Consider the following 469,435-nt stretch of genomic DNA (forward strand, 5'->3'; position numbering starts at 1 on the left):
CTTTCCAATGAAATATTATTAAACTCTAGCCTTTTGTTTATTCTGGACGACATTAAGTAAATTAGTAAACCGACAACACAAATTTAACATTATATACGCAAACGCCACACCCGAATTAAATAAGTAAAAAAGTATTTATGTAAAGTAGTACAATTCACACTTATTAGGTATATTGAAATATTTCTCAAATAAATGACATAACTATACGAAATTCTTGAATATAATATGAAGACCAAAATAAGAATCATAATTGTAACTGCCAACCATATTGAAATGCCTCCTAAATATCCAATATTTACTCCTTCTTCTCTATATAATTGCAATTCTAAGAAACAAATAAAATGAAATTTACTTGCCAGCGCAAATTTCTTGCCTTCTCTAACACTCGTGAAAATCTATCACTTTCTCTATTATTCTTGCAGGAATGAATTTTATATTGAATAGAGTCGAATATAGAAAATTAGATATTAAAATATTAAAAATGTGTAATGCAATTATAAATAACATTTCTTTTAGGTTTAGATTTATAATAGGTAGTTAAATGTACTGAACGTTAATTAATATGAATAATAATTAATAATTGGATTAGTTTATTATTATCTATGTTATAATATATTATAATGTATTATAATATATTATAATATATTTAACATATGTAAGAGACCCCTTCAATTATTTTTCTTAGATATTATTTAGTTTTAAAGAAAATCAAAAAATAAGACCAAGCGTATTTGAATAACTCTTGTTGTTGGTTGTTATACTTGATAAGTAGTTTAGATTATTAAATTATTTTTTTTATTTATTTTAATGACATAAATAGCAAGATTTTAAGTAAGAAATTGTAGTAAATAATGAACAATTTATTTAGTTTATCGTAATAAATATTAATGGATATATCATATACCTGTATATTACTTATATATTTTTTTATTGATAATCAATATTTTATGGAATTTTTACATTTTTTATACTTGAATTTTCTATATTATTAGTAATTTAAAAACGATTAATCAATTTCTAATACAATATTTGGTTTTCATTTATCAGTTCAGTTTAATAAATATCTAAAAATCCTATTAATAATTTAAAAACGACCCTGTAATACTAATTTTATTTACTTGTTGAAACTAATTTTTTTATAAATTTTGATAGTTTTGCCTTGAATTTAAACATTAGATGCATATTTACGGTAACTCTAAAATAAAGAATTAAGAAAATAATTCAATATTGATTGAGTAACCGAAACAACGTAGACATGGTGTGTCAGACAAATAACTTTTTTATAATTGTAACCGACAGAGAAACACCAAGTACTTCTACCGTACTGTTAAACAGACTGACCGGTCTTCTCACCCTTAATGATTACTTTTCATTAAAATATTTTACATTACCGTGGTGTTTCTAAAAACCATGTATTATTCTTATTCTTCTGTTAAATACATTCTTAATATATTTTACTTTATAGTTTATTTGGTTGCTGAATTTCTAAAACATTACATTTTCATTATTACCATTATTATTGTGTTGTGTTTTTTAGTATAAAATTTTTAAATAATTTTTTTAATGTATGTTATATTAATATACTATTTTAATTTACTTATTCGACTTATATTATTTATCTAATTATTAAATATTAACAAGGAAATGTAGAGTAAATGAAAAATTAATTAATAAAGTAGGATTAGCCAAATTTTCTCTTTTCTAGAATTCAGCCACCTAAATGACATGAAAAACAAAATAAATTACATATAGATTTTCTAAAATCATTTTTCTTTCTAAACTGAAATCTGGCAACTACGCGTATAAAATCTCCTAAACAGATGATTTCAAATCAAGTTGACGCATGCGTTAAAAATATTTCTCTTCGTAGTGTATTCTGCAATATTACCGTTATTTGTTTATTATTATTTACTTTCAATTGAAATGAATATATTGTTTATAAATGATCACTTATAAAATTAACTTAACTTTAACAATATGTTATAACAAGATTTAAACAATTATTGATTATAAAACAATAGGTGATATTTGTTTAGAACTCAAATATTGTATAGAAAAAATTTAAATTCGGTTGAGAATGTTCTCGAAACGCATGATTTAACAAAAATTCGATGTCGACCAATCAGAAGTAAGGGATGAGTCGCCGCCATTCGACGCCGCGTCAGTCAAGCCGGTCAGTCTGTTATCGACTCTTGTATCGATTGGATGGGTGGTGGTGCGCGCACCCACCTCTCCAGAAATGAGTGGTGTGGTTCGGTTGTTTTGTGCAGTGATTCTTATAGTTAATCGTGTTGTGTTTAATGCCCTAATGGATATACTACATACAAATTTCGAAGGTAGTGTTACTTTCATTAAAAATCAATTGTTTACGTAATTTTTAGATCATCAAAGTCTGTACTATTTTAATTTTCAACATTTTTACATAATTTTTAAAATTATTTAAACTTATTGTTGAAATATTTTATTCACTCTTTTTGTTTTATTTTAAAAGAAGTCAAAATTATTTTATTTTTCCACATGTTTTAAATTTAATTATTTTATTTAAACTTATTGATGAAATATTTTATTCACTGTTTTTGTATATTTAATTAGTAATTAAGTTTTATTTAAAAATAAATCTAAATTACTTTAATTTCCGACATCTTTAATTAGCATTTAAATTACTTTATTTAAACTTAATTTTTAAATATTTAATTCACTGTTTTTGTTTATTTATATAAATTTTATTTTAAAATAAGTCTAAATTATTTTAATTTTCTTATCTACTTTACTTAATTTTTAAATTACTTTATTTAAAATTATTGTTGAAATATTTTATTTAAGTTTTATATTAAAAAGTTAAAAAGAATGGTTAAAAATTATTTTGTTAGTCTTGGACCTGGATTGTAACGACACACATTGGAGAGAGAAAATTGTCCAAAATCTTTAAACATTATTCGGATTCTTTCGAGGGACAGGTGAGTTTTTGGTTGCTTGTTTTGTTTGTTCTTTATGATGGCTACACCCCCGTAACTTTCTTATTTGTGGCTCGGTTTTGATGAGTTGGTGATCAAGAATAAAGTCGAATGTTAATTCAACTTGATTAGGCTATTTTTTAAAGATAAAACGTTTGTAAAAAATATATTATCAATCATCATTCTTATCAATTAGTGACTTAACACATTAGTTCTCAACAAACTATTAAATTATAATCAAGACCACAAATTCAGTTTTGTATACACTCTTTAAGAGATTTTAACAGGAACTTTCTCAGATATTTTTGACACTTTATTCTATAGTTTATAATTGAATTAGAAGGATGATATTTTCAATTTAAACAATTTTTTTATTGAATTCAACAATCTTGAAAATTGGTACACACCAATTTTCATAAAGTAATATTTGATATTATTTGAATTAGAGTTGAAAATCTCATTATTCTTCTAAATTTATTTTTTCTGTGTAACCAATGTATGTAATAAGGTATCAAAATTAACTGAGAATATCAATTAGTGATTGAACATATCAGTTTTCTTCACAAACAGCTTAATTTTTAGAACCAACATGACCACAAATACAATTTTATCTGATATGTTAATTTACTATTGATACCACTCATTTATACACTCTTAAAGAGATTTTAACAGGAACATTCTCAGATATTTTTGACACTTTATTCTATAGTTTAGTTGAATTAGAAGGATGTTATTTTCAATTAAAACAAAAGCAAGCTTTTTATTGAATTCAACTACCTTGAAAATTGGTACACACCAATTTTCATAAAGAAATATTTGATATTATGTGAACCAGAATTGAAAATCTCATTATTCTACTAAATTTGTTTTTTCTATGTATCCAATGTATGTAATAAGGTATCAAAATTAACTGAGAATATCAATTAGTGATTTAACATATCAGTTTTCTTCACAAACAGCTTAATTTTTAGAACCAACATGACCACAAATCCAATTTTATCTGATATGTTAATTTACTATTGATACCACTCATTTATACACTCTTAAAGAGATTTTAACAGGAACATTCTCAGATATTTTTGACACTTTATTCTATAGTTTAGTTGAATTAGAAGGATGTTATTTTCAATTAAAACAAAAACAAGCTTTTTATTGAATTCAACTACCTTGAAAATTGGTACACACCAATTTTCATAAAGAAATATTTGATATTATGTGAACCAGAATTGAAAATCTCATTATTCTACTAAATTTGTTTTTTCTATGTATCCAATGTATGTAATAAGGTATCAAAATTAACTGAGAATATCAATTAGTGATTTAACATATCAGTTTTCTTCACAAACAGCTTAATTTTTAGAACCAACATGACCACAAATCCAATTTTATCTGATATGTTAATTTACTATTGATACCACTCATTTATACACTCTTAAAGAGATTTTAACAGGAACATTCTCAGATATTTTTGACACTTTATTCTATAGTTTAGTTGAATTAGAAGGATGTTATTTTCAATTAAAACAAAAACAAGCTTTTTATTGAATTCAACTACCTTGAAAATTGGTACACACCAATTTTCATAAAGAAATATTTGATATTATGTGAACCAGAATTGAAAATCTCATTATTCTACTAAATTTGTTTTTTTTTATGTATCCAATGTATGTAATAAGGTATCAAAATTAACTGAGAATATCAATTAGTGATTTAACATATCAGTTTTTCTTCACAAACACCTTAATTTTTATAATCAACATGACCACAAATCCAATTTTATCTGATATGTTAATTTACTATTGATACCACTCATTTATACACTCTTAAAGAGATTTTAACAGGAACATTCTCAGATATATTTGACACTTTATTCTATAGTTTAGTTGAATTAGAAGGATGTTATTTTCAATTTAAACAAATACAAGTTTTTTATTGACTTCAACAATCTTGAAAATTGGTACACACCAATTTTCATAAAGTAATATTTGATATTATTTGAATTAGAGTTGAAAATCTCATTATTCTTCTAAATTTATTTTTTCTGTGTAACCAATGTATGTAATAAGGTATCAAAATTAACTGAGAATATCAATTAGTGATTTAACATATCAGTTTTCTTCAAACAATCCAATTTTGTCTGATAAGTTAATTTACTAATGATACCATTCAGTTCTACATTTTTGATGATATTTTAATAGGAACATTCTCAGATATCTTTGACACTTTATTCTATAGTTTATAGTTAAATTAGAAGCATGTTATTTTCAATTTAAACAAAAACAAGTTTTTTATTGAATTCAACAATCTTGAAAATTGGTACACACCAATTTTCATAAAGTAATATTTGATATTATTTGAATTAGAGTTGAAAATCTCATTATTCTTCTAAATTTATTTTTTCTGTGTCACCAATGTATGTAATAAGGTATCAAAATTAACTGAGAATATCAATTAGTGATTTAACATATCAGTTTTCTTCAAACAATCCAATTTTGTCTGATAAGTTAATTTACTAATGATACCATTCTGTTCTACATTTTTGATGATATTTTAATAGGAACATTCTCAGATATTTTTGACACTTTATTCTATAGTTTATAGTTAAATTAGAAGCATGTTATTTTCAATTTAAACAAAAACAAGTTTTTTATTGAATTCAACAATCTTGAAAATTGGTACACACCAATTTTCATAAAGTAATATTTGATATTATTTGAATTAGAGTTGAAAATCTCATTATTCTTCTAAATTTATTTTTTCTGTGTAACCAATGTATGTAATAAGGTATCAAAATTAACTGAGAATATCAATTAGTGATTTAACATATCAGTTTTCTTCACAAACAGCCTAATTTTTAGAACCAACATGACCACAAATACAATTTTATCTGATATGTTAATTTACTATTGATACCATTCTTTTATACACTCTTAAAGAGATTTTAACAGGAACATTCTCAGATATTTTTGACACTTTATTCTATAGTTTAGTTGAATTAGAAGGATGTTATTTTCAATTTAAACAAAAACAAGCTTTTTATTGAATTCAACTACCTTGAAAATTGGTACACACCAATTTTCATAAAGAAATATTTGATATTATGTGAACCAGAATTGAAAATCTCATTATTCTACTAAATTTGTTTTTTCTATGTATCCAATGTATGTAATAAGGTATCAAAATTAACTGAGAATATCAATTAGTGATTTAACATATCAGTTTTCTTCACAAACAGCTTAATTTTTAGAACCAACATGACCACAAATACAATTTTATCTGATATGTTAATTTACTATTGATACCACTCATTTATACACTCTTAAAGAGATTTTAACAGGAACATTCTCAGATATTTTTGACACTTTATTCTATAATTTAGTTGAATTAGAAGGATGTTATTTTCAATTAAAACAAAAACAAGCTTTTTATTGAATTCAACTACCTTGAAAATTGGTACACACCAATTTTCATAAAGAAATATTTGATATTATGTGAACCAGAATTGAAAATTTCATTATTCTACTAAATTTGTTTTTTCTATGTATCCAATGTATGTAATAAGGTATCAAAATTAACTGAGAATATCAATTAGTGATTTAACATATCAGTTTTTCTTCACAAACACCTTAATTTTTATAATCAACATGACCACAAATCCAATTTTATCTGATGTGTTAATTTACTATTGATACCACTCATTTATACACTCTTAAAGAGATTTTAACAGGAACATTCTCAGATATATTTGACACTTTATTCTATAGTTTAGTTGAATTAGAAGGATGTTATTTTCAATTTAAACAAATACAAGTTTTTTATTGAATTCAACAATCTTGAAAATTGGTACACACCAATTTTCATAAAGTAATATTTGATATTATTTGAATTAGAGTTGAAAATCTCATTATTCTTCTAAATTTATTTTTTCTGTGTAACCAATGTATGTAATAAGGTATCAAAATTAACTGAGAATATCAATTAGTGATTTAACATATCAGTTTTCTTCACAAACAGCCTAATTTTTAGAACCAACATGACCACAAATACAATTTTATCTGATATGTTAATTTACTATTGATACCATTCTTTTATACACTCTTAAAGAGATTTTAACAGGAACATTCTCAGATATTTTTGACACTTTATTCTATAGTTTAGTTGAATTAGAAGGATGTTATTTTCAATTTAAACAAAAACAAGCTTTTTATTGAATTCAACTACCTTGAAAATTGGTACACACCAATTTTCATAAAGAAATATTTGATATTATGTGAACCAGAATTGAAAATCTCATTATTCTACTAAATTTGTTTTTTCTATGTATCCAATGTATGTAATAAGGTATCAAAATTAACTGAGAATATCAATTAGTGATTTAACATATCAGTTTTCTTCACAAACAGCTTAATTTTTAGAACCAACATGACCACAAATACAATTTTATCTGATATGTTAATTTACTATTGATACCACTCATTTATACACTCTTAAAGAGATTTTAACAGGAACATTCTCAGATATTTTTGACACTTTATTCTATAGTTTAGTTGAATTAGAAGGATGTTATTTTCAATTAAAACAAAAACAAGCTTTTTATTGAATTCAACTACCTTGAAAATTGGTACACACCAATTTTCATAAAGAAATATTTGATATTATGTGAACCAGAATTGAAAATCTCATTATTCTACTAAATTTGTTTTTTCTGTGTAACCAATGTATGTAATAAGGTATCAAAATTAACTGAGAATATCAATTAGTGATTTAACATATCAGTTTTCTTCACAAACAGCTTAATTTTTATAACCAACATGACCACAAATCCAATTTTATCTGATATGTTAGTTTACTATTAATACTATTTATTTATACACCCTTAAAGGAATTGTAAGAGGAACATTCTCAGATATTTTTGACACTTTATTCTATAGTTTAGTTGAATTAGAAGGATGTTATTTTCAATTCAAACAATAAGTTTTTTATTGAATTCAACTATCTTGAAAATTGGTACACACCAATTTTCATAAAAAAATATTTGATATTATTTGAACCAGAGTTGAAAATTTCATTATTCTGCAAAATTTATTTTTTCTGTGTAACCAATACATGAAAAAGATATCAAAATTAATTGAGAATATCAATTAATGATTTAACATATCAGTTTTCTTCACAAACAGCTTAATTTTTATAATCAACATGACCACAAATCCAATTTTATCTGATATGTTAATTTATTATTAATACTACTTATTTATACACCCTTAAAGAAATTTTAAGAGGAACATTCTCAGATATTTTTAACACTTTATTCTATAGTTTAGTTGAATTAGAAGGATGTTATTTTCAATTCAAACAATAAGTTTTTATTGAATTCAACGATCTTGAAAATTGGTACATACCAATTTTCATAAAGAAATATTTGATATTATTTGAACCAGAGTTGAAAATCTCATTATAGTTCTAAATTTATTTTTTCTGTGTAACATATACATGGAATGAAGTAACAAAATTACCTGAGAATGAATATCAATTAGTGATTAAACATATCAGTTTTCCTCACAAACAGTATGATTTTTAGATCTAACAAGACCACCAATCCAATTTTGTCTGAAATGTTTATTTACTAATAATATCAATCTGTTATACACATTTAAAGAGAATTTAACAAGAATCATTTCAGATAATTTTGATACTTTTTTCCATTGTTTAGTTGAATAGGAAGGATGTAATTTTCAATTTAAACAAACACAAGTTTTCCATTGAATTTTACAACCTTCAATATTGGTACATACCAATTTTTATAAAGAAATATTGGTTATTATTTCGACTAGAATTAACAATCTGATTATTCTTATGATTTTATTTCTTTAGTTACAGTGTCAAAATTACCTAAGAATATCATTTAATTACTTAACATATTAGTTCTCCTCACAGACAGTTAAATTATTAGTACCAACTAGACCATAAGTCTTATTGTTGACACTATTTTATATATCATCTGAATTAGAAGAATGTAATGTTTTACTTAAACAAAAACAAGTTGTCCATTAAATTTAAAAACTTTCAGAATTGGTACATACCAATTCTCATAAAGAAATATTGCTGCTACATAGACTAGAGTTGAAAATCGCATTACTTAATGAAAATGTTTCAGTGGAATAAAGTTTCAAAGATATCTGAGAATATCAATTAGTAACAACACACAAACAATTTAATTGTAGTACCAACAAAACCACAAGTCCAATTTTATATTATATGTATATATTCACTAATGACACCTCATTTATACACTATTAAAACAATTAACAAGCATTAACCTGAAAAGTAATACATTAAGTGATAGTGATATTCTTACTTACAACACTTACATGTATTTTGACAGTTTATTCCACGGTTCAATTAAACAAAAAAATAAAAACTAGACATAACTTAAAGTATTATCTTGTATCTTTCAAACTATTACTCATTAAAAACGAGTTATAAATACAAAAGTTATGGGGGTGTTACAGTCTAAGATGAGTCACACTATATTCGGTAAAAATCAAAATATATAAATCACGAAATTCACAGTCATTGATATTTTTGTTATTAAAAATAATTTTATAATGTAAATAATTTATAATTAATCGGGCCTATTTTCAAACTCTGAATGAATTATTTGAATTGTTCTTAATAAAAATGTTTTAAGAAACTAATTTCTATAAAACATTTGTTAATTTACGTATATTACATAGATTTAAAGCTATTAAAGAAAAGGAGAAATTATTCAAAGTAGTTTATAACTAATAATATAAAATACAAGTAAAATAAAACAAAATAGTACTTTTCATCTCAGTTTTCCATATGGGAAAATTCATACTCGTTATTAATTGATCGAATATTTTAATTAATGAGCAGTAATCATTAAAGAAGAAAAAACAAAAAAAAAAATATTTTAACAATAATTCAGTCATAAAGTATAAAACTTTTACAAAGAACAATTCGAATATTCTCACCACACCACAATGTGGCAACACTGAACTGTGACCTGTGCAGTACCTCACGACGCATGCGCTGAATGCGTTGTATTTTCTTTCCTTATTATTATTTACTTTCGATTGAAATAAATCTATTGTTTATAAATTATCAATTATAAAATTACTTTTACTTAACAATATGTTATATTAATTATAATGGTAATGTTGTATAAGTATGAACTTATGCAGAACGTACGTCGTTATCTGCCCGCTTTACTTCTAATTTGCGGGCGGTGTAGTCAATTTGTGTTATAAGTCGTATTTGGAGAAATTATAATTTATTTTTATTTGACATTATATCATGCCTTTGTTGTGGCAAATATTACGAAAGAAATGAAACGAAACAATAAATACGGAATTAAAATTTATTGTAAGAAAGGATATTGTTGTCTAATGCACTTAAGTATGGCATTGAAATGGTCCCCGTTTCGGAATTTATTTCTACAAATAAATTCATGCATATATGAGAGAAATAAATCTTCTGTAGTTCCAAATTGGTGACGAAGTTTTCTTTTGCATCGCATCCACATGTTCTCAACATTTTGAGTGTGAACCATATTATTTTCAAGATGAACGAAATTTTGCTGGTGAATATTTTCAAAAAAAAAAAAAAAGAAATGGAAACCTAATGTAACCTAACCTGACCTATTTTTCATCAGTTTCAGTTCATCAAAAATAGAATATAAAAAAATTGTCAATAATGTAATTTGTCAATTTTTGTTGAATTTTTGAAAATTTTCTAATTTTTTTTGATGAACTTTCTGAAAAAAATATAGGTCAGGTTAGGTTATATTAGGTTTTTATTCATTTTTTTTTTTTTTTTTTTTGAATATATTCTATTTCTGTTGAACTTATTGAGAAAAATAGGAACACAATATAAAAAAAATTGTTCATAAAAATTTCAATGAAAAATCTCATTAGTCAATATTTTTCAACTAAATCTTAAGATACTCTTCGGCGCGAGTACAATATTTTGAAAAAAATAATAGGAAGAATGTCTTTCTGTCTATTTTTTACAGCCAAAATTTGGTACTTCATTTGAGACTCCAATTACCTCAAAAAATAACTTGTTTAAAATTTAAGAACGAAATAACAATGCTGAAAATAAACAAATAATAATAAGTACATTTTAATAGAATAGACATATAAAAATACCATTAACAAATAAAACTATGTAAAAATACAATTACACAAAACGAGGCACAAGACACAAAAGCGCAAAGACTAATAAGAAAATAATGAAATGAAATGTGAATGGCAACACAGCGTATGAAGCTCACGCCGGTTGTCGGTGACGTACGTTGGGGATATACCCATACTTATCAACCGCAAACACAACATTACCATTATAATTATTATAATACCCTATAAACAATTTTTGATTATAAAACAAGAGGTGACCAATCAGATGCAAGGGATGAGTTGCCGCCATTCGACGCCATTAGACGCCGCGTGAGTCGAACCGGTCAGTGACTGACCGACGTAGAAGTTCTACAAACACTTTTTATCGAGTACACTTTTTATATAAAAAACACAAAAAAACTCGACCGTGTTATTTGCAACTTTTCAGAATGTTAGGTTTAATTTTATAAATGCTTCCAATTATAAATTTAAACAAAATAATTCCATGTTAAAAAGTAAAAATAATGAAATTTGCGCCTATTAATATTTAGTTAGTTAAATTTATATTTAAATAGCATTTTAAAATTAAATATAACTTTTGGTTTGAAATCAAATTAGTTTTTTCAACATATTTTGTATGTTATGTAATTTAAATCATTTGCACAATTTCAAATTCACAATTTTCCTAGGTAGACAGGTCTATAATTTTTTTTTTTATATTTACAGAAAAACAAATCCATTAGAAATATAAATAAATGATCGACTTTCATTGTTTTAATTATTGAACAACAATTGTTTGCACTAATTATTTAAAATATAATAGTTGAAAATATTTAATATTTAATTATTTGAATAAATAAAATCGCTATTGCTCAAAAATATTTAATGCTTTACTTGAATAAGTAAAGTAGTGAGAGCTTTTTACAATAACATTAGTATATACTACTGTATATAAATTAAATAAAAATATTCCAAAATTAATTCCTGTAAAATTTGCATTTATCCTCTTATTTCAGGTTCGTGGTCAATTTTTGAATTCGCCAAAAGAAAACAATTCGTGAAGCTTTTTGAATCTTCTCTATGTCTTAAAATATATAAATTGTCACTAACGTAAAAACTGGGATTCCCATCTAAGTGATATTTAATATCGATATCTGTGACACTCTCACTGACCGTCATTATACTCATCGTTTTCCCGTTGATCATTAGTATTATTGTCCTGCCATTTTTTAAGATTTAAGCCTACAGCAACTGCTTTTTTTAAGTGTACTTAAGGCAAAAATCACATTAAATCACTACAATTTATTATTTGTTTAATCTCGATCCATTTATAACATTTAATTCCATTTAATCATTGAAGCATTAGCATTAAGAGCAATTAATCAAAGACGATTCCCCGGGAATGAAACAAGCAACAACGCTCCCGAATTGAAGGGTTCTAATTGTTTGGAGTGGAAAATAGAAGGCATTTATCATTTTCGCTTCTAATTAAACCACCAAACGGTCGCTGCAGCATCTGAGTGGCGGGACATTCTCCCATCAATCGGAGCTACGGTCTAAACACTACTACATACGTTTCACATTGTTGTTTGACCTCTTGTGTTTTGTCTGTGGACGATGATGATGGAATTTGCTTTAAAGTTTGTGACTGGATAAATTACACTAGTTTTCAACTTTTGAAATATGGATTAGAAAAAGAGTTGAGAAAATTAAGGTAAAAATTTTCGGTCACTTTCGCCATTTTATTGTTTTAGTAGTAAGAAATATACAGTGGTGGCCATAATTACAGTAAATTATTAAAATATATTAATGGTTAAACTAGAGTAATTTACAAATTTCAACTTCTGAAATATGAATTAAAAGAAAAATAATTGAAAAAATCACTTGAATATATTTTTCTATACAGTAGTAGTGGTGATAACTATAGCAAATTATTAAAATTCACACAACGTCAACACTCTTGGACCCCCTCATAAAATAGAAACAAAAACTATGTTAACAATATGTTTTTATAGAAACGGACTCATACAAATTGATTGATTTTATCATTGTGCAAAAATGTTCAATAATAGCTTCTTCTACTTTTAATATAACATTGTTTACTATTTTTCAGTCTGATGTAAATAGCGACCAAAATAATTCGTATCTAATTGTCGACAGATGCTTGGAAATCTAATGTATGAGTTTAGTAGAGCAAGTATCCTAACATCAACAGGGTTGGTTGAATCATCGGATCTCAACGACACTTGCCATACCTAAATCATCTGTGATCAGAATAGTGCAATTATTCCAAGAGTGCAAATGTGTATAGATGACATCCAAGAGTAACAAATGAAAGGGAGAATCGTTAAATAGCCATTTTTTTTTCATCGCAACCGTAACGTCACTGTGGCAGCTGCAAGAACACAGTTTAGAAGAACCTACGGTAGACTGATTTCTGCACTTACAATGCGACGTCGACTTACTGATGCTACTTTAAGATCTAAACGGCCATTAAGAGTGCCTAGACTTACTAGGCAACATATAGCTACCCGTCTATGACTTTTACCACACTCGAGAAACCACCACTCTGTGAGACAATGTCCGATAATTTGATTTGGCCAAAGAACTCGCCAGACAACTCCTCAGGAGCTAATTGTAGCAAATCAGGACGAATGGGCCAACATATCGCAAGAAGATATCAATAATTTAATTCTTTCAATGCCACGGTAGATGAGTTAATTGCTTCAAAAAATCAAATGAATCAAAATGATTAAATGTACATTGTAGTTTATTGTCAATATAAATAGGTTTTTCTAAATTGTTAATCTAGTAAATAAGATTACCTACTACATTATTATTTATGTGTGTGCCCTTCCTGTGTAAAAAGAATTTTATATTAATAAAAATTTTCTGAAAACTGTGTTAAATCTGGAGAATATATCAACAGATTTGATAAAATGATACTGTGGTTGGTTAAGTAAATTTTTCGTGATTATTTTGAATAAAAAAACCCATTGAAATGTGCCAAATAAAAACTCTGTATACTCTTCCTGGGTTTACAATGCGACAGCATGTTGTAGTTAAACATTTTCCAACCTCCATAGCCTGTTTAGCATATAACTTTCAGGCTCAATTCTCGTCTCCTTTGGCAAAAAACGGGAGGATGGTAGGAAAGGTAGTGCATTTCAGGCGGACTCACGCATAAAATATGCAGATGTTGAGTATGTGACCGCTGAAAAGTAACCTTTTACGTTGCAAACGAATGCCTCAGACTGTTTAGGTAGGTCTGAAATATCCAACGGCGGCTTGTAACAAGCTTCTTTCACAAAAGCGACGTCTCCGAATGTTACACATGTGCATAAAATTTTAATCAGGCGAATAATTGAATCACTTTTACCCGTTGATTTTGTATCGGTTCGTGTGTGTGTGTGTGTGTGTGTGTATGGTTAATTGAAGAAACACGCAAAATTATGCCTGCACACATTCAACGGAAATTCCACAACTGTGTTCACAACCGTCCGGCGAACAAATAGTTTATTTCGCAAATTATTGTTTGTTTAATTGTCGCACGCCCGTTACGTGTGTGTACACTCGGGTTATTTAAATTGTTAACGTACACCTCAAAGGCAAATAAATTGTTTTTCGCCCGCGTTTGTACTGTTATTTTTTTGTCGACGTTAATTTATGAATCCGTTCAATTTATCCGACAAAACTAGACAAATTCGATCAGTCACCGCACTGATGGTTATGCGTTGAACAATATATCCCCAATTTTCGCGACACATCGAGAAAATTAACGAAATCTAAAGCCAGACGATGAAAAAACGCAAACACAATAAACTCGAAGGGGGGCGGGCGTTGTGCCGTTTTCGAGAGGGCGCACATAAAGAAACTGTTCACGAGGAAATCCGCTTTGATCATACGGTGAAAAATACGCCGTTGTTAGGAGTTGGGAATCCTCTAAGGCGTGTTGGAGTAATTTTATTTAAAAACGAGGAGCAAGCCCTTCACGGTCGCTTTATGTGCACGTGACGTGAGAATGGGTTTTCTACATTTTGCTATTTTTTAGGAGGCTCAAATGCAAAACGCATTCAGTAATTAAGTGCTCACGATGACTTTTATTTTATGAAGGTTGGTTTGCTTTGTTTTTATAAGCAATAACTGCTTTGAAGCATAAAATTCTTCATTATATGTTTAATGGCTGAATTATTTAAATTGCACATAAAGGTTTTACAAAAATAATAAAAAGTTACGTAAAACTATTGTATGTGAATTTAAACAGCAGTTCCCCATTTATTATTTTAATTCAATAAAATATAAAATTGTGTGTATAATTTCTATATTTTTTTATAAAATAAATTATATATAGTAACATAAAATTTTAGAATAAAGTTCTGTAAAAATGTAGCTGATTTTTAAAATTAGATTTTGTAGATTTGTAAAAATTCAACAACTACTTTAGATAAACCATTCATAAGATTTTTGATAAATTCTTATTTCAATAAATATATGTTGAAGTGAAGAATAATGTTATGAATGATAGCTCTATAAAAATGTTTTTAAAATCTTAATTTTTAACCTCAACAAATAACCTTTTACATAAACTTGCGCATCCACCAGTTTTTATATATGCTAGTTTTTAAAATCAGAATTTGTAGATTTGTAGCAACCATTCAACAACCACTTTAAAGAAGCGATTTCTAAGATTTTTGATAAATTTTATTTCAATAAATATACGTTGTGAAGTGAAGAGCTTTGTTACGAATGGCAGTTTTATAAGAAATGCCTCTATTTTTAGCTCCAATAAATAACCTTTTAAATAAGCCTTCGTAACATTTAACAACCACTTTAAATGAGCCATTCCTAAATTTTTTGATGAATTTTTATTTCAATGAACATATTTTGAATGCATTCTTACGAATGGCAGTTCTATAAAGTTTTTAAAATCTCTGTTTTTAACTTCAACAAATAACTTTTTAAATAAACCTGCACGTCCAAAATATTTATACATTTTCAACAATTCCTCAAATAATTATAAACAATCAATTTAAGCTACGTTCCCCTATTCGTAATTTTAATTCGACACAAAATTATGTTTATTAACACATAACAATAGAAATTGTAAGACAAATTGTTGTTTTTTAAAATCAGAATTTGTAGATTTGTAACACGTATCAAATAATCTCTTTAAATAAGCCATTCATAAGAATTTTAATGAATTAATATTTCCATAACTAAACGTTAAAGTAAAAAATATTGTTAAAAATGGAAATACTGCAAAAAATGCAGATATTTTAATAATCACTATTTTTACGTACAGGAAATAATCTTTTAAATAAAAACTTGCGCATTCACCGACTTTTTAACAAATTATTATTAATTGTCAATTTAAATTTTGTTAAGTAGTTTAATTACACACACAATAGGACTAATTTCTTGATTTTTATTTCTTTAGGTAAAAATAAATTTTATAACACCAACAATACAAATTATAAGAAAAACTAATGTTTTAAAATCTGCATTTAATAGATTGCAGCAAATATTTTATTCACCACTTTCTAAGATTTTTCTTGAATATTTCAATGAACTTCAATATGTGGAAATAATTGGTATTATTAAAAATGGTGAAAATTTATTTAAACTTATATTTATAATTTAAATCTATATTTTTAAATAAAACGCGCATTCACCAATTTTTGTATTGTTTAATACTGTGTCAACTGATTATAACATATTTGTTAAAATTCCATTCCAGTATTAAGATCTATAAATTCATGTTTAAATAAAAATTTGAATATTTTTAAATAGAATATTTCAAAAATTTAAATTTTAAAACGGCGCATCCACCATATAAAAATTTAATTATTAAACAATAGTGTCTATGACATATTACACTATTTATTTTATTGAAAAATAATATTGTAAATAAATACTGTCGTATGCAAATATCTCTAATAATAACAATGGAAACTGTTATTTTAAGGTAAATAATTGTTTATCCACAAAACAAACAGTGTACCAAAACTAATTAGTAGTATCACTCACCTGTAGGATTATGATTCAATCACCACCAACACCAACAACAATTAAGGCAGCCAACCCTAATGTCCAGTTACCATAGTTACCGTCCCGAATGTTTTTCCTCGTTCCGTGTACACAGAAAAGTGGTGGGTACCAGTCGAACGATAATAGTAAAGTGAGGTTACCTATTCTGTTTACTTCGCACACGTTTTCCGTTTTCCACCGTCGATTCGTAAATTTGTGTATGTATGTGAACGAACGGAGGCCGGGTCAGTATCGGAGAGCTGTCAAAACGGGCGACGGTGGCGAGTTCAACCCCCTCGTAAAGCAGCAAGGCATGACATAACTGGTCTATATACTTTTCCGAAACGCCGACACGAGACCGATTCCGACGCGAAATCGACGTACCGGACGAAAACACTGGGACGAACGGGCCACCGGCACTATTTCGGCGTCGGTGCGCCTAATTTCGACATCATCGCGGCACAGTTTTCATTCAGGGGCAACGGACAACAAACGGCGCGCCGTGTAAAATTATTAGATGAATCGTAGTGAGTTGTGTGTGTGTAGTGGTAGTAGGATTCTCGTGTCAGTCAGACTGTTATATCGATTAGAGTTGGTTCGGGGTGGCGCAACGGTCGCTAGGGTGCCGTGTTGAAAGCGTCGGCGGGCGTCGAGACTGCTCTCCGACACAGACACAGACGGTCGCGGCCGCCCTTAGCCTCTGGGACCCATTCCGGGTTGTTAACTTTCCGGCCTTCGACGTTGCCCGTTCCCGTCGTCGGGCCGCCCTTCACGATATTCATGTGTGTTTCATCTCTCGTTGTATGGTTGTTAATTAACTACAATTTGTTAATTCTCAGTTGGGGTGTTAATAAATTATACGTTTTGATGTGTCTTTAAGACATTAATTAGTTTCATTAATGTTGTTGTAGTATAGAATATTTTTCGTTTAAATAAAAATAAAAAAATATTTGTTTAATAAATTTATTATTTTTTCTTTAAAAATAATCCTAATGAGAATTTAAATTCCTAAATCTAATTTCTATAAGTACATTTTAATTTTAACAAGACCTCTTAACATTCAAAATATTGTTAAGAAAATTAATAATATCATAATCTAAAATTTTAACAATTACATGTTTAGGAAATAACAATGATCAATTCAAATCATCTAGTGTATTTCATTTTCACTATTAGAAATTGGCATGTCACATCCATTGTAAATTACAGATTTCTACTTACCTGGCAATATTAACGATTGAAATTAACAAGAGATGATGCTGCCTCTAGTTCCGAATAACAGACTTCTTTATACAGTGTGACCCATTTAAAAGTAGGACACCCCTGTAAAATTTGTCCGATTTTAACAATTTTTTTTTAATTGTAAAGAATAAAAATGTACTATAATGTATTCCAATATTGTTGAAAATTAAGACAATTTTTGACAGTTTATTCAATAGACGATTAATAGAAGAAGAATATGATTTTTAACTTTTCCACAAAATTATGAAGGTGGTTTTTTATGATATTTGATGTATACTTATTTCGGGGTGTAGTAAATTTAAATAAAAGAATTTATATAAAAATCTTTAACTGTATAACTACATATTTTCGTACTTATTTGTTAAAATCAGTCGACAAATTTTATGAGGGTGTCTTTCAAATAGGCCACACTGTATTTTATCAAATTTAATAAATAAATTATTTGTCTTGTCTATTTTTATTTTAGAATTGTGAATATTTTTAGTAAATATTGATTATAGAATTAATTTAAACATTTTATTGTCAAGTATGAGAAAAGCAATATGTATATTATTATTGGAAATCTAGGAATTTGAAAATTCTTTATAAAAATTTTAAAATTTGTTGATTATATGATTTCAGTAATTTAATTTAATTCAAAAATTAATGTAAAGCTGGAACAAATTAATTAAATAAAAACATTGAATTATTGAGTCAAAGTACGCTTCAAAATCTTGAATATTTAATTCTACTTTATCCACCAGTCCAGATATTTCCCTATATGTTTATTATTTATTTCTGACATTGTTCAATGTTTCACGTTCTAAATTCTGAAAAAAGGGGGTCAAAACTGAACTTGAACTTTCCTTTCGTTCCAAAATTCCAGATTTTTTTTATTGTGAGATGTATTTGATTTTGGTAAAAATTGATAATAATGGTGATAATTTCCTTGAACTTTATGAAGTTGTCATGTTATTTTAAAATTAGTAGTAACAGTCATATGTTTTAAATTTTATTGATAATTGATTAAAATTGATTCTTATAATCATGAATGTCAACATAATTCTGCGCCAAGCCTACCTTGAAAGCATATCCTGAATTTGAAAATAAATTATTTAATAATGTTATCAATATTACACATAAAACACATTTTCTATGTGACAAATTCTCACACAAACCTTGTGATTACTTAATGCTTAACCGCTGTTTAAAGGAAATCTGAAATAAATAAACACGTGTTTGTAATTATAGGAAAATATGGAGTGTCCATAAATATCATAATCAAATATTTAATTTGAATATCTCTTGGGCAGTGCAATTCAGTATAATAGACTCATGTACAAAAATACTGCATTAAAGTCTTTGATTTACATCGAAACTGAATTAAAACTGATAATTACATAACAAGTTACAATTGAAACAAAAATACGACAGAAAATTTTCAAATATAAGCAAAAATCTAAATTCACTTATGTGGAATGTATTTTTCTATTTAATTAACTAAATTAGTTCATGTGTTTTCGCTGTCAAAATTTCACCTTTTTCGTCTCTGCATTGTAAAATTTACTCTTCAGCTGAAATGACTTTGATATGGTAATTTGTAAATGAATTATTAAAACAGCTAATAATTGTTTTTATAATTAAGTGTATTATGACTACAGACTCTAGAAGGCTTAAGAGACAATCAAATTCTTGTCAATTGCACTCAATTGCAAAAATAAATTAAATTTCATGAATTCTAGTAATTATACATATTAAACAAATCCAGTCGACGTTCAAATTGTTTTCTAGTTAGTCCGTTACTTATATTCATTGAAAGGGAAGTATAATCAGATATACAATGTTTTGTTCAAGAATGTATGTATACATCGCGCAATCTCTATAAACGGGGAGAAAGATATCTGGGCCTAGCACTGACACATTTATTTCTAGTGTAGCTGCGGTCCAGGTAAATTAAAGGTTAAAAATTCATTAACACTCTGAAACAGATTTTATTAAATAAGTTATTTTATGTAAAAAAAGTTTTGAAAAGTGTGTTTAGTGCGTCACCCTCTTAAAATTAATCATTATTTATTTAAAGTATAAGTTGAAACTGTCTCAGTGGTGTTCAGTTAAATTTCTCGTAAAAGGCTTATTTATTGATAAATCTAATTATTTAATATTTTAGTTAACCGCAGCGTAGTATTATGAGTGCCAATAATGAAATCTTAATTTTACAATATAGCCAAGTCTTAATGAGAAGCAGATTTATTTGGCCACCAAATGGAGAAGAAGATAATCCGAGTAAACGATATTACCTTACGATAATGTTAATCATAGCATTTTCTTGTTCTATAGTTAATGGAAATTTGATTCATCTTGTACAACATGTCATAATCAGTAAGTGAAAATATTTAGTCTATTATTTTTCGACAAACTTCTTCTAGATGGTGAAATGGAGAATATTGGCATGGATATAACCAGCATTTTAGGCTTTACTGGATGTCTTTTTTTTACATGCAATATTATAAAGTCTATTGCAAAATTTATCAAAGTATTACGAATCTTATCCGATTTGAAAACTCATGGTATACCAAATGGTTTTGATGAACAAAACAAAAAATTAAATTTCTATTCAAAAATGTTTGCTATGTATATGTATATCGCCATGACGATTATTACTTTTTCTTCCACCGTTAACATGGGTTACTGTTTTGATAAACCGGCATGTGGAATGTTGATACCACCAGTTATGCCATTTGATATTGACCATTATCCAGGTATTCAAAATTATCTAAGATTTAATTTTGAATTCATTAATTTAACTATGATTTAGGCAAACTGTTTTATTTTATTTTGAAACTGGTAGCACTCATTCTGATTTACCATACTGGTGGTATTTTATCGTTTGCTGTAATGGAAGTTTTGGAGCACATAATCTTTAGATTGGATGATGTAAAGAATAAGTTCGTACAAGCTTTGAATCCGGAAAATCCAAATCGTGACAAAGACTTAAAAGAGGCTATAGAATACCACAATTTCGTTATCAAGTATGTGTATACATGTCTTGTTAAACGATAAATCGAATTTTAAACTTTTTAGTGTTTCACAAGAATACAATGAAGTAATAAAACCTTGCATGCTCGTACACGTAATACTGACTGGTGTAATGTTGGGTGCAACATTTTGGTTTACATTTGTGGTTTGTATTTTTCTAACAAATTTAATTTTTTATATACACAAGTTTTTTTAGAAATTTACCCTGGACTCTCTAGTCATATGTTTGGGGTATTTCACCGCAATGGGATGCGTCAGTATTGGGGGCCAACGTCTCATGGAAGCGGTAATGTGTCTCATAGTGAATTATGAATTACACTATTTCATTATAAAAAAATAAAATTTGAGTGTTTTACAGAGTGAATCGGTAGCGGATGTTGTATGTACCACATGTTGGTATGGTGTGGAACTAAAATTACAAAAGGCTTTGATTTTGGTAATAGCCAGATCAAGGAGGCCGTTGTATATTTTAGCTGGCACCTTAGGAATCGTCAACTTTACGTTAATTATAGGAGTAGGTTACCTATGAAAGTCATTTATTAATATTTCACACTTTCTAATATTTTAGACACTCAAAACTGCGTATTCTTGGATGACACTTCTAACAAATTATTAATTTTCATATTAATTTACAATTGAATTTTATTTAGAAACAGTACTCACATGTATATCTACTCACAACAATTATGTCAAGAATATTCAAATAAAGATGCATAGTATAATGAAGACCATTAATTTAATAACATGATAATTGATGTTACTGTAATAATTTGAAGTAAACATTTATTAATTTTGTAGAAAAATTAGTTATGATAGAAGACTACGATCTGTGTAATTAATCAAGTTTTCTTTCATTTTATTTGATAAACTTAATAAAATTAAATAAGTAATTATTACTAAATGTGTTTCCCTTTTAATTTATTTAATTTTATGAATTTATAATTTCGATTAAGCGATATAATAGTCATATTAGATATTGAATAAATTAATTATTAAAATTATTTGTTGTGCATCCTAGAGTAGCGCCCTCTTGTTTCAGGAGACATTGACATTAACCAGTAGCGTCCTCTGACTTCATAACATTAAGTTTATCAAACTCGCCACCCGAAAAGTTTTCAACATTCTCCAATTCTACCACAGTTCGCGTTAGTTCCCAAATTTTGGGAACATTTTACGAATTATTACGGTTCCATTAAAATTAGAAAATCTTTAATTATTTTAAATTTAATAAAACAAAAATTCAGATAATACATATTTATTATACATTTAAGTTAACAGAGTAGATGTGTCTATACAGAAGCTAAATTAATAAAATGCACTAAGTCTTAATACGTTAATAGTATTTTCGTAAATAATGTATAGAACGGATAAAATAAATCTCATTAGATATGCATCACATAGGTGTAAAATAGTAACATTTAAAACAGTGCACATTCATAAACATCTTAATAAACAGGTTGTATTTTATGCGGTGCATTAAATACAACTTAAACATTTAAGAAACCATCTAAAAAATCTGTATAACATAATTAAACAAAAAGTGAGTGAATCACACATTTTTCTTAAGATTTTAGATTTATGGCAATATTAAATATTTATTAAAAATATTTATTGAACGTACATATGAGAAATGTAAAAAGTTCAAAGATGATCTTTTCTCTAACTGTCAATTTTTATTTTATTGTCACATATCATAAAAATTATAGTTTCATCATCTTAAAAAAGTATAATATATACAATACGTCATGCAGAATTGGATAGTCGCTTTGTCAAAAATGCTTACTTTATCGCAAAATCAACAAGAGTTTAGAATATATTTAACAAGTCGTTAATTACTAGTTTAACAGACATTTATCAACGAGTTTATTTCAATATATGCATCACAATTTATCACAAGATAGTTATCAACTATTTATAGACATTTTTGTATAAGTTAAACATTTTTGACTTTGCAAAATATACAGCACATAAACGAACTTAAAATCAAAGTCCACAGTGTCTCTTTGTCGTTTAACTGATTGTTTTTATATGCTGAATCACATTATTTCTTTAGGGCAATGTTAATTTTTTCAAAACCACATGGAAAATACTCACCTTATCTTACAACTGGACGGCCTTAACTACAAACGTTTTGAACAACAATTTGAAAACATTCTCAATCGACAACCGAAATTTATCTCTCAGCCTGTCGGAGAGGCGGTCGTGATCCGAGCCAATAATACATAGATATGTAATAATCACAATTAGTAGATATTCCAGGATATGTACAAAAATTATAGCTACAGTTGTACCCTTGATATTTTTCTTTTTGTATAATATGTACACTAGGATGGCATACTGTTGAACATTTGATTCGCAGTATATACGGATCGTATTGGATGCTGTCGGCCGCGGCTTCAGTGGAACAACAATGATGACTGACCCATTGGGTTCGTGTTGGGCGGGACGCCGCCCATCGTCGGAATTTGAGCCATCATTGGGTTCGCCGCCATCGGACGCAAAGCCTGAAACAAATCTTCAGTTAAACCGCTCCCGAAACTGTGCCGTTGACATTACCATCATCGGCTGCATTTGCGGGTACATCTGGGGTTGAATGGACGTCACTCCGAATGGAGAATTGCTAATTTGTTGGTTCATCGGTTTGTATCCGGCTCCGGTGGTCGCAGACATGGGTTGCGGTGTCCAATTGTTGCCCTGTTTGGAGCCGTTCTTTGGCGAATTCCATTGCACACCCCTGTGACAAACACAAATTCGTAAACTAACGTAAACACGTGACGTAAACAGGTTTCCTACTTTGGTGCCGTTCTGTTGTTGATGGTGAGGTTTTCGGCCAGGGAGGCGAGACTGGACTCGAGATCTCCGGTCAAGAGGCCGTTGGTGGTCTGTTGGTTGTTATTGTTATTTAAACCGTTGCCGTTGAGGTTTTGCGTGCCATTGTTGGTCTTTTCGCCGTTGCTGTTTGTCGGCTGTAATACGCCACCTAAAGCGTCGAATCCGCCGGCATCTAAAATTGTTTAATACGTTAATGACGAGCGCATAAATAATGTGAATCATGCGAAGATTAAAAGGGGTAATAACAGATAAAACAATAATAAACAATAAAGTTGGATGTAAACATACTTATGTTTCATCATTATGACACAAACATGATATTACTGTAATTATTAATTTTAAATTTATTTGTTTACATCCACATAAGCAGGGAACATATTTAAGAAACATTTTTAAAATATTATATTTTTTTATTATGACTGTAAATATAATTTGGTATCATACATATTAAATAAATAAATACCTTATACAAACAGTCGTGTTTATAAATAAAATACAACGCAAAAAATTAATATTTTGAAAATGCTCCTTTTAAATACGACACATATACAGAAAGCATGAAATGAAAAAATGGAACTGAACAAACACTTAAAATTGCTCAAAATCACCTGAATATCATTAAGAATGAACACCAGCTAAACCGTGTAAAGTACTGTACAAAGAAATATGATGTTAAAACATATTGTCAAGGGAGAGGAGGGAAATTTTCCATCAAACAATGTATTATTGTCAATTTTAATAAACGCAATGTAAACGTGCACGGCTGTTTCTGAAACATGACAACAAAATTTTGTTCAACGTTGTCGAAAAATATAAAATGTCTTACATAAACACTAGTATTTAACATACGTTCCTCTTTTACATGTGTCTAATGAAATCGTTAAGACAGTTATTTATAAACCAGTTTCACCAGGAAGTCGAAACCGTTTTGTATAATTTACAGCATTCACATATACATACAAATAATCAAATATCCTATTGATATAAATTTTGTAATCGTCACTCGTGAAACAGCCGTGCAGATACAAAATTATCTGATAGCTACGATAAAATCAGTCTCATTGTTGCGTGTCAGAGGCCCCGCAATTCGCGGTGTTCCGCTGGAAAAAGTCGAGCACGTTGCTGATGGGTTTCGGAGCAGTTTTCGTGGGCGAGTCAATGTCAATTAGTAAGGGCGGTGTCTTGTCCTCGACAAGGAACGGATTAAAGTTAGTGAGGCTAGTCTCTTCGGCAGCTTGCGAGAGAGAAAAAAAAACAAAAAGCCATGTTAGTTATTTGGGTACAAAACTTTTTTGTTTGAATTTTGACGTACTCAAAACTCCAACAAGCATATTTACACATAAATGTGTGAACCAGCACTAGCCAAATTAAATTCAACACATCTCGTGTGATGATGTCAAATGAGGTGCATGTGCACACAACAAACTGTGCGACAGATCATGCCCTAGTTGTATATAAGTGAGGCAACCGATTGTAAATCAGACGAAATTTTGTAAACTTACTGTTGGCCTCCGTCGCGCCGAAAACGGTGGCGAAACTGTTCTCGGACACAAACGAACCGTTTGTCGTTGACGAGGCGACGCTCAATGGAGGTGATGTGGTGAAACCTGCACACGACATTTACACACGTTATTGTTTAATTAAAAAAAGTATTGTGTTAATCGCACCGTTTCCGTTTGCCATCCAGATGTTGGTATAGTTCTGTTGGGGAACCTGCGGTTTGGCGGGCTGTTGGGCGAACGCGTCCGCAAACGGATTGGCCAGCTGCAGCAGATCGTCGGATGCACGCGGCGAAGCTGAGGCAGCTTGTTCTGTCGAGAACAAATCGACGGCGGGTGCGGATTGCGAAGACACGGTCGTCGACGACGAGGAATTGCTCAGGAAGGGGTTGTTTACGGTTGATGGTGAACTAACTTTTGCCTAAATTGATGGATAATTAGTAAGATTTTTATATGGGATTTCTGCGAAGTCGGACTTACTCTGAATTGGTTCATGGCCGCTTCCTCCTCTGCCAACAATTGCAGCTTTAGGTTTTCGTCGATACCGTTTGTGGGTGTGTCGAAACGTCCGTTGGCGACGACATTACCAAATGCATTACTTGTTGATGATAAGGCTGTCACTCCTGACTTTACGTTCTTTTTATTGCTACTAAAATTGATATAAAATTGGTCATTTTTACACATGGTTTCTTCTAAATTAAATATCTTATCAAAAAACCTTCATTCAAAATCAGACATCTACACTTGGGATTTCATTCCATTTAAAGATATATTAAATACCGATAATTTACAGAATTAGATATATCCAGAATGAAAATTTGGATGATTCGGTTAAAACAAGACATATCCAATCATATTAGATACTCTATTTACGAGTAATCGAACAAAACAAGTCATATCCATGCTACAGATTCGATATTATATTATCGAGTGATCTTGCTCAGCATCGTAAATAATTACTATTATTATGTAATGTTAAAATATCCGGTCCGCGTTAGCGGTTATAAGTGAGCTTTTTATATTAGCAGCAATATCCTGAATTAATTTTATACAACTTGGAGAAATGGGTAATTTATAAAATCATATTGTTTTATTAAAAATTTAATTAATTAAATTTTAATCGTTTACTCCTGGACATAACATATATGTTTTACTAAAACAATATTAAATTTGAACACAAAACCACATATCAGATAAGAGACTCAAAGAAAGGTATAAGACCTTAGATAAGATGTTCTACCTCATCCTGCATAATCCAGATATTTCTTTATGTCACTTTTACGTAATAAACCCTTTGAAATTCTAAAGGAGGTCAAAATTGACATTGATATTTTCTTCAGGCCTATGAACCCAGAATTAAGTGTTATAGGTTAAAAACGTAAATTACTTTTTCTGATATTAATATGTGTTCTTAATTGTTTTTTGGGTTGACCTTGAAAATATTTTATGTGAAGACATCTGATACTGAATGAATATTCTTCAGTGATAATTAAATCATCAATAAAAATTACCTACTAAAATTTTAACACGTATCACTCATGTTGTTCAATGAAAATTTAACACGTGTTAATGATCAGAAAGTTTATTATCTAAAGTCATTGAACATTATCGTCAAAATATTCCAATGCTAAGGTTAACATTTAAAATATTCAAATAAGTTGCACTTTTTAACAGCGGCAATCGGATGTGATATTTGTTTATTAAAATCTCGGTGCCGAAGTGCAAAAATTGGAGTTACAAGCAACTTGAACTTGACTGACGTAAATATTTATGTTGCGATAACGTGCGTAAATTTATTATCAATGAATCGCACACAGTGCTAGTTGGTCAGTGCGATAACCCTCACCTTGACGACGATTGGGTACCGCTCGTGGACGATGAGGTCTTTTTGCCTTCCATGTAGTTCAAATGTTGTTCCAGGGCGTCCAACAGACTGCTCGGTGCCTTCGTCAAGTCCGGAATGTCTCCTTTGTCTATTCCCACGTTCTACAATACAGTTAGGTTAACTAGACGTACGGTGTTGGTATAGTTTTGTGTTACCTCAGCCACTTTTAGCAGTTCTCCTACGCGGTCCATCCTGATCAAGAACTTTTTGTATATGTCTAGGGCTTCTTTACACTGTTTTTTATTCATGTCGAAAAATTTCTCTGTAACCGAATGTTTGTGTAATTAATTGTGTTGTAGGTGGTAAAGAGTAGTATTACCTAATAAATTTATGATTCCGTCGTTATAACAGGCGAATAATCTGATTAGGTCCTTAAACAACAACATGAAGCACATGTTGATTACGCCGTTTGTTAGGTCGTTTGCCGAACAGTCAAACTCTAAAAGGGCGTCCAATTGGTTTTGCAACACCGGCAAGGTTTTCAACAACTTGTCTGCGTTCATGGTCCTCAACATGCCATCCTCTTTCCTGCAACAACGACATTAAAACAACTCTATTTATTTCAAGTACAGTTCCACTTACCCCCTGCGCACTTTGCAGAAATCGAAAGCTACAGTTCTGTACGAAAGAGCTTTTTCGTTCAAATATCTGGAGTACCGTCTTATAAACGGCGACATGTCGTACCCTATAAATTAAAACAGTTTGTACGTTTGTTTGACGACATTTTTGGGTGCTGTAAAAAAGCCATAAACTAGACGTGCCTTTTTTTTAGTACAAGTTTGCCCCTCACCACCAAAACCAACAGTGAACGACTAGCTACTAGTTAATAATACCTTACATGCAAACTAAACTCAGCATGTATAAAGACTTACCCGTCCTTATTGCTAGAATCCCTTATAAAAAAAGAAAAAATATAACAATTAGTGAAGCACAGATTATATCAAGGGGTTAGTTTAAAAATGTTTCGCCAGATCGAAGAATCATTTAAGTGGAAAAAAATGAAATTGGAAGGGTTCTAAATGTTTGTAACATGCAACATCGTTCGTTTCCAGAGAAATATTGTTATGAATTTTATTATATACAGGGAATCTCAACATTTAGGTCAGTTTTTCTCTGTCTGTCAAAACCAAGTCTGAATTTATAAATATATTTTTATCAATACATGTTAGCAAACATTTACAAAAATTAAACTGATTATTTTTTTTTTTCATCACATGTACATGTATATTTTCAAATTAATCTCCATAAAACTGACAGTTTTAACGATGCCAGATCTAAACATTCCCATGTATCTTTCTCAAGTCAGTATAAAATAGCCAAGAAAACGATTTAAGTTAATGATATAGACAACATATTGCATAAATGTTACTTTCGTATGTAGGATTTGTAAACAAGTTTGATATTTAATAACAACAAATGGATGCACACTGCCATAATAACAAATTAGGCGTCCGAAACTGGGTCAGCAAGTGCCATTTAAAAGGCGCACACAAACTGAATTATGTTAAATTGTTAATTCGCAACTGAACTGATTTTCAAGCCACAAGTCGAATTACTTATAGTGCGGTGAAACTTGTTTATAAATCCATATTTATTATACCACCAAACATAATTAATTAATGAGTTTTATGCGGCAAACAAACCATTAATTTTTTAAATTGAGTACCGTTAATGTGTTATTAGTAATTAGCATGGTTATGGCAAAAAAAAACAAACGTTGTTAAAAAGCGAGGTCGGTTACAGTTATAGAAAAAAAAATAATGTACATATGTACTTACATACATAACGAAAATGGCGTTAATTAATTTAAAGAACGGTATACAGTTAGTGTAAATTGTGACGGGATGCATTGACAAACGGATTTATAATTAACGAAATTGTACACGGGGGGAAACCAACCGTGTTTGGGAATTGGGTTGTGGTAAATCTAATAAAAATAAACAACATACCTTGTACACCGCTTTTGTCTAGGAAATTGCTTAATTGAAACGTGCTATTGCTGGACGCCAGGTATTGTGTGAACCTCTAAAACATAAACGAAATTAAAAATTTTGCGAAACAATTATGCAAATTGTGCTTGTGCTGATGCAAATTTTTATTTTATGTTTGTTTAAAAATTAAATTAATAAGGTTTATAAATTTTAAAAAACTTAATAAAAATATATATAATTTACTTAATTAAATTAATATTATGAAATTTATATTGTGTGCTTTTTAATTAGTTATATGAAATTAGATATTGTTGTTTTGATTAATATTAATGAGACAAATAATGCAGGTTTAATTGGAAAACAATTTGATGCAACTCAAATTTCAAAATAATAACTGCCTGATTAATAAACTTGTTTACCACCAAAAACATTTTAATTTTATAGATTATTGTTATTTTTACAGCACTGTAAAAACAAAATTAAATCGAGCAGCATATGTCAATCAAATTAAAGCATTTTTAATCGAGTGTTCTTTGATTTGTTGTGTAAATTTGAAAATGTTAATGTTTTTTTAAGTATGCTCTTGTTTATTAAATACCCGAATTTATATACAGTAGATGCTATAATTATAACTTAATATAATGTATTAATATTACTATGAGCTTTACTATTTGAACTAGATTCTAGCATATATAATATTTATTTTTTTTTTTTTTGTTAATATTCCGTCCACTACTCAGTTGGCCAATTTAATTTTATTCTCCTTATTATAATTATTTAGGAATGGTTCGGAAACAAACTACACTATCACTCACATGTTGAGCAACAAATTAAAAAACATAATCATTTTATTAAAAGAACGATTCTCATATACTTTTTATATAACCATATATTCAACACAGTTGATTTTATATTTTATTTCAGTGTCGGACATCGTTTCTTAAAGTTAAAAACGCCTAGAGTGTCCACTTTTCAGACAAGTGTTTAAGCTGGACCTTCCAGCACTATAAGGATCCGTAACACACAGTTAAAGAATGAGTACATGTAATGTTTTAACCAGCACAAAGCCTAGACTTCAATCCAATTGAAAATTGATTGGAAAATCCATGCAAAAACACTATCAAATGTGAATGAAGTCTATGAAGAAGTTCAAAATCAGTGGAAAGAAATATCGAACGGTTATATTCAAAAGCTACTGAAATCAATGAAGAAAAGGTATTTAGAAGGTATAAAAAATTATGGATATGTTACTAGATACAAAATAAAAGGAAGGCAAAATTTATTTTATAGTTGCTCCTCTTTCATTTTCTTTTTTTCCAAATATTAATAAATACATAACTAAACTCACTAATAAACAATTATACTGCCGTATTGTTGTTATCAAACATATTGCATAACTGACAGTAATGCATATTATATATTATATAGATATATAATAAGTTTGTCTACATATGAGCGATAGTGTATATCATCGAGGGTAATAAAATTTATAATTCAGTCTTCCCAAGACCAAAAGGCACAAGACGTTGCTATGAGTTTACATAAAATAAGTGAGTTATTTCATATATAAAAAAATTACATAAACGGGTCATGTGGTAACTACCAAAAACAAGAGAAACAACAAGAGATGGCTAAGAGTTTACTGCTAAATAAGTCGATAGTTTCTCTTTTATTAAAAAAATTTAGGTGAGAAAATCTGCACCCCGCACATCGCCAAAATGACATAACATATACATGGGAATTTCGGGCTCTTTTTGGGCTAATTTCAGCCCAAAAGTAAAAATTTTGGGCTCGAAAAATAACCGTTTTTTTATTTTTAAAGTGCGGTGTGTAGCTTTACCGTAAAGCTACAGTCAAGGGCTGGGGCTAGCAAATCAAAAAATTTTACATGCTGGAATTTCAGTCTCTTTATGGGCTCACGAATGGTCAAAAGAAAAAAAATGTAGCTCACAAAATAATATAATAAATTGGGCCAAAATTAACCCAAAATGAGCCCGAAGTGCAGCTTTTGTCACCTAAAAAATTTAGAAGAACTGAGCAAGTGGTAGCAACGAAAAAAGTTCGAAAATCTTGAAAGAAAATCGATAACTGGAAAATTAAAAGCAATCTAGAGGAAATAGAACTTACTGAAATTAGTTCAAGAATTGTAATAAGAACATCATGTGGTCCATTTGAACTCAGGCATACAAGAAAAACTTTAGTATCACCAAATTCAATATAAAAATTATACAAATTTAAAGCAATTTTTCACAGCAATTCAAGAAGTTTGGAAGAATGTAGGGATGTCATATAATCATAAATTGGTCGAATTTTATCTCGGAGATGTGCAGAAATTATAAAGCAAAAAAGGATATTATACAAAGTATTAATGTTAAATTCTTTTCAATAATAAAGTTGTTATATTTATATTCAGAAAAATATATGTGATATTTTATAGAATAAAAAAATATTAGTTTTTAAAATAGAGTTCAAAACAACATTAGTAAATTATTATTATTTTAACAGATTAATGTGTAATTGAACTTTTTGATGTCTTTAAAACCTTAAGGTAAAATTGATACAAATAATATCAATTTTTTATTTAATTTACATATAAAGCAAGATAAGAAAAAAAAATTTTTAGTCAATTTGATGACAAATATCATACAGTTACCATAGCTATGAAGTCACACAATATACTACAAAATATTTTTAAAATAGTCCTCTATACAATGAAGTAAAGGCAGAATATTTTTGTCCATTTTTTAATTTTTTCGACTTGAATATTAAAAAATGTGGAAAGACTTAGTGTCTTTTGGATTGTTTCACATTCACTCAGTCGCATAATAGTTCAAAGTCATCCTTCTTTATACCTTAAATGAAAAATTATCAATTTAAATTAAAAATACAGTTTTTACAGTCTAATGTACACCAATTTTCATAAATACGACATTTTGGTAGATAATTCAAGAACTGAAGCAAAAAAATTCCACATTTTATCTAATCTAATCATCTTAAATTTCTCGATAACAACAATTACTAACTTCGTTTCCGTAACACATCATGTGGTGGACGGTGACGAGGGCCTTGTAGACCACCACCCAATTGGCGTTCTGCGACCTTTCTATCAGCAGATTGGCCAGCTGCGGTATGGAAACGTTCGGCTCGTTCGTACAGTGAACCAAATCTGAAACAAAGGCAAATGGCAAATTAATCTCGCCGCTTTATCTGTACCAAATTCGAAAGATACGTCTTTTTCACGTTGCCGAGTTTGTTGAACCCGGCCTAGCACTTAGTGTGGATTTTGGTGTTTAGGTATTTAACAACAACAAAAAAATGGTTTTAAGTGAAAGTAATTAAATGGGAAATATGTTTGTGTCGATAATCGTATTAATTGCTTGAACGGTGCGACTTAATTAATATGCGCGAGGCGATTACGGACTGTTTAGGTAATCTTTTTAATGGATGCGGAAGGAAATGCGGAACTTAATGTCGGAAATTAACCGGAGCAACAGCAAAATGATTTTTGAAATGGAGCCTAACACAAAAACCCAGAGTGTACCTCTTGAACCGTCCATTATTTCTAAACGATCTATTAATAGATAAACCGATAGTTGCAAACGAAAACTCAATTATTGGCGTTCCGTCGTGCTGTCGTTGTAATGGAACGTTTCGTGGACGCAATACATTATAATGGACGGATAACTTGGCTGACTGACGTCAGTAATAACAAATATTTATGTAGCTGCACCCAGTCGACGACCGTTTTCCATTTTCTGCGACAATTTCAGATTTTTTCCGCGCCAGACAAACAACGGCGGTGACTAACCAAACAGCCGATCCGGTTTCTGGAACGGGAAAGAGAATGGTGGTCACGTCTCGACCGTAGAGTAATTCTGATACATACGGCTCTCAGGAATGCGCGAAAGATCGGTCCAATGAGTCACACGGTCCTTTTGCCCCGTTTGTGTGACTCAACGCCTCTTTGTGTCCACCTGCCGCACGTTGTTTATTATATTTAATACGTACGTGACGGCGATTCGATAGTGTTTGCGTTGAAATTCGCTAATTTGTTTATTTTTCGACGTTTTGTCAATTGATGGGCAAACAAGTGCCGGTGTGCGAACGTCGAAAATGTATTTTTATTTGTTGCCGACGATTTGACCTGCTGTCCTGTCGGTCACTCGCATAATTTCGCGGACTAGGAGGTCCAGAAAGTCAATGAACCCACACACATCTACGGCTAGGTTTTTTTTTTGGTCAGACGCTGGTGATGGTTGGACTAAGAGTTGGAAGTAGATATAAAATAAAAATAGAAATTGTTTTCTACAGTCAACAGTTGATAAAAATTATTTAAAACAAGAAAATGTACTGCATAAAAAATTAATGTTGGACAATTTTAAGAAAATTAGTATCTATTTTTTATTTTGAAAGAAGCTAAAAAATATTTTTTTTTTCACAATAAATAGTTTCACCATTTGTTCCCATGTTTTAACTAAAAAAAATGTAATAATTAACTTTTTTATTAAAAAATGTCTCTCTCAATTTTTATTATTTTTTATCTTATTTTTTCATTAAAAAGTGCAACCTAAGTATATTTTTTTAATAATAAAAATATAGTATTAAAGTTATTTTATTTATTTTTTTCTTTTTTTTTTCATGAAAAATGACAATTGTTTTTATTTTTTGACTGCAAAAAATTTAATGATAAAAATTGTTTTCTATCTTGACTGTAAAAAATGTAGCAATATACTTAATAATAATAAAAACATGCCCCAATCAAATTTTTCATATTTTTTGACTACAAAAAAATTAATAATAAACTTATTTTTTTCATAAAAAATGCCCTAATCCATATTTTTGACAATGAAAAATGTAATAGTATATCTATTTATTTCAAAAAAATCTATAAATTTTCTCTATTTTGACAGTAAAAAATAACAGTAACATACTTATTTTTAAATAACTTATACCAAAATCAAATTTTTCTTATTTTTATACTATAAAACATTAAACAGCAAACTTATTTTTTCATAAAATATATGCTAACAATCTTTTTTCATTTTTGACCATTTTTTATCTGTAAAAAATTTAATATTAAACTTATTTTTTCCATAAAAATATCCTAATCAATTCTTTTCATTTTTGACAATGAAAAATGTAATGGTAAACTTATTTTTTATTTTATATTAAAATAAAAAATTCATAGATATTTCTGTCTTAAAACCACATTGTTTCAAGTAGTTCTAGACATAGACGATAAATTTATGCCAGCACATCCCGGAGGTGGAGATTAAATAACATAAACATCACATTTTGGTAATCAACAAACAAAAATCAAAACATAAAACAAGCTGCTGTCCACGATAAAATGTTGATAAGAGGCTGATGTGGAACGGAATCTATCCAACGCCTAGTATATCTGTTTTGAGGGGGCGTTTGATAATATATTGTATTATATTTGGCCTCTATGAGTAATCAAAAATTAATTTTTGCTTTTTATTGAATGTGAGAGAATATTGCTTGGAAACAAGACAATCGTGTTAATTTTATTGTCCATACGTGTCCACCAAGAATTTTGAAGCAATTTTAACTTGGATTGGGCAAAAGTGTTGCAATTCTTTTATTAATTTTATGACCACTTGCACACATCCACTAATTTGGATAATTCTTTAATTGAGTACCGTCTGTTAAGCTCATAAGTAACATTGGCTCAATCGTTTATATTGCTTTGTAATAAGAAAGGAAAAACCCAACTCAAAGTAAAGGGAAACTAATTCAATCAATATACAGTGGTGGAAAAAAGTACGGAATATTTTTAAAAATTGGATTTTTAACCCCGGGGATTTTTCATATTTTATTGTAATGGTGTTAATCAAATTCGTTAATTACCGTCCAGTATACCAGTATCATCGGTTTTTGTTTAGGTCTTTTTTTTTGAGTACGTTTTTTGACTTGGAGTATGGAAAATTATTTTATTGGCGGTCACTTGTACTTAAATTCTTAATAATTTCGGTCAGTTCCAACATAGTAATTCCTAAACACGTTTACTTTTCACTTCAATTTAGGAAAAGAGTAGTTGATCTTTGGCCAAACGCAATGTGACGTGGCAAAAACATTAAATATTACTCAGAGTGCTGTTTCGAAGATTTCGTGTAAATTCCGTCATCAAGGTGGTGTTGAAAATCGAAGAAAGCCAAGACGTTCACTCCCAAGATAGATAAAATTATAAAAATGCTCTTCCTCAAAGATCCTCGCAAAACAAAAAGACGTGGAGGAATTTTCGACATTTTCAAAAAAAAATGGAACATTGTACACTAGAGTGACGACAACAACTTACCACGATTAAACATGGTGGCGAAAGCATAATGGTTTAAGAATGCTCTTCTCGATCCGAAGTTGGACCCTTGATTCAAGTGGAAGGTGAAATGGATCGTTTTCAATAGAGGAACATTCTGGAAAACACAATGTTTCCATTTGCCAAGAAAGATGCCACTTCATTTAACAAGACAACGATCCCAAACACACGTCTAAAATTATTAAAGAATGGTTTTTAATAAAAAACTTAACTATGCTTGAATGGCCGTCTCAGTCCCCCGATCTAAATCCTATTGACTCGCAACAAATTTCTATCGACACATTGCAGAGATTGGTAGATTCTAGGCCTAAAATATGCCAAGCAATGATAGAAGTCAAAGGTTGCGCCACTAAATATTGAAATATTAATAAAGTATACCATAATTTTTTCCAGACCAAATTGATTTTTTATTTAAAAAAAATAAAAGATTGCGAATATAATATAATCATTATAATTAATGGACTTATCTTGCAGCAAATTAGATTTGTTCAGATTTGCAATAAATATTCTACTTTTTTTCAACCACAGTATGTACGTGGATAATGTTTTCAATAATTGAAAATTCTCTACATTTTCCCATTTTCCAAATGTGTAAACGCTGACGCTGCTGGCATGTGAGCAAATTTAAGCACGAAATGACCTCGTCAACTTGCAAATTGGATTCCCTCTTGTTTCTGTTGAACCTTCCGAGTGATTAGCACGAACATTCGGACGTGCAGTCGTTTTAATAATTAAAAACGATAATTTAATTCAAAGCTCTGGGATTTCGTCGAAATTGTTTTTGTATCCGACCAAATTGCTTGCAGAGAGTTTTCTGCACATTTTGCTTCAATGTTCAATTTATATTCAATTTAAATTCGAATCTGCTTTGTATTTTTTCCGATGAAACTTGTAAATAATTACGTGGCTTTAAGTAAATCTCTTTCATTTAGTTTTTGCCCCGTTTCCCTCCGGATCGATAACGTTGTTTTAAATATTAAAACTGTCGCAAAAATGTCCTGTGATTTTTTTTTTCATAGCTGTTCGCAAGCCACACATACGGGTTGGAAGGTATTTGAACTTTCAAGGCTTCCTGTTTACACATTATGTAAGCTCTTCCACACATAACGACTAAATAATTCATATTTTGCGACAGCAACGGGTTTACTTTTCCCAGTTTGAAATTACACAAAGCAGATTTGTAACAAATATTAAACGTTGACGTTTTATAAATACGCATGCACTCGTCCTTGATTGTATTAAGCAATACGGCTTCGTGTATTTAATTTCAATAATATCAGACCAACGGATTGTGCAATTGTCGTTTAATTGATATTATAATTAAAGTCGACTAAGGCTCGAAGTCGATATATTTATTCGACACGTTTTTGCTTTCTTTAGAAACGGGCAAAAATCCGCTTGCATTTTATGTTTGTTTACAGTGTCTCTTAAAGCGTTTACTTTCTCGATTGATTTATTATGCGCGTTTGAAACTTCTACTGTTACACATTAAAGCGAAGAGGTTTTCTGTTTCGATGTTTACGCGATAAAGATTTAATTTCGTAAACAATTGTTCGACTTAGCAATAATAATCCAGTAAGAATTGAGAATTAAGATGAAACACTAATAATTATCAAGATTATTAGATATTAGATTTTGTACTATCCCAAAAATATCGTTTAAAAACCTCCAGAATGTTTAATTTTTGACATTTATATTAACAAATAGAATTTTCTGGTAATTAGTATTGATAAATTACGATAATTATAATTATGATTGATAAAAAAAATTTATTTTACTCCAAAATCGCATAAAAACCATCAAGTCTCAAATTATCCAAAAAGCCCACACTAAATAATATACATTTACAAAATAATTAATAATTATTGTCATATTTATAGCTTCATCATTATCAACTGATAATTATCAAAAAAACTAAAAATAAAAAAGTAAATATGTTGTTAAAACTCTCAAAAATTAAACATTAAAAATTATAAAATGTTAAAATTTTAAATTACCAATTTACAAAAAAATGAAAATTTAGTAGAATTTCCTGATCACGATTGATCACGAAATTTTTTATTACCGTAAACCAAATAAAACATATTTGTTGTTAGCAAAAACCAAAATTTAAACAAAAAATTAAGATTTTTAAAATTACTAATTTTAATGGGATTTCCTGATAATTATCACCAATATAAAATTTAATAATTATTGGAATATGTATAACCACATAATTAACAATTGATAAATATATCAAAATAAATCAAGAAATTTTATAAAATCCAAAATATAAAAATTCCAAAAAAATATGATTTTATCAAATAAACTAAAAATCTCAAAAATTAAACATTAAAAATTTGAAAACTTTTTAAATTAAGGCTTTATAAAAAAATTAGATTTCTTGACAATTATCATTAATAAATTATTTGATAATTATCATGATATTTATGCTTAGATAATAATCTATTGATAAATATATATTACTCCAAAATCGCCTAAAATTCACCAAAAATATCTGTTTATCCAAAAAACCTAAATCAAAATACTTTGTTATTAAAAAAAAAACAAAAATTAAAAAAGTGAGATTTTAAAAATTACCAAATTATAAAATAATTGGAATTTTAGTGGGATTTCCTAATAATTATCACTAATCCCCAAATTCATTTAAAAGCCGGAAGTATCAGTTTGTTCAAATAACCTAAATCAAAAAAATATAATAGATTAAAAAATATATAAAAACTAACATAAAAATAAAAGAATTGAGAGGATTTTCTGATAATGATCACCGATAAATAACTTTATAATTATTATGATATTTATTTTATACCTTGATAATTATTAACAATTAATAACTATATCAAGATTATATCAACCCTCAAGAATAACAGTTTGTCCAAAAATTCCAAATCAAAAACAATTGTTTAAAAATTAAACAAGAAAAATAAAAGATTTTTGAAATTACTGATTTCTAATAGAATTGGGAATTGTCACTAACAAATAACTTGATAATTGCCGTGATAGTTGTGCCTTGATAATTATTAATTGATAATTATATCAAGATTAACTATATCATATAACGTAAATCTAAGATTTAGATTAAAAAGTTTTTTATGCAATTTTGAGTTTTTATATTTATAATTGTAGATTTTTTTTAATTCTTACAAGTACTGAAGATAGGTCTCGATTTATTCCTGATAATTATTACTGTTAAATAATATTGAAGAACGACCAAGAATTTTTTAAATTCCCAAAAAATTCGTCTAAAATCCGCCATCCGTTTGTTCAAAAAGATACAAATTAAATAAAATAAAAATTACCAATTCCTGTAAAAACCTTCATAAATGGCCGTTTGTCCAAAAAAGATACAAATAAAATAAAACACGTTTGTATTTAAAAAATTCATAAATTATTATTGTTCGACTCCCATATTATTTTCTTTTCTTAATTATTTAATTTTATTATATAATTTTATAGAATAATAGTTTTTTATTAATGAGACTGTTTATAATTTAAGTAACATTAAATTACATTCCATTCATTAAAACATTCTACAATTATTTCTCCAGAATGTTTTAATTTGAATGTAAAATTTGAAAATACATAATTATAATTATTATATATAAAACAACGATTTTTTTAGAGTTGAGAAATTTAACAACGTTATATATGTAGTTTATAGTACCATAATAGTTTTCGGTTCGTTGAATTACGTTTCCGAATGTTTCAGGCACCGTAAATTTGTCGTTTTTGCGCACGTTCAACGTAATTTCCGCATGCAAGCTACATGAACATAAGATTTATGCACATCCGCCAACTCCCTTGCCAATGAATGTTTATGTTACAGAGTTTAACAACATCCGAACCTGCCTCCTCAATGGAATCACTAACACGATACGTGTGCCAATTTTTTTTATGAGCAAAAATATTCACATCTAAATTTAGAGGCGAAAAATCTGATGCATTTTTTTGAAATCTCAATGTCAGATAAACATGTGTAGTGCGTCGGTTACCTAAATAAAACTCTATTTTTGTGTTACGTTCCAAATCCAAAACATTCCCCGCCGTTCGAAAAAACAAAAGACACGAAAACATCGTTGGTTACACGAAGTGATAATTGGCCGTCCGCTGCCCGTTCACCTTCATTGTCGGATGCACAATTATCTCCAAAATTAATTTATAATGACCGTGATGATTGATAAATCCTATTTTTACCAGTGGAGGTTGTTTCCGTAGTTGAATCACGCTGTTTACAAACGGAAATAATTGTTGTACAAATACGAACATGAAATCCAGTTTTCGTTTTGATTTACACTGTGCCAACTTTATGTCGATTGTACGAATTGCATTCCTCCTCTTTTGGTTTCACAAGTACGCCAATTTGCAGGCATGACTTGATATCTGTGCGAAAATATTCGAAATTTAATTATTTCGCCTCTCGCAATCGGTCATCTCACGAGTCGACGAGTTGCACCAGCGCAATTTTAGAAAACAATAAAAATGTACGGGAACAATGCACTTTATCAGCACGTCACCCGTTTTCTGGACACCGTGTGTAACACCGCAATTAGAATTAGTTTTAATCATTTATCCGTGGCCTAGTTTAACGCGATCGACCTGTGTCAGTGTTGCGTTATCGTGCTGTGGGAATTATTGGGTGTTGCATTGACGAAATGAATTTTTTACGGGGACAAAATGAAAGATATATCGTGACGCAAACGTGCATGTGTCAAGTTTGCTCAACCGCTGACGAATACGTTGGATAATTATTTTGTAAAATATCTTGAGGTATGAAATTCAATAATGAGACGTCAAAAACAAATTGTGGCTGTTGTGTAACGATGGCTCCTTTTGTGGGTGGTTTTCGCTTTGATATGGCCGCAAATTATACGGTACTTTGATGTATTGCAGCTTATAACATTGTGTATGTCTCTTTTTAGATTATAACAGCACCATTGTGTAAAAACGCAGATGTTTTATTCGTTACTTTATTTGAGGTATGATAAACTTTGGGTTGGATGTACAGAATAAATTTTTCTCCAGTGTCTTATTTATTTCATATAATAATACAGAATTATTGATCATATGACACCTACACTATCGCTCACATGTAGAACAACAAATTAAACAACAATCTAAACATTTCGTCTCCCTTTATATACAAATGTCTTTATTAACATAGTTCTTATATAACTTTCAATTTCGAGCAGGGTTCATAAGTTAAGCCACCAAATCGTATATTCAATATAGTTGATTTTATAATTTATTTCAGTGTTCACCATCGTTCCTTAAAGCTAAAAATGTCTAGAGGTGTCTATTTATAGATATAAATTAAACAACAAACTATAGAAAAGTTCAGAAATAGTAAAAAGAAATTGATCATTTCGAGAACGATTTCCAATTTTAAGGTATTCACTGGAAGGAGTTTCAAAATGAGATAGTAAATGCAAAACTAACAGAGCCGTGGACATAAAAATAAAAATGGCTGCTGTTCGCCACCCTTTTATCAGTTCATCCCACATAAGTCAAGAAATAAACGAAGTCAATGTGTCGGTGACTACCATAAAACGAAAAATAAAAGAAACTGGTCTCTATCAAAGAAAATCTTCATTTCTGGAAGAATAAATCAACCAGACTAATTTTTTTCAACGAAACGCATTTTATAGGTGAGCAGACCCAAGTATACTAGACCTACTGTAAAGCATAATGGAGAAGGCGTTATAGTTTGGGGATGTTTTTCTGGGTTTGTCATAGGCCTGCTGGTTAAGATAACCGGAATAATGGATGGTTTCGTTTATCGTGACATTGGAGAATCCTATACTTCCATTTGCAGAAGATAACATGAGTTTAAGGTACAGTCGGCTGCAGAATGGCATTACCACTATGTACCACTGCAAACAAAATCCTATGTGACCCGCTATGGATAAGCTCTGCCCAATACTAAGAGGTACACTACGGACAGGAATAGTAAATAAGGGATGAATGCTAATTGCGATAAGTTATAAAATTTAAATGAGGGGTCATCGAAGTTAAATATGTTTAAAATTAGATTTGTCGAACGAAATATTTACTACTAAGTACTAGAGAGTAATCGTTATTTTTAATAACTATATTTAAATAAAATTAATGGAAAATTTACACACTTAAATGGTCGTCGTAATCTTCAAACCAATCTAGTTATAATGTGATGAGATTGAAACATAGGTTGGAACTGATAAAATTTTAAATTTTCCAATGAAACCTCATTGATTGGATTTATAAAATATAGAATATTGATACAGATACCTATCTAGAATTTAAAAATATTTGGGATTAAATAGTATATACAATAATATACTAATTTAAAAAATATGAAATATTGATTGTATTGATGTAATCCAATTATAACATAACACTTATTTGACAAACGGTTTAAAAAATGTTTTTTTTTTAATTTATTATATATTATATTTTGTTTTGTTACTATAAAAATATGTATTTAATGATAAAAATTTTACATATTTCAAGTTTGCCTTAATTAAATCACAAATAATAAAATAATTTGAATTTATTTTTACTCAACGATTTGTAGAACATAGTATTAAGTTTGAATTTGAGATTTAACTTTTTTTATTAACTAAAACAGTGACTGACTAGTAGTTTAGTAGAATTGAGATAAAATCAATAATATATTATTAGAAATTTGAAATAAATAAAATTTATTTTTTCGTGACAAATATGTATATATTTTTAAAACAAAATACTAATTCTGATTTAGAAATGTTACAAGCGTTCTACAAATTATTGGGTTACTTTACCTTACTTATAAAAATATGTAAATTCATTGATTTGGGGTTAATTTATGGTACAGCACATTATTGCTGTATTGCTCTCTCACAGCTGAACTCTCATATTCAGACCGCAAGCGAAACTGGATCTTAGGGTCATCATGCCATTCTACAGCCAACTGTACATTAGTTAAAGATTTGCTTCACAAGAAGTACGTGTGATGTCTTGGCCAGTACATAGTCCAGACTTCTATCCAATTGAAAACCTTTTGAATGAAATTGGTTGGAAAATACAAAAAGAATTAACTCTATGAAGAATAAGTGGAAAGAAACATCGAACTATTATATTAAAAAGCTACTGATATCAGTGAAAAAAAGGTGTTTAGAAGTTATTTATTTAATTAAAAATAATGCATATGCTACTACACACTAAATAAAAGAAGACTAAATGAAGGTTGTTTTATTTATACCAGAACAACAATTATTATAGTTATGACCCTTGATTTTTTTCAAATATTAATAAATCACTAATTACACACACTAATATACAACTATATTGCCGTATTGTATATCAAATATACTGCATAACTGGATATTTAAACGTAAACTTTTATCAAGACAAGTGAAAATTAGTGTATATTATGATTATTTTAATTGTATTCTTTAAAGAACTGTTTACTTTTTTATTTTTATTTGATCGAAATTATAATAAAAAATTACATTTAGCGTTACCAAGGCTGTGAGAAACAAGTAGAGATATCCAAGAGTTTACGACTAATTAAGTCACTCGTTTCTCATATTATTAAAAAATTTAGAAAAACTGGTCAAGTGGTGGCTACGAAAAATTTTGTCGGGAGTTCAAAAAGCTTGAAAAGAAACCGACAACTGGATATTCCGAATGTCAAAAAACAATCCAATTTTATCCTAAACTGAACTGGAGGAAATAGAAAATTGGTTTAAAGACTATAAAAAGATGGTTAGTGGATGGAGGTTCATTTGACCTCAGATCTACAAGAAAAACCCTGGTTTCTACTAGAAATGTAAAAGTTCATTTCTGACTTGCTCAGGATCACACTCACTGGACAAAAGAACAGTGGGGGCGAGTAGTATTTAGTGACGAGTCTATCAAATATTCGGTTAACCGGATATGCTGACACTACATGGACTATCTATAATGATTTACGATATCGACCATGATCAATTGATATATAAAATCAAAACAGTGTAGTCGTTATGTCTTGTTTAGTTTTATCTTAATATCCAAATATGATTGTTTTGTCTTGTTTTAAACCAACATTAAATCTGGTTCTGATTCTGACTGGAGTTACCAGGTTCATGTGTAGATTTAACGGAATTTTAAAGAGTCAGACAATGAAGCTTGTTAGATTTCATCCAAAATGAATGACTTCCAAGAAGTCTTGCTAATCTTGATTAGAGACGGACGCACGTGAAATAATGAGCATAAACATGGAAAGGAACTGCCATGAAGGAAACGAGCAAAGGTCTCGCCACCTAGAAATACCCGTTCCAAACAACATATCCTTCGTCGGCGAGGGGAACCGTTGGTCAGAATCGGTCCGGTTGGCTGCAGTGCCGGATACTCCCGTGTTCAATTTTAGGTCGGCCGCGCGCATGACGTCACGCGTAGAGTAACTTGCATTACGGAGATATGAATTTTATACGAATATTCTCAGAAATGTGTTTATTTTCATAGTTTACAAAAAAATCTAATATAAAAAATGCTTGTTATGCCATATTTTATAAATTAAAGATAAAAAAATTTAGCGTAACTGTGCTATAAGATGCATTACTGTTGCCGTAAAAAAATTTTTACTTAAAAGTTTATTACAATAAAGTTTATTAAAGTTTATAAGGATAACCAACCATGGTTTTAAATATAAATTTTTATTAATACATTTTGACAGGTAAACATAGAACAAAAAACATAAAAACCTAACACTTGAATCTACGAAACAATTTTTTTCCATTTTCTTTTGCCGATTGATTTGTCTCTTAAAGCCCTGTTGAGTTCCTTAATTCTGAAGAACATTCTAGTTCTAAAAAAAAGCTGTTTTGCTTGTATAGGACAATCAATTTTACTACTTTTCATTAAAAGATCATGGATAAAATTTTGTTTTTCGGTTACTATGAGTTCACCATTAACTTCGAGAAACACTTTGTTTAATTCTTCAACTTGAGACATAAAACTTAACGACGGTTTTGATAAACCACCCTCAGTGAGGTGATCAATCCATGACCATGATTGACTTGGACTTTGTAAGGTGGAATCTTTTAGCTTGTAACAAACAAACCCTGCCAAATTTTGTAAAGCGTCATTTTCACTAAAAACCCGTTTAATTGCAGCAAGTTGTTTTTTAAGTTGTTCATTTTCAAGTGCGAGGTCATCTAAGTTTTTCCATGTTTCGTTTGTTTGAACACTAAAATTTTTAACACATAAGCAAATGATATGATAAATGATTTATAGAAAAACCATTACCCTTTTCCAAAGTAATATTTGATTCCACTACCATATTATTATCTAAATTTTCCTCCACCTTACAATCATTACTAACTACAGGCTGAGCTGCCCTTTCCCCAACCCTGTTAAGCAAAAAGATAAGCTAGTCTCATACAATCAAATCAACACACCACCACAATTTGATATTTCAAAAACTTACGTGTTTTCAGCCTCAAGCATGTTCTTTATAAAACGTGCTGTTTCTCTTTTTTTGTACGCAACTTTTCTTCTTTTTCCAGCTCCAGAAGTTGAAGGTGATTGTACAACTGATTGGGGTAAATTTTGCGTAGGAACAGCATCATCTTTCAGTGCGGGAAAATTTTTAGGAGTGTAACCCAGAAGGATATGTTTTAAGATAACTTTGTAATCAGTTTCACAGAAATGTTTGGAACACATTACAGCGTTTTTTGTGTTTACTTTGTCTTTTCTCTTTGTGAGATGTAACCACGTTTTGCATAGATTATTGTCTTTAGGAAATCTAAAAAATCTAACGTTTCCGATAGGACTACGTTTAGACTGGTTGTCAGAATTACATCCTACAACAGCACACCGCATTTTTATCACTTTAATACACAAATTTAATCCAGAAATTATGTAAAAAACAATACACACAGAAACAAAACGCCGAAAAGAATACCGTACATATGTTAAATAAGTATATGTATGATAGATTAGCGACTGTTAATCTGTCTTTTTAGTTTGATTAAAACACTAAATTCACAATAATACGCTTTATTACAACAAACGTACTTTAACCCTCTACATCTAAAGCTTGACTGCCTGGTTCTTTTTTAAGAACTGCCCCGATTATTAAATGTAAACAAATACTTCAGATTTGTTTATAAAACAAAACTAGTCTAAATAGATGTGAGCACGTCGCATTGGTCCATCGGTGAAGGTGAAGACGTAAGCTAATATGTATATTCAACTATTTACTTTTAATAATGCTTATTGAAACAAAATTGCCAAAGGGCATAGTAATTCGCAGATTATAGGTCAAAATCATATTGTTCAGTTCAAAACCTACTCTACGCGTGACGTATTCGCGCTAAAGTAAGCACCGCCCACCATGCGCAATATCCTACCTTATATTCAGTGTATCATGGGTTGGCTGTACAGTGGATAACCTTGCGTCAAATGCAGTCACTTTCTCGAAGTTCACTTGTGTCTGCTGGGTTCGTTTTCGCGTATGCACATACTTCTACGTGTGAGTGTGTGTGTGTTGTATGTCTGTACACTTTGATGAATAATTGTGACTCATGTGCGCGCGAGAGAGACAAGCTACGCCCACATGACAACGCTGTGTATTAGATATATTGTAACAATTGACGATGGACTAACTTGAAACAATTCTGGGTACCTAATTACGCAATGGAACAATGCGTTTTGGCGATGGGATTTGAATTTTAATGGGCCAGGGGAAGGTTTTCCGTATAATTTTACTCGTGACTCATTTTGTTCGTTGGAACCGAGTTTGATAATACCTAGAACATCAATGATATTGCGGTTTTTATTTATAAATTTAACGAAGTTTCCCTGCTCTTATTTTATCTTATTGCTTGGGATCGTTACCCTGTTAACACAACAATATTAGTGACATATTATACTCCGCGAAACGAAGTATATGGTCCTTTAATATGTTTCCATAAGCAAATCGATCAATTTTTTCGTCAATATGGATGAATGGGCCAAGGCCATATCAATTGAAACAGCCCTATACCATAAATATTGCCCCCTCCGTGTTTAACTGTAAATAATTACTATTTTTTATGGAACCGTTTCTCTGCTGGTTGTCTTACAAACCCCTTGCCATCCTTTCCAAATAAACTAAACTTACTTTCATTGCTAAATAACACCAATCCCCACATTTCGTTGTACTACCAAAGATGCTCTCTTGCAAAACTAAGTCTATTCTTTCTATTTTTCTTTGAAATAAGGAGTTGAGGCTTTCCTGACCATTATTTCCATATCTATAGTTGTTCGGGTTTATTGTAAAAAGTACAAAAATACATGCACAACTTAAAGACAAGCCCTTTATCATTAAAAATTAAGATATTTTAAGTTTTCTATTGAATTTAGCACCCTTCTAAATTGATATATCATATATAAAAATTCAAAATTAATGAGTGTAGAAGAGATAAAAATCATATTTATTTCATTTTTCTAATTTTTTAACTACACAACATTATTAAAACTTTGATTTGACCAACAATTGAATTTAGCATCTTTCAAACTAGAATAAATAGTACATATTGTAAGTATCAGACGTAAAACACTATTTTCCAAAAAAACAAAGTTAATTCACAAATATTTTTGACACTTTATTCCATGGTTTAGTTCATATATTCATTAGAATATATTTTTTAATATTTATTAGTGTCATATTTATATGTGTACAATTGTGATTACTTTAAGATAAATGGTTTTAGTTATTTCCCGCTTTGAGTTTAGGTGACACAATTGCTTTCTGACATTTGTGACTAGGCATTATAATTCCTTTCTAATGTTGGAATCTGAGAATTGTGATTCTTTTCTGATATTTGACCCAGAGAAATGTAATTACATCTGATAGTTGAATCTCAGCGTTGCAATTACATTCTGACAGTTCAGTGGGCTTTATAAGTTCTTTCTGACATTTGAGGCTGGACACCACCGATGATGGGTCTGGAAATTGTAGTTGTTTTCTAACTCTTGAGACTGGGGATTGTACTTGCTTTCTGAGAGTTGAGTGTGGACATTATAATTACTTTCTGACGATGGCGACTGAGTTGAGGCTTTCCTGACCATTATTTCCATATCTATAGTTGTCCGGGTTTATTGTAAAAAGTACAAAAGTACATGCACAACTTAAAGACAAGCCCTATTTTTCTTTAGTTTCGGAAGCTTTTGCTCGTCTGTTTAATATGTAATGTAATTGATTGAATGGCGATAAAAATATAAAAACCTGTAATACATATACGTTCTGGTTGTTAATTTTATGACAGATAATTTAATTTTTTCTCTTCGTTATAAAATAACAAACACATTTCGACTTGTCTGTTGTGGTAAAATACAAATACAATAAACAAGACGTAGTCAAATATAATGATAAAAGATCTTACTTCCGAGGTATTTGGATTTTGCTCAGAAATGCTTTACACAGAAATGTCTGGTACAAAGTAGTTTAGATGCCCCCCGGATGCCCTCATGGAAGTTTAGAAAGGAAGATCTCTCGTCTTTAGTGACGTCGCACTCTTTCTAGATGGGTTGTTCTCTAATTGTAAGCTTTCACCTTCGCATCATTGTCATACGAAATATCTTCCTCCCCAAACCAAAGAAACGAATCGTTTCCATTTGTGGGCGTCCAACACTGCCATCGAAGGAATTCCAATCGAAACCGTTTCTCGTCGATCGATCGTGCACACACGGACCACTCGGCCACGTCAAACAACAATTTAACCTACTTGCAGGCTGCCGCGCTCATGCAACGAGGAAGATGAAATGCGTGCATAATTAGTTACGTAACGTAAAAGTGCTGGTTCGGTTGTGGCGGCCGCCATACACGACTACAACAACAACAACAACAAGACAGCAACAGTGTGTCTCGTGTGAACGTTCACGTCGCTCTTACTTTTACCTCGGCTTCGGGTCGCATTGTTTTTTCGGAGCGACATGTGACTTTTCGAGCAGCGCGAGAACCGGACGGTTAGATAACATCGAAAGTCTTCCGAAAACGGACGTTGCAGATGACATAATGTTTTGTTTTTTCGCATCGCACACAGGTTTCGGTTTGGAGACATGAGATGCGACATCACATCACATGAGATCACCAACGAGCCGCGCCGGGAATATTAAATAAAACAACTCGACGGTATCACTATCTGGACGTCTATTGTAACAATACCAGTTCCCTAACTGTATCTTTTCACATTCGGCTCTACACGTCGTGATACCGTGAGAGAGAGGAGATGGAGAAAAAAACCCGTGGGACAGGTCAGGATCCGTTATTCGTTTCGGTCGTTTTGCATTCGGTTCCAGCTTGACGGCACGTCGTCCTTCTGTGTCCCCCTTCTTCTTCGACGGACCTTGAATCCGCTTTTGAAGACGGAACGGTCGTTTTCTGTGCGTCAACTTTGAACTATGTATACGCGGGGGAAATACTTAAAACATTTTATAATGTAATTACATTACACACAATTAATGCTTTAATTTTAATGAGTAGACAATAAAAACTCTACTGTCCACAATACATAAGTATACTATATCATTTTTTATATTCAAAAATTGATTTTTTAAGTATGTTTTCTGTTGGAATTCTTAAAATGGGTGTACAAAAGTACAAAAAATTACATATACAATAATACCATAAATATATAAACAGATCTGATTTTCTAATCCTCCTAATATTTTTTTTTTTAATATTAAAAATTGATTGAAGAAGAGGTGAAAATCGTATTTTTCTCTGTATAAAAATTATTAAAAATTAGGATATTTTTATGAAAGTTTTCTATTGATTTTCGCATCCTTCTAAATTGATATATCTGTATAAAAAAATTCAAAATTAATGAGTCTGTAGAAAAGATATAAATCATATTTGATAAAATTGATTGAAGAAGAGATGAAAATCATATTTTTCTCTTAATATTTAGCTATATAAAAATTATTAAAAGTTAGGATATTTATAATGAAAGTTTTCTTCTAATATTTTTTTTTAATATTAAAAATTGAAAAAAAATGAAAATCGTATTTTTTCTATTAATACTTAGCTATATAAAAACTATTAAAAATTAGGATATTTTTATGAAAGTTTTCTATTGAATTTAGCATCCTTCTAAATTGATATATCTATATAAAAAAATTCAAAATTAATGAGTCTGTTGAAGATATAAAAATCATATTTGATAAAATTGATTGAAGAAGAGATGAAGATCGTATTTCTCTTTTAATATTTAGCTATATAAATATTATTAAAAATTAGGATGTTTTTATGAAAGTTTTCTCCTAATATTTTTCTTTTTTTAATATTAAAAATTGACTGAAAAAGAGATGAAAATCGTATTTTTCTCTTAATATTTAGCTGTATAAAAATTATTAAAAATTAGGATATTTTTATGAAAGTTTTCTATTGAATTTAGCATCCTTCTAAATTTATCTATCTTTACATGAAAATTCAAAATTAGTATATTTTTATGAAAGTTTCCTATTGAATTTGGCATCCTTCTAAATTGATATATCTATATAAAAAAATTCAAAATTAATGAGTCTGTTGAAGATATAAAAATCATATTTGATAAAATTGATTGAAGAAGAGATGAAGATCGTATTTCTCTTTTAATATTTAGCTATATAAATATTATTAAAAATTAGGATGTTTTTATGAAAGTTTTCTCCTAATATTTTTCTTTTTTTAATATTAAAAATTGACTGAAAAAGAGATGAAAATCGTATTTTTCTCTTAATATTTAGCTGTATAAAAATTATTAAAAATTAGGATATTTTTATGAAAGTTTTCTATTGAATTTAGCATCCTTCTAAATTTATCTATCTTTACATGAAAATTCAAAATTAGTATATTTTTATGAAAGTTTCCTATTGAATTTGGCATCCTTCTAAATTGATATATCTATATAAAAAAATTCAAAATTAATGAGTCTGTTGAAGATATAAAAATCATATTTGATAAAATTGATTGAAGAAGAGATGAAGATCGTATTTCTCTTTTAATATTTAGCTATATAAATATTATTAAAAATTAGGATGTTTTTATGAAAGTTTTCTCCTAATATTTTTCTATTTTTAATATTAAAAATTGATTAAAGAAAAGATGAAAATCGTATTTTTCTCTTAATATTTAGCTATTTAAAAATTAGGATATTTTTATGAAAGTTTTCTATTGAATTTGGCATCCTTCTAAATTGTTATATCTATATAAAAAATTCAAGATTAATGAGTCAGTAGAAGAGATAAAAATCATATTTGATAACATTGATTGAAGAAGAGATAAAAATCAGATTTTTCTCGTTTTTCTAATTTCTTAACCAAACAACATTATTAAAACTTTGATTTGTCAAACAATTGAATTTAGCATCCTTCAAACTAGAATAAATATTACATATTGCAAGTATCAGACGTAAAACACTATTTTCCAAGAAAACAAAGTTAATTCACAAATATTTTTAACATTTTATTCCATGGTTTAGTTCATATACTCATTAGAAGAATATATTTTTTAATATTTATTACTGTCATATTCATATGTGTTCAATTGTGATTACTTTAAGATAAATGGTTTTAGTTATTTCCCTTTTTGAGTTTAGATGACACAATTGCTTTCTGACATTTGTGACTAGGCACAATAATTCCTTTCTAACGATGGAATCTGAGAATTGTGATTCTTTTCTGATATTTGAGCCAGAGAATTGTAATTGCTTTCTGACTGTTGAGTCTAGAGATTGTACTTGCTTTCTGACACTTGAGTGTGGACATTTCTGACGATGGAGATTGAGAATAGTAATTTCTTTCAAATAGTTCATTCTAAGTATTACAATTGTTTTCTGACAGTTCAGTGGATGATTCAAGTTCTTACTGACATTTGAGGCTAGGCACTACTGATGACGTACTCTGGAAATTGTAGTTGTTTTCTGATTATTGAGTCTGGGATTGTAATGGCTTTCTGACAGTTATAATTCCTTTCTGAAGGTGGAGCCTGAGTGTTGTAATTCCTTTCTAATATTTGAGTCAGGGAATTGTAATTGTTTTCTGACAGTTGAGTTTGGGAAAGACAATTGTTACAAATGCATATTAACTTATTTTTTCATGAAAAATGAATTTTTTTTCTCAATTTTTATGATACCTGGAGTTTATATTTGAAGTATTACTCATTAAAATTACAATATGACATATTCCAAAGCATAATTAAATTATAAAATTCAATAATATCTATATTTTACACTTATAACGTAACAAATAAAATCCCGATTTTCAAAAGAACACATTACAATTTTAGAATCTTAATTAATATTAATATCTTCACATTCAATACCCTACTGTGTGTGAGAACTTAAATAATAAATTCAGCTTCGATAAAAGAAGTCTGTACAATTTACAATGTGAAAAACCACCGACTTCTTTTATACGTCGTACTTCAACCATTAAATTCCCAAAGACGAAACAAATTACACATATACACTTTTAATTTATGCACACGCAGACGAGCCGTGCGTGTAAAATCTCCCCTTTGTTCGATCGCATAGATTTTATTTTGTTTTAGCCGTCTTGGGGTATCCGCGTCCGTTTTCCACACGGTGTCATCGTACCGCGAGTGCGTGCCACACAAACGCCGGGTGGGTGCACGTGTCTCTCCACTATCCGAAACCGATGCATATGCATCGGATCGTCCGAACGTCATTGCACACCGCTCACGATCCGATACGTGTTGCAAAGTTGATAGTGAAAGAGAAAACGCTGCTGGCATTCCAAGAATGACTCGGGGCCGTTGAGAAGTTCAAATTGTTGTTGTGATCCGTTAGTTGGCTTTTGTCGTTGTTGTTTTATTGATCAGAAATTATGGGAGTAGATAAGCAAATGGTTTAAAGAAATTGTAAAGTACCCTGCTGATGTGTGTAATCGGGAAAAAGCCTTATGTAAATAAATTTCGTAATCGGGTTTATTAAGAAACTTAATAATGGTTTATTATACAGTAAACAGTTCCATTATTCATGCTGATCTGTCCAAGACCTCATATTGTTAATTAAGAAACGCGCTTGATTAAACCAATAAATTTTATCATTCAGATAAGAAATTTCGAATGGGTTTAAACTGTGAATATTATGGAAATGCTCTTAGCTGGTAAAACTATGCACACAACTGGGCGAGGTAAAGTTCATCTTAGCATTTAACTATGGTTCGTTCATGCATTTGTGAACAGCACCTTGAAAGTTGTTTATCTTTTAGAATTTCGCCAACTGGACTGTGATTGTTTGTTGACGAAATTGTCGATTTTGCAACTAATGTAGGTAATCTTATTTACTGGATCAACAATTTAGAATAACCTATTTATATGACAATAAACCAAATTGTACATTTTATCATCGTATATACCAGGGGGGGGGCAACCTGGGTCTCGCGAGCCATATGCGGCTCTTCGAAGTTTATTTGTGGCTCTCGATAAATGTACCAGAGTTCCCTTTTCACTCAATAATTATCAAGAGAAGTGAAATAAAAATGTATAATTTTTAATATTTAAATTCGATGCACATATTTTGTAATTTTATTTATGTTTTCAATAAATATAATTTCTGTAAAAAAAAATTTTTAATACCTTTTTGCATACCTTTTAAATACGTATTTAATTGTGCAAAACATTTCAAATTTTGAAAAAATGGCTTAGACTATCAAGAAGCTTGGTAACCCCTGGTATATACAGAAGCGGTCAATATTAAGCAAATTTTTAAAAAGTTGAATATGTTAGCCATAACTCTTTTATTTTATGCGAACTATTAAAATAATATTAATTTACCATTGTTGTTTTATACAGTATTATAAGGACTACGGTATTCTTCTTCTATAAAATGTTGCATTTTCATTTTGAAAGGGGCTTTTAATAATTAAATCTCTGTTATTTAATTTAACATTAACACTTTAAATAATATTCTTTTTCCAATAATATAAATCTTATGTGGTCAGTCCAAAGTCCCGATCTAAACCCCATAGAAAATCCATAGGATATGATAAATCTTAAAATAAGGAAAGCTCACTCAGGCAAATTTCAAAACTCAGATGAATTGTTTGAAGCTATTAATATTATTTGGAATTCTGTTTCTAAACAGACATAAAATAATAAAAAAATAATGGATATGATACTAAATATTAAAATCTTAGGTATTTTATTTTGTTACTTTACTTTTTGACTGTTTGCTTTATTTTATAATACTACAGTTCTTATCCTTTCCTTTATATATAGCTGATAAAAGCTAAAAAAATGTTTTTCATTTCATATTCATTTAGAATTTTTACTTAAAAATAAATTTATAGTACTTGCGACTAGTACTGTATATAAATGAATTAAATAGTTAATTTATTAATTTAGAATTGGTTAACTTAATACTCAAAAAATGGCTGAATATCATTAAAAACAACTTCTTCCACAGACTAGTCTAGTCTCTTATCTGAATAATGTATTTTTTAATGCATAAATATCAGTAAGTAAATAATAGAAAAAATTAATTAATTTTTAAAGAAAAAATGATTGGGCTATTATTATAATAAAATTATATTCTAATCGTTAATTTTACCACAAATAAATTTGAGATTTTATTTTTATCGTTGTAAAATTACTACGTATAGTAGTGGTCATAATTATACCAATTTATTTTCAATATATTAGTCAGAACGCTTTTATTTAATACCAACTGTTAAAATAATATTAATTTACTATTATTGATTTATACACTATTATAAAAACTACCATATTCTTATTCTATAAAATATTACATATATAATTCTGAATACAGCTGAATATGAATATGAAAACTTTAATTTTTGTAAGAAATTTTTAATTATTAAATCTCTGTTATTTAATTTCACATTAACACTTTTTGTTTTATAATTTTAGCCTTTAGACTTGACCATTTTCTGATGACTTCATTTAAATTTGTAAATGTCGAATTTGATTGTAAATGTGTTCCTCAGTGTTTTCTATAGGGTTGATGTCTGAAGACTGGGACGGGAAAGATCTTTTAACCAGTTCATCATAAGATTGGATTTGTCTTTGGAATCGTTTACATGTTGAAACACAAAGAGCATCATTTCTACATTATATGAAAGCAAATTGTTGTTTAACATATCTATAAAAATCAGTATAAGTGGCTCTACGCAAGGAGAATTGAATTGAATTGTATATCCACATTGAAGGATCTTAAATTCAATGAAAAATCAATCAATCAATTTTTACAGTCAAAAAATTAAAATAATATGTATCATAAAATTATAATAAGGGTAAAAATGTTACATTAGTCATTGTTTGGACAACATAAAACCAGTTTTATGGCATGAATTAAAATTAAAACTAAGATAAAAATAAAAAAGTTACAGAAAGTTGAATTTAGTTAAAAAAATAAATCTCCTACTTTCAGATTCAATAAATAAAACCATTAATTTTATTAGTAAATACATGAAATAAATATTTATTATCGTTTATACGAACTTTCGAGGTAATCTTAAAGGGGAAATACATTATTCTAAGTAATTCTTATAAATACACTAATCAGTAACATACAAACATCCCAAAAAATTAAATATAATTCAGACTAATTAATAGTTTCAAGAAAGATGAGTAATAAAGTGACAAACAAACGTGTAAACGTTTGGATTTAACGGGACTGTTTTAATGGATTTAAATAAATTATAAAGAATACAAACGTTTCAGTCGGGATAAATTATGTTTGTTCGACGAACATAACGGGTTTCGACTAATAAATATCGAACAAATCAATTTATGTAATGTATTATGGAAATCGGGCCGCGGACAAGTTTCAAACCTCGCCGTTGAGATTGGCAAATTGAGGTCCGTCTGACCTTAAAAACACGTTAAAAATTTTATAGTGAATAATTGCACGTGTCTCTGTGTGCGTCCGTATCGTTGTCTCCCTTGGAAACGCAGGAGCACTCTTAAAAAATCCAACACAACACAACTGGGTCAATGAAACTACAACGTTCGGCTGCGTAAACACGTTCGAAAATACCCAACATCAAAATAATATCTAAATCCAATTAGAATTGTTAACTGCACACGTCCCAGTGAACTTTGCAAAGGTTTCCCACGGAAAACTACGTCGTTGTCCTGGATATAGAAAGGAAACGGTACGGAATGAACTTAAAACAGTCGAGGATTTTCACGTGCGTCTATTTTGCGACGTGTAAAAATAGCCGTTCCTTGCGTAGTAGCCATCACCTTCATTTTAACACAACAAACAGTTGTCGGTTTCGTTTTATATTTGCTCCGGTATATTTAGAGGGTTTCACTTCCTACTACGTTTCCGGACACGATGCATGCGGTTTAAATTGACGACAAATTATATCAAAACCGCTTCTACGCAATTTGCACGTTATTTTTGTTTCGTGGCGGTTGTTACAGTTTTTACGAAACATTGATGTAGTTATAATTATATTTAATACAATGCCATATTAACAATAAATAATCTTACGTTAAATAATATCAACTCTTACACATTGTCTAGTTTAAATACATAAATAGAGTTATGCTTTTAATGATATGTATTCACGTGGTTAATGTTTAAATAATTATTTGTGATGTACAAAAATTATTCCTACATATAAGATGAAATATACGGGGAAATCCAACTGCAAATTATCAACTTCTTACTGATGACCTAGTAATAAAATATCAGAATAAACAGTAATTCTGACTCAAAAAGTCAATATTTCAACCACATAATTTTGTTAAATATACACAGTCAGTGTCTAGGAAAAAATCAATCTCGTGTTCGAGAACAAGGTCTATTTCAGAGACTACCTTTAAGGGTACTCCGATATTTTCACATTAGTTTTTTCGGTTTTATTGGAATAATTTAAAAATATTTGGGTGTTCCCTATACACTTTGACTATATTTATATAAAAATGAATTAAATAATTGATTTATTAATATATAATTGGTTAACTGAACTAACTAACACTGAAAAATTATTGCATATCATTAAAAACTAGTTCTTCCATTGTTTCAGTTTAGTCTTTTATCTGAATAAAGTGAATATTTTTTGATACATGAATACCAGAGTAAGTAAATAATTGAAAAAATATAATTAGTTTTTAAGAAATAAACGATTTGGTTATTAAGATAATAAAAGTATACTCTAAATGTTAATTTTAACATAAAGTTACTTTAATCGTTGTAAAATTACGTATAACGCCATAACGCTTTTATCTAATATCAATTGTTAAAATAATATTAATTTACTATTATTGTTTTATACACTATTATAAAAACTACCATATTCTTATTCCATAAAACGATACATGTATTTTTCTGAATTCAGCTGGTCATAACTTTAAATTTCAAAGGGATTTTTAATTATTAAATATCTGTTATTTAATTTCACATTAACACTTTGTATAATATCCTTTCTGTTTTATAATTTTGACCCATCTCCGTGGCATAGACTCGACCATTTTCCTAATTTACGACAAGCCAATTCAAGTTTCTTGAATTACTGTGACGTGTTCATTTAAATTTGTAAAATTTTATTTCGAATTTGTTTACAAACGTGATCCCCGTGTTTTCTATCGGGCTGATGACTGGAGATTGGGACGGGCAAGACAAAACATGTCTTTTAACAACCCGTCACAATTTTGGATTTGTTTTTGGTATCGTTTTCATGTTGAAACACATTTATTATAGCATCATTTCTTCAATATGTGGAAGCAAAATGTTGTTTAATATAGCTCTGTACTTAAATCAGTTTAAGGGGACCTAAGTCAGAAGAATCAAAGCATCACAATAACATAATTGAACCTCCACCATGTTTCACTTAACAAACAATAATAAACTTTCTGTGTAGTTTTACCCTGTAGAACGTTTAGATTCGTCACTAAAAACTCTATACTCTCCACTGTTCTGTGGTCCAGTGAATGTGATCCTTAGAAAAATTGGACATTTTTAGTAGAAACCACGATTTTTCTTGTAGATGTGAGAAAAAAATGACCATCCACTAATCATCTTCTAACAGTCTTTGAACTAATTTCAGAAACTTTCATTTATTTCAGATTGGCTTTAATTTCAGTTGACGATAACGTTGGATTGTTGTTTGACATTCCAATTATCCAGATAACGATTTTCTTTCAAGTTTTTCGACCAGTTTTTTTAACTACTTAGCCAGTTTCTCCAAATATTTTAATAATGCCGGAAACGATAGACTTATCGTTGTTCTTGTTAGTCTTAGTCTCTTGTTCCTCTTAGTCTTGGTAATGCTGAATTGTAATTTTTCACAGTTTCACGCCGACCAATGATTATAATAAGTAAAAGATCGCTAGTAAATAATCGATTTAAATTCACTGATAGTAATGAAAGACCATAAAGTAAAAAGTTGCTATAATTTTGTCCATTAAAAAATAAAAAATACAATTTTTTAAAGAATAAAATTGGATTGACCATTTGCATAGTAGATACAACAATAATAGAAAAACAATAAATAGTATAGGTACTGATATCCAATTCAAGTAGAACAGCTCTTATTTTTAACATATTTTAATATGTAGTAATGTAATAACAGAAAAACAATAAATGTTATAGGTACTGGTAGCCAATTCAAGTAGAACAGCTCATATTTTTAACATATTTTAATATGTAGCTATAATTATGGGCTTTACTGTATATATTACAAAAAGAAAATTTTGACTATTTTTGCAAATATTAAAAACAAGCCCTATTTTTCTTTGGTTTAGAGAGATTTTGACAGTCTCTTTACATTGATTTTAAGTGAAATTTTCTATAGAAATATATTCTAATCATTGTTTTTATCACAGATTAATTTGTGATTTTAGCTTATCATGATAAAATACACTCATATTTGTAAAAAATACGATAGTACATACATAACTTAAAGACAAACCCCATATTTCTTTAGTTTTGAGAACTTTTGCTCATCTGTTTAATATGTAATTATTGAATGGTGATAAAAATATAAAAACCTGTTATAAAAATATGTTCTGGTCGTTAATTTTATGACAGATAATTTAATTTGTAATTTGTATGGTGATAGAACTGCGTATACACATTTAGAAGAAGCAAAACCTGATTATTGGTAGAATACTTAGGACAAGACGAGGCCTATTTTACAATGGTTCAAAATGATTATGGCAGTAACTTGCTCATTTAATAGCATAATTATTGAATGGCGATAAAAGCATAAAAACACGTTGATTGGAAAAGAACTTCTTCGTGTGTTGATTCAAGCACAAGACCCGTGCGTATCGAATTACCGTCGTCTCCGGTGGTGACCCAACAGACGAACACCGCATTCCACCGAACAGGTAAATAATCCCCCCACCACAAAACCAAATAAACCAATTAACGCCAACAAAAAAAAATCGCCCGGACCTCGTTATCTTATCAGATCGCTGGCGAATCGTGCGGCAGCAGAAGGCCGAAGAGGCGGCGAGCAAAGAAAAAGAAAACGCAAAACTTACAGTCCAAGTGTTTCTTCTTCGGGCCGATCATCTCCTCGGTGGTCGCCTTGCAAACGGACTTGGCCAGACCCTGTCCGGCCAGGCTGTGCCTGGCGGCCAACAACCTGTCGTTTATGGTCTGGCCCTGCATCCTGCCCGTCATGATGTTGCGCCGGTTTCCTGGTACCCGGTCCACCGCTGCTGGTTAACACGCACCCCCACACACACTCGACACCCTTCGGTTAAACTGACGCACAACAGAGCCGGTTCGGTGTCTCGGTTAACGCGCCGCCGACAACAACAACACTGATGTATGGTGTCCCTTTATACGACGGAACTGTGGGCCCCTTGCGTACGGCCGACTTGCACTCCGCGAACTGCGCTCCTCCGTCTGCTCGAAAAATGATTGCGTCAAATTGAAACACGGTACTCGCGTTGAGGGGGACACTGTTGTCAGATTGTGCTTTGGTACTTCTACACGGATTAATTACAATAGTATGATTTACGAGTTAATAACTAACAAATTTTAATTTAATTGAATAAATTAGTATTAAACTGGAGTGAATTTGATGCAAGTAGTTGTACTTTACGACAGCCTTTGATAACTTCCAAATGTCATTAAAATCAAGTTCAACGTCATAAAACAAGGCATTGATTACATATACTAATTAAATTCATTAAAATAAAGGAGCGAAGAGAAGATTAATTTTTGTAATTAATTGACACAAACTAAACAAATAAACAAAATATTTAAGAAAATCAACACAAAACAGTTTTATTTTTAATATTGTCACATGTTTCTTATTTTTTATTTTACGTCACAAACGTTAAATAAATAAATAAATTAATGAATTGGATTATCTAATTGGACCACAGAATATAAGTTAAATCTAATCGGAAAGATGGCTACGTTGCAAATACTTCAAATTTAATTAAATATATGTTAATCTCGATAATAATTTACGATTTATTCACCGCTAAACCATCCCAATCATCTAATTAACATCCACAATCTGCACTTTATTATTATTATTAAAATAACAATTTAAAAATTGTTCAACAGATGTTTCCAGATGGCATGTGTCAAATGTTCATACATAACCTCATCATTTCTTGTTTTTATATTCATTATGTAACGTTTAAAATTAATGTTATGTAAGTAAATCGTACAATATCATATTTTTGTTGGTGATGTCCTCGAAATTAAAGTTATACGTTGGCCGGAAGGTAACAATTAGAGGAAAATTTTGGTCTTTTGTGTAGTCTGCTGTTTTAGGTTATAGAAACGTTAAAAAAGCCGGTTCAAAACTTTCCCTTGAGTTTTTTCCAATTGGACAACTCCAAAAACCTAAGTAATATCAGTATAAAATTACCATTGATAGCGTTGGAAACCCACCTGGGTGTAACAGATACAAATGAGGTTTTAAAAATTCAACCGGATGATATAATTAAAAGCGTAAAAATTGCCAAAGATCCGACGAATAGAAGCATATCTTTTGAAATTAATAAAGAATTGTTCATTAAAGATGTAATTGAAAATTGTGTCAAACCAGATTTAAATTTATCCTCGGAAAATGTTGTGGTGGAATACAGTTCACCCAATGTGGCTAAACCATTTCATTTTGGTCACTTGAGGTCAACAATAATAGGCAACTTCATTAGCAACATTAATCAGTATTTAAATAATAAAGTTACGAGAATTAATTATTTAGGGGACTGGGGTACACAATTTGGTTTTATTAAAGTTGGAATAGAAGATTTGAAATACACCCAGAAACAAGTACAAGAAAATCCCATTAAAATCCTATATAAATGTTATGTACATGCTAATTCATTAGCTGAAAAGGATGAGAATGTTTTAAACAGGGCCAAAACGGAATTTGCCAAACTGGAGAAAGGTGTAGAGAGTGACATTAATGATTGGAAGACTATTATAAGGTATACTGAAAATGAACTGACAAATACTTATGAAAGATTGGGAGTTAAATTTGATGTATATAATTGCGAGTCAATGTATGGAGTTAAGGAAATACAGGGAGTGATAGATAGTCTCAAAATCAAAAATCTCCTTGTTACACAAAAGGATGGTAAACAAACAATTCCAGTAAATGATAAACAAATAACAGTAATTAAAAGTGATGGGACCACCCTCTATTTAACAAGGGACATTGCTGCTGCTATTGATAGACACCAAAAATACAACTTTGATAAAATGTTTTATATTGTGGAGAATGGGCAACATGATCACTTTGTAGCTTTATTCAGTATACTAAAAAGTATGGGTTATAAATGGGCGGATTATTTAAAACATGTAAAATTCGGAAGAATAAGAGGTTTAAGTACCAGGAAAGGTACTGCGGTATTTTTGAACGATATTCTAGATGAATCAAGGGAATTAATGATGCAAAAACAAATTATGTCTCCAAGTAAGTCAAAGATTAGGATGTACGATGATTTGTAAAACTTTGTCTTTAAGATACAAAGGTTCCTATTACTGATGACAGAGTGTCTGATATTCTGGGTGTATCCTGTGTAATTGTCAACGACTTGAAACAAAGGCGACAGAAAGATTATCAGTTTGACTGGGATAAAGTTCTTCAGGTAGAACAAATTAAACAATATATTACGCATAAATGTTTGAACATTTTTTAGGTTCAAGGAGATACAGGGGTAAAATTTCAATACACACATTGCAGACTGTGTAGTTTAGAAAAAAATTCAGGAGCAATAGCGGCAAATGTATGCGTTCCAGACGCTATACAAGAGCCGGAAGCGATTCTTCTACTCAGGGAAGTCGCCCGGTTTCAAGAAGTATTATACGCATCTCATAGTCAGTTAGAGGCTTGCATTTTAGTAAATTATTTATTCCATTTGTGGTAAATTGTGGGATGCAACTTTATTTTTTTACGATTAAATTACTATGTTTTTAGCAATCATATAAATAAGGCTTTGAAAGTACTGCAAGTAAAAGGAACTAATCCGGACATTGCGTCACAAAGACTGTTACTTTTTAACACGGCGAGGGAAGTTCTAAGAACTGGCATGACTATTTTAGGCCTACAGCCATTACAACAAATGTGATTCATACAAAATTCTTTATATTCATCCCTATTTGATCGCAAAATTGTATAAATTAAATAAAAACTTATTACAAATATTACAGTTTATTTTATATATACTTATATATTCATTAAATTTTTTAACGCTTCTTCCAAGTGAACTTCCTTCTGGCTCCTTGTTGGCCAGGCTTCTTCCTTTCTCTTGTGCGGTAGTCACGTGTGAGCAGACCAGCTAGAATTTAATCGATTGTAAAACAATTAGAACTTTTATTCAAAACTAATACCTATTCTCATTTTTTCTATGGTTTCCTGATCAACAAAACTCCTTAATCCCCATGAAATGCCCCATCTAATTGCTCCAGCCTGTCCGGACGGTCCACCACCTTCCACAAAAGCTTCAATGTCTACTTTGTTTTGTAAATTTGTGAATAAAAGTGGAAACAGGACCTGAAAATATATTGAATAGAAACATGTTTCAACTGTTCATACCAAGTCTTCCAGCATGAATAAAAGTAGTTTTTGTTATGTATAAATAAAACTAAATTCTGTTGTAAGCGCTTTTATTTAACATGGGATATATAAATCACTAATACTAAAGTTAAAATATCTCTATCTCACAACCACTAATTGACTAATATCACACTTTCAAATGGCATTTTGTAAATATATATTATTATATAAATATATTTTTATAAATAAGAGTTGTACAGAGGGAAAATGGTTTAACAAACTCCTTTTGTGCAACCTTCATTTATAAATGCACCATTCACTTATAAATAAAATCTATATACTTTAACATTTACATAAAAATATACATATTTATTAATATATGTATTTCCAAAAAGTAACAATGTAAAATCACAGTATAAAAATATTCAATATTTCTAATTGTACATACATGATTGTAGATTAGTTTAAATATTTTATGAACCCACCAAGAACTTAAATATTAAAATTGTAAGGTGGGCCTGAACATTAAATAACTGATTAACATTTCGAGCTTGCACAATTTTGATTATTTTCAAATAATTTATACATGTCAAGAAGAAGGGCTTTCATTTCTCGTATTTCTTTGCTCAAATGCTCGATCTGCTCACTGTTGTTCTCCAATTTGCTCTGTAAAAGAGGCAATGCGTTGGAGTATTCGAAAATCTCACTGGTTTGATCCGTATTGTTGTTTGTCACTTTTCTGTTGTACGTCGGAACTTGACTGCCCTGAGACGAAATTGTGTGGCCGTAATGTTTTCTTTTCTTGGCAATTTCATGTGCGGCTTTCAAAATATCTCTTGGCAAGCGTTTCTCGCGAGGGTTCAAAGGTTTGACGTTCAAAACCACCCGGTATGCTTTCGGCGACACCAAAGCAGTCCAATGTAACAAATTCAGAAGGTACCTCGGTAGATACCCATTGAACAAGGCAAGTTCCATGTAAGAGATCAATTTGGTTTGTCGTACCAGTTTGGAGAGTCCCGCAGTTTTTTGCAGCCCCTGTATGTCGTGAACGGCTATGCCGACCAGCAGGTTCATCAGGATCACCGTTACGAACAGCAAAAACAAAATATAAGTTACTTGGGCGCTGATTTCTAGCAAAAATGGTGGATCCTCCGGATCGTCGTCGACCAGCAAATCGAGATTTAACTCCCCGGTCATCATAACCAGAACGGTGATCAAACCAATGAAGGGATTTGCGAATGTGGATGAATCGGGAAAGATCACGCAGAAACTTATTGTGAAACCGATCAATAGACATGAATAAGCCAAAAGTAACTTTGCGAATTCTCCCTGAACCCTCGTGTACATGGCTACGTACGAGCCGAAGATTGGTAATTGACCTATCATTAACATCAAATTGGTCCAGCCAAATAAAACTGCAAACGCCCCGATATGATTCTGCCAAGTGTAGGTTCTTCCAGTGTAAATAAAGGAAATGACAAACACGCTGACTATTACCGTCCATTCGATAATATTTTCCGGATGTGACAAGTACTGCTTAACGCTAGGATATCCAGCGATTCCATACACTTTTCTAAGTATCTCGCAACAGGTTATGCCCACAAGCACGAACCATTGCATCTCGATTACAAAGGGATTGTTTCTCAGCATGTGTCCCATCATCGACTTCTTCTCGCACAGTTCTATGACGTTCTGTGGCTGCGTATCGTTCATGTTCTTACCATGGTTGTAGCAGTTGTGAGCCAGGGCAGTCAAAACATACAAGGACAAACTTAAAACGAAAATAAAGCAGAATAACATGCGAGCGATGTAATACTTTCTGATTTTCTCCCATTTTAAATAAAGGAAAGCCGAACACAAGGGGTGAAGAAGGATCTCTTTCTGTCCTTCGTCCACAAACGTGTTAAGGAAGCTTATTTCCCTGGGATGACAATGCTGCAGAATGCTGCGAAAATCCAAACGTAATTCAACTTCTCTGTTGGATGATTCGGGGTGGTGGTGTAAGGTTATAGCAGAATCCAGCTTCTGAGTTACCATGGCCAAAGAGGCAGGTGTTTTGCGTGTAATAGTGCCAAGGGCTGTTATTCCCAACTTGGACTTGGCAGTAACATCTGCACCGTGATATATAAGAATCTCCACACATTGTGACAGTTCGTTTAAAGCTGCGATATGAAGGGGAGTGTATCCGTACTGATCTTTGGTGTTGACGTCGGAGCCGTAGCTCACGAGTATCTCGATTATATCGTAAGAACGAGCGGCCTTGCACACGGCTGCGTGCAAAGGTGTTCTTTTGTCGCAGTCTCCAATATTGGGGTCGGCGTTACCTTTACGCAGTAGAAGCTCTACGCAGTCGTAGGCTTGTGATTTTGCTGCCAAATGCAAAGCTGTTTGTCCCCTGTGATTTCTTCTATTTGCATCTGCGCCTTTCTCCAAGAGAATGTCTACGCATTCCACATAGCCGCTCTCAGCTGCCAAATGTATTGGTGTTAGTTCTTTTTCCTTTGTTTTGGCATTCACATTGTTGCCTTTAGCTTCAAGCATAATTTTTAAACACTGTGAATGTCCCAAATCACTGGCCAAGTGAACAGGGGACATTCCAGAGTACTCCACCTGCCCTACATCAGCACCTTCCTTGGTAAATAACCTCACGCATGCTACAGCGTTTGCTCTGACGGCACAGTGCAAAACACTTTCGTGACAATTGTGAGGACTGTTGGTCAAAGCCTGCACCTTCGCCCCATGAGTCAAAAGTATCATGGCTGTCTCAGCGTTGTCCCCAAAGGCTGCACAGTGCAAAGGGGTGTAGCACTTAAAAATGGCGTTCACGTCGCACCCTTGCGCAATGAGGTACTGAGTACCAGGTATGCAACCACTGAACGAAGTCAAGTGCAAGGCACTTAGTCCCTGACTGGGTTCGTAGTACTTAAGCTGCGCGCCTAGCTGTAAAAGTCCATCAAGTAAGTCCCATCTTTTCATAAAACCGGCCCACAAGAAGGCTATGTTTATCTCCAACTTTGACGCGCCGGCGAACGCCACGGCCAAGTTGTCCTGAGTAGTTTTCTTGCTCTCGATGTCGTCGAGCAGCTGGTGCCTGCCGGACGACAGCTTCATGTGCTCGAGCAGGTTCATTTTGATCGTGTCGTGGCATATTTGCACCGTGAGCTCGCTGCTCGTCGAGAACTCCTCGAAACTCTCGTAGATGTTGGGCGTGTGGTCGGCGGGGGGCGAGGGGCCGCACTCCATGTATTCGAAATCGTCAGACGGGAATTCCTCCTCCAACATGACCTCGGGATTGTCGCGGTTGCGTCGCCATCTCAGCAGCGTGGCCGACGTGTGCGTCTTGTACAGGGGAAAACTCTCTACTTCCGCGTTCACGCTGACCGAACGACCCAGCTTCCTGGAATTGGTCGAGTCCTGGAAGCCCAGGTTGTCCATTCCGAAGGAACGGTTGTTTTCCGATGCCGCAACCATTTATCTGAAACATTGTCTGGTTGATACAGAAGTTTCGGATGGAGCTTTTTACTCTAAGTAGACCTGTGTAACATTGTTGAACACTTGTGTGACGAAAAATAAAATTAAATTGACGAAACCAGATCGTTTTAAAGATGCGCTTCCGCTAGTGTTCGAAAGTTTCCATTATTTAATTTACTTTGTGTTTAATACTTGTTGCGTTGGAGGTCAAACATTCAGACAATTAAACACGGAAGATTTATCTTCCGTAGATAGTGGAAATAACAATTATATAAAAGAATGCATGGTTTCGCCGTAAGTAACCTTCTGCAAATAGATATGTATCATTTAATAAAATAAATTATTTACAATTAACAGGATACATTATTAAATAAAAGACGTCGTGTTGAACGAAGCAAGTACTGTTATCTGAATGTTAAAAATGTAATCTTTTCACAAATAAATCATGTACGTGTTCACAACAAATCTCAGATAAGTTAACAGTTTCATCACTTAACATTTACATTAATTGAGAGATTGTTAAACTTTATGAATGGATTAAAATACTAACACAAATAGTTAATTGTGGTTAAATATCACCGAACGAAATAAAAGCCACAAACTGCCCCATTTTAATTTTAAATTTGTCATTAGGAAATTCTTTCCAGTTTGGAAAGCAAATAAATATGAAATATTGTAGATTATAAACTTTCTCCGCTTGTTAGTTTATAAATAAGATTGTTTTGCATACATGCACATGAGTGCATTAAGTTATTTTTATTAGAAAGGAGTAATTACTTTAATTTATTACTATATGCTGTGGTGGCCATAATTATGACAAATTAAAAATATTAACTGTTCTACTTGAATTAAATGCCAATACCAAAATGTTTATTGTTGTGTGTATACACAACTGGTCAGTCCAATTTCATTCCCTAAAAAATTACGTTATTTTATATATTTCAATGTACAAAATTACATTACTTCATAGTCTTTCACTGCTCTCAATGAATTTAAATTGATTGTTTACGGCCCTTTGCTTGTTATAACTATTTAATCATTGGTCGAAATAAAACTGTAAGAAAAATTATAATTCAGCGGTACCAAGAACAAGAAAAACAAGAAGAGATGGCTAAAAGTTTACGGCTAAATATCCATGTTTCCTGTATTATTAAAAAATTTAGATAACCTGGCCAAGTGGTAGCTACAAAAAAATTTATCTGAGTACGAAAAACTTAAAAGAAAATCTGAAACTGGATAATTCGAATGTCAAAATATAATCTTATTATCAACTAAAATTAAAGCCAACCTGGAAGATATGAGACTTGTTGGTTAGTAGATGGAGTTTCATTTGACCCCATATCTACTAGAAAAACCCTGACTTCTGCTAAAAATGTGTGTCCAATTTTGATTTGAATAGGATATCATATTCACAGGACTAGAGAACAGTGGGAACGAGAACTTTTTAGTGAAGAGTCTAAATTTAATGTAATAAAACAAAGATGATTCCCCCTAAGTTAAACATCCTACAGGATATCTATAGCTAATCGGGTTTATTGGTCGACGTTTGTTGGAATTATTTTCGCTAACACGAGTGGCTAGCATCTTCAGAAGTCTAATTTGGTTCGTGTCACTTAGATATCTGATTGACAATCGTCGACCAATAAACCCAAACAACTATAGATATGGAAACAATGGTCACGGAAGCCTTAATCTTTACATTTTATAGGTAACTATACCTACAAAGAAACATGGTGGCGGTTCTTATGCTTTGGATATACATCATACTAAAGCATCAATATTTGGTTGTTCTCGTCTCAATCTCCAGACATCACTCTTAAGGAAAACATGGGAGAACACAGATGGGTCAAAGTTATAAAACAAAAGTATTAATGTTAAATTAAATAACACATCTATCTAATCATTAAAAATTCCTTTGAAAATTAAAATTATTATATTTATGTCCAACTCAATTCAGAAAAATATGTGTAACATTTTATAGAATAAGAATATAGTAGTTTTAATAATACTGTATAGAGCAAAAATAGTAAATTAATAATATTTTAGCTACTCACATTAAATAAAATAGTTATGATTAAAATATTTAAGTTGTTGCTATAAAAATGATAACTACTGTATGTTTTATTGTTGTATATTAATTACTGAACTGATTGGTACACATTTTCAACCTTTTAATAGAAATAATTGTTGGCCTTCGACATACTAATATATCATAAAAAACATTTATTACCTGATTTGTTACATCATGTTTAATAAGCTAATTACTAAATCAAATAATAAATTAAAATATAGCTAGTCAAAACACTTTCGTGCTATTCATTTTTATTGCCTCGATGTGTTAAAAACAAAATTTCCCAGAACAGTCTTTAACAAAAAGATAAACATTATAAAAGGATTACGATGTGCGACATTTAATACACAAGAATGCCAAAAACTTTACAACTTTTTAAACCATTTACAATTTCAAACGCCTACCACTCGCAAACTGTTTCTGATGATGTCATTGTCGTAAAGATTCAAATTATTCATTTGTTTGTTTAGTTCAGTTCAGATTTCTTCTCTTCGAAAATTACATAATGACACTATAGTTTAATTTGTTCTGAAAATGTCCGTTCTAATTAGAGCATTGTGCTTCGTTTAAATAAAAATATTTTCTCTTTGAAAACAAGTTCAAGGTTTTGTCCGAAGCATGACTATAATTCTTAAAATAAGCCATTTAATTTAATAATAAATTATAATAATTAATGCGACTGTGGTTTCATTTTAACAGGAAGCTGATTTTTTTTATTGTATTACACATCTACTAAGCGGAAATCGAAATTAAATTGTCGTTCCCACAATTCAATGCAAATAGTTTTTAATTGTCGAAATTTTCTGCAGCAAATTTTGTTTACATTTTCGCTTCCCGAGATACTATAAATAGTTCAATTCGAAAATTAACATTTTTCCGTAATTTTTCTGTAATTACCGCAATAACAGTCGCAGACACGATTCCCATTTTACTCAATTTATTTTTCTATAATTTTATTTGCCTCGAACAACCGAATAATCCTTTAATTAGGTAATTAGAAAATTGTTCTAATTTGGGCCGATCCGTCCACGCATATCAACGGTGCGCAACTTTCGAATTACTCTTTGTTCTAAAACAAAACTGCACTTTCGGTTAGGATTTTCCAGTTTTCAGGTCACTGATTTATGACAGCTCTATGTTAAATATAATTATTGTACGATTAAAGTAATATTATATGAAACAGGATGCAAACTCAATAAAAATAAACAATAATTAAATTTATTTATTCATATTTGCAGCAGAAGAGTCGGTAACAGACGAGTAATTAATGAATGGAACATTTTTAATCGGTTGAATCTTGTAATCATCGAGGTAATCAAACGAATTAGAGACCTTAATTTTCCAATATAAGGATGCAAACACGTGTAAACAAGTTTATGGAATTTGTACCACATTTCATGAAGAAATAATTCAATTTTCCCCATACGTCATGTTACTTATTGGTCTTAATTTATGGCAAATACGTTCAATAGTATTTAGTGCGTGAACGTGTTTATTCTTTAAACTGAAATATGCCATAAGTTTCGAAATACAACCTTGTTTTGAGATATTCGTTTTAACGTTCTTAATTTAAATAAGCCTAATTCAGATACCATCAGCGATGTTTTATTACACAGTGATTCAAGGTAATAATGTGTTCAGGTTAAAATAATTATGTCACACAATGATGTTAAACAAAACGGAAATTGGTTTTTGTCTCGTTCAAAGTTCATTTTTAATTTTATAATCCACAATAGTAAAATAAACTAGATTAAGTTGAGATCAAAAATATTTAATGATTTAAACAAGCATAGAAATAAGAAATAAAAATACAGGTAAAATTGCAAATTTCGTCAGAAATTATGATTATAAGTTCCAAGTTGCATGTTATTGTTTTACAAATTTGTTTAAATTTTATTTGTATATTTTTATTGTTCAATTTTACAGTAGTGGCCATAATTATAGAAACTAGCAAATTTTTACATATGGTCATTCATTACTCTCTGTGAATTTAAATCGATTAATTACTACCGATTTTTTGCTTATAATAACTATTTAGTTATTGGTCAAAGTGAAACTAAAGTCATTAATCAGCTAAAGAAGTCCGTATTATTAAAACCTTTAAACAAACTAGCCAAGTGGTAGATACGAAAAAGTTTGTCAGAATTCAAGAAAATTGGAAGAAAATCGATAACTAGATAATTAGACAACAACACAATCTTATTGTCAACTGAAATTCCGAAAAATATATGTAATATTTTTAAGAATAAGAATATAACTTAGTTATAGTTTTTATATTACTGTATAAAATAACAATAGTAACAGTTAAATAAAAGAGTTATAGTGCATATACGTCCGATTTTTGTATTTTCCCATATTTATTATCGGATTATTTTGAGGACACAACTGTTAACCAATGATATTCAAATTTAATGGAAATATATTTTGTCTACAGAAATTTGCATATTAATATAAAATTCATGTATAATATTACTATAAAAACATAATCGCCATAAAACAAATGTATAATTAAAAAGTTCTCATACTTATTTTCCTGTCACATTAGTTAAGAAATTGTAAAAAATACATTCTCAACTAGTGAAGAACCACAAGAGTAACAGATAACAAAATTGCTATGACATTTATACGAAACCAGTTCTTAATATGGGAGCACATTCTTTCAGATTACAGAAATAGAAGTGTTCTAACTATATCTATTATAATAATTTTTATATTTACAAATACAAGCATAGGAATTTGGAATCCTTTTATAATGGATAATCTTATTTACTTTTGTGTATTAAATTTGGTGCCTGACGCATTCGCCTTATATCAATTTTTATTGGACTATTGTTAAGTCAGAACTGCATTACTCTTATTTGTAAAAGTCTAAAATAAAACTGTAATGATACATTATTTTATTATTTCAACATATTTTTTGTTATAAATTGTCAGAATAATATAATGACAGTGTTATACAAAGGTCTACTTAAAGTTTACATATTTTATTGGCGATTTAAATTTGTAATACCTTGAAGGGAAACATTTTAAGCATTTTTTTATTAATCACCATGGTTGATGAAGGTCAATACAAAACAACGCACAACACATCCATGTGCACGCAACAAATAAACAGAAAAATATTTAAATTATAGTTTATTCGAAGATTAAAAAATTGAGGAAAAAACAAAACAATAATAAACTCTTTACCTAAATGTTTCCCTTTTATTCAAAATGTGAACTTACCATGAGTATGTATTGGCAGCCACCACCTCCTCGGAAACCGGCCCGATAAAAGCAAAATTATCGCTTCCAGGACGAAAGAGAAAAAAGGAGAGCGCCTCACATAACACACATACAACCGAACGGTGAAACGTCAACGGGTTTCATTGCCGCTATAATTGCAACAATCCCCGAATTCGCACACACATTTGAATGGGACACAATCGACCATCGAATCGGAACACAATCGCGATGAAATCACCGCGTTACGAGGCCCACCATCCCAACCGTGTCACACACGATCGGACCGTCCGTATGTACTTTAAAGCAAATTTTCGCACCGGTTTCGGAAATGTGTCGCGTCGCGGATTGTACGGTACAAACTGCGAATATGCCGCGGACAAATTGGTAAATTGTTCGTTCTCTTTTAGATATTATCTCGTTGGACGAGAGGTGGAGGGAGATTAGCACGGGGGGGAACGGGCGGACGGTTCTTAAGTCGACCACGTGAACGTGATCATATCCGCCGTCGTATCTTCATGGAACAGGTAGTTGAAGATGGGTGACGCTAAGAACGAGGTTCGACCGCAACTGGTTATTGCGGTGTTTTCGATTAATCTTTTATTAAGTCTATTGCAACTTGCGCTAGACACAAAAATCACTGAACATTTTTTATTATAGAATAAATAATTTAAATTCGAATTAAATGCTGCACAGACTTGGAATGTGTTATATTTATTAAAGTCAATAAGGTACTTACCTGTTCCCTGTTCTGTAGATGCTCAAAATAAGTAATGTCTTGACCATTAATGTCGATTTTACCAGTTCCTGGTGACCTGATTGTAACATGACCCCTAGCAGTTTTCCTCAAGCATTCTAAAAAAAGATAACATTGTTTACAACAGACCAATATTTAAGACATTATGGACATACCATAAGTGGTGACAAATGCCCTGCCATCAGCATCATATTGTGGTTTAGGGGCATCATATGTTTTGGTTTGACTCATTAAGGATGTTCTATACTGCATAATGAAATCCTTAACTTTGTAGGAATATGGGGAGTCACACAGTCTTTCCATGGCATTGATAAAATTCTGGTAATCTCTATCACCTATAGTTTCAACAATTCTTCTTTCCAATGCGCCCTTATCAACCCACTGATAGCCAGTCAAGTTCCTACAACCCAAAATTAGTTTATTAACTCCTTAAAAGAATTAACTCACTCACAGCATTTGATCTTTGTCTGGCTTCAAACCCTTCTTGATCATCGAGTCCTCAAATCTATTCAGATCAGCAATATGCTGTACTGTGTCCTAAAATTAAAATAGTTAAACAAAATAACGCAATTGGATAAAAAAAGTACATAAAGTATTTGATAAAAGTTGGGCTTTCCTGTGTAAAACAGGAAATGGTGTGGTCTTCCAGTTTCATCAAATTCAGCTGCTTTCCTTTGTGGAAACACCTCCTCTGGTGGTTTCATCAAAGGTCTGGCTCTTTTCTCATACAAACCAGAGGGAAACAAATACTCTATAGCATTCTAAAACATAACAGCATACAAACATCTTACATAAGCATTTCAGGTGCATTATTACATTAACATCCTCCTGGGTGAACGTTTCTGGATTTTCGCCCATCATATTAGCCAAATGACGCTTGCCGATTTGGTATTCCTGCGTCTGTTCCTTCATGAATTCATCATGTTCTTGGGCTCTTTGCAAATAAGCCCTCATGGCTTTGCTTACGTTTTTTTTCTGATCGACATTGTCGACTTCAACGGTGCGTAGATTGGGCGTCGTATTAAATTTTCGGTTCTGTGTAATGGGACACTTGTTATTATTTTCTTTGCGATTTTATTGTTGCATTTACCTGAATGGGTAGTAGTGCCAGCCATTGTAGGCTTCCGTTCGGCTGGATATTCGGTGGTTTAATTGAGTTGAATACCGTTTTCAACATTTTCTCCGACGATTTTGAAACTAATAAGAGTCTTAATATTTATTAGCAGCTTATCATTGAAACAGTAAGGTTATGTTAGGAAAAGTTGGGTTAGTTTTCTTTTTGAAATAGGTGCGGTAGACACTATTATCTGAAAATGTGTTTAACAAACTGTATTTGTTTTCAGTTTCTAATACAATTCTAAATATTGTACAATATTGAATTTGAATATATTATAGTTTTATATATTTAACGTATTATAGTAAGTATTATAAATTGTTGGAGCTTTTGACACATAGAATATCTATAAATTTTGAAAAATCTTTATTCTCATAATATTAATAAATTTGTGGACAATTATTATTCAACTAGTCTTTTTTCGGATCTGTATAGTCAATAATATTTGTAACTATAGTTTATATAGCAAATACTATACTACAAATAAAATTCAGTAAGAATAGATTAACTTTTATGATAACTAGGGAACTATAGTAAAAGATCTCTTAAAATTGATAGAAAAAAATGAGAGTAGTGATATTTTATAAATAGTGTCATTACTTGAATGGTAATTAATCTTTTTTAATTAGTGACATGATAGATAATTAATTATATTTCACTGGTATATTAAGACACAATTTAATTTGCTAGTGCTGTTTTATTATCGTCAATATTTACAACATCGTTACATCTTTTACAAAGTGCGTCTGCTGACAAGGCTTGTACTTTTCTACACCTAGGACAAGCATGATATTTACTATCATTAACATTCACTTCTATTTCATTGACGTCAGTGGCTTCTAGTTTAACAGCAGCCACTTGGAAAATGTCAACGAATTCTCTTTCGCAATCCTCAAATGAAACAGTTTCCTAAAATTGTATAATTCAGCAGAAATAAGATAAGTGTTGTCCATTCTGTACCTTAATAGTCTCAAGTAAAGACAAGGGCAGTTTAATATTTACTTCACTGCTGATCGTATTCAAGGGCAACTTTCGGTTTATTTCCTTCTTGATTTTCAGTACAACATCCATGGTTTTTCCAATTTTTTCATTTTTCCAATATTCCTGAGGTTGACTATGAGATGTTTTAAAATAACTGTCTGTCTGCTGAGGTAAAGTCATGAACATTTCTTCGGCTAGATGAGGCACAATTGGAGCAATAGATTGCGAAATTATCTCGAATATTTGGAAAAGGACATACTGTGCGGATCGTCTAGTTATGCTATTGGAAAAGTCACAATACAATCGATCTTTTATCGAAGTATAATAAAGCGCCGATACAGGAGTTGTAAGGAGATTTAAAACGGAAAAACAAATTTTGTGAAATTGATAATCGTTCGAATATTCTTTGACCTAAAAATTGGAATTATAAAAATTTTATTCCATATTATTAAAAACGTACTTGTGAATGAAACTGATGCAACAAATGCAGCATATATTTATCCACCAATAATAAATTATTATAGTCAACAGGAATATAGTCGTAATCATTCAAAGCGCCTAACGCGAAGCGCAAGACACTTCTAACTTTATGAATTTCTTCTTGACAAGATTTTAAAATATTACTGGAAACGTGGGCCATTGAGTCTTGATTTCCATGACATGCCACCCACCACCTACAATTAACATTTCAATGTTGGCTCATTAATTTATTATTTTAGTACCTTAGAACATCAACGCCATAGGGTTTAATCTTTTTACCTCCTTTGACTATTTCAGTAGGGTCTACAACGTTTCCCAATGATTTCGACATTTTGTTACCATTTTCGTCGACCACAAATCCGTGCACGTATAAATTCTTGTATGGTGCCTTATTTCTTATTGCAACTGATGTCAAAAGAGATGACTGGAACCAGCCTGTTAATTGATCCACTCCTTCCAAGTACATATCTGCCACTTTGTAATCCTCCACTACTTTGGACCATGTTATTCCACTATCAAACCATATATCTAAAATATCCTGTAGTGCAAGTGTAGATTACCATATCATAATTTTTTTTTAACTCAATTAAAAATTATTTTTACCTCTCCTTTTTCCACTTTCTCAGAATTTATTTTGTTGTTTTCTGGCAATAATTCTTCTGTATTAAGTTGCCACCAGAAATCAGTCCCATGTTTGTCTATAAGACTGCAGTAATGGTTTATTGTATCCCTAGGGAATAACTACAATTTACTATAATTGCATAATATCATAATTAATACTAACTCATTTATTATAACATTCTTTGTACCCTTCTCATAGAAAACTGGAATAGGAACGCCCCATTTTCTTTGCCTTGAAATACACCAATAAGGACGTCTTTTTATTTGATTCACTAAATTGCTTTTATACATTTCAGATTTTGTTTTTGGAATTATATTGACATCATTCAACACTTCCTATCAACATACACCTCAGTTATTTAATAATAACAAGAATATAACTTTATAACTTACAATAGCTTTATCCTTTAAATTATCAGTATTTATAAACCACTGTTGACTAGCTCTTATTATCACAGGTTTTTTAGTTCTCCAATCATAAGGATAACTATGAACAAAACCTTCAGATTTCAAAATATTTTCCTTAATAGTTTCCAGAACTGCATCTAATCCAGTATCAAATATACTTTTTCCAGCATACTGATCTCCAGCTTCTTGCTTATATACTCCATTTTCATCCACCAAGTCTAACTAAAAATATATCTTGTAATTTCTAAAGTTTGTTGTTTTAATACACCTACAATAGGAATTTTGTGTTTGAGAGCAACCAAAAAATCATCATGTCCATGAGCTGGTGCTGTGTGCACCAAACCAGTGCCTTTACTAGCGCTAACGTGATCCGCGTGTACAAACGTGCCCTCTTTTGATTTGTAGACTGGGTGAACGTATGTGGCGCCAGCCAAAACATTGCCTGGATGCACACCAAGAACTTGGCATTTGCAATTCATGATTGCTAGGAATGAATTCAATAAATCATTTGCTACAATGTATATATTTGGGTCACTGTAGTCTGATCTTTTAACGAAAGCGTAACGTAATTTTTCGTTGTAACTGATTGCTTGATTTGATGGTAGGGTCCAGGGTGTTGTTGTCCAGATCACTGCAAATATCCTGAAGATGTGTGGTTTAGCTTTTTTTATTGTAAATGTTGGAATATTACTTTTTGTCATCAAGGAAATTGAAATTGGGAATGCTTTTCACTTCCACTTGGACATATACAGATTTACTTGTATGCTGTTCATTGTACTCCAGTTCAGCTTCTGCTAGAGCAGTCCTACAAATAGTATGTTAAAAAAATTTATTTGAATTAAAGATGTTATTATTACCCTGAAGAGGGAGACCAATATATAGGTTTAACATCTCTGTATATTAAACCTTTATCATACATGTTGTAAAACATTCTCAGTTCATTTTTAACATATTCTGGACTCAAAGTTCTATAATGATTTGTCCAATCTCCCAATATACCCCATGATTTAAAAGTATTCATTTGTTTCTCCACAGTTTTTACAGCAAATTCTTGAGCTGTTGGTTTTATTATTATTATTATTATAATTATTTTGTTAATACAATTACAATTTTATTTACCTTTCTTTCTAATTTGAATAGGGTCCAATTTTTTTGAGTTTGATAAAGCTTTTAGTTCTATAGGTAACCCATGGCAGTCCCAACCAGGTATGTAATGGATTTTGTTCCCTTTTAATATATTGTATCTTAGAATTGTGTCTTTTAATATCTACAAAGTTAATATATATGAAAATTTATAATAATATTAAATGACTATACTTACTTTATTCAAGGCATGTCCCATGTGTAAATCACCATTTGCATAAGGGGGACCATCATGTAGTATATATTCTTTATTTGATAAATTGTCCATTTGCCATTTATAGAAATCCTCAGAGTTTGTCACCTATGAAGTTTAATTTTATAACTCAAAATTAAAGACAATGATTGACTTACCTTGTTCAGTTTTTCATCTCTTTCAAGTAATTTATTATTTTCCAATCTCAACGGAAAACTGGTTTTTGGTAATAACACGGTGTTTGAGTATAGTTTCTTTTTGGACGTATTTGTACAGTAATGTACTTTTTGAATGTAACCCTTTCTAATTAGTTTTAAAATCATTTTATATTTATTTACCAATTTCACAATAAATCTCAGGTTATGTTGTTTTTCATAGGTTATTCTTCTTCTTCACATATTAAATAATCGAAAACATTTGTTACGTAAAAAATTGAATTACTATTTTTACTTCGATTATTGATTTAATCTTAATTTAATCTCGTACATAAATAACAGTTTTAAATATGCAAAAATAAAACAATATATAGCACATAGTTAATTTATTTATAACATAACTTATATACATTGATATATTTAATGCTGAAGTTTAAAAAAAAAATGGATGTTACTACATTTAAACTATGAATAACTAGAGCACAGCAGTTTAAATATTGCCGGGGAATGTACCTTCCTCCCTCTGGCCATCCCACTTTTCAATCCAAGCGTTGGGGCAGACAGAGTGGAAGACCTTGCTGAAGTATTCACATGGCTTGTAGTTTTCACCCCTGACCTTCTGGCAGCGATAATAGTCGACGTAGCTCTGGTAACAGTAGCGGGTCTGGTTTGTGTTAGGAAAACGAGGGTCGAACGGAGCGGTCTTAATCTCTTCGGCTCTAATTGCGGCAGGCATGGTGACTAAATAGAACAGAAATAATATTATTAATCAGTGCTCTTAACCGTTTATATTAAATTAATCACCTTAAAATGTTGATAATTGCGAAACGTGACTTTTTTAATCAATCTCTATAAAGTAATTTTCCGCATTGATGTTTAAATTGTTACCAAAACAACTTAGAAAAACAAATGGTATTATAAACGGCAGCATTTGTTTCGCGATATTGTGGGGGTAAAAAATCACGCAGGCTAAATTTGTTACATGACAGTCACAGATTTACTGACACAAAGTCCGATATCAAAAATTTATTATCAATAGTTAAATAAGACAATGAAATTGGTTGAAGCGTATTTTTACATTTCGAAACAATGTATACTTATTGCGGTTTTCTTTTGAAGTAAACACACCTAGTTTGTAAATCTAAATAATCATTAAAAAGAAACTTATTGTAGTAAAATTTAAAACTTCACAAAATAGGTCTCCTAATGTGTATCACAATGTAAAACTTAAAATTAGAAAATTGAAATGATAAACCTCAACAATAACCTGGCAATCTAACTATTTTAAACTTATATATTTATCAAACATTATGTTTGTACAACGTATTTGACTATTTGACCAAAGGCCTGGTTTTGGAATCATCATCACAGCAGGCCTCTTTGTACTTCCTGACTTCCTTCATGTATACCGACCAAGCATCCTGTGCATTTGATGCATCTTCACTTTTCACCTTAGTCTTTTGTACCATGCCAGTTTTCAGGACCTTGCCTCCGCGCCGTTTACCGAACGAGGGCATCAGTTTCTGTTTGTTAGTCTCTGTGCTCTCTTGCGTCTGTTTTTGTTCCTGCTCCTCCTGCATTTTTTTAAACATTTCCAAAAATGTTCCATCGTTTTTAAATGCGTTCTCCTTAATTGGTTCTTGCTCGTCCTCCTCCTCCTCCTCTTCAACTTTTGTGTCCTCATTTTCTTCTACAGGTGGTCGTTCCTCAGACAGTGATTTTAGTCTAGACTTCGTTCTGCTTCGCGAACGTCTAGATCTTTCACGTCGGGATTTGTGTGACCTGTGAGACCTTGATTTACTTCTAGATCTGGACCTCGAATATCTTGAGCTTCTGTGTCTCCTATCGCGACTGCGATGTCTGTGCCTCTCTCGGCTATAACTTCTAGACCTGGATCTGCTCATACTCCTATACCTTCTCTTTCTGTGCGAGTGTGAGCTACGGTGGTGGTCCCTAGATCGACTGCGAGATCTCCTCCTCTTATGTCGACCGCGAGATCGACTTCTCGTTCTATTTCTGGACCTTTCGTACTCTATGTACTCAGGATTTTTTAAAAATGGATCGATTTTATCTATAATTCTGCCAGTGCTTGTTGTTGAGCCATCCATTTTACTAGAACTGTTGGATAACTCGCCGGCCGATTCTTCATATTCAGTTCCGGGCGGAGGCGGGTTGCTCCACAAACTCGAAGACGGATTCATCTGCGAGAATTGTTGTCTGACCTACAAGAGAACTTGCAGGTATAGTTAAATGCAACAACGTGCGCTATTCAAACTTTAAAACTGCCAGGAGGAATTATGTAAAATCGCAACGAACTTGCTACTAACATAATTGCGATTCGGGGTATTTTGGGTATCCGAAAAATCGTTCGCACGACAATGGTGTGTTAGGTAATCAATGAGTGTAAATGACGTTGTTGACAAAACCGCAATAAGCATACATAACGGGAAATGCACATATGTAAAACATATCGGCCCCGTTTCGCGCTACTAAATCTAACTTAAAATTAATAAAACCTAGGATATAATACCTGACTCAGGTCCTCTTTGATCCCAGGAAAATACTCGGAATAATGGCTTCCACAAATACGATCTACGAATGCGATGCTGCCAATCTAGCGGGCCGGAATGACACTGCTATTCGACCGATCGATTGAGGTATTGCAGATTCCTGCATAACGAACTGTTCTGGTATTTTTTGTATATTTTTGACTTGTACACGTGACTTTTCCCACGATTTTTGATTTTGTAACATGCGTGGTGTTTACGTAATATTTAGCGTTGTTCATTTTTATCGGGTGTCATATAATATATTGTTCATATATCTTATTACGGTATTATGACAATCGCTTTTTTTATCAATAAAAATTGATTTTCTGTGTTTTGATCAACACATTGTGATTACGTAACCGTTCTAATGTGAAAATAATTACGTAAAATGCTCAAAATATTAATGACATTTGAATTTTTTAAATTCACCTTAGAAGTAATTTATAATATTATCAGAGTTGATTATTTACCTTTCTGTTCAGTAGTTTCAGTACTTGTAGGATCTTCAGCTAAGACATTTTTAGATTCTCCAACCACATTACTTTTTTCTAAAACTTTATTTTCTTGTACAATTTCCGTTGAAGTAGTCATGTTAACGATATATTTAACACTATTTCTTACAGTTAATTCCTCTGTCAGATTGATAATTTAATCTTTGACCTTCCCCTAATCAGTTTTGACCAAACAAATACATGAAAACACATTTCTTATTCTATCCTTGTGTATTTTCAATTTAAAATCACTTCCCTATTTATTATACCTTAATATGTTAGTAAATAAAACAAATAATACTATGTAACCCTTGTTTATTATGTAAAATTTACTATCTATTTAGGATTAACCCCTTTACATTATCATCAAATGCAACAGAAACAGGACAACACCCATCATTATCAACCACCTTAACATCAGCATTATTCTTCAGCAATACTTTAATGCAATCCACATGTCCACAACTTGATGCATAATGTAAAGCTGTCTGTCCATCATTGTCTTTCAGATTTACATCCACACCAGTGGACAATAACAGTTCCAAAACTGTTGCATTGCCACTGTCTGCTGACCAATGAAGAAGTGACAAACCTTCTTCATCCAACTTGCTAATGTGCTCAATGCTGAGCGTCTCAAGATGTGCTCTTATCTGGTCAATGTTGCCTTCTTTAATGTGGTCCGTGACGTTTTTCTCTGTGTCATCTTCAAAGGTCTTTTGTAAAGTGGACACCCTCACCCAGGTTTCCTTGCTTTTAACTACAGTTGTGTCCTCAAATGTCGGATCCAGTTCCTTGATTTTTTTAATGTACAATTTTTTAGCTTCATCTGTTGGCATGTCTCCCAAGCTATTCCAGGCTTCCCATTTTGATTTTGCTCTGAGGTCATACCAACTAGGTTTTGGTGTGTTGCATTTGCCCTCCGAGCCTTGCTTATAATAACCATAAAGTGTTAATAAAGTGGCATTGTCCAAGTTTGAAACAAGAGATTTAAGATGATCAGCAGCATTGTTGAATGTAATGCTGAGAGTATCCTCTTCATCATTTGAAGATAATCCCAGTTCATCCAAATCTGAATCTGTTGACATGTTTATCTATATCTACTACAAAGCAACAAGCAAACTCTTAATCAGAAGCTGGAGAACTTGCTTCCACTTTTAAAGTGTTACCCTCTAATTTGTGGCTTGAAAAGTTGGTAGCACCAGTGAAACCCTCCTTATTACCAAACACAACAAATCCGTAATTCCTTGAAAGTCCAGTATTTTTGTCAAAAACTACTTGTGCAGAATGAACATGACCAAACTTGCTGAAGTACTTTTTCAGTTCATTGCTGCTCACTGTCCATGGAATATTTCCCACATACAATTTGAGAGCTTGACGAACAGCATTACTTGCCATATCCTATAATTTTCTGGAGATTTCCAGTAAGTGTATACTATGATTACCAATTAAGTCGTGTATATCAATACCACCACTTGATCCCAGGTTGTTTATATTGTGCACTTGACAGTCTAAATTCCACTTGGCCAGCAAATGTTCTATAGACCAGTCAGAACTTCTCTCTTGATAAGTACAAATAAACTTAGCATTAGAATTAGCTTCCAACAAGTAAGCAACTGTTACTAATATGTCCTCAAAAACAGCGGGTTCATAAAAACAATCAGAGCCAAGAATTAAATCAATTGGGTCAATAGAATCTAAATTACTCAAAAACAAGCCCCAGGTTAAACCAATGACTTTTATATGTTGATTAACAATCAGATTGTTCAGTTGACAACTTCTTCTGGTGTGACACAATGATTTTGGCAGAGTAGCTGACTCACTTAATGTAACATGAGCTCCACACTTAGCTGCTACTATTCCAGGTAAGGCTGTGCCAGAACCAAGTTCTAATACTCGTTTGCCGGGTAATTCACACCTTCTTTCCCACAAGAACCAAGCCAAAACAGGTGCCGAAGGCCAAGTATAAAATGAGTAGGTCCCTTGTGGAAGCTGTAATAACAATAATAATGATAATGTGGGTTGTAAATGGAATACTGTGAGTTTATAAAATATGCAGATGAAGTGATGAATTGTCAAAAGTACCTCAGGAATGATAACTTCAAGTTTCTCCTCCTGAGATTCCCCCCTAATGTTATACTTGGAGGAAAACACAAACTTCTTCAACTGTTCCGTCAGTCCATCAGACATTTGGACGAAAAACACACACACATAAACGAAACGAATGAGTTAATACTCATTACAAGCAGAAATATTTACCTGAAAATTCCTCGTGTCTTCGAAAAGCTATTAATACGATTATGTTGGCGACACTGAAATGGGTTCATGTATTTTTAACTTTTGCTGGTTTATTAAATGTTTACTTCTGACTTAAAAATTTTTAATGTAGCAAAATTTATGATCGGGTATAATTTTTTTGGTAATTACATAAGAGATTGTGACACTTTAAGATTTTAAAGACAGATTGTCATTGCCGTTGGTAGACCTTGAGGCACAGAATAGCAACGTTTCTTTTATGTGCTTTTGAATCTAATAACAGTGTTTATGAAATTTGTTGTTATCGATGCAAATATAGGAAAATAATGACTTCGAAATTATATTTTAAGTCTGAAATTTTCAAGTTGGCCACACTTTTTTATTGTTTGTTGATCATGTTGGTGATTGTTGGTGTAAAAGTTGGCATTACATTCGATTCAAATGCTCTCCATCAAAAACATACGAGTGACCGTTGACAAATAGCCGTGTTATCATTTTACGTTTATGATTTGTTGTAAAAATAATGGACTCGACTATAAAATGCTCGCACGTGGTGTCGTTCCTTCAGGCCAGAGATCCAAGTTTGCTAGCGTGGAACGTTCACGATTTGGATAGAGTGAGAGCGGATTTAAAGAACCGTTTGTTCGAAGACACTGTCGTCTCAGAGCCCGAGAGCGAGCTCGAAAAGGCACGTAAAGCTTTCAAGTGAAATTTATTCAGTTTGATCATGTGTTTTGTCATTTTTTAGGATGACTGTTTGAAAGTATTTCTACGGATCAAATCACACGTAAAATTTGATAAATTGTATACAGTTGATGGAGACACATTGATATCAAAAATACCAGAAGACAGTCATGTGATGAGAAATGCTAAAGTTGGCGAAACCATCACCAAAAAATTCACTTTTTCAAAAATTTTAGGACCAGAATGTACGCAATCGGAAATGTTTAACAAAATTGTCAAACCGAAGCTTTTACAATTCATTAATGGCAAGAACAGTACAGTCATGTCTTATGGAGCTTCTGGATCTGGTAATATTTTGTAATATTGAAATACTGTGATTTATTTTAAGTGTATGTTTACAGGTAAAACTTATACAATTGTTGGTACAGAGAACCAACCAGGTTTGATACCAAGATCCTTGGAGTATGTGTTCAGGTCACTTCCCCAAATATCTGACATAAAAGTTAAACCAAATGCAAATGGGAGTCTCACAGTATTAGACAGGACTACACTAAAAGATGAAAGGAGAAAATTACATCATTTATTGTCCTCCTCACATGTTATGTCAGATAAAGATGTGCACACAAAAATTTACAAAAGGATGCAGGAACGGCTCAGCAGCGAGATGGTCGCTACAGTCAATTCCTCGGATGTGTCAGTCAGCGTTTGGGTATCGTTCGCCGAGATCTACAATGAAAAAGTGTATGACTTATTGGTGCCGCCGCCACCCCGCGGCAAGACGCGCCCCCAGCTTCGTTTGGCCTCTTCGCACGGTCACACGTACATTAAGGATCTGGCCGTCATCAGCGTCACTTCAGGCCTCGAAGCCTATCAGATATTGCAGTACGGCCTGAACAACTTGAACTACGCCGCCACTTCAGTCAATTCGAATTCAAGTCGGTCGCACGCGATTTTTACGATCAAAATAGCCCAAGTTGTCGGCGACATGATGCAAGTTTCGTATTTTAATTTTTGCGATCTGGCCGGTGCGGAACGGCTGAAGAAAACGAGAAACGTGGGTGAAAGACTCAAGGAGTCGAACAACATCAACACGTCATTGATGGTGTTGTCAAAGTGCATAAACATGATCAGACAGTCGCAGAAACAGGCCAACGACAAGTTGGTGGTACCGTTTCGCGAATCCAAGCTCACGCAGCTGTTCCAGAAAGCTCTGGGCGGACACGAGAACATTTGCATGATAGTGAATATCAACCCGTCTTTGGAGATGTTTGACGAAACGCATCACGTTCTTAATTTCTCGGCGGTGGTGAAGGAAATCATCGTTGACGAGAAACCGACGAACCCGATAGTGATGAAGAAACTCAATCGCTTCTCCGCCTTTATCCAAGGCAGATCCACCTCTATACAACCCATGCCCGAAATCGAGGAACACGACGAGGGCGAAGAACCACTGGAGATCGAAACAGTGGAAGGTTTAAGACGGGTCATGAACGATATGTATGAACAATTTATGGCCGAAAAGGCCCAATGGGAGGCGTCCTATTTAGAGGAGAAGCAACAAATTAAAGAGAGGTACAACAAAGTTATTAACGAGATCGAGACCAACTACAACAAAAGACTGCGGGAGGCTGACGCGGAATGTAAACGAAAAGTGCTCGAGGAGGTAACATTAAAAACGTTATGATTGTGACATGATTTACGTGGTTTTTGTTTTGTTTGCAGAGGGAGTTTTGGCAGAACATTGCGGAGCAGGACGGGGAACCTAGGGCCAAAAGATTGAAGCAAGACGATTGTATCGTGCTGAGTGACGAGGAAGATGACGGCGCCGATGATGGCAAAGATTTTGCGAGGTACCAGCTGGAGCTGATGGAACTGCGCAAGCAAGTCGAAGACCAGAAGAAGGAAATTGAAGAATTGAAGCTGACGTTGTACGATGCGGAGAAGGAATACACGAAGCTGTTGGCTACCTCAACCAGCCAAAAAAAACTTATTATTGAACAACAAGAAGCGCTACATCAACACGAAGCGGCGCTATTTAACAAACTTAGGGACACTCCAGAAGAGCACGATTCTAGCGAGGAAAACGTCTCGGAGGAAGTGGACACTGAAGAGAAAGTTGAGCACCTTGTGGAAAAACAATGTAGTACATCGCCGGACAAGAAATCATTGGAATTGGAATCTGTAATAGACGATAATAAGGAGAATCTATCGGAGTGTTTGAACGTGTCCCCGAGGACGTTATTGAAAAACAAAGTGCAGGCACAAGAAAAGTCTTTGTTTGAGAGCAGCAATATTGATTTAAAGGATGCGGCCGAAACAAGTCCTGTCTAATTAGAATTTTATTTTGTACATTGTTTTATATTTATATTTGTATTATTTATGATTTTATATTATTATTAATTAATGCATAAATGACTTTTTATTTCTTTTATGATTCCAATAATTACTTTTATACAGAATATTTAAATAATTAAGAACATGATGAGTTGGTTCTTCTATGAAATCTACTCACAATATTAAAACAATTATATTAATGTAAAAATTATTGTTCATATTTTGTAATGGAATGTACCAAGTAAGTCGACATGGAATGATTATAACAGAAAACCTATGTGCGATTGTGTCGCCACCTAATTATTACTCCGCATAAGAAGAAGATTAACCTTAAAAATTTTCAATTTTCCACACAATTTTATTGAAATTAAAATGATTACATATGAGTTATGTTTATTATTACGAGTTATGCCAAAGGTTTGTTTTAAATACGCAAGAAAATCTTCTTTATTAATTATTTATTTTAGAGTGAACTAGTCACAACTTTAAAGAGAACAGCTGAAACAATATTCAGTAAAGGAGGAATAATTAGGAAATTAGAAAATCTGGGAACAAGGGAGATGCCATTTAAAACTAGTGTACATGGTGTGGTGTACAATAAAGCTAGGTAAAATTTTATGTAAAAAAATGTGTTATATTTTATTAATTATTGTTGTAGTTATTTTCTATATGAATTCAATGCACCCCCCAGTTCATTGGATAGCTTGTTAGATGAGTATGGAAGGGATGTAGATGTTATCAGAAGAACCATTTACAAGAAGAAACAATTGGACCCATTTGAATGTACTTTACATGAAGAAATTCTACCCCCACCCTACAGAAAAGATGTACAAAAAATGATTGAACTGACCAAAAAAGAAGATAAGTTTAAATTTAAATACAATTCTGGTTTAGACTATTATCCCTTCCAAAAATAGAGTTTTGTACAGTGTAAGTAGTAAAATAATAACAGTTTGTTTCAACATCAGTGTTTTATTAAAATACCAGTTTTAAAATAAGTAGGGTAAATGTTTTCACATCTGATTTTTACAAAAGTGGTTAATTCTAAATGTTTTTAACATATATATAATTATTACATTATAATTACTATATGTTAATAAAAATTCGTTAAAAAGTTATTGCTCAGTTTCTACCGAAAACTATCAAAAACTGTTTTTGTAGTTTCTGTTTTTATTAATATTCTAGGATTCTGTGTTTTCGATCAATTTTTTATTCACATCAATTGATAAAACAGAATGTTTTAAAACTATTTTGATTACGTAATCGATTTTAATATGAAAAATTACATTACAACAAATTACAATGAAATTACATATAGTTTAATTCCAATGCACCCTCTATTTCTTTCAAAATCTAATTAAAAGAGTATAGAAGAAACGTTCATATCTAACAGAAGAAAATATGACAATTTGAGTAATATACAAAATATAATTAAAGGGTCCAAAGTAGGAGATAACTTTCAATTCAAATGAATTAAATTTGTATCACATCAGTATATTATTAAACCACCAAAAATGTTTGTTAATTTTAAATGTTTTCAATATGTAAAATAATAAAAACTAGATAAAAAAGATGGACTTTATTTAAAAAAGAAATCACGCAAATAATAAGGTACATAAAAAAATACAGTCAAAACAGAACCATTAAAAAAATAATTTAATACTGTTGTCTCAAACGGATCTTCTCTTGTACCGCTGCTTGTATTTTTTGTAGCCCTTCCCAAACCAACCCGCTTGAATTTTATTTTTCAATTGTTCCTTCTCTATGGAGTTCACATCCTTGTCGCTGGAAACGTCTTCATCCTCTTCTTCCGTAGTGTAATCGCAACAAACGCAAACATTCGGTTTATCTTTGGACTCGATTTTGCTGTACCTGAACTGTTGGTTAACAAATACCGGATCTGTCTTGGGATAAAATAAACATACCACAGATTCATAATGAACGTTACAGAACATGCAGGCGGGTTTTACATCGCTCTCTTGTTTTATTGGCTTGGTATCTATTTCTTCCTCCTTAAAAAAAGTTGGTGGATTAATGATGCTGTGAAGACCAGAGTAAAGAAAACTAGTTTGGTAAGGGTACAAGAGAAAATCGGTGTATTGACCGAGAATCTGCCGTCGAAACAAATCGTAACTTAAGAGAGACAATTCCGCGTTAAATCTGTTATTCAGTGGCTCTTGAGGTATATGTCGTTCATGAACACCGTTGGATTGCAATATACTGTCTATCGTAAACGAACTAGTGTGGACACTAACATTATTCGGAAGACACTGGTTTGAAGGTTTACCGGCTTTGGAACTATTGCTACTAGTATCACAGTTTTGTGAAAAAGAATTAGTTAAGGGATGATTGAGATCATTATTACCACTAAGACAGTCTTTAATACTAAAGTTTTGTACTTGTCCATTGGAATCCGTGTGATGTTTCTGGTCTAATTTTTTTTCGTCCGCACTTTGTTTCAACATCGGTTGAGTGGTGGTGTGAAGTTCCAGCTCCTGCAAAGTGGACGCGTGGGCGTAGATTGGATCTTTACTCTCATCATAGGTGGGCACACTTATACCCAACATTTCCATGACTATCCTCATCACCCTATCGCATTTACCGTGAATCTTCACGTTGGCGCAATCATCCTTTGGCGTCCACTGAAGATTGACGATGTAGAGGTTCGGACGCCGTTTTGCCGGCTTATCCATTTGCCATAACCAAGGGTACTTTTTCAAAACCTGTAATTGTTCATCATACACACACGAATTTGATAATAAATTATTTGTTCTGACCTTAAGACTTGATCCAAGACAAAGTATAGTGGTGGCACTCTTGGCGTTCTTACAGGCGCCCTGCCAATTGAGTGGCCACTGCAAGCTGCCTCTCTCGCCGAAATGCACGATTGTGTCCTCCAGGGCAGCGTTACATAAGTAACATTTCCGACTGGTCTTGTGTGAGTATCTTGCAGTGTTCTCCGTCACATCAAATAGTCTCCAATAGACCTTATGAGGCTTACAGGACTTGCACACCTCCACGTACATGTTGCCGTGCACCTCCGACAGAGCGGTTCTCGGCAGCCCTGAACGCAGATGGAGACCATCACAGTTTTGGGACACGACGTATTTAAGAATTTTTCGTCGGTACAGTTCCGACAACGCCATGTGAGTGTAAGTCGGTTTCGCCAGCGTTAAATCATGATCACTGATAAAATTACAAAGATATCAATTGTAATATGAGATACACTTAACAATACATGGAAGACTAGTAAAGTAATGATATGTTTCAACAAATAAACCAATTTATTAAATCAATGATTAAGAAAAGTTGAAATAATAAAGCAAAATTAACATTTTTCCATTTATCAAAATAATTCAGGCACTTACCCAATTTCTTCTCCTTTTTGTAGTCTTGTCCAAATGCCATTTGGGCCTCTGTAATCTGGAATTTTTGCGGCAGTACTGATGCCTGCCCCAGTGTAAATGACCAGGTGTTGTGACTGAGCAATGGCCTGAGCTAAAGTTTGACATTTCTCCCTTAACACATCTTCTGGGTCCTCAAATTCTTCCAGCCTACGTTTGGCTTCATCTCTCTTCCTCCATCTCTCTTGGACTTCGTTGATCACGTCTTTGGACTCGCGAAGGACTTCCAAGTCCTCGCCACTGCGTTCTTCTTGAGGTTTTTGCAGGATTAGGGATACCTTAAAGATAAACAAAGCAGGTGTTTTTTGTGTCTGTTTGTAAACAATTGAAAACGAGAATATGAATGCGAGGTGATGTAAGAGACGTGAAAACAGATCCAAATTGTTTATTTACCTTTTTTATAGACGCATTTCTTTCCTCTTTGGCACACAGTTTTTTCGATTGAACGGCCTGCCTACGAGCCAATCTGCAACGTTTTGCCGTGAACTCATCGGGTTCAAGACATTCAATGTCCTCTATGTTATTAATTTCAGTTCCATATTCCATTGTTAGATACTAGGAGTATTTAAAAAAATAATTTATATGCAGCAGCCATCGTTTACCGTGCATCTACGTTGATAGGTGGCGAACTCTTCATTTCTTTCGCGTCATGTTTAAATTTACGATTTACAGTTAAAAATAAGACACGGAAAAACACTCACTTAACGAGCACAACTGTGCACGCTACTTGTCCTCATTATCCATTTATTTATTTATAAATCGTGTTTATTTTCATAAGTGGTAACATTGACTAAAGGTAGTTCTAATATATTTACGCATCATCGGTAAATATACGTTAAACAATTGTAATCAGTGCGCACTAAAACATTTACATTCAGATAAATGGTGTTAACATAAATAATTCATTAGTTTAAACAATCAGCTTACAATAAAAAATACAAATAACCATAATCTGTGGATTAGTTCAAATGTCTCAAAACGTCATTTGTTGTCGCCCAAATGTCAAAATAATTAAGATAAACTTTTAATTGGAAATTGAGCTAAAATGAACGTAATTTCGGCTGTTAAAGCCTACGTCCTAAAAATGACGGAGGAAAGTGAGCCGGGAATGAAAGTTCTGTTAATGGACAAGGAAACGACCAGCGTGATAAGCATGGTTTACGGGCAGTCAGAAATACAACAGAAGGAGGTGTTTTTACTTGAACGGATAGACTCACCGAATTACACAAACTCCACGGGCCTCAGATACCTGAAGTGTTTGGTATTTTTGAGGCCGACGCCGCAAAATATCGAGGCTTTGTGCAACGAACTCAGAAGGCCCAAGTATGGGGCATATTACATTTACTTCAGTAACATTATTGCTAAGGCAGATATAAAAACGTTAGCGGAACACGATGAACAAGAGGTTGTTAAGGAAGTGCAGGAGTTTTACATGGATTATTTGGCTGTGAATCCCCATTTGTTTTCAGTGGGGATACCTGTTTGTATCAGTGATTTGACTTGGATTCCCACTGCACTTCAGCGATCTGTACAGGCTATTGTGTCTGTTTTGTTATCATTGAAAAAAGCTCCAGCCATAAGGTATCAGGCTAATTCAAATTTGTGCAAAGAATTGGGCACTAGAGTGGAGGATGTGATGAATAAGGAATCATCATTATTTGCTTTTGGCCAAAGCAGCCAACCCTTACTGTTAATTTTAGACAGAAGGGATGACCCTATTACACCATTGTTGAACCAATGGACATACCAAGCAATGGTTCATGAGTTGTTAACAATTAACAATAACAGAGTGAACTTGTCTAATGTGTCTGGTGTGTCCAAGGATTTATCTGAAGTGGTCTTATCAGCAGAACAGGATGTGTTTTATGCTAAAAACATATTTATGAACTATGGGGAAATTGGACAGAATATTAAACAGCTCATGGACCAGTTTCAAGCGAAGGCTAAAAGTCACCAAAAAATAGAAAGTATAGCTGACATGAAAAACTTTGTTGAAGCCTATCCACAGTTTAAAAAGTTGTCTGGCAATGTTACAAAACATGTTACTGTTGTTGGTGAGTTGAGTTCTATGGTTAACAAGTACAATTTGTTGGATGTTTCTGAAATAGAACAGGAAATATCATCACAAAATGATCACTCATCACATTTGCAAAGCATTAAAAAGTTACTTCACAATGACAAAATCAGAAACACAGATGCAGCCAAACTTGTTATGTTGTATGCATTGAGGTACCAAAATCACAGCAGCAATGACCTGACTGGTTTAATAGAGTTATTAAAGAAGAAACATGTATCTGAAAAGTTGATAAGGAACATAATCAGTTTGGTGGAATATGCAGGTTCACATGCTAGGCAAAGTGATTTGTTCAATGTTGAAAATGCTGTAAAAATAACAAAGAGGTTCTTTAAAGGTTTAAGTGGAGTGGACAATGTTTATACACAACACAAGCCTTTGTTACATGATACTTTAGAGGAACTAGTCAAAGGGAGGCTAAGGGAAAACCTGTTTCCTTATGTGGGAAGTCAATCCAGTGCTAAACCACAAGACATAATAGTATTTATTATTGGGGGCACAACCTATGAAGAATCCTTAACAGTACATTCCTTTAATAAGAGTTATCCAAGCTTCAATATTATTTTGGGCGGCACAACAATCCACAATTCCACGAGTTTTCTGGAAGAGGTTGAACATGCCATGCGAAATAAGCCTAGGCGATACACACGGAACATTCATAACGTTCGGTTAGAATAAATGTGATCATTCCTGTATTTTAATTAAGCTTAAAAATCTATTTATCTATTTATTTATGTGTAATATAATTAATAAGTGTAATATACTTGAGAATATTCCAAGTGGGTTTTTATTTCATTTACTGTTTATATTTATTAAAAAGCAGAGTAGAATTACATAGACAAATAAGTTTTTTGATGCGGTTGATCTGGCGGGAAATTTTTCAAAATGCCAAAAATCAGTGCTGCCAACACATGCAAGTTGGCGTACACCATATTCGGCGTCATTTTGTAAGTTTGTAGTGGCGTCGTTTTTATTTACAAAGTGCCGGAGCCGCAAATAAAAAAATGAAACGGAAAGGAAGGCAATCGACGACAAAATCCGAGGCGGAAAATGGCGTGTCCGTGGCGGAGGAGGATACTAACGTGAACGAAGAGCAGCCAGAAGAGAGAAAAAGAAAGTCCGCGAAAAGGAATAGCAAAAATGTCAAAAACGGCGAAGAGGCAGAAGAATCAAATAATGAGGCGACAGATAAGAGAAAATCCTCCAAAGGCAAGGGTAAAAACAAGAATGCCAAAAAAGCACTAATTGAAGATGAGTCTGATCAAGAATCAACAGACAGGGATGAAGAAATTAATGATAAAAAAAAGTCTGCCATATCCAAGGGAAGAAACACCAAACCCAACTCTGACTCACAATCAGATGTATCAGATTCTGGAGAATATGAGGTACTTTTAATTTCTAGTTGGAAAATTTTTATTAATTGCATTCCAGGTAGAAAAAGTATTAGATGAGAAAATGATTAAAGGAGTTAAACACTTCTTGATAAGATGGAAGGGCTATGAGCCTGAAAGTGACACATGGGAACCTGAGTCTACATTAGACTGTTCAGAATTAATTGCTGAATTCAAATCCAATTCAAAAAAGAAAGATAAGACAAAATCAAAGGGTAGGGCCAAAAAGAGAACAGCTTCTGATGCTCCAGAAGATACATGGAATGAAGATGATGATTTTGAGGTAATTTATGGCTACAACAGTTATTGTTTAATGCTTTGCCATTTTAATTATAGGTGGACAGAATCCTCGATGTGTATTTCAGAAAAGATGGTACAAGAGAATTCCTAGTGTCTTGGAAAGGATATTCATCATCTCAGAACTCATGGGAACCTGAATCTAATATGGATTGCAAAGATCTAATCACAAAATTCATGAACAAAGTGGAGAAGGCAAAACAAGCTGACTCCAAAGAGCTGAGAGTGAATAGGAAGCACACAGAGAGATTTACACTTTCTCCACAGTCTAAACAGAGGCGCCTCAGTAAAAGGCAAGAGGGGAAACAAAGGTAAAGTTTTATTTTCAATATTACTTACAAATTGATATAATTTTCTAAATTTTAGGGTTACCTATCATGATGCTGAATAAATAGTACAAGTAACTGAAACATATTAATAATAAATTTTTAAATTTAGATAATAACATAAATACTAATTTGAATTTCTATTTAGTGGTTTAAGTTGTTACTTGAATAGCAATAGCATTTATTTAAATGCTTAAACTGGTTTTTATGTTATATGAATGAGCACAACTTTTTAACCTTCTTTTTGATTTGTTTAATTTTCTAAATTTAAACTTTGTTATATTTATTATTTTTTATACAAAAATGTTCTATATGTATTTATTAGAGACAAGAATTAGACTATATTTATGTTATGACTTTAGATGTGTATTTATTTCAAGTTCTGATGCAAATTGTATTCATTTTATTGTGCAAAATGATGCAAATGTATTATTTAAGAGAATACATTGTAATCAATTTATTGAATGTGTGAACGAATAAATTTTTCTTAATTATATAGTGTGTAATTATTTAAGGCTTTTTTAATAAATTAATAGGGACTCAGAGATTGTATTAAAAATAAAGGAGGGGGCAATCTCTAACAAGAAATTAAATTTAATTCAGTAGGAAAGGAGGACAATTTCAAAAAATACATTGTAGGTAAGAATATTTAAAAAACAAGATTAGATTAGATTAGTATGCATTACGGATAGAAAGAAATTAGAGTTAAAAATTTATAATGAAAACCATTTTAGATGTCATTTTAAGATTAATCCCTCAAAAATGATGAAGTCGCAGCTAAACCTGAAGCAAAGTCGATTTGGACAATGTTTACATTCGTTCCTTGTGATCAAAATGAACCAAGATCATTAAATTTACCATTGAAAACAGTTCAGTTAACAGTTATATTTTAATAGATGGTTATAAACAATATAATTATTTATTATAAAAAATAAATTTTGAATTTGAAGATGTTGGAAAGCAGTTTCAGCCAGAGTTAAAATTCAAACAATGTAGTGAATTGTACTAGAACTGTTTTACTTTCAATTGATACGCTATAGCATATTAAAAGTTCCTTTAAATAGATCGTTGTATGTCGCGAATAAAATACAAAAAGGAATAATTATGTTGTATCCCATGTTCATGTACGAATGCTAAGAATAAATCTCCAAAATAATGGAAAATGTGTGAAAAAATTTCTAAAAAAATTTTTTCACTTTTCGCGCATGCATTGCCAACCTGCGCTACGTACCAACATCAGAATACCGAAAAATTGGTAATGCATTGACAGTAGCCCGACATCAAAAATTTTCGCAAAAATAATGCCCTAAGACCATACGTCGCGAATATGTGTGAGCTGCAGTGGGACGCTCTGGCCGAAATTTATCTGAAGAAGCAAAATCAGTGTGTCGAAATCACCTGTCTGTGCAGCAGGGTTTTTATTCGGTGAGTAGTCTGTCATCTGTCAAAAACGAACGTGTTTCATGTTTTTGTATTTTAAATTGTAAAACGGCTTTTTAAACATTTGAATTATTGCCTAACACAAAACCGACTTTTAACAACGGTAACAATGTGCATTGTTTTAAATCAGTGATTATTTAACTGGAATAGCGTTATTAAACTTGGAATAATGACTAGCACAGAAGTTAAAGCTGGTAAAGAAAATGTATCAACTCATAGCACAAAGGCGCCTGAAATTCACGACTTTTGCATTATAAAACCGATAAGTCGAGGCGCTTTCGGTAAAGTCTTCCTTGGTTGCAAGAAAAGTAACATGGATGTGATGTATGCAATAAAAGTTATGAAAAAGACTGAAATGATCAACAAAAACATGGTCACACAAGTGGTGAATGAAAGAAACGCGCTGGCTCTCACCAAAAGCCCCTTCTGTGTCCAGTTGTACTACTCCTTGCAAACCTCATCATCTGTTTACCTAGTGATGGAGTACATGGTTGGAGGTGATTTAAAATCCCTGCTAAGTGTTTATGGGTTCTTTGATGAATCTATGGCCAGTTTCTACATTGCAGAAGTTTCTTTAGCCCTGGAATATCTCCATCAGCACAGCATAATACACAGAGATATTAAACCTGACAACATGCTTTTATCCAAAGAGGGGCATGTTAAACTAACTGACTTTGGTCTGTCCAAAATCCACATACACAGAGACTTGGAGATATCAGATTTTGAGAATTGTACACCAAATCTGTGTGCCAGGACACCTGGACAACTGCTCAGTTTGACTTCCCATTTAAGTTTTGGGTCTGGTAATTCAAAATTTGTTAAGTCCAACAACAGCGATTTCATATCTGATTCCAACTCTGATAGTAAACAAGATTCATGCAATGTATCAGTGTTGAGGGATCACAACTCAACACTGGGAAAAAGTGATTTGAACAATCTCAGTTGCTCTAGAGGTTTTAATGGGACGGGACTTTCAGGTATAACATTTATGTCCGCTGATAACACACCACTGAAGAGTATTGAATTAACTGAATACAGTTCATATCACACATGTGTTAGTAGTGGGAGTGGTGAAGACACTCATAACAATCCCAATAATTCTTGTGCATCACCAGTGAGCAGAAAGATTTCCAGCAGGTGTGGCTTAATGCGGGGCGACAGGAAACGCAAATGCAGATCTCCATCACCTGAAGGTTCCAGAAAGGCTTACATTAAAACTGGCCTGACTGGCGAAATTGAAATTCTGAGGGTGGATTCAGCCAGTCCACCGAAAGGCGTGACCTTCTCAACCCCAGTCTCAGCCCAAAAGCCCATTAAAATAAAAACTACTAGATTTCAAATACCTCAAAGTGAGGAGTCTGTTGAGCAGGAGGTGATTAAGTCAACGCCCAGTGTGGTCAGCCCAATTCAAAGTGACACCACACCAAAAACACCAAGAACCCCATATAGGACCCCAAAATCAGTTAGGAGGGGTCAGTGGAGCTCAGACCAAAGGATTTTGGGCACACCTGATTATCTTGCACCTGAATTACTCTTGAGAAAGGGTCATAATCATGCTGTGGATTGGTGGGCTCTGGGAGTATGTTATTATGAGTTTGTGACTGGCATTACACCTTTTAATGATTCAACTCCCCAAGATGTGTTTAAAAATATCTTAGAGCACAATATTGAATGGCCCACTGAAGAAGAAGCTTTGTCAGATAAAACGGTGAAGGCCATTGAGTCACTGTTGGTTCTAGATCCAGAGAAGAGGGCAACTGCCCAAGATTTAAAAAATATGGAGGTGTTCAAGGATACTGATTGGGAGAACTTATTATCTAAGACCCCACCATTTGTTCCTGATCCATATGATTTGACAGATACTGGATATTTCCAAGCCAGGAATGAATTGCTCAATTTCAACATATCCAATTTTGATTTGTGAATAAAATTTATCATCATTGTTTATTTGTTATTGTATAGTTATCATAATTGTATTAATATCTATAGTCAATTCAGCTGTGTTATTTTAACTTATTAACAAACAGTAAGAATAAAATATTAATATGATTTTGTTTTTCATTGACCAACCCCATTTTTAAATATACTCCACTTAAGTAGTAGAATAGTTAGAGACAATATATTTTTATTTATAGCAGTAAAGATAATGGCAAAGTAAATCCATTCCAAAGTGAGTTCAGCGCTTCGGAAGAGGATTATCAAAACGAAGAGGAACCGTTGAGCGAATGTAACTCTTTGCCCAACATACAAAGAACTCCAAGCAAGCCGGAGGTAAAATCAACAAATATCCAAATTTATAAACTCCATTACCACCATGTATATTTCAGAATGAGATTGAGACGTTGAGCTGTTACTGCAGCGCATCGCACACCGATAATTTTTCCACAGACGAACACGACAGTCTGCGCGACGTACACGACAGCAGCGTCTCGTTAATCCGAGGTTTACAGTCGAGCGACAGCGGGGCCGACTTAACCGATTTCCTGCGTCATGACTTGGACACCGACTGGCAACAGTTCTGGTCACTGAACGGCGAGAAACTGATCTGGGAATCCTGGATTGCAAAGTACAGCGCCTATATCAATCCTGAGTACTTGCAGAACCTCGACGAGGATGGGATACCGGTCGGCGTGAAGCAGAGCGGGGATCAAACAAAGGATAAATTCAAGTTTAACGACAAAGACATCACGAATTACGGGGCCGAGCTGCAAATCAAAAGTGGCGAGATAGCCGCCAAAAGTGATCAAAAACCACGCGCTGTTCTGAACCGCGATCTGAGCGGTAGCGACGAAAAATTGGGCAACGACGTTTCCGAGGGTTGGAATCCCCTTTCGCCTGCCAGTGTTGACTGCGAGACCGAAGTTGAGAGGTTGCTTAGCTCTAGGTAGATATTACACTGATATCTATGCGTTAGTCAAACACTGTATTAATGTATTTTTAAGGTGTGGATCGCATGCAAGCAGTTCACTGCGAACTGTAGATTCTATGACCAATGTCACACGTATGACAGTGTCTTCGATTGAGCTGAGCCCGAGCTCGGACAGTTTTTCGTCAGTTAGTTCGGTACAGAGTTCCTTAAGCAGTGAGGACTCTGAAGAAGAGTACCAGCACCAGTGGAATGTGCTGTGGAAGAAGCACTACGAAGAAGAGTACACTGAGCAATACAACAAATTTATATCGTCACGAATCGATGGTAACTTTTAAATTTCTTATTGCCACACCGTGTTGATATTCGCACTTATTTAGTTATGCTTCTGGGTTTATTGAAGCACACAGTTTACTTTTTATTTTCTTTCAGTTATTATTTCGCCCACATTTCTGGTTAAAGCTGGCATACGAGTCGAAACCAGATGTTCGTACATCGTACCCAAAATTTCCTTCATTTTTTTATTTTCTTTGTATTTCAGAGAGACCTGACTTGCCGCAAAGCAACACCAACACCTTTCTGAAGAGCCAGACCAGCGATTTCGTCCTACCTAAACGCAACATTTTAAAAAGTCTCTCGGCCAAAGACACGTCCACACCGCTTTCGGATACAGTGACCACATCACTGGGTCACTTGTTGAACACGCTTCACGTAAGTTGCGACGCCAACATGTCGGATCGTGGCAGCAGCGAGGAACCCGAACAGGCGATGCTGGCAATGGGGTTGCCACTAGCTTTCGGCGGCAGCAAGAGACAAGCTGGTCAAACTAAAGAGAAAAAACATCACGATACCGGAAGATCGGAAGATTTTGAAGCATCCCGAAACCGAATGAAGGCGGCCTTCAATCTCATGGGTATTGAATATCAGGAGGACGGAGGTGATAGATTCGAAGGCCGTGTCGTTTACAAGGTGAAGCATATCAGGTTGAGGAATAGGAGATTGAAGCTGAAGCCGCAAGCTAAAAAGGCCAAACACACGTTGTTTGACGACGACGGAAACGCCATAGAAGAAGTCGGTTCGGAGACCGAAATGAGTTTCGAGGGGATTTTAGACGATGACGACAGTTCGGACAACGAATTGATTTCCTACGAGGACGAGTTTGTCTCCACCGAAACAATAATACCGAAAACCGAAGAGAAGGAGGAAGAGATTACGGTGAAAGTGCCGAAGAAAAAGAAGAGGAAAAAGAGAATAAGTTATCCGCCGGAAATAAGGGACAATCCCAGACTGAGAAAGTACTGGCATCGCAGGTTCTCTCTATTCAGCAAGTTCGATCAGGGCATTAAGCTGGACGAAGAGAGCTGGTATTCTGTCACACCTGAAACTTTGGCCAAACACACTGCATCTAGGTTGGAATGTGATGTTATTGTTGATGCGTTTTGTGGCGCAGGAGGTAACACCATTCAGTTTGCCAAAACTTGTAATAGAGGTAAGTTGACTATAAGTGTGAGAAGATGGTTATTGTTGAAATTTTTCTAGTAATCGCCATTGATATTGATCCCAAGAAGATAGAAATGGCCAAAAACAATGCCGAAGTGTATGGCGTTGCTGACAAGATTGATTTTATTATCGGAGATTTTTTCCAATTATCGAAGACCTTAAAAGCAGACACGGTATTTTTAAGTCCACCTTGGGGCGGTCCATCATATTTACAGATGCCCGTTTACGATTTGGAAACGATGTTACAACCAGTTCCTTTTAGTAAAATGTTTGAGTGTGCGAAGGAGGTGTCAAAAAATGTTGCTATGTTTTTGCCCAGGAATAGTAATACTCATTTTGTAAGTAAGTCTGATTGAGGTTTTTATTTAATAATTACAATTTTGTTGTTTCAGTTGATCAATGCGGCTGGACCAGGTGGAAAAGTTGAGATTGAACAAAACTTCATTAATCAGAAACTTATCGCAATTACTGCTTACTATAATGATCTCATTAAGGAAAAATGATTTTACTTTGGAATTTTTCAGTATGTTTCGTGGTAAAAATTAATTTCCTGTATCAGAAGCAGAACAATTAAGTTTATCTAATTATGAGATTAATTTTTATCATAAGACCAACTATGAATTCTCTGATTTTAGTTGTATAAGTTTATACTGTTTTAAAAAATATAACTCTGATAATTAAAAACGTGTTTTTGATACCTCTATACCTAATTATGCCAACTAATTGTATAAATTAAAAATTACCACTACGGTGCTCTTTGTTTGGAGTATTGGCAACGTCGCAACGTTGGGGACTTTTGTTTTTCGGTCCGCTTGGATTGTCTGAAAGTGAGTTCTGTCATTCTCTGATCGAAAAACCAAACAAGCCAAAAAAATTTGGTTGGATTTTAGTAAACTACAACAAAATGGACCAGGTAAGTTTTTTTAAATCTAATACCATCTATTTAGAATACTTTCCTAGGCACAGTAAAAACTTCCTTAAATTCCGTGTAGGTGTTTTAGATCTTGTGTAGATTGCACTCATTTCTTCAATAATTATCTGAAAAACGTAAATTGGTCCATTGTAAATGATTTAGAACTTGCCGTGTGGTGTTGTCAAGGCAATTAAAATATTTGTTTCATTGTTCTTGTGTTAATTACATTTTGTACAACTAAAAACGTTAAAGTTTTATTTAGTGTTCCTCCACATGCCCTTAATTTTTATTGCCCATAAAATTCGTATTCAATTTATAATTAAAACAGCAATTCTAGGACAAAACGTTTGCGGTGCTTTTAATTAATTATTTTCTGCAGAGATAAGAAAAATTGTAAATAACGTTTTCATGAAATACATTGCAATGTTTGCATTGCATAATCACAAACAGATAACAATTGTATTCTAATAAGATGCAAACAGATAATAGGAAATGAGCCAACACAAATATTTAATCCCAATTCAATTCAATTCAGTCTCTGTTGCAATAATATTTATTTAATTTCTGCTTGTTTTTTCTTCAGTTATTTTAACCTACACTGGAATTAGAATTTTCTCTGTAACAATTATTTCTATTTTATTATCAGTAGCATGATGAATTAAAATTATACTTACTTGTTTCGTAGTAACTTTGACCATTACATTGCATTTACTAATTTAATGGTATGTTATTTCTTATGTTCTTTGTTAGATTTTGTTGGTTGAGGTATTTAATGGTTTAGGTATTTAATAAGTTACACGTTTTACTTAAATTACATCTCTTGTTACCATTTGTTTCATTTCTTAAATGATGTATTACATTGTTATAGATACAATTTTATTGTATTTCAGTTTTGTGCATCATTTTAAACTTTCAATATACATTTTTTCACTGAATATTTACTAAACAATTAATGGTTGGTTAAAAACTATTCACTTATAAAAATTTTTCGTATGAACATTTATCATTCATTATGTTTTGAATACGTTTTACGTATATTTGGTTCGTATTGGACTTTTTGCTTCTATATTTACAATTGCCTGGCTGACTGATGAATCCAAAATGTATTTAAATGTTAATTGATCTTTCCAAGTCAATTGTAGCAATGTTTTTAATTATTATGTGGTTTAAAATAAGTGAAAATTTCCTTACTTCGATGATAATTTAAGTATTTATGTATTCAACTATTTTAAACCAAAAAAATAAAATGTTTAAAAATATTTTATCTCAAAAATCCTACTTCTATATATTTTGTTCTGAATATTTTTAGATATTTTGTCAAAAAGTAAATAAATGAAAGTATGAGTTTTTATTTTTATTGTTCTAGTCGGGGCCAGAGAAATAGCACACATTACTATTTATTTTAATTAGGAACTGTTCTAGTTAAATGTAACCAAAATATTTCAAATTTTATTTAAAATGATTACGTTATATATTTTTTACAATTATTCAATTTGTACCTATAATGAAATAATTTCTACCTAAATATTGTTAAAATGTTAAACAAAAATGTGGCTACTCTCAGAAATATCATATATTTAAAAATATATACAGTGTTCACCATAATCAAAGTTATTAAAATATATTAAAATTATGAACAGTAAGTACTATTTGAATTGGATGCCAGTAATATTTATTATTTCTTCTGTAATTGTTGTATCTACTATTCAACTGGTCAATCTAATTTGATTGAGTTAAAAAATAATCCAATCTTATTGTCAATTGAAAACCATCCTGGAGAAAATGTGACTTGCTGAGGGTTCGTATGACCACAGAAAGAAAAGAAAAACCCTAGTTTCTACTAAATATGTGAAAGTTCAATCTTGATTACCTTAGGATCACTTTCACTGGGCCACAGAATAGTAGATTTTAACGAGTTTAATTTTAATTTATAAAAAATGTATGGCTCTGCTTATGTTGGCATCCTACGGGTACAAAACTACACAAAAAGTTTATTATACCCACAGTGAAACGTGCGTTATTCATTGCAGAGCTTACTTAGACTACTTTATGTACAAGAATATATTAAACAACAATTTGCTTTCTATATTGAATAAATGATGTTCTTAATAAATATCTTTCAACATGAATACGAGCCCAACACAAATCCAGAATTCTGACGAATTGGTTAAAAGACCAACGCATCGATATTTTGACTTGTTCAACCTATCTACAGAAGCCAACTGTTTACAAATTTAAATGAACTTGACACTGCAATTCGAGAAGCTTGAAGAAATATAAAGTGTTGGTCATATTCGTACTAATTTTTGAAAAAAATATTTGTAGAATATTAAAATTGTTAATAATTTTAGTAGTACAATTATTTTTTTTGTATTATTTAAAAAAAATATAGCTGAACAAAATATTTGTAATATTTTATTATTCTTTTTTAACAAAAAATCTTATTTTATTGTTGTATCATATTAATATTTTGTATGGAATCCATTGGCTTTTATAACTGCTTCACATCTTTTGGATTCAGTCAATTTATCAAGTCGCCTCTGTTCTATTGAATATCAACCCTCATACAATTTTTCAAATAGATCGGTCTTGATTCGTATATTAGTATCCCAGATTTAGCGTTCAAAATTTTCCTATAGGTTATCAATAGGGTTAAGACCACTTCAATACTTTAACCTATTCCGTAAAAAAACAATCATTAACCAAATTTGAGGACTGTTTTGGACCGTTTCACAAACAAATACGACTCCACTAAGTATGTCTCCATAAACGAACCGATCCATTATGCCTTCTATACGCCATATGAAGAAAAATACCTCCATATAATTACTGATTATCCTCTATGTTTAACTTTATGGTTTTATATATTTTTTATTCAATATTCAAATTCAGTATTATAATGACCACCACTGTATCTTTGAATGTTCTTTAGTCAACCAAATCAGATTAATATGTTTGTTTTAAAAAAGAATTCATGAAAAATACCTTACAAAAATGTTTAATTTTCAATTTTGTGCTATTTCCCTGGGAAAATTTCTACAGTGAAATTCATTGTCAATTTCATCAGAATTTTTTGTGTTTAATACTCCAACATAATCTAACATTGAGGTCATTAATTAACTAATCCACCAGAAGGAAAAAAACGAATTAAAATGCAGTGTGATCGTGGTCGTTCTCATAAATGGTGTAATCACTGTAGAATGGGTTATGGTATCTAGTAATTCTTGCAGGTGAGGTGACGGTGAAGTCTGGTATTGGTAGGGCACTGCGAAGGACCTACGCATCACGCTATAACAATACCGTACTCCTACTTAACTACTATTACTACTAATATCAGAAACACTGTATTTGGTGGTTGGGATTACCTTCTAATAATTTTCAAATTTCAAAAGTACAAATACGATTAAAGCACAGTAAGGTGCCGGGTTTTGCATGCAAACCAAAATCATATATAGTAACCGAATCTAGTCACGCGTCTTAACACGAATCAAAAATGACATATACCAAAGATAAACCTCGAAACTACGCATGCGAGGTGTGCAACAAGGTATTTCTCGGCAGTAACGATCTCCGCAAACACATTCGGGTGCACACAGGCGAAAGACCGTACAAATGCACCGAGTGTCAGCAGGCCTTTCGCCAGGCGGGCTGTCTAAAAAATCACATGGCCGCCAAACACTCTACGGGCGTCGTTAAGACGGACGTATTCATCTGTAACTATTGCCACAAGGTGTTCCCCATCAAGGAACGTTTGCGGCTCCATCTGCGGATACACACCGGCGACAAGCCGTACGTGTGTTTGGTGTGCGACATGAAGTTCGCCCGCGGCGGTCAGTTGATCCAGCACATGCGAAAACATACTGGTTCGAAACCATTCGTGTGCGGAATGTGCAACGCCTCGTTCACCTGTTCGGCTAACCTGAAGCTGCACACGAAACGCCACCTGGAGATCAGAGATTACATATGTGATATATGCGGCAAGAGCTTCTTTAGGCGCGACGCTCTGCGCAAGCATCTCAACTGCATCCACAACAACATGAAGGCTTTCCACTGCGACATCTGCAACAAAGATCTGAAGGGACACTTGCCGCAACACATGCGCACGCACAAAAAAGAGAAGCCACACGGATGCGCCCATTGCGGCGCCACCTTTGCGCAACGCTCCCAACTTACCGTCCACCAGAGGATACACAGCGGCGAGAAACCCTATCGCTGTCAGGTCTGTTGGAAAGCTTTCGCCCATTCGACTGCCCTCAAGTTGCACACCCGCCGTCACACCGGCGAGAAACCCTTCACCTGTTTACTATGCAAAAACTCATTTTCGCAATTGCCGCATCTGAAGAAGCACATGCTGTGCATCCACAAGAGCAGCAAGCCGTACGTGTGCGAGGACTGCCGTTCCTTTCACAAGACCAAAAACGATCTGGAGGCGCACTATAAGAAGTGCAAGGCGGCCAAAAAGAAACCGAAAAACGAAACGAAAGTGGATATCACCACGCCGATGTCCATAGAGAAGATGCGCTTCCTTCTCGCCATACTGCTGAAGAAGATATCGGCACCGGAGAAGCTGGAGGAGCTCGGCTTCAACAAGCGGTTGATCGACGACGTGCTGGTGGAGTCTATCCAGAACTCGGGGCGGGATCCCTGCACGGAAGACATACCGGAGGCACAGAAGCTCAAAAAAAACATACAAATATTGCTCGAGTGGACGGTGCCCGAGCACTATTGGATGAAATTTAAGAACGAACAGCGGTCGATCGAAGAGCTGCTCGAGGAACTCACTTCGTAATGTCGCATATCCGAAAATGCTTAGTTAGTAGCCGTAGTAACAAACACTGACACACTCTCGCAACACTGATATTAGTTCGAGTCCACGGATTTGGTGTTTCTATTGTTCAAATGGAAATAGTTAAGATGGTATGTGATACATTTATGATTGTATTCATTTGAAGAGAAACCAATAATTTATTTAACAACATTAGTACTACTACATACTAAAAAATCAGTAATCTTGCCTACTGTAGTCACTAAATTTTGGTGCCATAACATCAAAGACTGTTTATTTTTATGCCTGATAATTATTAGTACAAAGAGGAAGTTGAGACTCTTAACTATTTTCATTTGATTAAATTTTCTTTGAACATGAATTTTTGTTGCATTTACACTGCCATTTAGAAAATATTCTTGCCTAGTGTGATGGAAGGTACACTTCCTTTATCTTCTTTTTGAAATTTGCTAGAGAAATATTGTTTTCGTGTTATACACGAAGTCTTTGTTAGGAAATATTTTTTATTAACAGAAAGGGTGCCATATGCTCATTGAATTAAGTACACTGCTAAAACCAAATAAATTGTATTTTTATGTTTAAAAGTACTGAAATATTTATATATTTTGAATTAAGTTACTATTTATATACATACTTTTTATTGCCAAAGATGGTTTAGTTATTATACTATTGTTTAGTCTATTATTTTATCTTTATTTAGTGCAATACTTTTTTGCCATATACTTTAAATTGTCGATGTCATCACATATGTATATATTCTGATATGTATAATTGTGTTTTGACTCTAAACCTGAATGTAAATCATAAATGTACCTAATAAATTTGATTAACTTAAAAACGTATTTATTTATTAAAATAAAGTAAAACATTATGTATTATATTTTATTTGGCAATTTTACACACTTTATGAAGATGATTAATTAAGATACATTCTACATATGCTTAAAACTAAAAATAATTGACAACTTAATCCTATTATACCTTAACGTATTTTAAAGATAGACTCTTAACATTATTTAACGGTAAAATAGAACGTGGATCTCAGTCTCTTAAAATATTCAAGAGGGTCTTCCTACAAAACAAGTTGGGATAACATATTTCATAGCTTGATTGGCAACATTATACAATATACAACTACAATCACATTAGAATCTTTAAACTACGTAATTTGCTTCAGTCATTTTTCCTTAAGTTTGAGCTTCACAGACAAATATATAAGTATTTTTTTAATTTAGTGCGTATCTGTTAAATACAAGTCGACTGACTAGAAAATATTAACGACAATACCTAAAATCTGTTAAATTTTTAAAGCCACATAATTTTAACATTTTTGAACGGTACTAGTTTCCAATCAGGTACTGCCTAACATAAATATCCCCACACATCAATCTTTGGCAAAATGTAACAAGCTAAAACTATGACTAATAAGATTGAACGAGGTTCTTCAGTTAATAATACCAACTTATAGTAATGGTTTTGTTGAAACTCATATTTAAATTATCGATGACCAAGTACTGAAAACAAACATTTAAATATCATCATCATTTTATATCACAATTAAATGAAAAATACTCACTTTATGTACGGTGTCAAACTGGAAATTGCGCGAGATTCCGTTAATATTGACATGAGCAACAGGTTTCTCTAAACCTAACACAGTAACCGATCCTAAATTCGGAGGGTGCTCGTCGTTCCAATGCTCATTTTCTATACGCAACACCTTGTTCTCCATCGCGAATTTCACCAGAGAATACATGTTTTCTTCGTACGCATCTAATAATTAATTTAATTAAATTTTATGAATCGGGGAATACGTATGCAACTTACTTAGAGAGTCGCCGTCATCCCAATAAAGTTCTCCCTTAGCCGTTCCCTTACTGTCAGTTGCAACAGTTAGATTTATCAAACCTTTTCTTGACTCAAAGGTGGTTTGTTTAGGAGGTTGTTGAGCTATAATATAACCACCGCGGATGAACAAAGGAATTGTGTCCAGAGGAGCGGAAATGTTGAAAACTTCACCTTTACTAACAATCGGTGATTTTGAATAGAAGTCGTACCACATACCTTCCGGTAAGTATGCTTCCACATACACATCATTTTCCTGTAACATATTTGTATGTACCCTGTAATTTAAAAGTTTAAACTGATACATACTTTAAGAACTGGAACAATTAAAAGGGCAGGTCCCCAAAGAAATTCTGTATCTACATTGTAGGTCTTTGGATCTTTGACGAATCTGCAATTAAATGTTTTTGAGTTTAGGAACGATTAAATGATTTGTTTTACGTACTCGAAAAATAGTGGTCTTGCTACTGTTTCCCCTTTGTCATGGGCCTTCCAGAATATGGTGTACAGGTAGGGTAATAGGGAATATCTTGCAGAGAGTGCTTTTTTCGAAGAACGAACCACCAAGTCACCAAAAGCTGCTGGATCTTGCTCCTACAAGTAATTGAATAAATAAATGTAACAGAAATTGCATGCCTTGTTTTACAATTCCATCGTCAGTGTTGTGATTTCTGGAAAATGGATAAAATGCTCCCAATTGCATCCAGCGGTTACACAAAGATTCAGTGGTGTTTCCGTTAAAACCACAAATGTCAGCACCCATTAAAGGTATGCCAAAAATGCTAAACGTTAATAGCTCTAAAAAATGAACCATTAATTGGATTGTTCAAAATTTAATTTACATACACATACGCGGTACGCTGAACTCCATATCTAACCACGCTGACCAAACATCTCCACTCCAATGTCCCGCATAATGTCCGTGACCCGGGAATGTGGACCTAGATATTACCATAGGTCTCTTCCCCCTTATTTCAGCCATTGCACTAAAAACAACCCAGTAAAATCGGCCAGACTTATCAAATGACACTCACAAATTGGTGACGATTGCTTCGGTGAACCCGTACAAGTTGTGCACGTTGTAGTGCAGCCCAGCGTAATGTTTGGCCGACATGCACATGGTTTTGTAATTAAGGATTCCGCCGTCAACGCTGGGCATGTAGGGTGGCAGTTCCAAGGTGGACTTGGGACAACCGTTAAAGGAGCCGGAAAGGAAGTTTGAGGGTTCGTTCATGTCGATCCAGGCACCATCGAATTCGATTTCGTTGTGAAGATTTCTTAGCATTTTAGTCCAGTAGTCTACTGTACTTGGGTGGGTGAAGTCGGGCCACACTGTAGACTTAGTATTCCAAACCTATGGAATTTGTACAATAATAATGTGTTTTAAGATATTTTAATGTTATTTCACCTTTCCAATGAAGGGTTGGTTGCTGGAATTCTTAACGAAAATATCCATTTTTAACCCAATGTCGAAAGGTGGGTAACTCCCTGGTTTTTCGCTGGCGCTGACGCCAGGGTCCACCAAAGGAATGTAATGCATGCCTCTTTCGTGCAGTTTCTTGACGAACTGCGGCAAACCCTTGAAATTGTCCTTGTCGTAAGTGAAGTCGTTGCTGTTATCCATGTAATCAAGATCATTCCACTGGGTGTCCTACATCAAATTAATATTTAACCTAGGCATCTAAACAACATATATAACTTACGAGTGGAATTCCAGCGTCGATATTTCGTTGCATAATTTTCTCTGTTTCATTCAGGGTTTTATAACCGAATCGACACAAATGAAAACCTAAGCCCCAATAAGGAGGTAAATAAGGTAAGCCTATTAACTGAGTGTATTGCTGGACGACATCATTTGGAGTTGGACCCAAGAAAAAGTAAAAATCGAAAATACCCCCAATGGGTCTGAATGTTATGGCCGGCGTTGGTTGCAAAATCACGTCTGAAATAAAAATAATGTAGTAATTGTCCAAGATTTAGTATGAGCTTTTACCCATGGCGTTGCTGTTGAGAAGAAACACTCCATGAGTATTGGTGGAATTTTCTATTAGCATGTAAAATGGATGACTTCCATACAAGTTTTTCTAAAAACATTACAGTAAGTATTGAAAATAATTTAAAGAGGTAAGTAAGAAATATATTACTTACATTAAACATAGGTATATTATCGTGATTAAATAGTGTAAATTGAGACCAGTCTGTAGACAATAATAGTTTAGATCTATGCTCTCCTATTCCATATATATTCTTGGACGGCAATTTTGTCGTTATTTGCAAAAATTGATTAGAATAAATCATGTTTATAAAATTCGATGCATCAAAACTGCAAAACAATTAGTTATTACAAAATAACAAAATTCTAAATCATAACAGTTACATAGTTGTATTATCAGACTTTCTTATAACTTGGAAGCCAGGTTTAGTTATATCAAAATTAAACATATACAGAGTATTTGTTGAAGCTCTATCAACAATGGGCATTTCTGGGTAGGGAGGCTCAAATCTAGGATTCAATGGATCTACAATCTATAAAAAAATATTAACATCATCAACAACAACAAGGACATTAACATACCTTAATATGTAATCTGGCATCAGTCTCATATTTAACAATCATCTTTAACACCTCAACATCATCAGGATAATCAGTCCTATAATTTCTCTTCAGGAATACCACCATCCCAAAAGCAGTTTCAGTGGCATTAACATAACTATAAGTATTATAATTTGGAGGGTAGAAACAATAGGGGACATTCAAGGGGTTGCCCTTTTTGGGTTTGACTTTGGCTGGAATGTAGCAGCAGCCTCTCGCCTCACACTTTTCTGCATTCACTCCATCCTCTGGGTAACAATCTAATCTGTCCAACTCTTTGATGAGTTTGCACTGCCCATAATCTGGACCAGGAGGTTGTGGTAATGCTAGTTTTTCTTTAGCATTTGTACTGGTTAAGAGAGTGTGGATATTATGGCTGGGTTCATAATGTTCCTAAATACATAGAATTGAATAAATGTAATGGAGTGTAAAAGAATTTTAACTTACAGCTTCTTTGGGTAAGGTAAAATTTCTGGCATCAATGTGGGCATAGATCACCCCTAAATATCTCAGAAGGTATGCCACAGGGAGAAGTAGAAACACAGCCAATAGAAACACCACGGATATACAAAAAGGTAGACTGGAATGCCTCACCTCTATTTTCCTTCTTTCTATACATCTTTTCTTTTTAGGCTGGATGAAGTCTGTAGTCTATAATAAACATTAAATTCTAATGTTTCAAGTAAGAAGTAAATGTTACTTACAATATTTAATTTGGCCGGAGAAAGATTGTAGTCGCCGGTTAACGACGATTCTTTTGTATTTAACTTTTCAACTGGGCTCTCATTGTAAAAGGCTTCAAAAGACACTGAGTCACTGATCGACAGTTGTCGAACCCTTTTGGCTCGGAACCGTTTGAAAAAATCCCTTAGTCTCATTGTGTGTCTTGTTAGAAACTAAAAATAGTACAACGCAAATTACTTTTGCAGGCTTCGGAGGCGGAATAACTCACATTCTTATTCAGATTAATGGTTTATTTATAGACTTCCTATGATAAACCATATTGTGTTGCGAACACACGATAAAAATGCTTCTGTTTGTTTTGTTATTATTTATGTGGGTCGACTACTTTTTGACAGGATAACACCTGCACATTGTACGTTTTTCTATTGGCTACTTCGCAGACGCATCCTATGTTGCCAAGTTGACCAGATTAATAGAATAGCGGGCGAATAAAATACAGATCTTATTTATTAATTATCGAATACATATATAGAAATAAAACAAAAATAAACAATTATTAAAAATTTATTTGATAAAAAATACAATCTTATTAAACTATGGAATATCTTCAACAGGATTTATCACAAGCTTCTATAATTTCTGAAAACAAATAAACATTAGAGACAAAAATGTTGTGTTTAATCCTTATACTTACTTGTAACAATGCCATTCAAAGATTGAACAGCAGGGGAGTTGGGTAATTCTGTGATAAAATCTTTGCCCTCATCACAACATCTCGCAATTTTGGGATCCAAAGGAAGACTTCCCAAGTATGGAACATCTAAATCTTGACACATCTGTTTAGCACCCCCAGTTGTGGCGGGGAAAATTTCAGATTGTCGCTGACAGCAAGGACATACAAAAATGGACATATTCTCCACAACTCCGATGATATTAATCTTAACTTTTTTGCAGAAATCAATCTCTTTCCTGACATCCAACAGGGCAACCTCCTGAGGCGTAGTGACAATAATAGCCCCCGTTAAGCCCGCTTCTGATAGATAAGTTGTGGCAGAGAGATGTTCATCTGAAGTTCCTGGTGGTGTGTCCATTAACAAATAATCTAAGTTTCCCCAGTCGACCTCGCTCAAAAACTGCTTAATCATTCCATTTTTTTTGGGACCCCTCCATATAATTGCATCATCTGGAGACGCCAACAAAAATCCAATCGACATTACAGACAAATTATCGTCGACGTACTAAAAACTCGTTATTAATAAAGAATATGTGTTGTAATTGAAGCTTAATACCACAGGGGACCAGCCAGAACCTGATTGATGCACCTGTTCATCCAAGACTCCCAAAACCCTAGGTTGGGAAGGGCCACAAATGTCTATGTCCAAGACAGCAACCTAATTAAAAATTATTTCAAATCATGTTAAATAGTATAAACAACAATAACAAAATATAATAAATAATTAATGAGAAATATTACTCTAAGACATCCAAACTGGTGTAAAATAATATAAAAAATAATATAATTAAATATAATAATTCTTGATAAACATTACTCAAAATCATCCAAAATAGTTTAAGTGTTTAAAAAATTACAGATATATCTGTACTTGTGCAATTAATTTTATATTTATTTGATCTTTGTTTATGTTACATAAAGGTGTCCCAAAAATACATAAATAAACTTTGTTATCGTTTTTTTTAAGTGTGTCAACAATAAAACATTAAGTTCAGAGAAATCAAATGGACTTTGAAGCAAAGAATATCCCAATAACAAAACAGGTCTGATAAGATACAACAGACCACAATTAATTAATAAAAAACGGATTTGCATACAAAGAATCAGTGTAAAAATCAATATTCTTTTTAGAATATCAAACAGTCAATAGAAATTACATGAAGCTAGGCTAAAATATTGATTTTTAGTAAGCCCTTAAATGGGACAAATTTATAGGACACAGAACTTTGCACTGCCTGTTACAGAGATGTCTGCAACTGAACCAATTGTATAAAAATAGTTAGTCTGCTGTAGGGGTTATTATCACAAAGTAAAACTTTGTAAACTGAATAAAAATTACATACATTTATATAAATGCAATTTGGTCTTGATGAACCCAGAAGAAGTAGATACAACAGAGTAAGTCTCACTTGGATTCTGATGATTTGTACTTACATTTTTATCTGTATCTTTGGCTGCCAAAGTTCTACTTAGTAAGGCGGTAACTGTGCTCTTTCCAACACCACCTTTTCCAGACAGAATCAGTATTTTATTTTTAACACTTCCCAATCGTTCCTTCACCAGTTGTATTCCGGGGTCCGGTCCTTTGGGTCCCGACGAGCAAATCTGCTGGTTCGGACAACCTGCACAAGCAGACGCTTTTCCGGCATTTTCGCTCTGGGTTCCCGGACAATCTGATGGATGAGAAAATTGTGGTGTGAAAAGATATTTGCAAAACGTAATTACTTACGTTCAGGAACAGGAGTTTCCACACTTGTCATTGTTTATAATTTGTTAGAATTTGTTGTATAGATATACGCCGTTGTTTTTTGAGGAATCACTTTAAATCGTGGTAACCCCACTTTTTATTTTGATAAGCCCCTCTTTGTGAAATGTCGTAAACATATGATTCAAGGTTGCCAAGTCTTACTACACTGTAACTACATTTTTTGATGTGAATACTTACTTTTTTTTAAATATTAAACAATATATTCTTACGAGACAGATGTTTGTTCCACTAAATAATAAAACACACATATGAATTATGTTATTTATTCACAAGACATCTAATTTATTACGATATACAAAACGAACCATTTTGCCTTTTATTTTGCGAATAATTGTTTTTGATACCACTTGTTTTGTTACAAGAAAGTATCCGGCATAAATAAATGTTTTATAATTTATTTAAACATTTTAATATTTTAGATAGTCACTGTAGTTTTTCGATACTGTATATAAAAGTTTTATATTATTAAAAATTTAACGATATTTTTTTAAAAATGTTTTGAAAATTATCAAATATTCAAATAAAAAATATTAAATTGATTTTTTAAATAATTAAAGTACCGTAGTTATTATTAAAAACATCAAATATTTATTTTTTAAAATATGTCACCAATGACATAAACTCTTATTAATTTTTTTGTCCGATTTTTACTTAGGGGTAGTTAAAAATGGGTGAAAAAGAAACTGTGCTGTATTCTGTATGTATCACCCTATAATTGCCTCACCAATACTACTGTACATCTTTCCAGCAACTGCAACCATGGAGTACCGTGGGCGCGACACCATGCATGGAACAAGTAGCTGGCCCACCAATTCCAACTCGAATTGGAACCTACTACCAAACACCTAGGCCTCATCCGTGGAGACCCACGCTCGGATACGAAAATGTAGAAGTCACCGCCCTGTAAGTCATTCAAAGTCTTAGTGCAAATAATGTATATCTTGTTACAGTCCAAAGCAACCGGTGACCAATGCCATAATCGACCCATGTTACACACCTTATGGAATGGCAACGGAGCCCCTTAAATTCCCCAATTTGATCACGGGATTTGAAAGGAATCCGGCCCACGCTGCCAGAGCGGCCCTGTACACCCGTTACACTTCTCTGGAATGGACTCAGGGCAACTTGCGTGCCTTCAACGAAGCAGACACCAACAGAAACTATGCCGAGAGGCTGCGCTCCGATATCGTCAGGGTCATGAGGTACTTGAAACCCTTGTGTTAATAAAATATGTTATATAATTTGTCTGAAATTGCAGAGAAACAGATGAGAAAACTGCTGGCGGCCAGAGGGAATCCGGAAGAAAATTGGGCGAGAGAATTACCGACACGACCTTCTGGAGAAACGAAGTCAGGACGGAATTGGAACGAATTCTCGCCGAATCTACTTTATTGTCTAACATGCGTCGAAACATATTCAAGGCCATCGACGACATTGAGGCTCCGCTACACATTGCGCAGGAGTGCTTGTACCACAGAGAAAACCGACAAGGTACAAGTGTTCACGTAAAAACTGCATAAATCAGTTTGTTTTGTAGGCATTGATTTGGTCCACGATCAGGCTGAACAGGCGTTGCTGAAGGAAATTGAAACTTGCAGGAACGCTCAAGAAAAGCTCAGATGCTTGTTTGTCAAGATACAGGATCAACTAAGGAACAATAGAGCCGCACAATTCGAATTGGAAACAGATACGAAGAGCAAAGAGGCCGCGTTGGGTATCGACAACATGTGCCATCAGCTCAACAACTACTCCAAAGGCATCAACTACTATGGTGGAATAGAAAAATACGATCCGACGTAAACATAACTGACTATACAAACGATGAGTCAATTATTTATTATATTTTTTGTGTAGAGTAAGTACGACGACAACTTGGGCTGAGAACAGTAACAGAATAGTGCAGCGCAGCCAATCGGAGCGAGGAAAATCTGCCCAGATGCGTTCAGATATCGCAAATCTCGTAAACGAGATCTCGTCCAGTATCTGGGACGCCTGGAGTAACACTAACAATGCACTGGCACGTAGGGCGGCTGAAACTTTGGAGGCTAAGAGTAAATTGCAGATGCACCTTCATAAGGTCCAACAAGAGATCTTTGACATTGAGAAGCATATTGAATTGTTGAAGAAATCAATAATGGATAAGAGTAATCCTATGAAGGTGGCTCACACTAGATTAGAGGCCAGAACACACAGAAAAGATGTGGAATTGTGCAGGGATATGGCACAAGACAAGTACAATAATTTAATTAGTTAAAATTGGTTATTTAAATTTCTATTTATCTTTTCAGACTTGTTCAAGAAGTGCATGATCTCCAGGATTGCATTGAGACTTTGCACAGGAAGTTGCAGGAAGCTGAAGCTCAACATCAACAACTGTTGAAGACTAGAGCCAATTTAGAGTCTGACCTGCACAACAAAGTCAACACCATCTTCATTGACAGAGAGAAATGCATGGGAATGAGGAGATCATTCCCTATTACCACCACCATAAAATACTAGAACCATTTCACTCATTTTTCATCTGTATTGTAAAATTGTAGTGTCTTTAATAATACACACTGTTCAACATCAACAAAAATTATTTTATTCCTATTTTACATATGAAGGTACAGGTAATTTTAAACCATCTTTTGCTTCAAAAAATGTGTAAGACAATGTGATTTCATTAACATATTCCATATAAGGATCTTCAGTAATTTCTGGATCTATATAAAAGAATACTGGCATATCAACCTAAAAAATAAACAATTAAAGCTAATTATTCTTTTTATTATTGTTGTAATATACTTGTTCATGAGGGTTTAATTGTTGTTCTTCAAAACAAAAGCACTGTATTTTATTAAAATATTGTCCAGCTTCAAATGGCACCACATTATAAGTACTAATACCAGTAACAGGATGATCAGTAGGATTTGTTGCAGTATAAAATGCTAAAGCAGTCTCTCCTGGAAACACCTTAAATACAATTTATTAATCAATAATTACTTAAAACTTTAATACACACACACCGTAATTTCAGTCTGTTGTGGCTTAAAATTCCACCTCATACTGGCCGCAGTATCGGCATTAAACTTAATTTTAATTGGTTTGTGCTTAACAGCAGTCATACTCTCAACTTTGCTGGAGTCGTGGCCTTGTGCAGTGGTGCCCCCATAACTGTATGCCTGGCAGAACATTCTATAAAGTGGAACGGCTGCATAGCTCATCCCTACAGTTACGACACCCGCTGCCATTATATAATAGAGGGTGGATTTAATGTTTTTCGTTCGTTGATCACCTGAGGGGCTCACTTTTTGGTTAAAACCGGAGTTGGTGAAAAAGTTTGATTTGTGGATGTTGGGAATCACATTTCGTCTGTAGTTTGTGTTTGGTATACGGCGACACAGTCGGCACAAAGTGATTAACATTTTTAAAGCAGTGTTTGTTTATGTTCCTTAGCTTAACCTCATATTTTGATAACTGGATAACCTCACTGTTGGGTTTTGGAGGTTATGGAAGTGGTTGGTTGTATAATAAAATAATTTTAAATAACTGCAAACAATAGGAATTTCAAGGTAGTTTCATCTCTAAAGTTGTTAATAAAGTTACAAATATTTATTTTGTAGATGTCTGTAAGGATTCTGTCCAGAGTTCTGGGACAAAAGCTTGTACACCAAAGAGTGTTTTCATCAGCTGCATCTGATTCAAGAGTGGTGTTAACAGATGATAATTCAACACTAGTAATTTGGCATCCTAAACAGGACTTCCCCTATGAACATACAAGGCCTTTGCCTGAAATAAAACTGGAGGAAAGTACATCAGTGCTGAAGACTCAGCTGACACCAGAGTTGATGTCTGTGTTTAATAAAAAGACCCCCGAACAAGCCAGACAAGAGTTAATGAACATCACACATACAACAAAACACAGGTGGTTCCCAAGAGCTAGAGATAAGAAAGCCAAGAAGACTCCCATGGATAGAGAATATTTATAAATTTAGTAAACAGCAATAAAAGTCTTGTATAGTAAAAAACTTTGTTTTATTTATGACTGACTGGTATAAATTAGTTGGTTAAAGCTATAAGGGCATTGACTACGTTTCCGTGGTACTCCCGGAGCGTGTGTTCCGCTATCGATCGCGAAATTTCCATTTCTCTGACAATCAGATCGACATCCTCCTTCTTAATGGAAACCTTCATCAGTTCTTTCTCTCTAGCTTGTTTCTCAAGCGCTTCCTTGTTACGTCTGTCTCCGATGGCTGATATTGCGTTGGCCATGTCCTGTGTGTTGATTTCTTTTTCTTCGGCATAATCGGTAACTCGTTCCAAGTCTGCGGCCCCACTGTCGTATTTCGCCGCCTTCTTCTGCCCCTTTTCCGGAGTGTCGTCCCCGGTGCCATTCACGACCTCTTCGTCAGCCATGGTTTTTGAAATTGTAACAATTTATAAATCGTTTTGTAATGTTTTGTGGTTTTTTGGTTATGTTAACACACAGAACACTTTGCTGCAGTATGGGCAACAAAAGCGTTGACAAGTAGGGTACCACTGTACAGTGACGTACGGAACGTACAAAATCTTATGTTATGATCAATTAAACTATTTGATCTGTTTAATTCCTTAATTACTTGAATTTAATTATTGTAATTTAAATTTTACTACAATGTGTCAATGCAAATTTAAATAAATACCCCTGCGTAATTCATTAAATCTTCTCCAAGAGGAACATAAAAAAATTCTTTGTTCATGATGTTAAACCTGAATTTCAGTTTATATTTTGTTTTAATTAAAATTTGATATAGGCAATATAATAAACAATGGAAAGTGTGCAATTCAAAAATATAAACAATTAAAATGATAATTTTATATTTTTGCCTTATTGGTTTACAGAAATACCCGCCGAAGGTCAAAATACTAGATAAAATATATTATTCTTTTATTATTTATTATGATTTACGTATATAAAGACGTGGTTAAATTGTTGTTATTATTTGTCGCTGTCATTTCAATCTAACCTCAAACTTATCGAACTCGGAACACTTATAGTGTTCTGTGATATTAAAGCGGTTTCCACTTGTTTTTAATTCATTTGTGATTCGTATTCCGAACAGCAAACATGACTCTGCCAGAACCACTGATTAAACTGTTCAAGTGAGTACTGATTACGTGTAATTTGATATAAAAAGTCCCTTTTACCGTTTGTTAAATCCACATTATGTCGGTTTCAAGTATTTAACAAAGCAACTGTAATTTAATCACGATTAAACAGTTTAGGATTGATGAGTTGTCACGGGATTTTTATTAAAACTGGGCCGGTTTATATAATTGTTTTTGTTTTTTCTTTGCGGAAAACAATTTGTTATTTATTATTACAATAAATACATTATTTATTACATCTAAGAATATGCGTGAACATTTTTTATTTAAGTGGGCGTTTATTCAATAAATTAAATTTTTTGTTAAGAATACAAATATTTTTGCGTTGGAGTAATGCTATTTTTGTACAAATATTTTTTAATTTTATATATTGTGATCATGGAACCATTATTAAAATTAAAAAGTGTAGTGTAATTATCAGAGAAATGACTATTAATAATTAGTCACAAGATTGAAATTAATATGACTTATTAGCACCATTCCATATAACAATATTGAATAGTTTGAATATATTATTGTAATTTTATTGTGTTTATATGTATAATTAATGTTTTAATGAATTTTCCTTTATTATATGAAACTTTGAATTTATATTTTTTCATTGTGAATTAGATTTGAATAAAATAGATCTGATAAAATCTGAATTAGGTGATAAAATTAGGTACTTCATTTTTTTATTTAAATATTAGTTAATCCGCAAAATATTTAAATTTTAACAATATTGAATGTTAATTAAAAATTAATACATGTTAATTTCAGAGTTGAGTTTTAACAAAACTAAATATAAATGAAATACAGGCTATTTTACCCAACTTATTCATTATGAGTTTATGGAGAATAAAAAAAGATATTGATTTTAAATTTTTATAACAATTATAACTTGACTTGAACAACTTTTCTAATTTATTATGAACTAAATTTCATTTGCGGTTTCGCCGGAAATGACATCAACTTTGTTATTTTAAATGAAACACTCTGTATGTTTTTGGATTTTTAAATACTCTATGTAATTACAAATAAAACTCAATGGTTTTTGAATTATTAATTTAAAAAAAATGACAGATTGATAGTCGAACTAAAATGTCTATAAAGTCAACAATTTTGATGCTGGAAAGTTTATTTTTGGCATACAGGTTAAACAATGTCCATCCTATAAGAAACCATTGTTAGTATTTCCAAATTTTATACAGAGTGTTCGTTTCTGTTTAATTTTGTGCATCTTAAAACCTTAATAATATTAAAAAACCTTTCTATTGGTATAAGCATTCTTATATATATGTAAAATGGATATTAACGGAGATGTTACCAAAAATGTAAAAATTACACCTTTTCTTATATGTTCTGATAATAACATGCCATAATGTAATTTGTTTTATGTCATTACATTTTTGGTAAATGCATAAGCATACCATAAGTTTGTGTTTTGGGATACACAAAATTAAACGTAAATAACGAACACCCTGTATATAATTTGCGAGTACTAATAATAACTCCTTATAGAATGATCCTTTGTTAACGTGTATGTCAAAAATGAACTTTCCAGCATTAAAAATGGTAACTTTACAAACATTTTATTTAGATTCTCCATCTGTTAAATTTTTTGAAAAAAAAATTAACTCAAAAACTATTGGGATTAGGTATAGGTCATGATATAGCCATTTTATTTGCAATTATATATAGAATTTAAAAATCCAATATTACACAGGGTGTTTCACTGAAAAAAGCAAAGTTGATGTCACTTCCGGTAAAACCGGAAATGAAATTTTGTTCAAAATAAATTAGAAAAGTAGTTCAGGTGAATCAGCCAGTACAAATCATGAAACTAAGTACCATATTTATTCAGGCACATCGACGACAACAAAGCGTCGTACATCGCAACCCTAAAGGAAGCGGTCGCCATCCAATCGGTGTCGGCATGGGCGACGAAACGCGGGGAGGTCCGCAAAATGATCGAATGGGCGGCCGCCCGCCTACAAAAGCTGGGCGCCCAGACCGAACTCAAGGAACTGGGTAACCAAACACTGCCTGACGGCACCACCCTCGAACTTCCGCCCTGTCTGTTCGGTCAGCTCGGAAACGACCCCAAAAAGAAGACCGTTCTGGTTTACGGACATTTGGACGTGCAGCCAGCCGCGTTGAGCGACGGCTGGGATTCGGAGCCGTTTGTGCTGACCGAACGTGACGGCAAACTTTTTGGCAGAGGATCGTCCGACGACAAAGGGCCAGTTTTGTGCTGGATTCACGCCATCGAAGCCTATCAGGCGTTGGGAATCGACGTGCCCGTCAACGTTAAGTTTGTTTTTGAGGGTATGGAGGAGAGCGGCAGCGTGGGCTTGGACGAGCTACTGTTCTCCGAAAAGGACAAGTTCCTGAAGGGCACCGACTACGTGTGCATTTCCGACAACTATTGGCTGGGCAAGAACAAGCCCTGCATCACCTACGGTCTGAGAGGTGTGTGCTACTTCTTCGTTGAGGTCGAGTGCGCCGTCAAGGATCTTCACAGTGGCGTCTTTGGAGGCACCGTGTAAGTTACTTATTTTGTTTGTTCTAGAACTTGATATAAAGGTCAATACTTTCATAAATGCATCTCACAAATACTTGAAGATAACTACAATGTATGTACAGTTGAATAATTTTTATTTAAAGTATCAGAAACAAACACTGGTACCTACATTATTTTCCATTGTGGTCTTATCTATTTGAGAACAAATAATTGGTTATAAAATTTTGTCTCTGTATATATGAATTTGACTTACAATTCCAGATATTGTACATTGTGTAAATCACAATTTTATGATAAATTGTTATCAGATTATTTTTTCTAATAAACGTTTTAATGAGTATTTAATGAACACTCAACATGGGTGTTAACATAATTTATTGCACATTAATTATATTTTTCATTAAAATATCCAGAAAATAAAAAAGATATTTTTGTTATTCGCAATTAATGCCAGATAAAACAGGAAAGTAATCGAACGTTTTAACGATATCGTTAATTATGCAAAATTTATCGCTGGCAGACAATATTTTGCTAAACAAAACAACAAAACATTAATGAGGTGTCAATAAAATGTTATTGGATATCAGCAAATAATCGTAAATTTTGTTTAAAGCCATGAAGGCATGACCGACTTGATCTATCTTCTGAACACGCTGGTGGACAAGGATGGCAAGATCCAGATCGAAGGCCTGTACAACGAAGTGGCCCAACTGAGCGACCACGAGAAGAAAATCTACGAAAAAATAGACTTCAGCGTCGATGAGTACCGTGCGGACGTCGGCTGCAAACAACTCATGCACAATGAAAAGAAGGAGGGCATCCTAATGCACAGGTGGCGTTACCCCTCCCTGTCCATCCACGGTATCGAGGGTGCCTTCAGCGAGCCCGGCCAAAAGACCGTGATTCCCAGGAAAGTTATCGGCAAGTTTTCGATCAGAATTGTCCCCAATCAGGAGCCCAAGCAGATCGAGAAGTATGTCGTTGAACACATGCAGAAAATGTGGGCAAAACGTGGCAGTCCTAATAAGATGAAGGTACCTTCTTGTACTTGCTGTATTAACTGTTTTATTAATTGTTGTTATTCAAGGCGTTTATGGCTGATGGTGGTCATCCATGGACGGAAGATCCGGCTCATCCTCACTACGAAGCAGCATCTAGGGCCACCCAACACGTTTACAACGTAGAGCCGGACATGACCAGAGAAGGTGGTTCCATCCCTGTAACTCTTACTTTGCAACAGGCCACAGGAAAGAACGTCCTGTTGTTGCCTGTAGGTGCTGGTGATGACGGTGCTCATTCGCAGAACGAGAAAGTGGACGTTAGAAACTACATTGGCGGGGTAAAATTCATTCATTGTAATTATCTTAAATTTTTATTAATTATGCTTTTATTTTCAGACTAAACTATTGGGTGCCTACTTGTATGAAGTCTCTCAACTTTAATGTGCCTTAATGGTTTTATTTTATCAAATGCATTATATAATATTGGCTAGGAAATAAAGTGTAAACAAGCTCATAAACATTTATTATAATAAAACAAGACTGTTATATTAAAATGTTTGTGTTTTATTATTTTTATTACCCATTTATAATAAATAAAACAAATTTATTAATGAAATCACGTAACAATTTTTAAAACCCAAGCATGTTCTCCTTGGACCGTTGCTTTGTCAGGGAACTTGATTGAAACTGTGGCTTCCTCGATTGCCCACTTCAATTTTCCTCCATCGCTTCCAAGCATATATACCGGTGTAGCGTTACTGGTGAACAACTCAACGGGTGAGGAAACTTCCAAAACATTATCAGTGGGCCATTGCAGAACAATGGCGTATACTGATGAGCCCTTCTGGGTATACCACACACCGGGTTGTGTGGTGTCGTTTTGGTAAGTCCACGGCTTGCTGCCATAAATTGCTTCTCCGTTGATTTCCAACCACTTGCCCATGTCCAAGAGTCTTTCCTCGAAAATGGGGGCAATTATGCCGTCTTTCGTTGGTCCGACGTTCATCAAAAGATTTCCTGCAATTATATTTTAAAAATAAACCCTTAAACAAGGAGGACAAGTCTTACCGCCGCAACTGACTGTTGATGCTAAAACTTCAAGTAGTTCATGAGTGGTGAAATAGTCTGAAAGTTTAGCGTTTCTCCTGAAACCCCACGACTCTTTGTCGATTGTCATTGCGTTCTCCCATTTGTGATGTTGCAAAGTTCCTGTAAATGGTCACAATTAACTGACATATTATTAAAAAATCTAGCACAAACCTGGGTTATATCTGTCAGCACAAGAATAGAAATCGCCATGTTTACAAGGAATATCAATACCCCAACGATCGTTGACGACGATTCTGTCTTTAACGGGACTATCGTTATAAAGCCAAGCCAGAAACTCGGTCGACCTCCAGTAGGAATCTTTGGCTTCCCAATCACCATCCGACCACAAAACCGACGGATGATACGTGTTAATTAGTTCCTTCATTTCCGGTAATATTTTATTGTTCACGAACTCTTGAGTTGTAAAATTGTTGCCCTTGTCCGATCTGTACATCGGGTTGAACCACTCGTAAAGTGAATGATACACTCCGAATTCCAAACCTTGCTTTTTTACCGCTTGTCCCAAATCACCTATTTAAAATCAACGTTAATCTGTGGAATTATATTGGACAGTTTAAAGTTACCGAGGAGATCTCTGTGTGGACCGATGTCTTTAGCGTTCCAACTGTATGAATACTTCGAAGGCCACAACGTGAATCCCTCATGGTGTTTGCTTGTTAAAACAACGTATCTGCAAAGAAAAAATATAGTTAAAATTGTATCGTTTGTTGGGAACAATAAAGACAGAACATTAAACTACCTAGCTCCAGATTTATTAAATAGTTCTGCCCATTCATTGGGATCAAACAATTCTGCTGTAAAATCGGTTGCAAAATCTTGATAAGAGAAATTTGGAGGATAGTTTTCCGACATATAATCTACGATTTCTTGGTCACGAGCTAAAATTGATATTTTAAGACGCGTTTTAAATTGATTAAAAAGTTCTTACATTCCCATTGAGACCAAAACCATTCAGATCGTAAACTTGGAACAGAAAACACACCCCAGTGCAAAAATATACCAATTTTTGCATCATCATACCACTCTGGTATTGGTCTTGAATCTAAACTGTCCCAATTTGGCTCATAATTTTGAGAGAACACTAAACCATTTTGGAAAATAACAAAACATAATAAAACTATCATTATATTCATTTTAGTATAGAGAATTATAACTGGCTTATTAAGAAGTTTTTGCTTATTTATATTATTGTTTCACCTGAGATAACTTTTGTATTTGTGTTATCATATCGGATCAAGTGGATGGTCAACAGATTTGTTTACTACATGTTTGAGATGGAGATTTTTACTAATATTAATTATAAAAAATATGATTAAAATAATAAACAAAATTAAAGATAAACGAGTAAACATAATATTTTTATTTTTTACCTTGCTCCTGATTTTTCAAAAATTTGCGCCCATTGAGTCGCGTTGAAAAATTCGGCGGTAAATTCCTTCGCAAACTCCTGATAGGAAAAATTGGGCGGGTAATTTTTTTCCATGAACTCAACGAATTCCTTGTCTTTCACTAAAATCCAATTAGATTAATTAATCTGTTAAAAATATTATTTAGAGAACAACCTTTCCAATCCGCCCAGAACCATTCGGATCCGAAACTGGGTACGGAGAAGACGCCCCAATGTAGAAAGATGCCAATTTTGGCGTGGTCATACCATTTTGGCAGCGGTCTTTTATCCAAACTCTTCCAGTTCGGTTCGTAGCGTCTTAAATGCTTACAATCAGCTGTTTGGAAGTTCAACCATGTCAAAATCAATAATACTACACCGGCCAGCTTCATCTCAAACTGTTTACTAAACGCCATGGGTGGCGTATTATTTACTGGTTCGTCTTCTGTTTATCACAATCAAACAAACCGGGGTCATAGCTCGATTATTGGATGATTGTTTTTGTTTATGCAACAAATGTTACAGTCAAGCAAATAATCTGCGCTAGATGTGGTTGACTATTATCAATAATTGTTGATAAATAGTACTATTCAAATATTTGAAAATACATAATAATATCAAAATTCCGTTTTTAAATTAAAATACTGTATAAAAATAAGTAACATATGCATACTGATATTTTAAAAAACTTTCTTGCTTAGAACACAGTGATGAAATACAAACGAATATTTTTAGCGTAACTATTCACATGTAATTTCGTTTCAGGAATTAGTTTGCAGTCCAAATCCATATTAAATCTTCTGTTACAAACATCCGAGTGTTTTTGCTTGCATTATCAACAATGAATAACTACTTGGCACTGCAATACTATTTCAAGGGCTTCCTCCTTATCTAAAATATATTAAATAATTTTAAAAATGTATAAACCGCCGAATCAGCACCTGACCTATTCACCGGTGATAATTTTGATGTTAACAGCATTTTTGTAATATAATCTTTCTGGTACTCAGACCGCCAGCCTGAATAAATTGTTAATTATTAGTTTCATAAAAATTGTTTTTAAAAAACTTAAAATAATGTTAATATACATTTACAACTAAAGTAATATTGTTGAATTATCCCAACGTCACGCCCACACAATAAAATCCCCTCATAATAAAAAAAACACGCCAGTCATTTAAACTAGGATCTTGTTGGGGCAGTTTATAACGTCGCTTTGCTTAAGTCAGTTCATTGCGCATGCCGCGATTCAAGTTTGAGTTAAAGCAGTGCGTCGAACGAATTTCGAATTCAGTAGCATGGTGATTGTGTGATAATTAAAAACATTAATTAATTACGGCTTAACTGTTGTGAGACTCGAGACCGGCACGATTTTCTTGCGTTTATTAAAGAAACTGTTAACAACAAACCAAGCATGTTTGACGACCTGAAGAGCAGGGTAAGGAGGAATTGTAGTTATTAATTTAAATATGGGGTGCAATATGTTTATGGTGGCGAAGGGTTTTAATGAATGAGTTTCGGTTCAAGTACCAAAACTTGAATTGTGATGTTATGATTTGCAATTCAAAAATAGACCAACTACGAACATCTTCGTGGGAGGTGAGAATAAACTGTACGCAACAGGCAGCTCGTTTTAAAAAGATGACTAATTGTTAATTATTGCAGTTTGTAAAAATTTTTCAACGAATCACTTGTTGTAAATGAATTTTTGTCTAACACTTAAATATTTTCTAGTGGAACTTTAGCTTGTTGCAGTATCTGGTGAGTTTGACAACCCGGTGCCGTTTAAGAATTTTTTTGTTTTTTTGAACTGTACCGACTTAACAGCGTCGTAAATGTCCCACAAATATTAACCAAAACGGAAACACCGCATCTGTTCGCGGTGTGAATGCTAAAAGTTTGAGGAAGCCGCCTAAGTTCGCGTCCCTCCTATAAATAAACAGTTACCCAAGGGAACTTGGATGCGGTGGCTGATTGACTCATTGAATTTTTATTGGATCACCGGAGCAGCAAATAGATTATATATCACGGCATTTCACTGGGTTACCGGGGTGATCTTAAATAGACCGATTGCATCACTGCATTTTTGACTCGTTTCCGTTGTCTTTTATACATTGCCAAGATGCGGGCTCATTGAGAAAAATTCGTTCATTCAGAAATTGGCAAACGTTTCGGATCATCTTTGAATTTCGAGCAGAAAACTATTTAATTTATCGGTCACGCTAATTATTTGGTTCTCGTTTAATACTTGATGACTAAAGGTTAAGAGTTTTAGGCGGATTTTGCCAAAAACGTTTTTGGAACTGTTTCAACTAACATGTTTTTTTAAATGTGGTCATACTTGTTTATTTTACCTTTCAACACCTTGTTTTAATTAATAACGCTTTCAGATTGACAGGGACGGTTATGCGGTTATTGAAAAATTCCTAAGCGATGCTGAAGTAGAGGAACTAAAATGCGAAGCACAAAAACTGATAAAAAACATGCCGGAAGAGTCCAATAGGACTGTGTTCAGCACCGTGGATTCTGAGGCGCAACAGGTAATTAACAAAATTTCTTAAGAAAAAATTGTTATCAACTCATTTTATTGCCTATTACGACCTTTGACTGGTTTGGAGATTGAGCAACTTTCTTAAGATAATGCTCATTAAATAAACTAAGATAAATTACCAATCAGAACACCATAAATGGTACATACGGAAATACTGGTTTATGTGTATACCCTATTTTGGGATGCATTCATTAGTAATGTTTATTCGTTTTGTATTTATGAAACGGCGCCACTATAAATATAACCAAATTAAAAGTTTCAGGATTTATTATGTGGTACGTTTATTTTTATCAATGGATATAAGTTAAAATTAAAGATTAAACATTAACCTTGAACATGAAACAGGCCATTAGTGATCTCCAATCAAAACCCAAATGACATAATTTAAATTTAACACCAAAATACGTGTTACAGAACAAAGATAAATATTTTCTGGATAGCTCCGATAAAATCAGCTATTTCTTCGAAGGAGGAGCGTTAGGTCCCAAAGGGGAGCTGTTGGTGGAGCCGGAGAAATCACTAAACAAAATAGGACATGCCCTCCACGCACTCAACCCTGTTTTCAGGAAAGTAACATTTTCAGAACGGGTAAAGGAGGCCGCATTCCAGTTGGGATTCGACGATCCGGCTGTGGTGCAGAGCATGTACATTTTTAAAAATCCCGGCGTTGGAAGTGAAGGTACACACTTTATTTTCGACTGCGTCGGTACAATTTTATTTCATTTGTTTGTAAATTTAGTTACAGCCCATCAGGACGCGTCTTACCTTCACACTGAACCGGTAAAAGTAATTGGTTTTTGGTTCGCACTTGAAGACGCCACTTTGGAGAACGGTTGTTTGTGGTTCTCCCGAGGCTCACACAAAGGCGGCGTGCACAGAAGATACATCAGAAATCCGGATAAAAAATCTGACGAATTGTTAATTTATACCTCACCACCACCCTACTATCAAAAAAGTAGTTTCATAGCGACTCCAGTACCAAAAGGTGAGCATTAACTTATTTCTTACTAATATACAACATTTTTATTGTAATTTTAGGATCCTGCGTTTTGATCCATGGGCAGGTTGTTCATTTTAGTGAACCCAACAAATCTAAGAGTTCTCGTCATGCATACACTTTCCATATTGTCGAACAGAAAAACACAAAGTACTCTGATAATAACTGGATTCAACCCAAAGAAAAACCTTTCATGAGCTTGTACAAAAATTGAATTGTTAATTATTAAATAAACCGTTATATTTTTATAAATATTATTTGATTAAATTCACTTGTTAACTGAATTTGAGATAGTAGGATAATTAATACATGGTTGAAATTTTTATAATATATTTAGTATAATCAGATTACACATTCAGGTAAATATTTCAAAAAGTTGTAATAATATTATGAAAATAATTATAGAAAAATACAGCCATAAGATCGAATCTAAACACTATAATACATTTATGAGAAAAAATGGTCTAGTTAAATTTTAAAACTCTAACTTTCTTTCAGTTAAAGACGATAGGAAACCGCCGTTTTGGCTCCGGATCCGTTCCGAATCCAAATCGGCTTCGTGTGCGGGAACCGTGCTAACCCTTTGACCTGTATTCCAATGTGGTGTCGTATTCAAATTCCATCCTTCCAAAACGCAGAACGTGCACAAAAACACATCAACAGTTTCCACGGCAAACCTTAAGTGACGCAATCAGTCCCCAGTTGTCGCAACTACAGATTGTGTGCGGTGGTATTTATATAGTTTGAAAGCTAGAGGTTTGTACTGTGAGATATTCGACTTTTCGTACCCAATGAATCTACAGGTTTGAATCTATTGATTGATGAATCTTAGAGCCAATTTCAATGTCTTTAGAAGTTTCATTTCAGTCAAAAGTAGTCTAGTAGCCAGGTTGTGTGATTCTGAGGTACAAATCTGTAAGTCTGCAAATGGTGCACTTGTGTTGATGCTGTCTGTAAGTTTTAAAGGTCCATCTCCGTAACAAGAAACACTACGTTGCAACCAATACACGTCAAAGGTTGTAACTGCATATTTCCATTAAATTATATCCTTACCTATACTAAAGCTATTAATAAATTGAGGCACATTCAATCTTAAATTATTGCATGTAGGTTATTACTCGTTCGTTTTTTGGTTCGCCCCTACTTTTAAAGTACACTTCCAAATGCCAAAAATTGTTAAGGTTGCAGAAACAGACATAGACGTTACGAACAGTACTAGAAGGATAGAAAGGTATATAATATTGGAAGTTATGCAGTCATGTCAAATAATGGCTACATTGAGAAATTTACGACAGTATCACAACAAATATTAGAAATGACATTGGAATAGGATGAGTATGGTTTGATATAGAATCATCTAGAAGATTTTATAATGTGTAATTATGTAGTAAAATCCGAAACTATTTAGACTAAACACAAATTAAATTCTTAAAATTCCCATGATGCTATGCTTTAGTATAATCAGATTACACATTCAGGTAAATATTTCAAAAAGTTGTAATAATATTATGAAAATAATTATAGAAAAATACAGCCATAAGATTAAATCTAAACATTTTAATACATTTATGAGAAAAAATGGTCTAGTTAAATTTAAAAAACTCCAACTTCCTTTCAGTTAAGGATAATAGGAAACTACCGTTTTGATTTTGGATGCCGCCCAAATCCAAAACGGCCTCGTGCGCAGGCACAGTGCAAACCCTTTGACCTGTATTGATGCTCCATATGTGCACACTTTTGCTAGATTCGTTATGAGCCGCAACGTACTCCTGTTTATCCGATACGAAACAAGACTTGGAGAGCAATTTCTGCATGCCGCCCCCTTGGAACGAATGCAGGACGTTGCAATTCAATTTGTCGCCGCCGTGATCGCCTCTCACCTTCTCCAAAGTGCAGAGCGTGTGTCTGGCGTACGAAATCCTGTTATTCGGTCGCGAGGACACCAACAGCTGTTTCGTGTCCTGTTCGTATTTCATCGAGACGAACGGGCCCTCCAACGAGAGCGGATGCCGGATGTGCGAGACGCCGGCATTCTCGAACACCCACAGGGAGTTTAGCTTGCACGAGATCACACCTCCTCTGACTAGATCGCCGTTGGACGTCGCCGGTATGGACGCAACGGAAACGACGGGCGACATGTCGCCCTCGATGCTCAGATTGGCCACGCAGCTGGTCAGATTGCGCACGTCGTACTGCACGACGGCCCCGGACTGCTTGCCTATGTACATGACGAACGGATTGGTGGCGTCCCAGCAGCACGACCACAACGGCATGTCCTGCGTGGTGCTGAACAACACCGAATTGGTATCGGTTTCTACAACCTTGCACGTTTTATCCATGGACGCCGTTAGCACCCAGTTGTTTTGCCAGTGGAAGCACACGTCGCGTATCTGCAAGCTGTGCAGGGGAATGAACGCCAGCGGCTTGTACTGCGAAATGTTGACTTTTCGTAGACCATAACCGGCGAATATGTTGTTAGGCGATTTCATCGACGCCATCAGCATGTCCACTCTGCACGTGGCATCGAACACGCGACACCCGCCCTGTCTACAAATCTCCATGGATTTATCCATGAACAATCTGGCCATACTACTAGTGGACAGACTGCCGGTGGGCTGCGACTGTTTAAAATCGCCCCGATTGTGAGTCAAACCCTGTATCTGCTTTTTGAGCTGCTGAATCTCCTGGTTCAACATGTGTTCTCTACACGCGTACTTCGATAAGTCCATCAGGATCTTCGTCTTTTCCTCGACGGCCAAGTCCAGTTGTTTTCGTATGGTTTCCAACTCGCTTGTATCCACAGCTATTAGTTTTTTCGCGTATATATATCGCAGATCGCCACGATTCACCTAAAATTACCAAGTGGCTTGTTAATATGATACTGAATGGAAATTTTAATAATAATTAATAAAAAAATAATTGTATTAACTAAATAACCAACTATTTTATTTATAATCATAAAATACATACACATATTATTCAATTATATAGTACTGGCTATACTTATAACAATTAAAATATATTAAAAATAAGAGCTGTACTACTTGAATTGGATTGGTACCAGTAAGTATTATTTAAACTACTTAATTTTTGTTATTGTTGTCTCTACTAAGAAATTGGTCAGTCTAATCATATTCTCAAAAAAAATTGCGTACTTTTTTATTTTCAATGGATAAATGGATAGTAATTTTTTACTTTATGGTCTTTTATTGTTTTCTGGGAGTTAAATCGATAATTTATTAAATTTATTTTGCTAATTATTACTATTATTGGTCGAACTGAAACTGTAAGAAAAATTAGAATTCATGGACTTCAAGACCGAGAGAAACAAGAAGAGATGGCTATGAATTTATGGTTAAATAATCACTGGCCAAGTGGTTACTACAAAAAAACTGCCTGATTTCGAAAAACTTGAAAGAAAATCAGTAACTGAATAATTCGATTGTCAAAAAACAATCTAATATTATCATCAACTGAAATTAAACCCAACCTGGAGAAAATTAATTCCAGTACTGTAAGAAGATTGTTAGTGGTTAGGGAACCTACACAAAAAGTTTGTATTCAGTTCAATTATGTTATGGAAATGCTTCAGTGATTCTGGCATAGGACTGTTTTATATACAAGGATATATTAAATAACAATTTGCTTCCATATGTTGAAGAAATAATGCTTTTAATAAATGTATTTCAACATGAAAATGATCCCAGATACAAATCTAAAATTGTGAAGGATTGGTTAAAATATCAAAACATTGATATTTTATCTTGCACATCCCAATCTCAAAACATCAATCCTATAGAAAACATGGGTGAATGTTTTTTTTTTCATTTTATTGCAGACTTCACTGAAAGTTTTTTTTATTGGAACAATTTCCTTAAATTTATTGGCCCCTTAAAATTCTTTGAATTGTTATACTTGGAAATATCTTAATATACATGTTATCCTCATATTGGCACATATTTATCAGGATAGCAGGAAGCTCTTTATTAAGGTTTATGCAAATACATGTGTTTGTTTTAGAAAGAAATAGGTGTCTGCTTTAATAAAAAAAAAAACCCTTATTGATTTTCTAATAAAAACTCCTACACAAACAAATTTCCTCACCTTTTTCTTGCAAGTGGGACATGACTTCTTGCTCTGTGACTCCAGCCAACGGTTCACACACTTGAAACCAAACAAATGGCCACATTTTAGGGCACATATCCGATGATCGCCGGTGTTGGTCCAGTTGTCCAAACAAATGGGACACAATCGTCCGTCGTCCTCGTCATTGAACGAGTCCTCGTTTATACTGTTTTTATTGTCTTTGACGGGTTCGACTTGATTGCTCTCCTCTGAATGGTTACTGGCTATTGATATTGTATCACCATCATTATCTACATTAATATTGTCTACGTCGTTTGATTCTATTTGTACGATTGCGTGTTGTTCTACTGGGATCTCAGGGTTTATGAAAGGAATAGGCCCCTCCACATGCATACCTACACTGGAGACAACCACAACCTCATACTGGCCAGTGCTCGGATGAACTGAATTCATTGAAGAAGACGAATTCATTGGCACTGTGCGTTCCGAGTCGTAATTCGAAGACGACTCTGTCTCCATGACTTCATCTTCAACTAAAAGATTGAAAATCGTATTTACAACATTTAGGGCCGTCTCTGGGATGTTCAATTTGCTATTAAAAAATACTTACTGTAGGCATTGTTCGAATAATCCATTCAAAAGCGTATTCAGTTCAGACGATGTTGTTTAAAGCTTGTTGTCTTTTAACAATCACGAAATTACATGTTAAACTTAATTTACAAAAAAAGTAAACAAGTGCGCCAGTGACCGGATTTTTCACCAGTTAAATTGCACATTGTCATCTGTCCGAATTCGCGCCAGTTAAAACGTATAAAAACCAACCAATTGAACCGATCCGCCGCAAAATCTGTGGTTGTCAATCAATCTTTGGTGTACATATGTCAAATGCATCGAAAACAATTGTTCAAAGATGATTTTAATTCAATTGCCTGGGGGTTATTGATCGCGTACGAAATTTCATTGATATGATCGTGCGCAAACGGAGCCGCACAACACCTACAACCGCTTTTAAATTTGCGTGAATTCTCACTGCTTTATTGACTTCTTTTGTACTGTCGAACATTGATTTACACTGGGGCTGTAGGCGGCAAACTTAGTTACTTAGGTGATGCCATCCAATTGGGAAAAAACATTTCTAAAGTAGGGTTTTTCGTCCACTTTCCAAATAATAAAAATACAACTCAAGAATATTAATTCATTTATTTACAATTTGCATATTGAAATCAGCCGCCAATTAACACTATACCCTATAAAATAAAGAAACGATCATCAATATCAAAGGATTATGTAACAACATTTATGTATAATTCGCTCACGGTCTGTGACAGTTAGTTAAATCAAAACGGGCTTCGGAAACAATAATAACAATAATCACAAAGTGTAATAATAAATATGTATATTAAAATTAAATCCACAGCAAAATTAATAGTTTCATTAAAATGCAAACAATCCTCATTTATTAATTTTTGTTGTATGTACAGCGTCATGATGAAAGAAAATGAGAAAGGGATTTGAGATACAAAGATAACAACCTGATATAAAATTGAGAGTTTCTCATAAAATTAGTTCCTCGTGTAATTTGTAGCTTAAGGGAGATAAAACCGTCGATAAGTTCACTAACTAAAAAGCTGTTCCGTTGCTCGCTCTAGATCCCAGTTGTACGATGAGAGGGCTGCGCGTGCTTGATGCTCTTCCACGCCCATATCCACTAGCCTTCTAATTTTATCATCACAGTCCCGATTTACGTGTGGACCTAAACAACAATCAACGATTAATTTGTACAATTAAGTAACGTACTATATGATTATACCTCCAGCATATATATTTGTCCAATGCCTGGCAGTGGTTTGGAACATTTCGTTATTTTCTTTATATTGTCGGGCCACCACCGCATCCTGGGGATCGTCAGGTTCCGCGGCCGACAGGAGAGCCTGCAATGATAACAGTACCGTCCTCAGCGTCATTGCGGCCGCCCTGAAATCAATGTTTTAAACTCATTCTTCGTTGACTGTTACGTATAACTCACCACTGGTCTTTTAAAATGTCTAAACAAATAGCGCCGGTTACGGACGATATATTTGGATGCCATATTTTTGTCATAAACCTTACCTGTAAATATGTAATATAAATCAATTTAGGTGTATTATATTATTTAATTTATATTTCATTGTCTTAAAGTATGTAGATATGAATTATAATATGTTACAAAAATAACTCTTAGGTTATAACTTTTATAATTATAATTTAAACTAAAGATTAAAGATTTTTATATTTTTGATAAACTATTTATAAGATATATATATATATATATATATATATATATATATATATATATATATACATATATATATATACACCACTGTATATATATATATATATATATATACAGTGGTGGCTAGAGAAAAAAAGACATAATTTAACATTTTATTTCATAAAAGAAATTACTTTATTCGGTAATTATATAAAATATATTTCAATATTCTGTAAGCTTTTTGCATTTTTTGTAACACATCTTAAAAACGACGATAATATTACTTTAAACATACGTATTAGTCTGATTTTGTTGGCCAAAGAAGACTATTTAACAATATTCCTAATAGATTTGTTATTGAACACCTTCGGTAGGAAGAAAGAAACGTTACACTCCAAAGAGGGAAATAATAACTAGCATGAAAAAGCATGGTTTAAATATTGCTGACGTCGCTAAAAACGTAAGATGCTTCCAAAAAATGGTTTATTGTAATAGTAAATATAAAACAACACTCATTTGAAAATACATAAATACTTTTAGAGAAGGACAAATTGGAATAATCAGTAAACGAAATCCTTACTCGACTACCAGGGAAATAAAAAACTAATTAAAATGTGTAATTTTTCAATGGACAAAATTATAGTAACTTTTTTACTTTATGGTCTTTCACTGAATCTTTTTGAATATATTTCCTTATGATAATTATTTAATCATTAGTCTCTGATAAACTGTAAGAAAAATTATAATACTTCGTTACCAAGACCGAAAGAAACAAGAAAAATGACTAAGAGTTTAAGAAACTGGTGGCTAAGAAAAAATTTGTCCGAATTTGAAAAACTGAATAACAATAGATACGTTCACAAAAAGTTCGTGTAAAAAAAAATGAGAGTAAACAATATTAAAAAATTCTTGTTACAGTTCACTTAAGAAATTATTTCGTGCTTATACATTTTAATACATTAAATATATTATAAAAAATAAATATTTTTTTATACATGAAATTCATTAATATAAAAATTGCTAGAATACTGAAAATCGTGTTAAAAGAAATAATTCATGTAAAGAGATTTTTCTTTATTTTAACTCGTGGTAAATCAAATTCGTGTAAAATGAGAATTAAGTGTAATTCGAATGTCAAAAAATAATCCAGTTCTATCGTCACCGAAATTAAAACCAACCTAGAGGGAATGGGAATTGCTGAAATTAAGTCCAGGAATTGTGAGAAGATGGTAAGTGGATGAGGGTTCGTTTGACATCAGACCTTTAAAAAAATCGCCGGTTTCTGCTAAAAAAGTGAAAATCCAAATTTGACTTACTTAGGATCACATTCCCTGAACTAAAGAACACAAATTCAAAATTGTAAACATCAAAGTCTCAAGACATCAAACTTATAGAAAAGATGAAGGTTCAATACAGACTTGTCGTATATTCGGAAAACTGTTGAGTTTATGCTAAAGACTTAGTGCAAAATTAAAAATCACTAAGGAAAGTATTAATATTAAATTAAATAACAGATTTAAACAATAAAAATTCCCTTGCAAATCAATGGTGCCATATTTATGTCAAGTTCAGTTCAGAAAAATATATGTAACATTTTGTATAAAGAAAATATGGTAGTTTTTATAATATTGAATAAAACAACAATAGTAAATTAATATTATTTGAACAGTTCACATTAAATAAAAGGATATTTAACATTTTAAAAAGTTGTAATAATGACCTCTATTGTATATTAGTTTTTGCTTATAACTTAAATAACTGGATCAAATTTTATTTATTTGAAAATCTTTAAAAACGTAATTTTAGGACTTAAACTTTTTAACAATGTTTAGCTTTATTTAACCGTTATATTTAATATTCTTTTAATCATTGAAAAAATACGTGTAATGTGCAATATATAAAAATGCGATTTTAACTTGTTGAATACACAAAATTTTAAGGCAAACTAAACAATTCTTTCTAAAAATGCATGAAAATAATAAGATTTCTGTTATAAAAAACTTATTAACAATAGAAAACTGATAATTTTTTAAAGAACTAATATCTTATAAATGGTTCATCAACATTTCTGAAAAATGACTGCAAAGCTTCTTTTACAAGGTATAAAACTAAACAAAAAATGTGAAAATAAAAAACCATCTAATGATGATGTTCTGACTGACATATTCCATATGCCCTATTGTTTTAAAAATGCTTAAACAAAAATGTGTAAAAATTGTAAAATAAAAATAAAAATCAGTTATATAAAAACCACAAGTTATTAATAGATTGGCATGCACAACTGGAACAAACCACATTTGCCACATCAGTCAAATTAGACAAAATTACAATTACTTAAAAACAATGAATTACATTAATTCATTCTCCTGCAGAGACTTACTTTGGGTGGGTTGAATGGATAAGTTTCAGGTACTTTTATTTCCAATACAAAGTTGCCCCCTTCGTAGGGGGTATCTGGTGGTCCAGCTATTTCACCTTTTAATTCTGTATAGGTGTCATTCAGTAGCTCTACTTTAATGGCACACTTTGCTACCTAAAAGAAATCAATCAATTTCTTGCGTCCTGGAGTGATGATAAATAGGGTTACAAGCTGATGACCCCTTGTGCAAGTCTGTTATTGTTGGAATATTTGAAATCAATATTGCGTTTTAAAGGGAGACAGCGAAGTGTCGCGCTTTGTACAATGACTGACGGTAAGTGAATTTTTGCGGGAACAATTTATTCTTGTTAATATTAAACCGGGACGCAAGGTAATTGTACGGACGCATGTGTCTTACCTCTTCGCTCTTGATAACCTCTTTAAATTCTCGTTTTATTCTTTGCGCCGCTATGTTAGCCATTGTCTACTGAAATAATTAAAATGACTGTCTGTAACGATAACAACTCATAACATCAACGTTGCAATGTGCTCGATACAATGATTGTGACCGTTTGGCTTGTAAGATTTTAATGAAAATCACACTTTTTAATTTCAACTGGTAAGACGAAAATGAAATGTCATGAATGTCAGTTATTTTGTAAAAACAATCTGACCAACCGTTTAAACTGAAGTTTTGTTTAATCGGTGCGCGGCAACTTATTATTTTTCAAATTATATTAAAAATGACGAACGATTTGTCCATATACACGTCACAGACGATAACTATCGCGAATATTATTTATTGAGACGCCACCACTGAAAACAACTGGTCGATGGCTGGCCACGTTGTCGAGCTTAACTTTTTCAAACCGTTTTTAAAAAAATATTTCATTAAAAAATTGTGCGAAAAAATTTAAGTACAAAGTGTACACAGCTTAATTAATGTATTTAATAACTGAGTTTGCAAAAATAAGTACAATTTACGTGCGCCATCTGTTGCATTATAGAATTTATTGCTCAAATAGTTGAATTGATGGCGCTGATTCACAGGGGATGAAATTTGTCAGTTAAATCAGCCAAAAGGTAACAAATTTTATTGCCATGTTAAAGAATTTCGTAACTATTACTCAACAACTTAAGCGTTTTTGTTGCAGCTTAAAATTAATTGCAAAATTGGTTAAATCAATGACGCTAGTTCAAATGACATGAAATTTGACAAAAAGTAATGTTTTCGATAAAAAATTAAAATCGACAATGTTGTCTCGAAGAATGTTACGATTAGGTGTTTTTAAAGGTAACAAGTACTGACATTTTAAACGGATTTATGTTGTTTAAAGTTATCGCCAGAGTTTGATTATACGAGAACTATTATTAACAAATAATTCAATATAGAACAAAGACAAATGTCCATGTCTAAATTTGGAATTGGTATGTATTGTATGTTATATATTAAATTTTATTTAATAAAGTAAATCGTTGAATTTCATGTAAAAATTGGCCATTTCAATATTTATAATTGGAAACTTGGTTGAAATGGGCATAATTTAAGCATATTTTCTAATACAATTTTACAAATGGTTTTAAACATTGTAATAAAAAAATTACCATTTTAATATTTATAACTGGAAACTCGAATGAAATAAACATAATTTACATATTCTAACACTCTCTTTATCATTAATTATTTTAAGTTTCAATACGTAAGTAATTATTATTGCTCAATGTTGATGGTACAGAAAATTTATTTTTTGTTGTTTATTATGTTGAAATTTGATTAAAATACGTGAATAACATATTTTTAATAGAAATTTCGTAATTTTCACACTTCTCTTATTGATATTAATAAAATATAAACAGGAAAATCCTAAGATCTTAAGATACTTATGCAAGTGTTATTGTGCCCATTTCGTACTAGTTTGATAAAATTAGTAAAACAACAGGATAATTTTGTTTGTTAAACACATAAAAGAACTTTTCCAAAAACGGCCAAACGCAAACGTGCGTTTTTCGGTCGCCGGTCAACATCTATCATTACGCCAACGTGCTGATAAACCGCGATTTCACAACGACCCCCCGAAAGAACCGACCGAAAAACAAACGTATTGCGAAACGTACGGACGTCACCCCGTAGCGGCGACTGAACGCGGCAACGTCGCCCCACCGTTTCGTTTATAGTTATGCCAGGGTTATCCACCGATCCTAAATGTGCGCCGAGTCTCCGCAAGTCGAATCTTGAGAAGCTTCCCCCGGGTGAACTGAAGCTCGAAAGAAGAATGCCGAACATCAAGGTTTTCAGCGGCACCTCGCATCCGGACCTTGCCCAGCGGATCGTCGATCGTTTGGGCATCGATTTGGGAAAAGTGGTCACCAAAAAATTCTCGAACTTGGAGACATGGTGAGTACCGAGTGAACATATTCGTACGTCGTCCGCGTTTTGGCGGCTTTTTCGCGAGTGACGCTCCGTAATTTTAACGCTGACTTATTCGTTCGGTGATCCAGCACCGTTCCACGGGCCGGCAATGATGTTTGTTATTGATTTTCAGCGTCGAAATCGGCGAGTCCGTACGCGGAGAAGATGTCTACATCGTGCAATCGGGAAGCGGAGAAGTCAACGACAATCTCATGGAGCTGCTGATCATGATTAACGCCTGTAAAATAGCGTCGGCGAGCCGTGTGACTGCCGTCATTCCGTGCTTCCCTTACGCCAGACAGGACAAGAAGGACAAGGTAAGGAGAAGTGGCCTTAGGCCACCTGCCATCCGCACTCGCCGCTATAACCTCCAATTGTTACCTGACCCACGTGATTCCGATACAAGATAGACTAAACTAGGCCAATTTGAAATTGGTCCGTCGTTCTTAATTGCCGCGTGTCAAAGTCGATTCGTCGGTTGTCATGGTCAATGTTTTTTACATTTTAATTGCGTTGATTTATTTACTGTAAGCCCATAGTTGTGGTCTTCCCTGTACTCACTGATTATTATTTATTTAGAATGCAGGTCAGAGTGAGAAAGAAAATAAAGTGGAAAAATGGAAGAATATCGAATGGAAATTCAGGGTAAAACGATTTTAAAACGTTTGCAGAATGATGGGGGCTTCTACAATTTGGGGTCACATCATTAATACTTAGAAAATGCCACTAGGTTATTTACTAGACTCACTGGGAACAATCATTCATTTGTAACAAAAAATGTACTGTAAAATTGGGATAATTCGCCCATTAATTAATACTTGCATGAAATTTGCATATATTAAATCATATATTTCACATGGGCTACCTAATGGAATGTAAAATCTCAATGCCAGTACAGATTATTTAAATTAAACACGTGTACATCTAAGGCGAATTTATTACATTACAATGTGATTTTTATGCGTCATGACGCACAATCAAGCCCTCCTTGTCACTAGTATCAACCAGTCAAGATAAAATTCTATCACCAAGTAGAAAATTACCAAGTCTCGTATAATTTTAGACAATTTACCGTTAAGATTGTATATCAAACCTGCAGTGGTTTGTTTGTATTTAGATTGTTTAAGTACTACAAACACAAGGTACATTATTTTCAGTCTTTCACAATTTAGAATTAGTATATTGTTTGCTTTCATTTTATTACCACTGATTGTATAATCTGTTTTGGATGCGTATGCATTTTATAAGTAGAAAAATAGTTGATACTGGTTGCATCATCCTATTTTTTCCATTGTTTGTCATATTATACAATGGCAAAACAACGATTGGTCACTGAACCTTTAATCAAGTGGGAAGTTAATCACTAATTCATTGCAATTCTCATTGATACTAAAGAAAATCAACCTTTTATGATCTCATAATGGGATCACAGAGATATTGTCACAAATTGTGAGTCGGACTTTGGTCGAAATTTATTCGAAACCGGCAAATATTTTTCGTAATTCAATTGGTTGCTCCCCTATCTGTGTGAGGTCAAAGGGGCCCGCGCTGACACCAAAATCCTAGCCTGCGATTGTGAAACAAGCATTATTTTCATGTATCCATGACGTAATGGTATTTACTGAAGAAAGAACAACAACCGATAACGACGTTTAATTATTTTGTGGGCCAATACTTGCAATAATAATGATACTTGCGGAATTTGCATGCGTTATCATCAATGCTAAAATGAGTATGTTTTAATTTTTTTGCCAACCATTAAATTCGAACATACGAAACGAAAATGGATTTAAAAGAGTTATGTTCGAATTCAATAAAATGTACTCACCAATAAAACATTATCTAACCTTAGTAATCGACATGAACATTTTCTCTTTCTTGCAGAAAGAGGTAAGTACTAACTGCTAAAATGCTATGCATGACATAGATTAAATTCGGAATGTTACAGTGAGTATATTTCTAGTTCACCAACGCTTTTTCTTAATCTACTTATATTTTAATCAAACACCATCATTCATAATTAATACTATAATTAGTCCTTAATTGCATTCAGCAAAAGAAATATTATTTGTGGGAAGTACACCACATGTTTTCGAACAGTTAATTTGATGAGCAAGATAGCATCAGATAAACTGAAGTTATGTAAATTGAATATCGATTTTTTGTTTAATGCAATTAAGGATTTTTACAAACAAAATTCAAAAAAAAAACCTGCTTGTCGTCGCTGATTTGTTATTAGTAATTTTTAGTTGTACATCTGCAATATTTTATGACTTTAATCGAAATACAATGTTTATATTGTATGCTTACGCCGATAAGATTCTTTAGGAGTAAATAAAAGGTGCGAAAATCTATGTTCTTTGACACGGAATTAACTTCAATGTTAGGATAATAAATTGGTGGTTCTTAGTGATAAATATTAATTGGTGGATGTGTTTTCAAGGCGCAATTCACACATAATAATTAGTAAATATTGGTGAATAAAACAATAAAGCACGTTCAGTGTTTACAAATAAATTTTCGTTGGTCGTAATATCAATATTTCCTTCGCAAACATTTGATAGACGATATTCTGGTGTGGTAAAATATATAGCGTCGTAATTTTTTAATTGACCATGGGAGATTAAATATCAACGACGAAATCGTAATAAATAAGATGTAAAAAATGTCTATTAATATATAATTATTAGAAAACTGTCAGGTGGGGATAGATAGTATTAAAACAATATTCTAATTGAATTATATTGAATCGTAAATATGATATCAAATTTTATATAAAAATATAAAAAAAATGGAACAATTATGTCAAAATTTTAAATCTAATAATATTTATATCTAATTTATTACTAATAAAACTTGCAGCAGAGAAAGAAATATTAAGATACAAAATCACATATCATTAACAAAAATAAATGTGTATAATAATATTCAGAATAATTTTTCCAGTAAAGAACATAATTTTTATGATAATTTGAAGTGGTAAAAATTATTCCATAATTTAATAATAATTGTTGACAACAAACATTCGGAATATGAAAAAAATAACTTAAAAATATTATTTAGGTAAATAAGATTAAAATTTGATTATTGAATATTAAAACCTAATTAAACAGTGACGTAAGCCAGAAAAATCCGATAAGTGTATTGTGTATAATCATAATATTATATATTATAGAAAATAAAACGGAGCAGGTTTGTCAAAATTTTAAATCTACTAATATTATAATCTAATTCATCCTTCTAAAATCCCCATAAAATTTGCCTCAGAGGAAGGAAAACATTTAAAAAATACAATAGCACATAAATTATAAATACAAAACTTTGAGAAATATAAAGGAAATATTGTGTATGTATATCAGTAACAGAAATTTGTTTAATAATAGATTCAGAATAACTTTCAATAATGGACATATTTTTTTATAATAATCTCTAATTAAATTTGAAATATTCCATAATTTAATAATTATTATTAACAGAAAACATTCGGGATATGAAGAAAACGAAATGAAATATTAGGTAAATTTGACAAAAACTTGGAAAATGAAATTTATTAAAAGGAAAAATTAAAATTTAATTCTAACTGAATGGTCACGTAAATAAACTTGAAAAATATGATAAAAATAATAAAAAAATTTGTTAATATTTTGTATGTATATTGTATTTTGCACATAATATTTTATACAAAACAGAGTAGAACAAGTGTGTCAATATGTTAAACTAATATTAATATCTAATTCATTACTAAGAAAACTTACATAAGAGGACTATTAAAAAAATATGTCACATAAATTAAAAAAATATAGGAAAATAATATGTAAATAGAATATGTAAAGGTAAATTTTTCTTTATAACTATGAAATATTACACTCTGATACAAAATACAAAAGCCTGAAAAATTAAATATACTATTATATTAATCTTTCAGAATATAAATTAAATAAAGGTAATAATTTGAAAAAGTTGAAAGTAGTTTTTATGACTGAGAATTTAAAAATAAGTATTTCATATTTATATATGAATAAAAGGCAAATCTCAAAATGGGTTTGAAAAAGTTTAATGTTAATTAAGGCACAAAATTTGTTGAAAACTTCAATCAGTAATTTTATATAATAACACAGGATGTAGACCACATAAATTTTGTCATAATATTAAAAGGAAGTAATTTAGATTCAACAAGTAAAGTGTATTTAATAATTTGGTAGGTCAAATTAATAGTGCTACACGTTTTAAAATGAAACACACTGAACTGCACAAACTAAAGAAACTGTAAAGAAAATGGATTTTCGCATGTAATGACAATCTTGCAAATGTGCATCTATCTCCTTTGCCCGCCACCCGTACGCTTGTTGTGTCGCGACCGTTCGCGTCTCAAAACCGTTGTCTTGCAGAGCCGCGCCCCAATCTCCGCCAAATTGGTCGCCAACATGCTCTCGGTGGCCGGAGCCGATCATATCATCACCATGGACCTGCACGCCTCCCAGATCCAGGGCTTCTTCGACATACCGGTCGACAATCTGTACGCCGAGCCGGCCGTTCTCAAATGGATCAAGGAAAACATAGCTGAATGGAGGAACAGGTAATTTAATTTGCTTAAAACAATTAAAAGAAATGTTTTGATCGATTATTTTGAAGCATTATCGTGTCGCCGGACGCTGGCGGTGCCAAGCGTGTCACCTCCATAGCGGACAGATTGAACGTCGAGTTCGCCCTGATCCACAAGGAACGTAAGAAGGCCAACGAAGTCGCGTCCATGGTTCTGGTCGGTGACGTGAAGGACAGAGTGGCCATTTTGGTCGACGACATGGCAGACACCTGCGGCACAATTTGTCATGCGGCCGAAAAACTGACAGAAGCCGGCGCCACCAAGGTGTACGCCATCCTTACCCACGGCATCTTCTCCGGACCGGCTATAAACAGGATAAACAACGCCTGTTTCGAGGCGGTGGTCGTTACGAATACCATTCCCCAGGACAGACACATGAAGGACTGCTCCAAAGTTCAGGTACGCTTTGGTCCGTTTGTTGCCTGGATAAGATTTTATTTTGTGTTTTTGTTGCAGTGCATCGACGTTTCGATGATGTTTGCAGAGGCTGTTAGACGTACGCACAATGGAGAGTCTGTGTCATATCTATTTTCCAATGTTCCTTATTAGTACGATTTATTTTTCGCATTTTAATTTAATCGTAATTTTTTTATATAAAGTAATTTTATATTATATTGTTGATTTATAATTATGAAACTAATAATAATTACGTTTTAGAATCTCTTGTTTCTTATTTTTAAGGTACTTTATAAATTTGAAATATTTTTTATATTATTGGCATAAAATTTAGACAAAACGATATGTTAAAAATATCAAATAAAATATTTAGGTAGGAAAATTTTTTTTCATTTCAAACAATAACACCACAATCACACAAAACAATATAAAAAAAATCAATTCTTTATTATCTTAGCTCTAAGAACTTTCACTTCGTCTACTGGCTTATCATTTTTATCAGTTTCCACCAAACCAATCCGCCTGATTACCGTCATTCCTGAATGTATCCTGCCAAAAATCGCGTGTTTACCGTCAAGCCATTGTGTCGGTGCCAAGGTGATGAAGAATTGTGAACCATTGCTATCTGGTCCCGAGTTAGCCATAGATAATACACCCGCCCCGCTGTGTTTTAGTTCTGGATGTATTTCATCTTTGAAGGTTTGTCCGTATATTGAGAGACCTCCTTTACCTAAATAAAGTGTGTGTGTTGAATAATAGTTCAATGATAAAGAATTTCTAAATAATTTTTCATCCTGATAAAAATAGTCTTGATATTCAATTGTTTGTCTCATATTTTCTCACCTTTGGTTCAATCGTGGTTTAAATTTGTTATATATAAATATATACAGTAGTGGTCATAATTATTATTACTTATTAACTATAATATAAATTAAAAATTTGAGTTGTAATGTTTATTGTTTTTTCTTTTATTGTTGTGTTTACTAAGCAACTGGTCAATTTAACTTATAAAATTATAGCAACTTTTTACCTCATGGTCTTTCAATGCTCTATAAATTTAAATCAATTATTTACTATTGATCTTTTGCTTATTATAATTCCGCGATCAAAGTGAAATTATAAGAAAAATTATAATTCAACATTACTAAGACCAAAAGATACAAGAAGAGATGGCTAAGAATTTATGGCTGGATCTGGACAAGTAGTATCTATGAAAAATAGAGTTTGAAATACATGACAGAAAATCTAGATAATTAGAATGTCAAAAAACATTCCAACCTTATTGTGAACTGAAATTAAATCATTCTGGAAGAAATAAAAATACCTTCAAAATTAAAGTTATTTTTATGTCCAGCTCAATTTAGAAAAATGTATATGACATTTTATAGTATAAAAATATAGAGTGCATAAAACTTTATTTAAATTTTATTTGTTCACCTATTTTAAAAATGGAGTATGATTATGAACAATAAACAATATAATCTATAATAAATTTAACATGAAACATGATTTATTTGATAACATTATATTTTAATGTGATAGAGAAATACTATACTCCTATATTATACTAAAATTACAGTGACAAAACAAAATATAATAATGAAAACTAACCTGTGCCAGTTGGGTCACCACCTTGTATCATGAAGTCCCGAATTATCCTGTGAAATATCGTATTATTATAGTAACCCCTCCTAGCCAACTCGGCAAAGTTCCTACAAGTTGTGGGAGCATGTTTCCAATACAATTCTACTGTAAATTCGCCCATCCTATGGAACAAAACGCGGTCACAAACGTTTAAAATTTAATTGTTACACTTACGTTGTTTCAAATGATACAAATGGGGGCTGCCACATTTTATCAGGGATTCCTGATTGATTCATGCCTTGAACCGCTAACATTTTTGTACGCTAAATACTTTATTTATTCAGAAAACGTAAGAAATTGTATTTTTGAGGTTAGGATATTGTAAACAACTTAAAATGACTGATAACATTAAAGAGATTCTCAGTACTTGTATGTCATAGGGCGACATTAGCGGTTGAACTGTGAACTAAAAACAAAATTTAAAATAGTACATTCAAAAAGTTTGCTTATTAATTTAAATAAAATCGAATTAATTAAATGTGCGTGTCATTAACTTATTATTATGATTTACAAATAGGGTTGTTCAAATAAACTCACATCTCTGGGACGATTAAATTTAAATGTGGGCGATTCCGGTGTTTGAACTAGACACAATTTAAAAATTCAGAAAATAACATTATTTATTATGTTGGTTTAACATTAATTTTTTAAAATATTGAAAGCCTTTAATTTTACTTCTATCCAACAATATTAATGTCGATAATAGGAAAAAAACTATTTAAAATGTATATTTACGTGTTATGACAACGTCGCACGTGTCTTTTTACAAGTTGTCGCTACTGGTGATTGTCAAAAATATAATCACAAAATGATAGACGTACAATAATACCACGTAATAATTATTAAATTATGCTACTCAACAAATTATTAGAAAGAAATGATTAGTAAAAGCCATGACCATATTTCATTAGATATCAGTGGATCTGGTAACAAATCCTTTGATAAAAGGAGACCTCAAAATATTAAAAGGGTGTGTAAATTAAATTACTAAATTGTAACAGACTTAAATGAAACAATGTATATATTTACAGTTGGTCAAATAACCGTTAATTTTCTGTATTTTAGTTCTGGAACCGACTACCAAAGAGTTTTAAGAATTTCATTTTCACAATAGGAATAATAATATGCTTATTTGTGGTATATTTAGTTTTCATAGAACCGAAATCAACAGTTATTTCAGTGGATCATAGCCCTAGTGAAAGCAGATTGAAGAACATTAGAAATGATCCAAGAGATGTGGAACCAGGGTTCAATGAAGTTGTTCATGACAGTCAAGTACTTGAGGAGCCTAACAAGGCAATACTTGAAAATTCACACAACATCAATAAAAATCAAGTTCTGCAACCACCCAAACTTAAAACTAACCCATTATTTACAGGTATGTTTAATTTAATAATTAATTAATAAAATTAAGTATAATTGTTCAATTCAAATTTGGCAGGGCCTTCAACAAGTAGGCAACAAGCAGTGGTTGATGCCTACAAACATGCTTGGAAAGGTTATAAAAAATTTGCATGGGGCCATGATCACTTAAAACCAATCTCCGAGTCATACCAAGACTGGTTTAGTTTGGGACTGTCAATTGTGGACTCCCTGGACACCATGTACATCATGGGATTAAAAGAAGGTACATAAACAAATAATAATACTTGATTATGTACTAAAATTTACTGGTTTTAGAATACGAAGAGGCAAGAAATTGGGTGGATAAGCACCTACACTTTGACATCAATAGAGATGTGAATCTCTTTGAGGTAACAATAAGGGTACTAGGTGGTCTTTTGGGTATCTATCATCTGTCCAAAGATGAAATGTATGTTAAGAAAGCAGTTGATTTGGCTGACAGGTTGTTGCCATGTTTTGATTCAGAGTCAGGAGTGCCTTTCTCAGACATTAATTTATTCACAAGGAAGGCACATGCTCCCAAATGGTCACCAGATAGTAGCACTTCAGAAGTGAGCACAATCCAACTGGAGTTTAGAGATCTAAGTAAAATCACAGGAGACCCAAAATATGAGGTAAAAGGTTAAAGTATAAAATCTAAATACATCTGCAATATTGATTTTACCCAGAATACCGTGTCAAAAGTATCCGAACACATCCACAAACTCGAGAAAAAGGATGGTTTAGTTCCTATCTTCATAAACGCCAACACGGGCCAGTTCCGAGCTTACTCTACGATAACTCTTGGTGCCAGAGGCGACAGTTACTACGAATATCTACTAAAACAGTGGCTGCAAACGGGAAAGACTCTGAATTAGTAAGACCCCATTAAGCCCCCAATACCACAAATAACCGTAAATAATTCCAGCTTGAAGAACGATTACGTGGAAGCAGTGGCAGGCATACAAGAACACCTGGTGCAGAGGACGCAGCCGAACGGATATTTATTTATAGGCGAGCTGCTGGGTGGCGCCAAAGATTTTAAACCAAAGATGGACCATTTGACGTGCTATTTGTCCGGCACTTTGGCCCTGGGCGTCCACAATGGTTTGCCCGAGAGCCACCTACGTTTGGCCGAGGACCTGTTGACCACGTGCTACCAGACGTACGCTCAACAACCCACGTTCCTCGCACCGGAAATTACTTATTTCAATATACAGGTTTGATTGATTTAACATCAATTAAGGGGGGTGTTAATTGTAATATTTTAGGGTGACAATTCTCACGATATGTACGTGAAAACTAACGACGCTCACAATTTACTCCGTCCCGAGTTCATAGAAAGCCTTTGGTACATGTACCAGTTTACCGGCAACGTTACTTACCAGGATTGGGGCTGGCAAATATTCCAGGTACGATTCTGATACAAACATCACCCACAAAAAGTTAATAACATTTTTGTTTAGGGATTTGAGAAGTATACGAAGGTAACGAACGGCTACACGTCTATTGGGAATGTCAGGAACACCGGGAATGTCCGGCCAAAGGACATGATGGAGTCGTTCTTTTTGAGTGAAACGCAGAAATACCTTTATTTGCTTTTTAGCGACAACCCTAAACTGATTGATTTGGACAAATATGTAATAAACTCGGAGGCCCATCCGATGCCTATATACGATTCCTGAGTGTCGGAGGGTTTTAGGGATATCTAGTCGGTTACTGAGATTAATAGGCACACAAAATATTAAGAAAATATTAGATTATATTCAAAAATGCTAATCAGGAGATATTATGAAACGATTATTGAACATATCAGTTTGATTTATAACGTAGAGATTTATATATGTTATTGTTGGGTACACGTGGTAGTTGTCTTATAAATTCGCACATTTTTATTTTGAAATGTTGATTATATTTTAAAACAATAATATTCGAACATTTTATATGCAGTATTATACAGTATTTATATACAAATTTATAAATATCTACAATTTAGATGAATAAGTATACACTTACCTTTATATAGAAGACGACTTGCAATTTATGTAAGTTTTATAAGACAACAACTGTAAATATGAATCCCAAATATGTTTATTATTTCTGTGTAGAATAGTAACGTTTCAAAGGGGAAAAACTATTATACGAACAGTACACAAAATAATATTGTTGCCTCCCATAATTCTATGACATAAAACATGCCAGTATAATTATAGTGTTACAATTACTTTTGCTTCTGTTGATTTAATTATAAGACTGCTATAATACAGTTTCATTGTTAGAATTTTAATGTTCAGTACACTTAAATGCATTTTATATACAGTAGGTTTTCCTTTTTCTATGGACAGTGTTACAATTTTTAATGTATGTAATATAAAACCCATATTTTACGTATACATGGTCAAAAATTTCATATTATTGAATTGTGTCTGAATAGAATGTTTTCCAGTGAAATCAAAAATGAATTAAACCATTGTACCATAAATTTTGTCTACTTATTTGTGATATGTATTGTGAGAAAATATTGCTCGTAAATTTGTTGAGGTTGTATATTTTGTATTGGTTATATAGGAATTTTGGCGGATTCATTTAAACTGTACGAAATTAAGTCATTAAATTTTAATATAAATAACTTTTGTTTATTTAGTGTTTTATTTTTAATGTTTAAAGTAACGATTATGGTTAATAAATCATATTTGTTGACAATAAAGTGGTAAAAACTAAGCTAAATATTGCGAATTGCGTTTTATGATAGGAGGTCGAATTGAGGTGGGTACAAATGAACATTTTCCTAAACCGTTAATAAGTTAAACAATCCACAAAAACGTAATTAAATTATATTTGTCTTTCTTCTTTACATTTCTTAAAATTTAAATACTAAAAGAGTTTATAAATATGACAAAATATTATTTATTCGTGAGACCAATTACACAATTTAAAAACACTATGCGTTTCACCTAATCTTAGGTGTTTCCTTTACAAAAAAAGTACCACGACAGTATTATTCTAATTGCACATGTAACCCGCAACAATATTACTTCGGTTGATCTACGGGACAATTTCCGTTTAATAAACTATGCGACTAAAATAATACATATATCACAAGGAACTGCTGAACCAATTTTCTACATAACGTTACATTCGCAACACTGCATGGTGTAATACAAACACTTCACCAAACAATTGTCGTCTTCCTCCACTTCCTCCGGCTTTTTCTTCGGAGTTACCCATACGCCGTCCAACTTATCACCCCCGTTCAGCTTCCTTTTCTCATTCTTGTCGGGGGTATCGCGATCGCGATCGTCGAACTTGGCCTTGTCGCTGGCATCGGAATTCCTCCGTTTATCCTCGCACTCGTCGTTGTTGAGTGTAGGACAGCAGATGTCCAGAGGTTCGCCCTCTTTTTTCTCAGGCTCGACGGCTACCGACGCCTTTTGGGCGTCCGGCACCGCGGTGCTTTGCAAAGTGTGTTCTCGAGATGTTGTCGGCAGGGGCGATGAACGACTTTCCTTGGTGAAGTCGAAATTCTGGTCCCTGTGTGCATTTGGGGAATCACCTGACATTATTGACCTGCGAACAAAAAAAAAAAAACATTTTGGTACATTTATCTGAAAATAAAGGTCGTTCACATTTATTTGAAAATGTTAAATATAAGTTTTACTTTTAAATTAGTGTACGATAGATATTCGGATAAAACAAAAGTGGGTAATTACAGTAAATTGTTTTCAATTATCACTAAATGCGTTGACAGCACACAAAAATGTCCAAAGGTTCGAAATTCGTTTGATTACCCCAGAATATAATGTATGTGGAAGCGATAATGAGCGTCATAATCCATTATACAAATAATTAAACCGGATTGCATCAATATTTACTTTAATTTTTTACTTCCTGTCCGTGCACGCACATAAATGAACTAAACACATTTTGGGTTTTGACGATAAAAATGCATTTGTTCTAATACAACAACATAATATTAAACATGACGAAACTTTTATTACAGTTATGCGATTAAGGTCGTACAAAAGCAGCCATACAAAAATTCACGCTCCATTCTTCTACAGCATCTTTTTGTTTGTCTAAATTAGAACGGGCCACAATAAAAATTAATTGTTGAAAGTCCATTAATTAAGGTTCAATTTTCACTTCCATTGTCTACTATAGTACCTGCATCAGATGGGAAAAGATCAATTCGAGCGTTTACTTCCTTTCATTTTGGAACCGTACCGCACACCAAACAACCCAAACTGAAACAACATCCTATACTACGCAAAGAGATCCACGTTTTGGACCCTCCCCCCATTTTTCTATTTATACCGTCCTCCGCTAGTTTTACGACCCTCGTACAATGACACGGGGTTTGTCCCAGGTCCTGTGTATATTATTATTTTTTGATGGGTTGATTGATGGCAAAATGTTACGGAAAATCAATTAAATCAATAGAATTATTGTTTATTAATTTTTTTTTATTATTTGGTTTATTAATAAATTTTTATTTGTGTTTATTTCACAATACAATGCTGTTTGATTCTATTATACACTTTTTAATGTCAAAAAATGTTATTTCACACTTGTTCACACGGTTAGTTGCATTTCGATTTCAAGGTACAATTTTTTTCTAATTTTGTAAAATACAAAGTAGTTACTGATGAATAAAGTTATAAGATTTATTACATGCGTCAAAGGATGATTATTCTCTCTAAAATGTATTTCCTTTATCCGTGGTAAGAACTTAAATTTACATGGGTTTAGGAGCCCTTACAAAACAACAAATTAAGGAAATAGATGCCTACTAATACTATTACTAGCTTCTTGATTGATACAATAATATATAATACAATTCAATTTTTAACATCGATTAATAACATTCCATAAAATTATTTTATGTAATCGCAGTAAGCATTTAATCCCTTTAATTTAAAGTCCTTTCTTATCCGAATTTAGGGCGTGATTTACCCTGTGTAGAGGCTCTTACAAATTTGTACGTCATACAACAGTACAAACAACAGATTAAGGTCATGCATTATAGGTGACTACCTGTACTATTACTTGCTTACAGATTGATATAGTAAATCACAACAAATATCAATTTTTGTTGTAAGTTAATCACAGTCCTTACAATTATTTTCTGTAGTCATGTTAAGATCTGTATGGCTTTAATTTAAATTCCGTTATTTTTTTTCAGATTGTAGGACGTGAATTTGTAAGTGATTCCTGGGACAAACAACTGATATTATGTGAATTAGAGGTACTGTTACTTGTTTACAGATTGATATATTAATGCATCATGAATATCAATTTTTAACATCGCTGAATCACAATTCTGAATAAAATGAGAATATAACTTTTAATGCAAATTTTTGAATAAATTAAAGAAGAAACAGGATTTTGTTTTTTTAGTTATAATTATGAATGTTTTCCAATTAACAATAACACCAAATTTTTCTTTAAACGTATCATTTTTAAATATCCAAATGCAATTATATATTATCAAAATAAAACCAACAGACCTTCAATTTAACATAATTAAATGAGCGGAAGCAAAAATCGCTTTTAGGATGTACAGATAAAATTCTTGAAGGCTGCTAAATTATCACTTTATTGCTAGATTCAATACCTATACTATTTTAATGTTAACTCAGAAACAGAAGAACACCGTTCAACAGGCATTAATATGCACAATCAACAAAGGAATTCATCATAACAGTACCGCGGTACCATATAATAGCGTTTCTCCACACATAAACAGACGTTAACCTTAAAACCACTTACTGATCTTCGTCCATTTTCACCTTCGCAAGCCCAAAAACCGATCGCCACCGTCCATCAACCGCCCCCCAACGAACGGCCACCAATTTAAAAACCCAAACGATCGTTCGGTACGACCTGCGAACACGCGCGCGTCACACTGAACGCTGAAACCGGAGTTTGATTCATGGTTGTTCGGTTCGGTGTCATTGAGCTTGGGTGTTAGTGGGCGAATGCCGCGAAATCGCCGCCGCCGTCGCTCGTCCAAAGTCGAGGACAAAAGATTCACGGCGAGTTTTTTTTTCCTTCTTTCTCTTCATCTGCGCCGCTATGTCTTCGGACGAAGCGCGAGTGCTTTTGCGTCTTTACTTTGAACAATTTGTTGTTTTCAATGTGTTTGGATTGAGTTTTTAGCGTTTTAACGATAAAGCTTTTTGCTGTTGAATTATCTAGGTAACGTTTCTTGAAAACGTTTTCGCTTCTTCGAATGAGTAAATAAACGAGTTGCATTTCTTGAACGTGCTTACATAATGACGTAATTTGTTCACGTAACGACTAAATAATTTCTAGCAATTTTATCGATGTTAATTCTCAATTCAGAATTATTATGCATCGAATTATTAATTATCGAAATCATACTTTCGCTGATAATTATTGTAGTACTTAAATTACCACTGCTCTTAAAAATTAATCTTTAATTAATTAATGATATTCTGCTTGATATATCAGATATTGACTAAACAAATTATATACAGTAGTGGCCATAATAATAGCATCTTTTCTGCTATTGTTGTGTCCCCTCTGCAACTGATCAATTTATTGCTTTATTGCTCTCTGTGAATTTAAATCGACTATTTACTAGAGGTCTTTTGCTTATTATAATTATTTAAACAAAAAAAATCGTTTGACTCCATACAAAAAAAAACCCTGGTTTCTATTAAAACTGTGAAGATCCAATTATGACTTGTCTAAATCTAATTTATAAAAAAATGATGGTTCTGCTTATGTTAAACATCCCACAGGAACAAAACTACACAAAAAGTTATACCCACAATGAAACATGGTAACGGTTCAATTATGCGTACTTCAATTCTTCTAACGTGGGCCCCCTTAGGCTGATTTATTTATGTTCAGGGATATATTAAACAACAATTTGCTTCCATATATAGAAGAAATGATGGTCTTAATAAATGTGTGTCAACATGAAAACAATCCCATCTAACATATCTAAAATTATCATGGGTTGTTAAAAAAACAAAGCATCGGAGTTTTGCCTCGCCCGTCCTAATCACCAGACATCAGCCCTATAGAAGACATAAGGAGGGATCACGTTTATAATATAAGTCGACAAAAAATTTAACAAATTTAAATGAACTTATCACAGCAACTTCAGAAGTTTGAAGGAATATAACTTAATATAATAAATAATACAATTGTATATTCGAAAAATGATCGAGTCTATGATAGACCAACATTATAAAACAAAAGAATATTATACAAAAAATCCTTTTCAAAATTAAAGTTGGTATATTTATGTGCAACGCAATTCAGAAAAATACATGTAATATTATATTGAATAATAACAATAGTTTTTATAATACTTTATAAAACAATTTTAAAAAATTGCCATAATAGTGACAGCTACTATAAATATAAATTTAGTCGCAATATTTTCGAATCATCATAAATTAATTACGACACACAAAACTCAAATCAAATGAAATTGATTTAAATTTTATGTTAAAAATCTGGACTGGCCGAAGAAACGGCAGGAAAGAAAACCGGTACTTCAAACCTAACATCAATACGTACATGTATAAATCGAAAATACGTGCCTTAATTCCAAAACAAAAACAATCAATCACGCGTACCATTTAATTTAATCAACAAAACACTTACAGTAGCCGTTCGACGAAAATACCATACAAAACACATTGTAGCCAAATAAAAGCGGCACACATGGTACGATTTATGGACGGGTTTTACATTAAAGTAATTTTAGATGCGTGACATGTGACCTTTGAATTGAAACAACAATTAACGTATTGTGCATTTATCAGGACGTCGATTAAAGAATTTAAATGCAGGGCACGGGAACTGCCAGGAACCACTCTATGGTGGGGGAGAATATTGCAACAGCAAACATCAATTAATTACACAATACTGTGTTTATGATTATTATAATTATAACATGCGGATTTTACGTACCATGTTTGTTTCTTGTTTAATTTTTCTTGTGATTTTATCCCTTGAATTTGTAAAATATCATCCATTGACAAAAATTCACTTCAATTTAAGTAACGTTTTAAGTTATGTAGTTATACGTAGATTTGCTCTTGTGGCAATTGATCCACTTGGTCCAAATGAGGTGTTCCAGAATCTCATCACACAATTTTCATTCGACTCTTAATTGTCATGCAGAAAAGCGTTGTTAACAGACGTTTGACATGGTTCATTTTGTGTTTTCATGTCAGACATATCAATTGTCGACAATGCTGATTTTTTATTGTAGGAGTATTTGACCTTTTATTTAATTGTGGGTTTGTTTGAATGTATTTTATTCAAGAACATGTACATTGAAAACACTGAAATGAAGATTAAATTTATAAATTTAATATTGACCTATAAATGAAATAATGTATATAATATTTATTTTTAATTCCAAACAAGTTTTGAATGACCCTGAGGTTTATATTGCAATTGTACTGATAATCACCTTAAAATACAATTTGTTTATCCCATTCGTTTATCAAAATGTACGTCCAAATTTCATGCACTTTAAATAGTTTTTTAACTTCATTAAGAGCCTAATGTAAGAAGAATGTACCTTGCTTCAATGCTGTACTAAGAGTTTTAGCAAGTGTCATTGCGAACAACATTCCAAGTTGTTAGGTTTAATAAAAAGTCACGGTCAACAAAATAATGCCACAAAATTGATACTGTTTAAGATTAGCAATCAAATACGAAGTAGCGACTTTAACGTGACATTTTTATTCAAAGCAACGAAAATAAATAATTCTTAAACTCATTTACGTCGCAGCAACATGTCTTATTATTAATCTTTAAATAAAACAGCAAGGCGAAAACAAAACGAAACAAACAGGAATTGTAACGTGTCAGCATATCTGTCCACCTGTCGAGCAAAAAAAAGGCAGGAATCAGTGGACTCACCTGGAGGGAGAGTCATCACGGTGATTGACGTAGTACTTATTCTTCTTCCGGTGACTGTGGTGGAAATAATTCGGCACCCACAAGACCCTAAGGCCTCGTTTCTTACGTTTGCCTCCTGCCACCGTTGCAAATTATACCCTACTAAACACAACAAACACTGGATTGCGTTTGGCTCGAGACTGGTCTCGTCCACTTTCCAATGTTTGTAAACCGATGCCCCACAAAAACTGCGGCGTTTACTGCTTGCCTTTGCAGTGTTTCGAATGGGAATGGCTGGGAGTACGGTTAATGAACTGCCCGGTGTAACGCAGGGATCCACGAGGATGGGTTTGGTACCTGGCTCTTTGTGCGGTTCGTGGGTTATGACCTCTCATGTCGAAGACCAATGCAATTCGTCATTCCATTTAGAAACTTTTGATGAATAACTTCTGATGTTAATAAACCATACGGTGACTCAAATTCTTTGATATTAAAACCGCAATTATCATATAAATAATTAATTTATTTACAGTTTATTTATTTAATTATTTAATTTTTATTATATCACAACTCTTTTTCTTTGTGTAAAGTTCTTTTGATAAAAGTTATAAGATCATTCGTGATCTTATCGGGGAACTCCAAAGCAACGAAATGTCCACCATCACGGTATGTTGTAAAATGAATTAAATTAGTGTACTTGTCCTTCAAAATCTCTTCAGGGAAGTATAAAAACTCATGCTCAAAGAATGTACAACCACAAGGCACGTTTGGATCAATGGGAATACTAAAACGTCATATGTCATTAGTGGCAACTGTCATGATTAAATTATCACTTACTTGTGCACTCCTCTGGCAAATGCATTAACATTTAAATTTTCTGCATAAAACCTAGCGGCAGTTGTGGCCTTTTTAGGCAACCAGTAATAGAAAAACAAATTATCAAACAAAGAAGTGTAGTTAAACCTTCGGTGAAGACCTCCATCGTCAAATTCGACTGCATCTTTATTAGTGCCAACCGCCATTTTTTCAAACATGAACGCAACAAGTCCTTCAATGCTGTTATCTAAGCTGACTCCTGGAAGAATTACACATTATTAACAGTTTCCTCCAAATAAACGCAGGTAATTGTACCAACTGTGTCAGGTTTTGTCCCTTGCAAATGCAAATAACCACTTTCACCAAATATCCACCTGATTGACACCTGTGGTGGGTACCACTTGTACTGGAACTGATTGGGGAATACCAAAGAGGGAAACACCATCCCAACAGTTATCTTTAATAAAGATTTGTACAACAAACTCAGACAAAAGTTCGAATGGTGTCCTGCAAAGGATTATTTATAATTTTAGCGGAAGGGAACAATTATATACCTAAGATTCTGTCCGGAAAAAGTGTGGCCATATTGGTTGCTACAATCGCTCCCCAGTCCTCGCCGTGTACATAGAATTCCTCATGGCCAAGACGCTCCATCAAGTTTTTAAATATAACCGCTACTTCCGGAGTCTGGCAATCCTTTTTGGCGGGCGCATCCGAGTATCCAAAACCTTAAATTGCAATTGTTAATCGTTAACAACGGAGTTTTACACAGTACCTGGCAAAGATGGAACCACAACTTCAAAAACAAAATCCCGTCCTTCCTCTAGTACGCTCAGTCTTCTGGCCATTTTATAAAAACTTCTCACTGATGATGGCCAACCGTGTAAGAGCAAAATGGGTAGAACCTTCACATTTGTAATTTCAGGCTTTACGTGAACGAAGTGTATTTGTAACCCTTGTATTTGTGTCGTGAACTGAGGTAACGAATTAAGAAAGTCCAATTGCTGCTGAAAGTTGTATTCGTAGCGTAAAAATTTAAGAGAGTCTTCCAGAGCTTTTCCCGTGTATCCATAACGTGTCTGGCTGTTTTCTAACGGTGTTGCTATAAGCCTGGTGATGTTCAAACGTAAATGTAAATCATTTAGCACCTTAAATTGAATCAATGATTTGATGTTTGTTCTCTTTTTTGGCTACTTACACTCTCCTCCAGTTTTATTCTAAAAGGTTTGATTGTGGGGTCGTCTTCTGTGAAAATCCCCGGACCCCAATAAGTATTTTCTAATACTGGTATGGGACCAGGTTTGATCATATGTGATATGCCATAAAATATGGCAAAAATTCCTACAGCTAACGCTGAAAAAATTATTTTTAACAAGACCATACTGATTGTAATAGAAATTTGGTGTATGAAGTAAAGAGTCTTATAGCACATTAATTACTAATTTACGTAAACATATTAGAGATCCATTAGATGTAATAATTGTTAAATGTACTTAATTTTTTAATTGTCTACCTAATGACATGTAACTTGAATTACAATATTCTTTGGTATTGTTTAGGGACAAAGTCTAACTTTTAGTTAATAAATTGATGCAAATGAAAATAATAAAGTAACAAATTACTTACAATAAAAAAATAAACAAAATAAGTTTTGTATTTTCATATTTTTATAGGAACACTTCTTTTAACACTGTTTTTCATCGTTTAAAACCATATGCTTAAAATATTTTAAGTGCATTACTTATTTTAAGTAATTATTGAAAATGTCAAAGTATTAATTAAAAGTGGAACGAGGAACCATTTCACAATTCCGTCGAATTTTATACAAAACATTAATAAATTAGATCTAAATGATGAATAATAATTAATCAATTTTTACTGAACTGAACAAAGTATGTTTAAAAATATTTATTTGAAAATTATTATTACTGATGATTATTGACCTTAATTCGATGTTTCTATAGTTGCGCATTTTGGACAGATATATAGTGATCTGATTTTTCATCACCTTTTGCGTAATCATTATTGGAAATACGGGTTGCATAATTAATAACTGAACTAATTGTTATTTCGTATGGCGCTGGGATACAAATATTTGAAATAATATAACTAAAATAATATTTTATTGTTTTTTATGTCTAATATCTTCAAATTTCAATACGGCACTAAATATATCATCTGCTAAAACTTTAGGCAATTGCATGGCAGCAAAGTGTCCACCTTTATGATCAGTCAGTTGAACTGAATTGGGATAAATTTCTTCTAATGCTTTGTCAGACGCATAAAAATCATGTTCGAAGCGTGCACAAGCGGTGGGAATACTTATTGGGATTCTAAAATTAAACAATTATTTCTTGGTGTATGTTTTTAAGTCAAAAGTATCTACCTCGAGCCTCCAAGTGAGCTGTGTGCCTTGTTGAATGTTTCCGAGTAGAGTCTGAAGGCAGTTTGCATGGAATTGGTCCACCAATAAATCATAATATTGTCCAACAAATCAGTATACGGAAACCAATCGTTTTTCCACTTGTTATAATCTATTTCTAAATATGTGGAATTATAACCAGTTATAAACTTTTCTAAGATGTAAGCAGCCAAACCAACCGGAGAATCAGACATGGCCACACCTAAAATTTTATCAGTCGTATATGGAAAATTAGTTAATTAATCGACACACCTATTGTGTCTGGTTTTGTAGCCTGCAAATGCAAATATCCAGTCTCCTTCAACAACCTGGCGAAATTTGTCCCCATAGGATAAACTCTATGATAATGTTCCTTACGTACAACTGCATCAGGATAAATCACTCCAACGAGGGTCCAAAGGAACGACCTTAAAGTTTGTACGGTGCACATGTTGGAATGGAAGCCGTACAGTACTTCAGGATGGATGACGGAGAGTTGTTGCAAAATGATCGCTCCAAAGTCGCCTCCTTGAGCGTAAAACTTCTGGAATCCCAAACGGTGCATCAAGTTCTTCATCACCACAGCGATTTGGGCAGCACCCAAACCTAAATAATCATCAGTTTTGAAAATCGAAACGAAATTAAGCAAAAGTACTCACCTGGCCTGATTGCCGCCTGTGAGAATCCATATCCAGGAATCGAGGGAGCAATCACCTCGAAAACAATCCCGTTCTTGGGTGTGGTGAGAATGGGAATGATATCATAAAACTCTCGAACGGATCCGGGCCAGCCGTGCACAATCAAAAGTGGTAAAACCTTAACGTCCTTGGTGATTTTAGGTTTGACGTGTAGGAAATGGATATCCAGTCCTTGAATGTTGGTTTTGTATTGCGGAAACTGGTTTAGGTACTGCTCGCGCTCTTTCCAGTTGTACTTGGTCCTCCAAAAGTCGACTATCTCTTTCAGTAGATTGGTGTTCAAGCCGTACTGTTGGCTGATGCCCTCAAGGGGAGGGACGAAGGTACGGTGGTTGTCCAGGCGATATTTTAAATCTTTAATGTCCTTGACATATGGATATTGTTAATTGGGTTTTTTATTTTCACTGAATTTAACAATTGCGATGGCTGTCAAAACTGATTGATTTAAATTTACTAGTTAGATTATATAATATTTTTAAGACACATACTGTACAATTATTATAAATTATGCTGGTGAGTAAACAATTTTTATGAATCATAAACAATAGCATGATCTCTCATTACTGTGGTATTAAATTACATTTTTATAAAAAATAAATTAAGCTTTGTCATCAAAAATACTAACTAACCTGTCAATAAATAAAATTATGTATAAACCAAAGATTATTAAGCTATTTTTTTAACCTTCCAATTATAATAACAAATGTAAATAATAAGAAATATCGTACTCTTACTTTTTCTGAAATATTAATTTTGAACGGCTTCACAGATTTATCCTGCTCTGTGGGAAGACCTGGTCCCCACCATGTTTCCTCAATTTTGGGAACTGGAGGCGGTTGAATCGCTTTGTTTATCAACACTGCAAAACCGGCGAAAACGAGAGCTAAAATAACTGATACTTTTAACAAACCCATGGCTAATCATACACTGAGTGGAGGAGAGGAAGATTCATTTGTGCTACTGTTATCTATGTATATTACATAATTGTACTTATTTAAGTGGAATTGGAGGGGACATAGTTCGAAATTTTTGTACTATGAGTTTTGAAGTACTATGTAATTTATACTTATAGTGTAATTGATAAGGTATTTAGATAACTGTTATTTAATATGAACCATAATACTCAAAGACACATCTTTATTTACAATTTACAAAATCAATATATACAACATAATAACAAATACAACAAAAATAGGTAATATCAACTTAAATTAAAAAACACAAAAAGCTACTTTTTCGCTTTAATACTTTCTTCTTCTATCATCTTATCCACGCTTTTAAATATCTCCATTGCTAATAATTTAGGGTGCTGAAGCGCTGAAAAGTGTCCGCCCTCTAAATCATTGGTGTAGACCAAATTGTGAAATTTATCCTTAAGGATACAATCAGGTTTGTAAAATAATTCGTGACTAAATCTGGTACAAGCAGTTGGTACCTCTGTTGGTACGCTGAAAACACAATTTTTAATTAAATTCATTTACATTTTTAGTTTAGAACACTTACAAGTCAATGAGTAAACCCTGATTTTCTTTGTTGAAGGTTTCAGCATAAATCCTCATTGAACTTGTTATCGTACCAGTTACCCAATAAATCATCAAATTGTCTATTAAAGTTTCATAGGAAAAAACCTCCTTCAAACCTCCGTCAGGCTTATGGATATACTTCGGATCTGTTAAACTGATGAATTTGTCTAAAATGTATGCAGCTAAGCCAATTGGAGATTCATTCAAAGCTACACCTAAAAATAACTCAATTCTTTAAAAAATACATTCAACAATAATAAAAAACTGTTGGCACATGATAAAACATCACAATATCTTACCTACAGCATCTGGTTTGGTAGACTGTAAATGAAAATAACCCGATTCCTTTAGCAAAAACTCATACGTGCTAAGCAATGGATAAACTTTTTCTTCGTGTTCTTTTCGTATCACCAAAGAAGGAGTCCAACTGGCCAACATCAATTTAAACTCGGAAAATGCATTGGTAACGCACATGGTGGAATGAATTCCATGCAAATACTCCGGAAAAAGAGTTGCCATTGTCTGTGCTATAACGGCCCCCCAGTCACCGCCGTGGATGTAATACTTCTGGTAACCTATCGAAACAACAAATGTAGTTAGCAATTATTTTATATGTCAACGGGAGTGGATCGTTTTTGTGGCCATACCCAACCGCTTCATGAAATTCTTAAACAAAACACAGACGTGAGCTAATCCCAAACCGGGTTTCCTGGTGGCATCCGAAAATCCAAATCCGGGAAGTGACGGTGCGATGACTTCGAAAACATAATTGTATCCGTCCTTAGGCTTGATCAGTTCCGGGATTACTTCGTAGAACTCTCTTATAGAGCCGGGCCATCCGTGCAACATCAACAACGGAAGAACCTCGACCTTCGATCCCGCATCTAGCTTGGGTTTCACATGCAGGTAGTGGATTCTGAGACCTTGTATTTGGACGGTGAACTGGGGAAACTGGTTGAGGAACTTCTCGCGTTCCCTCCAGTTGTACTCGGTCCTCCAATATTTGAGGACGTCTTCCACGATATCCTTGTGGATACCATAAGTATTGTTCACTTGCTCCAGCGATGGTGGCAATGGTCTCGTTGTTTTTAGGCGGTGATTTAAGTCCTCAAGTATCTAAAACAGCACAATTAAATTTAACTTTTCGCAACGCACAGCTAATTTTGGTAGGAGACGCTCGTACTTCAGCTTTAATTTGAATTTCGAACGGTTTTATGGTTTCGCCACGATCGTCTCCCCAAATTTGTTCTTTGATAGTTGGCACGGGTGGATTTAAAATTTTCTTGAAGGCTACTAAAACCACCGCGAACACCGCCACCAAAAGTACTAACCACAGACGCAAAAACATTGCCACAACCAGTTTACAATTAATAAGGCGACTGACGCAATCTTGGAAGATGACTAACACAAGTGTCAATATTTTATTGCATTCTGGCACGTTGTATTTGCACAAATCGTAAATGTCGGATAATGATAGATATATGAAATTTTATAATAAACATTATCATTGTTTAAATAATAATTAGCTCCTACTTAAGCGCGTATGTGATTTAAGGAATTTCTAAATATAGTTTAGATTTACTTTTCCATTAAGTTCATCGAGTGAAATTCGCATACACGGGATTGGAAATGTCAAGAACTGTAAAATTCTCTCGACTGCTTACTTATCAACTCTCATTACATTTACTTTCCTTTTGTACAGTTTGGAAATTGTAACTGCTCTTTAATTGCAATTTTCAAGTAATTGTTTCTATCAGATTTGATTAATATTCACGTTTGTTATGAGTATGTTTCATGAAATTAACATTAAAAAATTTTGAAACAATTTTTGATGATTAAATTCTGTAGTGCATTTAAAGCTTTCACTAACCTAAGAATAGGTTTAATACAAAACGAGATACATAAAGTAATAAATTTATAAATGAAAGTTAAAATAATGGACATAAAACTGAAATTTGTTGTTTAAGAGGAAATTGTAATAGAAACTGTTTATTTTCATTTTATGGTATAAACATTAATATTCTTCACAAATTATCTTTATTTATTTTCATTCAATTAAATATTTGATGTACATACGTACTTAGTTTTTAATACCATAATGATCCATAAAACGCGTTTTGTAAAAAGTTGTCAGTTTTTTCTAATTTTTAACAACCACTACATTAAGCTGAATTCTTTATTACACTAATAATTATTGACATGAGGATTATTTCACCTTGAACCTTCATAAAGATATATCTATAAATAAATTTTATATGTTTTGACTAATAATCATTCATTGTAATTATTTTTACATTTTAAAATTGAGATGTGCTCGAGTGTATTCGTGGCGGCTTTTAAACCATCGGAAGGTATCTAAACCATCAGTTTTATTAACGAATGATAAAACAGTCTAACAAAAAATATAGATCACACTTACTTCGTCGCTAATGTGAATCTTGAACGGTAAAATAGGCTGGGTATCATTATTTGGCATGTCCTGACCCCACCACACCTCCTCTAATTTCGGAAGATCCGGATAATCCGTCCATTTTTTAAACAGGTATGCTAAGAACAGAACAACAACACAACCAACCAATTTCAAAATCGTTCGCATGTTCGGGCCCTGAAGAACTGCACGCCGACCATTGGAGAAATGGCGCGCCGAATACTCTACCACTTTCACACCGTTTACAACTTTACTCTTTTTTTTTGGTGAAACTACGAACACCGACGATTTGATGCATCCGCACGTGTCAGATGTACGGGGCGGTTTAAGTTAATGTTAAAACAGGGCCAGACCTAAAGACAAATTGATAGTTTTCTGCAAAAATAAAACTCAATAAAATCGTACAAACAACGTATATTAAACATGTAACTATTGTTCCAATATCCTGTTGTATTGACACTCTTTCCACTAACATTATAATCAACCCAATAGTTATTACAATTATAATAGCAGCAATATACACAATCCTGACCGTACTCGTAATACTTCCTCTGACCAAAGCTGTCAGAGTGTCGGACAAATAATTGGCAGTTGTCTGGCTAAGTTCCCTATTGAGGATCTTGATAAATCAGATCCATGAGTTTGCCCTCTTGGAGCCTCTGACTCATTGCGATGATGTGGTTGCGTGCCAGAAGCAGCGTCTCGATCTTGGAGAGATTTTGCAGAGCTGAGTTTATATTGGAGTGAGTGAATTGTGATCGCAGGCGCCTGAACAAGGGGCTCATTAATAAATGAGATTTGTTTTTAAGTTGTTAATATCTTCCGAGTTTGTCCAGTACAGCATTGAGATCATTTTATTTTGTGTACACTCTTTCAAATTTCTAACACAACTTCTGAAATAAAACACTCATACTTTTTTAGACATTTATTGTTTTTTAAGTTCAATAAGCACCGTACAAACAATGTTCGTTAAACATGTAACTATTGTCCCAATATCTCGTTGTATTCACACTCTTACCACTAACGTTATAATCACCCCAATAGTTATTACAATTATAATCTTCGTAATACACACACTCCTGACCGCACTCGTAATACTTCCTCTGGCCAAAGCTGTCGCAGAGCGTGCCGGACAGAAGATTGGCGGTCGTCTGGCTCAGTTCCCTGCTCAGAATCTTGATAAATCTGTTCAGATCCATGGGTTTGCCTTCTTGGAGCGTCTGACTCATTGCGATGATGTAGTTGCGTGCCAGACGCAGCGTCTCGATCTTAGAGAGCTTCTGCGGGGCTGAGTTTATATCAGAGTGGGTGAGTTGTATAGGCATGCGGCTAAACAAAGAATTTATTAAAAATTGCGATTTGCTTTAAATTAGTTAATACCTTCGGAGTTTGTCCAGTGCGGCGTTGAGACCGTGCATTCTGTTTCGTTCGCGGGCATTCGCTTTGCTACGTCTCAATTTTACTTTGTACACTCTGTTTTTTTGCTCTTTTTTAGTACTGGTTTTCTCCATGACTTCGGCGGGTGTTTTTCAGGATGCGAAGTTGTCCCATATATATAAGCATAGTTATCTGGTATTGTTTGCTTTCAGATTTCTAGCACTTCAGTTTTCATGGGGTATCAAGTGCAATTGATAATGGTATTTGCATATCCCACCATATGTCACTGGGGAACATATGGATGGAATCATGGGAATTCTATAGATTAAAGCTGTTATTAACGGTGGTCGCGATCAATTATAAATGATGTAAATAATGAGACATATGGTCGCGTTTGAATTATATGGAAATAAATTAATTTAGACACAATCAGAAGATATTTTAGTTGATAATAGAAAGTGGGGGTGTGTGAGAATATTATGTTTTGGTAATATTCAATATGAAATATATACTAGACCATGCTATTTCAAAGTTGGACACAAATTAATGTAATATCTGATTACTTTTATTTAAAAAGTTAACAACTACAGTTATATGTGAATAATAATACAAAAAATATATAATAGTCATTTATTTATTAATAAAAATATTAACATCATTTGAACACAGCTCTGAAACTTCAGAAAATAAATTACTATACTGAAACCACTGAATTCTTTTATCAGTATAACTACTCTCTAATATTACAATTTGATTTATCTTTTAAAAAAGTGTTCAATTAAATTTAAAAACATCTTTATGATTCAGTATGTTTTCTTTTTTTCTTTGTTGGTGAAGGGGATTCACTTTCCTTCTTTCTTTTCTTCTTCCCATCTGTTAAAGATTGCTCCAATTCTGAATCCTCAGGCAAATTAATTTTTGCCACTGAGGAAGTCAACTTAGGTTTTTTTTGTTTATCTTGGCTATCAGCCATATCAACTTTGTTATCACTCCATCTGAAATCTGAGGAAAATAATTCATTTAAATTCAAATCAGGAAGTGATACCTCATCATCATCCTTCTTTAATTTTTCTTTCTTTTGTTTCTTTTCTTTTTTAGACTTTTTTTTTTCTTTTTTAATGTTAGAATTTTCAATAAGAGTGTTCTCCTCCATCATGATAGACTGTCTTAATTTATCTAAACTGGAATCAACTTCCTCATTATCTAGTGCTTCTTGTTTAATTTCTTTATCACTTAAAGATTTAGACCTTTTCTTCTTTGTGCTTTTACATTTTTCAGTATTATTTCCAATAAAACTGGTTTCTTCCATCATGATAGACTGTCTTAATTTTTCTAACATGGAATTATCCATATCATCTTCCACTTTCTCTTGTTTAATTACTTTATGACTTACTTCCTCACTTGTAGATTTAGAACTTTTCTTTTTCTTTCTTTTAATTTTTTCACTTTCATTTTCAATTAAACTAGTTTCCTCCATCACGATGGACTGTCTTAATTTGTCTAAACTTAAATCTGCTTCTTTATTATCTACAAATTCATCTTTGCAATTTGTTACTTCTTCACTTGTTGATTTAGACCTTTTTCTTCTTTTACTTTTCATTTTTTCATTAGTCTCAAGTGAGGCATCCAACTCAACTGATACAGAATTTGAAGTCCTTTTCCTTTTATTTGATTTGGGAGCATCTACTTCATCTGTTGGCTTGATAGAATTATTTTCCTCCTCAGCAAAGTCTTCACTTAAAGAATGGGAACGTTTTTTGTGCTTCAATTTTGGAGTGTCTTCTATCACACTGAGGTTACTTTTATTCAATATAGGGGAAATTGCTTCATCATCTGTAAATTTTTTCTTTTTGTTCTTCTTCTTGTGGTTTACTGATGTATTTTCATCCCCTGTACTTATTCCACTGTCATTCTCAGTTATTGAACTAAAACACAAAGTATAACTAAAAGAGAAGATTAAAAAACTTATTAACTTACATTATTTCACCACGGATGTAAGGCAAACGTAATTCTAAATCAACATAAGTTATTTTGAATAGCACTTCATTGCCTATTTGTGCTTTATCACCTAACCAGTCCTCTTTGTCAACAGGTCTGGGTAGTGATACATTAAAAGCATTGTACACAAGCACACCCACATGATCTGCACTGAATTTGTTGACAACACCGCTCAACTCCTTCCCAACATTTGGTTTGAATAAATAAAAATCCGCTTGTATGTCGATGTGAATAAAACATGTGTCGAAATTTATTGCACCAGTATCATTGAACAGTTTTATATTTTGGTAGCCCAACAATAGCCCCTCCAATCTGAAACAACATTCACATTTGTGACGAGTAAAATATAAGACTGTCGCACTTACTCTTTGTTGTATTTAGCGATGCCTTTATTAAGGGTGTTCTTGACAGAGTCGTTGATGTTTTCCAATTGACTAGGATGCAGAGCTAAATGTTGAACGCTCTTTTGGACTTCCACACAACTGGACGCACTGTCTTTGAGTTGATTAAGCAGATTCTTATCGAAACTAATAATGTTACGGTGTTTCGTCATTATATTTTTTTATTTGTTGTGTCTTTTTCAATGTTTTCTTAAATACTGTGACTCCCATGTGTTAACTTATTTGAGGTTAACAATTTGAATTTTAATAGGTTAGGTTTTTAAATTACACAATTTTTATTTTTATAAAAATTTACACTTTGTGTGTAATTTTTACAAAATAATTTTAGTAAATTATATTTGCATAAAGATGTTCCCTATAACATTTTTATTTAAATTAGATTAAAAATGTGCAAACTTGGTTGCATATTCTTTGCCGTTTTGCTATTTGATATCTTCCCAAACTTAGTGTTACAAAAATGATTCACAATTGGGGCAATTTATAATAGATATAAAGGAAATAAGTTAAAAGGAAAGGAAATCCCCTTCACTAACAAAGAAAAAAAAATATTCTAAATCATAAATTTGTTAAATGTTTAGTTGAATACTTTTTCAAAAATAAATCATATATTAATATTGGACAGTAATTATTTTGGTTTAAATATACAGTTTATTTACTAAAGTTTTCAGAGCTGTGTTCAAATTATATCAATATTTTTATTAATAAATAAACGACTTTATTACATATTTTTGTTTTAATTTTCACATATAATGGCAGTTATTAACTTTTTAAATAAAAGTAATCAGATATTACATAGATTTGCTTCTCTTTGAAATAATAAGATCTAGCAATAATATTCTTACACACCCCCGCTTTCCATTGTCAACTAAAAATACCTTTTAATTGTGTCTAAATTAATTTATTTCCATATAATAAAATGCGACCATATATAATTAATAGGGACCACCATTAATAACAGCTTTCATCTAGAATCTGATAGAATCATCATGGTCACAGTGATGCATTTAACCTCTCTGATACAGAATTTGAACTTCTTTTTCTTCTTTTGATTTGGGATTATCTACTTCATCTGTTGACTTGATAATATTATTTTCCTACTTAGCAAAGTCTCAACGTAAACTGGGTTGCCTATTCTTTGGCGTTTTGCGATTTGATATCTTCACAATCTATTCTATTCTAACTATTCCCAAAACATTCAACAAAGATTACTAATTTTAAATTAGTCCTTTATTATTCAAAACACAAAATGAGCAATATTAGCAAATTGTCTTAATCTTGCAGTTATACAACTTATTTTACACATAATTTTTATAATGTCTTGGCAGAGAAAGTGACTGAATTGGTAGTTTTGCGGCATCCGTATGTGTCTTAAAAATGGTAAATGGCTGTATTTAATAGTATATTTATTAGTATTAATTAAAACAAATGATATTCATGTTTATTCTTTGACTTATTTTGTTACAATATAGTAAATTATAGACGTGTCGCTACATTTACCGTAAATTGAAATGGTAAGTCATTCAAATTGATATTTCACGCTTGACATGACAAAATATTTTAACGAAAATGTTAAATATAATTTCAAATTGTTTATATGCATGTACATCAGCGCATTGTATTTTATATTATATTATTTTAGTAACTTTTTGAACTGATAAATATTTTAGCCATAATTTTAATTTAATGAAAACTACTAAAATAATATTAATTTACAATTATTCTTTTATAGAGTATAATAAAAACTACTATACTTACACCTTATGTATAATTTATGGTTGATACTAAACATTGTAGATATTGACATCCAATTCAAGTGGTATGGTTCACATTTTTAATATATTTTAAGAAGTTTCTATTACTATGGTTACTACTGTATATTAATATAGATATCATTTACAGAGTGATTCATATAATTTTTTCATTAAAAGTTTATGGAGAATTTCTGTTTGTATTGTTCTAAGATATTGATTTTTATAGCATCATTCATCTCAAGTAAAGGAATGGTTATACTAATTACAAGTTTTTATTATGCTAAATCATACACAGTGTTCTATTGAATATAACAAAGTTATAAACATTTTAAGTTCCACAAAATTAAACGTAAATAACGAACATCCTGTATAAAATTTGGGATTACTAATAATTGTCATTTGTTGACGTACATGTTAAAAATGAACTTTCTAACATTAAAATGGGTGGCTTTACAAATATTTTAGTTAGATCATCAATCTGTGAAAATGTCTGAAAAATTAATGACTGAAATACACACAATGAAACTTAGATGCGTGGTAAGATTTGTTCCTGCAGTGTTTATTTCACTGTTCCCATGTTTAGTAGTAGTGAAGTAAACTTACTTATTTTCGCAAGTTTTATTTAAAATGCTTTATGTGGGGAAGAAATATTGCTCCATCAGAATAAGGCATGTGTCAGAGGAAAATTGCACAAACGGTAGGGTTCACAAAGGACATAGTTTCAATAAAATTTTCGAGGTTTCTGGAGTTTTCAACCCTAAAAATTAGACCCAGGAGTGGTCATGGAGGAGTCATCACAGAAGGCCAGGACAGTTTTTTGGCTCAAGTAGCAAAAATAATTCCACGACATCACATCCAGAGATTCAAAGGCAAAGTGTGCAAGCAATAAAAGACTTCGTTCGTGAATTATTTAGCAGGAGATAGGTAAGGGTTCCACAACTATCAATGCTAAATAGAATTGGCCGCTTAAGTTGGAGTTTTGAGCATGAAAACAGGACAATTGGTGAAATGTGCGATTTTCGGATCAGATCAAAATTAGCCTACAATTAGTCGATGGGCGGATCAGTGTTTTAAGAGTTCGTGGGAGACAAGTTAGGCTCCATGCTGTCCGTTGGTCCCCAAATATAAAGGTGAAAGGGTAATGTTTTGTGGTGGTATTATCATTGGTGAAAAGATTCCTTTGTTTTCCATTAGACAATCACTAACCGGCTAAAGGTATGTGTATTTAGTGCTACAACATGTGGTAAGCTTTAGGGAATTATTTCCTTTATATGGAGGATAATGCTCCGCCACATTCCAGCAGAGTTACCAAAAATTGTTTGGAAGGTGTGACCGAATTAGAGTGGCTTTCTTGATCGTCGGATCCCTTTGACCACTTATGGGATAACGTTAAAAGAAGAATTAGAACTCGTCAAAATATCGATGGCAACACAGAACAACTTATACCGGCAGCTTTAGAAGAATGGGGAAATGTTCCCTAAGAAGAGATTAATAATTTAGCAGAAAGCGTGCCACGTTGAATTCGTGCTTGAATTGCTGCTAGGTGACAACTCTGATTATCAGATCAGAAAAAAACTTTTATTTTTTCTTAAAATCTAATTTATCGTAAAATTTATCTTCTCTGAAATTCACATTTTTATTTGCTTTTTTTAATACTTTTTTTTTCAATGAAACGCCATTTCTAGTAATTACTCGATGATTGCATATAAGTTTGGTTGTGTGTATTATTGGGCTTAGGTACAGGACTAGTTATAGCCAATTTATTTGCAAATACATGTAAAATTTAAAAATAACAATGTTGATGTCCCTTCCGGCGAAATAGGAATTGATATTTTATTTAAATTAAATTATAAAGCAAGTTCAAGTCAAGTTATAATTGCTTTAAAAATTTCAATTCAATATTCTTGTTCATTCTTCATAAGCTTCTAAAGAAAAGGGTAAATCATTCTGTATAAAAAATCAAAGTATTTACCTGTCCTAGAATTAACTGGGAATTTCTAATAATCTCTGACGATTGTTCCGCACTTTCATAATTAAGAATAAATACAAAATCAGTGAAACATTGAAATTGTTTAATAATCTTGTACCAGAATAGATACAATTTTTAAGCACAACATCTATTAATTATCCATCAATAAATTATCAATTTACAATTTTACAACTATTATAAGACTTAATTATATGTAATAACATTGAAGTTTGTAAGCATCAGTAATTAATCAAAAATAATTTTGCTACAATATTCTTGAAAAATAAAAACAAATTTGCCCATAGAAATATAATACAATACACTTGGTTTTTTACATCATCCCTATTATTGTACGTTTTTATACTTTTACAACATTGATTGATTTACATCTTTCCGTTTTGTGTGGTGTTCTCCTGTTCGTGATCCGAAGAGATTTCGTTTACCAAACCGTGTTGCAACAATTCCGTGATTCTGTTCACATCGATCGTTGAATCCTTGGCGCTGATTTTTTTCAAAGCGCTGTTAACAATGCACAAATCACCTCTCAGTTCGGAAACGACAGCGGTGATTTTCTGTGCATTGCTCAAAACTTCAACGCTTTGCGTATAGGGATTGTATCTGAGGCCGAAGGGTCGTTGAATTTGCTCAGCAAACAATCTGTTTTATAGTTAATGTTAGTAGATAGAATTCAAGGGAAAAGTGCACTTACCTCATTTTCTCCTTGGCTTCCTCGAAAGTATCAGTGTACCAATACCCCAACTGGTAATCTGTGATGATACACTCCTGAAGACAGGTGAGATCCGGATCGAACCGTTTAACCTTCTCCGGAGTTGTGAGGGCGTGTTTCAGTTCAGCTACCGAGCTCAGGAGTCCCGCTCCGTAGACCTTTAATTCCCCTTCTTGTTTGCAAAGTCCGAACTCCACAGTGAAGAAGTATAACTGAAAAATAGTTAAAGGTATAAAGGTTTGAGTGCAGTTGTGATTGGTACCGTTGCTAGTTTGTTGACGTCCTCCTCGCAGGCTCCCAATGAGGCCAATCCAAGTTCCTGGGAAAACTGGGCGAAGCTGGGGTTGGCCAAGAGGGGCATATGCCCCAAAAGTTCGTGACAACAATCACTGAAAACCACAAATCACTACAAAAACTCCAAAGACAAAATCAACTTACGGTTCGGGAGTGTAGAAAGGTTCGGAGGAGTGACGAATGTACTGAGTGCAATGGAAGACTCGAAAAGCCAGTCCCGAAAGAAAGTCCCTAGGGCTGAGATATCCGGCAACAGGTCGCAATTGAAAGCCGGTCTTCCTTTTCAAAAACACGCTGACATCCTGCAGCTGCGGTATATTGTCTTCGCGGTAACCGCAGTATTTCACAAGCTGAGGCCAGTTCTCCAAGTACTCGCGACACGCGTGCTCCTGATAAAGTTTATGCAGTTCACGGAACACGGTCCCCCTGTAATTGTGTTTACACGACGATTTGTAAAGAAAAATCTAATTAATTGAATCAACACGTATTAGAAAACTAAGACTGGAATCGTGCAGGCACTTAGAGCCGTCGAATCAATTCCCCAAGTTTGCCTGACCTAATTTTCTGGCTAATTGAATCAGTGAGTGGCAGAACGAACCATTTACATTTTATATACACGATTTGTGCTCACCATGTTTTTATCTCCTCCTGCGTGTACTGCACTTTCGGTATTGGCTGGCCGCTGAAATCAGATATCAGTACAGTGATTGATAATTGCGTGTTTATATTGTTGTTACTGACTGTTTGTAATTCATGGCGATCCTGAAGAACTGTTCGCGACGTTTCCGGTAAACTGGATCCTTGAATCCGGGATGGTCAGCGTCCAATTCTGCTCCGTACATCAGTACATTCTGAGCTAAGTCCAGTTCGGAGATTTTCTTAGGGAACCACGGCATTTCATCGAAGTCTTAATTGGAAGCAGTATTAGTTATTATATTATAGATGTTTTCCGTTTATAAATAACTGAATATGATGGGATATTATAGTGGATTTATTAGTTGCTACTGTGTAAAAATTTGTGGAATATTTATGGACAATAAAAATTTTAAGAGTCCTTATTGTGCTATGAACTAATTTCTATTTAATCCCACAATAAACGCCCGACAATATTTTATTATAATGGATTTTTTCCAATTATTGGGTGGATTGACTTCCATAATGTATCAGCTTTTATGAGCAATTAAATCATTGTTTAATATTGATGAGCAAACGAGTAGTAACGTCGATACCGGACGTCCAAACCCGAACAAACGTTAATAGAAACTTAACATTTCATCCATCAAACCGTAAAATTTATCTCCAATCCGACCCGTCGCCCGCATTATGCATGAGACCCTCACTTACCGAAGCTGGCGGTGGCGGACAGCGGCGTGGGTGGTGGAAACTCGCTCTCCTCGCCGCTCCCGTACTTCCCGATCACCATCGTCACCACCTCCCGTTTCAGCAGCCTGCCCAGCTGCTCCAGCTTCTTCGGGTCGGTCTCGATCTCCACCAAGAAGTCGGCCTGGGCCTCCGACTCCTGGGAGGGACGCGACTCGATGTGCAGCACGTTGATGCCCAGATCCTGGAAGGCTTGGAGGGCGCGCACCAGGCCGCCCACCTGGTTTTTCAGCGTGAAAATTATGGAGAGACGTTCCAGTTCTTGCGTAGTCGGTGCCTCCTCTTTCGAAGCTGGCTGATGTTACGATGGTATTTAGAGAGAGAATCGTTTTTAGTTTATTTTGTTTTTCTTACGGCCGGTTTCACTTGGATGGGGCTGTCCTCCTTGTAGCTCCAGTCCTCGCCGCTGCGATAGAGCCAGAGGCCCAGCAAAGGTTTTCCGGAACCACTCATGACGTGCACGGCCAACGTGTGAACCCCCGGTGGCGGTAAATCGGTAACAGAACGCGGAGGAAGGCGCTCCGCCGTTTTATAGACTCGACCAGTTAGGGGGGGTGGCGCTTTCGCCGTCCCCGACGATTGGCAGAATCAACGTTTTATCGCGATTTCTTGAGTGTTGCCGTCACCGTTTCGCACAGCATAAAACTTCTGTGTGGAATTATGTCTTCAATTTATCTTCTTGGATGGAAGTATTCTTAACTAATTAATTTATTTGACAGAGAATAAAATGTTTGAAATTTATTATTTTAATATAAAAATTATTTCAATACGTCTCAAACTTCTGTAAATTAAATGATATTAATTATGTATTTAAATAATTGATCTAAATCTACGCAGAAAAACCTTTCAAATTTACTCTTTTGGCTCAGAATATCTCAAAATTATAATTGGAACTCTATAAATACAATTTATTATTTGAATTATTCAAAATTTAATTAAAAAGGAAAAAAATATTTTGTTGGTAAGTTTGCTATGTTTATTATATCACAGAATTTCAGAATTATGTCAAGAATTTAGTAAAATTTAATTTTATTTAATTTATTTGAAAGAAAACAAAATGTCTGAAATTTATTATTTTAATATAAAAATTATTACAAAATCTTTTGTAAATTAAATTTTATTACATATTTAAATAATTCACAAAATCGATAAAGTAAATTCTTTCAAATTTACTCAGAATGACTCTAATTTGATGTCTATAAATATAATTATTGTATATCATTAAATAATCCAAAATCTAAGACGAAAAGCAAAAAATGTAAATAAAATATTTTTAAAGTAAATTTATTTAATATTTTTAAAAATTAAAAAATATATTTACTATCTGAAAGAATACAATAATAATTTAACACATTTGTTTTATTAATTTTTTAAACCTTCGTGAAATCAACCTTTTTACATATTCTTTAAGTTAAATTTCAAAAAATTAATTTTATACTTCGATATTGTTAATGGTAATAAAATTTGAATATATAAATTAAAGAAATTAAACACAATATCTGAACAATTTGAAAACACTGTTCAATATTTACCATAGAGGAGTGGAACAAAGAAGTATCTAGTCATTGGACTATTTAAGGAACGTGCAGCTCTTAAAAGTGCCGGGATAGTGAAGTGCGGATCTATGGTTTATTCAACAAGAATGAATATAGCGGTTTCAATTACTTTACTTTCAGATTGAGCGACCCTGTGGAACATCCCTTACACCACCCACCCACACATTGGCGTACAAAACATTTTTAAACATACACGAATGAATCTGTGATGTTTAAGTGTAATTAATTAATTGTGTTCCAGTATTTTTTAATATTTATCTCTGTTCTCAGTTTAATTGAATTTTTGATTGATCGCAGTTGATGATAAAATTGCTGGATTAGTTTTTTATTCCTGGAAATGCATCTAGATTTACCCTAGGATAAATTTCAATTAACGTTGTTGTGCTCTATTTCAGTAGGACAAAAATAAATCGGTTGAATAAAGCACTGTATAACCTGTTGAATAGAGTCGCGAGGCACTTCATTAAGATGTAGAAGCACTTAATCATCGAAAGTAAAGGGGATGGACGTATCACATAATGATTCGGTTCTGAAGGCGTAACTTCCTTACCCAAGTCGTCTCACTAATGTTTTAATATCAATGTTGTCATCGATTTTTCATTAATTTCAATCAAATTATGAAGTTTTATAAATAGTGTATATTTAATATTATCTTGAAATTATTGATAAAATACAAAATTTCTACATTTATTTTTTCTTCTGATGTATCAAATTTATCATTAGTAATAAAACTAAAATTTGCGACTAAAGTAAAATATTATTTTGTTCCAGAACCTTCACGAATTTAAGGTTATTTAAGGTATTTCGTCACATTAAATTTACAAAGGTTTAAATTAATAAGGAAAATCTAAAAAAATTAATAAAGTTTAAATATTATATATTATTTAATTTTTTAATATATTATTTTAAACTGTGATTGTAAAAATATAACAATGAATCAAAAGTAACATTTTATATATTTAATTTTTTATTTTAAAATAATAACAAAAAAATCTTGGAATTTTATTAACTTAAAAAAAAAAATTTGTAAATATAATAAATAAACCACAAACTTTTGTAAACAATAAACAATTTATTGAATTGTTAATTGAAAAAATATTTTTTTATTTTTAATTTAAATGATGATTAATTTTTGTTATTTTTGTTTGTTGTTTATTATTTAATTTAAAAATCAAGAGACGAAAATATATTTTTAATTATTTCAAAACCTCTCTGACATCTGTAAATTAAATCTTATTATATATTTAAATAATTGATAAAATATACAAAGTAAAATCTCTTTAATTTACTTTATTGGCATAGACTCAAAATTATAATTTGAACTTGAAGTATAATTTTATCATTCGAATAATACAAAATTTAAATAAAAAATCAAATTAAATTATAAACAATATTTTCTTACAATAAGATTAAGATTCTGTCAAATTTATTATATTCTCTCAGAATCCCCCAGAATAATATTATTTACTTATGTAAATTTAGTTTAATTATTTTGCTTAAAATCAAGATATTAAAAATATATGTTTATTTTTAATATAATTGATTTTTGAAATTTGTTGTTTTAAAATAAAAATTATTTCAAAACCTTTCAGACTTCTGTAAATTAAATCATTTACATATTTAAATAATTGAACGTCCCACTAAGTACAATCTGTTAAATTTATTTGATTTCAGTAATTCTCAAAACTATAATTTGAACAATAAAATATAATTTTAATTATTCAAATAATCCAAAATTTAGGACAAAAGTAAAAAAATATATAAGGACTATTTTGTTGCAGTAATTGAAACTCTATCAAAATTATTATATTCCATCATTCTCAGAATTATGTGACGAACTCTTATAAATTTAATTTTATTATTTAATTAATTTATATAAAATCAAGAGATAAAATATATATTTTTTTAATTTTTAATTTAAATGATAGAGGCAAATGTTTTAAATTTGTTATTTTAAAATGACAATTATTTTAAGACCTCTCAAACTTTTGTAAATTAAACCTTATTACATATTTAAATAATTGTCTCTTGATGTAAAATCTTAATTTATTTTTTTTTTGTGTTAATAATTCTCAAAACAATAATTTAAACATTAAAATTCAAGTTTAATTGAATTAAATCTTATTACATATTTAATGTTATTATCAAATATTTTTCAAATTATTAACAATAAATATTAATTTTCGTTCGAAGCTTATCAAAATCATAATTTGAATGTTTGCAAATCTAATCTTTGTACTGTTTCGAACAATGGTTCTAAAATTACAACATCCCAGATGTAGTCTTAATCCAATCGGGTTGCGTATCAGCCAGTGAATCTGGAGCCGATTTAACGCTTAACCAAATTACGAATCTCTACAAACGCCCGAAATAAGCGTGTTTAAAAGACTCCCCCTTTGCAAATGCACCGCCGCGATAAACTTTGAGGCTTCGACGAGCTTTTCACCCCGTCATAATTGAATGAGAAAACATAATAGCCGGAATTATTATTTTTTTGGTATAGGAAATTTGCACATTGTTAAGAGTTTAACCGTTGTCCATCGATTTATTTGTACCAACTCGAAAACTGACGGAACTGGCGCAATCTGCATTTTCCTGCTAAGTCCACCCCTAAAGCGCCCTCTCTGTTCGCAGCCTTGCAACCCCTCAACTGATGGCTGAACGCGCCATTCGTCCGTCGCGACGCAGAGCGCATCGCCGCCGCCACCGCCACCGTCCCCCTCAAATCAATAGTACGGGGCGCAAAAACAAACATGGCTGACAGCGAGTTCGAGGAGTTCACACAATGCTTCGAAAAACTGCCCTCGCACACCAAGAACTCGGCACCGTTCTACTCGTGAGTATAGCCCCCACGTTCCCCAACACGGTGCCCGTCGAAAAACCGATTGTCCGGGCGCCGGGGCCCCACCGACCCAGTTTAACCCGAATACATATTGTGGCCCCGTTTTTTCAGGTTGGTGCACGACGTGCTGGTGGACGAGGAGTCGCCGACTTCTTCCAAGAGCGATGGTGAAACCGACTGTGATATGGCGGGCTGCGTCGACAGTGCCGCATGCATGCCGACGAACGGTGCTCAGGTGATGTGCGAAAAACCGGAGCCGGTCCGGTTCTGCGGGATGCCCACGCCGCCCTATACCGGGGAGCGGCGGCGACGGAAACTTCCGGAGATTCCCAAGAATAAAAAATGTATGTAACTTGTTTTTTGATGCGGTTTCTGGTTGTCAAACTGCAGCTGGATTGATTTTCCACCTTGCTTGCTATCGGTTTCACGACTAGCTGTTCTCTGTTTTATTTTAGAACTTTTGTTCCGGAATTGAGTAAGTCACGTTTTGTCGTAATCTATTCAATGTTACATGAACCTGGCACTTATTCAACATTAACACCAATGTTCACAACAGTTTTCTTATATAATTAAGTTTAATTAATTAAATTAACAAATATTTGCACATATTATACATCTAAGTACATTTATTTCTAACATATTTCCTTAATTAGCTTGCACTAGCATCTGCCTTCGTTCTAAATTTAATATATGTTCCTTACATTTTATTATTATTATTATTATTATATTGTGTTTTCTCCATAAGGTAGAGTGACAATTTATCAAATATTCCATACATTTTTTAGGGTAATTTGGGTGTGAACATGGAAATCGTATATATTTTTTTTCATTTGGGCCATTCATTTAAATAATGGCAAATTTGTGTTTACTTAAAGTGATGACCAGAATTGACGGCAAGTTAGATTGATGTGAATAATTCGTCAGGAAGGTAAGTAAATTATGTGACCAAAGGTGCCAAATTCGTTTTGTTTGGAAGAAAAACAACTGAGCTACAGCTTTAGCAAGTTCAAATTTCATGTAATTTCATGAAAAAATTTAGAGAGTCACTTATAAATTTTTGGGTCAACAGTTATCTATTGTCTATTAATTTTCATTCATCCTAAGACAATTTCAATTTCGGATTCCAGGTTTAAATTTTATATCCAAAATTCAGACATTCAGAATTCTTTTCAGACACTCGTATGTTAAATGGATGAAACATATAAAAATATAACAGATATGTCCAATTAAATTAATTTTAATTCATTCCTATTCATAGCAAAATATTCAATTTCAGTTTCTAGTTTTAAATAAGACATTTAAGATTAATTTTCTCCTTAGACATTTTGTTTTTTTTTTTCTTAGAAATTGTGTGTGGTCAAAGTCATGAACAATGTGGTAGATTTCACCAACGCATGACTGAAATAGAAAAAGTAAATGTTCAAATTAAAGCTCTTTACATGGATCAAATGGGTGAAACATATAAAAATGTAACAGGCATATCAATTAAATTAAATTTAATTTATTCCAAGACACATTCATAGCAAAATATTCAATGCCGATTTCCAGATATTTAAGATTCATTTTCTTCCTAGAAATTCTATGTGGTCAAAGCCATGAACAAGGTGGAAGATTTCACCAACGCAAGACTGTAATAAAAATTGTAAATATTCAAATTAAAGCTTTTCTTCCTAGAAACACTACGTGGTCAAAGTCATGAACAATGTGGAAGTTTTCACCAACGCTTGACTGAAATAGAAAATATAAAAGTTCAAATTAGTTCTTTACATAGATCAAATGGAAGAATCATAAAAACAGGCGTGTCCAATTAAAATAATTTTAATTCATTTTAAGTCACACTCATAGCAAAATATTCAGTGTTGATTTTCAATTTTAAATAAGATATTTAAGTTTCATTTTTTCTTCTGACATTTGGTTTTCTTCCTAGAAATTATAAGGTTAGAACCATGAGCAAAATGGAAGTTTCATCAACGCATGACTGAAATGGAAAATAAAATGTGACAGGAATGTCCAGTGAAGTTATTTTTAATTCATTCATAGCAAAATATTTAATTTCAATTTACAGGTTTAAATAAGACATTTAAGATACATTTTCTCTTTAGACATTTGGGTTTTATACACAGATGAAACGGATGAAGACTATAAAAATTCATTGTACAACATATTCATAGTAATATATTCAATTTCGATTTCCAGTTTTAAATAAGTCATTTAAGATTCAATTTCCCTTCAGATATTTGGTTTTATTCTTAGAAATTCTCAAAACTAGGAACAATGTGGGAGATTTGACCATGACTGTAAGATTAAATATAAATGTTCAAATTAAAGTTTTTTAAATTAATTATAATTCATTCCAAGACATATTCATAGCAAAATATTCAATTTCAATTTCCTGGTTGAAACAAGACATTTAAGATTCTTTTATCCTTCAGACATGAATCAAATGGAAGGTTTCATCAACGTATGACTGAAATAGAAAATATAAATGTTCAAATTAAAATTATTTAGGTCTTATGTATGAAACGTAAAAATATACCAGTAAATTTAAATTTCTTTCCAATAATTATTCCTTAAATAATTAAAAATTAATCAAAATTTAATTAAAAAATTAAAGATGGTAAAATGGAATTGTTTACAAATATTTTTATTAAAGGACTGAAAAGTGTGAAAAATTCCATGAAATTTGATTTTTACAGCTGAAAAGTTATATTTCTCTAAAAAATTTCTAACGAATTATTATTTGTCTAGACCGAGCTTTTCTAAATTTTTTAAAAATAAATATTAAATTCAATATTAATAATGAACCAATAATAAAACTAATATCACATCAATAATACCTAATTAAATATATTAAAGGTAAAGTACTGTCCAAAATGAAACATATTGTAAATATTTTTAAATCTATTTAATCTATAAAACTCAAATTAGACATTTCAAAAGACGAAGTTTACGTCAATTTGTAAACAATAGTTTATATAAATTTTATCATACTAATCTAATTTAATCAATAGATGAATTGTAAGTTTATATTTTATACAATATATTATTATTCTATTTTTCTAGATCAATACATCTTTTTAATTTTTTTTAATTGTTTATAATCAAACCCATAATGAATACAAATTTTTATAAAACTTTACCTGATATAAATTAAGTAGTTGATAAATTGTCACTCTTTATTTTATTATTAATATAATTGTCATTTAAATTTTATGGTACGAAATAAAACTAAAAATAACAACAACAATACTTTGTATTTGAATAAAAATATTGTGTTGCATAATAAAATTTCAATTTTCATTTTCCATGAATTATTTATCATAAAAATGGCAAAAAATTTTTATTTATGTTCAACATGACCATGCCTGTCGTATTGTAAAATCGATTTCAGATAAACATGTCCTCCGGTTACGACTATTTTACTGTGCAGCTACGCCAAATTGGCACAAATTCAAACCATATGAATTTTATTTCAATAAAGGTCATCTGTATAAAATAAAATTTGTTGCAGTTTTTTAAATAATTAATTAAACAGTTATGTATGGCTCATATTCGTACATTCCCACGAATGATTCACGACCGAGTTTTCCATTCGCTAAAATCGATGTGCCACAAGCAACAACATCATTTCCCTTAAACATTTCCTTTTACTATATTTGCACAGTTTCTATCGGTGCAGGCGTTTATCGATTCGTCCGTGTCTTGAGTAATCAAGGCCCTTTTCATTACTCTCTTCGAAAGAAGCATCTATAAATATCCGTGTAAATGTCACACCGGATTTTCAGCTATTACACCGACATTTAACTTTAGGAATGCACCGACTACAGACACGTTTTATTTAACATTTAGTAACAGAAATTGGTTTAAAGTGACTTATCGTTGGCTGGTAAGTTATAGGGCAGATTTCCTCAACTGGTTAATCGTTCATTAAAAATGTTACTGAAGTGTTGCTTTCCATTGTTTTCAGCCGGAATTGTGACAATGTATAATGCACATCAGCTGCCGAGGGAAATGTCCCTCGCAGACGAACTGGGCACGTTTACATCGTCAGGATCCGGCCCCAGCTCAATTCTAGTATTAAAGTGCGGCTACTTGTGGGACACGGACTCCCCGGAATCGGACCGACTGCTCACCGACGCCGACAGCGGCCACAGCACCGCTCACTCGCCCACAGGTATAACCAAACCCGAAAACCGTGCCCCCCTGACAATTGTCGTTTTGCCTTAGGAACCGACGGACCCAAATCCATGTCCCCGTTGATGGGGACGTCGCCCTCGTTGGTCGGGGGCGGCATGCCGTACAACGACGTCGACATGCTCGAAGCCACCCATCGCGGCCTGCACAAGTTCATACCGAGGCACGAGGACGAAATCGAATTGGAAATTGGCGATCCCATCTACGTGCAGAAGGAGGCGGATGACTTGTGGTGCGAGGGTGTAAACTTGCGAACGGGTCGCATGGGCATATTCCCGTCGGCGTACGCGGTCGACTGCGACTACAGCGACTGGGACTCGTCGATGGAGCACGGCAGACGGGAACGTTATCTGCTGGGTTATCTGGGCTCGGTGGAGACGCTGGCACACAAGGGTACGTCGGTGGTATGTCAGGCGGTGCGCAGGGTGATCGGCAACTCTGGCGTCGAGCCGGAGCAGCAGCCCTGCACCCTCGAGGTGTCCGATCAGGGTTTGAGAATGGTGGATAGGAGGAAACGGAATGTAAGTTAACTTTTAATTTATAAAATAACATATCTTTTATTTGGACCAAAACCTATTCGATAGAATTAAATTGAGCATGCCAAATCGATGTACGGCCGAGGAGGTCCGTCTGGATATTAATTTTCAATAAAAAATGAATATAACAACACGTTTTTTCGATTTTATTGCAATAATTTAAAAAGTTTAAGTGTTATTTATGTACAGGGATATATTAAACAAGAATTTGCTCCCATATATCAAAGAAATGACACTTAATAAATGTGCTTCAACATGAAAATGGTACCAAACAAAAAACAAAATTATGATGAATTGGTTAAAAGATCAAAGCATCTCCAGGCAGCAACCTTACATAAAACATGGGGGGATCACGTTTATAAATTTGACAGGAAAATTTTACGAATTTAAATGAACTTTTTACAAGAATTCACAATTCAGAAATTTATGAAATCTAGGCCAAAATTATAAAACAAAAAAGATATTATTAACAAAATATTAATGTTAAATTAAACGACACAGATTTAATCCATTACTAGCTCAATTCAGAAAAGTATATGTAACATTTTATAGAATAAAAATACGTATAGTAGTTTTCATAATGCTGTGTAAAACAATAATAGTAAATTTATATTGTTTTAATATATCTATACTTTTGAGTTATTAATTTTTTTTTTTTTTTGATAAATTTTGAGATTGATGGCCTAACTAAAAAGTTTGTAAAACCGCCTATTTTGATGTTAATTTTTGGCATAAACGTCAACCAAGGACCATATTATAAGGTGCTTTTATTAGTATTTCCAAATTTTATACAGGATATTCTTTATTTACGTTCAATTTTGTGCATTTTAGAACATCAATAACTTTGTTATTTTCAGAGGAACAATATGAATTTTGTACCATAATTAAATTAAATATGAAAAACCTTTTTATAGAATATAAAAAAGATGTAACTTCATTTACCTACGTGTATTGATAGTATTGCGTCATGGAAGTCATTTGTTTTGTATCTGACTACATTACGTTACTTTTTTTTTCTTCATATTCACTTTAATTATGCTAAAACATATATGGTGTTTCTTAATAACTATGTTATTTTGAATGTCACAAAATCAAACCTCAATAACGGACACCCTGTATAAAAATTGAGAGTACTAATAATGGCTCCTTATAGGATGGTCCTTTTGGTTAACAAAATGAACTTTTCAACAACAAAATTGACGGCTTTACGGACATTTTACTTAGATCATCAACTGTCAAATTTTTTGAATTCATTTTATTTGTAATTACATGTTGATTTAAAAAATGTTCATTTAAAATAACAAAGTTGATGTCACTTCCGGGAAAACCGCAAACGAAATCTTGTTTAAAATAAACTAGAAAAGTGATTCAAGTTCTTTTACGTTCTCTATTAACTTCTAATTTTGTATATCCAAATATAATTTCATTTTTTTTAGCAAAACGACCCGTGCATAGATTATTTCTATTCGCTTAAGAACGTGTCTTTTTGCGCGTTTCATCCCCGTGACCATCGGTATCTAGGCTTCATCACCAAACATCCCACGTTGCAGAGGTTCGCTTGTCATGTGTTTCGAGGAAACGACTCTACTAGACCTGTTGCCGAAGCAGTTGGGTAAGTCAAATCACTAACTAACTGTATTTTGTTAGACATTTTACTTTATATTATATACTAATTAATAAAGCGAGATACCGAACACCAAAATTCGAGGTTATTAAAAGAATGTTTGCGAAAATCTTGTATCAAAAAAAAAAAAAAAATTGTCAATTAGTCCTCTATAAAACTGGACTCTTTGAAGAGATTCCATTTAACATCTTTTAAATACAAAACATTAAAGAAAATTAGTGTTTGATAACATTTGTATTTTAATTACAGACGTGCCTTCCAGAGGTTCTATCAAAAGTTTATTGAGACTGCTTACCCCGTTGAGGACATATACATTGAATAAGGAGAAGTGTAGTGCAATAATGTATATACTTATTATTATACCGCTGTGTCATCAATAATGATAAATCATTTTATTTGTATTTTTTATATTAAATACATAAAGTTAATGTTTTGTTGTTGAATTCGTAACAGCAGTTTATTTTTTAATCATATCATATTTTTCAACTGTACATATTACATACATACGATATTTTAAAAATAAAATCATTTTATTCCTGGAGTTTGTTTTTTGCTTTACCGTTTTTAAAATTATACAGAATTATAAATATCAGAATACAAGTAACAGTTGGGCTGAAAAGTTTGTAGATTAGCATAGAGAAAATATTTTTTTTGATAGAATTTGATTTTATTTTTCAATATAGTGGCCCTCGAGGACGATACAACGATTATGGCGGTCATACAATTTTTCGATACCCTTTTTATAGTACGATTTGTCTAGCCTCAAATTAGGCTTCAGTTCCCTCTTCATCGGCGCAAAATTTCTTTCCGCGCTTTGGAGTCGGTTCACCACTCAGTCAGTTGGACACCGGTGTTCAATGATGAAGCCATGTTTCTTAACAATAATTCTCACATAATAAAAGCCAGAAGACTCCAAAACGTCATCTACATATTACTGGGACGTCATATTACCTCTAATGAAAACTAAATGTAACCTGCAACCCTAAGCAATAGCACCCCATAAAATCCATAGCGTTGTGTCACTGTCTTACTAACGTATGACCATCATGCATGTCCAAGCACAAGCCTGATTCATCACTAAACACAATGTGATTCCATTTCTCATCCCACTGTTGACGTTCCATACTCCAGTCACTACGCCTATAGTTTGCTGCTAGAGGTAAGACCAAAAAAGGGCGATAACTCATTCTCACCCTTAATCTAAGAGGACGGTCTTGTGGCTCTGAGGTATCTCTAGGTCATCCGGAACCTCTAGCTCTACCCCTTCACTCTATGACACCCAGCATTGCATCAAAATACTTACATTTCTGTTCAAACGCCGCGCTATTTTTCGAAACGAAATTCCTGTTTCATGCAGACCCACTATTCTACCTCTAACAAACTCGCTTAATTGGCTAAAATTAATTCTTATTCGTTTCTGATAAACGACATATAGTATAAATTACTAAATAAAAGAAATTATGAGAAAAACCTAGTACACGCTTGTTTGAGATAACTTAAAGAAACGAAAAAATAACAAAAAACAGACAATACGTTTTCCGATTGACTTCACACTTTTAATCATTTCTTACTCGTTCTGTGCTGAAAATAATTGTAACTTTAAAATTTTAATTTGTTCTGTGCCAGAAGAAATTCGTTTTGAATTTTTTCAATTTTTTGATTATTAAACTATCGTTTGTTTTATAGAAATATGCATGAGTTCTTCCATAATCATCAGAACTAATTCGGTTAGTTAGTAGGAATTGGAATTCGGTTATGTCGGAGAATTTTCTGTTCATGTGTCTAATAGTTCTTGAATTAGTTTAGAATTTCTCCTAACCTCTTGATCTGGTGTTGTTTGTTCATTCACATTCATTTTTATTTTGTTATTCGTGTCTTTATTTAAAATATGAAAGACTTCAATGATGAAGAATATTTGTAAATAATGAAGAATATTAGAAAATGTAAAATATTTTTTGTAAATTAATTTGTTTAATGAAAGAAATTCATATAAATCACCGGTCTTTGTTCGAATATCTAAAGAAATAATTAAACATATATTTTATCCACAATAATGGCCAAAAATGCGTGTTTGAGCCTTTATTATTCCTCAAATAAACATACACACAGATTATCTAAACTGATTAATATATGAAATATTAGTTTATAATTCGGTAAATCACACACTGTAATCACAGTATAACAAATACGTACATATTATTTATCATTATAATCATAACTACAGTAATCAACAACATACAAAGGTTAAAATGTCGTTTGTTTTATTTTATTACAACTTTTACTTTGTGATTCATCATAATATCAAATGGATGGTTGGGTCACCTTGCAATATGTGTTATATGAATAGTGGATAGAATAATAACTGGCAGTAGAAAAGTACACCTCACGTCCATATTAAATCGTTTGGGTTTGTTAGAGACGTCGAATGTCATCCACGAGTTCACTCGGTTATGCGGATAATAAGCTCCTTATCAAAAATATCTCTTTAATTGAAATAAAGTAATTTACAAGAAATTTAATAATTTTTTTATTTATATTTATACCATTAGTAATTATTACCCTTCTATAGTGTATTCACATAAGGTAAGTGAAGTAAACAATATTCATGCACAATTCTAAAACTAAAAGTATCCAAATAATATTTTTAAACAAATATTTAAAAATATTCTTTTGGACTCGATAATTTAGGATAAATAATGATAAATTGAATAAATATGATTCCTGAATAGCACGATACTCTTTATGCCTGAATGCTATTTATTAACATGAGCCAACGTTTCTGAACATACCAATAAGAAACATGTTATCTATTATCCAAATCATACCTCCAAGAATCGTACCCCGCCTTTCACTGCCAACATTAAGAAAAGAGTGAAACAATGATAATTATAGTAATATTATATTTATTTGAATCAAAATTCCTAAATATTATACAATAAAATTATAATAAAATTTTGTCAGAACATATTCAATTGTCTTATTTGTTAAGCATAATGAATAATATACAAAGGGCAATAAGTAAAATCGTCATATTTTACCACAACTTTACCATCAATTCGTTTGGTAGTGTCGTATGGTTCTGGAGGCACCAAGGTATCGATCGGCATTTCCAACACATGACTTACGAATCATAACATTTACAACAAACATAATTTTGTTCGGTCCATTCGAGTAAAATGAAGCGTACCAACTGGAGGGTGAGAATGAAACTCCCTGACCATATTTATGTCCGATAGATTTTCCGTGAAGTCTCCAATCAAAGTTGTTCCGACAGATGTTGTCTTTGTTTTCGTAACTGGTACCGTGAAACAGCAATTCATGACTTATTGTGTCGTACCATTTGGATTTCAATTCGTACTGCGCTAAAAGGTATTTATTTTGAATTTTTTCTATTTTTTGGGCGTTGTAACTGTAGGTACCCCGCCTGAATAAATTATGAATTTTTTGATATTCTTTCGAATCCTTTTCTAAATCCTCTATGTAGTACGAATTTAAGTAGGTCCCTTTGTAGTCTTTAGAACAGTTGGATGAGTGATTTAATAAATCTTCTATTAAAGATGTATTTGGTAAAACTTTACTATCTGATGTTATTTTTGTTGTCCCAATTGTCGACTCAATGATCTGTCTTACTTCATTCTTTTCTTCGTTTAAATTAAGTGTTCTTAAATCATTTATTAATTGTCCTTCATTAATATCTTCAGTTATTTCCTCACAATCTTCGTCATATTTTGTTAACTCACAACTCATTTTTATAATTCAATTAAACCAACTGTAACAAACGAACATGTATCACATTCTAAAAATATCTAACAACAGATACAGTAAATGGAAGTCCCTCCCACTCTCGGAGATAATGTACTTTGTTACATGATGTAAATTAATTTATTCAAATGCATTTATAACGTTGCTGTTGTTATTCGGAGTGGAAACTCGAAATAAATCAACTAAAATCGCGGGTCGCGTTCTTCTCAAGAAGACGAAACACCCCTACGAAATTCCACATCCAAGATCCACAAATTAACTGGTCCTCTTCGCCTCAATATCTGGGTGTAATACACATAATATAATGAAAAATCAATAAGTTTTTTAACAAGTATTGTCTATTCTATAATAAAAATGTGTTACAATAAATAAATAAAATAAATGAATAAAACATTCTAAATAAAAAATAAGAAAAAGTTATTCTCCATATTTTTCCCGTGAACCCTTTTCCAAACAAAGGACATTATGGTTTGGAGTGCAGTAGTAGTTGGGAATATATCTGTCTTGGTTTTTCCTCAATGCAGGCTGGGTAGATTAAAAATGTACTAGAACCCGTCAAAATATCATACCTTCAACGTTTGAATAAACCTATATTCCAGCAACCAATGCCCACACCCACATCGAGGATTACAGAGCTGTTTCTTCAAGAGGTTTTGTAATTATGTAATGCCCAAAATTAATAACATATAAATAAACATATTCAGAATATGTGAACATTTGTAGTCATATTTATCTATTACTAGTATAATTTAATATTATTGTCATAAAATAATTACATGATTTTGAATTGTATGAAGATTACAAGTATGCGATATTAAATAGATGTAGATAGATAAATAAATAGCTTACGTCATCATCTTCACCGATGGACCGATACGATGGGCTCACATCTATTTAGACTATTTTGTTTATATTTGATAATCGGGGCAGTTCTTAAGAAAGAAGCAGGCAGTTAAGCTTTAGATGTCGAGGGTGTAAGTAACAACAAATTAACAGTCGCTAATCTATCATAGATATAATCCTACTTATAAAAAATGATAAAACGGATACCTAAATGCTAAAGTCAGTATCGTTCAGTGAAAATGGGATTGTGTATGTCAAAAGATAAGTCTCCTTCAACGTTGTCACAGAAGGATACAACTCAAACATCCAATGTGAATATAACGCCAAATTGTGTTCCTGCTAAAAGTTTGTGCAGAACTTCACAAATCATAATTCCAAATGAGACTTCCAATTTGGATTTATTCAACAATAACTGTGAGTTCTTGAAGTCAAGACACGATCAGCTACTGACTGTATCCGGTTTAAAGAAACATCCTAATGGAGATACCATTACAAACGGTCAGAGTTTCAATGAAGCACATCCAAGGCAAATAACACCTTCAATAAAAATAGAACGTGATCGACATTTAATAGACGATTCGGTAAAAAACAGTGAGTACTCAGATTGGAGTAGTAAAAGAGATTCGAACGGAAATGTGAAACGGAAGATCCCATTAAATTCAGCACCATTCAACAATAACTGTGAACTCTTGAAGTCAAATCAAAATCAGCTACAGACTGTATCCGGTTTAAAGAAACATCCTAATAGAAATACCATTACATTCGGTCAGAGATTCAATGAAAGACATCTAAGGCAAATAACACCTTCGATAAAAATAAAACGTAATCGACATCTAATAGACGATTTGCTAAAAAACAGCGAATACTCAGATTGGAGTAGTAAAAATATCTACGAGACAGAGGTTTTGGAAAAAGGAACCAATGAATACAGGGAAATCGCCGCACTTTTTAAAAAAACCAATAAGAAATTTTACAAAATTAAAGAGATATCAGAAATACAAAATAAATATCTTATGGCGCAATACGAATTAAGAAAAAAGGGTTTTTCCAAAGGGTATTTTCATGAGGAGCTTCTTTTCCATGGAACCAAAGATGACTTCGTGGATGACATTTGTGAAGATAACTTTAATTGGCGTCTCTTCAACAAATCTAAACATGGACGTGGGGTGTATTTTGCTAATAACAGTTATTATTCTACCCATTATTCAGATAAAACATATGATAAGGTGATAATAATTGCAAAGGTGATGATAGGCAAATCGACAAAAGGAGATCAATATACTCTTTTGCCAAAACATCCGTTCGACACTACTAGGAACCACAACGGACAAGTTGTTGTAAAATATGACGACTTTACATTTTATCCTTTGTATATTGTTGATTATTGTGGTAATGATTATAGTAAGCAATAAATAATTACATATTTCTTGTATTTGAACTAAGTAAATGTATCTATCACTATCCACACGCATATAATATTAAAATTCCAACAAATACATCACACCAAACAATTATAAATGTAGCAAAAGCACATTTTACCATCTTTTTTTGTCAAGAGAGCATCGTCACTTTGGCCATACTTCCTAAAATTTTGATTTCCAAACTCGAAATTCGATTATACTTAACAATTACAACCTGTACGATTAATTATTAATTAGGAGATATTTGACGACATGTAATCTATTAGGAAAAATTCCTACAAATTTGTACACCATGATATTATTGGAATATACTGGTCACCGGATTCATGACTGCAGTCCAATTGAACATGTATGAGACCGTCTTAAAAGATCCATTTATTCACTAAATTACCAGCCTCAAAATTCGGAAGACCTTGCTAATACAGTTTAATAAGAAAATGTTGAAATATGTTATTAAAATTCATGCAATTACATCACACCAAAAATGTAAAAATCTTTTTACCTTGTAACTAATATATTATCTAAGACATTTTAATTTTAACTGTAATAAAATCATCCTTTAAATAAAACAAACAACTCATAATATCATTAAATTTATTTATTACTTTATAGAAATAGAATAGACATAATCTTTTTCAATCACAGTTAGAAATACTATTAAGTAAACCTCCTATTCTATAGAATCTTGGAATAAACACTCTTAATAAAGTTTCAATTGTTAACGATCTCATAGAATTTTAGCTATTCTTAACTAGTAATCTACTGAATACGTAAAAATCTATGCGCAACATAATTTGTTAAAATTCGCCATGAATTGAACCAACGCATGTAATAAGCATGAACTGGTTTCGATGTTGCCCATCAAAAAATTCAAAATCTACAAGGCATCTAATAAAACCGCACCATAGGAGCCATTTTCATCACAGTCTTCTAATAATACCTATTAATTATTTCATTAATTAATGCCTAATTAATAATGAATTTAAGGGACAGATGGACAGTACGGTCTTTACTTTTACAAACGTTTAAAATCTTTATTGAAACAAACAATAAAATTAATTAAACAATTCAAAAACAAATTGACTTTAATATGTAATAAGACTTTAATTATACATTAACAAAATGTGTATAATAAACCTTGTCAATTTATTCTCAATTTCTTCATACAAAAATAGTTGCGTTGGATAATTTAAAGAAAAATCACTCCTTTCTATAATTTGATTTAACATCTTAATACTATTATAATTAAAAGTAAATAATCTTATTTAAAAGATAAATACTAATTAAGCGCGTATACAATAAACTCACAGACCTAAACTAAAAGTACTAAAATATGTTTGAGAACGCCAACATTATGTAAAATACATAAGAACAAACAAAATAGAACGAAACGTTTAATGTGACAAAATAAATTAAATATGAATGTACAAATTAAAAATTTGTGAAAGATTTGTACAGATTCCCCTGGACCACGTTCCTTTCAGTATTTACAATAAAAATAGAGATTTAAAAATTGGTCTTTAAAAAATACATTTGGTTTAGTAAAATAAATTCATCTTCGGAGCACTTCCATAATACTGATTCAAGATTAAATTCTTTGTTTTGTTCTAAAAATTATACAATAAGTACATATGTTTGATCTTTCACTATTAAGATAAGCCCAGTGTGAACAGTACACCATTTGCCAAAAACATTGAGCACACTTTACCATCGTTTTTTTTTTGGTCAACGGTGCACCGTCACTTTGGCCATATTGCCTAAAACTTTGATTTCTAAACTCGAAATTCGATTATTCTTAACAGTTACGACGTGTACGATTAATTTTACTCTAGCCTAGGAAAGATGTTTGACGACACATAATCTATTGGGAAAAATGCCTAAAAATCTGTACACCACGACCATTAACCAGGAAGCGGGGCTTCGGCATAGAAGTCCGGTTCGTCGTCCTCCACATCCACCTGATCTCCGTCCAACTGAAACATAGACACGAAATCAATCGGTGTAAAACGAGTTGCATAAATGGGTGGCGCGCCGCCCTTCGAAGACTTCCAAAAAGAAGACGCATCAAAATTCAATTGGCAAACCGGCGATCTGCATTCGGTACGCGCGGTGGAAATTAGAAACGAAAAAAGCACCGTACGAACGCGTGCGGGAATCTGGCGTGCACGTTATGTGCAACTGCCACTTCCTGCATATTAATTTGCGATTGCTTAATTTAATTAAACGGCGTTACGTAAAGGCGCACACGGTCGCCCGTTGCACCCCGCGTTCAATTACTGTTATTATTGAGATGCGAGGGAGAACACATAATTCTTATTGAGTAACTAACTGTAAGATAGTATGCGGCCATTAGGAATGTAACCGATGACCAAATCCGACCAGAACCTGGCACTGTTCTAGTTTTCTTTTTGTGGTCAAAAAGGTTAGTGCATTTGGCGATTTGAATACGAATTGTAATTGAAGAGAGGTCATTCGAAATCACAGATTTTCGCATAAAGCATAAATAGATTCAATTGATGGAACAATCGTTGTTAAATATCATGTAAATAAATCGGTATGTTTTCTTTTGTACCATAAATTTCATATCTCATATTTATTTCAATATTTTAATGTTCCATGTTTCTTGTTTCACAATTATATGTTTATAATTTTACATTTTTATAATTAATTTTTATAAATCTATTATTTATTTAATTTTTTCAATTTTTATAATTTTTATAATAATTTTTATAATTTTTACAATTTTTATAATTTTTATAATTTTTATAATTTTTATAATTTTTATAATAATTTTTATAATTTTTATAATTTTTATAATTTTTATAATAATTTTTATAATTCATTTTTATAATTTTTATAATTTCTATAATTATTATAATTTTTATATATTTATAATTTTTATAATAATTTTTATAATTTTTATAATTTTTATAATTCTTATAATTTTTATAATTTTTATAATAATTTTTATAATTTTTATAATTTTTATAATAATTTTTATAATTCATTTTTATAATTTCTATAATTTTTATAATTTTTATATTATTTTATTTATAATCTGATGATTTTTTATGTTATTTGTGATTTTTTTTATAATTTCATAATTTTTTATAATTTTATAATTATTTTATAATTTTATAAAATTATAATTTATTTTACATTTGATATCGTAAAAATATGCAGTAATTTAAGGAAGTTATATTAATATTTAACAATAAAATAATAATATTATTGATAACAATAACAAGTTCCAATTTGCTTAGTTCTTTTCATTCTCTCTTTTTATTGGTTTATGTAGTGTTATATCAAATGAAATTTAGTTCAGGAAGTTCTAGTCAGTGAACAACAACACTAAATTGTATCAAAACATTTAATTCACGCAATGATTTATGATATTGATAAAGATCAATCGACAGTATGCCAATAAAAGTATGAGATAAATACGTCTTGTTTTTTCCACTTTTCGTAAAAGAACTCTCAATATATACATTTAAATTTACATTTTTATAATGCATATGAGAAACAAAATTTATAAAATTCAAGGAAAATATTAGTAAATTGTATACTTTCTTGTTTTATATAAAAAGGCTCCTCAATTATTATTGTACGGTTGATGACATTTGAAATATTTGAAAAATTCAGTTTTAGTGATACCTTGAACAGCCATGATGATAAGGGATATCCTGTACATTTAAACATATTCTATGCTATCTTCTTAATCATTTCCATTCATTGCTTTAGAGGTCAACGACAGTGCTATACATGCATATATTGATAACACTGTTTTCAGTAGTGTCGGCTCCGATTATTTATCGTCAATGTTGTAAGAACTTCAAGAAATAGAATACAGATACGTTTAAAATTCAGACTTACAATAAGGGATTTAAATTTAGCCTTGTACGACTTTATTGTTGCCATCACGAAATTTGCAATTCAAATTGATTATCGATTAAATTACTAGGTATTATAATATTTATTCCAAAACTATGTAATTTACAACATATTTATCATGTATTCCAGACATTATCTCACATTTATTTATTTGCCTGGCAGTGTTCCATTAGATTAAACGAACACATTTTGTGTTTGTTTTGGTTTCTGTGGTCTCGAACTTCCTTTAAATCCCACCCAACCCAACCTAACGATAAAACTTCAGATAGTTTTTTCTTTAATACGAACATTAATGTTGTCTTTGTGTATTTCCTGTCAACAACGAGGGTCTGCCTTATATCTTTCGTGGCAAGAAACGGGGCTTTTATCCAGGCAAATCAGACAGTTTCGAGGGTCGAGGGCAAAACACGACGGCCGAGACAAATACAAACTTTGCGTGTGGAATATTAAGCGTCTGACTCATGTACGAAAAAGGTGCCCCAAGTCCGTCTTCCTTGGACCAGATGTTCACCTTGTGTCTTAGTCTTCGGTACGTTTTCGACTATCGTAATCGTTCGATTAAAATATATTTCAACTGGTACGAAGAAAGGTCTATTAATAACAGTCTTGCGTCTAAAAATTTCAAATAAAATTCCAGACTGCACCGAAATAACTTCATTTGAAACAACCAAATTGCCCGTTGAGCCGAAGTTATGTTAATTGTTTCCGGATTTAGGCAAATCGCTTTCTTTCCACGACAAGTATTTTTACGACCGATATTTCCTACGGCTCGTTCGCAACGGACCGTCGCTCTTCCGTCAAGGTTTCCTTTTGTCCTTTCGCTTGTTTTGCTTCCCAGCACCCAATGTCGACGGCGGTGTCGCATTCCCCGATGATATGCAAAAGAAAAAAAAACAAAAACAAAAAATCGTATCGGAACTTACCGCTCTCAGTTCAGTTTGAGAAAACACGTGCTTGAGCTGAGCCCTGAGGGGTACCATCAGGATCAAGAAGAACGGGAACGCCAACGAGGCCTTGGTTGACTTGACGATCCACAGAACGACCAGACACATCAGTTGGACGAACGTGAACAGGTGCATCTTCACCGTCTTCACCTGAAACGAGATTCGATTGATTGAAACGTCGCTGGCCGGCATTTAAGGCCATATGGCCGTTCGGTGCCCGCATCCACACGGGAACGTTGACACCGTTTTTGTCCATGTAATAATTGCAAAATTGTTCTGTCGGGGGATAACAGATATTTATCAAGAAATTTTGTATTATTAAGTTGAGCTATTGTGAATGGTACTGTTTATTTTGTTCGTGGGATTTAAGAAATGTATTTTACCTTTATTTTTTTATTTCAAACAACGTGAGATTAACATTGACTTACGTTTTGAAACAAAATGAACATTTAATTATTTGTGCATACCACACAAAGCAATAATTATTTTTTTAATCTCTTTACCAAAGCAGTAATTTAATTGTTTAACATGTGAAAAGATCATAAAGAAAATAATAAGTTTGCTGATTAGATTAAAATTATATTAAATAAATATTTATATGGGTGTTTCTTAAATACAGAGAAAAAATTCTGGTGACTATACACAAGGTTATTTTATAATAAAAATATTTTGTCCTTTAGTGATGTTAGAAAAATATGTTTGTTCCATAAATAAGGAATATATTTTCCAACTAAATTAATTAAAAGTTACAAGAACTGTGAATAGTGTTTCATAAACACAGAGTACAAATTTAGGTAGTTAAGCCGAATTATTTCAAGAATATTTTGTTCTTTGGTGAATTCATAAAAAAACTGATTTATTTCATAGATAAGGCAGATATTTTCCAACAAAATTAATTGAAAATTACAAGAACTGTAATAATCCTTCCAAATACAGGTGGTTAAACTGGGTTATTTTAAGAATATTTCGCCCTTTGATGATTTTAGAAAAACAGCTTTCTTTCATAGATAAGGAACAACAAAATTAATTAAAAGTTACAAGAATTGTAAATAGTGTTTCTTAAATGCAGGGCAAAAATTCAAGTGATTAAACGGGTTATTTTAATAATATTTTGTCATTTGATGAATTTAGAAAAACAGACTTTCTCCATAGATAAGGAAGATATTTTCCAAAAAAATTAATTAAAAGTTACAAAAACTGTAAATAGAGTATCCTAAATACAGAGCAAAAATTCAGGTGATTACAGTGGATTATTTTAAGAATATTGTATCATTTGATGATTTTAGAAAAACAGCTTTGGTTCATAGATAAGGGAGATATTTTCCAAAAAAATTAATTACCTATTACAAAAATTGTAAATAGTTTTTCCTAAATACAGGGCAAAAACTGTATTATTTTAAGAGTAATTTGTCATTTGATGATTTTAGAACAATAGTTTTCTTCCATAGATAAGGAAAATATTTTCCCATAAATTAATTAAAAATTACAAAAACTGTAAATAGTGTTTCCTAAATACAGGGGAAAAAATCAAGTAGTTGAACTGGATTATTATAAGGATATTGTGTCCTCTGATGATTTTAGAAAAACAGCTTTGTTTCATAGATAATGGAGATATTTTTCAAGAAAATTAATTAAAAGTTATAAGAACTGTAAATAGGTTTCTTAAATGCAGGACAAACATTTAGGGTTTTTTAATAAAAATATGTCCTTTTACATAATTTTATTAATTTTAGAAAAACAGTTTTCTTCTACGGGTAAAAGAGATATTTTCTAACATAATTAATTAAAAGTTACAAGAACTGAATTTATTCGTCGTGTTCGTCTTGTGATAAATATAAACTAATTATTTCTTAGAAAATGTTATTGGGAAACATTTCCACACAATTAAAATACAGACATTTAATCTTTCCACGAATTTCAGGTAATAAGGGTGAAACGGCACAACCCCCATAATAGGTGCAATTTTAATTTTATGAAGCGGCTGTAAAAACCCAACCGACAATTTTCAATTGCCAGTATTTCGCTGGACCGCAAATGAATTCAGCCAATTAAAAATGTTTCGCATTTGAATTTGAACGTACGATTTTGCGCACCGTCGACAAAATAACAAGTTTCAAGTCAAATGTTTAAACAAAAACCGACAACAAAGATAACGCACACGTTTCCATCAAACCCATTTTAGGCGGACTGTTTAAACAAAACATGTGCCGATAATAAAAACAGGTTTCGGACTAATTAAAATGTGTTCGGCGATTATTGCAACAGCCGAGACAAGTTCGAAAAATAATCCCACCGTTTAAATCGCATAAAGGTCTTTATCTAAACAGTGCACGTGCATCTGGAAATGAAAAAAGACGAAAGGATGTGCGGTCACCCGTTTTCGAAAATCTCACGGAGCAAGATGGGAAAAAGTTGCGTGTCCTCATTATCGATTCGCAATATTGCGCCGTGGAAGAACACGGGAGCCGCTGTGAATTCGACTCCACGCGCAGAGCTGTACTCGCACCAAATTTGTTTCATTTGGGAATTTAATAAGAGTACTGGTGATGGAATTGGTCGATTACAAACAATGTAATTAGTCGATTTTTAAAATTTTGAATAGTTAGGTTATGTGATACGACTAACAACTAGCCCTGCAATTCATAGATCAATCGGTTATATAAATCAATTATTAGTCGAGAGTAATCGATTATTTTCAACTGTAAATTTTTCCTAGTGTTAGTATTAATCAACAAATAAATAAAATATTATTCGTTTATAAAATAATTATTCATGGGTGTTTTTGAATAATTAGACTTAGTACTGACGATTCAACACGATTTACAATTGGAATCAGTCGTATGAAAAGTCGTATTGATCTGTATCGAGTATTCAGTTCAGTTAGTCGACGGATTGTAAAAATTAATCGTTAGTCTAATAATCGGTTCGATTCAAGATTTTTAGTAGTGTTAAGATTAATTGACTCACAAATAACATAATTAGTTGGTTTATAAAATAACTCGAATAAAACAAATGAAATCAGTTTTATTAAAAGTAACTTAAATAAACATTAATCATAGTAATATACCATATTTCATTATCATAATATGAATAAACATTTTATATTACAATAATCTATGTATATATTTTTTTATTTTTAGTGTTTATAGTATAATTCACAGTCTAATCTTAATCTTCAAGGTGAAAATGATTGTTCTCTATTACTGTAATCCTTCAATATTACTTACATTAAAGTATAGTTTATGTTATTTGAAATTTAATATATTTCTCCGGAGTTTCAAAGGGCTCGGAAAGTCCAATTTTACCTGGATAACTCAACTGATAATGCAAATTATTATGGTGTAAACATTAAGCTTATTTAAGAAATTTTTATAGGTGTGTTCCATAAAAAACTGTTAAATTCTTAGATTTACAATTTTTCACAGATATACATTTTGATGATGACATATCAGTTGAATAATGGAGCCATTATTAAATGGATTACTCAACCAATATGTCAAATTTCACTCCTGTCGTATAAGTAGTAAAAAATGAAGAAATTGGTATTACTAAATTGTAATAGGATGCACCCTGTTAGAATCCCTGCAGTCCGGGTCGTAGAAAAGAATGTTACATTTCTAATTAAAAACATTAATTAAAATAATATTAATTACTCTTATCTAAAATAGTTTTTATAAAATTCATCTCATAATATCGAACAATTTTTAATAACATTAGTATTTATTATTAGTAGTATTATTTATTTTGTTATTTATAATTTCGTTTATAATAAGACAATAAAAAAATAGGTATCTATGGAAATACCTACATAACATTTTCGCGAATCCCACTCTGTCACGCCATGCACGCCGTCGCTGATATAGCGCTCAGTACCGCGCTGGTCGGCTGTAGCGCGCCCCCACCCAAGCGCCGGCGACGCGTCCCGCGCCGCGCCCCACCCCGCGACCGTTGAATCAAACCGGAGGGGACGACCAGTTTCGCCATCTGGCCGCCGAATCGAAACTCGAACACGGACCCGAACTGACCTGCATCTCACCATTCCGTGCGTCGGTGCCTGTTGTGTGGTTAACAGAATCGAGCCCCCGACATTGTATGCAGTTTTTTCTTCGATAACCGTTCGTGCATTGTACTGTGCGTTGTGTGTGCGCGTTTGTCGAACGTACCGTTAAATTTTCGGGGGTTGTGCGAGGGAAGCGTCCGGGCGTGGTCGCCCAGACAAAACATTACTCATCGCCCGGCGAGGGATCCCAGACATCAGTTTTTCGCAAGCACAAATTCCGCCACCCGTTCGAACGCAACACAATGACGGCGTGAGGCGTTGACAGCGCTATCCGTGACAATGAGTGCCAATAATGTGAATGCTCAAGTTCCCACAACACAGGCGACAGCAACAATTAAATCGCGACCTAACATCATGCCCAGCAGTTACATGTACACGTCCAGCAGCGCCCTGTTGAACCGCAATTCGGAGAACAAACCGACACCGCCGCCCACACTGCCCAAGTACACGTCCAGCTTCAACGCCGGCAGCGGCCTGAACCGCGACAGGGAGAAGGACGGCATCGGCGGTTCCTACAGGCTGTCGAGCCTCGACAGGCTCGCCATGCGACAGAAATTCATGGACCAGAGCCCTACGGCCACGCCGACTAACGGCTCTGCTACCCCGGCAGCGAACGGGACCGAAACCGCCACCGCAACGGCCACCATCCAATCCAAAAGGGAGATGTTCTTCAACTCCACCACGACCGACGCAACGGCCAACAAGGACTCCAACAGACTGAACATGAACAAAGTTCCTTCGACTGAAAAGCCACCAGAACCCCCAATCAAATCGTCACCGGAATCAGTAAAGGACGAGGCGAGCAAGGAATCGACCCCGGAAATAATCAAAGAGAGGCCCAAGCCCAAAGAACTGGACGGGTACGTTGGCTTCGCCAATCTACCCAATCAGGTGTATAGGAAGGCGGTGAAAAAGGGCTTCGAGTTCACATTGATGGTGGTCGGCGAATCGGGTCTGGGCAAATCCACCCTCATCAACTCCATGTTCCTGACGGACATCTACAACCCCACGGATTACCCAGGACCCACGCAAAGGCTCAAGAAAACAGTGGCTGTGGAAACGACCAGAGTTATACTGAAGGAAAACGGCGTCAACTTAACGCTGACAATGGTCGACACCCCCGGGTTCGGCGACGCCGTCGACAACAGTAACTGCTGGGTACCCATCATCGAATATATTGAAAGCAAATACGAAGACTACTTGAACTCGGAGGCGAGGGTGACGAGAAAAATTCTGCCCGATCAGCGTGTCCATTGTTGTTTATATTTCATCCAGCCCTCAGGCCACGGGCTGAAGTCACTCGATATCGAATTCATGAAACGGCTGTGCGACAAAGTGAACATAATCCCGATAATAGCGAAAGCCGACACGTTGACGGCGGAAGAGTGCGAGCTCTTCAAGAAGCAAATCCTGACCGAAATCGCTCAAAACAAAATCAAGATATACGAGTTCCCCGAAACGGACGAGGACGAGGAGCACAAGATAAACAAAACGCTGAAGGACAGGGTGCCGTTCGCCGTCGTGGGTTCGAATGCCGTCATCGAAGTGGACGGTAAAAAGTTGCGTGGTCGCAAGTATCCCTGGGGTGTAGCCGAGGTCGAAAATCTGGAGCACTGCGATTTCATCGCCCTCCGCAACATGGTGATAAGGACGCATCTGCAAGACCTGAAGGACGTGACCAACAACGTCCATTATGAGAACTACCGGTGCAGAAAACTGGCCGGTCTGGGCAGCGATGGCAAACCGTCGAGGATCTCGAACAAAAATCCGCTGGCCCAGATGGACGAGGAGAAGCGGGAGCACGACATCAAGATGAAGAAGATGGAACTGGAGATGGAGCAGGTGTTCGAGATGAAGGTGCGCGAGAAGAAGCAAAAGCTCAAGGACAGCGAGGCGGAACTGACGCGCCGTCACGAGGCCACCAAAAAGCAATTGGAACAGCAGGCCAAGGAACTGGAGGAGAAACGGCGACAGTTCGAGATGGAGAAGGAGCAGTGGGAGAAGGAGAACCAGGTGACGGTCGAGGAACTACGAAGAAGGTCGCTGGAGGGTAGCCGGGAAACTGTTGACGGCAAGAAGGAGAAGAAGAAAAAGGGACTGTTTTAATGAAACCGGTGGACTTTTGGTGAGATTTTGTACAGTTTTCATGGTATAATTTATTCATTTCGATATATGCAGTTTGCGCCTGCAAATGTAAACGTCATGTAGTGAGATACGAAGAACAAATCACACCAGTTACTGAAATAGGAAATCCCGACAAAAGTAATTATACTGCCATCGTCATGAATAGTGTAAGTGTTAGAAGATACTTGCCAATTCAAATTTTTTTACCATGGTAGATGTGAGCGCTACATGTTAGATATACCATTATAAAGCAAAAAAAGTAAAAGATGTAAATGGGATATTAATTTACAGAGATAGCAAAATATATTAATTTCCAAAAAAAAAATAATGATGTCTCATTCTGACATTTTGCTTCTGAGCAATGTGCCATTTTATATTGTATTGTTTATTTTTATGTATTTAATTATATTTATATAAATACATTTCCAAATAGCACTATATAATTAAATTATATACAATGTTCTGGAAAAATATATTTTATATTATTTTAAATATTAATTTTATTTGGTGTAATTTTTTGAATGCATCCCTCTTTGAATATAAAGAATGATTAAATGTGTTGCCTCTATAAATACAACAAATAAAATCGAGTCTTAAATAAGTTTCGTGTATTATTTAATTTACCCAACAATAAAGAATTAATTATTTATATTATACAAATTATATTGTACTGAATCACTGAACATTCTTTCTTAGTTGTAATGACTAGTACTGCAATCTTGATTATGTTATTATTATACATGCCTTTTTTATAATTGTATAAATACTTTGTGATTAATTTTCTTTATTTTAATTAATGTTTTTCCCTAGATAGTCTTTAAAGAACTATTAAACTCCTAATGAGAAATTAAGTTGATAACTGAATACGTACTATTTTATGAGTATTATTCAAAGCTTTACGTCAGGTTTTTGAAGGTAAGTATTTTCAGAAAACTTACAAACAAAACAATTGTTGCAGAAGTTTCAGCTGTTTACTGAAATGAAAATTATTTTGAATGAGAGATAAAAATATATATAAAGTAGTGGCCGTTATTAAAGAAACTTTATAAATTGTTATTTATTTAATGTGAGTGAACTGTTAAAATAATTTATTATTATATTATTAACAACTATAATCTTGTTCTATACTATGTAATTTTTTGAATTGAGCTGGACACAAATCTACCAACTATAATTTGAACAGGCTTTTTAATAATTAAATTTGTTAGTTAATTTAAAATTAATACTTTGTTTTATAATTTTGGCCCATCTCCGTGGTATAGACTCGACCATTTTCCGAATATTTAAATTTGTAAATTGTCGAATTTGCTGGAGATTGGAACGGGCAAGACAAAATATCGATGCTTGGGCTTTTAGATCACAATTTTGGATTTGTGTTTGGCTTCATGTTGAAACATATTTATTAAAAACATCAAATTGCCAGAAGAACTAAGGCATTTCGATAGCAAAATTGAACCGCCGCCATGTTACATTGTGGGTATAACAAACTTTGTGTAGTTGGTCCATGTTGGATGTTTAACAGAAGCAATACAGAATTTTTTTATAAAGTAAATTTAGACTCGTCATTAAAAACTACTCGTCCTCACCGTTCTTTAAGTGATTGTGATACTATTACATATACATTTTTAGTAGAAAGTAGTGTCAAACGAACCTCCATCTACTAAACATCTTTTCACAATCCTTGAATTAACTTCAAGTTCAATTTGCTCCAAGTTGGTATCAATTTCAATTGACAATAAGATGTTTTTTGGCATTTGAATTATCCAATTATCGATTATCGACATAGAGGAATGAATGCTCATAAACCAAAAGTTACTATAATTCTGTCCATAGAAAATAAAAAATATGCAATTTTTTAAAGGATACAAATAGACTGTCTAGAAAAAATAATTAGCGCTATAGGTACTGGTATCCATTTAAACTTATATTTTTTATATATTTTAATAAGATTCTAAAATTATGGACACTTCTGTATATATTGTACAACTCATTTACAGGAATATTAATTACAACTAAAAACTTTGCCAGTGTGGGCAACATCTTTATTTTTAGGTTAGATTATTTTAGTAAATTAAACCTGTATATATTTGTAAACAAAGTTTGTTTACATGTTGGTAGTATCCAAAATTACTAAAATGTTACCAGAAATTGTTAAAACATATAAATTGGGAAGTAGAAAACAGCTGTTACATTGTTTTTGATAAACAATCAACAGGAAAATTAGTGGAAATCAGAATCTTTTATAGCGAAAGTGAAAACATCAACGTCAGTTTACTCACAAACCGACAGTTTATAAACAGGACAGTAAAGATGGGAAATTAAACTGTTAACTATAAATAATTCATCGGAGTTCATTAAATTGCTTCCTACAGTTAATATTCTATTTATGTGGCGTAAACAGTTCATTCAAATACAAATCATGCACCGTCGACAGATTTGGAACACTTTGGTTTAATAACAATAATCGATAGTCTATTTTTACCTTGTGACAATACGTTCATTTTAGCACTTATTAAATTCGAGCCTTCCCCATTCATTAACCGTTTCCAGTGACGCGTCTGGTTAAATTCACAATAGTAATTAACATCTGGTGATAGTTTATGGAGCAATTAACATTCCACTAATGGGAAATTTGTTGCAATTTTTTTAACTGTTTTATTAAAACATCGTAATCGCTAAGTTTCTGTTACGAACATAAAACCGGAGATTTAACAGCCTCACTTATAAATGTAATTACATTTCTAATGATAGCTGAATTGTATTGAGGCCACATTTCTGAAAACTCATTTCACCGCTCAGGTTCAACGAGCGATTTACAAGTGAGAAAATCGATGCAGGCTGAGCGGAAACAATTAAGACAAATTAAGCAATCGCTTCCGTATATTGGACTGTTTAAATGCTGCACTCCTTAATTAAATCCGAACTGGGACGTTTCGTTCAGACTTATAGGAACGCGTACTAAATTTGGTGTTGTTAATCCACGAACACGTCACCCCATATGTTCGCGTTAACCTCGTGACTGGATGTGGTCGTAAAAACGGAGACGAGATGTTTTCTCTTTGCCGGGGTGAACGTGTTGTACAATCGAGTTTATTGATTGACGGCCTGTTTCGGGACTTTTTAGATTATAAATGGGAGATTTAAGTTACTAATTTATCTGAGGCTGTAAATTAGCTCGTTTAGTAATTGTACTTACAGTGGTGGTCAGAAATAAACATAAAATTTAAAATTAAATATTTTGTAGTATATTTCATAAAAGATTTAATTCAAAATTAGTCCTGTAGTTATAAAAAACATATTCTAATAAATTTAAGTATTTTTTTTTCGTTTTTTGTAACATATACTCCTGGACAAAAGTTTAGAACCCCTAAAACTGAATTATTTATTATTCGAATAATTAATAAACATTGAATAATTTCAATAAAATACGTTTTATGGCACTATTTTATGATACTTTTAATTGCCAGAATTTGTTCTAGGAGTAGGATTTATGTCATTTTATTGAATAACTACTACAGAAAGGTCTAAATATTGCTGATGTTGCAAAAATCTCTCGAAAGATGGTTTATGATGTCATAACATAAGTGAATAACACATTCATTTGAAATTACAAATAAAAAGCCTTTTCATAATAAACCAAAGACTTTTATTAGAAAATAAATCGGAATAATTAGTAAACGAAAGAAATCCTTCCTCGACTACTAGGCGAACAAAAAATGAATTAATTGAGTCATACACTACACTGATTGTAGTAGAGCAATCAGACGTGACTAATTGAACAAAACTAGTTCGGATGTATTTCAGTAAAGAAACCATCGAAAAAGAATAATCGAACAAGATTAACATCTGTACAAAAATATATTAATTATTCTCCAGAATTTTGGCGAAGTGAATGAAATGAAATGAAATGAAAAAGAATGTACCAAAAGTTCAATAGAACAGGATTACATCACGTTGGTCGTCTTCCAAATAAAAGTTTGAACCGTTAATACACTACAAAAACTATGAAACGCGGTGGAGGAAACGTTATGGTTCAGAGCTCCTTTTCTTGGCATATTATAAATATTGTACAATTACAATTCGAAAGTTAATGGTAACATGAACTGTTTCATCTATAAATATATCACGAGAGATGTAATAGAACCATTTGCCAACGATAATTTACCAGTTACATGGATTTTTATGCATGGTAATGAAGCATGTATACAAAGTTGTTCAAAATTGGTTATAAGATAATAATCATGTTGAAGTTCTCGATTGGTCACCATAATATCCGTCTGTAAATTTAATTGGTAACTTAGCGAAAGAAATGAAGTCTCTATTAAAATATCAAAAACTATCAAGTTTAGGTGAATTGTGGTTATTAATTGAAAAAAAAATGAATAATAATTAAAATGTTATTGTGATGGAAATGAAAATAAATAATTCCCTGAAGCTTGATATCTTCTTTCTATTTCAGTTAAATGATTGTGAAACCATTCGCCTTGTTCATGACTTTGACCACCTATATTTTCTAGGTTTGTGATTGAATAAGATGTCAATGAAAACAATGTTGAAATTTTCTGGGCATCACTGTAAGTCTCAGATAATATTTTAATTACGAATAATATTTGGTGCTTAAATATGTCTACTGCTACTTATGATACTTATTGCAATCTAATCTAAGATGACTAACAAAATTGATAAACATATGACCAGTTATGTTTTAAAATATGAAAGCATTGTTCAAATATGCTCAAGTTTGCAGTGATTCATTATATTGTAGCACATAACTCGAAGTGTAAATCGATTAATCACACCCTAATTAATTCACACATTAAAATTTCAACATTGGCGGTTTTCGTTGTTACCCAACAAACGAAATCAAAAGTAATACGAGTATAACGAACCATGTTTTGACTCACTAATGTAAACGAAAGTTGTTTTTTTTACTCGTTCACGATTAGTTTATCTGCAGATAAGCTATACCTGTTTTAAAATTCAAATAAAACGTATCGCATTCTTCGACGAACCGATTAGTCGCGACATGTAGATTAGATTATAGGCTTTATTATATTTTTAAACCATGTCTGTGGTTTCTGCAATTATAAACATGTGATTTGTTATATAAACAAAAGACCGTTGACGTCTATGGTATGGTTCCAGTCACAGATTTTTCCCCGCGTAATGTACCGCCGTACTTCATTTACACCTTGGGAAATCAAACAAATGTAGACAGCTTGTAACGCTTCCAAGCAAAAACACTCTGCGTAAACTTACACCAATGTTTCATCAAACTAATACGTTGGTGCGGTGTCGGGTTACCGCTTGACTAACATCCGAAACATAAAAAAGTGATTAGAGGCGCACCTCGGTAATAATTGTATCGGAGGCGCGAACAACCGCAACAACGGGCACGATGTTGCATCAATCCGTCGCCCCAGTGTGGGACGAGGTGTCTTGCCAGTGGGAGCGTTCAAATCGTATCACGGGGGCCCCGTTAAACGTCCATTATCTGTTCAGTCGTCTCCATCCTCATTTGCATATAATTAACCAATCAAAAGCTGCCCTCAGTGAGGATTTGCTCTGTGTGTAGGAGACACTTGAGCCAGATCAAAGATAATGGGAAATGCAACTCTCACTTCCACATGTTTGTTTGGTTTTATTAATAAATAACGTTGGTTTGCAGCAAGCGTATACGTCTAGAAAGTTCCTTTTACGTATATTTAGAGTAATTACATTCATTTTTTTTCTTTTGAGTCATTCACCTAGATAATCGCAAATTTGTGTTTTTTCTGTTTATTACTTCATTTAACAAATCTGATCTGAGTTCCAGCTAAATTCACACAAATTTTGACCATTTTAGTTACTTTCGCCATTTGTCTATATTTTAAAATATTTCGTAAAAGGATTCAATTCAAAATTTGTCCAGTAAATACAGTGGTGACCAAAGAAAAGGGATTAAAGATTAAAGTTAGGACAAAAATATATTAATTATCCTCTAGAATTTTGGCGTAGAGTACTTTGTAGGGATGAATTCAAGATTAACAGAATATAATCAAATGGTAAACAATACGTTCCTTACCTTCCAATGAATGATTGAACCTTAGATACACTCAAAAATTTTCAGATATACTCAGACAAAAGGTATAGGGAACACATAAATTTAACTTATAAATTATAAAATAACATATATAATATAACATACAACAACATATAAATAACACTTCGAATGCAGATCTTAATCCAATAGAAACGATATGAAATGTTATAAAAAGACTTTTGAAATATTTTATATATTTTTACATTAGTTTTTTTTTGGTTTTATTGCAATAATTTAAAAGTATTAAGATCTTCCTTGGACACTTTCATTGTGTTTATTATCGAATTATGGTTCCTTTTCATGGCATGGTATAAGGACCATATCAAAAAATTAATGATAACCATTTGTCAACGATAATATAATTTAATTTGATATGAAATCTCAATTAAAATACCAAAAACAAACAAATTTAGATGAATTGTGGTTATTAATTGAAGGGTCGTGGAATTTAATTTCAAAACAATTTTAAGTTATGTATAAATTATTTCTTCAACAACAGAATATTTATTATTGTGAATGAATACAATTATACTGTTAACAGTTATATCAGAAAGTAAGACCACAAAATTTAAACAAAAATCCCAAGAATAAACACAATCTAAGTGTAAACGTTACAATGATTGTACAAATAATCTTTATTATAAACTTATCGAATGAAACAATTCAAATTTATATACCATCACTGCTGATATGGCATGTTTTCGATTGCAGTCTTGTCAGTTTATTCATTGCTAAACGTATTCAAGGCAATTCAAATTAACAATCTTCACATGCAGTACAACCATTTCTAAGCGAAGCGCAACAACAAATTCCAATCGCAGTTAATTACTATCCAAGAATAAAAACCTATGATTTTCTGAGCTGCGATTTCAATTAGACATCTGCGATGCACTTGTATTGTTGGATGCTTCAGATGTGACGGTGCATTGACTGATTGAAGTGTTTACAAAGGAATTGACTTATAGGACGTATAGGATCGATGATGTATTACCAATTGGAGGAGATTATCAAGATCAAAATTTCTAATACAAAATGTGTTTATGCAATTTCTCTCTTTTGTGTTCTTAATTTATTTGTTTATTATTTTTTTGCGTTCCGTGAAGTTTTCTTCGAATTGAATAATTTAATATAAATTGTTATGACAATAACATTAATATTGTTTCAAGTTTGACTGACATCTATTATCAGGTAGTCGAACTAAAGAAATTGTATTAAAGAATTCTACAATCATATACTGTAAATGTGCAACTTTGCAATTATTACCTTTTTAAAAATTATGTCTTCCAAAAACAATTCAGTACTTACCCTTCTGACATACATGGTGTTGGGATGATGCTTGACCGGCATGAATAGCAGCTTAATCCTGTCAAAGAACTGAATGCCATCAATTGAGGCAACCCCCATGTACAAGAACACTCCAAATAGTACCGCCATAGGGACCAACCTAAGCAGCGGAGACATCAAGACGGACAATCCGATCAGTAGGGCGACCAGGAACGCGGATAGTCGTTGCTCCTTGACCTCGACAAGGTAGGGCTTTTCACCTGGGGCGTGAGTGGTGGACATAACAGTCAAGGCGCTCACATGGGTGATCGAACGGACTGTGGCCGCGCACATCCACGGCATCCCCAGGAACCCAGAGAGCAGGTTGATGAAGCACAATAGTACTATGTCCACATGGAAGCCACTGCCCTTCTTTAGTTTACGCTCCTTCTTATCTATGATCAGTCTAAAAATAATTTTTGCTTGAATTTTTAAACTGGTAGGAGTAGAAAACAAATACTAACTCAGTAATGTGAGTTTCCATAAACAACAAAATGTAGACCAACAACGCGGGAACAGCTGAGGCGAATATTACCCAAGTAGGTACAGGCTGATATCTGCCCTCTGGAGAAATGAACCATTCACGTTTATCCGGTTCGGTTGGTGACATACCTTGGGGCACGTTCAATTTTTCAGTAAATACAGCCGGAGTCATGTAATCGACGAATACCATAAATACTATGGCAATAGGCACACCAAAGTCACCCAGAGCTCTTCTAGCCTAAAAATTATTACAATTAATCTTTTAATGTTGATTAAACGTTGATGGTACTCACACTCCGACCAAGAAATTTGCTGTTTCTAAACATTTTCAAGTAATAAGCGATGATAAATGTTCCAAGAGTTAAAATGGTGCAAAAAAGGGCGGTGTTGGGTTGATTAACCGGTCCGAATTTGTCCAAGGTTTGTACTTTCTCAACGATCGGCACCAATTCAGTTTCGTTGCTGGAATTGGAGCTGGAGCCGTTCATGAAACCGCTTTCGGTCTCGCAATAATCACTCAGCAGTGGATGACGGCCATAGATAAACATGACTTTCATTAAAGCTTCGAGTATGTAGAGCAGTACAATGAGTGCGGAAAAGATGTCTTCTGTAAAGCGAGTGAAGAGTTTCACGAAAACACTTCCTTCAACGCATGCCACCACGACCCCTATCACAACTAGCCATAAACTTATGTACACCTGAAAACAAGTTATTACAGTAAAATGGAGCAATTTACACAATTTTAAATTACCCTTGTGGTTAGAAATTCCAAGTTACTACTCTCACAGAATTGAAACAGACTCTCATCGAACAGCAACAAACCTCCGGTGGTTCCGACAATGACCAGTGGCTGGCCGGACAGAATGGCAAAAATTAATCCCGCGACGGAAGTACTGAGCAATGTTTCCGGTATTCCAATGAGATTTTGGGTCTTGTCACCCATCAGACCTCCAAAAGCGATTGCACCGGATACGGCGGCGAAATACATGAATATGGAAGCGGCGAAGCACTGGGGATTGATGCCGTCCACCACATCGCTCACGTAGTGGGGGTAACGGCGTTTTAGATCGTTTATCAAGCCGCCCCACGGTCTACGGGTTCTTTCCAGGGGATTGGGATATGGTGGTTTCTTTTCTCCTGTTTAAAATAAATTGTGTTTATAGATAACAAGTGAAATGGTAAAATAAACGAATAAAATGCATGCACACACCGTCACCTTCAACCGCTAGAAGCGGCTTGGAGATGCCTTGAGCCTCTGCAGCCTTCTTCAAAGCGTTTTCCTTCCTCCTACGAATCGCTTCGCTTTTTGCCTTGATCTCTTCAATAGGTAGCAAAGCCTGACGTTCCCAGTCGCCGGGCGGCAGCACGATACTGTCGTCCAAGAATTCGTTGATGGCCGATAGTAGTGCTTTGCGATCGTTTGCCCCGTAAGCGATGTTATGGAATTGCTGGTTCGCCATCAACGTTGATATGGATCTGTTAAATGATCAAACTTAAGAAAATATTCTTATGATAGGTTGGTTAAGTGGGAAATCGTACCTTCCCACTTCATGATAATCGATGTTGGCGATCTTAGGGCCGAGCAACATGAAGATAAACCTGACCGGTATATTAACTTCAATGATAGATGGTATGACCACTCCTTCGGCCAGACGGATGAACGCAATGGCCGGCTGCTCGAGGAAATCGACTTCGCCGACCAGCACGCTGGAACCCTGTGCACCGGCTGGAATTTTGCGGAGAATCGAATCATTATTAGTTTTCCGTAACTCCTCCGTGCTGGCCGAGTAAGTTTCCTCCTTGATGTCCTTGATGTCCACCACCGTGTGGTCAGTGTCGCCATTCTTTAGCAGGTTATCCAGGATTGGGAAGCTGATCTTTCTCTTCTCCGCGTCGTGCAAGTTCTAAACGAAAAATAGTTTTGATTGGCCTTACGACTCGAAGAAGCCGAAACAATTTACATTCGGATTAAAATTAACCGGTTGTTTCGGCTTCTGGACGGCATAATTTTAGTAGAAACAAAAAATAAATCTACTCATATGTGTCAAAAGTGGATGAAACACAACATGAAACTACTGAGAGGGCATAAAAATGCTGCCAGGGTTTTTAGCTAAGCCAAAACATTAAAAATAAGACACGAAAAGGTGAAAACAAGCAGAAACAACAATGAAAAACTCAGTATTTGGGACAAACATTAGGTAAATTACATGAGTAGAAGTAACATCAAACACTTATCTAAGAAATTGTGAGTACAATGGACATTTGTATCCAAACTATTTCCTTATTATTTTTAAAAAGTGGGTACTAATGTCCATGTCAAAAGACAAACAATAAAAAACTAAACAAAAACGAGCTGTCAGTGGGAGTGAATTGTAAAATCACACATTACGTGTGGATAAGATGCGAGTCGGGGTAGGGCGTGCGGGGCGCACAGCTGCCCTTGTGCCGAACACACCGAGCAGCGAGCCATCATCAGCGCGTCGTAGTTTACGCCGTCCTCCAGCCATAATGACTGCAAGTAACATCATCGGTCATCAAATGAATTTAATAATGAACTGTGATTTGAATGAAATAATAATTCAATATGTACTTAAAGTATTACATCAAATGCACATGAAACTAAGTGGTACATAATTGAAATCGATTATGAGCTCTCAGACGAAATGTAAATAGAATATATTAAATTTAGAGCACACGTAAATGTGTGGATTCTCCCATAAAGACATGACGAACGAGGAAAACGAGAAAACGGCAAAAGCAAACCGTCTGTATTTACAAATCCTTACGTAACTTCTTGAACGGCATAATTTAAACACGGCAGACAAGACGTAAAACTTAAACATGGAACAAAAACGTACAATGAAAGCTAAAATAATTCTAAGCTAACGGCCCAACTGTTTGCATCTGCACTTTTCCGTGATACCCGTCCGATAAATCCTTTCGTAAATCTGTATAATAATAATAATAATAATAACGAATTTTGTGGTGACAAAATAGAGGTCGTGAACCTCTTACCTGAAGGGACGTGTAGCTTTGTTTCTTCGGGAAACGGAAGCCTCGATCCTGCGGCTCGTTCACGTGCCTGTGACGCAACAACAAAGCTCGTATTATTTTACCCTTGTCTTCCTCCCGGATGAATTCCTCCTTGAACAGTTCTTCGGTCACGCGATACGCTATGGCCGGCAAATCCTTCTCTTCCATGTCCAGGCATACCTGAGATATTCGAATCGATTAACAATCAGCATTTGTATTTATAGTTGCGAACAAATCCGTTCCATTATTCGCTGCGATAGATAAAAGTTCACGGGAACGTGACGTGGAGAAAATAGGGAATTTAGGGCAAATGTATGATAATACGGCATACGTACCACGCCATCCTCGAGGCATTTCCTGAGATTGAGCAACGAATGGAAACTGAGGGAGGCCACGTGCGGTTTTCCCCATCTGTCGACGCCCTCCTCCACATCCTCCTCGTATTTTATCCAACGTGCGGTCTCCTTCCACTCCCGTTCGTCGTTGGTGGTAAACAACTCATCTAGTTCGACGAATATCTAAAAAACACAATACGGAAAATTATAACGAGATTTACAATATAATTGGAGTGTCTTTTTTGTTGAATTTACTTTATTAATCGGGGCTGAACGGCATAGATGCAGTATGCGATTTAGTGGTGTGCAATTAAGGAAGGGGTGAATCTCAGACTCTATTGAACATCTTGGCCAGAATCACATAGCGAAATTGATTTTCCATTTGCTCCCCAAGTGAATACTTGGCCGTGCAAATCGCTTATTCCATCAGCACCCGTAAAAACGACGGGAAGTCACGCCGTCGATCCGGCCTGTTTTATTTGTGTGATTATCGCAACCTTCTTCTGGTTATTCAAATTCGCCAGCCCCGTTTTTCAACCATTATGATTTATATTTGCGGAAGCAACGAAAGGGTTCGTGTGAATAATATCAGGTAATTTTGGGAAGGATTCCGCTTTTGTCATCCGTTTTTTGATATTATTCTTGTTGTTATGAAGATTGGGCGACTACTTACAGCATGGGGACTGTGATCGTAAAGTTTCTTGAGCGACGGATGTAGCTCGGCTCCCTTCCCGATGTGCATGAGGGAGGCATTGCTCGGCCTGGAAGTTCTGTGTCGGCGGAGGGCTCGAGGATCGTCGGACCGGTGACTGTCGAGCTGGTCCTGGTCGGCGCCCCGTAAAAATTGGTCCTCCGGCTGGGTGGAAACGCGCCGCTCCTGGTGGTGTCTCTTCCTCGCCTTCGGATCGTCCGGTAGAGAGTACTTACGGAACTTCGCATGGTGGCTGTGATGGTGGCGTCTAAAAACAATTGAAGAGATTTAACCGTTTGTTTTTAGTTTATATAAATAAAACCAGCTAATAAAACACATTTTCGAAAATGTAATTGGGTTTGTGTATTAATGTATACGCAGCAAAAAATAAATTGGAGGCTGATTTGTGTCAATTTTAATATACATATAAACGAGGTTTTTTCCCGCCTCGCCCTGAGCCTCCCAAGCTTTATGAGCTTAGGGAAATGCGGTGCGTCTTTTCGAATTGGGTTTTAACGTAATATAAAACTGTTTACACACTGATCTTTAACATAGAAATATGACCTACATATTTATGAAGGTGTGAAATAAAAAATAACACAAGTATCCACGTAGCTAGGCTAGACTAAAATGTATTGAAGTTTTGGGGGAAACAAACAGAAAGCGGAATAATTAAATATCAGAAAGTCATGCATCGTTAACCTCCATGAAAAGTAGAGACGAAATTGTTCAAATTAATAAAACGTATCCAACGATGCGGATGCTTATTCGAAGAGCAAGGGTCAGTTATTTCTTCGAGGAAACTAAACCAAACAGACACAGGAAAGAAAATATCAAAGGACCTGTACAAATAAACCCGCCGATTTCTTTCGTGTTTAGTTACAGAGACGAATCTATATTTAAACCTGTTTCTTATGGTGAAATTTAGAACGTAAAATATAACGAGTCAACGAAGAAGCCATGTCTCTTCTCAGTATAATATCATAAATCATTGTAAAGTAAAGGAGCAAGACAAATATGATATTGACTTTTACTGGTGTGTTTAGCATACGTTTATAAAACAGAATTGTATTATAACGTCGTTTAATGTTTTATAAAACCGTATGTCGGCTTGAAAAATAAATAAACCGGCGAGGGGTGAATTCATCTTAAGGGACGGATAACGCGATGAGAAAATGGGATAGAAAAAATGTCGAAGGCCGTGCACAGTAAACTTCCTGATGTCAATGAACGAAACACACAATGTGCAATAAAATTCTTTCCATCAAGAAAACTGGAAGTAAAGAGGAAAGGATGCGAGTAAATTTCTAGATGATTTTTGATTGGGGTTAATGAAATGTGTAATTAAAAGAGGGAGGATTTCGCCGAAATCTGCCAAAAACCACTTAGTTCGACCCTCGTTAACATATATACCACGTACTAATTTTTCAAGTTATGTTTTAAAGATCGGGAACTATTGGAGGCGGAAGTCATTCCCCAACGTCATTAAGTTGGAAAAGTTGAGTGGTATAGTGGCAGTATTGCTTTTTACGACCTGCTCCCGGATGAATCGTCGTTACAATTTTCAAGCGGGAATTGAACGGTAAATACAGTTTCATTTTGTTCGACACGGTCACTAAGCTATTGATTTGTTGCAGGATTTCAGCTTCAAATATTTGATTTGGATTTTGTGTGCATTGCAGGGATTTGGGTCGTAATGTGATGAGCTACTAAAATTAAATGATTGTTTTAATTAACAATTTGAAATACACAAAGTTAGTATTTTTAGAGGCTGAATGAAACTTTAATTTTAATTTAATTATCTATACAAATACAAAATAGTATACCATAGATAGAAGTAACATAATAAAATTATGGGTGAATGTAGAAAGTATATTTTTGTGTAATTTTTTTTTATACTGTTTTTTTTTTAATTTGTTATGTAGTGGCTATGGATTTAATAATATTGTATATATATTTAAAAAAATGGAAATGGTGGTACATAACCAACTAATCAAATATTGTGACAAAAATTATGCAAATGAAAAAAAAAAAAAACAAAGTGGTTTTACTAAAAGCACTGATGTGAAACTATTATTTTGAATGTATATGATGAATGATTGTCAGGAGAGCATTGAAACATTAGACATAACATTATTGCTACAGAAGTTGAATAAGATTGGCTTTGGTGGAATTGTACTTAATTGGTTTAAAAATTACTATACAAATCGATCACAAAAACCCAAATTTAAAAACTGCTTTTTGTTCGAATCAACAAATGAAAATGGTGTTCCACAAGGAACAGTACAACTTATACATAAATGATTGTAAAATATGTTTAAAAATGTAATATTTATGTGTTTGCAGAATGAATTAAATCAATTTCAGAAACTACAAAATAAATACATGAGGATAATATCGAAGATGAATAAATTTAAAATTTACAATGCCATACAATTTAGATTTAAACAAGAGAATATTAATTTATAAGGCAACCATTAGTCCTGTTGATTATTGCATTTCAGTTTTGTTTAATTAGAACTTGAATGAATTAAATCAATTTCTGTGATTCTGTGATCTTTAAATGAACTGTGATATTAGTTTAAATATAAATACCGATATTGATTAGTAAAATCTTATAAATTATCAATATATAATAATATGCATTTTAAAATTTATATTAATTATAGTGAATTTGAAAAAATAACAGAAATTAAATCTATACATGATTATATCTTAAATTGAAATTTTAAACGACACTATAATTATGTTGTAAAAACAATTTCCAGCAAGATTTAAAAACAAGAATATTAATTTATAAGGCAACCATTAATCCTCATTTTGTTTATAGTGCTTCAGTTTTGTTTAATTATAAGTTATATAATCATCAATGGAAATCCTTTGATAAACTATGAAAAAAAAATCGGGTATAATGTAAATCTGAGTCAATCGATAATTTTAATATAAAAGGCAGATTTTAATAACCCGAGTAGCTTAATTTTGAACGAGCCCAAAAAAAAAGAAAAGAAAGAGATGTTGTTTTGCGTCCGTGAACAAAATTCAGATTGATGCAAATTCAGAGGACCGAATATTTGTCCAGAACTCCACCGACGACATTTACCCTTTTAGGTGACGTCAAACGGCACTCTTCCACGTTTCACTTCAAATTATTTAATGTCGAGCGAAACTTCCAAAGAAGTTTGATTGATAGTTTTTTATAAACACTTCTTTCATAACGTAAACTTCGTTAATTGGATTTAGTCATCGGAAAAGTTGGCAAACGCGAGTCTGCAGATCGTCGATCAAGTAATACTAATTAAGATTAAGCAATCCAGACGGATAGATGTACTACAATATGGACGGTTATTAAACTCCCCCGAAACACAAATGTATAATTACACACACATACCATGCATGACGACCCGGAATGTGCCGGGGTGAATTACACTGAGGGGTTTTGGACGTACCGCCTCCTGGCGTCGGCGGAACTCTCGTAGGTTACAGGCATTGTCGAGGGTCGCGACGGTTTGCCGAGAACGGTGGACCGTCGGTCCACGTCCAATCACTTGGCAGATTGGTGTAAAATGCGCCGTCAATCGAGAGCCAAGTTGTATAAATAATTGTGTTTGTTTGTGTGTGTGTGTGTGTATTGTTTCAGTTTTGGGATTGTTGTAAACCACACACTAAACAAACGACAAAAAAAAAAAAACAAATGTAAAACATGTATGATAGTGTGCGATTGTTGTCGGTTTTTGTACAAACCACACTTCTCACCTCAGGAATCTGATCGATACTACTTTTGCTAACTCGAATACTAAACTGGAAAATAAATAAAAACATGTTTCAAAACAAAAAATATTTATTGAACAAACGCACGATCGGATCGAATTGACATTTACTTATTGGTTTCAGCACTTAAATGTGATGGAATTCTTTTTATTATAGACATTCCGGAAGTTCCAACACGGAAACTCAAATTTTCTTTTTAAGACTAAACTGGGTTTGGCTCACGCATTCGCCATAATTAAAACTTTTAGTGTTTGGAATAATTACGCTTATTTTTATAGAAACTATTATCATTTACAGAACATATTGGTATATTTTTTTATTATTATAATTGTAATGTATTTATTATTATAATAATTTATTTTATTTTTACGACAGCACTAATATGACTAGAAAGGGGTGCATTCACCATATTTTTAAAAGGAATTGTATCTTTAATTTACCTAAATATTTCTATAAATTTGGTATTAGTTAGGTTTTCAGATTTATATATATAATATATAGTGGTGTATATCATATTTATTTAATATAATTGTGTTTATTATTTTTAAATGTTAATATAATAAAAATGATCAAAATTTTAATTTAATAAATTAAAAAAATTTTAAAATAATCTTGTAGAAATGGATGAGGGTGTATTCATCAAATTTACTTAACAGAACTGTTTATTAAAATTACGTATATATTCAGATATTTCCATAAATTATCAAAATTTACCAATTTTTATACTACGATGTGTTTTAAGTGATGTTATGAATAAATAAAATAAATTTTTTAAATCGTTTCATCCATTTTTAAGTTTGAATTATATTAATATATAATTATACATCTGGATAAGGGTGCATTTGCCACATTTACTCAATAGTTAATTTTTAGAAATACTCAGATTCTTCCATAATATACTTTAATTAATTTTATGAATAAATATAAAGATTTTACTAAAATTTTTTTATAATCATTTAAGAGAGTATTAAAATATTGGATGAACGAGTATTCATCAAATTTACTTAACAGAACTTTTTATTGAAATTACGTATATATTTAAATATTCCCATAAATTATTATATAAATTTATCAACTTTTTTACCACAAAGTTTGTATTATTAAGGGTGCATTCGCGATATTTAACAAATAGTGTTTGTTTATTCTTAAAATTATTTTTTTCATATATTATTATCTAAATTTCTCAATACCTTTTTTACCATGGTATGTTTTAATTAATTTTATTTATAAATATGAAAATGAGTTTTCTTGCTTTAATTAAACATATTTTCGAGTCTCAATAAAACATGTATTCGAGACGACAATTATGGTTTGTCCCATATGTCCAGGATAGTTCTAATTACGGAACAATTCGGATGACTCTTGCCAAAATTAAAGATAAAATAATTATCTTCCCACATTTAAAATACGTAACGTAGAAATTTCTGCCAGTAAATTTCTATATTAATTAAGATTACATTATATAATTGACGACTTATTCAATTCATTGTTTTATATATATTTTTATTAAATTTCAGTGTTCATTTTCCACAACATTTTAATTGTTTTTAATTTGTATTTGTAATTTGACTAATTAACAGTAAGTCAAGTGGGGTAAAACGAGTGGATACCTCGTTGTAAACCATGAATTGATTTAATTGTATTCCACATATGTAGCTTATGCTCAGAACCCGCAAAATTCGAATTAACCCCCCAGTTATGTTATAGAATTGTTTGCTTGCCTTGTTTACGCGAGACCTAGCTTAATACCCACACGATAAAGTTTTCCAATTTTGGGCAACGCACGAGCGAACATAATTAACTGGGAACGGATTGATGTACGAAATTGAATACCCATCATTTCGATACTGAACTAAATTTTCCCATTATGACAGCATAAAGGCACACACATCTGCGAACGACACGAACGTCGCTCGTCCTTGTCGTTCCGTGATTATTTTTAGAGTGCAATGCCAGCGACACTGTCTAGTTCAAATTAAACTAAGGCCAGTGCTCCTGTTCACGTGCGACGCCGGAATAAAATTTTCCGACGCGGACGAGGCTCAAATGGGAAATTGTTTTCCTTATGATGTGAGCTGAATGCAGCCGTTACGCTGTGGAAATAACGTTTGTGACAGGGAGGCTGTGCATTGTTATTTTTGTGATGCGTACGCTCGTCGGTATGGTTTCGGAACCCTTTTGCCACGTTCAAAAGGCTTTGCGTCGCCTTTCAAAGACTCAATGCAATATCTTGTGTTACCTGCAGTATTCGAGCAGAAATTTCTTGTTCCGATGTCGTTAGTTATTGCTTTCAAAATTGAGCTCCTGGGCGGTAAATTATAATATAATTCTAAATAAATTTTAATATAAGGACTTCAAAGGAGATGTGAAGCAAAATGTAATAACTTATTGGTCTAATATTTTCAAGTTTGCTCCAACTAAAAGTTTTTTACACATAATAAAATAAATCAAATATTCAAGACGCTTCCAATCAACGTTATTAAAGAACTCTCGCATTTTCTTCGAAAGTAATATAAAAACCTTCAGAAGTAGTAATGTACATAAAAATTTAAATAAAGTTTGCTATCAAAAAATCCATAAATATCTTGATCTTTTTTAATTATTTTAGTTAATTACACTGTTTTTATTAATTTATGAAATATTTGTGATATTTGTTCAACAGAACTTACTCAAGATAAGTTATTAAAAAATACATAATTTTTTTCTTATATATTCTTTTTTTGTTGTAGAATAAAAATGATATTTCATATCTACATAGTTATCAAATGATAATTGTATCAAGTATCAAGAATTTTTGTATTCCCTTCAAAATTTATTTAAAAAACTTTCAATAATTATATTTGTCAAAAAAACTTAAATAAATTTTGTTGATATTTTTTTTATTATACAAGTTCGTTATATTGTTTTATTAATTTTTAGAATAGTTGTGATATTTATGCTTTGGTAATTAGTAATTTACCCCCAAAAATAGGCTAAAAAATCTTTAAAATAATATTTGTCCAAAAAAATAAGATTTGTTATTAAAAATACATAAATTTCTTTTTAGTATCTTTAATTATTTAATTTTTTATATTGTTTTTGTTGATTTTTAGAACAATCATATTATTTTGTACACTGATAATTATTAATGATAAGTATAAAAAGACTGTTAAAGGATTTTTGTTATATTCATAAATTTGTTGATCGTTTTTTATTATGCAAGTTCGTATATTGATTTATTAATTTTTAGTTAGTTTAATAGTTGTGATATTTATCCTTCGATAATTAGTAATTGATAATTAAACCAAGCATATTAAAGAACGCTGGAATTCTCCCTAAAATTAGTGTTAAAATGTAAATAATGTCCAAAAAGTAAGATTGTTATAAAATACATACTTTTTTTCTTAGTATTTTTAATTATTTAATTCTTTATACTATTTTTGTTGATTTTTAGAATAATCATAATTTTTTTTAACTAGACAGTTAGCAAATGATAATTATATCAAGAATGTTAAAGAATTTTTGTATTCCCTACAAAATGACTCTAAAAATATTTAATAGTATTTATCTAAAGAAACTTAAATAAATCTTGTTTGTAAGTTCGTTATATTGGTGTATTAATTATTAGTTACAACGTAATATTAATGCTTTGATAATTAATAATTGATTAATAAATCAAGAATATTGAAGAACGTTTTAATTCCTCCCACTAAAAGTCTAAAAATCTTCAGAAATAATATTCAAAAAGATCAATCAAGATTGTTGAATTTTTGTATTTCTTCGAAAATATGTGTAAAAAACTTTCAATAGTAATATTAGTTTGAAAAAACTAAAAGAAAAAATAAAGTTCATTTGTTATTAAAAAATTTATACATTTCTTGATAGTTAATTATTAATTATTTAGAATAATCGTGATATTAGTACAAAAGTGATTATTATTCTTTTTAATTCCGTAAATAAAGAATCAATCATGTAAAATGTCACCTATGTTAAAAACCAAAGTATTAAAATATTTTACTTGTGACATTTATTACACTAATTTAAATTTATATTACAATGTTACTAACAGTGTGGCGATTTTATGGATCGCAATTTGATTTTACGGCCTGCAATTTAACAGAGATATTTCATATTTTTAATTAAATTCACATTTCCCATAATAGAAAATTAAAAAAAATTAATATTGCAACAAGGTCACATATGGCTTGATGAATTGATTTTAAAGTTCAACACGTGACGAGAACAATTAAAATTTATGTAACATTCGCAATAATAAAATATAAAACCCCAATCACGGAACAACAATCCCACCTTTTCTTACGGTCCTTGGTGAGCCCGTCGACATCGAAGGTGTCCTTGTTCTCGTTCAGGAACGACACCTTCCTCTCGGGAGAGACCTCCTCGTCGGCGCCGCCCCTGTAGCTGCACGGATCCGACAGCACACATTCAGATTCGGACTCGTCCTCCGACTCGGCGCCGTCCGACTCCTCAAGAATTTCGGAGTTCAGTTGTCCGGTGTCCGAGTCGCCGGCTTTGGAGCGGTGACTGCCCAACGGCGTGTCGGACGGTTGCGGCGGATCGGTGGTGTAAGAGGTGGGCGGCGAGTCGGGCGCCGGCTCGCCATCGGTAGAAAGGACGCGTTGGCCGCTCACGGGCGTCGAGTTAGGCGTCGACTGGCTGTTCGACGAGCGGCGCCTCATCGACTTTGTGCCGTGCTTGAGCGGCGCGTGCATGTGTGGGTAACTCCTTTTGCGGTGCTCTGGAAAAAAGAACAATGGTGTAATATTTAGATTTATACTACAGTAAACACTATATTGACTTCTATATACTATAATATATTTCTAACTGAATAAACTGTAAAAATTATTAGTTATTAGAAAAATTATTATAGAATTCTTTGGTTTTTGTGAATTGAATTTCTCAAAATTTGGCTATAAATTTAAATGTTACACATTTTCCTCTCCATCATTCTATTAAAATATTCATATATTTTAAATGATCTAGGTCTGATAGAGCTGGAACAGGTTATAAATCATTAAATTATTTTTAATGAATGTAGAAATTATTTGGGTGTTGGAAAGTATTGCATAATAACAAAACTGGCAGTAAATCTACAAAAATTGTATTGAATTTGAACATTCATCGCCTGTAACTCTTATGTTTTATCAGAGCAGCTGCAAATTTAAGTTTTATACATTCTTCTCTATCTTTATCATAACATTCACATTTTTAAGTAATCTTGGCTTGATAGAGTTGGAAAAGTTTGTAATTAATTAAATTATTTTTAAAGTATGTAGAAATTATTTGAGTGTTGGAAGAATTGCTCAAATGAGAAAACTGGGTGTAAATCATCAAAAATTGTATTGTAAATTTAAATTTTATTTATTTATTTATATTCTTTCCTACATTATTCTATAGTAACATATTTTCATATTTTTTAAGAGAGCTTGGTTTGATAGACCCGGAAATGTTTGTAATTAATTAAATAATAATTAATTAATGTGCAAATTATTTGGGTGTTAAAAAAATTTGCTCAAATGACAAAAATGGCTGAAAACTGTCTATAATCAACTACTGTAACTCTACATGTACAAAATAAGAAAAAAATGAATATGATTTCTTTATTTAGCGTACAGTGTTTATAAATATTTATAAAAGTTTTATGTGATCTAGAGGGCCCAAAAATAATTTCGTAACAAATCACCATGGAAGTCAGCAATTGACAGATATCAAACTATAACAGTCGCAGCAAAAGTATCTTGTCCTCCAACATGAACCAGATTCTGCAGCAAGCCGCCAAAGGTACGTTCAACGCCGTCAAACACAAGCTACCGGAGTTGCCGTACGAGTATTCGGCCCTCGAACCGGTGATTTCCTGCGAGATAATGCAGCTGCACCACCAGAAGCATCACGCCGCCTACGTCAACAACTTGAACCTCAATCAGCAGAAGTTGATAAAAGCGTTGGAATGCAACGATCAGACTCAGATAATTCAGACGTTCAAAGCCATTCAATTTAACGGCGGCGGCCACATCAATCACACCATCTTCTGGGAGAATCTGTGCCCGGACCAGACGCAGCCGAGCAAGGAACTGTGCGAGGCCATCAAAAAGACCTACGTCGATGGCGAGGGGATGAAGAAATGCCTTTCGGCGATCGCGGTAGGACTACAGGGCTCGGGATGGGCTTGGCTCGGCTACAATCCGAAGACCAAAACGTTGGTGTGCACCAGCACGGCCAACCAGGACCCGCTAGAGGCGACCAAGGGTGTGAAACCATTGCTGGGCATCGACGTTTGGGAACACGCCTACTATTTGCAGTACAAGAACGTTAAGGCCGACTATGTGAAGGCGATTTTCGATGTCGTTAACTGGGAGGACGTCTCCAAACGTTTCGCCGAAGCCAGTTGCTCTTAAATGATTTCCTTTGTATGCCAAGTTTAATAATAAACCCAATAAAGTAATAAAAGGTTTCATTGTACGTGAAAGCATATAAGTAATTGGTAATATCAATTATTTTAATTTAATAATGAACGGATCATAAATTACAATCACATCGTGTGACCCAATACACTGACATGCCTTTGACATAAATGTAAATCATTTATTTCTAAACAAGGATAATTTCGCTACTTTAAACTATCTTCATTTAAGTAATAAATGATTGATGATAGATAATCACGCGAACTCCATAAAGACAAATCTTTAATTATACTTTGTACCAGTTCGTGACACGTGTCGCAACTCCGCAAACCTCGTGATCAATTTATTTTGCATGAGACTTCACGTATAAACGTTGTTCGTTTTCTAAATCATTTCGACATTGGACTAGACTAGACTGCAAAATAATACTCACGCATATACTCTTTTTCACCATATTGACGGGGTTCACCTGCTGGTGGTACATCGTGGAATTTGTGGATGTCGAAGGCGTTGACATCGGTGTCCATGGCGAAGACTTTCGCACACTCTTCATCCAGTTGGGGCTCCCCATCGTTGCTGTTTCCATCATTCTGTAATGAACGTATATTAATTTTTTTAAGTGTCATAAACAAAGCACAATAAATAAACTAATGACAAACTACGACATTATTAGTTAGTGAAATTGTGAAATGAGAGTTTTTATTTTTTTGAAGTCTTTCAAATGCAGAATGTATATATTCACCATTTGATTGTTCTTTTGTAATTAAATGGCTTTGTTTCAAAGGGCTTGTTATTGTACATCTTTTCTAACACAATATGTATTCTTTGATTCTGGTTGGAGAAATACATGTTTTTGTCTTATAGCTGTAATTATTTTCTTGGAAAACAATTCCATTTTATACAGTCAATAACAACAAAATCAATAGTAGAAATTGCTAATATTTAACATTAAATCTTGATTCTTCTTATGGCTTGATTATGATATTTAATAAAAAACTGAATCTTATAATATATTTTATTACATTTATCACATTTATCTAGATAAGATCTCTTTAAATTAAGAAAATATTAGTAAAAATAAAATAATAGTTTTGAATATATTAAAAGTAGATAATGTTAATTAAAATTTTAAGATTCTTTAGTACTCTGAAAAATTGAATCTTATTATACATTTTATTACTCATTTATTTAGACAAGATCTCTTTAAATTAAATATTTATTATGAAATAAAATATTTTAGTTACCAGAAAAACTTAATCTTATCATATACCTTATTATTTATTTACCTTGACAATAGAATAATAAGTAAAATAATAGTTTTGAAAATATTAATAGTTCATTTTTTTAGATTTTTTAGTACTCTGAAAAACTGAATTTTATATTTTTTGTTACTCATTTATCTAGACAAGATCTCTTTAAATTAAGAAAATAATAGTTTTGAATATATAAATAATTGATATAATTAATTAATACTTATTAAAAATTTCAAATATTTTAGAATCCTCTAAAACTGAATTTTATCGTATACTTTATTACTTATATAACTAAATATTATATATTTGGTACCGATTTATCAAGATAAGATCTTTTTAAATTAAGAAAATAATAGTATTCAATATATTAATATAATTAATATTCAATATTTATTATTGTTTTAGAACACTGAAGAACTGGATCTCATGAAATACCCTATTTATTTAACTACCTTGGCAATATAATAATAAGTGAAATTATAGATTTTTTAGTACTCTGAAAAACTTAATCATATATATTTATCTAGAGCCTTTAAATGAATAAAATAATGGTTTTGAATATATTAATCAAATTTTATTAAAAATTTCAGATATTTTCGAACCTCGAAAAACTGAATTTTATCATATTCCTTATTATTTAATTACCAATATAATAAGTAAAATAGTAGTTTTCAATACATTAATCGTGGATAATTGATTATTCAATATTAATTAAAATTTTCTTATGTATTTTATTATTTATTTAAGAAAGATCTTTTTAAGATAAGCAAAATAATAGTACTGAAAATATTTATATTTGATAATTAATCAATTTGTAATAAAAATTTCATAATGTTTAGAATTATCAATTATTTAGAAGCAATTATATTGCTTCATTAACTTGTTCAGGTCACTCTAAAATAAGCACAATAAGTTATGAATATATTAAAAATTAATAAATTTTCAATATGTATTATAAAATTCAGATTTTTTATAACACCAAAAAATTGGGATTTCTTCTTATTATTTCCTTAATTAGAATATATAATAATCAAAATAATAGATTTGAATATTTTAAAATTTCATAATTAACAGTTATTAAATAGAAATAAAGACAAAAATATTGACAGAAAACAAAAATACACCGATTTATTCGAAAACAAATTGAAATTATACACCGCAAATTTAAATTGTGAAAACCGTATTTCAATTGTACAAAATAACCCCCAAACTAATTCCCTTTTGCCCTCCTCCATTCTAATTTACAAATTTTAATCCGAATTTAAATTGCTTCCAGGGCACAACAAATGTGTAATTCCGTCATTACACACAAAAACGGCCTGCGAGAAAAACATAATTTATTCAGTGTGTCACATTTAATTTCATTTTGATGCAGAGAAGACACGGCTAGTTGTTTTCATTTCCATCACGTTTTTACGTTCCGTTAGCGCCTACTGGAAAATCGATGTTAACCGTATTAAATAAGAGGACAGGAGACGTCCGTTAAAAAAAAGAACAATATGAAACGACATTAACTTTTGCATCGTCCACATCAGCGGATGGCGATCACGGGCTCGTCGATTTTGGCCACGGATCCGGGAGCTAATTGAAAAACGGGCCGCATCGATGGCGCACACCACCCCAAAAAATTCGGAATTCGTGCCTCACCGAACTTTAATCGACGGCGAGAATCTTGGCGAATTTTTGCGGTGGATTGGAAAAGTGCCAGTGGATAAATTGATAGACAAAACTTCCCGTCAGATCGCAGTTTACCACCCACCGAATCTTCGACACTCTCGATTACATTAAAATGGACTTTCGGTTTTCGGCGTGTGAGCGTGTGTGTGTAATTGCAGGAAAGAGGTACGTGCACCGCAGTGCAGGATCCGTTAACGCCCGGGTCCATCCGTGCCAATCGATAATTCATGAGAACGGCGGGACCGTTAAGAGGAGAAGAGGGCCGGCCAAAAGCCGCATTCAAATTTTGCGCGGTGGAAATGAACTTTTGCGAAACACACACGTACACGTTCTCAAAAGCGGTGCGATATGTCCGGATAAATAAAACATATGACGGGGCCGGGCGGGTGAGAAACGAGGTGAGCAAACAATGTCTTAAAGTGGAATGGATTTATTGCATTTGCAATTTAAAATGTAAATTTTTTCGCTTGTGTGTCTGAATCGGTATTGTTGTTTATTTGTACGCTTTTGTAATGTTTTATCAATAAAAACGCCTCGAACTGTGTGTTATTTATACGAATATAAATTTTTTCCTTTTCTCCTTGAATCGTTGATTTTATTTTTATTAATGTTATTATAGTTTTGCGATAAAAAAGTGCCGATAACAGAAGAGGCTCATTTAAATATAACAAGTTTTTCCATATTTGCACGCCAAGGCAACGTCCTTTATATTTCATCTTAATTTCCATTCGCTGTATAGGACATGAAATGTCAACGGTTAGTTTGAAACGTAAAAAAAAATTACCAGTATAACATCAAAAAAGTGAGTATCAATTATCTGTCGACTTATGTAATATCTCAGAGTTAGTATGTCTAAATGTCATCAAACCAGCCAAAGAAAATAATATACTGAAAAGAACCTGTCGCAGTCATCTGTCATTTTGTTAAATGTCTAAATGTGTCTACTTTGAATTTAAAATGAAAAATTAGGCTCATTTCTTGAATATTATACAATAAAAAACCTATTGTCGTTAAAGACGTGTTAAAACTAAAACAAAATAAAAAATCAGATAATTTCAAATTAGCTGAATCAGCTAAAACAAGTATACAAAACTGAACAATTAAACAAGTTAAACAAGAAAAGAATGCACTGAAAATAATCTACGGAAGCTACCTGTAATTATATTAAATACCTAATTTCCTTTCTTATCATAGAAAGAGAATTTAGACTGATTTCTTGAATATTATATATCAAAGAAACTTATTGTTGTTAAAGTAGTATTCATATATAGCAAAATAAAAAAGAGCGAAATCAATTAATTTTTGATCATTTGATTGAAGGTAAGATTTCAAAGCCAGAGAGATGTGTGAAGTATCAATACTACTTAAAAAATTAATCTCATTGAACTAGTTAAAGGAGGAAATAAAAAAAACGAAATCAACACACATTAATTCTTGATCATTTGATAGTTTCAAAATAGTTGATGATGAAAATAAGACCTCAAAGCCGGAGACACATTTGAACGTTCAATTCCACTTAATAAACTAATCTCATTGAACTACTTTAGGAAGAACATAATGTATTAAAAATAATCTGTTGAGGCCACCTGCAAATGCATTAAACATCAAATTTTCTATCAGTTAAAACTTTTACCTTAAAATGAAAAATTAGACAGATTTCTACGACGTCATACGACAAAAAATATATAATCTTTAAAGAAGTATTAACAAAATAAAAATGAACGAAATCAACAGATTTTAAATCTTGTTCTTCTGATAGTTTCAAATTAACTGATGATGAAAGTAAGACCTCAAAACCAAAGAGATGTCTGAGAGATCAATGCCACTTAACACATTAATCTCATTGAACCAATTTAAGAAGAAAATGATGTATTGAAAAGAATCTAGTGGGGGCCACCTGTAATTGTTTTAAATACTCAATTTATTCTCAGTTAAAAATTTTGACATAAAAAGCAAAATTAGACTGATTTCTTGAAAATTACACAACAAAAAAACTTTGAAGAAATCTTAAAACTAATACAAAAAAATAATGAACGAAATCAACACATTTTAGTGTTTTCATTCTGTTAATGAAAAGCTATTAAGATGTCTGAAGGATCAGTACCACTTAACAAACTACTCTCATTAAATCAGTTAAAGGAGAAAATAATGTACTGAAAAGAATTTTTGGAGGTCACCTATAGTTGTACTAAATATGCAATTAGACTAATTTCTTGAACATTATATAACAAAAAACTTCATCGAAAAATCATCATCGAAATAGTATTAAAACTAAATATAATAAGAAAACGAAATCAAAACACAAATTAATTCTTGATCAATATTTTCTATAAATGTCTATGAAGGTAAGATATTAAAGCTAGATAAATATACTAAGTCGCTTAAACCAGATAAAAAAGAACCTGTCGGAGCCACCTGTAATTGTTTTAAATTCCCAATTTCTTTTCAGTTAAAACTTTTAACTTAAAAAAGAAAAAATAATCTGATTTCGTGTACATGATACAACAAAAAACTGTCGTTAAAAAGTATTAAACTGATCAAAATAAGATAAAACGAAATCACAACACAATTAAATTCTTGATTAATTTATGTATCAAATTAACTATCGATTAAGGTGAGACCTCAGAGAATGGGAAAGATTTCTTGCTAAAAAAACTTCATTCAATAAATGAAATTATTTGACTATTATGTACCTATATAAATATAAAATAAAGATCTCCTGAAAATTGGACTCATCGTATGAATTTTCTTCTGAAATACTGACTTTAAACCCATTCTAAACAAAGAACTAAGAGAAAGTCATGGTTTCTTTTGGTCTTATATATTTCTAAACGGGCTTTTCCATGTTTTCCCCCTAGTATGTTGTGGCATTAGGACCAAAGAACTTTATCTATGATCTCTTAATAAATTTTGTTCATTCATATAATAATTGAATACGAGCACGTTTATTCTTTGTTCATTTTAAACACAATGATTACACAGGAATTTAATACGCGGAAAATTCTTTCCGGAAGACAAAAGCAGATAAATGCTTTTCAAATAATAAATTTGCCACATGTAGCCTAATTCGTCTGGATTAACTTTTATTATAGTAAAAGAAACAACCATCATTAAATAAAAAAGAGAAATCGTACATTTGCCCAAAGTTATATTTCAGCTTGTGTTTCATCCCGCTTCGCGTTGCGGGAAAAACGGTCGGATTATCCGTAATATACACGGGAGTTCCGTTATGTAGGACACTCGACATCACGACCACTTTGGATGTATAAACTTCCTCGAATTAAATTTCGCACAAACTTGAGCAGGCACTCGAAGTTAAAATAACGAGTGAGCCAAAGTTTTGTTCGGAAACAAAAAAGGACGAAACTTCGTTAAAATTACTTGATGATGTTAAAAAAAAAAAAATTCGGACACGAGTCATGCCCCAAACCATTTTTATATTTCCAAAATACAGGCCGACGTAACACAATTTGTTGATAACGAATCTGTGGGGAAAGAAACAATTGGGAAAATCTCATCGAATCTGTCGAATATTTCTCACTGATTGACATGATTTAATTAAGTTTTTGTTATTGACAGATTGTTTATATTAGTAAAGTTGACGTTTAATATCCACAGAGAATAATCAAAAGTTATGGATAAGAAAAATAAAATATGTGGAATGCGAAAATCGAAGATTTTTGGTATGGCGAATATCCAATTATATATTTTGTTATTCGGATATGCGAAAATTTAGTTAATAATAATAGTCTCATATTTACTTATTCAGTAAAAGTTATTAAAATCCAGTTAAAGGTATAGAAAATTTGAAATTTCCATAAAAGAAGAAACTCAAAATTAGAAATTTACAATAAAAATTTTCTGAAATAATCTTTTAGTTTATATATTTATTATTATTCAATATTTCTAGAATTTAGTTATTTAAAATTCAAAAAAAAATTGAAAAGCTGCACTATTTGATAAAAATATTCAGTAAAAAATTGTTAAACTTCAAAAATAGTTAAAAATATAAAAAATTTGATATTTACAAATAAAAAACAAACAAATTAAAGACATTCTAAAAGAGATTCATGTGATAAAAATATTTACCGGAAAATTGAATACAAAAACAGTTGAAGTCGAAATTTCAATTCTAAAAAACTGAATTATTAATAAAAACATATTCAGTAAAATATTATCAATATAAGTTAAAAATATGAAATTTAGAATTTTATTTGACAAAAATATTCAGTAATATATAAAACTTCATAAGTTAAAAATAACATGGCAAATTTAAAATTTACAATTGAAACAATTAAAAAATGTCTAAGATAAATTAATTTGTTAAAAGCTAGTGAAATAAAAAAAGTTAAAAATATACAAAATTCGAAATTTACTATTCAAAATTAATTAATAAAAATGTACTATAATAAATTACAAAACTTGAAAATAGGTTAAAAATATGGAAAATTTGTAATTTATAATAAAAAAAGTTTAAACATATCTAGAATAAATAATTCATTTGATAAAATATGTGGTAAAAAGAGTTATTAGAAACAGAAAAAGTTAAAAATATAAAGTTCACGATTTCTAACTAAAAATTATCGTATCATATAAAGTTAAAAAATGTCCAAAATAGATTCATTTGATAAAATTTATTAAAAAACAAAAAAATAAAACTAGAATATTCGAAATTTCTCTTTTAGAGATTTCAAAAAACTAAACTAACTTGAAAATAAGTTAAACTTAAGAAAAATTTGTTAAAAAAGTTTAAAAATTTTTAGAATAAAGGATTCATTTGAGAAAAATATGTGGTAAAATGTTATAGAAAATTTGAAAATTTTGAGTTAGAGGACTCAAAAAAAAAAAAATTATTTGATAAAAATATTTCGAAAAAAATTATTCATAAAAATTGATATAATATAAATAAATAAAATTAATAAAAATTTAATTTCTTAATAGTTGGCATCTTAGTAGTTTAGTCAAAAAATCCAATTGTACAAAAATATTTATATAATCCTTGAAACTAACTCAAATAAAGTATAAACTAGAAGCATAAATAAATTTCTCCTTATCTACCATCTCAAAGCAGTTATTTATAGATACTTTTGGCGAACGCTTTACATAGGTATCCTTGCGACAAACGTATCGAGTTCCAGCAAAAGTTTCCTTCGACGGAAAAAATATTATTTGCACATTCTTTAATAAAGTCGATTGTTGTTTTTTCCGCGGAAATAATATACGTATCAAACGTCGCCCAAACAAGACTGGAAATATATCAGAGGAAAGGTATCCCATTGCCTTAGTCGATCGATCAACACCGACATAATAACGACAACGAGATAGATTTATGATTCCCGGATTCGATGGCCATTCCTTCCCGCAATTTTCTGTTTCGCAAACTCTTACGAAACCCGACGAATTTGCATCGCACAAGGACGCAGCCTTCAGACGGTGCAAGAAGAGATGTACGGTGTCGTTTTCCTCCGGAACACGTAACCGAAAACCCGCCGAAAAAAATTGCCACGATAAATAAATAAATAAAAAAAAAAACAAAAACCGTTAATTTACCCAAACGATCTTGAAGGACGCTTAATTTAAGTGGAACTCATAAACTTTATATTCTACCCAAACACGAAAAACGGTTCGTTTGATGTTGATTTTATTTAAGAGGCTCTTAATAGCACAAATCAACGTTAATAAAGCTGTAATGAAAAATGTACGACGCAAAATCATTACGTTAATTAATTAATGCCGAATAACACGTATTATTTTGCACACTAGTAGAAAGTCAGATTGAAAACGAAGTTAAATTGCTTTTTGTTTTTAGGACAATGAAGGTGGCTCCGACATTTTCTGTTGGTAGTTAAAATTAGGTGAATTAATTGTGTTTTGAAGTTAATAAATGCGGAATAAATTAAATTTGCGCTTGAAGCTTGTTATGACTTGTGTAATTTCGTATTTTAATTAAGACGGTTAATGAAGTGAAGTTTCTTTTTACATTTTACGTATATAATATAAATTTGTCTAAGACAATTATTATTCGTATTTCGTATCTGATATCAGGTGGAAATTGCCATTGGTGTTGTCATCTTACAAATTTTATACTGTGACTAATAAGACGGGGATTATTAAAAACAAATATGATGATTAAATGATAATCATGAATATGAAAAATTTAACTTTTAAAATTCAATATAAATAAAATAACAATAAAAATATATTAATAAGTGAAAAATATACTAAACAATTACAAAATTACGTAAATTTAAAATATATGACAATTAAAAAATAAAAATAGAATAAGCCGAATATTTTCAAAAAGCCACAAAATCGAAATAAAATAAATTTAAAATAACAAAATTACAGATATATATTTATAATAATTAGTAAGAAGAATAATATGAGTTAATAGACAATTATTAATCAGAAGAATTGTAACTTAAAATTATATTAAAATAGATTTAAAAAACATTAAACATTAAAAATAAAAATGTGTAAATAAGTGAAAAATATACTGAGCAATTACAAAATTGTGTGTATTTAAAAATTGGTGATAATTAGACTCGAAAAGAAAAAATTATGATTATTAATAGTGTGAATTTAAAATAAAAGGAAATTAGACAAAATAAAAATAAGTTAAATTAAATAAACTTAAAGTAACAAAATAAAAAGACACATAACACAAATTTTCAAATTAAATTTTAACTTTAAAATTCGAACCCAATAAACAAATTGATAACAGTAGAAGGTATATGATTAATTACGTAGTTATCACGCAGGTTTTTTACTATGACTAACAAATAGTAAGAGGAATTATTAAATCAAATATGGATAAAATGATAATTTGTAATCGTAATTAAAATATAAAATTAAATTTGTCTTGGCAATAATTTTTCGTTCACATTTAAACTAATGTGTTAAAAGCAAATAGTTGTTTATATTAATTAAGTAATTAATATGTTAATAAGAAATATTCAACTAATTACCTATAGAATATATTTTACCACTGATTATGAATATTTTACGAGCATGAAATTTATCTTTAATATAAACGATAAAATGAACCAAACAAAAAGGGGTACACGTGACTCGAACAAATCGAAATATTAATTGGGTAGAATGTTCGCGGCCGAAGCAAAAGAAAATCGCTCAGATAAATAAGGAAAAAATGACTACGTCTAATAACATTTAGATTAGAACAGTAAGATAATAAAAGATGCAGAACTTTACCATGACATACTTTGGTCCAATGCGCCGGACCGAGTGGAACTAAATGGCAATTAGATTAAGTCGGAAACGAAGGTGCTTTTAATTTAATTAACCATCCCGAGACATATGCATAGTCCGTTTCGCACTGCAACCCATTTTCCGATGCGGTTGTTTTCGTTTCGGTGAAAATGTTTTAATTGGTTTGGAAGTTTCCGTATGGATTTCTATTGTTTTCAAACGCGACCTCAGGTATTATTGAATACATGAGATGGATAATTGGCCTTGTGGTCTAAATAATCATGTTAAATTAAACGGAAACTTTTTAAAATTATGTTTTTTAATAATTTATGTCTGGTTAATACCGAATATGATTAAACTAATGATATAATGAATCAGCCATTAGAGGTTTGTAGATCTTCAACCAGTAATTATTGACTTTATTTTTTCTTAAATGAAATACTATAGATACCACATTCTTGACTTCTGCATAAAATTATGATAATTGGAGACAAAAATAAAATTCAAAAATCCACAACAATTTTTTTTAATCTGTTCAATTTTTATAAACAAATTTAATTTTGAACTTGAAACAAAATAAATTTAAAATAAGATATACATAACAAAACTTCGTCTAATAATTATGAGAAACGATGTTTCATTGTGAAAAGTTTTTTCTTTTTTTAAATAAAAAGTTGTTTATCCAAAATAATTTTACTACAAAAATACAGACAAAATCATTAAAACAAATTATAGAGTAAAGAACAAACATGTGCAGTAATGCAAGCATTACAGCATTAAATTAATAATGTCTTCTTGGGGAACATTTCCACATTCTTCTAAAGCTGCCGTATATGTTGTTGACAGGGATATTTTGGCGAGCTCTAATTCTTCTTTTATCATTACCCCGTAAGTGCTCAATGGAATTAAGATCCGGCAAACAAGAAGGCCACTCTAATTCAGTAACACCTTCCATTTCCAAACAATTTTTGGCAACTCACTTGGTATGGGGAAGAGCATTATCCTCCATAAATAGAAAATAATTCCCGAAAGCATCTCTCCAGAGGTTTAATAAAGGTAGTAGCACTAGATCCACATACCTTCGACCAGTTAGTGATTGTCTAATGGGAAACAAAGGGGTCCTTTCATCAATCATAATTACACTTCCTCCTTTATATTTGGAAACCGACACCAGGGAGTCTAGATTGTTTCCCACAATCCGCTGATCTTCTAATTGTCTTCAATTATCCAGTTTTCATGCTCCAAATACCACCTTAAGCGGCCAACTCTATTTTGCGTTGATAGTTGTGGAACCTTTTAACTGTCTTCTACTAAGTAATTTTTGAGCGAGAAACAGTTGCGCCCGAAGCACTAACACCTGTTGCCTTAGAAGCTCGGAGTGAGGTTTTGTGGAATTTATTTTTGCTATTTGAGCTCTGTGGTTACTCTCGACAGACTTCCCCTGGATTTTTTAGGGTTCTCAACTCCAGAAACTTTGAGTAGGTTTTGAAAAATACGCAAACTTAACATTTGAGCAATTTTCCTCTGCGACATGCCTTGTTCTGACAGATAAATAATTCTTCCCCTTTGGACTTCTGATAACTCCACGTAAGGCATTTTAAATAAAATTTGCAAAAATAAGTAAGTTCACTTCACTACTAATGTATGTTACATGGGAACAGTGAAATTGACACTGCAAGAACAAATCTTAGCCCACATTTATATTTTTTTATAAAAAAATTGCTTTTTATTCATGGCTAATTTTTTTTTCATGAAAAAAATTCTTTCTGGTGAATACTAAGTGCATTAATAAATTAAAAAAAAAAATGTTCGTAACGATATTACTTTGAAATTAAATTGACAATTATTAATTATTATTAATAGGAAAAATCTTATACTGTACTGTAAATACTGTAAAAAACATAAAAACAAAGAATAAGAAAAAATTATCTTTCACAAAACTTCAAAAAAGAATCACAAATTTATATTTTTCAAAGGAAGTGTTGAATGAGGAATCGTAAAACTACTATTAAATTAAATTACTTTAATTAAATTTAATGCAAATATATTTATAGCTCTCGATTGATCGATATAATAAAAAAAAATCTCAGATTTCTCTAATCTATACATATAAATAAAACTGGAGTGTCTGTTTGTAATATTGAAATAACCGTTTTTTACTACATGCATATGAATATAAATACGGTACACCAAAATAACAATTTTTGTCTCTAAGTCTGTCTGTCTGTTTGTACCGGCTAATCTCTGAAATGGCAGGACCGATTTTTATTGGCAGGTAGCTGTTGTAATAAGGAGTAACTTAGGTTACTTTTATTTTAGAAAAATAAAGTAATGTTGCAACGTCCAAGTACTATCCATTCCACGCACAGCTCACGCGCATGCCACCACTGGGCTGTCACGTCGGTTTAATCATAAAATTAATTTAAATTAAAAAGAATTGTTCTTTTAAAAAAAAATGATTATGTCTTCTAATTATTTCTGACGTTTTTAGTAATTTTTTGGGAATCCAGGAAGAATTAGAATTATTTCTTTTTACTTTTTTAATGATTTTTCAGAAAATTAGTATTAGTAAAAAAATAAAAATCCCAAGTTATTAAAGTGAAAGTATGAATTTAATCGTTTGGATTTTATCCTATAGATTTTAATCGTATAAATTTTAATAGTATAGAAAATGATCGTATGGATTTCGATCATATGGAAAATGATCGTAGGATTTTAATCGTATGGAAAATGATCATATGGATTTTGATCGTGCGGATTTTAATCGTATGAAAAATGATCGTATGGAATTAGGTCACTTTATGTTTTTAGTAATTTCTTACGTTTTTAATGAATTTTTGAGATGTGTTTTTTTACGTTTATAGTATTTACTACTCATACGGGAATTTTCTTCGAAACTAAATTGTTCGAGAGGACCGAAATTTGCTTTCACAAGAAATTTATTTCACAATGCAATAATGTTCACATGCAATTTATATAATTAAACATTTTTTGGTTATAGAAGTGTAATAAACAGCTTGTATTATAAAATAAATTTAAATAGAATCTATGCAGATGTTTAACAAAATATGCATAAAAAGTTGTAGTATTTAAGAATATTTTTACAGTACAGTGGTGGCCAGAGAAATAGCACAACATTTGAAATTAAACATTTTGTAAGACATTTTATATAAGAATATAATTAAAATTTTGTCTAGTCAGTATAAAAAATATATTTCAATATTCGATACGTAAATTATCACTAAAAATTTAAAAAAAAAAAAAATCAAAAATTTAAATTTATCTGTATTATGCATAGTAATGATCAGAAGCATGCCTCAAAGTTCGGATCTGGATCCAATTCAAATCTTATGGGAAGACATGAAGTTTCGATATAAATACCAAAAACATCAAATTTAGATGAATTGTAGTTATTAATTAAAGAATCCTGTGTACAGATGATTTAATTTAAGTAGAATTTATTTGAATCTGGATACAAAATGAATAATTAGAGAATAAAAATAGTGAAATTATTTTAAGTAAAATATAAAATATTTTGATTGCATTTAATTGGTTAAAATCTGTATCATTAAATATAAAAAGAAATATATATATATATATATATATATATATATATATAAAAACATAAATAAAGTTATTCCACTTCTGTTTTAACCACCAAGTAAAATTTCAAACAAATCAACAGATTGAATCACCCTGTACACGAAATTGAACAATAAAAATAAACGACAAAACAACAGGAGAATTGGCAGAACTCATATTTTCGTTTCGGGTTCAGTTACGTGAAACACGTTTGGGGTAACGAGATGTAGTCCTGCATTTATCCGACTGTAATGGCATTAAAGCCAGACTTGTTTTGCAATCGCTTTGTACCCGATGTAATCTCGTCTCAATTAAAATTTTCACCAATGCGCATAATTAGACGCAGTCTAATTTCAATAACAAATGTGTATATGTTTCCTGATACAGTTTACGTGACAAAATCATCATAATGACATGTTATTTATTTCAGCATTTTATTCAGGTTTTAACGAGCGCCTTCGCCAAAATTACAACAACAAAAACTAAATTCCTAAAAGATTAATGAGGACAGAAAGAGAAAAAGCTATTAACAGAATGATAACAAAGAACAAGCAAAGAAACGAATTTATTTACATTCTCGTGACTAGAAGGATAATGATAGTTTTAGATAAAAATTACATGTTGACATTTTCTATCAAAAGTGCTCTAGACATTTTATTATAGTTGTGAAAAAATCATACAAATCCAGTTTTATTTTTTGGTCTCTGAATGGAATACATAAAAAGGCCATATACATTTTTCCAACATTTTATGTGTGTAGTTCAAAGAGGCAGATAGTAAATTATGCGCAATAAAACGTTTGTAAAATCTATATCATACCGTATTTTGCAGTTAAATGTGCAAAAAAAAACTCGTTTCATTATTAAACCTGGGATTAATAAGATGCACTAATTTAATTTAAACGGGTCTCAAACTGAATTAATCACATTTAATACAAGCGCAGTTAAAACTGAAATTAAATTCTTACCCTGGATTTCTACATTCTCAATTAAGTAGTAAAAAAATGTTCTGAACAATTTCTGAAAGTAATTTCCTACCACGATAAATTAAGGTTAAAAAATATTTTTGTTCTAAGGAGGCAAAAAATTGTTTCCACATAAAAAGTATATAAATTATTAAATGATAAACGGCCAAAAATCAGTAAAAATAAAAACAATTTTGAATGTCCGAACAAAATAAATAGATAAAATAAAAATAAATACTTTTAATTTTAAAATTCAAACAAAATAAATTTGAAATAACAAGTCTTAGTTTTGTGAAAAAGACTGATACAAATTTATCGATTTTTAAACAAAATATTAGAATTAAAAAACAGAGTAATTTATCTAAATTATTCATAATATGTTTAAGAAATTCGGAAAAAGGGACTGATTTCAAATTTTTATAGCAATTACAACTTGGCTTGAATTACTTTTCTAATTTATTTTGTACAAAATTTCATTTCCGGTTACGTCGATAACTTATTTCCAGTGGAATATCCATTTATATTTTGATATTTTTAAATTCTAACTGTAATTGCAAATAAAATGGTTATACCATATTCTATACCTAAACTTAATAATTTTAGAGTTATTAATTTTTTTCCAAAACGTTTGACAGATAGATGGTCTGCAAAAACTCCAATTTTTATGCTAGAATGTTTATTTTTCATATACTCGTAAACCAAGGACCATCCTATAAGAACTCAGTATTAGTTCTCTCAAACTGTATACAGAAAATTAAACGTAAATAGCGAACACCATGTATAAGATTTGGAAGTACTAATAAAGGCTCCTTATAGGATGATCTTTGGTTAATATGTATGCCAAAAATGAACTTTTAGACATTAAAATTGGTAGCTTGACAGACATTTTAGTTAGAACATTTGTCAAAATTAAAAAAAAAAAAATATTAACACAAAAACTATCTATTGGGTTTAGGTATAGAACATGCTATAGCCATTTTATTTATAATTACATGTAAAATTAAAAATCAAAAAATATACCGGTTGTTCCATTTAAAATATCAAAATTGATGTCACGTTCGGCGAAAGCGAAAACGAAATTTCATTTAAATAATTTAGAAACATAGTTCAAGTCAAGTCATAATTGGCATAAAAATTTCAAATCTATACCTTTTCCCGTTCTTCATAAAGTTCGGTGAATCACCCCGTGTATTAATAAAAACAGTGTTAATTAAAATCAAAAAATTTAATTTAAACGAAATCAAATTAATCACACTTAAAACAGGCGCGTTACAATTTTAATGAAATGCTCCGGATGTTTTTCATGCCGAATTAAGCAAAAAAAAACTCATTGAAAAATTCAAAGAATCCGAACGTAATTTTTGCATGGATCTTTTTAAGTCAATTTTGCAACGTTTTAAAAATAACTTTCTGGTACAGGTTGACGCGCAATTGGTATTTAATTCGAAACAGTGATTTACCTGATGATTAAACGCCACTTGTGTTTCAATTAAGATGAATCTGTCAATTATGCTTAAGTAGACATTTAACGGTAATCCCAGTCGTTGAACTGAAGCTGATTACTAATTTAATTGTTTTAAATTTGACTGCAATTAACGACAAACTTAAACCATTCGAAACGGCTGTTTTTGCACGGAAAAAAGACAAAAGTATTTAACGGGAATTAAGTAATTAAAATTAAATCTTTCGTGGAACAAAAAGTATAGTCAATGTTTCAGAAGTTTTTTAATAAAAGCGAGTGGCTTAATATTTTATGTGGAGGAGTCGTACATTTAGCAGAAAAAAAAATGATACGTACACAAATCATGTGTTTCCTGAGAAAGTGAGTCGGTGTCACATTTAAAAAATGTCTGGAATTTTTTATCTAGGCATTTGATACCAAGCAGAATTAGGGCAAAGTGTGGGATATTACATTGTCAAACCGCAAATAAGAGAAGCGATACAAAGACTAAAAGGTGAATTTAAAATATGTGAAAATGCGTGAAAAGCACTGAAGTTATTATATTATTATAATATTTATATAGTTTTAATTATCAGTTCAATGAAAGTAATCTTAAAATAAGTGGATAATTTGTAATATCCAGATTAAATAGATTTTCAATATGTTTTAATTTAACCAGTAATATTATTTGAATATTTGCACCTCTAAATGATCAGTGTATTAAAATTGAGGATTTAAACACATTTTAATTGGTTCATTCTTAAGTTACCTATTGATTTTCACCGTAAAATGTGAATACATTCTTGTGATGGTTTTGTCGCATAAATGTGATTTTAAAACTTGGCACTCTGAGTCAACAAGAAGTAAACCAAATGTTTAATGTCTTAAAAAATTTAATAATTCTCACTTGACAGTTGTTATCGACAGATAATATACGACCTGGTGATGGTCGACAATGGACAAGGAGCAGGAGACAGGATCTGTTTCTTGTTATTTCTGCTAGACTAAATTCACATCCAGGCTTCGTACAGAAGTTGGAATCATTGTGTACCATCAGAAGAAAATTGTCCCGTGTCCCCTACTTTTACCAGATTGCAGTCCAATTGAACACGTATGGGATCGTCTTCAAAGTCAAATATGCACTCGAAACTACCAGTCTCAAAATTTGGATAAGCTTGCCAATGTTCTTAATGAAGAATGAGGAGCTATGAATAAAGAATTATTTGGTGATATTAGACTTATTACTAGTTTAAAAATTCTGCTGGAGGCATTTTATTATAAATTATAATCAATTTTGTAAATCTGTAAAATTAATAATACCAATGAATTTAGTTCATTTAATTTGTTTAATTTGTAAACTAATCAAAATAAATCGAATTAACAAACTAAATTTATATAAAAATAGTATAAAACAATGGATAAAATTATAAGAACATTCTCCTGTGTGTTTTAAGGGAACATTACAGACATATTGATCCCTGATAAAGTAGTTATATAAGTGTGGAAACATTTCCTATGTCCTTTATGAATATTTAAAAGTTCCCAAAATTAAAAAGGTTTTATTTAGAAATCATTAAAAAAGAAAAAAAAACACATATTAAAAAAATTTAATTTTAATTAATTTAATATTAAAGGTTACAAAACAAAATATTAATCAAAAATCATTAGAGAATTTATACGAAATTTTATAAAATAATAGATAAAATTGTATTAGTAAACACCATTCAATAAAGACCTCTTATTCAACAAATTAACCAGTTGTCAAGAAGAGTGGAAATATTTTCGTTGATCTTCTTTAATATTTAAATTGTTGAAGAACCATTAAAAATAAAAACCATAAAACTAATACAATTTGAATAAATAAATTTAAAAATTGTTCGTGACTTTAAATAATAGTTTGAAATCCAATTTAATTGATTTAAAAAATTGATTAAACTAGTTTGAATAAGGAAAAATTTTCAGGATTTTGTAAAAACCGGAAAAAACGAAGAATTAGACAAAAATTTCTAATTCATTAAATTTCATAAAATAATCAAACATCAAAAATGAGTGTGAATAATAGATTGAAATACAATTAAATTAACTTATAATTAGTTTAAACATGAAAAAGTCTAGAATATTGTAAAACCATAAAAATGTAGAACAAGACAAAAATTTCAATTCTTCAAAATTTCATAATCAATAATCAAAAATTTAATTTAAAAATAGGCATATAATTATACAGCTGAACTTAAATTAATATTGAGGAAAGCCAAATGCAAACTAATAATCAAAATCCGTAGGATAAAATTAATTTTTAAAAAAATATTCAATTTCCAAAATTAAAATAGGTTTTTATTAGTATCTAATATTGTAAAAATCATTATATAATAAAAAAACACTTAAAAGTGGAATAAATAAATTAAAAAATTGTTCATGAGTTCATGAACATCTTTTGAATCTTGTAATAACCATAGAAATAAAGAATAAAAAAATCTCATTTCTACGAATTTTCTTACAATAATTAAATGTGATAATTTTGTTTAGATCTAATACTAAAAGTAAAATAAAGAATCCAATATAAAAAATTAATCACCGTTTTAGCCAAATAAACTTGTTAGAAGTAGAATATCGTTTCCCTCCTCGTTCACAAATATTTAAACAGCCTCTTTGAAATTAAAGCGTTCTAATACAGTAGCATTTTCTTTAATCCACTTGATTCCGTTTTATTTTTTTATTCGACCGTTTTACATGACCAAACAGTTTTCAAGACGGGACAAGAACAATGTAAAATTGTTGTTGAGAAACATGACAAGATGTAATAACAATTTATTTGTTCACTAACCTGATGACTGAGATTTCGCAGCCACTTTATTAATTTTCCCCGAGCCTTTTGCAGAAGCGACTTTTGCTGTGGAGAGCCGGCGGCCCTTTTTTGAGTAGGCATAACAGATATTTCATTATATAAGAGATGTTCACCACTACTGAAAGTTTCTCTCTTTTATTATTTATTTAATGTGTCCTAATCCTTCTTTGATTTATTGCTTTTGTTTTGCTCATCCGAACTTTTATCAACTGTGGAATTTTGGTTATGAGTTTGATGACAAAAAAATTGATACTACAAGTTGTTTAGATTAAATAATTTGTAGTGTCATTTTTTCATTACAAAGTGCTTATAAGCTAATAGTTTCAACGTTCAGTTTAAAATCGAAAAAATAGTACGGGAGAAACGTGCGAAACATCAGAAAATAAATATACGTTTCGAGCGGTTTATGACCGGCAAAAATTACCGATAGCACATGAAACATAAAAACGGAAACCGGTTCCAACACGCGGTGCACCGAAGGATGAGAGAGAGAGCGCGGCGGCAGCGACGACGGGAGCGGCAGGGGCGTTCCTGCCGTCCGCAGAATCCGTCAAGCACTGACCTAGTGCCTGTGCCGTTGCAGGAGTCCGGAGTCGGTACGGATCTACTCCTGCGGGCGGGTCGATACGTGCCCGGCGCGCATGCAGGACCCTCCAACGCCCGTTCCCAAGGTCAATGCCACTTTTCCTCGCCGCCAACGCCGAAGCACGGGATACCGGCGACCCGTTGCCGTTTCGGCGGACACAGCTGATCCTGTCCGGATGATGCGGGAAACGGTAATGGGGTAGAGATTATTTTTAGGGGACGAAACGTGGTTTCACATGGATAATGGTGGGGTGTAGAAAGAATCGATGGTCCGACAGATTTTTTGGGCATACTGGCTTCGATCTGTTTGTTATTAAAATTTAATACGTGAAAAGGATTTGATTTAAATTTTTTCCTGACAATATAATTTATTCATATTCTTGCATGAATAAAATAAATTTGAACTTTGTATTTTCAAGAATAATATATCAATTATATACACAAATTTATTTTTGTAAAAATATTTTTTGCACAAATAAATTTATTTCATGACTTAGTAAAATAACATTTTACCATTAAAAAATATTTATAAAATTGATAATAAAATTTATTTCATATTTATTAATCTGCAAATATTTAAAAAATTAATTCTTGTTCCAATAAAAATATTAAAATTAAAAACTATTTAATATGTTGATAATTAATAAATAAAAATATTCTTTGTACAAATAAATTGAATTTGAAGATTTATTGTAATATTTATGAATGATTTATTAAAACAACTTTTTACGGTGAGAAAAGATGCACTTCGCTCTTCGCCAAAACGGCGTAACAATTATATGGGCTAATTTCGGTACAAAATTAAAAATTTTGTGCCCGAAAAATAACCGAATTTTTATTTCTGAAATGTAGCTTGATTGTAAAGTTAGACCCCGTTCTGAGTATCAAATCCAAAATTTGAATGCAGGAATTTCGGGCTCTTTAGCCTTTATGGGCCGAAATTAGCCTATAAAGAGCCCAAAATTTTACTACTAAGAACATTTCGAAATCAGCCTGTATATAGAAATTTTATTCAGTGCGTGTTTACAGTCAAGCTACACTCTCCTATTTCAGAAATAAAATTACAGTTTTTTGAGCCCTAAATTTTTTACCTTTGGGCCGAAATTAGCTTATAAAGCACCCGATATTCCCATATAATTATGTCTTTTTGGCGAAGTGAGACAACTATTTTTTATAATATTCATTAATCTGCAACAATAAAAATTTTGAAATATAAAAAAGTACCAAAAACAATAATTTTTGCACTAATAAAAATATTAAAATAAAAAATAACATTTTTTTAAACAACAAAAATTTAATTTGTATACTTAAAGCTCTAATTGATATATTATAAAATATGTAACATTTACAATGCAATAAATTTTCAGATTCACAAGAAAAAGTGCTAAAAAAGTTAAAATGTTGAATTAAATATTTTTTAATTTAATATCTATGACCTCGATTGTTGTTATAAAATTGTAATGTAATCAAAACAATTTTATTAAAATATTAAAAATCTAAAATATGAGCGACACAGTGGAAAAAGTTTCTAAAAAATTTTACTGGAAAATTCTCGACAACCGGTAAAATCTATAGAATTTCAAAGGATTCTTCAACCGGTTGAACGGACGTCGCTAATTGAAGTGCACCCGAGGAACTCACTGTTTATAACCGAACGTCATGAAACAGCATGGCAATAAATTCAGATTCGGTTACGTAAACGTAAATTAACTGAAACCTTAGAGTATTATTTATAATTAGCGTTTTAGTTAATTTACAACACCGGTTAATCATATTCGCTTCAAATGAATTTACCATCGAGGAATGAGAATTTTCAATTTTATAATGAATGAATTAACATTTGCGTGTGTTAAAATTTATGGTGGACGTTAAGTAAGTTGATATCGCACGCGAACCGACACACATACCTGTTGTTTCATTCAATGATTTATTTTTTTATTACACCGTTTTATCGATGCTAATGCGGGAATGAAGAAATTTAATGAATTTATTGTATCTTGCGTGACAAATCACAGAAAATTAAAATACAAAAAAACAAAATATAATTAAAAATTTAATTATTCAAAAGATTGATTAATTAATTAATTTGGTTTTTAATCACGTATAAATTGATAATTATTATTTTTATGAAAATATATTTTAATATTTATAAATAATTCTTGAAAACGAGTTCAAAAAATTATGACTTTTATAAATATATATATTAAAAGAATTTTAATACTAATTCTCTTAAATAATTTTAACAAAATAATATAAAAAAGTAGTAAAATGTTTTAATAATTTAAAATATATATTATTCATAATTATTACAAAAAAAATCCTTAACGCAATACTTTGTGCAATGAGTATTTTTGTTAACAAATATTCACAAAATTTGGATTATTTATGTATGTAAAAATTAATGTTTTAAGAATTCTTCTGCAGAATTTTTCAAAATAATAAATTTTGTAGTTTAATAAATATTAAAAGAATTTTTAATTAATTCTCCTGAACATTTTTATATAGCAAAATGTATTAATAATTTAAAATATACATTAATAAATATTACAAAAAAATCTTCAGATCAATTTTATTTGTGCAATGAGTATTTTTTCTAATAAAAATTCACAAAAATAAATTTGCGTTTCTACGCAATATTAAATTGACTGAAAATGTTTATTTGAATGTTTTTTATTCATACAACATGGTACTTCTTAACAAATTTTTTCAAAATTATAATTTTTCAGATTAATTAATATTACTAAATATTTAAAAATAGTAAAATATTTTAATAATTTAAAATACACATTTATAAATATTACAACAGAACCCTCAAATCAAATTTGTCTGTGCAAAGAATATTTTTGCTAACAAAATTCACGATGATTAAATTAACCGTGGCAATGAAAATGAAGCGACGCAATAAAAATCCGAATGGCCGAAATTAGAGGGGGCAAAATGAATTAAATAATTAAAATGTGGTGTGTCCATAATTTTGATCAATTTCGTTAATTGTAAGTGAATGAAACGGACAATTGGGTAGTGTTTATTAGATATTTCAGTTGTACTATAAATAGGACTATGATTATTCAATTGGCCCGTATTATTGATTGATTTTGGGCCATAAGTTTGGATAAATCGCCCTCGAATGGACAGCTGAGTGTTATCAATTATTCATCCGTCAAATAACCTTAATTACCCGTACATTGATCGATGCACTTGGTATATTTTCAAACACCTGAGTACTGAATATTTAAAGTCAATGAAGTATAACCCCCAAAATAAAAATATATGTTTAAATTTGTAACTATGTATGTCATTTTACTGACGTAAATGTTTAAAGAAAGTGCGTCACTTGCTGTATTACTTAATTAATTACTCATTACAATTGAATTTTGCTGACTCTGAGTGAGTGATTTTATATATTCTTTGTTGTACAAGGCAAATAATGCTAATATACACATTTAAAATTCAGATTTAAATGATTTTAAAATGAATAACATTTTTACAAATTCGGCAAAAAGTTGTGGGAGTTGAAACAATTTCCGTGTTACGTTCATTCTTAAGTTAATGAATAAATCATAAAAGACACGATTTTCCTTCTAGATTTGGTGTTTTCGGTTCAGCATTAACATTTTTGTAAAAAACATTTTTTTTAAAATAATATATGGTTGTTAAATTATTATTTAGAATTTTTAGTATCTTCGTAAAATTACTACTGAATTGTTTGATATATGTTACATATAAGGTAGGAAAATATTATGCGTTCATTTATTTGTGGACGGGAAAAGATAATGTGCGGTTTGATAAACAATAAACTCTTGCTAATAAACAATTTATTAGATAAACATAAATAGAAATATCAGTCCCAAATGCAGATGCACATATATTTAAAATGTAGTTAAATAATTAAATAATAGGTGTATAATTAATTAGATTTTAATAAATTTCGTATATTCGTAAATAAACATTTCAAACAAGTTTTTCTTTATTCGGTCTAAGAATATTTGTAAAATTAAATATTTTATAAATTAAAATATAGTTAACACAAACATGTTACAAGAATAATATAAGTGACTTTTAAAAAATAAAAATGTGAACTTGTGACAAATTATAAAAAAATATGATAAAAAATCAAATTGGGATAATTTTTAATTTTTACAAAATCAACCAACATTGGACACCTTATATATTATAATTAATATTAATATATAAATTAATTCTGCAAACAAAAAATAATGCATTAAAGTAGACTTAATGCACCAAAAATTAAATTAAATAAATTTAAACAAATTGGCAGGATTTTTCTTGAAATTTTTATCAATATTTTGGAAAAGCTATGTTATACACATAATACAATTTATTTTTATAAAATAAAAATAGGAGTCTGTGACATATTTTAAATAAACGTGATAAAAAATAGGATAATTTTTACTTACAATATTAAACAATTGGGACATCCTGTATCTTATAAATATAAATATATAAATTAGTTCTGCGAAACAAAAAATAAGCTTTTAAAAATGATTTAAAACACTAAAAGAATACATTCGGGTTTCTCTTCAATTTTTCATCAACAAAAATTGAGAATCAACATATTAAAAAATTAATATAATGTACTATTATGAAACAAAAATGGTAATCTGTGACAAATTATAAATAAATATGATGAAAATATAAATTTGGAATAATTTTTACTGTTTACAATCAATTGGGGCACTCTGCACATTAAAAATTAAATATATGAAATTTAGTTTGAAAAAAATTGCCACTGAACATGTATAAAATAATATAATTTATCTTGATGAAGTAAAAATGTGAATTTGTGACAAATTATAATTAAATACGATATAAAATTCAAATTGGCATAATTTTTACTTTTTACAAAATCATCCAATTGAGACAACTCGTATATTATAAATAAAAATATAGAAATTATTTCGATAAATAAACTTAGAAAAACTTAATACATCTAAAAAATTATATTAAAATTTTTCTTGAAATTTTTATTAATATAATGGAAAAAATTGAGAATAAACATGTTAATAAAATAATAAAATATATTACGAAATGATTTTTAATAGCAATTTTGTTTGTTATAAATTTTTATTGCGATTATCATTAAAAATTCAATTTAGTTATATCATAAATTATAATCATGATATTAAAAAATAAATAATGAAAAATTATTGACAAATTACAATTAGAAAAGGAAGCAATTAAAATATTTTCGAAAAAAATACTAATTTTAACTCTTAAAAGTTTACTACAAAAATTAATTAATATTATTTATTAGTGCAGTATTTTCCTCATAAATCCTTTTAATTTTGTTTTCTATTTGTAATTTTTATTAGTACTGGCACAAGTAGAGAAACGAATGCGTTATTGATTGCATTCACATATTAATATGTTAATAAAATATTACTTGTCATAGTATTGTAATAATGTAATAATAAATTGTAAACATCACACAATAATTAATTAATATATTTTAATACCCTAATTTACCAAGTTAATAATACATTAATATCATGTAATAAGTCTATCACCATAGGTCAAATAAATTGAGTAATATTTTAATACAACAATTTTCCCCCTTGTCATAAATTTTAATGGCATTTTTCATTAAAATCTACAATACACAAATTACTGAAAATTAATTGTATTGTTGTTTTCTCGTTAGAGTGGAAATAGAACGTCTGTAATATCGTTTGTTTGTGTAATTATCTATGTCTGCCAAACAAAAAAAAAAAAACGTTAGAAAAATCGCAGTTTAAAAAACGATTAAAATTTATTTGGCACTGTTTTACTATTATTTCTGACCATCTATTTTAACGACTAGTTTACATAAATACTTCTTTATAGGTTTGTAATGTATCCGTTATTGTAAACATAAACGCATCAATAAAAGAGTAGAATAAAAGCATTTACATTTTATACATATGAACTTATATGAATTATAATTATTAGCATTTTTTTGTTTAAATACGTGGACATATTTTTACCACAATTATTATAATTATTATTATTATTATAAATGTAAAAGTGGTAGTTTTTATAGTAAAACAGACAAACATTTGAAATTATTATATAATTCCATAATTTTATTACTTCGGTAATTAAAAGTAATAGAATATGAAAAACAAATAATTTCTCGTCGTCGTCTCCTTTTCCAAATTCTCTAAATTAAGAATCGCAGAATATTGTCGAAAACCTAAGCTTTCTTTGTTCAATTGAACAAATATTCTGAGCCTACAGGCAAGCATATACAACCTCATATAGTTATTCTACTGAAACAGTGCCTTATATTGCTTTTCGTACGTTTTCATTTTGTGCTGTAACTGACACTAAACTAAATGAAAGCTTTTTGACCCCATGCCAATCTATTTTTATTTTTTTATAATTTCATGGTATAATTAATGATTTGAAAGGTAGATTCACCAAATTCTTCTTCTTTCTTTATCACTGGTCTTAACTTAATAAGTAAGGTGATATAATACAATAAGAGTTCGAAGTAAGTTTATGAATGTTGCTAATCCAGCTCTTGTGGAAGCAAACAAGACATGTTAAATCCTCTCTATGTAAATCTCTCCATAATAAAGATTTTAGATGTAAGTAGACATACATTAGAATATCTTATCCCCGTTTATCCGAAACTGTCTTTCCAAAACATTAAAAAACGTTTGTTTAAGGATCAAAACCGTAAACTGATGGAGAAAGATATGTATAACTGTAGAAATTAAATAACCACCTGGTCCGTTATTTTTATATAAAAATTTATAAAATTTGTTAATTTTTAAACCAATGATGTAAGTGTAAATATATATGTTCTTAAAAATATATTTCCCGTACTCTTAACTTGATTACTTTTTCCATAACATAGGAGATGAAAATTATTCAACATGAAATAATTAAATACTACATATTCATATGTAAATGCATTATTGTTTAACCACTTGTCTCTCCACTTGTATTGATAGAAATTACAAATAGAAAACATTAAAATGCGCCTATAAGAAAAATATTAATACTAAATAAATACTATATACTAAAAAGTATTCCTTAATATAATATATTATTGTTTAATCCATTGTTTCTTAAAAATTTTAAGAAAAATCCTGACATAATTTTCTCTTTTAATGCATTCATTATTTTTTGTTTGTAAAACTATATTTTACTTTATATAATACAGGGTGTCCCAAATCGGTTGATTTTATAAAAAGTAAAAACTATCCTAGTTTGTTTGTTCATTATGAAGTTGAAAATAAAAACTTAATGTTGAAGTATAAAATCTTTTTCAATTGTCGAAAATTTGAAACTATTGTTTTTATATATTATATATTAAATTAGTATTTTTTCTCTATAATTAACAATTAAAAAATCAAGACCGTCATTTTAAATTATTTGTAAAATAAATGAATCAAAAAAATCAAAAAATGTACTTACACTAGAACTGGGACTTTTAAACCCGAGGAAGTTCAATTTCCTCAGGTTCATCTTCTGGGCGTTGTTCATCTTGGAAAAATCGAAACCAAACGAACCGAAAATATAAAAATAATCACACTAATAATCCAACAAAATCAGGCACAAAGTTGTCACAGCACAACAGTGGTAAGTTCAGTACTAGAAATAGTTTTAAAAAGCACTACAAATCACCGTGACGGCACGACGGTACTTTTTTCCTGGGCGACCGCCCCATTCGTGTGATGGCGAACAGGTGCTGAAAGAACATGGAGTAGCCCGGGTCCGACGTTTCGACGTCCCAGCGGACGCTCCTCAGGATCAGGCGGCGAGTGGGCGGCTTCGTACCCGTCTTGCGGTCTTAGCGGTACCACGGACGAACACTATCTGCAATAAAAAAAATAAACAAATTAATCACGGTTGTAGAAGGAAGGATACTCTGCAGACAGGGGAATGATAAAAGTTCCGTTGGAATTGCATGTATGATTTCCAATTATGATTGGAATCACATCGATATGGCGTCCTTTATTTTAATAATAAATTAAGAGTGATACAGTTCTCGGAGAAACAAACTAACGCTAACGATGCGGAAGTTGACAAAGTGTGAACTGGTAAAACGTCGAACTTTATTGGGAAAAACATCATTTACGATTCACTCAGGAAAATTGGTGCGATATCAGACTGGTTAATTATTTAAAAGAATTGGCGATCAATATGTGCAACAGCTGGTTAGTTCTGTTTATTCAGGCCAAGTTGAAAAACATACTGACAGAAGTAATACAATCAATGGTTTTTCATTAGTATTAAAATAGATGTTAAGTGTTGCTTTTAATTTGAATATTACAAATAAAAGACAACATAAAATTATGTTCATTAACTAAAGTTTTAAAATTTTTTAGTCAAAACACATTAAATATCATTATGGTAAAAACTCAATTAATTTTTTTATGAGCAAATTTAATATTTTCTCAAAATTTATTTTAAAATTATAAATTATGTTATCCAAATTCAAATGATTATTATCAAAAAAAATTATTTAATTTTATAAACTAGACTTTTAAATTACAATTTTAAATTTAATGTCTTGACTTAAAAAATATTTTGTGAAATTAAATTATTTTTTATACTAATATCTGTAGACAACATTTTTTGATAATCTTTTTAATTTAAAAGAATTTTAATAATTCAATTAGAAGTTTGTAATTAAAAATATGTACAACTTGTTAAGGTGACCATTTTAAAACTATTTCAGAACAAAAATATTTTTATTAATTAATATATATAATTGGTTACATAATTACTATATTTTTATATATTCAATTATTTAAAATTTTACTACTTTAAAAAACATAAATGTTTTATCAGATTAAAGTTGAATTTTTTCTTTTCTAATTTAAACTAACTCAATAATTTTTTTCGTTTTTTATTCATATCTAATGTTTATTACTTTTTAATACTTTATCAATCAAAAGTATGTATGAAAAATCTATATAGCTTATTCAAAAGTTAAAGTAACATTATTTTAAGCATATGTACTTAATTTATATAATTTTAATATTAAAAGTAACATTTATTTTAATATTTATTTTTATTTTAATGTATAAATTTTAAAGGAAAAAGTCTTTTAATTTGTTTTAAATAATTTTATATATATATATATATATATATATATATTGTTAAACTAAAAGTATGAGCTTGTCTATAATTTAAAGAAAAGTTTTATTCAGAATTTCAAACATCAGCCTAATTATTTTGTCATATTTTTTTATTGTTTTTTTTCTGTATTTGAACTAAAATTTGCATAAAATTAAAAGGAAATTGTGCTTGATAAATAAAAATGACAATAATATATAAAATTGAAAATTGTAAATTTCGTAAACTTTTTAATAAAAATTAAAATAAAAACGATAAAAAGAATTAATTACATTAACCTGTCAATTTTACAAAGTGTTAATTTATGGTAAAGTTAAAAATTTAAATTTATTATTAATTTTTTTTACAGTAAACCACTTAATGATTAACATGGATATAAAACAAGAATTCTATAAATAGTCTTATCTTCCATTAAAACATGTGTTAAATAATAATTTTCTAAAAATAAATAAATGTGGATTTAAATTGTCTTTAACTTTATTTAATCATGTCATCGTTATTTAATCATATTGTGTTTATTATAATCAGGGGAATTAATTTTGTCTGACTAATATTATCGATCCTCACAGAGAATATGATAAATAATTTTTAAATATGTACAAACAGAATTTATTACTACTGTACTAGTTAAATAATTAAATAATGATATTAGAAGATTAAAAACGGAATAAATATATAATCTTCTAAAATATCAAAATACATTAAAATAGTTAAGTTTTCTAATAAATTTATGTTAAAACAGAAAAACATGATATCGTGCAAATAATTTTTTATAACATGTATTCGAAAGTCAATATCTAGAGAAACTGGTGACAAACGCAAAAAAAAACTCGGCCAATAAACTATCTCAAATCGAAACTACACACAAAATTAAGATCGCCGATTGACTTCGGCCAATTGCAATTTCATTCCGGATGAACGGATAAAAATAGATGCGACAAGTGTGTATTCAATTAATCGATTCGCGTTTATTAGCTGGCACTCAATCCGTTCTCTACTTTTTAATTGTGTGTTTGTGGAACGCCTCGGCAGCGTTTTGCAAACCAATTAAAATTAGACACTTGTCCGGATATATTTGTGGGAAAAAACTTCAAGAACTTTCATTGTGGGTGTCACGACAAAAAGGAAGTACTAGGTTTCTGTTTTAATCGGCGGGGTGAGCTAATTAATCCAGCGCAAAACTTAAAGACTTGTCTGGTTGTTATGATAATGAAGTTTCTGCTTAAACTTTCACCTTATTACCGCTTACGTCACGAATGTGCGACTCGTGTGGGGCACCTCCCTGTTTTCGCAAATCATTAGCTATGCGAACACAACACTGAGTTGTAATCCCATCGTGAACTGCAAAAATGAAGGCAGAAAGTCAGTCATAATAAACAGGGTCATATTTGCAAAAACCGTTGTTAAATTACAATCGTTACAAAAGAGTTTTTGTTGAGCAGCGAGATTGGAAAGCGGCACGGCGGGTCTGGTCCAGTGGCACCGTAGTGCTAAACATGGTCTCACGTGAAGGACCGGTGCTATGATACTGTACCGCGTGATGTTTGACACGTATACAACTATTTGAAAATTATATATAATATTCTTATAAAAATCATAAATTTAAAAACATATATTATTAACAATATATTATATTATTAGGCTTAATAAATTTTATGTCACTTTTATGATGATGATTGTTTAAAATTTATATAATTACTATAATTGTTATAAAACAATAATGGATACCAATCGTTCTACGAAAAATTTTGGAATATTTTTATCAAATTATACATACATACATATATGATGAAATTTAAGTAAGTAATGACGAAATATTTAAAAAATTCTCATTTATAAAACACAATTAATGTTTCTTTCAAGGAATCAAAATCTTTTATATTTTAGTAACTATAATATATTTCTTTATATTTTTCAACTGTAAAAAGATTTAAGTCTTAAATATGTAATTATCAAAATTCATTTAAAACATTCTTATTTATAAATCATACTTAATCTTTCTTCTGGAATTTTCCAGATTTTTAAACACTAAGAACGTTTTATAAAAGTTCTAAATAAAATTTCAAAATTAAAACTTCTTAAATCACAATTTTGGAGGCTTTGAAATTCGATAAAATGTAGTTTTTTGATAAAAAACTGTAATAATTTTTTCTGAATTTTTTTACTTGCGAACAAAACACGTTATAATCTCATCGAAAACATTAAAAACCAATGCAAAAAGTTAGTCGTAATAAACAGGCTCATATTTGCAATAACCATTGTTAAATTGCAAACGTTACAATAATGTTTTTGTAGAGCTGGGAGATTGGAAAGTGGCATGTCGGGACTGGTCCAGTGGCACCGTGGAGCTAAACATGGTTTGTCTCAATTTACCGCGTGATTTTTGTGTATACAACTATTTCTTTGAAAATTATTTATAATATTCTTATAAAAACCTACATTTAACAATATCTCATATTATTATATGGCTTAATAAATTTTATGCCACTTTTATAATGATGGTTATGTAAAATTTATAAAGTTACTATTATTGTTAAAAACTTCTAGGCGCGTAAATATTAATCATTGTACGAAATATTTTATAAATTTTTTATCAAATTTTATATCCATACATTTAAGATGGAAGACCTCAACAATTTTTTATTTATAATACAATTTTAATAAATTATATAATAGGTAGTTAAGTTTGTATATTTAAACATCCTTATCAATTGTACTCTGCCGTAAGCTGAGGAAAATGTGACTTTTTTATGATTTTCCAACACGATAATGATCCGAAAAATATTGCCAAAGATTTCTTTGCTTCCAATAATGTAAATCTTATGAAATGGCCAGTCCAAAGTCCCGATCTAAACTCCATAGAAAATCTATGGGACGTGAAAAATCTTAAAATGAGGACTCACTCAGGCAAATTTCAGAACTCAGACGATTTTTTTCTTAATTTTTGACTACAAATGTTACAGAAAACTATTAATGTTACAGAAATAAATTCCCACAACATAGATTGAATCTTTATTGTCTATCTTTAGAGCCGTCATTTGTTAAATTCAAATTATATATAGAATAAGAAATGGAGGTGTTACCAACTTAAATGAACCACACTTAACACAAAATCATTTAAACAATTTTCATTTAAAAACACATTAAAATTTTCTTTGAAAGAATTAAAATTTTATGATTTCTCAGATTTTTTTCAAAAGTTAAAAGCTTTTATAAAAATTCTAAATCTGTAATTAGTAATCATTTTAATCATTTTTTAACTTAAAAAATGTAGTACATTTCCAGGTGTATCAATATTTTATGTTGTTAAAAAGTTGTATGGATTTGTAATTATTAAAAAAAAATATATATTAATATTTCATATATTTTTGTTTTTGATAAAAAAGTTTTCTTCATTTTTTGATTTTTTTCATTAGGAAAAAGCTTTCATATAAGTTTATGCAATTATTAAAAATTCTAAAATGTCAATTTTGGAAGAATAGAAATTCAGTATAATATTTATACTGAGTTATTATTTAACATTTAAATGTCTTATTTAAAATCACAAGTTATTTTATATGAAGAAATAATTTTCTGTATTTGTCAGATGATCCCATTAGTTAAACAAATTTAGAAGAAAATCATTTAAGAAAATCCTCATGTAAAGATATTATTAAAATTAACTTTTTTTTGAAATATTAAAAATGTTTTAACTTTTCTAAAGATTCCAGATATGATACTTTTAAAATTTCAATTAAATCCAGATAGAAATTCTATAAATTTGTACCACAATCTTTGAAGGTTCACTATATGATGAAATAGTGTAATTTAAATAAATATTGCATATGTAATAATAATCACATAATTGTTTCAACTTCATAAAGTGCAACACACTGGTTTATACAAACCGGCAGCGGTAAAATGATGATAAGGTGCTCGTATGTTAATTCATTTTAAATTATGCTAATTACAGTCAAACGTTAAATATCCACTTCAATTAAACAATTTATAACCTATCAGTTGAATTATCCTCAATCCGCAATCCGCAACTCATACAAATTATTATTGCGTTTCAAATTCATGCTGATTCACTCGACAACACTAAAACAAACGGTTCGAGTCACAAAACGAAATCGACTTTATTAAATGAAAAACGATACGAACGCACTGAATAAAGAAATAAACGTGGATGCACCGTCGGAGTCGGCCATCGATTTTGTTCGGGAAACCTCATAGTTTTCAGTTTAATACTGTTCTAATCTAAATGCGATTTCGTTAATGCCAGAATAACTGGCTCGATGTTTATTGTGCCGTACAGGATATGGGCGTATGGGTCGATAAACATTTTAATGTATCCGTCCGAAATAATAACAAAGACGGAGCGAAAATTCGAACAGATTAAAAATGAAAATCGACAACAAAAGAATGATTTATTTATGGCTCTCATTCGCTTGAAAACTGCACGGATGAAATTAATCGAGAACGTCTAATTTAAAAGAATTATGACGATGTATGTGTCAGTCAATCGTAATTATTAATTGATTTATTTATTTTTAATAATAAAATATATCTTTTGTACAAAGATAAGCAATAAAAAACTATACAGTGATTTATTTAACTTATCCATTAGAAGTATATGGATAACCGAAAAAGGTATTGATTCGAAATTTTTATTTTTAGGACACTTTTGTTAAACGTTAAACAAGGATTCATTATTAGTACTCTCAAATTTTATACTGGGTATTTTTATTTACGTTTAATTATATACTTTGTTATTTTTTACTGTATATGTAGGTATGTTTTAGTATAGTTTAATTGACTATTTTCATTGGTATAAGTAGTCCCCTAACATAAAATGATTATTAATTATTACAGAACCACATTACATATTAATGCAAATTTGAGAAAATCTTCAAATAATTACTTAACATATTAGTTCAATTCTAGCCAACAACACTAATGATACTAATGATAATAATATACCACTTTTATAGATATTTGTATAGATTTTCCGATCAATTTCATCCCAAAGATGTGTAGGATTGAGGTTTGGGGTTTGTACTGGCCAAAACAATACATGTACTCTTTGAGAAGCGAACCATTCTTTAACTAACTTAGACGTGTGATGAATCCACCTTAAACTCATATTATCTTCGGCAAATATGGGCATATGATTCTTCAGAATGTCAGGATAAACTAAATAATCCATTATCCCTTCTATCTTAACCAGAGGGCCCATGCCAAACCCAAAAACATCTTCAAACCATAACGCCTACTCCTCCATGCTTGACAGTAGGTCTAACATAGTGTACCTTTCATTAATTGATCTTTTCATCCATGAAATGTCATCAGATTTGAATAACTGGAATCGATTTTCATCGGAAAACAAAATTGTTTTCTATTACCCATCTGTAAAGTTCTCATGTCTTCTTGCAAAAAGTAGTCTTGCTGCTCTATATTTTAGAGAAATAAATAGCATCTAGTTTTCGTTTTATGGTACTCACTGGCGTTTATTTATTTTCCTGTCCACGGCTCTGTTATTCTTGCGTTTTCTACCACTTCTGTGAACTCTTTCCAGTGTATTCCTTCTGTTAAAATTATAAATCGTCCTCAAAATGATTAAATTTAAATCGAGTGCAATGTTTCTCTACTTTTCACCATTCCGGAACTTTTCTACAATTTGTCGTTTAATTTGCATCGATAAATGGACACCTGTAAGCATTTTTAGAAATGTTGTTGGACACAGAACTAAATTATAATATCAACTAACTGTATTGAATATACGGTTTGGTTAAACCCTGCTCAAAATAAAAAGTTATATAAAAACCATGTAAAAAAAGATATCCGTATATAAAATTTAAAATGTTTAGACACTTAATAATTATGAAATTAATTTAAATTAAAAAGAATCGTTCTATTAATAAAATGATTATGTTTTTAATTTGTTTCTCTACATATAAGCGGTAGTGTATATCAGTTCTAGGGCCTACGCAAGAAGCATTGAATCGTCACCATATCTCACTGCGGATATAACAAACCTTTTGTGAAGTTTAGTCCCTGTAGAAGGTTTAACATAAACAGAGTCATCCTTTTTCTATAAATTAGATTCACTAAAAAATACTTGTCTCCATTGTTTTGTGGTTGAGAGAATGCAATATTAAGGAAGTCAAAATTAGACATTCACATTAGTAGAAACCCGGATTTTTCGTGTAGGTCTGGAGCCAAACGAAACGAGCCCCCTCACTAATCATCTTCTTACAGTTCATGAACTAATTTCAGCAACCATTTCCTCCAGGTTGGATTTAATTTCATTCAATTTTCTTTCAAGTTTTTCGAAGCTACCTCTTTATCAGTTTCTCTAAACTTTTTAATAATACATGAAACGACCTTTTTAAAATCGAATAACCAAGAAGAAAGTATAGAAGAGCTAAATGTTATTTTGGAGGGAAATACTAAAATATAATATTCATAGAAAAATAATGAATTGACTAAAAATACACAATTACTAATGTATTGTTACTCAAATTGTTCCATGAGATAAGATAAAATGTTAACTCTATAATAAGTAGACATATTCATTTTTCATAAAAAAAACATTAAATATTTTTTAAATCGGCAAAAAGATTGTGATAATCGAAACATTTAGCAATCTTTTGGAATGTACAACGGTTATCATTAACACAAATAATATTTCCAAGAAGTAACGACATGAAATCAGAATCCGCCCAATAAACCAAGTATCGATTACCGTTTATCACACGTGAATATTTTATTAAGGCACAATACGAATTATCGTGCACAAATATTCTAATCAAATACATAACATTGATACCGAAACAATCGCATAACCCAAACTCAAACATCATCGAATTCCGTCCTTTCACAGCGTTATTTCGCATTTATTGCGATAATTTATTAACACATTAATTACACATATATGATTTTTAGTTGGTTTCACTTCTAGTTGAAAGTCAGTTCGTGTAACAACCGATTAATTAGTGTTTACATGCCAAAATCATATTGCGCCAAATTAGTTAATTGACGACATTCTCGGATTTCGGCCAAAAAAATTTAAACTTAGCGGGTTATTTATACTTGTATGAAATTTGCGGTGAACTTGAAATACCCCCGACCAAAATACAATTTGTATTTTATGTAATTGTCTGTATATTTATTATTTAAACAACTATTTAATTAGAGTTCAAAACTGTAATTAAATTTTTTCACGATGACAGAAATTAATTTTCTAAAAATAAAATATATAATGATATCAATCATAATTATCATTAATATCCAAATAAAAATAATAAAAAAATATATCACTAAATAAATTATGAAATTAAAAATTTCATACTAAAAAAGAAAAATATTAATAATATGCTATTTTAATTAAAAAAAATGAACAAAATAATAAATTAAAAGTATAAAATTAATTAATGATGAAAAATTATGATATGATTAATAACAAATATTTAAATAATTAAAGAAATCACATCACTAAACAAATTATGACATTAAAAATGTTATTTTAAAAAGAAAAAAATATTTATAATATACTATTTTTATAATTAAAAAATAAGAAAAAAATATAAATTAACATTAAAAGTATAGAATTAATTGTAAATGTAAAATTATAGATATAAAATAATTAAAAAATATAGAAATAATCACTAAATAAATTGTGAAACTAAAAATTTTATTATAAAAAGAAAAGAATATTAATTATTTATTAATAATATATTATTTTAATACATAAAAAATTCAAAAATAATCATTTAACAACAAAAAGTATAAATTTAATGCTGAAAAATTATAATGATATTTAAAAATATATAAATGTAATAAGAAAATATATTTTAAATTTAAAAAAAAATGAAATTTCTCTTAAAAAATTATAATAATTTATATGAAAAAGTGTATGTACAAATTGTGCGTCCTTGGAGCCAATCAAAAATGATTTTTCCGAATTAGCAAACATTCGCACAAAAACAATGGACTTTAAAACCGCCATAAACATAAACACGACCCACGTTTTACAATTTCGCGGGCCAAAACGACACGAAATTTATAGTCGTCTCAAATGTGACTTAAGAAAAGTAGTATATTTATAAATATACAACCAGACCGTCTCTCACAAACTAGTAGGATTTCAATCCCGTGACGCGGTTATGCAAGAGACGCCTAGTCGCCTTGAACTTGAACGGTCCCAATTCGTACGTAACGTAACGACCGTACCCAATTTCCGGTGATCCAATCCGAAAATTTGTTCGTTTTCGCCACTGTGGAGGATTTATTCATTTTTAGCGAGATGCAAACACGTCGTTATCGACGACTAGACATGCAAAAAAAAATGTTGGTATACAATTACACATGGCAAATTAGTTGAAATGCGAAAATAATTGATAACGAAAAAACTAAATTTATACGTAATGTGAATTAGACGAAGCAGATCATTGTTATTTTTGCTAATTAGTGTCTAGGTTTTGTCATTTTTTTATTAGTTTGTTTTCTCAACAAATCTATTTATTTGGGTGATGGTAGGTAGTCTCAATAAATATTTAAAATAATTTTTATTTTTTTTTCTTCATTTCTTTAACGTACCACAATCATGCCTGTACTAGTTTTTGTCATAATTTGTTTCATTCAGTACTTTATACTAACTAAACGGTTAACATGTCTAGAGTACGGAAAAGAAATAATTTTAGCCTTAATTATGCGATTGTGATAAAGGTAGAATAATAGGCCTACATGAGCGACACAGAAATGTGAGTTGATGCCATGTTGATAGTCATGGAGTGAAGAGGACAGAAGAGGTAAAGCAAGAGATTCCGGAAAAGTTAGAGCTAGCCCAGAGGCACAAAAATGTTGACCCTAAGGGACAGGATGACTTTAACGAAGATTACTGCTGATGAATAATATCCTTTATTTTTTTTTTTTTGTTAGTATATTTATTAATTTATTTCTTTATATTAAACCGATTATTTGTAAATAAAATTAAACAATCAAAAAATAAAGTTTTACTAATCGTCTAAAAATACAACAAAAATTATTTAAATTTTATAATTCATGAGTTTCTGTTCCAACTTCAATGAAAATATGTCAAATAAAAATTAAATTAAACATCGTTACAACAAGGATTCACTTACATCCAATTTAAAAGCACGAACACTGCACAAACTGATGGTCGAATCAATACTGAATTTTTTCAGTTCCCTTCTGCCATCATGCATTGCATCACATACTAATCAAACTTAAAACCGATGTAAATATTTTATAATTTGTATTTGTCTGATGTCCACTTTATTGATCAGTGAAGAAATACAGGAACTAGACGAATAAACGAAACGCATGCACATCTCAATTTTTATCATTCGTAATTTATTATGTGGAATTATGGTGGTACAGCAGAGTTAATCCGAGTCTGTATTTACTAATGCATCGGTATCGGATTAGTAGAGAAGGAATAAAATTCGATTCACATGATCCGACACGCAAAAACATTTTTGTCACATAAAATTTCATAATATTAAAATGCTGGAAACGATTTATTTATACCGCACGCATACGAATTTATTTAATTCAATAATTTTTCGATTGGCACTCGTCATCGAGTTTGTTCCGAATTTAAAATCGTATTATTTTTGCGGCGTGACATTTCGAAATTGGGCTAGGAAAAAGTTGATCAATTGATGTGGTGAAATTTATCTGATTTCATAATCTGGTTCACGTCGGAAATTTATCTTGAATGGAAAATTTATCGTTCTAATAAAAATATTTTGTTAAAGCAAGACTGAAACACAAAAATAGTTATTGCGTTTTTTTTTATTTGGTTGCTTCGTGATGAATATTCGGACAAATAAACACAGTGAAAGTGTCCAGGGAACACCCTGAAAAATCGAATTAAATTTCATTAAAAAACAATTTAACTTATTAATTGTAAAATAATATAGGTAAATATAATAGAAGACACTGTTTTTAATGCAAAACATGATTTTTTACTATTAGTCTTCTTAGCTCTGGTGATGAAAAGTGGATACTATACGACAATCAGCGACATTAGACTGCCACCAGGCTCCCAAACACTTTCCAAAAATGAAATTGCACCATATGAGGTTCATGGTTACTGTTTGGTGGTCTGCTAGTGAAACAATTACGACGGTAATGTACTGTCAACAAATTGTAACGCATGTGCCAGGCAATAGTCTACAGAAAGGGGCAAAATTTTCGTCATGACAATGTTCTTCGGCACGTGGCACAGACGACACTGTAGAAGTTGAACGAACTGGAGTACGAAAGTCTGCTTCATTCGCCATACTCACCAAACATCTCGCCAACTAATTATTACTTTTTCAAACATTTGACAACATCCTACACGAAATATGCCTTAAAAATTAAAGTGATGCACAAAACGCATTCAACGATCACGTAGCTTCCAGAATCCCGGTGTCATATTCCAACAATATAAATAAGCTTGTTTCTCGTTGGCTCAAATGGTTTTTAGATTAATTTTGTTTAAGTTGTGGTTCGTGCCTTTTATTTTTAAGGTTGAAAAACATAATAACTTTCTTGGCAACCTGATAATTTATTGAAACAAAACATTTTTATGTTAATGTGTAACCTCCAGTGAGATTTCAGTTTGATTCACAATAAATTTATTACATATATTAATTTATAAATAGAATCATTGATGGGAATAATATGATATAACATCAGAAAAATTTACATGAAAACAATAATTAATGGTGATATTTATGCACAAGTTTTTCTCTTTAACACCACTCAAAGTTCGAATTGTTTATGAATCACTGGGTCCAAAAGAATACAATGATCTAAAAATAGCAAATCGCTATGTAAATTTATTCAAATCCGTTTTAACATTTGCCTAGAATCCTATTATCCACATAATCAAAAATTATGTAAGTACATCATTCAAATTCATCGATTATTTACTTCAGGCAAACACAACAGAAGTATTTTTCGTCGGAATACGAGAGCATTTTTCCAATCAACGATTGAAACGGGACCGCCCGCATTATCATCATTGGGTTTAATCAAAATACTTTATCTAAATCCGAATTGAGTGTCCTCAATGTTTGATTGAGTCAATAAAAACTAATGATTCGTTGAACCAAACATCGAAATGTTTGTTACAAAAAATTGATCCGTTTAATATTTACAGTCTAAAAATATTCCATATTAAATAATTATTTACGAAATGAAATGTAAATATTTTTTATTATACACATTTTAAAGATACTTCTAGTAACGTGGGAAAAATGTACAGATTATAAAATATTTCCTCACATTTAGATTATATTTGCTATTTCTACTTTTCAATTTTTATTATCTGATAAAATTGAATGGTTTTAATTGTAATATATTATTTTATAATTCTAGAAACTAATTGTTTATGGTACATGTATATATTTTATGTTCCTTCGAACAATAATTTAAATACAGAAATATTTAATATTATTTAAAAAAATACTGTCAGTAAATAATTTTATGGGGTAAATTATATGTAACGTTCACTAAATATTACAAATAAATTTGTAGTACATAAATAACGTTAGAATATTATAAATATAATTATATATAATGTAATATAACAATATTATAAATATTTATTACGTGAATTTAGTATGGACAAATTTTATATATAAATATATATTTCAATATAACTTTGTTTTTATTATAATTATTATTGTGTTGAATATTTTTTAATACTGTAAATATATTTATTTTAATATTATAAAATATATATAGAATATAAAAAATTTAAATCATATAAAAACCATTGTAATTACAAGATTTAAAATTAAGCTATTGAGACCTGCTACATAATAAATATTAAAAATTCACACAATTAAACATTAAAACAAATTATGTAAATAATATAAAGCTAAAATTTAAATTTTTCTTCAAATTAAATATGGAAGAAAATAATGTACATATAGGAAAAATACGTACACTCCTGAACGAAAGTTTGGAAAACCTAAAATTGAATTGTTTATTATACGAATTATGATATGATAATATGATATGATTTTTATTAAGATATTATAAAGTAAAATAGAATTTTAACTATTTAAATTTTTAACTAAATAATTTAATCTTCGAATAAAAAAACTAAAAACAAATAGAAGCTTTAATATTTTGTTGCATAACCATTAGCTGTATCACTGCTGCACACCTTTTGTTCATAGAGAACCAATTTTCTGGTAAATTCTGAAGGTATTTTTTGCCATTTCATTTGAATCCTTTTCAGTTGCTAATGAATATAATGTAAAATAAAAATCACTACAATTTTCTTTTTCTTTTATGAATAAATTCTAATTCAACAAAAATAATAAAAACAAAGTGAGTTTTAAATATGTTTTAAATTTTAAATTATTTATTTTACATAATAAAATATATAGCATAAAATTTAGATAAAAATCACTGTATTTTAACAGAAAAAATGTAGAGGAATATATTTATAAAATTAATTTCTTAAAATCTTGTAGTTTCAGCTAAAATATTTAAGAACAATTTTCTGTTGAAATTATCAATTATTGAAAAGTGCTGAAGAATGTATAAATAAATAATGAATAAACATGCAATTATTTTAAAGAAAATTGTAAACATAATAAATTTTTATAAACAGGCCTGTTTAGTTTTATATATACATAAATATGGATATAGTTGTTAATCATATTTTACAAGTCACACAATCTACATCGCCAAATCAATGCACCCTCTTTTTTGATAGAAACAAATCATGAAATCGGTTTCAAGAACTTTTTCAATCAAACACTTCAATAACCCGCGAGTCACCTAAATTAAGTAACAGAATGGAAAAAAATACAAGTCATTTATCTATATTACAGCAATAAATTCATGATTTACAATCGATTCGTTTATTACAAATAAATTATTAAAAGCAAAAATAAAACATTTTTGTAGACTGACAAATTTAAATGAAAACGTTCTCGGGCTATAAATAAAATAATTTCTTAAACAAATATATTTTACTGTCACACATATACAAGCTTAACATTTTAACAAACGATAAATTAAACAAGACTAGGCCAACAAATAATAAAAATTGATTATTGGCAATTGCAACACACTCTAAATAAATTTCAAATCTAGAACCAGTTCGAACGAATATTACGAATAAATTGCGGCATGCTAATCTAACTGGATTAATTAATGCCCGGACGAACTCAATTAAGTTAACACGTTTTAATTATGGGCTGAATATATTGTAGGAAATGTTATGTCTGGACTATAATATGCACAAAATATGCTTAAATAAATTAAAATATAATCTGTAATAGTACGTTTTATTTTATTATTATTTTCTTAAAGATAATTTAAAATAACAAAGGCGTACTTTAATTAATTAAATTAAGTGTGTTATTTTTGAAAACACTCAATAATATAAGTTATGTACTTAAAAATTACTCACGTTTATTATTTAATAATTGTTAATTTGAAGATTAAAGGATTAAAAGTGGTATTAAAAATTTGTTACACCTATAATACTTATAATATTAAATTTATGACCGGGAAAATTATTTACAATTAATGTGGTTGCGACAACTCAACCCACAACAATCAGGTGGAAGTAATAAAATATAATAATCGAGATAAACTCGATCGTCCCCGACTCCGTAAATCATTTAAAACAATAAATTCAACATTGTAAATCAATAAAGTGTCATCATTCTAAGAAGAAAGTTATTATAACGTATCACCGGATGCCGACGAAGACGTCGAAGAGTTGACTGACACGATGACAGGAGACCATCCTCGGCCCAGGCACCGGCAAATGCGAAAGAACAACCAAAGGACTTACGGTTTTTTTGCGGTCCAGTCCAGAGTCGCGTTTACCGGAACATTTTCTCGAAGACAACCACGACACAATCGCGGCCGGCCACTTTTAACAACAAACCCACACGGAAAACGGAACACGTGCTGCGATCGAGGTGCCGCACGTCCGACGCACACCGTACCGATAGATGTTGTGTGCCAGTAGAAAGTCTCTGTGCGGTTCCGTCGTTCGTATTGAAACAATGCCGCAATCCGGGGTAATAATTGTTGTTGTTGCTAATGATTTTTACTAATTGTCGGCTTATCAGGCCCAATCGCGGAGACGCTGGTCCCTCCGATTTATCGCCGTTTTTCTTCGATCATTGGGTTTTATGATTCTATCGCTTCGTTTCGCATTCGCTTTTGCTAATAATTTGATGATTTGGATAAATTTAATTTAAACCTGAAACGAAATTACTTCAAATAAGAAATTGCATTTTTCTAATTTTGATTAATAAGGCAATTTTATTTTTTAAATGTAATTTTGTTTAAAAAATTATTAAAATACTTATTAATTAAAAGTAAAAATAGAAACAGGTATTTTTAAGTTTATTTTTAAATTTTATAAGAAATTAAAAATAAATTGGCTGTACTACATTCTATACCTAATCCCTATAAAAACCACCAATTTTAATGCTGGAGGATTCATTGTTGGGCAAACATATTAAACAAAAATCGTCCTATAAGGAGACATTATTAATACTTAAATTCGTTCATTATTTATATTTAATTTTGTGCACGTTGATTTCAATCTAGAATAAAAAATCATGGATATCATTTTTATATAATTTAAAAATACTTTTGAAAAGAAATAGGTTAGAATATATTAAATGTTTACTATTTTCACGAAAATATTTTTAATTGAACCAATAGAATGATTAATTTATTATTTAAATATCCTCTATAAAAAAATTAAAAAAAAAAACAGAAATAATAAATTTCAAAATCAAAAACTGTACTCAAATTAAGCAAAATATATTTTTTACTTAAAAAACTTATTTGTGCTTTAATTTATGTATCTCCATTTCAAATACAATTCTACATTATTTAACATTTTTTTAACCTAACAAAAAATCATAAAAATCGTTTAATATAAAATTTTAAAAATATTTTTGAAAAATCTTCACAAAAATAAAATGGATAATATTAATTATATGATGACTATCTATTTAAAAAGAATTATGTATATATAGATACAAAGGCCAAAAAATCGACTATTCCGACATTGAAAAAATGCTCTCCACAGATGAGCTCTTAATTTTAAAAGGAAGGTCCCCCTCAAATCAGTTTTTTTTTCTCCAGCCACATATTGCAAAATCCACATCTACCCATTACTTGATCGTACCGGAAATTTCAATTTACATTTCTTATGGGAAATTGAATGTTGTACTAAAACGGTATCTTACAGATTTTCATAACTCTCACCTTTTAGAAGATGTCGGAGGTTAAACTTCGAAGAATTTAACAAACATTTCTTTGTTACTTCTAAACTTTCTAACTCGTAAATAAGTAAATATTATAAAAATATTATAATAACAAAAAAATAAAATATTAACAATTTTAAAATTTAAACATATGTGAATTTTTTAAAATTTTTGAGTGGTGAATTCAAAAATTTTATAAAATATCTCAAGTATAAGTAAAGTAATTATTTTTATAATCCTTATAGTTTCGTTTTTGTTATTTGTTTGTGATATTAAAAAATATATAATTTAGACATTAGACATATTATCAGTATACAAATAAGTTTGAGATTAGAATCAAAAATAAAATCACGTCGATTGATTATCTTAACGATATGAACGAATTTAATTTTTTCAAACAAATTTTTAAATAATAAATGATGAATTATTTATTTATAATCCTTATAGTTTCGTTTTTGTTATTTGTTTAAGATATTAAAAAATATATAATTTAGACATTAGATACATTATCAGTATACAAATAAGTTTGAGATTACAATCAAAAATAAAATCACGTCGATTGATTAACTCAACGATATGAACGAATTTAATTTTTTCAAATAAATTTTTAAATAATAAATGATGAATTGTATAATTTTCTAAATAAAAATTCTCTAAAAACATTTTTATTAAAACAAAAATCCATGAGTGAATATTTATAATATTTGAATGGAAAATTTCAAAATTTTATAAAATATTTCAAATTTAAGTAAAGAAATTTTAACATTTTTAAAACACTTTTATAACACAAAAATATTAGAATCTTCATAAAAAATAACAAATTACTTTATTAACTCTATAGTTTTGTCTTTTTATCGGTGTCAGCTTATGGTATCGGAAAAACATGGTAAAATTAAAAGAACAATAACAATTTTATCAATATTTGACATATTTATTAACAATATACAAAATAAAATTACATCAATTAATTTTCTAACCATTTAGATGAATTATTTCAAATGAATTCTTACTTAACATACTGCTTACAATGAAACCAGAAAATTTATTTGATTAAACCCTCAGTACATACAGTACATAAATAAAAACCATTAAAAAAAAAATAAAAAATATAAATAAATAAAAAGTTATATTATTATTGTTTTTAATTTTGGTTTTCTTTCATTTCTATTTTAATTTTTATTTATAACTGAAATTTATCTGAAATCACCTTTTCAAAAGTTCACAATTAAATTCTTAATATGTTAAAACTTATAAATATATATAAAATATGTATAAGAAATTATTATTAGCTTTTGTGACAAAATGCTTAGAATTTACATAAAGAATAACAAAGTTTTTTTAATTCTATAACTTTCTTTTTTGTATCGGAAAATTGGCAATGATATGATATTAAAAAAAGAGTAGAATTTTAAAAAAGTAATAATAATATTAAAAATTTTTCGACTATACAATTTAATGTTTAAAGTTGTTAATTTTTTGTAGTGGTATAGATAATATGTTAGTATCTTAATATTTCGCCAATTTATCCTTTTCCTCTTTAGATAAAACAATAATATATGTATGAATCATCTCCATTTATTTTTTTACGAGTCATCCACGTGTTACAAATGGATTCTTGAGATAACGCAACCCATCAACTAAATTTGCATGAAAATCCAAATGTTGACGTCAATTCCACAATTTTATGGCGTCCTATTACAACGTGTTACCACGTCATTATCACAACCTTATGTACAATTCCGAATATCTGCAAACAACAACAATGAGAATCGAACATCAGTGTCAAGTCAAAAACCAACAGCCCGTAAACTGCTCCGATTACCCAATCATCGACACAGTTTCCACCTAATGTTATGCAAAAATATGGACCCGATTTCATACTGGAACCGGGTGCCGGGCAGTCTGATCCGAACCGGACCGGTAAACCTGCGGCCACCTCACGTGTTCTTGTTAATTGCAAGAAGAACGCGTTGTTGTTAGGTAGGGAGAGTTGCAGATAAAAAAGCCAATTTCAAGGAGAACCTGATCGGCAACATTTGATAAAACCATTGTTGCCAGAGCGATTAATAGCTTAAATCGTACATGAACGCAACAACTTACACACAGCCAAACTTATATGGAATCACCTAGTAATTACGGTGTTTCATTGGGGAAAAATATTTTTCAAACAAAAAACTATTTCTCCAAACCAAATTTACTATAAGACTATAGACAAAATCATTATCGAATAAATAACAAAAATGTGAAATTCTTGAAAAATATATTTTACGGTAATTAGATTTTAAGAAAAAAATAAAAGGCTTTTGCTAATCTAATCAATGTTGCAAGCCCGAAAAGAAACGCGAGCGCGAATTGATCGTGGCGTACTCTCTGTTAAATTGTAAATATCTTCTTGGGGAATATTTTCCCATACTTGTAATGTTGTCGGTATAGGTTATTTTGTGTTGCCAGGGATATTTATTTATTGTTCTTTTAACGTTATATCATAATTGCTCAATGGGATTTAAATCCGGTGTACAAGTAGGTCACTCTAATTCTGTCTCATCTTTCCCACCACTTCCAAACATTTTTTGGCAAATCTGCTGGTATATGGAAGAGCATTATTATGCATAAATAGGAAAGATCCGTACAAATCGGTCGATCGATTTCGCCAATCCTCAATTGCCCACTTTTCATTCTCCAAACACCAACTTACTGGTCGAGTCGGATAAAATTATGGAACTGGAAATTTTACGATAATTTAGACGGTTCGGGCTGAAGAGGCTCATTTAAAAGCTGACAAACGCATATATCATGTAACCGTATATTTATAGAACAATTAATAGTTACGAATTGGGATTTGATGGCTTTTGAATGAATAACAAACTCGTAACGATCAATGTAAACATTATGATGTTGGAAAATATCGGTGCTGGACTAAACAATGAGAACGTGTTGATATACACAAGCCATAATTCGTTGTACGATTATCTAGCATTCTTACAAAATAAACAAGACACTTTTCTTCGAAGTCTTTTATCTGTTAACCGCACAATTTGCTCGGTGCATTTTTTCGCGATGTGAAAATATGCGTGAGTCCAACATAAATACGACCGGTGACTAAAACAGCAACCATCCAATTATACGGTCAAAAGTGCTGCATCAGTTTAATTTTAAATCGATTATTGACATGTTAGTTTTGGCACATCCGGCGTAACTGGAAGTTCGAGAAAGTCGTGTCGCTATTAAACCTTTGGGCTGACCAATTTCCGTCCCTATTATTCCCGCCATTTCGTTTTATCTGATAAAGAGCTGTCACTAGATTAAAAGGGGTTTTCACAAATTTGCCGTGGAAAAATGGATTTAATAAGTCCGTCATGTTACTACACAGTCTGGCCCATTTGAAAGCGGGACACTTCCAACAAAATTTGTATTTTTTGTCCAACAAACTTTTATTTTCAATTCAACTTTAGAAATTCTTATGTCTGGATAAAAGTGTACGTTTAAATATCCATCCACAAAGATATAATTATTTAGTGGGTTTACTTAGGTATTTTTTAATATTTGAACAAAATTTAAGGGTCGAAAGTAGAGGATATACAACCTTACGACATTTAGTCTTTCTTTAATTTGAAATTGACAGTCTTTTTACATGGATTTTCAGATCAATTTCATCCCAAACAATTGTATAGAGAGACAGAGAGTACATTACACGTACTTCTTGAAAAGCGAACCATTCTTTAACAAACTTAGACGTGTGTTTCGGATCACTACGTGCAAGAAAATCCAACTTAAATTCATGTTATCTTCGGCAAATGAAAGCAGATGATTCTCCAGAATGTCACTATATTCGAAACGATCGATTATGCCGTCTGTCTTAACCAGCCGCCTCCTCCACCATGCCTCCATAGCGCCTCCTCCACCATGCTTCACTGTAAGTTTAGTGCACTTGGTACATCCTTCATTAATTGGACTTCTTGCCCATGAAATGGGCATAAGCATAATATCCATTGCCCTTCTGTCCAGTTCACATGTTCTCTTGCAAAAAAAAAGTAGTCTCGCTGCTCTATTTTTTGCAGAAATGAAGGACTTCTTTGGTGATTTTCTACCATAGAGACCAGCTTCTTTTAGTTTTCATTTTATGATACTCACTGACACACAGACTACATTTATGTCTTGATTTCTGCGAGATGCGCTGATAAAAAGGTCGCGAACGACAATCATTTATATTTTCCTGTCCACGGCTTTGTTAGTCTTGCGTTTTCTACCACTTTTGGGAACTCTTTCCAGTGGATTCCTTCTGTTAAAATTGAAAATCGTCCTCAAAATGATCGATTTGTTCCACCATTCCGAAATTTTTTAGGTACACACACAAAAATAATTTAAATTAAAAAGAATCATTCTTTTAATAAAATCATTATGTTTTTTAATCTGTTGCTATACATATGAGCGATAGTCACGTTTTTTGACCCAAAAACAAACCTACAGGGTAATTTTTTAGTCATGAAAAATGAAAAACTCATACTAGTAAATATTTTATAGAAAATCTAACTACACCACTGGATTAAACACCTCCTGAAATGGGTATATACCAATTTTAAAAAGAAATATGCATATTGATAATTTTGTGTAAAAATTATAAATAATATTCCTTTTATGAATATTTTCACAGCACAATCTTATCTTATCTTATATTTCAAGAATATTGAAATATTATAGTAATAATACTATACCTAAACCAATACTCGTTATACTCAATTCAGTTACTATATATTTTTCGTAAGTTCGTGGTTTGTTATTTTTTTCATTTGTTCTGGGATCATTTATATACATTATTCATTAATTTTGCCACGAACTTGATTTTTAAGTAAGTATAGTATAATTATTCTACAGACTACTTAGTTAAAAAAATAAATTCATAAGAAGAATATGATTTTTAATTATTCTACAGAATTATGAACAAATACATTTATGCAGTGGCGGCTACTCAGATGAGGTTGGTGAAAGAGATTTCAATGATATAACGTTAATATTAATACAAGTTTTATGTTTTTATTCTTCAAAATAGAATACAAATTAATAATTAAACTAAGATAGAAGGGTAATATGTTGTAAAACTGACAATTAAACAAGCAATGACAATTTTATATTAAATTTGTGGACAATTTTTTTCAAGAATGGAGGAGCTGAGGCGTGCCTCTAGCCAATGAAATAACTCCAAACACCGACACAAACGAAGTTCCCGAACACTGCCAATTTTTCAGTTTAAAAACTATTTGATCATATGTATCTGGTGGATTCAGTTTTTGCCGTTGACGAGCTGACTTGTTTAACACGTTGAAGGCCGTATTGCAAAATCGTATTTCTCACACAGGGACCGGCATTATTCTTATTGTTAATTACGTATATTATTTTTTAAATATTTTTTTAGTGTACAATAATTTGAGGTAGATATTATTTAACCCCTAGATTTGCAATATCTCTACTGTACATAAATTGTAAATCATGCCCACCGGTGTGCAAACGGTTACGTAAAACGCGGGCCGGTAATGTTGTTGTGTAGTGATCCACCGGTGGTCCATGTGGTCTTCAACGTGTTAATTAAATAAACATGTATTTCTAGTTTAAATTATTATGACAAAATGTTTGTAATTAAAGAATTAAAACCGCCCAATTCCTAATTTGAATATTTTAATAAATACGGGCAAAAAACTACAGATTTACTTTATCTTGGTACGATAAATTTGAGTGGCTAACGAGAAGTACAGTAAGGAATAAATTTTGCTGGCCATATATTTTATTCACAAAGGATAGTGTAGATAAATAGTATGGAAGAGATTTTTGTGACTTGAAAATTCTCTCTTGCGGACTAAATATTGTTTTTTTGCTCTATATATAATGCCCTGTCCATATAATGTAGGTAGGACATTATATATGTAGGTTTTGGGGTGGCGAAAACAATCAGTTATTTATCACGGCATCAAGTTTTTGTGACGCCATTTGCCACACAGACAGAACTGGTATCAACTTGTCTTTTTCGCAGCACACGACATTTAAATTGTACACCGTGATTTTATCTGATTTTCCGGGAGAACTGATGACTCATAAAGTAAATGTGTGAATGTTTATCAACGGTTATGAATTATGTATGTATTTAAAAAGTGTGTCTACAAGAAGTATTTAAGTTATTTTTATTAGTCTAATTATAGAGTGAGTGCTAAATTTAATCAATCATAAATACCGAATTAATCGCATCAGTTTGAAATATTTTGATATAAACACTGGTCGTCCGTTACAATTCCAACAAAAGAAAACTAAGTTTATTATTTACATTTAACAAAGAAATAAATTGCGACCTTGTCTAAAATTAAATTTACAATCCCCACATCAAAAATGAAAAACCATCAACAAAAACTTAATTCATGATAAAAAAGTAATTAAAAATTTTTTACCTTTGCATGTGTCAAATAACCTCACTTTAGCACCAACGTGTGTTTTTTACAGCAAATTTAGAAATTGACCACGGTACAAAACTGTTCCAATAAGCCGTGCCGCATAAAAAAACGTGATCAGTCACGAAAACCGCACCTTTCAGTTAAATTAAGACATTTCAGGCATGCAGTACTTGTTGAATACTGCACGGTGTATTTATTTACAAATGGTATTTTAAAAACACACCGTAAACAAAGATGGATTGGAGCGTCATCTGTCCAACAGTAGGCGAACTGCGCATGAACCAGTGTGGTAATCTGGATGTTCAGTGGTCTACGTTATACGATTGACAGACAAAGTATCAATTTAACACAAGAAATGTTATAACCAAAGAATGAACATTTATGGTAATTACGTTAAAGATCCTACGTTACAACTGAAAGGGACTACGTTATACGGATTAGGTGTCACGATCAACAATAACAATTTTACACATATTAAACGTTTATGCACTTTTTAGACTGGCGATCTTCAAAGAATTTCCATTGAAACAGTTTTATGTCTCTTACAACACCCAAAAGTATTATACATCCAATTGGATATTATTTAAATTTATTGAAAATATTTGACATACTATTAAATTACATTAAAAAATATATAGAAAAAACAATATTATGTTTATAGCAAGCAAGATAAATGCAGCTCTTGTACTAAGTTATAATTTACTAATATCTAAACAACTATAAATACATCAAAAAATGTAAATATTTTAATTAAAGAAGAAATATTTAAGATAAGTATTTAGCAACGCAAATTTTTAAAAGTATTTAATTTAATTTCAAATTTAATGTTTATTAATGTAAAATGTAAAACGATGTTTCCTTTAAAAGTTGAAACACTAGGAATCGAATATTTATTTGTATATGATTACATTTGATACAATTTAATTTTGACGGTATATACATAATTGTTTTATTTTGACTTAACTTTAAATGTTGTTGAAATCATCAAAATAGTTCAGGCATAATCGGTGCAAAAGTTAACCGAACAAGTGGCCTTAAAAATTCTTGGCATTTTTGCTGGTTATCACAGTCTCCAATGGCATCAGTTGTTGGTAGTCATACTCTAGATACGATCAAGGACTTATTTTACTAGTATCAATAATCAACGAGTTTGCAAATAGAAAATCTACTCTAAATGTTTTAACTAAAGAAAGGACATTCGAAAGAACTATTTAACAACGCAAATTTTGATGAGCACCAAACTCAGTTTCCGAAACTGCAAAACTATTTATCCTTTAATATGATTAACAACAAGAATGAGAATCCAACTCAATATTAAAGTGCATATTTTGGACTCACGACTTCACTTATCCACTAAAGTAAAGTATCAACTATTTTCAGTCGACCTATTCAATATCAGGTCTGACGCACTGCTGCTGCAAAGCTGCCTAGTAGAGCTTAATGATTCCATGACCAAGACTCCGGGTCAGAACCCAATTGCATGGGGGACCGAAAATCGTTTTCTCTTTACTTGTCAGAGTAAAGTATTAAATATTTTTTATTATTTTTAAAAAATGTCTTTTAATGGTTAAAACATTGAGAGTCGATTACTCATTTATATTCCTAATGGCTTTGATAGGTTCTGACGCACTACAAATATTGCTTCAATAAATCAATAAATAAACATTTTGTTCTATATAAGGCTAATACCTAAAATATATATTATCAAAAACCAACCTAAAGCTTGATTTTATGATAACAAAACCAAATATACAAAACCTGTAAATGAACAACTTACTTTGCTATGCCAGTTGCTTGGTTAACTAGACTTGTCCACGCATCTGAAATCTTTCACAAATAATTATTTAAAATCTCTATTTACTTGAAAATTAATAGTATTATTTATTACCATTAATGTTTCATTTTTGTTCCTTTGTCGTTTCTCCAATAATACCAGTGAATGGTCATGATAATATAGATGTGTCCGTCGACTTTCCAGTATCCAATCAGCAAGGAATTAAATAGAAATCTTCTTCAAATATTTAAATTAAGGAAAGAACATTCTAAATGACTATTAATATCGCAAATTTTAAATTTCAGCTCAATATTAAAATGTACATTTTGGACTCGCGACTCCACTTATCCAAGTAAAGTACCAACTATTTTCAGTGGACCTCTTCAATGTCAGGTCTGACGCACTGCTGCCGCAAAGCTGCCTAGTAGAGCTTAATGATTCCATGACCAAGACTCCGGGTCAGAACCCAATTGCAAGGGGGACTGAAAATTGTTTTCTCTTTACTTATCCAAGTAAAGTATTAAATATTTTTAATAATTTTAAAAAATTGTCCTTTTAATGGTGAAAACATTGATAGTCGATTACTCATTTATATTCCTAACGGCTTTGATAGGTGCTTCAATAAATCAATCAATAAAAATTTTGTTCTATATAAAGCTAATACCTAAAATATATGTTGTAAAAAACCAACCTAAAACTTGATTTTGTGATAACAAAACCAAATATACAAAACCTGTAATATGAAAAACTTACTTTGCTATGCCAGTTGCTTGGTTAACTACTCTTATCCACCCACCTGAAATCATTCACAAATAATCATTTAAAATCTCTGTTTAATTGAAAATTAATAGTATTATTTATTACCATTAATATTCCATATCTGTTCCTTTATCGTTTTTCCAATAATACCAGCGATTGGTCATCATAATATAGATATGTCCGAGGACTTCACGAAAACTTTTTGTGCAACTTTTTCCAGTATCCAATCAGCAAAGAATTAAATAGAAACCTTCTCCAAATGTTTTAACTCAAGAAAGAACATTCGAAAGGTCTATTAAATTTTAAATTCCAGCTCAATATTAAAGTGTACATTTTGGACTCGCGACTCCACTTATCCAAGTAAAGTATCAGCTATTTTCAGTGGACCTCTTCAATGTCAGGTCTGACGCACTGCTGCCGCAAAACTGCCTAGTAGAGCTTAATGGTTCTATGACCAAGACTCCGGGTCAGAACCCAATTGCATGAGAGACCGAAAATCATTTTCACTTTATTTATCCAAGTGAGGTATTAGATATTTTTAATAATTTAAAAAAAAATGTTCTTTTCATGGTTAAAACATTTATTTATATTCCTAATGGCTTTGAAACGTTCTGTAATAATTAAAAAGGATCATAAACCCATAATAACTATAAATTTGTAATTTGATTTAAAAGAAAAAGTTACGAACATCAGTTTTCAACTTTGGTTATCCAATCTTCAATCAGATTCCTTATGTTTCACATTTATTTTCGAGTAACGAAAAGTTAAAGTAATCAAATAATTTATAATTATTTTTTTATTTTAAATAAAATAACTTGACTATATAATTATTTATTAAATAAATAAATTCAATGTATATATTTATGTAACTTACCATTATTTTCAGTTATATAAATATATTTTTAATTATTTAATGTATACTTAGGATATCAACTCCTAGTTTAATAATTGTCACTACAAACCTTATCAAAATATTTCAAAAAGAACTAAATGCCTCAAGTTGGGCCCCAGATTATAAAAAATGCACAACTTACTTGGTCGGCACAATTCTGCAACCACCTTAATCCTTCTCTAACATTCATTAACATGTATTTCGTTCTCTGTCACTGTTACACGTACAAATGCAAAATTCGAATTTTGAATTGAGTAGTATCAAATAGAAATAATTCAAAGTTTGTACATATTACGTTTAGTTTAAAAAAATTCGGGAAAATCAACAACTGTTCATGAACAGGCGCTTGATGATGAAATAGTATTAATAATTTTGTGCCAGTTCAGAACACAATAATTTGTTAATAAATTTGGTAACAAAGAACCCTTAAGTCGTTAAAGTATTTGTGCCAGAGTTAGTACATTTGTTTTTTAAACGCAGATATTAATTTGTATTTAAACTAAGAGTTACTTACACTAGTTTCAAATTTTGAAATTCATATGTGGTTAATGTTATTATCGCATATTTCAATTGATTTCTTTGTATATAAGACGTATAAATATTTACTTTTCATTAATTAATATATACTTACAATATTAACTCCAAGTTTAATAATTATCACTGCACACCTAATCGAAATGCTTCATAATGAATCAAATGCACCGAGTTGGTCCCCAGATTTAAAAAATGCACAGCTTACTTGATCGGCACAACTCTGCTACCATCTTTCTCTAACACTCATTAATATATACTTTTCTCTCTGTCACTCTTACACGAACAATTGCAAAATTCGAATTTTTAATGACAAGAAAAGATGGGCAATTTTAAATGAAATGCAAACTCGAGCCGTGTGAGAAAAATAAGTAAAAAAAAAATAAAAAAAAATGTTACACAAACACTTTAATTTGTTCTAATTAATCCTCATAATAACTAAGTACATTGTTAAATATTTTTTTTTCAGAAATAAATGTTTTTAAATTCCATCTTTAAAAAAATAATTTAAAAACATTGTAAACAATCGTTTTGTAATAAAAGAAACCAACCATCAAAATCGATAGCATAAAAAGGAACTACACTAATCTGTTGAATAAATTAAAGTTATTTTGTAATTTAAACAGGCTCCCGAACCATTGATTTCACCAGATTAAACTCAGTACTTTTAGGTATGTTAATTTTAATACATATGTATATTATTAAAAGTATACACTTTAGGTTGCAACTAAACCCAACCCACAACATTCGATCAATGAGAGTAAGGTAGTTTTATTAGAATATACAATTATTTTTTGTAAATTTTTTTGTGATTCTCTGTCAGGTTATTGTATCAAAATATGTAGCTATCCTTCATTTTCAATATACATTATAGAGATGCTCACAATCATAATTTTAAAAATAAATCTATTTTTAAGCCACCTTCTGATTCTAAATTAAATTTAGTATTATGTTTATTTTGTAATATTAATCCTTGAAGACCATTTTTCTTTATAACAAGAAAAACTTAACCTACAACATTTCCATTATAATCTCTCTTGTAATAATTCCACTAACACATGTTAGTGGTTTAAATTTTTGTAGTCTTTCTTCTATCTCTTATTCGAGTTTTTCTATTTCTAATCAGAAAATTATAAATTAATTTTGTTAAAAAGTTAGAATTCTCTTCTACTAAGTAATCACTTTAACAATTCCATTGGTTAAGTTAATGACTAATACAGTCTTTGAGTTAATTTACATTATGACCTTTCTTTTCAAAGTAGTTTGAATTCTCTAATAATAACAATGGCTAAATTTTATTATATTTGTATTTATTTTGTTGTATTTGAATTTATTTATTTTGGTTGAATATAGTTCTTATAATGTGCAATAAATAATATATAATAAAAATGTTTTAATTTAATAGTTTGTTCTATTTCTGAAATACACAGAACACTCAGTAATTCTATACAAATTAATTTGAATTTGAAATTATTCCCACCATTTTTGTCAAATATTGAGAATATTCTAATATTTGAATAGTTTTAAAAATAAATTATAATTTCAGCATCTTAATTTATTTTTTGTTAAATTAGTTCATACCTTTGATTCCGAAAGAATAAAAAACGTACATCATTGCATATTAAATTAGGACTTATAAAGCAATTTGTAAAAACTTCGACTCTATTTTGATTATTTGACAGATAATTTGTGACTTAGTAGAAAGTAGTTAGACTGATGATTATCATGTAACCTCAAAATTTTACTACCCAGGCGAATGTAGTGAAGAATAAGAAAAAGGATTCCATCAGGACACAACTATAAAAGATCAATATCAAGGACTATAAAGGACTATGGTTGCTACTGTTGGGATGAAGTCTTTAGCAAGACTCTACATGAAAACTCCGTACTAGGAGGTCATACAAAAGAAAATGTTTAGGAACATAAGTGTAGAAAATCAGAAAGCTACATCGAAGATCGATATCAAGGACCATGCCGACTACTATTGGGAAGTCTTCAAGTTCAAAAAAAATTTTATGTGAAGAAATCAAGGTAACAGGCCAATTGAAAAGTCCCCGGTCTACCATAGTAAAACACATTTTTTTGGCAAAATTCGATTTTATTATTCATCATAGTTGCCTTCGATGGCGATACAGCGATTATAGGAACCAACTTTTCGATACCATTTTTGTAGTACAATTTGTCTTTCGCTTCAAAATAGGCCGCAGTTTCAGCGATTACTTCTTCATTGGCGCTAAATTTCTTTCCAGCGAGCATTCTTTTGAGGTCTGAGAACAGGAAAAAGTCGCTGGGGGCCAGATCTGGCGACTACGGTGAATGCGGAAGCAATTCGAAGCCCAATTCATGCAATTTTGCCATTGTTTTCATTGATATGTGACACAGTGCATTGTCTTGATGAAACAGCACTTTTTTCTTTTTCAAATGGGGTCTTTTTTTTAAAATTTCATCCTTTAAACGATCCAATAAGACTATATAAAAATCACTGTTGATGGTCGGTCCCTTTTGAAGGTAATCAATGAATATTATATCTTGCGCATCCCAGAATACCATAACCTTGCCAGCTGACTGTTGTGTTTTTTCTCGCTTTGGATACGGTTCATCGTGTGCAGTCCACTCAGGTGATTGTCGACTGGACTCCGGACAGAAATGATGAAGCCATGTTTCATCCATTGTCACATATCGAGGAAAAAATTCAGGTTTATTGCGCTTGAACAGCTTCAAACACTGCTCAGAATCATTAACACGTTGTTGCTTTTGATCGATTGTGAGCTCGCGCGACACCCATTTTGCACACAGCTTTCTCATGTACAAGTATTCGTGAATGATATGATGTACACCTTCACATGATATCTTCACAATGTCTGCTATCTCGATCAACTTCACTTTACGGTCGTTCAAAATTATTTAGTGAACTTTTTTAATATTTTCGTCGGTGACAGCCTCTTTTGGGCGTCCACTGCTTTCGCCGTCTTCGGTGCTCATTTAACCACGTTTAAACTTAACATACCAATCAATGATGGTTGATTTTCCTGGTGCAGACCCCGGAAACTCTTCATCATGGCAAGATTTTGCTTCAACTGTATTTTTCCCTTCAAAAAGCAATATTTTATCAGCACATAAAATTTTTCTTTTTCATCTTTGTTCAAATAACAAAAGTAGCTACACTCACAACGAAATATCTCACAAACTAATGGTCGGACTGCGGTCAAATTTTGACACGTATCATTTGAATGTTGGTACAATCTAAAAATCATATGGATTTAATACTAGCACCTCCAACAGTGTGTTAGACCGGGGACTTTTCAATTGGCCTGTTATAACTATACACTGTCCAAGTAAACTCCAAGGCTTGAAAGTCAAACAAACTTAACTCTATATGTTTGTTGTTTTATTTAACTTTTAATGGATGTGAATAGAAATAATAATAAAGTCAAAAGTAAAAAAAGGTCTGAGTAGTTTTAGGTTTTAATTTTTACATTTTGCTCATATTGATAATTTTTATATAAAAAACGTTACAAACATTAATATTGAACAATGAAGTCAAAGGTTAACAAGTAAAAACAATAATTACGTTATGCTTTTTTTATTAATATGGTTATAAACTTAAATTTTCGGAGTTGTTTAAAAATAATGTTTCAAAGGTCAATAAATAACAAATTTTGTATAAAAATATAATCACAAATTATACATATGGTAGAAAACAAATTAATAATTATTATGATCTATAACTTAATTTTTTAATTAATCATTTTTTAAGTTGATAATTAAAATGTATACATTATAACACACGTGAACTTTTTTATTTGAGTTGATAGTGTAAGTAAATACCAATTAAAATATAATTATCCTCTTTTTTATTATGAAATTATAAATATCACTATGTAATAATTACAAAATAAAAACAACGACTACTTAATAAATGCTTTGAACTAATTTGACCTTTAATAAGTTAATCTCAGAATTAAATTGAAGTTCAATTAGACAAAAAGTCAGTTGCAATTCTAATCGATCGTAGAAATGTCTCTGAAATTCACCATTGCCGACAAAGAATACGCCGGTAAAATCGCAAACTCAAAAAATGTCAATCAATAATTATCAGAATTGTTTTAGTTCACTCCGAGGATGTGACACCCGAAACTACTCTCAATGAGTATTTGAGGGAAAAAGCTCACCTGATGGGCACGAAAAGAATGTGTCTGGAGGGCGGCTGCGGTTGCTGCATCGTGGCCGTTGAACGAATTGATCCTGCGACCAAAACGAAGAAAATTTTTACAGTCAATTCCGTGAGTAACTCTATAAAGAAATTTTTGAAAATTGTGTAATGTATTTCCAATAAACTTTTAGTGTTTGGTTTCTGTTTTCTCCTGTCAAGATTGGAAAATCAACACAATAGAAGGCATTGGTAACAGCAAAATCGGTTACCATCCTCTGCAGAAAACTCTTGCTGATGAAAATGGTAGTCAGTGTGGATTTTGTTCGGGTGGCATGATCATGAGCATGTTCGCCATGATAAACAACGGACCAGTTTCAGCTGAAACTGTTGAAAACTCTTTTGGAGGTAATTCAATATGTTTGTTGGTGTTTGTCCTTTACTTGTAGAGTTTTCAGGTAATATTTGCAGATGTACAGGTTATAGATCCATTATTGACAGCTTCAAAAAGTTCACAACAACTGATATTAAAGACATTGAAGATTTTAAGCCTTGTCCTCCTGAAGAGTGTAAGAATTTTTGCATCACGCCTTGTCACAAATTGCAAAAAGAATTATTGTACGATTCTCAAAAATCGAAATGGATGAAGGTATATTCTATGCAGGATTTACTACAAACTATATCCATAACAAGTACAAGCTATAGATTGGTTGCAGGAAATACAGCCAGAGGTAAATGAATTACAAACTCTAAAATATCAAAAATTTACTTTGCATTTTCAGGTGCATACAAACGCGAGCCTCTCCCACAAACTTACATAGACGTAACGAGCATAAAAGAACTTATAACTTGGGAACTGGTGGGAAACACCTTAATTCTTGGTGGAAATATATCGTTAAACGAAACTATGAATATTTTTAATAAAGTATCTGCCCAAAACAATAAATTTACATATTTGCAAAAAATGGCACAACACATTGATCTAATTGCAAATGTACCGATTAGAAATGTAAGTTATTTGAAGTGATTTGTGAATTATTTCATGTCTTTTTTATCTTGTAGATAGGAACAATAGCTGGAAATCTGATGATTAAACATAACCACCATGAATTTCCTTCTGATGTGTTTCTCATATTGGAAACTGTTAGAGCTTCTTTAGTTATCAGTAAGTGTAAATATTTTAATGTTTAATTTAATTAAGCTTTATCTAGAATCATGTTTGTTTATTACTCATTATCTGTCAACCATATATATTAAACATTCACGTTTTATCAGTTTCATTGAAAATAAATAACGATTTAAAAAAATAATTTTAATTTCTGTATTTTACACTGCGTATAAAAAAGAACGCTAAATACATAGATATAATAATTTTTAAGAAAAATACTCACCTATTAATTAAACAAAAATCTTAAAGCAGTGTCAGAAACCAAAAATGGGTAGGACCCCCACTTTGATTAAGACAGTCAGTCGGGGCATTGGTTTAATGGGATTATCGTGTGGTATCTCACCCAGACGAACTGAATCTGACGTCTTAATTCTGCTTCATTCAGGCCCCCTATTTTGCTTCAAATCTCTTATGTTGCATTTTTTTTACAATTAGTATATATAAATTTTATGTATCAATTTAATTACTCAGAATTAAATTTTAGCTGATGTATATGGAAATGAAAACAGAGTTACAGCAGAGAAATTCCTTTCATTCAATATGAAAAAAAGAATTATCACAAAAGTAATACTGAATGGAATTGATCGTGAATATTTGTTCAACACTTATAAAGTAACAATCATTTTAAAATATTTGGACATTTTCTCAATTGGTTACTTTTAGATTATGCATAGAGCACAAAATGTACACGCTGTGATAAATGCAGGATTCTTTTTTAAAATGAAAAGTGGTGTGGTAAATTACTGTAGAATAGTTTACGGAGGAATAAATCCACAATTTGTACACGCCTTTAACACCGAAAAGTATTTGTCGGGGAAAAATTTGTTTGATAATGGCGTACTTCAAGAAGCTTATAAACAACTATCGAATGAACTCAGACCTGATTATGTTTTACCAGACGATTCTCCGGAATATAGAAAAAATTTATCCATTGCCTTGTTTTATAAGGTGATGTCTGTTCATAATTTAGTTTTCCCTGAGTTAAGTTGCTAATGTTAATTTTTTAGTTTATTTTGAACAATGCTCCTTCCGACAAAGTATCTTCTAGGAACAAATCTGGAGGATCATTGCTTCAACGACCTCTATCTTCAGGGGTGCAAAGTTTTTCAACAAACAAAGACCTTTATCCTGTCACTGAACCTATGGTTAAATTGGAAGCTCTAGCCCAAACATCAGGTACAATTTTAAAAGTTGGTGTAATCAAAATCCTTGATTATTTAAATTGAAGGACGAGCGGAGTACATTGAAGATATGCCCGATCTTCCCGGTCAAACTTTTGTTCAGTTAGTCACAGCCAGGGTACCACCTGGTTCCACCATTACCAGTATTGATGCGTCCCCTGCTTTGGTAAGTAAGCAGCCACATTCAATAAGGTGAAAGTACTACTAGGAGTTTTGTGTATAGGCCTTACCCGGTGTGATTTCATTTTACGATAAAAGCGACATACCAGGGGAAAACAATTGGCTCCCAAATACAATTTGGGTGTACATCACCGTAAAGGAAGAACTATTTTGTGAAGGAAAAGTAAAATATTATGATCAACCTGTGGGTATAATTGTGGCTAAAACTCAAGATCTGGCCAATAAAGCTGCTGATTTAGTTAAGATTACTAGTACTCCTCCCCAACAAGAATTATATATAACCGTAGAGGAAGTTTTAAACGCTTCTAAAAACGTTCAAAAAGAAAGAATAAAGGACATGACAACAGTGATAGCCAAACGAAGAGGTAAGCATTTAATTACCACCTTTTGGGACATTGTGACATTTTTTTTATTTAGGAAATGACGTTCAAAAAGTGGTAAAAGGGGATTTTTATATCGACTTGCAGTACCATTTCCACATGGAGGTACAGTGTTGCAACGTGATTCCAGTGGAAGACGGCCTTGACGTTTATTCATCCACCCAATGGATAGACGCAGTTCAGATTGGAATTGCTAACGTCTTAGGGATCAAACAGACACAGTTGTTTAAAAAGATTATTCATAAAATATTTTAATTAATTATATAATTTTAGAGTGAATATGAATGTTCGTCGTTTAGGTGGAGCCTTCGGTGGTAAACTAGTACGTAATGGACTAGTAGGTGCAGCAACAGCTTTGGCAGCATTCAAAGAAAATAAACCAGCTAAACTGAGATTAGATTTGGAAAGGAACATGAACATAATCGGAAAAAGATGTCCACTGTACGTGAAATATGAAGTTGGCGTCAACAACCAAGGTGTCATACAATACTTGGACGCAGACTTATATACTGACATAGGAGTCGGAGGTAACGAACCCGTTGATCCTTATCTAAGAGATACTTTTACAAGCGGTTATGATACGGATACTTGGAATTACACAACTCACACTATTAAAACTGACAAATCTCCAACATGTTGGGCCAGAGCTCCAGGTTTGTAAAACAGTTAATAGAAGAATAAAATTTACTTAGCACATCTCAGGTTCTAGTGAAGGACTAGCTGCAATTGAATCTATTATGGAACACATTGCAACTGAATTGGGTATGGATCCATTTCAATTGAAACGAAATAACATGGTTAAGGGAAACTACGAGAAACTTGTACAGTTCTCTAATGAAATGATGATATGGGCTGATGTTGACAAGAGGAAACAAGAGATAGCGCAATTCAATCAGGTAAAAATTATTTCAAAATTTTTGTAACCTCATTTATAAACATTATTAGGAAAATCGGTGGAGGAAACGAGGAATATCAGTTGTTCCAATGGTTTGGACTTATGATGTGACCGCACTTTTTACTTTGCACATTTCTATTTTCCATGGAGATGGAAGTGTTGCTATAGCTCATGGTGGCGTTGAAATGGGTCAAGGAATTAACACCAAAGTAAGAAGTATACAATTATAAAACTTAATGTAAATTGTCTAGTTATAGGTTGCACAAGTTTGTGCATATAAGTTTGGAATTCCTATAGATTTAATATCAATTAAGCCTACAAACACTTTATCAAATGCTAACTCTTTTGGAACAGGTGGAAGTTTCACTACTGAGTCAGTTTGCTGGGTATGTTTCTCCTTACTTAAAATGATGAAATATGCACCGTTAAAGTTTTAGGCACTAATTAAAGCATGTGATCAATTAATAGCACGCATGAAACCAATCAAAGACAAAATGACCAATCCAACATGGTTTGAATTAGTCACTAAGTGCTACCAAGAGTTTGTCTTGTTATCTACCACATCATTGTAAGTTGTTAGGATCATTTGTACAATACTAATAACACACATTTTAAGGTATTTCCCAGAACCTCCTCAAATAGTAAACTATTACATCTACGGTGTGGCAACAACTGAAGTAGAAGTTGACATCTTAACTGGTCAAAAATTAATAACCAACGTTCACATAATTGAAGATATTGGCGAGAGCATGAATCCTCTTATCGACATAGGACAGCTGGAAGGTGCTTTCGTTATGGGGTTAGGATATCACACCACAGAAAAAATTGTACACGGTTCTCAAGGTCAGGTTTTAACAAACAGAACTTGGAACTATTACCCACCAGGTATGAAGGATATTCCAGTAAATTTTAACATCAAATTCCCGGAAAATAATCCTAATGAAGTTGGAGTGTTGCATTCAAAAGCAATTGCTGAGCCCCCTTTGTGTTTGAGTATTTCCGTGCCTTTAGCCATTAGGAATGCTGTTGGGTATGCTAGGAAGGAGTCAGATAGTACTGCTGATAGGTGGTTCAGGTTTGGTAAGAGTTGTAAATAACTATTAACTAATAAGAGAGTTTTAATCTCGCACTTTTAGATGGATGCAGCAATATCGAACAAACCTTTTTGGAAAGTTTAAATGATTATAAAGAATATTTATTGTAATCAATTTTATCTGCAGACATGAGTTAGGTATATAATTTGTTTGTAAAATAAAATCCTACAAAAAACAGGTAAAATTTAAAATTTTAAAAATCATATATATCTTAATAAATAAAATAATCACTATTGTCTATTGATAGCCTCCGTGCTACAGCACTAATTAGAATATAATAATTGTTATTGTATTGTAAATACATCTCCATTATACAGTCACCAACAAGTTAATAAATGTATTGAACTTATATGACCTTTAATAATTTTATCTCATAACAAAAGTGAAATCCATTCTTCCAAAAATACTTCAGTTGCACTCCCGTTAGGCCGTAGAAATGTCTCTGAAATTCACAATTGCCGACAAAGATTACACCGGTAAAATCACAAAACAATAAAACTCAATCAACAATTATCAGAAATGTTTTAGTTCACCCCGACGATGTGACGCCAGAAACCACCCTCAACGAGTATTTGAGAGAAAAAGCACACCTGACGGGCACAAAAAGGATGTGTCTGGAAGGCGGCTGCGGTTGCTGCATCGTGGCCGTCGAACGAATTGATCCTGCGACCAGAACGAAGAAAATTTTTGCGGTCAATTCAGTGAGTACCTCTATCAAAAAATTTTTGAAAATTGTGTTATGCACCTCCATTAAATTTTTAGTGTTTAGTTTCGATTTTCTCCTGTCAAGATTGGAAAATTCACACAATAGAAGGTATTGGTAACAGCAGAATCGGTTACCATCCTCTGCAGAAAACTCTTGCTGACGAAAATGGAAGTCAGTGTGGATTTTGTTCAGGTGGCATGATTATGAACATGTTCGCCATGACAAACAATGGACCAGTTTCAGCTGAAACTGTAGAAAATTCTTTTGGAGGTCCGTCAATATATTTGTTGGTGTTTGTCTTTTACTTGTAGAGTTTTCAGGTAATATTTGCAGATGTACTGGCTATAGAGCCATTATTGACAGCTTCAAAAAGTTCACAACAACTGATATTAAAGACATTGAAGATTTTAAGCCTTGTTCTCCTGAAGAGTGTAAGAATCTTTGCATCACACCTTGTCACAAATTGCAAAAAGATTTGTTGTACGATTGGGAAAAATCGAAATGGATGAAGGTATATTCTTTGCAAGATTTACTGCAAACCATTTCCATAACAACTACAAATTACCGATTGGTTGCAGGAAATACAGCCAGAGGTAAATGACTCTCAAACCCTAAAATATTAAAAATTTACTTTGAATTTTCAGGTGTATACAAACACGACCCTCTCCCACAAACTTATTTAGAAGTAACTAGCATAAAAGAACTTACAACTTGGGAATTGGTGGGAAACACTTTAATTCTTGGAGGAAATATGTCGTTAAATGAAACTCTAAATATTTTTAATAAAGTTTCCACTCAAAACAGTAAATTTAAGTATTTGCAAAAAATGGCACGACATATTGATCTAATTGCAAATGTACCCGTCAGAAATGTAAGTCTTTTGAAGTGATTTGTAAATAATTAATTGTTTTTTTCTTATAGGTAGGAACAATAGCTGGAAATCTGATGATAAAACATACCCATCAAGAATTTCCATCAGATATATTTCTTATATTGGAAACAGTAGGAGCTTGTTTAGTTATCAGTAAGTGAAAATATTTTAATGTTTATTTTAATTAGGGTCTATCTAAGACCATGTTTGTTTACTACTCATTATCTGTCAACCATTTAAATAACGTTTCAGTTTTAATAACAATTATATCTAATCGTGTTGCACTTTATTCATAATTGTAACGATTTAGGAAAACAACTTTATTTTTTAAATGACAGCTGGAGTAAAAAAATTAATAGTTCTAAATTATCTCAACATTTATTATATGATTTATTATGAAACTGTAATTAATTAAGCATAATTTATTTTTAGCTGACGTATTTGGAAATGAAAATAGAGTTACACCAGAAAGATTCATTTCATTCAATATGAAGAAAAAAGTTATCACAAAGGTGATACTGACTGGAATTAACTATGATTATTTGTTAAACACATACAAAGTAACAATACAAAATAACATATATACAAAAACTTTACCCTATACTATAATTACTTTTAGATTATGCCCAGAGCACAAAATGTTCATGCTGTAGTAAACGCAGGTTTCTTTTTTAAAATGAAAAGTGGTGTTGTGGATACCTGTAGAATAGTTTACGGTGGGATAAATCCACAATTTGTGCACGCAATTAGAATTGAAAAGTATTTGTCTGGGAAAAGCTTGTTTAATAATAGCGTACTTCAAGAAGCTTATAAACAATTGTCAAATGATCTCAGGCCTGATTATATCTTACCAGATGACACTCCTGAATACAGAAAAAAATTAGCCATTGCTTTATTTTACAAGGTAGTGTCCATCCATAATTTTGTTTTTATTGATTTAAGTTGATCATATTAACTTTTTAGTTTGTTTTGAACAATGCTCCTTCCGACAAAGTATCCCCTAAGAACAAATCTGGAGGATCGTTGCTCCAAAGGCCTCTATCTTCAGGGGTGCAAAGTTTTTCAACAAACAAAAATCTATATCCTGTAACTGCACCTTTAGTAAAACTAGAAGCGTTATCCCAAACGTCAGGTACTGTTCTATAATATATACTGCTGCAATCAATACTCTAGATAATCCCCCCTGAAGGTCGTGCGGAATACATTGAGGATATGCCAGATTTTCCCGGCCAAACTTTTGCCCAATTTGTCACAGCTAAAGTACCACCCGGATCCACCATTACCAATATTGATGCATCTCCTGCTTTGGTAAATACTTCGCCTTCAATAAGGAGAAACTATGAATTTTATTTTTAGGCTTTACCGGGAGTGATTTCATTTTACGGTAAAAACGACATACCAGGAGTAAACAATTGGATCCCAACGTTAATTTGGGTTTACTTCACCGTAAAGGAGGAACTATTTTGTGAGGGTAAAGTGAAATATTACGATCAGCCTGTTGGTGTAATTGTAGCTAAAACTCAAGACCTGGCCAATAAAGCCGCTGATTTAGTTAAGATCATTTGTACTTCTCCCCGGCAAGAATATTATATAACCGTAAAAGATATATTAAAAGCTTCTAAAGACGTTCAAAAAGAAAGAATCACCGAGATGACAACAGTAATTGCCAAACGAAAAGGTAAGCATTTAAAATTCCACCTTTTAGACATTACGAATTTTTTTATTGCAATATTTAGGAAATGACGTTCAAAAAGTGGTAAAAGGAGATTTTTATATCGACTTGCAGTACCATTTTCACATGGAGGTACACTGTTGTAACGTGATTCCAGTGGAAGATGGCCTTGACGTTTATTCATCCACCCAATGGATGGATGCAGTTCAGATAGGAATTGCTAACGTCTTGGGAATCAAACAGACACAGTTAATTAAAATAATTATTACAAAAACATTTTAATTAATGATTATAACTTTAGAGTGAACATGCATGTTCGTCGCTTAGGTGGCGCCTTCGGCGGCAAACTGGTCCGCAATGGTATAGTAGGAGCAGCAACAGCTTTGGCAGCTTTCAAAACCAATAGACCGACTAAACTGAGATTAGATTTGGAAAGGAATATGAACATGATTGGTAAAAGAAACCCTTTGTACGTCGAATATGAAGTTGGCGTCAACAATCAAGGTGTAATACAATATTTAGACGCAGAATTATATTCGGATGTAGGTGTTGGAGGTAACGAACCTTTAGATCCGTTCATAAGGGATACATTTACTAGCGGTTATGATACGGATACTTGGAATTACACTACGCATATTGTTAAAACAGATACAACTCCACCATGTTGGACCAGATCTCCAGGTTTGTAAAATCTTTGTAGAAAGTAGAAAAGTTTACATGGCATATTTCAGGATCTAGTGAAGGACTAGCTGCTATTGAAGCTATAATGGAACACATTGCCACTGAGCTGGGGATGGATCCATTACAATTGAAACGCGGTAATATGATTAAGGAAAAACACGAAAAACTTGCGCAGTTCACTAATGAAATGATGATATGGGCTAATGTTGACAAGAGAAAACAGCAGATAGTGCAATTCAATCAGGTAATAAATGTTTTCTAAAACATTTCAGCATCTTATATAAAATTATTAGGACAATCGTTGGAGAAAACGAGGAATATCAGTTGTTCCAATGGTTTGGACCTACGACGTAACTGCAAACTATACTTTGCATATTTCTATTTTTCATGGTGATGGTAGCGTTGCTATTGCTCATGGTGGCGTTGAAATGGGACAAGGAATTAACACCAAAGTAAGAAGTTATTATTTTATTCCTGACCTGAACTAATGATCATGTTTATAGGTTGTGCAAGTCTGTGCATACAAATTTGGAATCTCTATGGATTTAATATCAATTAAGCCTTCAAACAGTTTATCAAATGCTAATTCATTTGGATCTGGTGGAAGTATAACATCTGAGTCAGTTTGTTGGGTATGTTTCTTGTTCAGGAGATAAGAAATACAAGGGTAACATTTTAGGCACTAATAAAAGCTTGTGATGAACTAATAACACGGATGAAACCTATCAAAGACAAAATGACCAATCCAACGTGGTTTGAACTGATTGTCAAGTGTCACCAGGAGTATGTCCTATTAACTACAACATCATTGTAAATTGTTAAGATAATTTTTACAATATTTATAACATAGTTTTAAGGTATTTTCCCGAACCTCCTCAAATAGTAAATTACTACATCTACGGAGTGGCTACCACAGAAGTAGAAGTTGACATCTTAACTGGTCAAAAATTAATAACGAACGTCCACATAATAGAAGATATTGGCGAAAGTATGAATCCTCTTATTGATATAGGACAACTAGAAGGTGCTTTCATTATGGGATTGGGATATCACACCACCGAAAAAATTATACACGGTCCACAAGGTCAAATTTTAACGAATAGAACGTGGAACTATTATCCACCGGGTATGAAGGATATTCCAGTAAATTTTAACATCAAATTCCCAGAAAATAATCCTAATCAGGTTGGAGTGTTGCATTCAAAAGCAATTGCTGAGCCTCCATTTTGTTTGAGCATTTCCGTACCTTTGGCCATCAGGAATGCTGTTGGATATGCTAGGAAGGAGTCAAAAGGTACTGCCGATAGTTGGTTTAAGTTTGGTAAGATTTTTATATAAGAACAATCAATAGATTTTAACTTTTATTACTACAGACGGATGCACCAATATTGAACAAACCTTCTTGAAGAGTTTGAATGATTTTAAACAATACATATTATAACTATTTTATATATAAAATATATTTTTTGTATATGAAATTAAAACAACAATATTTACAAAGACAAATTTTATTTAAAACAACTAAAAATGTAACAATTTATACACGATATGGATAACAACCCTTTAAATGAGACCTTTCTAAATTCTAGAGGATGATTAAAATGAACAAATAGTAACTACTTAAAAAAAACAATACTAATCAACCTCTAATTTTCTAAAGTTTCCAGTAATACCACAAAGGGAATCGCCTTCAGCTCCACACGAGATCCCCATTCCCGCCTTTAAGGCAGAAACCGCCCCTTCCTTAGCCTTCGGACTGAAGAGACTTTCTTCTACTTGCATCTTGTCATGGGACATCAAAGTTGGATGTGAATTCTTCAATTCCTCCTTCCACAGCTCTAAAGAACATTAAAATAATAAAATTGATTGAAATAAATATAAAATTCGTCTAACCTATCATCTCAGACATTGGCATTTGACCACCGTATTCCTTAGGTAGGACGTCAAGTTCCAAGTTGCCACTGTCAATAGCTTCTTGAAGATTTGTGTAAAGTCTGACCCTTTTCTTGATTTTATCTGAGATCAGGGACATGCCGAAGTCGAGGGCGAATTTCATCGATGGATGGGCATTAATACAATGCACTTCCTTGTGTCTCATCGGCAAAGTTTTCTATATTAAAAACAAAACAAGTAACATCCACTTCAGCTAAATTTTACCATAACTTTCTTATAGCAGTCGTGGCCGAGCGGTTAAGGCGTCTGACTAGAAATCAGATTCCCTCTGGGAGCGTAGGTTCGAATCCTACCGACTGCGGTATTTTTTCATTTTTCAACTGTTAAAATTAATTTTTATTACCTCTCCATTCTTCACGATCCTTACAGCTTCCTTTATAGTGAAGAGCGTCAAGTAGGCGAAGCCAACTCCTTGACCATCGGCAAAGTGTACGAATCCACGGACCTGATTTTCTTCGTCTTCCATGAGCGTTTCGTAGACGATGCCGTGGATACGGCACATGTCGCCGTTTGTGAATTTGTTAAGATCAAAAACACCTTCGCAGAAACATATTTTAGTACATTTGTTATTAAAGTGTTGAAAGAATAAAAAGAATTGTATCTTTGAAAGTAGAGTAAAAGATGAAAAACATGCAACTCGTAGCTTCCTAGTATCAAATCTCTTATGAAGAAGAAGTTGGAGTATTAAAACGGAAGAAAAAGAAAGACAATAAACATTACAATCAATCATGCCAAATATATAGCATTCTTACGAAGATTAGTATGTTAAAATACTTGTATTGTAAATAAATCACTATTTAAGCACTGACAAATTCAAAATTAAAAACAACAAACGATAAAGAACAAACTAAATGAATTGGTCGTACTTTTGCACTAATGATGTTAGTAAATTAGTGAAAACTTGATATTTATAGATACCGTTGGTTAAGACACAATTCATTGAACTGAAAATGAATGTGATCAGTGTAATGATAAAATGTTTGTTGATCAAGTAAATGTGCCAAAAACTGCAATAACTCAATATGTATCGTACTCTTTCAACAAACATTAGAGGAAGACGAAAACTGTCAAATGTTCTAACCTGGTCTAGCGATGACAACACGCCGACCTAGACTATCCCGTTTCGGACATGCGAAAAGATAACCCAGATTGGTAAGCTCCTCCATCATGGGAATGGTGATGTCGAGACAGTTGAAGGCGACGCCGAAAGTCTGACGCAACAACAGGTACCGTTCCAGGGCTTCCTGCGCCTGGGTCACGCTGTACTTCTTGAAGCGCAGAAAGCGCAACAAAAACCGTGCATCTGAACACATCCAATATGAAATCCAAGTTAGGAATCAACTTACAGCGATCTTACCCATACGACAGTTCCTGATGCGAGGATTCTGTATGATCCATTCTCTCATGGAGGCCAGCGCGGTCTTACAGCTGTTGTCGTCCTCGCGCAGCTCCTCCTTGGCAATGGACCGAGTCTCATCTGAAAGGGTGCAGACGTACTCGTCCGGTTGCGATACCCACTCGCGGTCAGACATGTTCAACTGCAAAAACGCCATTGATACAGTTTCTTCAGCGCGAGCCGGAGACATTAGAAAGTAAGTGGGTGATAAGACCAGGTTATCAGTGTAAATTGGAAGAAAATTAAGCGGGGTACTTTCTCATTGTTGAGGCAGGTTTAAATTATATAATTATTGATCTGGTGGTCACATATTAAGGAAGTCTTTTTTAGGTTTGTTGTCAAGGTTGCACGACATCTCTCATTAAACTTTTTCCATCAAAACAAAACTATTCAAGGTTACTAAACTAAGACGAGACACTGAAAGTGGAAGTAGTTCATGCACTTAGTGATTCTTCTTCGCGTATCTGCTATTTTTTTGCCTCCAGGAATTAAGACACAAATTGCATAATATTAAATCGATGCATTGCGATCAGTGAAAATCGACACTGTTAAAAATCTACGACGTAAACACTCGCAATGTAGGCCGCGCCGTCGTGTAACATTTTTCGTTCAGTTACTGCAATAAAAGCTGTTAGTTTAACATTTCTATTATATAACATCTCTCACGTATTTATTAATTTTATGTCTTTTTGGTCTTATTACATAACTAAACTTATATGTGCCACAATCTTAAGACAATATAATTAAAACAACGGTGTGGCGAGAGCAAATAATTATACTTATCAATAAATTGACAGTATGTTATTTACACGTTACAATTTACATATGCAAATTATGTGTTAAAGAAATGCAAAGTATATTTTATAAGATAATAATATCTCTAATTTTGGATTTTTATAATTACAATAACTCAAATACTCAATATGAGTTTAATAATAAGACATTACTCAATAGATCTCCATCAAACTTGGAAATTTACATTTAAAAATAATAGTAACTCATAACTGCAGATCTTTTATTTCAAAATTGTTACGTTTTTTCTAATTTGTCTCAAACAGAATCTGAATAAATTAAAATAAAGGAAAACACAGAAAAATTTCAAAAGATCCAGAAATAAAACTTATAAAACACACATTTTTAAAATACAAAAATATTCATATCAAATTATTAATAAGACAATTACTGACTAGATTTAGACTAGACTCAAAAACGGCAAACATTATTTTTCAAAATATGACAAGTTTTGCTCATTAGTTCCAAACAGAATCTGAATAAACTAAAATAAGGGAAAACACAGAAGAAATAAAACTTATATTTTTAAAATATAAAAAATGTTAAATCAGTTGAATAATAAGACTCGATAGATTTCCATAAAGCATAAATATCTACATTTAAAAATATAACTAAATAACCGTAGATCTTCTGTTTAAAAAATATGACAATGACAGTTTTACTGAATTTGAATAATCTAAAATAAAATTAAATACAGAAGAACCTCAAAAGATCCAGAAATAAAATTTATAATATAAATGTCTAAAGGTTTAAATAGTTTAAATTTTAAAAGGAACCAATAGCCAATTTTTAAAAAATTGAAATACAAAAGAAAACATTATTCACGTGTTCATTGCATAATACATTCCATTTTTGCGCAACTCATGTAACAAAAAGTAACCGGCGATTCATTTAGTTTCAGTCTATCATTATGTAACTGACTATTAAATTAATAAATAAACGAAATATGTTACACGACACTAAAATTGGTACGTGCCACTTTTACATCTACGTGAATAGTTCTATTACATCCAATACTTAAAACTCTTTATATTTATTCCATTAGATAACAATGAAACAGTGAAAGCACCAAATAACCTACACAACAATTGCATTCGTTTAAAACGGAATCAATTAAAAATGTTTCCTTTAAACACTAGATGTATCAAATTTCTAATTCGGATAATTACGTAATTGGTAAAATTCCCCCAATAAGTAAAATTCATAGATGATTGCAAACGAAGCATAATTCCCTTCGATGTATTGGAGTTCTCTTACCGAATAGTTCAGAGAAAGTAAAAGAATTATGTAATGGCTGTGTGCACCGCGAATTGCATCATTGCAGGCTGCAACGACGTTCAGGGCATCAGCGTGTTCCATTTCGAACTTTTGGTTCTTCAACAAAAGTATATTTTCAAGGTCTAAATTTGGTAAGGTTTTATAAGATTCAAGATAGTCACATCAATCGATTTGAAGAAACAACAACTCTAATAAAATGTACAACATGCTCTGTTTAAATAATATGCGTATTTATGTAAATTTTAATTATTAGTAATATGTAAAAAACCATTAAATAACTGAGTACAAACTCTCACTGATTTGTGATTAATTATAGTATATTAATAAAAATGTCAAAGTATAAAGTTTGCTGCTTTATTTTTATATTATTTTTCAGCAAAAAACACTAAGTTAAGGTTACATAATTGAAAAATTAATAAAAATATTCAATTTTCAATCACCTCACGTTTAATAGCTCCAAAACATTTTTTACTTACTCTTGTCAATCAAGATATATTTTTATTATTATTATTAAAATATTGATTTTTTTTAAATAATCCTACATGAAAAAGACACAAATATACTAAGTTTTCTCGGTACAAACTGAACCAACAGACACAGAACCCATTCACGCCGCTCCCTACGTTCGTCGTCCACCAACGGGTACTTACAGTCGAATAAATCCCACAAAGCACACCACCTTTTGATTTGTGCAAAAGCACACTGATCGCCCGGTTCAAAAGAATTGTGTTTTAACGTAATGGCACCGTGGTTCCCACCAAACATTGTGCAACGCGTTCCCTCTTCGACCGCCGCGCACATTTTTACAATTGGTGGTCTTCGTCCCGGTTCCGACGATCGGGTACCCGTGACGTGTAGCACTTTACGTTTATGAATCGATGCTTCGGAAAACAATTCGATGGCGCACGGTTTCGTAATTGTTTCGTTGCTTTTACTTTGACGGTTCTGTGGCACAATTGAATTGGCCAAGCCGATGGGACTTGATTCATGTACTTATCGACGGTTTTAGGGTCATCTTTTATGGTACACGGATAATTAACTGGGGAAATTCGATTTGTTATTAAAAATTTTCTTCTGTGGGGAAACTGTTCTTGGTAAGAAATTGCAGGGCAGGTCTCTCCATTTCACAATCATCTTATTGTTGATTTTATTCGATGGTAACGTTTCTAACAAATTAAAAAACAGAAATGCTTTCACTGCTTTATTGATAAACAGAAATGCACAGGCCCATTAACAAATTCGTTTTTCATAAAACACCAAATTTTATTTTAGGCTTAGGAAAAAAATTGGAGAAAGGAATTACATTGTATAACCGTAAAGATTTTAGGCAAGTGACCATGACAGCAGGAAATTGTAAAGCAAGTCCATTAGATAGTTTTACTTTCTGTGTACTTTTTTCTCATCCATTTCTTAACAGTTTGCAATTAAACGTGCCCTCAATTCAAAATTGCTTCTTACTCACATCTGAGTCATGTTTTCACTAAACAGTTAGTTAGTTTATTTCACACAAAATATTGTTTAATTTGGAAATACAACATAAGATAAATATATTATTTTCTTTCCGGGCTTTTTAACAATGATACAACAAATATACATACACAGAATGTAGAACAAATCTTACATGATCTAGTTCATGTTTTGTAACAATGTGATATGATTGTAATAATTCATAAATTATATTGTAAATTATTAAAAATATAGATTAAATTAACAAGATATGCAACGATTTCATAAACCATAACTGCCAATTAGAACCTGCCGATTTATGTTTATTTTTGATTTCAAGAACTGCATAATCGAGCTTTCATCTAATAAATGCAGCTTATATAATCTTGCTGACTAACAGATGCATCAGGAAAGAAAAATAATTAAAAATTGTTTTAATTACCATATTTATTGCATAACAGATGCACATAAAAAATATTAAATATCTTAGTAAATCTCAGTAATAATGATTGCCTGTTTAAATTTTTCCTCTATTCACACCTAAAATTAATTCAGTTAATAAAATATATTAAAATGAGAATGTTAAATTTTCTACCTAGTTTTATGTTAAAATATTACTATATACCGCCAACAAATTTTAAAAATTAACTTTACTTACAAGCAAATCTGATTTATTTATTGATTTTTTTTCTTCACGAAATGCTAACTTAAAATTAATAAATCAAATTATATAATATTTTCTATAGATATAAACAGCATGATGTGAATAATGAAATAACAAAATACTATGAAATAATTACACAGCTGCAACTTAAAATACTTTTAAATGTAAATTAGTTAATTAAATAATTTCTCTCTAAAACTGAAATAACTGTAGCCAAATTGAGCTTCGCAATGTCTAAATTGTGTTTGATTAATAATAGTGAAAGTGTGCCTATTACATAAACGAGTGTGTAGCGCGTTTCGTTTTTTTTTTCTTGGGCGGACTGATAATCCAGCGCAATATGGCTTCGTAGGAGATTCTATTCGGGTCATATGAATCAGGTGATTGGATAGTACTTCCTGATTTTAAATTTTTATTCAACTGAATCTGATCCATCAATTTTGGAGCAATTAAATGTCTAGCACAAAATGGAATTTATTTTAAATTAGTTTGTACAGCTATTTGAATATTAAATTAAAAATTTTATTAATTATAAACTTTGATAAAAATAAATTAATTTAATAAAAAAATAAAAATTATAATAATTAAAAGATTTAAAAATTTATTCAATTTGTTTTAATTTGACAAGTAATATTATTGGTAGTATTTTAAATTTATTATCCGCTTCAAAAGACTCACAGTGTAATTTTGTACCTCCTTTATAATACACATACGGAATTACAGAGTTCTGCGATTTTGACACTTAAACATAACCTTAACGAATTGTTTGTTGCGGTGAAATGATATTGTAATAACAAAACGGCAAACCTTAAACAGCCGATACAATGGATAGAGACATAGAACAATTAAATTCTGCCCTAAATTCGGTAAAGGTCCTCAGATCGAACGTACGACGTGTCTTTGACTCGGTCAGCAACGGCTTGAGAGCCGATCATGGGGAAGAAGGTAAAGAGAATAAATACATTATTGAGCTACAGGAACTGGTGACCACAGTCAACAGCAACTTAAGGTAAATTGCAAAACTGTTAGTAGTTTGTGTGTTAATGTCTCAATTTCAGGGATGTTGAGAGCTCAGTTGCCAATCTTACAACACCACCAGGAGCTTTTAGCTTGGGTAATACAACCCATTTAAGTCAAGAAACTACGTTAGAAAGGCAAGCTTTGTATGGACAACTGGTGAATAGTTACAAATGGACAGATAAGGTACATATATTTTAAATGCTTTTGTATGTTTTTTAGTTTATTAATTGTACTTTTTAGATCAGAGAATACAGTGCTTTGGCTGGTAACATTTTGGCAGCTAATTCATTCAACAAAACATACAAAACATTCAGTACAACAAAAAGGAGGAAAACTCAAACCAGCAACCACAATGTTTCACCTGAGTAAAACAATCATAATTTTAATTTTACTGTAAATGAATACAAATAAATATTTTAGGGTAATCGAGAATATTATAACAAACTTGGACAGATTATTTCCAGATATAACACTCACAACAAGCAGACCTTTTGTAGCAAACCCTTTAATACAAGCATCTTTGGGCAGAGTTCTCAAAGGTCATATAGCTTTTAAAGGATTGATGATTGAATGGGTGGTTGTGAAAGCACATGGTGAATCGAATGATATTTGGGTAGAGTCTAGATATAAGGTGTTCAGGAAGGTGACTGAAAATTGTCATGCAGCTATGTGCCATTTTCATTCACCCATGATGCCGGAACTGGCTGTTAGGTCTTTCATGGTTAGTTAACAGTCAGTAATTAACAACTTTAACTATATTTAATAACTTTCAGCATTGGTTCCATAGTTATCACACATTGTTCAGTGTTCCTTGTAAAAGATGTGGCAATCATTTGCATAACAATTTGCCACCAACCTGGAGAGATTTAAGGACGTTGGAACCTTATCATGAAGAGTGCAAATGAAAATAATAATTTGGTATTAAGTTAATTGTTAGGATTAGGCATTTCATATCTAATAAATGTTTTGTAATATTAAATGTTTTATTATAGTGATTGAATGATCCAAGTGATAAAATTTAAAATTAGGTAATACCTGGTAGAAATACCTATACTCTTGATATAATATTTCTAGGTATTATCTGTCTATGTATATAAATTGTACAAGGTTTCACAAATGTCCCTAACTCAAAAACTAAATTTTAAATTGTCTGTAGTTTAAAACTAGATTACTTTAAAAAATTTGGTATTGCGGATTGTCGCTAGATGACAGTATAGCTGGTTCTAGAAATTTCGGTATTTTCAGCTGGCAACACTGAACCTTTAGCAACTGTCAAGTTTGTGAGGTTAACATGGCATTGTTGTGTTGTTGTTTAAAATTTAAATAAAATAAGCTCAGTCACCAAAAGTTCCTTTTAAATTTTCACACATTCTCACAAGATAATCGAAACTTTCTGCCACAACACACCAAAAACCATCAAGATGCAGAACAACAATGCCCGTGAAAGAACTGGTTACCAACAAGTGATGAGCATCCGCGAAAAGGAGAAATACATAGAAAATTTCAATTTCCCCTTCTGCGATGAATCGTCGAAATACGAGAAAGTTGCCAAAATTGGGCAAGGAACTTTTGGGTAAGAAATTTTAAACTACCAAAACATGAACATTGTTTCATTGTTCTATTGTTCTGCAGGGAAGTGTTCAAAGCCAAAGACAGACGAAACTCATCGAAATTCGTGGCCATGAAGAAAGTTCTGATGGACAACGAAAAAGAAGGCGTAAGTACAAAAAATTAATACCCATAAACAAGTAATTAATGAATTTTTTTTAGTTCCCCATAACAGCACTGCGAGAAATCCGTATCCTGCAACTGTTGAAACACGAAAACGTCGTTAACCTGATAGAAATATGCCGTACAAAAGCCACTCAAAACAATAGATATAGGTCAACATTTTATCTAGTATTTGAATTCTGTGAACATGATTTAGCCGGACTCTTATCAAATGTGAATGTGAAATTCAGTTTAGGTGAAATTAAAAAAGTGGTGCAACAACTACTCAATGGACTGTATTACATACACAGCAACAAAATCCTGCACAGAGACATGAAAGCTGCCAACGTGCTCATAACAAAAAATGGTGTGCTCAAGCTGGCTGATTTCGGACTGGCCAGAGCTTTTAGTACTAATAAAAGTGGAATGCCAAATAGGTAAGTACTTAATAATAGTTTATAAATTAGGTCATTAGATCACTGATCACCCATTAATTGTTTTAGATTTACGAATCGTGTGGTAACCTTGTGGTACCGGCCTCCGGAACTGTTGCTGGGCGAAAGGAACTATGGTCCGCCGGTCGACCTGTGGGGCGCGGGCTGCATCATGGCCGAAATGTGGACCAGATCCCCAATAATGCAGGGAAACAGTGAGCAGCAACAACTGACGTTGATCTCGCAGCTGTGCGGTTCGATCACGCCGGCAGTGTGGCCCGACGTGGAGAACCTGGAGTTGTACAGGACGATGGACTTGCCGCAGCAGCAGAAGAGGAAGGTGAAGGAAAGACTGAAACCGTACATGAAGGACCCGTACGCCTGCGACCTGCTCGACAAGCTGCTGGTCCTGGATCCGTCCAGACGTGCGGATTCGGACACGGCTCTGAATCATGACTTCTTCTGGACGGATCCGATGCCCTGCGATTTGGGTAAAATGCTGGCCAGTCACACGACCAGCATGTTCGAGTTCTTGGCGCCGCCGAGACGCTCCACTCAAATGCGCCACCACTCGTTGCCCAGGCCTACCGCCTCCGCTGTGCAGGATGGAGGCTACCAAGACAGGGTTTTCTAGTTAAAGTATTGAGTTCTTGGTTGTTTTTATATTGAGTTTTACTTGGAGATTTTTACTTAAAAAGGTTATATCCCAAGCTTGGAGCGAAATAATAACTAATTAATAATTAGTCATTGTTGTTGGGGGAAGTTTTAAAAAAAGACATAATGTCCTACAATATAAGATGTGTAAATAAAAGATCCGTTGTACATACTCCTAAAATAAAGATATAGGTTTTGTTAATTTTTGTATTTTTAGTATCAAAAAATTATTTGGTTCTTGAGAATCTATATTTGTGCAGGTGATACACAATGACATGCTTTATTTTTCCTTTCCAGTTCATGTCAGAAAAATGAATTCCACGGGGTGAAAGTTTTTTTTTTTTGAAAATTTATTTTAACCAGTTTTTTTGCATTTTTATTTTAAACGAACAGTTTGTGTAAATTTAATAATATATTTTTTAAAAGCACATTGTTTTATTATTTATTAACTACCAATTTGATGTTAAACTTTGTAATAATATCCGTAAGCTTTTTGTAACTTTAATTTGTTAACGTTTTCAAAATCTTTATTATCAAGCATTTATTTCATTGATAGTATTAAGTTATTGATACTCTATCAAAATTATGTTAATTTAATATTGTAAACATCTAACAGCAAAGTTTACTAATGTAATTATCTATTACTTAAGTTAAAAATATTAGATTTAAAGTTTTAAAAACTTACTCTAATTATTTTTATTTTGCAATAAAGTTGCAAGTAAATTATGCATGTTTTATTACTATTATATAAGAATTGTGTAATTATATTGTTGAAATATTCCTTCAAGTTAATGATTATATATTTTGAACACTTTGATTAACTACTTAAAGATATATTGAAAATATTGAGTTGTTTAAATTAAATTTTAAACAATTCTTTATTAACATAGAATAGAGTTGACTAATGCTAAAATAATTATTCCAATATTTCTTTTTCGTTTGTATTAAAATTTCAAATAAATTACAATTTGTTTTATTACTAAACAGCCAAGGTTACTTATATCTGTTATTGCTCATACATGGGATTATCTACATACATTTTTGGATAATAGATAGCACACACAATAAAGCAAATTAATTATTTAAAGTTTTATTTTAGAACATATCTTACAAAAATTTCTTGCATTACACTAATTCAGTTTCATTGTAATAGTCAAGTAAACAGCAGTTTAAAATTAAAGATGTTTTAAACCTTATCATTGTATGATATAAAATCTAGATACTGAACAAAATCTGAAATTAAAACAATTAACTGAAAACGTTATTTCACGTATCTCTTGGATGCATTATGTACAATGGAAATAAAATAAAACATTTAAACTAGATAAATAGGGAATGGAACCAATTGCGCACCAAAGAGATACATAAATTTACATCTTACACCTATTTAATTATTTAGCCAGTTCATTAGACAACCAATCTAGACCCTCATACAACCCATTACCCTGAGTGGCACAAGTCGCCTGAATATACCACCTACGATTCTTCAGCTGATTCAAATTGAGTTTATCAGTCAGTTCGGCGGACGACATGGAATTGGGCAGGTCCTGTTTGTTGGCGAAAATGAGCAGAATGGAGTCCCGCAGCTCCTCCTCCTGCAGCATGCTGTGCAATTCACTGCTGGCCTCACTGATACGTTCCCTATCGTTCGAGTCCACCACAAATATCAGGCCGTCCGTGTTGCTGAAGTAGTGCCTCCATAGTTTACGTATTTTGGTCTGACCGCCGACGTCCCATACGGTGAACGAGATGTTTTTGTATTCAACCGTTTCGACGTTGAAACCTATAGTTGGTATGGTGGTAACAATTTCGCCCAGCTTCAGTTTGTAGAGAATGGTGGTTTTACCGGCGGCGTCCAGTCCCACCATCAGGATTCGCATCGCCTTTTTGCTGAAGAGCCGTGTGAAAACGGCAGATATCGTTAATCCCATTGTTAGGCGAAACGCCGCGCACCGTTTACTCTGTTATTTCGTTCGGTTTCACAAGCTACGACGATTTCGTGTCACAAGATGCGTTTAAGGCGTTTCATCCACGGTACGTTGGTGGTGAAACGGCATACACTTGCGGAATTTTCGCACGATACGATTGAATAAATATAACGTCACCTAATATTTTGACAATTGACACGTCTAGTTTGGCGACGGACACGTTCGCAATCATAAACGTCAGTGTAAGAAGGTCGGTGAGTTCATGATAGATGTCACTACGATATTTCTTACAGGGTACTTTTATGGCGATTATTTTATATTTAAATTTTAAACACCTACACGTTTTTTGATGTGGATAATTTGAAATATTTTAAAAATCAAAATGCCAATGAAACAAATATATTATCAAAATAAGTTTTAATAAATAATGTTGTCTTCTGCATAAATTAAACAAAATTGCACCAACAACAGAACTTTTAACTAATATTGTCAAATTATTTGGAAATAAAACACGATTAATTAAAATAAAAAAAAAGAAAATAAATCATCACATGTTTTCAATCAGCTTTTCGTGGGTGCATCTATAATTTGCCATTTTTCTTTAAGAAGTTTAGTAAACGTCTCTACATTTTGAGGCTGGTGGTTTCAAGAGTAAATTTGTCTTTGAAGATGATCCAATTGGCTTAGAGGCCATTGTTTAAAATGTATTAAAATATTTTAGCTCTGACGTGAACTGTTAAAATAGTATTAATATACCATTGTTGTTTTATTCAGTATCATAAAATCTACTATATCCTTATTCTATAAAATATTACAAATATTTTTCGGAATTGAGTTTTCATTTCTTCAAGATATGAGAGCAAATTGTTGTTTAATATATCCCTGTATGTAAATCAGACAAAGGACTCCATGCCAGTATAATTGAAGTATCCGCATAGTATCTCCCACATCTAGTGTAATTAAACAATTAAATGGTAAAACAGCATTTTTACTTTAGTGACATAAACAAAGGCAACAACAACATAATTGGTAACAAAAACTTTCTTCTTCTTGAATTTTGAAGCTTTCAACATTAACTGGCGTTCGCAAAATCCTTTCATGTCCATCTTGGAATATGGAATTTGTTGTAGGTTGACCGTGTTGCTTTTTAGGCTGTGCCAAAACTGGTTGATTTAGTTGACTACCTGGTATTTCATAAAAATTGTTTCTTTCATTGTTGAACAAGGTGTTTTTAGATGAATATTGTAGTTTATCATTGATTGTTTTTGTTCCATTCATTTCTGTAGTTTCCGTTTTAATATTGTTAATTGTTTTGTTATTTACATTACGGTATCGTTGCTTCGGAATTGTGTCTACATTGTTTTGATCATTATTTAAATTATTTTGATGTTTCTTTAGTTTCTTAGGGGAGCAATTTAATTTTGAATCGGGTTTTATTACGACAATTTTTGATTCGTTAATAGGAGTGGCTGGTGGTAAATTTTTATAATATTCATCATCAAATTCACTTTTACCACTGTCTGTATCTGATTCTATGGTGAGAACTCCATGGATTTTCATTGCATCTACATCGTAACGGTTTAACATTGAAATTGAATCTGGAATTAAAAAAATATTGTGTTCATGGTCATTTTTAAACATTGAATGTAATAGATTAGATTAGAATAAGATAGATCCGTAGACTGACAAAGGTTATCTTTAGTGCTCCAGGGATTCCCCAAAGAATCTAATAAAATTGTTTTTATAGTTGAATATGGATAATAAGAAATTAATTAATTGCTTACTGTTTTTTGTCCCCATTTTGATCACAGATGTAGAACACCACTCAAGTATTTTGTGGTAATTATTGAATGCATGCACATCAAATCGATATGCTTAGTATATTATGTTTATTTATGTTTCGGGTATCGAAGTATGAATCGGTATCCGGTATGGTGATTCCAGGGACGGCGTAAAAAATATTAAACATAAATTATTTTAATACGAATTATATACAGTACGGCAAGTGTTTGATCCATCTGAATTCTGAAAGGGACATCATATACAATAGACAGTAAGTCTCCCACTATAGCACATATTGTCTCTGTCATACATGATGTCTCTGTCTAAATTCAGACGGGTCAAATGCTTTTACTACTGTATACGGTCAATCATATTTTGTGTCGATTCTAAAGTTTTAAATTAAGTTCCAATAGTACCATTGTTATAGAAATATTTTGGTCATAACTTTTTTATTTAATGTGAACTGAAAACATAATATTAATTTGCAATTGTTGTAAATGTAATATAAATAGTACTTATACAGCAGGAAAAGCGTCTGACCCATCTGAATATGAGAGAAATATCATGGATGACAGAGACAGTAGACGTCTGCCCCATAGTGGGAGACTGTCTGTCTCTATTGTATATGATGTCTCTTTCAGGATTCAGATGGATCAAACACTTGTCGTACTGTATATAATTCGTATTAAAGTAATTTATGTTTAATATTTTTTACGCTCTTTTCTTTTCGTACTGTATCTTACATATACTTTTCCGAATTGAACTGGACATGAATAAGGCAACTTTAATTTTGTAAGAGATTTTTAATTATAACATGTTATTCAATTTAACTTAACACTTTGTTCAATATATGGAAACAAATTGTTGTTTAATATATCCAGTCCAAGAAGTAGATTCTCATTCCAGTAGATTCCAGTAGAATTGAACCATCCTCATAGGATAATTGAACCTCTACCATATTTTTTATAACTATGGCCATTAATATATATATTTTTTTGTGATTGAATATTATCGCTAACATAACTTTCACTAACCATTTCTTTCAACTTTATTATATTTGTATTATTAAAACATTCATTTAAATGAAGTTTATTTAATAACTCACTCAAGGCACGTCATTATTTTATGACAACAACAATTTTCGGTTGTTTCATCGAAGATCTCAGTATTATCATCCGCATTAGGATTGTAACTTTCGGCGTAAATTTGCCTTTGCCGGTTGAATGTGTCAGTTTCTCTTATTCCGTGAGTGTTCGAAATTGTAGAATTATGGCGTTGTCTCCTGGGTTGTGTAACAACAACACGTCGAGTTTGACTATCCGTTGATGTTTTTTTAAAATTGTCTGAAGTGCTCCAGATATCCACTTTCGTACTATCAATTTTTTTCTGAGCAACTGTCTTTGGAGGCCGTGCATTGTTCAACGTATTTAAACTGTTTGCTGACATACTTGATTTTTTCTTCTTTTTATTGTGGCTTTTGGGTTGACAATTTTCTGATTTCTGCTTCCGTATTGTTCCAGTATTATTATTTAATCGACTTATATTATTCTCTTCTCCGTAAACCGAATGGGAAGTGGTTCTGTTTCGTTCTAAAACATCGATCATATTTTGAGGTGAAAGAATTAATTCTAACTTGGGCTGTATTATAATAATTCTTGACTTGTCAATTGGGGTAGATGGCGGTAAATATTTGTAATATTCATCATCAAAATCGCTTTTGCCACTGTCGGAATCTGAGTCCCACGCAGAAATTCCATGGATTATCATTGCCTCTATGTCGCACATGTCTTAGTTGGAATCTAAAATTTAAAAATTATGTTAATTGTTACTTATACCTTTAAAGTTTAATTAATAAAATTATACAGTAATAGTTGCGAGATGAAGAAGTATTATGTACTTACGTTTCTGATTAGGTTACTCAAAGACTGAAAATTATAAAATCTCAGTTGACTGTCTAATCTAAACACTTTTATAGGTAATGTTGTGTTTGCGGTTGATAAGTATGAACCTATGCAGAACGTACGTCGCTATCTGCCCGCTTTACTTCTAAATTGCGGGCGGTGTTGCCAATTTGTGTTATAAGTCGTATTTGGAGAAATTGTAATTTATTTTTATTTGACATTATATCATGCTTTGTTCTGGCAAATAATTCGAAAGAAATGAAACGAAACAATAAATACGGAATTAAAATTTATTGTAAGAGAGGATATTGTTGTCTAATGCACTTAAGTATGGCATTGAAATGGCCCCCATTTCGGAATTTATTTCTCCAAATAAATTCATGCATATATGAGAGAAATAAATCTTCTGTAGTTCCAAATTGGTGACGAAGTTTCCTTTTGCATCCCATCCACATGTTCTCAACATTTTGAGTATGAACCATATTATTTTCAAGATGAACGAAATTTTGCTGGTGGATATTTTCAAAAAAAAAAAAGAAATGGAAACCTAATGTAACCTAACCTGACCTATTTTTCAGTTCATTAAAAATAGAATATAAAAAAATTGTCAATAATGTAATTTGTCAATTTCTGTTGAATTTTTGAAAATTTTGTAATTTTTATTAAATTTAATATTGACAATTTTTTTTGATGAACTTTCTGAAAAAAATATAGGTCAGGTTAGGTTATATTAGGTTTTTATTTATTTATTTTTTTTTTTTTGAATATATTTTATTTTTGTTGAACTTATTGAGAAAAATAGGAACACAATATAAAAAAAATTGTTCATAAAAATTTCAATGAAAAATCTCATTAGTCATTATTTTTCAACTTAAAATTGAATTTTCTATAAGAAAATCTTAATTTTTTACTTGTTGAAAACATACTCTTCGGCGCGAGTACAATATTTTGAAAAAAATAATAGGAAGAATGTCTTTCTTTCTATTTTTTACAGCCAAAATTAGGAGCTGCGAGTCTAAACAATTAACAAAAGTTTTATACGAACCATAAAAGTAAAGCTAAACATTACATATAATCTCCAATTTGAAAGAAAAGTATACTAATTATTAATTATTATTATTATTTATTATTATTAAAGAAAAACTAGTTAGGAATTTTATATAAAATTTGGTACCTCATTTGAGACTCCAATTACCTCAAAAAATAACTTGTTTAAAATTTAAGAACGAAATAACAATGCTGAAAATAAACAAATAATAATAAGTACATTTTAATAGAATAAACATATCAAAAATACCATTAACAAATAAAACTATGTAAAAATACAAATACACAAAACGAGGCACAAGACACAAAAGCGCAAAGACTAATAAGAAAATAATGAAATGAAATGTGAATGGCAACACAGCGTATGAAGCTCACGCCGGTTGTCGGTGACGTACGTTGGGGATATACCCATACTTATCAACCGCAAACACAACATTACCCTTTTATAATAGTCTTGAATATTTTGAAGTGTTATCAAAATATGTTAACTTATTGATTATTACGCTGGTGATACAATAACAACATCGTGTTCACGGGTTATTAGGAAAATGCAGTTCTGCTAAATAACGATTTTAATGATTTCAACATAAATGTTAGCTTACGTCATCACCTTCACCGAAGGACCGATGCGAGTTAAATAAGTATATTTAACAGTTTAGATAAAACTTTATTTTCTACAATTTACACTGTTCAATAAAGATGCTTTATGTACAATAATTTCTGCTAGACTGCCATCCACCCCCTTGGATGGGCCTATTTAAAATAAGTGGACGAAAACATTCCCATGCCTAAATCACGAAGAGATAAGTTAACTAACTATATACAAAACTATATCTAACATAAACACTAATATAAACACTAATACATTTAACTTGCGAGTTAAATGTATTAGTGTTTATATTAGTGTTTATGTTAGATATAGTTTTGTATATAGTTAGTTATCTTATCTCTTCGTGGTTTAGGCATGGGAATGTTTTCGCCCACTTATTAAGAGTATCCCTTAATGGGGTTAACGTAAACATTCCCTATTTTAAATAGGCCCATCCAAGGGGATGGATGGCAGTCTAGCAGAAATTATTGTACATAAAGCATCTATATTGAACAGTGTAAATTGTAGAAAATAAAGTTTTATCTAAACTGTTAGATATACTTATTTAACTGGCGCAGTCGTACGGTTCACTTCAGTGAAACTATCACGTCGATTTCAATCGTTTGGAAGTGAAAGAACCACATTCCGAAGAAGCATCCATTAAGGAAAATCTAAGGAACAAATACTACAATTAAACACAATCAGCCGAGGACCATCCATCGAGGAAATCCAGAGTAACACATAGATGCAACACAACAAGAAGAATCTACGAGAATCCAACTGAGTTAAGTCCATCGTGGAGAAACCATTAAGAAGAGATTCAGGAAATCAAACAAGTGGAACTCCCAACTAGTTACGTCCATCGCGGAGAAACCAGAAGGAAACCACAAATTAAACCATCCCACACGCTGAACTACGTCCATCGAGGAGAAGTCCACGCAACGGGGATAAAATTATAAATTTTATGTAAGTAACTCATGTTTTCCCATTAACATTTTAAAGAATTGAAATTGAAGCAATTCAGAATTAGAGTACTAAAAACTGCTAGAACTCGATATTAATTTCAAAATTAAATTTATTAACTAGTAAAAACAAACAAGTAAATCAAAATGGCTCAAATTACAATTAAAGACATGATGGATACCATTCCTACCTTTGATGGTGATTCGTCCAAACTTCGATTTTTTATTGGGAGACTGGAAAAAGTAGTTAACAAATTTTATGATATTAAGGACCCCGAAAGTTTAATAAACGACTACATCACCGCTTCTATTACTAATAAACTACGAGGCCCAGCCCTCGCAGTTATTGAAAACTCAAACGCAACTTCGATTACACAAATTAGAACGGAATTGATTAGACACTTTGGTGATATTAGAAATGAGCATAGTTTGTTGTACGATCTTCACCAGTTACGGCAAAGCCGCAGCGAAACCGCTTCGGATTATTACAATAAAATTTACGAATTATGCAATATTTTTAATAATTATGTAACCCTAAATGAACCGAATCCAGAAATGCGACACATGAAATTAGAACATTTTAACCAAAGCGCCCTAACGGTATTCCAAGCAAATATAAAACCAACTATATTAGCCTCAATGTTAAGGGTAAAAAGCCCAAGAAATATGTTAGAAGCTCTTGAATTCGTAAAAAGCGAAGAAAAATTCAATTACTATGCTTCTCAAGTTCAAACAAATTATAATAGACCACCCAATCAAAATTTTTCCCAAGGTTCCCAAAACCAAAGAAATTATAATAGACCACTCAATCAAAATTTTTCCCAAGGTTCCCAAAATCGCCAGCATGGTCAAGGCGTCCCCAACAGACAACAAAACTTTCCCCGTAACCCTGTAAATTTTCGAACTAAACAAAACAGAACCCAACACCCTACACCAATGAGTGGTGTATCCCACGTTAGAGCCAAAACAATCAATTCTCGTCAAAATCAGTCACCTAAATTTCAGTTTGAAGAGCTCTATAACTTAGAAAACAATAATCCAGTCGACACTAAAACCAATCAAAACGAGACTACTTACGAATTTAACGAAGAGAGTCCTTATTATGAAAAATTTTCGGGACGACCAATATTCAAAACCGACAAAGTAATTCAATTCCACACAAATCCCAACGGAAAAAAAACTTCCTTACATCCAAATAAAAAACCCTCAATTAAAATTACTTATCGACACAGGCTCTACAAAATCTTTTCTTAATCCTTTAATCGCTCATAAATATTACCCTCACAAAATAATCAAAGAACCATTTATTGTTACAACAGCATTTGCATCATCCAAACACGACGAGGTCATGCAAACAAAGGCATTTCCAGAATTTAATAGTAACGAGGTGATAACATTTCATTTATTTAAATTTCACGAAATTTTTGACGGTCTAATAGGAGTAGATAACATGCATATCCTACAAATAAAACTAGATATTCCTAATAACATTCTAAGCACCCCAAATTCAAATAATAAAATTCTCTATCTACAGACTAGTAATAACATATTAATTCAAAAATTTATTCCCGGTAACACCACAATAACATTACAAGTGCCTACAACAATCTCCGAAGGTAATATATTAATTCCAAAACAAACAATTCAAAATTGCAAAATTCCTGAAATATTAACGACAGCTAAAAATGGTAAAGCACTTATAGAAATTTCAAATGTATCAGATGACGAAATTAATTTTTCCTTACTTTACCCGCTAAAAGCCTACAAAGCAGACAATAATTTCGAGCTGTATAATTTTCATATAACAGCAAAAGAAACTAAATTAAGAAATATTTCCGAAATTATTAGGACTGATCATCTAAATTCAGAAGAAAAAAAAGAAATCATCAAACTCTGCACAAAATATAAAGACGTCTTCTTTAAACCAGATGATAGTCTAACCTTCAGTAATCAAATCACACACAGGATTCGTACTACAGACGAAATACCTGTTTTTACTAAAACATACAGATACCCCTTCGTACATCGCGAGGAGGTAAAGAATCAAATTAACAATATGTTAGAACAGGGCATAATCCGTCCTAGCCACTCTCCTTGGTCCGCCCCTATTTGGGTAGTACCTAAAAAATCAGACGCTTCCGGAAAGAAAAAATGGCGAATAGTTGTGGATTATCGCAAATTAAATGAAAAAACAATAGACGATAAATATCCAATACCAAACATAACTGATGTCCTGGACAAACTAGGACGTTGTAATTATTTCTCCACTCTAGATTTAGCCAGCGGTTTCCATCAAATCGAAATGCACCCTGACGATGTACAAAAAACGGCTTTTAATGCCGAAAACGGCCATTACGAATACGTCCGCATGCCTTTCGGTCTAAAGAACGCCCCGGCGACTTTCCAACGAGTTATGGACAATATCCTGAGAGAATTGATTGGAAAAATCTGTCTTGTGTACCTAGACGATATTATCGTTTTCTCAAACTCCCTTCAAGAACACATTAACAATCTTGAACTCGTGTTCGGTAAGCTACGCAAGGCACACTTTCAAATTCAACTAGACAAATGCGAATTCTTAAAAAAAGAAACATCATTCTTAGGGCATATAATTACAAAAGAAGGTATTAAACCAAATCCAGACAAAATAATCGCAATAAAAAAATTTCCAATTCCCAAAACTAGTAAAGAAATAAAAAGCTTCCTTGGACTTTTAGGTTACTACAGGCGCTTCATTCCCAACTTCGCACATTTGACCAAACCAATGACCAAACTATTAAAGAAAAATGCAAAAATCACTTTAACACCGGAATACATAAATTGTTTTAATAATTGTAAAGAACTGTTAATGAACGACCCAATCCTTCAATATCCAGATTTCACAAAAACCTTCAATTTGACAACAGACGCGAGCAATTTCGCAATAGGCGCCGTTCTGTCACAAGGAGAGCCTGGCAAAGATAAACCCATTGCATATGCGTCCAGAACCCTTAACGAAGCTGAATGTAATTATAGCTCCATTGAGCGCGAATTGTTGGCAATAGTTTGGGCAACAAAGTACTTCCGCCCTTACCTGTATGGTCAAAAATTTAAAATTTTTTCGGATCATAAACCATTACATTGGTTATTTTCAGTCAAAGATCCTAATTCACGACTCACCCGTTGGCGTCTTAAATTGGATGAATATAATTACGAAATTATATACAAAAAAGGTTCATCGAACACTAATGCTGATGCACTCTCCAGAATAAAAATAACCGAATGTAATATGCACAATAACGAACTTGATCCAATGGCAGAACTAGAATCTATTCTGGCAAATGCCCCCGAAATGTCAGATGTCGAAGACCTAGACGAAATCCTAGAAACACTAGAAAATGCTCAACCAAAAGACAATTTAGAAATTAACGATAATGCAACCGTCCACACGAGCTTAGAGAATCCTATTTTAAATATCCCAATTTCAGAAAAGCCCTTAAATATGTTCAAAGATCAAATTATTATCAACGTAGTGTTACAAAACCCAAAGAAACCTGTCTTGAAAAAACTATTTGACAACAAAAATCGAACAACCATCGAAGTTACAAAAATAAATTTTGAGCAAGATATAATAAAAATATTTAAAGAATTTACGACCAGTAACAAAACCTTTGCAATTTTAATAAATCAAAAAGAGTACTTCAATCTATTAAATTGTACACTACAATCTAACTTCAGAAATTCTGCTCTTAAGTTAGTCATTTGTAACGAAATCTTACAAGACGTCGAAGATGATCATGAACAAACACACATTATTCAAAAATACCACGAAGGTAAAACAAACCATCGGGGTATCAATGAAACAACAATGCAACTGCGAAACCGGTATTATTGGCCTAATATGACTAATACAATTTCAATGTACATAAACAACTGTCAAATTTGTCAAACATTAAAATACGACCGAAACCCCCCTAAACAAATCCTCAATGTTTCACCTACGCCGTCTCACCCATTCGAAATTGTACATATCGATATATTTTCAGCAAACACACAAAAATTTTTGACGATAGTAGACTCATTTTCAAAATATGCTCAAGCATACCCGGTAACTTCCCCAAACGGAATAAATATAATTAAAGCCCTTATTATTTTCATGAGCCATCATAATTCACCATCAATTATTATCTGCGATAATGGCACAGAATTTAAAAATACAGTTTTCAAAGAATTTACGGATCTTCATCAAATTAAAATACATTTCACAACCCCACACACACACACCTCAAATGGTCCTATCGAACGATTACACTCTAGTCTAATTGAACACCTACGAATATTAAAAACAAAAGAAAAAGACCAAAGCATCATAGACCTAATGCCATTAGCCATACTAGGTTATAATAACAGCATCCATTCAGCAACAAAACACAAACCGAGCGATCTAATTAACGGCCACCTTAAAACGAACTCACCTTTCGACATTGACATTAACAAAAAAATGATGAATAATTATATTCTCAAACATAAAGAATTAACTCAAGAAATATATAAAAACATCAAAGAAAAATTAATTACCGATAAAACAAAGAACATTACCAATATTAATAAAAATAGACACGAACCACTGGAGTATACACCTGGTACAATAGTCTATCACAAAACTGACCACAGGAACAAGCTTGCCAACAAGTTCAAACCCTATGTAGTAAATAAAAATTTAACACAAAAAATACAAACAGTCAATACAAATTATAACAAAAACAACCTAAGAAGACCACTGTCTAACCGATACCATTCTAATGCAAATCTCAAATATACCGAATAATTTAAAAATACTCTTCCCAGACTACCTAAAATTCATGTTAATCGAACAGTTAAAATATATATATATATAAAAAAAAACAAACACATAAATATTACAGTATAATACAGTATTTATTATATTCCTAGTAGATTTATACTACTCTAATTCAAGAATTGTATTCCCTGTTCCTTCGACCAATACATGAGTTCTAGGCAACGCATAACAGTATAATTGTAATGTATTATGTATTATTAGTATATTATTGTATAGGTATTATTATGTATGTATTGTTGTAAATATTATTATGTACGGCCCTTAAAAAAAAAAAAAAAATATATATATATATTTATATATATATGTATGTATGTATATATGTTTAAATAAGATAATAATAATATTTTTTTTTCTTTCCTTCTAAGGCCCTCTCTAAGAAGGGAGGAGTTAAATGTATTAGTGTTTATATTAGTGTTTATGTTAGATATAGTTTTGTATATAGTTAGTTATCTTATCTCTTCGTGGTTTAGGCATGGGAATGTTTTCGCCCACTTATTAAGAGTATCCCTTAATGGGGTTAACGTAAACATTCCCTATTTTAAATAGGCCCATCCAAGGGGATGGATGGCAGTCTAGCAGAAATTATTGTACATAAAGCATCTATATTGAACAGTGTAAATTGTAGAAAATAAAGTTTTATCTAAACTGTTAGATATACTTATTTAACTTGCGACGTGCTCACATCTATTTAGACTAGTTTTGTTTTATAAGCAAATCTGAAGTATTTGTTTACATTTAATAATCGGGGCAGTTCTTAAGAAAGAACCAGGCAGTCAAGCTTTAGATGTCAGGAACGTACCGATTGGCAATCGGTCAGACCGTCTGACTCACGCGGCGTCTAACGGCGGCGACTCATCCCTTGCTTCTGATTGGTCGACTTCGACGTTATGCTCAATCATGCGTATCGAAAACTTTCCCAACAGAATTGAAAATTTTCCCATACAATATTTGAATATTTCTTTGATAATATCTAATTAAAATTTCATAATTAAATAAATTTAGAAAATATTAATTAATTGTATAAATTTATAAGGGGAAATAATTTTTATAAAAAATAAAAATCGAACAAGTGTATAAAAAGATACATTAATATTATATCAACAAAAAAATATATTTTTAAATTTTATAATAAAAAACAACACAATTAAAAGATATATAAATCTATTCCAGTGGATGTTGTTTCTTTATACAATTTAAAATGCTTATAAAACACATTGAGATTTTTATATTTATTTCTCCATATAAATAAATAAATAAACAAATAATATTTATTAATAAATAGAAAATAAGTTAAAAAAGAATGAAAATACATATTTAAATAAATACATTACGATTGTCCATATAGTAAAATAAATTAAGATTGTGTTTAAAAAAAATAATGAAAATAATAAAAATTTAAGTACAGCTCTCGAATAATCTATAAAGTTAAATATCTAGCAATATATTAAAAATGATCTTACCAAAGAAATAAAAATATAATGTCTTAAAAATAAAATAATTTGTAATAAATTACAATTATTTTCTTTGTTTATTATTATTTAATTTGTATTGAAATGCGTTTATTGTTCATAAATTATCAATTATAAAATTATCTTAACTTTAAAAATGTAGTATATTAATTATAATGTTTATAATACCATATAAACAATTATTTATTATAAAACAATAGGTGATATTTGTTTAAAATTCAAATGTTGTATAGGAAAAATTTCAATTCGGTTGGAAACGTTCTCGATACGCATGACTTAACAAACACTCGGCGTCGACCAATCAGACGCCAGAGATGAGTAGCCGACAGTAGCCGACATTTGCCGACATTAGCCGCTATATAAGACGCTCTCGTGAGTCACACCCGTCAGTCTGTTATCGACCTCTGCATCGACCGGATGGGGGAGCTGGGGTGGTGGTCCTCGCTACCATACCCTCCTAGTTAATTCAGTTGGGCAGTTGCATGGATAGTATATAAGAATAAATGCATGCTTTAAGTGACAATATTTAAGAATACATTAACTCGATTAAGTGGAGCATGAATCAATTAAAAATAAATGCATGGATATAACTTTGCATGAATAGTTTATAAGAATCAATGCATGTTTTAAATAATAATATTTCAGAATAAATCAACTCTACATGGATTAAGTGGAATACCACTCGAATAGAAATAAATGCATGGATAAAACTTTGCATGAATAGTTTATAAGAATCAATGCATGATTTACATGACAATGTTTCAGAATAAATCAACTCTAATTGGATTAAGTGGAGTTTCTATCAATTAGAAATAAGTGCATGGATAAAATTTGCATGAATAGTTTATAAGAATCAATGCATGATATAGAAGACAATATTTATGCATGGATAAAACTTTGCATGAATAGTTTATTAGAATCAATGCATGATTTAAATGACAATATTACAGAATAAATCAACTCTACTTGGATTAAGTGGAGTTTCTATTAATTAGAAATAAGTGTAAGGATAAAATTTTGCATGAATAGTTTATAAGAATCAATGCATGATTTAAATGACAATGTATCAGAATAAATCAACTCTACTTGGATTAAGTGGAGTTTCTATCAATTAGAAATAAGTGCATGGATAAAATTTGCATGAATAGTTTATAAGAATCAATGCATGATATAAATGATAATATTTATGCATGGATAAAACTTTGCATGAATTGTTTATAAGAATCAATGCATGATTTAAATGACAATATTACAGAATAAATCAACTCTACTTGGATTAAGTGGAGTTTCTATCAATTAGAAATAAGTGTATGGATAAAATTTTGCATGAATAGTTTATAAGAATCAATGCATGATTTAAATGACAATGTATCAGAATAAATCAACTCTACTTGGATTAAGTGGAGTTTCTATCAATTAGAAATAAGTGCATGGATAAAACTTTGCATGAATAGTTTATAAGAATCAACGCATGATTTAAATGACAACGTTTCAGAATAAATCAACTCTACTTGGATTAAGTGGAGTTTCTATCAAACAGAAATAAGTGCATGGATAAAATTTTGCATGAATAGTTTATAAGAATCAATGCATGATTTAAATGACAATATTTCAGATTCAACTCTACTTGGATTAAGTGGAGTATCAATCGAATAGAAATAAATGCATGGATAAAACTTTGCATGAATAGTTTATAAGAATCAATGCATGATTTAAATGATAATTTTTCAGAATAAATCAACTCTACTTGGATTAAGTGGAGTTTCTATCAATTAGAAATAAGTGCATGGATAAAACTTTGCATGAATAGTTTATAAGAATCAATGCATGATTTAAATGACAATGTATCAGAATAAATCAACTCTACTTGGATTAAGTGGAGTTTTTATCAATTAGAAATAAGTGCATGGATAAAACTTTGCATGAATAGTTTATAAGAATCAATGCATGATTTAAATGACAATATTTCAGATTCAACTCTACTTGGATTAAGTGGAGTATCAATTGAATAGAAATAAATGCATGAGTGGATAAAACTTTGCATGAATAGTTTATAAGAATCAATGTATGATTTAAATGACAATGTTTCAGAATAAATCAACTCTACTTGGATTAAGTGGAGTTTCTATCAATTAGAAATAAGTGCATGGATAAAACTTTGCATGAATAGTTTATAAGAATCAATGCATGATTTAAATTACAATATTACAGAATAAATCAACTCTACTTGGATTAAGTGGAGTTTCTATCAAACAGAAATAAGTGTATGGATAAAATTTTGCATGAATAGTTTATAAGAATCATTGCATGATTTAAATGACAATATTTCAGATTCAACTCTACTTGGATTAAGTGGAGTTTCTATCAATTAGAAATAAGTGCATGGATAAAACTTTGCATGAATAGTTTATAAGAACCAATGCATGATTTAAATGACAATGTATCAGAATAAATCAACTCTACTTGGATTAAGTGGAATATCAGTCGAATAGAAATAAATGCATGGATAAAACTTTGCATGAATAGTTTATTGGAATCAATGCATGATTTAAATGACAATGTTTCAGAATAAATCAACTCTACTTGGATTAAGTGGAGTTTCTATCAATTAGAAATAAGTGCATGGATAAAACTTTGCATGAATAGTTTATAAGAATCAGTGCATGATTTAAATGACAATATTACAGAATAAATCAACTCTACTTGGATTAAGTGGAGATTCGATCAATTAGAAATAAGTGCATGGATAAAACTTTGCATGAATAGTTTATAGGAATCAATGCATGATTTAAATGACAATGTTTCAGAATAAATCAACTCTACTTGGATTAAGTGGAGTTTCTATCAATTAGAAATAAGTGCATGGATAAAACTTTGCATGAATAGTTTATAAGAATCAGTGCATGATTTAAATGACAATATTACAGAATAAATCAACTCTACTTGGATTAAGTGGAGATTCTATCAATTAGAAATAAGTGCATGGATAAAACTTTGCATGAATAGTTTATAAGAATCAGTGCATGATTTAAATGACAATATTACAGAATAAATCAACTCTACTTGGATTAAGTGGAGATTCTATCAATTAGAAATAAGTGCATGGATAAAACTTTGCATGAATAGTTTATAAGAATCAGTGCATGATTTAAATGACAATATTACAGAATAAATCAACTCTACTTGGATTAAGTGGAGTTTCTATCAAACAGAAATAAGTGCATGGATAAAATTTTGCATAAATAGTTTATAAGAATCAATGCATGATTTAAGTGACAATATTTCAGATTCAATTCTACTTGGATTAAGTGGAGTATCAATCGAATAGAAATAAATGCATGGATAAAACTTTGCATGAATAGTTTATAAGAATCAATGCATGATTTAAATGACAATATTACAGAATAAATCAACTCTACTTGGATTAAGTGGAGTTTCTATCAATTAGAAATAAGTGCATGGATAAAACTTTGCATGAATAGTTTATAGGAATCAATGCATGATTTAAATGACAATATTTCAGATTCAACTCTACTTGGATTAAGTGGAGTATCAATCGAATAGAAATTAATGCTTGGATAAAACTTTGCATGAATAGTTTATAAGAATCAATGCATGATTTAAATGAAAATGTTTCAGATTAAATCAACTCTACTTGGATTAAGTGGAGTTTCTATCAATTAGAAATAAGTGCATGGATAAAACTTTGCATGAATAGTTTATAGGAATCAATGCATGATTTAAATGACAATGTATCAGAATAAATCAACTCTACTTGGATTAAGTGGAATACCACTCGAATAGAAATAAATGCATGGATAAAACTTTGCATGAATAGTTTATAAGAATCAATGCATGATTTACATGACAATGTTTCAGAATAACTCAACTCTAATTGGATTAAGTGGAGTTTCTATCAATTAGAAATAAGTGCATGGATAAAATTTGCATGAATAGTTTATAAGAATCAATGCATGATATAAAAGACAATATTTATGCATGGATAAAACTTTGCATGAATAGTTTATTAGAATCAATGCATGATTTAAATGACAATATTACAGAATAAATCAACTCTACTTGGATTAAGTGGAGTTTCTATTAATTAGAAATAAGTGTATGGATAAAATTTTGCATGAATAGTTTATAAGAATCAATGCATGATTTAAATGACAATGTATCAGAATAAATCAACTCTACTTGGATTAAGTGGAGTTTCTATCAATTAGAAATAAGTGCATGGATAAAATTTGCATGAATAGTTTATAAGAATCAATGCATGATATAAATGATAATATTTATGCATGGATAAAACTTTGCATGAATTGTTTATAAGAATCAATGCATGATTTAAATGACAATATTACAGAATAAATCAACTCTACTTGGATTAAGTGGAGTTTCTATCAATTAGAAATAAGTGTATGGATAAAATTTTGCATGAATAGTTTATAAGAATCAATGCATGATTTAAATGACAATGTATCAGAATAAATCAACTCTACTTGGATTAAGTGGAGTTTCTATCAATTAGAAATAAGTGCATGGATAAAACTTTGCATGAATAGTTTATAAGAATCAACGCATGATTTAAATGACAACGTTTCAGAATAAATCAACTCTACTTGGATTAAGTGGAGTTTCTATCAAACAGAAATAAGTGCATGGATAAAATTTTGCATGAATAGTTTATAAGAATCAATGCATGATTTAAATGACAATATTTCAGATTCAACTCTACTTGGATTAAGTGGAGTATCAATCGAATAGAAATAAATGCATGGATAAAACTTTGCATGAATAGTTTATAAGAATCAATGCATGATTTAAATGATAATTTTTCAGAATAAATCAACTCTACTTGGATTAAGTGGAGTTTCTATCAATTAGAAATAAGTGCATGGATAAAACTTTGCATGAATAGTTTATAAGAATCAATGCATGATTTAAATGACAATGTATCAGAATAAATCAACTCTACTTGGATTAAGTGGAGTTTTTATCAATTAGAAATAAGTGCATGGATAAAACTTTGCATGAATAGTTTATAAGAATCAATGCATGATTTAAATGACAATATTTCAGATTCAACTCTACTTGGATTAAGTGGAGTATCAATTGAATAGAAATAAATGCATGAGTGGATAAAACTTTGCATGAATAGTTTATAAGAATCAATGTATGATTTAAATGACAATGTTTCAGAATAAATCAACTCTACTTGGATTAAGTGGAGTTTCTATCAATTAGAAATAAGTGCATGGATAAAACTTTGCATGAATAGTTTATAAGAATCAATGCATGATTTAAATTACAATATTACAGAATAAATCAACTCTACTTGGATTAAGTGGAGTTTCTATCAAACAGAAATAAGTGTATGGATAAAATTTTGCATGAATAGTTTATAAGAATCATTGCATGATTTAAATGACAATATTTCAGATTCAACTCTACTTGGATTAAGTGGAGTTTCTATCAATTAGAAATAAGTGCATGGATAAAACTTTGCATGAATAGTTTATAAGAACCAATGCATGATTTAAATGACAATGTATCAGAATAAATCAACTCTACTTGGATTAAGTGGAATATCAGTCGAATAGAAATAAATGCATGGATAAAACTTTGCATGAATAGTTTATTGGAATCAATGCATGATTTAAATGACAATGTTTCAGAATAAATCAACTCTACTTGGATTAAGTGGAGTTTCTATCAATTAGAAATAAGTGCATGGATAAAACTTTGCATGAATAGTTTATAAGAATCAGTGCATGATTTAAATGACAATATTACAGAATAAATCAACTCTACTTGGATTAAGTGGAGATTCGATCAATTAGAAATAAGTGCATGGATAAAACTTTGCATGAATAGTTTATAGGAATCAATGCATGATTTAAATGACAATGTTTCAGAATAAATCAACTCTACTTGGATTAAGTGGAGTTTCTATCAATTAGAAATAAGTGCATGGATAAAACTTTGCATGAATAGTTTATAAGAATCAGTGCATGATTTAAATGACAATATTACAGAATAAATCAACTCTACTTGGATTAAGTGGAGATTCTATCAATTAGAAATAAGTGCATGGATAAAACTTTGCATGAATAGTTTATAAGAATCAGTGCATGATTTAAATGACAATATTACAGAATAAATCAACTCTACTTGGATTAAGTGGAGATTCTATCAATTAGAAATAAGTGCATGGATAAAACTTTGCATGAATAGTTTATAAGAATCAGTGCATGATTTAAATGACAATATTACAGAATAAATCAACTCTACTTGGATTAAGTGGAGTTTCTATCAAACAGAAATAAGTGCATGGATAAAATTTTGCATAAATAGTTTATAAGAATCAATGCATGATTTAAATGACAATATTTCAGATTCAACTCTACTTGGATTAAGTGGAGTATCAGTCGAATAGAAATAAATGCATGGATAAAACTTTGCATGAATAGTTTATAAGAATCAACGCATGATTTAAATGACAATGTTTCAGAATAAATCAACTCTACTTGGATTAAGTGGAGTTTCTATCAATTAGAAATAAGTGCATGGATAAAACTTTGCATGAATAGTTTATAAGAATCAATGCATGATTTAAGTGACAATATTTCAGATTCAATTCTACTTGGATTAAGTGGAGTATCAATCGAATAGAAATAAATGCATGGATAAAACTTTGCATGAATAGTTTATAAGAATCAATGCATGATTTAAATGACAATATTACAGAATAAATCAACTCTACTTGGATTAAGTGGAGTTTCTATCAATTAGAAATAAGTGCATGGATAAAACTTTGCATGAATAGTTTATAGGAATCAATGCATGATTTAAATGACAATATTTCAGATTCAACTCTACTTGGATTAAGTGGAGTATCAATCGAATAGAAATTAATGCTTGGATAAAACTTTGCATGAATAGTTTATAAGAATCAATGCATGATTTAAATGAAAATGTTTCAGATTAAATCAACTCTACTTGGATTAAGTGGAGTTTCTATCAATTAGAAATAAGTGCATGGATAAAACTTTGCATGAATAGTTTATAGGAATCAATGCATGATTTAAATGACAATGTATCAGAATAAATCAACTCTACTTGGATTAAGTGGAGTTTCTATCAATTAGAAATAAGTGCATGGATAAAACTTTGCATGAATAGTTTATAAGAATCAATGCATGATTTAAATGACAATATTACAGAATAAATCAACTCTACTTGGATTAAGTGGAGATTCTATCAATTAGAAATAAGTGCATGGATAAAACTTTGCATGAATAGTTTATAAGAATCAATGCATGATTTAAATGACAATATTTCAGATTCAACTCTACTTGGATTAAGTGGAGTATCAATCGAATAGAAATAAATGCATGGATAAAACTTTGCATGAATAGTTTATAAGAATCAATGCATGATTTAAATGACAATGTTTCAGAATAAATCAACTCTACTTGGATTAAGTGGAGTTTTTATCAATTAGAAATAAGTGCATGGATGAAACTTTGCATGAATAGTTTATAAGAATCAATGCATGATTTAAATGACAATGTATCAGAATAAATCAACTCTACTTGGATTAAGTGGAGTTTCCATCAATTAGAAATAAGTGCATGGATAAAATTTTGCATGAATAGTTTATAAGAATCAAAGCATGATTTAAATGACAATTTTTCAGATTCAACTCTACTTGGATTAAGTGGAGTATCAATCGAATAGAAATAAATGCATGGATAAAACTTTGCATGAATAGTTTATAAGAATCAATGCATGATTTAAATGACAATATTTCAGATTCAACTCTACTTGGATTAAGTGGAGTATCAATCGAATAGAAATAAATGCATGGATAAAACTTTGAATGAATAGTTTATAAGAATCAACGCATGATTTAAATGACAATGTTTCAGAATAAATCAACTCTACTTGGATTAAGTGGAGTTTCTATCAATTGGAAATAAGTGCATGGATAAAACTTTGCATGAATAAATCAATGCATGATTTAAGTGACAATATTTCAGATTCAACTCTACTTGGATTAAGTGGAGTATCAATCGAATAGAAATAAATGCATGGATAAAACTTTGCATGAATAGTTTATAAGAATCAATGCATGATTTAAATGACAATATTACAGAATAAATCAACTCTACTTGGATTAAGTGGAGTTTCTATCAATTAGAAATAAGTGCATGGATAAAACTTTGCATGAATAGTTTATAGAAATCAATGCATGATTTAAATGACAATATTTCAGATTCAACTCTACTTGGATTAAGTGGAGTATCAATCGAATAGAAATAAATGCATGGATAAAACTTTGCATGAATAGTTTATAAGAATCAATGCATGATTTAAATGAAAATGTTTCAGATTAAATCAACTCTACTTGGATTAAGTGGAGTTTCTATCAATTAGAAATAAGTGCATGGATAAAACTTTGCATGAATAGTTTATAGGAATCAATGCATGATTTAAATGACAATGTATCAGAATAAATCAACTCTACTTGGATTAAGTGGAGTTTCTATCAATTAGAAATAAGTGCATGGATAAAACTTTGCATGAATAGTTTATAAGAATCAATGCATGATTTAAATGACAATATTACAGAATAAATCAACTCTACTTGGATTAAGAGGAGTTTCTATCAATTAGAAATAAGTGCATGGATAAAACTTTGCATGAATAGTTTATAAGAATCAATGCATGATTTAAATGAAAATGTTTCAGATTAAATGAACTCTACTTGGATTAAGTGGAGTTTCTATCAATTAGAAATAAGTGCATGGATAAAACTTTGCATAAATAGTTTATAGGAATCAATGCATGATTTAAATGACAATGTATCAGAATAAATCAACTCCACTTGGATTAAGTGGAGTTTCTATCAATTAGAAATAAGTGCATGGATAAAACTTTGCATGAATAGTTTATAAGAATCAATGCATGATTTAAACGACAATATTACAGAATAAATCAACTCTACTTGGATTAAGTGGAGATTCTATCAATTAGAAATAAGTGCATGGATAAAACTTTGCATGAATAGTTTATAAGAATCAATGCATGATTTAAATGACAATATTTCAGATTCAACTCTACTTGGATTAAGTGGAGTATCAATCGAATAGAAATAAATGCATGGATAAAACTTTGCATGAATAGTTTATAAGAATCAATGCATGATTTAAATGACAATGTTTCAGAATAAATCAACTCTACTTGGATTAAGTGGAGTGTCTATCAATTAGAAATAAGTGCATGGATGAAACTTTGCATGAATAGTTTATAAGAACCAATGCATGATTTAAATGACAATATTACAGAATAAATCAACTCTACTTGGATTAAGTGGAGTTTCTATCAATTGGAAATAAGTGCATGGATAAAACTTTGCATGAATAGTTTATAAGAATCAATGCATGATTTAAGTGACAATATTTCAGATTCAACTCTACTTGGATTAAGTGGAGTATCAATCGAATAGAAATAAATGCATGGATAAAACTTTGCATGAATAGTTTATAAGAATCAATGCATGATTTAAATGACAATATTACAGAATAAATCAACTCTACTTGGATTAAGTGGAGTTTCTATCAATTAGAAATAAGTGCATGGATAAAACTTTGCATGAATAGTTTATAGAAATCAATGCATGATTTAAATGACAATATTTCAGATTCAACTCTACGTGGATTAAGTGGAGTATCAATCGAATAGAAATAAATGCATGGATAAAACTTTGCATGAATAGTTTATAAGAATCAATGCATGATTTAAATGAAAATGTTTCAGATTAAATCAACTCTACTTGGATTAAATGGAGTTTCTATCAATTAGAAATAAGTGCATGGATAAAACTTTGCATGAATAGTTTATAGGAATCAATGCATGATTTAAATGACAATGTATCAGAATAAATCAACTCTACTTGGATTAAGTGGAGTTTCTATCAATTAGAAATAAGTGCATGGATAAAACATTGCATGAATAGTTTATAAGAATCAATGCATGATTTAAATAAAAATGTTTCAGATTAAATGAACTCTACTTGGATTAAGTGGAGTTTCTATCAATTAGAAATAAGTGCATGGATAAAACTTTGCATAAATAGTTTATAGGAATCAATGCATGATTTAAATGACAATGTATCAGAATAAATCAACTCTACTTGGATTAAGTGGAGTTTCTATCAATTAGAAATAAGTGCATGGATAAAACTTTGCATGAATAGTTTATAAGAATCAATGCATGATTTAAACGACAATATTACAGAATAAATCAACTCTACTTGGATTAAGTGGAGTTTCTAACAATTAGAAATAAGTGCATGGATAAAACTTTGCATGAATAGTTTATAAGAATCAATGCATGATTTAAATGACAATATTTCAGATTCAACTCTACTTGGATTAAGTGGAGTATCAATCGAATAGAAATAAATGCATGGATAAAACTTTGCATGAATAGTTTATAAGAATCAATGCATGATTTAAATGAAAATGTTTCAGATTAAATCAACTCTACTTGGATTAAGTGGAGTTTCTATCAATTAGAAATAAGTGTATGGATAAAACTTTGCATGAATAGTTTATAATAATCAATGCATGATTTAAATGACGATGTATCAGAATAAATCAACTCTACTTGGATTAAGTGGAGTTTCTATCAATTAGAAATAAGTGCATGGATAAAACTTTGCATGAATAGTTTATAAGAATCAATGCATGATTTAAATGACTATATTACAGAATAAATCAACTCTACTTGGATTAAGTGGAGATTCTATCAATTAGAAATAAGTGCATGGATAAAACTTTGCATGAATAGTTTATAAGAATCAATGCATGATTTAAACGACAATATTTCAGATTCAACTCTACTTGGATTAAGTGGAGTGTCAATCGAATAGAAATAAATGCATGGATAAAACTTTGCATGAATAGTTTATAAGAATCAATGCATGATTTAAATGAAAATGTTTCAGATTAAATCAACTCTACTTGGATTAAGTGGAGTTTCTATCAATTAGAAATAAGTGCATGGATAAAACTTTGCATGAATAGTTTATAAGAATCAATGCATGATTTAAATGACGATGTATCAGAATAAATCAACTCTACTTGGATTAAGTGGAGTTTCTATCAATTAGAAATAAGTGCATGGATAAAACATTGCATGAATAGTTTATAAGAATCAATGCATGATTTAAATGAAAATGTTTCAGATTAAATGAACTCTACTTGGATTAAGTGGAGTTTCTATCAATTAGAAATAAGTGCATGGATAAAACTTTGCATAAATAGTTTATAGGAATCAATGCATGATTTAAATGACAATGTATCAGAATAAATCAACTCTACTTGGATTAAGTGGAGTTTCTATCAATTAGAAATAAGTGCATGGATAAAACTTTGCATGAATAGTTTATAAGAATCAATGCATGATTTAAACGACAATATTACAGAATAAATCAACTCTACTTGGATTAAGTGGAGATTCTATCAATTAGAAATAAGTGCATGGATAAAACTTTGCATGAATAGTTTATAAGAATCAATGCATGATTTAAATGACAATATTTCAGATTCAACTCTACTTGGATTAAGTGGAGTTTCAATCGAATAGAAATAAATGCATGGATAAAACTTTGCATGAATAGTTTATAAGAATCAATGCATGATTTAAATGACAATGTTTCAGAATAAATCAACTCTACTTGGATTAAGTGGAGTTTCTATCAATTAGAAATAAGTGCATGGATGAAACTTTGCATGAATAGTTTATAAGAATCAATGCATGATTTAAATGACAATATTACAGAATAAATCAACTCTACTTGGATTAAGTGGAGTTTCTATCAAACAGAAATAAGTGCATGGATAAAATTTTGCATAAATAGTTTATAAGAATCAATGCATGATTTAAATGACAATATTTCAGATTCAACTCTACTTGGATTAAGTGGAGTATCAATCGAATAGAAATAAATGCATGGATAAAACTTTGCATGAATAGTTTATAAGAATCAATGCATGATTTAAATGACAATATTTCAGATTCAACTCTACTTGGATTAAGTGGAGTATCAATCGAATAGAAATAAATGCATGGATAAAACTTTGCATGAATAGTTTATAAGAATCAATGCATGATTTAAATGACAATATTTCAGATTCAACTCTACTTGGATTAAGTGGAGTATCAATCGAATAGAAATAAATGCATGGATAAAACTTTGCATGAATAGTTTATAAGAATCAATGCATGATTTAAATGACAATGTTTCAGAATAAATCAACTCTACTTGGATTAAGTGGAGTTTCTATCAATTAGAAATAAGTGCATGGATAAAACTTTGCATGAATAGTTTATAGGAATCAATGCATGATTTAAATGACAATGGATCAGAATAAATCAACTCTACTTGGATTAAGTGGAGTTTCTAACAATTAGAAATAAGTGCATGGATAAAACTTTGCATGAATAGTTTATAAGAATCAATGCATGATTTAAATGACAATATTTCAGATTCAACTCTACTTGGATTAAGTGGAGTATCAATCGAATAGAAATAAGTGCATGGATAAAACTTTGCATGAATAGTTTATAAGAATCAATGCATGATTTAAATGAAAATGTTTCAGATTAAATCAACTCTACTTGGATTAAGTGGAGTTTCTATCAATTAGAAATAAGTGCATGGATAAAACTTTGCATGAATAGTTTATAAGAATCAATGCATGATTTAAATGACGATGTATCAGAATAAATCAACTCTACTTGGATTAAGTGGAGTTTCTATCAATTAGAAATAAGTGCATGGATAAAACTTTGCATGAATAGTTTATAAGAATCAATGCATGATTTAAATGACTATATTACAGAATAAATCAACTCTACTTGGATTAAGTGGAGATTCTATCAATTAGAAATAAGTGCATGGATAAAACTTTGCATGAATAGTTTATAAGAATCAATGCATGATTTAAATGACAATATTTCAGATTCAACTCTACTTGGATTAAGTGGAGTATCAATCGAATAGAAATAAATGCATGGATAAAACTTTGCATGAATAGTTTATAAGAATCAATGCATGATTTAAATGAAAATGTTTCAGATTAAATCAACTCTACTTGGATTAAGTGGAGTTTCTATCAATTAGAAATAAGTGCATGGATAAAACTTTGCATGAATAGTTTATAAGAATCAATGCATGATTTAAATGACGATGTATCAGAATAAATCAACTCTACTTGGATTAAGTGGAGTTTCTATCAATTAGAAATAAGTGCATGGATAAAACTTTGCATGAATAGTTTATAAGAATCAATGCATGATTTAAATGACAATATTACAGAATAAATCAACTCTACTTGGATTAAGTGGAGATTCAATCAATTAGAAATAAGTGCATGGATAAAACTTTGCATGAATAGTTTATAAGAATCAATGCATGATTTAAATGACAATATTTCAGATTCAACTCTACTTGGATTAAGTGGAGTTTCAATCGAATAGAAATAAATGCATGGATAAAACTTTGCATGAATAGTTTATAAGAATCAATGCATGATTTAAATGACAATGTTTCAGAATAAATCAACTCTACTTGGCTTAAGTGGAGTTTCTATCAATTAGAAATAAGTGCATGGATGAAACTTTGCATGAATAGTTTATAAGAATCAATGCATGATTTAAATGACAATATTACAGAATAAATCAACTCTACTTGGATTAAGTGGAGTTTCTATCAAACAGAAATAAGTGCATGGATAAAATTTTGCATAAATAGTTTATAAGAATCAATGCATGATTTAAATGACAATATTTCAGATTCAACTCTACTTAGATTAAGTGGAGTATCAATCGAATAGAAATAAATGCATGGATAAAACTTTGCATGAATAGTTTATAAGAATCAACGCATGATTTAAATGACAATGTTTCAGAATAAATCAACTCTACTTGGATTAAGTGGAGTTTCTATCAATTGGAAATAAGTGCATGGATAAAACTTTGCATGAATAGTTTATAAGAATCAACGCATGATTTAAATGACAATGTTTCAGAATAAATCAACTCTACTTGGATTAAGTGGAGTTTCTATCAATTAGAAATAAGTGCATGGATAAAACTTTGCATGAATAGTTTATAGGAATCAATGCATGATTTAAATGACAATGTATCAGAATAAATCAACTCTACTTGGATTAAGTGGAGTTTCTATCAATTAGAAATAAGTGCATGGATAAAATTTTGCATGAGTAGTTTATAAGCATCAATGCATGATTTAAATGACAATGTATCAGAATAAATCAACTCTACTTGGATTAAGTGGAGTTTCTATCAATTAGAAATAAGTGCATGGATAAAACTTTGCATGAATAGTTTATAAGAATCAATGCATGATTTAAATGACAATATTTCAGAATAAATCAACTCTACTTGGATTAAGTGGAGTATGAATCAATTAAAAATAAATGCATGGATAAAACTTTGCATGAATAGTTTATAAGAATCAATGCATGTTTTAAATGATAATATTTCAGAATAAATCAACTCTACTTGGATTAAGTGGAATATCAATCGAATAGAAATAAATGCATGGATAAAACTTTGCATGAATAGTTTATGAGAATCAATGCATGATTTAAATGACAATATTTCATGCTGAATCAACTCTACTTGGATTAAGTGGAGCACCAAACATTTTAAAATAAATGCATGGATAAAACTTTGCATGATTAGTTTATAAGAATAAATGCATGAATTAAATGTCAAAATTTGAGACTAAATCAACTCTACTTGGATTAAGTGGAGTATCAATGATTTAAGAAGAAATGCATGGATAAAACTTTTCATGATTAGTTTATAAGAATAAATGCATGAATTAAATGACAACATTCCATGCTGAGTCAACTCTACTTGGATTAAGTGGAGCATCAAACATTTTAAAATAAATGCATGGATAAAACTTTGCATGATTAGTATATAAGAATAAATACATGCGTTAAATGTCAATATTTCAGACTAAATCATCTCTACTTGGATTAAGTGGAGTATCAATGATTTAAAAATAAATGCATGGATAAAACTTTGCATTATTAGTTTATAAGAATAAATGCATGCGTTAAATGTTAAAGTTTCAGACTAAATCATGTCTACTTGGATTAAGTGGAGTATCAATGATTTAAAAATAAATGCATGGATAAAATTTTGCATGATTAGTTTATAAGAATAAATGCATGAATTAAATGTCAAAATTTCAGACTAAATCAACTCTACTTGGATTAAGTGGAGCATCAAACATTTTAAAATAAATGTATGGATAAAACTTTGCATGATTAGTTTATAAGAATAAATGCATGAATTAAATGACAACATTTCACACTGAATCAACTCTACTTGGATTAAGTGGAGCATCAAACATTTTAAAATAAATGCATGGATAAAACTTTGCATGATTAGTTTATAAGAATAAATGCATGAATTAAATGACAACATTCCATGCTGAGTCAACTCTACTTGGATTAAGTGGAGCACCAAACATTTTAAATTAAATGCATGGATAAAACTTTGCATGATTAGTATATAAGAATAAATGCATGCGTTAAATGTCAAAATTTCCGACTAAATCAACTCTACTTGGGTTAAGTGGAGTATCAATGATTTAAAAATAAATGCGTGGATAAAATTTTGCATGAATAGTTTATAAGAATAAATGCATGAATTAAATGACAACATTTCAGGCTGAATCAGCTCTACTTGGATTAAGTGGAGCATCAAACATTTAAAAATAAATGCATGGATAAAACTTTGCATGATTAGTTTATAAGAATAAATGCATGCATCAAATGTCAAAATTTCAGACTAAATCAACTCTACTTGGATTAAGTGATTTAAAAATAATTGCATGGATTAAACTTCGTCAAAACCTGCTCACACCTGACCATGATGACCCAACCAGCTACTGGAAAGACAATAAGGCAACAATGTAAGGGCATTAAAGGTAATAATTCATAATTTTAATAATCCATGGAACTATATTAATTGAAGTGTTTTGATTAATAGCAGGTAGGACCAGAACGAGACTGGTGTTAACCTAGCAACTGACAACGCAAAGTAAGTTTTTGAACATATTGATTTTAATTTCATGTCCTCTTGCATCATGATCTTTTGATTTATATATAAATATGTGTCTGAAAAATGTAAGAAAAATATCTTTTATGATTTTCAGGAATATTTTAATTCTATTTTCGTTGTCTAATCTAATCAGACATCCTTTCCAGCCCAAATAAAATAATAATACAGTTGTGTTAAATATTTGGTATAATATTCAGGAGTATTGTATTCATATATATCATTTAAATAATACTAATAAGGCTCTCTCTTTCAGCTTAAATAAATAAAAGAAAATTTAATTTTCCCCTTTTTGTTGGTCATATTACTGACCAACAAATTCCCTTCTTGTTCATCAAATTATTGGTCAACAAATTTTCTTTTTGTTCATTTTTTAATTATTTTTTTTTTGCAGGAATTCATAATAATTAATAATTTTAATATATTTACAGATAATAGAGTATTTAGTATTTTAGCAAATTGTAACTTAGTATAAGGCTGCATTTACTCAGCGAAGATTGGTATTTTCGCCGTAATTGCAGCGATAAGCTCACCTATAAATTACTAACCCAAAATTATATTTTTAAATTGTAAGGCTTGTCATAGGATTTTCAAAATTGTACTTTTACTGCAATGATACAATTTTGAATTATGTCCTATCTGATGACGCACGAAATGCAGAAACAAGCGGAAATGTATATTTTTAAATATTAGAGTTATTAATGGCTAGTTACAAATTTGCTTACCTTCCTCCTCAACTTCTCAAATGCCTCGTTCAAGTTGATAAAAACATTAATTGTCATTGCTAATCTTATTTAAATGCTTCTCACGCATCAAAAATCACAATATCGCAAAATCCCAAAATTGCAAATTTTCCCCTCCTTCTATCCGAAATTGCAATTATAAGAGATGCAATTGAATGGCGGCGACCATATAAAATTACACAACCTACTTGACCGGCGAGATTTGGCCCCATCTTCTTTCCTCCTTCTCTAACTCAGCTTATTATCTGCATCTCGCACTTCTACAGACACAAATGAAAAGTTGGAGTTTTGAATCGAATAGAATCAAATTAATTAATAAAAAAACAATTTTGCTTAAATATTTTATTATTAAATTAAATAATTTCTGTTGGGCCGTAACAAATTGACAACTACCTATAAAATTAAGTTGTCCATTTTATTCAGATTATATTTATGCAGTCGGTTTAAAAAATAAATACTCTTTAGTGTTTCAAGAAAATTGTCTAAATATCGAATAAAAATAGAGGTTAGTCTTAATCTTTCCAAAATTAAAGATTTAAGTAATTTTTTATATGCGATTGAAGAAAGTTTGTTTTAAAAGTTGAAACAATGATTTTTCATAAAAAAAATATTAGAATTGAATTAATACGAAAATTAAATATTTGTTTTGTTTTAGATCATAAAAATTTACTTTATAAATTACTTTATTTCGTATTATACTAAAATTTAAACTATATTGTTTTAAAAAAATATATAATATATACGTATATGTTTTTAATACTTTATTGATAACAAAATTTTTAAATTTTTTAGTATCTTTGGTGGGTTTGAAACATTTTTTCTAAATACAGCGCATTCGCTAAAGAAGAGGTAATAACAAATTCAAGTTATTCAAAAATATATATTTATAACTATAAACACCATAAGTTATATATAGTGAAAATTGTCTAAAATATATGTAAAATATATGATTGCAAATTTCCATTTTTATTTTATTCATTGTAATCGTATTTAGATATATTTAAATGATTAAAAAATATATATAGAACAAATGTAATTATATCGATGTATCCCAAAATGTAATTAATTTCTATTCTAATCTAAAAATTTGCGATAAAACACACAAAAATATAATAATAATATCCCTCATTAAAAACACAAAAACCAGTTTTAAGAAACATGGAATACCACGACATACATTTACAAAGTTACCTCGACGAACAATTTGTAAAAAATATTGAAAACTTGCGTCTGATTCTTATCAAAATCTAAAACCATTTAAACAGTAAACATTTTTTTGTGCGCCAACGACCTACAGAAATGCACATAAAACCACTTGTTGCGATTCTTGAGAAAATTTAAGTATGTTTTCATTAGGTCAAATTAATTTAAAATTTTTCTTTGAATATTTTATTATAAAATGAAATTTGTCTACAATACAAATTCCTAGTCAAATTGTAGAATATTTAATTAAAAATGGTAATTAGCATTTTATTGAATACATTTGCAAAATCTTTTAAATAATAGCTAAGTAGAATTGTAGTAGTATGTATTTGTTTATATTCAATTAGAATTATATTAGTAAAAATTATAATTTAACATATAAACTTAGGGCAATAATAATTTAAAATTTTTGTATAATTCATAAAATCCTTGGTTGAAATTTTAAAATACCAAATTACAAGTAAGTACATTAATTAGTATAATTAACTATTTTATGTTAAAATTTAATATTAATAAAAACAATACTAATATATACTTGAATATGTTAAAGAAGTTCAAATGTTATTGAAATCATTCTCAAACAACAAAAATCCAATTTTTCTCCTTCTCCTCTCTAAAAGTGGGATTCTTAGAAATAAACAATTGAAAGTGCCGGCAACACAAATTTGCACGGCTTACTTGACGGCGTATCCGCCGATCGCTACTTTCATCTTTCGCCTATACTCGTGATATGGATTTTTCCATATAGAATTAAGAGCTCATCTTTGAAGAGAATTTTTAAAGGTGCGTAGGACTAAATTTTCAATGTCGGAAGTTAAACAAATATAGTCGTCGATTATTTTGGTCCACCCTAATATATATAGAAACTATTAAAATTATGTATTTTTATATAGCTTATTTATCTTCTGCCGCTCTTGTTATCATATTTGTCCAATTCTTTGACATCATTTTTGCACTGTTTATATTAATTGATTTTTTTGCAATAAGAATATTCTGAATATTTCATATACGCAGAGTTAGTTTTAATCCTAGTATTCAAATAATAATAATCCAAATAATTCATTCAGAGTTTGAAAATTGACTAATAGGAAGGTAACATTATAAAATCATTTTTAATAACAAATATATCAACGACTGTGAATTTCGCCACTTATATATCTATATATTAATTTCAAATTATATATCAACAGCTACGTTGGGGATTCGCACCAAGTTTCATATTCCCAAGTTTATGTGGTGCTATAAGAACATTTGATTACTTCGCGGTTGATATAAACATGTCTACGGTCCACTTCAGTTTCGTTCCGAATGAGAAACCGAATCGTGTCGAGTCCAAAGGTGTCGAACGTGTCTAACTAAAATAACTAGTTCACAGAAAAGTCGGTTTGCCGAATGACCACACTGCTTTCTGTCAGTCCGCATGTAGTCCACTACAGTGCACTGTGGCCATTCAGCAAACCGGGTTTCTCGGGTCTAAGACGATTTTGGAGTGCTCGTTTTCGTTCATCATGTTCGGTTTCCGAATCGAAACGCGACTGTCGTGGATACGCATGCTGTTTTTAGTATTAGTTTTTTCCAATTTTATATTTACCTGCAAAGCGTTTTAAATAAGATTTGTGGTCGGCATTAATTGACGACCTTGAGTCGGTGTGAATATACTACATTTTTGTTTCAATATAATTATGAAATTAATAATATAACTACAATTATAAAATAAACAATGATAATAATGTAATAAACAATCAATATTTATTTATGGTTAATTTAATTGTAAAAATATATTATATAATTATTAAAATAATCTTATACAATAAAATAATTCTGAGAGAAATACTATGATTTTGATTTCAAACACAAATGTGTTAATTAACTATCCGTTTTGTTAATATTAATATTGTTCACCGTACAAATTGTTCATTAAATTCTAAATTATTTAATACAAATGTATATTTAATATAACTATTAAAAATAATTATATAGTAGGAACATTATTGCAGATATCATATTATTCGGTTTTAGAACTATAAAAAAGGACAAACATTTATTTTATATCTAAAGTGTGGAAAATAATATTCAACTATAAAATTACTGATAAATCTTAAACATTGGTACTTTTTAGAATAAATTTGGTATAGATTTTATTAATTCCACTCGTTCAATAATAATCATAATAACAAGTTAGTTCAGATTAATGAAAACCAAAAGAGAAATTTTCTTTTATATTTGAAGAACTTCAAATTATTTACTGAATTATTAAGTTTGTTTAATTGATCTGATTTCAAATGTTAATATTAAAAAAATATGTTGATTAAAAATTAATGTTGTATTTAATTTAAATATTAAACGAAAACTTTAAATTAATTTGAACCATACAATATAATTAAATATAATTATTTGACTTTTTTAATAAAGAATCATTTTATAACTTGAAATAATTTACTTTTATTATAGTGGAAATGGAATACATAAAGATAAAATTATAATATTTATAATATTTTATTTTTTGCTGATGGAATATTCTCCGAATAGTCCTTAATTTAGTAAGCTTTTAAACACTTGTTTTGAAAGTACCATGTTGGGATAAGATGGCAAAGTGCTTTGAAAATTGGTTCACATAAAAAAAATTGTGTCAGTCTTCATGGAGAATATTTTGAAAAACAAGAAACAATTAAATTTTGTTCATATACGTGTATCTCGAAACTGATCGAACATCCAAATGTATCTTCTGGCAGTCTTAACTATCATATTTGCCCAATAATTTAACAGTATTTGTACTTTGTTTGATGTATTTGTAATATAAATATTCCGAATACTACATTTCTGTACAAACTTATAATAAATATTTAATTTTACATTTGTTGTATTATTTAGGTCTAAGATGGTTTTATTATTAAATTGAATATCATGTAAGACTTAGTTTTAATCCTAATATTAAGGTACCTTAATTACCTTAAAGTTTTAGATATTTTTTACAGTTAGCTGCTGAAAACTAAAAATTTTATTAAATAAATGTTATTTTACTGCTTATAATTAAGCATTTAATTTAAATAAATAAATATTTACTAAAAAAATTGATTGTTTATTATAATCAAAGTAGTATACCGTATCAAAAATGATGAGCGTGTCTACTCGCATATTGAGACGGAACATCAATACCCCTTTGTAAACAAAAAGGAAAGATATACATGCAATTATGTGGGCGGGCCGAACTGACTGGAGGGGATCATTTGGTTTTGCTGCGTTTAGCATGCGGTTCGTCTCCGCAGACGTTGTTTTTAGTATATTTTATTTAATTTTTGGGATACATTTTTATTTTGAAAAAAGTAGTTTATTTTTAGAATACTTATTTTTGTTTTTGATATACCCTCAAAAAATATTTCATTTTACAGATTGAAAATTATACAAAGTTACGAAATTTAAATGGAGCATCCGAAGAACTCGAACTACATCCCTACGCATACGGAGAGTTACTAAATGCATTCGCAAAGATTAATTTACATTGTGCGCCGGCGCGCACCAGCACGGCGCATTGTCTCTGAGAGTAGGGATTCTTACTACCGGACAAAACTTTTCTCTCTTTGTCGTGCATCCATCTCTTACAACATCCAGACACGAAGAGCATTTTTCGTACGGTATATCGTTACACTAACAGACTTTTACTACAATTTGGCAATTTGACAATGAAGTCAAATAGTATAGTATTGTAATTGCTCTGATTTGTGATGAAGCTCGTGTTAAAGAAAATTCTGGACTGTGATACATTTGTGTAGATCTTTAGTCGTTCACTGAATAAGCGGTTTTTAATTAATACACGATATATGCTTAGAGTGAAATCGTGACCAATGATCACATAATAATTTATTATCCCATAACTTACAACTAAAAAGTATGACTATTTTTTAACACAAGTTAAATGTATTAGTGTTTATATTAGTGTTTATGTTAGATATAGTTTTGTATATAGTTAGTTATCTTATCTCTTCGTGGTTTAGGCATGGGAATGTTTTCGTCCACTTATTAAGAGTATCCCTTAATGGGGTTAACGTAAACATTCCCTATTTTAAATAGGCCCATCCAAGGGGGTGGATGGCAGTCTAGCAGAAATTATTGTACATAAAGCATCTATATTGAACAGTGTAAAATGTAGAAAATAAAGTTTATCTAAACTGTTAAATACACTTATTTAACTTGCGACGTGAGTTAAATGTATTAGTGTTTATATTAGTGTTTATGTTAGATATAGTTTTGTATATAGTTAGTTATCTTATCTCTTCGTGGTTTAGGCATGGGAATGTTTTCGCCCACTTATTAAGAGTATCCCTTAATGGGGTTAACGTAAACATTCCCTATTTTAAATAGGCCCATCCAAGGGGATGGATGGCAGTCTAGCAGAAATTATTGTACATAAAGCATCTATATTGAACAGTGTAAATTGTAGAAAATAAAGTTTTATCTAAACTGTTAGATATACTTATTTAACTGGCGCAGTCGTACGGTTCACTTCAGTGAAACTATCACGTCGATTTCAATCGTTTGGAAGTGAAAGAACCACATTCCGAAGAAGCATCCATTAAGGAAAATCTAAGGAACAAATACTACAATTAAACACAATCAGCCGAGGACCATCCATCGAGGAAATCCAGAGCAACACATAGATGCAACACAACAAGAAGAATCTACGAGAATCCAACTGAGTTAAGTCCATCGTGGAGAAACCAGTAAGAAGAGATTCAGGAAATCAAACAAGTGGAACTCCCAACTAGTTACGTCCATCGCGGAGAAACCAGAAGGAAACCACAAATTAAACCATCCCACACGCTGAACTACGTCCATCGAGGAGAAGTCCACGCAACGGGGATAAAATTATAAATTTTATGTAAGTAACTCATGTTTTCCCATTAACATTTTAAAGAATTGAAATTGAAGCAATTCAGAATTAGAGTACTAAAAACTGCTAGAACTCGATATTAATTTCAAAATTAAATTTATTAACTAGTAAAAACAAACAAGTAAATCAAAATGGCTCAAATTACAATTAAAGACATGATGGATACCATTCCTACCTTTGATGGTGATTCGTCCAAACTTCGATTTTTTATTGGGAGACTGGAAAAAGTAGTTAACAAATTTTATGATATTAAGGACCCCGAAAGTTTAATAAACGACTACATCACCGCTTCTATTACTAATAAACTACGAGGCCCAGCCCTCGCAGTTATTGAAAACTCAAACGCAACTTCGATTACACAAATTAGAACGGAATTGATTAGACACTTTGGTGATATTAGAAATGAGCATAGTTTGTTGTACGATCTTCACCAGTTACGGCAAAGCCGCAGCGAAACCGCTTCGGATTATTACAATAAAATTTACGAATTATGCAATATTTTTAATAATTATGTAACCCTAAATGAACCGAATCCAGAAATGCGACACATGAGATTAGAACATTTTAACCAAAGCGCCCTAACGGTATTCCAAGCAAATATAAAACCAACTATATTAGCCTCAATGTTAAGGGTAAAAAGCCCAAGAAATATGTTAGAAGCTCTTGAATTCGTAAAAAGCGAAGAAAAATTCAATTACTATGCTTCTCAAGTTCAAACAAATTATAATAGATCACCCAATCAAAATTTTTCCCAAGGTTCCCAAAACCAAAGAAATTATAATAGACCACTCAATCAAAATTTTTCCCAAGGTTCCCAAAATCGCCAGCATGGTCAAGGCGTCCCCAACAGACAACAAAACTTTCCCCGTAACCCTGTAAATTTTCGAACTAAACAAAACAGAACCCAACACCCTACACCAATGAGTGGTGTATCCCACGTTAGAGCCAAAACAATCAATTCTCGTCAAAATCAGTCACCTAAATTTCAGTTTGAAGAGCTCTATAACTTAGAAAACAATAATCCAGTCGACACTAAAACCAATCAAAACGAGACTACTTACGAATTTAACGAAGAGAGTCCTTATTATGAAAAATTTTCGGGACGACCAATATTCAAAACCGACAAAGTAATTCAATTCCACACAAATCCCAACGGAAAAAAACTTCCTTACATCCAAATAAAAAACCCTCAATTAAAATTACTTATCGACACAGGCTCTACAAAATCTTTTCTTAATCCTTTAATCGCTCATAAATATTACCCTCACAAAATAATCAAAGAACCATTTATTGTTACAACAGCATTTGCATCATCCAAACACGACGAGGTCATGCAAACAAAGGCATTTCCAGAATTTAATAGTAACGAGGTGATAACATTTCATTTATTTAAATTTCACGAAATTTTTGACGGTCTAATAGGAGTAGATAACATGCATATCCTACAAATAAAACTAGATATTCCTAATAACATTCTAAGCACCCCAAATTCAAATAATAAAATTCTCTATCTACAGACTAGTAATAACATATTAATTCAAAAATTTATTCCCGGTAACACCACAATAACATTACAAGTGCCTACAACAATCTCCGAAGGTAATATATTAATTCCAAAACAAACAATTCAAAATTGCAAAATTCCTGAAATATTAACGACAGCTAAAAATGGTAAAGCACTTATAGAAATTTCAAATGTATCAGATGACGAAATTAATTTTTCCTTACTTTACCCGCTAAAAGCCTACAAAGCAGACAATAATTTCGAGCTGTATAATTTTCATATAACAGCAAAAGAAACTAAATTAAGAAATATTTCCGAAATTATTAGGACTGATCATCTAAATTCAGAAGAAAAAAAAGAAATCATCAAACTCTGCACAAAATATAAAGACGTCTTCTTTAAACCAGATGATAGTCTAACCTTCAGTAATCAAATCACACACAGGATTCGTACTACAGACGAAATACCTGTTTTTACTAAAACATACAGATACCCCTTCGTACATCGCGAGGAGGTAAAGAATCAAATTAACAATATGTTAGAACAGGGCATAATCCGTCCTAGCCACTCTCCTTGGTCCGCCCCTATTTGGGTAGTACCTAAAAAATCAGACGCTTCCGGAAAGAAAAAATGGCGAATAGTTGTGGATTATCGCAAATTAAATGAAAAAACAATAGACGATAAATATCCAATACCAAACATAACTGATGTCCTGGACAAACTAGGACGTTGTAATTATTTCTCCACTCTAGATTTAGCCAGCGGTTTCCATCAAATCGAAATGCACCCTGACGATGTACAAAAAACGGCTTTTAATGCCGAAAACGGCCATTACGAATACGTCCGCATGCCTTTCGGTCTAAAGAACGCCCCGGCGACTTTCCAACGAGTTATGGACAATATCCTGAGAGAATTGATTGGAAAAATCTGTCTTGTGTACCTAGACGATATTATCGTTTTCTCAAACTCCCTTCAAGAACACATTAACAATCTTGAACTCGTGTTCGGTAAGCTACGCAAGGCACACTTTCAAATTCAACTAGACAAATGCGAATTCTTAAAAAAAGAAACATCATTCTTAGGGCATATAATTACAAAAGAAGGTATTAAACCAAATCCAGACAAAATAATCGCAATAAAAAAATTTCCAATTCCCAAAACTAGTAAAGAAATAAAAAGCTTCCTTGGACTTTTAGGTTACTACAGGCGCTTCATTCCCAACTTCGCACATTTGACCAAACCAATGACCAAACTATTAAAGAAAAATGCAAAAATCACTTTAACACCGGAATACATAAATTGTTTTAATAATTGTAAAGAACTGTTAATGAACGACCCAATCCTTCAATATCCAGATTTCACAAAAACCTTCAATTTGACAACAGACGCGAGCAATTTCGCAATAGGCGCCGTTCTGTCACAAGGAGAGCCTGGCAAAGATAAACCCATTGCATATGCGTCCAGAACCCTTAACGAAGCTGAATGTAATTATAGCTCCATTGAGCGCGAATTGTTGGCAATAGTTTGGGCAACAAAGTACTTCCGCCCTTACCTGTATGGTCAAAAATTTAAAATTTTTTCGGATCATAAACCATTACATTGGTTATTTTCAGTCAAAGATCCTAATTCACGACTCACCCGTTGGCGTCTTAAATTGGATGAATATAATTACGAAATTATATACAAAAAAGGTTCATCGAACACTAATGCTGATGCACTCTCCAGAATAAAAATAACCGAATGTAATATGCACAATAACGAACTTGATCCAATGGCAGAACTAGAATCTATTCTGGCAAATGCCCCCGAAATGTCAGATGTCGAAGACCTAGACGAAATCCTAGAAACACTAGAAAATGCTCAACCAAAAGACAATTTAGAAATTAACGATAATGCAACCGTCCACACGAGCTTAGAGAATCCTATTTTAAATATCCCAATTTCAGAAAAGCCCTTAAATATGTTCAAAGATCAAATTATTATCAACGTAGTGTTACAAAACCCAAAGAAACCTGTCTTGAAAAAACTATTTGACAACAAAAATCGAACAACCATCGAAGTTACAAAAATAAATTTTGAGCAAGATATAATAAAAATATTTAAAGAATTTACGACCAGTAACAAAACCTTTGCAATTTTAATAAATCAAAAAGAGTACTTCAATCTATTAAATTGTACACTACAATCTAACTTCAGAAATTCTGCTCTTAAGTTAGTCATTTGTAACGAAATCTTACAAGACGTCGAAGATGATCATGAACAAACACACATTATTCAAAAATACCACGAAGGTAAAACAAACCATCGGGGTATCAATGAAACAACAATGCAACTGCGAAACCGGTATTATTGGCCTAATATGACTAATACAATTTCAATGTACATAAACAACTGTCAAATTTGTCAAACATTAAAATACGACCGAAACCCCCCTAAACAAATCCTCAATGTTTCACCTACGCCGTCTCACCCATTCGAAATTGTACATATCGATATATTTTCAGCAAACACACAAAAATTTTTGACGATAGTAGACTCATTTTCAAAATATGCTCAAGCATACCCGGTAACTTCCCCAAACGGAATAAATATAATTAAAGCCCTTATTATTTTCATGAGCCATCATAATTCACCATCAATTATTATCTGCGATAATGGCACAGAATTTAAAAATACAGTTTTCAAAGAATTTACGGATCTTCATCAAATTAAAATACATTTCACAACCCCACACACACACACCTCAAATGGTCCTATCGAACGATTACACTCTAGTCTAATTGAACACCTACGAATATTAAAAACAAAAGAAAAAGACCAAAGCATCATAGACCTAATGCCATTAGCCATACTAGGTTATAATAACAGCATCCATTCAGCAACAAAACACAAACCGAGCGATCTAATTAACAGCCACCTTAAAACGAACTCACCTTTCGACATTGACATTAACAAAAAAATGATGAATAATTATATTCTCAAACATAAAGAATTAACTCAAGAAATATATAAAAACATCAAAGAAAAATTAATTACCGATAAAACAAAGAACATTACCAATATTAATAAAAATAGACACGAACCACTGGAGTATACACCTGGTACAATAGTCTATCACAAAACTGACCACAGGAACAAGCTTGCCAACAAGTTCAAACCCTATGTAGTAAATAAAAATTTAACACAAAAAATACAAACAGTCAATACAAATTATAACAAAAACAACCTAAGAAGACCACTGTCTAACCGATACCATTCTAATGCAAATCTCAAATATACCGAATAATTTAAAAATACTCTTCCCAGACTACCTAAAATTCATGTTAATCGAACAGTTAAAATATATATATATAAAAAAAAAACAAACACATAAATATTACAGTATAATACAGTATTTATTATATTCCTAGTAGATTTATACTACTCTAATTCAAGAATTGTATTCCCTGTTCCTTCGACCAATACATGAGTTCTAGGCAACGCATAACAGTATAATTGTAATGTATTATGTATTATTAGTATATTATTGTATAGGTATTATTATGTATGTATTGTTGTAAATATTATTATGTACGGCCCTTAAAAAAAAAAAAAATATATATATATATATTTATATATATATGTATGTATGTATATATGTTTAAATAAGATAATAATAATATTTTTTTTTCTTTCCTTCTAAGGCCCTCTCTAAGAAGGGAGGAGTTAAATGTATTAGTGTTTATATTAGTGTTTATGTTAGATATAGTTTTGTATATAGTTAGTTATCTTATCTCTTCGTGGTTTAGGCATGGGAATGTTTTCGCCCACTTATTAAGAGTATCCCTTAATGGGGTTAACGTAAACATTCCCTATTTTAAATAGGCCCATCCAAGGGGATGGATGGCAGTCTAGCAGAAATTATTGTACATAAAGCATCTATATTGAACAGTGTAAATTGTAGAAAATAAAGTTTTATCTAAACTGTTAGATATACTTATTTAACTCGTGCTCACATCTATTTAGACTAGTTTTGTTTTATAAGCAAATCTGAAGTATTTGTTTACATTTAATAATCGGGGCAGTTCTTAAGAAAGAACCAGGCAGTCAAGCTTTAGATGTCGAGGGTTAAAGTACGTTTGTTGTAATAAAGCGTATTATTGTGAATTTAGTGTTTTAATCAAACTAAAAAGACAGATTAACAGTCGCTAATCTATCATAAATACATGTTACATGCAACCGTAATAGTAATTACACTTTTAGTTTTTTCCCATTTTCAATTCTATTTTATAATTAACGATTATTAGACAGATAGATACGTTTTGGAAACTTCAAAATCGTGGACTTTCAATATTATTTTGAACCCGAAAATCTGGTTTCGTGAACCCACGTAACAAAACGGTGCTTTTTAAAGCTATGTAACACAAGAATGATGTCTTCGAGTAGTGAACATTCGATTGGAATTGACATTCACTCAGTGAAGCTCCTGAAAACTAAGACGACTCCACTCTGCTGGGAAATTCAGATAGTCTAAGGAAAATCAGCAGAAATTCAGGCTTTTGTACTGGTAAGTCATAGATGTCAGTTAGTGGTAGCAATTCGGAATCGGAAACTGCAGCCGACTACAATTTTAAAATTCGATTACCTATAAACCACCAGGCACGACACCTTGCTTTCAAAAATTTATGCATCAATAAAATTGGCTCCACTAGGGTTAACACAAAAAATGATTCGCTTGTTGAAGAAACCATTAACCAAATAAGTAATTTAACACTTAATTCAGAATTAAATAATTCTAACGTACTAATACAAACAGTATTGTCAGATTTTAAAAGTGAATATCTACAAATTGTTCCTGAGTTTACTGGCACTTCTTAGTGAATTTAATCGTTTCTTTAATCGTTCATGTGTCTCCTGATAATAAACAGCAAATGGACGAAGACAATGACACAATCCACACAAACATCGAAAATTCTATTTGCGAACTTCCAATTTCCGAAGAACCTCTTAATGTGGGATCAAATCAAATTCATTTTCTGTCTGTTAAAACAAGAACAAAATTAGCAAGTATTATGCCATTATTCGATAACACAAAACAAAGAATTACAGTTCAAATTTCAAAAAATAATTATCTAAGCGATTTTAATATAAATTTATTAAAAAATATGTGCTCCAAAAATTAATTATTACTTCTATTTTGACAATGATACAATTCTGTTCAATCCTGGAACAGAATTTTAACAAAAACCTTAAATTCAGAAAATGTAACAAAATTCTAATAGATATAAAGGCAATTGATGACCAACAAAATTTGTTGAAAAAGTTGCACGAAGGAAAATGCAGCCATTGCAGTATCACTGATACTATTCTAAAACTTTCATCACGTTATTACTGGCCCAATACACAAAAGTCAAAAATTACATAAATAATTGCGAAACTGATAGAAAACCGTTGAAATTAAAATTCAATATTACTCCCACACCTACGAAACCATTTAAAATTATGCATATAGATGTTCTCAAATACGAACACCATAAATTCCTTACAATAATTGATGCATTTAGTCAATACGCACAAGTATATTACTTGGAAACATCTCAAGCAAAAGAAATAAGGGAAAAACTATTAACCATCTTTTCACACCATTCAACACCCACCATGATAGTATCAGATAACGGCCCTGAATTTAACAGCGGACTTATCTCTGAATTCTTTGTTTTACATAAGATAAAAATACATTTTTGCAGTCCACATCATCCTGCTAGTAATGGTTTAATAGAGAGATTTCACTCCACCTTTCTTGATCATCTGAACATATTAAACAATAGACCAGAATTTTCTAATGATTCTCTTAAGGTTAATACTCTTCTAGGAACCATAGAATATAATAGTAAAACCAAGTTAACACCATTTGAAATCCTAAATTATGATATGCAAGAACCTTTAGATATTAATTTAGAAACCACTATTTTCATTAATTTCATTCAAAGTCATAAAGAAAAATTGGTTGCTGTATATGAAATCATAAACGAACGACTTTTAACGAATGAAACTACAATTATTAATAAATTAAATGTTAGAAGAACGAAGAAATAAGTAATTCTAATAAGACTTAATATTGTTTTGAATATATTTCAATATATTGAGAATTTTTTATCTTTTCGTGATCTTAATTCTATTCACATCGCAGAAATGGAAAAACCTCCCCAAATCAACTTAAAACATTTGGAATTTACGAAATTGTCCAATAATATCCAACAAATCGAACCAGAACACTGGACATTTACCACCTATCGGAAACCACCTTCTTATATGTTTTACTGTTATGTGTAGGAGTTTTCAACATAATAAGATATTTTAAAAGAAAATCAATCAATCCAAAGGAGACCAGGAACAATCTTCAGTCATCCCAATTCAACGTCGGCGACGCCAAAATTTAACTTTCACCAGAGTTGATGGACTACGATGGGAGGAATTACATTGCACAACACGATGACTCCAAAAGAAACTCGAGACCGCTCGATCAGCATAACAGAGTTTATATATTAACTTTTTTTCTGTTGCACAATCACTCAATCGTGTTTTTTAAAAATAAAAGTTAAATTAATTGTTGATTAAAATTTATTCGTCATTCGAAAACAAACGCCAATTTAATATTTTGTAACAAAAGCAGTCCTCTTCTTTTTCCCGGAAAAAGTCTTCTTCCTCATTAGTGTTATAGGTCTCTGCGTAAACTTGTACTTGTGGACAATTTTCCGCTGTCAAGGCACGTTGAAGCTGTTTCTTAGGTTGTGTCACTAGAGCAGGTTGTGTTTGTTGACTATGTGATGGCACATCGTTAAGGTTGTTTGATTGTTGGTCAGAATTGGGTACGGGTTGATGAGCTTGTTTCTTAAGATATCTTACAATAGCAAGTTGATTCTCTTGATTATCTGATATCATTTCGCTTGAACTAAATGGGTTTTTCTGTGAAAAAAGGTTTTGTTGACTAGTTGAGGACTCTCTAATCATAGTATCAAATCCATATTTTGTATTAAAACTAGTTGCCTTTTTAGAAGGCTGTTCTTGAGCAACATCTTGGTTTTTCTTATTATCAATTGGGATGGTCTTTTTTCCAACTTCTCGAATATTATTAACATATTTTTTTTCTTCAATGGTCCAATTAATGGCAAATTTTCGGTCAGAATTATGGTGTTCCTGAGAGATAGGATGTCTTTGTTGACTAATTGATGTCGCTACATTCATATGATTCAAACTGTTCCTGGAGCTAGTTTCAAAAGTGCCGGGTTTTTTCTGAGCATCAGTTAAAATGATTGTTCCGGTACTACTTTTATAATTTATAACATTCTCTTTTTCGTTATTCGAAAGAGAAAAAGTTTTTGCCTCGTGAGGAGTAAGAATAAAGTTTTTCACGGGTTGATTTTGTTGACTATTTGATGTCGCTACATTCATATGATTCAAACTGTTCCTGGAGCTAGTTTCAAAAGTGTCGGGTTTTTTCTGAGCATCAGTTAAAATGATTGTTCCAGTACTACTTTTATAATTCATAACATTCTCTTTTTCGTTATTCGAAAGAGAAAATGTTTTTGCATCGTGAGGAGTAAGAATAAAATTTTTCACGGGTTGATTTTGTTGACTATTTGATATCGCTACGTTCATATGATTCAAACTGTTCCTGGAGCTAGTTTCAAAAGTGCCGGGTTTTTTCTGAGCATCAGTTAAAATGATTGTTCCGGTACTACTTTTATAATTTATAACATTCTCTTTTTCGTTATTCGAAAGAGAAAATGTTTTTGCATCGTGAAGAGTAAAAATAAAATCTTTCACGGGTATATTATTAAAATTTTGCTCCTCAAACTTTTGGGTGTTTATTTTCTTTTTCCATTGTTTAGATTGACAATTCCGTTTGTGCACTGCCGGTTGATCAATTTGAGGTTGAATTTTCTTTTGAATTGTCCCAGTATTATTACTTACGACACCTTCATTTCTATTATCCGAAGGGGAAGTTATTTTATTACTCATTTTTATTAAATGTTGAGTTGAAAGAATTAATTCTGATTTAGGATTTATCATAACAATTTTGGACGTATCAATGGGGCTGGCTGATGGTAAATTTTTATATTCATAATCAAATTCGCTTTTTCCAGTATCTGAATCTGAATAATCACTCAGACGAATTCCATGGATGTTCACTGCTTCTAAATCGCTCATTTTTAACTTTGAGATTGTGTTTATTTTCTTTTTGCTTTTCTTTTTCCGTTTTTTAGATTGACAATTCCGTTTGTGCACTGCCGGTTGATCAATTTGAGGTTGTATTTTCTTTTGAATTGCCCCAGTATTATTACTTACTACACCTTCATTTCTATTAACCGAAGGGGAAGTTATTTTATTACTCATTTTTATTAAATGTTGAGTTGAAAGAATTAATTCTGATTTAGGATTTATCACAACAATTTTGGACATATCAATGGGGTTGGCAGGTGGTAAATTTTTATAATATTCATCATCAAATTCGCTTTTTCCAGTATCTGAATCTGAATAATCACTCAGACGAATTCCATGAATGTTCATTGCTTCTGTATCGCTCATGTTTAACTTTGAGATTGACTTTGAAATTAAATATATGAGTCTTTGATTGTTAAATCATACTGTGAAGGAATATTAATATTAGATACTTTATAATTTATGGAAAAAGTTTACTTACATAATTCTTGTTGCTCGTATATAACTTTTCACATATAAATACAGTAATTTTGGATACCTTATGTCACCAATTCTGAAATATATTTCAATCAGGTTATATATTATATTATTGTTTACATTATTTAACAATAAAACTATTACAATTAAAGGAAATACAAAATAAATTTGGATTATTCGTTCTTTTTGGTTTGATTACACTATAAGTTATTGATTAAATGGAATTTATCTACAGTTATCTCGATTATCAGTTTTTGTTGTCATCAATAGATAAATTACAAACTTAAATGTTTATTTCAAGTAATTTTACAATTATTATAATATCGTCAATAAAGTCATTATTAAAGCAGATTGAGTAAATATGAACAAAATAATGTAAATAAGAACAAAAAATATAAATAAATATAATAAAAATAATTCAATGATCTTATCAAATATTACAGGTTATATTTAACATATAACTTTACTGTTTGAAATTTTTTAATTTATTTTTTATTTTATTTTGGCTTTTTGTATTTTAAAGGTTTCTAATTTGGATTTTAATTCTCTTGTCCAAATAATCAATGAGTTAAAAATAACACAAATTTACTCGTTTGTTTGGTTCTCTTTTATTGTTGACGAAATTAACAAATAAAAACAATACAAAATATTATTTATTCTAAAAAAATTACGTTAAAGATCACAAACTTAGAAATCAACATTTATTATTTATAAAAGTAAATAAGAGATCAAATACATAAATCACTTTATCCATCACATAAATTAAAATTAATCTTTTTCTGACTTCCCATTGAAGTTGTCGTTTTTCTTTTCTTCAATGACGACAATTTTTGATGGGTCAACATTACACGGGGGCGGCATCAAACTGTAATACATCTCGTCAAATTCATCTCTCCCACTGTCAGAGTTTTCACTGTCGATCAAAATGCCGTGCACTTTCATGGCGTATATATCGTCTTCACCGAAGTTGAAGTTGCTCTCTTTATTTTTAGGTCTAGGCTTTCTGTTTCTTTTATTTTTTCTACCAACGATTTCAGTCCACCGTTCAACTTCGTAAGATGCTGCGGCCGCCGAATTAAATTCTTCATCACTCGTATCCGTCGAGTTGCCCCATTCCGGATCATAGGAAGTGTTGCGTAATGGCGAACTCATGTACCATCCATAATCGTCACTCGAATCAGTTTCGTTATTTTTTAAAGTCTCTTGTGATAACCGGTCGGTATCATCCGAGTGTTCATCTGGTGTATTCTCGTTACTCTTAAATGATAAGTCTCCGTTGTTAAAAACTGTATTATCTAATTTATATGTCTCTTTTTCATCATTATTGGACGTAACTTGTAAACTTAATGGATGCTCTTCTAGAGCTTGTACATCAAGTTCTTCATTTGTTTTACATGCCGATTCTAAAATAGCGTTTTCTACGGAGTCCATTGTTGATCTACAATAAGTTCTATCAACATTGGAAGCAACTTGGACGATTTCTTTCATAACATCCGCATTATCCAATTTATTAGTCCTTTTCATTGAACCAGTGTATGGTTTTTTTAAATAATCTGTTGATTCGACATCAAAGTTTTCATTGTTCTTCTTTTTTGAACGCTTCTTTCTGGTTTTATTAGATTCAGCTTGCTCTTTTGCCGAAATATTTCCCGACCTTAATTGTTCATTTTTGTATAAAGAATCTCCGCATTTTCCTGACGTTTTTTCAGGTAGTTGAACTGTTGATTTCTTTTTTACGAGTTTGTCCTTTTTTGTTATTTTACAATCTGTGTTTTCTTCTGTATCGCCCGTAGCTTCTCTTGAATTCACGAAACCATCATTTGGAGGTATATCCTCTAAGTTTCGTTTCTTTTTAATATTTTCTGAATTAGTATTTGAATTAGATTGATGTCCATTTGTTGATTTATTCTTGCCGCCAGGTTTGTTTAATTTCTTTAGTGTCACCATTTCATCCAGGACGATTTGCTTGCTGTTTCTTTTAATTTTTCTACAAATGACTTGAGCCCACGTTTCAACCGCGTCTGACACAGCGGGTGCCCCATTAAATTCATCACTCGTATCTGTCGAGTTACCCGATTCTGTATCATACGAAGTGTTGAGACATGAGGAACTCATCGCATCCTCATCGCTTAACTCGTTTTGATTATTTTTTATGCCAAGTTTGGATAACTGTTGGGTAATACGTAAGTTACTATCCGAATTCTCACCTTCAGTACTTGTCAACGAATTATCTAGTAGGGACAAATTTGGTAAAGAGTCAAATAATGCATATCCGTAATTCAGATTAAGATCTGAAAAGCGACGGAACGTCTCTTCACAAGTTACTTCATCTAGACTTGCATCGTTTAATTTAAATGTCTGTTCTATTGTATAAGATCTAACTGGCGAACTTAATGAATGATCTCTTAGAGTTTGTACATCAGCTGCCCTATCTGATTCTGGAACCCCGTTTGAATAATATTTATCAATCTCAGAAGCAATTTGGAGGAGATTATCAGTATTTTTTGTTACATCCTGCCATTCTTTTAAATCCCCACTTGATTCCGCAGCAGAATTTTCTTTGTTCTTCTTTTTTGAACGCTTCCTTTTTTTGATTACATTAGATTTGGGTTCTTGTGGAGGTTTCACTAAATCATTTCCAGAATTTAAGTGTTCTTTAACGCTCGCAGAATCTTTTTGCGTATCAGCTGAAGTTTCTTCTTCAGGTAATTGAATTGCAATTTTCTTTTTTCTATGCCTCTTCTTTTTTGTTGTTTTGGGCACTGTGGTTCCTTCCTCAACCTCACATACGTCCACACTTCCAACTTCTTTCTCGTTTTTCGTTGTTGCGACGTCACCTTCTGTGTTCGTTAAACCAATATTCGAAAGAGCTTTCTTTCGACTACGTTTCTTCTTCGTTTTGACTGAAATAGTTTTTGGATCAGACTGATTTTCATTTGTCGATTTGTTGTGGCTGCCGGGTTTGTTTAGATTCTTCAGTACCTCTATTTCTTCGATAGTAAATCCATATAAACTACAGAGTTTTGAATTAATCTGTTCCTGATTTGGTAAATTCTCCTGGCTTCGAGGACAAATGCAACACTGTTGAACAGGGGAGCTTTGTTTTCTGAACATTTCTGAATTGTGTTCTACAATTTGTCTCACTAAAATAAAAAAGCAAGTAGTCAAATCTAGAAATATAAAACGGGAAACTCACTTTTTACCAAACCATATTGATCTTCGTTTATTTTCCACTCAGGTTCACCATTGTCTGCAGTCGTAGCCTCTATGATACCATTCTTAATGAAATCCTCCAACTTATTCACTGAAAACAAAAAATACGTTACAACGAGTAATTTAATTAAAAATTTATCCACTCACGAGGTACAGCTATGGGACCCCTATAATTTGATATTACTTTTACCGAAGGAATACCCATTGAAGTGTTTAATTGAGACGGTGAACATTTCGGTTCTTCAAGAGTGCGATCATCTATTGGACATTGGTCCAATATAACAAAATTTGACTCCGTAGGCCAAGTCTCTTCACAGTTGATACAGTTGTGACATATCATTTTTTCTGCTGAAACTAATGGTGAGTTTTTGGCATGGACAACAAATTATGAATGGAAATTATCACACATTTAAAAATAAAACTTATTATCTAGTAACTTACTTGGCACGTCCGGCGTTATAAGTTTATCGGGTATGTGAGGTGGTCTCTTCGCTGAAATCAACAAACAAATATTCTTATAATAACTTAATTTGTTTAATTTGTCTTCTAATGAAACCTAAATACTGTCAATACGTCTATAAATATACAAAAAGAATATATTTATATTATTTATTAGGTCGTAAATCATTAAAAATTTCAATTTATTTATATTAAAGATAATCAATAAAAGACCAACTATTTCTCTCACTTACTTTTGTATTCTTCTTCGTACAAATTAACATTAGATATGGCAAAATGAAACTTTCTAATTACAAAATATTAAATTATTAAAGGAAATCACCTTTATGGGATATTAGTTTTACATTTTGCGTAGCAGTAATTCAGAAGAACCAGAGTGAGAATAAAATAATAATAAATTGTTAAAAACACCAACTTTCACTAAATTTGTAAAAATACATTTCCTACGTCTTTTACGTATCTCGACTACGTTCAACCAATTAAAATGACTAACCCGTATGGTTGTTATTAATTAATTGGATAAAATACAAATAAACTTCCTGTATACAAATACACAGATGAAATCGTAAACAATAAATATTATACATAGAAACTACACGAAATACGAAATAGTGGCCCCACATATTATATAATCTATTGTTAACTTACTTTTTCTACGGACAACTTTACGCATACGACTCATCCAAATGACCATCAAAATGCTGGTGATAGGTGTTAACACTAAGAAAACCCTTCGAAGTAAATTAAACCGATTGTTTGATAAACACGACAACATAACCTCATATATTATTCGCAACAACGAAATAAAACTAATGTTGTTATCTGAATATAAAACTTAATCTGCATTCCGTTGTAAGTGCGCATAATAAACAAGGAAGTGTTTTGATTCGTTTATTTGGGAGATTTACGTACATTCATGACTCATTGGGAACCACATTTTTCAATTCTTATTTAATTAGATTTGTTTAGATATAACGAAAGTTTTTATTCCATATTTGTATCGCAATCAATATTTGTGTATATATTTTTGCAAAGAATAATTATGTTCATATTTAGTGCAGAATAACAGATAAATTAAAAACAGAATAAAATCTAATCTACATAATTATATCAACTTATTAAAATATATTAAAACTATAAGTTGTATTACTGGAATTGGATGTCAATACTTGTTATTCTTCTATCAACTATGCAACTGGTCAATCTAATTATAATTTTTCTTACTTGATTAAATATAAGTCCCATGTTACCAAAACCGAAAGAAACTAAGGTAACTAAGATAGAAGGGTGATATGTTGTAAAATGGACAATTAAACAATCAAGAACAGATTTATGTTATATTAAATTTCAATGAATATTTTGTACGTAAATTTTCCTGAGGTACTTTTAAATGTGTCTCTTCGCGCCATTTTGTTTCATAAGTCTTATCAGTCCTTTTTAAACTATGGGTCGCAACCCCAAATGGGGCCGCGAGAGATTTTAATGTCAAATATTTAAACACACATTGTGCAATTTTTAATTTTAGATTTTTATATGTTTCTAAACGAATTCTTAAACTATATATTTTCATATGTATGTGTAAATTGTTACCTAATAAATAAATCATCAAAAAATATATATTTATCTTTTATATTTACATGGGGTCAGAGGCGTTTTTTAAAAGTTCATCTCTTTTTATTACTATATGACGTCAACTAATAATAACACCAAAGAATCAATATAAGAAATGTTATTGACGTGGTGGATATTTTATTAAATAAATGTCTGTTGTTAATTAATTAAATTTAACAAATACGGGACAAAAAATCGCGTATTAGCTATATCTTGGAACGGTAAATTTTATTGGCTATTTTGCTGACCATATCTTTTATTTTCAAAGGGTAGTAAAGATATTTGGTATAAAAGAGATTTTGTGACAAAAGCTCTGATCATCATCAATATTGATTTTCTTTTTTTGTTTTATATACAGTGTTCCTCATTAGACTCAAACCTCACGAGCCACCACCACCAGACGTCAACCTTGTAGAAAATATAGGGGAATACATTTATAACCAAATTCCATATTTCGATACATTTCAAATTTAAATGAACTGGTCACAGCAAAGAGTTATGGCTATAATGTTTAACATTTTAAAAAGTTATAACTTTAATAATGACCAGTTATTAGAATTATACACAATCAAAGTGTCTAGGTAACACCCAGAAAAATTGAATTAAATTAAAAAATAATATAATTTATAAATTATAAAATAATATAACTAAATATAAAAGAACTGTATAACACATTTTTTAATGCAAAAATAATGTTTTTTTACTTATATCAAATTTTTGTAAAAATACTTTTATTATTATAGAAAAGCACCATTTAAGTGACAAAAATTAGTACAATGACATAAAAGAAAGACATCCAGTGGGATAACTACCCTACCAAAGGACCGTTCGGAAACACTCGGAATCCGGTAGAAAAAGTATGGGATGCTATGAAAAGAAGACTTTTGAATCACCAAAATCATTATGGGGACCACCAGCAACTATAAGCTGATATTGAGAATGCCAAATCAATGTAAGGCGGTTGTAAATAACCAAAAAGCTCTGTCCCGATATTAGTTTTTAATAAAACAATACATATGGCATAATTATTATAAATAACAATAGATATTTGGATAATAGGTGGGTGTTATTATTTTAATTTTTGAACATCATTTTAAAATATTTTATTTATTTAATTAGTAACACTTTACTTACATTATTACACTTACTAATTCATTGTATTTTTACATTAGTTTTTTTTTTTTTTGTTTTACTGTAATAATTTAAAAATGTCCTCTAGTCACTTCGACTATGTTTATTATTCCGTTTCTCAGGATAATATTTTAATAAATAGTCTAATAAATTGTTAGTTTTTAGCATAAAATATTTTTTTAACAAGTTCACCGCCAGAGAAGGAGGTAGATATTTATATATCATCTAATTCCTCTTACCCGAGTCTTCAATCAGTTAATATTCGGTAAATTTATAACGTACCCTTTTCGTATTCCGTTCCGGTTTTCCAATTAGATTTATAAGCAATAACTTCAGGTATCTGTGTAATTTCTTTTGGTTTCATTTTTGCGATTCCCAAAGGTGGAAAATTAATTTCATCAAGAATTATGGTCTCTTCATCATGTTTGGAAGACCGTCTCGGTATAGTCGATGTGTTTTTACGTGTTATCACTGGTTGCCTCTGTTTGTTGATGTATTGTTTTTTTGAAACACTGGATGGAGTGTCAAGTTGTGTAAATTCTATATTATTTTTGATCGAATTCCTTTTCTTGCGACTTACGGTTTGCCAACTTTCCTCGTCCATCCTTGATTATATAAATTCCACAACTTCTAGATTCTTGAGCAAGGACAGCCGGTCATAATTTTCAAAAGAGCAATTTAAATATTTACTTAAATAATTATGTGGTGTTGCATAAGTTTTAAAATTTTCATATTCACTTTTGCACCTCTTTTTCTTCTTCCTAATTTTTTTTCTGGGACACTGCTAACTTTTGAGGAGACGTCAGTACTTTTTTAATTGAATTGAATGTAAACTATTTTAAATTTATATGCTTTGTGTTAATATGTGCTATTAAAATGTATAATAAAACTAATGAAAGATGATATGGCGACTATATATTTAGAAATTTATCTCTAATATGATTCATAGCAATTTTTATTTGTATGTGAACATTGAAAATCTATTGGATTTTGGAGATTACTATAATATCACAAACAATTGTCAAAAATTATAATGTATATAATTATCTCAAGATAATATACTTGAAATACAAATAAATTTAAAGTTGGCAGTTATAGAGTCTGCTGATAGAAGTGAAAACTTAGAACTTGATACTCCAAGCAACAATTTTATGTATGTTTATATGGTTTTTTATTATTTAAATATGTTACGGGCTGTACAAGATCATGATAAAATATAAATACAATTCAATTGAAATAACAATTAATATACAATCATATTATTTATGGATAGTATTTGTATTTACTTAAATTTCAATGTACATGATTTTTAACATTATTTTAATTGTTTGCATCATTAATTTCAACAATACTTATATTTTTTGTACTTTCAATTATTTCATTTTGTTTTAACAATATACAATAGGCTTATGGTAACTAAAGTAAGAAATCAAAATGTTTTATTCAAATTTATCTCAGTATCGTGTAAAAGCGGCATCGATTTTCGTTTTATGTTTTGTAGTACGAGTTTTCGATCACTGGACATATTTATATAAATTTTTCAGTAAATCCATTCAATTTCACTTATGAGATATACACAGCACTATACGTCAACTGTATAGCTACAGATATACTGCTGCTGCAGATAAGCGTGTCGGTGACGCGAACGCACGAGATTTCACCTATCCAACAAGTGTTTAAGGCGCATAGCACATTACGCGTGTGCCAGTTGTGAGCATGTCAATGACGCGAACGCATAATATTTCCCTAAAAATTTCGAATATTTCTATATAGAGATTCCTTTCAGACGGCATTCTCCTCTATGAACCCTCCACTTTCAAAACAGTAATAGATATTAGTAAAATTTTACCAGATTTCAAAATGCTCTGAAATCTATAGCTGTAACTCACCCTCTAGTTCCGGGATTTTATTCTTAAGGTCTAGTTTTCGGGGTACCTCTTAAAACACCAGCAGACACATAGTTTGTTGGTCTAGTAACCGAGGTTGCCAGCTAAACCAACAAATTTTTTCTTTTGTCTGGATTTATTAACAAGAAGGGCGAGCACGTCGGTGACGCGAACCCATAAGATTTTCCCCTACCAAAAAGTGCCCAACGCGGCTAAAGAAAACAAATAATGACAAAAATTTAATGGTCAATAGTACACAAATACAATAAAAAATATATACAAATAATTTATGTACTTAATAAAGGTCACTTAAAAAATCAGTCATATTTCAAGCTAAAAATCCCATAATTAACCTTAACGAATTTCTTCTTTTTGTTCTTTATACTATTTGAACATCTTTCAATATGTGCTCGCGAATGTCGATTATTATTTGGCACAAAGTTAAGTCCATCGTCTACAAATTCTTCCCTAAAATCCGCATGAGTATCGTGATTGTTTCGAGTTAAGGCTCTTTCTGCTTCTGTCAAAGCATTATTGTTGTTTATAGCTTGCAAATTTAGTCCGACACGGGCTACACTTGCAAACGTGTTTTTTGGTCGTTGATTTGGTTTTACGATCTGACTGTTTGAATCCTTTGGGGTAACCACAACTATCTTTGATGTATCGATAATCGTGGGGGGTGGTTGGTTCTTGTAATATATTTCGTCAAATTCGTTTTTTCCACTGTCATCACTTTCACTATCATAAATTCCATGTATTATCCTGCACAGCTCATCATCCTCCAAAGAAAGCTGGTCATCATAAATTTCCTTAGAAAATTTGTCTGAATTTGTTAAAATGCTTGGAATACTTGGCTGTAAAGCATCCTGTATTAATGTCAGTGGGCTAACATTCCAGGGTGATTTAATTCCGTTCTTGTTTTTCAAGTTTTCGAAACTGTAATATTTATTATTGGAATCCGGATATTCTTCCTGAGTGGTTTGAATATATTGATCAGATTGAGTGGGGCGATTATTTTTAATCACGTTCTCTTTACCACTGCTTTGTTTTTTCAATTTGGAAGATATTTCTTTGTTTTTAACGTTATGAACCGACGCACCGGACAATACACCGTCATATTTTTTTTTCCTAAACGAACGAATTTCTTCGAATGTTGTAATGGGAGTTGCCTCCTTGTTTTTAAACAAATTTGTCGCTTCTTTTTGTTTAAATGTTGGTTTACAAGCATCTGTACTCTTTTTCACTTTTCTATTTGTTTGTTTTGGAACAATTAACTTGGGTTCTTTAGATTTAAGGTCAGCTGATTTTTTTCCAGGTACAACAGAAGTGGATCTTCTCGTTTGCTTTTGAATATTTGGTGCCGTCTTACTTCCAATTAGGATTTCATTCAAGTTTTGTATTTTTTTAAAATCCTGATTATTTTTTGTACTGTGTTCATCCTCCGTTTTTTTATGTTGACTTATAAACGGATTGCTCAAATCTGTATAATTTTTCGGGGCTCCTGTTTTGGTAAGTCTAACCTTCCTTGAATATCTTATTCGCGGTGTGTTTGGGATTTGTTTGAGGTAAATATCTAAAAAAAAACAGTTTATTTTTTAATGATTTATAAGTGCCAGTAAAAGAAAATATACATATTTATAAAACTAAATTAAAACTCGATTCAAAACAGCACTCTTTATGAAACAATTTTTAATAATTTGACATTATTTCAAAGTAGTACCTTAAGTTTGGTGTCGATGAGTCACAATTTGTTGTGTTTATATCTACGACATCCACTAATACTGATAACAGATCAACTTTCAATTTGCCAAAAAATGAAATTAATACATTTATATTATTACTCACAGTATAGAATGAAGCCAAATAAAATAATAACGATCCAAAACATCTTTTCAACAACTATAAACCCCGATCATTCTAGCAACACCGCCGTACGATTGATAAACACAAGTAAACTCTTACATCGCCTTCAACTAGTTCGCTTCAGCAGGTTGAGAAAAATGCACATGCATTTTGATGTGAATGTCGTATCAGGAAGTTAGGCAAACACGATCGCACATCCAGTACTCTCTCAGCAGGAATCAAGTTAAGCAGTGTGGTACCGGATTCCCGACATTGTTTTTGTTCATTTATGAAAGTAGTATCCATCATTCAATCAAATAATACCAATATCTGTTCAAAAGTTATCAGTGTTCCAGAAAAAAAGGATTAGGAAAAAAAAAGTGAATTTGGAAATACATACATAGTATTTACAGAACTTTATAATCTACTTAGTGCTTCAATAACAATACTGATATAAAAAAAATTGAAAATTTATTGTTCATTCAAAAAACCGAGGCAACAAGAGACACAATTTGAGCCAACAACCAGTAGCTGTGGTCGCCAATCAGATGACAAGACTGTTTTCTTATTATTTCTGTTACATAAAATCGGGCGTTCTCTACATACAGGCTTCGTGAAAATGCTGGAATCACTATAAGTCTCTCCATCAGAAGAAGAACCTTGCATTAAGGTGGTTTTAGAGCCACAGGGAGCATTGGGTTATCTGCACATGCTGTAATTGTTTTTTAACAGGTGAATCTTGGTACTCATTATGTCACTAGGATAGCCGTATTTGAACATGGCGTGAACGTGGTGTGAGACATCATGAGCAAAATATGACTTCAATTATTGCTTTTGGAGGTAGTTCGGTATCAGTGTGAGATTGAAGTTGAATTATTACTACAGAGTTCTCATATTAAAACGACAAACTATATATGCTCGATGTTAACATAACATTAGTTATTCAACCAATTATTATTCCATTTGGACCAGATTTCGTTTTATAGAGCTGACAATGCCCGATCTCATCATGCGAGACTTATACATACTAATCCAATTGAACACGAATCAGTCGTCTTCAACGACAAATTTACAGGCCAAACCACCAGCCTCAAAATTTAGAGGTACTTGTTAATGCACTTAGAGAAGAATGGCAAGCTATGTTGACTATTTTTGAATATGCCAAGGAGGATGGAGACTGTTCATAGGGCAAGAAGGGACCGACCAAATACTGATTAGAAAAATGTAGTGGTTAACATTCTGTTTATTTTTTAATATTCATTAATTTAGTTTTATTAATACCCCAAGAGACTTGGTGATGTTAGTTTTATTATTCATTTAAAAATTCTGTTGTTCATGTAATTTTATTTAATTTATGTAGGATATTGTTTATGAAAACTGGTTTAAATGGTTAAATAAATCATAATATAATTGTTGTTAAAGAATAAAACACATTTTTCATCTTTTTCCTTTTAAATTATTTGTTCTAGCATTATTTAGTATATAAGAATAAATTAACAAGTTAATAATATGCAAATTGGTTATTAGAAAATGATTAAACTTATTGTTAAAACAAAATGTAAATATTATTTGAATTTGTTAGACATTATATAAACATTGAAAATACTTTTAAATTTCATATTTATTAGGATTGTTATGGAAATTATTAACTATCTTTTAAATTTAAGGATAAACATGTTTTCCTATTGAATGAAATAAAACGCAAATAAAATTAGTACATATATATTTTATTGGTTTGACTGCAACGCCAAATTGGCTTCACATTTCAACAACATGGCACACCTTACATGTATCTGTAAAATAATATATATATATATATAATATATCTGTACATAATCTGTTAGCATTGATTTTATAGATCCTCTATACATAGATAAATAACATTCTCGAGAGGCGTTACTCTCATATTTCATTAAAAGGCACTTCATAATCATTGTCTTCTCTTTTCTTTATCGCGTATCTAACTACCAAACAGGCTCTTACATCATACCATATTTGAGCTTGGTACCCTAGTCAATAATTTGTTTTTTCATTTTGTTCAAAACAATTGCATAAATTCTATATACAAACAATATATTGTATAAATTCTTGATTGTACAAGGGTAAACACAAACACATTTCAGGTATAGTCAAATTTATAAATAAATAAAAAATACTGTTGTCACAAATCAAAATTTTGAAATTATCACAGAATGCCCACCGTTTCATACTGTTTCACAACAATCACAAATCAATGATCCGGGTGATTATCGATTGTTATTAAAACAATAAATCACATTAAGCTTTGCCTTTTCACCAACTGCAACACATTACCAACTTTTTTCACAGCTATTGCACTACATTTATATGTAAATCATTAGACACGTCAATCTGAATCCTGTGATAAAATGTGGAATGTGGAACATTTACGTGGAAATTACAATCTTAACATTAAAACTTATAGAAAAGATAAGCAGATGCTAAATTTTTACATATTTGACAATTCTAAACCAGTTTTTGAATGAAGACATTCTGTAAAGCTTGTATAATATATAACATTTATTTTTTTCAAATATAACACAGTTTCCTGTTTTCATTATAATAATTACAAGCGTTTTTCTAGAGAACGTTATCCCTTTTTATCATAATTATAATAAGCACAAAGTGAGGTATTTTACGTTAATGCGTACGTTAACTTTTAGGTTCTTTAAAGATAAGACATATGGAGGGAAGTGACACTCGTTCCACATACTTTTCTGTATCACAGCCAAGAATTCACATGGAAAAATATACGTGATGATACAAAATTACTTATTTCTGCAACTCGTGAGTTGGAAATAGGTAATTGTGTATTAACAAATATAAACAACATTAAAAAGCATTTATCTATATACATGTATAGGTACATACACATATATGAAACATTTCATGTATTTTTTGATATCTAAATTTTCAGTGAGCAAAAGTTAAAAAAAACAAACTGAACGGCCAATAACTTAGATAAGTAACAATTTCTAAAATTAAATTACAAATGTGCATTGAACAATATTTTTGTTAACAGATGCCAGTTTTAAAATCACATCGATTTTTAATCAGTGAGATCAAAAATTCAGTTCGTAAAATCACACACCAATGACAAAACGTAAAAGAAAATGTCGTTTAATGTATAATTATTGTTGTTTTGATAAAAATCAACGGGCTCCGAAATTTGTTGTACCCATTCATATTAACAAAAACAATAGTCCATTGCAATATTCCTTCAGTTCATGTGCAAACACATCAAAAATTCCAATTAAAAGTAAAATAAAATACAGATCTTTGTGAACAATATTTTAAAAGCAGTCCTATATCACACAAATCTTCAATTTGAGATCGTAAGTGACGATTACAATGCGAATCGTCACCTGTGCTTTCTCTACGTATAACAAAACCATCACTAATTTTTATTGTTCATGTTTTAAAAATTATATCACTCAATTTTAATACTCCAGTTCTGTCAGCATATAATTTGCATCCTGCCCATCTTATATTGTCATGAAGAAACTTACATCCTACTATTTTCAACACTTTCATTGCACTAATTTTTTCTGAGTACAGCGTATTAAAGCCAGACAAATATCAAAACATCATTTTACTGTTTTCTTTTGGATGTTTTGACATTTATCTGCGACGATAATATCATTTTAAAGCAACAGTATATTACCAACGTTCTATACAGCAACATATCTTTTTGAAAACCATATGTATATCGACATAATTAATTGATTAAACTGTTCTTATTCACAATAATTACAACATCAGAAAACTGTACAAAAACCAAAACAAAAATCAACAACCACTAATAACTCTTCATTCCGCCCTTGGCCGCCTCGCGTTCTGCTCCTCCTCGCACATGTCGTCGGGCGCGGACCACCTCCTCTTCCTGTCCGGAGACGCCGACGACGGCTGCGCGTGCGCGTGCATATTCACCGGCTGGTGCATCTGATCGACGCCCTTGGGCGGCGTACTGTTGACGGGACGCGACGTTATGGCCGTCGTGGTGGCGGTCGTCATGATCGTGCCGGACTTGATCGAGGGCGGCGTTTCGCGTGGCGTCAACGAGATGAGGATGTCGCCAACGTTCAGCGGATGCACGGACAGACCGTAGCACTGCTGGGTCCTCTCCGGATGACACGAGGCCCAGCCCCTGCCCATCACGAAGTACGGGTGCTCCACCTGCGATTCGACCTCCACCTGCAACCAAAATGTTCAGTTAACGTCCGGTCGTACGGTTTGGTTTGGGGCTTGTGTGTGTCACGGTGCGCAAACTTGTCCGTCGATGATGTCATCGACGGCACAAGTGCATCGGCTGTGAGAAATATGCCGTCCATCTCGGAACTCTACTTTCGTCCGTTTCTGGGCCCCAGGCAAGGTATCAACAAGGTCGCTGACCACACGTATGAGCATGTTTCGCACTGCATTTTAAAACGGGGCGGAATTGCCCTTTGATATTTATAGAAACGTTGTTCGTACTTCGCATTGGACCGTTTCCCAAAGTGACATCGGACTTTCAAAAGAACGAAAAACCACGTTGAATGAACCGAGAGCACTTACATCCCGTACCACTCCTGTTTTATTGCAACATGTGTTAATACGGCGTGGGCAAAATGTATTTCAGCATAGCAATTTTCGCGTGGGTGAATGGTTTTACGGTTCTGGCTGGTCATGAAACGAAATATAAAAAAACTGTTATGAAAACACGGCTCGCGTTATATTTATACGCTGGCGTTCTTAACCGAAAGGTGAAGGAAACGGTCAGAATTCTGCCGCGGTGGGCGAAGTTTTCGTTTGTGTGGAACACCTGTTGGTGGGGGTTGCAGATTAAAAAATCGTTTGTTAAAACTAACAATGGGGCGTAGCCTTAATTAAACACATATAATTAATTAAAAGACTAATACACATGGGTGCTTAAAGTTTCCGTGAATAAACAAATCGATGAATTGAAACATAAATACGACGGATCCCAGTCAGTTGGATGTTTATAAATAAGAAAAGCGATTCGTTCTTTCAATAAACGCGTTGGCGGATGATGTAAAGCGTAAGTAATGTTTACACACACACACCGACTGATTTATTTTCGAAGCTCGTTCCGATATTTTTGAATTTTGCACACGAATGTACACGAATACCTTTCCTTTTAGCTTTAAGAATGACACATAGTACAAATGCGATTTGACTTTTACTATGACCGATGTTATTTTTTCCGTGAAACAATTTACTAGATGGCTGCGGGCCAAAAAAAATATTATCTTAATACGTTTGGCAGGGTCCCGTTTTTGATTATCTACATTTAGATCGTCATTCTGAAGTTTTAAACATAGTAATTGGGTACGAAAATAAATACGTCGGGCATTTTATGCATATCAGACGGAGTAGAAGCGTTTTCAGACGGATGATTTATACTAATACGCCACTTTCATCTTTAATAAATGGCTTTGTTGGTGTTTCATCTCTGCACTTTTAATTAATTACGTTTCAAACAACTACAATTAAAAAGAAACACGCCCTATAAAATATTTCAACTACGTGCCTGAGACCACATTAAACATGGACCAGCGTCACATATTGACAGGACATAAGCGCAAGTGTCGGATGTCATCCGTCCGTACGAGGCCACTTGGACGGGCGTATCGGAGAACCTGTCCCCAGCTCTTTCAGACTAGTTCTTTGATCGACCACTGAATATCTATTATAAATCTGGTTCTATCGCTAGTACTACTACTACGTGAGCGGCGTCAGGAATGCCGCACCAGTCACGCACTGTGGAAGTCACAAAAAGCTCGTAAAAGTACTTAATTTTTTGCTCTGCTGTTAAGGTTTTACTAACACCCGGTCGTATACGTTAATGCGCTGGTCCAATTGTTAAATATTGGTGCGTGGTTCGTTCCACTGTGCGAGGTGGTACCGAAGTAAAATGAGGCTCTTGTTCCGGGACTGGATGTCCTTGAACGTCCCAGGCCTACTCTTCTTTGGTACGGTGGCGCGATCACAGACATATTTGTTGTGGAGTTCTTTGATAATATGGCGCCGCGTTGAAATTTCTCTTTAATCATTTATTATATCTGCATGGTGACTGTCGGATTCGGGCCCGGTCTTCATTAATGCCAAGCCCCATAACACACAACGACTTAATGGATGAGTAATGAACAGTTCCTTTTGTGTTGCCCAGAAAATACAATCGTTAGCGCGAGCCCCAGGGTCGTACCCGTGCACTTGTAAACAATTTAGCGGTCGTAATCTTTACCTGTGCACGTCTTTGATTGTAGCTAAGCGTAATGGTAGCAGTTCCCGCGGCCCTGTTCTCGATCTTCACCACGGTGCTTTCGGCAAGCCTCAGTTCCGGATTGCTGTCAGCCGACGCGATGAAGTCCTCCGTCCGCATGTCCTCGACCCGTCTCAGCTCCCCGTTGTCCAAGCGGATGAGCGAGCCCTTGGTGAAGCTGCCCGGAATCGTGTTGTTGTTGATGGTCTTCTTCGGCGATCTGGGCGGCGAAATGGTGGCCGCCAGCCGCTTACGGCCCTCCGTCGGCTTCTGCAGATCGAGGGGACCGTTGCGCACGTTGTCCTCGGGTCGGGTCAGGATGCGGTGTTTCATCGAGCCCTCCTTGCCCGACGGCATCTTGAACAGGGTCTGGCCCTGCGGTTGGATGGAGGTGGGGGTTTGGGGCGGCGTCCGCTTGTCCCTCAACATCGTTTTGACCGACGAGGGCGGACTGAAGGTGCTCGGTGGCGACAGGAACGTAGAAGTGCTGCTAGGGGTTGGGATCGTGGGGGAGAAGGTGTCCATCGGAGATAGGGGTGTTGGAGGCATGGCGTAATTCCTGCTAAGCATGTACGGGTGGTGCTGGGAGTAAATGGGGTATTGGAAGTAAGGGCCCGGAAACACCCTTTGGTACGGGTTGAACTGGCTCAGGTCGTCGTTGGCCTCTTCCTTTGTTTGGGCCAAATTGACGGGACTCATTGGTATCGTGGGCGGGGAGGGGTATTTACTGATCGGTCTCGAGGGTGGTACCAGAGGAGGAACCAGTCTGGTACCATTTGGAGACGTTGTGTTTACCCCATTGTAACGACTGAAAAATAAAAAGCGAATTAAATTCTGTTGCTTGAAAAGGTTTAAACAAGTGGACTTACCTAGTAGAAAGTGGTTTTGGTGCTGGTACTAGGAACAGCTCTTGCTGTTGCTTGGGGGGACCCCTCCAAGATTCTGAATATGTCATGTAGGGTATTCTTCCCTCCACACCAGCGGAAATCATCGGCAATCAGCCTTCTCACACCTTTTCTGGAACAAAGGATATGTTTTTTTTATAAATCTGCCATGAATTAACTATGTACTACAAGTGTGTACACATTTAACGCTTTATTAAGAGTGAATCACGCGAGAGTTCTTATTGGAAAGCCCACACGGTACTGTTTGTGTTAGGCCAATACCAGATGTATCGTTATAAATAAATTATCTATATATAGTACTTAATCATCAACAGTTTAATAAATCCAGTGCGATTCCCATATAATATACACTTTTCAGTTCATTGTTGCGCCGAATAGGGCTTTACAAGTCTTCGATCTCTAATAAACACATTTTATCACATCGAACCAATATTACATTAGATATAGACTGCATGATGCTATTCACACCAACACAATGCCGCACACACACATACTGATTTCAATGTGGATCAACGACCTGAAATTTTATAGTCATATTTTTTAGGTCGGCACATTTTCAACACATGTAGTTTTATTAGCATATAAATTTAGTGGCGTATTAATTGTTTAAATACATTCGAAAGCTGGTCGATGCGGCTAAATTCCGTGTGCGTTTCATTTATGTTTTTATTAGCATGTCGTTTGGATAGCATAACGTCGTAGTAAACAAAGTGGTTACTACGAATTTTTCGCCCACGACTGATTTTATTTGGGTTTAGAAAGCGACGGTGGTAGAGCGCTGCGCATTCAAAAGTGCATTTTGTAGTACCGTACTCGAGTACCTTTCAATTCACCTCCATTATAATCCTATTATACAACAGAACGGGGCACCACTCGAGATTGTACGACCCTCTTAACACGACAAAAGGTTTTACAACAAATAGCCATAAAACCACGCCCGATATAATCCTTTCGGGATGCAATGGACTTTGGCAGCGTGTTGTAAAGTGTCTCCCCCTTTTTTATTTTATACCCGTCAATTGAAGAGATTTAAATAATCTTTTTTTTTTTTGTTGACCCTTCTAGTGCGATAGCCAAACTCCAAGAGTGGCGAACAAAAACAGACAAACGGACATGTTTTATCAAATAGTGGATTGTGTGGCGGCGCAGAAGGGAAGCGTAGTACGAGTAGTAAAAAGGGAGATAGAAACATTCACATTGCGGACGTCTGGGATATACGTGGGCGGGTGGCGGCGCTTTATTGAAGTCGATTCATGAAATCGCTTTTAGCCACCCCCCTGGACTACGGCATCGATCCGCTGACGGTGACTAGGGCAATACAGGGTTACTGGGTCGCTCCCTGGTTTTCATTCACTTTTTTCCACCCCTACCTATCTTACTGTATGTTGGTGTAATGATACGGCAGTTCCGAAATGTAGCATTCTATTTATAGTAAGTAATATTGTTACTACACAGTTTGTAATTTCCATATGTAAATTTCTATTCAGCGTTGATTGTGTAACTGGAGCTTAATACACTCTCGATATTATGAATTATTTAAACATTATTTTGCAATAATTAGAGATAATTCATACGTACGTACGTTTCGCAGGTGTTTTTGTTTACTATAAATTGCGTGTGCATAATCTTTGTACGGTTTACGTAACTATGTTTAGTGTAGTTTTTGTTCAGTTTGGTCGCAGTCAACTGCAAACAAGTCAAGTTCGCCCACCATTATAAATTTGCATAAGAAAAGCTTGAAGTTAATTCCTAAATTGTTATTGCTTGTACAAAAAGAAAGATTTCTAAGTAGGGTAACAGCCATTCTATGAGAGTTGAACATTACACCTTATCTTTAACTATAATCATAAAATTATAGTAATTATTTTAATTATTTATACGAAATGTCAACCTCTGTCTTTTTAAATAGGTAAATATAAACACAGAAAATCAATTTTTGCTTAAATTATTGTTGCCTTTACCAAGTGCTTGCACTGCCATCTCTTCGGTGATAGCTAAACACATGTCGATGATGTATGTTTCTGTATAATTTGCATCGCACTAATTTAATTAAATTTTTTAAAAAACAAATACAGTACCAGTGTGATAAACTTCACATTAAAATTAATTGAACGGGTCAATAAAGTCGAGAATTATTAAATGAAAACTAATTGAGTAATAGATACATTTACATTTTAGTTTTATTAGCTTACATATAGTTGTAGTTAAAATAAATTACCTCATAATTTTCCTGGTTAGGTTTTATTAGCATTTTAGTCGTTTTCTATTATTTTATGACAGACATATATTTGAAAAACTCGTTTTATAATAAACTTGTATGGTTTGCATTCGGTAAAGATTCAAATGTAAAGTTAGAAAACCCAATGCCTAAATAATAAGTTAACAACACAGATAATTTATTCATTAAGCATTATCAAGTCAAGTTCGCCCACAGTTTCCCCACAATCGTGGAATTTCGTGTGCAACGCCGTTGTTTGCGAGGATGGTTGCGGTTGCGCAACCGTTGACATTTCGTGTTTTATTGAACAGCTGATTTACACAGCGAATAATCGTAAATTGCACTCTCTAAACAATTGATCATTAAGCCGCGATGCAAACATGGGAAAGTGCTTTATTACACTGATGATTCTTCTCTTGTGAGTGTCTGTGTGTTTGTGTATAGTACGACGGTTGCACAACGTACGGTACCAGCGTCCTTATTTTTGGCGGCATTTTTTCACGGTGCGCGCTTATCGAGTGGGGCCCCCACGGTTTCTCCAGCCACTCCTCGACGGCCATCTCTCTTTCTTTTTATTATCTCGTCGGGCTTTTATTATTAGACATTGCGTCACTGCCTTTTCTATGCGTGCCTGACACCCGACGACCGCTTCTTGCGGTTCAATACAATGGTAATCGCAGTTCTTCAGAAAAACACATCATAGATGACTGTATTCGGACTTTGGTGCTGTCGGTACTGAAGCACCTGTGTCATAGTATTGTACTAACAACATTAAACATGTTATTAAAAGATATAGGTGCGTTTAGTTGATGTCATTAGTTAGTTAATATATTATATTTGACCAGTACCATTAATCTCATAGTACATTTCATCTTCATCAGTACCAAGAGTTTGCCGAGTCATATGACCATCATAGATGAATCTACTGGATCTTCGATACTAAAGAACCTGTATCACAGTACCAATAACTTTATTATGTTACTAATATATGAAGGTGACCCATTTTTATTAGAATATAAATATATAATGTATTTGTTAGTACCATTAGTCTGATGGTACTTTTTTATATTCATTATAAGTTAACTGTATTTTATTTATTCCATTTGACCAGTATCAACAGTTTTATGATTCTAGTCATAAAACCATCATAAATGACTGTATTCGATCTTCCGCAGTGAAGTAGTAGTGTGTTATAGTATTGACTTCTAACATGTTATTAACACATGAAGATCCAGTACTATTAATCTGATGGTACTTTTCAGTTTCATTAGAAATTAATTGTATTTTATGTAATCAATTTGACCAGTACGAACAGTTCAGTGATTCTAATCATAACACCATCATAGAAGGCAGTCTATAGGTACTGTCGATGCTGTAATCTATGTCTTGTATGTACCAATAATTTCTTACATTTCATTTAAAGAAGAAGAATCATCCATATGAATAATAATATATTATATATAGCAGTACCATTAAACTGATGTGGTACTGCTCATTTTTATTAGAAGTTAAACGTATTATATACATTTTATTTGTTGAGTACCATCATTATATGTTAGAAATCCCAGAGTGGTACCTCAATAACTGCACACGAATATTAAGAAAAAATAAATAAATATTGAGCCATGGTATCGGTGTTTTTCCGCACAGTGCGAACGGTTGAGGAAGGTTATGTGATGTAACCTTCGCCTTGCACTCTGCTTCAACTCACCACGGTTGTGTGTGTGTGTGTGAGTGTTTGTTAATCGTTACTACGGCGACCTTGTCCGTGCCTGGTCCCCCCATGCTCCACGCCTCACTCCATCCTCGCAATCTTTATTCTTCGCGCGATTCTAATCGCTATCCAAACACAGTTTAATTATGCAAGGAACCGTTCGGGTCGACGATGACTTTCCTAGCGTAAAGCGCAGGTAGATAAACGAGAAACTCTCACCCCCCGCGACGTTCTCGAGTGGCGGTGGTTATTGTTTAAAAAAAAAACATAAAATGTTGAATGTAATTTATACCTGAACGGCACAAAAACGAGTCATTGTTCCGAATTAGAAGCGGCCCGAGGGGCTTTTGTTGTTTTGCACTCGACCACTCGACATTATGATGTGCCTTTTGGGTGTTGCGGTGGAAAAAAGCCCGTTTTCTCGGTAATTATTCGAATTGATTAACCGACGACAGGTTTTCCATTTTTTTTGCGACGGTGCGAGGCAGTATCCATTGATGAGTGTGAATGTACACGTCAAAATGGTCGTGATCGATCGCCAATCGTGCAAACATCGATCAACATGTGTTTGTTTTAATTCGAAAATGGAATATTCAACGCTATTGCAAAACAATTCAATTTAAATTGACCGTTACGACACCCAAGGTTGTAAACTTGAACCCCGATTACTCACAATTTAATGGTCGGAGCATATTTTTAGAACAATTGATTAGTAAATTACTGAAAACAATGCTAGTGAAGATTATTATGAGTTTTTTATGCAGCCTACACTTCGTTATCGCTGTCGCAAACACAGTTCAGTTCGCGTTTGTATCAAATTTGTTGTGTTTCCGGATGTTATTATGTGCAAGATGTGATAAATAATTATCAAGTCGCATAAACATGTGGATTTCCTTTGATATTAATACACTGACGAATTTTAGCACATTAATACATTTTTATAAAGGCCAAACTAGCTCATCCACCATAATTTCAATCACTCGCCATTTGATTCGTAGGTCAACTTTCACATTTTAATTGAATCATTGTTGTTTTAATGGCTCCAGTTAACTGGTACGACTGGTATCAACACGGAAAACTTTGGTTATTTCTTATTATCATCAAAAAAATGTACAGTAAGTTTTATTAATGGTCTTGCTTTAAATTGCAAAACTTTGAGCCTGATAAAAAACTACTAAATTATCATAAAATTATAAATGTGATGAATATTAATAGTACTGGACATAGCTTGTTTACTCACAATCAGTACTAATTTACATGTGCATATTTTTGTAAAATTGTACGTTGGATACAATTTCGGTACAACTTTTCCTTCGAGGTTCAATGGTACCGTATCAATTTGTGTAATTTATCGATGTAATATCACTATTAATAAATAGTGCGTATTTATAGCCATTCCAGATAATTTACAAAATCCGAAGATAAATATTGATAAAGTTAATTAACGTCACATCATCCAATAATACACGAACACATCGTCCCATTTACAAAAGCAAATATCCCATAATCGAAACGACTTTGAAAGTGGAAGTGGTCGCTTGTTTATTTTCTTTGTCATAAACGACACCAGTTAATCCAGTTTATAGAACGCAGCATCTCATTTCCTAGCCTACCTAAATTGAACGGGTTAATCCTTTTGTTTCAGAGACAGTACCACCGGTCACAGTGCACCAACATCAACAATAACCAAAGCACATCACATCTGAAGTTCAATAAATAAACACGACGTCGATGACGATGATGGTCGCCTAACGCACCAGACCTCACTCCGTTACCGTACCGTCGAACCGTTCGCGTGCATGCCCGTCGTACTACTACGAGAATCCACTACTATAGGCACCACGCACAAAACTGGTATCTCTCCGCCGTAAAAATCTCGCGTGAAGAGCCCGATGTGAGTCACTCGGTAGGAGGAGGCGGCTCGGCGGGTGATGGAGAGGGGGGGTGGTGTCGACCGGATTCCGAGAAATTCGAGAGATAAATCGTTTCAGGCATTTCATGCCAGATTACAGGTTGTATTGTGTGTGTGGATCGTGGAACGTAGCGCAGAGGCGGATCCCGGACTCTTTTTTCCCCCACGGGATCGGCGGCCGCGACGACGAAGGGGACCGAGGGTACGTTTCTTTATTGCAGGTTCACGGTACGGTGTTACTGTTATACACGGATCGGGTTACACCCAAAACAAATACCATCATCAGTCGAAACGTGTCCGGTGTCTTAAAGTGCGGAGTGGGACAACTGGTTAAAATGTTTGGAGTGGCAAAAAACTTGTAAAGATTTGTTTGATATTTTGTAAAAATTTAACCAATAAAATTTTGACAAAAAATTGAAAATTTTATAAAAAGTTATAGAAAAATCTAATATTTCATCTGAAATTTATATAAAATGATAAAAACAGTAAATTATTAGAGAATTTCATGAAAAAGAAGAAGAAAATCATTTCAATAAATTGACAAAAATTGTAAAAATTCAATAAATATAGAAAAATTAATGTAAAATATTCATATAAAAAATAAATAATATTTTTTTATATAAAATAAAAAAAGTGAGTCAATTATAAAAAATAGGGTCAAATAAAAAACTAAAAAAAAAACATGAATATATTTTTCTGTGCAATATTTTTAAAAAATTTAATTTTATACATTCAATTTACAAATATTCTTTAAAAATCAAGAGTAAAATAAAAACTAAATAATTGAAAATTTAAAATTTATAGTAAATTATAACAAATAGACTATAAATATTAAAAAAAAACTTGATTTTATGAATAAAATTATTCAAAAATTAAAAAAAAAAATGTGAATATATTTTTCTGTTTAATATTTTTAACGAATTGAACAAATACAATTAGAATACATAAATATTTACAAATATTATTATTTAAAAATATAAAATAAAGTTTAAAATAATAATAAAAAAGATTTTATTAATAAAATTAAAAAAAAAAACTAAAAAAGGATGAATATATATTTCTGTATAATATTTTTAACAACATTTAATTATAATATGAATATATAAATATTTATAAATATTATATAAAAAATTAATAGTAAAATAAAAATAAATAAATTGAAATTAAATTAAAAATGTTTAGTAATAAAATAATATCAAAAAACTAGATTTTATTAATAAAATTACTCAAAAACTAACAAAGTTATAAATATTATTTAAAAATTATAAATGAAATATAAAATTAAATAAATTAAAATTAATTAAAAGAATACAATCGAAAATTTATAGTAAATTATAAAAAATAGACTATAAAAAATATCAAAAAAAAACTTGATTTTATGAATAAAATTATTCAAAAACTAAAATAAATATGAATACATTTTCATTTATCTTTAACAAAATTGAATAAGTACTTACAATTATAATATATAAATGTTTACAAATATAAGTAATAGTAATAGTAAGTAATAAAATTAAAAATTTACAGTAAATATAAAAAATAGAGTTTAAAATAATATAAAAAATGATTTTATTAATAACATTATTACCAAAAAAGTGAATATATTTTTCTGTCTAATATTTTTAACAAAATAAGAACAATTAGAATATATAAATGTTTAAAAATAAATAAAAATTAATTATAAATTATAAAGACTATAAAATGATGTAAATAATCAATTTTATTATTAAACATATTAAACATTTTTGAGAAAACAAAATGTATTTGTTAAGAAGGTTGAAAACGACAATTGAATTAATTTTGTATAATTTATAAAATTAATTTAAATAAATTGCTGACACAGTTTATTTATGAATTAGATTTATACATTATGGAAAACAACAAGTTTTCTTATGTAACAAAATAAAAGAATGCAAATCTAGAATTTAAAATTCTACTTAGTGTAGAATCTATTAATCACTTTAAAATTTCCAAAACCTAATTTAATTAAGTATAAAGATTAAGATAACATTTAATGTTACAAAAATAGTTTCATTTACACACACGAGATTTTCAATTGAAATTCAAAAGGTCGATAGTATTGTTAAGCAATTTTTTTTTATTTAATTAAAATTCCCCGACACATTAGTGACACCATAATCTTATCGTTCAATAATAAAAAAATCAATGGATCAGTAAAAAATACTACAGATAACCGATTACTTCTGTTACTATGCCGTACGTAGTATTCTGTTTCATTTTTATTTATGTGACAGGTAAACAAAATTATCATTTCATTGTAGCCCGTGTTTCTCAATGATTTTATCGTGGCGTCCTGTGAATCCCCGATCGCAATTCTGGTACCATTCATCATTCTATATCGCTGTGCAAACACATGCTAGACCCTCGATTAACCAATTGCCTTGTTTCGCAGCGATTCATAAAAATCCCAGGAGCGCAGGTGAGTGAATGGTTAATAAATGCGAAACGAACTTTATAACAATTCAATCGGGCTTTATTACACCACATCGGAGCCGGCCATTGTGACTACAAGCACAATGCACGTGTAGGCCACGAAAATTTATTACGATCATTTGCCCGTAGTTAATCGGCAACGTATTATTTTCGCGTTTTTACGTGGGACGCGCGCATTTATTAATAACGCGTTGCCTTATTCAATCGCCTCTTGTAACGTCCAATTGAATCGTGAGAAATCGTTTTTCCCGGCACGTTTTACAATAACATCGGCATTACTGTTGTTGTCTCGACCGTGTACGCGGTTATAATTGCATAAACAACCCGTATATAAATTGCAACGTTTGTGTGTGTGTGTGTGTGATTTTCCATGTGCTTCATTAAATGTAGGATCAAAACCTTCAAAGTTACAATTACAGATTTCCTTTTCATTTTATTGTGTATAAAACCGATTTTCCATATTAAATGTAGCATCAAAATCTTCAGTTACAATTACAGATTCCTTCTAATTTTACAACCTGGCCAGAATAACTTTTAAATAAAATGCAGGACACCGCACAATCTTCAAGGTTATAATTACAGTTTCCTTTTAATTTTACATTCTGGTCAATATAGAGTATTTTTATTTCAATAACAAAGTATCTATTAGTAGAAATTACTTTCATCAAATATGTTTGAGATACTATTTGATACTAATATAATTACTAGTCTTTAGGTCATTAATTAAATGAATATATTAATAGATTACTTAAAATAACTTTTCAATAATATTGATATTTAACTCATAAACAACTCGTATATGAAATGTAACGATTGAATGTGTATACAAGTAAGATATCTTCCATGTGCAGATATAAAAATTAAATGTAGCATCAAATCCTTGAGAGTTACAATTACAGATTCCTTCAAATTTTTCATCCTGGTCAGCATAACTTTTCGAAAAATTATAGGACACTGCATAACCTTCAAGGTTATAATTACAGTTTCCTTTTAATTTTACATCCTGGTCAATATAAAGTATTTTTATTTCAATAATAAAGCATCCATTAGTCGGAATTAATATCATTAAATATGTTTGAAAACTATTTGATAGTAATATAATTGCTTAGAAGCCTTTATGTCATTAATGAAATAAATATATTAATAGAATACTTACTATAATAACTTCCGATAATATTGATATTTAATACATAAACAACCCGTGTATGAATTGCAACGTTTGTGTGTGAGAGTGTGTGTGTATGTAAGCGATCTTCCATGTGGCCGGATTAATTACGTTGCCAAAGACGCGTTGCCATCAGCCCGGAGACTGGAGCTCATCGTTAATTGGCGGACATGCAAGTGTCTAGCATCTCTTTGTTTGATGTAACGTCAGTGGTTGCAGCGCACAGGATATTGGAGTCAATAAATAATTGACCCCTTCTAAGCTGACACGTGGCCGATTGCTCCATCAATGTGTCTCGTTTCAGACAATGAAGTTTTTAAATGCCAGACGGTCCGTACTCCACTTATACAAGCGATGGCGGCAATAAATTTCAACTAGCTCTAATGCACAACGATTCATTATCAAGGTCATGACGGCATCGCGATTTATTTTGGAAACCGTGGAGGAAAAACATCGTAAATCGGGACCGTCATAACCCTAGCATTAACCGTTTTATCGATTACCGACTGTGAGTTTAGAATTCGAATTGTTTATGGGTGATAAATCGTTGTTGTTTAAACCGTTGGCTCTCGGTTTGTTTTCCAGACTTTTATTGTCATTGTAATTTCCCTGCCGCTGAACTTCTTCTTACTTACTGCCGTTCGATATTAGCTTTGCACATCTCGAAACCGGTGCGACGTCAAAGGGGATGATGAATGGCTCCGCCGAAAAGGATTTCTCTTGAACATGATGAATGCGAGATTTTGTTTACTTGAACGGAAAGCTGGAATCGATCGTCGACAATACGTTTCCTGCAAAAACATATCAAAAGGAGGAAACGTGCCTTCGAAATTGATTGGGATTTGGTGAATGGATCCAATTGTGCTCGTTCAATGGAAGAGTGCAATTAATAATTTCCAATTTGTATATCATTCACTCGTTCCGTGTGAGTAAGTCCGTGTTTATTTATGTCGCTTCCATAGAAAGGCATGACTGTTTTGGACCCGAGGCGGTAATCAGTGGAGGATGGAGCTTCCTGTGAGTTAAATAAGTTTAGATAAAACTTTATTTTCTACAATTTACACTGTTCAATATAGATGCTTTATGTACAATAATTTCTGCTAGACTGCCATCCATCCCCTTGGATGGGCCTATTTAAAATAGGGAATGTTTACGTTAACCCCATTAAGGGATACTCTTAATAAGTGGGCGAAAACATTCCCATGCCTAAACCACGAAGAGATAAGATAACTAACTATATACAAAACTATATCTAACATAAACACTAATATAAACACTAATACATTTAACTCCTCCCTTCTTAGAGAGGGCCTTAGAAGGAAAGAAAAAAAAATATTATTATTATCTTATTTAAACATATATACATACATACATATATATATAAATATATATATATATATATTTTTTTTTTTTTAAGGGCCGTACATAATAATATTTACAACAATACATACATAATAATACCTATACAATAATATACTAATAATACATAATATATTACAATTATACTGTTATGCGCTGCCTAGAACTCATGTATTGGTCGAAGGAACAGGGAATACAATTCTTGAATTAGAGTAGTATAAATCTACTAGGAATATAATAAATACTGTATTATACTGTAATATTTATGTGTTTGTTTTTTTTATATATATATATATTTTAACTGTTCGATTAACATGAATTTTAGGTAGTCTGGGAAGAGTATTTTTAAATTATTCGGTATATTTGAGATTTGCATTAGAATGGTATCGGTTAGACAGTGGTCTTCTTAGGTTGTTTTTGTTATAATTTGTATTGACTGTTTGTATTTTTTGTGTTAAATTTTTATTTACTACATAGGGTTTGAACTTGTTGGCAAGCTTGTTCCTGTGGTCAGTTTTGTGATAGACTATTGTACCAGGTGTATACTCCAGTGGTTCGTGTCTATTTTTATTAATATTGGTAATGTTCTTTGTTTTATCGGTAATTAATTTTTCTTTGATGTTTTTATATATTTCTTGAGTTAATTCTTTATGTTTGAGAATATAATTATTCATCATTTTTTTGTTAATGTCAATGTCGAAAGGTGAGTTCGTTTTAAGGTGGCCGTTAATTAGATCGCTCGGTTTGTGTTTTGTTGCTGAATGGATGCTGTTATTATAACCTAGTATGGCTAATGGCATTAGGTCTATGATGCTTTGGTCTTTTTCTTTTGTTTTTAATATTCGTAGGTGTTCAATTAGACTAGAGTGTAATCGTTCGATAGGACCATTTGAGGTGTGTGTGTGTGGGGTTGTGAAATGTATTTTAATTTGATGAAGATCCGTAAATTCTTTGAAAACTGTATTTTTAAATTCTGTGCCATTATCGCAGATAATAATTGATGGTGAATTATGATGGCTCATGAAAATAATAAGGGCTTTAATTATATTTATTCCGTTTGGGGAAGTTACCGGGTATGCTTGAGCATATTTTGAAAATGAGTCTACTATCGTCAAAAATTTTTGTGTGTTTGCTGAAAATATATCGATATGTACAATTTCGAATGGGTGAGACGGCGTAGGTGAAACATTGAGGATTTGTTTAGGGGGGTTTCGGTCGTATTTTAATGTTTGACAAATTTGACAGTTGTTTATGTACATTGAAATTGTATTAGTCATATTAGGCCAATAATACCGGTTTCGCAGTTGCATTGTTGTTTCATTGATACCCCGATGGTTTGTTTTACCTTCGTGGTATTTTTGAATAATGTGTGTTTGTTCATGATCATCTTCGACGTCTTGTAAGATTTCGTTACAAATGACTAACTTAAGAGCAGAATTTCTGAAGTTAGATTGTAGTGTACAATTTAATAGATTGAAGTACTCTTTCTGATTTATTAAAATTGCAAAGGTTTTGTTACTGGTCGTAAATTCTTTAAATATTTTTATTATATCTTGCTCAAAATTTATTTTTGTAACTTCGATGGTTGTTCGATTTTTGTTGTCAAATAGTTTTTTCAAGACAGGTTTCTTTGGGTTTTGTAACACTACGTTGATAATAATTTGATCTTTGAACATATTTAAGGGCTTTTCTGAAATTGGGATATTTAAAATAGGATTCTCTAAGCTCGTGTGGACGGTTGCATTATCGTTAATTTCTAAATTGTCTTTTGGTTGAGCATTTTCTAGTGTTTCTAGGATTTCGTCTAGGTCTTCGACATCTGACATTTCGGGGGCATTTGCCAGAATAGATTCTAGTTCTGCCATTGGATCAAGTTCGTTATTGTGCATATTACATTCGGTTATTTTTATTCTGGAGAGTGCATCAGCATTAGTGTTCGATGAACCTTTTTTGTATATAATTTCGTAATTATATTCATCCAATTTAAGACGCCAACGGGTGAGTCGTGAATTAGGATCTTTGACTGAAAATAACCAATGTAATGGTTTATGATCCGAAAAAATTTTAAATTTTTGACCATACAGGTAAGGGCGGAAGTACTTTGTTGCCCAAACTATTGCCAACAATTCGCGCTCAATGGAGCTATAATTACATTCAGCTTCGTTAAGGGTTCTGGACGCATATGCAATGGGTTTATCTTTGCCAGGCTCTCCTTGTGACAGAACGGCGCCTATTGCGAAATTGCTCGCGTCTGTTGTCAAATTGAAGGTTTTTGTGAAATCTGGATATTGAAGGATTGGGTCGTTCATTAACAGTTCTTTACAATTATTAAAACAATTTATGTATTCCGGTGTTAAAGTGATTTTTGCATTTTTCTTTAATAGTTTGGTCATTGGTTTGGTCAAATGTGCGAAGTTGGGAATGAAGCGCCTGTAGTAACCTAAAAGTCCAAGGAAGCTTTTTATTTCTTTACTAGTTTTGGGAATTGGAAATTTTTTTATTGCGATTATTTTGTCTGGATTTGGTTTAATACCTTCTTTTGTAATTATATGCCCTAAGAATGATGTTTCTTTTTTTAAGAATTCGCATTTGTCTAGTTGAATTTGAAAGTGTGCCTTGCGTAGCTTACCGAACACGAGTTCAAGATTGTTAATGTGTTCTTGAAGGGAGTTTGAGAAAACGATAATATCGTCTAGGTACACAAGACAGATTTTTCCAATCAATTCTCTCAGGATATTGTCCATAACTCGTTGGAAAGTCGCCGGGGCGTTCTTTAGACCGAAAGGCATGCGGACGTATTCGTAATGGCCGTTTTCGGCATTAAAAGCCGTTTTTTGTACATCGTCAGGGTGCATTTCGATTTGATGGAAACCGCTGGCTAAATCTAGAGTGGAGAAATAATTACAACGTCCTAGTTTGTCCAGGACATCAGTTATGTTTGGTATTGGATATTTATCGTCTATTGTTTTTTCATTTAATTTGCGATAATCCACAACTATTCGCCATTTTTTCTTTCCGGAAGCGTCTGATTTTTTAGGTACTACCCAAATAGGGGCGGACCAAGGAGAGTGGCTAGGACGGATTATGCCCTGTTCTAACATATTGTTAATTTGATTCTTTACCTCCTCGCGATGTACGAAGGGATATCTGTATGTTTTAGTAAAAACAGGTATTTCGTCTGTAGTACGAATCCTATGTGTAATTTGATTGCTGAAGGTTAGACTATCATCTGGTTTAAAGAAGACGTCTTTATATTTTCTGCATAGTTTGATAATTTCTTTTTTTTCTTCTGAATTTAGATGATCAGTCCTAATAACTTCGGAAATATTTCTTAATTTAGTTTCTTTTGCTGTTATATGAAAATTATACAGCTCGAAATTATTGTCTGCTTTGTAGGCTTTTAGCGGGTAAAGTAAGGAAAAATTAATTTCGTCATCTGATACATTTGAAATTTCTATAAGTGCTTTACCATTTTTAGCTGTCGTTAATATTTCAGGAATTTTGCAATTTTGAATTGTTTGTTTTGGAATTAATATATTACCTTCGGAGATTGTTGTAGGCACTTGTAATGTTATTGTGGTGTTACCGGGAATAAGTTTTTGAATTAATATGTTATTACTAGTCTGTAGATAGAGAATTTTATTATTTGAATTTGGGGTGCTTAGAATGTTATTAGGAATATCTAGTTTTATTTGTAGGATATGCATATTATCTACTCCTATTAGACCGTCAAAAATTTCGTGAAATTTAAATAAATGAAATGTTATCACCTCATTACTATTAAATTCTGGAAATGCCTTTATTTGCATGACCTCGTCGTGTTTGGATGATGCAAATGCTGTTGTAACAATAAATGGTTCTTTGATTATTTTGTGAGGGTAATGTTTATGAGCGATTAAAGGATTAAGAAAAGATTTTGTAGAGCCTGTGTCGATAAGTAATTTTAATTGAGGGTTTTTTATTTGGATGTAAGGAAGTTTTTTTCCGTTGGGATTTGTGTGGAATTCAATTACTTTGTCGGTTTTGAATATTGGTCGTCCCGAAAATTTTCATAATAAGGACTCTCTTCGTTAAATTCGTAAGTAGTCTCGTTTTGATTGGTTTTAGTGTCGACTGGATTATTGTTTTCTAAGTTATAGAGCTCTTCAAACTGAAATTTAGGTGACTGATTTTGACGAGAATTGATTGTTTTGGCTCTAACGTGGGATACACCACTCATTGGTGTAGGGTGTTGGGTTCTGTTTTGTTTAGTTCGAAAATTTACAGGGTTACGGGGAAAGTTTTGTTGTCTGTTGGGGACGCCTTGACCATGCTGGCGATTTTGGGAACCTTGGGAAAAATTTTGATTGAGTGGTCTATTATAATTTCTTTGGTTTTGGGAACCTTGGGAAAAATTTTGATTGGGTGATCTATTATAATTTGTTTGAACTTGAGAAGCATAGTAATTGAATTTTTCTTCGCTTTTTACGAATTCAAGAGCTTCTAACATATTTCTTGGACTTTTTACCCTTAACATTGAGGCTAATATAGTTGGTTTTACATTTGCTTGGAATACCGTTAGGGCGCTTTGGTTAAAATGTTCTAATTTCATGTGTCGCATTTCTGGATTCGGTTCATTTAGGGTTACATAATTATTAAAAATATTGCATAATTCGTAAATTTTATTGTAATAATCCGAAGCGGTTTCGCTGCGGCTTTGCCGTAACTGGTGAAGATCGTACAACAAACTATGCTCATTTCTAATATCACCAAAGTGTCTAATCAATTCCGTTCTAATTTGTGTAATCGAAGTTGCGTTTGAGTTTTCAATAACTGCGAGGGCTGGGCCTCGTAGTTTATTAGTAATAGAAGCGGTGATGTAGTCGTTTATTAAACTTTCGGGGTCCTTAATATCATAAAATTTGTTAACTACTTTTTCCAGTCTCCCAATAAAAAATCGAAGTTTGGACGAATCACCATCAAAGGTAGGAATGGTATCCATCATGTCTTTAATTGTAATTTGAGCCATTTTGATTTACTTGTTTGTTTTTACTAGTTAATAAATTTAATTTTGAAATTAATATCGAGTTCTAGCAGTTTTTAGTACTCTAATTCTGAATTGCTTCAATTTCAATTCTTTAAAATGTTAATGGGAAAACATGAGTTACTTACATAAAATTTATAATTTTATCCCCGTTGCGTGGACTTCTCCTCGATGGACGTAGTTCAGCGTGTGGGATGGTTTAATTTGTGGTTTCCTTCTGGTTTCTCCGCGATGGACGTAACTAGTTGGGAGTTCCACTTGTTTGATTTCCTGAATCTCTTCTTACTGGTTTCTCCACGATGGACTTAACTCAGTTGGATTCTCGTAGATTCTTCTTGTTGTGTTGCATCTATGTGTTGCTCTGGATTTCCTCGATGGATGGTCCTCGGCTGATTGTGTTTAATTGTAGTATTTGTTCCTTAGATTTTCCTTAATGGATGCTTCTTCGGAATGTGGTTCTTTCACTTCCAAACGATTGAAATCGACGTGATAGTTTCACTGAAGTGAACCGTACGACTGCGCCAGTTAAATAAGTATATCTAACAGTTTAGATAAAACTTTATTTTCTACAATTTACACTGTTCAATATAGATGCTTTATGTACAATAATTTCTGCTAGACTGCCATCCATCCCCTTGGATGGGCCTATTTAAAATAGGGAATGTTTACGTTAACCCCATTAAGGGATACTCTTAATAAGTGGGCGAAAACATTCCCATGCCTAAACCACGAAGAGATAAGATAACTAACTATATACAAAACTATATCTAACATAAACACTAATATAAACACTAATACATTTAACTTGTGTGATGCATTTCGAGCGAATTTGTTTATTTGGAGGTCGACACATGACATTTATCGCCTTCGATAAAAGTGTGTTGTTTATAAAAAGAGACGTTACATAAATCAATTGATAAAATTATGTTTTGTATTTATGTTATTGTATTATTTTGTTTAATTTACTTATCGTTCCGTTTTTTTTATTCGAATTAATGGATTTAGCCTTCGATCAACAGTTGCGGTTTGCATGAAACATCTGGATATCAAAATAGCTGAGTTGCTAAAATCACGACGGAGATAAAGAGGTAAGTCACTCAGAAACACACATCCCAAACAACTTGTTATTCATACTATACATTAGATAAATAAATTAGTTCCAAAGTATGTGAGGAAACTTATGTTATCATCTTCTAAATGCAGATGATGGTGTTTGCCAAGACATCATTTCGTATTCTTGAGAAGTAAATTTCATTATACATTTCCTCAGGAATGGCTTTTAAAAGTTTCTCGGCGAGCAGGAAATGTATTCCGACAATCGATCCGACTCTCTGTGCAAGCACGTCTATTTCATCTTGTTCCAGTATGGTCGAGGTCCATCCATTCATCATTCCCACTGACACGGACCTAAATTCACGATGTAAACACGTAAATGGCTTTCGAGGGGTCTTTTGGGAATCGCTAATGGAGAAAACTTCAATATTGTCTTATAACATGCCACGAACATTCATCTCAACTTGTTCCACATTTCAATAAAAAAACTAAATTTATGTTATACATTTCTTTGCTTTAAGTTTGAGCACTTCATTGTTTTTTTTTTGGTTGGAAGGAAGTTGTCGGAATGTTTCTTAAGGGTTAGCAGCTTATTATAAATCCGCCGAAGCTTGCCAGAAGTTTTTGGTTCCAACTTATCGATCCCACTTCGCTTTCCTCGTAAGTAAACAAGAGTCACCTTTAATCGTGCCGGTCTCCATTCATGACATACCCGTTACCATGACTGTGATTTACAATTGCATTCACACGTACCACAATGATACATGTCTAAAAAGTTATCCGAAATATGGGTCAGCAGTTTCGGCGGCGGAGAACGGGGGCGGTTTACGTGTGTAGCGGCGTTTGTACGTAGTGGAAAAGGGGCGGCCGCCTCCGTGCCCGGAGACCGGCGGCGGCGCGGGCGGCGCTCCGACGGATGAATGGGTCGCCGTCTCCATGGCAATCGCACGACACGCACGCCAAGGCTGCATTGATTTTCGGCCGCCGCACGAGCCAAGGTTGTGTGTGTAACCGGTCCGGCGTTGTCGGCTCGCCGCCCCCCTCGCACCTGGACGGCACAAAAGTAAAAATCGAACTGAAGAAATACAGTTTTCTTTTATTATTACCTCTCGTCCACTGTGTTAATAATATGAGTACTGAAAAAAAATTTGACGACATTACTGAAACTGAAATATTAATAGAACAATTAAAAAAATTGATATCTGACACGTGCAAAATTAAAAACCATTCAATCTTTATCATAACCTTCAAGGTTACAGTTACAGTTTCTTTTTAATTATATGTCCTAGTTCACTGTAAAATTGTTTGAGGAAATATTTAATATGTAAAAATGTTTAGGTTATTAAGGTAGAATCATTATTAACAGCGGACGGACCAAATCTAGATTTATAACCTTTAATGTTACAATTAAAGACTCCTAATTTTACATCTTGACTAGCAAAATTAATTTTCGACAAAATGCAGTGTGCTGCACAACCTTAAAGGTTATAATTATAGTTTCCTTTTAATTTTATATTCTGGTCAATATAAAGTATTTTTATTTCAATAATAGAGTTATCCATTAATTGAAATTAGTATCATCAGATATATTTGAGAAAATATAATACTTGCCTTTAACATTAATTAAATAATATTTAAAATAATAAGCCGATAATATTAATATTTAATACATAAACAATCCGTATATAAATTATAACGTATATGTGTGTATGTAAACCATATTCCATGTGCAAACATAAAAATCAATTGTAGCATCAGAACCTTCAGAGTTACAATTACTAATTTTCTAATTTTACGTCTTGGCCAGAGTAATGTTTAGATAAAATGCAGGACACTACACAATCTTCAAGGTTGTAATTACAGTTTCCTTTTAATTTTACATCCTGGTAATTTATTCATTTATTTATTAAACATCCCGTATATAAATTATAACGTTTGTGTGTGTACTACAGATTCCTTCTAATTCTGCCTCCTAGTCAGAATAACGTTTAGATAAAATGCAGAACTCTACACAATCTTCAAGGTTATAATTATAGTTTCCTTTTAATTTTATATCCTGATCAATATAAAGTATTTTTATTTCAATAACAAAGTATCCATTAGTTGGAATTACTGTCATCAATTAAGTTTGAAAAACTATTTTATAATAATATAATTACTTACTAGTCTTTATGTCATTAATTAAATAAACAATTTGAAAGAATATGTTAAAGTAACTTTTCTATAATATTGATATTTAACACGTGAACGGAAATTCAGAATCAAATCAATTGCAGGTCCATTTAATATTTAGCATGACCTCTAAAGTTAAATTACAGATTCCTTTTAATTTTACATCTTTGCTAGTTGTTTTAATAATCAAAATTGTTTGAGGAATAATTTAATATTAATCGGATGGCTTAAACAACTTTATGACACCAATAAAATATTAATAAAACAGTAACGAATTCCGAAGCATCGATTTGAAAATAATTTTCGTGTCCTGAGTGTTTTTAATCATTCATCTTCGATTAGTAATGCGCCCATTAACGTACATTATATACATTTCAGGCTCATTCATCCATACGTTCGTGATTACTAATATCAAATCAATAAATTCCAACGTAGCATTGATTTTTTTGAGTCAAGGTTGGCCGTAATAGTCGGATCGCTTACTTAATACATATATCTATATATAATTGAAACGTTCCATATGGAAATAATTACACCGCAATTGTTTCAATAAAGTTTCCGTGTAAACATAAATATTTCATGAGCCAGGCAGCGGGACGTTATTACGACTTTGTGATGGAATTGGACGTTATAAATAGAAAATTGTCCGTCCGTGCAAAACATAAACGAAATTTGGCATCGGTGCGACGCGAATTTTAGGGAACAATGGCCAAAATGTTCCAGTCCACGCCATTCATTAATCTCTCGTTTAGCATGTTGTTCCCGTTTAAGGAATAACGAATGTTCGGTGAGGTCGTTGACTGATTTTCGTTCGGGTAATTTGATTTTTTTTTTTATGATTTCGTCCTGATGCACCGTCTGGAGGACGGGCGTGCAGTTGCAGAACAATGTAAACGTGTTAATTAAGTAGTTGTGTTGTCTGGCAAATCATAGGTCACAGTTGAAGGTTAGACCGGTGATTTTCAAGTAAAATTGCCGCTTATGTAACACAACAATCGGCTAAACGTTTCTCTAATCTGCACTGAATAATGTATGCATTCATTCATATGAACTGATATATAAATAAATATGATTGCATCCATTACCAGTGCTGAGGTAAGCAGGAACACCATAACATGAACAAGTCAGGAAATTATTTGTAGACTTGATTACTGTTTACTACGTTTTTGTTTTTAAAATGGGGGAATGCTGTTACTGTATCCACTGAACGTTAACAGCAAAGTCCTAGTAATTAATAAAGGTAATACCGAATAATCTAAAATAGATTATTCGCCTTCAAATATATGAATCAAAGTACTCAATAAAGAACCAGTTTTGCACTTCCCATTTAAGACCAATTCCTTAATCCACTAACAGAAGAAATACAAAATTAAGCTTCTGAACTCATTTTAAACATTGTAAAGTAGTACCGAAGGTGGTTATTTGGTTCAAAAGATATGAATCAAAATTCATATGTAGAAAAAGCATTTCGAACTGCTTAATTAAAACCAAAAATACAACAAGTTTCATGAATAATTTAGAGCACTGTGCAATGGTACTACTAGAGATGTTTGGTTTAAGATGTATCTCAAGGTGTATAAATAAAAGAATCATTTAACATCAGCTTCTTGTTCCTTTAAAGAAAACAGCATTAAAATTTCGGAACATTTCCACTGTTGAAAATAGTAGTTAATCAAGATATAAATCAATAGGAAAAACGATTTGTCCTCTCAATTTAAAACCAAACTCTTGTTCCATTAAAGAAGGAAAGACAACAAGTTTATGAATTCATTTTCAGCATAGCAATGTAGTATTAAAACATGTGAATCAAAGTACTCAATAGAGTACGAGTTTTGGACTTCTCATTTAAAAAGAATTCTTCAGTCCACTAAAAGAAGAAAGGCAACATTAAGTTTCTGTACTGGCTTCAAACATTGTAAAATATTACCGAAAACTGTTTGTCCGTGGTTGACGGACGTTTTTTTAATAGTTCCTTTATCAAAATGTTGTTTTAATATTTAGAAAATTCCTGGTTTTGCTAAAATTGTAGAATGGAGTTTCATCAAATTTGGACGCTTTGAAGTCGCCATCTGTAGTAACGAAAGTATTATCATGAAGAACATGAAACAGCTTCTTCTCTTCTAAGTTCTTAATCCATGTCATCATTATTTGATGTAAACAATTTCATTGTGATGATGGATTTCTTCTAGTTTGCTTAAACTGGTTAATGGACTCACATTAAATTGAAAGATTTTACCTTTCTCTATCAAGATGCCTTTATAAATATTTTAAGATTCTTAGTTTTAAAGCCTTAGTCCATCCTTTTCCCTTTTTGACCATCAAGTCACCATCTTTAATAAGGAAAATATGATCACAAAGTTACTTTAGCAACAACAATAATTTAGACAGCTTATTGGCTTTGAAGGACTTATTCAATCTCATCATTATTTGCAGTAATCTATTACTCTGAGGTTAATGGATTTTAACCAGTATTGCTAAAATTGGTCAATGGAGTAAAATCTAATTAGAACGTTTTCAACAATTTTCTTATCAAAACGTCGTTTTAATGTTTAAAAGCTTCTGGATGGCATAGAGCTTTATCTAACATAATTTGAATATTTTGGCTTTAATAACAAAAATATCATCACAAAAAATATCAGTTATCCTAACACTTCATAGTTATTAAGGCCTTAATCTATCTCATAATTTTTTGCTGTGAACAGTTTCCATGTGGTTGATGGATTTTTCCCAGTATTTCTTAAACTGGTTAAAAATTACCATTCTTATAAATGAAAATGCATTCTTAAAGAACATCAGTTTTTCTGGATTCTTTTATGTAAATGTCATTATAAATATTTAAAAGGTGATTGATTTTAAGACCGTAATCCACCCCTTCATTACTTGTAGCAATTTGTCATATAAAGATTTAATATTTTGGCTTTAAAGGCCATCTTTAATAACAAAATTATAATCATGAAGAACTTCAGTCGCCCTTATTATAAATTAAACAGATTTTTGTCTTTTAAAACCTTATTCATGTCATTATTACTTGCAGTAAGTATATTTAAAACCAGACTTGTTCCATTAGAGAAGGAAAGACAACAAGTTTATGAATTCATTTTCAGCATAGCAATCAATGTATTAAAACATGTGAATCAAAAACCCAATAGAGTACGAGTTTTGGACTTACCATTGAGACCAATTCTTCAGTCCACTAAAAGAAGAAAGACAACATTAAGCTTCTGAACTGGCTTCAAAAATTGTAAAATATTACCGTGGTTTCATCAAATTTCTTAAATAAATTCGAACATTGTAAAGCGGTACTAACAAAGATGTTTGTCTCTTTCAAGAAGACATAGCATTTAAGTTTATGAATTTGTCAACTATTGAAAGTAGTATTGTTGTGGTTTTTTTGTAAATTTCTTACTTTTAAACCATTGCTAGAATATTTAATAATTCCAGTCAAAATTCCGGTACATCTTTACTTGAGACATAAATGTATTAAAAAATAATATGGTCAGAATTAACAGCAGGTTCCTGGTGGACTCTGGCTCACTATAATTGTTAAACTGGTTGGTATTTAATACGCAAAGTTCCCTTTTGAACATTTCTCTCCCGGCATGAACGAAAATCTTCAAAAAGAAACCGCCTCGTGCGGAAGCCCAACGGGAAACTCGTTCCCCAGTCACTTTCCAGTCGCAAGGAAATTAAAATGCCGGAAAAATATTTTATTGCCGCGACACCGAACCGCAGAAACGTTTGTGCCGTTTCGCCTATAAACGTACCGCACAATAAATTGATTGCGACGCAGCTCCAACCAGAGCAATAAATCTATTAAATTCGCGTTGCTGAAAATAACAATGACCACCGTCCCACCGTTTCGAAATTAAACAATGCGTTGCGAATCCACGCCAAGAACACTTCCTGTCATTATTCAATAATCACGGCCAATGGGACGTTATTGATTTGTCGGGTCGCGATTGATGTGGTATAAATATAGAGTCTCCGTGACACTGACTCGACATCCGAAGTGCGCGGGGGAAAAATCGACGGCACACCGGCTAAACGGATTATTCACGGTCAATTTTCACTTTTAACGGCACAACAAACACGTCGACTTCCTTGCAGCACCTTCCCGCCTCCGATGTCGCGTTCGAAAAACGCAAATTCGATTAAAAACGACGTTGTTATTATTAGGAAATGAACGAGGGGAAACTAATGGCGAACTTTGTTGTAGTGAATCAGTTGGCAGCTCTTTGAATACTAGCGCTATAAATACGTTTGTGAATGATTCAACTTGGATGCGGTTTAATTAAATTGGCTTTTTATCGCAGTATCTTTTTATCGCGTTTATAGAGGCGATTGTGACAACGAGCTATTTAATATGTTGTAGCCAATTAATATGCTTACGGTGTTAATGCCAATAAAGATAGGAACTAGCTACGTCAATAGTTTTTTTTTTCAAAGCTTTATCTATTAATTTACTACAGAGATGTGATGTGTTGAATAAAAATAGCACTTTTTAAATGAATCATTGGAGAAATATCGATTTGTTATGAAAGGTCAAACTCATTGAATCAATAACCTAAATGGAAGTTACCGAACAAGTCTGTACTTGCACTTGTACTTCCTACAATTTATGGGCACAGATCATACTAATGCAAATATTCCAGACCGCAAAATGTGATAAAGATGGTGAGACAAACATTAACAATGGTTTTAAATGATATAATGATAATAAAAATTACTTGTTATAATTACCTCAGCAACAAGAATTAAATTAACATAAAAATGCAAATAATTCAACCAGAATGGCTATTTATTAATTCCATTATGTAATGTTTGTGTTGTTTCACACTTAGTTAATGGTCAAAACCAATATTGGCCCAATATCATGGTGATCGAACAAAAAATAAACATGGAAGACCACATCAAAAATAATTTAGATCAAACGTCGAACAATAACGTATCCAATTTACTTATGTAATTGGCCCCGTGGATTCGAGTTGTTTTCGCTGGAAACTATCACATATTTATCATACGAGAACACGTCAAGGTTACATGGACAATGTATAAATTCGGCAGACGGGTTGGTAACCGAAGGCGCGTTAATAAATTATTCATCCTTCAAATTACGTGAATGACTGTAATTTTATTTACATTTCGTGCATTCTGTCCGGTTCCTACAGGAAAACTGTTTGTCCGTGGTCGACGGACTTTAACCAGTTATGGCTTAAATTGGTCAATGGAGTCAAATTAAATTAGAACGTTTTTTTAATAGTTCCTTTATCAAAATGTTGTTTTAATATTTAGAAACTTCCTGGTTTTGCTCAAATTGTAGAATGAAGTTCCATCAAGTTTGAACACTTTGAAGTCGCCATCTTTAGTAACGGAAGTATTATCATGAAGATCATAGAAATAGCGTTTTCCCTTCTAAGGTCTTAATCCATGTCATCATTATTTGATTTAAAATTTTCCTTATGATGATGGATTTCTTCCAGTTTCCTTAAACTGGTTAATGGACTCACATTAAATTGAAAGATTTTAGCTTTCTCTATCAAGATGTCTTTATAAATATTTTAAGATTCTTAGTTTTAAAGCCTTAGTCCATCCTTTTTCGTTTTTGACTTTAAAGTCACCATCTTTAATAACGAAAATATGATCACAAAGTTACCTTAGCAACAACATTAATTTAGACAGCTTATTGGCTTAGGACTTATTCAATCTCATCATTATTTGCAGTAACCCATTGCTCTGAGGTTAATGGATTTTAACCAGTATTGGTAAAATTGGTCAATGGAGTCAAATCTAATTAGAACGTTTTCAACAATTTTCTTATCAAAACGTCGTTTTAATGTTTAAAAGCTTCTGGATAGCATAGGGCTTTATCTAACATAATTTGAACATTTTAGCTTTAATAACAAAAATATCATCACAAAAAATATCAGTTATCCTAACACGATATTTTTATAAACATTGTATGTCATAGTTTTTAAGGCCTTCATATTCAATATCTCATAATTTTTTTGCTGTGAACTGTTTCCATGTGGTTGATGAATTCTTGCCAGTATTTCTTAAACTGATTAAAAATTACCATTCTTATAAATAAAAATGTATTCTTAAAGAACATCAGTTTTTCTGTATTCTTTTATCAAGATGTCATTATAAATATTTAAAAGTTGATTGATTTTAAGACCGTAATCCACCCCTTCATTACTTGCAGCAATTTGTCATTTAATATTTTGGTTTTAAAGACCATCTTTAATAACGAAATTATAATCATGAAGAACTTCAGTTGCCCTAGCACCAATATTATTATAAATTAAACAAATTTTAACGAGTGTTGCTTAAATTAGTTAATGGATTTATATCAAATTAAAACATTTTAGTTTAATCAAAATGGCTATGATGTCATATGAAACATTTTAGCTTTAACACTATCATTCTTTAAAAAAGAAAATGTCTTCATAAAGTACACTAATTACTCTATTAGGATGTTTTAAAGATTTAAAAACAAAAAATGTTTTAATCCACCTCTTTTTTATTTGTATAAAAAAGTTTTCTCTGGTTGTTCATTTCATTTACCCAATATTTATGCCGTTTTCTTTAATTGTCTTCAATGTGTCACCTTTAGTAATAAAAATATCATCATCAAGAACATTAATTCCTCTAGCCATGTGTCTTTTAAACAATTTAAATATAATAACTTCCTAGCTTTTAAAATCTTAAGATGTCATTTTAAAGATTTACTATAAAACATTCTTTGACTGTTCAAGCTACAACCCATCTCTTTGGTATGCTTCATGGAATTTAACCAATGACTCCAAAATTATCATATTTATGGTAAATAAAAAAATAAGACTTTAGATTTAAAAGCTTCAATACTATTTTCTCAAATTTGTGCATCAAAGTAACCACATTTAATATCAAAAATACTTCAATTCCCCTAGCAAGATGTCGTTAAAATGATTTAAGTATAAAAGCTTCTTTGCTTTTAAGACCTCAACCCATTTCTTTTTTATTTATAATAAATTGATTTTCTGTGATTGAAGAAAATATATTAATGGTAACACATCTAATTGGAATATTTTAACCATTTCAAAAAATGAAAATAATATTGTCAATTCCTCTATTAAGATGATATTTAAGGCATTGATCCATCCTTGACAACCGTAACATCATGAAAGATTAATTTTGTATCCTTCGTTTCCTTCGAAAGACGTCCAGATACATTTTTCAAGTTCGAAAGGAAGAGATAACATTATAGAACATAATGAACCAAATAAACTCCCCCTAACAATGATGTAACAGCCCGTGCGACTCGTAAACACCGTAAAATTTCGATCAGATCGATCGTCATGCGACCTTTCCTAGCCCAATCTGGTTTGAAGTGGGGTTTACCGGAGGGCTCCCCTTTTCACTCTCCACACAACATCAGACACCGCATTTGGCGTGCCACCACTCGCCGAATTAATATTTCATTAGTCGATGGAAACTTTGAATGGCGCCGAATTAATTCCGGAATGCGGTTAATTAGTTGTGCGTTAGAGCTCGGCGACACGGAACCGGAATAACGACGTAATATTTGACGGTCAATAACAACTTACATCGACGAAGATGGCGGGCTCTCACCTGTAACACAGAAAAAAAGAAACGTATGAAAAATTTGAGCAACAAAAACGGTACCACGACTTGGCGGTACCGGAGTAAAAAATCGTGCGTTGCAAACGGCCATAATTACACATTGCGGGCGTCTCGTGGATGGAGAGAAGATCAGCCCTGAAATTTCTCTCCCACGATCGGCATGTTATTACGGGGTTATTTTATGCAGGAACGCGAAAATGCCGCACATGTGGCACACGGTCCTTTTTTTTTTTCTCCTCGTTTCAAACGCCCGGCGTAAAATTAAGCCACTGGGAACCAACAGAAGCGGAATGGTTTTTTTGCGTGACGCAAAAACGAAGGACGCGACTAAATTAATTGTGTTCGAGAAATAAAATCTTGGTTGCCGGGCGCTGGTTTTCTATTGTGACCGTTGCAATGGAACGAACCAAAACAACATAGTAGAGTTATTTTTAAAGCGCGTTAATATGCTGGTTACGACCAGACACAACAGTGTTATTCCTTTAATTGCGAACGCTACGAGTCCGCAATTAACAATAATGTCAATTATATTAATCTTATCTCGTGAAAGTTATGTCCCCCGTGGATTACAAGGATTTTAAATAAACATATTTATTTGCGGATGCATATCACCAGAATTAATTATGCTGATCTTATTTAATCCTCTACGTTATGTGTCGCTGTTGTTTTGGCATAGATGTTGCTGTTTTCGTATGGCCAAACATAATCCCACCAGAAGAGATAATCATTTATCTCTCCTTCATTTTGTTGTTGGTTCAGTAGGTTTTAAGGGGGGATAAAGAGTCACAACTGAAGGAAAACCGAGTGGTGCCAATCGTAAGTTTACAGTACAAAGAAGAAAAAATCAGAAGAACATTGATATATCATCAGAATTAATTATGCCGTCTTATTTCATCCTCCACATTTTGTGTCGTTGTTGTTTTAGTACAGATGTTGCTGTTTTCGTATGGCCAAACATAATCCCACCAGAAGAGATAATCATTTTCCTCATCTTCATTTTGTTGTTGGTTCAGTAGGTTTTAAGTCATAACTGAAGGAAAGCCGTGTGGTACCAATCGTCGTAATTTTATAGTAAACAGAAGAAAAAATCAGATGAACATTGATATATCACCAGAATTAATTAGGCCGTCTTATTTAATCCTCCACGTTTTGTGTCGTTGTTGTTTTGGTACAGATGTTGCTGTTTTCGTATGGCCAAACATAATCCCACCAGAAGATATAATCATTTTCCTCTTCTTCATTTTGTTGTTGGTTCAGTAGGTTTTAATTGGGGATAGAGTCATAACTGAAGGACAACCGTGTGGTACCAATCGTCGTAAGTTTACAGTAAAGAGAAGAGAAAATCAGAAGAACATTGATATATCACCAGAATTAATTATGCCGTCTTATTTAATCCTCCACGTTTTGTGTCGTTGTTGTTTTGGTACAGATGTTGCTGTTTTCGTATGGCCAAACATAATCCCACCAGAAGATATAATCATTTTCCTCATCTTCATTTTGTTGTGGGTTCAGTAAGTTTTAAGGGGGGATAAAGAGTCATAACAGAAGGAAAACCGTGTAGTATCAATCGTCGTAAGTTTACAGTAAAAAGAAAAAAAATCAGAAGGACATTGATATATCACCAGAATTAATTATGCCGTCTTATTTAATCCTCCACGTTTTATGTCGTTGTTGTTTTGGTACAAATGTTGCTGTTTTCGTATGGCCAAACATAATCCCACCAGAAGATATAATCATTTTCCTCTTCTTCATTTTGTTGTTGGTTCAGTAGGTTTTAATTGGGGATAGAGTCATAACTGAAGGACAACCGTGTGGTACCAATCGTCGTAAGTTTACAGTAAAGAGAAGAGAAAATCAGAAGAACATTGATATATCACCAGAATTAATTATGCCGTCTTATTTAATCCTCCACGTTTTGTGTCGTTGTTGTTTTGGTACAGATGTTGCTGTTTTCGTATGGCCAAACATAATCCCACCAGAAGAGATAATCATTTTCTTCATCTTCATTTTGTTGTTAGTTCAGTAGGTTTTAAGGGGGATAAAGAGTCATAAGTGAAGGAAAACCGTGTGGTACTAACCGTCGTAAGTTTACAGTAAACAAAAGAAAAAATCAGAAGAACATTGATATATCATCAGAATTAATTATGCCGTCTTATTTAATCCTCCACCTTTTGTGTCGTTGTTGTTTTGGCATAGATGTTGCTGTTTGCGTATGGCCAAACATAATTCCACCAGAAGAGATAATCATTTTCCTCATCTTCATTTTGTTGTTGGTTCAGTAGGTTTTAAGGGGGGATAAAGAGTCATAACTGAAGGACAACCGTGTGGTACCAATCATCATAAGTTTACAGTAAACAGAAGAAAAAATCAGAAGAACATTGATATATCACCAGAATTAATTATGCCGTCTTATTTAATCCTCCACGTTTTGTGTCGTTGTTGTTTTGGTACAGATGTTGCTGTTTTCGTATGGCCAAACATAATCCCATCAGAAGATATAATCATTTTCCTCTTCTTCATTTTGTTGTTGGTTCAGTAGGTTTTAATTGGGGATAGAGTCATAACTGAAGGACAACCGTGTGGTACCAATCGTCGTAAGTTTACAGTAAACAGAAGAAAAAATCAGAAGAACATTGATATATCACCAGAATTAATTATGCCGTCTTATTTAATCCTCCACGTTTTGTGTAGTCGTTGTTTTGGTACAGATGTTACTGTTTTCGTATGGCCAAACATAATCCCACCAGAAGATATAATCATTTTCCTCTTCTTCATTTTGTTGTTGGTTCAGTAGGTTTTAATTGGGGATAAAAAGTCATAACTGAAGGACAACCGTGTGGTACCAATCATCATAAGTTTACAGTAAACAGAAGAAAAAATCAGAAGAACATTGATATATCACCAGAATTAATTATGCCGTCTTATTTAATCCTCCACGTTTTGTGTCGTCGTTGTTTTGGTACAGATGTTACTGTTTTCGTATGGTCAAACATAATCCCACCAGAAGAGATAATCATTTTCCTCATCTTCATTTTGTTGTGGGTTCAGTAGGTTTTAAGGGGGGATAAAGAGTCATAACTGAAGGACAACCGTGTGGTACCAATCATCATAAGTTTACAGTAAACAGAAGAAAAAATCAGAAGAACATTGATATATCACCAGAATTAATTATGCCGTCTTATTTAATCCTCCACGTTTTGTGTCGTTGTTGTTTTGGTACAGATGTTGCTGTTTTCGTATGGCCAAACATAATCCCATCAGAAGATATAATCATTTTCCTCTTCTTCATTTTGTTGTTGGTTCAGTAGGTTTTAATTGGGGATAGTCATAACTGAAGGACAACCGTGTGGTACCAATCGTCGTAAGTTTACAGTAAACAGAAGAAAAAATCAGAAGAACGTTGATATATCACCAGAATTAATTATGCCGTCTTATTTAATCCTCCACGTTTTGTGTAGTCGTTGTTTTGGTACAGATGTTACTGTTTTCGTATGGTCAAACATAATCCCACCAGAAGAGATAATCATTTTCCTCATCTTCATTTTGTTGTGGGTTCAGTAGGTTTTAAGGGGGGATAAAGAGTCATAACTGAAGGACAACCGTGTGGTACCAATCATCCAAGTTTACAGTAAAAAGAAAAAAAATCAGAAGAAAATTGATATATCACCAGAATTAATTATGCCGTCTTATTTAATCCTCCACGTTTTGTGTCCTTGTTGTTTTGGTACAGATGTTGCTGTTTTCGTATGGCCAAACATAATCCCACCAGAAGATATAATCATTTTCCTCATCTTCATTTTGTTGTTGGTTCAGTAGGTTTTAATTGGGGATAAAGAGTCATAACTGAAGGACAACCGTGTGGTACCAATCATCATAAGTTTACAGTAAAAAGAGAAAAAATCAGAAGAACATTGATATATCACCAGAATTAATTATGCCGTCTTATTTAATCCTCCACATTTTGTGTCCTTGTTGTTTTGATACAGATGTTGCTGTTTTCGTATGGCCAAACATAATCCCACCAGAAGATATAATCATTTTCCTCATCTTCATTTTGTTGTTGGTTCAGTAGGTTTTAAAGGGGGATAAAGAGTCATAATTAAAGGACAATCGTGTGGTATCAATCGTCGTAAGTTTACAGTAAACAGAAGAAAAAATCAGAAGAGCATTGATATATCACCGTTTTGTGTCGTTTGGTATAGAAGTTGCTTTTTTCGCATGGCCTGACATAATCTCACCAAAAGATATGATCATCTTCATTTTATTATTGGGCCACTAAGTTTTAAAGGTAGAATGAATAGTTAAAGCTAAAGGAAAACTGCGTGGTACCAATCAGCCGATTAATTGTTTAAGTCTACACCAAACAGAAGAAAAAAATCAAAAGAACAAACATCGATATGCAACAACCAGCGTGCAGATACGTGTCCTGGCGACCGAATGAGCGAGGTGTTCGGTTGCATTTCGGGCATCTCGTCTCGCATCCCCGGAATGCAACGTCTCGTCTCCGTCAGTCAAGAAAGCCATTGTTCCAGCCGATGTTTCGCCGTCTTCACGATTGCAGCGTGTGCGTCTGCGGCCGCCAAGGCCAAACGAGACACGGACTCGGAATTAATTCAATCGGTTCGCGTGCAAATACGCCAAGATATGATGCGGCGGCGGCGGCGTTGACTTTGGCCGAACCCAACCGCCGCCGAATCAATTCCTCCACGCCCCCGAAACGTTCGTGATCGTCCAAATGGGTTTTTATAAATAGAAAATAGGCCAACGTGATGTCAATGTAAGATTCATCGTGTTCGAAAACTGAATATGGCTCTATTGGCTTTCGTCGAGCTCTTCGTCGGGTTGGCAATTTGGAGGCAATGACTCGAAGTGAAATCGAAATTGTTTAGACGCAGCAAAGTGGAATCAATTAAAACATGACAACGATTAATCGACTGGAGTTGAAAGTTGGGGCGACGTGCTGAATGAACTCGCATCGATCGGTCATTGTTGGAGAAGGACTTCGGTTGGCCCGGTTGGTGTTAGATAAGCGTATTTGATGGAGTGCGCCCAGTCACGGCATGGGGATTTGTGAGCGAACAAAAGCCGACATTCCTTGATTTTTCATAATTGCAATAAAGTTGAACAATGTCTGCATGTGGCCCTTACTTTCTTTTTTTTTATTTCAGACGGCGGAATTACGTGATAGCGGGAAATTAGGAGTTCTTTGTGAGGCACTGGGAGGTTTTATGTGTGTGGACGACCTTTGCCGCAAGATTAGAGGGGTCACAACCCTCCGGGGCAAAGTAAAATAAAAGTCGTCTCTTTGTTGTACTCTCCTCATCAATTCGATTGTGTTTGTTTGTGTTTTCCCTCATTGGCCTTGCTAACAGATCTGTTTCCATGTGAATGATCCGCTCCCTCCAGTGAGTACAATTAATTCCGATTCAGTATTAGCATATCATTATTGGACTACGTTAATTTTCTGTTGTGTGCTTACATAACATAGGTCATATGCATTATTTATAAACACAAGTCATTCCGCTTCTTTTATTCATTATACCGGCGAATATGGCTCGATCATAATCGCTGTTATGGTAATTTTCTGTACTTTGACCTCGAGGCACTTCAAATTTTAATCTCCTGCATCTCGGATATTGGTCGTAAAACGCTTAATTGGTTGCCACCGTCTTTAATGTTTACACCGTTTTAATTGTGTTTATTTTAATTAAATCTCTTTGATCTGCTAGAATTTATATTAAGACGGACGTTTTATTAATTAAATAGTTTTAATTTTAAAAAAAGGTTTAACTTAAACGATATGAAATGAGATAAGATCAGTTTCTAATTACTTTTTAAGAAGAAAGTCATCATCAAGTTTCATGAATAAATTCAAACATTAGTAAATAGTACTACTAGAATGTATTACTTAAAAGATATAACTCAAAGTGCATAAAAACTAGTCCATTTAAGATTAATTCTTCAATCAATTAAAAAAACCCAACATTATAAAGAAGTATCGAAACCGATTATTCGCTCCAAAAGACATTAATCAAAGGTCATAAATAGAAAAAATCTTTAATTAATGCCACAGACACATCAAGTTCCATTCTACATTCGAACAAGAATGAAATGGTATTACAAGAGATATAAGATAAGATAAGACTCAAAGGGTATCAATAGAAGAACCATTTAACATCAGCTACTTGTCCAGCAAACACAGCATTCAAATTTGTGACTTTTTCCTCTGTTGAATGTAGTACTAAAATAGTTCGTGTTTTCCAAAAGATATAAATCAATGAAAAAAGGATTAGTCCTTTACATTTAAGACTAGACTTCCTTTAGACGAAGAAACAGCAAGTTTATGTTTTACTTTTGTGTTTTACGATCTCTAAATTCGAGCAAAAAAGAAATGGTACTACTAGAGATGTTTGGCTTATACGATATGACTCAAAGGGTGTCAACAGAAGAACCACTTAATATCAACTACTTGCCTAGGAAACACAGCATTAAAATTTGTGAGCTTTTCCTCCGATAAATGAAGTACTAAAATAGATGGTATTTTCCAAAAGATATAAATTAATAGATTTGTCATCTAGATTTAAAACCACACTTGCTTTAGACGAGGAAACACAGCAAATTTATGATTTCATTTCCCACATAGCAATTTAGTATTAAAGCAGATTGTTCTCCTCCAAATGTAATTACTCAATAGAGGATGAGTTTTGTTCTTCCCATTTAAGACGAATTCCTCAATCCACTAAAAGAAGAAAGCTAACATTAAGATTCTGAATTGGTTTCAAACATTGTAAAGTAATGTCTAAAGCCATTTTTTGTTTCAAAATATGTGAATCAAGGTTTATAAAGAGAAAAATCATTTTGAACTTTTTAATAAGAACCAAGGAGACATCAAATTTCATAAATAAATTCGAACATTCTGAAATGATACCAGCAGAGATGTTTGGCTTAAAAGATGTAACTGTGTATCAATAGGAGAATCATTTAATATCAGTTACATTACACATCATTGAAGTTGGTTAGATTTTCCACTATCAACAATAGTTCTAAAATAGTTGATATTTTACAAAAGATATAAATGGATAGAAAAAACGATTCATCCTCTACATCATACCTTACTCTTGTTTCTTTAAGTGAGGAAACACATCAAGTACATGAATTCATTTTAAACACAGCAATGTAGTATTAAAACAAATTGTTGGATTCTAAATATGTAAATCAAAACGGCGACCAATAGGCGCCGAGTTTTGATATTCCCATGAAAGACGATTTCCTCGATCTACTAACAAAAGAAACACAACATTAAGATTTTGCACTCGTAAAGTAGTACCGAACGCGGTTATTTGTTCAAAAGATATGTATTAAAATTTAAAAAAGCAACGTTTTGAATTCCTTCATTAAAGTTTAAATTTGATGAAATGGTACTACCAGAGATGTTTGGCATAAAATATATAACTCAATGTGTGTCCCTAGGAGAATTTTTTAATACTAGCTTCTTGTCTCACTAAAGGAAAAATAGCATTAAAATTTATGAACTTTTCCACTATTGAAAATAGTACTAATGCCGTTGGTGAGTTTTAGAAGGTATAAATTAATAAAGAAAATTGTTGTTTATACCTTCTGTTGTTCTCTACATTTTAGACTAGACTCTTGCTCATTAAGATGAGCAAACGAAGCAATGTTCCACTCCAATCAAAACCAATATATGACTCAAAGTACTCAATAGAAGACGAGTTGTGGTCTTTCTAATTAAGTTCAATTCCTCGAACCACCAAACCCGTTTTAAACATTATAAAGTAATTCTGAAGGCAACTGTTTGGTTCAAAAGTTATGAATTAATACTCATCAACAGAAAAAACTTTGCACTCCTCATTTGGGACTAGAAACTCAACATCAAGTCTCAATTCCTTATATGACCGAAGCAGTTTGTGTATCAAAGTTCATCAATAGAACAAGACATTTGTTATCCATTTTTAAAATCAACTTCCTTTAGAAGATCATGGACTCGTTCCATGTCTTTATAAAGCAGTACCAAAACTGAATGTCCTTGTGTCTAGCATTTTAGTCTTAAACAAGACCATTTTAAACATAAATATTTCCGTTACACCATTGAATCTTGGAATGATTTAAGCATGCTAAATAGATGGTTTGTCTTAGGTTAAGACTCTCGACATGTCGACGAATTTAAAGGTTCCACGTATCAATAACGATGAACGTTGTCCGATTTGCAATTCAAGTGCAAACTCGCAACCTTCACGCTCCTTCCCAATTTCGTGTTACAATAAAAGCCGTCCTTTCGCGTCAACCACGCCTGCACTTTAAATATCATTAAAATGATTTTGAATGCAAGTCCATAAATAACGTGAGATGCTGGTCTTGTTTGATGTGGCGTGTTTGTTAGTTGATAACAGTTGCAAATAGAGATAAGATGTAATGATAGTAGTACTAACCTCGGTTACTAAGTTGATTTCGGTGTTGCAACGTTCGCGATCATGCAAGCGGTTGTATTTCAAGGTGCACGATCTCACTAAACCATTAATGCGCTTGTAAATTAATCGCTTTTATCAATTTCGAGTGGTGCAAAGAACAAGGTCGAATCGAATGAATTTCACAAATAATTTTGTTATTGATCTAGAATTTGCCGGAAAAATTAAATTAGATATGCGAAGCAGTAATGAGGGAAATTATGACCGCCACATGATCAAACCTCAGGAATGCGATTCGAGGCATGGTAAATTGACAGAGGATGTCTAATATTTGTTGTGAGTAAGTTGTGGTCGGCAATTTTTAAATTTACCAACAATTTCCGAGAAGGAAACTCATGACGTTCCTGCTAAAACCCCATAAGATAAATATTGATTTGTCATATTGCGAGTTGTGTATTAAAATTTGCGGTCTACGTGGACATAAACATTTAAAAGTCAATTTACGACAAATGCAATATGCAATGCGCCCGTCTACGATTCAACTGATTTTCTATCGTAATTATGCACATACATAATTTCTTACATAACTGCAGAATGACACGTAAAATATTATTTTATAATATAATATTATTACGGTATTGTAATCGTGAAGTAGCACTTGTGAAAACGAAAACGCAATTTTATGGTCTGTCGGCCTATGGAAAACGAGATGAAGTAACTAAAGCCAATCTAAAATTGAACAACGATAAACGATTGTTTCTATTACTTATTATTTTTTTATGTACGTTTCAATATAGTGTGGAACAGCTAAGTAGAATTGCCTTCGAATGGTTTTGTTTGATTAACATTAAAAATTAATTTATAGAGGAACTTCTAAATTATTTTTTTTTAATAAATTGTTTTTGGAAATTTATTTAAAGACTCTGGAAAGCAACATATACATAAACATTAAATTTCAGTTTTCAGTTTTATAGAATGAAATTTCCTTAACGGATGAAAAAAAGAATAAATACAGAAGACATATCAAAGAAAAATTTTAATGCCAATTTCCGTTTATTCCAACTGAAGTTATGAAGTTTTACTTTTTTCCATGTTTAATGTGTCACCAGCACTTTCCTCTAAGTAACATGACAAGAAGATATGTTAAATATTCCCAAGATGAATAATCAAATGTTTTAAATGTACATTTAATTGACAACTTGAGAAGCCTTTTATCCTGGCAAGTATATTCGAGTCAAATTTCATATTCCAGCCCCACATTTAATCTCCCGAGTGATATTTTATTTTTCAAATTTACTGTAGAAATTAACTTAAAAAATAAATTTTTGAAGGGATCCTTAATTCACGTTTTAACCATTGATGACTCTTATTCAGGAACTTCATTTAAGTTACATTCTTCTGAATAAATCTTTGAATAGCAACAAATATATTAATATCATTAATATTGTCAATTTATGTATGAGCCACCATTTTAGAAGCTGAAATATGAAAATATTTTTCAGATTTCTTTCAAACCTCCTTCTATTAATAATATTTTTTCCTTACATTATTTAACCATTGATGTCTGGGTTCAGGCTCTCTATTTTGGTGGTAAATATCAGTATCTCTAACGGCTGATGTAAAAAGGTATCAAATGCGGAACTTATGTCAAAGAAAACTTCATTTGATGTCAAGTTTATCAATTTTCTTTTCGACTGAAGTTATGGAGTTTAAAATTTTTCAATTTTTAACATGCTACCACCACTTTACTTTATAGATACAGGAAAAGGATTATAATAAAGAATGTCGCAAATGTTCCCAACATAAATAATCAAATACACATTTAGTTGGCAAATTAGTAAGAATAATTGATTTCTCTGATAAGTCAGTGGTATAAGCCATCTTCTTAGAAAATATTTTTCAGATTTCTCTCAGGGCCACTTTTATTAATAAAATTTTCTACACCTAGTAAATACTTATATGTGGTATGTTTAATAATTCTTGATAGGACGAGTGGTATTTAATTGTTTTCAAATTTATTGCAAACATTAGCAATATAAAATAAATTTTTGGATGGATTCCTAATTTATTTAATCATTGACATGTGATCCAGTGTGTGGCCACCCGGTATATACTATAATGTAGTATGTGGGATAATTCAAAGTCTTGATAAGGCTTGTCATGGTTCGACTGAAAGTCTAATAATTAAAATTATAAATTTATTCCATTCGATTGTATTTAATCACAGATTTGGTTAAATGCTTATCAACAAAATTAATTAAACCACTCAAGTAGTTCATTTATATAAAAGCCGTAATTTAAAAGATTTAATCATAACACAAGTAGTTTTTTAAATGAATGATGATAATACTGCCGATAAACTTATGACACACAAAAAAGAAATCTAAATTGTCACCAAATTAAAAAATAAACGGATGATATTATTTCGAATGACTTAAAAAATGGTTGTTGTGTAACACGTATTTATAGAAATTATAAGTAATAATACGATAATTAGTTTCGCTGCCTGTAAAAAGCCGTTTTTAGTCGTTAATTAAAATAACTAAAATTATTCACCCATTTAAGGTAAAGAACGTATAAAAAATCATCAGTTCCATTTAATAACAAATAGTATTAAAGCTGTGAAATTGATGCTTATTAAATTGAAAACACCTATGAAATTTACTTTTTATTTGTGTCCTCGCTGTACGAGGGATGTCGCCGTGTTTGGTATAAAAATTAAATACGGTGAAATAAAACGAGCCTTTTTGTTGTACAATAAAATTTTTACATTATTCTTTTTACGATGTGGTCCACACCTACATACGTGCGGACAAACGATATTAATAACCTTGTATCAGTTCTTGGAATTACGACGAAATTTCCTGGCACTCATCCTAATTCGTTCGATAATAAACGATCGAATCGATAATATTACAACAGGCTTATCAATTAATTAATCACTTAAACTCCCAATTGACAATGATAGATAACTCGATTACGATAAACCGACTTCGCTATCACACTAACAGAGAGATAGTGAGATTTACATGTATAATGAATTTTATTATATACTCAGTGACCTAGAAATAGCTCAGTCCAGTAAATAAATAAAACTTATTTCAAAATTCTATTCGTTCTTCTGGTTATTTTGTCAAACATCTCAAAAACGCTGAAGGCGCATATTAGTCTGATTTGGTTGACCATAGACATAGCACATTCAAATATATTGACTTTTTGAGGCACTATTTAACAATACATTCTCAGTGAGGTGAGAAAAGCTGCTGACATAACAATCACGTGGGAATTTCGGGAGCATTTTGGGTTAGTTTCGGCCCAAAAGTAATTTTTTTTTACTCGAAAAACAATTATTTTTTATTTTTTAAGTGCGAGGTGTAGCTTAAAAAATAAATTTCAGTACTAAGAAAACTTCGAAATCGACAGAATTAACCGTTTAATGTCAATGAGAAAAGTTCAAAAAAAACACCCATTATTTTTTGAGAGACATTTTTTTTCTTTTGATCATTCGTGAGCCCATAAAGAGCCCAAAATTCTTGCATGTAAAATTTTTTGATTCGGTAGCCCCAGCCCTTAAAACTCAGTGCGGGATGAAGCTACATTTTAAACCAGTTCTTAACTTTTGGACCGAAATTAGCCCAAAATAGCCCTAAATTTCCATGTAATTGTTATGCCGTTCTGGCGAAGTGTGGGATGCAGCTTTTCTCACCTTTCTTAATGGGATTTATAGTATTTTATTCAATATCATACTGTCAATGGAAGGAAGAAAATATTATACTTTAGAAAAGAGGGAGACAGCAATTAAAATAAAAATCAAGATGTAAATGTTGTTGACATAGCTAAAAGGTCTTCTCTTGCAAAAAGTAGGCACGCTGCTATATTTTTTATACAAATGAAGGGCTTCTTTGCTGATTTTCTATCATAGAGACTATAAGAAGCTGGTCTTTCTTATGTCTTCGTTTTATGGTACTCATCAACACACCGACTGCGGTTTAGCGTCAACGAGGTGAGATGCCCACCTCATTTGATCAACGCCAGAGTAATTTGATGAGTGTCGTGGAGATCCAACTGATTATTACATTTAAAAGACTGACACTGATCAATATATTCAATATATTTGCCTGAATTTCTAATCATTTATTTATCCGCACAACCCTAAAGTGTACACCAAACTATCCGTTCTAATTTCTATGCCTATGTCTGCGTCCTGACGCAACTGGCCGTTCGAAAGAAATCGCGGGCGCGTCTTTTATGGCGAACGCAACGAAATAATAAAATAAAAGTGGAAATGCGGGACTTGCATCAACAGTGAAATCAAATGCGCTTATTTGGTAATAGGAAACGGCGCAACACCGGCTTTTCTACGCTCGATTTTTCATATCATTATTATTGACCGGATCGTGTGCGTATGTATCGAAATCCGTTGCGTATGAGTAGATTTCGTTTGCAATTGTTTGTTTTGCTATTGATATCGATTTGTGAGTTTCTTTTTATTTTCAATTCCGCAACTGTTTGTCTGTGGCATTTTTCAATAAATTATTTTTCGACTGGTTTAGATAATTGTTGTTTTCACGGTAAAACGTTTTCTTTTATTTGTTTAATTGGTTACAGTTGTAATTTACTTTATACTTCGTAGTTAATTGGACGTTGTTGTCAGTTAATTATTAAATTAATGGTAATTAGTTACATCGATTACATTTATGATAATATTATTTGAGCTAATACTAATAATTGATTTTCTGGTTTACGTTTGACGTTATTTCCAACGCTTTGAAGTAAAATTCTTAAAAATTATTAAATTATGATTAAAATCAAATTTCAAAGTAGCTTTTATATTATATACATCGGGAATTTAAAAACAAAGTAATTAATGTTAGGAACAATAAGACTCCACTAATTTTTATTAAAACATCTATTTTAATATTGGATTGTTTTATATAAAAAATTATAAAAAATAAATATTAATATTTTTTATATATATTTAAATTTCAGAAAATTAATGTTGTACTTTTCTTACACAACATGTACATGTATGATGTATTAAATTAAATAAAATCATATAATACATATTTAGTTATTATACTATAAAATTATTAATTACTAGTATTAATTTTTATACAAAATCAAAAATATTATTCAAATATCATTTTTCAAATATTAAAACATATTGTAGTAGAAATTTTGAACATTTGAAAATTAGCTACAATTTTTAAAGCTCATTTTTTTATTGAAATTTATAGTCTCTAAGTAAATATAATGTAATAAATTGAATAAAATTGTTTAATATTATACATATTTAATATAATTTAAAATTATTAATTATTAGTCATAGTCCTGAATTTTTAAAAATCAAAAATATTATTCACATAAGTATTGAAATTTATTGTTGCATTAGTAAGTTGAGCAGGTGAGAATTGGCAACAACTTCTAAAGCTTTTTATTAATTAATTATTTTTATTAATTTAATTATTAATTATTAGTATTATTCCAGAATTTTCAAACATCAAAAATATTATTTAAATATTGTTTTTACAAGTATTAAAATTTAATGTTGCATTAGAAAGTTGAAACAGTTGAAAATTAACAACAATTTTTAAAGCTCAATTAATTTTTTTATTAAAATTTGTAATTTTAGGTAAATATAATGTGTAAAACTGAATAAAACCATTTAATACATATTTATTTAATATAATATAAAATTATTAATTATTACTATTATTCCTGAAATTTCAAAAATAAAAAATAATATTAAAATATTGTTTTTACAAATACTGAAATTTATTATTGTGTTAGAAATTTAACTTAAAACTGTTGAAAATTGGCAACAATTATTTTTTTATTAAAATTTATAATTTTAGCTAAATATAATGTGTAAAATTGAATAAAATGGTTTAATACATATTAATTAATATAAGATAAAATTATTGATTATTTGTATTATTGCTGAATTTTTAACAATCAAAAGTCTTAACCAAATATTGTTTTACTAATACTGAAATATTTTGTTATAATAGAAATTTGAAGCATTCGAAAATTTTTAAGGCTTCGTAGTATATTTTATTCGAATTTATAATTTTTGATAAATATAATTAATTAATTATATTAGTAATTAAATAAAGAACTATAAAAAAACATTAGTATTAATTCTGAATTTTCAAAAATCAAAAATATTAAAATATTATTTTTACAAATATTGAAATGTACCGTTGTATTAGAAGTTTGAAACATTTTTTGTGCTCAGTCATTTTTTATTAAAATTTATATATATATATATGTTAGCTTACGTCATCACCTTCACCGATGGACCGATGCGACGTGCTCACATCTATTTAGACTAGTTTTGTTTCATAAGCAAATCTGAAGTATTTGTTTACATTTAATAATCGGGGCAGTTCTTAAGAAAGAACCGAGCAGTCAAGCTTTAGATGTCGAGGGTTAAAGTACGTTTGTTGTAATAAAGCGTATTATTGTGAATTTAGTGTTTTAATCAAACTAAAAAGACAGATTAACAGTCGCTAATCTATCATCAGAAGTGGGATAAAGGATATCTTCTCGTGAATTATTTCCGGAAGAGAGGACCTAAAAAAATATTTTTTTTTTTTTTGTGTTTCTTTGTGAACGAACAATGGCAGACAATAGTGAAAAACGCGACCGCGCAGTAAGTCCGAACGTTGTGAACATTACCGAAAGTGCATCGGAGAGAGACTAGCAGCAAGAAAGTAACAACAGATTCCAAAAACAAAACATGGAAATTTTATCGACAATGGCCAACGCCCAAACTACTCAAGCAACATTGAAGATGGCTGCGCAGAAGGTTTAAGTGTGGCTGCAGCGCAGTTTCGACTTGTAAGATTTAGAAATTGCATTTGAGGAACATGACTTGAATTTGTCAGGAATGGACGAGTGGGTTACGAAAGAAATAAAAGAACAACCGAATGGATATTTTAGACATCTTGTGAAAAACTTTGCAACTTTAACAGCACCGATATCTGCACTGTTACGTGAGGGAAAATCTTTTGAATGGACATTTAAATGTGAAAATGTACGATTGATTTCTTATCCGATTTTCAACATTTTTGATCTGGAATTGTCAACCGAACTACATACAGAAGCAAGTTCGTTAGGATTAGATGTCGTTGTTAGCTGTCGAATAGAGGAAAGTTGAAACCAAAGTATCACGGACCCTTTGAGGTAACGCATTGTTTACCTAATGAGAGGTACGCACTCCGAAGGATTGGCAGCCGAGGTAGAACTACAATAGCAGCGCATGAACAGTTACGAACCTGGCCAGATACAGAAATTCTATAAGGTATGATGGATATAGATTTATTTAATAAGATTGATGTGTGAATGTGTGTAAAGGTCCCTGCTTAGTAGGCTGTTTAAGGTCCCTGTGTATCAGGCTATATGTGAAGGTCCCTGCTTAGTAGGCTATGATTAAGGTCCCTGCTCGGCAGGCTATTTTTAAGGTCCCTGCGTCGCAGGCTATGTTTGAGGTCCCTACTTTGCAGGCTATGTTTAAGGTCCCTACTTTGCAGGCTATGTTTAAAGGTTCCTGCTCGGCAGGCTATTTTTAAGGTCCCTGCTCTGCAGGCTTAGATTGTTGTGTTCTGGGTCTGTGAGACAAGCGGGTAATAGACCTGGTAGTGGTTGAACCGCCTCTGAGCTCCTGGCTAGAATATGGTATCTTTTGATAGCACTTGAGAGTCATGGGTGTAACAGACCTGTTGATGGTTGAGCCGCCTCTGTGCTTCTAGTGGTTGTTAACTGTGCCACATAACAGTCTATTTTGTTAAATGAAATAAGGTTTAGACTTAGTTCTTCGAATATATTTTGAGCTTGTACTGCTGTTATAATGTTTACAGATTACCGGTGTCAGGTGAATCTTTGCAAAACTGTGGAAGGTGCGAGGACGCCCCACATGTCAGGAAGGCCGTGTTAGCTTACGTCATCACCTTCACCGATGGACCGATGCGACGTGCTCACATCTATTTAGACTAGTTTTGTTTCATAAGCAAATCTGAAGTATTTGTTTACATTTAATAATCGGGGCAGTTCTTAAGAAAGAACCGAGCAGTCAAGCTTTAGATGTCGAGGGTTAAAGTACGTTTGTTGTAATAAAGCGTATTATTGTGAATTTAGTGTTTTAATCAAACTAAAAAGACAGATTAACAGTCGCTAATCTATCATATATATATATATATATATATATATATATATATATATATATATATATATATATACATATATGCATTTAGGTAAATATAATGTAATAAATGAAATAAAATTACTTAATACATACTTATTTAATATAAAATAAGATTATTAATTATTAGTATTTCTGATTTTTTAAAAATCAAAAATATGTGCAAATATACAAATACTGAAACTCATTGTTATATTATTTGAAGTATTTGAAAATGTTCAATAATTTTTAAAATTGTCTAATTTGTTTTTTACTCAAATTTATGATTTTTGGTAAATATAATGTGATAAATTAAATAAATTTGTTTCATACAATATAAAATTATAAATTATTCATATTAATTCTGGATTTTTAAAATATCAAAAATATTATTCAAATATTGTTTTTATAAATATTGTGGTACTAAAATTTTGAAACAGAAAATTTTAAAAAATTTTGAAAAATAATAATTAATAATAAAATATAATATTTCAAATTTGAATTACTTTATTTAAACTAAAAAAAAATAAAATATTATATCCTAATTTTATAAATATTAGGGATTTGAAAAAAACATTTCTTCCTTAAAAAATAATAAATTGTTTGTCCCACAATGTAAATTTTTTTAATATCCACTATCTATATATATTCTGATTTGAATATTTTTTTTGAGAGATCTATAATTTTAAAAATTTATATTAATACCTTTTCATAAAATTTATGAAAATTGGTGAACTTTTTGTGATTTTTTAGATAATTATCAAGAATAAAAAAAACCATTAAACCTAATCGAATCGTCATCAAGAGAAAGACAAAACCCAACAAGAAAATCATTCGATGGTCGTCGATTGATGCACGCAAAGGGCTACACGGCAATATCATCCGTGAACCATAAAGAGCGGGCACCGGAGTGTACGAAGAAGTAGTAGAAGAGAACGAGGAGGATCAGCGGAGAGGCACACACGAGACGTAGTGTGCAGTACTCGGGGAAAACGGCCGAACAATGGCCGTATAGTAACAGGCGATAGTAAAGTCTGAAATTTACTACGACCGGAGAACAGCATTCCTGCAAGTCAATCGTTAAAGAGAGGCGAGCTACTGTGCAGCGGACCAGCAGCGCACTGCCCACTTTCAACACTGAACCCGGTTAGCGGGCGGCCACTCCACGCTTTGCCGGCACGAACTTCGACTTGAAATAGAACTCATGCAAATTCATTTAATTTTTTTTTCTTTCTTTCTTTTTAGACACGTTAAGCTGCCCGAACGGATAACTGAGCCGGGAGTGAGGCGGCGTTGCGATGCGTCGTCCGTGGACCATTCATTTCGGACGGCGGACGTGGGAGTTATTATTATTACATTTTTTTTTCTGTCGTCGACGTCGCACACGGGAGGAACACGAAGTCGGGATTGGGTTGTTTGTAAACACGTTGGCCGGAGGTGAGACGTGATCGGAACGCTGCCGATCCGACCGGCCTGGCAACAAGGCTAGAAACGAGATTTTCGATACATTTGGGTTTCGTTGAGAAGGATGTGGAAACCAGATTTTGCCCGGACCGCATTCCGTCGTCGTAAGCGCGTCGGCCAATCGTCGCTCGACGTCCGACGTCGGAAATTTACCCGCGACCAACAGGTGGACCTTACCTCTTTGAATGAACCAGCAGGGACGAGGTTGTACTCCATGTGCAGGACGAACTATCCCCCGGAACACACACCACCGGATAGTACCGTACTACTCGCAGTCAATTAATCCAATGGGCGAGTCGTCCAAACGGCGGGGAACTAACAGAAAAAATTCCTGCGGGATCGCGCCCACAGCTGATCCGGTACGCGGGGACGTGTCGTCGTCGGTTACAGCAGGACGCAGGACGGAGTGTCTGACGACGAGGCGCGAGAGAGACTGGCGAAACACTGAACGAACGGACGGACGAACGTGTGTTTGTGTGTGTGTGAGTGCGGTGCACGCGAACGGATCGGCGGAGGCCCCCAAACCGATTCGCGGACCGGCTTCGGCCTGCCCGCCTGCTCCGTGCACGCCTGCAATCGCCATACTTCCTCTTTTCCACTTGTTACGTCCGAACGCGGGCCCTGCAGGGTTGAAGGACAACCGACTGACATAGGGACTTTTCGATTATGTCTTAGGCTACTCCGTACTTTATGTTTCAGAAAGTTCAGTCAACCATCTAACTTAGCAAAAACTTTAAAGGATTTATAATATTTTCGAACAATTTTTTCAAATATTAGAAAAGAAGAAAATCTAAATAAGTGATAAAATAAACTAATACACACATTTAAATGTTTAAAAAACTAGTAATTTATTTTTTTTAATTAATATTTAATTATACTTGAACGAAAAACTATTAAAATTTTCTGTTATCAAAAAAACATACATATGTATAATTAAAATCAGTATAAAAATAAACACACGAATAATATATTTTTTAAAAGATTTATCCAAAATAAATTAATTAAAAAACAAATTTCAAATAGAAAAATCAAGTAAAAACTAGTTCAGAAAATTGTTTACCAATTTAATTAAAACTCAAAAATTCTAAAACTTTTTATCAAAAATTTTATTACAATATTTTACAAAATTGTTTTATTAAAATTTCTACTTTTTTATTTATTTTATTATAAAATACACACAAACTATTGAGATTGTAAATTAAATTTTTCTAAAAATTTAAAAATGATAATAAATTCTACTTTTAAAATATATTTTTCGAAATTATAATATTATATAATATTTAAGCAAATTTATTTAATTAAAATTAAATCTCATTTTATAAAACATTTTACTAAAAATTTCAAATTAAAAAATTAAGACAACTTTTGGAGGGAGTCTAATAAATTAAAAAAATATATATAAATTTTTCGTATTTTTTTTTGAAAACTAAATGAACAAAAATCTATGTAAACGTCAATTAAGATTTTTTATAATATATGTGATATTTATGTGTTTTATTAAAACTTCTACACATAATTTTTTTATATAGATATTTTATTTTATTAAAAAATAACCACAAACCAATGAGATTATAAAGTTAAATTTTTTAAAAATGTAAAATGGTTTAATGGTACTAAATTCCACTTTTAAAATATAATTTTTGAAACTCTTTGAACAAATTTATTTATTTAAAATTAAAACTTATCTTACTAATCATTTAACTATAAATTTCAAATTAAAGATTATTTTTTATCGTTTTTTGTTTTTTTATTAACATTTCAATATTTTAAAATAACCAAACAATTTATAGTGATTGTTAATTTCAAACTTTTTAATAACAATAATTCATTCTAAAACATATATTTTGATACTTTCTAAATAAATTTAATTAACTAAAATTTAAACTAAAAATAATAAATTTAATAAAAATATTTAAAAATTAAAGAAAAATCTATTGAACTATCAATTAGGATTTTTTCATAACGTTGTTGATTTTGTTGTTGATATATATTTTTAATTGATATATATATTTAATTGTCAATTAATTTTTTTAATATATATATAATTTAAAAAAAAAACTAATCGAACAATTAATTGTGATTGTTAAATTTATATGCAAAAAAATAAAAAAAAATAAACAGTTTAAAAATAAATTATCTTTTATCTTTTTTTTTGAAAGTTTCTAAATAAATTAAATTAATTAAAATTAAAACTCAAAGTAATCTAAATTTTACTACAAACTTCAAAGAGAAAAATTAAAAAAATATTTGAAAATTAAGAGATAATACATTAAAATGTCAATAATATATTTTTTTATCTGACGATTATTTATAAAAATGTCTAAATATTTTTTTTAGTCTATTTGATTTTTTTTATTGAAAAATAATCAACAATTCGTTGTGATTATGACCAAAAAATTTAATTAATGATAAATTCTTCTTTTAAAATTTAATTTTTGAAAGATTTTAACGAACAAAATAATTTTTTGAGAATTTTTTTACTAAAAATAACCAAACAATTCATTGTGATGATTAAATTTAAAGTCGAGCAAAAAATGTAATTAATTATAATAAATTCTCCTTTCAAAATTTAATTTTTGGTAGAAAAATATATTAAAATTAATAGAATTCAAACTCCCATCAAAAATAAATTTAGTAGAATATTAAAAATTATAAAAAAAATATATTTAACCACAGTTTGTATTTAATTATTGTATTTTTAATATATTTTCCTTTCTTGGTTTTTATATTTTTAAAAATGTAAACAAAAATTGTACATTTTCCCCATAAACCTTAAACAAACTTTATTATTATTTAAATTATAATTTGATATATTTGACTAATATAATTGATATAATTTACAAAAAATATGAAGCTATAATAAAAAGCGAAAATTTAACTAAATTTTGATAAAAAATCGAATTTAAATCAAGTAATTTAATCATTAATAATATTAAATAATATATTTAATATACTTAAATATGAACTTCTAAAACTTAACTGTTCGGAAAATACGCCAAATTCTCGCTTAAAGATAAAAAATATTTTTCCAACATTACGCAATCTGGCAAAAATTCCTTTTAAACAAAAATTAGTGCGAAACACTTGAGGAAGATTTAGATAATTATTTTTATATCTAACAGATACATTTGATATTACTATGAATTTTGTAAACATGGAAAATACAAAATAAAAATTTGAAGTCTAACAAACAAATCTTCAAGTATACACGAGACCGAAACGTGATAAAAAATTGATTCTTTAGATAAATATAGAACATCTTTTTATTTTTATCTAATAACTGATAATATGTAGGTACATTATATTTAAAAATTAAACACACACTTTAATTTTATAACCATTTTAGGTTTTCACAACAATTTCTCGAATTAATTTGTGCATTAAAAACTTTTTAAACAACAAACACGACTTAAACAGCAGCAGAATTTAACAAAAAATGATAAAATAAATGTACGCTTTCAAATATGGGCATAATAAATAAATATGTTGTATTCCTGAAAAACACACATCATAAATAACTTTGTAATTCCAAGAATCCGAAGAAATCTCAGGAAATATAAACGCTTAGAGACGGCAAATATTTCTTTATTGTGAAACCCGCTGACATTTGCTTTCACGGTATCACGTACAAAATGGATTCAGAAAAATTTTTAACACCCATTTATTCGGGTGCCGTAAATTTTTACACAAAAACATTACAAAATTGTAATGTGTTCGCAGTGAGCTTTGAATATGCGATAAGATAAGGAATATACACGGTGTGTTTACATTGTGTGTCAATGAATTGATTTTTTTTACACAAGCCGATGAATTAATAGTACAACCTTGAGATAAACTAGATAAACTGCGGACAAATTTATAAAAACGCAAGATTTATGCGACCGCAACCTATTAAAAATAAGTAACGTTTTACTAGCTGCCAAATGTTTGGCATATTTTCGGCGGCTTCTTCCGCAAATTACGCGTGGATGAGGAGCTATTTCCCGCAATCGGACGGTTTATTTACGTACTATTTTTGACCCTCTATAATCATAATCACCGGACCATTGTTTATTTACGTTCAATACCAACTTGAACCCGCTTATTTATATCTCCTTTGCGATGTGCATAGGTAAGATTGGCCGGTCTATTAATAGGTTTTATAGGTTCACACACACATGGAGGACCGGCTGAAGTTAAGTAGCCCGTGTTAATTGGCATTTCTGAATTGTGAAACGAGAAACATGAGACATTTCCGTATGATTCACGTCACAATTATTATAAATATACATTTTATGCGGCAATAAACGATTGCGGTTCCGAGGAAATGGTAAAAATCCTTTGAAGTCGGATAAAAGTCGAGTAACACACATTTCTCCGACTACTTGGACAAACGTTATCCAACAAACAGTGTTTACAGTAAAACTGTACGCCCGATAACTTTTACTACAAACTCAAACAGCCGATACTGAGAAAACGCCTGTACGGAATTTAGCAACAATATTTGCACAGCGTCTTCTTTTTTTATTGCAATGTACACAAAGTGTGTTTACACTGGAGTATTTGTGACATGTCTCTCCAAAATGTGCGGACCAGAAATAATAAATTGATGCCCGTGTGTGTTTGTTTATCGGGTGTCTATTTTTGGTGTTGCAAAAATTTTTGTTTGTTTACTTCATATCTAATGTTCTAGAAGTTTAACCAAGATGTTTTTTTTTGGAACTGTTGTTTATTCGAATTCGTTCTGTGAGAGCAGTATGTCAAAATATAATTTATTTATGAATTAAAAGAAAAAATACTCTTTTATTGAAAAGTTTTAATATTTTTTTAATTATCAAAAAAGTATAAAAAAAATTAGTGACAATTTAATGAAAAAAATTACTCATTGGAAATAATAAAGAACATGGACTATTTTAAATAAAGAAATATAAAATCAAGTCTATAGAAAATAAATTCTTTATAATAATTTATTGTAGTTTAATTAAAACCTTTCATAATATAAGATAATTTTACATTTAAATTTTCTAATAAACAATTTTCATGACCTTACTCATTAAAAGAACTAAAGAAGTAAGGAAAAAATTAACGAAATTTTAATAAAAATTTCATTTTTAAAATTATTTTCAAAAAAATATAAAAAACTTATTGATAATTTAATAAAAAATACTCTTTTGAAATAACAAAAAATATGAAAACTTTTTAAATAAAAAAATATATAGTCAAGTAACATAAAATTATATAAAAATAAATGTTGTATTGTAAGTTTAGTTTTTTTTTATATTGATCTTCATATATATTTTTTTCAAATTAAACATCTACAATTTTTCTGTAAAGAATAATTTTTATAATAATAGTGGTCTTCGAAAGGATTAAAAGAAAGAAAAAATTTTAAATTAATTAACACTTAATTTTTATATATATTTTTTCAAATCAATCTTCTAAAATTTAAAGAATAATTTTTCATAACAAATTTACTTTTAATAAAAATCTCATTTTTTTAATTATACGTGTATAATAAATATTTAAAATAATTTTCAGAAAAATTTAAAAAATATGGTTAATTTAATTTTAAACAATACAAAAATAAGAAATGTAAATTATATTTATTAAATTGAATTTATTGTTATAGATTTGTTCATTAAAATTTTTATAACAATATTAAATGATTATATTTTTTAAATTGACTTCAAAATGTTAAAGGAGAAACATACATAAATTAGACTTTAATTGCAGTAGGATAAAGAAATAAATTTGCAGCTTGGCTAATTCTATAAAAAGAATTTTCAAGGAAAATTACTCATCTAAAAAAATAAAATAAAAAATTAGCCAAATTATTAAATATAATTAATTTATATATTTAAACTATCCCACCACAAAGTTTTAATAAATATCCAATATATTTAAAATACGTAAGAAAACTTATTCTTCATATACAAACACGTACAATAAATTTTTAAATAGTTAGTAAAATGTATTAATAAATTATAGTATTAATTAAAAAATAAAAATGGTTTAATTTAAAAAAATATAGTTAATTATTATTGTTGGATTCAAAATCTTAAAACTTTGATAAACAAATTAATAAATATAATTCATAATTTTCAAAATGAACTAACTAAAATCAAAATATTATTTAGTATGAATTTGTAGAAGGTTAAATTAAGGACAAATTTTCATATATCAAGAAAAACAAATACAATAATAATAAATGACAGAATTGTTGAGAGTTAGACACAGAAAAAAATATAAAAATAAAGAAGAAGTCTGAAAGATATAGGTAGAAACATAATTTTTTTATAAATTAAATTTAAACTCATGATAAAAAACCACTAGGCCCTACTCTTCTTTGATCTAGTGAATGTAATTCTAGATAAGTCAAAATTTCACGTTTTTAGTAGAACACAAGGTTTTCCTTGTTGATCTGGGATCCAACGAATCCCCATCCACTAACCATATTCTCACAGTCCTTGAACTAATTTCAGGAAGTCCTATTTCCTTCAGGTTAGCTTAATTTCAGTTGAGGACAAGATTCCAATTCAAATAGTAAATTGCACATTATTAATACATTTTAATAATTTCCTACAATTATAGACCTATAATAAATTTTTGTAATAAATTAATATTTTAAAGTTTAATTCAAAGTCTTCTTAAACTAAACCCAAAATATTCTTAAGTATGAATAAGTTAAAAAATACACCTAAGATTAAAAAAAGTTGTCACAATAAGCTTTATATGATATTATATTATAAAGGAGTTTATTCGAAAAATAAAAAAAAAAATAGGGTAGAAACGTGAAGCTTGGCTAACCCATAAAGAGCTTTCCAAATCTAACTTGCATTTTCCCGCAATGAATAAATTTCGTAGCGTTATTCCACTCGAAACTTAACTCACCTCAGCACATACAAGTAATACACGGTAATACTCCGGCAGCAACGCTTTAATGAATTAAAATGAAGAAACACTTCAAGTATTCATGGCGGCTTAAAATTACCACCGGTGGCGGCAAACTTCATTTAAATTAACATGCATGTCTTACAAAGTCCCAAAATCCCGACGAATTTCAGCGTCGACGACAGAACGCCATTCGAGGAGGGCATTAGAAATTATTTGTCATTTCGTTAAGGCTTCCCGGTTGACAGGGCCGTTCTAACCGTACGTAGTTGAATAATGGCTGTATCTACGTGAGTACATAAACGATTATAGTTTATTACGCTATTAGTTAAACTAAGCAACACACACATGTACTGTTTTATACCATACGTTTGCAGCAATTTATATCTGTTAAGAGCGGCGTTTTATTTCCTTTTTCACGGCGGGTAATAGCTCCAGGAGAGTGAACCATTATCGCGTCGGAATGGGCTGGAGGAATTGTTGAAATGTTGCATTTCGGTGGGGATCTACTCAATGTTGTCGTAAAATTCATAAAATCGAATCTAATATTTTGCGCCACGGTTTCGTATACTAATCTAAGGTAGTGTTATTTCTTCAGACATAAAGAAGAATTAAATAAATACATATTTGAGATTTTTTTGTAACAATTATAAATAAAAATCTATTTTTAAATAAATATTCAAAGAGTGTATACTTTTATTTTTCCCTTTTTTAGTAAATATTATAACATTGGTGTGATGAGTTAATTTCTAGGAACAGTGTACACAAATTTTCTGTTAAAAAAAAAAAAAATCGAAAATTTAATTAAATTAAATTACTGCACGGTGGGTAATAGCCACCATTACCTCGTAATGGACAAAAATAATTGTCACAGAGGTGTTACATTTCAGGTGGTGATACCCCAAACAAACGTTGTTAATTCATAAAACCGAATCTAACAACTCGCCCCGGCTCTGCGCCATTGTGAAGAAATAACACACCCTAAAAGGGCATGTCTTGCGTACGGGTTTCTTGCCCGCGAAATTGTTTTCTTGCACAGCCGCCGTGCTATTGACTCGACAATGCGAATTAGTCGTTAATGGCCGACAATAACGAGCCGATTATGCCAATCAATTGATTTCGTACTGAAAATGAACCGAGGGCGATTTTTTTTTTGTACGTACGCCGCATTATGAGGATTTATTTATGTGTCGATTGTTTATGTGCAAGATATGTAATTGCACAGAATGAGAATGATCCGGTGCGGCTTTGCAATTTTTTCTGATATGCTTCGCTGCGATAGGGTGTGTATAGGTTAAATTATTGGTGGTTTTGTTTCGAAAAATCGTTAATTATGTTACTGGTGAATAATCGCCTTAGCCGCACTATAAAAAACACGAACGAATAGTAACCAAGGATAATTGGCTAATATTACTAGACTGAGAACCATTAATAACGATTTTGCTTATTTTTTTTATAAAAATTCACTTTTCAAATGTAAACTTGTGCAACAACTAGTTTATAATAACTGTACCGTTGTGTTATTCTAATTTAAATGGAGAAAAAAATAACGAAGAGTCGAAATGGCTGGTTAAGAACAAAAATTAATCACATCACCGATTTGAAAACTAAAAAAATTCAAATATGAATTAAACACGATTAGCATAAAAAAATGATATTTATATGAATAAACCAATTTATCTATTTCAAATTATACTGAGAAAAAATGTAAAATATGTTTATAAATATTTATTTAGAACTAATGAGTTGAAACTTTTATGAACAACTGAAAAATAAATAGAAAAATCACTAAAATTTGGAAAAAAACAAAATAATAAATAAAGTATATAAATAGGTTTTGTATACAATAAAATAGTCACAAAAAGGTTAATAGGAAGATAAAAATCTCTAAAAATATAAATTTAAAAATTGTTTCATTTGTAATCCAATTCAACAACGTTGTTAATGAAAACTAATGACACATTTTGAAAGTTTATAATCAAATTTACATTTAAACACTTTTTTTTAATATTTAGAAATACTATTACTTCTAAGGTTTCTTGTAAATTTTTTAATTGTCATCCAATTCAACATCGTTAATGGAAACTGAAGACATATTTTGAATGTTCATAATCATATTTAGAATTAAGCTCAAAAACTTTTAATTTTTTAAAAAGACTCTTACATCTAAACTCTCCAGTAATTTTTTTTAAGTGTCATCCAATTCAACAACGTTGTTAATGGAAACTAAAGACATATTTTGAAAGTTCATAATCAAATTTACGATTAAGCTCAAAAACTTTTAAGTTTTTAAAAGTCTATTACTTCTAAACTTTCTAGTAAATGTTTTATTTGTAATCCAATTCAACAACGTTTTTAATAGAAATATTCTGAAAGTTCATAATCAAATTTACAATTAAGCTCAAAAGCTTTTAAATTTTTACAAGGGCTATTATATTACTTCTAAGGTATATAGTAATTTTTTTAATTATAATCGAATTCAACAACGTCGTTAATGGAAACTGATAACATATTTTGAAAGTTCATAATCAAATTTACATTTAAGCTCAAAAACTTTTAAGTTTTTAAAGTTTTTTAGTAATTTTTTTAAATGTAATCTAATTTAACGACGTTGTTAACAGAAGCTAAAGACATATTTTAAAAGTTCATAATCAAATTTAGAATTAAGCTCAAAAACTTTTAAGTTTTTAAAAAGACTGTTATTTCTAAACTTTTAAGTGAATTTTTTTGTCATCTAATTCAACAACGTGGTTAATAAAAAACTAACTTTCTAGTAAATTTTTAATACTAATCCAGTTCAAGAATGTTATTAATATAAATTGAAGACATATTTTAAAGTTCATCATATTTACAAGTAAGCTCAAAAACTTTTAAAATATTAAAAAGGCTGTTGCTTCTAACTTTCTAGTAAATTTTTTAATTCTAATTCAATTCAATAATGTTATTAATATAAATTGAAGACATATTTTGTAAGTTAATGTAATAATCAAATTTAGAATGAAGCTCAAAAACTTTTAAATTTTTAAAAAGAAAATTACTTCCAGTAATTTTTTTTAATTGTTATCCATTTCAATAACGTTGTTAATAGAAATTGAAGACATATTTTGAAAGTTCATATTCAAATTTACAATTAATCTCATAAACTTTTAAAATTTTAAATTTACAATTAAGCACAAAACTTTTAAATTTTTAAAAAGGCTTTTACATCTAAACTTTCTAGGAATTTTTTAAATTGTAGTCCAACGTTATTAATAGAAATTGAAGTTTCCAAAAAGTTCAAAAAGTCTTTAAATAAAATAATTAGAAAAAAAACTAGGAAAACCTTTTTTCTAATTACATACCAGTGAAACAACTTTATTATTTAAAACTGAGAGCACACTCAATTTTGAGTTTTTCACATCAATAAATTCCAATTCATCCGATTTAATTGGTGTGTAAACAACCAAGACTTGAAATATTTGACCTTATCAAGGAAACTCACGAGGGCCACAAATTAATACAGACAACAATCGTGAAAGCCTATAAATGCACATCGCATCGCATCAAACCAACATAATTTATATTTGTTTTTCCATATACGTAGAGAAGCTACGTTTGATTTTCTACGTAACCGTCCATTTATCACATAGGAATAAATTTTCGATGGAACGTTCTATTCGCCTGACAAACTATAAATCACCCGGTAATGGGCTTTTTGAATGGAGTAACGAGTTTATTAGTGATCGTCGAAGATTTGCAATTTTAATGCACGCCGGATTCATATCGGGATTTTAATTTATCGAGTCTCCACCGTATCTAATGGCGGTGCCCAGCTTATGACGGACTCCGGAATAATTATTTAACGAGACAACGACGTTATTGCAACAGTTACGACACCATTACCCAACTTTATTGATACATTACACCACACAAATAATATTTTTCCGACACCTACACGTAAATAAACCGAAATTGACCTGCATTCTTAAGATAAAACTGTCCGGTGACCCACATGGTGTGCGCACGGACGTAATGTAAGCATGGTGCCATAAATTTTGCGAAATCATAAACAGGACTGTCAATCGACAATTAGTAAATCTTCAACTACTCATGCGGCAAATGTAAATATTTTAACAACCACCAGATGTTGCCCGAAGCTGTAAACGTTCCGAAACGACGAGAAACACAATTATGCATTGCCCAAATATTACGCAATTACGGGGCAATTTATTTCTATTTTGACTGGATTAAATGGTTTCATTAAGTGCGGACGCCGGTTACTAAAATTAGAAAATTGGCTTCGAGCGTTCATTCTTATTTGGCCGGTCAAAATTGGGAAACACCTATTAAATTGTCAGTCATTGAGTAAATATGTGATCGTTTATAACGTGAACCGGATTAATTAAGGAAATGGGGGGGAATTTCTTGCGAAGAATTTTTATTACCAGGCCTACAGAAACTACGTTTAAGTAACCGTATATACAAAACAACTACCAGTTTTTTTACAACGGAAAAATCTGCATCTATTACAAACGACTTTAACATTTACACTATCTACGCTGTTAGTGCGTTTTTTTTAATGAGCATGACTAAACAATAACGTTTGTTTGAAAATCAATTAAAATGCTTCATTAAGCCATTTAATATGAATCAAAATTTCCATTCATCCACTTGTTTATGTTCGAACGATAAATTTAGATAAGCCGCAATTATTTTCCTATTAGTGTTACTTTTGAACTTGCCTCACAAAAAATACTATAAAAGAAATATGCATGATTACTTATTTACATCTAGTGCAAAGACTGTTATTATGTTACTTTGTATTAATTATAATTAATAATGCGCCCTTTGACACTCAGAAAGTAAGAATGTGATCAATTATCATTTTATCAACATTTGGAAGAGCACAACAATCGTTTGATTGACTCTTGTACCGAACACGTTTAGATTTCATGACGTCTTCGTTTAGTTTGAATAAATAAATAAAATTCTTTATTTTTAAATGAACTGTTTAATTTAAAATATATTTTGGTTCGCAATCAAATCTAGTTATTATAAAATAGTAAAATGGGATTATCAAAAATAATCTACAAAATTATTTATAATATATTAATTTAGAACACTTAATAAGTTTAAATGTTGTTTATTGCACAATCCATTATTATTTAATTTATTGGTAGCAACTTGAGTATTACATGTAGCAATTTTTTTCATTTTTAAATATATTGTTTAAATTAAGATATATTTTTGGAAGTTCAATTTAATTAATAGAAAAATATTAAAATGTTTCAAAAATTTTCAAAAATAATCTACATGATTAATCTTTTTATTGCACAATTTACTGATCCATATATTATTCAATTTTATTGGCAGCAATTTGTGTGGTACACGTACCAATTTTTTTCATTTTTAAATGTATTGTTTAAATTAAATTATAGTTTTGGATGTTCATGATCAAATTTAATTTAATAAGAAAATATTAAATAGATCTAAAATTTCAAAAATAATCTACAGGATTATTTATAAAAAAATAATTTAAAACACTTAAAAAAATTAATAGCTGTTTATTGTACAATTTACTGGTCCACTTATTATTTAATTTATTGATAGCAAAATATATATCTAGAAGCTCATGTTCAAATTTAATTAATAAGAAAATATTAAAATGTTCTAATTTTTAATTAATCTAATTTTTAATTATTAATTTTGTATACCAAATATTTTCATTTTTTAACGAATTGTTTAAATATATTTTTGTTATTTTAATATATATAATCTGTATATTTTGTAAATATGTTTCTTTGCAAATTGTTAATATTGGAAAAAATTAGTTACTACAAAATTAGTTACAAAAAATACTTCTTTCACTAATTTATTGACCAATTGGTCAATAAATTGGTATATTTATATAATAAAGCTACATATGTTATTACTTTTTAATTAAATGTGGTTTTATTCAACAATTTATTGGTAGCAATTTATGTATTATTGCAGGTATAAATTTTTAGACAGTACTGCCAACATTTATATTATTAGGTTAGGTTATTTTAATATCTGTAACTTATATATATTTGGAGAAAAACTTTTAAAATCAGTACTAAACGCACACAAAACTCTGAAATTATTAAAGAAATATTGAACAAATAATATATATGTTAATTTCTTGAACAAATTTTTTATATATTGTTTAGTGTCATACATAATAATTCATTGCGTACTTTGACCCTTAGAAAGTAAAATAGATGTGATCAATTCCCATTTTATACATATTTTGGATGGGCACAATAGATCGGTTGGCTCTTGAATCGAAACCGTTTAGATTCCATGCGAATAATTTAAACGCTTACCTCACAAAGACCATTTTTATTTGTGTATAAAATTTAACTGTGCGAAAATTCTATTCAATTAGCATACAACCTAATGACCAGACTTGTCCACTTCGACCGGGGTTACGTCATCCGAATAAATATTAGCATTACGCGTTTTTTCAGGTCTTTCTCACATAAAAAAAAACACTTTACGACTGACCATTCGTAAACATTCAATGGGCGAATTTTTTTATTGTTGTTTAGTTGCCGAGTTACAGCCGATAAAAATGTAACGATTTCGCATCAACATACTTATGTGATACTTTTCTGTTTTACGAGGTGCAGCTTTATTTTGGGGGGGGGGGGAACTCAATTTGCAATTTTATTATGAGACAACCGAGTGGGGGAATCCCCGAAACAACTGCGGTTTTCATTATTCTTTTTATTATTCGGCTGTAATCACGAATGTTATCACGAATGGATGTGATGATTAAATGATGTGAGTGTAATATAATGTTAAAAGATAATCTATATTATTTAATTATTTTATTAAAACTGACCATTCATAAAAATTCAATGGTACAATTTTTTATTGTTGCTTAATTATTGGAATTAAAGCCGATAAATTATAATGATTTTGCATCAACATACTTATGTAATACTTTTTAGTTTTACGAGGTGCAGCTTTATTTTTGAGGTGGATCTCAATTTGCAATTTTATTATGAGACAACAGAGTGGGGAATCCCCGAAACGACTGCAGTTTTCATTATTCTTAGTATCACGAATGGATGTGATGATTAAATGATGTGAGTGTCATATAATATTATAAAAATATTTTATTTTGTTTAATTATTTTATTAAAACTGACCATTCATAAAAATTCAATGGTACAATTTTTTATTGTTTCTTAATTATTGGAGTTAAAACCGATAAATGTATAATAATTTCTCATCAACATACTCATATATATTCAAGTGTTACGAAGTACAGCTCTGTTTCAGAAGTTAATTTATAATTTTAATGTATGGCAACAGGGTAAAGAATCCCCGAAGCAACTGCAACTTTCATTATTCTTTCTATCACATATGGATGTAATAATTCTATGATGTGAATGTCTAATAAAGTTAAAAGATTATTCTTAAATTATTTATTTATATTATTGTTCATAATGGGTTGAAGTTCATGCTGGGTTGAAGTCGATAAAAATGGAACCATTTCTCATCGACATACTTATTATCACCTATGTATGTAATATTTAGATGATGTGAGTACCTAACAAAGTAAAAAAATTATTCTTAAATTATTTATTTATATTATTAAAACTGGCCGCTCATAACATTCAATGGACCAATGTTTTATTGTTTAGTTGTTGAGTTAAAGCTAATAAAAATGGAACGAATTCTCATCAACGTACTTATCTGATAGTTCAAGTTTTACAAGGAGAAGCTTCTTTTTTCAGGAAAACTCGATTTACTACTTTAATGTAAAACATCAGGGGATTCCCGATATAACTGCAGCTTTCATTATTCTTACTACCACCTGCGGATGTGACAATTAGATTTAGCTGATAAGATTAAAATTTTTTACACATTATTTATATTACTAAAAGCTGACGCAATAATTTGGAGAGTTGCATTTTTAATTTAGTTGCTGTGTGTCGTGCAAAATATTATAAATTTAAAAAACATTAATCTAATCTATTAAATATGTTACACGGCTGACACTCTGAGCGCATTTAAAAATAATTATGTAGTATTAATGTTAATGAGGAGGAAATTATCGCACGTATGTTTATTTATAAATGCAAAAATAGGCATTCTAGTCAAAACAAATATTCAACATTTCGAAAATACACAATACAAATAATTGGCAATTTGAACAGTCCCACCACCTTTGAAGACGGCTTCTAATTAACGGGTCTTATTTTAATACGTAGGAAAATTGAAGCTTAGGCGAGAAGATAAATGGCTGGGAGGTCTTTGATGTACAAGGCTTAATATAAACTCGCGTCGTGTGAATATTAAAAAAAAAAATTGCAAATGTTCTTTGTATTATCACGAACAGTAAATATCATTCAACTTGCACTATCTGCGTTGTAAATTAATGTGAAATGTGCCTGTGTACAATACGTGCATTATTTTGTTGTAAAACACTTTTGAGGGCAGTGTAATTTGGTTAGATGCAACTTTTTAATTGGGAAGTTGAAGCAGACTTGAAAAAGATCAAAATGAACGTCTGATACATATTTGTCTTTTAATAAGGGATCAATATGCTCTTACATTCATTCAGTGGGTACAAATATGGATGCAATAAAAATAACTTCTAGGAAGGCTTCCTCCAATTATACATTTTTACTTATTTAGTTTATTTGTTTGTGTTTGCAAGTGTAAGAAGTCTTCTTAAATGGCATTTTTCTTTGATCCTCACTCATAAATCATTGTCTTGCTGTTTTACTTACGCTGACGACTCCTGGGGCGTCCGACGTTTATCTTAACCTCTTTTTTTTAGTGAATAAAATCAAATAAAACCAGTCACCAGAAGCACTCGAAGTGTTCTAAAAGCGTCGAACAAAAAGACGGACTGTCAAATATTTAATTAACGTCCTCGTGCTACTCAAACGATTCATTAAAATCACCTGCCAAGCGTTGAGAGCAAACACTTGAAGGTATACACCACCGCCTATCGCGGAGACGTAATTTAAATATAAACAGTAGCCGGCGCCGGATAACTTTTTTTTCTTCTGTTTATTGTATATAACAAATGCGTATCAACTGGTGCATGCGACCGAACAAGTTAGCCGTGCGTACCGGTCTTGCTTTACTACTACTCTACTACAGGAATGTGGTGGGGTTACTACGTCCACTCGTCCAAGCGAAGGAACCACGTCGGAACCGGGCGCACGCCGTCACCGACCGTTCGGTCCGCTGCGGTAAGAAAGTTCAGGGCGTGTAGGAGATGTTTTGAAGATGAAGTGGCTGAAATGTGTGCACTCTTCTGTCTCCTCGCTTCTCTCTTTCAGTGCCGGCAACCCCGTACGTCGTGCCGTAAACGAAAGCAGATTGTTGCACGTCTGGTGGTTTTTAATGGCACCCGTGATTTACGCTCTCGGCATATCGGCGGGGAACGGTCGAGGAGCACACAAAGGCGAAGGCTCCTTTGCTTCGGTAAAGGATCGAGGCGAAACAATGAAACGGAACATTTCCTCGACAAGTTTTGAAGATGTTACAGTTTTTAATGAGATTAGATATTGGCAAAGTGGTCTGCGTAAATAAATCGTAAAACTTGACGTGATTGTCTATTTTTAGTGAACGTAAACCACTTATTTTGTTTGAATAGATAAGACTATTGATTGACTAATTGAATTTGTCACATCATTAATTCAAATAAGATTAAATTAAGTTTATTGGCTTAAGCATATTGATATAGTAGTCATTTATCAAATTTATAATTATCGTAAACACTTTAACAATAATTGTTAAAAAAACTCGCTGGGTAATGTTTTTATACATATTTTGAAGGAATTGAAATATGTTATTCCACAAGAAAGAGAATTCTAATATAAAGAAGTCATAGTCTATTTTTGATTGTCATCTGCAATTTAGATCCAATTTTAAGGAAAAAATTAATCAAAAACTTAAGTTGAATGAAGAGGTACATTAAAAAAATTCGTTACCTTAATTAAAACAAACGCTCAAAAAGATGTTACTGTCGATAAAAAAAAGAAAGACAATTACCCAACATGTCTTATTTTATTAGATATTATAAAAAATCATATATTTATATTGATATTTCTAATATGCAAAATTTTAACAAAATAATAAGAATAATAACATTATTTAATTCTATTTTTATCTGCCTGATTTATTGGAAAATGAAGATGTACTAGTGATGAATGTCAAAAATATCACTTATCTTAACCAGAACAAACGGCAAAAGAAAATGTTGCTAAACAGAAAAAAAATTCAAAATTAAATTGCCCAAGATGTCATATTTCTATTTCACTTCTATTAGTGTTCTAGTTTATTAGTTCTAATTTAAATAACAAGATGACTTAATGGTAAGAATTGAAATTTTTTGAATTTTCAATTATGATTTATAAAGTAAAATGTACTTGAAATTAACAATGTAACTTAACTAAAATATTTACAGGACGTTTAACTTTAAACTAAACGCAATTCACATAAAATATCGCCACTGTACAGGGTGTTTTACATTCGTGGTCACTTTGAAGTTTATGGGAAACGGCATGGTAAAATATCTCTGAAAAATATTCACTTTTCGTATGGAAAATGATTACACGGATTTAATTAATTTCTTATTTGACTAAATAAAAATATAGGTTCTTCCTTTTAAAATAAAAAAATATTGATGTTTCAAATTCGCTTAATTTCACCTGGTTTTTCTTATATAATTTGTTAAGAAATTTTGAAACATTGACGTGGAATCTTTTAAAAAATATTCCAAGATTTCAAACATTTCATTGCCACGTTGGGAATCCTAATGCTATAAAAAAGTCATTTAAATAATAAAATGACCTAATGGTAAGTACTGAAAATTTTTGAATTTTCAGTTGTGATTTTTAAAGTAAAATGTACTTAAGATTAACAGTGAAATTTGACCATAATATTTACTGTGACTTCAAACTAAAAGTAATTCACATAAAATATCGCCACTATACAGGGTGTTTTACCTTCGTGGTCATTTTGAAGTTTATGAGGAACTGCAAGGTTAAATATCTCTGAATAATATTGACTTTTGGTATGGGAAATAATTACACGGGTTTTATTCTTATTTGACTAAATAAAAGTATAGGTTCTTCCTTTCAAAATAAAAAAATATTGCTGTTTCAAATTCCCTTAATTTCACCTAGTTTTTCTTAAATAATTTGTTAAGAAATTTTAAAACATTGACGTGGAATCTTTTAAACAATGTTCCAAGATTTCAAACATTCCATGGCCACGTTGGGAATCCTAATAGTATAAAAAAGTCATTTAAATAATAATATGACCTAATGGTAAGTACTGAAAATTTTTGAATTTTTAATTGTGATTTTTAAAGTAAAATGTACTTAAGATTAACAGTGAAATTTGACCATAATATTTACTGTGACTTCAAACTAAAAGTAATTCACATAAAATGTCCCCACTATACAGGGTGTTTTACCTTTGTGGTCATTTTGAAGTTTATGAGGAACGGCAAGGTTAAATATCTCTGAATAATATTGACTTTTGGTTTGGGAAATAATTACACGGGTTTTATTCTTATTTGACTAAATAAAAATATAGGTTCTTCCTTTCAAAATAAAAAAATATTGCTGTTTCAAATTCCCTTAATTTCACCTAGTTTTTTTTAAATAATTTGTTATGAAATTTTAAAACATTGACGTGGAATATTTTAAACAATGTTCCAAGATTTCAAACACTCCATCGCCACGTTGGGAATCCTAATAGTATAAAAAAGTCATTTAAATAATAAAATGACCTAATGGTAAGTACTGAAAATTTTTGAATTTTCAATTGTGATTTTCAAAGTAAAATGTACTCAAGATTAACATTGAAATTTGACCATAATATTTACTGTGACTTCAAACTAAAAGTAATTCACATAAAATGTCCCCACTATACAGGGTGTTTTACCTTTGTGGTCATTTTGAAGTTTATGAGGAACGGCAAGGTTAAATATCTCTGAATAATATTGACTTTTGGTTTGGGAAATAATTACACGGGTTTTATTTTTATTTGACTAAATAAACATATAGGTTCTTCCTTTCAAAATAAAAAAATATTGCTGTTTCAAATTCCCTTAATTTCACCTAGTTTTTCTTAAATAATTTGTTAAGAAATTTTGAGACATTGACGTGAATCTTTTAAACAATGTTCCAAGATTTCAAACATTTCATTGCCACGTTGGGAATCCTAATACTATAAAAAAGTCATTTAAATAATAATATGACCTAATGGTAAGTACTGAAAATTTTTGAATTTTCAATTGTGATTTTCAAAGTAAAATGTACTTAAGATTAACATTGAAATTTGACCATACTATTTACTGTGACTTCAAACTAAAAGTAATTTACATAAAATATAACCACTATACAGGGTGTTTTACCGTCGTGGTCATTTTGAAGTTTATGAGGAACGGCAAGGTTAAATATCTCTGAATAATATTGACTTTTGGTATAGTAAGTACTGAAAATTTTTTATTTTAAATTATAATTTTTAAAGTAAAATATACTTGACATTAACAATGGATTTGGCCAAAGTATTTACAGTACGCGTAACTTCAAAACTAAAGGCAATTCACATAAAATATGGCTACTATACAGGGTGTTTTACGTTCGTGATCATTTTGAATTATACACAGTATACCATAGACATTTTGGATAAATTTCATTGTGCACAAAAATTGAGAATCCAAAAAATGTCAACATTATTCAAGTTATCTGACACAAGTGAAAAAAACAAACATTTACCAATTCAATTTTTTTGTATATCCATTCCAGTATTATTTTTGTGCCATCTATTTTAATTAAGGTAAGTAATATTTTTGATGTTCATCACCGGTACGTCTTCGTTTTCCGATAAATCAAGCGGGAGAAAATAAGAAAAAATGACACGGCAAAGTAGTGTCAACAAAAGGTCGATGGCCCGGTCTGAAAAGCATTTACGCCTCTACATCCACTACGTGATGTCATTGGCTTTAAATTGCTCTTGTTGCCCCCGTGCAAAATCATTGTTTCGCTCCTAATCCACCGCAGCATCTATGCAGTTTTCTTATTGCGGCCGTTTAGCGTGAAGAAAACTGTGTTAAACTTTAATCTACACTCGTTGTTTTTTTCTTGGAACGGAACGCTTTAAATAATCGAGAGTTGTGGCATTCCCGGAATCCAGTTAGGGGCGTAATGTTGCGGTCGCAGCAACTATAATAATGCAACAACGAACCGAGATTAAAAACAGTAAGTTTTAACAAACTCCAGGCTTCAAAAACGGCTACCGTAAATCGGTTTCCGGGAACGAGCAGTTGTAGTAATTCCAGGCCGGTTTTTTAAATGGAGTACGGCGACGTTGACAAACATGCAATAATAATTAATCAGCATGCAAATTCATTGTAATTTTATCTTTCTCCCCTTGACTAAGGTAAGTAAGTATACATATTTATACGATGCGAGACGCCAATGACCTCACGCCGTGAATTTATGCCAGCCAATGTTTTTCACTTTGTAAATTTGTCGTACACACACACTCACACACGCGAAGCCTGCTGACTGGACAGACGAAAATAGTAAACGTGCATAATTTTCGTGAAACGATGATTTGGTAGAAATACCTGAACGCACCAGACTTGGAACAAGCCACTGCCCCTCGGACTATTTCCATTACGCGGTGGCTGCGGTTATTTCAATCGAAGCACAAGTTTTCGAACTTTCACTGAACGGATCCATTTGTTTTGATGAAACGGTCAAACAACTCGAATAGATCGTTACATCAAGTTCATTTGGACAATGAAAAATCGTCGCACACAGATAAAATATTACCGTCAATTCCATTAATTTATAAAAAAAATTTTCAGACAATTTACAACACTTAAATTATCATCAAAGTATTATTTTTTATGTTTATCGCAGATATGTTGCGAATGAAACTTTCCTTTTCTTGAAATATTATTTAAAAGTTTCTGTGTTAATTTCTTTAAGTTTTTTTCAACAAATTATATAAGAAAAATCAAGTAAAATTAAAGAAATATTTATGTAGTTCCTCATGAACTTCAAATGAATAATGGATGCGAAACATCCTGTATAGTACAAATATTTCGTGTGAATTGTCTTTAGTTGAAATTTACACATAATGTTAATATTTTGGATGTACTTGTACACTATTAATCTCAAGCACATTTTTTATGCTCTTCCTCATTCAACCTCAACTTCAAATGGCTCATTAACTAAAACACTCTGTATGGTGTAGTTGTTACGTCTGAATTGTCATTAGTTTTAAGTGACAAGTAAAGTAAATATTTTGGATGGACTTATTCAGTTAATTCAACAAATTATTTGAGAAAAAAAATGAAGAAATTAAACTTCAAACTTCGGTAAGTATTTTATTTTAAATATAACAATCTACTCTTTTTTACTTAGTCAAATAAGAAATTAAGTAACCTCAATTAATGTAGTCATTCCCCATGTCTAATTAAATCAATAATTTCAGAAATATTTAACCATGTTCTTCTTCATAAACTTCAAATGGACCATGAAATAAAGCATCCTGTATGGTGCGAATTGTCTTTAGTTTCAAGTGATACATAATGTAAATATTTTGGATGGACTTCTTTGATAATCTCACATTTTACTCATAAATTCAACAAATTATTTGAGGGAGAAAGGAGAAATTAATTAAGAAATTCGGTAACTATGATATTTTAAATGTAATAAGCTGCTCGTTTTTACTTAGTCAAATAAGAAATTAATAAACTTCAATTAATGTAGTCACCATACTCTTTCTCATAAACTTCAAATATACCATGGACTGAAACACCCTGTATGGTGCAGATATTTCACCTGAATTGCCTTTAGTTTTAAATGACAGACACATAATGTAAATATTTCGGATGTAATTCAATTTTAAGCATATTTTACTTAAAAATTCAACAAATTCTTTGAGGAAAACCAGTTGAAATTGTAGTAACTTTTTTATTTGAAATTTAGCAACCTGCACATTTTTACTTAGTCAAATAAAAAATTCTATTGATGTAACCATTAATTAAGGAAAGTAGTTTTTTATGTTCATTACTGGATTCATTTCATTTTCTAATAAATAAAGTGGATAAAAATAAAGATATTAAAAGTAATATCAATAGTAAATGAATCCATAGTTCTAGAAACAATTATTTTTTTTCACATATAAAATATTATCACGTTTCCATTCATTAATGAAAATTTGACTGACAATTTAATACACTTAAATTATCATCATACGGGTCGCCCGCCATTAAATTTGAATACGTTACCCGACTGTCAAGCAAGACATTTAAAAATTAAAATTACCTAAATTAAAACGAATTGGAAAACACATGTCCAAATTCAAAGGGGTTAATTAATTCACTCACCCCTTTCGGTATATTAATGTGATTTTATAAACACCCACATCGCAACAATTTTTGATTGATAATTGGATCCTTTAATTAGCCACTATAATACCATACTATGTAATCATGAGGGATTTTAATTTTTCCCATGTTTTCAATCGGATAAGATAATGAGAATTGATGTGCCATCCGTTAACCGGAAAAAACAATCATCGTTTTTGATTTACCGATAGTTGAAAACTTGTTTTGTAGGCCAATTGCATTTTTGTGCAACGTGAAATGTGTGAAACTTAATTTTACTCGGTACAAGCGTTTTCATTTAATCCGCTTCTAGACGTCGCATATTATTACTCAGCAAGTTTACAGGTAAGGAGAAACGTAAGCTGAGCCAAATTACCTTCAATTCTGTTACACGTGTCTGTACATTAACGAAATGAGCCAGTTTTATTTATCTGGGCTTAGTTAAAATTAAAAAACTCAGCAATAAACTCAAAAGTTTACTGTCAATGGCATTATCAATAAATTTTGCAATTCCCAGAAAGACGTTAGTAATTATATTTTAAAAGAAAATTTAATTGAATGTTTAGGCAAATTTATTTTTACGGCATAATTTATTCCGCCTTAATGCTTTAAGCGACATTAGGTAGGTTTTAAAAATAACTTTTTAAGATAAATCCTGTTTTTTAGCACAAACATTTTTTATTTAACAACTCAAATAAACGATTTTAATGGATATTTTATACCGGGCAATTCCGAAAATCAGATTACCTCATACATTAAATTGTTGATGAGAAAGTAGCAAAAATAATTAAGATAATTTTTTTTTTAATTTTTAGTTCATGAAGGACACAATCAAATACATCCACGTGCTTACCATGGTAATTTAAAATTTATAAAGTATTAACCGTTAAAGAGAATAAAAGGTTTGTATTGTATTTAAATAGGTTAATAGTTATAACTAATGTTAGTGTTAATAGTGGACTGTGCCGCCACAATTTAAATATTTTACAATATCATCAAGATCCAAATCGTTTATCATTATAAATGGTTAATGGCAACTGCGCATTTTTATCATTTGGAATTCCCAGACCCATTCCAAATTTTATGGTCAAGTTATAAATTATTACCCAACATTTTTGTTAAATTTGTGAAATTTCAATTCACAAAAGTACTCTAACGAAATTAATATTTTCATTTTACAGGTGTGCCAATTACAGTGGTGCCCACAAAATCTAAAAGATCCTTCATAAAAGGGTGTTAATTCAGAATTTGTCCGTTCAGTATAAAAAATTTATTTCAATATCCTATATATTTTTTGTCACACGTTTTAAAAAGGACGAAGAATTTACTTTAAACATACAAAATTGCAGCAACTTTAGAAATTTTTATTGTCTTGATAAAAGTGTACAGAAAATATCCATATTTATGCCAGGTATGCAGTATATTTGACAACAAAAATACGACAATATAATTTATTATATTATATATTTATATTTTTATTAATATTTGAAAAAAATTCAAAAGTGGACCAACTATTAAATAAAACAATCTTTCGTACATTTAGCCTTCCTTTATTTAGTAACTAGTAGCCTATCCATTATTTTTAATAACTTCTAAACCCCTTTTTACATCGATTTCAGTAGCTTTTTAATATAATTCTTAATAATATTTCTTTCCATTAATTTTAAATTTCTTCATAAAATTCATTAAAATCTGATCTTTTTGCATGGATTTTCTGGTCAATTTTATACCAAAGCTTTTCAATTGGATTTAGTTTTGCCTTTTATACTGGCCAAAGCATTAACTTTTAGTGTTCGTTTTATAATAATCTCCTACAAAATGACTTCCTTTATTTCTTGATTTATACGGGGTTGATAACAGTCGCTAACAGCAAAAATTTTTACTTTGTGTCCACGGCTCTGTCTTTTATTTTCTACCACTTTTGGGAACTCATTCCAGTGAACTCCTTCTGTTAAAATTGGACATTATCCTTGTTTAAATGTTTCTACAATTTGTTGTATTGAATATACGGTTTGGTTATATTATTTATGAACTTATAAATTTATATAAAAACTAAGATATCCGTATATAAAGGAAGGTACGAAATATTTAGACACTTAACAATTATAAAATTAATTTAAATTAAAAAGAATTGTTTTCTTTTAATAAAATGATTGCTTTTTAATTTGTTGCTCTACATATGAGCGATAGTGTACGTATGAGTTTGATTTGGTTGATTAAAGAAATAGCACATACAAATGTATTTAGGTTTGTGGTACTATTTGAGAATATTTTTAATAGTAAGAATTAATAAATTATTTTGCTATTCATTTCTTTTATTTCCATAAGGTAATGAAGAAATTTGGTATTAAAGGTTTCTTCTCTGATTTGGAAAACCTTACGGATTAAATTTACATGACAAAAGCATTTGATCATTCGAATTGTAAGTTGTTAATTATTTGTAAATAAAAATAAAAAATTGTTTTTGTTTGCCTAAACAGACTCAAATCTCACGAGTCGCCACTGGAACAAAAGGTAACCAACAAAATATTAACATATTTTTTAAAAGATAATAAATATATATTTTAAAAATTTGTGCTGTCTCTGTAATCAGCCACATTGACCACTTATTTTGTTTAAGATTTAATTTAAGTAGAAATTATTTTGTTTTAGGTTGAATGAATAGTTGTTGAAATTATGTAATGTAATTACTTTAAATAAAATATAAATTATTTTGATTGCATTTAATTAGAGGTGTGTGTTTCCTAATTAACATTAAATAGTAACATGTGCTATTTCCTGGCCACCATCTTTATTTATTACTCCATAAATTAAAAAAAAATATTTGTTAATTTTATTGTCACAATCATGCAATGTGACATTGAGTTTTTAAATGCAAGTTAAATGTTAACAGCATATCAAAAGTTGATTAATTTATTATCGTTATATAATTTATCTCTAATTGTTGTGGGAGGACGATTTGTGTGGGCCACCGCATAATTTATTAATACTTAATAGCGTCGTACGACGATAAAAAAATATTGGAATAACGCCTATGAATCTCACCAACTTACGTTAACACATGCTGGGAAATGTATGCTCCCTTTAATTGAAACTAAATTCGCAACAGAATTTTTATATTAAGCGATTCGACATAAACGTCTCCAAAAAATCATGGATGTGCAAATTAAAGATTCAAACATATAAAGTAACATGTTCATAGAACCATAAAAGTACATTAAAAACATAGCCGGAATCATGATGGAACAGCGGAATAGAATCCCATTAAAACGAAACGTAAATCTCCACCTCTGGCACGTAGAAGCCATAAACTTGTGCATAGAAACCAATTTTTTTCCATCGTCGCCTTAGTCTAACCTTGAAAGGTCACAGCTAAACGGTCACACATGTTATGCAATACATTTCAATGTGGTCGCGAATTGTGTGTATTTGCATAGATATTATTCGCTTGTTTACTTTTTATCGATTTCGTATTAGGAATGTGTGTGTGTGTGTGGACGGCCATTCGATTTATTCGCATGGTGTCATCGTGAATGATGTTATAAATAGTGATCCTGGTCGCTTACTAATATGGATGGTATTCCACGCACTTTTACATGGGACGACGCGCCCGTCTGCATTTGGTTTTATTTATATAAATAAAGCGCGACCTTTTGCGGAAAAGGTCGCCGCTGTTGTCCTGGAATGATGGTCCCTTAAACCCATATCAAATTAGAAAATTATCACATCGGGCAGTACCGCTCCACAAGCCAGTGGTGGCGGGAAGCCAACGGATCAACTGCAAGCCCAATCCTCACCCAGGGAGGTTCTAGGACCTTCCTCACATTGGGCTTGTTCTTCCGGAACCAGTTGACAGGGGGCTGGCATCTTTGTCAGTCCCGTCTTCTGGTTCAACTTCACCCGTATATGTCCTATATACGCCCTTTCCCCCATATGTGTTATCACATATGGTTCCTCTTTTGGTTATGATCTCCGGATCGGTGCCCGGAGAGGGGTTTACACTTTCCCCTCTCTGTCCCAAAAAAAAAAAGAAAATTATTAATTAACTATACTTGAGAAGTTTTCATTCAAGACCAGCGTCTCCACTGTTTACATAAAATGCAAATTACAATAATTAAATCCCTTTATGAAATTTGTCAGGAAATAAATCTAATCCATTTAATACTGTAACTGAAAATTCGGTGGATCATTCTAAATTAGACGCATCTAAGATTCTGATCCCACTCAAATCAGATGATCAAGAAGAACTATCGAATTAGAACTGCATGGAAGAAGTTCAAATTTAAGTTTATCGTAAATTATTTAGTTTTAAGATATTATATTCTCACCAGTATTTTGAAACTGAAATTCTTATTAGTACAAGAACTTCCTGCCCCAAATTATTTAGGGAAATTTTGTTTGATGAGGAGAGCTAAATGATTTATCGTAAATCATATAATATCCTAATCGCGTCAATATTTTGCAATTTTTTAGAGTTATTAGTATCATCCTTCTTTGACAAGAAGTTCCTAATCTTAAAATATTTAAGGAAATGTTGTTTAATGACTCTTCCAGCTCAAATTAGATGAATGAGAAAAACAAAACGAATCAAAACTATAATACTACTGGATAGGAAGAACCTTCATATAATAAATCATAGTATTTTGAAGTATTTTAGTGTCGGTAGTACCATTCTTCCTTGACAATAAGTTCTTGAACTAATTTATTTAGGAAAATTTTGTTTAATGACTCTCCCAACTCAAAGAAATTGATCAAGAAGAATTAAACGAATCGAAACTATAATACTGCTGGACAGGAAGAACCTATACAGAATTTTTTTGTACATCATAGAATATCCTAGTTGCATCAGTGTTAGTAGTACAATTCTTCTTTGACAAGTACCATTTTTCTTTGACAATAAGTTCCTGAACTTAAATTATTCAGGGAAATTTTGTTTGATGACTTTCCCAACTCAAATAAGATGAATAAGAAAAACTAAATGATTCAGAACTATAATTCTACTGAATAGAATATCTAACTTTTAGAATATCTTAGTTGCGTCAGTGTTTTTTTTTAAATTGATTTGTTGATAGTACCATTCTTCTTTGACAAGAAGTTTCTGAACCTAATAAGATGAACAAAGGGAAAAAATGCCGTCTGAAGTATTTCAGGATATATCAGAATTCTTCTGCTCCGTTAATATCTCTCACTTTATATTTAAAACAATTCGCATTTGCTCCAACCCTTTTTCCGAAAGAATTATAATGTGCTGTCGTATTTTTAGCTTAGTCTGTACAAGTTGTGAGATGGGGAATTTTCAACGAGAGGGATTAAAAACTGGCCACTTCTGACGTTTTCCTCCAACTGGCACCGATCCGAAGATCATAACAAAATGTCTCACATACGTGACAATTCATATATGGGTGAAAGAGGACGTATATACAGGACATGTACAGGTTTTCTGAATAAAAAGACGCTGGCAAGGATGCCAGTGGGAGTTCCGAAGAGCAAGATCAATCTGAAGATTGTAGGAGATCTTCCTGGGGAAGGATTGGATTTGCGGGGTTGAATCCGTTAGCTTCCCATTGCCACTGGTTTGTGAAGTGGTACTGAGTCCCAAGATCACTCCAAAGTTAATCCATCCTGGGGCTTTGTATACATGATCAACTTGCAATTTGTAGAAACTCTTTTTATGCCAGCGAATGATTTTTCTAGTGGTCGTTGTACATTTTTCAGCCCTGTAGGTGCCCTACAGATAATATTGTATGGTAATATTATATATTGCTACTTGTGCGATTATGTTTCGTATATTAAAAATACTAAAAAATAAAATATTTAAAATACAATAATATATATATAAAAATTTATTTACATCACATGTATCATATAAGTATGCATAATAAGATCTTGTCAATTGTTACATTCATACAGCATCAATTTAATTCTCAGTTCGTGATATTGTTCCTCGTTTCTTGCCTTCATCCTGACCAAATTTAGTTCTTCTTCCTTTATCTGCTGATCTAACTTTGCCACTTTTAACCGAATATTAAGTAATTCGTCCTCGTCAAAGGAACGTATGCTCCTTCTCCTCTTTCTACTACTTGCAGGAGTAGGAGGAAAATACTCGTGTTCAGCTAAGTATTGGCTGTTGTCGTCATCCTGTACATCTTTTATGTCTAATTGTTCATGCACCAACTCTAGATTAGATTCTTGGTCAGATAACATATCTTGGTTTATATTTATTTGAGCTTGTTCCAAGCTTGTCTTTTCCGAAAGAACTAACATATGTTCGGGCACATCAGCCAATACTCTTTCTAGCTCATCCCGCACGACTTGTGAGTCTGTGTCACGGTCGCTTGCCGCATTTTTCTCCAGTTGTGCTTGGTTCAAATCTTGGGTCATAGGCTTGCTCACAATGCTGACTGTTCTGTCTATATCTGAATTAGGTGGTTGACTTGGGGATATTGTTTTGTCGCACGTATGTTCGGCAGGGTGCTGGACTATTTCTTCTCCCTTTGTATGCATGATCGACCTACAATTTTCAGTAGTTCGTTTTACACAGCGCCAGTGAGAGACAGAGCTAACAGTTGTACGGTGCCTCGCGTATTCATAGCCTTGATAAATCAGTGTTTTGTTTCCGCGGCTTGTAAGTCCGTATTTAAACAACTCAGACATATTGGTATTGTTGGGTTAACTTGCTGTGACTTAGTTTATTATATTTTTTAAAGTGCGGTCATTTTTATAATACATTATATACCTGTTAATGTTAATCTTATTACATAAATCGTTATCCTAAGTACAGGTACTATTAATACAATATTAATTTTAATACTATTAATTAGATTACGGATTAAGGACCACTTTTGTTAGTGGATCAATAGAATTTGATTTGCTTAATATTAAACTAATAATCACAACTCATTGAAGAAAATAATAATTCTGTGTTTCTAGTCTAAGATTAACTTTTTTCTGCCTATAATGATTTCTTTAATATTAAATTATATAAATCTAATATAATTTAATCTTGTATAACAACACATAATTGGGATAATCCTAATTCCAAGACACCAGAGAACATTATGTGAAGATGTCTGGTATTGAATGAACGCCACTCAGTTGCCGTTAAATACATTAATAAAACAAATTGATTATGTATGGGGGAGAAGGATGGTGTACGGGGCTGGTTCCAGGAATAGAACCGCGGGCACGGAGGAGGGCAGTGAGGCAGGCACGCTGCCAGGGTGACTGTTGGGTGCTTTGCCCGGCGTCGTCCTGGCAACTAGGCAACCGACACCGGGTCGGCCCATTGACGTCGCGAGACACACGACCCCGGAGGTGAAGGCCACGAGATCCTACTTTCTAACGTTCCACGGTTGGTATTTCTCTGTGTGTGTGTGTGTGAGCGTGCCTCTCCGTCTCTGCGTGGCTGCCGATCCGGGTTGCCGTCGTCCCAGACACCCCGGAACCGGAACGCCAAACTCGGATGGGAATCGATAGGGAAAGTTGTCGGTTCGTTTCGTTGTCTCCGGATGGTTTTGCAGGTGATCCAAATTGATTATCGAATATGATGATGGAACTTTTTATCTACCATAAACCTAAAAAAACACACAATTCGTCACTTATTGAATACTACGGTTACTTTTCAAATCTAATCTAAAATTAAATTACCATTTAATACATAAATCCTTTTTATAATGGGAAAAACGCCTATTCATTCCCCTTAAAAAAGTAAATTACCCACGACCACAACCTTCAATTTATTTAAGGTGTATCACTCCTTTCCTAGTAGAATAATCGGGGCTGAATGATACATTCAAACCGGGCACTAATATATAACACCGTAATTATACACCTTCCATGTGGAATTTGAAAAATCCCGGACCGTTAATGACGTAAAGTCGAGACCGCCAGTTTGTGTCCGTATCATTAAGTTCGTTAGTAATGACGGTGGATGAAAACGGTCCGTCGTACCCCAATTAAGTCTGGGCTCGAATCTTCGCATCAATCTCTAAACGGTTGGTTTTCACCTGGAATATTATAGAAATTTATTTAGTTTGTGCACAAATAACTGAAGTTTTGTCTCTAGGAATTTCGACATGATGGGAAAGTTTATTGACTTAAAATTATGCCATTAACATAAACATTGTAAATGTAATGTAAATGGATGTATCAACTGTCACTCTGCGATTATGATCAATTTGAATTTCTAATTGGACACTATTCATGTGAAAATGCAAAATGAGTTCTTGTGGTGTAACTAATGAGTACACTGTTAATTTTATTGCTAATTTGCCTAATGTCCTTGGTATAATAAAATTAAATATTTAACGAATTACCCTCAGTATTTGAAGAGCGGGCAAAATATGTAAATGTCACATTCTTCATAAAAAATTATCAGTTGTAAAAAATGTGGATCACATTTAATGGAATATATTGTGTCGACAACATATTTTGACTTGAAAAATTAATAATTGATCGAAAACTGCTTATTTTTCTAATAATTGTTTAAAACATGAAACCTTAAAATTTCCCAAATAATTAAAAAAAAAATTGTTGGTTTAAAATTTTTTTTGCTAGCGGATTTCTTAGATTTAAAACATTTTAATAGTAAAAAATGTTGAAACAAACAATCATTTAAATGTTTGAAAATTTCAGAATTACAAAATCATTCAAATGTAATATTTTAGATTTAAAACATTTTATTAATTAAAAATCTTTCAAGGAATATTTAAAAAATGTATCAATAGTACGTGAAATACAGACAGGGTAAAAATTTAAATTAGTTTTAAGTTTACTGTGACTATTGATTTCAAAACACAACAAAAGACACTTAAAGTTTTTATCTATTAGAAAAATATTTCAATATTTGAAAATTTCAAAGACATCCATAAAATCAGTCAAACAAAATTTTTTAGATTTACAACATTTTAATAGTTAAAAATATTTCAGTGAATATATAGACTCTATAGATAAAAAAAGTAAGACAGTAAATTAAAATTTGTTTTAAAAAGTTCACGATTATTATTGATTTCAAAACTTTTAAGGGGAATTATCTGAAATTATAACAACTTTATTATTAGAAATTGAAAACTGGTTCAAACAAAAAGGAAGTGTTCATAATTTTTTTTATCAGAACAAAGTTTGTCATTAATTAAAGTGTAATTTATAAAAGTATATTGTATATTTTCACTTTACTTATATTTGAATTTATTACTATTATTATTTATTTATTATTTTGTTACTCCACTTTTATTTTAATTAATTTAATTAAATTTACATTAAATATCTATAAAATTGCATTGCCCACAAAGATAAATTCAATTCATTACTTATAATGAACATGATCTCACGTTTAAATATACAAAATTCAGCATAACCACGAACAAAAAGAACAAAAAATAAAGGTGTCACACGAGCGAGAAAACCGCGGGTGCGTGGGCCGCCACCGCGCGTCCGAAATTCTCGACGGAAACCGGTAAAGAAAGTTTTATTCGAGAGGAGTCACACCGCACATATCACCTATGCAAGCGGAGTCAGTGACAAGGTCACACCCAAGGCCGTTCGCACCGTCGAGGAACGGTCCGGAGCGCGGCCCCGAGCAAATATTTAAATTCCTACGTGCCCCGTACGCTTCTTCGTTTGTCTTTCAGTTTAGTGTCCCGGTTCGTTTATTCAAATTTATGCGGACGTTTGTTGGCTTTGGCCGTCGCGAGCTGCACCAGAAACGTGAAAAGAACAACGTCCACACGAGATGTTTACACGAACTATGATCGGGTGGATGATAATGGATTTCGTTGGGTTTTTGTCCCGGCACGAATTAATGTGTATTTTCCTTAATTGGATTCCAAACAGTAAATATCGTACAGAATCTATGTTACCATAGTGTGTATTTAGAAGTTCTTAATGAAAATCAAAGTTAATTTTATATTGACATTTCGATTACACTTAATAATTATGTGTGGACGTGCAAAAATGCCTAGTATAATCCTAATAAGACAATAACTTACCTAAATGTTCATCAATTAAATCAGCCACTGGATGGTTTCTCATATCTTTGAACAAAACAAATATCTTTTGTTAATTAAAGTAAAATTAAATTAGGTGGCCCAGAGAACTATTTAAACTTGTAATACATTAAGAAGGAATAGAAAATATACATTTAACAGTCTCGTAATAAGAATAAGGCTATTATTAGTTTTAAAATTTCGTCAAATAGTTATTTATTCCATTAAATGTATATTATATTATAGAATTTACATATTATAATTACGAAAAAATCTAAAATTCTATAAAATGGTACTTTGTAGATGTTATATTATTAGAGTCATCATAAAAAACTTTTAGTAAAATTAGACTACTTATACTGTAAAAAAATTAAAATTTTTATTTATTAAACAAATATTTAAATCTCTTGAAATTTATCTTTCAAACTTACCATCAATATCCTCAAGAACTTAATTAATTATGTTATCATACTGCGTACTTAAAACTTCTTACTGAAATTTTAAGTTAATTTTATGATATTTAATGTTGGCATTTCGATTACCCTTAATAATTATGTGAGCATTATTTTGGACGTGCAAAAATGCCTAGTAAAATCCTAATAAGACAATAACTTACCTTAATGTTCGTCAATTTAATCAGCCACTGGATGGTTTCTCATATCTTTGAACAAAACAAATATCTTTTGTTAATTAAAGTAAAATTAAATTAGGTGGCCCAGAGAACTATTTAAACTTGTAATACATTAAGAAGGAATAGAAAAATTACATTTAACAGTCTCGTAATAATAGAAAAATTACATTTAACAGTCTCGTAATAAAAATAAGGCTATTATTTGTTTTAAAATTTCATCAAACAGTTATTTACTCTATTAAATATATTTGTATATTGTATTATAGAATTTACATATTATAATTTAGACAAAATCTCAAACTATAGAAAATGGTACTTTGTAGATGTTATATTATTAGAGTAACATAAAAAACTTTTAGTAAACTTAGACTACTTGTACTCTAAAAGAATTAAAATTTTTATTTATTAAACAAATATTTATATGTCTGAAATTTATCTTTCAAACTTACCATCAATATCCTCAAGAACTTAATTAATTATGTTATCATACTGCGTACTTAAAACTTCTTACTGAAATTTTAAGTTAATTTTATGATATTTTATGTTGGCATTTCGATTACCCTTAATAATTATGTGTGCATTATTTTGGACGTGCAAAAATGCCTAGTAAAATCTTAATAAGACAATAACTTACCTAAATGTTCATCAATTTAATCAGCCACTGGTTAGTTTCTCATATATTTGAAAAAAACAAATATCTTTTATTAATTAAAGTAAAATTCAATTAGGTGGGCCAGAAAACTATTTAAACGTTTAATACAGTAAGAAGGAATAGAAAAAATACATTTAACAGTCTCGTAATAAAAATAAGGCTATTATTAATTTTAAAATTTCATCAAATAGTTATTCACTCCATTAAATATTGTATTACAGAATTAACATATTATAATTTAGAAAAGATCTAAAACTCTAGAAAATGGTACTTTATAGATGTTATATTATTAGAGTCAACATAAAAAACTTTTAGTAAAATTAGACTACTTATACTCTAAAACAATTAAAATTTTTATTTATTAAACAAATATTTATGTCTGAAATTTATCTTTCAAACTTATCATCAATATCCTCACGAACTTAATTAAATATGTTATCATAATGCGTACTTAGAACTTCTTACTGAAAATTTAAGTTAATTTTATGATATTTAATGTTGGCATTTCGATTACCCTTAATAATTATGTGAGCATTATTTTGGACGTGCAAAAATGCCTAGTAAAATCCTAATAAGACAATAACTTACCTTAATGTTCGTCAATTTAATCAGCCACTGGATGGTTTCTCATATCTTTGAACAAAACAAATATCTTTTGTTAATTAAAGTAAAATTAAATTAGGTGGCCCAGAGAACTATTTAAACTTGTAATACATTAAGAAGGAATAGAAAAATTACATTTAACAGTCTCGTAATAAAAATAAGGCTATTATTTGTTTTAAAATTTCATCAAACAGTTATTTACTCTATTAAATATATTTGTATATTGTATTATAGAATTTACATATTATAATTTAGAAAAATCTAAAATTCTAGAAAATGGTACTTTGTAGATGTTATATTATTAGAGTCAACATAAAACACTTTTAGTAAAATTAGACTACTTATACTCTAAAAGAATTAAAATTTTTATTTATTAAACAAATATTTATGTCTGAAATTTATCTTTCAAACTTACCTCAATGTCCTCAATAACTTAATTAAATATGTCATCATAATGCGTACTTAGAACTTCTTACTGAAAATTTAAGTTAATTTTATGATATTTTATGTTGGCATTTCGATTACCCTTAATAATTATGTGTGCATTATTTTGGACGTGCAAAAATGCCTAGTAAAATCTTAATAAGACAATAACTTACCTAAATGTTCATCAATTTAATCAGCCACTGGTTAGTTTCTCATATATTTGAAAAAAACAAATATCTTTTATTAATTAAAGTAAAATTCAATTAGGTGGGCCAGAAAACTATTTAAACGTTTAATACAGTAAGAAGGAATAGAAAAATTACATTTAACAGTCTCGTAATAAAAATAAGGCTATTATTAATTTTAAAATTTCATCAAATAGTTATTCACTCCATTAAATATTGTATTACAGAATTAACATATTATAATTTAGAAAAGATCTAAAACTCTAGAAAATGGTACTTTATAGATGTTATATTATTAGAGTCAACATAAAAAACTTTTAGTAAAATTAGACTACTTATACTCTAAAACAATTAAAATTTTTATTTATTAAACAAATATTTATGTCTGAAATTTATCTTTCAAACTTATCATCAATATCCTCACGAACTTAATTAAATATGTTATCATAATGCGTACTTAGAACTTCTTACTGAAAATTTAAGTTAATTTTATGATATTTAATGTTGGCATTTCGATTACCCTTAATAATTATGTGAGCATTATTTTGGACGTGCAAAAATGCCTAGTAAAATCCTAATAAGACAATAACTTACCTTAATGTTCGTCAATTTAATCAGCCACTGGATGGTTTCTCATATCTTTGAACAAAACAAATATCTTTTGTTAATTAAAGTAAAATTAAATTAGGTGGCCCAGAGAACTATTTAAACTTTAAATATATATTATATTATAGAATTTACAATTTATAATTTAGAAGAAATTTGAAACTCTAGAAAATGGTACTTTATAGATGTTATATTATTAGAGTCAACATAAAAAACTTTTAGTAAACTTAGACTACTTATACTCTAAAACAATTAAAATTTTTATTTATTAAACAAATATTTAGGTCTGAATTTCTTACTGAAAAATTAAGTTAATTTTATGATATGTTATGTTGGCATTTCGATTATCGTTAATAATTATGTGTGCATTATTTTGGACGTGCAAAAATGCCTAGCAAAATTCTAATATGACAATAACTTACCTTAATGTTCATCAATTTAATCAGCCACTGGATGTTTTCTCGTATCTTTGAACAAAACAAACATCTTTTGTTAATTAAAGTAAAATTAAAGTAAGTGACCCAGAGAACTATTTAAACTTTTAATACTTTAAAAAGCTATAGAAAAAATACATTTAATTGTCTCGTTAAGTATCAGATAATTATTAGTTTTAAAATATGATACTTGTGCTTCTCAACACATTCTGTTTGAATGATTTACCATCCTCCAATGTTTAGTATGAACCAAAGTGTAAAAATTCATCAAATAGTTTATATTTATTCCATTAAATATGTATTGTAAAAAATTGTACTCTGTAGATTTTTTATAATTATAATCAATATAAAAAGCTATTAGTGAAAATACAATCAAAACAATTAAAATTTATACATATAAAATGTCTGAACCTAACCTAACCTATTTAAATGAGTTATCATAATGCGTACACATAATTTCGGATGTGCAAAAATGCCTAACAAAATCCTAATAGCAATAACTTACCTAAATGTTCATCAGTTTGATCAGCCACTAGATTATGTTCCACATGTTTCCGCATATCTTTAAAGAAAAAACAAATGTTTTTTGTTAATTAATGTAAAATTAAATTAGATGGTCCCTGAGAACTATTTAAACCTTCAATACATTAAGAAAAAATACATTTAATTATCTCTGCATAAGAACAAGTTTATTATTAGTTCTGAAATATCATTCTAGGTCTTTTGAACATGTTTATTAGAAATGATTTAGCATCCTTCAAAATTCAGTATGGATCAAACTTTTAAATATATTTTAAAAGGCACAAATCTGATTATAAAATTTAATATACATTTCACATTCTATTCTATATTTTAATTACTTTAGTCGACCAAATGTTGTAATTTCATTTTAATAAAAAGTGCCTCAATCAAGTTGTCTCCTCACTAAAATTGTTACATGTGTCAGATGATGAAGTGATTTAAAAAAAATGTATATCTTATATACATTTTCTAATTGTCTAGTTTTTGTCATTAGATAGAGTTAAAAAAAAGTTACAGAGATGTATCGAACACAAATACACACTGTACAACAAGACACTTTTTCACAAAACTTGTTATATCTAAAATATAACCTTCACTTAAACATCTGCCAGATTAGGACTTTTTGATTTATCAAAATTCAACAAATAAATGATTCAGTTTTCTTATTAACAATAATTATTCGCTGAACAATACTTTGTCTCTATTTGCATTAATTTACGACAAAATTCTTAGAACATCTTATTCAATAAACCAACAGTGTCAAGTGCAATGACCTTTTGACACTTGGCAAATTCACAGTATTAATTAACAATTTGATTGACTTGTTTAACACTTATAATTTACCATTTATATATTTATTACCAATTTTAGGCTATAACTTAATATATAAATATAACATAATAATTTATCAAAATCAATCATGAATTTCTCCGCAATTTAATATGAATAATAACTCATATTTTCTGTGTAGTTTGTTACGACTTTTAAGGCATATGTACGAACATTATTGTGTTATTATTATGTATGTTTATAATTATGTATTAATTCTCACCTTCTCTGATGCATCTTTTTTCACTTATTTTCATAACATTTTCTTGTGTTAGTGACGGATTTGTTGCATAGGGCGCTCGACTATTTTTTGCACACGGCCTACAGTCTGGGCATCCAAATCAGCACAAATAAAACTGATTAAAATATAAAAAATAGAAATTCACAGAAATTTATATATCGTCATTTTTATTGTGTTTTCGTAATGTTTGACTATTACTTTGACCATTTTAATTTTATGAATTTACGACGTTTTGGGTGCACGGATTATATGTAACATTGGCAACGCTGTACGTGTGTGAAAAACTCAAACGTTTAAATAAATTCTATGAACATGAAAAACAATTAATTACAACATGTAATTTTACATATTTTAATTACGGATAAGAGAATGCATTTCATAATAAAACTGGATATACAGTAGTGGACATTATTATAACAACTTTGTAAAATGTTAATTATTTCAGCCATAACTTTTATTTAATGTGACTGTGCTAATATTGATTTGATATAATTTTATACAGTATTATAAAAAATACTACATTCGTATAATATCCTTTTTGTTTTATAATTTTCACCCATCTGGGAGGCAAAAATTCGACCATTTTTCGAATATACGACAAGTCTATATTCCTTCAAGCTTCTTCAATTGACGTGATAAGTTTATTTAAATTTGTAAAATTTTTATGAATTTATTGATAAACGTGATTCCCTATGTCTGGAGATTTGGACAGACATGACAAAACATCGATGCATAAGACTTTTAACCAATTTTAGATTTGTGTTTTTGGATCGTTTTCATGTTGAAAGACATTTATTAAGAGCATAATTTCTTCAATATATGGAAGCAAATTGTTGTTTAAACTATTCCTGTATATAAATAAGTGTAAGGAGGCTCACCTCAGATGAATTAAAGAATGCCCATAGCACGTTTTACTGCGGGTATAACAAATTTTTTGTGTAGTTTTGTCATTGTGGGTTGTTTATCATAAGCGGAACCATCATATTTTTATACATTAAAATTAATCACTAAAAACTACTCGCCTCTCTCCTTTCCGGTTCAGTGAATGATCCTAAAAACGTCAAAATTGGATTTTCACCTTTTTAGTAGAAATCAGTATTTTTCTTGTAGGTCTGGGGTCAAACAAACCCCCATTCATTAACCATCTTCTCACAGTCCTTGAATTAATTTCAGCAAGTCCCATTTCCTCTAGGCAGGATTTAATTTTAGTTGATGATAAGATTGGATTATTCTTTGGCGTTCGAACTATCCAGTTATCGATTTCCTTTAAAGTTTTTCGTAGTCAGACAATTTTTCGTGGCTACCACTTGACCAATATCTCTAGATTTTTTAAAATACGCGAAACGACTGATTTATTTAGCAGTAAACTTTTGTTTTTCTCGGAGTTGGCAACACTGAATTATCATTTCTCTTATATTGGATTGTTCGGAAAGTAGTTTCGTTTTTTTCCTTCAACTTCACTCTTAAGCGGTATAATTTTTATATCCATTGAGAGCTCATATAGCAAGGCTTGTGTGTGAAAAATTCCAATTAATTCTACGCAGTAGTTTTTGGTTGGTGCCCTTTTAAATATGGAGAGCAATAAGCAGCATTTTCGAGAGCAGTGAAAGACCATAATGTAAAAAATTGCTATAATTTTGTCAGTTAAATATTAAAAAAGTACGTAATTTTTTAAAGAATTAAATTAGATTGATCAGTTGCATTGTAGACTCAACAGTAACAGAGAAAACAATAAACATTATACGGAATATATAGGAATTGGTATCCAATTTAAGTAGAACAGCCCATATCTTAAATATACACACAACCAAACTTACATGGAATCACTTAATATTCACAAGAAAAAATTGTTTTTCATGAAAATAAAATAAATAAAAAGCAAATTTTTTTTTAATGTGTGGTAAGATTTGTTCCTGCAGTATTAGTTTCACTGTTCCTCTGTATAGTAATAGTGAAGCTAACTTACTTATTTTTGCAAATTTTATTTAAAATGCCTAATGGGGTTATACAGGGCATAGTTTCAAAAACCTATTCAAGGTTTCTGGAATTGGGAACCCCATCAGAAGTCTTGAAGGAACCATCACAAAAGGCCTGGACTGCTTTTTAGCTCAAATAACAAAAAGAAATCCCACAATATCCCATCCCGAGCTTCAAACGTGACTTGAGTTAGCTACATGTGTTATTAGTAAAAGACAGTTAAGGGTTCCACAACTATCAACACAAAATAGAGTTGGCCGCTTAAGTTTGTGTTTGGAGCAAAAAAACTGGACAATTGGATATTGGCGAAATGATCCTCATTAGACAATCACCAACCTGCCAAAGGTATGTGGATTTAGTGCTACAACCTGTAGTAAGACTTTTTCCAATTTATTCAGGATGTTCCTCTACATACCGGAAGTGTGCGGGATAATATTAAAAGAAGAATTAGAGCTAGTCATTCAGTCAGTCAAGACATTAATAATTTAATAGAAAGCATGCCACGTCGAATTCGTGCTTGCATTGTTGCTGGTGGCAACACTGAAAACCTTTTATTATTTCTCAAAATCTATTTTACCATAAAATTTATTTTCTAAGAAATTCGAATTTTTGTTATTTGCTCTATATAAAATTTGATTGAATAATTTTGTATATTGTTTTGTAGTAAAATTGGTTGAGATAAACAGTTTTTTATTTTAAAAATACTATTTTGCCAATGAAATACCGTTTCTCGTAAACACTAAGTGAATCCATATAAGTTTGGTTGTGTATATTTTAATAAGTTGCTATAAGTATGGTCCACCATTGTGCATAAATATGTATGCATATAATTGCGTTTTTATTCACCTTCCAAGAGCTCACGCCGACTTTCAAATTAAAACGGCCGGATTAAAACACGGACCTGAAAGCCCAATTACACTCATCCACGCGACCAGATAAAGTGTAATCACCGCTCCCAGCTTCCCGAAACAATTTCATTACGGCCATCGTAAACACATCGGCGCAGCTTCCAAGAATGAAGTAATATTAGCAGGCTAATTAAAACATAAAGGAGTTATTACGGCACGGAAGCCAGCTACTGATACTGCTTCGGATATTTTTAAATTGTCGTTCATATTAAATTGCCTCGACTCTCTCGCACCGCTCGACTAACTGTTATCGTCCGTGCTTCCGAGAATTGAGGATTTGAGAAAGAATGGATGGATGGGGAAAAAAACGACGACAAGGCGACAACTCAATTACTCCTAACAAGTGCGAGCATAAAAATACGAAATGTCGGCCTATAATAACTGTAATGGCAATTAGAAATGAGATAATATTTTTTCGTTATGGTTACCGTGAAAATTCGTGGATTCGGCGAACAGTTGACCCCGTACAATTAACAGGTTGTTGTTCTTTACCATTGTTCGAGATGTAAACATTTGCGTACGGGAAACTGAACAAAAATAATTACAGCCGAATATCAAACATCCGTTTTTGCCGCAAGGACGTCTGGGGTCGGCTATTGTATTTTTTATTATTATTTTGGCGTACGAAAATGACAAAAAAAAAATCAACTCATGTGGGCGGGCTTGCAACTAATTAACTGACACATTTGTCCTCGCTAATTACGTTTATGACGGTCATTAATTAAATGAAATACAGCCGAACAGTTTTATATCATAATTCCATGTGTTGCAACTAATTAAGGGGGAACAATTTAATTTTGATTGTTTAATGAACATTTTATTTTTTGGCTCCCGACATTTAACTCATTTAACTGGTGATTTGTGATGGGCTTCATTTATCGAAATGCAGTGAAAGCCGGATGTGTTATTTGACGCCCACGAGTCGTGATAAAAATGTAATTTTCCTGAGCCAGAAAGCAGATGTGTGTGTTAATACTAGTTTTTTCTGGTTTATTTTATCGAATTTTATTTATTATATGTTTTTGACAACATAAGGACAAAATAAGGAGCATGAATTTAATTATTTTTGTATTCGTCTTATATTTATTTTCAACAATTATCTCTGTACCATATTAAATCATCATATTGCCATTATATGCGAATTTAACTATAGGGTTCATAACCAATCAATGCAATCAAATTATTTTAATGAAAATAATTTCTCCGTTTTCTATTCACAGTTATTCCATTGAAACTATAAATTAAATAGTTATAGGAATATCATACATCTAAAAAATATTTATTTATTAAATAATTTACACATACAGTAGAGGCCATAATTAAAGCAGCTATAAAATGTGAGCTGTACTTTTTGAATTGTGTCAATCTAATTTTATTCTTTAAAATTTGTGTACTTTTTTATTTTTCAATTAACAATATTACAGCGACTTTTTACTTTATAAACGAAGTGAAACTGTAAAAAAAATTATAATTCATCATTATTAAGACCGAGACAAACAAAAATATATAGCTAAGAGTTTAAAGCTAAATAAGACGATAGTTTTTCGTATTATTAATAAATTTAGAGATCAAGTAGTAGCTAGGAAACAATTTGTCTAAGTTCGAAGAAAACTCGATAATAAGATAATTCGCATGTCAAAAAAAAAAATAATCCAATCTCATCGTCAACTGAAATTAAAGTTAACCTGGAGAAGATGGAACATGCTGAAATTAATTCAAGGACTGTGAGAACATGGTTAGTGGAAGGGGGTTTCTTTTGCCCTAGACATACAGTACTGTATGTACAAGAAAAATCCTGGTTTTATGAAAGTACAATTTTGACTTGCTTATGATCACATTAACAGAACTACAGAACTGTCGGAATAAGTAGTTTTTAGTGACAAGTCTAAAATTAATTTATAAAAAAATGATATTAAACAGCCTACATGGACAAAACTATACAAAAAGTTTGTTATATCCCCTTAGACTGATTTATGTATTATGTATATATTAACAATTTATCTTGCTTTTACTGAAAATATGATGCACTTAATAAATGTTTCAACATGAAATCGATTGCAAAGACAAATCCAAAATTGTGACAGATTGGTTAAAAGACTAAAGGATCAATGTTTTGTCTTGTTCGTTCTAATTTCCAGATATCAACCCTATAGGAAACATAGAGGATCACGTGTATAACAAAATTCAACATCACAGCAGTTTAAGAAGCTTGAAGGACTATAGACTTGTATATTCGAAAAATGATTGATTTTGGACCTCCTAAATGGGTCAAAATTATAAAACAAAGAGGATATTATGATAAATTAAATAACAGATTTAAAAATTAAAATTTTATAGAACAAGAACATAGTTTTTATAATACTGTATAAAACAACATTAATACATATAGTGTTATTTTAACAGTTCACATTAAATTAAAGAGTTAGAGCAAAAATATTTTACCATTTATAAAATTCTTATAATAATGTACACTTATCTCTTATCGACAATTAAAATATGCAAAATTACATATTGTAATTCATTGTTTTTTATGTTCATGGAATTTATTGAAACATATGTGTTTTTCCAATTATATAAAAAAGACCCTTCTAAGTATATATAGCTTTTTTATTGAATTTTTAAATGTGTAGCTTATTTCATATTTGTTGTAACCTATAGCGACATCAGCAATATTTAGGCTTTGATTTTTCAAATTAATTATTATTTAGTGCAATGTTTCTTTCGTACTGAAAGAGAGTTAGTTATTCAATAAAATAATATAAATTTTACTAAGAATTAATTCTTACTATTACTTACTTACTTACTGGCAGAAAAATTATATACATTTGAATATCTCTTTGGCCAACCAATCATACGTCGTGTGAAAAAAGAAATATACATTTTAATCCAACCGGACAAAATTTGAGTTAAATTATTTTATGAAATATTTTATAAAATGTCTAATTTATTTTTTTCTGAACACCACAGAATATTAAAAAAATAGTGATTGCATTATTTATTGCTTTTATTATACATTATTCACATACATTCATACTGTCATCTATCTGTCAATTGCCTAGAAATGGTAATGCAGATTTCTGTACTGATTTCCTCCCACTAATTTTTATGACAAACAAAATTTTAAATTTATATAACCAATTTGGTATTCAAATTTGTCCCATACATATACAATAATTGTATCCAAGTGGGTAATGTCCTCATTATTAACTTGGATATTCCTTATTAAATAGATCTAATTGTATAATAGCTCCATTATTTAACAATATTGGATAAATAGTTGTTTTAAAGTAGATACTATGTGGTTGTAAAAATATTCCCATAAATAATTGATACCTCAAATTGTATTTTAATTTCTCGGATTGGATGCAATGGAAACGTTATTCATTAATCGGAAACGTGTTTTTAATACATTTGAAATTAAAATGTTGTGTTATATAAGATTTTAAAAACCATTAAAAATATTTTTAGGAAATTATTCTAATGATACGTTTGTCTTTCAACCCACGTTAAACCGGTTGAAAAAACACACACACACACAGAACAGTCGCTGAAAGTTGTGGTTTTGTAATGAAACGTTTTGATGTATTTATTGTTTCACGTTTTTAATTTTCCATCGTTCTACGAATGAATGAATCCGTTTTAATTAAATTTTAATCAACACAATCGAAATTAATTATGTGTTCCGAATAAAATTAATTGAACGCATCGCTGCAAATCGATGATGATAAATTTCGTCTGTCGTAAATCCCGTACCGAAAATACTCGGAACACTTTTTATTCGATTTGGCCCAGAACGTGTAATAAAAAAAAAAACACTCCAGAGAGGCAGAAGCACCCTAAAAACGAGATAATCTTATCATCCCCGCACTGCACCGGTTTCCCAGGAATCTCGTCGGCCACGGTCGGGGGTGTGTGGGGAGGTGGTGCAACGTGCTTTTTCAAGTACCTGTTCGCCTAGTACCTTTTCGAGTGGCACCCCACCGTTCCATTGTTGGACCCGGCAGCCCGTCCATTGTGCCCGTGTGGTGTCTTTTACACTCGACTTCGCAGACGATCATTGTTTATTCCGTGGCTGCGGATCATCGTTCCGGGAAGGCGCCAATTCCCGAACGCACACTTCTGGCACCCGGTTCCAAGAATCGAAGGCTCTGGTTTGGTGTTTCGCCACGGAACGCTTTTAATGGGGTATCGGGTGCACATGTGATTTCCCCAACGTCGGTAATGCGAGATGGTCGTGCAGCCCCCGTTACTCCTTGCCGCGATGTTATTACGGATTTACACGTTGAAGATAACGATTTCGTTGCGAGCAACGTCAACTGTAACGAACGTGTCTAAGCTTGTTAGATGTTATGCAGTTTTAGTCTGCACGAATTATTCGCGCCTTGTTTACTATTAATTTATCTATGACATATAAATCCACATGCATATTGTATAAATAAGTTGGCCCCAATTTGAGGTACTGTAAATATAGACAGTCTAACCTGGATTATTGCTGAACATCTTAGTTTAATTGCATTAGTGTAACATTAATAATGTACAAATTACAGATAACTGTAACCTCATTTAAAAAGAAAATTCAATGATGGGCAAATAGAAACGGAAATGTTTTATTGTATATTTTTTTCAGAAGATTTCTTATGAGTCATAAAAATACGTCCAATAATTATTTTGAAAATTAAGGAAATTGCTATTTATTAGTCAAAATCAACTTTTAATTATGAACTCAAATAGTATTTAACCACATGAAAATGTTTTACTGTATATTTTCCAGAAGATTTCTTGGGACCCATAAAAACACGTCCAATAAATATTTTAAAAATAAAAAAGTCGCCATTTATTAATCCAAATCAACATTTAATTAAAAACTGAAATAATATTGTATATTTTCCAGAAGATTTCTTGAGTGTTATAAAAACACCTCCAATAATTATTTTAAAAATTAAAGAAATTGCTAAGAAAATCAACCTTTAATTATGAACGGGAGTAGTATTTAACCACATGAAAATGATTTCTTGGGACCCATAAAAACACGTCCAATAAATATTTTAAAAATAAAAAAGTCGCCATTTATTAATGCAAATCAACATTTAATTAAGAACTGAAATAATATTTACTCCACATCGAAATGTTTTATTGTATATTTTCCAGAAGATTTCTTGAGTGTTATAAAAACACGTCCAATAATTATTTTAAAAATTAAAGAAATTGCTATTTATTAGTCAAAATCAACCTTTAATTATGAACGGGAATAGTATTTAACCACATGAAAATGTTTTACTGTATATTTTCCAAAAGATTTATTGGGACCTATAAAAACACGTGCAATAAATATTTTAAAAATAAAAAAATCGCCATTTATTAATACAAATCAACATTTAATTAAGAAATGAAATAATATTGTATATTTTCCATAAGATTTCTTGAGTGTTATAAAAACACGCCCAATAATTATTTTAAAAATTAAAAAAATTACTATTTATTAGTCAAAATCAACATTTAATTAAGAACTGAAATAATATTTATTTCACATGGAAATGTTTTATTGTATATTTTCCAGAAAATTTCTTGAGTTTTATAAAAACACGTCCAATAATTATTCTAAAAATTAAGGAAATTGCTATTTATTAGTCAAAATCAACATGAAAATGTTTTACTGTATATTTTCCAGAAGATTTCTTGGGACCCATAAAAACACGTCCAGTAAATATTTTAAAAATAAAAAATCGCCATTTATTAATACAAATCAACATTTAATTAAGAAATGAAATAATATTGTATATTTTTCAGAAGATTTCTTGAGTGTTATAAAAACACGTCCAATAATTATTTTAAAAATTAAAGAAATTACTATTTATTAGTCAAAATCAACCTTTAATTATGAAGTGGAATAATATTTAACCACATGAAAATGCTTTACTGTATATTTTCCAGATTTCTTGGGACCTATAAAAACGCGTCCAATAAATATTTTAAAAATAAAAATGTCGTCATTTATTAATCCAAATCAACATTTAATTAAGAACTGAAATAATATTGTATATTTTCCAGAAGATTTCTCGAGTGTTATAAAAGCACGTTCAATAATTATTTTAAAAATTAAGGAAATTGTTATTTATTAGTCAAAATCAACATTTAATTAAGAACTGAAAAAATATTTAATCCACATGAAAATGTTTTATTGTATATTTTCCAGAAGATTTCTTGTGAGGCATAAAACATGTACAAAAATTATCTTAAAAATAAAGAAAGTCGTTATTTATTAGTCAAAATGAACATTTAATTAAAAACTGAAAAAATATTTTATCCACATGGAAATGTTTTATTGTATATTTTGCAAAAGATATTTTGGTAGTCCAATAAATATTTTAAAAATAAAAAAGTCGCCATTTATTGTCAAAACCAACATTTAATTAAGAACTGAAATATTTAACCCAAATGGAAATGTATATTTTCCAAAATACTCCTCAAGAAGCATAACAATACGTTGAATAATTATTTTAAAAATAAAAGAAGTCTTTATTTATTAGTGAAAATCAACATTTAATTACAAACTTAAGGAATATTTAAGCTGTATGGAAATATTTTATTGTATAGTTTCCTTGGAAGTCATAAAAACACATCCAATAAGTATTTAATCAACATTTAAAAAAAAAATTAAAATAGTACCACTCGTAAATATTTTATTGTATATTTACACTTACATCAATTTGTTTGTGTACCTGCGACCTTAAAACAGTTCATATGACTCACTGATTGGAAATCATTCCGCGTTTGTAATTAAACAAATAAATTCCAATATCCATTTGATTGTTTTGCCGTAATTAGCCGTTCCGCAGCTATTGAAAAACAAACGACGCGTTACAGAAGATCCAGACCAATTAAAATATTTCAGTAACGGCCAATTCTTGTCCCTAAGATTTATTTTCGTTTTGCATAATGCAAACTGTGTATGTACTACATGAATCACCGATTCGTAAATTTATAAATACCACTTTTGTTTATAATGTAATTGATGTTTGTGCTTAATGAGTGGGACGGTCCGCCGACTGACAATTAGCAATTAACTAAATACGGACTGGTTGCAGCCTGTCTGCAATCTGTTGCGTCGCTCAACTATTACGAATTTCCTCGAATTGATTTTTTGGCTAATTACACGTCGAAACATTTCGTGGACGGATTCAGCACGATTGGGAAAACTCGAACGACAAAATGTCCCAATTACACACGAGATGGTATCTGGTCGAACAACCTGCATTCCATCCATTCCACCTGTAATGAATGGGAATGGTTGCGGCTTTAAATAGCAGCAAAAATTTAATCAAACTCACTTCTTAGGAAAAACCTGCCTTAAACCGCTCTTTCATAAATTGTTTTACATGGTTTAAACAGAAACTATTTTGTGTCTAGATGATGGTATCTGAAATGCTTTATATATATTTTTTCATTGTCGTTCTGTGTGCGAGGCCGCATTGTGCTTTATTACGGAAAGCTTGAAACAAAATTCTTTGAAGGTAATATAATACGGGCATTATACAAGTCATGCTTGAAATAACCAGCGGCATTCCACAATTGAAAAATTTCAATCCGAACGTTTGAAATTTAAATGTGCATAATTTAATGGCCTGTCCAATTTAAACTCGATTATCGTTCGATTTATCGCTGGCAATTATCCCCACTAATTAAAATACGTTTCTGCTCTGACAAATTCGATAATTTAAAGTCGTACTTTTTTCAATCTTGGCCAACTTACTGATGAGTAGAGTTGCCGAACCATCTTATAATTTTTTAGGGCACTACAAATTTAATTACTTTATTTTTTAATAAAAGTTATACAATATCCTATATTTTTATATATTCTTTTATATTCAATCAAAATAATACTTAACCTTACATCAATAAAAATGAAGGATACTACCTAACATGTAGAAGTAGACAAGGTACTCGCCGATTGCCTATTTTTATAAATTTGTGTACTTACGCCTTATTATTATCAGATCGGATATTGTATTACATTTTATTCTAAAAAATTATTTCACTAAAGACAAAGGAAAAGTACTAGGTTTTTCTTTTCAGAAACATCAACAATTTAAATTCTATTACATTTACTAAGTGTGAAAATAAATCGACCATTTGTTTTTACAAAATTTTGAAGAGAGTATCAAAAAGTCACAGTAATAAATTAACTTTTATAAAAATATTTGATTTACCAAAAGTGAAAATAAATCGTCCATTTGTATGTACAAAAATATTTGTTATAATAAATATGGTATTGGTATAACTGTGAAGACAAACAAATACTGAAATAATCAAATGGTGGAAAAAATAAGTAAAATTATTTTGATCTAAGCTTATTGTCTTTTCAGAAACATCAACAATTGAATTACTATTATAATAGTGTCTCCATTTATTAGTCAAAATCAACATTTAATTAAGAGCTGAAATAGTACTTATTTCACATGGAAATGTTTTATTGTATATTTTTCATAAGATTTCTTGTGAATCATAAAAATACGTCGAATAATTATTTTAAAAATAAATTTTATAAAAATATTTGATTTACCAAAAGTAAAAATAAATCGACCATTTGTATGTACAAAAATATTTGATTTAACTTTACACAAGACAAAAGAAAAAAAAATAGTTTTGGTATAACTGTGAAGACAAACAAAAGTAATCAAATGATGAAGAAAATAAATATAAATTATATTGATTCAAATTTCGCAACAGATTTAGATTACTATGTTTGTCTTTTCAGAAACATGAACAATTGAAATACTATTATAATAGTGTCGCTTAAAAAATTATGAATGGAAACCAATAAGAGTTATTTGAAGAATTAATGTTCTTAAAGATTATGTAATTATACATCAGATTTTTTAACTACGGCTGAGCAACGTTTACCAAAGATGAAAATAAATCAGCTAATTGAATGTAAAAAATTTTGAAGGGAGTATCAAGAAGACAAAGAGTAATAAATTAACTTTTATAAATATATTTCATTTAACGTTACACAAGACAAAGAAAAAAAATATAGTATAATTGTAAAGACTTAAATAATCAAATGATGAAAAAAAAAAAAATAAATATAAATTATTTTGATTCAAATTTCGCAACAGATTTAGATTACTATGTTTGTCTTTTCAGAAACATAAACAATTTAAATGCTATTACAATAGTGTCACTTAAATAATTATAAATAGAAACCAATAAGAGTTATTATGTATAAATCAATAATTATACACCAGATTTTTTAACTGCGCAACATTTATCAAATCGATTTGTATGTACATAACTTTGAAGAGACTATCAAAAAGTCACGGGATAATAAAATAACTTTTTTTAAAATATTTTATATAAGTTCACACAAGAAAAAAAATCACCAGTAAATAAACTGAGTGCAGAGATAAAAGTGTCAAACCGAGCAAATATTTTATGGTGCCCACCTTCCACAAGGATTGCCGATAAACCGTGAACGCAGCAGAAAATTCATTTTTGGGGTTAACAACATGCGTTGCACAATCAATTAGCGGCGGCGCTACTCGGCATCGGACGGTCCAAAAATAAATTGTGGCCGCCGCTCCATTACTCGCATTTCCTTTTATTGTTTGCTAATAAATTAGGTAACAACGGACATAAGATCACGCTAAACATTTCTGTATTACCCAGACGAGCGGGCCGGTTGCCAGCAGTACAGCAGTACCCCCAGTCACTTTACTTTTTCGATCTTATTGTGTTCGCCACTTAATTTACAACGCGGCGCTACGTATTCACTGCGGGGTCTTTTGTGTCATTCGACACAAAAATAGCTTCTATGCTGTTTGCTGGAGTCGACAATGGGACAAAACGGTCTCGGAGTCTCTTCTCAGAAAGCAAACACCTTTAAAAGCAAATTAATAGTTTGCAATGATGGTTCATTGTTGAGTGTTTCGGGCTTTGTGTGTGGGTCACAAGCATGTTTGACTGGGAAATAAATTGTAATGGGATCAGGATTTTCTGGCTTTAATGTTATTTATATGGGAATTTAATAAATACAGTTTATTGTCTTGTCAATAATTTTTATTTTTATGTGACACTTGTTTACAAATTTTAAACTTTGGAATATAGATTTTTTTTCTTCTGGGCCATTCACCATTTGAGTATTTCTTTCTAAGATTAAACAATATCAATATAGAAAGCCTATTTCAAATGTTTCATGCCCAAGTAGACCAAGATCTGATACAAATTGAAAATTTTCTGATAAAAAGATCAACACGATATTTTATAAGTTTGTTCAACTCATATAAACTATATAAAATGTTGAAAAATGAAAAAATTTTGTATGAAATCTATGAATGCAGTTCACTTAGCATTTGAGGGAGTCGTTATCAACTTTTGGGACAATTGTCAGAAAAATAATGACAATTGGTTTACACGAGTCACAACGTTTTACTTACGTTATTATTGATTCATTTTAAGACAACTGGACTAAAAATTAGATTTTCCTGTAGTTTATTTATTAAAGTACTTTCAAGTCTTTATATTGTTTAACAAGACTGTATTTAGTGAATGTGTGATTGCAGTTTCCTTAGCATTTCAGGAGGTCGTTATCAACGTTTTGGGACAATACAAATGTCACAAAGATGATGATATTGGTTTACACGACTCGTAATATTGTTTTACTTATCATATTACTCATTCATTCTAAGACATATTCGTACAAAAATATTAAATTTTGATTTTCAAGTTCTCGTCAGACAATTAAGAATCATTTTTTCTTCATTTGGTTTTCTTCCTAGAAAATCTAGATGATCAAAGGGATAAACAAGTTAAAAAGTTTCACCAATAAATAAACAAATTGGGAATAAGAGATCAAAGCTTCAAAAACGACCAAATGATGGCTGAAAATTTATTCAAACTACCCTAAAATATGAAAAAAAATATTCCTATGTTATTGCTGTAAACAAGGTTTTTTACAATATTGTTTGTTTGCAATAGGAAATTATTTATTTTCACTGTGTACCCACATTAATAAAATTACAAGTCTACCATGTTATTAGTATTTATTTTGCATTGAATAAAAAGGAAAATATAAATAAATATAAATAATTTTCAAGCTGCAAAAAATAACGCATAAATATTATGAATAATTCCGTTGCTATGTAATATGTGCAATTGAATTTCAATTTCATGGATCGTGTGCAATTGAAATGTTATTAAATATAAATTTGTTTTGTAAAATTGCATTCGTTATTGATATTAAAATTTTATATTTATTAAAATAATTTTTTAAAACTCTAGAAATACACAGACATTTATTTGCTTGTAAACAATATTTCATTAAAAATACACAAAACTCAATTTTTCATATAAAATATAAAATGGACAGCTTTAACGGAAATTTTACATAAATATGATTATTTTAAAATATTTTAGTAATAATTTAGTTTTTTCTAGATTATTTTTCTGTTCCAAGAAATTAATACATTTTTCTATTAAAGTAAATAGTATTGTTTGTATTAATTTTGAAATACCTTAGTATATGACCAAAGTGTGTAAACGTTTTTACAAGATGTTTAGTTTTTTGTTATTTAAAATATACCGGTTCTGGTAACTTAGTACAACTCATTTATCATTCTCAATTTCTTTTCAAATTTCGTTAATTGTCAACCTACAACGGCAATCTAGAAATTTAAGACTGAGTCTGCTCAAGAGATTGTTTAGCGGAAGAAGATGGGAGTTACCGCAGAAAAGTCAAAAGATTTGATGTATCCCATACATCCATTTCCCGTATGTTACAACGATATATGGAGACTGGTGATCATACTAGGAGACCAGGGCATTGTATCAATCGTGCTACAATTCCTGCTCAATATCGTTTTTTGAAATTTTTAAATTTGAGACAACGATTGTGACTACAAGGAGGTTACAGACTCGACTATATATATAGTATTGTAATTGCTCTTCATTGTCAAATTGCCAAATTGTAGTAAAAGTCTGTTAGTGTAACGATATATACTACTTTGATTATAATAAACAATCATTTTTTTTTAGTAAAAATTTATTTATTTAAATTAAATGCTTAATTTTAAGCAGTAAAATATAATTTATTTAATAAAATTTTTAGTTTTCAGCAGGTAACTTATGATCTGTAAAAAATCTCTAAAACTTTTTCGGAGATAAATTATAGGAAATTGAATTCTCCTCAAAAAATGTCATATAAAATTTTCTCATAAAGTTGATGGTTGCGTCAGAAAATGAGAAAAATGTCAAAATTTTAAATCAATCCAACTTTAATGTTAAATAACTTTTGAAAAAATGAATATATCAAAAAACTGTAAGAGACATTTTTTGTAGAGCGTTAAATTTTCTATAAAAATCTGCTTTGGTCATTTTGAAATATTATCTTTAACGAAAGTTAAAAAATTTCAAATTCCAAGAAAACACCGTTCCCGTCTTATTTAAACAGGAAATTAAAATTTACGATTTTTTTACCATTTCCAACAAGATTTTCGATATAAATAAGAAAAAAACAACTTTGTCGATTTTTTTGAAACAGTCTGATATATATTGTTAAATTATTTTATATTTATTTATAATTATTTTATATATATTTAATAAAATTTATATATTTTAAATTTTGGTTTATATTTAGTTCTTTTATTTCATCTATAAATATCAAACATAAATGCACAAAATGTATTATATATAATACGATGTAAATTTATAAATAATAATTTTATAATAATATAATTATACTACTACTCAAAAATTTTTAAATTTACAGAAGTGTTCTACAATTATTGCGTTGAGATGGTCACACAAAATTGTTACTTACTAAAATAACAATAAATGTAAATTTGGGGATAATTTATGCGAGCCCGCTTGTTCAGGTCGCAAACGAAACTCGACCTTAGGGTGGTAATGCCATTCTGCAGCCGACAAATGTACTTAATTTATAATTATTTATAATTATTACTTAAAGGTAAAAAAGGAAAGCAGTAAAAATGTAACAAAATATTTTGAATTAAGATAAGATAAGAAGTACGGATCGGTGGAATTATAAAAGATACTCAAATCAAACTATCAATCAATCGTTGGTTGGAGAAGTGGTGGGAGGCGCCCGACAGTAATTGAACATTGCAACATTACTTTATTTTTCTAAAATAAAAGTAGCCTAAGTTACTCATTACATCAGCTACCTGCCAATAAAAATCCCATCAAAATCGGTCCATCCATTTCAGAGATTAGCCGGAATCAACAGATAGACAGACAGGGAGACAAAAATTGTAAAAAATGTTATTTTGGTGTATGTACCGTATTTATATTTATATGCATATAGTAAAAAACGGTTATTTCAATATTACAGACACTCCAATTTGTAATATATAGATTATTAATAATAATGAATTATTATTGGTGTGATGAGCTAATTTCTTTGAGCAGAGTATATAGAATGTCATTTTTCTTCATAATTTGTGACAAACTATGTTGTTAATTTATGACACTTCATTAAATATTTAATTAAAGGTGTTCCCACAATAAAACAACATATCTAAAAAATATACAAAAATATATTTAAATGAATATTATATCAATCTATTGGTTTATATCTTCTGCGTGTGTGATGCGTCCTTTGAACAAAAATATATGGGGTTCAGGTTACTGGATCATGCAGACATCAGATGCGACTTCAGCATCAACTTCAGCACCTCAAACTTGTCGTCGGTGTTCTTGTCGGAATACACGCATCGAAAATTGAAAATGTTTTACACACTGGACAAATTTTGAAGTAAATTCTTGTATGAAATATCTTAAAAAAGGTTTAATTTTAAATTTTGTGATATTTCTGTGGTTACTACTATCACAGTTTTTACGTGATTTAATGTGTGAAAACTTAAATATAGTAAGTTACTAGTTACGTCCTCTTTGTTCAATTGACGACATTATTAGTTACCACGAAATATACCAGAAGTATCGATATACTTTAGCTAGAGATTATTTAATATGTCAAGAATTATATTTTATTTCTGGGAAGATTTACTACTGCCTACGAAATAAATAAATAAATAAATAAATAAAAATTATTACACTTTATAGAAATATGCCAAGAGTTAGTTTTCCTAAATATTTCAGAAAAGGTTACATAAATCAACACTGTGCTGTCTGCTTTATTTACTTTTTATTTCACAAAATTCAATGGATACAAGCCATTTTGAGTTTCCCTAAGAATATCCAACAAAAGAATTGTTCCCATCTTTTTTTACGCAGATCATTATCGACACTCTAATTTTAAGTGCTCGAAAAACACCTCATTAAATGTAAAACGAGCACTGAGTATCAGCTTCGGAAAAAAAAACAGAAACTCGTTCCAAAACACCAAACAGAAACATAATGAACTGTCTGGAATCCAAAGGAATCACGTGCGAAGTATATATTATAATGAAACAATAGTTATGATTATAAGACGATTATTTTCGAATGCGCGTGTCGAATATTAAAATTCTTATGGCTGCTGAGTATTGCAGATTAAACAATGTAAAGATTAACATAATTTTTTAAGGAGCACACCATTGTTTTATATTTGCACAGGTCAATTACACACACATGGTGGGTAATAAATAAGAAATGTTTTCATAAAAATTCCCCTAATCCGATAATTATACGTGGAGTTGATGCCGTGTAATGGCCGGTACTACCTACCAATTTTGAAGTGACGCCCACTCGACAAAATCAGTCCCATAAAAGTACCCCGAAATTAACAACACTTGTCCGGGTAAATAAGGTTTATAATTTTAGGACGGAGAGAGGTCAGAAAATGTGTGAAAATTCCCTCGAAACACGATACTTTACGGGGCACGGATTTACGGCCTGTTAATATAACCGTTATTTATTTTGGCGGTCGTAAAAATTTTGCCAACACTCTCATATACTCAAGAAAAAAAAAGGGTTCAACATTCGGTGGTAAATTTGAATGAAATCCGTGCTCACATCGCTCCAACCCGCTGCGCCGTTTTTCAGAAGAACACCATCGGTGGCAGATGCTCGGGACGACCTTAACCAGAATCCGTATCGTACGTTTTTGTCCCGTAAAGTGGCTTTTATGGCGACCACTTGAAACAACAATGGACGGGCAAGTAAGACCTGTCAATATTGTCGTTGTACTAATCGCAGGCAATTGGCTAGTTAATTGTTTCGGTTTGGCTTACACTTGAAAGGCTGGACGAAATGTTTTTGTTGGAGGGTCAGTGTTGTCTTCAAACCAGAATTTGATTACTTATTTCGTGCATATGCTCAACATCTTTCCAATGCTGATGGAGATAACGTTCCGTAAACCTTTTTGTGGGAATTAATGTAAAACATCCATTGTCTACAACCTTCCTAACGTTGTTCGTAATGATTTCGCCATCGCTCGTATTTTTTGGCGTTCTCATAATTTATGGATAAGACTAGCGATTAAAAAAACTCAATTTGGGACGCCACTTGAATGTTAACAACCACGGGCAACTGTTATAATTAATTATTACTACCGACCATTAGCATACAAAGAAAAATTAATATTCTCCTTCCATAATCAAATAATTGCAATTAGCATGATGTACAGATAAACTAAACAGTCAGTCACTGACGTAAACGTCCACGAATTCCGTCCGAGACGTACTGATTTATTCCACCCGTACACTCGAAGGAGAAAAAAAAAGGTACCAAACACACGTGTACCTGCACGAAGTGCGGCCCTGTTCCCGATCAAAATCAACGAACAGAAGGTACAACGATGCAATGGAATATGAATGAGGTGTGCATTGTTGGCCGGATAATGGAACACCGAAAATAACTTTGTTGCTCCTTTTACGCGAGACGTATTGGTCGATCAAGTGGGGGTGAATAATGTGGGAAATCCCCGGCTCTATGGTCACGGTCCCTTCAGGTGTTTACAACGAATTTAATTGATCGTTTCAAGACAAACGTAAAATGGATATTGATGTGGCACAATTAAATTTGAACAATCAATTGTTGATCACGTTCGTCAAATTTGTTGTTCGTTTCCTGGCGGATTCATATTTGAATTTTTGCCGTGCCAATAAATATTTTGTGTGGCAGTCAGTGAACGTACCCGCGTTTTTGCGGTACGACAATCAACAAGGCGGAACGTTTGCTTTGCTAAATTGTTATGTCTTGGTTCGGTGGTACTATTAAACGTTTACGGTACCAGTTTTGATTGATAGAAATTAAGTCAATCAATGTTGAAGACAATATTATTATGGACTGGTAATGCTAGATGCTACTAACTTGTTTTAATTTCAATTGGACTGGTAATGCTAGATGGTAATAACTTGTTTTAATTTCAGTTGGATACTTCAGAATGTTGGTTCTGCAGACACACTAAAAATTGAAATTTTGTACATCATTTACAATATGTTTTTCTTCTTTCTAGGTATGACAATAATATGGAGATTTTTATAGAACACACCTAGTGCTCAATGGTGTTATTAAATGCTGACTAAGTCAACTTTGATTATTAGCAATTAATTCAATCATTCCTGGGAATATTAATTTATTGTGGACTATATTTTTTGACAGTATTAACTTGTCCACTGGATACTTTTAAATCTAGTTTCTATAATAACAATAAAGTTTGTTGTATTCTTTGCAATTTATTGGTTTTGTTGACTTACAAATATAGATAATAAAATACAATAGTTTTACGTATATTTTCTAAGAATATAAATAATACAGGAATTGTTGAAATAGACTTCTATACATCTGTTTAAATATAGCTACATTGTTGGCAAATGATTATATCATAGTTCGGTTGTATGATTAAAAGTTTTGATTGATACCAATTTAATGAATTATAACATATAAATAATCAGTGTTGACATTTGTAAACTCAAATTTTTATTTTCAAATTTAGCTTATATAGAAACAATAAAGGCAGTGTTATTTATAATTTACAGTATTTTGATGACTTACTTTTAATGAATAGATAATATAATACGGTAGTTTCACGTAAACAATTTAATAATAATAGTTCAATTGATTAAGAAAGTTTTATTTATATACACTAATTTAAATACAATTGGCAAATTACTATCTAGTACTATTAAACGAAGTCCAGACAGTTTTAACTGATAGCAATTAATGTAATCAGTCTTGGAGATATTAATTGATTGTGGACTATATAACCAGCCAGTATTTACTGAATAAATTCTCTCAGATGGAATCTCTAGAAAAATAATAAAGTTTATAATGTTATTTATAATTTGATCATATATCATTTTGATGAGTTACAAATATAGGAAATAAAAACACAATAGTTTTAAGAATAATTTATAAAAATAATAATTGTGTTAATGGCAAATTATTATCTCTTCTCTCGATAGTACTATTTAACAAATATAGAATCAGTTTTGTTTGACAGCAATTAAGTCAATGAATTTTGGAGATATTAGTTCATAATATATAACCAGCTTATATTGGTTTGTTTTAAATTGGTACTATCAAACGAGGTTTGAAAGAAAAAATAAAATTTGCTGTATTAGTTATAATTTACCGCATTTTGATGACTTACAAACAAAGAAAATAAATATAGAGTAGCTTTAATTACAATTTCTAGGAATAATAATAATACAGGAATTGTTTAATAATGCTTTTCCAATTATAATTGTGTTAACGACAAATTATTATCTCTTCTCTCGATGGTACTATAAAACAAATACAGAATCAATTTTGATTGACAGTAATTAAGTCAATGAATCTTGAAGGTATTAATTCGTAGTGGAACATATAACCAGCCAGTATTGGCTTGTTTTTAATTCGAATTGCACTTCCAAACGTGATTTTAGAGAAACAATAAAGTTTGTAGTAGTATTTATAATTTACAGCATTTCGATGACTTTCTTAAAATGCAATAGTTTATGTATATTTTTAAAATGAGATTTATTTAGATAACTGATAACGCAAACTTCGCGTTGTTGAATCTTAAGTCTTGATGGTATCATTAAACGAATACGCAATCACTTTAATTGATATTATTTAACTCCATCAATTTTTAT

At 31.4% G+C, this 469,435-nt stretch overlaps 51 protein-coding genes, 6 long non-coding RNA genes and 1 other non-coding gene across 96 annotated transcripts; 27 read left to right on the forward strand and 31 right to left on the reverse strand.

Annotated features, from left to right (window-relative positions):
• Window positions 1-2,200: 2,200 nt before the first annotated feature.
• Window positions 2,201-13,882, forward strand: LOC126264566 (uncharacterized). The gene is made up of 3 exons (XR_007547253.1): window positions 2,201-2,336; window positions 2,871-2,957; window positions 13,253-13,882. It is a non-coding gene; the product is annotated as an uncharacterized LOC126264566 (long non-coding RNA).
• A 6,553-nt stretch (window positions 13,883-20,435) lies between these two features.
• On the forward strand, window positions 20,436-22,247 carry LOC109598695 (uncharacterized). 2 transcript variants are annotated; one of them, XM_020014600.2, is made up of 7 exons: window positions 20,436-20,719; window positions 20,767-21,099; window positions 21,156-21,369; window positions 21,422-21,521; window positions 21,573-21,662; window positions 21,735-21,890; window positions 21,945-22,247. In XM_020014600.2, exons 1-7 carry the CDS (start codon window positions 20,527-20,529, stop codon window positions 21,990-21,992), a joined length of 1,134 nt encoding a protein of 377 aa, XP_019870159.2. In that variant the 5' UTR covers window positions 20,436-20,526; the 3' UTR covers window positions 21,993-22,247. The 2 variants fall into 2 exon arrangements, with proteins under 2 accessions (XP_019870159.2, XP_049819039.1); XM_049963082.1 differs by having other exon boundaries at window positions 20,436-21,099.
• A 368-nt stretch (window positions 22,248-22,615) lies between these two features.
• On the reverse strand, window positions 22,616-59,780 carry LOC109598718 (phosphatidylinositol-binding clathrin assembly protein LAP). 2 transcript variants are annotated; one of them, XM_020014629.2, is made up of 14 exons: window positions 59,307-59,780; window positions 32,547-32,689; window positions 29,542-29,617; window positions 28,465-28,485; window positions 28,175-28,277; window positions 27,912-28,120; window positions 27,748-27,854; window positions 27,554-27,693; window positions 26,188-26,356; window positions 25,876-26,128; window positions 25,711-25,815; window positions 24,170-24,380; window positions 23,933-24,110; window positions 22,616-23,880 (listed from the first exon to the last, which is right to left on the reverse strand). In XM_020014629.2, the coding sequence occupies exons 1-14, from the start codon at window positions 59,446-59,448 to the stop codon at window positions 23,773-23,775; spliced, it is 1,965 nt and encodes a 654-aa protein (XP_019870188.1). In that variant the 5' UTR covers window positions 59,449-59,780; the 3' UTR covers window positions 22,616-23,772. The 2 variants fall into 2 exon arrangements, with proteins under 2 accessions (XP_019870188.1, XP_019870190.1); XM_020014631.2 differs by lacking the exon at window positions 28,465-28,485 and having other exon boundaries at window positions 59,307-59,774.
• Window positions 59,781-60,354: 574 nt separating this feature from the next.
• Window positions 60,355-62,442, forward strand: LOC109598728 (probable arginine--tRNA ligase, mitochondrial). The gene is made up of 5 exons (XM_020014642.2): window positions 60,355-60,512; window positions 60,562-61,711; window positions 61,762-61,886; window positions 61,938-62,161; window positions 62,216-62,442. Exons 1-5 carry the CDS (start codon window positions 60,477-60,479, stop codon window positions 62,364-62,366), a joined length of 1,686 nt encoding a protein of 561 aa, XP_019870201.1. The 5' UTR covers window positions 60,355-60,476; the 3' UTR covers window positions 62,367-62,442.
• On the reverse strand, window positions 62,422-73,565 carry LOC109598729 (28S ribosomal protein S9, mitochondrial). The gene is made up of 8 exons (XM_020014643.2): window positions 73,406-73,565; window positions 73,132-73,350; window positions 72,903-73,076; window positions 72,767-72,852; window positions 72,471-72,715; window positions 72,298-72,413; window positions 62,629-62,791; window positions 62,422-62,576 (listed from the first exon to the last, which is right to left on the reverse strand). Exons 1-8 carry the CDS (start codon window positions 73,490-73,492, stop codon window positions 62,485-62,487), a joined length of 1,182 nt encoding a protein of 393 aa, XP_019870202.2. The 5' UTR covers window positions 73,493-73,565; the 3' UTR covers window positions 62,422-62,484.
• On the reverse strand, window positions 62,799-72,094 carry LOC109598727 (transient receptor potential channel pyrexia). Its single transcript, XM_020014641.2, has 2 exons — window positions 71,562-72,094; window positions 62,799-66,269 (listed from the first exon to the last, which is right to left on the reverse strand). The coding sequence occupies exon 2, from the start codon at window positions 66,263-66,265 to the stop codon at window positions 63,332-63,334; it is 2,934 nt and encodes a 977-aa protein (XP_019870200.1). The 5' UTR covers window positions 66,266-66,269; window positions 71,562-72,094; the 3' UTR covers window positions 62,799-63,331.
• A 541-nt stretch (window positions 73,566-74,106) lies between the features above and the next one.
• LOC109598702 (isoleucine--tRNA ligase, mitochondrial) lies at window positions 74,107-77,603 on the reverse strand. The gene is made up of 13 exons (XM_020014607.2): window positions 77,414-77,603; window positions 77,241-77,363; window positions 77,039-77,186; window positions 76,777-76,975; window positions 76,611-76,724; window positions 76,192-76,561; window positions 75,905-76,141; window positions 75,675-75,847; window positions 75,494-75,620; window positions 75,133-75,428; window positions 74,871-75,084; window positions 74,390-74,821; window positions 74,107-74,338 (listed from the first exon to the last, which is right to left on the reverse strand). The coding sequence occupies exons 1-13, from the start codon at window positions 77,576-77,578 to the stop codon at window positions 74,108-74,110; spliced, it is 2,829 nt and encodes a 942-aa protein (XP_019870166.2). The 5' UTR covers window positions 77,579-77,603; the 3' UTR covers window position 74,107.
• Window positions 77,604-77,781: 178 nt separating this feature from the next.
• On the reverse strand, window positions 77,782-80,584 carry LOC109598716 (cytochrome c oxidase subunit 6B2). 3 transcript variants are annotated; one of them, XM_020014624.2, is made up of 2 exons: window positions 80,430-80,584; window positions 77,782-78,151 (listed from the first exon to the last, which is right to left on the reverse strand). In XM_020014624.2, exons 1-2 carry the CDS (start codon window positions 80,548-80,550, stop codon window positions 77,901-77,903), a joined length of 372 nt encoding a protein of 123 aa, XP_019870183.1. In that variant the 5' UTR covers window positions 80,551-80,584; the 3' UTR covers window positions 77,782-77,900. The 3 variants fall into 3 exon arrangements, with proteins under 3 accessions (XP_019870183.1, XP_019870184.1, XP_019870185.1); XM_020014625.2 differs by lacking the exon at window positions 80,430-80,584 and adding an exon at window positions 79,941-80,096; XM_020014626.2 differs by lacking the exon at window positions 80,430-80,584 and adding an exon at window positions 78,215-78,353.
• LOC109598717 (serine/arginine-rich splicing factor 4-like) lies at window positions 78,687-79,892 on the reverse strand. Its single transcript, XM_049963820.1, has one exon. It carries the CDS (start codon window positions 79,609-79,611, stop codon window positions 78,742-78,744), a length of 870 nt encoding a protein of 289 aa, XP_049819777.1. The 5' UTR covers window positions 79,612-79,892; the 3' UTR covers window positions 78,687-78,741.
• A 164-nt stretch (window positions 80,585-80,748) lies between the features above and the next one.
• LOC109598713 (acyl-CoA-binding domain-containing protein 6) lies at window positions 80,749-81,666 on the reverse strand. The gene has a single exon (XM_020014621.2). The coding sequence runs from the start codon at window positions 81,533-81,535 to the stop codon at window positions 80,783-80,785; it is 753 nt and encodes a 250-aa protein (XP_019870180.1). The 5' UTR covers window positions 81,536-81,666; the 3' UTR covers window positions 80,749-80,782.
• A 46-nt stretch (window positions 81,667-81,712) lies between these two features.
• On the reverse strand, window positions 81,713-82,700 carry LOC109598714 (histone-arginine methyltransferase METTL23). Its single transcript, XM_020014622.2, has 2 exons — window positions 82,533-82,700; window positions 81,713-82,439 (listed from the first exon to the last, which is right to left on the reverse strand). The coding sequence occupies exons 1-2, from the start codon at window positions 82,635-82,637 to the stop codon at window positions 81,849-81,851; spliced, it is 696 nt and encodes a 231-aa protein (XP_019870181.1). The 5' UTR covers window positions 82,638-82,700; the 3' UTR covers window positions 81,713-81,848.
• Window positions 82,701-83,161: 461 nt separating this feature from the next.
• On the forward strand, window positions 83,162-85,799 carry LOC109598712 (kinesin-like protein subito). Its single transcript, XM_020014620.2, has 4 exons — window positions 83,162-83,391; window positions 83,452-83,734; window positions 83,789-85,050; window positions 85,110-85,799. The coding sequence occupies exons 1-4, from the start codon at window positions 83,227-83,229 to the stop codon at window positions 85,716-85,718; spliced, it is 2,319 nt and encodes a 772-aa protein (XP_019870179.2). The 5' UTR covers window positions 83,162-83,226; the 3' UTR covers window positions 85,719-85,799.
• Window positions 85,800-86,001: 202 nt separating this feature from the next.
• LOC109598704 (probable 28S ribosomal protein S6, mitochondrial) lies at window positions 86,002-86,683 on the forward strand. The gene is made up of 3 exons (XM_020014609.2): window positions 86,002-86,138; window positions 86,189-86,328; window positions 86,380-86,683. The coding sequence occupies exons 1-3, from the start codon at window positions 86,094-86,096 to the stop codon at window positions 86,636-86,638; spliced, it is 444 nt and encodes a 147-aa protein (XP_019870168.1). The 5' UTR covers window positions 86,002-86,093; the 3' UTR covers window positions 86,639-86,683.
• Window positions 86,684-87,285: 602 nt separating this feature from the next.
• On the reverse strand, window positions 87,286-89,832 carry LOC109607907 (NAD-dependent protein deacetylase sirtuin-7). 4 transcript variants are annotated; one of them, XM_049962454.1, is made up of 6 exons: window positions 89,519-89,832; window positions 89,090-89,403; window positions 88,499-88,907; window positions 88,121-88,444; window positions 87,647-87,733; window positions 87,416-87,593 (listed from the first exon to the last, which is right to left on the reverse strand). In XM_049962454.1, exons 1-6 carry the CDS (start codon window positions 89,669-89,671, stop codon window positions 87,567-87,569), a joined length of 1,314 nt encoding a protein of 437 aa, XP_049818411.1. In that variant the 5' UTR covers window positions 89,672-89,832; the 3' UTR covers window positions 87,416-87,566. The 4 variants fall into 4 exon arrangements, with proteins under 4 accessions (XP_049818410.1, XP_019879919.2, XP_049818411.1 ...); XM_049962453.1 differs by having other exon boundaries at window positions 87,286-87,733; window positions 89,519-89,826; XM_049962452.1 differs by having other exon boundaries at window positions 87,647-88,444; window positions 89,519-89,827.
• A 202-nt stretch (window positions 89,833-90,034) lies between these two features.
• On the forward strand, window positions 90,035-91,978 carry LOC109598700 (vacuolar protein sorting-associated protein 45). Its single transcript, XM_020014605.2, has one exon. It carries the CDS (start codon window positions 90,171-90,173, stop codon window positions 91,875-91,877), a length of 1,707 nt encoding a protein of 568 aa, XP_019870164.2. The 5' UTR covers window positions 90,035-90,170; the 3' UTR covers window positions 91,878-91,978.
• A 125-nt stretch (window positions 91,979-92,103) lies between these two features.
• LOC109598701 (chromodomain-helicase-DNA-binding protein 1) lies at window positions 92,104-93,707 on the forward strand. The gene is made up of 4 exons (XM_020014606.2): window positions 92,104-92,584; window positions 92,631-92,873; window positions 92,927-93,198; window positions 93,254-93,707. The coding sequence occupies exons 1-4, from the start codon at window positions 92,204-92,206 to the stop codon at window positions 93,276-93,278; spliced, it is 921 nt and encodes a 306-aa protein (XP_019870165.1). The 5' UTR covers window positions 92,104-92,203; the 3' UTR covers window positions 93,279-93,707.
• A 726-nt stretch (window positions 93,708-94,433) lies between these two features.
• LOC109598696 (trimethylguanosine synthase) lies at window positions 94,434-99,703 on the forward strand. 2 transcript variants are annotated; one of them, XM_049962363.1, is made up of 7 exons: window positions 94,434-94,638; window positions 96,792-96,924; window positions 96,981-97,537; window positions 97,596-97,846; window positions 98,061-99,008; window positions 99,059-99,357; window positions 99,412-99,703. In XM_049962363.1, exons 1-7 carry the CDS (start codon window positions 94,541-94,543, stop codon window positions 99,520-99,522), a joined length of 2,397 nt encoding a protein of 798 aa, XP_049818320.1. In that variant the 5' UTR covers window positions 94,434-94,540; the 3' UTR covers window positions 99,523-99,703. The 2 variants fall into 2 exon arrangements, with proteins under 2 accessions (XP_049818320.1, XP_019870160.2); XM_020014601.2 differs by having other exon boundaries at window positions 94,438-94,638; window positions 96,789-96,924.
• LOC109598738 (serine/threonine-protein kinase greatwall) lies at window positions 94,665-96,702 on the forward strand. Its single transcript, XM_020014656.2, has one exon. The coding sequence runs from the start codon at window positions 94,823-94,825 to the stop codon at window positions 96,575-96,577; it is 1,755 nt and encodes a 584-aa protein (XP_019870215.2). The 5' UTR covers window positions 94,665-94,822; the 3' UTR covers window positions 96,578-96,702.
• Window positions 99,704-99,790: 87 nt separating the features above from the next.
• On the forward strand, window positions 99,791-105,345 carry LOC109598699 (gastrula zinc finger protein XlCGF57.1-like). The gene is made up of 2 exons (XM_049962365.1): window positions 99,791-99,932; window positions 103,163-105,345. The coding sequence occupies exon 2, from the start codon at window positions 103,426-103,428 to the stop codon at window positions 104,719-104,721; it is 1,296 nt and encodes a 431-aa protein (XP_049818322.1). The 5' UTR covers window positions 99,791-99,932; window positions 103,163-103,425; the 3' UTR covers window positions 104,722-105,345.
• A 241-nt stretch (window positions 105,346-105,586) lies between these two features.
• Window positions 105,587-110,252, reverse strand: LOC109598697 (lysosomal alpha-glucosidase). The gene is made up of 17 exons (XM_020014602.2): window positions 110,109-110,252; window positions 109,861-110,052; window positions 109,604-109,807; window positions 109,139-109,549; window positions 108,941-109,089; window positions 108,712-108,886; window positions 108,557-108,647; window positions 108,267-108,505; window positions 107,972-108,214; window positions 107,598-107,917; window positions 107,416-107,549; window positions 107,210-107,361; window positions 107,009-107,157; window positions 106,873-106,954; window positions 106,546-106,819; window positions 106,295-106,491; window positions 105,587-106,232 (listed from the first exon to the last, which is right to left on the reverse strand). The coding sequence occupies exons 2-17, from the start codon at window positions 110,032-110,034 to the stop codon at window positions 106,167-106,169; spliced, it is 3,060 nt and encodes a 1,019-aa protein (XP_019870161.2). The 5' UTR covers window positions 110,035-110,052; window positions 110,109-110,252; the 3' UTR covers window positions 105,587-106,166.
• A 136-nt stretch (window positions 110,253-110,388) lies between these two features.
• Window positions 110,389-112,459, reverse strand: LOC109598731 (cytosolic Fe-S cluster assembly factor NUBP1 homolog). Its single transcript, XM_020014646.2, has 5 exons — window positions 112,303-112,459; window positions 112,008-112,246; window positions 111,130-111,231; window positions 110,535-111,078; window positions 110,389-110,479 (listed from the first exon to the last, which is right to left on the reverse strand). Exons 1-5 carry the CDS (start codon window positions 112,331-112,333, stop codon window positions 110,448-110,450), a joined length of 948 nt encoding a protein of 315 aa, XP_019870205.2. The 5' UTR covers window positions 112,334-112,459; the 3' UTR covers window positions 110,389-110,447.
• LOC109598730 (tektin-3) lies at window positions 111,912-114,850 on the forward strand. Of its 2 annotated transcripts, none has more exons than XM_020014644.2 (7): window positions 111,912-111,971; window positions 113,090-113,244; window positions 113,292-113,543; window positions 113,600-113,832; window positions 113,879-114,137; window positions 114,196-114,573; window positions 114,630-114,850. In XM_020014644.2, exons 1-7 carry the CDS (start codon window positions 111,927-111,929, stop codon window positions 114,838-114,840), a joined length of 1,533 nt encoding a protein of 510 aa, XP_019870203.2. In that variant the 5' UTR covers window positions 111,912-111,926; the 3' UTR covers window positions 114,841-114,850. The 2 variants fall into 2 exon arrangements, with proteins under 2 accessions (XP_019870203.2, XP_019870204.2); XM_020014645.2 differs by lacking the exon at window positions 111,912-111,971 and adding an exon at window positions 112,928-113,038.
• A 52-nt stretch (window positions 114,851-114,902) lies between these two features.
• Window positions 114,903-115,883, reverse strand: LOC109598732 (cytochrome c oxidase assembly protein COX11, mitochondrial). The gene is made up of 3 exons (XM_020014647.2): window positions 115,350-115,883; window positions 115,129-115,296; window positions 114,903-115,074 (listed from the first exon to the last, which is right to left on the reverse strand). Exons 1-3 carry the CDS (start codon window positions 115,746-115,748, stop codon window positions 114,931-114,933), a joined length of 711 nt encoding a protein of 236 aa, XP_019870206.2. The 5' UTR covers window positions 115,749-115,883; the 3' UTR covers window positions 114,903-114,930.
• On the forward strand, window positions 115,761-116,351 carry LOC109598734 (39S ribosomal protein L42, mitochondrial). The gene is made up of 2 exons (XM_020014648.2): window positions 115,761-115,895; window positions 115,947-116,351. The coding sequence occupies exon 2, from the start codon at window positions 115,947-115,949 to the stop codon at window positions 116,310-116,312; it is 366 nt and encodes a 121-aa protein (XP_019870207.1). The 5' UTR covers window positions 115,761-115,895; the 3' UTR covers window positions 116,313-116,351.
• Window positions 116,337-117,004, reverse strand: LOC109598735 (huntingtin-interacting protein K). Its single transcript, XM_020014649.2, has one exon. The coding sequence runs from the start codon at window positions 116,737-116,739 to the stop codon at window positions 116,383-116,385; it is 357 nt and encodes a 118-aa protein (XP_019870208.2). The 5' UTR covers window positions 116,740-117,004; the 3' UTR covers window positions 116,337-116,382.
• A 293-nt stretch (window positions 117,005-117,297) lies between these two features.
• On the forward strand, window positions 117,298-121,529 carry LOC109598719 (cytosolic non-specific dipeptidase). The gene is made up of 5 exons (XM_049962364.1): window positions 117,298-117,465; window positions 119,315-119,995; window positions 120,588-121,008; window positions 121,062-121,313; window positions 121,372-121,529. The coding sequence occupies exons 1-5, from the start codon at window positions 117,431-117,433 to the stop codon at window positions 121,414-121,416; spliced, it is 1,434 nt and encodes a 477-aa protein (XP_049818321.1). The 5' UTR covers window positions 117,298-117,430; the 3' UTR covers window positions 121,417-121,529.
• On the reverse strand, window positions 121,519-123,903 carry LOC109598720 (alpha-L-fucosidase). The gene is made up of 6 exons (XM_020014634.2): window positions 123,648-123,903; window positions 123,456-123,594; window positions 122,649-122,755; window positions 122,236-122,595; window positions 122,044-122,184; window positions 121,519-121,992 (listed from the first exon to the last, which is right to left on the reverse strand). The coding sequence occupies exons 1-6, from the start codon at window positions 123,886-123,888 to the stop codon at window positions 121,592-121,594; spliced, it is 1,389 nt and encodes a 462-aa protein (XP_019870193.2). The 5' UTR covers window positions 123,889-123,903; the 3' UTR covers window positions 121,519-121,591.
• Window positions 123,904-124,716: 813 nt separating this feature from the next.
• On the forward strand, window positions 124,717-127,272 carry LOC109598721 (phytanoyl-CoA dioxygenase domain-containing protein 1 homolog). Of its 2 annotated transcripts, XM_049962368.1 has the most exons (6): window positions 125,009-125,071; window positions 125,207-125,233; window positions 125,863-126,012; window positions 126,438-126,702; window positions 126,763-127,008; window positions 127,062-127,272. In XM_049962368.1, the coding sequence occupies exons 1-6, from the start codon at window positions 125,024-125,026 to the stop codon at window positions 127,232-127,234; spliced, it is 909 nt and encodes a 302-aa protein (XP_049818325.1). In that variant the 5' UTR covers window positions 125,009-125,023; the 3' UTR covers window positions 127,235-127,272. The 2 variants fall into 2 exon arrangements, with proteins under 2 accessions (XP_019870194.2, XP_049818325.1); XM_020014635.2 differs by lacking the exons at window positions 125,009-125,071; window positions 125,207-125,233 and adding an exon at window positions 124,717-124,910.
• Window positions 127,273-127,333: 61 nt separating this feature from the next.
• LOC109598698 (E3 ubiquitin-protein ligase RFWD3) lies at window positions 127,334-132,005 on the reverse strand. Its single transcript, XM_020014603.2, has 3 exons — window positions 131,717-132,005; window positions 131,125-131,639; window positions 127,334-129,869 (listed from the first exon to the last, which is right to left on the reverse strand). Exons 1-3 carry the CDS (start codon window positions 131,739-131,741, stop codon window positions 128,604-128,606), a joined length of 1,806 nt encoding a protein of 601 aa, XP_019870162.1. The 5' UTR covers window positions 131,742-132,005; the 3' UTR covers window positions 127,334-128,603.
• A 282-nt stretch (window positions 132,006-132,287) lies between these two features.
• On the reverse strand, window positions 132,288-136,490 carry LOC109598710 (ubiquitin-conjugating enzyme E2-22 kDa). Its single transcript, XM_020014618.2, has 5 exons — window positions 136,135-136,490; window positions 135,738-135,890; window positions 133,133-133,215; window positions 132,917-133,080; window positions 132,288-132,859 (listed from the first exon to the last, which is right to left on the reverse strand). The coding sequence occupies exons 1-5, from the start codon at window positions 136,195-136,197 to the stop codon at window positions 132,723-132,725; spliced, it is 600 nt and encodes a 199-aa protein (XP_019870177.1). The 5' UTR covers window positions 136,198-136,490; the 3' UTR covers window positions 132,288-132,722.
• Window positions 135,942-143,388, forward strand: LOC109598709 (ribose-phosphate pyrophosphokinase 1). 3 transcript variants are annotated; one of them, XM_020014615.2, is made up of 7 exons: window positions 135,942-136,050; window positions 137,892-138,111; window positions 138,260-138,443; window positions 138,706-138,771; window positions 142,515-142,702; window positions 142,759-143,128; window positions 143,186-143,388. In XM_020014615.2, the coding sequence occupies exons 1-7, from the start codon at window positions 135,951-135,953 to the stop codon at window positions 143,276-143,278; spliced, it is 1,221 nt and encodes a 406-aa protein (XP_019870174.2). In that variant the 5' UTR covers window positions 135,942-135,950; the 3' UTR covers window positions 143,279-143,388. The 3 variants fall into 3 exon arrangements, with proteins under 3 accessions (XP_019870174.2, XP_049818324.1, XP_019870172.1); XM_020014613.2 differs by lacking the exon at window positions 135,942-136,050 and adding an exon at window positions 137,105-137,144; XM_049962367.1 differs by lacking the exon at window positions 138,706-138,771 and having other exon boundaries at window positions 136,026-136,050.
• Window positions 143,389-143,553: 165 nt separating this feature from the next.
• LOC109598711 (uncharacterized) lies at window positions 143,554-145,122 on the reverse strand. The gene is made up of 3 exons (XM_020014619.2): window positions 144,944-145,122; window positions 144,737-144,891; window positions 143,554-143,855 (listed from the first exon to the last, which is right to left on the reverse strand). Exons 1-3 carry the CDS (start codon window positions 145,021-145,023, stop codon window positions 143,563-143,565), a joined length of 528 nt encoding a protein of 175 aa, XP_019870178.1. The 5' UTR covers window positions 145,024-145,122; the 3' UTR covers window positions 143,554-143,562.
• A 432-nt stretch (window positions 145,123-145,554) lies between these two features.
• On the forward strand, window positions 145,555-148,791 carry LOC109598739 (endoplasmic reticulum mannosyl-oligosaccharide 1,2-alpha-mannosidase). Its single transcript, XM_020014657.2, has 8 exons — window positions 145,555-145,739; window positions 145,835-146,147; window positions 146,211-146,396; window positions 146,450-146,787; window positions 146,842-147,029; window positions 147,081-147,372; window positions 147,424-147,564; window positions 147,619-148,791. Exons 1-8 carry the CDS (start codon window positions 145,647-145,649, stop codon window positions 147,835-147,837), a joined length of 1,770 nt encoding a protein of 589 aa, XP_019870216.2. The 5' UTR covers window positions 145,555-145,646; the 3' UTR covers window positions 147,838-148,791.
• A 179-nt stretch (window positions 148,792-148,970) lies between these two features.
• On the reverse strand, window positions 148,971-155,316 carry LOC109598740 (uncharacterized). Of its 5 annotated transcripts, none has more exons than XM_049963607.1 (2): window positions 155,069-155,316; window positions 148,971-149,719 (listed from the first exon to the last, which is right to left on the reverse strand). In XM_049963607.1, the coding sequence occupies exon 2, from the start codon at window positions 149,710-149,712 to the stop codon at window positions 149,275-149,277; it is 438 nt and encodes a 145-aa protein (XP_049819564.1). In that variant the 5' UTR covers window positions 149,713-149,719; window positions 155,069-155,316; the 3' UTR covers window positions 148,971-149,274. The 5 variants fall into 5 exon arrangements, with proteins under 5 accessions (XP_049819564.1, XP_019870217.2, XP_019870218.2 ...); XM_020014658.2 differs by lacking the exon at window positions 155,069-155,316 and adding an exon at window positions 154,106-154,300; XM_020014659.2 differs by lacking the exon at window positions 155,069-155,316 and adding an exon at window positions 153,797-153,920.
• A 233-nt stretch (window positions 155,317-155,549) lies between these two features.
• Window positions 155,550-157,826, reverse strand: LOC109598726 (juvenile hormone epoxide hydrolase). 2 transcript variants are annotated; one of them, XM_049963605.1, is made up of 7 exons: window positions 157,490-157,826; window positions 157,062-157,216; window positions 156,639-157,011; window positions 156,418-156,591; window positions 156,179-156,370; window positions 155,885-156,122; window positions 155,550-155,831 (listed from the first exon to the last, which is right to left on the reverse strand). In XM_049963605.1, exons 1-7 carry the CDS (start codon window positions 157,524-157,526, stop codon window positions 155,612-155,614), a joined length of 1,389 nt encoding a protein of 462 aa, XP_049819562.1. In that variant the 5' UTR covers window positions 157,527-157,826; the 3' UTR covers window positions 155,550-155,611. The 2 variants fall into 2 exon arrangements, with proteins under 2 accessions (XP_049819562.1, XP_019870198.2); XM_020014639.2 differs by lacking the exon at window positions 157,490-157,826 and having other exon boundaries at window positions 157,062-157,439.
• A 143-nt stretch (window positions 157,827-157,969) lies between these two features.
• LOC109598725 (juvenile hormone epoxide hydrolase 2-like) lies at window positions 157,970-159,930 on the reverse strand. Its single transcript, XM_020014638.2, has 5 exons — window positions 159,697-159,930; window positions 158,924-159,326; window positions 158,538-158,870; window positions 158,250-158,487; window positions 157,970-158,196 (listed from the first exon to the last, which is right to left on the reverse strand). The coding sequence occupies exons 1-5, from the start codon at window positions 159,874-159,876 to the stop codon at window positions 157,986-157,988; spliced, it is 1,365 nt and encodes a 454-aa protein (XP_019870197.1). The 5' UTR covers window positions 159,877-159,930; the 3' UTR covers window positions 157,970-157,985.
• Window positions 159,931-160,082: 152 nt separating this feature from the next.
• Window positions 160,083-163,282, reverse strand: LOC109598724 (juvenile hormone epoxide hydrolase 2). Of its 2 annotated transcripts, none has more exons than XM_020014637.2 (5): window positions 162,905-163,282; window positions 161,133-161,601; window positions 160,785-161,060; window positions 160,466-160,700; window positions 160,083-160,410 (listed from the first exon to the last, which is right to left on the reverse strand). In XM_020014637.2, exons 1-5 carry the CDS (start codon window positions 163,079-163,081, stop codon window positions 160,191-160,193), a joined length of 1,377 nt encoding a protein of 458 aa, XP_019870196.1. In that variant the 5' UTR covers window positions 163,082-163,282; the 3' UTR covers window positions 160,083-160,190. The 2 variants fall into 2 exon arrangements, with proteins under 2 accessions (XP_019870196.1, XP_049819563.1); XM_049963606.1 differs by lacking the exon at window positions 162,905-163,282 and adding an exon at window positions 161,669-161,848.
• Window positions 163,283-163,742: 460 nt separating this feature from the next.
• On the reverse strand, window positions 163,743-164,467 carry LOC109608160 (neurogenic differentiation factor 1-like). Its single transcript, XM_020024581.2, has 2 exons — window positions 164,294-164,467; window positions 163,743-164,242 (listed from the first exon to the last, which is right to left on the reverse strand). The coding sequence occupies exons 1-2, from the start codon at window positions 164,422-164,424 to the stop codon at window positions 163,855-163,857; spliced, it is 519 nt and encodes a 172-aa protein (XP_019880140.2). The 5' UTR covers window positions 164,425-164,467; the 3' UTR covers window positions 163,743-163,854.
• Window positions 164,468-164,906: 439 nt separating this feature from the next.
• Window positions 164,907-166,900, reverse strand: LOC109598722 (DNA-directed RNA polymerase I subunit RPA43). Its single transcript, XM_020014636.2, has 3 exons — window positions 166,654-166,900; window positions 166,268-166,600; window positions 164,907-166,215 (listed from the first exon to the last, which is right to left on the reverse strand). The coding sequence occupies exons 1-3, from the start codon at window positions 166,839-166,841 to the stop codon at window positions 165,087-165,089; spliced, it is 1,650 nt and encodes a 549-aa protein (XP_019870195.2). The 5' UTR covers window positions 166,842-166,900; the 3' UTR covers window positions 164,907-165,086.
• A 1,967-nt stretch (window positions 166,901-168,867) lies between these two features.
• On the forward strand, window positions 168,868-184,103 carry LOC109598737 (JNK-interacting protein 1). Of its 3 annotated transcripts, none has more exons than XM_020014653.2 (8): window positions 168,868-169,570; window positions 169,635-169,983; window positions 177,001-177,202; window positions 177,320-177,552; window positions 181,176-181,382; window positions 181,436-181,923; window positions 183,375-183,550; window positions 183,812-184,103. In XM_020014653.2, exons 3-8 carry the CDS (start codon window positions 177,120-177,122, stop codon window positions 183,882-183,884), a joined length of 1,260 nt encoding a protein of 419 aa, XP_019870212.2. In that variant the 5' UTR covers window positions 168,868-169,570; window positions 169,635-169,983; window positions 177,001-177,119; the 3' UTR covers window positions 183,885-184,103. The 3 variants fall into 3 exon arrangements, with proteins under 3 accessions (XP_019870212.2, XP_019870213.2, XP_019870214.2); XM_020014654.2 differs by having other exon boundaries at window positions 168,868-168,977; window positions 169,179-169,983; XM_020014655.2 differs by lacking the exon at window positions 169,635-169,983 and having other exon boundaries at window positions 168,868-168,977.
• Window positions 169,981-173,490, reverse strand: LOC109598736 (tryptophan 5-hydroxylase 1). The gene is made up of 8 exons (XM_049963864.1): window positions 173,165-173,490; window positions 172,775-173,105; window positions 172,172-172,337; window positions 172,062-172,112; window positions 171,575-171,856; window positions 171,399-171,525; window positions 171,119-171,348; window positions 169,981-171,066 (listed from the first exon to the last, which is right to left on the reverse strand). Exons 1-8 carry the CDS (start codon window positions 173,261-173,263, stop codon window positions 170,793-170,795), a joined length of 1,560 nt encoding a protein of 519 aa, XP_049819821.1. The 5' UTR covers window positions 173,264-173,490; the 3' UTR covers window positions 169,981-170,792.
• A 6,062-nt stretch (window positions 184,104-190,165) lies between the features above and the next one.
• LOC109598705 (band 3 anion transport protein) lies at window positions 190,166-273,302 on the reverse strand. Of its 5 annotated transcripts, none has more exons than XM_049963853.1 (16): window positions 273,064-273,302; window positions 249,705-250,106; window positions 223,157-223,313; window positions 220,613-221,060; window positions 212,537-212,822; window positions 211,864-212,046; window positions 211,511-211,708; window positions 210,885-211,007; window positions 210,035-210,399; window positions 209,706-209,971; window positions 209,247-209,632; window positions 208,789-209,193; window positions 208,477-208,733; window positions 207,995-208,418; window positions 194,403-194,573; window positions 190,166-191,561 (listed from the first exon to the last, which is right to left on the reverse strand). In XM_049963853.1, the coding sequence occupies exons 2-16, from the start codon at window positions 249,771-249,773 to the stop codon at window positions 191,490-191,492; spliced, it is 3,810 nt and encodes a 1,269-aa protein (XP_049819810.1). In that variant the 5' UTR covers window positions 249,774-250,106; window positions 273,064-273,302; the 3' UTR covers window positions 190,166-191,489. The 5 variants fall into 5 exon arrangements, with proteins under 5 accessions (XP_049819810.1, XP_049819811.1, XP_049819809.1 ...); XM_049963854.1 differs by lacking the exon at window positions 273,064-273,302 and adding an exon at window positions 265,195-265,522; XM_049963852.1 differs by lacking the exons at window positions 249,705-250,106; window positions 273,064-273,302 and adding an exon at window positions 241,674-241,795 and having other exon boundaries at window positions 209,712-209,971.
• Window positions 198,305-201,208, forward strand: LOC109606750 (septin-7). The gene is made up of 2 exons (XM_020023287.2): window positions 198,305-200,608; window positions 200,662-201,208. Exon 1 carries the CDS (start codon window positions 198,763-198,765, stop codon window positions 200,587-200,589), a length of 1,827 nt encoding a protein of 608 aa, XP_019878846.2. The 5' UTR covers window positions 198,305-198,762; the 3' UTR covers window positions 200,590-200,608; window positions 200,662-201,208.
• Window positions 210,051-301,549, forward strand: LOC109604515 (cyclin-dependent kinase 9). 2 transcript variants are annotated; one of them, XM_049963868.1, is made up of 5 exons: window positions 210,051-210,056; window positions 299,953-300,122; window positions 300,182-300,266; window positions 300,320-300,696; window positions 300,763-301,549. In XM_049963868.1, exons 2-5 carry the CDS (start codon window positions 299,971-299,973, stop codon window positions 301,325-301,327), a joined length of 1,179 nt encoding a protein of 392 aa, XP_049819825.1. In that variant the 5' UTR covers window positions 210,051-210,056; window positions 299,953-299,970; the 3' UTR covers window positions 301,328-301,549. The 2 variants fall into 2 exon arrangements, with proteins under 2 accessions (XP_049819825.1, XP_019876610.1); XM_020021051.2 differs by lacking the exon at window positions 210,051-210,056 and having other exon boundaries at window positions 299,822-300,122.
• Window positions 222,005-222,781, forward strand: LOC109604517 (superoxide dismutase [Mn], mitochondrial-like). The gene has a single exon (XM_020014612.2). It carries the CDS (start codon window positions 222,073-222,075, stop codon window positions 222,715-222,717), a length of 645 nt encoding a protein of 214 aa, XP_019870171.2. The 5' UTR covers window positions 222,005-222,072; the 3' UTR covers window positions 222,718-222,781.
• Window positions 281,011-291,508, forward strand: LOC109604513 (uncharacterized). Of its 4 annotated transcripts, none has more exons than XM_049963858.1 (19): window positions 281,011-281,079; window positions 281,133-281,305; window positions 281,367-281,580; window positions 281,631-281,903; window positions 281,955-282,181; window positions 282,235-282,337; window positions 288,080-288,207; window positions 288,267-288,551; window positions 288,611-288,779; window positions 288,837-288,955; window positions 289,004-289,325; window positions 289,384-289,567; window positions 289,621-290,000; window positions 290,051-290,244; window positions 290,294-290,452; window positions 290,504-290,632; window positions 290,680-290,810; window positions 290,858-291,321; window positions 291,374-291,508. In XM_049963858.1, exons 1-19 carry the CDS (start codon window positions 281,040-281,042, stop codon window positions 291,439-291,441), a joined length of 3,762 nt encoding a protein of 1,253 aa, XP_049819815.1. In that variant the 5' UTR covers window positions 281,011-281,039; the 3' UTR covers window positions 291,442-291,508. The 4 variants fall into 4 exon arrangements, with proteins under 4 accessions (XP_049819815.1, XP_049819814.1, XP_049819813.1 ...); XM_049963857.1 differs by lacking the exons at window positions 281,631-281,903; window positions 281,955-282,181; window positions 282,235-282,337 and adding exons at window positions 287,097-287,369; window positions 287,421-287,647; window positions 287,698-287,800; XM_049963856.1 differs by lacking the exons at window positions 281,011-281,079; window positions 281,133-281,305; window positions 281,367-281,580; ... (1 more) ...; window positions 281,955-282,181; window positions 282,235-282,337 and adding exons at window positions 286,422-286,546; window positions 286,599-286,771; window positions 286,833-287,046; ... (1 more) ...; window positions 287,421-287,647; window positions 287,698-287,800.
• On the forward strand, window positions 282,820-286,419 carry LOC109604512 (xanthine dehydrogenase-like). The gene is made up of 13 exons (XM_020021048.2): window positions 282,820-282,952; window positions 283,004-283,288; window positions 283,348-283,516; window positions 283,569-283,687; window positions 283,745-284,066; window positions 284,119-284,302; window positions 284,355-284,734; window positions 284,784-284,977; window positions 285,027-285,185; window positions 285,234-285,362; window positions 285,414-285,544; window positions 285,593-286,056; window positions 286,113-286,419. The coding sequence occupies exons 1-13, from the start codon at window positions 282,881-282,883 to the stop codon at window positions 286,178-286,180; spliced, it is 2,676 nt and encodes an 891-aa protein (XP_019876607.2). The 5' UTR covers window positions 282,820-282,880; the 3' UTR covers window positions 286,181-286,419.
• Window positions 291,610-296,143, reverse strand: LOC109604516 (alpha-tocopherol transfer protein-like). Its single transcript, XM_020021052.2, has 6 exons — window positions 296,070-296,143; window positions 293,311-293,491; window positions 293,035-293,256; window positions 292,297-292,490; window positions 291,894-292,110; window positions 291,610-291,838 (listed from the first exon to the last, which is right to left on the reverse strand). Exons 2-6 carry the CDS (start codon window positions 293,483-293,485, stop codon window positions 291,636-291,638), a joined length of 1,011 nt encoding a protein of 336 aa, XP_019876611.1. The 5' UTR covers window positions 293,486-293,491; window positions 296,070-296,143; the 3' UTR covers window positions 291,610-291,635.
• Window positions 292,173-292,254, forward strand: Trnas-aga (transfer RNA serine (anticodon AGA)). The gene has a single exon. It is a non-coding gene; the product is annotated as a tRNA-Ser (tRNA).
• On the forward strand, window positions 298,267-299,522 carry LOC109604518 (mediator of RNA polymerase II transcription subunit 27). The gene is made up of 5 exons (XM_020021053.2): window positions 298,267-298,538; window positions 298,588-298,732; window positions 298,790-298,914; window positions 298,970-299,270; window positions 299,323-299,522. The coding sequence occupies exons 1-5, from the start codon at window positions 298,354-298,356 to the stop codon at window positions 299,452-299,454; spliced, it is 888 nt and encodes a 295-aa protein (XP_019876612.1). The 5' UTR covers window positions 298,267-298,353; the 3' UTR covers window positions 299,455-299,522.
• An 872-nt stretch (window positions 301,550-302,421) lies between the features above and the next one.
• Window positions 302,422-303,489, reverse strand: LOC109604514 (ADP-ribosylation factor 2). Its single transcript, XM_020021050.2, has one exon. It carries the CDS (start codon window positions 303,276-303,278, stop codon window positions 302,739-302,741), a length of 540 nt encoding a protein of 179 aa, XP_019876609.1. The 5' UTR covers window positions 303,279-303,489; the 3' UTR covers window positions 302,422-302,738.
• Window positions 303,490-306,058: 2,569 nt separating this feature from the next.
• On the reverse strand, window positions 306,059-307,541 carry LOC126264719 (uncharacterized). Its single transcript, XR_007547380.1, has 2 exons — window positions 306,959-307,541; window positions 306,059-306,856 (listed from the first exon to the last, which is right to left on the reverse strand). It is a non-coding gene; the product is annotated as an uncharacterized LOC126264719 (long non-coding RNA).
• A 42,104-nt stretch (window positions 307,542-349,645) lies between these two features.
• LOC109604145 (dentin sialophosphoprotein) lies at window positions 349,646-359,483 on the reverse strand. 4 transcript variants are annotated; one of them, XM_049963862.1, is made up of 7 exons: window positions 359,207-359,482; window positions 359,082-359,142; window positions 357,365-358,934; window positions 352,716-352,766; window positions 352,422-352,628; window positions 352,258-352,365; window positions 349,646-352,204 (listed from the first exon to the last, which is right to left on the reverse strand). In XM_049963862.1, the coding sequence occupies exons 5-7, from the start codon at window positions 352,612-352,614 to the stop codon at window positions 349,830-349,832; spliced, it is 2,676 nt and encodes an 891-aa protein (XP_049819819.1). In that variant the 5' UTR covers window positions 352,615-352,628; window positions 352,716-352,766; window positions 357,365-358,934; window positions 359,082-359,142; window positions 359,207-359,482; the 3' UTR covers window positions 349,646-349,829. The 4 variants fall into 4 exon arrangements, with proteins under 4 accessions (XP_049819819.1, XP_049819818.1, XP_019876233.1 ...); XM_049963861.1 differs by having other exon boundaries at window positions 359,082-359,483; XM_020020674.2 differs by lacking the exon at window positions 359,082-359,142.
• A 1,428-nt stretch (window positions 359,484-360,911) lies between these two features.
• On the reverse strand, window positions 360,912-427,092 carry LOC109604150 (ataxin-1-like). 7 transcript variants are annotated; one of them, XM_020020677.2, is made up of 5 exons: window positions 426,767-427,092; window positions 393,045-393,069; window positions 366,353-366,500; window positions 365,466-366,291; window positions 360,912-363,415 (listed from the first exon to the last, which is right to left on the reverse strand). In XM_020020677.2, the coding sequence occupies exons 3-5, from the start codon at window positions 366,472-366,474 to the stop codon at window positions 363,032-363,034; spliced, it is 1,332 nt and encodes a 443-aa protein (XP_019876236.1). In that variant the 5' UTR covers window positions 366,475-366,500; window positions 393,045-393,069; window positions 426,767-427,092; the 3' UTR covers window positions 360,912-363,031. The 7 variants fall into 7 exon arrangements, with proteins under 7 accessions (XP_019876236.1, XP_019876235.1, XP_049819823.1 ...); XM_020020676.2 differs by lacking the exons at window positions 393,045-393,069; window positions 426,767-427,092 and adding exons at window positions 388,628-388,651; window positions 411,328-411,761; XM_049963866.1 differs by lacking the exon at window positions 426,767-427,092 and adding an exon at window positions 411,328-411,761.
• Window positions 368,653-372,655, forward strand: LOC126264722 (uncharacterized). The gene is made up of 2 exons (XR_007547385.1): window positions 368,653-369,402; window positions 371,966-372,655. It is a non-coding gene; the product is annotated as an uncharacterized LOC126264722 (long non-coding RNA).
• LOC126264721 (uncharacterized) lies at window positions 407,787-409,638 on the forward strand. The gene is made up of 2 exons (XR_007547384.1): window positions 407,787-408,810; window positions 409,367-409,638. It is a non-coding gene; the product is annotated as an uncharacterized LOC126264721 (long non-coding RNA).
• Window positions 427,093-432,308: 5,216 nt separating the features above from the next.
• On the forward strand, window positions 432,309-434,871 carry LOC126264720 (uncharacterized). The gene is made up of 4 exons (XR_007547381.1): window positions 432,309-432,393; window positions 432,510-432,706; window positions 434,223-434,309; window positions 434,589-434,871. It is a non-coding gene; the product is annotated as an uncharacterized LOC126264720 (long non-coding RNA).
• A 9,135-nt stretch (window positions 434,872-444,006) lies between these two features.
• On the reverse strand, window positions 444,007-447,460 carry LOC109604149 (uncharacterized). Of its 2 annotated transcripts, XR_007547382.1 has the most exons (5): window positions 447,433-447,460; window positions 446,916-446,960; window positions 446,482-446,526; window positions 445,262-445,306; window positions 444,007-444,051 (listed from the first exon to the last, which is right to left on the reverse strand). It is a non-coding gene; the product is annotated as an uncharacterized LOC109604149 (long non-coding RNA). The 2 variants fall into 2 exon arrangements; XR_007547383.1 differs by lacking the exon at window positions 445,262-445,306.
• Window positions 447,461-469,435: the final 21,975 nt, after the last annotated feature.

The sequence above is a fragment of the Aethina tumida genome, chromosome 2, assembly GCF_024364675.1.
Source record: "Aethina tumida isolate Nest 87 chromosome 2, icAetTumi1.1, whole genome shotgun sequence".
NCBI classification, from domain to species: Eukaryota; Metazoa; Arthropoda; class Insecta; order Coleoptera; family Nitidulidae; genus Aethina; species Aethina tumida.

What these genes read in the sequence shown, in the direction of transcription:
- LOC109598695 (XM_020014600.2), top strand. Translation starts at nt 20,527, where the DNA reads ATGAGTGCCAATAATGAAATCTTAATTTTACAATATAGCCAAGTCTTA. An exon ending in TGTACAACATGTCATAATCA is followed by an intron (nt 20,720 to 20,766) that starts GTAAGTGAAAAT and finishes AACTTCTTCTAG; the next exon opens with ATGGTGAAATGGAGAATATT. An exon ending in ACTTTACGTTAATTATAGGA is followed by an intron (nt 21,891 to 21,944) that starts GTAGGTTACCTA and finishes CTAATATTTTAG; the next exon opens with ACACTCAAAACTGCGTATTC.
- LOC109598718 (XM_020014629.2), bottom strand. Translation starts at nt 59,448, where the DNA reads ATGACGGGCAGGATGCAGGGCCAGACCATAAACGACAGGTTGTTGGCC. An exon ending in GAAGAAGAAACACTTGGACT is followed by an intron (nt 32,690 to 59,306) that starts GTAAGTTTTGCG and finishes CCTTTGTTTCAG; the next exon opens with ATTTGGTTCACTGTACGAAC. An exon ending in TTCTGCAAAGTGCGCAGGGG is followed by an intron (nt 28,121 to 28,174) that starts GTAAGTGGAACT and finishes TCGTTGTTGCAG; the next exon opens with GAAAGAGGATGGCATGTTGA.
- LOC109598728 (XM_020014642.2), top strand. Translation starts at nt 60,477, where the DNA reads ATGTCCTCGAAATTAAAGTTATACGTTGGCCGGAAG. An exon ending in AGTTATACGTTGGCCGGAAG is followed by an intron (nt 60,513 to 60,561) that starts GTAACAATTAGA and finishes CTGCTGTTTTAG; the next exon opens with GTTATAGAAACGTTAAAAAA. An exon ending in AAAACAAATTATGTCTCCAA is followed by an intron (nt 61,712 to 61,761) that starts GTAAGTCAAAGA and finishes TTTGTCTTTAAG; the next exon opens with ATACAAAGGTTCCTATTACT.
- LOC109598727 (XM_020014641.2), bottom strand. Translation starts at nt 66,265, where the DNA reads ATGGTTGCGGCATCGGAAAACAACCGTTCCTTCGGAATGGACAACCTG.
- LOC109598729 (XM_020014643.2), bottom strand. Translation starts at nt 73,492, where the DNA reads ATGTTGAAAACGGTATTCAACTCAATTAAACCACCGAATATCCAGCCG. An exon ending in ACTTTTATCAAATACTTTAT is followed by an intron (nt 72,853 to 72,902) that starts GTACTTTTTTTA and finishes TTTTAATTTTAG; the next exon opens with GACACAGTACAGCATATTGC. An exon ending in CCAGACAAAGATCAAATGCT is followed by an intron (nt 72,716 to 72,766) that starts GTGAGTGAGTTA and finishes TTTGGGTTGTAG; the next exon opens with GAACTTGACTGGCTATCAGT.
- LOC109598702 (XM_020014607.2), bottom strand. Translation starts at nt 77,578, where the DNA reads ATGATTTTAAAACTAATTAGAAAGGGTTACATTCAAAAAGTACATTAC. An exon ending in TCAAACACAAAATTCCTATT is followed by an intron (nt 76,142 to 76,191) that starts GTAGGTGTATTA and finishes ATATATTTTTAG; the next exon opens with TTAGACTTGGTGGATGAAAA. An exon ending in AGAAAGTGGAAAAAGGAGAG is followed by an intron (nt 75,429 to 75,493) that starts GTAAAAATAATT and finishes CTTGCACTACAG; the next exon opens with GATATTTTAGATATATGGTT.
- LOC109598717 (XM_049963820.1), bottom strand. Translation starts at nt 79,611, where the DNA reads ATGAATCCGTCTTCGAGTTTGTGGAGCAACCCGCCTCCGCCCGGAACT.
- LOC109598716 (XM_020014624.2), bottom strand. Translation starts at nt 80,550, where the DNA reads ATGACTACTTCAACGGAAATTGTACAAGAAAATAAAGTTTTAGAAAAA. An exon ending in TGAAACTACTGAACAGAAAG is followed by an intron (nt 78,152 to 80,429) that starts GTAAATAATCAA and finishes TGTTCTATTTAG; the next exon opens with TCACCATGCCTGCCGCAATT.
- LOC109598713 (XM_020014621.2), bottom strand. Translation starts at nt 81,535, where the DNA reads ATGTCAACAGATTCAGATTTGGATGAACTGGGATTATCTTCAAATGAT.
- LOC109598714 (XM_020014622.2), bottom strand. Translation starts at nt 82,637, where the DNA reads ATGTCTGATGGACTGACGGAACAGTTGAAGAAGTTTGTGTTTTCCTCC. An exon ending in TTGAAGTTATCATTCCTGAG is followed by an intron (nt 82,440 to 82,532) that starts GTACTTTTGACA and finishes TTGTTATTACAG; the next exon opens with CTTCCACAAGGGACCTACTC.
- LOC109598712 (XM_020014620.2), top strand. Translation starts at nt 83,227, where the DNA reads ATGGACTCGACTATAAAATGCTCGCACGTGGTGTCGTTCCTTCAGGCC. An exon ending in TTATGGAGCTTCTGGATCTG is followed by an intron (nt 83,735 to 83,788) that starts GTAATATTTTGT and finishes GTATGTTTACAG; the next exon opens with GTAAAACTTATACAATTGTT. An exon ending in AACGAAAAGTGCTCGAGGAG is followed by an intron (nt 85,051 to 85,109) that starts GTAACATTAAAA and finishes TTTTGTTTGCAG; the next exon opens with AGGGAGTTTTGGCAGAACAT.
- LOC109598704 (XM_020014609.2), top strand. Translation starts at nt 86,094, where the DNA reads ATGATTACATATGAGTTATGTTTATTATTACGAGTTATGCCAAAG. An exon ending in TATTACGAGTTATGCCAAAG is followed by an intron (nt 86,139 to 86,188) that starts GTTTGTTTTAAA and finishes TATTTATTTTAG; the next exon opens with AGTGAACTAGTCACAACTTT. An exon ending in GTGGTGTACAATAAAGCTAG is followed by an intron (nt 86,329 to 86,379) that starts GTAAAATTTTAT and finishes TTATTGTTGTAG; the next exon opens with TTATTTTCTATATGAATTCA.
- LOC109607907 (XM_020024360.2), bottom strand. Translation starts at nt 89,671, where the DNA reads ATGGAATATGGAACTGAAATTAATAACATAGAGGACATTGAATGTCTT. An exon ending in GAAATGCGTCTATAAAAAAG is followed by an intron (nt 89,404 to 89,518) that starts GTAAATAAACAA and finishes TTTATCTTTAAG; the next exon opens with GTATCCCTAATCCTGCAAAA. An exon ending in GTCTTGGATCAAGTCTTAAG is followed by an intron (nt 88,445 to 88,498) that starts GTCAGAACAAAT and finishes GAACAATTACAG; the next exon opens with GTTTTGAAAAAGTACCCTTG.
- LOC109598700 (XM_020014605.2), top strand. Translation starts at nt 90,171, where the DNA reads ATGAACGTAATTTCGGCTGTTAAAGCCTACGTCCTAAAAATGACGGAG.
- LOC109598701 (XM_020014606.2), top strand. Translation starts at nt 92,204, where the DNA reads ATGAAACGGAAAGGAAGGCAATCGACGACAAAATCCGAGGCGGAAAAT. An exon ending in CAGATTCTGGAGAATATGAG is followed by an intron (nt 92,585 to 92,630) that starts GTACTTTTAATT and finishes ATTGCATTCCAG; the next exon opens with GTAGAAAAAGTATTAGATGA. An exon ending in ATGAAGATGATGATTTTGAG is followed by an intron (nt 92,874 to 92,926) that starts GTAATTTATGGC and finishes TTTTAATTATAG; the next exon opens with GTGGACAGAATCCTCGATGT.
- LOC109598696 (XM_020014601.2), top strand. Translation starts at nt 94,541, where the DNA reads ATGTGTGAGCTGCAGTGGGACGCTCTGGCCGAAATTTATCTGAAGAAG. An exon ending in GAACTCCAAGCAAGCCGGAG is followed by an intron (nt 96,925 to 96,980) that starts GTAAAATCAACA and finishes TGTATATTTCAG; the next exon opens with AATGAGATTGAGACGTTGAG. An exon ending in TATATCGTCACGAATCGATG is followed by an intron (nt 97,847 to 98,060) that starts GTAACTTTTAAA and finishes TTTGTATTTCAG; the next exon opens with AGAGACCTGACTTGCCGCAA.
- LOC109598738 (XM_020014656.2), top strand. Translation starts at nt 94,823, where the DNA reads ATGACTAGCACAGAAGTTAAAGCTGGTAAAGAAAATGTATCAACTCAT.
- LOC109598699 (XM_049962365.1), top strand. Translation starts at nt 103,426, where the DNA reads ATGACATATACCAAAGATAAACCTCGAAACTACGCATGCGAGGTGTGC.
- LOC109598697 (XM_020014602.2), bottom strand. Translation starts at nt 110,034, where the DNA reads ATGAGACTAAGGGATTTTTTCAAACGGTTCCGAGCCAAAAGGGTTCGA. An exon ending in TCTCAACAGCAACGCCATGG is followed by an intron (nt 108,506 to 108,556) that starts GTAAAAGCTCAT and finishes TTTTTATTTCAG; the next exon opens with ACGTGATTTTGCAACCAACG. An exon ending in TATGGAGTTCAGCGTACCGC is followed by an intron (nt 107,362 to 107,415) that starts GTATGTGTATGT and finishes TTCATTTTTTAG; the next exon opens with AGCTATTAACGTTTAGCATT.
- LOC109598730 (XM_020014644.2), top strand. Translation starts at nt 111,927, where the DNA reads ATGCAATTTGGTCTTGATGAACCCAGAAGAAGTAGATACAACAGA. An exon ending in GAAGAAGTAGATACAACAGA is followed by an intron (nt 111,972 to 113,089) that starts GTAAGTCTCACT and finishes ACATCTTTCCAG; the next exon opens with CAACTGCAACCATGGAGTAC. An exon ending in AATGTAGAAGTCACCGCCCT is followed by an intron (nt 113,245 to 113,291) that starts GTAAGTCATTCA and finishes ATCTTGTTACAG; the next exon opens with TCCAAAGCAACCGGTGACCA.
- LOC109598731 (XM_020014646.2), bottom strand. Translation starts at nt 112,333, where the DNA reads ATGACAAGTGTGGAAACTCCTGTTCCTGAAC. An exon ending in CCAAAGATACAGATAAAAAT is followed by an intron (nt 111,232 to 112,007) that starts GTAAGTACAAAT and finishes ATTTTTAATTAG; the next exon opens with GTTGCTGTCTTGGACATAGA. An exon ending in TTTGAATGGCATTGTTACAA is followed by an intron (nt 110,480 to 110,534) that starts GTAAGTATAAGG and finishes ATTTGTTTTCAG; the next exon opens with AAATTATAGAAGCTTGTGAT.
- LOC109598732 (XM_020014647.2), bottom strand. Translation starts at nt 115,748, where the DNA reads ATGTTAATCACTTTGTGCCGACTGTGTCGCCGTATACCAAACACAAAC. An exon ending in CACAACAGACTGAAATTACG is followed by an intron (nt 115,297 to 115,349) that starts GTGTGTGTGTAT and finishes ATTGTATTTAAG; the next exon opens with GTGTTTCCAGGAGAGACTGC. An exon ending in AATTAAACCCTCATGAACAA is followed by an intron (nt 115,075 to 115,128) that starts GTATATTACAAC and finishes TTTATTTTTTAG; the next exon opens with GTTGATATGCCAGTATTCTT.
- LOC109598734 (XM_020014648.2), top strand. Translation starts at nt 115,947, where the DNA reads ATGTCTGTAAGGATTCTGTCCAGAGTTCTGGGACAAAAGCTTGTACAC.
- LOC109598735 (XM_020014649.2), bottom strand. Translation starts at nt 116,739, where the DNA reads ATGGCTGACGAAGAGGTCGTGAATGGCACCGGGGACGACACTCCGGAA.
- LOC109598719 (XM_049962364.1), top strand. Translation starts at nt 117,431, where the DNA reads ATGACTCTGCCAGAACCACTGATTAAACTGTTCAA. An exon ending in GGCGTCTTTGGAGGCACCGT is followed by an intron (nt 119,996 to 120,587) that starts GTAAGTTACTTA and finishes TTTTGTTTAAAG; the next exon opens with CCATGAAGGCATGACCGACT. An exon ending in GCAGTCCTAATAAGATGAAG is followed by an intron (nt 121,009 to 121,061) that starts GTACCTTCTTGT and finishes TTGTTATTCAAG; the next exon opens with GCGTTTATGGCTGATGGTGG.
- LOC109598720 (XM_020014634.2), bottom strand. Translation starts at nt 123,888, where the DNA reads ATGGCGTTTAGTAAACAGTTTGAGATGAAGCTGGCCGGTGTAGTATTA. An exon ending in GTTCTGGGCGGATTGGAAAG is followed by an intron (nt 123,595 to 123,647) that starts GTTGTTCTCTAA and finishes ATTGGATTTTAG; the next exon opens with TGAAAGACAAGGAATTCGTT. An exon ending in ATCAACAGTCAGTTGCGGCG is followed by an intron (nt 121,993 to 122,043) that starts GTAAGACTTGTC and finishes ATATAATTGCAG; the next exon opens with GAAATCTTTTGATGAACGTC.
- LOC109598721 (XM_049962368.1), top strand. Translation starts at nt 125,024, where the DNA reads ATGATTTGCAATTCAAAAATAGACCAACTACGAACATCTTCGTGGGAG. An exon ending in TTAGCTTGTTGCAGTATCTG is followed by an intron (nt 125,234 to 125,862) that starts GTGAGTTTGACA and finishes TAACGCTTTCAG; the next exon opens with ATTGACAGGGACGGTTATGC. An exon ending in TGGATTCTGAGGCGCAACAG is followed by an intron (nt 126,013 to 126,437) that starts GTAATTAACAAA and finishes TACGTGTTACAG; the next exon opens with AACAAAGATAAATATTTTCT.
- LOC109598698 (XM_020014603.2), bottom strand. Translation starts at nt 131,741, where the DNA reads ATGGATTATTCGAACAATGCCTACA. An exon ending in TTATTCGAACAATGCCTACA is followed by an intron (nt 131,640 to 131,716) that starts GTAAGTATTTTT and finishes TCAATCTTTTAG; the next exon opens with TTGAAGATGAAGTCATGGAG. An exon ending in GTCCCACTTGCAAGAAAAAG is followed by an intron (nt 129,870 to 131,124) that starts GTGAGGAAATTT and finishes TGGTAATTTTAG; the next exon opens with GTGAATCGTGGCGATCTGCG.
- LOC109598709 (XM_020014615.2), top strand. Translation starts at nt 135,951, where the DNA reads ATGACCCCTTGTGCAAGTCTGTTATTGTTGGAATATTTGAAATCAATA. An exon ending in GCTTTGTACAATGACTGACG is followed by an intron (nt 136,051 to 137,891) that starts GTAAGTGAATTT and finishes TTTCGTTTATAG; the next exon opens with TTATGCCAGGGTTATCCACC. An exon ending in AGGACTGCTCCAAAGTTCAG is followed by an intron (nt 143,129 to 143,185) that starts GTACGCTTTGGT and finishes TTTTTGTTGCAG; the next exon opens with TGCATCGACGTTTCGATGAT.
- LOC109598710 (XM_020014618.2), bottom strand. Translation starts at nt 136,197, where the DNA reads ATGGCTAACATAGCGGCGCAAAGAATAAAACGAGAATTTAAAGAGGTT. An exon ending in AGGTTATCAAGAGCGAAGAG is followed by an intron (nt 135,891 to 136,134) that starts GTAAGACACATG and finishes GATTTCTTTTAG; the next exon opens with GTAGCAAAGTGTGCCATTAA. An exon ending in ATCCATTCAACCCACCCAAA is followed by an intron (nt 133,216 to 135,737) that starts GTAAGTCTCTGC and finishes ACATATTTACAG; the next exon opens with GTAAGGTTTATGACAAAAAT.
- LOC109598711 (XM_020014619.2), bottom strand. Translation starts at nt 145,023, where the DNA reads ATGTTAGCGGTTCAAGGCATGAATCAATCAGGAATCCCTGATAAAATG. An exon ending in TTTGTATCATTTGAAACAAC is followed by an intron (nt 144,892 to 144,943) that starts GTAAGTGTAACA and finishes TTTGTTCCATAG; the next exon opens with GATGGGCGAATTTACAGTAG. An exon ending in TGGTGACCCAACTGGCACAG is followed by an intron (nt 143,856 to 144,736) that starts GTTAGTTTTCAT and finishes CACTTTATTTAG; the next exon opens with GTAAAGGAGGTCTCTCAATA.
- LOC109598739 (XM_020014657.2), top strand. Translation starts at nt 145,647, where the DNA reads ATGATTAGTAAAAGCCATGACCATATTTCATTAGATATCAGTGGATCT. An exon ending in GACCTCAAAATATTAAAAGG is followed by an intron (nt 145,740 to 145,834) that starts GTGTGTAAATTA and finishes TCTGTATTTTAG; the next exon opens with TTCTGGAACCGACTACCAAA. An exon ending in CATCATGGGATTAAAAGAAG is followed by an intron (nt 146,397 to 146,449) that starts GTACATAAACAA and finishes TACTGGTTTTAG; the next exon opens with AATACGAAGAGGCAAGAAAT.
- LOC109598740 (XM_020014658.2), bottom strand. Translation starts at nt 154,170, where the DNA reads ATGGATGATATTTTACAAATTCAAGGGATAAAATCACAAGAAAAATTA. An exon ending in TTAAACAAGAAACAAACATG is followed by an intron (nt 149,720 to 154,105) that starts GTACGTAAAATC and finishes TTTTGTTCGCAG; the next exon opens with GTCAATAATGTCAGGTGATT.
- LOC109598726 (XM_020014639.2), bottom strand. Translation starts at nt 157,295, where the DNA reads ATGTGCTATAAGACTCTTTACTTCATACACCAAATTTCTATTACAATC. An exon ending in GAATAAAACTGGAGGAGAGT is followed by an intron (nt 157,012 to 157,061) that starts GTAAGTAGCCAA and finishes ATTCAATTTAAG; the next exon opens with GTGCTAAATGATTTACATTT. An exon ending in TTTGCCAGAGGAGTGCACAA is followed by an intron (nt 155,832 to 155,884) that starts GTAAGTGATAAT and finishes ATGACGTTTTAG; the next exon opens with TATTCCCATTGATCCAAACG.
- LOC109598725 (XM_020014638.2), bottom strand. Translation starts at nt 159,876, where the DNA reads ATGGGTTTGTTAAAAGTATCAGTTATTTTAGCTCTCGTTTTCGCCGGT. An exon ending in TACAAAACCAGACACAATAG is followed by an intron (nt 158,488 to 158,537) that starts GTGTGTCGATTA and finishes ATAAAATTTTAG; the next exon opens with GTGTGGCCATGTCTGATTCT. An exon ending in AGCTCACTTGGAGGCTCGAG is followed by an intron (nt 158,197 to 158,249) that starts GTAGATACTTTT and finishes GTTTAATTTTAG; the next exon opens with AATCCCAATAAGTATTCCCA.
- LOC109598724 (XM_020014637.2), bottom strand. Translation starts at nt 163,081, where the DNA reads ATGCGAACGATTTTGAAATTGGTTGGTTGTGTTGTTGTTCTGTTCTTA. An exon ending in AGATTCACATTAGCGACGAA is followed by an intron (nt 161,602 to 162,904) that starts GTAAGTGTGATC and finishes GTGCTGTTTTAG; the next exon opens with ATACTTGAGGACTTAAATCA. An exon ending in CAGGGTTTACTCATTGACTT is followed by an intron (nt 160,411 to 160,465) that starts GTAAGTGTTCTA and finishes TTGTGTTTTCAG; the next exon opens with CGTACCAACAGAGGTACCAA.
- LOC109608160 (XM_020024581.2), bottom strand. Translation starts at nt 164,424, where the DNA reads ATGGAGAAAACCAGTACTAAAAAAGAGCAAAAAAACAGAGTGTACAAA. An exon ending in GCACTGGACAAACTCCGAAG is followed by an intron (nt 164,243 to 164,293) that starts GTATTAACTAAT and finishes TTCTTTGTTTAG; the next exon opens with CCGCATGCCTATACAACTCA.
- LOC109598722 (XM_020014636.2), bottom strand. Translation starts at nt 166,841, where the DNA reads ATGACGAAACACCGTAACATTATTAGTTTCGATAAGAATCTGCTTAAT. An exon ending in ATCGCTAAATACAACAAAGA is followed by an intron (nt 166,601 to 166,653) that starts GTAAGTGCGACA and finishes ATGTTGTTTCAG; the next exon opens with ATTGGAGGGGCTATTGTTGG. An exon ending in TACATCCGTGGTGAAATAAT is followed by an intron (nt 166,216 to 166,267) that starts GTAAGTTAATAA and finishes TTTGTGTTTTAG; the next exon opens with TTCAATAACTGAGAATGACA.
- LOC109598736 (XM_049963864.1), bottom strand. Translation starts at nt 173,263, where the DNA reads ATGAGTGGTTCCGGAAAACCTTTGCTGGGCCTCTGGCTCTATCGCAGC. An exon ending in CCATCCAAGTGAAACCGGCC is followed by an intron (nt 173,106 to 173,164) that starts GTAAGAAAAACA and finishes TCGTAACATCAG; the next exon opens with CCAGCTTCGAAAGAGGAGGC. An exon ending in CAGGAGGAGATAAAAACATG is followed by an intron (nt 171,857 to 172,061) that starts GTGAGCACAAAT and finishes ACACAATTACAG; the next exon opens with GGGGACCGTGTTCCGTGAAC.
- LOC109598737 (XM_020014653.2), top strand. Translation starts at nt 177,120, where the DNA reads ATGGCTGACAGCGAGTTCGAGGAGTTCACACAATGCTTCGAAAAACTG. An exon ending in AACTCGGCACCGTTCTACTC is followed by an intron (nt 177,203 to 177,319) that starts GTGAGTATAGCC and finishes CCGTTTTTTCAG; the next exon opens with GTTGGTGCACGACGTGCTGG. An exon ending in GATTCCCAAGAATAAAAAAT is followed by an intron (nt 177,553 to 181,175) that starts GTATGTAACTTG and finishes CATTGTTTTCAG; the next exon opens with CCGGAATTGTGACAATGTAT.
- LOC109606750 (XM_020023287.2), top strand. Translation starts at nt 198,763, where the DNA reads ATGAGTGCCAATAATGTGAATGCTCAAGTTCCCACAACACAGGCGACA.
- LOC109604517 (XM_020014612.2), top strand. Translation starts at nt 222,073, where the DNA reads ATGAACCAGATTCTGCAGCAAGCCGCCAAAGGTACGTTCAACGCCGTC.
- LOC109598705 (XM_049963851.1), bottom strand. Translation starts at nt 241,775, where the DNA reads ATGCCTACTCAAAAAAGGGCCGCCGGCTCTCCACAGCAAAAGTCGCTT. An exon ending in TGGAATTTCTAACCACAAGG is followed by an intron (nt 209,194 to 209,246) that starts GTAATTTAAAAT and finishes ACTTGTTTTCAG; the next exon opens with GTGTACATAAGTTTATGGCT. An exon ending in GCAAATTTCTTGGTCGGAGT is followed by an intron (nt 208,734 to 208,788) that starts GTGAGTACCATC and finishes AATAATTTTTAG; the next exon opens with GCTAGAAGAGCTCTGGGTGA.
- LOC109604513 (XM_049963858.1), top strand. Translation starts at nt 281,040, where the DNA reads ATGTCTCTGAAATTCACCATTGCCGACAAAGAATACGCCG. An exon ending in AGCGTTATCCCAAACGTCAG is followed by an intron (nt 288,780 to 288,836) that starts GTACTGTTCTAT and finishes TCCCCCCTGAAG; the next exon opens with GTCGTGCGGAATACATTGAG. An exon ending in TTGGGAATCAAACAGACACA is followed by an intron (nt 289,568 to 289,620) that starts GTTAATTAAAAT and finishes TTATAACTTTAG; the next exon opens with AGTGAACATGCATGTTCGTC.
- LOC109604512 (XM_020021048.2), top strand. Translation starts at nt 282,881, where the DNA reads ATGAAAAAAAGAATTATCACAAAAGTAATACTGAATGGAATTGATCGT. An exon ending in TTGATGCGTCCCCTGCTTTG is followed by an intron (nt 283,688 to 283,744) that starts GTAAGTAAGCAG and finishes TTTTGTGTATAG; the next exon opens with GCCTTACCCGGTGTGATTTC. An exon ending in AGATAGCGCAATTCAATCAG is followed by an intron (nt 284,978 to 285,026) that starts GTAAAAATTATT and finishes AAACATTATTAG; the next exon opens with GAAAATCGGTGGAGGAAACG.
- LOC109604516 (XM_020021052.2), bottom strand. Translation starts at nt 293,485, where the DNA reads ATGTCTGACCGCGAGTGGGTATCGCAACCGGACGAGTACGTCTGCACC. An exon ending in CATCAGGAACTGTCGTATGG is followed by an intron (nt 293,257 to 293,310) that starts GTAAGATCGCTG and finishes GGATGTGTTCAG; the next exon opens with ATGCACGGTTTTTGTTGCGC. An exon ending in GCCAATGTCTGAGATGATAG is followed by an intron (nt 291,839 to 291,893) that starts GTTAGACGAATT and finishes AATGTTCTTTAG; the next exon opens with AGCTGTGGAAGGAGGAATTG.
- LOC109604518 (XM_020021053.2), top strand. Translation starts at nt 298,354, where the DNA reads ATGGATAGAGACATAGAACAATTAAATTCTGCCCTAAATTCGGTAAAG. An exon ending in ACAGTCAACAGCAACTTAAG is followed by an intron (nt 298,539 to 298,587) that starts GTAAATTGCAAA and finishes TCTCAATTTCAG; the next exon opens with GGATGTTGAGAGCTCAGTTG. An exon ending in AACCACAATGTTTCACCTGA is followed by an intron (nt 298,915 to 298,969) that starts GTAAAACAATCA and finishes TAAATATTTTAG; the next exon opens with GGTAATCGAGAATATTATAA.
- LOC109604515 (XM_049963868.1), top strand. Translation starts at nt 299,971, where the DNA reads ATGCAGAACAACAATGCCCGTGAAAGAACTGGTTACCAACAAGTGATG. An exon ending in ATTGGGCAAGGAACTTTTGG is followed by an intron (nt 300,123 to 300,181) that starts GTAAGAAATTTT and finishes ATTGTTCTGCAG; the next exon opens with GGAAGTGTTCAAAGCCAAAG. An exon ending in TGGACAACGAAAAAGAAGGC is followed by an intron (nt 300,267 to 300,319) that starts GTAAGTACAAAA and finishes AATTTTTTTTAG; the next exon opens with TTCCCCATAACAGCACTGCG.
- LOC109604514 (XM_020021050.2), bottom strand. Translation starts at nt 303,278, where the DNA reads ATGGGATTAACGATATCTGCCGTTTTCACACGGCTCTTCAGCAAAAAG.
- LOC109604145 (XM_049963860.1), bottom strand. Translation starts at nt 353,508, where the DNA reads ATGTTGTCGTGTTTATCAAACAATCGGTTTAATTTACTTCGAAGGGTT. An exon ending in TATAACGCCGGACGTGCCAA is followed by an intron (nt 352,629 to 352,715) that starts GTAAGTTACTAG and finishes ACTCACCATTAG; the next exon opens with TTTCAGCAGAAAAAATGATA. An exon ending in TCAATATGGTTTGGTAAAAA is followed by an intron (nt 352,205 to 352,257) that starts GTGAGTTTCCCG and finishes TTTTTATTTTAG; the next exon opens with TGAGACAAATTGTAGAACAC.
- LOC109604150 (XM_020020677.2), bottom strand. Translation starts at nt 366,474, where the DNA reads ATGATTTCCGCTGGTGTGGAGGGAAGAATACCCTACATGACATATTCA. An exon ending in CCAAAACCACTTTCTACTAG is followed by an intron (nt 366,292 to 366,352) that starts GTAAGTCCACTT and finishes TTTATTTTTCAG; the next exon opens with TCGTTACAATGGGGTAAACA. An exon ending in ACAATCAAAGACGTGCACAG is followed by an intron (nt 363,416 to 365,465) that starts GTAAAGATTACG and finishes TTTTGGTTGCAG; the next exon opens with GTGGAGGTCGAATCGCAGGT.